The sequence below is a fragment of the Erinaceus europaeus genome, chromosome 2 (genome assembly GCF_950295315.1).
Source record: "Erinaceus europaeus chromosome 2, mEriEur2.1, whole genome shotgun sequence".
In the NCBI taxonomy this organism is placed as follows: Eukaryota; Metazoa; Chordata; class Mammalia; order Eulipotyphla; family Erinaceidae; genus Erinaceus; species Erinaceus europaeus.
Window position 1 is genome coordinate 65672651 of NC_080163.1, and position 576716 is coordinate 66249366.

General features: G+C 42.4%; 13 protein-coding genes, 1 non-coding gene and 1 pseudogene across 41 annotated transcripts; 7 read left to right on the plus strand and 8 right to left on the minus strand.

Moving 5' to 3' along the window:
• The first annotated feature begins 283 nt into the window (after positions 1-283).
• On the plus strand, positions 284-82696 carry FGFR1 (fibroblast growth factor receptor 1). 9 transcript variants are annotated; one of them, XM_016185392.2, is made up of 18 exons: positions 284-825; positions 13722-13900; positions 59033-59299; positions 60616-60705; positions 60949-61121; positions 66199-66322; positions 67762-67952; positions 70560-70704; positions 72883-73085; positions 75403-75548; positions 75774-75895; positions 76374-76484; positions 77278-77468; positions 79818-79940; positions 80128-80198; positions 80463-80600; positions 81369-81474; positions 81597-82696. In XM_016185392.2, the coding sequence occupies exons 2-18, from the start codon at positions 13810-13812 to the stop codon at positions 81771-81773; spliced, it is 2469 nt and encodes an 822-aa protein (XP_016040878.1). In that variant the 5' UTR covers positions 284-825; positions 13722-13809; the 3' UTR covers positions 81774-82696. The 9 variants fall into 9 exon arrangements, with proteins under 9 accessions (XP_016040878.1, XP_060038418.1, XP_016040876.1 ...); XM_060182435.1 differs by having other exon boundaries at positions 72883-73079; XM_016185390.2 differs by having other exon boundaries at positions 60616-60699.
• A 4493-nt stretch (positions 82697-87189) lies between these two features.
• On the minus strand, positions 87190-116641 carry LETM2 (leucine zipper and EF-hand containing transmembrane protein 2). 5 transcript variants are annotated; one of them, XM_060182461.1, is made up of 11 exons: positions 116476-116641; positions 113233-113314; positions 110185-110638; positions 108829-108972; positions 103364-103501; positions 102485-102685; positions 100085-100204; positions 93720-93833; positions 90060-90149; positions 88722-88823; positions 87190-87353 (listed from the first exon to the last, which is right to left on the minus strand). In XM_060182461.1, exons 2-11 carry the CDS (start codon positions 113277-113279, stop codon positions 87291-87293), a joined length of 1473 nt encoding a protein of 490 aa, XP_060038444.1. In that variant the 5' UTR covers positions 113280-113314; positions 116476-116641; the 3' UTR covers positions 87190-87290. The 5 variants fall into 5 exon arrangements, with proteins under 5 accessions (XP_060038444.1, XP_060038448.1, XP_007516772.1 ...); XM_060182465.1 differs by having other exon boundaries at positions 110383-110638; positions 116318-116641; XM_007516710.2 differs by having other exon boundaries at positions 116318-116641.
• A 4957-nt stretch (positions 116642-121598) lies between these two features.
• On the plus strand, positions 121599-244442 carry NSD3 (nuclear receptor binding SET domain protein 3). 4 transcript variants are annotated; one of them, XM_007516706.3, is made up of 24 exons: positions 121599-122195; positions 159649-160367; positions 176614-176685; positions 177419-177581; positions 182978-183132; positions 186899-187414; positions 189967-190093; positions 194901-195001; positions 197104-197149; positions 200082-200212; positions 200569-200694; positions 201360-201486; positions 205382-205579; positions 206185-206358; positions 212577-212723; positions 216266-216422; positions 223029-223231; positions 224775-224887; positions 227393-227662; positions 235007-235123; positions 237629-237770; positions 240145-240251; positions 242923-243127; positions 243570-244442. In XM_007516706.3, exons 2-24 carry the CDS (start codon positions 159693-159695, stop codon positions 243809-243811), a joined length of 4314 nt encoding a protein of 1437 aa, XP_007516768.1. In that variant the 5' UTR covers positions 121599-122195; positions 159649-159692; the 3' UTR covers positions 243812-244442. The 4 variants fall into 4 exon arrangements, with proteins under 4 accessions (XP_007516768.1, XP_007516770.1, XP_007516771.1 ...); XM_016185388.2 differs by lacking the exon at positions 121599-122195 and adding an exon at positions 133538-133689; XM_007516708.3 differs by lacking the exon at positions 212577-212723 and having other exon boundaries at positions 121600-122195.
• Positions 127015-127273, minus strand: LOC107522194 (cytochrome c oxidase subunit NDUFA4-like). The gene has a single exon (XM_060182556.1). The coding sequence runs from the start codon at positions 127261-127263 to the stop codon at positions 127015-127017; it is 249 nt and encodes an 82-aa protein (XP_060038539.1). The 5' UTR covers positions 127264-127273.
• Positions 231021-231127, plus strand: LOC132537160 (U6 spliceosomal RNA). The gene has a single exon (XR_009548623.1). It is a non-coding gene; the product is annotated as a U6 spliceosomal RNA (small nuclear RNA).
• Positions 244443-250866: 6424 nt separating the features above from the next.
• Positions 250867-258519, plus strand: PLPP5 (phospholipid phosphatase 5). Of its 2 annotated transcripts, XM_007516705.3 has the most exons (7): positions 250870-251007; positions 251145-251253; positions 251923-252013; positions 252437-252500; positions 254309-254433; positions 255216-255386; positions 257156-258519. In XM_007516705.3, the coding sequence occupies exons 1-7, from the start codon at positions 250943-250945 to the stop codon at positions 257317-257319; spliced, it is 789 nt and encodes a 262-aa protein (XP_007516767.2). In that variant the 5' UTR covers positions 250870-250942; the 3' UTR covers positions 257320-258519. The 2 variants fall into 2 exon arrangements, with proteins under 2 accessions (XP_060038525.1, XP_007516767.2); XM_060182542.1 differs by lacking the exon at positions 257156-258519 and having other exon boundaries at positions 250867-251007; positions 255200-255366.
• Positions 257676-351660, minus strand: DDHD2 (DDHD domain containing 2). Of its 6 annotated transcripts, none has more exons than XM_060182513.1 (18): positions 300481-300752; positions 298891-299118; positions 297241-297431; positions 294754-294843; positions 291908-292028; positions 288656-288745; positions 285799-285934; positions 284224-284432; positions 283765-283832; positions 282606-282728; positions 279638-279733; positions 271781-271906; positions 271043-271198; positions 270686-270788; positions 270382-270552; positions 267241-267403; positions 263214-263330; positions 257676-257920 (listed from the first exon to the last, which is right to left on the minus strand). In XM_060182513.1, exons 2-17 carry the CDS (start codon positions 299108-299110, stop codon positions 263249-263251), a joined length of 2145 nt encoding a protein of 714 aa, XP_060038496.1. In that variant the 5' UTR covers positions 299111-299118; positions 300481-300752; the 3' UTR covers positions 257676-257920; positions 263214-263248. The 6 variants fall into 6 exon arrangements, with proteins under 6 accessions (XP_060038496.1, XP_060038495.1, XP_060038482.1 ...); XM_060182512.1 differs by lacking the exons at positions 257676-257920; positions 300481-300752 and adding exons at positions 259685-262136; positions 351546-351660; XM_060182499.1 differs by lacking the exon at positions 257676-257920 and adding an exon at positions 259685-262136.
• LOC132537414 (small nucleolar RNA SNORA11) lies at positions 290783-290916 on the minus strand (annotated as a pseudogene).
• LOC103107897 (beta-1,4-N-acetylgalactosaminyltransferase 3-like) lies at positions 315975-321612 on the minus strand. The gene is made up of 2 exons (XM_060186368.1): positions 321608-321612; positions 315975-316362 (listed from the first exon to the last, which is right to left on the minus strand). The coding sequence occupies exons 1-2, from the start codon at positions 321610-321612 to the stop codon at positions 315975-315977; spliced, it is 393 nt and encodes a 130-aa protein (XP_060042351.1).
• On the minus strand, positions 344179-379229 carry BAG4 (BAG cochaperone 4). Of its 2 annotated transcripts, XM_060182526.1 has the most exons (6): positions 378901-379229; positions 358278-358385; positions 353257-353511; positions 351546-351800; positions 350557-350663; positions 347232-348768 (listed from the first exon to the last, which is right to left on the minus strand). In XM_060182526.1, exons 1-6 carry the CDS (start codon positions 379156-379158, stop codon positions 348363-348365), a joined length of 1389 nt encoding a protein of 462 aa, XP_060038509.1. In that variant the 5' UTR covers positions 379159-379229; the 3' UTR covers positions 347232-348362. The 2 variants fall into 2 exon arrangements, with proteins under 2 accessions (XP_007516765.2, XP_060038509.1); XM_007516703.3 differs by lacking the exons at positions 347232-348768; positions 350557-350663 and adding an exon at positions 344179-345614 and having other exon boundaries at positions 378901-379226.
• A 343-nt stretch (positions 379230-379572) lies between these two features.
• LSM1 (LSM1 homolog, mRNA degradation associated) lies at positions 379573-397116 on the plus strand. The gene is made up of 4 exons (XM_007516701.3): positions 379573-379802; positions 384927-384995; positions 387052-387167; positions 396650-397116. The coding sequence occupies exons 1-4, from the start codon at positions 379757-379759 to the stop codon at positions 396818-396820; spliced, it is 402 nt and encodes a 133-aa protein (XP_007516763.1). The 5' UTR covers positions 379573-379756; the 3' UTR covers positions 396821-397116.
• An 18001-nt stretch (positions 397117-415117) lies between these two features.
• On the plus strand, positions 415118-415929 carry LOC132535726 (nascent polypeptide-associated complex subunit alpha-like). Its single transcript, XM_060182565.1, is given in 2 exon segments — positions 415118-415672; positions 415675-415929. Coding segments are annotated over 2 exon segments (648 nt in total). The 5' UTR covers positions 415118-415165; the 3' UTR covers positions 415816-415929.
• Positions 415930-429504: 13575 nt separating this feature from the next.
• On the plus strand, positions 429505-439091 carry STAR (steroidogenic acute regulatory protein). Its single transcript, XM_007516700.2, has 7 exons — positions 429505-429859; positions 432391-432504; positions 432782-432909; positions 434917-435075; positions 435189-435373; positions 437260-437353; positions 438229-439091. The coding sequence occupies exons 1-7, from the start codon at positions 429796-429798 to the stop codon at positions 438340-438342; spliced, it is 858 nt and encodes a 285-aa protein (XP_007516762.1). The 5' UTR covers positions 429505-429795; the 3' UTR covers positions 438343-439091.
• Positions 439092-448430: 9339 nt separating this feature from the next.
• ASH2L (ASH2 like, histone lysine methyltransferase complex subunit) lies at positions 448431-484615 on the minus strand. Of its 6 annotated transcripts, XM_060182603.1 has the most exons (18): positions 484398-484536; positions 484087-484218; positions 483199-483265; positions 482949-483094; positions 477584-477672; positions 477200-477294; positions 474613-474708; positions 471079-471174; positions 470625-470700; positions 469893-469910; positions 468319-468412; positions 464121-464338; positions 458940-459107; positions 458410-458603; positions 454767-454859; positions 453092-453190; positions 449306-449365; positions 448431-449206 (listed from the first exon to the last, which is right to left on the minus strand). In XM_060182603.1, the coding sequence occupies exons 3-18, from the start codon at positions 483253-483255 to the stop codon at positions 449099-449101; spliced, it is 1707 nt and encodes a 568-aa protein (XP_060038586.1). In that variant the 5' UTR covers positions 483256-483265; positions 484087-484218; positions 484398-484536; the 3' UTR covers positions 448431-449098. The 6 variants fall into 6 exon arrangements, with proteins under 6 accessions (XP_060038586.1, XP_016040872.2, XP_016040871.2 ...); XM_016185386.2 differs by lacking the exon at positions 484087-484218 and having other exon boundaries at positions 468319-468409; positions 484398-484615; XM_016185385.2 differs by lacking the exon at positions 484087-484218 and having other exon boundaries at positions 484398-484615.
• A 14779-nt stretch (positions 484616-499394) lies between these two features.
• EIF4EBP1 (eukaryotic translation initiation factor 4E binding protein 1) lies at positions 499395-539618 on the minus strand. The gene is made up of 3 exons (XM_007516697.3): positions 539350-539618; positions 506422-506601; positions 499395-499831 (listed from the first exon to the last, which is right to left on the minus strand). Exons 1-3 carry the CDS (start codon positions 539492-539494, stop codon positions 499800-499802), a joined length of 357 nt encoding a protein of 118 aa, XP_007516759.1. The 5' UTR covers positions 539495-539618; the 3' UTR covers positions 499395-499799.
• Between the last annotated feature and the right edge of the window lie 37098 nt (positions 539619-576716).

The window sequence follows — 576716 nt, forward strand, 5'->3', positions numbered from 1 at the left end:
CTTGGAAACTACAAGGCCCAGCAGGCAGCTGCAGGGGGAGGAGGAGGAGGAGGTGGGACTAGCGCCTGGTGGGAGTGAGAGAGCGAGCCCTCGCGCCTCGCCGGCGCACAGCGCTCCGAGCGCTCCTGCGGGCACTAGTGCGGCGGCCTCGGCAGCCGGTGGCTTCAAGCGGGAGCCCAAGTCTCGTGCAGCCGCAGCGCGAGGGAGCCCGGACTGTGCCCGAAGCTGAGCAGCCGCGAGCGGGAGCCCGAGCCGGAGCCCGAGCCGGAGCTAGACAGCGCTTAGCGCATTGCGGCGACCTCGCCTTTCCCGGCCGCGGGCGGGCGCGCGCCGCAGCTGGAAAAGCCGCGAAGACCCAGGGCTGCGCTCTGGTTTGAGAAGCGCCTCGCACGGCGCCGGGTCCCCGGGCTGCAGTCCGGCTCCCGGCGGCGCGCGCGCACGCGCGCGCGCGTGTGTCGGGGCGGGGGGAGCCCCACCGAGACATGGAGCCGGCTCTGCAAAAGGCTTGAGGCGCCGCCGCCGCCGCCGGTTTCTGGAGAGAGGGGCCACAGAGTCTGGAGACCCCAGACGGAGACACGGGAGCCCTCCCCACCCGCCGCCCCGCCTCCGGGGCACCAGCTTCGGCTCCATTGTTCCCGCCCGGGCTGGCGGCGCCGAGCTCCGAGCGCCGCCGGGAGTCGAGCGCCGGCCGCTGGGCTCTAGCTGCACCGCTACCAGCCGATCGCTGCCCCGGGAGCGGCGGGCCGGGGCCGAGGACGCGGGCGCCCGCCCGCCCGCACAAGCCACGGCGGACTCTCCAGAGGCGGGACCGCAGCGCCGAGTGAGGTAAGAGCCGCGGCGCCCCCAGATCCGGGGCGGGCTCGGCGTCCTGAGCGGCCCCCCGGGCGCCTGGAGCCTCCCCGCGGCCGGCGCGCTGCCCCCCGCCGCCTCAGCTCAGCCGGGTCGGGCGCCTCCCTGCACTCGCTCCCCCTGGCCCCCCACTCCGCCTCCCCAGCGCCGCACAGCACCCCCGCCCCCCGCTTTGTCTCCCCTCCTTTCCCTCGCTCGCGCCCCTTCCCCGCGCTCATCCCACCGCTCCTGCCGCCCAACTTTTCAGCCAACTCGTGCCGGGGATCTGGCGAGGCGGCGGCGGCCCCGCGGTGAGTCCCGGGAGGGGACCGGACTGGGATGACGGTGGCAGAGGGTCTGGGGGGCAGCGTGTGTGTGTGTGTGTGTGTGTGTGTGTGTGTGTGTGTCTGTGTGTCTGTGTGTGTGTGTGTGTTGCATTCCACTCCATCTTCTTAGCCCATTCTTGGGGAGTCACCCCCCCAATTCAGCAGGTAGCTTGAAGAGCTGGGGGTGTGTGGGGGGTTGGCATGCTAACAAACCTCGGGGGTCTTTCTTATTTTCCCTCCGGGAAAGTCCGGCCGGGGGTTAAGGAGTATGGGGGCCTGCGGAGCTGAGGAAGTATGGGAGGGAGAGGGGGGTACGTTAGCCTCTCTCCGAATAGGTTTGAAGGAGGTGTCGTCACCAAATGGCTGAATGTGCTGTTAGCAGAGCCAGAAAGGAATTCCCTCTTCCAGGGGGAGGGGAGAGGGGGAGGTTTACCTGGCTCTGAGTCAAATCTAGGGAAGAGTCGGAAATCTGGGGAAGGGGAGGATGTCCTGCGGGTGGGGTGAAGCCCTGTTTATTTGGGGGGGGGTCCTGCGGGGGAGGGGGAGCATTGTGTTACAGTCTGGTTCTAAGAGTCATGGCGGGGGGGCGGTGAGGGTTTTGTCCGGTGCAATTCCCCCCTCGGCTCAGCGTATGGCTCCTCTGAGCCAGATTCCTCGGCAACCCCAGTCCTGTATGAAGCTGGGAGAAAAGGGGCTCGAACCCCCGTTTGGCCTTGCAGAGGAATTTACTGAGGTTGTAGATGGAGTTCCTTGAACACATATCTTAGGAAGGCAGCCAGACACCTGGAAGACTAGAAGGGGGGTGGTGGTGGTTTGCACACGACAGTGACTCCAGGCTCTGGGCTCAGAATCCATTAGCCCATTAAAAAAAATTTTTTTTCTTTTTTCTGCGGTGTCTTTCTCTCCCAACAGCCAACCCCCCTCCCCAAATTTTCCAGATGTATCAGCCGCATCTGGTTCCGTTTCACCCAACACGGGTACTCTTTTCTTCGGCCTCTCTTCCCTCCCTCTCTCCCTCCACCAACCCCTTCCCCCAATGAAAATTGAGGGTTTTTTTTCTTTTTCCCCAAGTCGTCCTTACTGTTTTTCTTTCCTTAAGAGCCTCGGGGATGAGGGGTGTGAGTGTTGTGTGTGTGTGGGGGGGGAGCTTTTGGGGAGAAAGAAAGTTGCACCCTGCTTCCCCAGTGATCCGATGGTGGTTGGTGGCACTTTTCCAGGTTGTGCAGAAAAAGGCGCTTTCTGGACCCAGGGGCCTAAGTTTTTTTGGGGGTGGTGGTGGTTGGCACTTGCCAGATCTTCCTTCATCTGCTCTTGTGGTGGCCTCAGATCTGCCCTAAAAATCCCTCCGGGGGGGGGGGGACAGAAGTTTCTGGAACTTAAAGTGTTGAATTCTCATCCCTTGGCTTCCATCTGGAGCCTCGGGAGTGTCTGTCTGTTCCCAGCCCGGGGTAGGTCTGGGGACACTGGGTGGTGTCGTGGGTCCCTTCTGCTGCGCGGACCGCTGGGTTCCGCGGAGGCCGGGAACCGAGGGACCAGAAGAGGGAGGAGGGATCAGTGAGGGAGGCTTTTTCCAGCCCCAGGCGTTGCCTGTACGTTTTCCAGTTGTTTAGACTGCAGCCACCTCCGGAAACTGAGGGACATTTTTACCTTTTTAAAAATAACGGTCACAGGTTTTAAAGCCAGGATTGGACTATGGATGGCGTTTTGATAAGAAGTCTTAAAGGTCGGACAGCACCTTCTGGTCCAACGTTTGCGGGCGGGTTGGCGTGGGGTGTTGGAGGGGGGAGAGAGTTGGATCTTGCTCCTCACCGACTCCCAGTACTCTTTCAAATTGAAAACACTTCTCTGGTTTCCTTCTTGGGGCGGTCGTTTCGGAGGCTGTAATGAAATCGCACTTTCTCTAGACATGGTAATTAAGGTGACTGTTTCCTCCGCAGATGTGCCCTGCCCTTTGCACCTCCGGATCTGTGCTTTTTTTGGAATGCCATGGAAATTGTAGAGCCTCAGCTTTTGAGACTGTTGACTAAAAAGCAGCCATTTCCCCCCCTTGGTCCAGGCAGCCAGTTTCCTCCACTCCATGCTTGTATAAAAGCCAAGTAGCAGGGTCCCGAGGGACATAGTAGCTGGGTCTAGCTAATTACCCCCAAGCCAGGGTCATCTCCCTTCTTCCCAGTGGCCAAAGGGAGAGCCATTGCCGATTGTCTGTCCTGGTGACTTTCCTCCCTAATGACTTGTTTACACACACACCCCACACCCCCATTTGGTAAAAGCTTGAGGGCTGCCGATGATCCCAGAGGTTTGCTGCCACTGATCCCAGAGGTTTGGTGTTTGGGGACATTGAAGCTGCTGGGGACTGGCTCCAGCTGGACTAGCTGTGGACTGCTGCATGCATGAGAAGCTCCTTGAAATAGCTGTTGAACTTAACTCTTAGTCATAGTACGTGTCTGCCTTTTAATGAGGGCCATCAAGATGGAAGCCTGCAGACGTATGTGCATTCACTGTCTGGGTTTACAGGTAGAGATGCTCCTTTAGGAGGCGTTTTCAGAAGCATAGTTGGGGCCAGAGTGCCCACCACTTTGGTGCCAACAGAGACAGATCTGGGTGCTTCTTTCTTTTCGTTGGCCTGTGGGCTGGAAGCTGCCAGAAAGATCCTTTAGAAGCCTTTTGAATTGCAAGTGAAGCAAAAACACAGCTTTTTTTTTTTTTTGGGGGGGGGTTACACATGGTAGAGTGCACACATTACCATGGGCAAGGACCCAGGCCCCCACCTGCAAGGGGAAAGCTTCACAAGCATGCAGTAGTTTTCTGTCTGTCTGTCTCTCTCTCTTTTAAAAATATTTATTTATTCCCTTTTGTTGCCCTTGTTTTATTGTTATTGATGTTGTTGTTGGATAGAACAGAGAGAATTGGAGAGAGAAGGGAAAGACAGAGAGGGGGAGAGAAAGATAGACACCTGCAGACCTGCTTCACCGCTTGTGAAGTGACTCCCCTGCAGGTGGGGAGCCAAGTTCGAGCAGGGATCCTTAAGCAGGTCCTTGCGCTTTGCGTCATGTGCACTTAACCTGCTGCACTACCATCCAACTCCCTCTCTTTTTCTCTATTACCCCTTCCCTCAATGTTTCTCTGTATATTAAATAAAGAAAATTTCTTTGTTGAAAAGCATGGATAGACATGGAAGAAGGAGCCTCACAGATGCTGTTGGGTCATGCCTGTTAAAGGAAAGGTTAGGGTGCACCCAGGTACCCTGAGACCTAGACTCACTTTATTCCTGCTGGACTCCAGAAGGCAAGGATGATTGAATTGAGCAGATGCTTTAAAGGCTAAGGACCAGAGCTAGATTTGTACTTTGAGTTGAAGGCTTCTTGTGTTGGCTGTTGACCTACAACAGATCTAAAACAGGACATTTGCTCCTGTGAGCTTGGGGTTTGAGCATTCTGAGCTTCTCCGGATACTTTCTTCTGGCTTCCTTTACTTATTTATTTACTTATTTTCCTTTTAAAAATCTTGCATCAAAATGACTTAGTTAAGAGCCTCCTAGGAAAGTTTGAGCCTGTTGCTGCAGGAAGAAAAGAGCAGAGAGAAAATTGATTCAAGTATTTTGTTCTGAAAAGGCCTCACATCTCTTGAGATGAATTTAATTTCCTCTTGGGAAATTTGTCTTCCCAAGAGCTTTGTAAAAAAGAAGTTCTGCATGCACCAGGGACTGGTGGGAGTCCAGATGTAGAGCTTTAGAGAAAATTCTGTTGTTTTCAGAGAAGATTAAATACCAGTCTAGGATATTTGTTTTCTTTGTACCTCCCCCCCCATATAGGCTTTCTGTTGACCAGAAATTGCTCCTTGTAGCTAAGAAAGTTCTGTTAGAGCCTTCCTCCCACCCAAATTAACTAACCTTCACCTGAGTGAACAGCTCCAAGAAAATGATGGGATCTCACTAGTCTTATCAGCAAATGTCCTAGATTATGCTAGAGCAATCAGCGTCACACTTGTTATTACACATTTTAATATGCCTCACTCGAAAGGACATAGGCCCCCATGCCCCCAGGTTCAATTTTTTTAAAATTGCATTTCTCTTGGACCAACTATTATTTTACAAGCTGAGCTGAATAACTGTTCCTTCCCCTGGATGTTAAAGTACTTGCCCTGTCACTCTCAACAATGAGTAAAGAATGCCCCCTTTTCAGGAAATGAACTTTTCCTATGAAGTTGTCTTATTTTCCTGTCTAAAGGAATTAATGTTTTGGTGTTACTTCCTCAATTCTGAAGGATCAAGATGTCCCAGTTGGTATGCTTTGTAATAGAGTTTGTGGCAAACTAACAAGGAATACTTGACTGTTGCTTTTTCTGCAAGGCTATGTCAGTTTCATTTCTTCTCCTCCTCCTTCTCCTTTTTGCCACCAGGGTTATCAATGGGGCTTGGTGCCGCCACTACCAGTCCACCACTCCCAGCAGCCATTCCCTACTTCGCCCTTTTTTTCTCTATTTTTATTTGACGGGACAGAGAAATTGAGAGGGGAGGGAGATAGGGAAAGAGAAAGACACCTGCAAACCTGCTTTACCACTCATGAAGCATTCATTCCCCCTGTAGTTGGGGATCGGGTTCAAGTGGGCAGTGGGGTCTCAAACCCGGGTCTTTACTCATAGTGATATGTGCACTTAACAGGCTGCATTTCTATCGCTCTGCCTCACACATATTCTTCTAATTAGCAAAATGTGTTAGTATTTGCTATGTACATCTTAGGTGCTGAGAGTATTCACCAAAGTTAATCAGGTTCTGACCCTCATCTTCAGGGGCTTGCCATCCATGAGGAGAGAACCGAAGGGAGCACAAATAATTGTCATACAAGATGAACTAAGTGTCATGTGAAGAGGTTTGACAATATATTTTAGAAATTCAAAGGGTAACCAGGAGGTAGAGCAGTGGATAGCACATTGGACTGTCACACGTAGGAGTTCCCAAGTTAAGTCCCCAGCATCATCACATATGCCTGAATGATGCTCTGGTTTTCTTTCTTCTTTTCTTTCTTTCTTTCTTTCTTTCTTTCTTTCTTTCTTTCTTTCCTTTTGCCTCCAGGGGTCAATTTTTTTCCCTTTTGTTGCCCTCGTTGTTTTATTGTTGTTGTGGTTATTATTGTTGTTATTGATGTTGTTACTGGATAGGACAGAGAGAAATGGAGAGAGAAGGGGAAGACAGAGAGGGGGAGAGAAAGACAGACACCTGCAGACCTGCTTCACCACTTGTTAAGTGACCCCCTCCAAGTGGGAAGCTAATGACTGGAACTGGGATCCTTATGCCTGTCCTTGCTTGCACTTCGTGCCATGTGTGCTAAACCCTCTGTGCTACCGCCCGACCCCCAGTGCTCTGGTTTTCTATCCTCCTCCTCTTCTCATTAGGAAATAAATCTTAAGGAAAAAAAAAATCAGAGGAATGAGATACTTAATAAAAAAAAAACTTCAAGAAATATGGAAGAATTGAAAAAGAAACAAACAAAAAAACCACTATTTTATTTATTACATTTCTGAGAGGGATTTTCACATGGGGGCAAAGAGAAGAAGAAAGAGAAGCCAGAGTATCACTCTAGTACATGAAGTGCTGGGGATAGAACTGGAAACCTTAGGCGTGGAAAGTCCTGTGCTCTTCCAGTTGAGCTATTTCTCCAACCATAGAGAGGTGATTTACTGATTTATTTATTATTACTATTATTTTTGGTGGGTCTCAGAAAGAAGGAACACTTGGCTTCTTGGACATGGAGGAAGTAAAAAAAAAAAAGCAAGCAAACAAAACACTTGACAGGGCATGGGAGTTGCTTAAAACTTTGTTATCTTACTAAAGTAGAATGCAAATCATATGGAATTTTAGGTTTTTTCCTTCAGTAGCCATGTTTAGAAGTAAGTGAAAAGAAACTGACATTCATTTTTAAATGCATTCATTTGTTGAGACCTGACTAATGTATTTACCTTCACAAAACAGATTTGAAATATTACCATTTGAGCACCTAACCAACATGAAATTAATTAATAAGATATTATAGCTTTTTAAATTAAAAAAAATTATATATTATTTATTCCCTTTTGTTGTTCTTGGTTTTTTGTTGTTGTTGTTGTTGTAGTTATTGTTGTTGGATAGGACAGAGAGGAATGGAGAGAGATGGGGGAAGACGGGGTGGGGGGTGAGAGAAAGATAGACACTTGCAGACCTGTTTCACCGCTTGTGAAGTGACTCCCCCACAGGTGGGGAGCCAGGGGCTTGAACTGGGATCCTTAAAGCAGGTGGTTGCGCTTTGAGCCACCTGCACTTAGTCGCTGAGCTAGCACCTGACTCCTGATAGCTTTTCTTTTTAAAAAAAAAAAACAAACTTTTATTATCTTTATTTTATTTATTGGATAGAGCCAGCCAGAAACTGAGAGGGAAGGGGGAGACAGAGAGGAAGAGAGACAGAGAGACACCTGCAGAGAGACACCACTTGTGAAGCTTTCCCACTGCAGATGGAGAACAGGGCCTTGAACCAGGTTCTTTGCACACTGCAATATGTGTGCTTAAGCATGTGTGCCATCACTCGCCCTTATTGTAGCTTTTCCATACCAGATTGTTAAAAGGTGTGTGTTTCATTTCTAGCACATGCCAGTTTGCATTAGGTACATTTAAAGTGCTCAGTAGACAAGTGGTTAGTGGCACTGGGTAGAGCAGTCAGGCACAGGGCATGGGAGTTGAACATGAACAGTGATAGATAATCATTATAAAAAAGAAATTCATGACTTCCTACCACCAATTACTAAGATCTCCTGAGTGCTATCAAGGAGAATCACTCAAAGCACAGTGCCTTACATTTGATTCGTACTTTAAGTTCAATTAATTAATTAACTTATTAATACCAGAGCACTGCTCTGGCATATGGTGATGCCAGGGATTGAACCTGGGACCTCAGGACTTCAGGCATGAAAGTCTGTTCCATACAATACTTTATTTCCCCCAGCTCTGATTAGTACATTAGGAGGAGTGAGCAGCCACTTTCTTACCCTTGCTGCCTGTACTTTCCCCTCTGGCAAGTAGGAAAGGAGGACTTGAAATGTCAAGGGACAGCGATGGGATCATAAGTAGAAAGGCAGGGATTCATGTGCTACTTTCCTTAGGAAAGTAACAATCACAGTGGGTTAAGCACCCCTGGCTCAAAGCGCAGGACCAGCTTAAGGATCCCGGTTCCAGCCCCCGGCTCCGGCTCCCCACCTGCAGGTGAGTCGCTTCACAGACGGTGAAGCAGGTCTGCAGGTGTCTTATCTGTGTCTCCCCCTCTCTGTCTTCCCCTCCTCTCTCCATTTCTCTCTGTCCTATCCAACAACGACGACCTCAATAACAACAACAGTAATAACTACAACAATAAAACAACCAGGGCAACAAAAGGGAATAAAGAAATAATTTTTTTTAAAAAAAGAAAAGAAAGTAGCAATTTGGTTCTTCCGGGGTGGGGGGGTGGTGGCCAATGGTGGTCCACCCAGTTAATACACATATCACAATGCGCAAGCACCCAGGGTTCAATCCCCCTTCTCCCCACCTGCAATGGAGACACTTCTCAAGACGTCAAACAAGTCTGCAAGTGTCTTTCTCTCTCCCTCTCTATCTCCCCCTCCTCTTTCAGTTCCTCTCTGTTCTGTCAAGTAAAACAAAGGAGGGAAACAGAACAAATGTGTGCCAGGAGTGGTGGATTCCTAGTGCCTGCACCAAGCCCCAGTGGTATAACCACTGGTGGCAATAAAACAAACGAAAAAAGAAGGAAAGAAGAAAAAAAATGGGGTGGTGGGGGGCTTGCCCTTATACTCTTAGCTAGTTTCCCTGATACCATTTTTGGACAAGATCTGACAGTCTTAATTATGTTTAGACCTTAGGTGGGGAAAGATACTCTCCTGTTGTCTAGCCCCTTCTTGCTCATCAGACCACAATCTCACCTTACAGGATGCATTAGCACTTGGAGAGGGGAACAGGCACTCACTCATCCACACTTCCTGTTTCATCTTGAATTGCCAGTGATGGAGGCTCCCTCCCTTCCCAGTGAGGACCTCTGTATCCAGGCGGAATTGGACTTCAAGTCTCAAGAGACCTAGGGGAGAGACTGAGATGGAACAGCTGCAGGGTCTCTGAGGAAGCTGCTGTGTGCACCTGTAAGGCTATGGGTCACATCTGTCAAGCAGTGAAGGAAGTCCACTGTTCCTCAAGGAGTTTAAGAATTCGCTAATTAGTAGAATGAGAAGGAGGTGAGGGGGGAGAAGTAGGTGACAGTTCCTCGGGTCCCAGAAAGTGTGTGGACTAAGGGTTCAGCTCACTGTGTTTGCTATAGGTTTGTGGAATGGGGTGTGTGCCTACCTCCCTTCTCATTCCTGGAGTTGATGCCCAGGCTGCTGGATTTTTCTTAACATTCTTTGTTTTCACTGATGTAGCACTTGAAGCCCAGGAGAAAAGGAGGAGAAGAGACTTTTGCAAGGAAGTTGGCAGATTAGTTTGAAGCATTGGTGGGATTCTGCAGAGGCCAAGGGGCATCTGCAGCCAGCCTGTACCTATGGGCAGTGGGCAGGCTTTCCAGAGGGAAAAATGTCACTGTCTTTCTGCTGCTTTTGAGAACAAGTGTAATCATCTCAAGACAAGTGGTACCATCTTTTCCTGCTGGATACTAAAAATTCATTTGCTCCCCTGACAGTTCCTGTGGGCCTGAGGCTCTTATTCCATGTACCTTCCTGAGTAACAGGCCTACGTCAGTTAGGTGTCTCTTTGGAATATGGTCTAGACATGATCATTGGCAAGCATGACTTAAAAAAATTTTTTTTTATTTCATGAGATATAGATAGGGAGAAGGGTAGAGAAGATAGCATAATGATTATACAAAAAGGTCATGTTTGAGACATTAAAGTCCCAGGTTTAATCCCCCACACCACCATATGTCAGAGTTGAGCAGTGTTCTGGCTAAAAACAAAACAAACTAATAAAAATAATAAATATAGGAAGAGAAAGGGAATGAGGCCACAGCAGCACTCTAGCACTTATGGTACAAGGGATCAAACTTGGGACTTCATGCTAGGAAGTTCAAAAGCGTTACCATTATGCTTACCTCCCAGGCCATGGACCAGGAGTTATGCCCCATTTTATGTGCCAATTAGATGACTGGATATATATATATATATTTCCCTTTTGTTGCCCTTGTTGTTTTTTATTGTTGTAGTTATTGTTGTTGTTATTGATGTCGTCGTTGTTAGATAGGACAGAGAGACATGGAGAGAGATGGGGAAGATGGGGGAGTTGTGAGGGGGGGAAGATAGCCACCTGCAGACTTGCTTCACCCGCTTGCTGCAGGTAGGGAGCCGGGGATTCGAACCGGGATGCTTCACGCTGCCCATCCTTTTGTGCTTAACCTGCTGCACTACCGCCCGACTCCCAGATGGCTATTTTTAAGGGCCTTTCTTTCCAGGAAAGGAATTAATAATGAAGGTTCTTCCATTCTCAGAGTTACCTTGGGTCTATCCTTGTTTACTTACTTTTTGTTTACACAAAAAGGATGCTTTTGAAGAAAATAATACAGCCAGGGCTTTTTTTTTTTTTTCCTTCACCCTGGCCTCTCCGTCTGATACATTATCACTTAGGATGACAGGAGTCCTGGCCTTGTTGCTTACTGGCTTCAAGACTTTGTTTGCAAAGTTCTGAATCTCTTTGAGTCTCAGTTTTATTTGTTGCTTGAAGGGTTATAAAGCCTCCTAGCCCCTGACTGGGGAGATAACATAATGGTGATGCAAAAGGCTTTCATGTCTAAGGCTCTGAGCTTCTAGGCTCTCTTGCACCATCATAAGCCAGAACTGAGCGGTGCTCTGGTAAAAACAAGCAAATACCAGTTCCCTTCTGTGCCAATGAGATATCATGGTGGTTATTCAAGACTTTTATGCCTGAGGTTCCCAAATTCAGTTCCCTGTCGTCATTGCCCCCCCCCCCCACTACTTTATATCAGAGCTAGTAGTGCTCTGGTTAAATAAATAAATAACACCTACTCTCCATAAGTTTAGAGTGTCAAGTGAAGAAAAAAAAATTTCCACCAGAGCATTGCTCAGCTCTGGTTTGTAGTATAGGGGATTGAACCTGGGACTTTGGAGCCTCAGGCTTGAGAGTCTCTTTGCATAACCATTATGCTGTCTCCCCTACCTGGACAAATGAAATTTTATAGTGATTAATTTCCCTTAGTACCCTCTCAGAATATTATAGCTACTCAATAAAATGTTCTTTTTCTTCTAGTCCTTTTTTTCCTAAATTTAGAGAAATGAAAGAGAAATTGTTTACTTTCCTTTTGATTTAAAATTATTAAGATATTTTAGTATAGCCTTGGGAGGGAGGTAGTGCACACAGACTCCTCCTGGTGAGCACATGTGAAGAAAACCAAGGATGGGGGGGGGTGGTTCTGCCAACCAGAACTGACTCAGTCTGTCTGGCTGGGGGGTGATGGGGAGGCAGGGCTAAAGCAACACATTAGGGCTTGTTCCGGGGAAGTGGATTCTCTGAATAACTTGGATGGCTCCCTGGAGTATTTAAGACAAAAGGCACCTGGATGATGGAGATGGTCATCCCCACATAGCCCAAACAGTGCCCAGAAAATAATAATAATCACTTAGCAAATCTTTAGCAGCAACAATCATTGTGCTTTGTGACCCTTGGAAGCTGTTTTAAATTTTACCACTCCATACAGCGGGGAAGCAATTACAGAAGCCAGACCTTCCACCTTCTACAACCCACGATGACCTTGGGTCCATGCTCCCAGAGGGATAGAGAATGGGAAAGCTATCAGTGGGGGGATGGGATATGGAGATCGAGTGGTAGGAATTGTGTGGAACTGTACCCCCCCCATCCTATGATTTTGTTAATGTCTCCTTTCTTAAATTAAAATTTAAAAAAAAATTACCACTCCAGACCTTAGAAGGGTAAAGGGGGCAGTGTGTGCTTTAACCAGTTTTCGGTTAAAGTATATGCTTTAACTGGAAGGTGCCATCATTGAATCAGCCCTTGCAAAAGCCCCTTCGAATCATCTGTACACTCTTGTCTCCCACTTCTAGATTACTCTCTGATGAACATCAGCTGTCACCCTTTAGGACTGGGGAGGAAAACTGGATCCACCCCCCACCCATGGTTCCACATTAGAGAGCTGTTTAAGTAGTTGGTGAGCGCTGCTCTCTCTATGGAGTAGGGCCAGAGATCCCTGTTCTGGAGGCAATTAAAAAATTATCTATCTATCTATCTATCTATCTATCTATTTATTTATTTATTTATTTGAAATAGAACCAAAGGGAGGCAGGCAGTGGCACACCTGGTTAAGCACACACACACTACAGTGCACAAGGACCCAGGTTCAATTCCTGTTCCCCACCTGCAGGTGGAGAGCATCACAAGTGGTGAAGTAGAGCTGCAGGTATCTCTCTGTCTTTCTCTCTTTCTCTCTTTCTTTCTTTTAATTTATTTATTTTCCCTTTTGTTGCCCTTGTTGTTGTAGTTATTATTGTTGTTGTCATCATTGAACAGGACAGAGAGAAATGGAGAGAGGAGGGAAAGACAGAGAGGAGGATAGAAAGACAAACACCTAGCTGCAGACCTGTTTCACCACCTGTGAAGCGACTCCCCTGCAGGTGGGAAGCCAGGGGGCTCGAACCGGGATCCTACGCCAGTCTTTGCTCTTTGTACCATGTGCGCTTAACCCGCTGGTGCTACCGCTTAACTCCCCTTTCTCCCTTTCTATCTCCCTATCCCCTCTCAATTTCTCTGTCTTTATCCAGTAAATTAATTAATTAATACAATTTTTTAAAAAAGGAAACAATTTAAAAAAATAGAACCAGAGCATCACTCTGATACATGTGATGTCAGGGGTCAAACTCAGGACCTCACATTTGAGAATCCAACAGTATATGTACTGTCCCAGGCTATTGCAGGCAGTTTTAGAGACAAAAAGAAAGAGCCATGGATTATGTATGAACATAGCTTCCTCAGTGCATAGGTTCATCATCTTACAGCATTCCTGTTTCCCAGTCCTTGACTTGTTTCATAATTCTTCAACTCTCCTTATCCCTCGCCAGAGGATTTGGTTGCTCTAGAGGGAGCAAAGCCTTTTTACTTGGGCGCCATCCACAAATTAAAATTTTCTGCAATCCCACCATGCTCTCTGAAGCCTTTGCCCACGAAGTGGCAGAAATCTTGGGGGCTTTCATGAAACTGTTTACGTTCCTGTTACAAATGATCTCAGGGCTTAAGCCTGGGAGAACTTTATAATGATTTTTCCAACAAGGCTTGCACACACACCACACTCAATAAATAGTTGTAGAACTGAATTAAAGCACTTCTTTGTTTAATTAAGGCTTGCAACCTCAGATTCAGCATTGGGTCAGGCCCACAATTCTCTTCTTTGTGCTTTAAGGAATCAGTTATTGCTTCAAGCACCCTTCTGGTGACTGTGACATATTTTACCTTCTCCCCAGATCCCCTGAACTTCCCTCCTTATACCCCCTCTGCATTACAGACTTGCCTAACTCTTTTTTTTTTCCCCTTTTCTTTCTCTCTAGAGTCAGTCTGAAAAGGAGGATTAAGCTCAGAGCTGAGTCTCCATGGAGGTGTGGAACCTTGTCACCAACCTCTAACTGCAAAACTGGGATGTGGAGCTGGAAGTGCCTCCTCTTCTGGGCTGTGCTGGTCACAGCCACACTCTGCACTGCCAGGCCGGCCCCAACCCTGCCTGAACAAGGTAAGGTACAAGCGGAGAGTCACCCTAAATCTATGGCCCCCAGTCAGCTGGGGCAATAGTAATGTTGTCAAATGAGAAGGCTGGCTCCTTTTATCTCAGGTGGAGCCAATGGATCCACTCCTCTTGGAGAGATCCCCAAGATACTCAGACCAGTGTCATCCTAGTTACATATAATGATATAAGCAGCCCCATCAGAGGACAGGTCATCAAGGCTGGTGCCATTCCTTTGCCAGCAGTGACAGTACTCAAGGTTGGTTAATGTTTTTCTGTTCCTGAAAAAAAGAACTGATTAGGACCCAAGAGCCAGCTCCCTACCCTAGATGATAGAGAAAGTGGGGTCGGATCAGGTAGGGGGGAGTGTGTGACCATTGAATTTGGGTTTAGAACCTGGACAGACTCTAGAGGATAGTGAAGGATGTGGAAACTTGCTAAAGAAGTCTGGGCTTCCTGAAACTTTATCCAAACACAGATCTTGTATGAGGGTCAGCATTCGTGGCCACATGCCTGTCATTTTTGCTTTCCTGGCCCTGTTTGGAGGACAACTCGGTTGTCTGTTTGGGATATATAGTGTCCGAGGGATTTCAGAGAGATGGAGAACCAGGGAATGTTGGGGGCATAGGAACTAGTAGAGACCTACAGATAGCATGTTGGAAATTCAGAGAGATTGTCAGAAAAAGCCTACTGCACCTAGGATTTGATGGAGCTTTGAAAATACTTTGTGGACGTTACAGTTCAGCATACCTGGTGGTTTTTGAGGAGCTCCAAGAGTTAATATTTTGGTGTTTCTGTTTCCAAAGAGTCATATGACTTGTGACTCAGTCTCTGGTTCCATCAGGGGAGTTTGGAAGTAGCGGTGAGAGGCTTAGGTGTGCACGTGATATATGGTGGTTGAATTCAAAGACCACCGTCCTGCAGGACCTGTTTGAATGGTGAGTGATGAGTGAGAATGTGTCTTCACTTGTACAGTGATGGGGAAGGAGGAGGGAAACGTGTGGAACTTTTTTTTTTACCAGAGCACTACTCAGCTCCGGTTTATGATGGTGTGGGGGGGGAGGGGTTTGGGATGGGGGTGGGGTTGAACCTCGGACCTTGGTGCCTCAAGCATGAGAGTCTCTTTGCATAACCATTATGTTTTCTACCCCCACCCATGTGTGAAACTTTCTGTAAGGTGCACTGACAAGAGCAAGAAGATTAATATTGTGCTCAGTAGCAGAATTAAAGGGAATGCCTGAGTTAGAACTTGCTGGAGACCTAAAATGGGAAAGACATACTGTTCATAGAGAGCTCACCATTGATTGAAAAGATTTGGTCAGATGAGACAGATATAGAGGCAACTAAATACTAGGTAGACCATGTTTAAATTATACAGTAGAATCATAATGAAATGCAGTGGAAAGGGGCTGGGTGGTGTCATACCCAACTGAGTGCATACATAACTTTGAGCAAGGACTAGGGTTTGAGCTCCCACTTCCTACCTGCGGGGGGGGGGGGGGGGACTTCATGAGTGGTGAAGTAGGTCTGTAGGTGCCCATCTTTCTCCTCTATCTCCTTTTTCTCTTTTTTTTTCAAGATTTTATTTATTTATTCATGAAGAATAATAGGAGAGAGAGAGAGAAAAGAACCAGATATCACTCTGCTATGTATGTGCCACTGCACTGAGGATTGAACTCAGGACCTCACGCTTGAGAGTCCAATGCCTTACCCACTGCGCCACCTCCTGGACCACTCTCCTCCTTCAAGTGCTTTTTGTCTTATCCAATTAAATAGAAAGAAGGGAAAAACAAATAAACAAGAAAAAAAATGGTCACTGGGTGTGGTGGATTCGAAGAGCTGGCACTGAGCCCTAGTAATAACCCTGGTGGGAAAACTAAAAAAAGAAAGGGAAAGAAGGAAATGCAGTGGGAGTATAGAGGAAGAGAAGATCAGGTAGCCTCCAAGGTAGATCTAGAGGAGTAGGTGGGGACTTGAAATGGGGAAATAAAAGGCATTCCAGGTTAAAAAAAAAAAGTATGATCTAATGTGGTGTGTACTGAGACAGGATGCTGAAGATACAGAGAATGAACGGTCATGGGGAAAGTAGGAATTAGTTAACATTGACCCCTGCTAAGGATATTATCCTTGAATGGATACACGCAGGAGTTTTCAGAAGTTTTGAGCAGTATGTGATTGAGAAAATTAATCTGGTAGGAGTCGGGCGGTGGCACAGCAGTTTAAGCACATATGGTAGAAAGTGCACAGACCAGCATCAGGATCCCAGTTCGAGCCCGGGGCTCCCACCTGCAGGGGGTTCGCTTTACCAGCGGTTACCAGCGGTGAAGCACGTCTGCAGGTATCTGTCTTTCTCTCCCCCTCTCTGTCTTCCCTTCCTCTCTCGATTTCTCTCTGTCCTTTCCAATAACGACAACAATAACAACAATGACGACAATAAACAACAAGGGCAACAAAAGTGAAAACATTTTTTAAATGAAGTTTCTTTAAAAAAAAAAAAAAAGAAAATTAATCTGGCAATTGAATTTGGATGTATGGGAGGAGAAAGTCAGATGAACCTGTGTTAGAATTCTACTCAACTTCTTAATAGCTGCAATTGCTTTGGCAAGTCTTTCAAGCATATTAAACCTTAGTTTGTTTATCTTCTAAATGGGAAAAAAATAATATATGATTGAATGAGGTAAATACAGGTAAAATGGTAGTATTTACAACTGCTCTTGCCACTATTGCCAGGAAGACAGGGTAGGAGTTTTCAATGTCGGAGTAGGGGCTAGAGATGTTACTCAGTGGCAGAGCACACGAGGCCCTGGTTCAGGTCCTGGTGCATACAGACTCACAGCATATATGTTATACTGTAGGGATGTTACCATAATCATGGATGCTTAACCAGAGAAAATTAGAGTATAAAGGTGGGGAATCTTAAGATTTTAAAGGAAGGGGAAAAAACAGATAAAGAAAAATTATTATCTTTATTTATATATTAATAGAGACAGCCAGAAATCAAGAGGGAAGGGGACATAGAGAGGGAGAGAGACAGAGAGACACCTGCATCCTTGCTTCACCACTCATGAAGCTTTCACCCTGTAGGTGGGGACTGGGAACTTGAACCTGGGTCTTTGCGCATTGTTACATGTGCACTCAATCAGGTACGCCACCACCAGGCCCCCAAAACTTAAAGATTTTTTTTACAAGACTTTCTTCTTTTTTTTTTAAATTTTTTTAAACATTTATTTATTCCCTTTTGTTGCCCTTGTTTTTTTATTGCTGTTATTGATGTCATTGTTGTTGGATAGGACAGAGAGAAAGAGAGAGGAGGGGAAGACAGAGAGGGGGAGAGAAAGACACAGGCAGACCTGCTTCAACGCTTGTGAAGTGACTCCCCTTCAGGTGGGGAGCCAGGGGCTTGAACCAGGATCCTTACGCTGGTCCTTGCGCTTTGCACCCGACTTTGTTCCCGACTCCCCAGATTTAAAGATTTTAAGACAATATTGAGATAGGATCTATGAATGTCATCTTTTAAAATAATCCCTTTTGTTGCCCTTGTTTTATTGTTGTCGTTATTGTTGTTATTGATGTTGTCGTAGTTTGGTAGGACAGAGAGAAATCGAGAGAGGAGGAGAAGACGGGGGAGAGAGAGACAGACACCTGCAGACCTGCTTCACCGCTTGTGAAGTGACTCCCCTGTAGGTGGAGAGCCGGGGGATCAAACCAGGATCCTTATACGGGTCCTTGTGCTTTGCGCCACCTGCACTTAACCTGCTGCACCACCGCACGACTCCCTGTCATGTTGTTGTTAATATGAATGTCTTTATTTTATTTTTGGCTAGAGGTAGATAGAAATTGAGATGGAGGGAGTCAGGTGGTAGCGCAGCAGGTTAAGCACAGGTGGTGCAAAGCACAAGAACTGGCATAAGGATTGCGGTTCGAGCCCCCGGCTCCCCACCTGCAAGGGGGGTCGCTTCATAAGCAGTGAAGCAGTTCTGCAGGTTTCTGTCTGTCTTTCCCCCACTCTGTCTTCCCCTCCTCTCTCCATTTCTCCCTGTCCTATCCAACAACGACATCAAGAACAACAATAATAAGTACAATAATAAAATAACAAGGGTAACAAAAGGGAGTAAATAAATAAATATTTAAAAAAGGAAAAGAAATTGAGACGGAGGGCTGAGTGGTGGCAGCACCTGGCTGAGCGCACATGTTACAGTGCACAACGACCTGGTTTCGAGCCTTGGGTCTCCACCTGCTGGGGGAAAGCTTTGCTAGTGGTGAAGCAAGTTTGCAGGTGTCTCTCGGTCTCTCCCTCTCTATCTCCCCACCTCCTCTCAATTTCTAGCTGTCTCTCCAATAAATAAATAAAGATGATAAAAAATAAAAAAGACTTCAAAATTATTTTTAAAAAAATTTTGAGATGGAACAGGGAGATAGAAAGGGAAAGAGAAAGACACCTGCAGCTTCACTGCTTGTCATTCCCCCCCATCCATTCTTGTTGCCCTTGTTATTATTGTTGTTATTGCTGTTGTTGGACAGGACAGAGAGAAATTTAGAGAGGAGGGGAAGACAGGCAGAGAGAGAGATAGACACCTGCAGACCTGCTTCACTGCTTGTGGAGCAACCCCCCCCCCCCCCCGCAGGTGGGGAGCCAGGGGCTGGAACCGGGATCCTTAAGTCCATCTGTGGGCTTCAGGCCTTGTGCGCTTAACCTGCTGTGCTACCACCCAGCCCCCGGGCCAGGAACTTTAACCCAGGTCCTTGTGCACTATAACGTGTGCTCTCCTGGATCTGCCACCATCCAGCCCCAGGATCTATGGTTATTTTTTAAATTTTTTAAAAAGAATTGTCTATTCATTTACTTATTGGACAGAGACTGCCAAAAGTCATAAGAGAAGTTGGAGACAGAAAGACACCTGCAGCCTTGCTTCACCACTCGCAAAGCTTTGGCAGGTGGGGACCGGGGGCTTGAACCTGGGTCCTTGCACATTGTAACATGTGAACTCAACCAGGTGTGCAGGCTTGGTGCCTGCACTATATAAATACACTGCTCTTGGAGGCCTTTTTTTTCCCCATTTTGTTGCCATTGTTGTTATTGTTATTTTGTTGGATAGGACAGAGAGAAATCAAGAGAGGAAGGAAAGACAGAGGGGGAAGAGAAAGATAGACACCTGCAGACCTGCTGCTTGTGAGGCAACCCCCTTGCTGGTGAGGAGCCAAGGGCTAGAACTGGGATCCTTACGCTGGTCTTTGTGCTTAGTGCCATGTGTGCTAGGCTACCCCCCCCCCCCCAAGCTTTCAGTCAGTTGAATGTCAAGAGACAAGACAAGAGGAGATGAGTATAAAGGAAGTGAGTTAGGTCAGGAGTTTTGTGAATAGAAAAGATGGGGATGAGCCACAGTGTAGACATTGATAAAGGAGTTCAGCAGCATTGACGACCAGCGATGTTTTGAGAATTTGAATTATAATGAACCCTGGAGTATCTTTTTTTTTTTTTAACTTTCTCTAACAAATGTTTGCAGCCTAAGAACTGAAAACAGAGAATATGAATAGAACAGAGCTCAGGCCTTGGGGACTTGTCATCAGAAAGAGAGTGTCTGAGATACAAGGGTCAGGAACTTTAGGGAACCACCAGTATCATTAGTGTGTTGTTTACGCTGCCATTTGTGGGTCAAAACGGGACAAAGCAAAAGCAGTACTAGAAGAGGGGGCCAGCAGGCTAAAGTTTTTGCTGAGGACAAAGTACAGACTGCAAGGAGGAGGGAGTTGGAGAGCGCTTAGGAAGGATCCCTGTTTGACCGCTGGCTCCCCACCTGCAGGGGAGTTGCTTCACAGGCAGTGAAGCAGGTCTGCAGGTGTCTGTCTTTCTCTCCCTCTCTCTGTCTTCCCCTCCTCTCTCCATTTCTCTCTGCCCTATCCAACAACAACAACATCAAAAGCAACAACAATAAGAACTACAACAATAAAAAACAAGGGCAACAAGAGGGAAAATAAATAAATATTTTTTAAAAAATTAAAAAAAAATTTTTTAAAGTCCAACTTAATTGAGATGTAATTTACACTCTAAAACGTCCATTTTAAGTGTACAGTTTAATATATTTTCATAAATACAATGTTCTAAATAACTTTCACACCAGTCAAGATATGAGACATTTTCTTTCCTTCTTTTTTTTTTGATAGGAAACATTTTCATCACTCACAAAAACTTTATACCCATTTGCACTGTTCCTAGGAAACCACTCATCTACTTTCTTTTTTTTATATAATTTTATTAGGTTACTGCTGGGGCTCCATGCCTGCACTATGAATCCACTGCTCTTGGAGGCCATTTTTCCCCTCTTTGTTGCCCTTGTTATTGTTGCCATTGATGTCATTGCTGTTGGATAGGGCAGAGAGAAATCAAGAGAGGAGGGGATGATCAGAGAGAGGGGAAGAGAAAGATAGACTGCTTGTGAAGCAACCCCCCCACAGATGGGGAACTTCTTTTTTTTTTTTTGTTACCACTAGGTCATTACTGGGCTTTGTGTTACACAACACATCCACCTCTCCCTGCAGATTTTTTTTTTCTTTTAGACACAGAGAAATTAAGAGGGGCAGAGAAAATAGAGGAGAGAGACAACTACAGCACTGCTTCATTACTCACGAAGCTTCTCCCCAGCAGGTGTTGATCGAGGGCTTAACCCAGATCGTTGCATATGATAATGTGTGCACTCTACCAGGTTTGCCACTGCCTAGCCCCTTGAACTACTTTCTATTACTATACTGTAGTTTCACCTACTCCAGAATTTCATATAATGGAATTAGATGGTAAATGTGTCAGTGGCACTTTGGAAATGTTAACAACTTGAGCTATTAGTACAATTTCTGTGAGCATTCACATATAGGTCTTTATGTGGGCATAAGTTTTCTCTGAATTGTCTTGATGTTAATTTTGGTGTTATGTTGCCACCGTCCAGCCCCGATGTTAATTTTGGCTCAGCTTCTTTTTTTTTTTTTTCTTCCAGGGGGTTATTGCTGGGACTCAGTGCCTTGCACCATGAATCCACTGCTCCTGGAAGCTATTTTTTTTCCCTTTTGTTGTCCTTGTTTTATCATTGTTGTATTATTGATGTTTTTATTGCTGTCGCTGTTGCTGGATAGGAGAGAAATGGAGAGAGGAGGGGAAGACAGAGAGGGGGAGAGAAAGACAGACACCTGCAGACCTGCTTCACCACCTGTGAAGCGACTCCCCTGCAGGTGGGGAACCGGGGCCTCGAACTGGGATCCTTATGCCGGTCCTTGCGCTTTGTGCCACGTGTGCTTAACCCACTGCGCTACCACTCGACTCCTTTTGCTCAGCTTCTTAATGACTGTTGGCTCTTAGGAATGTTCCTCTCTGTGCCTCTATAAAATGTATTGATGATGAACACCTGCTCCTGAGATCATTGTGAATATCAAATGAGAATGTCTGCAAATCTCTTAGAACAATGCCTAGTACCTAATAAGTGAGCAATAAATATTGGTGTAGGTGGATATTTTTCCTGGAACCCTGGGGGAGACACTACATGGGTAGTATTTGTTGTCTAATGGGTAGACTTAAAGTGCTTTAGAGCACAGAAGCATCATTTAAAATAATTTTTTTATTATATTTATTTATTTTCCCTTTTGTTGCCCTTGTTTTTTTATTATTGTTGTTGTTGGATAGGACAGAGAGAAATGGAGAGAGGAGGGGAAGACAGAGATGGGGAGAGAAAGACAGACACCTGCAGACCTGCTTCACCGCTTGTGAAGCGACTCCCCTGCAGGTGGGGAGCTGGGAGCTCGAACCAGGATCCTTACGCTGGTCCCTGTGCTTTGCGCCACCTGCGCCAGAAGTATCATTAAAGAGCCTTTGTACCTAGAGAACAAGTTTCAGTTCTGGTTAACTAGGTCTCTCTCAGTATAGCACCTTCACATGGCTTATCCTCTCTGAAGTTGGTGGTAGCAGAACATGGGTCCTGCCTCTGCTTGCTTCCTCCCTCCCTCCCTCCCTTTCCTTCCTTCCCTCCCTCCCTTTCCTTCCTTCCCTCCCTCCCTCCCTCCCTCCCTCCCTCCCTCCCTCCCTCCCTCCTTCCTTCCTTCCTTCCTTCCTTCCTTCCCTCTCTCCCTCCTTCTTTGCCTGCTTGCTTTTTCTCTTGCTTTCTTGCTTCCCAGAGCACTACTCATGCTTTGTAAACCAAAAGTATCTCTTAGATGTACAGTATTAATTTATATAGTATTGGCCTTGCTGATTAAAATTTACAGTTCTGTTGCTGTCTTCAGAAAAGTCTGCCATTCGTGTGTATAAACGTTTTATTCAGACACTCAAAGCAAACTCTTCCAAACCCTGCTCATCTGGAGAGCTTTTCCCCTTTAGAAAAACTTTGGGTGTGTGTGTGTGTGTGTGTGTGTGTGTGTGTGTGTTGTGGGCCCCACCCCCCAGTCTGCAAATGTTCCTGAGGGATGGGGAGGGCCCCGAGTTTCTGGCTGTCCTTGGAAAGTTGATTTAATAAGGGTTCCAGGAAAGCCAGCCTCCCTCCTACCCTCCCTCTCCTTTCCATTTTCTAGCTTGGGATCTTGAAGAGACCACAGCTCAGTTCAGATCAGGTTTTAAGGGAGGAGTGGTTGTATGGACAGACTGGAGTTGGGACATGGGTAGAGGGGGAGGAATGCCCATTTTGAAAGATAAGCACCAACTTAAAAAACATTTGAAGCTTGAAAGGTGTTGTTTCTGTGCATTTCTCTCTCCCCCCCCCTTAAAATAACATTTGGGATGGTTCGAGTCCCCGGCTCCCCACCTGCAGGGGGATCGCTTCACAGGTGGTGAAGCAGGTCTGCAGGTATCTGTCTTTTTCTCCCCCTCTCTGTCTTCTCCTCTCTCCACTTCTCTCTGCCCTTTCCAATGGCAACGACATCAATAACAACAACAACAACAATAAAAACAAGGGTGGGAGTCTGGCGGTAGTGCAGCGGGTTCAGCACACACGAGGCGCAAAGCCCAAGGACTGACATAAGGATCCTGGTTCGAGCCCCCAGCTCCCCACCTGCAGGGGAGTTGCTTCACAGGCAGTGAAGCAAGTCTGCAGGTGTCTATCTTTCTCTCCCTCTCTCTGTCTTCCCCTCCTCTCTCCATTTCTCTCTGTCCTATCCAACAATGATGACATCAATAACAACAACAATAAAACAACAAGGGCAACAAAAGGGAATAAATAAATATTAAGAGAAAAGAAAACAAAAAAAGGGCAACAAAAGGGAAAATAAATATAATAAAAAAAATTTTTAAATCATTTGGGAGAAAACAAATAACTGAATCCTCCTGTCCAGCATGAAGAAGGGTTAAACACTCTAGCCCCCATGGTCAAGGGGTTTGAGTCTTGCAGTCTTTAAATATTTGCCCACATGCTCAGAAACCTGCAACTAATAAGCAGTTTAATGGGCTAGGGTTTTATAACTCCTCCCACCTATCCAGATTTGAGGGAGTCTGGTGATGGTGGTGGGGTTACACTTAATGGAAAAGCCGCTCGTTTCCATTTCTGCCTGTAAACCCCCTGGATGTCGGGCGCCACAAAGCACTGCTTTGTTTTGTGTTCCCACAGAAACCTGTACTCATGGAGGAAAAGCAGGGAGTGACATTGCCCCAACTTAGAGTTGTAGGGTTCTAGCCACTCCAGATAAACCTACCCACCCGCCCCCCCCCCCCTCTCAAGGGGTCTGTAGCTGTTTTTGACCCAGAGTGGTATGCATTTCAGCCTGGCTGCAGGAGTTGCCTCAGATAGGTACCAGAGGGCATTCCACTGCTGGCCTGCACTGCCCGGGAGGGCTGGTGTCAGTGTGGCAGGGACACACCCCTGCTGGAGTTCTTCCTGTGGAAAAAATAAGGTTTTTTTTGTTTTGTTTCGTTTACTTCTGCTTCACACTGGATACTTAAGAGTGAGTTTTTCTGTCCTCTACTCAGAGGCACGTGGAATTACATGAATTCAGAGTGATGCTGAACGGACCCATTTGGGAACAAGGGTAGAGGATCCAGGCCTGCAGAAACCAGTAGGGGTGCTTGACTACCAGATTTTTCCTCTAGGGAATCAGCTTTGACACACACACACACACACACACACACACACACACACACACACACACACTCACGCCGTTTAGAAGAGAGATACCTGGAGTGTTTTTGAAAAGGGGTGTGTTTGCAAGTATTTTGGGGCTGAGCAGAGCTGAGCTGAACTGAGCAGTGGGTGGGGGAGGGAGGGCTCAGGGCTCTCTGCATGTGAGAGAATGTGAGGGAGGAGTGCTCACGTGTCCAGCTTGACCACACTGGGCAAGTGCAGCTGAGCCACTCCAGGGCTGTGTTCTTGGCTCTGGCGTCTGCATTGCTACACCATTAGCTTCACTGATTTTCCACTCTGGCTTTGCCAGCCAGCTCCCCAAAGTCAGGGAGGAGGAATTTCTCAGAGAGGAACAAATGGCTGTCCAGAGATCATTGGAGGGAGGAGGGGAGGGTGTCCAAACAAAGAATCTAGTCTGAAATTCTGGTCACCTGGTTTCTGGGGCTCCATGGAGTCTGCAGTGGACAGGGATTGGAGGAAAGAGTGTCAGGGATTCTTTTGGAGCCCGTCACCCCTGCACGGAGTGGGTCAGCCAGACTGGGCAGGCTGCTCACTCCTAGCCTGACTACAGCTGTTAAGCAATGGCTCGTGTCTTGGTGGTGATGGATGATGGCCTTTGGCTGAAGTGGATTCTGGGGAGTTGTTATCCAGGAGGGCGAGGCCTAGGGTCAGAGAGCCTGACCGGCAGCTGCGCCCTGTTTTTGCAGTGCCTCATTCCTATGGAGCCACCAGGGGCTCTGGTTCACCCTGTGGACCCCACCTTTGCCTCTTCCTTCCCCAATGCCTGAAAGCCTGGCAAGGAGACAACTGTTTGCCTGCTGACTGACCCAGGGAAAATCCAGCTGCTCTGGCATTTTTGGTCTTCCCAAGTCCAGCTGCCCAGGCCTTCCTGTTCTTTCTGGAGAGACAACCCATTTGCAGACTTAACACAAACATTCTGCCCTCCCTGCCCACCTCCCCCTCCACTCCGAAGTCCCGGTGACTGAACAAAATGGTGACGTCCTCCTGTGGGCTCTTCAAGACGTGAAGTAAATCCCAAATTGTTTCCTCGAAGGAAAAGCCTTATTATTATTATTATTTTTAGATTTTTACTTTATTTATGAGAAAGATAGAAGGAGAGAGAAAGAACCAGACATCACTCTGGCCCATGTGCTGCCAGGAATCGAATTATCAAATTCAGGACCTCATGCTTGAGAGTCCAAAGCCTTATCACTGTCCTGGACCACTTGCTCTGATTTCTATCTGGCAGCAACCAGGTAGAGTAGACAATTGCTAGAAACTTCCATGTTGCCTACTGGTGATGCCACAGTAAGACAGCAAGATTGAGCTCCTACCCATTAGACTCACTCTCCTGGACCTGAGTTCATAGTAACGCTGGCCTTCCCACTGTTACTGCCTTCATTTAAAGACGTTGTACCCTGAGAACAGGGGTGGTGGGATAAGGGTAGTCTTTCCAATTAGTTGCAGATACTGAGAAAGATCTGCTTAGACAGAGTTTGAAACCCAATGCCTCTCCCTTATCCCACATGTTGTAGTGTCACTGAGCCTCTGGGGATGGGTTGTGTAAGAGGAGGTGAATGTTGGGGCAGTAGGCCTTCCTTGCCTTTCAAGTGAATGTGGCTGTGTTTCCCAGGCCCTGCATGTGTAGGCGCATTGAGCCTCCAGTGGGTGAGAGGATCAGGGAGTTTAACAAAGAGGGAACCTTAGTGGTTATGAGCCTGGGCAGAAAGAGGTTAGGAACTATCAACACTGCAGTTTCAAATATTCAAGGCAACAAAGAAAGTTGAACTTCGTTTAGTATTTTCTCAGGGATGGAAAACTAGCCTCTGACTAATGGCTCCTTCATCATTCATTCACTGGGTTAGTTCCTTATTTTCTTCCTGCCTGCCTTTCTTGCTTCCTTGCTCTCACCTTCCTTTTTTTCTCATCCATCTTTCCTATTTCTGCATTTCTTTCTCTTGCACTCTCTCATTCATTTACTTTTTCATCCATTTGGTCAAAGCTTTCTCCTTTTTTTTTTTTTTTCCTTTAGAGAATACAACATATTTATAACTGTTGTTTATTCTGGTCAGACAGGCAATGGTTGGTTATCTGGTTTCTAGGTTTATTTTCTAGTTTCTGGGTTTATTTCGTCAGAAATATGCACCCCTAGCCTTTTTTCCTTCTGCTTTGTAATTCCTGTTGAGTTCTTTTTGTAGTTGTCTGAGTATTTGAGTTGTCCAGAGTATTTCTTGGTTCTGGATATTGGTGATATCAGGGATGGAACCGGAACTTCTCACAGGCAAATCCTGTGTGTTACTAGTGCTCTATCTATCCATCCATCTACTCAGTTCTTAGCAATTCCTCCCTGAAGTTTTCCCTTTGTCTCCAAAGTCATCATTCTTTCTCCTTCTCCTTTCTATTTAGTTTTCAACATAGCATTTACTTTAATTTGTGTTACATTATATGAGCTTAAAAGGAGATCAATTTATTTATTTATTTGGAGGGAGAGGAAGGAAAAAGGGGGGAGAGAGAGAGAGAAAAAAAAACTGCTTAGTTCTGGCATAAGGTGGTTTCAGGGATTGAACCTAGAGCCTCAGGCAAACTAGTTGGTGCTGTAACAGGCTGAGATATCTGGATCTATAAAGACTTTTTGATCTATGATGACTCTTTTCTTCACTAGAGTAAATAAAGTTCTGTACAATCAGAAAGAATAATTTCATTGCTCTTTTAAAGCGTCGTTATTTTGATCAGTAACCATCATAGGGTGATTGTAGTGAATTGAGAAAAATAATAGACCTGTAAAGAGAGAAAGAAAGATATTATATTTTCAACCCAGAACAGTCATTATTAACTCTAAATCCATTCTTCCTGATTTTTTCTTGCATTTATGTAAATGTAACTTTAAAAAAGAATATATATGGCACCTACAGGTTTGTAACGAGCATATGTTATGTAGAGAAAAAAAATTCACCATGATTATAATAATTATATAATGCTACATTGTATAAGTGTGCAGATTATATTTTATCAGGGCCAGGTAATGGCACACATGTTGAGTGCACATGTTACATTATGCGAGGACCCAGGTTCAAGTCCCCCTCCCCACCTGCAGAGGGAAAGTTTTGCGAGTAGTGAAGCAGTGCTGTAGGCGTCTCTCTCCCTCTCTATCTTCTAATACCCTCTCAATTTCTGGCTGTCTCTATCCAATAAATAAAGATAATTTTTAAAAGGTTTTAAGGGCGGGGGAGACAAGCATAATGGTTATGCAAACAGACTCTCATGCCTGAGGCTCCTAAATCCCAGGTTCAATCCCCCGCACCACCATAAACCAGAGCTGGGCAGTGCTCTGGTGTTTCTCTGTGTGTGTGTATGTGTCTCTCTCTGCATCTCTCTCAAAAATAAAAATAATAGAAATTTTTTTTTTAATTTAAAAAGGGGGAGGTAGCGGTGGCTTACCAGGTTAAGCGCACATAGTACAAAGTGCAAGGATCCCTGTTCGAGCCTCTGGTTCCCTACCTGCAGTGGGCTTGCTTCACAAGCGGTAAAGCAGGCCTACAGGTTTCTAGCTTTCTCCCTCTCCATCTGCCCCTCCTCTCTCAACTTCTCTCTGCCATCTTCAATAAAATGGGGGGAAAAAATGACTGCCAGGAACAGTGGTTTTGTAGTGCAGGCACTGAACCCCAGTGATAACCCTGGAGGCAAAAAAAAAATTACATTTACTGAGTTCTCTACTGTTGGTTATTTAGGTTCTTTTCAGAAGTCAGCACCTAAGTGAACATATTTTTACAAATGAAATTCATCTGGGTGTACAAGGATATTTGCTTTTCAAAATATTTGTAGTTTATTCCCCCAGAAAGATTATATAACAGTAAAGTTATTTTAAGAAACAATAAATACTATTTATTGTATCCTTGCATTCTGTTTGTTGTACATTTTTACATCTTTGTACTGATCCCATGACCATAGGTTTTACTTTCATAAACAGATGAAGAAACTAGGCTCAAGAAGTAGCTTATTGGGGGAGTCGGGCAGTAGCACAGCAGGTTAAGCGCAGGTGGCGCCAAGTGCAAGGACTGGCGTAAGGATCATGGTTCCAGCCCCTGGCTCCCCACCTTCAGGGAAGCTTCTTCACAAGCAGTGAAGCAGGTCTGCAGGTGTCTTTATCTCCCCCTCTCTATCTTTCCCTCCTCTCTCCATTTCTCTGTCCTATCAAGCAATGACGACATCAATAACAACAATAATAACTATACTGATAAAACAACAAGGGCAACAAAAGGGAAAAAATAAATGTATTTTTTTAAAAGAAGTAGCTTGTCTAGGGTCATACAGTTATTGAGAGGTGGAACTGGGACTCGTGTGCAGGTAGATATGCTTCCAATATATATTATTTTGTTGTTCAGTATATTAGACTACTTCCCTATGCCAATTGACTCTCAGAAAATTAAGGCAGACCAGTCAGAAGAGAAAACACAAGTAGAACCGGAACTGGAATTGGCATATTGCACTAAAGTAAAAGACTCCGGGGTTGGAGGGGGTTGAGAATACAGGTCCAAAAAGCATGACAGAGGACCTAGTGGAGGTTGTATTGTTATGTGGAAAACTGGGAAATGTTATGCATGTACAAACTATTGTATTTACTGTCGAATGTAAAACATTAGTTCCCCAATAAAGAGATTTAAAAAAAAATTAAGGCAGACCAACCTTTAATTTAAACATGATTGTTTCACTCCCCCTTCTCTCACAGAAGTCAGATTTTATACTTTGGAAGATGTGCCCTTGTGTTAGGGTAAGGGGAATGGGAACTGCTTGCCCATTCTAGTTTGGTTTTTTTTTCCCCTAAGGTTATGTACTGGTTATCCATGAGCTGCCCCTAATAAAAGTGGTTCCCTAGCCTAGAATAATCAATAGAACAAAGCCTCCATTGAGGCTGCTTTTTTTTTTCTTCCAGCAGGGTTATCACTGGGGCTTGGTGCTATCCATCACTCCTGGTAGCTGGTCACCCCCCCCCCCCATTTTATTTGATAGGACAGAGGGAAGTTGAAGGGGAGGGGAGTGAGAAAGATACTGCAGAGCTTGATTCACTGCTTGTGAAGCTTTAGCCTCCCTGCAGGTGGGGAGCAGGAGCTCGAACCCAGGTCCTTGCACATGGAAATGTGCACACTCTACCGGGTGTGCCATCTCAAAGGTGTCTAGGATTAGAGGTTCCCATAGTATCACATACTATATCTGAGTTTGTTTCTAAAATGCTTGTAGTCTAACAATGTCAAATGGATGAGTATAAAGGTGTCAGTAAGTTTCAAGAGACTGGGGCATTAGCATTGTTTTGAGACTACTTTTTTCTTTCTTTTTTTTTTTATAAATTTTTAAAAAATTATTTATTTTCCCTTTTGTTGTCCTTGTTGTTTTTTATTGTTGTAGTTATTGCTGTTGTTGTTGTCATCATTGTTAAATAGGGCAGAGAGAAATGGAGAGAGGAGGGGAAGACAAAGAGGGGGAGAGAAAGATAGACAACTGCAGACCTGCTTCACCACCTGTGAAGTGACTCCCTTACAGGTGGGGAGCTGGGGGCTGGAACTGGGATCCTTACCCCGTCCTTGCATTTCATGCTATTTGCACTTAACCCACTGTGCTACCACCCGACTCCCTTGAGACTACTTTTTAAAAAAAGCTATTTATTAACATGACAGGGAAAAGCAAGAGAGAACTAGACCATCTAGACTATCACTCTGGCACATATGATGCCAGGAATTGAACTCAGGAACTCATACTTCCCAGTATAACACTGTAGCCATTGTGATACCTCCTAGGCCTTGAGACTAACATTTTTCAAATATGAAGAAGTGCAAAAAAGTAAAAATAAATAAATAAAAGGGGGGTCCCGGGTCATGGCACACCTGGTTGAGTGTACATGTGGCAGTGCGCAAGGACCCAGGTTTGAGCCCCCAGTTCTCGCCTGCAGGGGGAATGCTTTGCAAGTGGTGAAGCAGGTGTCTCTCTGTCTCTCCCTCTCCATCATCCCTTCCCTCTTGATTTCTCACTGCCTCTATCCAATAAATAAAATAAAGGTAATAGAAAATTTTTTAAAAGTAAAGAAAAAAAAGGGTATATCCTGAAATGTTAGTTTTGTTAGTGTTTATATTTAACAAATTAATGTGGGTGTTTTCTATTTTATGTGACACCACAAAAATGAACCTGAGGCCTTGCACATGCTAGACATCACTTAGCAATCTCCCCAGTCCAAGTTTCTATTTTTTTTTTATTTTTTAACTCTAATAATTTATTGAGTAAATGTTGATTTAATGGATTTTGTTGTCACAAGGATACATTCATTCCCAAATTACCCCAAGATAAGTATCAGTACATTTCACCCACAACCAAACCACCTTTTTTTTTTTTGCCCCCAGAGTTATCACTGGGGGGGCTCTTTGCCTACACTATGAATCCACTGCTCCTGGTAGCCATCTTTTCCATTTTTGTTGTTGGATAGGGCAGAGAAAAATTGAGAGAGTAGGGAAGTGTGAAGTGACACCCCCCCCCCTGCAGGTGGGGAACTGGGATCCTTGTGAGGTTCCTTGTACTTCATACTATGTGCGCTTAACCCGGTGTGCTACAACCTGGCCCCCCAAACCATCATCTGATTCCACCATAGGGACTTTAGGTTCCCAACCTCCCCTTTGTAGCACTCTCTTCCCACTTCTGAGTCCCGGAATCTGCTGTGGTAGACTGTAGTCCATTCAGGATTCTGCCCTTTGCTTTGCTTCTTAGAGCCCATTTGAGAGTGAGATCATCTAGTATTTGTTTTTACCCTTCCGGCTGACCTTAGTGAACATGATTCCCTTTAGTTCCTTCCATGTTGTAGCAAAGGAAAACATACCATCAATCCTTACAGCTGTGTAATATTCCATTATGTATATGTATACCATTACTTCTTTAACTATTCTTCTGTTGTTGCATTTCTGGGTTGTTGCCAAATATTGGCCATTACAAATGGCACTGCCACAGGTATGCATAGATATTTTCAAATAGGTGTTTTTGTGTTCTTTGGGTAGAGGCCTAAAAGAGAAATTGCAGGATCACATGGTCAGTTGATTTTTAATGTTTTCAAGAATCTCCAAAATTGTTTTCCACAGAAAAAGCACTAATTTGCATTCCCACCAGAAGCGTAGGAGGACTTCTTTCTCTCCATATCCTCACCACCATTTGTTGTTTCTGTCCTTTTTGATGTAGGCCATTCTCACAGGAATAAGGTGGTATTTCATTGTTGTCTTGATTTGTACTTCTCTGATAATCAGTGGTTTTGAACATTTTTCCATATGCTTGTTGGCATTCTGAATCTTCATTTAGATTTTTTTTTTTTTTGCTATTGAGTTACATGAGTTGTTTTTTTTTTTTTTTTTTTTTTTTGATGTGCTGTTTCTTTTTTGAGTTATATGAGTTCTTTATATAACTTTTCAGTTTATATAAACTGCAAGTATGGTGCCACTTATTTATTTCATTTTTTTATTGTTGTAGTTATTATTGTTGTTGATGATGTCATCGCTGTTGGATAAGACAGAGAGAAATGGAGAAAGGAGAAGACAGGGGGAGAGAAAGATAAGACACCTGCAGACCTGCTTCACCGCCTGTGAAACGAACCCCCTGCACGTGGGGAGCCGGGACTCGAACCAGGATCCTTTCGGCAGTCCTTGCACTTTGCCCAACCCCCTGTTTATTTCATTTTTATTGCCTGTACTTTTTGGTGTTAAATTAAAAAAATATCATGCCAATATAACTCGTGGTCCAGGAGGTGTCGCAGTGGACAAAGCATTGGATTCTCAACCATGAGGTCCTGAGTTCGATCCTCGGCAGCACATGTACCAGAGTGATGTCTGGCTCTTTCTCTCCTCCTATCTCTCTCATGAATAAATAAATAAATTCTTTTTTTTTTTTTAAAGTCCTAACTCCATTTTCTTGTAGGGATTTTATTGGTTCAGTTTTTTATTATTTATTTATTAAGGAATTAATGTTTTACAGTTGACAGTAAATAAAATAGTTTGTACTTGCATAACATTTCTCAGTTTTCCACACAACAATACAACCCCCATTAGGTCCTCTGCCATTCTGTTCCAGGACCTGAACTCTCCCCCACCCCCACCCCCACAGTCTTTTACTTTGGTGTAATACACTACAAATTTCTAATTTTAAAAGGAAAGTCGGAGGAGGTTGGGTGGTGGCATACCTGGTTAAGTGCACATATTACCATGCATAAGGACCTAGGTTTGGGCCCCTATTCCCCACCTGCAGAGGGATGTTTCATGAGTGGTGAAACAGGTCTGCAGTGTTTGTCTTTCTCCCTCTTTATCTCCCCTTCCTCTTTCAATTTCACTCTGTCCAATGAAATAAAATAGAAAGAAAAAGAGACAACGAAGGAAGAAAAGGAAAAAATGGCAGCTAAAAGCCGTGGATTCAGAGTTCTGGCATAGAGCCCCAGCCATAACCCTGGTGAAAATTTAAAAATAAGCGGCGTGGGGGGGGGGGGGGTGGTGGTCGGGCGGTACCAACTCAGCGGGTTGGGCGCACGTGGCGCAAAGCGTAAGGACCCAGGTTCGAGCCCCCGGCTCCCCACCTGCAGGGAAGTCGCTTCACAGGCGGTGAAGCAGGTCTGCAGGTGTCTTTCTTTCCCCCTCTCTGTCTTCCCCTCCTCTCTCCATTTCTCTCTGTCCTATCCAACAACGAACGACATCAACAAAAATAAGGACCACAGCAAGGCTACAACAACAAGGGCAACAAGAGGAGAAAAAAATGGCCTCCAGGAGCAGTGGATTCATGATGCAGGCACTGAACCCCAGCAATAACCCTGGAGGCAAAAAAAATAAATAAATAAGGGGCTGGGAGGTGGTGCACCTGGTTAAGCACACACATTACAGTGCACACGGATGCAGGTTCAAGTTCCCATCCCCCACCTTGAGGGGAAAATCTTCGTGAGTGGTGAAGTAGGGCTGCAGGTGTCTCTCTGTCTCTCTCACTCTCTATCTCCTCCTACCCTCTTGATTTCTGGCTGTCTCTATCCAATAAATATATATATATTTTTAATTAAAAATAGAGGAGAAGGGTTGGGAAAGGGGAGAGATAGCGTAACAGTTATGCAGATAGGCTCTAATGCCTGAGCCTCTGAGGTCCCAGGTTCAATCCCCCCATACCACCATAAGCCAGACTTGAGCAGTGCTCTGGGAAAATAAAATAAATAGAGGAAGAAAAAGAAAGAAAGTAGGAACAAACTTCTTTCCAACAGGAACAGATGAAGAATGAATGAGAGAGGGGGCTGGGTGGTGGTGTACCAGGTTAAGCACACATAGTACAAAGGACCTGTAAAGGATCCCAGTTTGAGCCCCCACCCCCACTCCCACCCCACTGTGTGTGTGTGTGTGTGTGTGTGTGTGTGTGGAATCACTTCACAAGTGGTGAAGCAGGTCTGCAGGTATCTCTCTCTCTCTCTCTCTCTCTCTCTCCCCTCCTCTCCGTCCTCTCTCTCCTCTCTCAGTTTCTCTGTCCTATCCAATAAAATGGAAAAAATGACCTCCGGGAGCAGGGGATTCATAGTGTAGGCACCAAGCCCCAGCAGCATCTCTGGAGGCAGAGAGAGAAAGAGGACGGATGACAGACAGCGCAAGTGGTTGCTGCTGTGTATGGAGCCCTTACATTATCTACTGCAGTGGATCTCAGACTTTTGAGCCACCACATCATCTGGGGAACTTGTTCAAAGCCCCTGCCAGAGCTCTTGATTCTGATGTGGGGACCCAACCTTAGTAGTTCTTTCTTTTTTTTTTTTTTTTAATTTTTAAAAATAATTATTTTATTTATTATTCCCTTTTGTTGCCCTTGTTGTTTTATTGTTGTTGTTGTTATTGATGTCATTGTTGTTGGATAGGACAGAGAGAAACAGAGAGAGGGAGAGAGAGAGAGAGAGACACCTGCAGACCTGCTTCACTGCTTGTGAAGTGACTCACTCCCCTGCAGGTAGGGAGCCGGGGGCTCGAACTGGGATGCTTACTCCGGTCTTTGAGCTTTGTGCCACCTGCGCTCAACCTGCTGTGCTACAGCCCGACTCCCCAGTAGTTCTTTCTAATACCTTCATTCCCAGCCAATGCTAATGCTTCTAGTCGAGAGACCACACTTGGAGAACCTTCTGATATTAATCAGTTCTCACCCATAAAGATCTATGAAGTTGGTGTTACTTCCATTTAACAGTTTGGGAAACTGGCACTGAAAAGCAAAACACACAATCTTGCCAAAGTTAAGCAGCTAAGCAAGGATGGAGTATTCAGATTTGGGTCTGTTAATGCCTATGCTCACTCCAATGCTGGAAAGGTAGAAGAAATTAGGAAGGAAAAGTGCCCCCCACCACCACGACTCCTCAAAAGAGAAAGAGGAAAACAGACAAACAAAACAAAGACGATGTCTAAAAACCCATTTGCTGGGGCCAGCAGATGAACTCATTTGGATAATGTGATGTTTTGCCAATGTGCAAGACCCAGATTTGAGCGCAGCACCCACTGCATGAAGGTAGCTTTGGTGCTGTGGTCTCTTTCACTCTTTCTCTCTGCTTCTCTGTTTCTATCATAAATATATATATATCTCCAGGGAAGTGGGAAGGGAAGGACAGGGAATAAGAAAGTGGTCTAAATCTTTGCTTAAGGGTCAGGTGGCGATGCACCTGATTGAGCGCAAGGTACAATGCACAAGAAAATCTGGGTTTGAGCCTCCAGTCCCCATCTGGCAGGGGGTAAGCAGAGCTGCAGGTGTCTCTCTGTCTCCCTCTCTCCTTTCTATTTCTGGCTGTCTCTATCCAATAAATAGATACAATAAAATTTTTAATCCTAGTTTTTAAAAAATCTTTGCTTAGAGAAAAGGAGAGACCCTTTTCCTTAGAATGTCTTCTCTGAAGTTTGGGCTTTAGGTCAGTTATCACAGCCTTTGGAATGTTGATCTGCTCTCTAGGAATTTAGATGAACCCTTTGCATTTAGAAATCTCTGCTCCTGGAGTCCAGGAAGTGGCGCAGTGGATAAAGCATTGATTCCCAACCATGAGGTCCTGAGTTCATCCCCGGAAGCACATGTACCAGAGTGATGTCTGGTTCTTTCTCTCCTCCTATCTTTCTCATGAATAAATAAATAAGTTCTTTTAAAAAAGAAAAGAAAGAAATCTCTGCTCCTTTATTGTTAAACTTCAGAGTTTACTTTTGGAGTTAACGTTTATTTTCCATAGATTTTAATAATTAGTTTATTTTTTTTATTTTTTTTATTTTGCCTCTGGGATTATTGCTGGGGCTCAGTGCCTGCACCATGAATCCACTGCTCCTAGAGGCTATTTTTTTTCCCTTTTGTTGCCCTTGTTTTATCGTTGTTGTGGATATTATTATTGTTGTTGTTGATGTCATTGTTGTTGGGTAGGACAGAGAGAAATTGAGAGAGATGGGGAAGACAGAGAGGAGGAGAGAAAGATAGACACCTGCAGCCCTGCTTAGTCACTTATGAAGCAACCCCCCTCTGCAGGTAGAGGATCCTTACACTGGTTCTTGTGCTTCACCCACTGTGCTACCGCCCGACCCCCAATAGTTAGCTTTTAACTATTTGAAGACTCCAGTTCTTCTAGTAACTGCTGAATAAAATCCCCCCATGGGCATTCAAAACTTTACTGACCATTTGAGCCATCGGGACTATTGATGTTTAGAGGCATCTCCTAGACCAGGGAGAAGGGATGATGAAGCACAGAAACTTATTGCAGAATGCTGGTATCCTAAACTCTCATTGAAACCATCACCATCCTAAGGAAAATTAGCATGAGAGCATTTGCTTTCCCTCACACCAAAGGAAGCATTTGTACACTTATAGGCGGGAAGTGGGACTGCAGCTCAATGATGCTCAAGGGACTACAAGATCTAATTGTCACTTAGGATACTGAGTTAGAGCTGGAGGGGACTAGAGCTTGTTGAATCCGCCTTCCCATTTCACAGTTGATGGGAAGTGACACACCCAGGATCACACAGTGCTAGAGCTAGTCTGTTATAACCACCTATGGCCCCAGGGGTCTGGAATTAATAGATTTCACCAGAATTTTAAACTCTTTCTTTCCTGAGGACATTTGGAATGTTGACAATGCCCAGACTAGGAATCTGTCCCTGGGATTGTTCAAAATGCCCCCAGGTCATCTGAGCAAAGGATTTCCCTGTATAGAGAGCTATTGGTCCTTAAATTTTCTACACACACACACACACTCACACACCACACTCCCCAGTCCTTGATAGGCTAATAGCAGAGAACCATGACATCTCCAATAGAAAGGGAGGAAAAAAAACTCAACTAAAAAACACTTTAAACTACCTTCTTTCAATTTCTTAAAACAAGGTTCTGAATGTTTCACTCTCGTGTGTGTGTGTGTGTGTGTGTGTGTGTGTGTGTGTGTGTGTGTGTGTGTGTGTGTGTGTGTGTAGGCAGGAAGAAGAATGAATAAGGTGGTACATTGATAGGCTCTCAATGAAGTTATTTCTCATCTGTAAGTCTGTGAAAACAGACCAGTAGTCCCCAAGGTAGATTTCATCAGCCAAAAGAATTAATGCCACTACCACCCCAATTTTTTCAGAATCCATATAGGCTTGACCACTTTGCCAAGTGAGAACATTTTTAAAAATATTGTCTCTGCAGGGAGGGAAGCTTCACACCCTATGAAGCAGGTCTGCAGGTGTCTGTCTTTTTCCCTCCCTCTCTTTCTCCCCCTTTCCTCTGAATTTCTCTCTGTCCTATTAAATAAAAGAAAGAATTTTAAAAGCAGTACAGTCCACTGTCGTGCACAGACTGTTGGAAGATTGTATTGAGGAAAGCATAATCCTCAATGTCCCAGAGCACTGGATTGTGCCTTCAATCACCAATTACAGTTTGAGAGCCAAAAAGGCAAATTCTGAAACAGCTGAGGCCTCTTACTCATTCATCAGCAAGTTTAGGGAGCAGCAACTTTTCCCTGCTCAGCTGCTAGTGTATTTCTCTCCCCTCACCCCTTCCAAGGAGCGCTGCTTGAGTGTGGGGGAGGGGAAGGCAAAACATTCTTTTCCTTTAGGAACCTGACTGGACTTTAAGGTCAGAGCATTGTGGAATGGAAGCTGCAGGGTTACCTCTCTGCTGTTGATTCATCACACTCTCTTCCCCTCCCCCCAATGCTTAATGATCTTTCCATTACAGAACCCAGACCAGGAAGTGCATGACAGGTCGCAGCTGCAGACACATGGCTGGGAGGCCTGGGCTCCAGGCCAGTGGTGGGAGGGTCTGTACTCCCCTTCTTGCCCGGGAGAGAGAGAGAGAAAGACACACACACTCCCTCCTATTGCATGGGGGGGGGGGGAAGACACCATACGCACACACTTGCGCGTGCGCGCACACACACACACACACACACACACCCTTCCTCTTGCAACTTAGTGGAAGGTGTTCTGTGTTGTGATAGTTGATGGCCAGGTATGGTATACTTTTGAGTTTAGGGTGTAATTTTTAATAAAGGCCAGAGAAAAGCCCTCACCACATTATGTATAGATGCTTATTAGATACCTACAACCCATGTAAATAGTCTTTACAGGGCCTGGGTTCTTTTGAGGAGAACTATGAATTCCATGACTAAGTAGAAGCTCTCTAAATAGAGCCCACCTAACATGACTAGAAATATCACAGGTGTCCAAAGAAGTCACTGGGCACAAACTAAATGCCAATGCCGTAGGTAATCTATTCCTTTTTTTTTTTACTGAATACTGCTCAGCTCTGGTGGTACTAGAGATTGAACTGGGGATCTTGAGTGCCTTGGGCATAAAAATTAGTATTTTGCATAACTCCCCAGCTCTATATTCCTCTTCATAATTCTATCAGAATGCCATTTTCAAAACATGGCTTGGGGGGTTGATGGGACAGACCATGAGGACCTGAATGCAAAGCCTTTGGACTTTGCAAGCATTTTTGTGACTTGGGCTCATTGAAAGGGGAATTTCTCCTTCCATATACAAGCTTGCTTAGGAAATGTTAATTTACCCTAAACTCTGTGGGGGGTGGGCAGTTGTTACACAGGAGTTTCTGTCTCCACTGCCAGCTGTGTTGTTGGCTTTATTCCCTGAATCTGCCAAGCCTGGATTTCTCTGGTGCCAAATGTGAGCCAGCCAGTGACACAAACTTCTAGGAACTGTGAGTTTAGACAGGCCTCTTTTAGCTGCAGGGCATCTCCCTCCATTCTGAGGGGAAGTGGGACCTGCACTTCCTGAAACTCATAGGCCTGGGTTTCCTTTTACCAGAGCATCTCTCTTCCTAGTAAGCAGGCGGGAGAGGAGCAATGTGGACTAGGAACCCAGTTAGGGAGTGGATATAGTCAGTTTTCTTTGTGGCTCCATCCTTGGTGTGTCAGTAAACAATTGGGGTGAAAGCTTTTGCTGGTGAGAGGAAGAAGAGGAATTTCTTTTTAAAAACAACTCCTGGGCATATTCCTTTGTTAATCACTTAATTACAGCCTGGGAGTACTCTCCCCTTGGTGGGAGGTTAGGGGTGGCAGGGTGAAGGATTCGAGGTACTATTCCTAGCAGGGAAAAAGAAAAAAAAGAAAGGGGGGGCACAAGTGTGAAAGAGTCAGTACACGGAGAGTCAGTACAGACTCAGTCAGGGAGACTTTAAACCCCAGAGTCCATTCTGACAGGTCACCACTCAAAGCAGCCATTGGAGAGCTCGGACCTGCATGCATGTGGTGCTTCCTGCCCAACTATGAGGGACTTTTTTTTTCTTTCTCGTGATAGGGGTGGCACTCACAAGGCGGATGCTGGGCCCCGGCTGCAGTTTGTAGCCAATGCTGGTGTCTGCACTAAATTACAGTGATGAGGTGGGAGACACAAAAGACTGAGATCTTTTCTTTCTTCCTTCCTTTTTTTTTTTTTTTTTTAATAAAAACAAAACAAAACTCAGGCCCCAAGCCCCTGGGCTGCTGAATGGCGATGGCTTCCTGTCAGGATTAACCGAGCTGCCTGGGCATGTGTGCACAGCCTTTCTCCTCAGGAAATACCTTTAGTAAGCCCTGGTGGGGTCCCCATGGTAACACGAGAGGGGACCTGCTGACTGAGGCCTTTCAGCCCACCATTGTTCTGCGGACCCTTTATCGGGAGCTGTATTGCTGCCCCTCTGGCAAACACAGCAGTTTGCACCGTTTTGTCAGCCTGAATGTGGAGTTTTTACATTTTAATGGGCTCTTCTGGCAGTGGCCTATTTGCATGCAAACTGCTCCTTGCTTCTTACTCTTTTTCTATTAAAAAAAAAAAAAAAAGCAACCCACACTCCAAATCCCCTGGGTTGAAGGACTGGTGAAAATGCTATGGGATCAGGGTGTCAGGCCCCGCTAATTGATATGGTGTTCCTCTCTCCTCTACCACACATTCCTCTTCACCTATTTCCTGGGAAGCGTGCACTTACAGCTTCTCCTATGGGGAGGGGGGGGCGTGGCTCCCACAAGTTAAGAGATCTTCCACCTTTAGGATTTCCTCTGTATACTCCAACACTTTTAGGGTGATAATTTATTCCTTGGGATTTTGGTGAGATTTTTTTTCCTCCCTCTTGGCTTGGCCTGGCCAGACTAAAGTAAGTTTTCAGTTCCATTTCAAAGCCAAAATAACGTAATAAAAACCCTCTGCAGAGGACTCCTAGAGCCCCGCTGTGCTGTTCTGTGTTCCTTTTAAGTTGCTTTCAAAGCCACCCCAAGTTCCTCCCCTACCCACAATTGCCCCCTCATTTATCTCTGATGAGTTTGCATCAAGACTGTAAACATTCCTGGACCACCAGTTCTGAATAGGGGAGAGAGAGAGTTCCCTATCCTGTCCCTCAACAGTCTCTCTCCCCCTCCCCCATGTGACTAATGAGGGGTGAATGCTCCCCTAATTTTCTTAACCCAGAAACCCCAAACTTCAAGGATTTCAAAGGGAAGGCAAAAATTTCTGCCTTTAAGACTTCATGCTTGGGTTTGGGGTGGTGGGAGTCTGAGCCTTCTCGAGGTAGAACATAGATCCCGAGGTTCCTATTGTAGGTAGGAGCATAAACTTTTGGGTCAGCCCAGTCAAGCAATAGCAAAAGTAAGTACTATCAATAGTTAAAGCCATAAAAAGGTGCAAGTTTCCAGCAAGGCAATTACAAAGGGGATTAAAGAATACACATTACATGTACATGATGTTACCTGTGTGGGGCCAGGGTAGGGTTGGAGCATTTTTACAAGGTGTCTGCCTTTCTGTCTTTCATCTTCTATCCAAAAATAAAATAGTGGCCACAGGGAATGGTGGAGTGGTGCAGGTCCAGCAGTAACCCTTCTTCTTCTAGCATTTGCCCTTCTTCCGTAGCCAGTCAATAGCGTCAGGTTGAGCCTGATGTAAAGTTTCGAGACCTCCTTTGAATCTGGAGAGGTGGCAGTCGTTGACTATGTGGGTCATAGTCTGTCTGTAGCCGCAGGGGCAGTTCGGGTCGTCTCTGGCTCCCCAGCGATGGAACATAGCGGCGCACTGGCCATGGCCTGTTCGATAGCAATAACCCTGATGTGGAAAAAATACAGGCATACTATATATTTTCCCTTAATAAAATAGGATGGCAGGGGAAATAGTGTGATGGTTATGCAAACAGACTCTCATGCCTGAGGCTCCAAGGTCCCAGGTTCAATCCTTTACATCACCATAAACCAGAGCTGAGCAGTGCTCTAATAAAACACTCTAATACAGGGCGGGGGGGTATGGAAGAAAGAATGCTGTCAGGGAAAGTCTATTTTCAGGTTTAAGGAACTGATAGAATATAAGCATCTTAATTGAAGCCAAATCCCTAGGGTGGGAGAGAGCGAACTAAAAGAGGCAGTGAAGGCCTTGGCTTGCCGGAAAAGTTGGGAACCTGGAGTTTGGGCAGTAGAGGTGGAGGAAGGGAGGTTCATTGAGAGACTCTGAATTATGGAGTAGGAGGAGGAGGAGAAAGAAATAAATGTGCCACTCCCCTCTGAGTGTGACAGGATGGGATGCAGAGTGCCCAGGTGGAGGGAAGGGCCCAGGCCTCAGAGCAGATACATGATCTGGAACACTGGCCCGGGAGAGGGTAAACCCCCCCTTGCCTAATGTTCTTAATCTTCTCCATGGAGTCAGGCAGAGGTCATCAGAGGTCATCAGCTGTATGCTGTAATCAGGGGTGAGGGGTTTGGTGGATGACTGATGGTGGATTGAGCCAAGCACACAGCGCAGTGCTACCCAGCTGTGGCTGAAGCAAAGCATTAATGCTGGCCCCCTCATTTTGTGGCTATGGGAAGAATTCCCTCAGTTCCCCTTTTCTCGTGTCTAAATTGGCATGAGTAGAACATGAATATGAATAAACCTTGCTTGTAAAGTGACAAGTGGGGGGCACAGCATGTCAGGCGCACATGTGCAAGGACCTGCTTAAGGATCCTGGTTTGAGCCCCCAGCTCCCCACCTGCAGGGGGGTCACTTTACAAGTAGTGAAGCAGGTCTGCAGGTGTCTATCTTCCTCTTCCCCTCTTTGTCTTCCCCATCTCTTTTGATTTCTCTCTATCCAACAACAGTGACAGTACTAACAACAACAATAACAAGGGCAACAAAAAGGGAAAAAATAACCTCCAGGAGCAGTGGATTGTAGTATAGGCACATTGATAACCCTGGAGGCAAAAAAAAAAAAAAGTGACAATTGCCACACTGAAATAGGGCACTGTTATTATTAATAGTGATCTTAGATCTGCCACTATCACAATACTCCCCTTGAGACACTTACACACACACACACTTATGCACACACTTTCACCAACTGTCTCAGTGTGATGATCATGGGCATGAGAATTATGTTAAAAGCACCAGATTTAATAGAGGCTGGAGAGATGGCTCCACTACAGCAATGTTTATGCATGAGTCCATGAGTTTGATCTAGCATTGCAAAAACAACCAAGGCACAACAGATTATAAATGGCAGAAAAGTGTCTCTGTCTCTTCTGTCTTGTTAACAGTACTAAATACCGAATAATTTGGTATACGTAAAACTCATATAATACTATGTGTTAATTATATGTAATTTGTTTTTAACAGAACATTGCTCAGCTCTGATTTATGATGGTGTGGGGGATTGAACTTGGGACCTCTGAGCTTCAGGCATGAAAGTCTGTTTGCATAATCATTCCACAATGATGATGATAATGATGATGATGGTGATGGTAGTGGTGATGATTAACCAGAGCACTGCTTAGCTTGAAGCTCTAGTTTATGGCAGTAGCTTGGGATTTAAACCTGATACCTTTGTACCTCAGGCATGAAAGTCTTTTTGCATATTCATTATGCTACCTCTGCAGTCCTTTATCTCAAATTTTATCTTTTTCAAAGATTTATTCCTTAGAGAGAGAAAACAGATCAGAACATCACTGGCATATGTCCTCCCAGGGAACAGAATTTGGGGCTTCAAGCACTAAATTTTAAGGTCATGGTTGTGAAACTGAAGAAATTGAGGTGATGGAAAAGGATAAGGCCAAAGCAATCAGCTTAAAGGAGACAGTAGATGCGGTTGCTATTAGGTTGGAGTGATGGGCTGAATAGAAAGAATTTCAGTCACTTTGGAAATCAGTAATGGCAAAGACCGTGAAGATAGAGACTACTTTTTGTAGTCTGCCGGGGCACCAGGATTTGAATCCCAGTTCTGTCATGTAGCTATTACGTGGGGTGTCATGAACAAGTACTGAACATCTTTGTGCTTCAGTGTCCCCGGTATACAATGAGAGTGATACAGTCCCTACTTCACAGGCTTGTTGTGAAGCTTAACCAGAACTGTGTTTGGAGCATAGCAAACTTCCTTGCTCATAAGGAAGAGATAATAATAGTATCCACCTCACAGGGTTGTATAAGAATTAAATAATAATTTGTGTTAGAGGCGTTGCACAGTTTACGGGATACAGGAAGAGTATTGTAAATACTGACCAGTGTTGGTATTACCATTTTCAGAATTGTTTAATGATCCCAGTATAATATGTGGGGAGGCACATGGTAAATTGCAGAGTGCTATGCAAATATGTTGTTATTCTTCACAGGGTTTGTGATAAGTTGTGGGGTTTGGTGGTGGAAAATTTCCAGACCAAATTGGTTGTTATGGGACATGGGCTGGTCAAGTGGTATTTCCAAATACATTTTTAGGTATGTTTGTCCATGTGGCATGAATAGCCTCTATTCATATTTTCTGCAGGGCAGTATGTTCCGTGGGGCTTCTTTAGCGGCACTGTTTGAGTCCCCACCTACACACTGGAATCATTATTATATTTTGCTTTTACTATTTTCTACCTTGAACTTTCTAGTCCAAGCTGACCATAGGGCCTGGTTTTCAGCTTTTACTTCCTCTCATATTAAGGCACATCTCTGCTATAAAATACCACATCCTTTCCTGTTAGCCCCAAAGTTTTCACTTCTCATTGTAAACCTTATATACTCCCCACTTTTCTTACCATTATGTATAACTTCTGCTGTGAACAAGAGTGTCTGCTTGGACCACCTATACTTTTCATATCTTTTTTTTTTTTAATTTCCTTATTGGGGAATTAATGTTTTGCATTCGACAGTAAATACAATAGTTTGTATGTGCATAACATTTTTCAGTTTTCCATATAACAATACAATCCCCACTAGGTCCTCTGTCATACTTCTTGGACCTGTATTCTTCTTCCCCCCACCCCAGAGTTTTTTACTTTGGTGCAGTACGCCAATTTCAGTTCAGGTTCTACTTGTGTTTTCTCTTCTGATTTTGTTTTTCAACTTCTGCCTGAGAAAGAGATCATCTCATATTCATCCTTCTATTTCTGACTTACACTTAACATGAATTTTTCAAGGTTCATCCAAGATCGGCTGAAAACGGTGAAGTCACCATTTTTTATAGCTGAGTAGTATTTCATTGTGTATATATACCACGACTTGCTCAGCCACTCATCTGTTGTTGGACACCTGGGTTGCTTCCAGGTTTTGTTTATTATAAATTGTGCTTCTAAGAACATATGTGTACACAGATCTTTTTGGATGGATGCGTTGGGTTCCTTAGGATCTATCCCCAGGATAGGAATTGCAGGATCATAAGGTAGGTCCATTTCTAGCCTTCTGAGAGTTCTCCAGACTGTTCTGGACAGATGTTGGACCAATTGACATTCCCACCAGCAGTGCAGGAGGGTTCCTTTGATCTCACAACCTCTCCAGCATTTGCTGCTGTTACCATTTCTGATGTATGACATTCTAACAGGAGTGAAATGGTATTTCATTGTCTTTATTTGCATTTCTGACAAAGAATTGGAGCATTTTTTCATGTGTTTCTCAGCCTTTTAGATCTCTTCTGTGGTGAATATTCTGTCCATGTCCACCCTCAACTTTTGGATGGGGTTATTTGTTTTCTTATTGTTGAGTTTGGCAAGCTCTTTATATATTTTGGTTATTAGCCTCTTGTCTGATGTATGGCATGTAAAGATCTTCTCCCATTCTGTGAGAGGTCTCTTGGTTTGGGTAGTGGTTTCTTTTGCTGTGCAGAAGCGTTTTAATTTGATGTAGTCCCATAGGTTTATGCTTGCCTTAGTCTTCTTTGTAATTGGATTCATTTCATTGAAGATGTCTTTAAAGTTTATGTGGAAAAGAGTTCTGCCAATCTTTTCCTCTTAAGTATCTGATAGTTTCTGGTCTAACATTCAAGTGCTTGGTCCACTTGGAATTTACTTTTCTATTTGGTGTAAGGTAGTAGTTCAGTTTCATTATTCTGCATGTTTCAACCCATTTTTTCCAACACCATTTGTTGAAGAGACTCTGCTTTCCCCATTTAATAGTCTGGGCACCTTTGTCAAAGATTAGATGTCCATAGGTGTGGGGGCTTACTTCTGGGCTCTCAATTCTATCCCACTGGTCAGTGTGTCTATTCATGTTCCAGTACCAAGCAGTTTTATTTACAATGGCCCTATAATACAATTTGAGATCTCTTTCTTTTCAAAATTGTTTTCCCAGTTCTGAATCTTTTCTGGTTCCAGATAAACATTTGTAGCATTTATTCTATTGTCCTAAAAAATGTGGTTGGAATCTTGATGGGGATAGCAGTAAATTTGTAGATGGCTCTGGGTAGTATATTCATTTTGATGATGTTAATTCTTCCAACCCATGAACATGGAATATCTTTCCACTTCTTTGTATTCTTTTCAATTTCCTTGAGTAGTGACTCATAGTTTTCAGTATACAAGTCTTTCACTTCTTTGGTTAGGTTTATTCCTAGATATTTTATTGTTTTTGTTGCTATAGTAAAAGGAATTGATTTTGAATTGATTTCTGGATTTCAGCTTCTTCTAACTTAGTATTTGCATAGAGGAATGCCACTGACTTTTGAATGTTAATTTTGTAGCCTGACCCCTTACTGTATTGCCTGATGATTTCCAAAAGCTTCTTGCTGAATTCTTTAGGTTTTTTTATGTGTACTATCATGTCATCCGCAAATAAGGAGAGTTTGACTTCTTCTCTTCCAGTCTGTATCCCTTTAATTCCTTGCTCCTGCCTGATTGCTATGGCAAGAACTTTCAACACTATGTTGAATAGTATGGTGATAGTGGGCAGCCCTGTCTAATACCTGATCTGAGGGGAAATGCTTCCAGTTTTTCACCATTGAATATAATGTTAGATGTAGGTTTGCTATATATAGACTTCACTATCTTCAGGAATTTTCCATCTATTCCCATTTTTTTATAGTGTTTGATCATAAATGGATGTTGTATTTTGGCAGAAGCTTTCTCTGCATCTATTGATATGACCCTGTGGTTTTTGGTCTTGCTTTTGTTGATGTGGTGGATCACGTTGATTGATTTATATATATTAAATCACCCTTGCAAACGCCACTTGGTCATGATGAACAATGTTTTTTAATAGACTGCTTTATCCAGTTGGCTAGAATTTTGTTCAATATTTCGCATCTATGTTCATCAGAGATATTGGTGTGTAGTTTTCTTTATTGGTTGTGTCCCTACCTGCTTTTGGTATCAGAGTGTGATGTTGGCTTCATAGAAGTTGGAAGGGAATGTTCCAGTGTCTTCAATCTTCTGAAAGATTTTTAAAAGTAGAGGTATTAGTTCTTCTTTGAAGGTTTTGGAGAATTCATTTGTTAAACCACCTGGTCCAGGACCTTTTATTTTTGGAAAGGTTTTTGATAACTGTTTCAATTTCATTAGCTGTGATGGGCCTGTTCATGTTATCTAATTCCTCTTTACTTAGCTTTGGAAGTTCATAGGTATCTAGGAAATCGTCCATTTCTTCCAGGTTCTCTAGCTTGGTGGCATATAGTTGTTCATAGAAGCCTCGCATGATATGCTGAATTTCTGTGGTGTCTGTTATGACATCTCCTCTTTCATTTGTGATCCTATTTATTTGGGTCTTCTCCCTTTTTTGTTTTGTGAGTCTGGCTAGAGGTTTGTTGATTTTGTGTACTCTTTCAAAGAACCAACATTTACTTCTGTTGATCTTTTGTATGGTTTTCTTATTTTCAATGTTATTGATTTCTGCCCTAACTTTAGTGATTTCTGGTTGCTTTACGGTTCCTTTGGTTTTTTTCTTATTGGTCGTTAAGATGTGCAATCAGGCTGTTTGTTCTTTTTTTGTTTCCTAATGTGTGCTTGTATGGCTATGAACTTCCCTCTCAGTACTGCCTTAGCTGTGTCCCAAATATTTTGATACCTTGTGTCTTCATTTTCATTGAACTCTCAAAACATTTTCATTTCTTCCTTTATTTCTTCCTCTTTTACCCAGTAGTTGTTAAGTAGTATACTGTTGAGCTTCCACATTTTGGGACTATTACTAATCTTTTGTTGATTGTTAAGTGTTAGGTTAATTCCACTGTGGTCTGGGAAGATGCTTGGGATAAGTTCAGTGCTCTTGAATTTGTTGATGCTGTCTTTGTGGCTTAACATATGGTCTGTCCTTGAGAATGACCCATGTGGACTTTGAGTAAAATGTGTATTCCAGTTTCTTGGGATGAATGACTCTGAAAATGTCCAATAGTTCTAGTTTATCTATCTCCTCGTTTAGCTCTCTCATGTCTGTATTGATTTTCTGCCTGGATGATCTGTCAAGTTGAGAGAGTGGGATGTTGAAGTCCCCTACTATGACTGTGTTGCTGTTAATATATTGCTATAGCTCTTTCAGTAGATGTGTGATGTATTTAGATGGCTTCTCATTGGGTGTATAGATGTTAATAATTGTTAAGTCCTCTTGATTGACTGATCCCCTGAGAATTAAGTAGTGTCCATCCCTATCTTTTTAAATCTTATGTATTTTAAGGTCTATCATGTCAGATATGAGAATAGCTGTTCCCACCCTTTTTTGTGGGCCATTGGCTTGTATGATAGTTTTCCATCCTTTCACTTTGAGTCTGTGTTTGTCTTGTTGAGTTAAGTGGGTTTCCTGTAGACAGCATATTGTTGGGTTGTATTTTCTGATCCATCTTCCTACTCTGTGCCTTTTAATAGGAGAATCCAGGCCACTGACATTTATTGATATCAAAGATTGAAGATATTTTAACGCCAATCTTGTAGGTTTTTAGAGTGTTCTGATATATGGCATATTTATGGTGGTCTGACTGTTTATAGGAACCTTTCAGAACTTCAAGGTATACTTTGTGATAGTTGATTCTTTCAACTGTTGCTTGTCTGAGAAGGTTTCTATGCCTCCATCTAGTCTGAATGACAGTCTAGCAAGATACAGTAGTCTTGGTTGAAAGCCTTTGTCATTGAGCACTCAATAGATATCTTGCCATTCTCTTCTGGCCTGTAGTGTTTGTATGGAGAAGTCTGCTGCTAATCTTATGGGTTTTCCTCTGTAGGTGACACTTGGTTTTTCTCTTGCAGCCTTAAGGTTCCTTTCTTTGTCCTTATTCCTTTCCATTCTAAATATGATGTGTCTTGGTATCTTTAAGTCTGGGTTTATTCTGTTTGGGACTCTCTGGGCTTCTTGAACCTTTATGTCTTTTATGTTGTCTAGACTGGATTAGTCCTGAAGAATGCTTTCTTCCCTTCCCTCTCTTTCTTACTCTGGTAAGCCAATAATGCATATATTATTTCTTTTGAAGTCATCCTATAGGTCTCTGTTGTTGTTTTCAGTATCTCTTAATCTCTTTTTGAGATCTCATACTTCTTTTTTAGTTGTGTCTAATTCGTCCTCGATCTTGCTAATTCTGTCTTCAGCCTCACTTATCCTATTCTCTCTCCCCTCTACTGTTTTCTGGAGTTCATCTATTTTGTTACCCTCTTCTGATACAGTTTTAGCTTGTTCAGCTACTTGTGTTCTTAACTCAGCTATTTCAGCTTTCAGCTCTCTAATAACCTTGAGATAATTAGTGTTTTCTTCCAGAGTCTCATTTGTTGTTTCCATATTTCTGATGACAATTCTTTCAAACTCTTTACTCACTTCTGTGATTATTTCCTTAACTAGTGTTTGGATGTTGACCTCATTATTTTGTGCTTCAACCTTTGGCAGTTTTTTAGCTGAACTCTTGTCCTGGTTCATTTCTCCAATATTTCTTTTTTTGCTTTACCCATTTTATATAGTATGTTATGAGGTCCCTCTCTCAGTACTTTTCAAATTACTGATCACTCTTGCCTAGATTGACTTATGTCTAAGTAAGGTAATTAAAGGGTTCACAGTTGTGGAAATTGACAGTTGTTTCAATAGTGTTTTAATCCCTGAATTATAGTTCAGTGGCTTAAAAGCCTCTTTAGTTCTTTTTGTTCCTTGTAGGCTATGGGAGCCTGAGGGCTCTTAAACTATAAGTAGGCTTCTTAGCTTAATCACTTACTCCTGACCAAGAGATAAAGCAGGGTGGGGCAGAGATAATCCAGTGGTTATGCAAAGAGACTTTCACAGCCCCCACTGCTAGGCCACTGAGGTATAGATCTCCTGAGTTTCCTAGCTAGTTCTCTGTCCCCTGGTGTCAGCACAGGGCCTCCCTGCCTGCCACTGCTCCAGATTCTGAGGGCAGTAGCAATGGAGACTTACAGTTGCATTTGATGAGTCTCAAAGGAGTCCTCTCCTCCCTTTAGCTGTCCCCTTGTTGGTGAAACAGACTGGAGGTGGTGTCCCAAATGCAAACTGCTGGACTTCTACCAGCCACCCAGTCTCTCCCTAGGCTCCTCTCTGTCCACGAGCCACACGTTTGCACTCACTGGCGATCTGGTGGGCTCCCGAAGTCATTCCAGTCCCATCCTGCCACGGTCCCAGGTGTTCTCCCTTGGTATTCCCAGTTTTCCCCGGAGAGGAGAGGGGACCATACTTGTCTATGATCTCACTGACATGAAGCCACATCCATACCTCAGCGGCCACCAAACCATTCCATACTTTTCATATCTTAAGAGCTAGTGTTGACTTGCCTATACTAGGTTCATTAAAAAATATATTTTGTTTACTGGGGAGATAACATAATAGTTAATGCAAAAAGGCTTTCATGCCTGAGGTGACGAAGATCTCAGATTTAATCTAGAGCACCCACATAAACCAGGGCTCAGCAGTGCTCTGGTAAAATAAATAAATATAAATATATTAAACATAAATAAAAATATTTTATTTATTATAATCTCCCTTTTGAAAATAAAAAAAAATTATTCATTTAATGAGAGAGATAGATGCAGAGACAGATACCAGAGCGCTGCTTAGCTCTGGCTTATGGTGGTGCTGGGAATTAAACCTGGGACCTCAGAACTATAAGCATGAAAAATTTTTTTGCATAGCCTTTAAACTGTCTCCTTTGCTTACCTGTTCTATGTCCTTATGTTCTTCTCTAGTTGTTTCATGTTTCAGTGCAAAGTGCTTCATCCATATCAAGATAGCATATAAGTCCTATCACCCTTGATTATGGCAAAACAGAGATCTTCTCCTTTTTGATCCATTTCTCCTTGTACAAGCATTCACAGAGGCACCTAATGATAATTGTTTTGAAGAAATTTAATAGGTGGTTTCCTTATATTGGGGAACTGTGGTCTTATCCCATAAGGGTAACAAGGTTTAGACCTCCTCAAAGCTCCATTGTTTTAGCTTACACAGTACCTACCCATGGCTAACAGAAAAGATATAGAACAGGGGTAGAGAACCTCTTTTTCTGCTGAGGTCAATTTGGATATTTATAGAATTATATTCAAATCATCCAAAATTACCAACTTAAAAATTAGCACTTAATATTGCTATTGAAAAAAGCTCTGATTGTCTTGGCAGAGCCAGACCAAATGATTTCCTGGGCCCCAACATTCCTCATCCATAATTTAGAATAAGAATGTAGATTAAATCTGTTGCAAATGCAGAAGTAACTGCCTGCTTGAGTGCTATGGCAGGTTTCTGGATAGTCCTGCCATAAGCAAAAGGCTGCATTCTGGGAATTACAGAGTTTTATCATTTGGGAAAGAAGTAGAAAGGCAAAGGGACTCAGTATAATCATGCTTCTTGGGCTCCATGAAACAGGATGGGATTGGTGATTGTTGTATGAATCTCTCTCACTCCCTCCCATTATAGGAGGTAATGAGACTCAGCCTGCACAGTCTTCCTTGTTCTATCTGCACCTGTCCCAGGACCAGACGCCACTTTGGCCTCTGATTTAGGCAGTTAAGCAGGAAACTTTGTCTGCTTCTGTTTAATGGAAAGTTGTTTAACATGTTGGTGACTTTAATCCTCTAAAAGATGTTTAGGTCAACCTTAACCCTAAATCCAACCTTCAGGCTCCTGGTGGTGATCAAAGCACAATGAACCTTTTTTTTCCCAGCAGCACACTTTGAATGCACTATACTTAGAGCTTAGAAGAGTAGATGTAATGTGGAGGCCAGGTGGTGGCTCATCCTGTAGAATGCACACACTGTCACGTATAAGGACCTGGGTTCAAACCCACACACACACACATACCAGTAGAGGGGGGAAGCTTTATGAATGGTGGAGCACCATGCACCTCTATATCTCTCTGATTCTCACTTCTATTAAAAGAAAGAGAGAGAGAGAGAGAGAAAGAAAGAAAGAAAGAAAGAAGAGAGAGAAAGAAAAGGCCAACAGGGCAACAGTGGAGCCATTCAGGCATTAAGAAAGACCAATGATAACCCTGGTGGAAAAAAAAAAAAAAAAAAAAAAAGAAAGAGTAAATGGAATCAAACTCATAGCCAAACATTTTCAGCCTCAGGTTAGAATGTTAAGGAATTCAGATACCAAATGCATACTAACCTCCACTCCCCATCAGTCAAAAAGTAATATGTATAAAGTAAGTGTTTCGTTTGCTGCTTCTCCTAGAATACCTACTCCAATTAAATTAGGCTCTATAAGAGTTAGGATATTGGGGAGTCGGGCTGTAGCGCAGCGGGTTAAGCGCAGGTGGTGCAAAGCACAAGGACCGGCATAAGGATCCCGGTTCGAACCCCGGCTCCCCACCTGCAGGGGAGTCGCTTCACAGGCGGTGAAGCAGGTCTGCAGGTGTCTATCTTTCTCTCCCCCTCTCTGTCTTCCCCTCCTCTCTCCGTTTCTCTCTGTCCTATCCAACAACGACGACAACAACAATAATAACTACAACAATAAAACAACAAGGGCAACAAAAGGGAATAAGTAAATAAAATAAAATATTTAAAAAATAAGAGTTAGGATATTGGTTTCAAGGAACTGAAAAATAAACTCTAATCACTTATGGCCAGACCATTTAATCAACTCCTTTCTTGCTGACACCTAACAAATACAGTCCTGGTCCATTGGTCTAGAGTAAGGCCAGCCCAAAGAACATAAAGCCACAGATGCAAGGGCCTTTCCAATGAGGACATAAGTGGGAGACCCTGGGAAGGACAAAAAGAGAATCGAGAGCAGTGACTTGTGTGTTGCAGGCCAATGGTGAACCGTGATGTTCACTGATTAGTCATCTCAGATAGGTTTTTCCAAGACTATTTAGGGCCATAATGGATGGGCAAAGCTCAGTAAAACAGCAAGTGGATGGTTGGTTACCTTGCATTACTTCCTAGAAGGAAGTGACATCATTCCTGCTTTTTTTTTTTTTTTTTTACATTTTACTTATTGGGTAGAAAGAGAAATCAAGAGGGAATGAAGAGATAGAGAAGGGGCCAGGCAGTGGCACACTGCCTTAAGTGCACATAGTACGAAGCATAAGGAGCCATGCAAGGATCCAGGTTCCAGTCCCCACTCCCCACCTGCAAGGGGAAGCTTCATGAGCAATAAGCTGGTCTGCAGGTGTCTGCCTTTCTTTCTCCCTTTCTATCTCCCCCTCCTCTCTCAACTTCTCTCTATCCTATCCACTAAAATGAAGGGGGAAAAAAGCTGCCAGGAGCAGTGAATTCATAGTGCTGGCACCAAGTCCCAGCAATAACCCTGGAGGTTGAAAAAAAAGGAAGAGGAAAAAAGAGAGACACCTGCAGCACTGCTTCACTGCTCATGAAGCTTTCCTACTGTAGGTGGGGGCTGAGAGCTTGAACCCAGGTCCTTGCACATGGTGATGTCCATGCTGTACCAGGTACAGCATGAGCCAGCCCCCCCCCCCCCCCAGTGTCCCTGCTTTGTAAAGGGGACTAGGACATACAGACAAGGGTACTACTAGTTTAGAACTAAGCCTGATTTTTGGCTTGGTTCCTCTAAATTTAGTCCAAAATCTACTGAGTATTTTCAAAATCTACTGAGTATTTTCTGTTTTGGACATTATTAGGTAGTGTAGGAAATTACAATAGGTAATTCTGCTCTGAGTGACATACTATTTCTTTTCTCTCTCTTTTTTTTTGCCTCCAGGGTTATTGCTGGGCCTCAGTGCCTGTACTATGAATCCACTGCTTCTAGAGACCATTTTTCCCATTTTGTTGTCCTTGTTGTTGTTGTTATTATTGTTGTTGTCATTGCTGCTGTTGTTGTTGGATAGGGCAAAGAGAAATTGAAAGAGGAAGGGAAGACAGAGGAAAGAAAGACACCTGCAGACTACTTGTGAAGTGACCTCCCCCCCCCCCCACAGGTGGGGAGCAGGGGCTTGAACCTGGATCCTTATGCCAGTCCTTGCACTTCACGCCATGTGCATTTAACCCGCTACGATACCGCCCAACCCCCGTGACATACTATTTCTTTTTTTTTTATTTATTTTTTATTTAGGAAAGAATAAATTAACAAAACCATAGGGTAGGAGGGGTATAGTTCCACACAATTCCCACCACCCAATCTCCATATCCCACCCCCTCCCCTGATAGCTTTCCCATTCTCTATCCCTCTGGGAGCATGGACCCAGGGTCATTGTGGGTTGCAGAAGGTGGGAGGTCTGGCTTCTGTAATTGCTTCCCCGCCGAACATGGACGTTGACTGGTCGGTCCATACTCCCAGTCTGCCTCTCTCTTTCCCTAGTAGGGTGGGTCTCTGGGGAAGCAGAGCTCCAGGACACATTGGTGGGGTCTTCAGTCCAGGGAAGCCTGGCCGGCACATCCTGATGGCATATGGAACATGGTGGCTGAAAAGAGAGTTAACATACAAAGCCAAACAAATTGTTGAGCAGACATACTATTTCTTAAAAGAGATAAGACATGAACACTTTTGACAGTTTGGAAACGATATATCCAGATGTCCAACAAGCAATGAATGAACAATGACCATACAATGTGATAGATATTACTCAACCATTGAAAGAAATTTAAGACTAGTACATGCTGTCATATGGAAGAATCTTGAAAACATGCTAAATAGACCATATATTATTCCACTGATGCTAAATGTTTAGTATAGACAAATCAATGAAGACAGAAAGCAGATTGGTGATTGCCTGGACTGGTGATGGGAGTGGGGTAAAAAATGGAGCTTATTAGGGGCCAAGAGGTGCCACACCCAGCTAAGTGCACACATTACAGTACACAAGGACCCAGGTTCAAGCCCCTGGTCCTCATCTGCAGGGGGAAAGCTTCACGAGTGGTAAAGTAGGGCAGATGTCTCTCTGTCTCTCTCCCTCTCTCCCCCTCCCCTCTCATTTTCTCAGTCTCTATCTAATAAATAATTTTTAAATTTATTTACTTATTTTCTCTTTCGTTGCCTTTGTTGTTTTTCATTGTTGTAGTTGTTGTTGTTATTGATGTCCTCGTTGTTAGATAGGACAGAGAGACATGGAGAAGGGAAGACAGTGAAGGGAGAGAAAGAGAGACGCCTGCAGACCTGTGAAGCGATTCCCCTGCAAGTGGGGAGCTGGGGGCTGAACTGGGATCCTATACCGGTCCTTGCACTTCGCGCCACATGTGCTTAACCCGCTGTACTACCACCCAACTCCCTAAATAATTTTTTTAAAACATTTTTAAAAAATGGAGCTTATTTCAGGATGATAAAAATGTTCTAAGGTTAGGTGATGGTGGTGGTTGCACAACTGAGTGTACTCAAAGCCATTGAACTGTATGCTCTAAAATGAGTTGTTTTTATGGTATATAAATTAAATCTCAGAGCTGTTAATGAAATAATACAAGATCTTATGACATTGAGTGTGGTTTTACGTGGCTCAGACAGAAAATTAAGAGGAGTAGAGCTGGAAGTGTGAAAAGAAGACTTCGTGAACATCTTTGACAGTGTTCTTTGAGTAGTCTGGTATACAACTATTCTAAGCAGACTGATAGTCTTGGGCAAAAGCAGACTTAGCTGTGAGGAGAATCATATAATCAGTATAACCAATGAGGAATACAACCATACTTGGAAGGGGGGAAGGTAGGGAGAAGAAGGTAGCATGATGAGGTGGGAACAGATTCTAAGCAACCTTGAATGCCAAGCAGAGGCATAGAGTTTTGTCCTCAACCCAGCCCCTTGCCCATGGTAATGTGTGCACTCTACCAGGTCCACCAGCACTTGACCCCCACAGTGCAGGATTTTAATCAGACCCATGGCCTAGAGCAGATGAAGCAATGAGAGGGAAAGCTGATTCTTGAGCCTTTTTTTTTTCTTTCCCCTCCAGCTCAATTAGAAGATTTTTTAACACAATCTGGTGGAGAAAAGTAAAGTTGTGGATCCAATATGGAGTCAGCTCAAACTGATGGGGGTGGGGGGAGCAGTAACTCCCTTGATGCTTTTCACTGAGGGAAATCCCCATTTCCCTTGTTATCTATTCCTGTCTGTGACCTGTTAAAGTTGACTGTGAAGCCAGAGACTAAGAGTTTGAATTTACTGAATTTGCCATTTGACCATGGGCCAGTAAACACCACAAGCTACATAATATTTAATCAGTGAGGTCATTGGAGGGGTGTGAGATGTGATCAATAGGAGTGTCCGCTGAACTGCGTTTATTCTTCCCCTCTTTTGGCAAAACCACAGACCCATTAAAAATGGAAAAAATTTTCTTTTTTTTAAGGCCACAAAGGCTTATTTTTAGCCATTTGTATGGTCTGCTCACCTTTGTGGTGTTCCTCTTGACCTGATTCACAATAACTACATGAGTGCTACCTACCCAGTTTCCAAACCCATTTGTTTGTAGTTTATTTATTTATTTATTTATTTATTGCCTCCACGTTTATCACTGTGGCTTGGTGCCTGCACTATAAATCTACCACTCCCAGAGGTCTTTTTTTTTTTTTAAGTGATTTAATGTTGATTTACAAAATTATAAGATAATAGCGGTATAATTCCATGTTGTTCACACCACCAGAGTTCTGTGTCCCATCCCCTCCATTGGAAACTGTAGTAGTTCTCCCAAAGTCACAGGTGTGAGTTGACTTTATATCTATAACTATTTATAGTGTTTTTGTTTGTTTGTTGCCTACTTTTTAAAATTATTTTTACTTATATATTTGCTACAGAGAAATTGAGAGGGGGGAGGTGATAGAGAGGGGGAGAGACAGAGAGATACCTGCAGCCCTGCTTTACCACTCATGACGCTTTCCCCCTGCAGGTGGGGACTCGGGGCTTGAACCAAGTCACACCTACACCTGTTACTTCCTAACATCCTTCCTTTTTTCCTCTTCTCTCTCAGATAAGTCAGTGCCTGGCTTCCTCGGGTGTCTTCCAGATTCACTTCTCTTTCAGGAATGGTTTAAAAACACAATTCCTGGTGACAAATGCTTTAGGTCCTGGTAGAGTTGGGGTTCAGAGCTCTCTGGCTAACATCCCCTATTATTTCCCCCTCAGGAAGAAGGACCAGATTTTTTTTTTCAGGGTGCAGATACCTTCTAGATACCTAGCAGTTCTGATTTCTGTAATTGCTTCTCCACTGGACATGTATTTTGGCAGATCTATCCATACCTCCAGCCTGTTTCTATCTTTCTATAGTGAGGTAGGATTCTGAAGAGGTGGGCCCCAGGACACATTGGTGAGGTTATCTGCCCAGAAGAGTCAGGATGGACTCTTGATTCCATCATAGCATCTGCAACTTAGTGGATAATGTCTTTTATGAACGGGAACCAAAAAGTAGGAAGAGAGCAGATAAGAACAGGGACCATGGGTTAGAAAGAAGCTAGGAAGTCTGTATGCCTAGGGGGCTCTGATTTTAGTAAGTCTTTGCTTGAGCTTGATAGCTAACATGGAAGTATGCTAGAAACACTGTCTGGGAAGATGGTATCAGAAAAGCTCTCAAATGTAGAAATGGAGAAAATATATAAATAAAATTAACTGTTTATCACATCAGTCTGACCCAGGGCTTATATATATTTCTATTTAGCACAGGAGCCTGTATACTCTCTTAGACCCAGTCTGAACTGACAGTTCATAGTCATAGCTGGGAACATTCTAGGCTACACTCATTTCAGAAGTGGAAGAGTAGAATAATAGCCCACCTTCCCTTCAGAGAGTGGGGCCATTTTTTTTCTTTATTTGATGAGAGAGAAATTAAGTGTGTATGTGTGTGTGTCTGTGTGCGTACTGCGGGGGTGGGTGTGAGCAGGGGGGCAGACAAAGACGGAAAGACACCTGTAGTACCTGCTTTACCACTCATGATGCGTCCGCCTATAGGTGGGAGCAGGGACTTGAACCCAGGTCCTTGCACATAGTAATGTGTGCACTTACTCTAATATGTAACTGCATGGCTCCTTCCAAACCTGTTAAAAGCAGTACCCTCACTCCTTTTTTTTTTTTAATTTCTTTATTGGAGGATTAATGTTTTACAGTTGATAGTAAATACAATAGTTTGTACACACATGACATTTCTCAGTTTTCCACACAACAATACAACCCCCACTAGGTCCTCTGCCCTCATGTTCCAGGACCCCTACTTCTTTCGATGACTTCAGTATTCACCCAATATTTTTTATTGAGTCCTCAGATTGAAGTGAGCCTGGGCCTGTAGCCTTCTCAGAGTCCCTTCACGGAAACTATTATCCCCTGGCTGGCCTGAGACACCCATTTCTTTATTTGTAAGGTTCCTAGAAGAAATCTGAAAGAGTTCATTCAGTTGAGAGCAATGAGAGAGAAAAGGAGTTCAAAAAGGAAGACTGTGTTTTGCATATCATTATTGCATTATCTAGCAGGCATTTATTGAGCAACTCTTGTATGCCAGGCTTTGCAGTGGGTCCTGGGGACTAACACATCCTCACCCTCAGAACTCCACTGAGAAAGGGGACTTTCCCTGCTGTGTGACAGGTGTGGTGGGAGGTCACACACTTCACCAAGCCTGGGGATCCAGAAGAGGCTTCATGGAAGGGGTTACCAGCCAGGCAAGGCACATGGGGTGAGTGCTACAGTGCCAGGGGGACAAGCAGATGTTACTATTTTGTTACTTCTTTTGTTTTGTTTTTTGTTTTTTTAATTGATAGAGACAGAAATTGAAAGGGAAGTAGAAGATGGATAGGGAGGGAGACAGAAACACCTGCAACACTACTTCACTGCTTGCAAAGCTTTCCCCCTGCAAGTGGGGGCCAGGTTCTTGAACTGTGATGTATGCACTCAACCATGTGTGCTACCAACTGGCCCCAGAGCAGCTGTGTTTTAGAACCTTGTATACTAGGGCTCTGCGAGGAGTCTGTTGGTGCACCAGTGGGGAGAAAGGAGGTTCCCTCAAGACAGTGGAAGCAGTGGAGACAGTCCCAGGTGGTGGGTGCAAAGCTTCCACCGGCACATTTTCCTGGTGGGGGATGGACTGTTATTGGCAGAGGATGCCCAGGGCATGACTGAACATCCCCAAAGGAAATAGACATCATAGTCCCTGGTTAAGGGAGAGGGAGGTGGATTCTTGGTGGTTTGACAATGGGCCTTTGAATCTTGTGGGCCACTTGAATTCTGGGGACAGAGGTGGGGGTGGATATGTGACAGTAAGTTTCGGGGAAGAGGAAGGTAGGAAGCTTAGGGTGGGGGTGGGGGAAATCCCTGAGGGTGGGATGAAGAGAAAGGAGCTTTGTGTGCCATAGCTCCTGCTGCCAGAGCAAGTGTGGGGTTGGTGGCAGCTGCAGGCCTCTGTTCCTGATAATAGTCAAATGCTCCCAAGCCTCTGGTCCACACCTGTTAGCTGGAGGTTCCCCTGACTTGACCTCTCATTGGGCTGGTTCTGGCACTAATGCGTCTTACGGATCTGACTCACAGGGGTGGGGCGGAGGAAGCAGCCCCCGCCCCCAAACACTTGAACCAAGAGCCTCCCCTCTGCTGACAAAGTGTGGGAGCTGTGGGATCCTTGAGGGATGGGGTTTGTTCAGCTGTTACTAGGGAATGAATGTCCTAGCCAAAGGGAAAGGGGGCATTCCCTTGGGAAATATCTCTTCATGACAAAAGACTGGGTGTGTGATGGAGGTGGGGGCACATGGACACAGAGAACTCTTGGAAGGTTGGATCTTTTGCCCTCAGGATCAAGAGAAACAAAAGGGGAACTGCTTAATGCTGCTGCAGCTGCTTCCTAACTTGCCCTCTTTCTTCCTTTGACCTTGGGAGGAGTTGGGTAGGAAAGAAGTTGGGCGGGTGCACCCAGGTAGCAGCTGTTTCTGACTGACCCGTGTTCCAGTCTCCACCCCCTCACCAGCTCTGCAGCCTCCTCATGGATGTTGCAGCTCAGAGCAGCTAGCATAATCCTCTTTCTCTCTCTCCTCATCCGCCCTCTCTCTTTCTCCTTGCTTCCTCTTCCTCGGCCCCTGCGGTGGCTGCAGCCCAGCCCTGGGGAGCCCCTGTGGAAGTGGAGTCCTTCCTGGTCCACCCTGGTGATCTGCTGCAGCTTCGCTGTCGGCTGCGGGACGATGTCCAGAGCATCAACTGGCTACGGGACGGGGTACAGCTGGTGGAAAGCAACCGTACCCGCATCACTGGGGAGGAGGTGGAGGTGCGGGATTCCGTGCCCACCGACTCTGGCCTCTACGCTTGCGTGACCAGTAGCCCCTCGGGCAGCGACACCACCTACTTCTCCGTCAATGTCTCAGGTTGGTAGCCAAGTCCTGATCTTCCCCTCTCCCTGGATCCACCCCACCACCACCACCACACCTCTCTGCTAGTCTCAGAGGAAGAGGAGGTGAACCGTCCTCCCCCTCCACCATCTGCCCCCTACTCTGCTTCAGAAACTGCTGCCCACTAACATCGCTCCCTGCCGCCGCGTGGCTTAGCTCTCAGAGGGATGAGCAGGTGGTATGGAGCCCAGGCCATAGATCTGACACCTTCCACATCTCCCGTGGAGGTGACTGGTGATTCTCCGGGGGCAGTAAAGGCTCTGTGATTTCTCCACCACAGTTGGACCAGATCTCTGGAGTGTGCTGCAAAGGGCTCAGCCAACTTCCATCCTGTCATTGCCTCACTGTTTGAACTTGGGGATTCTGTTTAGTGGCCAGAACCCCAGAATATCTGTTGGGGCCCCTCCTGTGATAAGGTCCAGGTTCATGGAACTGATAGAAAGCTTCCAGAGCTGTGTTAGGACAGTTTGGGACACCTTAGAACTCTCTCCTTCCCCCCCGCCCACATATACACTCACTCTCTCACTCACTGGGGATCTGCCACTTGTAGAATCTGTCAAAAAACTAGAATTAAGCAACATGAAGCTGAAGTTTTAAGCCATCTGAGCATCCAGAGAGGGTAGCCTTGGCAACTTCTACATTCAGACATCATTAATCACCTTCCCCAATCAAGGGACCTGGCTCCTTTATTTCATCCTCCAATCTCCCAAAGTACTAAATCAAGGACTGAGAAAACTTATGACCTGAACCCTCATTCATGACCATATGTATGTCAAACGTTTTCAGAGGGATGGGTTTTGTTGGGCAGAGATGTGGGACAGCTGCAGACTATGTGGTCGGCTGCCTACCTGTTCTGTAGCAGCTCCCAAACCTTAGCTAAGGCATCAAAAGAGAATTCTGTCAGTTGTTCAGTTCTTGACTTTTGGAATAGCTTCCGGATAGCCTGTCTGGATTCATCTGGGCCAGTCACTTCTTGGTCTGTAAAGAATGGTACAGATTCCTGGGCTGCAGGTTCTGAAACCCCGTGCATTCAAGTGGGGACATGAACTATGACAGCCTGAGAATACAAGGTGTGATGAAATGAACCAGTTACTGCTTCCAGTGGAACTCTGGGCAACCTTCTGGGTAGAGAAGGGCAGTGCACTGAGTGGGGGAAAAAGAAGGAGACAGACTTTGAGCATGAAATTGTTGAGTAAATCATGTCTAGGCCATTGTATAGGGAGTGGTATCTGCTCTGTGGGGTGACTGGGTCCTCTTGGAGAGACCTCAGTGCCCCCTTCTTCTCCCTATAGATGCTCTCCCCTCCTCGGAGGATGACGACGACGACGATGACTCCTCTTCAGAGGAGAAAGAGACAGATAACACCAAACCAAACCGTATGCGTGAGACACTGTTTCCTACCTTACTGCCCTCTGGGCCTGGGTGTTGGGTTTGGCAGGAAAAAGGAGGCTGGGGTGGCTGTTTGGAAAAAGGGAGGTGTGTATGGGGTCATGATGGTTGGCCTCTTGGGTATGGTTGATGGGTGTTGGGAATGGGGAGGTGGACACCACCAGGTGCTGGCTTGGGTCCTTGCTCCTTCTAAGCCTGACTGGCACCCCATCCCCGCCCTTGACTTTCCCGGGCAGCCGTGGCTCCATACTGGACATCTCCAGAGAAGATGGAAAAGAAACTACATGCCGTGCCAGCTGCCAAGACAGTGAAGTTCAAATGCCCTTCCAGTGGAACTCCTAATCCCACTCTACGCTGGTTGAAAAATGGCAAAGAATTCAAACCTGACCACAGAATTGGAGGTTACAAGGTAAGTGTGTGTATACAGAAGTTAAAATAGAACAGGAGAAGCTGACTTAGAAAATCCTTATTGTCAGGCTGAGTGGACAACATAATGGGTATACAAAAGGATTTTCATGCTCAAGACACCAAAGGTTCAATCCCAACACCACCATAAATCAGAGCTGAGTAGTGCTCAGGGATGATAGATAGATAGATAGATAGATAGATAGATAGATAGATAGATAATAGATATTTCTGTATCTCATTAAGATAAATACTTTTTTAAATTTTTTTAAATCTTTTTTTTTTTTAGTTTTTATTTATGTATTTATTCCCTTTTCTTGTCCTTGTTGTTTCATTGTTATAGTTATTGATGTCATTGTTGTCGGATAGGACAGAGAGAAATGGAAAGAGGAGGGGAATACAGAGGGGGAGAGAAAGACAGACACCTACAGACCTGCTTCACCACCTGTGAAGCGACTCCCCTGCAGGTGGGGAGCTGGGGTCTCAAACCGGGATCTTTATGCCGGTCCTTGAGCTTTGCGCCACGTGCACTTAACCCGCTGCGCTACCGCCCGACTCCCAAATAAATACTTTTAATTTAAGAAAGAAAGGGGGAGTTGGGCGGTAGTGCAGCGGGGTAAGGGTACATGGCACAAAGCGCAAGGACCAGCTTAAGGATCCCAATTCAAGCTTCCCACCTGCAGGGGAGTCTCTTCACAAGCAGTGAGGCAGGTCTGCAGATGTCTCTGTCTTTCGCTCCTCCTCTCTCCATTTCTCTCTGTCCTATCTAACAATAACGACATCAATAACAATGACAGTAATAACTACAACAATAATGAAAAGCAACAAGGGCAACAAAAGGGAAAATAAATATAAAAAATTTTTTTAAAGAAATTTAAAAAAGAAAGAAAGAAAGAAAGAAAGAAAGAGAAAGAAAATCTTTATTGTGAGGCCAGGCAGCGGTGCACCAGGTTGAGCACACGATTACTATGTTAAGGACCAGGTTCAAGCTCCTGATCCCTACCTGTGGGGCGGAGGGGGTGGGGAGAGCTTCACAAGAAGTGAAGCCATACTGCAGGTGTTTTTCTTTTCTTCGTCTTCTCTATCTCCACTCCTCTCTCAGTTTCTCTCTGTCCTATCAAAGAAAAAGAAAAGAAAGGAAAAGCAAAAAAATGGCCACCGGGAGCAGTGAATTTATCATGCAGACATGTAGCTCGAGCAGTAAGCCAGCACAGCAGGAGCAGGGAGCTGACCTCGGGTTCTTTCTCTGCTTCTCTCTCATTAAAAATAAGTAAATCTTTTTTTTTAAGAAAATTATTTTATTGTTGTTGCTGGGGCTTCACCACTCCACACTGACTTTTTCAGATGGATAGATAGAGGAAGAGAGAGGCAGAAGGAGAAAGGGAACGATACCATAGTACCAAAGCTTCCTCCAGTACTACAAGGGCAGGATTAGAACCTGGGTCATACATGTGGCAAAGTGGACACTCTCCCAGTGAGTTATCTTGCCAGCCCTCCAAAATATCATTCTTGTTATTTGCCTTTTAATTATTTTAAATAATGCCTACTAACTATAAAGATAACACATTTTAGAAATTTTCAAATGCAAAAAAAAAAATATGCAAGTAACGTTAAAGCTTTACAGGGGCTGAAATCTTTTCCCTCTTCTGTCTGTCTGGTTTTTAAATAGTTGATCACATTGTTTTTATGCAGTTTTTGTTTTTGTTTTGCAAGTGCACTGGTGCGCTCTGGCTTATAGTGGTGCCAGGTTTTGGTCTCTAAGTCTTGGACATGAAATCACTGTTCTATCTCCCCATCCCTTGCATAAATTCCTTATCTTGTTGTTTATTAGCATTATGGCACAAATCTTTTGCCTTGTGTCTGAAATATTCTATGACCTCATAATATTCTGTTATTCAAATACCTCATTTAGTTATTTTACATATCAACTATTGTTTCGTTGTTTGCTATGTTAATGTTGCAGGAGAAGTGTTTAAGTACTCATTGGTACTTAAGTCTTTGTCAACTTTCTTTTTGTGTACCACCAACCAGGGTGATCACTGGGGCTCAGTCTAAAAGATTCCACTGTGAGAGACAGAGAGAGACAGAGAGACAGAAAGATACCTGCTTCACTGCTCATGAAGCACCCCACCTCCCCAGTAGATGGGGACCAGGGACTTAAACCTCATGCATGGTAATGTGTACAGTCTATTGAGTGAGCTGCCACCACCATGACCACCACCACCACCACCACCACCACACACACACACACACACACACACACACACACACACACACACACACACACACACACACACACACACACGTCCCCATCCCCTGCATTTTTTAAAGGCTTGCTTGCTTATTGAGAGAGAACCAGAGCACCACTCTGGCATATTCCATACCAGGGGTTGAATTTGGGACGTCACACATACAAGGCCTAGTCTTTAGCCACTTTCCTAACCACAAACATTTTTTTTTTTTTTTACTATTCCTTAGTATAGTTCAACAGGCATGACGTTGCTTGATCCAATATGAACTTTATTAATACTATTTTTAATGTAGTGCCAGGGATCACCTTGGTATCTGACCTTAAATATGTACAGTACTGCTGAGCCACTTCTCTGCTCCAATATTTTTTTTATATTTTAGAGAGAGAACAAGAAAGGATAGAGAAAACAAACACCCCCGGGGGTCGGGCGGTGGCGCAGTGGGTTAAGCGCATGTGGCGCAAAGTGCAAGGATGGGGTAAGGATCCCGGTTGGAGCCCCTCGGCTCCCCACCTGCAGGGGGAGTCGCTTCACAGGTGGTGAAGCAAGTCTGCAGATGTCTATCTTTCTCTCCCCCTCTCTGTCTTCCCCTCCTCTCTCCATTTCTCTCTGCCCTATCCAACAACGAACAACATCAACAATGGCAATAATAATAACCACAACGAGGCTACAACAAGGGCAACAAAAGGGGGAAAAAATGGCCTCCAGGAGCGGTGGATTTATGGTGCAGGCACTGAGCCCAGCAATAACCCTGGAGGAAAAAATAAATAAATAAAATAAAATAAATAAATAAAATTAAAAAAAAAAAAGAAAACAAACACCCTCCATGGAGTTGCACCTTTCTGACTTTGGTGCTGTTGTGTGACACTGGGAATCAAATCCAGAACCTCACACAAGGAAGGCATGTGCTCAGACCCCTGAAATATAACCATGTTTAAGCTATATTGTTATTTTCCACCCTGGTAGTTATGTAATTTTATTCATTCATTCATTCACTTATTAGTTCATAACATGAACATTTCTTGAACGTCTCTCTTTAGAATATGTGCCAGGAAATGAGAGTCAGAAGTACAGCAGAGAACATAAAATTTTATTGTAATAATAGAGGATGCTGTGGACAATAAGTTGGGGGTGTGTTTATTTTACTGTAGTAACGATTGCTTGAAAGGGAAAATTAATTCACCCTTCCGTAACAGAGCTTAAGAATAATCACTTACTTTATATACTTTTGCCAACAAATTTGATAGATGAGAGTATCTCATTGTTCTCTTATGTTAACTGTACTTATTTTAAAAGTTTATAGTTTTCACATGTTAATAGTAATCCCCCCCCCCCCCCAGCATTGCTCAGCTCTGGCTTATGGGATAGGGTATTGAACCTGAGACTTTGGAGCCTTAAGCATGGAAGTCTTTTTTGCATAACCATTATACTATCTCCCCCACCCCACCCTGCCCTGATTCTCCATTTCTGGTTATATAAATTACCTGTTTGTGTCCTATACTCACTTCCATTTCTAGGAAGACCTTCATAATAATCCCTTCTTTAGTGTCTCTGGTCATCCTTAAGTTTCCTATTTCCCATCTCACCTAGCTGCTCTTTTTTCATGAATTTTAAGTAACAAAAACAGAGATCAGAACAAAAATAGAAATATTTTAAATTAATTCTCCAAATACAAGCATCTCTGCTATGGACAGCATTCCCACCCATAAAGAATATCTGGTCTGGGGGTCAGGTGGTAGCGCAGCGGGTTAAGCACAGGTGGCACAAAGCGCAAGGACCAGCTTAAGGATCCCGGTTAGAGCCCCTGGTTTCCAACCTGCAGGGGAGTCGCTTCAGAGGTGATGAAGCAGGTCTGCAGGTGTCTATCTTTCTCTCTCCCTCTCTGTCTTCCCCTGCTCCTTCCATTTCTCTCTGTCCTGTCCAACAACAATGACATCAATAGCAACAATAATAATAACCACAACAACAATAAAAACTAACAAAAGGAAAAAAAATGGCCTCCAGGAGCAGTGTATTCCTGGTCCAGCAATAACCCTGGAGGCAAAAAAGAAAAAAAGAATGTCTGGTCTAGTAATGGGACAGATGTTCATGGGCACCACTGTTAAAAGGAGGTTGTGGGGCTGGGTGGTAGCACACCTGGTTGAGGGCACATATTACAGTGCACAGGGAGCCAGGTTCGAAGTCCCCAGTCCCCACCTGCAGGGGGAAAACTTGACGAGTGGTGAAGCAGTGCTATAGGTGTCTCTCTGTTTCTCTTCCTCTCTCCCCCCCCCCCCCGTTTCCTCTAGATTTCTGGCTGTCTCTATCCAATAAATAAATAAAGATAATTAAAATTTTTTAATTAAAAAATAAAAAAGGAAGTTGTAACCAATGCTTCAGTACAGCTCTGATCTAAAAATGAGCTGGGCGTATGGAAGATGGTTTTTGAAATGAGATGTCAAGGGTAGGTAGGGTTAGATGGGATTCTTGACCAGATGCTGTTCCAGCATAAGAGCATGGACAGAGATTCAGAATTGGGAAAGTTGCTGGTATATTCAGGAGTGCAGAAGGCACTGTTGCCTGGATCCCAGATGGCCTAAGCTGCTGTGGCTAGACTTCCAGAACATCTCACGCACACCTGCCAATCTGTGTGATGTGTTTGTGCCATTGGGGTATAAATAGACTGGGAGGAGCTCATCCACACCTCATCTTGCTTGACATACTGCACACGGGGACTATAAGCTCTGTACCCTCACTAGAGGATGAGTGCCATGTGGCACCATTGCCATGCCCCTGGCTCTCCACTGGTTTTCCTTGGACCTTCAATGGAACCTTTTGCCATGTTCCCCTCAGGTTCGTTATGCCACCTGGAGCATCATTATGGATTCTGTGGTGCCATCCGATAAGGGGAACTACACCTGCATTGTGGAGAATGAGTATGGCAGTATCAACCACACCTACCAGCTGGATGTTGTGGGTAAGAATGGGAAAGACCACAGGAGGAACAAGAGCTTCAGAAAACAGCCTTGGGGTCCAGGTTACTCCAATGTAGAATGCTGATGATGTGTGTGATTATCAACACTTGTCTCTTTAGGCGGGTGGCTACCTCTTTTGACCCAGAATCTTCTGTTGTTTTAATATGTATGTGTGTACGTATGTATGTATGTATGCATGTATGTATGTACTTAATAAGATAGAGATAAATTGAGGGGGGGAGATAGGAAGAGAGAGAGAAAGAGAGAGACACCTGCAGTACTGCTTTCCTAGTCATGAAGCTTCCCCCTTGCAGTTGGGGGTTGGTGGCTTGAACCCAGTTCCTCATGCCCCTGGCTTTTCTTATCTATAAAATTTACCATCGAAGCAACTGTTATTTCCTGAATGTCAGCAGCATGGTATATCCTTAACTACATCATTAGTCGTTCCCCTGTATCCCCTGCAAAGTGGGCACTGTTATTCCTCCCACATCGAAGAGCAGACCAAGGCTTAGAGAGGCCAGAAATCTACTTAATGCAAAACTTCAGGCTTATGCTGACTTCAGTGGATCGCTGAGAACAGTAGAAAGACTGTCATGCTTTCAGGGTCTGTGGCTACAACCTTTTCCTTCTAGATCTTCTCAGTCTCTTTCTTTGGAGATCCTAAAGTAGTTATATAAACATCTCTTTATTTATTAATGAGATAATAGAGAGAGAATCTGACTCACCAGGGATTGAACTTGAGTCCATTGCTTTATCCATTATGCCAACTCCCAGGCCAGAATCTTAAGGTAGTTTTACAACCAAGGTTCTATCTTGGTTTTGAGGATATGGTCCTGAAAGAAGCTTCTTACCTAGGAGTCCTGGCGCTAGTTTGGCCTTTCTAGCAGGCCCCTCAGTGATGTTGGTGCTCCTGTACCATGCCCCAAATAGCAAATAACTAAGTGACAGTAATTTTGAGTTAAAGAGAGTAAGGCATGCTGAGGTCTCAAAGTGTGACTGTTAGAAGGTTCTTACTAAAGCAAGCAAGACTTTTTCATTTTTTAATTGTTATTAATAGCAGGTTACAAGTTAGTAATATTAGAGTATATAGTTCCACACCACACCCACCACCAAAATTCGGTGTCTGTCCCCTCTCTCCCACCTCCCAGAGATAGCCACCATAGTTCTCACAAGTCTTAGAGAGAGAAAGTTTGCTAATAAGCAAGTGAGACTTTTTTATGCCTATGAATAGGGAAGAGGACGAGGTTCCAAGAATGGGGTGTTCTTCTACTAGTTCAGATTCATAGGACTGGGCCTTAGCAGAGGTTCTGAAAAGTGCACTACCCATCACTGGGGAAGCAGATGCAGTTTTCTTCCTGGTCTTTGAGATAAGCGCCCTCCATCAGCATCCCAGCTCAGAGCAGAGATGGGATGAGAGCCTCTCCTCTCTCTTTCCCCACAGAGCGATCCCCTCACCGGCCCATCTTGCAGGCAGGTCTGCCTGCCAACAAGACAGTAGCCCTGGGCAGCAACGTGGAATTCATGTGTAAGGTGTACAGTGATCCTCAACCCCACATCCAGTGGCTAAAGCACATCGAGGTGAACGGGAGTAAGATTGGTCCGGACAACCTGCCTTATGTTCAGATCCTGAAGGTAATCTTTACCCCAGTCTTCATGGGCTAGATATTCGAAAGGAGACTGCTATCTCCCAGGGTTCCAATTGCTGTAGTTGATCTCAGTGTTCAGGACTGAGGTTCATGCTTTAACCTCAGACACCTGCATGCTCTGTCTCAAGCTAAGAACCTAGCCAGCTCCTCAGGGCTAGTGGCTGGTCAGAGTGGAGCTGTAATGGGAACAGAGGACTGCGTGGTTGTGGGTAGTGCTCGTTTCTAAGGAGCTTAAAGAGTGACGTTGCTGGCGCCTTTGAGTTAGCTACTCTGCAAAGCATTTGGACTCCTGCTTTTCCATTGCCCAGGGTGGAAGCCTTTCCTGTTCTCTGCCCTGCTTCCCAAATCACATTCCTTCTGGCAAGTGGGAGCAGATGAGAACGGCATACACACAGCTTAGGTGGAGCTGGAAAAGCAAATGCCCCTGGTAAATTCCAAGCGCCGTCAAGAGTAATGGCATTTTCTTCCTTTTTCCTCTCGCTCCCAGACTTTGTCCCTGAATGCTCCATTAATTCAGAGAAGGTAATTGCCTAATTCTCCAGTGAATCTTGTAACAGGAAGTATCCACGAGCTGGGAAAGTGGTTTACCTCCTGGTCCCAAAGTTAGATCTCATCCTCCCCCGGCTTGACTGCCCTAAAGATGGATTGACTGTCTCTTCTCTTAACTAATGGTATTGAAGCTGCAAACAGGACCGTCAACCTTGGGGCCATGGCCACTGTCTCTATTCTTAATCCCTGTCCCCATTTTAAAGGAGTTATCTCAATACCAATAGAACTTTGGGGTGGGGGGGCAGTGGTTATTTTAAGTTAATGTTGCAACCCAAAGACTTTTTTTAAGCCATTTTTAATTTATGATTAATAATGGATTACAAGATTGTAAGATTATAGGGTATAGTTCCATACCACACACACCACCAGAGTTCTGTACCCATACCATAGTTCTCACAAAGTCTTGGAACCAGTTTTTTTGCATGTTTTTTTTCTTTGGTTTTGTTGTTTTTGCAAGTTCGTGTGGTTTAGTTCTCTGTATTCCATGTATGAGTGAAACTATCAGGTAGTTGTCTTTCGCCTCTTGTTTTGCTAAGCATAATAAACCCCCCTCCTTCCACTCATTTTGTCTCAAAGGACATGCCCTCATCTTTTTGATTGCTGAGTAGTATTCCAGGGAGAATATATCCCATAACTTTTTATTAATATTATTATCTGCATTTACTTATTGGATAGAGACAGCGAGAAATTGAGAGGAAAGGGGGAGATAGGGAGAGGAGGGGAAACAGAAAGACACCTATGGTCCTGTTTCACCACTCACAAAGCTTTCCCCTGGCAGGTGAGGATCAGGGGCTCAAACCTAGGTCCTTGTGCATTCTAACATGTGCACTCAACCAGGTGCGCCACCACCTGCTCCCCCCCAACTTTTTTTTCAGTCATCTGTTGATGACCGTCTAGGCTGCATCCATTCTTCAACCCAAAGACTTTTGAAGACAGTTGTTTCTGTCCTGCAATCTAGGGAAGGGTAACACATTTCACGGACTCACTCCCTTGCCTTAGCTCCCTGGGCCTGCCTTAACATTACTTGAGAGCAAAGTACAGCCTCCATCCTGCTGTTTGCCCTACTGACTGGCGTGTCATTGGTTTGTTCCAGCATTCGGGGATTAATAGCTCGGATGCGGAGGTGCTGACCCTGTTCAATGTGACAGAGGCCCAGAGCGGGGAGTATGTGTGTAAGGTTTCCAATTATATTGGTGAAGCTAACCAGTCTGCGTGGCTCACTGTCACCAGACCTGTGCCTAAAGGTAATGGGGAGCCGGATGGGGCCCTGTACTGGGAGTCTGATATAGGCCTCACACTGCTGGGGCAGGTGGGGAGCCAGAGCCAAACTCCCTGTTATCCTGCTGTTTTCTTAGTGCCCTGAGCCATGGAAAAATACCCGGCCTGGGAGGCTGGTTTGGTTTGGTACTGTGTTGGTGTCTGCTCCCTCTGTGCCTTCTCTGTTGGCCCTTGGCTGTGTGTACGTACTGTGGGAAGTCTGGCTGCGTCGTGAACAAGTGTGCAGACTGAAGGTTTGAGGGGTGGAGAAGGGCCAGGCGAGCCCATGCAAACCAGCATCTGCAGGCTGCGTGTGTGTGTGTGTGTGTGTGTGTGTGTGTGTGTGTGTGTGCACGCACGCACGTTCACATACATGTGCTTGTGTGACTCCACACCCTTCCATCCCTCTTGTGTGTACCCTCAGACTTTCTTCACCTGAAACCAAACAGCCCCCCTCTCACCGGGCCCCATTTCTCCATGCTGCCCACCGCCCGCATGCTTGGATGGGCCAGGGGCTGCCAGCATCTGGTGAAGGGTTGTAACCAGCCGTCATCATCTCAGGTCTGCCGGAGTTCCCCCCTCAGTGCCTCACTCTCTTTCTCTAACAGGTCTTGCTGCCTGGTGGTTTCTTTTTGTTCTTGTTCGTTTGTTCTTTGTTGCAAAGGAGACGCTCGGGAGCAGTTCTTCCTCTTTTTCCCGCCCCCTTCTTTTTCCTTCCTCCCTCTCTATGTCTCTTGGAAGTCTCATGCCCGGTGCTTGTCCATTTTCCTTCCGTTGTCTCTTCTAGACTGCCGGAGTTAATACCACCGACAAAGAGATGGAGGTGCTTCACTTAAGAAATGTCTCCTTTGAGGACGCGGGGGAGTATACGTGCTTGGCGGGTAACTCTATCGGACTCTCCCATCACTCTGCATGGTTGACCGTTCTGGAAGGTATACACTGTACTTCTCCTCTCAGTGTCCTGACCTTGCCACAGGCACGGGGGGAGCATGCATTGTAGGGCTGGGGGAGACCCAGAGCTGGGATGGGTAGAGGAGTGGGCTCCAAAGACCAGCAGGCGGCTCCAGCAGTGTGTCCTCTTGGGTCACACGGGAGCTGTCCTCCTTTGTTGCTGGAATCCAGAGCCCACCCACCTGAATGAACCCTCTCACATCTGGCTGTCCCTGTAGCCATGGCAATGCATGCAGGGGTCTGGATTTAACCCACATCTGGGTCTTTACTCCAAGTAGGCTCCTTCCATCCCTGAGCCCGGCAGCCTTCCCACAGCCACACACAACCAAGTGCCTGGCATGGCTGACTGAAAGTCTCAGCAGCTGCCCTCCTTCCTCAAACTGAACGGAGCGGAGACACTGTAAAAAGAGGCTTGATGCTAAAACAGCCTCTCAGACCTCCATCCTCTGATTTGCTAGGGAGAAAGGTTCTACCTAAATGAGAATTAAATCAGTCGCAAACAGCTTTAAGTAAGGCCAGTCTCAAGCAGCCTGGGGTCTTGGGAAGAGAGGGTGTTAACACCCATTTCTCCTCTTTGGCTACTGTTTGGGACTGAGAAGGAAGGAGCCTACTCCAGGTGACGGGCTGGTGACTGCAAGACTGCAGGGCCAAGCTGGGTGCTGGTGCTGCTGCTTCTGAGTATCTGTGTGTAACATGAGTCTGGGTGTGGTTCTGTTCTTGTGACTGCTGACTCTGACCTCTTTCCTCTCCCTCCTCCTCTCTCCACCCCTCCTTCTTTCCTATGGCCTGCCCACCCACAGGTCTGATAACGCCCCCGCTGGAGGCAGAGAAGCGTTCTGTTGTTATCATTGTCTGTCCTGTGTGATCTCAAGCAGTTAGTTGTCTTCCATTTCTCTACACTTGGAGAAAGAGAAAAACAGAAACACTTCTCTCTTGTTATCAGCAGTGCTATCCCCTATGGGGGCTCAGGAAATTCTTTTTGGGTTCAGCCTTGGGGCACACCTAGTTCCTCTGTGGGGAGGTTCCCTCAGTTACCTGCCCCTGTGGTTGGCTGGTGTCTTCTAAAGGGACTGTTCAGTGAGAGTGGGGAGTGGAAGGGATAAGGAGGCTCATAGGGGAAAGTATCTATAAGGTCATGCTGTAGGTCTGGGTTTCACTCCCCTGTCTGTCATGGGGAATGGGAGGTGATGGGTGATCTGGGTGGTTGTCCTGGGACCAGATGAATTCTAAAGGGAAGCTGAGAGAAGTGAAGAAAGCAGTGCTCCTCCTCCATTTTCCTCTTCAGTTTTAAGACTTAGAGTCTCTGGGTAGAATTTTATGTTTGTTTATTGTTATTATTATTTTAAACCAGAGAGCTGCTCAGCTCTGGCGCATGGTGGTGCTGAGGACCTCAGAGCCTCAGACACAGAAGTCTTTTTACATCACCATTGTACTATCTCCCCTGCCTCCTGAGCAGGATTCTTGGGAACTGCAGAAAAGTTTAAATGATCATCTCATATGTTGGGAAATCAAGTGGGTTTTTACCTGTGGTTTGGCTAGTTCCCATAGATACTTGTCTGACCTGACAGTGGTGGCATAGACAAAAGGAACACCCCCCTCAGGCCACAAGCTAGTTGTTCCCACCCTGTATTTGTCATCATTCTGACTGTCACCATATGCTAGGCAGTGTGACATGCAGAAATGAATGAGGTCCCACCCCAGCCCTCTGGGCTTTCATGGAAAAGTCAGGACAAAAGGACACATGAGCAATTTTTTCATCCCATGTGAAAGGGGTGTATACACGGTGCTGAGGCACTGCAGACAAGGACATCTAGGAAAAGAGAGTTCTCGGCTATCCCTTCAGGGTACCTGGTACTTGTCTAGCCAAGCAGAATCACTGAACAAGGAGAGATCCTGAAACAATGGACCTCCTATAGCAAGGTAGTTCTGGCCCATCTCTCTGGGGGAGGTTCAGGTCAGGTGCCAGGAGCCTAAAGAACACATGGCATCTGAATCGTTTATAGCAGAACCCCAATCCTGGCTAGGATCTGGTTTGGTTCCTCTCATCTAAGATTCTTGAAGGAAAGGAGATGGGTGTTGCTTTTTTTTTTTTAAATGGAGCTGGGACTCCAGTGGACTGGGCTCCCAAGCCTGCTAACTCCCTGTTCACACTGACTCAGCCCTGGAAGAGAGACCGGCAGTGATGACCTCACCCCTGTACCTGGAGATCATCATCTATTGCACAGGGGCCTTCCTCATCTCTTGTATGGTGGGGTCTGTCATCATCTACAAGATGAAGAGCAACACCAAGAAGAGTGACTTCCACAGCCAGATGGCCGTGCACAAGCTGGCCAAGAGCATCCCTCTGCGCAGACAGGTAACAGAAAGTAGATGGGGGATTTGCACATTCTGCATCCTGTCCTCTCCCTGCACCTCTGAGGACTTCCCCAAGGCCTCTGTGGCCTTGTCCTCTCAGTGTCCCCAGCCTGTAGTGAAGAGCTTGGTTTTCTGGCCTCTACAGTTCCCTGAACTAAGTGATCCAGAGACTGGTTTCTAGCTGTTCTAATCCTTGAGATTTCTCCTTCCCCTTCCCCCTTCCATTTCACCTTCTTTCCCTCTTCTTCCTTTCTTCTCCTCCTCCTCCCTTTCCTTTCCTCTTTCCCTTTCCTCCTCTTCATACTTTTTTTTTTCTTCTTCATTGCTTTCACAGTTACTGTGCCTGTACAGTGACTCTACCACTCCCATAACCCTTCCTTCAGCCCCCCTCCCTCCTTTTTTCCTTTATTTTGTTGACAGAGAGCAATTAAGAGGGAAGGGAGAGATAAAGAAGGATAAAGGAAGAGAGACACCTGCAGCACTGATTCATTCACTCCTTTTGAAGCTTCCCACCTTTAGGTTGAGACCAGGGGGCTTGAACTTAGGTCCTTACACATAGTAGCATGTGTGTTTTACCTGACCCTTGCCCTCCCCCCTTTTTTTCCTACCACTGAGTTGTCATTGGGACTCAGTGTCTGCATGATGACCCCACCACTCCTGTTAGCCTTTTCTTTTCTTTTTTCTTTTGTTGTTATTGTTTTTCTTTTCCTAACAGAGATAAAGAGAAATAGAAAGGGATAAAAACATCTGCAGCACTACTCTACCATTCATGAAGCTTCCCCGTTGCAGGTGGGGACCAGAGCCTTCAATGTGGGTCCTTGCACATGATAATATGGAACTCTACCAGTTGTACCACTGCCGAGTCACAACCTGTGAATTCTTTTTTTTCTTAAATATTTATTTACTTATTCCCTTTTGTTGCCCTTGTTGTTTTACTGTTGTAGTTATTATTGTTGTTATTTTATATCATTGTTGTTGGATAGGACAGAGAGAAATGGAGAGAGGAGGGCAAGACACAGAGGAGGAGAGAAAGACAGACACCTGCAGACATGCTTCACCACCTTTGAAGCGACTCCCCTGCAGGTGTAGAGCCAGGAGCTCGAACCAGAATCCTTACACTGGTCCTTGCGCTTTGCGCCACCTACGATTAACCCACTGCACTACTGCCCGACTCCCAACCTGTGATTTTTTTTTTTATACACACCAACTGCAAGCCCTGAGTGTACAGCTGATGTTGCATAATTATGAACAGTCCTCGGGAGTCAGTTAGAAATGCAGCGACACATCCTAGGATAGAGTTGGATTCACAGGCATGAGGTCCCAAGGTCAGTCCTCAGCGTTATATGTGCCAGTGTGATGCTCTGATCTTGGTTTTTCCCTTTCTCTCTCCATTTTTTCTACCCTCTCTCTCTCTCTCTCTCTCCTCCCTCTCTCTCCCACCCCCCTCACATTAATAAAATAAAAAAAACCTTTTTTTAACATGCAGAGATATAGACTAGAGCTCTGAGTGGGTCCCTAGTTTCTCATCCCCCCCCCCTTGATTACCCACCCTCTGCTCATCAAAGGAAATCGAACAAGTTACTCAGAACTCTGCTAATTCTGGAATGTACCTTAGGAGTTAGGGATTCTCAGGTTGGGGGTAGATAGCATAATGGTTATGCAGAGACTTTCATGTCTGAGGCTCCAAAGTCCCAGGCTCAATCCCCCACACCACCATAAACCAGAGCTGAGCAGTACCCTGGTTAAAAAATAAATAAATAGGGGGTCAGGTGGTAGCACAAGGGCCAGTGTAAAGATCCCAGTTTGAGCCCCCATCTCCCCCCCTCTCTGTCTTCCCTTCCTCTCTCCATTTCTCTCTGTCCTATCCAACAACAAGGACAACAAAATGGGAAAAATGGCCTCCAGGAGCAGTGGGTTTGTGGTGCAGGCACAAAATGCCAGCGATAACCCTAGAGGCAAAAATAAATAAATAAATAAATAAATAAATAAAAGAGTTAAAGATTTTCATCTGAGGCAGGGCCTATACAAAGGTCTGGGATAAGAACAGTTGTTAAGGTAATGAGAAGTCAGAGAATGTCAACCTAGAAGGTGCCTCTGGCTTGCTCATGTTATAGGTGAATAGAATGAAATCCAGAAAGAATCACCGATGGTAAGAGTAAGTCGGTGTTCTAATGAATTTAACACCGTCTGACCACTTGCAGTCTTTCTGCCCCTCCATATTGAGGGACATCAGGTAACAGCTATAGGTCTTTGCCATCAGTGAAAAGTCCCTGCCATTGCCACACCCCCTCCCTGCTAGAAGGGTGACCCCACTCTTTCTGTAGGTGTCAGCTGACTCCAGTGCATCCATGAATTCTGGGGTTCTGCTGGTTCGGCCTTCACGTCTCTCTTCCAGTGGGACTCCCATGCTAGCTGGGGTCTCTGAATACGAACTTCCCGAAGACCCTCGTTGGGAACTGCCTCGAGACAGGTAGATATTCTGACTCTGCTTTTTTGTACTTAGTATTCCACTGGTGGGAGGTGTGTATATGTACAAAGACCCTCTGGGGAATGAAGGTACACCAGCTTCCTGCAGAAACTATCTCCACTGTCTGCTCTCTGTTGAGTGGCATATGCAGAGGTGGAGATGGGATATCCTCCAAAGGTTTGCATTTTCCTGGCCCCAACTTATATTCCTCTCTGTTTGCCCCCATAGACTGGTTCTAGGCAAACCCCTAGGCGAGGGCTGTTTTGGACAGGTGGTATTGGCAGAAGCCATAGGGCTGGACAAGGACAAACCCAACCGTGTGACCAAAGTGGCTGTGAAGATGTTGAAGTGTAAGTAAGGTTTCTGTCCTTATTTAAAAATGATCCAGTTCCTTTCCCAGAAAACTGCAGGCCTCGGGCCAAATGAAACACCAGTTCTGGTGCTCTTTCATGTCCACAGCTGTATGCACAGAGTTGCCAAGACCTAGAGGGAGCATTCTGCACCTCTGAATTATCATAGACTCACTTCATATCATAGACTCACTTCGTACCAGGGCATCAACCTGGCTTATGTCAGCTGTATTCTAGATACCACTGCTAGCTGACCTTCCTCCTCATAGTGCCTGTCTCACTCTATCATGTATTTCAGCAGTGGCTCTTATTAGAAGGAAAACAAATTTGGAATGTGAAGGAGAGAGAAAAGAAACAAGTTCTAGAGAGAAAGGGCTCCCTGGGCATGCATATATATCCTCCCCTCTCCTTAGCTGTTTTCTGTCACCCTCCCTTTCAAAGTAAATGATTCTCATGGCCTTCTCTTTTGTGTGCAAAGCGGATGCAACAGAGAAAGACTTGTCTGACCTAATCTCAGAAATGGAGATGATGAAGATGATTGGGAAGCACAAGAACATCATCAACCTGCTGGGGGCCTGCACGCAGGACGGTAGGTGCTAAGCAGGCAGCTTCCCTAACCCATCTGGGGTCCAGTCTCAGCCAGTGACCTGGGCCTTCTGCTCAAATAACAGCATCTTCTAGGAAGCAAATAGAGTCCTTGGGGCTGTAGGTGCCAAGGCATCTCTCAGTCTTACAAAGGGTGTTGAGAAGATTTCTCAGGATTTGGGCTGATGCTCATAGGTGTTTGTGAGCACAGGTAAATTCATGCACAAGAGTGTATGGAGGGCAGGGGTGACAGCATAGTGGTTATGCAGAAAGATTTTTATGCCTAAGACTTCAGAGTTGCTGGTTCTATGTCCTGCACCACCATAAGCCAGAGCTGAGCAGTGCTATCGTTTAAAAAGTAATTAATTTTTACGAAAAGAATGTGTGGTGGTCCAGGAGATGACGCAGTGGATAAAGCGTTGGACTCTCAAGTGTGAGGTCCTGAGTTCAATCCCCAGCAGCACATGTACCGGAGTGATGACTGGTTCGTTCTCTCTCCTCTCTTTCTCGTTAATAAATAAAATCTTTAAAAAAAAAGAATGTGTGGGTAGGAACAGGTAAATGATGGTAGTCTAGATTAGGGCTCACTCTTTACCTTTGCTCTGGAACATTCTAGGCCATGCTAGGAAGAATTATTCCATTGAGTAATGAACTGAAATTGCCATGTTTCTGAAAGGAAAGGCCGGGCTTGAGGGAGTAATTATATGGTGTGTGAGTCTGAGAGTAGGGTTTACTGGAGGCGACACTGAACCTGCTTACCTGGCCCTGTTGGGCCTTTTTCCATCTTGTGTTCCCAGGTCCCTTGTATGTCATCGTGGAATATGCCTCCAAGGGCAACCTCCGGGAGTACCTACAGGCTCGGAGGCCTCCTGGGCTGGAATACTGTTACAATCCCAGCCACAATCCAGAGGAGCAGCTCTCCTCCAGGGACCTGGTCTCTTGTGCCTATCAGGTGGCCCGGGGCATGGAATATCTCGCCTCCAAGAAGGTATGGTGAAATCAGTGTGGGAATAGAGAGTTGTCCGTGGAGTCCAGCTCATGTCTGTGACTGCTCTAGTGGGGTTCTGGGAGATGTGTTGAACATAGCCTACACAGGCAGCCTTAAGTCACTCTCTGCAGATCTCAGTCAGGAGAATCAATGTAGCTTCATGAGGTCAGACTGGGTTACTCTTTTAGTCTTCCTTTTCTTTCTTTCTTTCTTTCTTTTTTTTTTTTTGTTCCTTTTTTTGCCTCCAGGGCTCAGTGCCTGTACTAGGAATCCATTACTCCTGGAGGCTATTTTGTCTCTTTTGTTGTCCTTATTGTTTATCATTGTTGTTATTGCTGTTGTTGTTGAATAGGACAGAGAGACATTGAGCGAGGACAGGAAGACAGAGAGGGAGAAATAGACACCTCTGCAGACGTGCTTCGTCACCTGTGAAGCAATCCCCCTGCAGGTGGGGAGCTAGGGCCTCGACCCGGGATCCTTATCCTGGTCCTTGCGCTTTATGCCATGTGCGCTTAACCTGCTGCGCTACCACTCAACCCCTTGGGTTAGTCTTTCTGTGTAGCCACTTTCTGTGCAGCTTCTCACCTGTTTCACATCTTATATATACATGATTTATTTTGTTGGACATTTTTTCTTTCTCTTTTTGATAGACGGTGAGAGATAAAGAAAGTGGGGGGCACATGCAGCACTACTGCACCACAAAGATATCCAAACATGGGAGAATGGACACGTGACCTTGTAGAGAGTCTCTAACATTTGAAATTGATTTGCAAGGTGGTCACTATACCAATGGATAAAGGAAGCAAATCTGGCATTTAACTTTATTTTATAGTGAAGTAACAAAGTGTTCATATATATTAAACTTTCTATTTCTAAAAAATTCCATTTATGGGGAGTTAGGCAGTAGCACAGCGGGTTAAGCACAGGTGGCACAAAGTTCAGGGACCAGTGTAAGGATCCCAGTTTGAGCCCCCAGGTTCCTACCTGCAGGGGAGTCACATCACAAGCAGTGAAGCAGGTTAGCAGGTGTCTATCTTTCTGTCCCCCTCTGTCTTCCCCATCTCTCTCCATTTCTCTCTGTCCTATCCAACAATGACAACATCAACAGCAATAATAGCTACAATAAAAAAAATCCATTTATTTACTTATTTATTTTACCAGAGCACTGCTCGGCTCTGGCTTATGGTAGTGTGGGGGATTGAACCTGGGACTTGAGAGCCTCAGGCATGAAAGTCTCTTTGCATAACCATTATGCTATACCTCCACTCCCATTTATTTATTTATTTAATAATACAGAAAGAAATTGAGAGAGGAAGGGGAGATAAAGAGAAACCTGCTGCACTGCTTCACTACTAGTGAAGCTCCCCTCTGCAGGTGGGGACCAGGGCCTTGAACCTGGATCCTTATACATTGTAACATGTGTGCTCAGCCAAGTGCACCACTGCCTGGCCGCTCTGTTATTTTAAGTTTTCTCCCTGTGGTTGGGGACTGGGGACTTGAACCCAGGTCATCATGCATGGCAATGTGGGCACTCTACCAGGTGCACCACCACCCAGCCCCCATATATATGTATTTGTCCAAATATCCATGTAAGGACACAAGTACTTACATTATAAAATGGTTACTGGGGGTGAAAAATGAAGTGAAAGTATTAGGTAGGGCTGCTTTATTTTATTTTAATTATTTTTCTTTGCCCTTGTTTTATCGTTGTTGTGATTATTGTTGTTGTCATTGATGTTGTTGTGGCTGGACAGAAAAGAGAGAAATAGAGAGAGATGGGGAAGACAGGGGGGGGAGAGGAAGATAGACACCTGCAGACCTGCTTCACCGCTTATGAAGCGACTCCCCTGCAGGTGGGAAGCCAGGGGCTCAAACCAGGATCCTTAGGCCGGTCTTTGCACTTGGCGCCATGTGTATTTAACCCACTGCGCTACTGCCCAACCCCTGATAGGGCTGTTTTTGATCACTTTGAGCCCCAGCCCAGTATAACTGGGCTTGAAAACAGACACCTGTAGATAGGACATTTACATAACATTCAGCCTTTCTGGGTACAAATCCAGAGAGTTGCAAGACCTGGAATAAGAGGCAGATACAGACTGTTTGCTAAAGTGATTACAACCTGAAGCCACAACTTTTTGAATGGAGGAGAGTGGTACACTCTCCCGGGGAACTAGAAAGTTCTGGAGATGTGATAGGAGAAGTCCTACTCACTACATGGAGGCAGTGCTGGAGGACAGGGCAGCTCAGGTGGGTCAGTGCCAGTGCGTGTGTGGTTGTTGAACCCTTACCACCTGCCTCCCTCTCTCTACCTTTCTCCCTACTCTCTACCTCCCCCTCCTGTTTCCACAGTGCATACACCGAGACCTGGCCGCCAGGAATGTCTTAGTGACAGAGGACAACGTGATGAAGATCGCCGACTTTGGCCTCGCTCGGGACATTCACCACATTGACTATTATAAAAAGACAACCAATGTAAGTGCTCGCAACGCCCTGCCCCACCAGGCATTGCCCCCCTTGGGTGTCTGCAATGACCCGGCACAGCTTGCCCTAAGATGAGCTAAAAATGTGCATTTCTCCCCAAGTCCAGTCCCTTGTGTATGTACCCCAACCTCATTGCCCTGCCATGGGCCACCCTCAACCTCCCCCATGCTACTTGCAGGGCCGACTACCTGTGAAGTGGATGGCACCTGAGGCCTTGTTTGACCGGATCTACACCCATCAAAGTGATGTGTGAGTCTGAAATAAGCGATTATCAGGAACACTTGGGACAGAAGTCCACAGAATCCGTCACCTTTTGGGTCTCTTTTCCACTGTAGAAAGACAGAAATTTCTGAGTGTATCCATTCGCTTTGTGCCTCGAAGCTGAAGGGCCCATGTGCTTTTGAGCACTGGCTTCCCCATGGAATTAGGGATTTTTGTTGGGAGAGGATGGGACCAAGCTGGCCATTTGGTGGAGAAGAGCTGGGGTTGCCTTAACTCTGTGTCCCTCCGCAGGTGGTCTTTTGGGGTACTTCTGTGGGAAATCTTCACTCTGGGTGGCTCCCCATATCCTGGTGTGCCTGTGGAGGAGCTCTTCAAGTTGCTGAAGGAGGGTCATCGTATGGACAAACCCAGTAACTGCACCAATGAGCTGTAAGCATGAAGAGATGCCTCAGGGCCGGAGATTGGGGTGTAGGGATTAGTTGACAGATAGAAGAAAGAGATATTCATTTAAAGAGATATTTATTTCCTGTTGCCCTTGTTGTTTTATTGTTACAGTTATTGTTGTTGTTATTGATGTTGTCGTTGTTGGGTAGGACAGAGAGAAATGGAGAGGAGAGGAAGACAGAGAGAGAAAGAGAGACACCTGCAGACCTGTTTCACCGCTTGTGAAGCAACTCCCCTGCAGGTGGGGAGCCGGGGGCTCAAAAATGGGATCCTTTTGCCAGTACTTGCACTTTGCACCACCTGTGCTTACCCTGCTGCGCTACCGCCTGACTCCCAATATTCATCTCTTAAGACTATGGAGAAGCCACGTGGTGATGGACTCAGTTGAGTGCATACAGTACCATGCACTAGGACCAGGGTTCAAGCCCCTGTCCCCCACCTGTTAGGAGAAAGCTTCACAAGCAGTGGAGTAGTGGTACATGTGTGTGTGTCTCCCTCCCTCTCAATTTCTCTCTGTCCTATCACATAAAAATAATACAATTTTTTAAAGACCTTAGGAGAACTATAGTAGTTGTTGGGGCGGGGGGGGGGGTGGGGGGCAGAGAACAGTGGTATGGAACTGGAACTATATGCCCTTACTATCTTATAAATCTTGTAAATTACAAATTAAATATAAATTCAAGAGGAAAAGGGTGTTCAGCTTGAATAAGCGGCCTTTGCCAGTCCTCCCCTAATCTGGTCACCTTGCCATAGGTACATGATGATGCGAGATTGTTGGCATGCAGTACCCTCTCAGAGGCCTACCTTCAAGCAGCTAGTAGAAGACCTGGACCGCATTGTGGCCTTGACCTCCAACCAGGTGAGACTGTCCCATCAGAGACTTCCCACTGGCATCCGTTAGCTCCATCTCTGTGAGTGAACACTACCACCGAGAAGAGGAACATGCTAGAGCCATTGTTCATTTTGTCTCTGCTCTCACAGGAGTATCTGGACCTATCAATGCCCCTGGACCAATACTCCCCCAGTTTTCCTGACACCCGAAGCTCTACCTGCTCCTCCGGGGAGGATTCTGTCTTCTCTCATGAGCCGTTGCCTGAGGAGCCTTGTCTGCCCCGACATCCAGCCCAGCTTGCCAATGGTGGACTCAAACGACGCTGACTAGTCCCCTAGCACTCCCCTTCCCTGAACTCTTGTCATCAGCTGTGACCCTCACCCACCGCTCCATGTTGGACTCACTGCCTTCCCCTTGGCCCCGTCCCTTCTGGCATTAGCCAGCTGCCTACTTGAGGCCTTCCTGTATAGCCTGCCTTCCTCTCCAAACCCACTCCCCACTCCACTGAGCTCACCCCTGCTCCCCCTCTCAGCCTGCGTGTAACAGCGAGGGGCAGAGAGGCAGGTACTGACTGACTTGGCTGTTGGCCACATTTTCGCCACCCTCACCTTCCCCCCACCCCCCAATGTTGGACCAAGACTTCCTTCCTGTGACCTGGTACTGCCTGTAGGGTTGGGGTGTGGGAGCTGAGCAGGCACGCAAGCGAGAGCCAACTAATCTGTCTTGTGTTGGTTTCATGTGCTTTGCTGCAAAGGAAAGCCCCTGTGTTCTGATGGTAGAGACCTCAGTAGGAGGTGACCTCTGCTCCAGATAAACGGTACCAGTGGCTTATTAATTCCGATACTAATTTGCTTTGCTGACCAAATACCTGGTACCAGAGGATGAGGAGGCCAAGGCTGGAAACAGTGTTATGGCCCTGGGGCCCAGCCCCTAACCAGGGGCTTTGTACATAGCTATGGAGAAAACACAAAGTGTATAAATCTGAGTATATATTTACATGTCTTTTTAAAAAGGGTCATTACCAGAGGTTTACCCATTGGGTAAGATGCTCCTGGTGGCTGGGAGGCATCGGTTGCTATATATTAAAAAAAAACAAAAAGGAAAAAAAAAAGAAAAAAGAAAAAAAAAAAGGAAAATGTTTTTAAAAAGGTCATATATTTTTTGCTACTTTTGCTGTTTTATTTTTTTAAATTATGTTCTAAAACCTATTTTCAGTTTAGGTCCCTCAATAAAAATTGCTGCTGCTTCATTTCTATATGGGCTGTGTAACAAGGGAGAGAATATCAACCCGAATGTTGGAGGGAGACTCAGGGGCCATGGGGTTGTGTCTGTTCAGAGGCTGCCAGAGTTGGGGGAAAGAAGCCATCTGTGTCATGCACAGGATTCCCCTGTCTATGTGTCAGAGGCACTGGGCCCAAAGCCAAGGCCCAACAATCCTCAACTACAGAGGAAAGCAGAGTGTCAGTGGAGTTGGGATTCAGAAGAGGATCTGGGGATACTAGAGCTTGTTACTTCAAAATAGCCGAGGGCCTGAGGAAACTCAAACCCAGCTATACCCCCTCTGGGTGTGGTTTTGCCTGTTAGTGGAGGGAAAACTTATCACCTGAGACTAGTTAGTGCTTGTCACATCTTGTGTTTCCCAATCCTACACACACACACACACACACACACACACACACACACACACACACACACACACACACACATTCTTCCTGTACCCATGTGACCAGGCTACATTTGTTCAGATTATTACAGATTCCTGGCTCCCTATCGTCCTTCCTGTGCAAATTCCACCCCATCTCTCAGCATAGGGAAAGAATGATCTGAATGTATGGTTGTTTGGGAGCTGCTTGGAAACTTATTTCCTCTGCCATCTGCTGGTTACTGCCACACTCATTGAGTGGGTGCTGGTGTTACAGAACCTTCATTTGTGCTCCATTTACTTAGCCTCTGTACTGAAAGCTTTTGCTGGGTTATTGCTGAATACAAAGGAAAGTTCACTCTGCTTTCGGTTCTGCAGGAAAATGGGGTTGGTGCTTTAAGTTTCCTTTCTAAGCTAGCTAATTTGTGGCAGCTGCAGTGTTGGCCACTGTTGTAAAATTCTCTCTTTATCCTCTTGTCTCTGTAAATATGCAACTGTCAACATACTACAGTGTGTGTGTCTATGTCTAATGAAGGCAAAATTTGGTGAACAGAGCCAGGAAATGAATTTTAACTCTTAAAACCATTTGCTTTGATGCCTTATCACAGTGTCTTCTGTTGTAAAAATAAGTGATGATAATTTCTGTCTTAGGCTTCCCTTTGAGCAGTGTGTGTGAATGGATGGAGACTCTACCAAAGGACTTTACAGACTTTCTGGGGAGGTGCTAAAGAAATATAAGGCACTATTATGATGACAGTGCTATCCTTGTTACTCCTCAAATCACCCACAAATTTCCCTTGAGACTGAGCTGGCTGTCAAATAAAAGATAGTGAAATTGACCCGAGAGAAAATAAAATGGCCATTTTGCTTAAATAAGGAGCTTGAGTCTCTAGAGGAAAAGATTCCAGTTTATCTAATGAAAACAATCTTGTTGTCAAGGCACTGAGTCTGTCTGGTTTCATGAGGGTTAAAAGATTAGGGCCTGGGATCACCACAGCTTTAATCAATACTGCATTTTTGCCTTGTCTAATTTCTATGGATTGGGAATCATCAGTCCCTTGGCTCTGTTAATGTAATGTATTGATCTCAGGTAAGTAAAGTTGAACCTCTCTCTGGTGAAGGAAAAACAAAATATCTCAATGGCAGTGAAGTCGCAATGTTTATCAGCCACCACTGGGAGGAGCCAGCAGGCCAGAATATCAGTCACCATTAGCTAATGTGTCAACCTGCTTTCAAGTCTTATTAATAAATCTGACCATCCTTATAGGTGTGTGCTGCTGGTGACTGGTAAATCTTTTACCTCGGTTTTAGCATTACAGAACAGCAACTGAATATCTCTAATATGATTCATTATAGTGACTCAAGTATAAAATTTGGCCTGGTATACATGTAAAGACCCATAGATGGCAAGTACCACCAACACTTTTTTTTTTTTTTTTTGCCTCCAGGGTTACTGCTGGGGCTCAGCGCTCCTAGAGACCATTTTTCATTTTTATGGGATAGGACAGAGAGAAATTGAAAGGGGAGAGGAAGAAAGAGAAGGAGAGAGAAAGACACCTACATACCTGCTTTACCGCTTGTGAAGTGACCCCTCAGCAGGTAGGGAGCCAGGGGCTTGAACTGGGATCCTTGCACAGCTCCCTGCGCTTTGTACTATGTGCCCTTAACCTGGTACACCACCGCCCAGCCCCCCAACACTTCTTTATTATAGCAGAATTCCTCTTTTTTAAGCTATTTTTTTTAATATTTATTTTCCCTTTTTGTTGGCCTTGTTGTTTTGTTGTTGTTATTGATGTTGCTATTGGATAGGACAGAGAAGTGGAGAGAGGAGGGGAAGACAAAAGGGGAGAGAAAAACAGCTGCAGACCTGCTTCACCACCTGTGAAGAGACTCACCTGCAGGTGGGGAGCCGGGGGCTCTGATCGTGATCCTTACGCCGGTCTGTGCACTTCACGCCACATGAGCTTAACCTCCTGCACTACCACCCAGCTCCCTGTAGCAGAATTCTTAATGTAGAAGACACAGGACATGCAAGGAAGCTGAGCAACACTCTGGTCTTTTTCTGTATCTCTTATAAAAAAAACAAAACAAATAGAATTATCTTTTTTAAAAAAGAAGATATAGGAGAAATCTAACCACTGATGTTGGGATTTAAGAAAACTGCTAAGTCACAACCAGTGAGATTATTAGCATCTTGTACAGCTGCATCTGTAGGACAAAGAGAGCTTCGAAAGAAAACTGACATAGCCTTCCTTTTTCCCCTCACGATGAGAACCAGGGAGAAAGCAGGTCAGAACGATTCTGGCTCAGGCTGCTCTCCATAGGCTGGCACCAGAGTTAACTGTTGGTCGGTTACTAGAACACCACAGAGCTAAGCTTCAGCTGGGGCTAGATCTAACAATCATGGGCTTCAACAACTAAATGTTCTTAAGTGAGGAGAACAGAGAAACATCCTTAGTTTCTTTAGCTAAAGTCCTAAAATGGGAAAGAGAGGTGTATCAACCAAATGCCTTAGATGGAGCAAAAATGGATGGAAGATCAACTGTGTTCAGAAGTGTCTGGGGGGGCCAAGCGGTGGCACACCTGGTTAAGCGCACATGTTAAAGTGCGCAAGTACCCAAGTTCGAGCCCTTGGTACCCACCTGCAGGGGGAAAACTTCACAAGTGGTGTGGCAGGGCTGCAGATGTCTCTATTACTCCCTTCCCTCTAAATTTCTGACTGTCTCTATTCAATAAATAAAGTTAATAAAAAAAAGTTTTTTTAAGTGTCTAGGGGCCCTTGGATCTGTTCACTTCCACTCTGCTCTTAAGAACAGTCAGAATTACAGAACTGCCCGGTAGTTCTTATGAATCATTTGGCCAAAACAGGATTGAGCAAGTTAGCTAATCCCTTTCCCACATTCACCACTTTGAAATGTGAACTAATTAAAATAAACAGCCATCATTTTTTTAAATGGGAAAATTTATTGTGAATCACCACACTAGGCCAATGGCAAGACGTGTGGAATGCTACATAGTAGGGACTCATCATTCTCGAAGAACTGGAGTTCATTGGCAGGACGTGGTGGGACTTGCCCTCTGGTGGGGAGGAGGTTTAGGAGGCATTTCAAAGTGCGTCTCCTCGCTGTAAAGTGGCTCACGATACTCCTCGCTTAGGTGATCCCAAACAGGTTTGAATTTTACTTGGCTTTACTGACCTCAATTAAACCTTTTTTTTTCTTTTTTTTTTTTTTTTTTGACTTAGCAGTAAATGAAGAAATCTTAATTTTTATCATTCACCAGCCAAAAAATCCTTCCTCCCTGCTAAGTTTTCCCCAAAGTTGTTGGTCAGACTGGAAATACTGAATATAAATATCTGAACATAATGCTTGTTACTGGGTATCATGGGGATTATATCAGACTTTAACAATCCCTGTGACTAACAAATAGTTTTGCTTGTGAAAGACAAACAGACCAGGAGGGGAAAGGGGGGGCACACACCCTGTATAAACAAATGGTTAAGTCTTAAACCCATAATTATGTTTCCTAGCAGAATGGTGGCTAATGAAAGCCATGTGTGCTAGAATAGTTGCAGCCTCCCAGATGCCTGTAGCCTCTACAAGCCCGAGAAGGGGATGGCTCAGAACAGTCAACCAGCAGCCAAACTTTTTGATTGCCAGTCTGTTTAACTCCAAATTTTCTTTAAGTCCAAAAAGATCTTACAGGGTTGTAAATCCATTATATCTCATAATGTGCATTGCTTTCAGGATACTGTTCCTACTGATGGGTTACTGTGAAAAAGTTCATCTCATGTACTTGCTATCGTTTTTTGGAATTTCCAAGTTACTTGGCATTATTACCGAGCCATTCAAAGCAGAGGTATCTAAGGTACCAAGTTGATGCAAAAAAGTATCCTTGCTTAAAGGACATGCACACAAATATGAAGCTGTCAAAAACATGGTGGGTGGACTTTTACATAAGGTGAGATGATATAATGGTACAGAAGAAATGGGCTTTGCAATTATATTTTTTCTAAATGGTCTGAACTCTGTCTCTCTGCTGACATCATCTAAATGGTTAGAAGTCCTCAAAGAACTACTCCAAGCATTAAACGGCAGATCCTCAGTCTCAAACCAGACACAGTTTAAGTTGGAGGTCCTTTCTGGATGCCACTGCTGAGGGCAAGAGGCTGGAATGGGTGAGCTTTGTCCTCCAGTAGTCCTTAGGCTCCTTTTGAATTAGCTTTGCTATTTTGGGTTGTCTTTTGTGATTTGGACTGGAGTGTCTAGGTACAAAACATAAGAACTTATTAGGTACAGCTCACCACCTATACATGCGTAATCTACTTTAGGCGTTTCTAATTTGCTTTTGTTTTCTTAAAACAATGAAAGACTACAAAGTCAAATCGGAGTTTAACATTTACCTAGGTAGTAAAAATAAAGACAAGCAAACAAGGCCCCCATCTTTACCCAAACCGAGTGTTTACAGGTTCTCTGGTCCTTAGGAGCCTATAGGATAGGGCACAGTTCCAACTTTCCAGTAGTACCTCCACCCCCACCACCACCCCACCCCACCCCACCCCACCACCACCACCAATACTGTTTCTTTGAGTCAAGCATACTTGTGGTTTCTCCCCCAAAATTCCTTTACCCAAGGGAGAACGGTAAATAGATAAAAATAATTTTTTTTACATATTTTATTTATTTATTATTGACTAGAGACAAACTTTTAGAGGACAGGGGGAGGTAGAGAGGGAAAGACAGAGACAACTGCAGCCCTGCTTTCAAAACTTATGAAGCTTTCCCCCTGCAGGTGGGGACCAGGGGATTGAATCTGAGTCCTGGCACACTGTCATGTATGTGTTTAACCAGGTACGCCACTGCCTGGCCCCTGATAAGTAATTTCTTATTAACATGCATTTCTCTGGTGATTAAAATTGCTTTCCTGGTGGTCTGGGAGGTGGCTCAGTGGATAAAGCATTGGACTCTCAAGCATGAGGTGCTGAGTTCAATCTCCAGCAGCACATGTACCAGAGTGACTTCTGGGTTGTTTTTTTTTCCTCCTATCCTTCTCATGAATAAATAAATTATTTGAAAAAAATTGCTGTCCTGTTAGTATTTCCTGACATCAGAAGACTGTGAAATATACAACATATGGGAACCATTTCCATCGGTTTGGCACACACACAAATCTGCCTATATTGTAATTAGCTTCTAGACTTAATATGTTTAGGTCTGATCCACAACTGCATTGGTTGATTTTTTTTTTCACTTTTGTATAATTAAACTTTAAAAACATAGTGGTGATCTGGGAGGTGGCACAGTGGATAAAGCATTGGATTCTCAAGCATGAGATCCCCGGCAGCACATGTACCAGAGTGATGTCTGGTTCTTTCTCTCTCCCCTCCTATCTTTCTCATAAATAAATAATTCTTTAAAATATATATAATATACTTATATATATATATTATATATGTTTGTGTTATAAGATAAGTAAAGTTCAGCCTACAGCTTCCTGTTTGGACAACAGGAAGAACTATGCAAAGTTTTGCAGTAGTTACAATTCTAGATTCTCACTGCCCTTGAAAGAACCAAAGGGAAAGCATTTTCATTCATTCTTCCTCTCTCTCTTTTAATTTGTTTAAGATACTTACAGTTTCCTTAGCAGAAGTGATGGTTTCTTTAGGTGGTAAAATAGGAACTGATGGTGTTGTGGGTGATGATGTAACTGGGGGCAGCTGTATAAATTCTTCATCCTTAAACATCAGAACTAGAAGCTGGATTACTGACTTAAAACAAAGCATAGGGGGCCAGATAGAGACGCACCCAGTTAAGCATACATGTGACAAATGTGCAAGGACCTGGGTTCGAGCCCCCCAGTTCCCACCTGCAGAGGGAAAGCTTTGCAAGTGATGAAGTAGAGTTGCAGGTGTCTCTGTCTCTGTCTATCACCCCCTTCCCTCTCGATTTCTGGATTTCTTTACTCAATAAATAATTCTCATTTATTTTCCCTTTTGTTGTCCTTGTTTTTTATTGTTGTTGTGGTTATTATTGTTGTTACTGATATCATTGTTGTTGGATAGGACAGAGAGAAATGGAGAGAGGAGGGGAAGACAGAAGGGGAGAGAAAGATAGACACCTGCAGACCTGCTTCACTGCCTGTGAAGCGACTCTCCTGCAGGTGGAGAGCCAAAGGCTCGAACCCAGATCCTTATGCCAGTCCTTGTGCTTCGCGCCACATGCGCTTAACCCGCTGTGCTACCGCCTGATTCCCTCAGTAAATTTTAAAATATTAATTTATTTATTTCCTTTTGTTTCCTTATTGTAGTTATTGTTGTTGTTACTGATGTCATTGTTGGATAGGACAGAGAGAAATGGAGAGAGGAGGGGAAGACAGAAGGGGAGAGAAAGATAGACACCTGCAGACCTGCTTCACTGCCTGTGAAGCGACTCCCCTGCAGGTGGGGAGCCTGGGGCTGGAACGGGGATCTTAACTTAAAGCCAGTCCTTGCGCTTTGCATCACGTGCGCTTAACCCGCTGCGCTACCGTCCGACTCCCCAATAAATAATTTTTAAACAATGTAAATTACAGCAACAGTCACACTGCCATGACTAGCCAGGAGCATGTAATGACTTCATATTTTAACACAGGATTCAACTGGCAAAATCTGGAGTCCAATTATATCTTATCGCATGTTGAATTTAGATCAAACAAATGCTATGTAAATATTCCTCATTAATGAGCACTGCTATATTAAAACTTAGGTTCATTGAAGAAATAAAATTAGAAATTAACTTGTTTGTTTTTTTTGTTTGTTTGTTTTTGTGTTTGTTTTTTTTACCGGAGCCCTGCTTAGCTCTGGCTTATGGTGGTACAGGGACCTGTGACTTTGGAGCCTCAGACAGGAGAGTCTCTTTGCATAACCATTATGCTATCTACCCCTACCCTTATTTTCCTTTTCAGCCAAATAAATGAATAGAAACTGTCTGACCTTAGTTCCCTTTGGTTGAGGCGCTGCATCTACCACATTCTCTTTAGATTCAGAAGTAGGTGATTCCACAGGAACATGTGTCTTTGGAGTCTAGAGAGAATAGTATTTTATATAAGCATGAGCTTTTTGGCACTTCCTGAGACTTAGAGGCATTTCTACAGTAGTTTGTGCTTGTCAACACAATTTGCTTTCCACTAAAACCCTAACTTCCTCCAACCATATCCTTTATGAGTAACATATGAAGTATGTCCCTGAAATAGCAACTTAGTATGATTTATCTCTGAGCTTTGATCACTCTATATATGCCAGTTGCACTCTAATTAATTCAGTTCTTTTTTTCAATTTTTTTAATATTTATTTTCCCTTTTGTTGCCCTTGTTGTATAACGTTGTGGTTACTGATGTCGTTGTTGGTGGATAGGACAGAGAGAAATGGAGAGAGGAGGGGAAGACAGACACCTGCAGACCTGCTTCACCACCTGTGAAATGACTCCCCTGCAGGTGGGAAGCCGGGGCCTCGAACTGGGATCCTTACACCGGTCCTTGCACTTTGAGCCACCTGCTGAAGGCTTGAACTGGGATCCTTGCGTTTTCTACTATGTGCACCGCCTGTCTCTAAATTGCCGGGCCCAGTCTCTAAATTCTTTACAGGACCTACCATGCTACTGTTCTAGCCTTACGTAAAGAGTAAAAGTTTAGAAATATAAGTTTAAGAAATATAGCCAGGGGGCCGGGTGGTGGCAAATATAGTTCAAAGTATAAGGACCCATGCAAGAATCCGGGTTTTAGCCTCTGGCTCCCCACTGCACAGGGGTTGCTTCACAAGCAGTAAAGCAGATCTACAGGTGTATATCTTTCTCTCTTCATCTCTATCCATCCCTCCTCTCTCAAGTTCTGTCTGTTCTATACAATAAAAAATGGGGAAAAAATGGCCTTTAGGAGCAGGGGATTCCTAGTGCCAGCATTGAGCCCCAGTAATAACCCTGCAGGCAAAATATTTAAAAATTAAAGAAATATAGGCAATAAAATGCCCAGGAACTTGTCTTTTTGTCCTTAACTCTTAGGCCTTTCTTAGTCATCTCAGAAAGTAATATGTAGAGGTTGGGAGATTAGTCACCCAGTTAGGGCACCTTCACAATACCAGAGGCCCTGGATTCTGGTCCTGGTGTCATATGGGAGCACTACAGATAGCACCAAGTGAGTTTCATGAATGGTAAAGCAGTACTGTGGTGTCTCTCCTCTCTCCACAGCTCTCTCCTCTTTCACTCTTCCCCTCCCCCCCAAATATTCATAGATGAATGAGAAAGTTGACCCAAAAAGGCTGTTCCAACAGTGGTAAAGTGCATGCATGAGGCACCATATTATTTAAAAATGATAATAATAAAAGAAAGCAATATCTAGCTACAGAGTCTATGTCCACCTAGGATAATTTTTAGGACCTAAATTTAGCTCTAGGATACCTTGTGGTGAACCAGATTTTCTTGCTCCTGAGACCAGACTAAGATTGAGAAATAATGTTGGTCTGTCTTAATGATCAAAGAAAGAGTAGAAACCTGGGAGTCGGGCGGTAGTGCAGCAGGTTAAGCGCATGTGGCATGAAGCACAAGGACCGGTGTAAAGACCCCGGTTCGAGCCCCTGGCTCCCCACGTGCAGGGGAGTCACTTCACAGGCAGTGAAACAGGTCTGCAGGTGTCTATCTTTCTCTCCCCCTCTCTGTCTTCCCCTCCTCTCGATTTCTCTCTGTCCTCTCCAACAACAACAATAATAACCACAACAACGATATAACAACAAGGGCAACAAAAGGGGAAAAAATGGTCTCCAGGAGCAGTGGATTCATGGTACAGGCACGGAGCCCCAGCAATAACCCTGGAGGCAAAAAAAAAAAAAAAAAAACTTAAAAAAAAGAGTAGAAACCTATTAATCTGCCTTTTAGAGCGCAGTCTGTTCTCCAAACTAATCTGGATTTCGACTTTGTCCACGAAAGGACATTCCAAGATAAAAGTCCACATCCAGATTAGTCTCTGGAAAAATAGGAAGACCCAGAAAGATGGTGTTTCCTAAAACACATCTTTTTTTTTTTTTCCCCTGTTGTTGCCCTTGTTGTTTATCTAAAACACATCTTGCGTGGGAGTCGGGCTGTAGCATAGCGGGTTAAGCGCAGGTGGAGCAAAGCACAAAGACCGGTGTAAGGATCCTGGTTTGAGCCCTGGCTCCCCACCTGCAGGGGAGTCACTTCACAAGTGGTGAAGCAAGTCTGCAGGTGTCTATCTTTCTCTCCCCTCTATGTATTCCCCTCCTCTCTCCATTTCTCTCTGTCCTATCCAACAACAACAACAATAATAATAACTACAAGAATCAAGCAATAAGGGCAACAAAAGGAAATAAATATTAAAAAAATTTTTTTAAAAAACACATCTTGCGTGTGTGACTTCATGTAACTTTTCTCAGATTGTCTAAGGAGTCAAAAGCATAACTAAGAAAACATTATTAGCCTAATCTATTAAATGGCACCTGTAGCACCTTCTGTGGTGGTCTTTCCTCTCTCCTCTGGGTTCTGAGTTAGATATGAAGGCACAAATAGAGAAATGAGAGGCCCTTTCTGATAAACCAAAGCAAATTCTGCAAGTGAATTAAGTCAAATTTGCATTTAGTAAAAAACCAGAAGAACAAAAGTTGTGGAGTTAGAGGCAAAAAAAAGAGGGAGTTGGGTCCTTTTTTAGAGGCAAAAAAAAGAGGGAGTTGGTGTTAAGCGCAGGTGGCACAAAGCACAAGGACCAGTGTAAGCATCCCGATTCGAGCCCCCGGGTCCCCACCTGCAGGAGAGTCACTTCATAGGCGGTGAAGCAGGTCTGCAGGTGTCTTTCTCCCCCCCTCTCTGTCTTCCCCTCCTCTCTCCATTTCTCTCTGTTCTATCCAACCACAACAACATCAATAACAACAACAATAATAAGTACAACAATAAAACAAGGGCAACAAAAGGGAATAAATAAATAAATAAATAAAATATTTTTTAAAAAAGATTAAGGAAATGATGAGAAGAAAGACAAAACATTTCCTTTCCAAATTAGTCATTCGGTGCTTAGAAATTAATAGAAATCTGGGCAAATGAAACATACATGAAAGAACAGGAACCATTCTGTCTCAAAGGAGACAATGGCTTCAAAAAAAAATCTTTTAATGAAGACTCGTTAAGAAATAAAGAATAGGGGAAGCAATTACAGAAGCCAGACCTTCCACCTTCTGCAACCCACAATGACCCTGGGTCCATGCTCCCAGAGGGATAGAGAATGGGAAAGCTATCAGGGGAGGGGATGGGATTTGGAGATTGGGTGGTGGGAATTGTGTGGAATTGTACCCCTCCTACCCTATGGTTTTGTTAATTAATCCTTTCTTAAAGAAAAAAAGAAAAGAAAAAAATAAAGAATAGCTGGGTTCCATTAATAAAAATCCTAAATCAACCTACGATTAAAGACAGTTACAGTCTTTGTGAGCTAGAGGTAGTGTGAATGATTTTTATTATTTTGAATGGGAGTGTTAAAAAGTTTTAAAGTCAATTGGGTGATATACCAAAAGACATGCCAAAGTAATGCCTGTTTTGATGAAGTGAGGCAGTAAAACATCTGTGCAAATCCACATTCTCCATGAATCTGTGTTACTCACCTCCCCACTCAGTGGTATCTCAATTGGCTTTGGCTTCACATCTATCAGGTAGAAAGTTCTTGACAAGAGCAAAAGAGAAGGAGGGACATTCTCCTTTAGGTGAAGATCCAGCCACTGGAGAAGGGGAGGAGAATAAAACAGCACAGAATCACAGACTCTTAGAACTGAACAGGACCCACAATCACCTGCTGCTTCTCTGATTTTAACAGTATCCTGGGTGCATTTTTTTATGTTTTTATTTATTTATTATTGAATAGAGACAGAGAGGAATTGAGAGGGGAGGGGGAAACAGAGAAGGAGAGAGACAGAGAGACATCTGCAACCCTGCTCCACTGCTGGTGGGGACCAGGAGTTTGAACCCTCAACCTTGCGCATTGCGATGTGTACACTTAATCAGGTACACTAGCACCTGCCCCCTTCCCAGGTGCTTTTTTTTTTTTGCTTCCAGGGTTATTGCTGGGACTTAGTGCCTGCACCATAAATCCACTGCTCCTGGAGGCTATTTTTTTTCCCCCTTTTGTTGCCCTTGTTGTAGCCTTGTTTTGGTTATTACTGTTGTTGTTTATGTCATTCGTTGTTGGATAGGACAGAGAGAAATGGAGAGAGGAGGGGAAGACAGAGGGGGAGAGAAAGACAGACACTTCCAGACCTGCCTCACTGCCTGTGAAGCGACTCCCCTGCATCTGGGGAGCCGGGGGCTCAAACCCGGATCCTTAGTGCTGGTCCTTGCACTTTGCGGCACATGTGCTTAACCCGCTGTGCTACCGCCCAAACCCCCCCCCCAGGTGTATTCTAATGGTACATGCATGCTGATGGTTGATGAGGTCATTAACTAAGGGCAGAACAAGGGTAAGAACACAAACCTGCTGGTTTCTACACCAGTGGTTGGATCCTGCACCTTCCCTCACTACAGTGGTGTTGCCCTCAGGGTTAGAGGAGTGTTCAATTAAACACACCAATTATAGATCAAAGCAGCTAATTCTCTTTGCTTAGACAAGTAGATAATGTAAATGAATAAACTGCCATTATTTTTTTAATTTTTTAAAATATATTTTTATTTATTTATTCCCTTTTGTTGTCCTTGTTTTATTGTTGTAGTTATTATTGTTGTCATCATTGTTGGATAGGACAGAGAGAAATGGAGAGAGGAGGGGAAGACAGAGAGGGGGAGAGAAAGATAGACACCTGCAGACCTGCTTCACCGCCTGTGAAACGACGCCCCTGCAAGTGGGGATCCAGGGACTCGAACCGGGATCCTTACGCCGGCCCTTGCACTTTGTGCCACCTGTACTTAACCTGCTGTGCTACCGCCTGACTCCCGTAAACACCATTATTATAACCAAAAATTAAACATTAAAGTGAGACTGAGATATACGTTTTTTGGTACCAGATTGGTCACACTTTTAAAAAATACAGGTTAGGGAATAATGATTATACAAAAAGTCGTGGTTCTGGAGATGGTGCAGGTGCAGTGTATAAGGCATAAGATTCTCAAAATAAGGTCCCAAGTTCAATCCCCAGCAGCACATGTGCCAGAGTGATGTCTGGTTATTTCTTTCTCTCCTCCTATCCTTCACATTAATTAATAAATAAATTTTTAAAAAGACTTTCAAGGCTGACATTCTGAGGTCCTAAATTTAATCCCTAGTACTACCATAAACCCAAACTAAGCAGTGTGCTCTGATGCCTCTCTTTCTCTCTTCTTCTTTCTCCCTTTCATTGAAAAAAAATTTTTAATGAGAAGAAAGTAAAATAACATAAATAAAAAAATACATTTTAGATCAATAATGCATGCACTAGGGAAGGCCAACAAGCTAGCTTATCTAGATAGCGTACCTGCTTTGTCATGTGCACAACCCAGGTTTTAGCCTGATACCCACAGTACACAGGAGGAAGCTTTGATGCTCTGGTATCTCTCTTATCTCTCACCTTGTCTCTCTATCTTTGAATCTGAAAAAGTTACCCTGGAGTGGTGAAGCACTAATGATGACAAATGTGTGTGTGTGTGTGTGTGTGTGTGTGTGTGTATCCAGGAGGTAGCAAAGTACATAAAGCATTGGACTCTCAAGCATGAGGTCCCAAGTTCAATCCCCGGTAGCACATGAACCAGAGTGATGTCTGCTTCTTTCTCTCTCTACATATCTTTTCATGAATAAGTAAAATCTTTAATACATATATATATATATATACATGTGTATATGTATGTACATATATGTATATATGTCTATGTAAATATATGACAAAATTAAAAAGGCGAAACGTAATCAGTAAAAATAAGCCTACCTTTTACCCCTTTTCTCTTACTGTCCCAAGTCCCTTTGAAGATATCCTATGCATACTCAAATATATGTTATTTATGTATTTTTTTAAATTTTTTACATGAGGTGACATAAATTCATTGTTTGGTCTTTTGTTTTTCCACTGGAATATCTTAGCAACTGATTCCTATCAGTAGATATAGTGCTGCCTCGTTTTTAAACATCTGCACAGGATTCCACTGTATAAAAATGACCAGAATTTGGTTATTCTATTAATGACCTTTAGGTTATCTACAATCTATTTTTAAAAGAGTTCTTTACTTATTAAAGAGAGTAAGAGAGAACTTGAGCATCATTCTGGCACATGGGATGCCTGAAGTTGAATTCAGGGCCTCATGCTTGAGAGTTCAAGGTTGGATCCACCTCTCACACCCTGGCTGTCTACAATCTTTTGCTATTATAAATGGTAACACAAAGAATAGCTATATCATTTTGTACCTGTGCAAGAACTTAGCATAAATTCCTAGCAGTGAAATTGGTCAAATTATAAAATGCTTTTAAGCTTTGTAAGATATCACTGAATTCCTCTTTGTAGAGAGAAATTTTTACCAGCAATGCTAGGGTACTCTGCTACCTTTACCAACAATCTCATCAAGCTCTCATCATTGTTAATATAATTAATTTTAATTTATTTTAGTATGAGGTTAAGATATAGCATATGTCTACCAATTTAAAATTTGCCCTCTTATGATATCTCTGCCTAAAGTCTAATGGTATTTTGTTAAAAAATAAAAATGGGAGGCGGGTGGTAGCTCAGTGGGTTAAACACACATGGCACAAAGCTCAAGGACCGATGCAAGGATCCCAGGTCAAGCCCCTGGCTCCCCACCTGCAGGGGAGTTGCTTCATAGGTGGTGAGGCAGTTCTGCAGGTGTCTATCTTTCTCTTCCTCTTTCTGTCTTCCCCTCTTCTCTCGATTTCTCTCTGTCCTATCCAACAACAACAATAGCAATAGAAACAATAACAACAACAACAAGGGCAACAAAATGAGAAAATGGCCTCCAGAAGCAGTGGATTCATAGTGCAGGCACCAAGCCCCACTAATAACCCTGGAGGGAAAAAAATGGGGGCGAGGGTAGCATAATAATTATACAAAAAGACTCTCATGACTGAGGCTCCCAAGTGCCAGGTTCAGTCCTCTGTACCACTATGAACCAGAGCTGAGCAGTACTCTGGAAAAACAATAAAAATGCATAGTATTAGAGGGGAAAAAATGGAGAGGACCCAGGAAATAGTATTGTTGTAGAGCTCTGGACTTCCAAGCATGAGGTCCCAAATTTAATCCCTGGCACCTTATATGCCAGAGTGCAGCTCCAGTCTCTCTCTCTCTCCTATAAATAAAATAAATAAATAAAATACATTTTAAAAAAGGAATGAGTGGAGATAAAAATAATAAATAAAAATACACATATATTCGGACTATAATATAGGCTCAATGTAGAAAAACTGGAAAACACAGAGACTAAAGAAATAAAGTAAATCATGGTCCTGAAAGAGTACAGTCTAGACTGTTCCCACCTGTGACCATGGACTGTGAACTCAGTCTGACATCCAGGATCAAGGTTATATAGGCTCCTGTGCTAAATATAAATAGACGTGAGAGAAGAGGACAAAAAAAAACATATAGATATGAAGTAAATCCACATCTGTGACCTTGAGAGAACTATTGCAGTTTCCAATGAACACAGAACTCTAGTGGTGGGAACAATGTGGACTTGTACCCCTATTATCTTATACTTTTGTAAATCAGTATATTAAATCACTAATAAAGAGAATAAAGTCATTCATACATTTAAATTCAATCTATGATGATATTTTAGTGTATAGCCATCATATATATGTGCTCTGTTTAGTAGGGGGAAATAAGCAGTGCTAAATGATTGGGTTAGTAGCCTTTCTCCCTGTAGTGCATTTTGTCTTTGATTTTGCTCAACTATAGTCATGAACATGTGCAATTTCATATCTCCAAGTCCAATTTTCCATTCAGGCAGACAAAGAGAGACAGATGGAGAGAGAGAAGCAAGAGACATGCCATAGTACTAGCACTCTAGACTTCTATGGTACTGCCCTTATGATGCAGGCACTCAGATTTCAGCTGTGTGAATGGCAAGGCATATGCCCTACCTAGTGAGCTATCTCTCTGATCCAGTAACAGTAAATTTATTTGTTTGTTTGCTTACTTACTTATTTATTTTTCCACCAGGCTTATCGCTGGGGCTCAGTGCCTGTATTACAAGTCCACTGCTCCTGGTGGCTTTTTTTTTTTTCTTTACTTGATAGGAGAGAAATTGAGAAAGGAGAGGAAGATAGAGAGGGAGAAAGACAGAGATACATGCAGTACTTGCTTCTGTACTTTAGAAGCTTTCTCCCTGCACATGAGGAGTGGGGACTCAAACCTGGATCCTTGCACATGGTAACATGTGTGCTTAACTAGGTGCACCACAACCCAATCTCTGTATTTTTAAATGATACATCCTTTCTTCTTTTCTTTTTTAAATATTTATTTATTCCCTTTTGTCCTTTTGTTTCCCTTGTTTTTTAATTGTGGTAGTTGTTATTGTTGTTGTTGATGTTATCGTTGTTGGATAGGATAGAGAGAAATGGAGAGAGGAGGGGAGAGAAAGACAGACACCTGAGACCTGCTTCACAGCCTGTGAAGCAACTCCCCTGCAGGTGGGGAGCCAGGAGTTCGAACCGGGATCCTTACACTCATTACTGCACTTTGAGCCATGTGCGCTTAACCTGCTGCACCACCGCCTGACGCCCAGGCAAATTCTTAAATGGCCTTACAATTCCTGATCCCCACATGTCACCCACACTTTCTTATGGCTAATACTATTCTAAATGTAGCTATTTTACAGATGTCATTATTTAGGACCCCAAGACAGTGGGTTTGATGTGAATATTATGCCTGACTTGATATGAATATTAGGTCTCACCTAACTATTTGAGATCTTTAAATCTGGAACTAGTCGTCAAAAGCAAAGGAAGTTGGCGATCAGAAGCATGTGGGGGGGTGCCATGGAAGAAGCTTTCTGTTGCAGACTTCACAGATAGAGTGGGCCTTAGAAGTAAAGAATATATGTGGTCTCCAGGACTCTGGGCAGCTTAGGGTTGACAGCAGAAAGCAAATGAGGACCTCAGTCCAACAGCTGCAAAGGGCTAAATTCAGCCAACAAAAGGCGGGAATGTGGAAGTAGTCTTCACCCACAGACTGCACTACTGACCTCAAAACTGTGAACTGGTAAATGGGTATTATTTTAAGTCACTTAGGTTGTTATGAGCAATAGGAAACAACTACCGCGCCAATTCAGCCCAAAGCAAATCATGCTTTTTTTGTTGTTGTTGTTGCCCTTGTTATTTTTATCATTGTTGTGCTTATTATTATTGTTGTTATTGATGTTGTTGTTGCCAGATGGGACAGAGAGAAATGGAGAGTGATGAGGAAGACAGAGAGGGGGAGAGAAAGATAGACACCTGCAGAGTTGCTTCATCGCCTGTGAAGCGACCTCCCTTGCAGGTGGAAAGCCGGGGTCAAACTGGGATTCTTATGCCAGTCCTCGAGCCATGTATGCTTAACCTACTGCGCTACAGCCCGACCCCCCCCCCTTTTATTTTTTTGGCATCCAACGACTCAATTAAGGAAGACCAATTAGGTAAGATGGTTCATTTGCCAAGCAGAAATCACAAAATCAGGTCTTCATATTGGAGGGGAAAGAGTTCTAGTGAGGGGAGTCAGACTGTAGCGCAGCGAGTTAAGCGAAGTTAAACGCAGGTGGCGTAAAGTGCAAGGACCAGCGTAAGGATCCCAGTTCGAGCCCCAGGATCCCCACCTGCAGGGGAGTCACTTCACAGGCGGTGAAGCAGATCTGCATTTGTCTTTCTCTCCCCGTCTTCCCCTTCTCTTTCCTTTCCTTTCTGTCCTATCCAACAACGAGGACATCAAGAACAACAATAAAACAAGGGCATCAAAAGAGAATAAATAAGTATTTTTTTTTTAAAAATTAAAGAGTTATAGTGAGAAGGTCAAGAAAAGCTGCTACTTGCCTCTGTGAGCTGTTGTCTCAGCTGTTCCTCAGTGAGACCCAGGGATCTCATCCCTCGGGCCCTGCAGGCAGACTGTAGTTCTGATACACTCAGAGCACTCACCCCTTCTTTGGCAATGGCCTGACAGGAAACAGAAGGAATGATGTTGGATATTTTGGCTGAAATTTTCTCTCACCCCTAAATTCCAACAAAATGGGAAACAGAATCTGAAGCTTTCACATTTTGTCCTTTGCACTAATGACGGCAAAGACCAGGAGCCTAAAAATCATGGTGACTTAGGAAGGTGTAACAGTTAAAAGGAAGAAATCCTAACAGATACTTACTTACCTCTTGCCTGACATTTCCGTCACCAAAGTAATTCTTTCCTTTTTGTTTTTCTTTCTTTAATATTTCTTTTCAGGGGGGAGGGGTGGGGGGCAAGGAACTAGCCCACTTGGTTAGTGGCTGCTTTGCCATGTGGGCAATTCAGGTTTGAGTCCGGCTTCCAAAGCTTCAGTGCTTTATCCTCATCTCTCTCTCTCTCTCTCTCTCTCTCTCTCTCTCCTGGCATATGATAGTGCTGGAGGATTGAATTTGGGACTTCAGTATGCTACCTCCCCAATCCCTTCCTGCTTTACATTTCACCTGGTTATGATATCACTTCCCTTTCATGACACCTTTAGGATCCATTTTAAAAACAGTGCACTTTAACAGCATTCAAAATAAATAAATACAAATAAAAATATAAAAAGCATTCAATGTACCATTTGCTATATGTCCTAATATTGTTCTTCCTTCACAATTCCCTTAACACCACCCCCAAAATAGCCCTAACTCTTTGGTCCACAAAACTCCCTCAGTAAATAACTTAATACAGTCTCTGCTTGGTGTGACTTAAAATCATGGTTCTTCTGGGACTAGTATTGTTCATTCCAAAGTTCTGAAAGCAACAACTGAAATCCAAATGGGCCCAAGGGTATCATGCTATCTTAGTTCTGGGAATTCCATCTCCTCCTGCAGGATGCTTGAAGACAGCTGTTTCAGACTCCTACAGTTTTTCCATTTTTTTTAAAGAGTTTAATTAATAGTTATAGTCCAACCTGTGCCTTTCTTATATAAGAGTGTTAAGTTTGGGAGTCAGATGGTAGCACAGCGGGTTAAGCGCATGTGGCGCAAAGCTCAAGGACCAGTTTAAGGATCCCGGTTCGAGCCCCTGGCTCCCCACCTGCAGGGGCGTCACTTCACAAGTGGTGAAGCAGGTCTGCAGGTGTCTATCTTTCTCTCCCCCTCTCTGTCTTCCCCTCTTCTCTCCATTTCTCTCTGTCCTATCCAACAACAACAACATCAATAACAACGACAATAATAACTACAACAATAAAACAACAAGGGCAACAAAAGGGAATAAATAAATAAATATTTTTTAAAGATGCATTAAGTTCTTTTTTAAAAAAAACTTATTATCTGTATTTATTTATTGGATAGAGACAGCCAGAAATTGAGAGGGAAGTGGGTAATAGGGAGAGAGACAGAAAGACACCTGCAGACAGCACTGCTTCACCACTTGTGAAGCTTTTCCCCCTGCAGGTGGGGACTGGGGGCTTGAACCAGGGCCCTTCTGCATTGCAACATGTGTACTCAACCAGGTGTGCCACCACCCGGCCCCAAGAGGTCTTAAATTCTATTTCCCCTCCCTGCATTATGTTTTGTCACTCCTCATTACTAGATCAGCTTATTCAGCAAATTATTTACTATAGTACCCTCAAGATGGGAGGGAGGTAGAGGTGTCGGGAGGACCAATGTCCTTAGCAGTGAAAAGAGTCTGTGGAACCCTTGTTCCTTCCCAGTGGGTCCTAACTATTTTAGACTAGCCCCAGCTAAAAATATGAATTGTCAATTATTTTTATGATTTCCTTCTCAAGAAAATGAGGAAAAGAGGATGACAGGGGGAGTCGGGCTGTAGCGCAGTGGGTTAAGCGCAGGTGGCACAAAGCACAAGAACCAGCATAAGGATCCTGATTCAAGCCCCCGGCTCCCCACCTGCAGGGGAGTCTCTTCACAAGCGGTGAAGCAGGTCTGCAGGTGTCTATCTTTCTCTCCCCCTCTCTGTCTTCCCCCTCCTCTCTCCATTTCTCTCTGTCCTATCCAACAATGACAACATCAATAACAACAATAATAACTACAACAATAAAACAAGGGCTACAAAAAGGGAAAATGAATAAATATTTTTTTTTAATTTTTTAAAAAGAGGATGACAGGCAATTCCAGAAATGCATAATCAAGTTATTGTGGTAATGGTCTTTCATTTTGCCAGAACCAGTCCATGGGTAGGCTGAAAAGAAGACACTATACTTCATCAGAAAGCCACCCGAAGGTATTTCCCAATGCCTTGCTAATGCCCTACAGCTATAGTTAGTCACTTACTTCATCATCTGCTTTTACAGACTTCAGATTCATCATGAGTTGAAAGCGGAGTAAATTGTTGGTTCCAAAATATTGCAGTTCTAGCAGCTTGCAAAGGGCAACCAGCTGAGGTCGGTTTAGGTGCTCCAGGGTGAGTTTATCCTCAAATAGTTTGGAAAAGCGAGCTATCTCTTTTGTGCTGGGCTTGTGGCCTGTTTGGACCTAGGTAGTGAGACAGAGGAACTAATTAAAACATTCCAGCAGAGTGCTTGAAAGACAGGTAAAAAGAATTCATGGACTTTATCTTATGTCTGGAAATGTGCCCTGTGGTACAAATAATAAAGAGATTTGTCTGAAATCCGTCTCAATAAGCTAAAATTTCAGGCAAAGTTCAAAATTCTACTTTTCTTTCCAAGAAGCTATCAATGTCTTCAACACATTGATTACTCTAATACAAACTTCCCTGTAAACTACCATGAGAGATGTTAGTGTTGTATGTATATGATATTTTCAAGTTCAGAGATGGTGAACAGTTCGGAAGATCCAAAATGACATAAGCTGTCCATATAACTGCCAACCCACAAGTTGCTTGGGATTATACAAAAGACTGATACCTGGGAGTGAGGCTGTAGCACAGCGGGTTAAGCGTAGGTGGTGCAAAGTGCGTGGACCAGCATAAGGATCCCGGTTCGAGCCCTTGACTCCCCCCACCTGCAGCGGAGTCACTTCTCAAGCAGGTCTGCAGGTGTCTATCTTTCTCTCCCCCCCTCTGTCTCCCCTCCCTCTCTCCATTTCTCTCTGTCCTATCCAACAATGACGACAATAATAATAACTACAATGAAACAAAAAGGGCAACAAAAGGAAATAAATATTAAAAAAATTTTTTTAAAAGACTGATACCTGTCTGACATAGAATGAAAACTGGGTAGATGCATCTCCCAAGCTGGCCCTGTTCCTCCTTGCCATTTCTGTAATTGTTTCTTGAAGAAATTTTGCTAGTTCCAACTTTGCAGCCATTTTCTTTCTCTGTTTTTCTTCCTTAAAAGTAGAAGAGGGAAAAGGTTATCAAATGTTCACAATTATAACTCAGTAGGTGAAGACAAGAGACAAATAACTGTCATTTTGTTACTGCTCGTCCGTATTTCAGGTGTTACCATTGTTTTTAGACCTAATCAAATACATACATACACTATATATATATACATGTATATATATATACATATATATACATAAATATATCAAAAGAAGTTCTGTTGGCATCTGTGTTCTTAATCTTACCTTTTATTTTTCACAGGTAAAATGATCATAAAGCGGGGGTAGATAGCATAATGGTCATGCAAACAGACTCTCATGCCCGAGGCTCCAAAGTCCCAGATTCAATTCCCCGCACCACCATAAGCCAGAGCTGACCAGTGCTCTGGTAAAATAAATAAATAAATAAATTACAAGAAACATAAAATGATCATAAATATTTGACTCACAGTGTCAAATATTTGACTCAGTGGGAGTATTTGTCATTATCTACAATTAGACTGAATTCCTTAAATTGACACAAAATGTCTAGATTGTTAGTTACACAAATTTCTGGTGTGCGTGCGTGCGTGCGTGCGTGCGTGCGTGTGTGTTTCCTGGATTATCCTTGGGCCACAAAGAAAAGTAGAAAATACACTCTATGATGAAGTAGCCTATAGTTTAAACAGAAAATAGATAATATTAGTTACATTATAGTGAATAAAGTGCTTTAACAGATATAAACAAAGCACAACACAAGAGTAAATATTTAGTCTTAAACACATTGTTTATTTGTATTTTTCTCCATTTATTTATTTATTTGTTTATGTTTATTTATTGCAACTAGGGTTAAATCCACTGCTCCCAGTGGCCTTTTTATTTTTTTGCCTTTTTAAAATGTCTATTTTTGAATATTTATCCCCTTTAGTTGCCCTTGTTTTATTGATGTAGTTATTATTGTTGTTGTTATTGATGTCATTGTTGGATAGGACAGAGAGAAATGGAGAGAAGACTGGGAGACAGAAGAGGGGGAGAGAAGACTCCCTAAATTTCTATTTTATTTGATAAGACAGATAGAAATTGAGAGAGGATGAGGAGACAGAGAGGGAAAGACAAAGATAGATACCTGCAGCCCTGCTTCACTGCTCATGAAGCCTCCCTTCTGTAGGTGAGATGCAGGGAATTCAAACCCAAGTCCTTGTACATGGTAATGTGTGCACTCAACCAAATACCACCTGGTCCCTGATTTGTACTACTGAATTTTAGAATGGTCTTTAAGGGAGTCAGGCTGTAGCGCAGCGGGTTAAGCTCAGGTGGCACAAAGTGCAAGGACCAGTGTAAGGATCCGGTACACGCCCCCAGCTCCCCACTTGCAGGGGAGTCACTTCACACACAGTGAAGCAGGTCTGCAGGTGTCTGTCTATCTCTCCCTCTCTCTGTCTTCCCTCCTCTCTCCATTTCTCTCTGTCCTATCCAACTATGATGACAACAATAATAACTACAATAATAAAACAACAAGGGCAACAAAAGGGAATAAAAAAAAAATGGTCCTTAACGATTCATCCAAAAAAAAAAATCACAGTATAACAATATTTTTATCAAAACCACTCATTTCACTCTTCCATATCCACCATTCATCATTTATTGAGCATTTCCCAGGATGTGAGTAAAAACGGGTAAGAATTCCTGTTTTTACAGAATTTCCAGTTTAATGAAAATGACACATTTAGTGACTAATGCTAATTCAGTAATGACATAAATTAATATGAAAGTATAACATATAATTACTATGACAGAGAAATGTATAGTACTGTGTGACCTGATATAAACAGAAGTGCTTAAGCTCTCTCTTCATGGATCGAAGCTAACAAGAAAGGAATTTCAAAGACCAGGTGGTGGCACACTCAGTAGAGTTCATCATACTCAAGGACTTGGGTTCAAACCCCTTACCCCCACCTGTAGAGGGAAGTTTCATAGGCAGTGAAACAGTGCTGCAAATATCTTTCTTCCTCTCTCTCTTGCTATTTCCTTCCTTCCCATTTCCTCTGTCTTTATAAAAAAAATTTTTAAAAAGAGGAAAAAGTAGTTTCTATGACTAATACTGTGATCACGGTATATATAAATATATATTTAGGGAGTAAGCAGTATGGGGAAAGAGGAATATTTAGATTAATCACTTTCTCCATTCTTCTTCTTCTAGCGTTTGCCACTTTCTCCATTAAAATCTAGCATCAAGTTTTTATTTCCTAAACCACTTTCATGGTTCAGGCTTTGTCATCTCTCTCGTATTATTACAGTAGCATTTCATCTTATTTCCTTTCCTGGGCATGATCATGTTAACTACCTTTCATCATCCACCACCATCAAGGGTAAATTCTGAAAATTCTTTAAGGGGGTGGTCTATACTTTCCACTTGACCCCAACACATCATCCTCAAAAATGCATTCCCTTGTGTTCCCTATTCCAACCACAGTGGTTCTTTCTAGTCAGTGGTCTCTGGCTATAGCATACGCTTTTGCACTATTAATCCATTTTAAGTGCCTTTCTTTCTATTTAAAATACCTTTCAGATGCTATGGTAAAATTCTATCATTCTTTATGTCTCAGCTCCAACATTAATTACCTCTTCTGTGAAATACTTCCCAGTCTGATACAACAATTGTCCTCTGACCTCCCATAATATTGTCTTCCTACTGCAGTCTGATAGAATGGAACAAAATGGGGGAGTCGGGCGGTAGCACAGCGAGTTAAGCGCAGGTGGTGCAAAGTGCAAGGACCTGTGTAAGGATACCGGTTCGAGCACCCGGTTCACAAGAAGTGAAGCAGGTCTGCAGGTGTCTCTTTCTCTCCCCCTCTGTTTTCCCCTCCTCTCTCCATTTCTCTCTGTCCTACCCAACAAAGACGACATCAATAAGTACAACAATAATAACCACAATAATAAAAGAACAAGGGCAACAGAAGGGAATAAATAAATATTTTTTTAAAAAGGGGAGTTGGGCTGTAGTGCAGTGGGTTAGGCACAGGTGGCGCAAAGCACAAGGACCTGTAAGGATCCCGGTTCGAGCCCTGGCTCCCCACCTGCAGGGGAGTCTCTTCACAAGTGGTGAAGCAGGTCTGCAGGTGTCTATCTTTCTCTCCCCCTCTCTGTCTTCTCCCATCTCTCTCCATTTCTCTCTGTCCTATGCAACAATGACAACAACAACAATAATAATAACTACAACAATAAAAAACAACAAGGGCAACAAAAGAGAATAAATAGATAAATAAAAAATTTTTTTAAAGAATGAAACAAAATGGTCTCTATTTTCTATATTATCATCTTCATAGTGACCATGAAGTGAGCATACCCTTTGTTCAAAGACTACTCAAAAGCATCAAATCAAATCATATCTATTCTCCAGTTAGTAATGGAAGAAATATTCAGTTTGCTTTCTTCTTTATTTCTAATGTTGGGATGTCAGAAGAGTCATGATGAATTTTTGCATAGAAAAACATAGGGAAAACATGTCAAGACTTTTCCAACAACCCAATAGTTAAAAACTAGTTAAAGTTAAAAAAAAAAAAGCTATATAAAATTGAATGGTGTTAGGAGCTTGTTTTTAACAAACTGTACTGGAAAAACTGAAAATTTGTGGCCCAGGATATGGTGCAGTGGACAAAGCACTGGACTCTGAAGCATGATGTTCTCAGTTCAATCCCTGGCAGCACATGTTCCAGAGTGGTTTGTTTTCTCTCTTCTCCTATCTTTCTCATTAATAAATAAATAAACTCTTTAAAAAATAATAACTGAAAAAAAATTTTAAATAACAACTGAAAATTAAAATGAGAGATCACTATATATGTAATAGAATGAATGGTTAATATTCAAAGTATAACAACATTAAGATATGGAATATCTGGTGAAGATATGGAATAACAGGAACTCACCCTACTGGGTATGCAAAATAGTATAGCCATCTTGAAAGGCAATCTAACAGTTACTAATAAAGCTAAGTATAGTTTTGGTTTTATTTTTTTAGCTATTTAAAACATGTATTTTCTTTTTTTATTGGGGGGACTAATGTTTTACAGTCAACAATAAAATACAGTAGTTGGTACATATGTAGCATTTCTCAGTTTTCTACATAACGCTCTAACCCTCCCACCTAAGTCCTCCTCCACTATCATGATCCAGGACCTGAACATCCCCCCCCTCCACCCCAGAGACCTTTACTTTGGTGCAATACATCCAGCTATGTATAGTCTTATTATATAATCCAACATTGTTCTCCTAGATATTTACCCCAGTGAGTTGAAAGCTTATGTAGAGATTAAAAGATTAAAAAACCTAGACACGAGAGCCCTACAAAACAGCTCACTTAATGAGCTGCTTCACTATGATTACAACCCGTGTTCAAGTCCAGCCCTCACCTTGAAGGAAGTTTCAGTGCTGTGAACACCCCTACCCCCCCGCCACACACACACATACACAAAAAGAGATCTGGATATGAATGTTTATGGAAAGTTAATTCAGAATTTCCCCAAAATCGAAACAACAAAAACGTGTACCTTTCAACAGGATAAACAAACTATGGTACATCTATAAAAGGGAAATTATGCAGTGTAGAAAGAAATGAATCATGAAAAATATTAAGAAACCATAATTGCATATTGCTAATAAAAAGAAGCCAATGTGAAAGGCTATAAAATGTGTGGTTTCAACATTATAACATTCAGAGAAAGGCAAAACTATAGACAGTAAAAAGATCAGTAGTTGGGCTGGAAAGACAGCTTGTGTGGACAGTGTGCCTGCTTTGTCATGTGCTCAAGTCTGGCCCCTACCACATGGGGGGAAGTTTTGATGCTATGGAACCTTTTCCTTTCTCCATTCATCTCTCTATCTCAGTATCTCTCTTTCAGTCTGGAAAAGTTGGCCTGGAACAGTAAAGTCTCAGTGATAATAATAATTTAAAAAAAAAAAGGAAAGAAAGATTGTGCTCCCTACTCAGAAGGGTCTAGGAAGGAGACGGACAAACAAGAGGAGCACAAAGGATTTTATAACCATGAAACTATTCTGTATGATGCTATGATGGTGCATACACAACAGTTTGTGTTTGTCAAAACCTATGTTACTATATAATGCTGTGAAACCTAATGTAAAGTCTGAGCAGAAGTACTGTTACACAGATCATGGCCCTTCAACTGCAACAAACATACCACACTAAAGCAAGATGTTAACAATAGGGGAAATGCCAGGCAAAAAGGTATCCTAAGAATCTCAGTACTTTCTGCTCAATTCTCCATAAACCTAAAAACTGCTCGAATAAATAAATAAAGTGTGTTATAGAAAAAGTTTGTAAGATCCTACATACATACCTTTTTGGATTCACTTTCAAACGTTGATGGCAACATCTCTGGGAATAGTTTCAGAAACACTGGTAATAAGAATTCCATGAAGGGTACAATTATGAACACCATAAATGGAACCAGGCGGAAGAAATCAACACAAGTTCTCAACAGCTAAAGAATTAAATGCATATGCAGTATTCATTATTTTAGGTCATGCCAAAAACAAACAAACAAACAAAACAAAACAAAACATAAAAGCCTGCCTTGGTTTTTAAAATGTTTAAAAAAAAAATCAAAGACATTTTCTGCAGCTGTTTGTAAAATGGGAAGGTGGATTTTTCCTCCCTTAAGTAGTATTTATGGGCTATCTTTATGGAAATCTACAATAATCAAAACATTATTGGCATTTCTTAGCTTTTTTCTTTTCTTTTCTTTTTATATAATCTCCAGGGCTTCACCACTCTGGGATGACTTTTTCAGAGGGTAGCTTTCTCAGAAGGGGGGGGGGGGGCCTCCACAGCACTGAAGCTTCTTTCAATAAAATGGAGGTACATGAGTTGTGCAAATGACAGAGCGGCACACTATTCAGGTGAGCTATTTTGCTGGCCTCATTTCTTAGCTTTCATCTAAGGGGGTTGTACTTTAATAACACAGTATTTTTCTGTCTTTCTCTCTTTCTTTCTTCTTTTTTTTTTTTTTAACCAGAGCACTGCTCAGCTCTGGCTTATGGTGGTGCAGGGGATTGAACCTGGGACTTCATAGAGCGTCAGGCATGAGAGTCTCTTTGCATAACCATTATGCTATCTACCCCTGCCCAATAACACAGGGTCTTTAAAATTTTTTAAGGGGTGTGGAAGTGGCTAAAGCACATACATTATAATGCTTTAGTACTCAGGTTCAAGTCCCCAGTTCCTACCTACAGCAGAGAAGTTTCACAAGCAGAGAAATATACTGCTACCGGGTTTCTCTCTATCCACCTCTGCTGCCTCCTTCCCTCTCAACTTCTCTCTGTCTCTACCCAAGAAATAAGCAAATAAACCAAAAGCAATTACAAATCATTTTCAATGTGTATATTTAAGATATTAACAATAGTCTATACTTCAGATTCATATATCAACCTGAGTTTTTTTACAACTCCTTGCAGATATGAGAAACAGTATTATAATCATTCTATAGGCAAGTTATACACATTTGAAGAATCATGCCTAAAATTGTATAGCAACTCAGTAGACAATAAACTAAGAATTCTGGTTCTCATCATCAGCTGCTATCCTAGTTTGGGATTTTTTTTTTTTTTAGGATAAATTTTTGAGTTTAAAACTTGGTTCTAAAATAGATCATTTTAACCTTCCGTTTGCTTTCTCAAATATGACTCTTGCCTACCCTTCGTCTCTCTCGTCTGGTCAGCACCTGTCCATGCAACAGCCTCCAAACCATTCTGGCAGCAACTTTGGTATCAATCCAAAGCAAATAGAATCCATTGTAATAATATTTAAGTTCATCCACAATTCTTTGTCTTAAAGATCGCTTTTCTTCCTTAATCTTCAAGCCAGTTTCTCCTCTGGGCTTAGGGCTTGTTACCTGTGACTTTTTTGTGGTTTGCTCCAATTGAGGTTTACCAGGGAGGTCTTGTAACCAACATGCTGATGTGTGTAGCTTTTGTATTATTCTAGTTCGTGCGTGAAGTGCTTTACTGCCTGGCTGGCTAGGGTAGGTGAACTTCTTGCTGCCATAGTTTTTCACATGTGTTTTATTTAAATGGAAATCTGGCAAGTGAAGAAATGCGAGTGATGGGGAGTAAGAAGCACAGGTAGGGTGGACAAAATGGCTATGGAATCTGGAATAAAAAAAAAAACATCCTCTGAGTTGAGCACATACAATCACAAACTCAAAAGTTAAAGAAATATGTATTTCATCTGATCAAAATAAAGCAGTAGTTTTTCAGCCTGTATTTTGAAAGATAATGTTCATTTATGAGTGAAATGTAACTTTTATCACAGTTGAAAAAAAGTATCCTTTTGTTTTGGTTGAATAATATACTCTATAACGAAGAACAAGAAATTGATTCCTAAGGACACTAGAAGTTAGCAAACCTGCAACTGATTCTTGTTTGTTTGTTTACTGTCACCAGGGTTATTCGGGGTCTCGGTGCCTGCATGACAAAACCAAAGCACCCAGTAGCCGTTTTCCCACCTGGGTGCTTGGGCATGGTAATGTGTGTGCTCAGCTGGATGCACCATCAGCTGCCCCCCTGCAACTAATAACTTAAAATGTCATAGCAAACAACTTTCCAACAGGAATTATGTCTGAAGGTTTACCCGTCTACTATAATAAAACAGGTGGAAGACTTAGGTCTTTAGCTACACTACTGACAATAGAAATGTTTGACCGAAACACTTCCTGCTCCCTGTGGGATTAACCAATCATATAATACCACCTTGTCTATGTAGTACACATGGACTCCCTTTAATAGAGGCCCTCAGAGAGCTGAAATACTATTCACTTACTATTTCTTTTTATTATTATTTTTTTATTATCTTTATTCATTGGATAGAAACAGCCAGAAATCAAGAGGGAAGGAGGAGATAGACAGAGAGACACCTGAAACCCTGCTTCACCACTTGCAAAGCTTTCCCCCTGCAGGTGGGGGCCAGGGGCTCGAACCCAGGTCCTTTTGCACTGTAACATGTCGCTCAACCAGGTGCACCACCACCCGGCCCCGTCACTTATTATTTCTTAAGAATTTAGGGAAGAGAATTATCATTAGGACCCTACCTGAGTATCTCTATATCCCAGATATGTACCACCTCACATCTTTCTATTTGTGTGTGTTTAATATTTATTTATTTATTCCCTTTTGTTGCCCTTGTTGTAGTTATTATTGTTATTGATATTATTGATGTCGTCGTTGTTGGATAGGACAGAGAGAAATTGAGAGAGGAGGGGAAGACTAAAACAGGGAGAGAAAGACAGACACCTGCAGACCTGCTTCACCGCTTGTAAAGCAACTCCCTTGCAGGTGGAGAGCCAGGGACTCAAACAAGGATCCTTACGACGATGGTCCTTGCGCTTTGCGCCATGTGCGCTTAATCTGCTGCGCTACCACCCGACTCCCGTACATCTTTCTATTTTAATTAATTAGTTAATTAATTTGTTTATTACTGGATAGAGACCAAGAGAAATTGAGACAGGAGGGAGAGAGACAGGGAGATGCCTGCAGCTCTACTTCACCACTCATGAAACTTTTCCCTTGCAGTTGGAGACCAGGGGCTTGAACCTGGATCCTTGCACACTACAGTGTGTGTGCTTAACTGGCTGTGTGCCACCTGTCCCCTCACATTTTTCAATTAATTAACATAATAAATTGTTTGAAAATAAAGATAAGATCCATTTAGTCAAGCAAAGAGGCCAGCAAAGAGGCTTCTTTTGATGAGGAGATGGATTTTTTCATTATTGCAGTTTTAAAAATTTATTATTTTATAGAGATAGAAACTGAGAGAGAAGGGGAGGGAAAGAGGGAGACAGAAAAAGAGACACCTGCAGTACTGCTTTGCTTCACTGCTTGTGAAGCTTTCCCCCTTCAGGTGGGGACCAGAAACTTGAACCAGCATCCCTACACAGAGTAAGATGCAGTTTACCGGGTGCACTACTGCAATAATCACTGACTCAAGAGCTGTCATTCAGGCTACTGTAACCTCTATCTAACTTGCACCAAACATACAGAAATATCACTTGGTCCCAGTTGTAAACTATTTAGAAAATTTTAGGTTGGGCCTGGGCACTGGCATACCTGATTGAATGTACATGTTACCATACTCAAGGACCTGGGTTCAAGCCCCAAGACCCACCTGTAGAGAAGAAACTTCACTAGTAGTAAAGCAGGTCTCTCTCTCTCTCTCTCTCTCTCTCTCCTACTCCTTCAATCTCTCCCTCCCCCCTCAATTTCTCTCGGTCCTGTCAAATAAAAGAGAAAAAGAAAACAAAGATAACTTGAGGTTAAGTTTAAATATATCAGGGGTGGGGTGAGGGCTCACCTGGTAGAGTGCATACATTAGCATTCATGAGGACTTAGATTCAAGCTCCTAGTCCTCATCTGCAAGGGGGAAGCTTCAGGAGGTGGGGCAGTGCTACAGGTGTCTCTCCTCTCTGTCTCTTTTTCACTCCCTCCCCTCCTCTCTCTCTGTGGCTCACCTTCTATTCAAAAAGAAAAAGAAAAAAAAACCCACTGGGAATGGTGGAGTCATCATGCAGAAACCAAATCCCAGCAATAACCCTAGTGGGAGGGGGGAAAATATACATATATCAGAATATCAGCGTTCCTAAAACTGACAAAAAGTTTTAATTGTGTACTAAACCCAACATTTTATGTATTTTCCATTTAGGATAATAAAGTTCACGTAAGTATTGAGGAGAGGAAATTCCAAGGCTTACCTTGTTCGGGCAATAGTTAAGATTGTGTTATAAGTGTAGAAGGCCATATTTAAATTTTGCCTCAGTTAGTCAACAAGGGAACCTAGATAGAAGGAGCAAGTAAACAATTTAGTATTTAACAATACAACATAAAACCCATCTCCTGCAGTATTGACAGCTTTTGTACTGAGGGTGTGTTTGCAGGTGGGTCTATGTGTCCATCTCTTTCTTAAAAAGTGGCTCTGGAGCACTGAAGCTCCAATTAAGTTCCAGAAACAAGAGAAAACAAACAAAAAGGGGCCGGGTGGTGGCGCACCTGGCTGAGCGTACATGTGTCAATGCTCAAGGTCCTTGGTTCAAGCCCCTGGTCCCCACCTGCAGGGGGACAGCTTTGCAAGCAGGTGAAGCAGTGTTGCAGGTGTCTGTCTCTCTCCCTCTCTATTATCCCCTTCCCTCTAGATTTTTCTCTCTCTATCCAATAAATAAATAAAGCTAAAAAAGCTAAAAAAGGGGAATTGGGCGGTAGCGCTGCGGGTTAAGCACAGGTGGCACAAAGCGCAAGGACTGGCTTAAGGATCCCGGTTCAAACCCCGGCTCCCCACCTGCAGAGGAGTTGCTTCACAAGTGGTGAAGCAGGTCTTCAGGTGTCTATCTTTCTCCCTCTCTGTAGCCCCCCCCCCCATTTCTCTCTGTCCTACCCAACTACAACAATAAAACAACAAGGGCAACAGAAGGGAATAAATATTTTTTTTAAAAGAGAGAAAAAACAGATACTTAAAAAAAGAGCTAAAAAAAAAAAAGGGAGTCTGGCGGTAGCACAGTGGGTTAAGCACACGTGGCGAAAAGCGCAAGGACCCACGTAAGGATCCCTGTTGGAGCCCCTGCTCCCCACCTGCAAGGGAGTGGCTTCACAGGTAGTGAAGCAGGTCTGCAGGTGTCTTTCTCTCCCCCTCTTTGTCTTTCCCGCCTCTCGATTTCTCTCTGTCCTATCCAACGATAGCAAAAACAACAATAATAATATCGACAACAATGATAAAACAACAAGGGCAACAAAAGGGGAAAAAATGGTCTCCAGGAGCAGTGGATTCCTGGTGCAGGCACCGAGCCCTGGCAATAACCCTGAAGGGAAAAAAAAAAAAAGCTAAAAAAAGAAATTAAAAAAAGAATATTTTAACAAATAGAAAATCACATATCACATATACTGAGATTGGGAAACACATTATGGGCTGGGGAGACAGCATAATGCTTAGGTAAAACTTTCATGCCTGAGGCTCCTATGCTTCCATGTTCAATCCCCAGCACCACCAGATGCCAGAGCTGAGCAGCACTCTGGGGTATGTGTGTGTGTTTCTCATTAAAATAAAATATTTTAAAAAACACATTGTATTGGGTTGTTGGAAAAGTCAGGACATATTTTTCTATGTTTTTCTTTTTCTTTTTTTAACCCAGAGCACTACTCAGCTGTGGTTTATGATGTTGTGGGGGACTGAACCTGGGACTTTGAAACCTCAGGCATGAGAGTCTCTTTGCATTATGCTATCTACCCTGCCCTTTTCTATGTTTTTCTAAGCAAAAATGTGTCACAACTTTTCCAATAACCGAGTAGCATACTGGGAGGTAGTAGAGCAGAAAAGCTGAAAGTAAAAGGTTCTGAGTTCCAGCCCCACATGCCAGTGTATGGTTCACATTACATGTGTCACAAATATATTAATAAATTTTTTAAGAATACATGAAGATAACAGGATGCTTTTTTTTTTAACAATTGCAAGGATGGGGTTTTTACATCTTCTATTCAAGGTGTAAATTTTCCTTTAAGTTTATTTCCAACGATTATGAATAATATTTTCTTAGCCCTGGGTTTGACAAGGGTATTTTGAGATGCCAACAAACAGATAGGTTCTCTGATGTCATATTGTTCAGGATGATAATATGATCTTCAAAAACATTCTGGTTTCTGATCTACTTAAATGGTTGCCAAACTGAGCAAGACATACTTAATTGAAACCTAGAACTATATAGGCAGAAAGTAAATGTATTGTATTTGTTCTCAGTTTTTTTTTCTTACATGATCAAGTTGCTCCAGACTTTAAAAAGGAAGACAACTCACTAATTTCATTTATGTATAGTAGTGAAAAAGAATACATAGGGCACGCATGTACAGTTCAAAGAGGAGGTAGTCCGTGTTTTTCTACGAGTGATACTCCCAATGGAGCCCAAATGGAGCTTTATGCTTTTAAATAAGCGTTACCCAAAAATTTTCCCATATTCTGTACAGCCTTACTATCTTACACAGTTAATTCTGCTTTCCTGCTGGAGAGAATGGAAGCTTAGGGGGAGGAGGCAAGAGGGGTGTGTCTCTCCTGGATGAAAACCCCACCCATAGAGTTGACATTTTGAACTAGGAGTTCAAACTTCAAAACTTGAGAACCTTGGGACCCAGCCTTAGGTGGACGGACTCACGGTGTTAGCAGATCAGACCGGGTCCCCGGGTCACCTGTTCTGGGCTGGAGGTAAACTCTTCCCCAAGGGTCAGGCCCGGGCGGGGGCGTGGCCGCGCTGGCAGCCCCACCCCCACGCCGGGGCGCTTGCACCCACATTTGTGAACCTCCTCCCCATTACCTTTGCTTCCGGTACTTGGCCACAGGGGCCCTAAACCGCCCTGAGCTTCCTCGACTCGTGGCTTTTGTGCGTGGTGTGTGTCGGTGGGCTGTGTTTGTCGGGGTGGGGTGGGGATGGGGGGGACCTTTGTTTTGGTGCCAGGGTGGCGCAGGTACCACAACGACGAACCGTGTAGGCGATCCGGGTTGAGGGAGGAAAGACGGAGAGAAGCAGGATGGAAGGGACGGAAGAGAAAGGAAGAAGAGAAGCATGAAAGTGTGGAGGGGCAGAGGGTGGAGGTTGAGCTCCCAAGTTGAGGGGTGCAGTATGTTCAGGGGAGGTGGGACGGACGAAGTCAAGGATTGAGGAGATCAAGGTGAAGAACTGGAAGCTGTCGGGAAAACTGGGCGCCGATGGGAGGAGCAGGATGCCGAGGGTGTGGGATCCGGAGGAAAACAAGTACGCTGAGTCCACCAAGTCACAGCCTAGGACGGCCCGCCACCCCTACCTCCTCCGGCAGGCTCCCGGGAACGGCTGCCTCAGTCCTCCAGGCCCTTCCCAATCACCCCCCCTTAACCCAGAGCTAGAAAGGCCGGAGGCCAAGTCTCTATGGCTCCACCTCTCGTTCCTCACCCGCCAACGTCACTGAGTGACGACACCACCCACCAATGAACGGTCAGGTTTGAGGGGCGGGCGTCCTTCGGAGGACGCGGTTCCCGAGGCCGTGAGGTCCCGCTCTGATCTGCGAAGTGACCTTTCCTGGGGGTTCAGACTTGTGCCGGGCGTCTCCCAAAGTCTCTTATTTTTCACCTGTCCACACTTTGCAGGCTGCACTTTAACAGCTGCCCCTCCCTCTAGCCGGCCCTCTTCATTGAAGACTAGGATAAAGAAGCTTTTAACCTATAGATAGCATAATACACCCCGATAGTCGCCATGGTAACCATTTTGGACTCAGGAATTACATCATCTTGAGAGGTTTCTTTTCCCTCCACCCGCCTGCACCAACTCCGCCAAAGCCGTGGAAGGGTGTGCGAGGGGTGTATGGGGGTGATAGAAAGGGCGGGAATATCTATCTCCTTTTTCCAGGTGTTGGGACTGAAATGCAGTGAAATAATCCTAGAGAAATCGGAATTCCACAAAGGAAATTTGCTGTGTAAATGTTTTCTTAATAGGCATTGTTTTCTTAATAGTAGTTGTACAGAAGTCTCAAGTGACATCTAAAATATATATTGTAGTAACTGTGATGACAGGCAGGCACTGCAGGTTGGGGGCATTTCAGTTTCTAAAATGGGCTACTGAGACATCAGAGGAAAATGAAAGATCTAGAAATACACTCCTCAGTTTGTCATTCCATCTAACTCTAGAAGGAATACAACATTTGTAGTGACACTACTTTGACCAACATTAACATCAGACTGCAAGAAATTGCTTTCTTATGGGGGAATACTTGTCTTAACATATGAGCTGACCACAGACACTGTTCTTCTAGGCCGCACATTTGTAAGAATGAAAGATACCGGGTATTAAATTTCAGTTTGAAAAAAAAAAAATTCAGACTGCTTTTAATACACAAACTTTTTCCCCAGCTAATAAGTCAACCTACTATTTTAAATAAACAAAAATTTTCAGTTTGGCCACTAGAGGTCCCTTTGTGCATGTCTGATGACCAACTTTCCACATAAAGGTTTTCACTTCAAGTCCTGTGTTTACTACAACTATTCCAAAGCTTTAGTCTTTCTTCTCTTCCTCTGACTATTCTCCATGGTTGAATCTGAGTTATAAAAGGATCTAATTCTCACACTGTTCTATAATTAATCACGCGCATATTTTGGAATATGTAAAAGGTGCAAAAACATTCTTCAGTATACTGAGTTTTTTTTTTAAGTATACTGATATATTTGTGTGAGCTTTTTAAAATTTTTGTTTACAGAGGACCTAGTGGGAGGGTGTTGTTATGTGGAAAACTGGGAAATGTTATGCAGGTACAAACTATTGTATTTTATTGTCTACTGTAAACCATTAATTCCCCAATAAATTTTAAAAGTTTTTTCTTGTTTGTTTGTTTACAAAATTATACGGTTACAAAGTATGGTTCCACACCATACCCAGCACCAAAGATTTGTGCTCCTACACCCCACCATAGTTCTTGCAAAGTCTTAGAGGCAGTTTGCAGTTAGGCTTTTGTTGTTGTTGTTGTTGTTGTTCTTGGGTTTTTGTAAGTTTAGGTGTATACCTTCTCTATATGAGACATTTTGTACCTAGAAATATTCTTGCTCATGAATTGTATTCACTTACAACCGGACACAGTAAAAATCATTAAGTATTCATAAGCCAGATGAACAATTCTAAGCTCAGTAGTATTTGAAAGATGAGCTAGGTTTTCTACCATGGCCATATGTCGGCAGTCCTGTTCCAAAAAGGGAAGGATTAAGAAACCTTATTGGAATACATTTGTTCAAAGTATTTTCTGCCTCCTATTATCAGGCCTGGAATTTTTTTTCTTTTTACTTGCAGATTAGGTTCTTATATAAATATTTGTTGGATATAACAGTCAGAAGAGAAACAACAAAAGCTCTTCCTGCATAGTTCTGGTCCTGAGAATTTGTTAGATTTTGTTTTAATGAGCGATTTGCTTGCTCATTTTCTTTTCTTTTTGCCTCCAAGGTTATTGCTGGGGCTCGGTGCCTGCACTATGAATCCACTGCTCCTGGAGGCTATTTTTTTTTTAAAACTTGACTTTTTAAAAACTTATTTATTTTTAATATTTATTTTATTTATTCCCTTTTGTTGCCCTTGTTTTATTGTTGTAGTTATTATTGTTTATGTTGTTGTTGGATAGGACAGAGGGAAATGGAGAGAGGAGGGCGAAGACAGAGAGAGGGAGAGAAAGGCACCTGCAGACCTGCTTCACCACTTGTGAAGCGACTCCCCTGCAGGTGGGGAGCCGGGGTTCTTATGCCCGTCTTTGTGTTTTGCACCACCTGTGCTTAACCCGCTGTACTACAGCCCGACTCCCCTGGAGGCTATTTTTTCCCCTTTTGTTGCCCTTGTTGTTGTTTTTTTATTGTTGTTGTGGTTATTATGGTTGTTACTGATCTCGTTGTTGGATAGGACAGAGAGAAATAAAGAGAGGAGAGGAAAACAGAGAGGGGGAGAGAAAGATAAGTCACCTGCAGACCTGCTTCACTCCTAGTGAAGCGACTCCCCTGCAGGTGGGGAGCCGCAGGTTGGAACCGGGATCCTTATGCCTGTCCTTGTGCTTCGTGCCACGTGCACTTAATCCACTGCGCTACCGCCTGACCCCCTACTTGCTCATTTTCTAAAGCATATGTTGAATCTCACAACCTTAGATGCTAAAAATGTAAATTGTTATTTAACGGTCATTTCCCTAAATATGTATCTAAACAGATATGAATGATGTGTTTTCTAATGTTCTGCAGGGAGAGATTGCATATATTTCACATAATTTTAATTTTTAACTTTTAGCAGCATAGTTTTAGAAGCAGAATAAATAAAACACCTGGCGGGAGTCGGGTGGTAGCACAGCAGGTAAAGCGCAGGTGGCACAAAGGGCAAGGACCCGTTTAAGGATCCTGGTTCGAGCCCCGGCTCCCCACCTGCAGGGGAGTCACTTCACAGGCGGTGAAGCAGGTCTGCAGGTGTCTATCTTTCTCTCCCCCTCTCTGTCTTCCCCTCCTCTCTCCATTTCTCTCTGTCCTATCCAACATCAACAATAAAACAAGAGCAACAAAAGGGAATAAGTAAATATATTTTTGAAAAATACCTGGGAGGCTAATTTACCATATTCTCCTCAAGGGGAAAGTTCAGGTAGGTGTAAGTCAAGGCGAGGGTTTATCAACAAAGCTAGGAGGCTATAGGAAGATGGGGGAAGGATGGAGATGGAAAGGATCTTGGCAACAGAGACCAATTAAGCTCTCTGTACAGGAGGTAGACTTAAACTGAGAGAGGCTCAAGTGGCCCCTTTTGAGGTTAGTGTTCTGAAAACAAGCAAAAAGGTAATTCTGTTGGCTTATCTTTTGGTTGTTATGCAAGACATAAATTTAGAAATATTAATAATGGGGATTTAAAATTTTGAATAGCATGTTTAGTATTCTTAACAGGGATATGTTAAAAAAAAAAATGAATGCAGGTCCCAGGAGATCGCTTGATGGTTATGCAAACGGCTTTCATGCCCGAGGCACTAATGTCCCAGGTTCAGTTCCAGGTACCACCATAAGCCAAAGCTGAAAAGTGATCTGATTGAGGGGCGGTAATTAAAATGTTTAAAAATGTTTAAATTTCTAGTTTAAGTAGTATTTAAAGAGAAAAGTATCAGGAGTTTCTTGTAACAGTACCAAAGAGATCCAGCACTATGCACTATATGGTCTATTGAGAGTATCATGTGGTAGTGATAAAGCTTTATTATTCACAGAACAGAGAGCAGAGTATTGTTTTCCCTCATCTGACTGTCATCCCTGTTTATTTTGTATGTCCATGCCTCTGCACTGAAACTTCTAAGTCATTATCACCAGTACCTAGGAACGATCTCCACATCTGCACACTTCTGGAAGACAAATTTACGGGTCAGGCTCCTAGGACCTTCTATGTATTGTTTAACATAAATAAATTTCTTGGGCGGAGACTGGAGGGTTACAGAGCTAACTTTGACTCCCTATTCCTCCTTTTATTCTTGCATTCTGTCTGTGTAGAACAAGCGCCCTCACATCCCTCGAAGCGGAGGTCTGGCAGAGAGCAGCTCGGCAGCCGGGCACGTGATGGGCACAGAGCTCCTCTGTCCCGCCGGGCCTGGGAAGCTGGCGACGCTGACGTTCTCCTCGTTACCCACAAGCCTCCCGGCTGCTCTGCAAAGCAGGAAGAAAGCGGTGCGTGCGAGGGAGCCCCGTGCTTCCTTGCAGAAAGCAAGATGCCGCCTGGGCCTTGGAGAGCTTGAATGCTTGCCACGGGGAGAGAGAGAGAGAGAGAGAGAGAGAGAGAGAGAGAGGGGGGGGGGGGAGAGAGAGAGTGTGTCAAGGCTGAAAGGGAGACTTTGCCGCTGTTTCCATGTGGAATAGGGTTCTGACAACTGTCAGACCCCAGGCAGCCAAAGAGACATACAAATTAGTCTCCTCTTTGCCTGTCATCGTAAGTGGGCATTTGCTTGTTTACAGGCTATTTATATTATTATTATTTTTACGGATCTACAGCCATACCTATGCTTGTCTATATTTCACCACTGCAGGTTCTTTTTTAAAATTAAAAAGATGTCCCCCTCCCCCCCCCCCCGAAAAGTCAGAGCGTTGCTAGACTCTGGCATATGGTGATGCTGGGAGATTGAACCTGCGACCTCTGTGGGGCATGGACGCTGAGGGCTAGTTCTAACATCTAGGAATTGTATAACAATGTCACTCTGAGGACTATCATATGGTGTTGAAAGTGTACTTGCTCTTGAATAAGTACCCAAGAACGTTCACGAGCACAGTTTCACCTCACAGGCCCAGCCTCTAACTTGTTTTTTCACTCTCTCTCTCTTCCTTCTTCTTCTTCTTCTTTTTTTTTTTTTTTTTTTAACTCTTCGCATCATCTCTTCCTGTCTCTCAGCCCTTATCGCCTGCGGTCTCATTTGTCTGCTAGACTCCGGACCGCTCACATTTCTGGTTCTCGTTCCCGCCCCTCTTGACTGGCGTCTTCCTCCTTTCGCCCCCCCTCCCACCTCCCCCGCTTGCGCTCGGAACCCGGGACTGCATTTCCCGGCAGGCGCCTGGGCCGGCAGCCAATGAGAGGTTGAGGATTTGGCGGCGGCGGCGGCGGCGGCGCTCTGAGAATCGGGGTTGGGGGGGGGGGGCTTTGTGCGCGGCGGCGGGAGCGGGTGGCGGCAGTAGCGGCGGCAGCGGCGGCAGCGGCGGCGGCTGGGACTCAGGCAGAGGTTGAGGGGCACTGTCCACCCACCAGTCGCTGCGAAGAGGCGTGTGCGACGGCCAACAGGAGCCCAGAGCTTCCCGCTGCCCCTGCCCGGCCGCCAGCCACAGGCTTCTCTCTCTGGCAACAGCAGCGGCGGTAGCAGCAGCAGCAGCAGCAGCAGCTGCGCGGCGAGCCCCCACCCTCCCGCCTCCCACCACCCCACCTCCCGCTGCTTTCCTCGTCTCAGCTCCTCGCCCGGCCCGGCCCGGCCGTGGCCCTCTTCTATGCCGGCCGCCATGGCAGAGGCATCCGGCGCGGGAGAAATCTAGCCCGGGGATTTCATGCGGCCTAGCTTGGTTCCGGCTCCTTCCCCCCGCGGCCCCGGCGGCCGCCCGCACCCCAGCCCCGCTCCGGGCCCTCCGTGTGTCTCCTGTCTCCTGTGATCGTACTGACACACGGCCGGGGGGTTAGAATGGAACAAACTGAAGGTAAAGTGAATGCTTGCGTGAGAGAGAGGGGGAGAGAGAGAGAGAGAGAGTGTGTGTGTGTGTGTGTCTGTGTGTGTGCGCGCGTACACACACACACACACACAAAGTGAAGGTAAAGTGAATGCGTGCGTCTGTCTGTCTCGGAAGGCAGGACTGAGAAGGGGCGACCTAAGAATGGTCCCGCTTGGAACACAGAGATAGAGAGAGAAAGAGAAACGGAGAGACCGACCTAAGCAGGAAGAGAGCACAGGGTGGGTGGTGGGTGACTCGAAAAGGTTTAATTTAAGTAGGAGGAGCCGACGGCTAGGTGTGTGTGAGTGTGTGTAGGGTGTGTGTGTGTGTATGTGTGTGTGTGTGTGTGTGTGGTGTATGGTATGTGTGAGTGTGTGGTGTGTGTAGAGGACTGAGAGGTGGGGCTGCGGAGGTGGGATCAGGCTGAGAGACGGTGTGGCGCTGAGCTGGGAATTGGGGAGTCGAGGTGGGATGGGGGCGGGGGGGATAAAAAGTGACTGAGGGAGGGGACAGGGGCGAGGGAAGAGTTGGGGTTGGAAAAGATTACAGACCTGGGTGAACTGAGACCTAAGGGAGGCCGGGGGTGGGGCGGGGGGGTTAGGGGGGGTGAGAACTAGATGAGAGCCCTGGGGAGGGGGGAAGATAAGACTTTGATGGAGACGCGCGACATCAAAGAAGAAACGAGGGAATGGAAGTGGAGGAAAAAGGAGGATGAGAAATAAATTATTGAGACTGGGCGCAATAGCAAGGAAAGAGGAAAATTGACTCGGGGAAACTGAAAGGCAGGATCGGGATAGGGAAAGAAATGAACTGAATGTTGATGAGCATGAGAACTATTGACCAAAGCATTCCAGAGTGGGAGGAAAAGAAGGGGTTGGGGGTTGGTTTGTGAAAATGTTAGGAAGGGAAAGCCTTTTGTTCCCTATATTTGTTGTATTCTGTGCCTCTTCTTTCAGGGCTGGAGAATAGGGAAGCTGTTGGTTACGATGTTGTGAAATGGAGAGGTGTGGGTTTTACTGTTCTGAGCGAGGAGGAGATGTGTTTGTGTTATCACAGCAAGACAAGGGGAGACATATAATTTGATGTTTTGGGTGAGGGAGGGAAGACTCACCCGATTTAAAGGGGGCAGGGGCAGCCATGTTTGCTGCCAGGCACTGCAGTGTAAATAAATTCCTTTTCCGACATCAGGATGAACCTGGAAGGCAGCAGTTCATATTGTTAACCCCTTTTCTTCCTTTACATCTTGAGGTCATTTGAAATTACTCGTAACCACCAAAGGAGGTGGTGATGTTTTCCATCTTATGTGTTTTGCTGTTTCTCCACCACCACCACCACCACCACCACCACCACCACCACCACCACCACCACCACCACCACCCCCTTTCTTTCCTTCTTCCTTTTGGTTACAAACAAGATATGTTAATGAACTGCAGTGTAAAATTTAGCCCCTTTCTAAAGTTAAAACTTGATTTTTTACTCACTGGAGGAATGATTACTACTCATGTGTCTAACATGCTCCTGAGAAGTCTTTTAAATAATGAAAATGCATTTGTTTCAGCAGCCTCAAACAGTCAACATGTTCTTTGCAGTTCTTTAAGTAAACAAGGAAATTGCATCGTGTTATTTTACTTGGGCTTGTGCTCTTGGCAAAGCACTGTGTGGGGTAAGAAGGTCCAGGAAGATCTGTTTGCAGTAGATTATCTGCTGCATTTTAAATGTTGGAAATTAGAAATGTGTGTGTGTGTGTTTTTAAATGGTTGTTTCCGGTAACTAGCTTGTAGGTGATGGGTGTGCTAAAAAGTGCTTTCTTTTTATTTTCTTCTTCTTCTTCTTCTCCTTCTCCTTCTCCTTCTCCTTCTCCTTCTCCTTCTTCTTCTTCTTCTTCTTCTTCTTTTAAATAAACCCTGTCCTTCATTCCTTCTCCTTGCTTTCATGTAGCAAATAACCATCTCAAAATGCCAGTTCAGCACAGTGCAACGATGTATGTGAAGTATTCGTGCAGCTCTTAACGAGCCTTACTGAGGTAGCCCCTCCCCTTTTTTGTTGGAACTTCAGGTCACTTTTAGGAAGGATACAAATCTTCACTGGAGTCAAATGTAACTACTTGTATGATTTAAAATAGTTACTGTTATCAAGCATAACAACTTTATAGTAGGTGAATTAAGTAGAGCCTGCTTTATTTCATGTTGAAAATGGATTAAATGTTTGTGAACTTTTTGTTGTGTTTTGTAACTATGATTGGGGCATCCAAACCTAAAACATGGTGTTGATACTGACACATCTCTTAGTGCTAGCAAAGTCTGTCAAAAACGTAATATGTGGACTCAAACCAGTTATACTACATATTATTTAATCAATTAAGCTTTTTTTTTTTTTTTTTGGTGATGTAGAAGCTTAGCATTTTTTTTATTTGTTGGGAAGATTATGTTGAACATTCTGCTGTAATGCATTATGTGAGTGCTTTTGGTATGGATGCCAGATTTACAACTTGGAGTATTTTGATCAAATAATATTCTGCTTGAATTTGTAAATATTCTGTGGGGAAAAGGTCTACTCATTATACCTTTTTGGAATTTTATTTTAATGGGAATAGCATTTTTTCTATCTCCCGCTTGATTACCATGTTATTTGTAATTAATTGGTAATAAGTGATATATATAAACTGATAGTGTCATACAGTTTTAGGAAAATGAGAAATTGTTTCTGTATGTAGGAACTTTGAAATTACTATATGTAATTCTCTGTATTCAGCATTTTGTAAAAAGCAGGTTCCTCTGACAAGCTGTTTTGAATATTCTCATGCCTTGGGTAGTTTATCCATATTATGAAGGCTATTCTAATTGGATAATAATTTATGAAAGGGGGGTGAGGATGGTACACCCAGTTAGGTGCACATATCACCATGCACAAGGACCCTGGTTTGAGCCCCTGGTCCCCACCTCAGGGGAGACGAAGCCATAAAGTAGGTCTGCAAGGGTTTATCTTTCTCTCTATCTCAGCCTTCTTGCTCAATTTTTCTCTTTCCTGTCAAAAGGGGGGGAAAAAAGGAAAAAAAAAAAAAAAAGGCTGCTGGGAGCAGTGGATTCGTAGTGCTGGCAACGAGCTCCAGCTATAACACTGGTGGCAATTAAAAAAAGAAAGACAAAAAATAATCTAAAAAAAAAAAAAGGCTCAGTCTTTGCTCTGATTGCCATGTCCTTCGGTTCAACTACTGATACTATCTGTAATAACATTTTAAAACCTTGAGTTAGTAAATATGTCTATTCTTATACTGATCAGATTGAATATATTGGTTGCCTTTGAGGTTGATATTCCTGGAGTGAATTGTCAAATCTGATTCTAAAGACCAGAGGGTTTAGTACTTCTGGAGTTTATAATAATAGTAATATTTGCTAATAGTTGTTGTCCTCTTAATTGAGCTATGGTATCATACCTGCTTTGTTTATTTATTTTTACTATTGGATAGAGACAGCAAGAAATTGAGAGGGGAAGGGGAGATAGAGAGGGAAAGAGACAGAGAGACACCTGCAGCTCTTAATCACTCATGAATCTTTCCCCCTACAGGTGGGGACCAGGGGCTTTGAATCCTGATCCTTATACACTGTAATGTGTGCGCTTAACCAGGTGCACCACCACCTGGCCCCAATGCTTGATTTATTTTATCCTCTCAACTGTTTTTAAATAACTTAATGCTACACATATGGTAAATACAAAGTGAGTGTTTGAACCCAAGTCTTCTCGAATTATAGCTGACCCTTACTTTTTAAAATCTCTCTCTCTCTCTTTTTAAAGATTTTACTTACTTATTCATGAGAAAGATAGGAGAGAGAAACAGCCAGATACCACTCTGGTACATGTGGAGTCAGGGATTGAACTCAGGACCTCATGCTTGAGAGTCCACTGCTTTATCACTGTGCCACCTTCTGGACCATGACCTTTACTTTCTTAGAAAAGTTTATAAAATTATGCATGCTCATTGTTAAAGCACTTTATTTTATTTTTTAAATTTTTTATTTATAAAAAAGAAAAATTGACTAGACCATAGAATAAGAGGGGTACAACTCCACACAATTCCCACCGCCAGAAGTCTGTATCATATCCCCTCCCCTGATAGCTTTCTTATTAAAGCATTTTAAACATTATAAAAAACTTAAGAGGTCAAAGAAAAAGTTGATACACCATCCTCTACTAATAACTGTTTTGAAGTTTCTCATGCTTTTCTAGAGAATTTCTTTACATTTATTTGCTTATTAACCTTTTTTTCCCCACATTTCAGATAGTTATTAATCAGTGTAAGCCCCAATTATACACAACATGGTTTTGTGTATTTAAAGGGGAGATAGTGGTCTGGGAGGTGGTGCAGTGGTTAAAGCATTGGACTTTCAAACATGAGGTCCTGAGTTCAGTCCCCGGCAGCACATGTACCAGAATGATATCTGGTTCTTTCTCTCTCTACTTTTGTCTTTCTCATCGATAAATAAATAAAATCTTAAAAAAATATAAGTAAAGGGAAGATAATTCCTGGGTAAGTGGAAAACTGTGTGGATTTTCTGGAAGACCTTCATTTTAAGCAGTTTTTTTTTAAAGAATTTATGTATTTATTCATGAGAAAGATAGGAGGAGAGAAAGAAAGAACCAGCCATCACTCTGGTACCTGTGCTGCTGGGGATCGAACTTGTGACCTCATGCTTGAGAGTCTAGTGCCTTAGCCACTGTTCCACCTCCTGGAACACATTTTTTAAAAAATACTTATTCCCTTTTGTTGCCTGGAACACATTTTAAGCAGCTTTATAGTGAAATACTTGATTTAGAAGTCTGAACCTTCTTTCTTCAGTTGGCTGTAGTCTGCATTCACTGAGTAGAGCTTGTATTGATCATTGGAACTCAGTTTGTTCCAGGGTTCTGGGTTATTCTTTCTGTCCCAACTGACATCTGGATGGAACAATGCCAGGTGCATGACGTACAGTGCTGCTCCAGTACCTCTAGCTCCAGTAAAGACAAAGAGGGAGATCCAGCTAGGATGCTTCTTGGCCTGAGAGAGGATTTGATGGAGCATGGTTTCACCAGAGGTCTCTAACCAGGAAGTTGAGATCAAACCTACAAGGCCTGGGACTGTGTACTCTCTGCCTTGCATATCTGTCTTAAATACATACAGATGAGTCATATTGTCTGCAGTTTTCTTTAAGAGCTTGTCTGGGGCATCCTTTTAAATGAGTGCATATGACTTTACAGCTTTTTTAAAGGGTCATATTGGAATATTGATTGACATTAGACTGTTACCAGATTTTTGCCAATATACCTAACAAATAATAAAGTCCCTAACAACCTGTTTAAGTGTAAGAATTAGAGTCTAGCTACTTTTAAAACCAAGAAAACTGAGACATAGCTAAGTCCAAAGTCTTGATGTCAAAACTTGGCTCTTTATACCACATCATACTGCTTTATTATTATGAAAGTACTTAAGCTTTCTTTTTTTTTTTTTTGTTAATTCTCTTTTTTAATTTTTTTGTTTTTATTTTATTTATTTACTGGATAGTAACAGAGAAATTGATAGGGGAGGGGAAGGTAGAGAGGGAGAGAGACAGAGAGACACCTGCAGCCCTGCTTCGCCACTCTGAAGCTTTCCCCCTGCAGGTGGGGACCCGGGGCTTGAACCTGGGTCCTTGTCCACTGAAATGTGTGCACTCAATTAGGTGCGCCACCACCTGGCCCTGTATTTAAGCTTTGTGTGAACACTCAAGGTGAAGGGAATACTCAAGGCTAGGCACACTTACTGTATGGAATTAAGTTGCAGTAAAGCAAAAGCCCTTCTGTTGTTTTTTTTTTTAATTTCTTTATTGGGGAATTAATGTTTTACATTCAACAGTAAATACAATAGTTTGTACATGCATAACATTTCCCAGTTTTCCATATAACAATACAACCCCCACTAGGTCCTCCATCATCCTTCTTGGATCTGTATTCTCCCCCCCCCCCACCCACCCCAGAGTTTAGCCCTTCTGTTTTTTTCATACTTTCCCCACCGTCTTGTACACATAGCATATACACAAAATATATTTGTGTGTATAAGGGAATTATGTCCAAGTAGCTTGAGATGTGTGTTTCATGGGATGGAATGTTTTTACAGTTAACAATGAAATAAGATAATGGAATGAAAAAAATAAGTTCATCATAGTCCTTTAAAAAAAAAAACTTGGAAAAAGAGTTGAGACATATATTTTTTTTAAGTAAGCTAAGAATATGTAATTGAAAATAAGTTAAAATAGCTAATCACAGGAACCACTGATTATTTTAAATTATTTTTGTTTGCCAAGAAAAAATAAGATATGAATATTCATTGGGTTCTTTTTACTATTATGATCTTTATTTATTGGCACCACGTGCACTTAACCAGCTGTGCTACCGCCCGACTCCCTCTGATCTTTATTTATTGGAAAGAGACAGCCAGAAATTGAGAGGGAAGGGGGAGATAGAAGGGAAGAGAGACAGAGACATCTGCAGCCATGCTTCACCACTTGTGAAGCTTTCCCCCTGCAGGTGAGGACCAAGGGGTCAGGCGGTAGCCCAGCGGGTTAAGCGCATATGACACGAAGTACAAGGAGTGGTGTAAGGATCCTGGCTTGAGCCCCTGGCTCCCCACCTGCGGGGTGGGGGGGAGGGGGTTTCGCTTCACAAAACGGTAAGCGGGTCTGCAGGTGTTTATCTTTCTCTCGCCCTCTCTGTCTTCCCCTTCTCTCTATTTTTTTCTCCCCTATGTAGTGACAACAGAAATAACAAAAATAACATCAATAACAATAACAAGGGCTACAAAAATGGGAAAAATGGCCTTCAGGCGCAGTGGATTTGTAGTGTAGGCATCAAGCCCCAGCAATAACCCTGAAGGCAAAAAAAAGAAAAAAAAAAAAAAGAAATGTGTAGTGGGACCGGGTAGCGGCACATCTGGTATAATGCAAACGTTATTATGCCAAGGACCTAGGTTCAAGCCTCTCATCCTCACCTACGGGGGGGTGGGGGGGACACTTCATGACCATTGGAGTAGTGCTACACCTGTCTCTCTCTCTTTCCCCCTTCTCTCTGTTTCTCTCTGTCTATATAAGGCAAAAGCAAAGCAAAACAAAACAAAAAACCACTGGGAGTGGTAGAGACATTTTGCAAGCACCGAGCCCCAGTGATAACCTTGGTTGGGATGGGGTGTGGCGTCCTGGGATGTTGTGAGTAAAATAAAATTTAGTTTATTAAATTACTTTAAGATGTTTCATATAGAGAATTGGCCATAGCTAACAGTGGTTGTCATCAGTTGAATCTTATGTTTGAATTAACTGCTGAGTCTTAAGAAAGATATAAATAAATTCCTCCCAAATTCATAAATAAGCATTTAAAAAACTTAAGTTGATGTGGTCCGGGAGGTGGCGCAGTATATAAGGCTTTAGACTCTCAAGCATGAGGTCCCAAGTTTGATCCTCGGCAGCACATGTGCCAGAGTGATGTCTGGTTCTTTCTCTCTCCTATCTTTCTCATTAATAAATAAATAAAATCTAAAAAAAAAAAACCAAAAAATCCCTTAAGTTGTAAAGCGTTATATATAAAGAAAATGTACACAACACCTAACATATATATACATGACTGTTATACATAAAATTGTAAATCACTTACAAAGGGATAAATATATGTATTATATATATTTAATATATATTTATATATTAAATCAATAAATTGACATATAAATAGGGTGTAGTACAGTTTATTATATATAAAAGTGTAACATACATGAAATTTATAGCCACCAGGTTCCAGATGCTAGCATGATGCCAACCAGATTTCCCTGGACAGACAACCCCAACCAATGTGTCCTGGAGCTCCGCTTCCACAGAGCCCCACCCTACTAGGGAAAGAGAGAGGCAGACTTGGGAGTATGGATCGACCTGTCAACGCCATGTTCAGCGGGGAAGCAATTACAGAAGCCAGACCTTCCATGCATCCCACAATGACCTTGGGTCCATACTCTCAAAGGGTTAAAGAATAGCAAAGTTATTAGGGGAGGGGATAGAATACGGAATTCTGGTGGTGAGAATTGTGTGGAGTTGTACCCCTCTTATCCTATGGTTTTGTCAGTTTCCTTTTTGTAAATTAAATAAAAAATGGGAGCAGGGCGGTAGCGCAGCAGGTTAAGTGCCCATGGCGCAAAACAAAAGCGCAAGGACCAGCATAGGGATCCTGTTTGGAGCCCCGGCTCCCCACCTGCAGGGGAGTCGCTTCACAAGCGGTGAAGCAGGTCTGCAGGTGTCTGTCTTTCTCTCCCCTCTCTGTCTTCCCCTCCTCTCTTCATTTCTCTCTGTCCTATCCAACAACGATGACATCAATAACAACAATAATAACTACAGCAATAAAATAACAAGGGTAATAAAAGGGAATAAATAAATAAATAAAAACATTTACAAAAAAGATAAATTAATTAAATAAAAAATAAGAAAGAAAGTTACTTAAGGGGGCTGGGCGGACGGTCCGCTGCGGGTTAAGCACACAAGGCGCAAAGTGCAAGGGCCAGCTTAAGGATCTCAGTTCGAGCCCCCAGATCCCCACTTGTAGGGGAGTTGCTTCACAGGCGATGAAGCAGGTCTGCAGGTGTTTAACTTTCTCTCCCCCTCTCTGTCATCCCCCCCCTCTTGATTTCTCTCTGTCCTGTCTACAACAACAATAGCTATGACAACAATAACTACAACAAGGGCAACAAAATGGGTAAAAATGGCCTCCAGGAGCAGTGGATTCATAGTGCAGGCACTGAGCCCCTGCGATAACCCTGGAGGCAAATATAAATAAATAAAGTCACTTAAATAAGTGAATAAACAAAAATAAAATGTACACAACACCTAACATATACATACATGATAGTTATTCATAAAATTGTAAATCACTTACAAAGGGATAAATATACATTTAATATATAACTATTATATTAAGTCAATAAATTGACATAAATAGGGTATATAAAAGTATAACATACATGAAATCTACATGCACAGTACAAATGAGCAATTATGGGAGTCGGGCGGTAGCGCTGCGAGTTAAGCACAGGTGGAGCAACACGCAAGGACGCTGGTTCGAGCCCCAGGCTCCCCACCTGCAGGGGAGTCGCCTCATAAGCGGTTGAGCAGGTCTGCAGGTATCTTTTTCTCCCCTTCTCTGTCTCCCCTCCTCTCCATTTCTAACAATGACGACATCAATAGCTACTAATGTCCTATCTAACAATGACGACATCAATAGCTACTGCAGTAAAAGAACAAGGGCAACAAAAAGGGAATGCATAACATTTTTCAGTTTTCTACATAACTGTTTCCATACAACCACCACTAGGGTTTTTTTTTTTGTTGTTGTTGTTCTTGTTGTTTGTTTTTTAAAGAGTAATTAGTTAGTGTAAGTCTTGTAGTCACCACCTCCAGTCAGTGAGTCCTTTAAGAAAAGCTGCTGCCATGGTAAAGCATTGGATGCTAAAGTAGGAGGTTATGAGTTCAAAGCCCTGGGATTGCACGTTCTAGAGTAATGCTCTGGTTCTCTCTTCCCTTCTCTCATTCTCACTAATAAATAAATATTGCATTGTCGGGAAAGTCATTACACTTTTTTTTTTTTTTTTTTGCATAGAAAACTGTCATGGGAGCTGGGTGGTGGTGCACACATCACAGTGCACAAGGACCTGGGTTCAAGCCCCTGGTCCTCACCTGCAGGGCAAAGCTTTGTGAGTGGTGAAGCAGGGCTGCAGGTATCTCTCTCTCTCTCTCCCCCTTCCCTCTTCCTTCTCCATGTCTTGACTGTCTCTATCAAATAAAGATAAAAAAAAAAAACCCACTTAAAAATGTCTTAAAAAGAGAACTGTCAAGACTATCCTGACATCCCAATAAATAAAAGTTACTACAGCAGTCTCATTGCTTTCATTGGTATTGCTTTGGTATTAGTTGGACTTCAGGGAGAAAAGTATGTTGAAAAGTAGCCTGAAATATTAATAACCAATACTGGTGAACAAATGTAAAAATGCAATCACCAGTTTTTATTTATCAAAAAAAATTGTCTAGACACTTGAAAGGTTTCCTTTTTTTTTTTTTCTTGTGTGTTTATTTGTGTGTCTGGCACCTGAACTGAACCTTGCGCGTGTGTGATTCCACTGCTTCCAGGCAAGTGCTTTATTTCATTTCATTTTATTTTAAATTCCAGATAGAGACAGAGAGGGAGGAAAAGAGATAAGGAGGGACATCAACATCTGGAACTTTTCCTAATGCCTTGGTGATCCCATGTGGTGCCAGTTTGAACCTTGTGCTTTGCACTTGGTAAGGTTTGGGCCAAAGCCCTACCAGGTGAACACACACCTTTTTTTTTTGGTCACCAGGACTGCACTGCTTTGGGCCAAGTTTTTCATACAGGAAGAGAGAAATAGGAAGAGACACCACAGAAGCACTTTTCTCAGTGTTGTGGGGGGCCAGGCTCAAGTCTGAGTCATGGTCATGACAAAGTAGCCACTCTCCCAGCTGAGCTGTTGTGCTGATCTTCCTAACAGAGCGTACTCTTGGTGCTTTATTGATGAATATGAAACAAAAATATGCTGAATCCTATAAGACATGCTATTTTACATGAAATATTTTTTTCAGGGTTCACCTCTGTTAACAGTTTTTGGTAGAGTTCAGTGACTATTGGATTTATGTAATGTGTGAACTCTGAACAGCGACTTTTGCTTACAAAAATGTGAAATTTGCAGAAATTAAAACCTAATTTGAGTCTCTTATTTCATAAAGTCAGTTTGATTTTTTCTTGCATTCACATAAATTGAAGGAAGGACTAACCTGTAGTGGCAATAAGTTTTGACTCTTTACCTTTGCCGCCTCTTGATTGTTTTTTTTTTTTTTTGTATTTTGGTTAAGTGAGCCAAATTCCTTTTGACTTTGAAGAAACATATTTGATTGTGTCTCCCTTTCTTTTCAGACTTTTAAAAAAATATCTAATGGTTATAAAATAAAATGGTTAAATGCTGGATTTTTTTGTCACTGCTGGGGCTTCACTACTTTGGTCTAGCTTTATCAAACAGAGAATAGAGAAACAGAAAGGGGCTTGGGGAGAGGGGAAGACACCACCAGTAGTAAGCAGGCACGCTATCCAAGTGAGATATTTTGCTGGCCCAACTTTCAAAGATTTTGATAGCAAAAAAAGTTGAGTGCTTTTTCCCTTTGACTGTCTGACATGTATAGTCTGTTTGCATAAAGCTCTGCAAAGCGGACTTCAAGAGTCTTTTGTTTCTTCTTCTTTCTTGCCATCAGGGTTATTGCTGGGACTTGGTACCTGCACAATTAATCTACCCCCCCTAGTGGCCATTTATTTTTCCTTTATCATGATTTTTTTTCCTTTTGTCAGAGACAGAAGTGGAGAGGGGAGGGGGAGACAGATGGAAAAAAAGAGACGCCTGCAACTCTGCTTCACTACTTGTGAAGTTTCCTCCCTGCAGGTGAGGATGGGGGTTTGAACTCAGGTGCCTACACATGATAATCTGTGTGTTCTATTGGGTGCACCACCACCTGGCTCAGAAAGGACAGTTTTATGGCACATCTTCATATATTATCTTTATAGTTACTGTATTTTTTTCACTTTAAGCTGTCTCCATTTTTTTTTTTTTTTTAATGATCGCTGCAAGATCCAAGTAGACAAGAGTGCTGTGGTTCATATTTGTGTTGAGAAATGTCTTGCTGTGCTGTACTGTACCCTTCAATTAATTTTCACCTGTCTACCAGGGCCTTCTTTCCTTCCTTCCTTTTACTCTTTCTCCTTTCCCTTCCTCTCCTTTTCCTCCCTCCCTTTTCTCTCTTGCTCTTGCTTTCTTTCTTTACCAGGCCACTGCTCAGCTCTGGCTTATGGTGATACAGGGGATTGAACCTGGGACCTCAGAGCCTCAGGCATGAGAGCCTTTTTCATAACCAGTATGCTGTCTTTCTGCCCTGTATCCTTGAAATCCTTTCTTTCTTCCTTTTTTTTTTTTTTTAAGATTTTATTTATTTATTCATGAGAAATGATAGGAGAGATAGAAGGAACCAGACATCACTCTGGTAAAATACACTCAGAGCAAAATACTAGAGGAGTAGCTCCTGTCAGAAGTTATAATTCCAGGTGATTTTAATGTTTTTAATATCTTGCTGGTCTTCAATTTCATTACAATAAGCAATTCTTTCACAACCTAAGCATGATGTTATTTTAAAACTATTAGAAAGAATTTCAGTGTTTTTCCTTATGGTGTTTTTCCTTATGTGTATATCTATTTTTCTTGCAAATTGGAATTGTACTTTACTACTATTTTGCTGCATGCTTTATTAAGAAATAAAAATCTTGACAATGTGATTTTTACAACTGACACACAATATTATTCTATGGGTTTGCCATTCTTCTATTGATGGTATTTTATTGATGGCAGTTTGCAACTTTTGGGCATTATAATCTGATGAACTTTCTTCCTTACCCAGTCATAAAAACTGTATGGCAGTGATTATCTCATTACAGTAAATCCATAGAAGTAGAACTAATTAAAAGAGATGAACATTTTAAAAGCTTTGGACTCGTTTCCAATGTCTTTTTGGAAAGTGTTTTTTTTTAAATGAGTTTTACTGAGAAATAGTTCACATACTATACAGTTTGCCTATTGAACATTGCAATATCGTACATTACAATATTGCACATTGCATTGGTTATTTAATATATTCACAGAGCTATGCATCTGACACCACAGTGAGTTTTAGAGTATTCTTAGAAAGATTTTAACCAGTTTAAACTCCCAGCAATACCAGAAAGTCTTTGATTTTAAAAGTTCTGCTTATTTTGGCTTAAAAAAAAATAAAGCATAGCAGGTTGTCTGATAAATAGCTTTTTATTTATAATCATAATTATAAAATTTTACTTCTGGGTATATTAGATACAGTGGCTGATAGTTTTCCAATGTTTTTATTAGTGATTTAGTAGTAATTTACAAGATAATAAGTATAATTTCACACCACTTCCACCACCAAAGTTCTGTGCTCCCACCCACCCCTAACATTAACCATCAGTTCTCCCAAGATCATAGATATTGATCATTTATATATATGTGTGTATATATATATATATTTTTCAATTTTCCATATTTTACTTATGAGTGAAATAATCCAGTAGTTGTCCTTCACTTCCTTACTTACTTCACTCATCATCATCACTGCCAGTCCCATCCATTTACTCCCATAGGACACATTATAGTCCTTTTTAAATGCTGTGTAGTACTCCATTATGTATATGTCCCATGACTTTTTTTTTGTATCTGTAGGACACAAATTAGTGATATTTATTCAGTTGTCAAAGGCTTTTATTTATTTTTCACACCATCATATTTTTCAAACCTCATAGAGGTTTTTTTTCCCCTTGATATTTTAAACTTAATCAAGAAAATGAGAAAGGTATGCACCAGAGAAGCATGTGGGCCAATCAGGCACATAAAAGGTGGCTGGCCCCATGTGGAAGCTGATGGCCATTTTTATTCGTTTCCCAAGTAGAGACGAATAAAAATGGGCATCACTCTGGTTTTTATTCATCTGCCTTCACTTCATTTCTAAGTCATACCTCCACCTATTACAACATCCAGGTATCCTTCTATTTCCCTCTTTCTTGTCAGATAAAGGGAAGCAGTGTCTGACTTCCTCAAGTGTTCTCCAGATTCTCTTTGCTCTGCTCTCAGTGATGGTGCAAAAACTAAGGTTCCAGGTCACAAAAATTCTGGGTTGAACCCAGGGCCTCATACATGGTAAAGTAAGATCTCTTCTGGGTGAACTATCTCCTAATCCTCAAATGTCTTTTAAATGCACACTACGTGCAGAAGAGCGTAGGACAAGAGTCAAGGAGAATTTAGTTCCTATCACTACTGTACATCTTGCCATTGAGGCTTGGTGTTTTTATCTCTGAAGTAGAGGTGAAAATTATTTTTGAAGGAATCCAAATTAGAAGTGATAGTGTGTGGGGCCAGCAGGATAGCTCACTTGGATAGTGCACTTGCTTTATCACGTACACAATCCCAGGTTCAAGCCTAACCCTTGCCATACTGAAGAAAACTGATGTCTTTCTGTTATCTATCTCTTGTTTTTATTTCTATCTGGAAAAAGTCCAGAAGCAGTGAAATACCAGAGTAACAACAACAACAACAAGAACAAGATATCAAAAGCAATAGAATATGACTAGAACTGTATCAGGCGTACAACTGACAATAACTGACTTTAATATAAGAAAAATATAGAGACTGGTAGATAATGTCAGCCTTACCACATGGTAAGGCCCTGGGCTCTGGCCTCTCTCGTATAAAAAGAATGAAAAAAAAAAATTGGTTGTGGAGTAATGCACACACACACACACACACACACACACACACACACACACACACACACACACGGCCATAGTGCCACACACATAGAAGTAATTATATAGGCAAAGATAAAAACAGACTGGTGATATGGATTGACCCTCCAATGACCATGCTCAGCGGAGAAGCAGTTACAGAAGCCAGACCTTCCACCTTTTGCACCCTATAAAGAATTTTGGTTCATACTCCCAGAGGGATAAAGAATAGGGAAACTTCCAGTGGAGGGGATGAGATACAGAACTCTGGTGATGAGAATTATATGGAATTACACCCCTCTTATCCTACAATCTTGTTAGTCATTATTAAGTCACTAATAAAAAGTAATTATATATTCAAAACGGCTTGTTTTTGCAAGACTTTAAAAAAATATTTATTTATTCCCTTTTGTTGCCCTTGTTTTTTATTGTTGTAGCTATTATTGATGTCGCCCCTGCTGAATAGGATAGAGAGAAATGGAGAGAGGAGGGGAAGACAGAGAAGAGGAGAAAAAGACACCTGCAGACCTGCTTCACCGCCAGTGAGGCGACCTCCCTGCAGGTGGGGAGCCAGGGGCTTGAACCGGGATCCTTAGGCTGGTCCTTGAGCTTTACACCGCATGCGCTAACTTAACCCACTGCGCTACTGCCCGACTCCCGGCTTTTTTTTTTTTTTTTTTTAAGATTTTATTTATTGATGAGAAAGATAGGAGGAGAAAGAGAGAAAGAGCCAGACATCACTCTGGTACATGTGCTGCCAGGGATCAAACTTAAGACTTCAGGCTTGAGAGTCCAGTGCTTTATCCATTGCACCACCTCCCAGAATACCAAAAGACTTGTTATAAGAGGGAAAGGGGGGTAGGTAGAGGGAGACGTACTAGGGTATTACTCAGCTCTAACATCAGATCAAGCCTGCCACTTCTGGGGCTTCAGATGTGCAAATTCTGTGCTCCATCAGGCTATGCTGTTTCCTCCTGCGTGAACCAGTCTTTCTTTAGTCATACGTTTAATGACGGAAGACACAATTGTTTATTGAAACACTCTTAAAGAAGTTGAAAGTTGAACATCAGCTAATGTTTGAACAGAATTTCTTCATGGATATCTGAGTTGCTCAGTTGGTAGTTTTCAAGCAGGTGCAAGTATGAACATGAAGTTAACTTTCCTGTTCAAATTTCCCACTGTAATTACAACAGCATAATGACTTTAGCTTTAGCAATACCTTGTGTTCTGATTAAGTTATATAAAGTTTGAATATGTGGTATGAAGTTACTTATGTTGTGTTGTAACTTTTATTGCTTCTTTGTAAAATGAAATACTGAGTATAGCTGACCTAAAATGCTGATAATAAAAATAAAAACCCTAGGTAGGGGAGATAGCATAATGGTTATGCAAAATGAGACTGATGTTCTGGGTTCAATGCCCAGCATCAAGCCAGAGCTGAGTTGTGCTCTGATTAAAGTAATAAGTTTTAAAATAATCAATAAAAACCCAAACTTGTCATTATAGGGAAGATAAGCTTAGTAAGTTATTGTAGATATTATTATAAATTGCTTATTTATTATTATAAATTGCTCTCTTTCTCCTCCTATCTTTCTCATCAATAAATAAAATCTTAAAAAAAAAAAAAAAAGCCGGGAGTCGGGCAGTAGCGCAGTGGGTTAAGTTAGCGCATGCGGTGTAAAGCTCAAGGACCAGCCTAAGGATCCCAGTTCAAGCCCCTGGCTCCCCACCTGCAGGGAGGTCGCCTCACTGGCAGTGAAGCAGGTCTGCAGGTGTCTATCTTTTTCTCCTCTTTCAAAACTACACATTTTTATGATATGTTCCTTTTTTTCTTGGGAATGAAAAATACAAGATAAAAGAATGAATTTTTAATAAATTGAAACCATTTAACTAAAATTTAAACACTTGGGGAAAGAGGTAGGAAAATGCATGGATGAATGTGTGCTTGCCACACTTCATGGTAAATGGAAGAAGATGACTGATATGTTACTTTGTCAGAATTTTCAGTATGAGCCAGCACCCTTTATTGTAAGGGATTGGAAAATAATTTAATGTAAATTTTCTGCAAGCTGTGCCATGTCTGGTGGTATTTAGTGTAGTCAAGAACAAAGTGAAGACAGTGGAGGTTAAATTAAGCAGGTTAAGAGGAATAGCATGTTTAACTGGTACATTTTTTTGTTATTGTCTCTGGGAGTTTTACCACTCAGGACTACCTTTTTCCAGATAGATAGAAGCAGAACCAGAGTGACATAGGAAGAGGGAAAGATACCACAGCATCAAAACTTTCTCCAATATAGTAGAGGGATAGGCTTGAACTCTGGTCAAGTACATGGCAAAAGCAGGTAAGCTTTTTTTTTGTTTTTTTTCCCCAGCAGGTAAGCTATTCAGGGGTGCTGCCTTGCTGATTTTTTTACTAGTAAGTTCTGCATGGATACAAAGCAATTTAACAATAATGGGGTTCAGTCAGAAAAAAGTTTAAATTCTTTTAATGAATTCAGTTATTAACTGTGGAGTCTGGGAGCTTAAGGCAGGGTCTGTGCACACTAAAAAATTGTTTTTTCTTCCAGGGTTATTGCTGGGCTCCGTGCCTGCACCATGAATCCACCGCTCCTGGAGGCCATTTTTCCCCCTTTTGTTGCCCTTGTTGTGGTTATTATTATTATTATTGCCATTGTTGATATTGTTCGTTGTTGGATAGGACAGAGAGAAATGGAGACAGGAGGGGAAGACAGAGAGGGGGAGAGAAAGTTAAACACCTGCAGACCTGCTTCACCGCCTGTGAAGCGACTTTCCCTGCAGGTGGGGAGCCCGGGGCTCGAACCGGGATCCTTACACCGGTTCTTGAACTTTGCACCACATGCGCTTAACCCACTGCGCCACCGCCCGACCCCCCACATTTAAAATTTAAGCACTCAACAGGTGCTCTATCACCCGCCCCCAGGAATAGTTTTGTTTTTTTTTTAACTACCTTCTTTTTTATACTTATTTATTCCCTTTTGTTGCCCTTGTTTTATTGTTGTAGTTATTATTGATGTCGTCGTTGTTGGATAGGACAGAGAGAACTGGAGAGAGGAGGGGAAGACAGAGGGAGAGAAGGACACCTGCAGACCTGTTTCACCGCCTGTAAAGGGACCCCTCTGCAGGCAGGGAGCTGGGGCTTGAAACGGGATCCTTACGCTGGACCTTGCGCTTTGCGCCAAGTGCACTTAACCGGCTGCGCCACCGCCCGGCTCCCCCCAGGAATAGTTCTTACCACAGTGTATGTTTCTTTACTACTGAAATGGCCTGCACCATTTTTGTAAAAATTGGTCACAAAATCCAGTGTGGCCCAGAGATTTGAACTGTTAAAATGGAAAATCTTAAATACAATATTTTTGTTAGAAAAAGACACACCATTTTTGTGTCATACGTTGTAATTATTTTATTGGTATTTTATAATTTATATAACACTTACTAGAGTGAAAGTAGACTCCAGAACATAGAAAGCAGTAGTGACAGTGCCAACAAAATTTCCATTTATTCTGCATATGTAAAACATCCTACAAGTATTTACACTCTAATGGTTTTTCTGGCTGTCCAGGGACAAATTGTAGGTCACATTAGCATAGCTGTATTTATGATGTGATGGTGTGAGACTTTTTAAAAGTGATATTTCTATTTCAGGTTCTCCAAATTTTAGGCTAACAAACCTAAGGGAATTTCATTCCCTCCCTCATATGTGCTTTATAAGGATTGTAGTGTGGAATTAAAGAATACAGAACATTTAGAAATCCTTCAGAGTAGCCTTTATTGGTTTCCTATTGTTTTTGAACAGATGACACCTACCTTAGTGTCTTAAACACAACAAAGTTTACAACAACATACATTTAGTGAGGGTAGATAGTATAATGGTTATGCAAAGAGGCTCTCATACTTGAGGCTTTGAAGTCTCAGATTCAGTTCCCCGCACCACCATAAGCCAGAGCTGCTCTGGTTAAAAACAAAACAAAAGAACACATTTGTTATATTGAAGTTTTTTTTTCTTATCAGCCTTTTAAAAATATTTATTTATTTGATAAAGACAAAAATCAAGGGGGAGGGGAAGTTAGAGAGAGACAGATACCTGCAGCACTATTTTACTGCTCTCAAAGCTTTCTCCCTACAGGTAGGGTTGGGGAACTGGAACCCAGGTCCTTGTGCTTGGTAACATACACTCAACCCTTTGTTTGCTTTTTTGTTTGTTTATTTTATCAGCACTGCTCAGCTCCAGCTTATGGTGGTATGTGTTGGGGGGGGGGGTTTGAACCTGGGACATTGTAGACTCAGGCATGAGGGTCTCTTTGTATAACCATTATGCTCTATACCCCTATCCTGTATTGTAGTTCTTTTTAAATTTTTTAAAAATGTTTATTTATTTTCCCTTTTGTTGCCCTTGTTGCTGTAGATATTATTATTGTTGTTATTTATGTCGTTGTTAGGACAGAGAGAAATGGAGAGAGGAGGGGAAGACAGAGAGGGGGAGGGAAGGATAGACACCTGCAGACCTGCTTCACTGCCTGTGAAGCGACTCCCCTGCAGGTGGGGAGCTGGGGGCTTGAACCGGGGTTCTTACACAGGTCCTTGCTCTTTGTGCTATGTGCACTTAACCTGCTGCGCTACCACCCCACTCCCTGTTGTATTGCAGTTCTATATCAGAAGTCTAACATGCTACTCATTCTAGAGGCTGGCTTGATTTCTTGGTTTATGATCCCCTTATTCTATTTCTATTATTAGTTTAATATTTATTTATTTATTATTCCCTTTTGTTGCCCTTATTTTTATTGTAGTAGTTGTTATTATTGATGTAGTCGTTGTTGGATAGGACAGAGAGAAATGGAGAGAGGAGGGGAAGACAGAGAAGGGGAGAGAAAGATAGACACCTGCACACCTGCTTCACCGCTTGTGAAGCGACTCCCCTGCAGGTGGGAAGCTGGGGCTCGAACAGGGATCCTTAAGCCGGTCCTTGAGTTTTGTGCCACGTGCGTTTAACCTGCTGTGCTACCTCCCGACTCCCTATTATTATTATTATAGTAACGATTTTTATTATTATTATAATAGTAACTATTATTATTACTACTAGTGGGGAAGAGAGAACTAGAGCATCATCCTGTTATATGCTTCACTGGAGATTGAACTCAGGACCTCATGCTTGCTGGCAAGTCATTTTATCCACTAGGCTACCTCCTAGGCTCTTCTGTGTTTTATAAACTGTCAGCATAGCATCTTCAAACCTTTTTCTGACTCCTCTGTCTCCCATTTTCACTTGTAAGCGTCCTTTTGATTAATTCAACCTCTCTATTGTAAGTTTAATTCAGTCTCTCTATTGTAAGAAACTTAACCACATCTGTTGAGTCCCTTTTGCTACTTAAGGAATAGTTCATAAGTTCTAAGGATTAGTTTGAGGGCATGAGAGGCATATTTTTTTCTGTGATAATCTCTACAAAAGTTGAAGATTCTGGCTTTTCTAAATTTAGTTACTGGAAAGTTTTATGAAGCAGTAACCACTGCCTTTCTGAATATGAACATGACAGAAAAATGGTTTGTCAGTGGCAGTATAGTGTAGGTCATTAAGCAAGATTGCTTCAATTGGACCTCTGAATTTTTTATTTTATTTTAAATTATTTTTATTTATTTATTTTGGATAGAGGCAGAAATTGAGAGGGGAGGAAGAGAGAAACCTGCACCACTGCTTCCCTTCTGCAGGCGGGGACCCAGGGCTTGAACCTGGTCCTTGCACATGGTAATTTGTGAGCTCTACAAAGTGTGCCACTGTACAACCCGTAGCTGTATTGTTCATTATAGCCAGAAGTTTGTCCAGTGTGTGAACTTGCATACACCACCTAATCTGGTTTTCAGTTTATTTATTTATTTATTTACTTATTTATTTAATTTATTTATTCCCTTTTGTTGCCCTTGTTGTTGTTGTTGGATAGGACAGAGAGAAATGGAGAGAGGAGGGGAAGACAGAGAGGAGGAGAGAAAGATAGACACCTGTAGACTTACTTCACCGCCTGTGAAGCGACTCCCCTGCAGGTGGGGAGCCGGGGTTCGAACCGGGATCCTTATGCCGGTCCTTGTGCTTTGCGCCACCTGCGATTAACCCACTGCACTACAGCCCAACTGACTCCCTGGTTTTCAGTTTCTTCACCTATAAAATGGATGATCTGGTGTCTGCCTTACAGAGGTTTTTCTGAGAATTAAATGACTTAATACGTACAGAGTACTTGGAACACCACATGAATGCTTAATAAATAATACTGCTTCATATGATGCATATTTAGAATATTTTTATTTTAAAAATATTTATTTTATGTATGTTTATGTGTTCGAGAGAGGGAGAGAGAGAAACTCACATGAGACAAAGAAAAAGAAGCCAGAGCACCACACTGGTATAGGCAGAGCTGGGCATCCAAAGAAGAACCTCAAATATGCAGATCCAACTTTTCCAAACTGAGTCATTTTAGCCACCCATTCACCACCACCCTTTTTTTTTTATCTTGTGTGAAAAAAGGGGGAGGGAAGAAAGAAGAGGGGTCCAGGTGGTGGTGCGCCTGGTTGAGCACACACTTTACAATTTATGCTGTGATGTTGGGTTATGCTTTTGAAGTTAATTTTGATAGCCAAAACACATTTTATTCTGTTTCCATTGCTTGGTTGGCAAAATGAACATTTAGTAAGCAGTTAAACATTTCTTTTCCTTTTTAAATCATTCCTCTATTCATTTAATAGTCTTTTCCACTTATGTACTAGGGAATGAAGATATAACAGTGAACAAAATAGACACATTTCCATACCTTTGCTAGAATCTAAGCATTTTTATTTCTTGGTTGATTGAGTTTTTCCATGACTGAAGAAGGCACTACTACACTTGTCTTTGGCAGTTAGAGATAAATCTGAACATTAGATAACTGAGCATATATGGCAGTCCTCTAAATGCTGAAGTTACTCAGAGATGCCTCAAGTATAACCTGACAGTCTAATATAAATTATGTTTAGCACAAGTTTTGTATTAGTCTTTATATGATTAAGAATGGGAAATAATTTTATTAGAGCTTCAGATTCTTATGCATTATGTCAACATTGATAATGTAATACTTTCTCTTAACCCTATTGTAGTTTTTACACACTGAAACAAAAATAAAACTTTATAATGGGTTCTTGGGGAAAGTCATGGTATATTTTTTCTGTATTTTTCAATTTTTTTTTTTTTTTTTAACCAGAATGCTACTCAGCTCTGGCTTATGGTGGTGCAGGGGATTGAACCTGGGACTTTGGAGCCTCAGGCATGAAAGTCTGTTTGTATGACCATTATGCTATCTACCCTCTGCCCTTTTACTACATTTTTTCTGTGTAAGGATACATCATGACATGCATCATGCATCTGACAACCCAATAATTACTTTCATAATTTGCCTACTGTTTCAGAAAATAATAACCCAACTATGTTAATAAAGTGTATACCTGAAGATTTATTAAATCCATGATAGTAAGCCTCATATTAAATGAACCTAAATGTCTGAGGCTGAGGGGGAAAAAAATTTCTTAGTCAGCCAGTTACTCTTTTTTTTTTTTTGTCTCCAGGGTTATCACTGGGGCTCGGTGCCTGCACCACGAATCCACTGCTCCTGGAGGCCATTTTTCCCCCTTTTGTTGCCCTTGTTGTTTATCGTGGTTGTGGTTATTATTATCATTGTTGCTATTGGTGTCGTTGTTGGATAGGATAGAGAGAAATGGAGAGAGGAGGGGAAGACAGAGAGGGGGAGAGAAAGATAGACACCTGCAGACCTGCTCCACCGCCTGTGAAGCGATTCCCCTGCAGGTGGGGAGCCGGGGGCTCGAACCGGGATCCTTATGCTGGTTCTTGCACTTTGCACCACGTGCGCTTAACCCACTGCGCTACCACCCGACTCCCAGCCAGTTACTCTTGTGGTGTGCCAATTATACTCTGTATTTCCAGCATGTATTCAACTCTTGATTCTGATGAAAAGATTACTTGTTAAAATAAAGGGGAAAAAATCATATTAGTGGCTGGCAAGATAGTTCATCTGGATAGTGTGTCTGCTTTGTCATGTATATGATCCAGATTTGACTCTGGTGTCCACTGCACTAGAAAAAATTTTGGTATCTTTTCTGTGTCCTTTATCTGAAAAAGGCGGCTAGATGTTGGGCTAGTGTTGCAGGCAGGAGAGAGGATCCAGGAACTCATGGCAGCATGGTAATACAATTCTTTATGCACACGGGAGAACCCCAGAGTCTGGTGTGAGCACAGCAGGTTAAGCCATGTGGCACCAAACCTCAATGGCCACCTCCCACTCTGCACGCCAGCCCTTCAAGAGCAAAACCAGGAACAGAATTGGGTTTTATGGGATAAAACCAGAAGTGGCAAGTAGGAAAGGGGGTGGAGAGAGGCAAAAGGCATGCTGGGAAGGTGGAAGCATCCTTAGCAATTGTTGCCATGTTTTTAACTGGTGGGATTAATATACCCTGCAGGCAGGGCGGAAAGAAGACAGATCAGGCAAAACAATGATTATGTAAATAGGCCATACTATCAGCAATGCAGCATGGAGCAGGGGGAGCTGGTTTAATGCCCGACAGCTAGACTGTCTCATAACTGCCTTTCAGACACCAAGTTGCATTTGCTACTATGATTCCATCCTGAACTCCATAGGCAGACAACTTCACCAGTGTATCCCGGAACCTCACCTCTCTAGAACCCTACCCAACTATGAAAAGATAGAAATAGGCCGGGGGTATGGATCGACCTGCATATGCTCATGTCCAGTGGAGAAGCATTTACAGAAGCCAGAACTCCTACCTTCTGTACCCCAAAAAGAATTGTGGTCCATACTTTTTAGAGGGGGAGAAATATTAGGGAAAGGTGATTAGAGGGCTCTGAACTCCCAATTTGATCAGGGCCCAGAGAGAAAAGAGGAGAAAAGGAAAGACATTTGGAAGTAGTAACAGGTGTTGGTGTGACTTAAAAAGGAAGAAAAGTCAGGGCCATAGAAAGAATGGGAGGGGAGTCAGACGGTAGTGCAGTGGGGTAAGCGCAGGTGGCATAAAGCGCAAGGACTAGAGTAAGGATCCAAGTTCAAGCCTCTGGCTCCCCATCTTCAGGGGAGTTGCTTCACAAGCGGTGAAGCAGGTCTGCAGGTGTCTATCTCTCCCCCTCTCTGTCTTCCCCTCTTCTCTCCATTTCTTTCTGTTCTATCCAACAGCTACAACATTAGTAACAACAATAGTAACTACAACAATAAAACAAGGGCAGCAAAAAGGAAATACATAAATATTTTTTACAAAAAAGAATGGGCAAAAATATATAAATAATTATAGAAATAATAGTCAACCCATATCTGTGACCTTGAGAGAACAACCACAGTTTCCAGTGGAGGGAATGGGGACACAGAACTCTGGTGATCTTAATTTTGTAAATTAATAAAAAAAAATAGAGAAAAAAAGTTGGCTGGAACAGTGCAACCTCAATGATAATAACAAAAGAAAAAATAACATATAATAAGTTAAAAAGCAATTAAGACAAATTTTATTCTGTTTTATTTAGTTACCTGCTGTTATTTAGCTTGGTTTCTTTCTTATTTTAATCATTTTTCCCCTCCAGGGTTATTGCTGGGGCTTGGTGCCTGCACTATGAATCCACTGTTCCTGGTAGCCATTATCTCCATTTTATTGAGTAGGACAGAGAGAAATTGAGAAAGGAGGGAGAGATAGAGGGACAGAGAGAGACACTGCAGACCTGCTTCACCATTTCTGAAGCTTCCTTGCTGCAGTTGGGGAGCGGGGGCTCGAACCAGGATCCTTACATGGGTCCTTCCTTGCACTTTGTACTATGTGTGTTTAACTCGGTGTACCACTGCATGGTGCTCTTAGCTTGGTTTCATGTGAGACATATCAGTAATAGTCTAGGTATTATCTGACTTTATTTATGACCTATCTTTGGAAGGAAAATAAGCAGATCTTTGTGGTTAGTTCAAGCTGCTAACACAGTTTGTGATATTTCAGTAATACTCATTACTTAGTGGTTGCTAGCATACATTAAGATATTTAAAATGTTAATTTAATATTATGACTCCCCCTTATATAAAACTACCTCCTGTTAACAACTGATTTCTCTCCCCTCCCACACCCCCATAACTTTGCTGAGGTTTCACTGCTATGAACCAACTTTTTCAGATGGAAAGAGAAAGAGAAAGAGATAGAGGGAGAGAGAGAAAGATACCATAGCTCTAAAACTTTCTCTGTTGTATTGGGGGCCAGGATTTGGGACTTGTATATAACATGCAAGTACCTTCCCACGTGAACGATCTTGACAGACCTTACAATTCATTTGTTACTAATTTTTAAAATGTGGTGTGTTTTTTGTTTATTTCCACCAAGGTTGTCACCGGGGCTATGAGCCTGCCTGATTTCTCTCTCTCTCTCTTTTTTTTTTAGAGAGAAAGTTTTTTTTTCTAATCTTTACTTATTTGTTGGATAGAGACAGCCAGTAATTGAGAGGGAAGGGGGTGATAGGAAAGGAGAGAGACATAGAGATACCTGCAGCCCCGCTTCACCACTTACAAAGCTTTCCACTTGCAGGTGGGGACCAGGGGCTCGAACCTGGGTCCTTGCACACTCTAACATGTGCGCTCAACCAGGTGCACCACCACCTGCTCCCCACCCCCCCCCACCCCCCCGCCTGATTTTTCCATTCCCAGTGGACTCCATTTAGCTATTATATATTTATGGCAGGTGAAAGAGGGAGGTGGAGAGACAGAGAGAGTAGAGACAGTACAGCATTGCCCCACTACTAGAAAAGCTCTCCCTGTGCATGTGCTCCCATGTGGTGGCCTAGGACTCAAACTTGTGTTCCTGCATGAACCAGGCAGAAATGAAGTAGATTCATAGCATCAATATAAACTCCAGCCTTTCTGTATTCTTTGCCATCAAAATGATTTTTATTTCCCTGAATTAGGTAGTGTGCTTCCACTACATGGTTATAATTTGTTTTTGTAACATCAAGGAAGGGCCTACTGATAATATAGATTATTTGAAAATGGTAATATTAAGATGACAAGAAGGTTCTTTTAAAAATATATATATTTTATTTATTTATTTATGAGAAAGAACCAGGTATCACTCTGGCTGGTACATGTGCTGCCGGGGATTGAACTCAGGACCTCATGCTTAAGAGTCCAATGCTTTGTCCATTGCGCCACCTCCCGGACCACAACAAGAAGGTTCTTAACTGAAACCCTTTTATGTGCTGGTTAATGTAGGTCTCTGCAAAGGAAACATTCTCTTCCTCCACTGAACTTTTTGTTTTCTAAATGTGAAACTATTTGAGGGCCCCTACAGCCATGTATATACATTCTAGCACCTAAATCCTGGATGTTTTTCCTTTGCCATTCAAGGGAAGTGGTTAGTTTTTCCTTTCTCTCAGCAGGGATTCTCTCCTGCTCATCTTTCATCTCTATAATATTCAGGACTAAACATAATGTGGACACTTAACATTAAGTAGTAAATGGATAAATTATTGTTAGGAGCAATTCCTGAGCCCCATCTCTGGTGCTTTTTTCCTGTGGTTTTTCCCTCTTAGGCAGTAATGTGACTATGTAATTGCAGAGCCAGGTCTGAATTTTCATTCGCAGAGCTTCAGTACTTCTCCCAGTGTCAAATAATAATAGATACTCAAGAAATACTTATGTTATGAGAGAAGACTACTTTGGTCAGGTGAAAAGAGCCTGGTTGTAACTTTCAGCTTTCCAGTTACAGCAGCAGAATGGGAAGGAAGGAGGAGCTGGCATGGACCTCAGTTCAGTATCTCAACCACAGAGAGAGGGTAGTTAACAGATAGTAACAGGTATCCAGAATTTATGTAATAAAGTATGTTACTATTATTTCTTACCTCAGTGCTTTGAGATCATATTCACTTACACACCACACCATACTACACAGATCTTGCCTTAGATCAAGATGGCCCTCTACTGTGTATTAAGTATTGTGGGAAAATGTAAATAGCGTGCTGCACCAGCAGAAGAGGGTACTTGACCTGACTTCAGAGAGTGTATGATGTTTGTGGAGTAATCTGGAAAAACTTGAAGTAATTTTATATAACCTGAATAAATCATCATTAATGGATAAATGGAAGATGAGAGAGGAAATGCTACAACAGTGGAAGGCAAGATGGGAACGCTAAAGTAGCAGGAGAAAAGGCCCGACAAATAGTCAGGAGCCAGATTAAGAAAGGTCTGCCTTTTTTTTCTTTTTTCTTTCTTTTTTCCCTTTCTATTCCCTAAGGTGTGGCAAGCCAGAGGATGTTATTGCATGCGAGCATCAAGCTATTATTGCAAGCAGATTAGACAACTTTGGTGGCAAGAAGTTTGGAGGCAAATGGAGGATAGAAACCAGCTTTGTTTTATGCATTTACCTTCTGTTATCCTTGGGATTAGTCTTTTCATTTGTTTATGCTGTCTTTTAGCATGTAGCTTTTAAAATTAATGTTATTGATTTTATTTATTTTCCTTTTTGTTGCCCTTGTTGCTTTTTATTGTTGTTGTAGTAGTTATTGTTGTTGCTGTTGATGATGTCATCGTTGTTGGATAGGACAAAGAGAAATGGAGAGAGGAGGGGAAGACAGAGAAGGAGAGAGAAAGACAGACACCTGCAGGCCGGATTCACTGCCTGTGAAGTGACTCCCCTGCAGGTGGGGAGCCAGGGGCTCGAACCAGGATCCTTAGGCAAGTCCTTGTGCTTTGTGCCACATGCGCTTAACCTGCTGTGCTATCGCCTGACTCCCAAAGTCTCTGTTAAAACTCTAGTGTGTGGCCTGGGTGGTAGTGCCATGGGTGGAACATTAGACTTAGATCCATAGTTTGATCCCCAGCATTATACATATTAGAGAGATGTTCTGGTTTTCTCCTGTCCCCCCCCCCAATTAATAACTTAAATTTTTTTTTTAAAAGGAGCCAGGTGGTGGCATACCTGGTTGAGCATGTATGTTACAATATGCAAGGGCCAGGGTTCAAGCCCCTGGTCCCCAACTGCAGGGGGAAAGCTTCACAAGTTGGTGAAGCAGGTGTCTCCCTCTCTCCCCCTTCCTTTCAATTTCTGACTCTATCCAATAAATAAATGAAGATAATTTAAAAAAAGAAACTTGGAGGGAAAAAAAAAACCAACAAAACTCTGACACAACTCAGAGCTCACACAGTGGTTGAAGCACTGATTTGCCAAGCGTGAGGTCCTAATTTCAGTCTCCATCATCACACATGCTGGAGTGAGCCTCTGGTTCCCTCTCTGTTTCTCTCTTGTTAATAAATAAGTACATCTTTTTTTAAAAATATTTTTTATTTTATTTATTTATTCCCTTTTGTTGCCCTTGTTGTTTTATTGTTGTAGTTATTATTGTTGTTGTCGTTGTTGGATAGGACAGAGAGAAATGGAGAGAGGAGGGGAAGACAGAGAGGAGGAGAGAAAGATAGACACCTGCAGACCTGCTTCACCGCCTGTGAAGCGACTCCCCTGCAGGTGGGGAGCCGGGGTTCGAACCAGGATCCTTATGCCGGTCCTTGTGCTTTGCACCACCTGCGCTTAACCTGCTGCGCTACAGCCCGACTCCCAATAAGTACATCTTTTAAAAAACTAGTATAACTAAGGGGATGGCTCAGGGTTGAGACTGCATATGTCTGAATGGTGCTCTGGTAACTGTCTCTTATTAAATAATAAATATTTTCAAAAACTCTGGCAGCATGTTTGATGACTGCTTAGTGTTAAAATACAAAGGCTCAGGTCCCTTTGTTTAAATTAGGCACATCTCTAGGGAGTCATTTCTGTTCTAGAGGTTCCTGAGAGATTGACTTGGGTCTCAGTTGAACTTTAGTATAATTCAATTTCTGTCTCTAATCCTCCTTGTCCCATTTCCTTGGGAGGTGTATTTGTTTTATTTTATTTTTGCCTCCAAGGTTAGCTGGGGCTCAGTGCCAGCACAATGAGTCCACTGTTCCTGGTGGCCATTTTCCCCCATTTTATTGGATAGGACAGAGGGAAATTGAGAGAAGTGGAGAAGTTAGGGAGAGAAAGAGGGGCCAGGTGGTGGCACACCTGGTTGAGTGCACATTTTACAATGCGTAAGGACTCATGTTCAAGACCCCAGTTCCCACCTCCAGGGGGAAAGCAGTGAAGCAGGGCTACAGGTGTCTCTCTGTTTCCCCCTTACTCTCAATTTCTGACTGTCTCTATCCAGTAAGTTAAAGGAAAGAGAGAAAGGAAGGAAGAAAGGAAGGAAAGAAGAAAGGATGAAAGAAAGAAAAGAAAGGGAGAAAGATAGATACCTGCAGCAGACCTATTTAACTATGGCTTGTGAAACGTGGGTGGGGAGCTGGCCCTCCAGCCGGGATCCTTGTGCGGGTCCTTGCACTTAATACTATGTGGGCTTAATCGGTTGCGTCACTGCCCAGCCCTTTGCAGACTTTGGTATTACAAGTGTCCCATAGAAATCTGTTTTACACCAGTATGCATCTTGGAATCGAACCAGAGAACTTGATCTTAGAGAAGTTGTGAAGATACTTCTATGAAGTATCTTTTAATACATTATTTTACTTATGTAAATTAGTATATTTGAAGTAGTGAATTTGTTACTTGAATTAGTGCCATCCTAGTAATTTCATATTAAATATAAACTATTTTTAAAAATGTTTGCTTACAAGAGAGAATATTTTAATGTATTAAAAGATACTTCATAGAAGCATCACTCTGGCACATGTGATACTGGGGGGGGAACTCGGGTTCTCATGTTTGTGAGTCCGGTGCTTAATCCACTGCACCACCTGCCAGGCTGCTAAATCTAAACTCTTGAGAACAAAAACCTTAACATTGAGATTTCAGTTTTCTTCCTATAGATTAATCATTTTTTAAAACTCCAGTTTGTTTTGTTTTGCTGCTTCCCCCCCCCCCCCCCCATGCACTGGTCTAGGTTGGGGTGATGGTGTGGGGAGTTTGAACCTAGACTTGGGAGCCTCAGGTATGTAAGTCTCTTTGCATAATCATGCTGTCTCCCACCCTCCAGCTATTTTTTTTCATTTTATTTTTGTAAACCTGCATACTGAAAATGAGCCATGTTAAACAAAAATTAACTCCTCCTCCCTCATATTTTCTTCATGTAGATCTTTGGAGGAAATAATATAGAGAAAATTTCTGTTGATGCTATTGTCCAGAAATCTTCACCTTTTATTATTCAGTTGAAGTTTTTTAGGCGGGCAGACAGGGTATGTATGTATGTATGTATGTATGTATGTATGTATGTATGTATGTATGTGGTAAATCAATTTCAAATATAAAATCTGACTAGGGAGGTAGCTGAGTGGTGGAGTACACACCTTGCATGCTGATATCTTGATTCAATCCTCCATCTAACATAAAATGACTGAGTTGTGCTCTGGTCTCTCTCTCATAATTAAAAAAATCAAATATAGGGCCTGACTTTCAGACATGAAGTGATTGTTCAGCTAGAAATCTGATTGTAGATATATTTTATAGCTTAATTTTTGCTATGTTGTCTTTATTACATTTTTTTTTGCTTTAAAACAAAACAGTTCTCTTATTTTTAAACATTGTGTCTTGAAGAAAATTTTTAAAAACTAATGTCTTATTGCAGAAATCAAACTGAAAAGACACCAGGTTTTTAAAAGGGAGTTTTTTAAAGACTATAGACTGCTTGCTCTCCACTCCTGTTACTATAGAAACACAGACTAGCTTTATCATAAATCTTGGGAAATGTTCCTTGCAACAATTCACATAATGAAACATCTGGATCCCATGTTTATCCTAGGGTAAAAGAAGACCCCACTCTACTGTATTGGAGAAATCATGTTATATTCCACTATTTTTTCTTTAACTATAAAATTCCAATGTGGATATTTTAGTGTGATTGATTGTAGTTACTGTAACAGCCTTGAAAAATAAAGATTAATGTTCTTGTCGATTCAACTAACTGTGACTATGAAAATTGTGTTTTGAGAACTTTCACATTCTGAAATTTCAAATCTACAGTATTCACAGTAGGGTTGTATTTTATAGTTACCTTTTTTATAAAGGAATATGAAGGTTTTATATAGGAGTGTTATTATTGTTGTTGTCTTTTGACCTTTTGTTAGGTTAATAGGCTTTCATTAGAAGTATATTTAGGGAGTTGGGTGGTAGCACAGTAGGTTAAGCGCATGTGATGCAAAGCTCAAGGACTGGTGTGAGGATCCCGGTTTGAGTCCCCAGATCCCCACCTGCAGGGGAGTCGCTTCACAAGTGGTGAAGCAGGTCTGCAGATGTCTATCTTTCTCTCCCCCTCCCTGTCTTCTCCTCCTCTCTCCATTTCTCTCTGTCCTATCCAACAATGATGACATCAATAACAACAACAATAATAACTACAATAAAAAAACAAGGGCAACAAAAAGGGAAAATATTAAAATATTATTAGAATTATTAAAATATTAAAATATTAAAATTTTTAAAAAAAGAAGTACATTTGAATTCATGCCAATCTCTTAGGGTTTTAAGCCTTGAAGAAAGGGTAGCCCAGAACTAAAGACACTCAGTTATGGCTAGGTAGATAAAAAGTTAATTTTACCAGGAAGTTACCTGAGGAGACTATAACTGCATTTATATTCTCTTGCATTCTCCATGGAAAGATACTCAACAATTCTCTTTTTTTTTTAAAGAATTTATTTATTTATTCATGAGAAAGATAGGAGGAGAGAAAGAACCAGACGGGGATTGAATTCAGGAGGACCTCTTGGTTGAGAATTCAATGCTTTATCCACTGTGCCACCTCCCGGACCACTCAACAATTCTTTAAAGCATTTCATTTCAATTTTTTTTCTTAATTTATTATTCTGCAATATTCTTTAACATTGGTTTACATTATTATAAGATTTCAGGAGTATAATTTCTCTCTTTCATACACACATTTATACAACTTACCCTATCCACTACCAATGTTCTTTGTCATCATACTAAGTGGAGTCCTTCATTTATCTCCCTTTTTTTTTTCTTCTCCACTTATCTCTTTTATCCACCCCTACTCCCTTCTATAATCAACAGTTTTTCAGAGTCTGAGTCAGTCTAGTTACTCTTTTTTTTTTTTTTTGCCTCCAGGGTTATTGATGGGGCTCGGTGCCTGCACCACGAATCCACGGCTCCTGGAGGCCATTTTTTCCCTTTTGTTGCCCGTGTTGTTTATTGGTGTTGTTACTATTATTGTTGTCATTGTTGTTGGATAGGACAGGGAGAAATGGAGAGAGAAGGGGAAGACAGAAGGAGAGAAAGACACCTGCAGACCTGCTTCACCGCCTGTGAAGTGACTCCCCTGCAGGCGGGGAGTTGGGGCTTCTAGCCGGGATCCTTCCACTGGTCCTTGCGCTTTGCGCCCCGGCACTTAACTTGCTATGCTACCGCTGGTGGCTCCAATTACTCTTATTTTTTTACAATTCATTTTTATGTTTACATATGCGCTCTCTCTCTCTCTCTATATATATATATATATGAAAATTTCACGAGATAGTGAGACACAGAGAAGCCTGAGCACCACTCTGGTACATGTAGTTCAGGGAATCGAATCAGGAGCTTCAAGCATGCAAGTTCAGATTGGGTTATGAATTGAGCTATTTTCCCAGCTGCCAAATTCAAATTCACTTGTTATAATTAACTATCTTCCATGTAGGAGTGAAACCCTCCAGTAGTTGTCTTTCACCTCCTGACTTACATCACTTGAATTCATCACCTCCAGTTAGATTCATTTTATCCCAAATGAAACCTTATCATCTTTTTAAAAGTGCCCAACTAGTATTTCATTGAGTATATATTCAATAATTTATTTTTTCCCTTTTGTTGCCTTTGCTTATCGTTGTTGTTGTTGTTATTGTTATTGCTGTCATTGTTGTTAGATAGGACAGAGAGAAATTGAGAGAGAAGGGGAAGACAGAGGGGGAGAGAAAGACACCTGCAGACCTGTTTTACCTCTTGTGAAGCGACTCCCCTGCAGGTGGGGAGGGAGGGTGCTAGAGCTGGGATCCTGATGAAGATGTGTGTGCTGTTTGCCACGTGCGCTTAACCCGCTGCACCACTGCCCGCCTCCTCCAATAGTTTCTTTATCTAGTCATCTCTTAGTCAGTGGGTTACATCTATATTTTGGCTATTGTGAATATCTATAAGTATAGGGTTTAAATCCTTTCAAATTAAAGTTTTCTTGTTCTTTGGATATATACCTAGGGTTGGTATTATAGGATCATATTTCCATTTTTATTTGTAGGCGAGCACACTGCCCCTGGGCTGGTTCTCCCTCCCCCATTTTTTTGTGTGTAAGGACTCCAGACTTCAAGGAAAACTCAAAATGTTTAAAATGATTCTGAATTATAGTCCACGAAGTATTCTGCCATTGTTTTTCTCTTACATACTTGATCTCTGGTCTCAGATTCATCTTTCTGAACCATTTAGAGCTGACTTGGTGCATGGGGATAATGTGCTAGTTGTATTTCATTCTTCTGCATGTTTCAAACCAGTTTTTCCAACATCATTTGTCAAAGAGACTCCGACAAACTTTTGAACTTCATTTGTATGTTTACCGAATTTTAGAACATTACCTCCTTTTGTATGTGAGCTATACATTTAGCCAAGGGTCTGTTTAGGGTAATGATTGATTTTTTTTTTAACATTTATTAATAAGGTTACAAATGAGGTTCAGTGCCTGCAGGACAAATCCACTGCTCCTGGAGGCCATTTTTACCAATTTATTGCCTTTGTTATTGTTATAGCTGTTGTTGGATAGGAAAGAGAGAAATCAAGATAAGAGGGGAAGACAGAGAGGAGGAGAGAAAGACACCTGCAAACCTGCTTCACCACTTGTGAAGCGAACCCCCTGCAGGTGGGGAGCCTGGGCCCAAACCTGGATCCTTACACCTGCCCTTGCAGCTTTGTGCCATGTGTGCTTAACTTGCTGTGCCCTGCCCCCAAGACATTTTTTTTTTCCTTAAGAGAAATTCAGGAGAGTGGGAATATAGAGAGGGAGCTAGAAACTGAGAAGAGTAGGAAGATAGAGAAAGATAGACACCTGCATCACTGCTTCACCATTCATGAAGCTTCTCCCCTGCAGGTGGGGGCTGAGGACTTGAACCCACATCCTTGCACATGGTAGCATGAGCACTCTACCACCCAGAACCAATGTTAGAATTCTTAAATTATGTATAATGTGATGATTTAAACATTTTTTAAATTTTTATTTATTTATTGGATAGAGACAGCCAGAAATCGAGAGGGAAGGGAGTGATAGGGAGAGAGACAGACACCTGCAGCCCAGCTTCACCACTCGCAAAGCTTTCCCTCTGCAGGTGGGGACTGGGAGCTTGAACCCTGGTCTTTGTGCATTGTAACGTGCACTCAACCACATGCACCACCACCCGTCCATGTAATGATTTCTGACATTGACCAGCATTCTGATTTAATACTGGTTTACGAAACTGTAAGATAATACAGTTCCTACCACCTAGAGTTTTGTGCTTTTGTCCCCTCCATTGGAAACTGAAGTAGTTCTTTTAAGGTCACTAATACAGGCTGATTCTATATCTACACACACACACACACGCGCACACACACACACACACACACACACACACACACACACACCTCTGCGCGCGGGCGCACGCGGGTTTCTGTGTTTCTCCCATCCACCCCCCCCCCCATTTTTCACTTCCTTTCTGAGTAACCCCTACACCTATCACTACTTCCTGTGTATTTCCTTTTTTCCTTATCTCTCAGATAAGAGAATCAGTGTCTGGTTTACTCTGGTGTTTTCCAGATTTACTTCCCCTTTGTTACTGGCATAGAAACAAGATTCCTTGTGACAAAGGCTTCAGGTCCTGGTGGAATGGAAGTACAGAGCCTGCTGTAATCTCTACTTTTTATCTCTATCTTTAATGGTAATTGATAATAATTAGTTGCTGAAGGTTGTTGGGAACTTTAAATGTAATACTGTATGTACTATACTGTATTATACATAACTAAATGTAATATTGCATTGAGAATAGTTCCTGGCACATACTAAGCACTATGTAATTGTTATTATACAGAATAGTTATTATTTTGATGGTAACAAAACCAAAAAAAAAACCATCATAGACTTTTTGAATTAGACGTTTGGATAAAAATCTCAATTCTTCCCCTCCCCCTTTGTGAAATAAACAAGCCACCTAACCCCTCTGAAAATGAAACTCAGTTGCTTTTACTTGTGTACTAGCCATCACAATACTTACCTTGCAGAACTGTCATGGATATTAAATTAGATGATCCATGAAGTGTCACAGAGTAGATCCTAAAAACAAACAAAACAAAAACCTCCAACAACAACAATAAAAGGGTGCTTTCTATTCCCTACCTTCATATTCCTCTGTTCCATTATAGAGTAGTTTGGGTTAGTTTGATTTTTTTTTTGCTCTCATGTTCATTTTCAATTTTAGAACTTACAAAAATTTTTTTTCCCTTTATCAGTATTAGAATGAGCAGCAGCTGTTTAATGGATACACCTTGAACAGTGCATTTTTCAGCTTTTGTATTCTTTACTAATCAATCATAGATTGTAGCCTTATTTCACAATATTTTTATAGTATTTGAAACACCTACAATCAGTTCATTTGACTGAACACAGTAATGAGATCCTCTCTGCCTTAGAACTTTCTAGAAGGAATGATTATCAAAAGAATATATGGATTGTCCGCTGATTATCTTGGAATGCGGTTTGTCATACCTATGACAAAGCAGAGTGGTCTTAGAGCATTTCTTCACAGACTCTTAGGAGAGGTATAATAGTTATAAGTGTATAATGCAGTGATAAAACAGTCACTCTGGGAGTCAGGCGGTAGCACAGCAGGTTAAGCGCACACGGCACAAAGTTTAAGGACCGGCATAAGGATCCCGGTTTGAGCCCCCGGCTCCCCACCTGCAGGGGAGTTCCTTCACAGGCGGTGAAGCAGGTCTGCAGGTGTCTATCTTTCTCTCACCCTCTGTCTTCCCCTCCACTCTCCATTTCTCTCTGTCAACAACGACGACAACAATAATAAGTACAATAAGAAAACAAGGGCAACAAAAGGGAATGAATAAATAAATATTTTTTAAAAAGCCACTCTACCGAAAGTATACATCAGATTCAGCTACAATATAGTCTTAAAATATTCATGCTCTAGGTCTCACTTCAAATTATTGAATTAGATTTACCAAGAGATAGGCCTTGACATATGCATTTGGTTAAAATGTCCCAGATGATTGATTCTGCTGTACATACAAGTGATTATAATCAACTAGATGCTGGAAAGAGTGTAGATAATCAGGCATCCTCACACTATTGGTATGAATATAAATTGACATGGTACAGCTTGTAGAATTGTTTTTAACTGTAGCTTCCAAAACTTCAAATTTGTCCTATAGGAGTAGATATATTTACAAATATACATATGCATATATATATATATATATATATATATACACACACAAAGTATACAGTATCAAAACAATTGTGGGAAAATAATAATTTGTCATTACACAAATGGTGAGATACATTATAATAGATAATATAGATACTTACACTGCACCCATTTAAAAAATGTAGTATGCCATCCACATGGTGGCACTCCTGCTTATGCACACAGAGTACCATGTGCAAGGACCCAGGTTCCACCCTCACCTGCAGCAAGGACCCTTCACAAGTAGTATGTGTGAAATTTATATGTGATGATGTAGAAGGGTATCAAGGATAAATCAATAAAAAAATTTAGAACAAAAAGTAAGGATAAGATGTATTAAGTTAAATAAGCCCCATTTTTAAATGTTTCACATGTAAATATGTAGAGAAAGATTCAGAAGAAAACCTTCTACAGCATGTATAATTATCCATGATATACCTGAATAGGAATCGTGGGGGGGTTAGGAACAGATCTTTTTACTTTTTCATTTACTTTTTCTTGCAAGAGGGACCTATGTCATGACTCAGCAGGTAAAGCTTTATGCCTTACTTTGCATTAGACCTTGGGGTTGATTCCCCCATAGCACATGGAAGCACCACGGATGCCAGAGAAAATCCATGGATGCTGAAATGATGATTTAGTGTCTTCTGGCTTATGCTTACTTCTTACCTCCCCACCTTTTTCTCTCAATATACAGAATAAAAACTTGGACTGGAGAGGTGGCACAGTGGTATCACACTAGCACAAAGCCCTAGGTTTGGCCCCCAGAAATGCATAAGTATAAAATAAAATACCTGCAGGGCCAGGTGGTTAGCTCAGTAATAAAATGTAGTTCCTAGTACCAAAGAGCAGTGTTCTGGTTCCTCTCTCAGTAGAATTAATAACATTTTAAAGTGAAATATTGCAATAACATTTTATTATTCTTGCAATACCAAAAAGAGCCACTGGGTAGAAGTTGAATGATTTAAAGCAGGGTTGGGAACTGTCTACTCACAAGCCATTTGGTCTGATTGAAGGCAACCACAAATGGGACATAACAATACTAAGTGCTAATTTTTAAGTTCACAAATTTGTGTTGCTAGTGAATGATATTTTAAATATTCAAATGATCCTCTGCAGAAAAAGTTTCATCACCCGGATTTAAAGGTAGACCATTTTATGTGGTTAGGGGATGGGTAATTTTGCAAATACTGGTTTTAGCCTGAGACCTATAATCTCTAAATTTTACAAATATTGGTTTTAACCTGGGACTTAGAAATTATAAATCTGGAAACAAAAAGGAATGCCAAAATTACTTTGTATGCTTGCATGGTGGATAAAATTTTGTTGTTAACATAATTGTGAAAGTAATTGAAAGTTTCAGATAATTGTTGAAAAAAAAAGTACCTGTCCTTTGTCAGAATTATGTTAGCTGCATGTTTGAAATACAGTTAGCTTCTGCACATCTGGATATGAAAATGGGGCTCAGAATATTTTAGTTTAATTATTTTTCTATTGATTAACCTTTAGCCTATAAGGATATTAACACCTTTTAATCTCCTCTTTCAAAACTTTAGGCCCGATGAGAGAAAGGGAAAGTTAAGGATGCTGGAGCAGAACAATGGATTTCTCTTTCTCTTTCATGCAAGGGATCATGGGAAACACAATTCAGCAACCACCTCAACTCATTGACTCCGCCAACATCCGTCAGGAGGATGCCTTTGATAACAACAGTGACATTGTTGAAGATGGTGGCCAAACACCGTATGAAGCTACCTTGCAGCAAGGCTTTCCATACCCACCTACAACAGAAGATCTTCCTCCACTCACAAATGGCTATCCACCATCAGTCAGTATGTATGAAACTCAAACCAAATACCAGTCATATAATCAGTATCCCAATGGGTCAGCCAATGGCTTTGGTGCAGTTAGAAACTTTAGCCCCACTGACTATTACCACTCAGAAATTCCAAACACAAGACCACATGAAATTCTGGAAAAACCTTCGCCTCCACAGCCACCACCTCCTCCTTCGGTACCACAAACTGTGATTCCAAAGAAGACTGGCTCTCCTGAAATTAAACTAAAAATAACCAAAACTATCCAGAATGGCAGGGAATTGTTTGAGTCTTCTCTTTGTGGAGACCTTTTAAATGAAGTACAGGCAAATGAGCACACAAAGACAAAGCATGAAAGCAGAAAAGAAAAAAGGAAAAAAAGCAACAAGCATGACTCATCTAGATCTGAAGAGCGCAAGTCACACAAAATCCCCAAATTAGAACCAGAAGAACAAAATGTAAGTTGAAACATTTTTTTTGAAAATTTTTTGTAATATTTCAGATTTACTGGAAGTCCCAGGGATATTTTTTTTTTAGTATTTATACTTTTAAATATAAATATTTCTGATAACTTCTTCTAATCCCTAGGAAGGAGTATGGGGTATTATAATAGGTACTGAGTAAGTATTTGCTGGATACACGAATGGCATCATTAGAGTGAGGATATATATTTAAAATGTGACTCTGAGAACCTCATTTCTTCTATTCATTTGCCCTAGTAGCCTCAATAAGCTTATAATAAATTTCTCATTTCTGAAGAAGAAAAGAAAAATGCAAAAAAGAAGAGGTGGTCAATAATACTGGTTTTCATTATTTAAAGCCAGCTTTTGCCAGTAGGTCGTAAATTCTTTTAAAAATCAGATTTAGTATTCATATCTATTGATTAAAACTTAAGGTGGAGTTTTTAAAACTTATCCTTCACAAGTAACTTAAGATTAGGTATTGTATGACCCAGTAATCCTTTCCTGGGGATATATCCCAAGAAACCAAACACACCTATCTAAAAAGTTCTGTATATACCTCTGTTCATAGCACAATTTGTAATAGCCAAAGCCTAGATGTCCAGTGACAGATGAGCAGCTAAGAAAGTTGTGGTGGTGGTGGTGGTGGAATTGGGTTGGGTGGTAGCACAGTGGGTTAAGTGCACATGGCGCAAAGTACAAGGACCAGTGTAAGGATCCCGGTTCAAGCCCCCAGCTCCCCACCTGCAAGGGGGTCGCTTTACAAGCGGTGAAGCAGGTCTGCAGGTGTCTATCTTTCTCTCTCCCTCTCTTTCTTCCCCTCCTCTCTTGATTTCTCTCTGTTCTATCCAGTAACAGCGACAGCAATAATAACAACAATGATAAACAACAAAGGCAACAAAAGGAAAAAAAAATAGCCTCTAGGAGCAGTGGTTTCATAATGCTTGCACCAAGCCCTAGCGATAGCCCTGGAGGCATTAAAAAAGTGTTATATATATAGACAGTGGAAGCTATTAAGAATAGTGAAGTCACCTTCTTCACCTCATCTTGGATGGAGCTTAAAGGAATCATGTTAAGCCAAAAAGAGAAAGATGAATGTGGGATGATCTTACTCAGACAGAAGTTGAGAGATATCAGAAAGGGGAAACACAATGTGGAACTTGGACTGGGATTGGTGTATTGCACCAAAATAAAGGACTCTGGGGGTGAGGGTGATGTGGCTTTCAGGTCCTAGTGCACTACGGTGGAGGAGGACCTAGGCTGGGGACGAGAGTGTTTTGCAGAAAACTGAGAAATTTTGCACATGTACCAACAAAAGTATTTACTGTGGACCATTACCCCCCCCCCCCCCACATACACAAAAAAGATTAGGCACTGAAGATTTTAAAAAATATTTCTTGTTGTTATTTAACTTAAAAAGGGGTTAGGTTGCGGGCTTCTGCTGAGACACGTAAAAGGAATTACAGCGGGGAGCTGGGAACTGGTTTAACAATACTCGGTTTATTAGGGTGAAACAGGTAAAAGGCAAAATAAGCACTTATCAAGGGTTAAGCGTACACTAGGTCTATAAAGTCTGAATGTGGTTATTAAAAGTCCCATAAGATAAACAATTAAAAGCTCTGGTAAAGGTTGCTCATGGCTGTAGAGGGGTCAAAAAGTTTACCGGCTAACAGAGTCACATGTGTTCAGTTCCCAGGAGAAGTAGCCATGGCACATGGATGCCTGGAGCACCTCCAACGAGGTACTTCTGACCAGGAGAAGAAGCCACAGCCAAAGAGAGCCACGTGCTCAAAGTCCCTTGCTTTTATACATTCCCTTCTCTGAAGCACCTCCTCAGAGTGATGTCATTTGTATGCTAATAGTCCCAAACTCCTGCTGGGGTCACCACAATTTCTAATGGGGGCCAAGCACTAGCACACTGGGCTAAGCACACATAGTATGAAGCACAAGGACCCACACAAGGATTCCAGTTCAAGCCTCCGGCTCCCCACCTGCAGAGGGGTCACTTCACAAGTAGTGAAACAGGTCTACAGATGTCTTTCTCTCCCCCTCTCTATCTTCCCCTCCCCTCTCTATTTCTCTCTTTCCTATCCAACAACAACAATGGGGAAAAAAATAGCTGCCAGGAGTAATGGATTCATAGTGCAGGCACCAAACCCCAGAGATAACCCTAGAAGCAAAAAAATCGGGGCCCAAGTGGTAGCGCAGCGGGTTAAGGCACGTGGTGCTAAGTGCAAGAATCTCAGTTTGAGCCCCAGGCTTCCCACCTCTGTGTGTGTGGGGGGTTGCTTCACAAGTGATGTCTATCTTTCTCTCCCCCTTTCTGTCTTCCACTCCTTTCTCGATTTCTCTCTGTCCTATCCAACAGCAATAACAACAGTAACAACAAGGGCAACAAAAATGGGAGAAAAATGGCTTCCAGGAGCAGTGGGTTTGTAGTGCAGTGATAACCCTGGAGGCAAAAGAAAAAAACAAAACCTCTGGTATTTCAGCATGAATTTTAATAATAACTCTTAATAATAAGTATACATACTTATTATTTGATATACATACTTATTATTTGATACATACTTAATAATAAGTATGTATCAAATTAATTCTAGTTTGAACAAAGAGTTTTTACTTCATCGTTTAGTACATGGTATGAATTAAAGATATTTCCCAGACACTGATTTGAGAAGAAATGCGTATTTGTTTACATCTATGACAGTTGTCTGCTCATATATGGTATGCCTGAATAATTTTATTTGTTATCTTGTGTTCCAAGAATTGTTTGCTTCTTACCAAGTCAATTTCCCCCTGGTTGCTGGGTTACAATATTAATACAATTCAAATGTGGTGTTCTTTTTCTCTGGCGTAAAGGTAAAGGTCACCCTGATTCCAGATTCTCACAAGTTTCAGTGTGAGCTTACTTAAATGTGTTTTCTCATTTTTTTATAGTTCTTACTTAACAGATATCAATTGAGTACTTGCTGGGTGCTAGACCCCCATCTAAAAATTGAAAAGTAGGGGTCTAGAGTTAAATCATTTAGTAAAGTACACATCTTACCATGTGCAAGGCCTGGGTTTAAACTCCAGCACCATATGGGAACACTGTGCAGCACAGGGAGGAGCTCTGTGGATGCTGGATAGTGTGGAGTGTTGAGGTGCCTCTCTTCTCCAGCTCTCCCTTCCTCCCCCGCAAAATAATGAAAAGAATGAAGAAATTGGATCTGGTATTGTTATTGCTCATGTATCGGGCCCTGAGTTCCTTGGCATTCCTTAGCACCAAAGTAAAAAGAGAGAGAGAAAGAGGAACAAAGAAAAAAAGGGAAAGAAGAAAGAATTAATAAGTAAAACAGTAAATGAAATGTAAATATACTTACATTCAGCTTGCTTGTATTTTTCTTTTTTTTTTTAAAGATTTTTAAAAATATTTATTTCCTTTTTTGTTGCCCTTGTTTTTATTGTTGTTGTTGTTATTATTGTTGTTGATGTCATCATTGTTGGATAGGACAGAGAGAAATGGAGAGAGGAGGGGAAGACAGAGAGAGGGAGAGAAAGATAGACACACCTGCAGACCTGCTTCACCACCTGTGAAGCAACTACCCTGCAGATGGGGAGTCAGTGGCTTGAACCGGGATTTTCAGGCCGGTCCTCGATTTGGTTAAGCCACCTGCGCTTAACCCGCTGCATTACTGCCCAACTCCCTGCTTATATTTTTCAAAGAGGCATCAGAGCTTCATACATATAACATGTACTAGGCTAGCTATCTCCTCGACTCCATTCCTTCTTTGCAAAGAAAATTCCTGGATTGAACCTGGGACCTCTCGCACACAATCATACATGCTACCACTGTACTGTCTCCCTACCCCTTGTTTGTTTTGGATAGAAATAGAGAAATTGAGGGGGAAAGGGCAGATAAAGATAAAGAGACAACACCTATAGCACTGCTTCACTACTAATGAAGCTTCCCCTTGCAGGTAGGGACTAGGAGCTTGAACCTTAAGTCCTTGCATACTGTGTGTGCTCAACCAGATGTGCCCCCTCCCCCAGGTTTGAAATTCTCATGTCGCTTATTAAATGTCCTTCCCAGAACTTGTCACAAAGTATCAAATATACATTGTACCAGGGGATGGACCCAGGCCTTGACTCTGCAGAATACATTTGATTAACCTCCCCAGTCTAATTTTTTATTAATTTTTTCGGGGGTAGGGCAAGAAAGGAGAATTACCACAACACTGCTTTATCACCATAAAGTTCCTCTGGTACCATTTGTAATACTGGGACATGAACCTAGGGCTTCATGCACAATAAGGTGTGTTTACCAGACCCTCACATAATATAGTGACCATTTAGTAAGTGAATAATATAAATTAACTTTTTACAATCCAGATGCATTTCATGTAGCCTGCAGTGAAAAGATACGTCATACATTCTGACCCTTAAGAATCACAAAAATGTGTAAAATCTGAGTTTGATTTTAGCTTATTTCTGAGAACTATCTTGCTGGCCTATCTTGCCTTTCCATTAAAAAAAAATCTGCATGAGAGAACAACTAGTTTTGTTTATCAGGCTAAACTTTTTCTCTTCATCGATTGTTTGCTGAAAATATATCTGAAAATAGAAAAAGGACTAGAAGAAGTTGTAGGTAGGATAAGACAGTCTATTTGTTTTTCTCCTGCTCTATACAAATCAAGGAAAATGTCATACCAGTTACTTACTAGGCACTTGCAGTGAGACTTAAAAAAATTTTTTTTATATTTATTTATTTTCCCTTTTGTTGCCCTTGTTTTATTGTTGTAGTTATTATTGTTGTTGTAATTGATGTCATCGTTGTTGGATAGGACAGAGAGAAATGGAGAGAGGTGTTGGTATGCTCCTAAATTCTGCTTATAAGACCTTCTGTTTTGATCATCATATTAGGTTCGCTTGTATTACTTACAATGTGGTCTATTTCATAATCACTGTTTTACCTGGGTTTTGCCCTGCCTGCAATGTTCTGTTCGAGCTCTTTTTTTGCTCTGCCCCCTCTCCTAGTCATTTCCTTTCCCTTGACACTTCCGGTGAAGAGATGCATAAAAGGCTATGTATCTGATTAATAAATGAGATACTGCTTCCCAGCTCAGCCATGAGTCCCTGGTCGTCTCTCTACCGCCTGTGAAGCTAGCCCAGCCTGGTATATGGCGCCTGGAACAGGGACACACAAGCAGCAGACCTAAGAAGACCAGATAAGTAAAGCCGCTTGGCTACCCATCCATCATGGCCTGCTTTTCTATTTATGAAGAGGTTTCCCAAAGCCTCTACTCTTTCTTCATGAGACAGTTTCTCTGTCTCTGGAACATTTTGCTCTGGGCCACACTTTGGTTCCCTGACCGGGAACTTTGGTTCCTTATGACCATGATCGTAGAGCTTGGGAGATGCGCGGAGATTTCCCCTGGGACTTTCTGGACTTCTTCTCACATGTTTCCCGCCGAGAAGGACTACTCTGACTTGAAGAGCATTCTCCAGTACCCTGCCAGTCCCCAAGAATGGAGACACATGGTTAGTTCTGCCCTCCTGATTCAATTCTTTCTTCAGTGGGAAGATGTTTTTAAAAATGGGTGCCTGCAATCCTGCAGGAACTGCCAGAAGCACCCTAAATGGAATTTTGAGGAGCTTTTTGGACTAGGACGCCCTCTGGGGGACTCATGATGCTACATGGTGAGATCTGGATAATCTGGTTCAAGGTGAAAGAAGCAAAAACTGCCTACCGAATCCCCCCTCGTTCTCTCTGAATATCTTAAATTTGCTGTCTGCTTTCAGTTGCGTTTCATAAGAGAGTGATTTGAATGACTGAATTTTTGTATGACATTGACTTAAAAAAAAAAAAGTTGGACGCTGCCATGATTTCTAGAGACATCCAGAAACAGTCCAAAAAATTGTTTTTTTCTCTTTTGATTTTTTACGTCTTGGAAACGTTTAATCCCGAAAACTGTATGAGTATGGGTGGGGTAGAAAAAGCAATGGTTATGTTAATGATTCTCATGCCTGAGGCTTCTAACCATGGTTCTTTTATTGAGTTTAAACTCTTTAAACAACCTTAAAATCATACTAGAAAGGACTTCCAATTATAATGGAGTTAACAATTATAGCAAACTTCTAATCTGCTACAAGTTTTGTTTGACAAGTAAGTGAATTTCAGCTGTCAAGTCTTCACATGAAAAAGCATCTGCTCAAATGAAATCCTCGGAAATCCATTTGGACCCCTGTTCTCTGGCATTGCCCACAAGATGGTATGACTACAGCAGCCCCCTCCCCCTGAAACCAATGATTTGACCTGGCACGACCTGAAGAAACAGATTCACAGACTCCAAAGCTTACTCTCTACAGAAAAGTGGAATTCCGGTGGCTGACCTTCCCCATCGAGACAGACGTGCAGCATTTCATCCCCTGGCATTTCTTCCGTGGTCATCTGCTTTGGACTGACACTTCTATTGGACTTAATGGTACACCTCTTGGACACTATACAACTTTACAGCAGTTTCCCTTTACGCTGCTGGGTTTCTCAAAGACTGACTGCAGCAGTCCATAGACTTTGCAGCCAGAGCCTTGGGACTCTATAGGCCAGCCCCTTCGCCTGCAGGCTCTGACCTTACTAGGTCCTGCCCACAGAGGCAGGAAACAAACACCCTTTGAGGCATGAAACACCCCCAGTGGTGAGAGATGCCCCCAGAGGCAAGAAACGCCCTTTCGGCTGCTAGGCACTGCCCTTTGAGGCAGGAAACGCCCCCCTAAAGACCTCCCCTTGGCATCACACTGGTTCTTGCTGCTCTCCTACTTGTTCCTCCATGTCTTGTGCCAGTTCTTTTGAAAATGCCTGTACAATATAGGTTTCTGTTCACCCCCACACTCCTGATACTATGGCCATTAGTTAAAAAGAAAGGGGGAAATGTTGGTATTCTTCTAAATTCTGCTTATAAGACCTTCTGTTTTGATCATCACATTAGGTTCGCTTGTATTACTTACAATGTGGTCTATTTACATAATCACTGTTTTACCTGGGTTCTGCCCTGCCTGCAGGGTATTAGTTTAATCCCCACTGGTTAGATGGAAACTTTCTATGTTCTGTTCGAGCTCTTTTTTTGCTCTGCCCCCTCTCCTAGTCATTTCCTTTCCCTTGCCACTTCCGGTGAAGAGATGCATAAAAGGCTATGTATCTGATTAATAAACGAGATAACTGCTTCCCAGCTCAGCCATGAGTCCCTGGTCGTCTCTCTACCGCCCGTGAAGCTAGCCCAGCCTGCCAGAGAGGAGGGGAAGACAGAGACGGGGAGAGAAACATAGACACCTGCAGACCTGCTTCACTGCTTGTGAAGTGACTCCCCTGTAGGTGGGGAGCCAGGGATCCTTCTGCTGGTCCTCGCACTTTGCGCCATGTGCGCTTAACCTGCTGCACTACCGCCTGACTCCCTTGCAGTGAGATTTTAAAGCCAGTTCTGTTTGTGTTAGATTTCTACTATGTTTACCTCTTAGTAGCACTTAAACTTTCAGTTAATTGTTTGTATCCATGGATTAGAATGTGTAGATATAGCAATTTTAGTTCACTCTTTAGTAAATCAAGTAGGCCATAATTTAATGTTTGGTTATTTAGACTCAATATCTTGGGGTAAGCGAACAGCAAATTAACTAAAGTTATGTATGTGGACTCAGCATTATTAGTGATATGTAAATATTACCATTGACTACTCTAAATATTACCAAGACTATTCTCTTTGTGGGTGAGGTCTTAAGGTTTTCCTTTCTTCTAACTCTCATCTTTCCCCCTTTTTTTCTGCTACTGTCTACTGCTGTCCTTCTTGTCCTCCTTTTTCTTTCTTTCCATTTTCTCTTGTTTTTCTTTAAAAGAAGCAAAGCACTAAAGTCTTCTTAAAGCAGTATTGCATAATGTGATTAAAGTCAGTTTTGCATCATCGAAAATCAGCAGCGTATTCTATATTAATTTACTTACTTATGGGGGAGAGGAGAGAGATGGTGCCATAGCTTTACTCTGACACACGTGATGTTGGGATAGGACTCAGGTCCTTGTGCTTGAGAGTACTATGCTTTATCCACTGAGGCACCTCACTGACCACAGTTGAATTTTGATTAATTTAACTTTATCACATACTGGTGGTGGAGACAGTTAAAAGTTTAAGATATCAGTACCATGAAAGCTGTACTCCATCATGGCAGTGAAATTTTAGAGATAGAGCTCCTAGATCTTTTCTTGTGTTACACTTTTGCTAAGCTAAGTGTAACTAATGATAAACACAAATGAACTTTTTGTAACCTTATAGGTTTCTTATCAGGCTTCCTTAACTTGAACAATATCTATTTTGCATCCTTCAGGACAGTTTTTTCCAAGTTTTAATTTTTGATACTCTTGTACCTCCTGGTTGTCACTAGGGTCCAAACCCTTGTTGTGTAGCATTGTAGAAGGTGTTTAAAAGTGAAAGAAAATTCCTCTTTTATAAATCTATCCAGATAACACAAACTCTTATCTGAGAAGAACTATATACAACCTGATTCATAGCAGCACTGTTTGTAGTAGACAAATTTTCAACAGCAGATGAGTGATGAAGCCAGCAAAATATATATATTTTATAGCTCACTTGGATAGTGCATTGCTTTACCATGTGCGTAATGTAGGTTCAAATCCAGCCCTCACCATACTGAAGGGAGCTATGGTTCTGTGATTCTTTTTCCTCATTCTTCCTCTATATCTCTGTATCTGAAAAAGTCAGCCTGGAGTGGTGAAGACCCAGCCTTCTACTCAGCCCCCTAAACATATATTTTTATATATGGATATAACTTAGCTGTATGAAGTCTCTTCTACTATATCTTGAGGGAATCATACTAGGTGAGATAAATCAGGAGAGTGAATACAGGATGACCTTACTTATCATAGGTGAGATTTAAACAAAGGGAAAACACAAGGTGAAACTTTAACTTGGTAAGGTCTATCCCAACATGTCCTGGGAATTTTTTTCTGCAAAGAACCATTTTGAAAATTTATAACATAATTTGTAGGCCATACAAACTGCCAGCTTTTAAATTAATACTAAATGTTGGGGTGGAAAAAAGCTTCTGGATTTATCAAATTTTGAGTCCTGCCTGTGTTTGCCTAGATAGGACCAGCCCGAATGATTTCAGCCGGTAGGCCAGTTGTTCCCCACCCCTGCTCTACAGGATGGAGGTAGGAGAGGATTGAAAGGGACTTGGACATCCAGTGCAGTGTGACTAAGGAATCTGTAAAATGGGTGGAGAGTATGGTGTTGTGTTTTTTTTAATTTGTTTTTTAGTATTTATTTATTTTGTATAGAGACAGAGAAATTGAGAGTGGGTGATCAAGAGGGAGAGAGACAGAGGGGCACTGTTTCACCACTAGTGAAGCTTCCCCCCTACAGGTAGGGTCTGGGGGTTTGAACCTGGGTCCTTACATACTTGTAATGTGTACACTCAACCAGGTGAGCCACCACCCAGCCCAATATGGTGTTTCTTATTATGGGAAGATAAGAAATTGCACACATGTAAAACAACTGTCTTACACAAATCATTATTTCCCTTAATAAAGTTTATTATTTTTTAAAAAACACTTATTTACTTACTCCCTTTTGTTGCCCTTGATGTTTTATTGTTGTATTGTTGTAGTTATTGTTGTTGTTATTTATGTCGACATCGTTGGATAGGACAGAGAGAAATGGAGAGGGGAGAAATGGAGAGAGGGGACAGAGGGGGAGAGAAAGACAGACACCTGCAGACCTGCTTCACTACCTGTGAAGCGACTCCCCTGCAGGTGAGGAACCGTGGGCTCGTACTGGGATCCTTACACCAGTCCTTGCGCTTTGCACCACCTGCGCTTAACCCATTGTGCTACCTCCCAATGCCCTACTAATTTTTTTAATGAAAGAAAAATACCAAGTAAGAGTCTGCTGTTGCCTCTGGACATTTTTCTACAGATACTTTAGGAAAACATCTGTGTGACAGTTGAGGAGAACTGTATACCCAGAGAAAAGGCTTGAAACAGTTGACCTCATCCTGGATTTGCTTTAATTTTATATTGATATATTTAAAGCCCACTAATAGGTTCCATTACGAACAAACAAAAATTCAGCCTAAATAATACACCGTAAGATTTCACTCACTACTTTTTTCTTACTATTTCATCTACAATTATTTTTCCTCTCAGTTCTGAGCTTTTTAGCCTACTAAAGTATAGTTATTATTTGGAACAACTAAGTATTAACTTCCCAACAATGAAAATATGTCCAAACATCCAGGCAGCAGGAGACCTGAGATCACTGAAATTGTATATTTTGTAAAGCTGGTTTCACTGTTTTTCCTCTCACCAAATTAGAACCATGTGTAAATATTTGTACGTTTATTCCTCTTTGGCAGGTGTAGTGCTTCAGGCATGTGAGTGTAAGCCCTATTCAAGCAATGGTCTTCCTCCAGCAAGTACCTCAGTGAGCTTATTCACTAATACTAGTCTTACCAAATCTTAGCTTACTTTTTTTTTTAAGACTTCTTTTTCTTTTTTTAAGATTTTAAAAAAAATATTTATTCCCTTTTGTTGCCCTTGTTTTATTGTTGTAGTTATTGTTGTTGTTGTTATTAATGTCTTCATTGTTAGATAGGACAGAGAGAAATGGAGAGAGGAGGGGAAGACAGAGAGGGGGAAAGAAAGGCACCTGCAGACCTGCTTCACTGCTTGTGAAGTGACTCCCCTGCAAGTGTGGAGCCAGGGGCCTGAACTGGGATCCTTACGCTTGGCACCACCTTCACTTAACCTGTTGCGCTATTGCCTGACTTCCCCCCCCTTTTTTTTTTAAATTTTCCCCTTTTGTTGCCCTTGTTTATCATTGTTATTGTTGTTATTATTGCTGTTGTTGGATAGGACAGAGAAATCAAGAGAGAAGGGGAAGACAGGGGAAGAGAAAGATAGACACCTGCAGACCTGCTTTACCGCTTGTGAATTGATCTCCCTGCAGCTAGGGATCCGGGGGCTCGAACTGGGGGCTCAAACCGGGATCCTGATGCCGGTCCGTGTGTTTTTTGCCATGTACACTTAACCTGCTGCGCCACTGCTCGGCGCCCAACTTACCATTTTTCTTATAGCAAAATAATCACTTACAGGTTATATTTGGTTCTCTAGCCTCAGGGAATTAGTGCTAAAACTTTGTAGGAACTGTTACTTGCAAAATGTGTTTTTTGTACAGAACTCTTTTTTCATTTTTAAGATTACACATTTAAGCAGTTATTCAGGAAACAGAAAAAAATATATATAGAATTCATTGCTTTTTTTTTTTCACCATAAGGACCAACAGAAAGCTCACCAGGTTGGTATATTGCATCAAAGTAAAAAGACTCTTTGTGTTGGTTCTTAAAGCCAGCCCCCCCCCCCCATGCTTCATTGCTGACACCATGTTCTGTTTACATAATCATTGTTTTGCCTAAAAGATAGCCATCACGTTATCCCCTCAGGGTATTGCTAATTCATTTAAAACCATCACAACAGTTGTGAAGGACGCTTCCACCTTCCCAGCATGCCTTTTGCCTCTCTCCACCCCCTTTCGTAGCCATTTCCATTTCTGACTTGCTACTTCCGGTTTTTATCCCATAAAACCCACTGCTGTTCCTGGTTTTGCTTTCTTTCTCTTCCACATCCCGACCTGGAGAACACTTGGGGCAGGCGTGTATAGTGGGAGGTGGCCATTTTGCTAGCTCCATGTGGCCTAAACCCAGTGTGCTCATACCCGACTCTAGGTCATCCGCATCAATAAAGAATTGTATCACCACGCCACCACGAGTTCCTCAGCAAAGCTAGCCCAGCATCTGTGGGGGCGGGGGAGGGGGAGGGCTCAGGTCCTGGAACATAATGGCAGAGGAGGACCTAGTGGGGCTTGTATTGTTATGTGGAAAACTGGGAAATGTTACAAACTATTGTATTTTACTGTCGACTATAAACCATTAATCCCCCAATAAAGAAATTTTTTAAAAAGCTAACCAAATTGAGTTTGTAACTTACCGTGTGTGAAACCTTACTTTTGAACCCCAACACCATATGGGGATACTATAATTACAGGGGAAGCTCTACAGATAGTAAAATGGTGCTATGGTCTCTCGTTATCTCTGTCTCTCTCTCTATGAATAAGAAAGAATGAAAAAGTCAGCTCTCACACCAAGGTGGAGAGGGCACTCTCATGTTGACATGAGTTTTGTTTATTTTAGAGAATATAATTTTGCTTAACGTTTTCAAAGGACTTGCAATACTGCCAAGTTAGATGCATACTGTTGATCTTGATAAATTTTTTCGACTATAATAAAATGCTAGACTAAGGGGCTGCAAAATAGCTCAACCCAAAGAGTACCTGTATGCTATGTATGCACACAACCCAGGCTTAAACCCAGCACCCACAGCCCTGGGGAAGCTTCAGTGCTATGGTGTCTTTCCCTCTGACTGTCTTTTTCTTTCTTTCTGAAGTCAGCTCAGAGTAGTGAAGCCCTGGTGATGATAAAATCATAGACCAAATTTTAAAAATATATATATTCACTTATTTAATGAAAGATAACACACATTATGAGAAAGACAGACACACTCCAGAGCACTCATCTACTCTGGCTTATGGTGGTGTTGGGAGTTGAACCTGTGACCTCAGAGCCTCAAGGCTAGAACAAATTTTGATTTAAATTTTGTTTATTGACATTTAAAAAATTTCTTTTTTTAATTTTACTTATTTATTACTAGATAGAGACAGAGTGAAATTGATTGGGGGAGGAGGACATAGAGAGGGAGAGAGACATCTGTAGCCCTGCTTCACCACTCATGAAGCTTTGCTCCTGCAGGTGGAGACCAGGGTTTGAACCCAGGTACTTGTGCACCATAATGTGTGCACTTAACCATGTGCACCACCGCCTGGTCCCTAAAAATTTCTTTATTGGGGGATTAATGGTTTATAGTCAACAGTAAAATACAATAGTTTGTACATGTATAACATTTTCATATAACAATACAACCCCCACTAGGTCCTCTTCTGCCATCATGTTTCAGGACCTGATCGCCTACCCCAGAGTCTCTTACTTTGGTGCAATACATATTTTTTGATATTTTATTGAACTGTAATGGACATATAGCATTAGCTTCCACTGTACATTAGTTTCAGGTGTTCAATATCAGGATTAAGTTTAAAATTCAGATGAATTGGGCTGGGTGCTGATGCACCTGGTTGAGTACACATGCTATAATGCACAGGGACCCTCATTCAAGTCACAGTCTCTACCTGTAGCAGGGAAGCTTCACAAATGGTGAGGTAGTGCTATGGATAGATGTCTGTCTCTGTCTCTCCTTTCCCTCTCAAATTCACTCTGTCTCTATTCATAAATAATAATAGTAAAATTTAAAAATGTGTTCCATTATTAAAAGAAGTAAAATTCAGATGAATCAAGAACTAAGCTAACTTACTGTCATCTTTTTCTAAGATGTTTTCCTAAAAAAATACTTTTAATATCAACAAATATATCTTCTGTTGTTGATTTTAATATGTTTTTAACTTGAAAGTCCTTTGACCAACTGAAGAAAAATGGACTTTATATCCAGAAACATTTTTATCTGTTTTTTTGACTCCGTATTTTTCTGACCACTAAGTATCTGACTTCCATTTTCCATTTAATCTTGAACCTTCTCCTTTTTGTGTTTAGGACTTGTGATACTCTGCTATCTTTTGGTTTATTCCTCTGACCTTTTTAAAAAAATTTTTTTTTAATATATATTTATTTTTTCCCTTTTGCTGTCCTTGTTTTTCATTGTTATTGTAGTTATTATTGTTGTCATCATTGTTGGATAGGACAGAGAGAAATGGAGAGAGGAGGGGAGAAGATAGACACCTGGAAACCTGCTTCACCGCCTGTGAAGAGACTCCCCTGCAGGTGGGGAGCCAGGGGCTGGAACCAGGATCCTTCCGCCAGTCCTTGGCGCTTTGCGTCACGTGCACTTAACCTGTTGCGCTACCACCCGACTCCCCTCTAACCTTCCTTTTTTCTTTTCCCTCTTACTTTTTTTTTTTTTTTTGAGCACAAATCGTAGATTTCTAAGTGCCCACTAGATGTTTCTTTTTTGCTCATGTATCATCACATTTTATAGTGTACATTCCCCCTCTCTCATTACAGTGTTCTTATTTGACTTATTTATATGGTTTTGAAAGCTCAAAGTAAATCTTAGTTTTTTTCTTCCTTTTCTCATTTCTTTCCTGTATTAAAATCAGTTTTATAGAAGTGGCTTTTAGGTATTTAAAGGAAGCACCAATAATTTGGAATACACTGAAAAAATCAAAGAAGGACATTTGAATATAAAAAAAAATTGAAGGAAATACTGTCTTTAATCCAGAAAAGAAAAATGTTAATAGATTTCAGTCTAGTTCTTACAATAGCAGGATTCTGTTGTTTGGTAAAGATTAGTCACTCCTTATCTCTCTGCCTTCAGAGAGTTTTAGAGATGCCTTATAACCAGACATCATGAAGACTGAATGTACAGGGGAGGATGATTCACCTTCTTTCTTTCTTTTTTTTTTTAATTTTTTATTTATAAAATGGAAACATTGACAAAACCGTAAGATAAGAGGGGCACAAGTTCGCATAATTCACACCACCAGAACTCCATATCCCATCCTCCCCCCCCTCCCCCCAATAGCTTTCCTATTCTCTAGCCCTCTGGGAGTATGGACCCAGAGTCATTGTGGTATGCAGAAGGTTGAAGATCTGGTTTCTGTAATTGCTTCCCCGAAGAACATGGGTGTTGACAGGTTGATCCATACTCCCAGCCTGTCTCTCTTTCCCTAGTGGGGAAGGGCTCTGGGGAAGTGGAGCTCCAGGACACATTGGTGGGATTGTCTGTCTAGGGAAGTCTGGTCCTGGTCAGCATCATGCTAGCATCTGGAACCTGGTGGTTGACAAGAGAGTTAAAACATACAAAGCCAAACAAATTGTTGACCAATCATGAACCTAAGGGCTGGAATAGTGCAGATGAAGAGTTGGGGGGTCCTCCATTTTGTAGATAGCTAGTAGGCATATTTTAGTTAAATTCCAAAGGGCCTGTGGCTATACTAGTTTTATTTCTTTTCCCTCATTTTTCTTTTTGCCCTTGAGCCTGAAATCTGATATGCCAGTGGATCCAAGTGATTGTTCTTGACCATATGTTTGCTTCCTCAAGTGGTCCTGCCTTCTGCAGCTTGAGAATGCAAAACTGAGGTGAACATTTGAGTCTGTAAACCGAAATAAAACTACTGGGTTGGTAGTTGAGCAAATGCGATCAGTATTTTTGATTCACTTTGTTAATAATGCTGGTGAAGAGGAGAAAAAAAAAGTTTCATTTGAACATAGTTTTCGTTTTTTCTTAGTAAGTATGGCCTATTAGATTAACTACTCATGGTCCTACCATAGATCTTTCTGACAGACCTATTTTTGTACCCATCCACAAGTTGTCACTATATGCTGGTAATTTTCTGGGTGAAAATAACTTCCTAAGTAAACATTCAGCATCCCTATTGCTCCCCTCCATATTATTTTCTACAAAACAATCTTTTTACAATGTAAATGATTTACATGTTACCCCTCTGCCTAATTATTTTCAATGACTTGTCATGTACAAAAGACTATAAACACTTGAAAATGACTTACAGGGTCCTCGTAGTATAATCTGTCTGTCTACTCCTGTAACCTCACTCTTAGGAGTTAGTAAAACAATTATAATAGTCTTATTTTAAGTTTCCTACTTTTATTTGTTTTTAACGTTAAGGACTTGACACATAACTGTTCCTTTCTTCTGAAGTGCTTCTACCCTCACTTTTTTCTTTTTTTACTAAACTCCTTTTTTTTCCTCACATGGTAATTTGCTTCCTCAGAGTCTTTTCCTGACCTTCATACCCTCATATCTGGAAACAAACACACCATTGTTAATCTTCATACCCTTATACCACAAAAGTTATATTTTTACTTGACATCTGTCTTTTCCATCCCACTGTAAGATGTTGGTGGTTAGGAGTCACATCTATTTGTTTCATGTTTGAATATTGTTTAATAACAACAAGAAGATTAAAGTTGTATTCTTACTCTTTCTATTTTGTTAGTGAATGCCCTTTATTTATTTTGCTTTTTACTTTTCTTTGATTCTTACTGTGTGTAAGAATTATTGTTGTTCTTCTTGTTTGATTTGTGCCATTTTATTCTTTTCACCTACCTTTTTACCTAGAGACCAAATGAGAGGATTGATACTGTTTCAGAAAATCCAAGAGAAGATCCAGTCATAAAAGAGGAAACCCCAGTGAGTTGCTTTATTGAATACTGTCTAACCAGGTATGGTGTAAGAGAATGGAAAGAGTAATTAAGTTCAAACACATTTAGCACACATTACAGTTCCATACTGCCTTGTTTCAGAAGTTATACTGAAATTAGTCTTGGATCTGGCTTAAGAGGTATATATTTTCAGTAATCTTCACTTTCAAAATCATGGCCATTTTTTACTAGAGTGTGTGAATTCTTAAGATGGCTTATCAAGGGGAGTCAGGCTGTAGCGCAGCGGGTTAAGCGCAGGTGGCGCAAAGCACAAGGACAGGCATAAGAATCCCGGTTCAAACCCCGGCTCCCCACCTGCAGGGGAGTCGCTTCACAGGCGGTGAAGCAGGTCTGCAGATGTCTGTCTTTCTCTCCCCCTCTCTGTCTTCCCCTCCTCTCTCCGTTTCTCTCTGTCCTATCCAACAATGACGACAACAACAATAATAACTACAACAATAAAACAACAAGGGCAACAAAAGGGAATAAATAAATAAAATAAAATATTTTAAAAAAAAGATGGATTATCAATAATTGGTAATAGAAATCAGTGATCTTATTTTCTGCCTTTGGAACGAGGCTTTCCTTTACTAGTTATAGATAGGAGACACCAGAGAAAAATATTCTTAAAATAAATTTTATGTGGTTGGCATATTTAGTATATTGTAGAAATTTGTCTTTTTAAAATTTCTCTGCTGATGAAGTTTTTTGACCTTTTCCTATAGGTTCAGCCAATCCTGTCTTCTGGTCCAACAACAGACGTGTCTGCTGGTGTTATGTTCCAGGTTGGCGATCTTGTTTGGTCTAAGGTGGGAACGTATCCTTGGTGGCCTTGTATGGTTTCAAGTGATCCCCAGCTTGAAGTTCATACCAAAATTAACACAAGAGGTAAGAAGAAGCAAAAGATTGGAAATAAAAATGAATCTTAAATATTGTAAGGGGTTGTTGGAAAAGTCATGATGTATTTTTTATGTTTTGTATACAAAATGCATCATGATTTTTCCAACAACCCAATCAGTATATAGGAAAACACAAAATGGGAGCTGGGCGGTAGCACAGTGGGTTAAGTACACATGGCTCAAAGTGCAAGGGCTGGCATAAGGATCCCTGTTTGAGCCCCAGGCTCCCCACCTGTAGGAGGTCGCTTCACAAGCGGTGAAGCAGGTCTGCAGGTGTCTTTCTCTCCTCCTCTCTGCCTTCCCCTCCTCTCTCCATTTCTCTCTGTCCTATCCAAAAAAAAACCAGCTATAACAACAATAATAACAACTACAAGAAGCGCAACAACAAGGGCAACAAAATGGGAAAAATGGCCTCCAGGAGCAGTGGATTTGTAGTGCGGGCACCGAGTCCCAGCAATAACTCTGGAGGCAAAAAAAGAAAAAGAAAACACATACAAACATATGTACACATTTTCTAAAGTAAGATTCCAATAACCAGTCACTTTTATTGATAGGAAATTTCTACAACTGATAGAATTCTTGATGTTTGTTTTTTGATGGATCCACTGTATTTGTTTGATCATTTCTTCCATACTTTCTTTTTTTCTTTTTTTCAACCTTAATCTGATTGATAAGAATCCCAACAGAAAGCAGATGGATAAGTAGTAAGTTGTCTTTTGTAACCATTCAGGTCAAATCTTTGAAAGTTATTATTTTATTGACATGCTATCTGTGGGTAATAACTTTTTACCCAGAGAAATGCTTTTCATTCCAGGACATTTTTAAAATATTTATTTATTTATTCCCTTTTGTTGCCCTTGTTGAAGTTATTGTTGATGTTGTTATTGATGTCGTTGTTGGATAGGACAGAAAGAAATGGAGAGAAGAGGGAAGACAGATGGGGAGAGAAAGATAAACACCTGCAGACCTGCTTCACCTCCTGTGAAGCGACTCCCCTGCAGATGGGGAGCTGAGGGCTCTAACTGGGATCCTCCCGCGGGTCCTTGAGCTTTACACCAGTTGTGCTTAACCCACTGCACTACCGCCCGACTCCCCCAGGACATTTTTTAGAATATTTTTTTCCTGCTCTACTATATTTTGAATCTGTAAATTTATTGTGACATCCTTAGAACTTTGATATGACTTAGAAATCTATTTTACACCTACCTAAATCGCATAGAGTCCTCCCTTAGTGCTGTTAGTGTTAGTAAGAATTAGGAAAAGATGTGTTCTGGCTCTATCCCTTTTTGGAGGCTTGACCAAAGCATGTGAGTTAAATTCTTGAGAGATTCTAGCATTTGGAATGGATTTACGTAGTAGCTAAAGGAAGGTTTGAACTTGGAACTGATTTCTGGCTATTGTTTTTGCTCAATCTTGTCACATATGGAATCTCTTATTGCCTGGCAACTTTGCACCTATTTCTTTTCTTTTTTGAATTTCTTTAGGATAGAGACAAATTCAAAGAGAAGGGGGAGAGAAAGAGACACCTACTGCACTATTTTACCCCCATGAAACTTCCCCCTGCAGGTGGGGGCACCTATTTCTTTTCTCCTCACTTACACATTTTGTATCTTGGTCCCTGTTTGCTGTTATAAGGAAAAATATTTACTTTGGTTTGGCAAGTCAGATTTGTGATAGTATAAAACATATCTGTAACTTAAAAAAATTGTTAGATAAGAGCCAGAGGCAGAGACAGACAGTCTGGGCACACCCCAAACAAGCAAGAAACAGCACCATAGCATAGTGTAGTGGTAGCCAGACTCAAACCTGCATTGTGCATGTAGCAAAATAGTCCAGGTGAGATAATTTGCTGACCCTTTTCCTGTAACTTTTGTGTTACATAACCAAGAATATATCCTGGCTGTGTATATAAAGTCACTCTTCTTGTCATTCTAATTTGCAGATAAAATATTAGTGTCCTGGAATCATCACTGGAGCATAAGTAACTCTTTTTGTAGTATTTAATGTCTTCTTTTGTATTAAGCAGTTCTCATAGATTTTTTTTTTTCCTTTTATTGGGGGGGGTGTTAATGGTTTATAGTACAGTGTGACACATGAGTACACTTTCTCATCTCTACATCATAGATGTCTGCAAAACATCTTTCCCTGAATCCTTTGCTTTCCCTGAATCCTTTGCTTTGGTGCAATACACCATACCCAAACTAAGTTTTACTTTGTATTTTCCCTTTCAGACATACTTTTTGATGCAATCCTCATAGCAACAACACTGATGCAAGTGTTGTTATCATCCTTATGTTTCTTTTTTTAGACTTTTATTTATTTTGGATAAAGAAAGACAAATTGAGGGGGCCCAGGGGGAGTAGGGAAGCAGACAGAGAGACACCTGCAGCCCTGCTTCACCACTCACAAGGCTTTCCCCCCTACAGTTGGAGACCAGGGGCTTGAACCTGAGTCCTTGCACACTGTAACAGGCACGCTCAACCAAGTGCACCACTATCTGGCTCCTGGTTCCCATATTATTATTAGTCAGTATTGTTAGTTAAATTAGCATTGGAAATGTATTTAACAGTTTGCACACTTAAAGAGGAGAGAAAGATAGACACCAGACTTGCTTCACTGCTTGTGAAGCGGCCCTCCTGCAGGTAGGGAGCTGGGGGCTCGAACTGGGATTCTTACGCCAGTCCTTGTACTTTGTGCCATATGCGCTGAACCCACTGCGCTACTGCCCAGCCCCCAAGAAAGAATTCTTTAAGAGCATCTTGAAGGATGTGTCACATTTTTTTGGTTAAATTATTTATTTTATTTTATTATTTTAATAAGACAGCTATATATAAAGAGATCAGAGCCTAGGTCTGTCTTGTACTGCAGAAGATCCAACGTGGGATCTCAGAGCCCCAAGTATGGATCACAGGCCCAGCGAATAGCTTCCTTGGATAGTATGCGGCTTTGCCATGTTTGTGACCCAAGTTCTGTCCTAGCCCCCACCACACAGAGGGAAGCTTTGGTGCTGTGATCTATTTTACGCTATCTTTGCCTCTCTGTATCTTAGGGGGGAAATGTTGGTGCACAAACCACTGTGTCTCCACCTCTGTTCCTACATTTGAGTTTTATTCATTGTTTAAGTTTCACTTCAAGTTTAAAATTAAGAGTGAAAGAGTTTTCTGCTTATAAAACTAAGAAATATACGTTGTCTCGAGTCATTCTGCAGATAAGTAACTATTATAAAAAGTTTGAGAGCCATGGAGATAGCATAATGGATATGCAGAAACACTTTCATGCCTGAGATTGTGAGATCCCACTTCAGTCTCTAGCACCACCATAAGCCAGACCCAATCAGTGCTCTGGATTAAAAAGAAAAAAGGAAAAAAAAAAACAGCGAGGGTCTAGGAAGGTAGTTCAACAAGTGAAGTACATTCCTTCCTTGCTGGAGGCCCTGGGTTTGATCCCCAGTAGGATATGAGAAAGAATATCTAGTACAGAAAGAGAAATCCATGGATGTTGGAATAGTGCTTTGGTGTCTTTTTCTCTCTTGCTCACTCACACTTACATGATAAAAAATGTTGGGCTTGGGTAGCTCATTGGTGGAGTGAATGCATGAAACCCTGGGTTTATTCAACCTGCTTCTCTATGATTTGTTGTTTTAGTTGAATTACATGATGATAATCTATCCTGACACAGATATATATTGATAGCTGAAAGTTGGAAAAAATATTTTAATAGTCGTGGTCTGGGAGGTGGCACAGTGGGTAAAGTGGATAAAGTGTCTCAAGCATGAAGTCTTGAGTTCGTTCCTTGGCAGCACATGTACCAGAGTGATATCTGGTTCTTTCTCTCTCTCTCCTAATATCCCTCAAATAAATAAATAAATAAATATTTTAAGAGACTATTTAATAGTCTTTTCACATATTACACCAAAATTCAATTATTGGTGAGTCAATTATAATATGGAACCTGAAATCATATTGATAAAGTTGTTATACTTTATACAAATTCACTAGCTCTATCTTTAAAGAAATTTTTTTATGGGAGGGTGAGGGGATGATTTACAGTACAGTTGTTGAAACTGTGTCATTAGCTCTGTCTTGTGGTTTGAATGGATCTTTATTCTTACATGACTTTGTAACATATGTTAGTCATTTAAAAACATTTTGTTTACTATACCCTGCATATATTCTAGTTGTTAACACAATCCTTTAAATATTTTTTTAGATTTTTAAAGTAATATTGCATGATAAAAGTTTATATATATATATATATATATATCATTTTAATGTCGCCACTTACTTCATTAGAACATCCTGTGATTACTGAGAAATCATAAGACTTATAGGAGCAGATACTACTTTTTAAGAATTTGAGCTTTTGTTTGGAAGATCAAATTTCGTTATTAGAAACAAAAGCTGTTCATTGTTTTCCTTGAAGTAATATACTTTCTTTGTTCTGTTTGAAGAAATATCTGTCACATAATCATAGTTCTCGCAATCCTTTTAAATGAAAACATTTGATGGAAAATTGACTGGTTCACCTTACCACTCAGTTACATATGTACTTTTCTTCAGGATAGCATCATACTTCAGTATGCATATTGCTTTATGCATACTTCCCCATTATGTCATGGCAGAATTTTAAAAAGATATATTTAGGGGTTTAGGTTCAGTGAAATTAACTTTTACTGCTTCATCAAAGACATTACATAAATCTGACTTTTTACTTAAAAAAATTACCTGTATATGGTTGTGAAGATTATGACACTAGTATAGTTTAGTGTCACTCTTTGCCTTTATTTGTGGTAAGCTGCTAGCGGTCTTATCCACCATTGCTCTTGCAGCATTAAATGCATATGTGAACATAGTGGAAGAAACAGATAACATCTTGATATTATTATGAAGATAGTTATGACTTCACAGGATCCTTGAAAGAGTCTTAGTGGCCTCTCCTCCATCTCAGGTCTGTATATCACATTTCTATATAGCTGGAAAAGCGATTCAACCAGCAGTTGATTTTTACAAGTCCAAGAAAACATGATACACATCTTTGAAGAGAACTTTTTATTTATACTGAGATTTGTTTGTAAAAAGTGGTTTGAAGCAAACAAAAATAAATTATGTAGCTAATATAACAAATCTGACAACAAAATTTCTTATTTTCTTTCTTCTAAAACTTAATATGCTAATTTTAATCATTTGGGGGATAATTTTCATGTAAGTAATAGTTGTATACTTTATAGGTATTGGATTATATTTTTGTACAATTCAAAATGTTTGTGTCATAGTAGGAGTAGTATTAGGGAACTTGGGTTAGGGTCATGCTTTTGGTAAAACACATGTGTGAGTTATATGCATATGCTTATATTCTGAAATGGTTACAAATAATTTTTACTTGCAGGTGCCCGGGAATATCATGTTCAGTTTTTTAGCAACCAGCCAGAAAGGGCATGGGTTCATGAAAAGCGAGTACGAGAATATAAAGGTCATAAACAGTATGAAGAGTTATTGGCTGAAGCAACCAAACAAGCCAGCAATCACTCTGAGAAACAAAAGGTAACTGATAATGTATTAATATTAACAATAAAACTATTACTATTACTGGTACAGTTATATTGTATAAGATGTAATTAATATTATCAGTCACATAGACTTGTCCCTTTTCTATATTTGAACTTAGACATTTGTTAGAATTTTTAACTCCTTTAAGTTGAGTTTTAATAATTTGTTGAGCTTGTGTTTTATATATCTGATAGGTGACATTATCATGATATAAAAACTTGATCTGCATAATGCACTGTATGCTTCTCTTTTTCAAAAAGTATTTATTTATTTATTTAATGAAAGCAAGGAGACCAGACTACTTTAGCATATGCAATGTCAGAAATCATGTTTGGGGTTTCTTAGGTGCTGCTAAAATGTACGTGGATTTTGCCAAGAATCCTTACCACCATCACCACAGTTTTGTCACTTTGCCATAATTCCCACTTGTTCTTATTTAGCAAAGTTGTTTTATGAAAGTAAAGTCTTGAAAATGTTTGGCATACAGGTACTGTGAAACAGCCACTGTTTTAAGCATTCTGTATGCATTCAGTTAATATTTATAATTTAAATGAGCGAGATTATATTATTCTATTTCAACAGATTATGAAATTGAGGGCCTGAAAGCTTAACTAATTCATTCATACAGGGCCATCATACAGTATATTTGAGGTGGTGGTAGATACTATCGAATTTTGACATGGATTCTTGTAATGTGGTAGAGATTTATTAATTATGTATTTATTTATTGACTAGGGACTGAAATCAAGAGAGGAGAGGGATACATATGGAGAGAGAGAGAGACATTGCCAGCACTGCTTCACCACTTGTGGAGCTTCCTCCCTGAGGGTGAGGGACTCAGTGCTGAAACCCAGGTCCTTGTACACTGTAACATGTGCCCTCAACCTGTGTGCTACCACCCAGCCCCCAATGTTAGGGATTTCTTAATTGAGCTAACATTTAGTCTGAATCTCTTCTAATGCAGAAGTTTGTCACATTTATTTTTAAATTAAAAGCTAAATGTTATCGTAGAGGATATTAATTTTTTTTTGTAATTTTATTTATTTATCTTCCCTTTTGTTGCCCTTGTTGTCTTTTTATTGTTGTTGTAGTCGTCGTTGTTGGATAGGACAGAGAGAAATGGAGAGAGGAGGGGAAGACAGAGAGGAGGAGAGAAAGACAGACACCTGCAGATCTGCTTCACCACCTGTGAAGCGACTCCCCTGCAGGTGGGGAGCCGGGGGCTCGAACCGGGATCCTTATGCCGGTCCTTGCGCTTAGCGCCACCTGCGCTTAACCCGCTGCGCTACAGCCCGCTTCCCGGATATTAATTTTTTTTAAAGAATTTATTTATTTATTTATGAGAAAGATAGGTAGGCAGAGAGAGAAAGAACCAGACATCACTCAGGCACATGTGCTGCTGGGGATTGAACTCAGGATCTCATGCTTGAGAATCCAGTGCTTTATCCACTGCGCCACCTCCCGGAACACGATATTGATTAGATTTATAAAACTTAATAGTTTATAGATTTATATATCCATGTTTTAGCACATCGCATCTTATGGCTTCATTAGCTAATTTGTGGCTACCTCATGCTCCCCCTAGACAACCCTAATTGCTTGGGTTATAAAGTTCAAAGCTTTTTGTTTTCTCCCTTTCCCTTTCCTTTCACTTTCCCTTTCCCTTTCTTTCCTCTTCCCTTTCCTTTTCTGAGAGAAATGCAACACCAAAGTATCCTTTAATACAGTGGGAGCCTGGCACACGGCAAAGCATGTTTTAATCAGCTGTAAACTTAGAGACCTAAAACTAAACTTAGAAATCTGTGATTCGTTGGTTTTTTTTTTTCCTTGTGCATTCCTGATTCCTGTGTATTGTCACATTTCATTTGTTCTTAGGGATGTGCTCTTTCTTTTCATTCAGTTCTGTTGGCATTAAGGTAGAAACTATAGGTGGGGGTATAGAATAATGGTTATGCAAAGAGACTTTCATGTCTGAGGCTCTCAAGTCCCAGGTTCAATCCCCCACCATAAGCCAGAGCTGAGCAGTGCTCTGGTTTTTTTTTTTTTTTTTTAAAAAAAAGGTTGAAACTAGCAGCACAGTTTCCAATGCGATCTCCTTGACAGTTAACTTTGTTGTGGTCTTAGTAATACACATCATTAAAAAACTATTTTTTATTGATTTAACATTGGTTTGTAATGCTATAAGATTTTTAGGTGTATAATTTCTCTCCCTCTCTCTCACCACTAAAGTGCCAGTGTCAGTACAGGATGTCATTTTTAATGTTGATGCTTTATTGCTCACCAAAAGTAGTCATCTCTGTTATCTTCACTCTACCTTCATATTTGGTAGTTTTTTTTTTTCTATGAGTAAGTTGTGAGAAAAAAAACATAGCCTCTTTTTTTTAAAAAGTTTTTTATTTATAAAAAGGAAACATTGACAAAACCATAGGATAAGAGGGGTACAGCTTTGCACAGTTCCTACCACCAGAACTCTGTATACCAACCCCTCCTCTGATAGCTTTCCTACTCTTTAGCCCTCTGGGAGTATGGACCCAAGGTCATTGTGGGATGCAGAAGGTTGAAGGTCTGGCTTCTGTAACTGCTTCCCCGCTGAACATGGGCGTTGGTGGTTCCATCCATACTCCCAGCCTGTCTCTCTCTTTCCCTAGTGGGGAAGGGCTCTGGGGAAGCAGAGCTCTAAGGCACATTGGTGGGGTTGTCTGTCCAGGGAAGTCTGGTCAGCATCCTGCTAGTGTCTGGAACCTGGTGGCTGAAAAGAACGTTAATATACAAAGCCAAACAAATTGTTGACCAATCATGGACCTAAAGGCTGGAATATGGAATAGTGCAGATGAAGTGTTGGGGTGGGGGGGGGGGATCCTCCATTTTGTAGATAGCTAGTAGGCATATTTTAGTTATATTTCAAAGGGCCTGTAGCTATACTAGTTTTTTTTTTTTTTTTTTTTTTTAACCTGAACCTGAAATCTGATATGCAGGTGAATCCTAATTATTGTCTGGGGAGATGATGTCATGGCTGGGAAAAGGACCAGAAAACTGGATCAGGGAAGAGAGTAGCTCCCTAATATGGGAAAGGCGTATAAATATTACTGTAAACCCCATCAATTTGAGGTGATCTGGGGCCCATAATTAGCTTAGGAGTCTGTGTGACCTCTACATCCCTCTAGATCTGAGCTCACATTCTGTGGTCGTGAGTAGGAACATTCCATGCTGCCCCATTATCGACCCATCTTCCTCAGGTGTAGCATAGAGTATGTTATCCATCCTCCCTTCGGAGGATGGAACATTCTCTACCATTGTTGATCCAGGTTGAGGGCAAGGTCCTATGGGGGCCCAAAAATTGCTTCTTTGAGATACATCAAGGAAGGCGATATAAGGGAGAGTATGCCTACACATCATTTTACCAGTAATACTGATTTGTCAAAGTCGTGGAGCTAAAACATTTAATTCATTTGACTGAAGAACCTGAAGATATTTGTGTTTATCCCTGGAAAGTTAACAGGATCACATGATATATATATATATATATATATATATATATATATATATATATATATATTTTTTTTTTCTTCCCGCTAGAACACTGTTCAGCTCTGGCTTATGGTGGTGTAGGGGTTTGAACCTGGGACTTTGATATATGTATGTTTAAATGTACTTATTGAAGCACATATCTGTATTTATTAAAGTACATGTCTGTACTTTGATATATGTACTGTTTAAATATACTTATTAATGCACATGTTCACATGTCTGTATCTTACAGATTCGAAAACCCCGACCTCAGAGAGAGCGTGCTCAATGGGATATTGGCATTGCCCATGCAGAGAAAGCATTGAAAATGACCCGGGAAGAAAGAATAGAACAGTATACTTTTATCTATATTGATAAACAGCCTGAGGAAGCTCTATCCCAAGCAAAAAAGAATGTTGCCTCTAAAACTGAAGTTAAAAAAACCCGAAGACCAAGATCATTGCTGAGTTCTCAGCCAGAACAGACCAATGCAGGTGAGGTGCCCACCTCACTATCAAGTACTGAAAATCGGAGACAAAGTCAGAGGCGGCACACCAGTGTAGAAGAGGAAGAAGCACCTCCTGTTAAAATTGCCTGGAAAACAGCAGCAGCGAGGAAATCCTTACCAGCTTCCATTACAATGCACAAAGGAAGCTTGGATTTGCAGAAGTGTAACATGTCTCCAGTTGTGAAAATCGAACAAGTGTTTGCTCTTCAGAATGCTACAGGAGATGGGAAATTTATTGATCAGTTTGTTTATTCAACAAAGGTAACTGCTTTTCTCATGAGTTTTTTTTGAGAACACTAATAGGTAGTCAACAGGCATTTAGTGTGTGTGTGTGTGTGTGTGTGTGTGTGTGTGTGTGTGTGTGTGTGTGTGTATTCACAAGATTATAATTTAGATACCCTTCATAGCCGTTTTATTGAAATGAAAGTTTACTCCATGGATGCTAGGGTGAAAAAGACATAGGAATAGGGGCTATGTTTTTCTTCTTGCTTCCATCTTTTGTAATATCCACATCTGTGCTAGATTAATCTTGAGACAGACATACGGCCAAAATTGAGCTTATTCCTCTGAAGTTGTGGAAAAAATTAGAAAAAAGAACTGGGCACTTTGCCTGTTTCTAGTTTGTATAGTTTTTTAGTTGCAAAGTGTGCTTCTAATTAAATCATTTTGTTAGTTATGTGAATCGACCATTGTAGTCATTATACCTGCAGTTTTGTTTGGGATATCTAATGACATTTTAGAAAAATATTGGAACTGTGTTTGTTCTGTAACAATTAGCTGTGGTGATAGCTTGGGTAATGGGTGAGAATAGTTGCTTTATCAGCCAGCCCTGGACCTCCATGTAAGATACTTTCACTTTAGCTTTTAGATTTTTAAAAATCTTTTGTAAACATTTGCATTATTATTCCATATACCATTTCATTAATCTCCCAGTCCATACCATAACTGTGGGCTTGTGAATTCAATTTAATGACACTTAATTGGGTATGCACTTCTAAAAGTATGTGCATATTTCCTTTTTATTATTTTTTAAATTTTTATTTATAAAAAGAAACACTGACAAAAACCATAGGATAACAACTATGCACAATTCCCACCACCAGAACTCTGTATCTTATCCCCTCCCCAGTAGCTTTCCCATTCTCTATCCCTCTGGGAGCATGGACCCAGGGTCGTTGTGGGTTGCAGAAGGTGGAAGGTCTGGCTTCTGTAATTGCTTCCCCACTGAACATGGATGTTGACAGGTCGATCCTGTCTCTCTCTTTCCCTAGTGGGGCGGGGCTCTGGGGGGTGGGGCTCCAGAACACATTGCTGGGGTCACCTATCCAGGGAAGTCCAGCTGGCATCATGGTAACATCTGGAACCTGGTGGCTGAAAGAAAAATTTACATATAGAGCCAAACAAATTATAGGCTAATCATGAACCTTAAGGCTGGAATAGTTCAGATAAAGAGTTGGGGGATACTCCATTTTGTAGATAGCTAGTAGGCATATTTTAGTTATATTCCAAAGGGCCCATAACTATACTAGTGTTTTTTTTTTCTTTTTGCCTGAGCTGACATCTGATATGCAGGTGGACCCAAGTTATTGTCTGGGGAGATGATGTCATGGCTGGCAAAAGGGCTAGAAAACTGGATATGGGAAGAGAGTAGCTCCCAAATATGGGAAAGGTGTATAAATATTGTTGACTGTAATGTGCATATGTCCTAACACAGACACATGTATACAAAAAAATTAAATACAGATATACCTCAATAATTCTTTTTTAAGTGTAAGAAGTTCTCTGTTAACCTGTTTCAGCCTATATTTAATTAAACTGATTTCAGTGAGGTTAAGTTTTTTGGAAAAACAAATTAAAATTCTCACTTGGTTCTGTTGGTAGCTCTGAATAACAAATGCATACTTTGCAGCTTTGTTTTTCAATGCAAACTGATTTCATTTTTGGAGCTATTTTATCTGCTTTTGTATATACAAATCAAACTTTGTCACCCCCTCCAAAGCATGCTGTTTTAAATAAAATTCAAGGCAAAATTGATTTTATTATAAAACAGTCTTTAGAGATGCTTAAATCGTTGTAAATCACTCCTTTACTTTAGCGATTTAGAAATATCTAAAATGAGCTAGAACTGTAAACATACCTACCTTCAACCTGCTGTAATTTACTTATTAAGAACATATTGGCTCCACAACTGGTATTTTTATGTATCTAAGGATACACCCTGGCTTTTGTGACCTGTTAATAACATTTTTATCTGTGTAGTAGCATACTTGACCTAATGAAAATGGCTAGTGTTCTCTTACCATGGTATTGGTAAAGAGTGAAAATATTAAAACCAGAAAATTTTTTAAAAGTTTATTTAGTTACTATGAGATAGAAGGGAAAGGAGAGGGAGCACAAGAAAAAATAAAGAGGGAAGAGGTAGAGGGGGGCAGGGGACCAGAGTACTGCCTGATGTTGGCATAAAATGTTACCAAGGGTTTGAACTTGTTGCATCTGTAGTTTGAGTCATTCAGGCTGGTGCTTTAATAAGCTGAGCTGTCCCCCAGCCCAAAGAATAAAATTGGCAGAAAACTAGATGACATGGGTCCTTTTGTGTGTGTGATACTCATCACTGGACTTTGTTTTTTCTTCATTTTAAAATACACCCTGGTGACTTAATAAAATTGTTCTTATCATGGCTAAAATAATAAATTAACTGCAATCAAGTACCATATAAAGTTTAAGCAAATTATTATCATCTTAATCTATCTTTAGAAGCCAATGATGCCATTTGCATGGTAATCGCTTGTTTTTTAATTTGCCTTATTTTAAAGGGAATTGGTAACAAAACGGAAATAAGTGTCAGGGGACAAGACAGACTTGTAATTTCTTCACCAAATCAGAGAAATGAAAAAACAACTCAGAATGTATCATCTCCTGAAGCAACATCTGGTTCTGCAGGTGAGTGTGTACAAAGAGTACATAGGTCGATTTTTCAGAGGTCATAGTTCTGTTATGCTGAGGGGGAAAGTAGTAGCTATGTTTCCCCTTAGTTAACAAGAACAGTGTATGTGTGTGTGTGTGTGTGTGTGTGTGTGTGTGTGTGTGTGTATGTGTGTGTGTGTGTGGCAGTGGTATACCTGTAAAGCACTTATGTTATTATGTATGAGGACCTGGGTTTAAGCCCTCAGTCCCCACCTGCAATGGGAAGCTTCATGAGCTGTGGAAAGGTGCTGCAGGTATCTTTCTTACTCTCTGCTTCTCTTCCTACTTCTTTCTGAATCTGACATTTAAAGAAAGAAAAAAAGAAAATAATGACACCATTGTTCCTGGTGGCCTTTGTTTTTATTTTTGTTTTGTCTAAGAGGTTGGGAGAGAAACAGATAGGTGGGAAGGAAGACACATCCAGCACTACATGGTGGACCTCCCCACTACCCCAAACCCCTGCAGGTGAGGACCTGAGTCTTGAACATGAGTCTTTGCTCTCTACTGGATGCACCATCATCTGCCCTCAAAGGGTTAAAGCCTTACAACCTGAGATAAGTAATCCTGAATCAGTTGTAACTGACAAACCTGTGAATAAATAGACTTTTTAAAGATTGTTTTAAGACCTTATTTATTAACTTTATTCATGAGAAATGATAGGAAAGAAAGAACCACGCATCACTCTGGTACATGTTCTGCCGGGGATTGAACTCGGGACCTCATGCTTGAAAGAATGTATACAGGTTTGCTTAAGGAAATATGATGGGGGATAGCTGATGGTGCAGTTTGTTGAGATAACATTACCATGCAAAAGGACCCGGGTTTCAAGCCCCCCAGTTCCCACCTGCATGGGGAAGAGCTTCACAAGTGGTGAAGCAATGCTACAGGTGTCTCTCCTTCCCCCTCTCTTCCTCACCCTCCTTTCCAATTTCTCTATCTCTTTCCAAAATAAATAAATAAATAAATAAATAAAATACAATGAAAAGAAAACCAAGATATGATGCTATAGAAGTTGGAGAGGTGGTAGCAGAGGAGATATAGCATATATTGGATGGGGAATGCTAACCAGTATTTAATCCAAAATTGAATTGGAAAAGGAAATTTCATCAGAGAAGGGAGGGAGTGGCAATATCTAGAACCAGATTGTTCAGTTTGTAGTGCTTCAAAATAATGGTTAAAAGATATTTCTATGCTGATTAGATGAATATATTGGTAGGAGATTTTGAATTAATGAGCCATAATTTTAGATGGTTCCCTCTCAGCTCTCCATAGTTAGGCATGTCATTGTGTTATCTTTATATTAAACTCTTGGTAATTTGTCTGAACTTGTGTGACATTTACACTAGAAACATCTTCAGGGGGCCAGACAGTGGCACACCTGTTTAAGTGTACACATTACAGTGCATATGGACCCAGGTTCAAGCCTCTAGTTCCATCGTCAGGAGAAAGCTTCACAAAGGGTGAAGCAAGGCTGCAGGAGTCTCTCTGTCTCTTTCCCTCTCTAGCTCCTCCTCCCCCTCTCAATTTCTCTCTGTCTCTATCCAATAATAAATAAAAATATTTTTAAAAAATCTCATTTAAACATTTAGTTCTCGGGTGAGGGTATATAGCATAATGGTTATGTAAATAGACTCTCATGTCTGAGGCTCCAAAGACCCAGGTTCAATCCCCTGCACCACTATCAGCCAGAGCTGAGCAGTGCTCTGGTTTAAAAAAAAAAAAAAATTGGGGAAAAGAAGAACATTTAGTTCTCTTAATTAGGGTGAAATTAAATTCTTGATGAATTATTTAGCTGATCATAAATTTATACTTTTTAAAAAATTGTTTGTAAGAGAAAGAGAGAACCAGATCAAATTCAAGACCTCATGCTTGAGAGTACAACACTTAATCCACTGCACCACCCCCTGGGCCACTATACATTTTTTTTAATTATCGTTATTTTATTGGATAGAGACAGTCAGAAATCGAGTGGGAAGGGGGTGATAGAGAGGGACAGAGAGACACCTGCAGCCCTGCTTCACTATTCACAAAGCTTTCCCCTACAGGAAGGGACCGGGGGCTTGAATCTGGGTCCTTGCGCATTCTAACATGTGCACTTAACCAGGTGTGTCACCACCCGGCCGCATATACATTTGCTTTTAATGAATCATGTTTTTTTGCTTTCTTAGGTACTGAATATTTTAGTTTCTGCCACATTATTATTATATGATTTAAGATCTGCTATAAGTTCTCTCTTTTTTTTAAATAAAAGGTAAACTTCTAATTTACTAGATCTAGAAAAGTAAGCCTAGTTCCTTCATTAGGTAAACACATTTCATTATAAATTGAACTAAAATTTTTTACAAAATTATTTTGTGAATTAATGCTGGAACCTTAATTTAGTGGTGACTTTTCAAAAAGCTTTGGCTGTGTGTGTGTGATTTAATACTGGTTTACAAGATTAGAGGAGTATAAATTCACACCATACCCACCAAAAAATTCTGTGTCCCAACCCCCATAACCACCATAGTTCTCATAAAGTTTTAGAGATAGTTTAGCTATTCCTTTTCCCCCCTGAAATTCTATGTACTTTAATTTCATGTGTTTTTCACCTCCTGTCTTAATTTATTTAGCATACTCACCTCCAGTTCCATCCATTTCCCCCCAAAGGATATAATACTGTTTTTCTCTTATTGCCACCAGAGTTATCCCTCAGGCTGTGTACCAGCGCTATGAGTTAACCACTCTTGGTGGCCATTTTTTCTCCTTTTTTCTATTAAAATTATAGGACAGAGAGAAATTGAGATGGGTGAAGGAGATAAAGATAGACATCTGCAGACCTGCTTCATTGGTAGCAAAGCTTCCCCCTGCAGATGGGGAGCAGGGGTTCAAACTTGAGTCCTTGCTCATGGTAATACGTGCCCTTAACTGGGTGTGCCCAAGCCTGGCCTCCCCCCCCCCCTTTTTTTTATTTGATTACTAGTTGTGGTTGATAAGCTTTCTTGTTTTATCTTTTTTCTGTTCTACCAGAGCACTGCTCAGCTCTGACTTGTAGCAGTGCTGGGGATCAGAACTGGCACCTCTGGTGCCTCAAGCTTGAAAGTTCTATTGGTGTTACATCCCTGGCACTTACTTTTGTCTTTTGTTTATGGTCAAAGATTCTTACTGTTTAGCCATCTTATAGTTTCCTTTACCATTCAGCATTAAAACACTTTATAATTTTTAATTGGTTTTGCATGGCTAATTTAATTAACTAATTTTATTGCTACCAGGGTTATTGCTAGGATTTGGTACCAGCACTACGAATCCAATCGTCCTGGCAACCATTCTTCCCAACCCTCTTTCTTTCTTTCTTCCTTCCTTCCTTTTTATTTATTTGATAAGACAAAGAGAAATTGAGAGGGGAGAGGGAGATAAGGAGAGAAAGATACACTTGCAGACTTGCTTCACCAATTGTGAAGCATCCTTTCTACTGGTAGAGAACAGGCGCTCGAACCCAGATCCTTGTGCATAGTAGTGTGTGTGTGTGTTCAACAGAGTGTGCCTCCACCCTGTCCCCAGCTAATTACTTTTTAAGTTACTATTTTGGGGCCAGGAGATAGTTGACCTGATAGAGTAAACACTTTATCCAGTTGGAGTCCCTACCCACTACGTGAAAGCACCATGCAAAGGGGAAACTCCAAACAGCGGAGTGGTATTGTGGTATCTCTACTTCTCTTTCCCCCTCGGTCTCTCACAATCTGGGGGGGAAAAAAAAGTCTTCTAGAAAGGATGAAATCATGATGGAATGCAGTTCCAGAGAAGTGCCAATAGGAGAAAAAAAAAATTAGTTACTTATTTTGTAAAAGAGAAAGACAACCAAGAGTACCACTTTGCCAAAATGTGGTTCCAAAGATTAAACCTAGAGCTTCAGGGATGTAAGGCCTGAACTCTACCTACTGGGCCACTTCTGTACCACATGACTAGGTTTTTAAAAAATATTTATTTATTTTCTCTTTTTATTGCCCTTTTTTTATTATTGTAGTTCTTGTTACTGATGTCGTTGTTGTTGGATAGGACAGAGAAATGGAGAGAGGAGGGGAAAACAGAGAGGGGGAGAGAAAGACAGACACCTGCAGACCTGCTTGACTGCTTGTGAAGTGATTCCCCTGCAGGTGGGGAGCTGGGGGCTCGAACCAGTATCCTTACGCTGGTCCTTGAGCTTTGCGCCACATGTAATTAACCTGCTGTGCCACCACCCAACTCCCATGACTAGTATTTTTAAAGCCTCTTGATAGTCAAATTAATAGTTATATTTTGGTCAAGTGTTTTCTCTTTTGGCTATAGATATTGGGTTCTCAAAAAAGTCATGATGCATTTTTGCATAGAAAAAAAATACATCATGACTTTTTTCCAGCAACCCAATGATAGAGCAATAGTAAAACACACAAGTATACCAAGTACTGTCAAGCATTTTATATACGGAATTAATGTAATTCATTTGTATAAGTGCAAAGTATGTGGTATTAGTTGACTTGGAATCCTAATGTCAGCTGATAATGAATTCATTTCCATCCACCCCCAGTCCCTTCATCTCTTCAGTTATAGGTACCTGAATGTGTTGTCTGCCTTTAAAACTAAACTGTGCCTCTTCTATTTTAGTTTGATCTCATAATTTTAATCCCTCTTAATGTATATAATTTAGAGTTCTTTGTGAATCCTAGAAAGTAATGAATAAGTAAAGGAGGAAATTTGGTCAAATCTTAATTACATGTATGTCAGTGTATCCTTAAGTGTTTTTATGTTTGTTTGAATTATCTTTTAGGCTCAGTAGAAAAGAAGCAACAAAGAAGATCAGTTCGAACCCGTTCTGAGTCAGAGAAATCCACTGAAGTTGTGCCAAAGAAGAAGATCAAAAAGGAGCAGGTTGGCTTCCTACCTGTAGAGAGTTAAAACATTGTATTTGTAAATGTTGTGGCTTCTATTGCTATCTTAAAAGAAAGAGAAACTTTCCATATACCAGGTTTCCTTTCTGGACTATCTTATGCTTATGTCCTGATGAATTTCGGTGCCCAGTTCTGACACTATCATCTCTGTGATTCTGCTTCAAGCATTTTCACAGAAAACAGGCTTCAGCAGGTGGAAAGCCAGTGGTACAAGACTTTTAAAGAATTCCTCAAAATTATTTTGAAATAACTGTTATCAGCAAATGATTTCATGTTTTGGAATCATCACTGGGTTCTTTTTACTTTGATTTTTGCTAAAAACTGCCGGTATATATGGTTTTTATTTTAAAAAATCAAATTAATTTAACTATAAGAACTATATTTAAGAAACAGATAATCTTAGATGATCTGGTTTTTCTGTTATCACAGATTTTTTGGAATGTTATTTTCCACTGGAGTCATGACGCTCACCTGTTCTTGGGTTATCAGTTAAACACTATATAAGTTAAAAAAAAAGAGAGAGAGAGAGAGAAAATGGGAAGGGCATTTGAATGAAAGACCTTAAACCAGAATGATCAATACAGTGTAATACACATATTAAGTAGTTAACTTTTCAAAGCAATTTTTAGAAACCATTGCACCTTTAAGTCCATGAAGTTTTTTCTTAATTTTTTAAGTGAAAGAATATCATTTTTACACCCAAGACAACTGTTAACTAAAAAAAAAAATTTAATTCTGAATATTAGTTCCAATAAGCTATATATTTTTAAAATCACTGAATATGGAAGAATAACAGCTTTTCTATTTAAATCATTTCCTTCCTAATTTTAAACTTCCAAACTTAAAAGGTGACTTTGTGGGGACACTATGGTATCATCAAATATGTAAGACAGTTTCCCCAGAAATGTTTAGATAAAATTTAATAATTTACTAATTTGTCATTCATTTATCATAATTAACTTTCATGCTTAGGAAATTATATTCCAAAAAATCTTCCGAAGAGCTTACAAATCTACAGTATTCATTACCAAAATGAACTTGTGATTTTGCCAGCTGGTTCCAAAATTCAGTCTGTGACCAGTCAGTTTCAAATTAATAATGAATACAAGAAATGGGACAAATTGTTAATGCCACTGTGTCATAGTTAGTAGTAGTAGAATACCAGTGATTGTCTAGAAGATTTTATATTTGTATAACTAATTGTATCTTATAAAAGTGCTTCTGTTGTATGTTTTTTTACCTGTTGTAAAAATAATAAAAGATTTTTTTAAAAAGCTTAGAACAGTCCTTAAATATTTACAAAACGTGTTTCAACATGCATATTCACTACACCTAAAAGAAACATAAAATTCACTTCATAGTTTAAGCAGGAACTCCTCCAAACAGTATCCTTTCTTTAATTCTAATGGTTCAATCCTCAAATTACCACGTGTTTTACATATACATTGGCAGAATAACTTCTGATCTCGCTCTCCTAATGTAGGATCAAGATACTGTTCATAAGACACTCAAGAAAGTGCTTTTGCAATATCACAAACTTATTTTCTTAAGTTTGTACTAGCAGCAAAAGTATTGAGCTTCCAGCTGTATGGAGCCCTGTAGCACTCTCTACAGAGAGGGTCCTGATTCCCAGCAACTTAGCTGTGAGTGCAGGCGCGGAAGGGTCTTAAAGTGGCGTGAGTTACATTAACCTGAGTATCATAGTAAGTAAAAATTTATCCTAACGTCTTTGGGGCGGGAGGGGTCTGTAGCAATATTGGGGCTGATTGCACAAACAACCCCTCTGCCTCCCAGACACCGAGGAAAGTATTCTTCTCTTCATGTGCCAAGGGAATGGTGGGAAAAGTCTTCCTTAGAGAGCATGTGGCTATGTGTTGTCACTTGGTATTCAGAGCAGGCAGCTAGGATTTAACCCCACCTGACCTTAAACAGAATTACCCAGAAGATGGAACTGAATTCAGATATCAGATACATTAAGCACTCATTACCACTTAGCTTTATGACAGTATTATTTTTTTTCACTGTTAATTTGGAATGAAAAAATAATCCTTATTAATGCTAGTTATTTTTCTATCCAAACAGGTTGAAACAATTCCTCAGGCTACAGTGAAGGCTGGATTACAGAAAGGTGAGTTATTGCAATATGGCTTTGCATTTCCTTGATTAAAACCAGTTTTAATTACTTATTTGTACTTCATGTATTTTTGTTTGTCTCTGTAAATCATTGTTGTTGCTCTTCAGTCAATAATTTGTGTGAAATTGCAGAATTCTCTGATGTGCACTCACGTGTGTGTGTGTTTGTGTTGTGTTTATGTGTGTGTGTATGTGTGTGTGTGTATGTGTGATTTAGAGATACCTTATTCTGTACCTCCATGTGAAAAGTCATTTGTTTTGGTAACTGGAGATCACCGTGTAGATTTGATACTGTTTCCAACTTTTCTGGGGTTTCACTGGTTTATAAACTAGGGATGTGACGAATCCACTTTTTTGGTATTCGACTGAATACTGAATAGTAGCTATTAATGTTTGTCAAACATGGACAGTGACAAATCAGACAAGACACCCAATTGAAAAAGAATCTTGCCACATTTATTTTTGCAGTGCTGTAAAATCTTTTTGTAAATTAAAATGATTCATAGCATATTATGGCCATTATTAGATGACCTATGCAGATATATTTGAGATATGCACAAAGTTTAAGAAACCTTAAACTTAAATCTGTTTATTTTGTGTGCAATTTGACTACAGTACAAACTCCATAGCATAATTCGTGTGTTTTTGGTGAGATCATTTAAACTGTATTTAATACCCGTAGTTAATACTCTGGGCAAATTGCATTATTTAAAAAAAAAAAAAAACACCAGCCTCTCTGCATTCTCGGGGAGAAGTCTGCAGCGATGGTCTCCGTGGAGATCCTCAGCAGAACTGAACAGCCTCTCGGAGGGAACACTGCTTGGCGGAGCTCCAAGAAAAGACATCGCGATCGCTGCGAGATTAGGAGGCCTGATTGCGTTGTGTTTCCACCATTCCACAGGGTCGGCGGACCGGGGAGTGCAGGGCTCTGTCAGATTCAGTGACAGCTCCGTCTCCGCAGCGATTGAGGAAACTGTGGACTGAGATTCCTGTACAATTTCATCCCAGAAACTCCAGACTTGTAGTCTCCGTGCAAGATTTCTTTGTCGGCGGCTCGATAAATAAACAGTTTCATTGTTTTCAGTTTTGATTTGCCAATCATCAATATTGGCTTTTACCTGCCTGGTTTCTTCAAGACTCTGAACAATTGCTTTAACATTCAGATGATTTTTTTTCTTTTTCTTTTTCTTTTTTTTTTTGTCTGAGCTGGATGGGTACAGCTTGAAATCATGGGTCCAGCCTAAAAAAAACCCACCGTTTAACTTACACTGATCAATTTCAACATGGACTGTTTTCTTTTTGTTGTTTTTTGGTTTTTAAATAAAGCATCATTAATGCACATCTGCAGGGTTTTGCCAAACAGCCCAAACTGTATACATTACAATCATTAAAAGCTCTTTTTAAAATATATATAGTAGTGCTGTTATCATGGACAACAGCTTGGCAGCTGTCTTCGACAGTCTGTCTTTTTTTCTATCATTTTCAGAAACTCATCGAAATTTGCGGTACCTGTGTTTCCCTTCGAAAGCCTCCCAATACAGCACTCCCATTCCTCTGTTAAAACTCTTTGTTAATCCAGTGATCTTGTAGGCCAAGGAAATATTTTGTGGTGGTGTTCTGGGTCCATACACCAGCACTGAAGGAGATAGATTTGTGTATTTGTGTTTTTTTAATCAGCGTTAACATGGGCAGGCACCCTCATTTATAGATGTAAGGAAATACTCAGTGAAAAAAAAAAAAAAAACTTGTAGAATGGGATGTGATAACAAGGTTCCAGTAATCTGAGCAGTTTAAAGAGGTCCATATCCTCCACCACAGAACATGGCTATATATCAAGTGCTGCTCTCACTCAGCCAATGCGGATCTTCCTGGCCTTAGGAGACTTGTTTCTCCATGGTCTCTTCTGGACTGCATACGTTCACCATAGCTTGCTGGGCTGACATAGATGTCTTGTTTGTTGTATGGAAATTTGGGGGGGAAATATCCACAACACAAACTGGGTTGAAATATTAACCGTTTCCTTGGTTCCTTGGTATTCACCGTGCCTGATCTCACATTTCATCGTGGCTGTTTCTGTATAGCCTATCCTGCATTAGCTCAAGAGATTGTTGCTTTGTAACTTTTTGCACTATTGTTTTGGCTGGATTTGTATTACACACAGTTTAAAAAAAAAATTTATAGTATTCTTTGCTTTTTTTTTCCCCCATATTTATTCCTTCCCAGACAAATTCCACAGAGGCCTCTCATCCAGCTCTTTGTGATGTGGCTGCACTTGAACATTGATTGTCCATTTATAACTTTCAGCAATGTGCCTAATAAACGGCATAGCATATGTAAACGTGCTGCAGCACTTGTTAACGGTCACAATAAATGCCACTTCACCAAGGAAGTCTCAGATGAACAATTATGAACATCCAAAACTTATTTGTGGGGGACAGTAATCAAGTGAATTGCAAAATTCAGGGGGAAAATGGCACTATCCTTGTACGAATCGAATACACATCAAAGATTTGTCACATCCCTAATAAAAACAAGATGGAGATGTCTCTGCGACATTTGTAAGCTACACAGTGTGTTGGGTTTATGTCTCTTCCCCCCTCCAAATTGAATAGTTCTTTGGTTGCTCCAAATCAATCAACTATCATGAATTTTTAATAGAATTGGTTTCTAGGTTGGAATTTGGGGGTATGTTGACTGAAAAAAGCTTTTTAACAGGAGCATTGAATTAAATGTTTTACTAGAGCTATTGTAATTCTATCACTATCAGGAAGGTCAGAACTTAACGAAATTTTGACTTGTGACTTCAGTGTTACAAAGTTCCTTTTTCACACTACAGATGAGTCTTGGGAAAGAAAATATTCTCCCACAACAGAAACTAAAACAAATTAAGCACTATTTTAAGATTAATTTCAGTATGTTATATTAAGGTGCCAGCGAGATTTCAGATTCCTGTAAGCCTCTAAAGAAAAGGAGTCGCGCCTCAACTGATGTAGAAATGAATAGTTCAGCATACAGAGACACATCTGACTCCGATTCTAGAGGACTGAGTGATCTGCAGGTAAATATGGTCAAGGGTCTGGGCAGAGTGGGCTTTTTTTTTTTTACTTTTTTTTTTTTTTTGTGATATCAAGTAGCTTAATGCTTGGGGAGGTGAGGGAATTTTTTTAAATATACATGGGATTATTTTGTAATTTATGAGTCTTCATTTTCTTGATCTCATAGAATAGAAATTTTTTTTAACTTAATTACAGTTTTTCTCAAAATACCTGGCACCCAAGGTGTTTAGAAAGAAAGAAGTTGTATAAAGTTTGTTGTTGTTGTTGTTGTTTTATAGCAAATCTTAGAGGATTTTTATACCTCCTGACTTTGAGGGAAATTTTTGGTTTTCTTAAAAATGTGCTGTTTTCCACATAGGTAGGCTTTGGAAAGCAAGTTGATAGCCCTTCAGCTACTGCAGATGCAGACATTTCTGATGTGCAGTCTGTGGATTCAAGTTTTTCACGAAGAGGTGGAATGAGTAAGAAGGACATTGTCTGCCAGGTAGGCCAGCTACCTATTCCATAGCATGAAACAGCTGCTATAGTATTCTACTTAGAATGTCTCTATTCAGTTGGAGAACATAGTACCTTTATAAATTATGATACCACTTTAAGACTACAGATCTAAAAGCTCTGTCTCTTTCCTCCCTTTTCTGAGCTCCAGTACTTACTTACAAACAAATGCCAGTCTTCCTGTGTTACTCTGTTATTAAATTGAAATAAAAGGGAGGTGTCTGAATTCAAAAACACTTTATTAGTTTTAAGTTGGTATTAACTTTTTCAATGCATATTTACCTTCTTTTGAAATACACAGCTTTGCCCTGGGAAGAGAATTTAAAGTAAGTAGAGTTCATAAAATAAATCATAAAAATAAAAAAAAAATCAAGTAGAGACTTTGAAACTTTATGTGATACGGAATGTGGAAATAGTTCCCTAGTCAAGTCATTCTCAGGTGAGAGACAAGGCCGACCTATATCAGTATCATTATGACGTTTTTTGAAGTACAAAATCTTAAGCCATTCCTTAGGCCTACTGAGTCAGAAATTGGGAGGAGGGACCTAATAATCTGCCTTAAACAGGCTCCGTAGGTGGTTCTGGTATCTGCTGGAAATTAAGAACCACTGCTTTATCCAAATCAATCAGTCTGTCTTTCTCACCATATTACAGATCTGTGAAAGCACTGGTGATTCTCTTGTTCCTTGTGAGGGAGAATGCTGCAAGTACTTTCACATGGAGTGCCTGAGATTGACATCACTTCCCGATGGAAGGTTTATCTGCACAGAATGTAAAACCGGTAAGCTTAATTTATTTTAATAGATACAGAAAGAGGGAATGCTCAGTGCCACCATCTCTCAGAATACCTAATTACCTTAACTCTCACATTCTTTCCCATAGGCATTCAAACAAATTAAGACCATTCAGTAATTAGATTTCCTGCTATCAAAGAGTAACAATACTTTTGTTAGATCTCCTCCACGTGCCTTTTCATAAAGTGTGTCAAGTCATCAAGTTACATCTATTTTATTTAATGAGCTGTACAAATCATGTAGATTCTTTGTCAGATGGATATAAGATTTTTGTGTTCAAAAATTGATGTAAAACTTCTGCCCTTTTCATAGACTAAGAAAAGTGTCAATCGGGAGTCAGGCTGTAGCGCAGCGGGCTAAGCGCAGGTGGCGCAAAGCACAAGGACCGGCATAAGGATCCCGGTTCGAACCCTGGCTCCCCACCTGCAGGGGAGTTGCTTCACAGGCGGTGAAGCAGGTCTGCAGGTGTCTATCTTTCTCTCCTCCTCTCTGTCTTCCCCTCCTGTCTCCATTTCTCTCTGTCCTATCCAACAATGACAACAACAATAATAACTACAACAATAAAACAACAAGGGCAACAAAAGGGAATAAATAAATAAGATGTCTTTAAATAAATAAACAAGATGTCTTTAAAAAAAAAAAAGAAAAAGAAAAGTGTCAATCACAAACTAGAGCCTGGGCCCGGGTGGTGGCGCACCTAGTGAAGCACATATGTTACAAGCTACAGCCAAAGAGTGATTGTTTTTTTTTAAGGAGAAGATGAAACTACTATAGATGGTTGTTTTTTTTTTCTTTCTGTAGATTGTTTTTGAAATGGGGGGGCGGGCTTGGATTTACTATATATTTGTCTTCTCCTTTATAACACTAGTCCCATCACTAATTGTTTTGAGGCCTTTGCTACTAAAATCTTAACCATATTTTAAGTTTAGGTAGATACTGATTATAGCCCAAGTAAAGCAGCTTTGATTTTCAAACATATGTTGTTTTGCTATTTTTCTAAAACAGCTTTGACTGAAGCAAGTCTTGGTTTTACTAAGGTAGGATAGCATTTGCTATTGTTGAAGAAAATACACTTAATTTCACAATGAATTGTTAAATGTATACCAAGTTGTTAGTGGGGACTATGATACTGTAACAACATTTTTAAAATTCACATCCAGAAAGGCAGTCATTCATGATGGTTTTGTGCCAGCTGTTTTTAGGGTTTTGGATCACATTATAGTTATTAGAACTCTTACCCTGTGACTTAGGAAACCTAATATGCTGAGTATCTGGCACTTGAAATCCTGCTTTTATTGCTGGAGGTCCACATCTGTGTTGGCCTCTGTTGTTGTTTTAAAATAAATAAATAAACAAACATTTTAAAGCCCTTTATAAACTAGCACCTATCAAAATAATTTACAGAAAAAGAAATATACAAGTTTACAGTTCTTTATATAGACATGATTCTGGTCACAGAGAACAGAAGCAGAATTGTTTTTTCAACCTCTCTCATGCCTCTTTAGATAAAGCTGATGAGGACTGGGGTTGAGTGGTGGCTGACCTAACTAAATGCACACATTACCATGCACAAAGTCCTAGGTTTGAGCCCCTACTCCCCACCTGCAGGGGAGACATTTAACAAGCAGTAGAGTAGGTCTGCAGGTGTCTTTCTTCCTTTCTCCCTCTCTGTCTCCTCCTCAATTTCTCTGGCCTCCAGGAGTGGTGGATGCATCATGCAGACACTGAGGAAAACGCTGATGGCAGTTTAAAAAAAGGGGGGGGGTGGGGGCTGGGCAGTAGCGAAGCGGATTAAAGCGCAGGTGGGGAGAAGCTCAAGGACTGGCTTAAGGATCCGGGTTTGAGCCCCTGGCTCCCCACCTGCCGGGGAGTTGCTTCACAAGCGGTGAAGCAGGTCTGCAGGTGTCTTTCTCTCCCCCTCTCTGTCTTCCCCTCTCTCTCCATTACTCTCTGTCCTATCCAACAACAATGACATCAATAACAACAATAATAACTACAACAATAAAACAAGGGCAACAAAAGGGAATAAATAAATATTAAAGAGAAAATGAACCAGACATCACTCTGATACATGTGCTGCCGGGAATTGAACTCAGGACCTCATGTTTGAGAGTTCAGTGCTTTGCCCACTGTGCCACCTTTTTCTCCTTTTTTTATTTGAATTCTCACCGGTGTTTGTTTTACCCTTTTAAATCTGCTTGCTTGTCTCATTTTTTATTCAAGTAAAATTGGTTTATAGCATTATAGGTTTCATTATATAGATTTCCTATCTCGGTTTTTTTTTTTTTTTTTTTTTTTTCCCCTTGCCATCAGGTTTGTCTCTGGGACTCTATATGGGCATGGCTCCACTGCTAACAGTAGCCATTTGATTTTCTTTTTCAGATAAAGGGTAAGGCAGAGAGAGAGAGAGAACTAGAGATACCACAGCACTACTCTCCCTGCTTTCCCCATGCAGGACTCCCATATGATAATCCTGGACTCGCACCTGGATTGTTGAACATGGTTAATGTGTGTGGTCTTCCAAGTGAGCTGTCTGTCAGCTCCCCCAGCCTTATTTTTATTGAACACTTATTACATGGCAGGTGCTACTAGTACTAAACATTTAATCCTGTCATTTAAATATGATCCTTATAACATTAAATCAACAATATAATTGTTTGCATTTTACAGAGGCTATAACTGAGGAATGTTTTATTGGTAATTTTTGTCTCCTGGACCTAGAGACCCCACACATTCACAATTCCACTACTTCCCAAGGATTTTGTTTGTTTACTTTCAATTTCAGCTAGAGAGACAGAGAGGAGACCAAGAAGGGGAGATAACACTGTACCATGCCACATTTGACCCCTTAGGCTTGAACACAGGTCCTTGTATATAGTGATGTGCATGTGCTACTGGTTGACCTATTTCCCAGTCCTGGAATTAATTTTAGTATAGAGCAAGAAATAGAGATTGAAATATAACTAATTATCAGCTACCCTAGCAAAAATTATTAAATAATTTTTAATTTTTTCAATGCCTTTTATATGTTACACTCTTTTTTAACTTTTATTTTTAAATTATCTTTATTTATTTATTGGATAGAGACAGCCAGAAATCAAGAGGGAAGTGGGTGATAGAGAGGGAGAGAGACAGACACCGTGTACACACCTTCACCACTTGTAAAGCTTTCCCCCTATAAGTGGGGACTGGGGGCTCGAACCTACTAGGTTCTTGAGCACTGTTACATTTGCGCTTAAACATGTGTGCCACCACCTGGCCCTGTTTTACTTTTTTTTTTCTCCCTCCAGCATTATCTCTGGGGCTTGGTGCCTATACTTTGAATCTACAACTCCCAGCAGCCTTTTTTTTTTTTTCCCTGTTTGTTTCCTCCCGCTCTCCCTCCTTCCCACTTTCCCCTTCCTTCTCCTTCCTTCCTTTGACTTTTTTTTTTTTTATTATTATTTTTTTATGGAAACAGAAATTGAGGGGGAAGGGAGTGATAGGGAGAGAAAAAGACACCTACAGCACTATTCTACCACTTGTGAAGCCTTTCCCCGGCATGTGGGGGCTGGGGACTTGAACCTGGGTTCTTGTGCAGTGTAATGTGTGTATACCAAGCCCCTATATGTTGAATTTTTATACACAATGGTAAAGTCTCTTTTGGAGATAACTTTTTGGTGTCAGTAACTGCTTTTTTAAAAGGAATATATTTAGGGCTGGGGAGACAGCAAAATGGTTACACAAAAGACTTTGATGTCTGAGGCTCCAGGTTTAATCCCTGATACCACTACAAGCCAGAGTTGAACAATGCTCTGATTAAAATAAATAAGTAATAATAAAATAAAAGGGTGTACTTTAGTCAGATTTTATGTAACCTATGTTCTTCAACCAATTTTCCAGGACAGCACCCATGTTTTTCTTGTAAGGTAGCTGGCACAGATGTGAAGCGCTGTTCTGTTGGTGCTTGTGGGAAATTTTATCATGAAGCCTGTGTCCGCAAATTTCCTACTGCCATCTTTGAATCAAAAGGCTTCCGCTGTCCTCAGCACTGCTGCTCTGCCTGCTGTATGGAGAAAGATATCCACAAAGCAAGTAAAGGTAAAACAGCTAAAGAAGCGCATGCTATGTATTACCTGCGTTGTTATAGAGAATGTAGCGTCTCCCCTCTGTTTAGGTGTGACTATAGCAAGTCAGCCACAATAGATAGCATTCTTCTTCTTCTAGTGTTTGCCCTTCTTCCGTAGCCAGTCAACAGCGTCAGGTTGAGCCTGATGTAAAGTTTCGAGACCTCCTTTGAATCTGGAGAGGTGGCAGTCGTTGACTATGTGGGTCATAGTCTGTCTGTAGCCGCAGGTGATAATTAGACTATAGATTCTAATTTGAGTCATGAGAAGAGAACTCTGTATACTCAAGTAGGAACCATATAGGAAACCAGCATCTCTCCTATAGTGGAACATGATTTTGTTGTTGTTTTGTTTTGTTTTGTTCCAGTGTATAAGGGCACAACAGTTAGAGACCAATAGTGTAGAGCTAAACTAATAAAGAAAATTATCTTTTCATACTTTACCTAATTTTACATGAGAGCTGAAACAAATCCAACTCTGAAAATCTTATTCTGTATCCTGAATTTGACTGGCTTAAAAAAAAAAAATTGAACTCTGTACCTTATTATATAGATTCCTTTTTGGCTTGCATTTAAACAGGTCGCATGATCAGGTGTTTGAGGTGTCCCGTAGCCTATCACTCTGGAGATGCTTGTATCGCTGCTGGGAGCCTATTTGTGTCCTCCTGCATTCTCATCTGTAGCAATCATTCCAAACGGAGCAGTAGTTCTTCAGCTGCTATAAATGTAGGCTTTTGTTTCGTTTGTGCACGAGGTGAGTATCAGGGTGTTCTCCTTATTTCTTTCTCAATTTATTAACATTTGCTCTTTAGATTTTTAATAATATAGTTAGAGAAATTAGCACTTAGAATCTCAAACTAATTCTATTTATAACAGTAGACACCCAGATTGTGAGAATATCAATCCTTCTGTACATTAAACTAAAAGTTGCAATTTTAATAATTTGGTTTTATAGATACATTCTAGTGTTCATATGTGGAGCACCAAAAGATTGTTCCTTTATGTAAATAGTTCTAGTCCAAGTATACTCTTCCCTTCCCATGTCTTGTTCTTTAATCCACAGTTTTTAACTGATCAAGAGGCAAGCACATTTATTTTTCAGTTGTTTATGTTGTATTTTATCATGTTTTGATCTAGCATTAAGGAAGGTCTGATGGGATGCAGCCAGTACAACATATGTGGTTGTATTAAGAGCCAGCTTTGTTGGCTTCCTTATTTGCCAACTGTTGAGAATCCAGTAGGCAAAAAGATTGGTCAACAAAAACAATATTGTGTGGTCCAGGAGGTGGCGCAGTGGATAAAGGATTGGACTCTCAAGCGTGAGGTCCAGAGTTCAATCCCCGGCAGCACATGTACTAGAATGATGTCTGCTTCTCTCTCCTCCTATCTTTCTCATTAGTAAGTAAATGAAATATTTAAAACATATTGTGTCCCTAAGCAGTGTCAGTGAGTTTATTTTGTAATAAATTAAAAAAAAGCTTCTTTAGTTGTATATATTAGAATATCCAGCTTTATCTCAGCTGTGTTACAATAAGATAATTTTTAGTATTTGGTACAGATTTTAGAAACAAATTTCTTTTCCTCAAGTGCACTTTACTCTTTTAAAAATACATTTTCTAAACTTCCCTTATTGTGAAATATCTGAAAGAACTCTATGGCAAATCAGGCCTGTTTGATTATATTTAGATGATACTGAGGATACTGAAAGAGACAATCTTTAAATTTGGTGAAAATACTGAAACTGTTTCATATTTAATGTGCTAGAGAACGAACCTGGTGCATTACAATACTGTCAAAAGGTCTCTCCAGCCCAGTTTCACTCCATATTTTGAGAATGAGACATCAGAGCACTGCTCCACCATTCTAGTGGTTGTCCCCTTGGTGCTGCATATACTGGAAACAAATTTGGGGCCTCATACATGGCAAGGAATGTAATTTTTCCTACTGACCCATCTCCTGGGTCCCTAAAATACTGGGGTTTTGTTTGTTTAAATAAGATTTAAGTAGGATAATTGATATATCTCAGGTTGCTTTCCTTTTGTATCTTTCATGGTTTAAAAATAGAAGTTGGGAGCCTGACCCCTACCACAACTTCTGTGTTGTGATCTCTTTCTATCTGTTTCTCTCTGAACAACTTGGTCTGGAGAGGTAAACTCACAGTGATAACCATTTACAACAACAACAACAAAAAGTTAGGTAGTAAAACATTTAAGTACATTTTAAATTTTGTAGCAGTCCCTGGGCCCATTGTATTTATTTTGTAAGCATTGGGGCTGTTTGTCATTAGAGGGAAGCATTGTGTCTTCTTTTTTTTTTTTTTAATTTATTTTTTAAAAATATTTATTTACTCCCTTTTGTTGCCCTTGTTTTATTGTTGTAGTTATTAATGTTGTTGTTGATGTCCTTGTTGGATAGGACAGAGAGAAATGGAGAAAGGAGGGGAAGACAGAGAAGGGGAAAGATAGACACCTGCAGACCGCCTGTGAAGTGACTCCCCTGCCAGGGGCTCGAGCCAGGCCCTTGTGCTTTGGGCCATGTATGCTTAACCCGCTATGCTACGGCCCGACTCTCAACACTGTTTTTCTAAGCAATTACCACTGTATCTTATTCTGAATCAGTCTAACATGGAGGAGGAAGAAGTCTAAAATGTCTCATGCTATACCGAATCACATGACAGAAAGAATTCAATCAACAGAAATAAAAGGTCACTACTGTTATCTTTCCATCTGCCTATCTCAAAGAAAGTAATGATAAGATGATGGAAATTTGGAATTACCACTTGAATGGCTAGCTATAGAAGACTTAAACAGATGCTTATCAGTGATAACATGAGTCTTCAACACTTTCTAAATGTTTTATTCTAACATCTGGGTGCTTTTACTAGGGGTGTGTGTGTGTGTGTGTGTGTGTGTGTGTGTGTGTGTGTGTGTGCGCCAACATTGTAAGTATGAAGTTTATAGCTATTGTGTTGGCTTGCTTTTGAGTTCATTCTTAATCGAGCATTAGTATGTAGTCAGAGTTGGGGAGGTAACATAGTAGTTATGCAAAAGATTTTCATGGTTGAGCTTCCTAGGACTCAAATATAATCTCTGTCACCACCTTAAGCCAGATTTGAACAGTGTTCCCATTTTTTTTTAAGTATATAATCAACATTTTCTCTTGCTATTTTGCATTCACTTATATAGAATGGGTGTTTCCGGGTGGGTAGGAAATCTCCCATTGTCAAGGAACCTGGTCTTTTATAAAAACTCTTTGTCAGTTTGCTAAATTTACATTGTAAGCCTTGTGTAAAAGCTTGATATAATGTAAATGAAGAGGAAACCCATATTTTAGCAACAGAATCTATGTATGGGGGGGTGGTCTTTTTATATTTTAATTTAACTTATTTTATGGTGGTGCTAGGAATTGAATCTGGGACCTCAGGGCCTCAAGCATGAATGTCTTTTGCACTACCATTATACTGTCTCCCCAGCCCCTTTCATTTTTTAAAATATTTAATTACTTTTATATCAGAACAGATTATCACTCAGCTCTGGCTTGTCGTGGTGCTAGGGACTGAATCTGGGATCTCTGGGGCCTGAAGCATGCAAATTTCTGTCTCTAACACATTGAGGTATCTCCCTGGCCCAGTATCTGTATTTTATCAGTTTGGCAATTATTTTGAAAGCGTTACTGTACTTAAGTGCCTATTTAAATATGCACTATTTAATTTCCAAATATTTGACTGTCAACATTTGCAGTAAGCAGGAACTTTCATTTTCTTTCCCAGAACACTATAGAAATGTATTCTAAATAGATCAGATGATGAAATATGAGAAAGTTTAAAACAAAAGTTTTTCAAAAGTAAATAATGGGTTCTACCAGTATTTATAGAGGTCTCTGTTTTGGAAAGAACTCTTAACTGGAATATATTCAGACATTAAAAGGAATCCTTTAATGAAACTATAACCTTCTTTTGGCTTTGATTATTGCTTCATATAGAGCTTTTACCTCAGAGAATTTTTCTCTTAGTTCTTCGTTATTTGTTTAAACCACTAAAGTAATTCCTAAGGACTAAAATGTCTAGAAATATTTTTAGAACTATTTCAAGGTTTAGAGGAAGATTATTGCTTCGTGCTCATTATGGTATCATAGGATATGTTCAGTCATATTTCAGTGTTGTAGATATTCTTTAGCATTACCTTTCATCTAGAATGTAGTATAAAAGTTACATAATATACTGTGCCCTTTTTGAATAATAATTTTGAAAAAGATTAGGATTTTAATTTTAATAATTTGCTTTGCAACTATAAGTCAAACTCTACTCTCTGAATTACCACAGTTTTCTAGGAAGCCATTTCTCCATTTTATATGGATGAGAACACTGAAGCACAGATTAATGACTTTTTTTAATACTTAATTTAGTTTCCCTTTTTGTTGCCTTTGTATTTTTGTTGTGGTTAGTATTGTTGTCGTTGTTGCTGGATAGGATAGAGAAATGGAGAGAGGAGGAGAGAAAGATAGATACCTACAGACCTGTTTCACCGCCTGTGAAGCCCCGGGCTCAAACCGGGATCCTTCACTGGTCCTTGTGATTTGTGCCACGTGTGCTTAACCTGCTGCGCTACCACTGAATTCCCAGATTAATGACTTTATGGACATCACACTAGTTCCGAATGACCAGCATTTGTACCTAATCTTTCTTATTTTAAAGCTCATGCTTTATATTATACCTCTCTATTATGAAATTCTATATTACACCTCTCTATATATGACATTAATTAAATGTGATTTAAATGTTTTTATATTACTACTTGTGAGCAACCTCAGGTTCCATTCTGTCATCTGGAACAAATTTATTTTATTTATCTTACTTTTTTAAACCAGAATACTGCGCAGCTCTGGCTTATGGTGATGCAGGAGATTGAACCTGGGACTTTGGCATGAGAGTCTCTTTGCACAGCCATAATGCTATCTCCCCCACAAGATGTGTTTTTTAAATCTGTCTCAGTATTGGCTAATTAGCACTAAATAAAGATAACATTACAGGACTGGTAAGATAACTCAGTGTGCTGCTTCACTGTGTGTATGACTTAGGTTTGAGCCCAGCCCCCACCACATTAAAGAAAACTTCTACACTGTGGTATCTGTCACTCTATTTTCTACCTATGTCTAAATAAATAAATAAAATAATTTCACATTACATTAAAAAGTAAATGACTTTCTCTCTGCTGAGGTGGGCCTGTCAACATGTGAATAAAAAGGCCCTATCACTCATTCTTATCCTGCCCCCCCCAAAAAAAAAGTAAATGACAATCCCTTTTGAAAAACAAATGTTTCCCTCTTCTCAAAATCATCTCGAGGTGCAGGGTGGCAGTGCACCCAGTTAAGCTCACATACCACCATACGCAAGCCCCTGCATCCCATTTGTAGGGGGGGCACTTCACAAGTGGTGAAACAAGTTTGCAGGTTTCTTTCTCCTTCTCTGTCTCCCCTCCCCTCTCAATTTCATTCTGGCCTGTCAAATAAAAACAAGAGTGGGGGGTAGGGGGGAAGAAAAAGCAGAAAACTTGGCCACCAGGAGCAGTGGATTTGAAATGTTGACACTGAGCTCCAGTGGTAACCATGGTGGCAGTTAAAAAAAAAATCTCAGGGCCAGGTGGTGGCACACCTGGTAGAGCGCACATGTTACAATGCACAAGGACCCAGGTTTGAGCCCCTGGACTCTACCTGCAGGGGGAAAGCTTTGCAAGTGGTGAAGCAGTGTTGTAGGTGTCTGTCTTTCTCCCTCACTATCACCCCCTTCTCTCTCGATTTCTGGCTCTCTCTATCCAATAAATAAAGATAATTTTTAAAAGTTAACAAAAATCTTGATAAACCTATTGTCATTTCTATTGTAAGATCTTAAATCATTGTAAACTAACTAGTAACCAAATGGGGAAATTTTCCTGATTTCACCGTATTTTAGCTTAAAAATCAAATGTAAATATATAATAAACTTAAGTGTAAGGAAGGAGAGAGAGAAATGTCACAGGTGAGTTAGTGTAGATACTAAGTTTTCTTCCAAATGTAGCCATATTGGTAGATTTAAAAAAAAAAAAAAAAAAGATTGTTTATAAAACCCCTAAGTTGGTAATCACTTTATGCCATGACAGGGAAATATTTAAATTAATTTGTATTCTTTCAGTAAAGTTTAACAAGTTAAGGTTCCTCTAGAATCATGAATCATATTGATAGAAATAAGCTTCATTACCTGGCAGAGAAAGCTAGAATTTGGTGATAGTGTATCTTAAGATAAGGCAGGGGTCCAGGTGGTGGCACACCTGGTTGAGCACAGGTGTTTATAATGCGTAATGGCCCAGGTTCAAGCCCCAGGTCCCCCACCTGCAGGGGCAAATCTTTGTGAGTGGTGAAGCAGTGCTGTCTTTCTTTCTTTATTTCTCTCTCCCTACCCTCTTGATTTCTGGCTGTCTCTATCCAATAAAGACAGTGAAAAAATTAAAAAGGGAGAGGAAAAAAAAAAGAGAAGACTAAAGGGAGCAACTCAGTTTTTCCTTTGAGTCCTACTTGATACATTGAGAAGGGGGGTCAGGATCTGTCTCCACACCTTTTCATAATTCTTACATCTAGTAAGTAGTTAAGTGGTATATCATTTTGTTCTTTGGAGAGTACTTTTAAATATTAAGGAATGATCATTTGGTTTTCATAGGGTATTTTCTGTCTGTTGTCAAATGCAGTTTATATCTTCTGATTAATTTGGAGCTTCTGTAATATGTAGGCTCCTAAATAGAAATAAGACATTAAATAGCTTAAGCTCTTTTTTAATCACTATAGAAAGTCTTCCTGTCAGATCTTTCTTTTTTCTTTATATTCTCTTTTTTGCCCCCTCAACTTCAAGTGCAGCTACATAATAGGTGTTGGTTTATTTTTTTTTCCTCATGGAATCATGGGTAGTTTCATTGCAGCTCATCTCTTTCTGTTTGTTTCATATAGGGCTGATAGTTCAGGACCATTCAGACCCCATGTTCAGTTCATATGCCTATAAATCCCACTACCTACTGAATGAATCAAATCGTGCAGAGTTGATGAAATTACCTATGATTCCTTCTTCGTCAGCTTCCAAAAAGAAATATGAGAAAGGTAATAATCAAAATAGTTTATCTCTTGTTTTTATTTTTGCATTTCCAATTTTTCTCTCTTTAAATGAAGGGGGGTATGCCTGTCAAAACACCATCTGTTGTTTTTGCTAAATTCTACCTTGGTGGTTGTGACTATGTCTTCATATGACTATAAAGTTATTTTTAAAAAGGGCTTAAAATAATTCCATTATTACAAATTTTACTTTTCTTAAATAAAATTTCATATTTCATATATATCTGTGGGCCATTAAAGTTGAAAAACTAAGATTGTACTTAATATAGAATAAAATCCTTGGACTTTCTCTTTAATATAATGTAAAATTGTTTTTTGTGTCAGGATAGATTAGACAATGTAATGAGTCACTAGTTTTTAAGTAAATTAAAAGATGAGTTAATGAGTAGAAGGAAAACAGCGTAATGATAGTTAATTGTTAAATTTTTATAGATATATTTTTGTTGACATGCTATGAAAATTAGCTGCCCTTCTCTTAAACATTATTGGGTAGCTGGGAAGATTAACTCAAATACTGTACATTGAAAGACCATCCTTCTAAATTGAATAAGTGTTTATGGGTAGTTTATCCATGCAGAACCAAGAGCTAAATATAAATTTCTGTTCTCACAATACATTTACTCAACTGAAGAAAAACCTGTCTTGGTTTTAAAACTATACATCCTACTTGTAATAAAGGGGGAAAGTGGTTTAAGTGATAGTGTCTTATTTGGGGAACTATTATTCCAAGGGCAAAATAAATAACCAGAAAGGTAAAGACTTTTTCCTAAATACATTCCCATTGTGATCTGGGGAGCAGGGTCAGAATCATTCAAGAATAATTCATATCCAATATCCTAAGTATATAGGTATTTGGAAGTACCTAAGTATTTGAAATTGGCTTTTCCCACACCTTTTCCTTATGTTGCCTACTTGATGTATATTTGTTCTTTATTAGATATCTGAAATGGCAACCCATAACTAATAGGTACTATAAACTAACCAAGTTGATTAGAATCTATGTATAAACTAACCAAGTTGATTAGAATCTATATTTTAGAGAGTGTTAGCTTTTTTGTTTTCTACTGAAGTCAGGCTGTATATCACTTTGCTACCACCTACTTTCAAAACAAAGATAGAAACACTTTTGATTAACTTCATAATGTAATAAAATTTAACTACCCAAGGTATTTCATTATATTACTAGTAAATGTCATACTTTCCTGCACGCACCTTTATAAAATTAGACCAGATCAGCTGTTGCTTACTTTGTTTTCTGTACTCAGTATTAACATGAATTGAAATTATTTTGAGCCCTCTTGTTTGCTTAGCTTGAGACATACTTTACTTCTTTCTCATCCTAAAGCAGTTTATTTGCATAGCACCAAGGTGAATTGTTCATATTTTTATTTTTCTGTTTCATTTGTGCATTCAAAAAAAAAGTGATGATTTTTTAAATTTATGATTCTGGGCCTGTATTTCCTCTGAAATAGGACTTAATTAAAGACTATTCTATAATGTTAAAATGTGGAGCCTGACTTCCATATCAACTATAATATTCACATCTTCTAAAGCTGTTTACAAAGACTGAGTTCCCTATTGGTCATTCCTTTCCAATGAAAAATTATGGTGAATTATCTTACTTTACTTTGAACTTATGGAAGAGTTCACTACCTAGGAGAAGAACACTCAGGCAACTAATCTCTAGGCTGAAAATTGGAGCAATTAATCCATATTGAGATTACAGACAAAGGAAAAAAAGAAAACCTTGATGATTGAAGTAAAAGCTTTTAAGCAGAGGAAATATAGTAATTCAGTTCATCACTGATTGCATATGGATTTTCTTTTTGTTTTTATGTTAATCAGTTACAAGTTTGAAAGTGTAAAGAAAGACAAGATTTTCTGGAAAATTGGTAGCACACCCTCAAAAGGTGATATGAGCATTGATATGACAAAGGGCTGATATGATGCAGAGGGCTTTTAACATTGCTTATGAGATTTGTAATCTCAATACACTCATGGGCTTATAGACCTGATTTTCAGGTGGAAAAGTGACTTTTTCTATTAGTACTAAATAACTTTGTTATATTTCAACATCAGTTGATAATCTTATTAACTTGTTGAAATACCCATCAGAAGTAATTTCTCCAGTCTCTTTTATTTCTTTGCATTTAAAAACATTTTGCTTGTTATACTAGTTTTATCCTTAATCTAGAGATCTTTTTTTAATGTATATATTTAAGAGGAGAGACTTTTGCTAGCATAGTTGGGGGGAATTTCTTGTATATGGTGTAAAGTTCTATACTGATAGTTACTTTTATGCTATAGAGCAGTGGTTCTCAATATAATGTAAGAAGGTACTCAGATAAAGGTTTTTTTTTTTTTTTTTTTTGCCACTGGGGTTGTCACTGAACTTCATTGGCTGCATGACTCCATCATTTCCAGGCCCCCTCCTCATTTTTTTTCTTGTGATAGAGGCTGAGAGCAAGAGAAACAGACACATGAGGAGAGATGCTTGCAGCTCTGCTTCACTACTCATGAAGCTTTTCCCCTGCAGGTGTTGGGGGTGGAGGGGAACATTGGGTTTGAACCTGTATGCTTATGCATGGTAACATGTGCTCTACTGAGTGAGCCACCACCCAATCCCCATACACAGAATCTCTTTTTACATTTCAGAAAATCTAAGAGAATCAGATTTGCCCAAAATAAGCCTTCATGAGTAGTACCTTTATATTTGACTAAGATTTTAACAATTGAATCTGATAATAGTAGAAGCTCTAATTGGCTCTTTGGCTAATAAAAATAAGAGATTTGCATGTTACTTTTTTTTTTTTTTTTTTTTTTTTTGATTTGATTTTTTTTTTTTTTGTGGGAGGGAAGCATGGGATTGACAAAAGTATTTGAAAACATATGGGTCCATAAGAAAAGGAAAAAGAGATCCTTGATGATAAAAAAAAAAAAGTTGCAAGCCACTGCTGTATAGCCCATTTGATTTTATCTTCATTGAAGTGGTAATCATAGTATAATCACCAACTGAGAAAGTATGGTCCTTTTGTTTTATTAATAATTTTTTATAAAGGGATTTAGTTAACTGTGACACTGGATTAAAATACAAAGGTGACCACTGCTTGCTTTCTTTGCTTTTGAGGAGAAAAGAAAGTTGCTATATACTTGTTTGAAAAATCTTCTCTCAGATTTACAAAGCTAAAGGTTTTATATACCTACTTTGTCAGATGTTGTGGGTTTTACCTGCCTGCCATGCCGATACCTCAGTAGTTCACATTGGGTGGGGTGAGGACAGGGGATAAAGTGTACATTATTGTTTTTGTACTACTGGGAAGCTTTGAATTTCTGACCACTAGAGTTCTGAAAAGGGACTGAGATAGCTAAAATGTGTTCAGTTGCTTTCTATTTTAATCCACCATTATAGATATGACTCAATCCCTTTATTTCCCCTCAATTTGAATTAAATTGAATGCATGGAGATAACTTTCTCCTTTTTTTTCTCTTTCCTATTTTCTCAGTTATTAAGACTCTTTATTTGTTTCAAGGTGGAAGATTGCTCTGCTGTGAATCATGCCCAGCTTCCTTCCATCCAGAATGCCTAAGCATAGAAATGCCAGAAGGCTGCTGGAATTGCAATGACTGTAAAGCTGGCAAGAAGCTACATTACAAGCAGATTGTTTGGGTCAAATTGGGAAATTACAGGCAAGTTTTTCCAAGGGCAAAAAGGAAATACTCAGTGGTTGTTCATACATAGGTAATCACCAGATTGTATACAAAGTGACTAGGAGTGAAATAAAACAGCACAAAGCTACTCTCTTAAAAAAGACAGGAAAAAATATATTTTGAGTCTGCATTTTTAGAAGACTGTGATGGTTATTATAGAAGTTCTGCTGTTTTATTGTTTGATTGCCTTTGTCCTTAAGTTCTGAAAATTATAGTAATTAAAGTGTCTTATATGAGTAGTGGGGAGATGTTTTCTTGTAGCCTAATAAAATTTATATAGATTTCTGATAAAAGCAAGAGTTTATATGCTGGTAAAAGTAACTCACACTGGCCCTAAATATGGTCTGTTTACTTCTATCTAGAAATCATAACTGTGCAAAGAGCAAGTTTTCGTGATCAAGAGAAATTATTTCATTAAGAAGCTGTGGTTTGGGCGTCAGGTGGTAGCAAAGTGCAAGGAATGGCATAAGGATCTTGGTTCAAGCCCCGGCTCTCCACCTGCAGAGGGTCGCTTCACAAGTGGTGAAGCAGGTCTGCAGGTGTCTCTCTTTCTCTCCCCCTCTGTCTTTCCCATCCTTTCTTCATTTCTCTCTGTCCTATCCACAACAACGACATCAGTAACAACAACAATAATAACTACTACAACAACAACAACAAAAAAGGCAACAAAAGGGAAAAAACAATAGCCTCCAGGAGCAGTGAATTTGTGGTGCAGGCACCGAGCCCCAGGAATAACCCTGGAGAAAAAAAAAAAAAGAAAAGAAAAGAATCTGTGGTTATTGAGAGAATGAAGTAAAAACTATATGGGATTGCTGTTAATGGGTTTTTTTTTTCCTTTAACATTTTCACTTTGAGTGTATTACAAGGATAGTAATATACTTAAAATTTTCTACTGCCTACATTTTGAACATATTTATCATCTTGCTAAGAAAATAGATACTACTAGAGAAAGCACAGGGGTGTTGCGCTCTCTAGTTAGAGATCTTAAGACTGAAGAAATAATGTTTATGCAAAAAGACTTACAGGTCTGAGGTACCATAGATCCAGTCCCCAGCACCCCCATAAATGAGAGCTGAACCAGTGGTCTGTGAAAAGAAATGGAAGGATGGAGGAAGAAGAGACCAAAGATCTATGTGACAAATGTCATTTCTGCAGGCTCCCTCAAAAATAACACAGAATTTGGAAGGATGACAAAACAGAGCTCAGGAAGTAGAAACCTAAGTAAAATGTATCTGTAGAATTTCAATTTTTTTTTTTATCCTGTTTTTAAAGTATGTTGCATTCTTGTCTAACTTCAAAATTTTTGTTCTTTAGTGGAGATAAAGAACATTCAGTTTTTGAAACCATCTTGCTTATTTTTCTTTTGTAACATTTAACAAGAAATCTTCAACTCCTAGTTAAAAAATTGACAGTTTGAATATATAAAGTTTTATACTACTTGGTAGACGATACCATAATGCTTTGCTTTATTTTATTTTATTTTATTTTATTTTTGCCACCAAGATTATTGCTGGGGCTCAGTGCCTGCAAGAAAACTCACCATTTCCTCTCTCTTTTCTTTATGATGGAAGTAGAGTGAAATTTCTTGGGGTTGGGTGGTGGCACACCAGGTTAAGCATACATAATACAGAGGACCCATTCAAGGATCCCCACATGCAGGGGGCAAGGGGTCACTTCATAAACAGTAAAGCAAGTCCGCAGGTGTCTATCTTCCCCTCCCCTCTCAATTTTTATCTGTCCTATCCTAAAAATGTTGTTTTAAAAAAAAAATGGCCGCCAAGAGCAGTGCATTCATTATGCCAACCCCAGCAAAAAAAGAAGAAGAAGAAGAAGAAGAAGAAGAAGAAGAAGAAGAAGAAGAAGAAGAAGAAGAAGAAAGAAACTTCTCTCCCACCTGCATCTTGCAGGTGGGGACTAGGCATTCAAGCTCAGGTAATACACTGTGTGCACTCTACCAATGTGCCAAGACCCAGCCCCATTTTATTTTATTTTTATTACCATTATATTATTTTTTATTTATTTATTTGCTGCTTTTTTTTTTTTTTTTTTTTTTACCAGAGCACTGCTTAACTCTGGCTTATGGTTTTGCAGGAACCTGGGACTTCAGAGTCTCAGGCATGAGAATCTCTTTGTATAACCATCATGCTATCTACCTCTGACCCCCCACCCCTTTAATTTTTTCTTTTAAGATTTATTTATCTGGTAGGCCAGACAATGGAGCACCCATTTGTGCACACATAGTAAGTGCCCAAGGGCCTGGGTTCAAACCCTGTTCCCCACCTATGGGGGAAAACTTCACCAGCACTGCTGCAGGTATCTCTTTTTCTCTCTGCCTTCCCTCTGTCATCTCCCCCTTCCCTCGATTTATCTCTGTCTCTATCCAGTGTGTGTGTACTGGATAGGACAGAGAAATTGAGATAGCAGGGGGAGAATGAGAGGGAGAGATAGACACCTTCATGCTTGCTTGTGAAGAGTCCCTCTTGTAGGTGGGGAGCAGGTGTTCTCAAACCCAGGTCCTTTGCACCAAGTCCTGTTCCTTTAACCAGGTGTGCCACCACCCTAAATAAAATGTTTGTGTCCCCCCCTCCAGGGTTATTGGTAGGGCTTGGTGCCAGCATTACAAATCTACTGATCCTGGTGGCCTTTTTTCCCTTTTTTTTTTTTTTTTTAATTGAATAGGACAGAAAGAAATTGAGTGGGGAGAAGATAGAGAGGGAAAGAGAAAAATAGACACCTGCAGACCTGCTACACTACTCATGAAGAAGACCCCCTGCAGGTGGGAAGCTGGTGCTTGAACCCAGATCCTTTCAGGGGTCCTTGTACTTTGTACTATGTGCGCTTAACCCCATGCACCACCACCCAGCCCCTTCTAAATAAAATATGTTTTAAAAAAGATTCATTTATGTGAACAAGAAAGAGGGAAACCCAGAGCACCTCACACCTCTGGCCTATGTTTGTACCAGCCATTGAACGTGGGACCTCCGTGGTCTCAGACATCCAAGTTAGTGTTCCTACACATTGAGACAGCAACCATAATTAATTATTTATTTTTCCCTTTTGTTGCCCTTGTCTTTTTATTGTTGTTGTAGTTATTGTTGTTGTTATTGATGTCGTTGTTGGATAGGACAGAGAAATGGAGAGAGGAGGGGAAGCCAGAGAGAGGGAGAGAAAGATAGACACCTACAGACCTGCTTCACAGCTTGTGAAGCGACTCCCTTGCAGGTGGGGAGCTGGGGGCTCAAACCGGGATCCTTCCGTCAGTCCTTGAACTTTGCGCCACCTGCGCTTAACCCGCTGCGCTACCGCCCGACTCCCAGAAACCATAATATTTTAAAAGGCAAATGCCAAATTGGAGTAGGGGAGTTGGGCGGTAGCGCAGCGGTTTAAGCGCACGTGGCGCAAAGCGCAATTACCCATATAAGGATCCCGGTTTAAGCTCTCGGCTCCCCACCTGTAGGGGAGTCACTTCACAAGCGGTGAAGCAGGTCTGCAGGTGTTATCTTAATCTCCTCCTCTGTTTCTTCCCCTCTTCTCTCCATTTCTCTCTGTCCTATCCAACAACGATGACATCAATAACAACGACAATAAAACAACAAGGGCAACAAAAGGGAATAAATAAAAGGTATAATTAAAATTTAAAAAAGAGAGAGAAGTACCTTCTCTTTATCTTTGATCTTTACCATTTTAATGAAATGGAAAGAAGAGGTTTTTCTACAAAGGAGAGTATGAAATGGTCACTATTTTTTTTTAATATTTTATTTACTTGTTGTTAATGATAGAAAAGTTGAGATACAAGAGCACTTTTTTTTTTTTTTTTTAACTATATAAGGATCCCAGTTCAAGCCCCTGGCTCCCCACCTCCAAGGGAGTCGCTTCACAGACGGTGAAGCAGGTCTGCAGGTGTCTTTCTCTCCCTCTTTCTGTTTTCCCCTCCTCTCTCCATTTCTCTCAGTCCTATCCAACAACAGCGACATTAACAACAACAATAATAACTACAACAATAAAACAAGGGTAACAAAATGGAATAAATAAATAAAGTATAAAAATAGTTTAAAAAAAGAAAAAGTGCTCTTGTATCTAAACTTATCTATCATTAACAACAAGTAAATAACTAATAAAATATTTAAAAAATAGGGTGACCATTTCATACTCTCCTTTGTAGTAAAACCTAATGTTAAATATACCAAATCATGTTGTTTTAACAGTTGGAACATATATTTTTACATTCATTTTACTTTTTACATTCTGTATATTTTTAAATTTTTATTATTATAATTTATTAATTAATAGAGAGACATTATAGGACAGAAAAGCAGATATCACTCTGGCGCATGCACTGCCAGGAATCAAACTTGGGACTTCATGTTTTAAAATCTAAGGCTTTATCACCACATCCTAGAGTGCTTTACCTACATTTTAAATTAATTCTTTGATGTATAGCAACATAACTTTTAAAAAATATTTATTGACAGGCAGAGAGAAACTGAGAAGTAAGGGGGAGAGAGAAAGGGAGTTGGGTGGTAGCATAGCGGGTTAAGTGCAGGAGGCACAAAGTTCAAGGACCAGCATAAGGATCCGGATTCCAGCCCCCGGCCCACCACCTGCAGGGGGAGTCACTTCACAAGCGGTGAAGCAGGTCTGCAGATGTCTATCTTTCTCTCCTCCTCTCTGTCTTTCCCTTCTCTCTCCATTTCTCTCTGTCCTATCCAACAACAACAACAATAAAACAACAAGGGCAACCAAAGGGAATAAATAAATAAACATTAAAAAATTATTTTAAAAAAAGAGAGAGGCACCTGTAGCACTGCTTCACCACTTGTGAAGCTTCCCCCCTGCAAGTGGGGACAAGGGGTTAGAACTGCTGCAGGTGTCTCTCCCTTCTGGCTCTTTTTGACTCTATAAAATAAATGGGAGTTAAGTTAGCAGTGGTGCACACAGTTAAACGCACATATTATCAAGTGCCTCTGCTCCCCGGCTGCAGGTGTCTCTTTCTCTCCCTCTCTCTCTCTCCCCATCCTTTCTCAATTTCTCTCTAATAAAAATTAGGGGGGAGGGAGTTGGGCAGTAGCATAGCGGGTTAAGCGCACATGGCGCGAAGCACAAGAACCGGATTACGGATCCTGGTTTGAGCCCCCAGCTCCCCACCTGCAGGGGAGTTGCTTCACAGGCGGTGAAGCAGGTCTACAGGTGTCTGTCTTTCTCTCCCCCTCTGTCTTCCCTTTCTCTCTCGATTTCTCTCTGTCCTATCCAACAATGACAACATCAATAATAACAACAATAAAACAACAAGGGCAACAAAAGGGAATAAATAAATGTTTTTTAAAAATTAGGGGGGAAAAGAAGGCTGCTAGGAGCTGCAGATTTGTAATGCTGGCACGGAGCCCCATGGATAACTCTGGTGGCAAAATACATAATTAATTGATTAAATTTAATTTAAAAATAAGAAAATTGGGAAAATGGCCATCAGATATGGTGGGTTCATCATACAGGGACTCAAGCCCCAGCAATAATCAAAAGATGCTAATTTTAGACTTTTCACTCTCTCTCCCATTTTATTAGTTTATTTACAAATGACCTTTTCTCAGCTACCAGAAATAAACTTTTCTACCTTAAACAGTAATCTTAGTATTAAATGTTATCAATTTTGAACAAATGCATGACTTCTCTAGGATTTAAGTTAGATTTAAAATAGTATTGGTAGGATTATAAATTTGAAATTGGGTAACAGGTTTGTTGTTATATCACCTTCTTTATAGCTTTTTATTAAACTATCCATAGCCTTTTATAAATATCAAATAATATTTTTTCTTTTTTAAAAAAATATTTTATGTATTATCTTTCGTTGCCCTTGTTGTTTTATTGTTGTAGCTATTATTATTGTTATTGATGTCGTCTTTGTTGGACAGGACAGAGAGAAGTGGAGAGAAGAGGGGAAGACAGAGGGGGGGAGAGAAAGATAGATACCTGCAGACCTGCTTCACTGCCTGTGAATCAATTCCCCTGCAGGTGGGGAGTCGGGGGCTCGAACTGGAATCCTTACCATGGTCCTTGCACTTTGCACCACCTGCGCTTAACCCACTGTGCTACCGCCTGGCTCCCCAAATAATATTTTTAAGGAAAGAGCCAGGTGTTAGGGGCCTCACTTGTTTAGTCTGTGTTACTATTTCATTAATTCATTGATTAATATGTTTTAAAATGATAATCTGTTTTGGCCAGGATTAAAGATAAAGTATTTGATGTCTTTAAAATCTGAGTGAAACTAACAAAGTAAAAAACCCTTTTATCTTTCTCCTATCAGCCATGTAAAATGAATAATGTGATTGTACCAAACAGGACTTTAGGGGAAGGGTGGGGTGGGAAAGAGTGGTTAAGGCATTGGAGTCCTGGTACATGATGGTAGAAAAGGACCTAAGTGGGCAGTTAAGACTGTTTTGCAGACAGCTACCACAGGGAGATAAGTTGTACCCCGTATGGCAATAAGTATACCATAAACCATGGATACCCCTCCCGCCCCAGACAAAATGATTTTTTAAAAGGAGAATGGCAGTTTTCATTCTCATGTTCTACAATTGCTTTTGTTCTCAGGTGGTGGCCAGCAGAGATCTGCAATCCTAGGTCTGTGCCGCTGAATATCCAGGGCCTTAAACATGACTTGGGAGACTTTCCTGTCTTCTTCTTCGGTTCTCATGACTACTACTGGGTACATCAGGGCAGAGTGTTCCCTTATGTTGAAGGAGACAAAAACTTTGCTGAAGGACAGACTAGTATTAATAAAACCTTCAAAAAAGGTACGTTGGGTGAACTTCAACATGGCTTAAAACTAACGAAGTGTAAAAAAAAAAAAACTACCGAAGTGATCTCCAGTGTTTCTTGGTACCTCCTGATTTGCACATGACATATTTCTGGTACTAGAGAATTTCCAACAGATTAACCTAGTGTCCATAAATTTCTAGCCACATTGGAACCATGTAAGAATCAAAGCAATTAGAATAATACATTTCAGTATAAGAGACTGTGCAGAATATGTAAAAGAAGTTTCTTCAAGCAACTTTTCACAATTGTAGAGGCTTTTCTCTATAAGTATTTGTATTGTCTTCAGCTTGTTTGCTGTTTATTGCTTCGCTATTCTAAGCCAACTATTTCAGACAGAAAGAGAGACAGAAAGAACGATAGCACCGACACTTCCCTCAGTGTGGGGAGCACTGGACTCAAACATGGTTTGTGCCCCTGACAAAGAAATACCTAATTCAAATGAACCCTCTTTAATCAAGTTGAAGCTTCTTTGCCACAGAAGAGTAGTAAGAAGCTTCCCACAAATAGTTTTACAACTGTTTTTTTCCCCAAATAAGTATCAAAGAAGTTTAGTTTCTTCAGTAAAAATAAATGAATTTAATCTAACATTATATTAAAATTAGCAGTTGCTTGGCACATGCAGAATCTTTGATTATCGAAGTAAGACCTTTTTTCTTTTTTTAATATTATCTTTATTAATTTATTGGATAGAAACAGCCAGAAATTGAGAGAGAAGAAGGAGCTAGAAAGGAAGAGAGACAGACACCTGCAGCCTGGATTCACCACTTGCAGAGCTTTCCCCCTGCAGTTGGGGGCTAGGGCTCAAAGTGGGTCCTTGTGAATCATACTGTGTGTGCTTAACCAGGTGTTCCACTGCCTGGCCCAGGGTCTTTCTTCTAAAGCAACAGCTTACAAAGAGCATAATAGGAAGTCATGTGTGCTTTACTCCATTTCAGTCTATTGACCCTGTCATAGTAGAGGGTTATTTCCAGAAAACAAAATTTTTAAAGGCTTATTTATGAGAGGAAAGGAGTAAGAGAACCAGGATGGGGGCTGGGTGGTGGCACAGCTGGTTGAGCGAGCACACATGTTTCAATGCACAAAGACCCAGGTTCAAGCCCATATGTCCCCACCTGCAGGGGGAAAGCTTTGCGAGTGGTAAAGCAGGGTTGCAGATGTTTTTCTGTCTCTCTCCCTCTCTGTCTCTCCCTTCCGCTTGATTTCTGACTGTCTCTAGCCAAGAAGTAAATAAAGACAATAAATTAAAATAAAGAGAGAGAGAGAGAGAGAGAACCAGAATGTCACTCTGTCACATGCAATGCCAGGATGAAATGTAAGACCTCAAGCTTGAGAGGCCAGTGCTTCCTTTATCCACTATGCTATTTCCCAGATTATGCAGGATGTACTTTTAAAGTGAAAATCTCAGGGTAGATTCAGTGCATTATAAAAGCAATGTAAAACTACTCTCCTAACAGATTTTGTTTTATTTATTTATTTATTTGGTATTGATATATATACTTTGTTTTATCTTATTGGCAGCACTTGAAGAAGCTGCAAAACGTTTCCAGGAGTTGAAAGCACAAAGAGAAAGTAAAGAAGCATTAGAGATCGAAAAAAACTCAAGAAAACCCCCTCCTTACAAACACATCAAAGTGAGTTTTTGCCCATTAAAAAACATTGGTTATTTACAGGCAAGATGAAACGCACTACTCTCCTAGTTAGGAAATTCTGTTTGACTTTTGCTAATTATCATCCAGTCTTCTGTAAAGCAAACTGAAAGCTTTTGTCAGATGTGTAGCTGCTGTGAAGTCAGATGTGAAGTTGGCTAGATCAGCCCTCTCAAACCTGCAATCAGCATATTTGATATTCTTTTGGTGTTTTGCTCTGATTGCTAATGTATGGAGGGGAAGAGTTCTTCACACCTCTGACAATTTTTGGATGTAGCAGAGTATCTGAGAAATTCAGCTCAGTTCTGTGAAATTCAGCGCTGTGTACCTGGAAAGGGTGTGAGATTTCACAAGTTAAAACCTCAGTCCTGGAAGCTGGTGGGAGCACACCTAATTAAGCGCACAAGTTACCGTGCTAAAGAACCAAGGCTCGAGTCCCCAGTCATCATCTGCAGGGGGAAGCTTCACAAGCAGTGAAGCAGTGCTACAGATATCTCTGTCTCCTCTCCCCTCTAAATTTCTCTCTGTCCTATCAGAAAAAAAAAAAAAAAAAAAGAAGAAGAAGAAAGAAAGAAAGGAAGAAAGAAAGAAAGAAAATCTCTGTCATACAAGATTCCCCCTTCCCAATTTCTTCAGATGTCACTTCAGTTGCAATTCTAGATTATCACCTCTACGGCTGCTGGTGATGGTGCTTCTAAGATTTCATAGGACAAAGAAAAATCAGTAGGGAAGGCAGAGGTTGGTAGGAAGAAAGAAAGACACCTTCAGCACTACTTCACTACTGGTGAAGCTTGCCCCCTGCAGGTGGGGACCAGCAGCTTGAACCCAGGTCCTTGGACATGGTAATGTGTGTACTCAGATGGTGCAGCACTTCTCAGCTCCTTGTTGCCCGTGCTTCTAACTGGCTGTAAATCTGAGGTTCCCATAATATCCTCTCTGAGGTTTGACATTTGCTAGAGTAACTCACAGAACTAAATAAAGCACTTTACTTATTTGATTATGATTTAATATATAAAACTTAGGAACAGGAAGTCGGTGGTAGCATAACAGGTTAAGCGCACGTGGCGCAAAGTGTGAGAGCCAGCTTAAGGATCCCGGTTCGAGCCCCCAGCTCCCCACCTGCAGGGGAGTCACTTCACAGGCGGTGAAGCAGGTCTGCAGGTGTCTGTCTTTCTCTCCCCCTCTCTGTCTTCCCTCCTCTCTGAATTTCTCTCTGTCCTATCCAACAACAATGACAGCAATAAAAACAACAATAATAACTACAACAACAATAAAATAACCAGGGCAACAAAAGGGGGAAAAAATAGCCTCCAGAAGCAGTGGATTCATGGTGCAGGCACCAAGCACCAGCTATAACCCTGGAGGCAAAAACAAACAAACAAACAAACAAACAAAAAAACACCTTAGGAACAGGGGCCAGGGCACCTAGTTGAGCACATGTCATATAATGGTAAAGACCCAGATTAGAGTCCCCAGTCTCCATGTGCACAGGGAAAGCTTTGCAAGTGGTGAAATAGAGCTGCAGGTATATCTTTGTCTCTCTCCCTTACCTCTCAATTTCTGGCTGTCTCTAATCAGTCAATAAATAAGGATAATAAAAACTAACAAAAAACATAGGAGCAGCCTGTGGAAGAGATTCACAGGCAGGCCAAGGCATGAGAGAAAGGACATACAGGTGCTGTGCTCTTCAGATGCTTCACTCTCGTGAGTTCATCTGACTACCAACCCATGAAATCCCAGAACACAGTTCTTTCAGATTTTTATGGAGGCGTCTTTACATAGACGTGATTGATAAAAATCATTGGCCATTGATTCAACTTCTGGGCTCCTCCCCTTCCCATTCCAGATTAGAGGGCAGGGTGAGGACTGAAAGGACCACATTTATTGTAGATGCTCTTGGCTTCCTTAGATGTAGTCCCAAAAGTCACCTCATTAGCGTAACCTGGTTATGGCTTGGCATAAAGTGATTTCAGAAAGTGAGGACAAATTACTAAACTTTTAAACAAAAGTTGTCCCATTGCTCTTGTTGTCACTCAGAAAATTTCAAAAATCTGGGGAGTTAGGAGCCAGCAACCATGGACAATGAGTAAACGTGTTAGAAATACTTTTTGGTCATTTGAATGCAGTACATATTTGTTATAAATCACAATGTTTTAGATTCGAACTCCTATTATTGCTTTGCCAAATTATCCTGAAACCGAATTAAAATATAGGTGTTAAGCTCCTTTCTTCAGAAACCCCTACAGTTCTTTGTAGAGCTGAAATTTCCATCAACCAGTAAAAAGAGAAATGTACAAGATCACCTTAAGTTTAGTTTTATTTATTTATTTATTTGAAGTAATGTTGGTTTACTGAGTTTATTTGGGGAGAATACTTTCAAAAATTAAGATAAAGTACCTTTCTCAGAATCACACTACAAGGCACTAATAGCAGCAGAGGTGTTTCTGCTGTTCAATTTCTTCCCTCTCATTAGTGGTTTTATTTTTTTAGGCTAACAAGGTTATTGGAAAGGTCCAGATCCATGTTGCAGACCTGTCAGAGATTCCCCGCTGCAACTGCAAGCCAGCTGATGAGAACCCATGTGGCTTGGAGTCAGAGTGCCTGAACAGAATGTTGCAGTATGAGTGTCACCCGCAGGTGTGTCCGGCTGGAGATCGTTGCCAGAACCAGTGTTTTACAAAAAGGCTCTATCCTGATGCAGAAATCATCAAAACAGAGCGAAGAGGCTGGGGCCTTAGGACCAAAAGGACCATTAAGAAGGTAGAATAAGGAGGGGCTGGGTGGAATATACCAGGAATTGCATCTATGAAGATGCTTTAGTAGAGATGAAATACATAGGAGATTATAGCTGGATTTTTGAAACTCCTCACATCGTTGCTTTAGCAAAGAAACGATGGGGCCAGGTGGTGTTGCACCTGGTTGAGTGCACATGTTACAGTGTGCAAGGACCCAGCTTCAAGCCCCCGGTTCCTACCTACACGGGGAAAGCATCATGAATGGTGAAGTTGTGCTGCAGGTGTCTCTGTCTCTCCTTTATTATCATCCCTCTTCCTTCTCAATTTCTGGCTGTCTCTATCAAATAAAGATAATTTAAAAAAATTAAAAAGGGAGTCAAGCGGTAGCGCAGTGGGTTAAGCGCAGGTGGCGCAAAAAGCACAAGCACTGGCATAAGGATCCCAGTTTGAGCCCCCAGCTCCCCACCTACAGGGGAGTCACTTCACAAATGGTGAAGCAGGTCTGCTGGTGTCTGTCTGTCCCCCTCTCTGTATTCCCCTCCTCTCTCCATTTCTGCCTGTTCTATCCAACAACAATGTCATCTAGAACAACAACAATAAAACAACAAGGGCAACAAAAAGGGAATAAATAAATATTAAAAAAAAATTTTTTTTTAATTTTAAAAAGAAGTGGTAAGAGGAGGTACTTAATAGAATGTACATAAACTTTGGTTGGCTTTGTCTTGTAATCACTCATAAAAGTGAGAAAAGACATTGGTTATTTTTAAATTTCCATTTTTTTTCCTTTTACTTTCTAGTTTTTTTTTTTTTTATTTCCCCTTTTGTTGCCCTTGTTTTTACTTTCTCATTTATTGCATGGCAGGAAGGGAGGAAAGCCAGAGCAATGTGTCAGTGATTGATTAGACTCTAGACCTCTCATTTGCATATCCAGAGCTCAACCACTGTGCCATCTCCTAGGCTGCACACTTGTTATTTTTCTATTTCAATTAATTTTACTTGTTAAGAACAGAGTACTGTTAGAAGACTTAGCAAAGGCACTTAGTAAAGACAAAGCTGTAAAGTTAAAAATATGCTGGGATAGAAAAAGCAAACCTAAGCCTTTGCTCCAGTATCCTGACGCATTGACCTTAAACCCATAGTTCATTCATAAATCACACTGAAACTCACCTTCCTTGTCTTTGAAGTAGACAGCATTATGCTTAACCTGCAAACTTTCAGATCTTTGCTAGTCTTGAATTAGATAAAAGTGAACAACAACAATAACTACAACAATAAAACAAGGGCAACAAAAAGGGAATAAATAAATTAAATAAATGTATTTTTAAAAAAGTGAACTGGCAAAAGTTTAGATACTTAACACTTAAAGTATCTGTCTTCCTATACTTGAAGGGCAGTTGTTTTTTGTTTTTTGTTTTTTGTTTTTAAGCCAGAGCACTGTTCAACTCTGGGTTATGGGAGTGGGGGGCAGAGTTCGAGGAGGGTTTGAACCTGGGACTTTAGAGCCTCAGGCATGAGAGTCTGTTTACATAACCATTATGCTGTCTGCCCTCCACCAAGGGCAATTTTTCAAAATATGTTTTTTAAGCACAAGAATGCATTCCTGGGCCAGGCAGTAGCATACCTGGTTAAGCGCAGAAGGTCCCAAGCGCAAGGACCTGGGTTTGAGCCCCCTCACCCCCACCTGCAGTGGGCAACACTTCACAAGTAGTAAAGCAAGTCTGCAGATGTAAAGTGGAGGTTTGTATTCAGCACACTAAGGACAAAGTTGTGCCACAGAACATTTTAATCCTCAAAGACATTCCTTTCTCATCACTACCAAGTTTATTAAATGTCAGAATTTAATAGCCACCTGTCTTACTCTGCTCGCTAGTAGAGAGATTTTAATAATGTCTTTCTCCATCAGCCTCCACAGTGCAGACTCCACCATTCTCTGAACACATGCACAGTAATAAAGTCCAGAGGGAATTCCGAAAAAGAACTTTTTCCTCCTATTTCAACCAAACAGAGGTCTGAAATAGGAGTGAACTACACTCATCCTGCCCTAACACAATGAATCAGCATTTGGATCACGGATATTATTTTTTTATGTTTTATTTATGTATTTATTTTTGTAGTTTTTATTTATTTATTTATTTATTTTGCCTCCAGGGTTATTGCTGGACCTAGGTGCCTGTACTATGAATGCACTGCTCCTAGAGGCTGTATTTTCCCCCTTTTGTTGCCCTTGTTTTATTGTTGTTGTGGTTATTACTATTGTTGTTACTGATGTCGTTGTTGGATAGGACAGAGAGAAATTGAGAGAGGAGGGGAGACAGACACCTGCAGACCTGCTTCACCGCTTGTGAAGCGACCCCCCTGCAGGTGAGGAGCTGGGGGCTTAAACTGGAATCCTTACACTGGTCCTTGCTTCACACCATGTGCACTTAACCTGCTGCACTACTGCCCAACCCCCATATTTTGTTTATTTTAATGAGAGAAATACATACCAAGAGAGACCTGAACACTGCTCAGCTCTGGCTTGTGTTGGTGCTGAGGACTGAACTTATAGGCAGCTCAGGCATGAAAGTCATTTGCATAACCATGATGCTGCCTAACCATCCCATGGATATTGCTTTTCCATAAATAAAATAATTTTAATATTTATTTTCTCTTTTGTTGCCCTTGTTTTTCATTGATATTGTAGTAATTATTATTGTTATTGATGTCATCGTGGATAGGATAGAGAGAAATGAAGAGAGGAGGGGAAGACAGAGAGGGGGAGAGAAAGACAGACACCTGCAGACCTGCTTCACCATTTGTGAAGCGACTCCCCTACAGGTAGGGAGCTGGGGGCTCGAACTGGGTTCCTTACTTTGGTCCTTGCGCTTCGCACCACATGCATTTAACCCACTGCGCTACCACCCGACTCCCATAAAATAATTTTTAAAAGCTTGCTAACACAGCTGGCTCACCTGGAAGGGTGCCTGCTTTGCCACACTTATGACCTTGGTTCATCAACAGTGAAAGCTTCAGTGCTGTGATATTTTCCCTTCTCTCCTACTAGGTCTCTCTCTCTCTCTCTCCATATATATATATATATATATATATCTGACAAAGTTGACCCAAAACAGTGAAACCCAGGGAATGACAAAAAAATAAAAACCTAATGAGACAGCATCCTGACCATGTGGTTTATGAACACAACTTTATTAAACAAGAGTGTTAAAATGTCAGTTTAAAAAACACACAGTGTTGGGCAGGGGTAGATAGCATAATGGTTATGCAAAGAGACTCTCCAGCCAGAGGCTCTAAAGTCCCAGGTTCAATCCCCTGCACCACCATATATCAGAGCTGAGCAGTGCTCTGGTAAAAACAAACAAACAAACAAACAAAGAAAAAAAACAGTGCTCACTTCGGCAGCACATATACTAAAATTGGAACAATACAGAGAAGACTAGCATGGCCCCTGCTCAAGGATGACACGCAGATTCATGAAGTGTTCCATATTAAATAAATAAATCACACACACACACACACACACACACACACCTGAGTTCTGTGGCTGAACTACGTGGTCATTTGTGCTCGCACTGCTCACTCTAGGCCACAGGCCCAACCTGCCCTGCATTCTCAGGAGTTGTGCTTCTGCTGCTTCCTGCAGCACCTGACATTGCTGTGCCAGCCTGGGGTCACCACCATGAGCTGCTTGGCCTAGTTCTCAAACACCAGCACACCCAGCTCCAGTGCATAGGCCAGCAGCAGCTCAAAGTCCACTTGCGACAGAAACTGGTTATACAGGATGCCTGGTCCAGCAGGACAGGAGAGAGAGATACTCAGTGGTCTGGACCTAACATCCACCACAATTTAAAATACTATTCAGTGGCCTGGGAGGTGGTGTAGCACAACTACCCAGGACTTGCAAGCAAGAGGTCCTGGATTCATTCCCTGACACCATCTCTGCCAGAGTGATGCTCTAGTATCTTTTTTTTTTTTTTGCCTCCAGGGTTATTGCTGGGGCTCAGTGCCTGCACTATGATTCCACTGCTCCTGGAGGCCATTTTTTCTCCCTTTTGTTGTCCTTGCTGTTGTAACCTTGTTGTGGTTATTATTGTTATTGTTGATGTCATTTGTTGTTGGATAGGATAGAGAAAAATGGAGAGAGGAGGGGAAGACAGAGGGGGAGAGAAAGATAGATACCTGCAGACCTGCTTCACCGCCTGGGAATCGACTCCCCTGCAGGTGGGGAGTGGGGGACTCAAACCGGGATTCTTACAGCAGTTCTTGAGCTTTGCGCCATGTACACTTAACCCACTGCACTACTGCCCGACCTCCTCTAGTATCTTTTCTTTCTCTCCCCACTTCTCTCTCTCTCTCCATATATATATATATATATATATATATAATTTATTTATAAAATAATTAGGTAAGCCTAATGACATTTCCCAAAGTAAAATTTTGCTACACTGATTCTGACAGAGTTCACATTGGACTAAAACTATCATTGACTGTTTCCTTACACACAGTTGTAAGGACAACTAATTAGCATTGAAGAAAGAAATTACTTAACAACTGAGAATATATCACTATATACTGTATATATACTTATGACCACATATAACCATATCAGAGAAGAATCAGTACAATCTCTAGGTCACAAAGTATTCCATATATATATATATATATATATGGAATTTTAAATGTATATATAAACGTTTCCATACATAATTTCAAAATCTAAAGCACATACTGCTGCTATCGTTTGGAGAATTCTCATTTTCAACAATAATCTCAAAAGCAGCTGACTCTTGGTGGTCCAGCTATTGCTGTATTCTTCAAGAGGAGATTAATAACATATTTCATAGTTAATGCCCTCCCCACTCACACCAAATAACTACATTGAGGAAATGTTTATTTATAATACTGTTGTCACAGGTGTAGAAGTCTGCACACCTTACCCACCACAGAATTATCATCCCCCACTACTGTAGGGTACTGAACCCCAACCTTTTTTCAACACCCTCTAATCTCCCCCTCTGAGTCTGCTGGAATTGAATGAAGTTGATTAGGGTTTGGGCCTGCAATTTCTTCTGCTTTGTTTCTTAAGTCCCACCTATGAGTGTGATCATCCAGTATATGTCCTTGTTTTTGTTTGTTTGTTTGTTTGTTTGTGTTTGGCTCACTTCATCTAGCATGCTTCCTTCCAGTTTCGTCCATGTTGTAGCAAAAGGGTCGCTTGTCATCAGGATGTAGGTATACAGCTTCTTTATTCTCCAGTCTGCTATGCACTTGAGTTGTTTCCAAATCTTTCCTATGAACAGGTGTGCCTAAGTCTGCTTGGCAAAGTATTTTTGTGTCCTTTGGATAGATACATAGGAAAGGAATTGCTGAATCTATTTTTAATATTTTGAGATATCTCCAGATTGTTACTCCTTTTCTTGCCTAATTGCTGTGACTAGAACTTCTGGAACTATGGAGTATACATCTTTGTCTTGTTCTTGGTCCAAGAAGGAAATTTGTCAAGTTTTTTTTTTTTTGTCATTGATTATGTATTTCTTATATAAGACCTTTACTAACCTTAGGAATGTGCTCTCTCTCTCTCTCTCTCTCTCTCTCTCTTTGTCCCTCTCTCTCCCCCTCCCTCCCTTCCTTCCTCCCTCCTCTTTAAGAGTTCTTAACACAAAAGGAATTTAATTTTGTTTATTTATTTATTTATTAGGTTTTTTGTTATCTTTATTTATTTATTGGATAGAGACAGACAGAAATTCAGAAGGAAGGGGGTGGTAGGGAGAGGGACAGAGAGACACCTGCAGCCCTGCTTCACTCGTGAAGCTTACCCCCTGCAGGTGGGACTGGGGACTCGAACCCAGGTCCTTGCACACTGTAACATGTGTGCTCAACCAGGTGCACCACCACCCAGCCCCTGGACAGTGAATTTTGTCAAAAGTGTTTTCTGCATCTAGAAATAATTGTATGGTATTGCATTTTCCTATTGTTGCTATAGTATGTTTTGTCAGTTGACTTATATATGCCAACCCATCTTTGCATCCCTGGGATAAATCCCCTTGGTTATAATGTACAATCTTTTTACTGTAGTGTTGAATCCTGTTGGCTAGTATTATGTTCAGGGGCTTAGCATCTATCTTCTTCAGGGATACTAGCCTATTGTTTTCTCTTTTTTGTAAGCCCTGTCAACTTTTAGTATCAGGGTGATGTAAACTTCATAGAAGATATTTGGGATAATTCCTTTATGATCAATTTTTGAAAGAGCTTTAAAAGGACATATAACTAGTCATTCTTGAAGGTTTTATAAAACTCATTTTTAAAATCATCTGGTCCTGGGTGGTGGCACACCTGGTTGAGTGCACATGTTACAGTGCACAAGGACCCAGGTTCGAGTCCCCAGTCCCCACCTGTAGGGGAAAAGCTTCACAAATGGTGAAGCAGTGTTGCAGGTGTCTCTCTGTCTCTCTCCCTCTCTGTCACCCCCTTCCCTCTCAATTTCCGGCTGTCTCTATCCAACAAATAAAGATAATAAATTGTGTTCGTTTTAAAATCATCTGGTCCCAGACTTGAAGGGACATACACACATATAAGCACACAAATGAGCTCATGTAAATTTGAACTCTGGGTAAGATCTGTATATTGTACCAATACCAGTTTTCTGATTTTAATATTACAATATAATTATATAAACTGTTATTATTGAGGGGAGGGCTAAAGGGAGGATACACAAGTCAAAATAAATAAAAATAATAACAAATAAAGTTTAGGGGGCTGAGCAGTGATGCACCTGGCTAAGTATGCATACAACTGTGTGCAAGGATCCAGGTTTGAGCCCCTAATCCCCACAAACGGTGAATCAGGTCTGAAAGTGTCTATCTTCCCTCTCTCCCTATCTCCCCTCTCCCTTCTCAATTTCTCTCTGTCCTAGCAAATCAAATGGAAAAGGGAAAAAAAGAAAATAATGACTGCCAGGACTGGTCGAGTTGTAGTGCTGCTAGCGAACTCCAGCAATAACCCTAGAAATAATAAATAAATAAATATAACAACAGAAATATTTTGGAGTCAGATCTTTTCCAGGTGTTGTCCCCAACGCTATAAGCTATAAGCCTGTTGTGATAGAGCTTCAAATACTTTAGTTATCCTTATCCATAATGGTGTCAGTTGAACTATAGAAATTGTATTGTCAAGATGGGAAAATGACCTTTAGATTCACTGTGCAAGAGAAACAGTGCCATCAGAATGCCCCTGGGTAACATTTCCCCCAAGATTAAGCTAGATTTTCAAGATTCTTTTTGACTAATACCCTCAGGTTGTACATGTGGTGTTGAGGAATGCTAACTAATATGAAAAACATTTTAAGTTTATATGTTGCCATATTTTTCTGCAGGGTGAATTTGTAAATGAATACGTCGGTGAATTAATTGATGAAGAAGAGTGCAGATTGCGAATTAAGCGGGCCAATGAAAACAGTGTTACTAATTTTTATATGTTAACCGTGACCAAGGTAAAGTGTGTATGTGTGTGTGTGTCTGTGTGTGTCTGTGTGTGTGTGTTAAGAAAAATGAATTTTTGGTTTAGTTTCATGGTCTTGAGTTGAAGTCAGTTTGCTCAGATTTGATGTATCTTAGGTAAACTGATTTTTCAGTATTCAATATGCTACCTACTATAATGTGCTAATGATACCAGAGCACAAAATGATAATCAAACTCACATGTCATGTGAGAGAACACTGTGACTGATGGGAGGGCCAGGAATAGGGTTAACATATCTAGATTCTGTTGTTTTCGACGGGTTATGTTGTTTTCGCCGGGCTGGCTTCACAGGCTGGTAACAGATGACCAGGGACTCATGGTTGGGTTGTACGCAGTATCTCTTTATTCATGCAGGACGCAGCACAATCTAAGACGAGCTAAGCTAAACTCAAGGTAAAGTAAAACTCACAATGCTGTCTTTATATATACTTGCCAAGTAGGGTGGAAACAGGATGTGACATAGAGAGGGTGAAGAGAAAAGTGACTGGCGAAAATCAGAGTGTGACAAGGAGGGAGCAGATTAGGCGAGAATCCTATCACTGAACCACAAATGCCCTGGAGGGAGGGTGGAACTTGTTAACAGTGGTTATGTAAATAAAATAGTGTTAAGCAGGGGGGATTTAAACCAAATGAAACAGAAGGGATCTCATGCATACCAACAAGATTCTACTCCCCACTTTTCTTAGTTACTGAGAGAATTGGTCCTCAGTTTCTTTGTCTCTGAAGGAGAATCAGCTCTGTAATTCTTTGTAAACCACCATTTAAAAGTTTTAGCAGAAAGTTAAACTATGTTCTGGCTGTCTCTATCAAACAAATAATAATAAAATTAAAAAAAAATTTTTTTTTGTAAGTAAATAGCAGGGCCTGGGGAAATAGCACAGCTTCCAATTCACGTTAACACCAGAATTCCCAGATTCAGTTCCAGCACCCTTATAAGCTAGAGCTCAGCTCAATACATAGCAATAATCTAAAAGAAAAGTTACTTGTGGCCCACGAGTTGGCACAGAGTGAGTGCTCTGGACTTATAAGCATGACTTCCTGAGTTTGATCCCTGGCACTACATGTGCCAGAGTGCTGCTTCCTTCTCACCTTCCTTCTCTTTTAAATCTACCAATTTGTTTCTCTTATGAAACAAATCAAGTAAATCTAAAGAAGGGAGGGAGGGAAAGAAATGTTACACTAACTGATGTGTTGTTGAAAACTTTACAACTTTCTGGCCAGGCAGTGGCGCACCTGATTAAGTGCGCATGTTACAATGCACAGAGAACCAGGTTCAAGCCCCTGGTCCCCACCTGCAGAGGGAAAGCTTCACAACTGGTGAAGCAGGGCTGCAGATATCTCTCTGTCTCTCTCCCTCTACCTCCCCCTCCCTTCTCAATTTCTCTCTGTCTCTACCTAATAATAAATTAATTAAAAAAAACTAATACAACTTTCATAAACATATAATTCATAAATATAGACGTCATCTACTTATGATCGCCCCCTTAACTCCTGTGCCACTTCCAGTTACTCTTCAGCCTCTTACAACACTTGAGAAGGCGCCATCCATCCTCTGGCAATTACCCATAAAGTCAAGACCCAGCTGTTGAGGTGTTTGTTTTTATCAGTGATTTAATAGTAATTAACAAGACTGTAGGATAACGGGTACAATTCCCGGCACTAGAGTTCCGTATCCCATCTCTTTCTTTCCTTATACCTCTGAGAGTATAAACCAAAATTCTTTATGGGATGCAGAAGGTGGAAAGTCTGGCTTCTGTCATTGCTTCTCCACTGAGCATGGACATTGCAGGTCAATCTATACCCCCAGCCTGTTTCACTCTTTCCCTGGTGGGATAGGGCTCTGGGGAGGTGAGGTTCCAGGACACATTCGTGAGGTTGTCTGCATAGGGAGGTTAAGATGGTGTCATGTGTTTGTTTTTTGTCTTTTACTGTATCTTGAACTTTCAGTGTAAGTAGAAATAGAGCAAACTGATGATTTCTAAAAAGTGTACCCCAAACGTTTCATAGCCCTTTTAGTAACCAAATCTCAGAGGAAAAGTTTCTCAGTTTCTCTTCTTCACTCTATCTGGGCTAAATTCTCACCCATGTGACCCATACTGGTTTTACTTCTTGCTCGGAGTGGAAAAGGAGGGCTGACAGCATAATGCCATAGTTGAGCTTGAGCTCTTTGATGAGAAAATAGCTTTCTTAAACCTTGGGTCACCTGGTTCTGTAATAGTGTTACTCTAATGTTTGTTTCTAGAGGAAAACTTAGGAAATGTTTAAGTTCTCATTGTTTTAGTTTATTTTGATTTGAAAGTCATCAGATAAAGTAGGAACCTTAGTAATTTAAGTCCCACACTGGAGTTGTTAGCTGTCATACACCAGCAGGTAGCAAAATGCTGCTGTTTTGTGGTTTTTGACTTGGATTTTTTTTTTTTTACCAGAGGCTTATACTTTAATGACAAAGGTGTGTTTCATTTATTTTTTCCCTGAAGGATCGTATAATTGATGCTGGCCCGAAAGGAAATTATTCTCGCTTTATGAACCACAGTTGTAATCCAAACTGTGAAACACAAAAGTGGACAGTGAATGGAGATGTTCGAGTTGGACTTTTTGCTCTTTGTGATATTCCTGCAGGTAAAGAAAAAAAAAAAAAACTTGCCTCCCGTGTCCTTTACCCTAGGAAGCAAGCATGTCCTTTGAGGCGTGGCATTATTCTTCAAGGTTTGTTCTCAAGTATTTATGCGAATAAGTTAAAGTTATGTTTAAAATTCTCTGCCAAGAGCCAAGATGTGATACACTGGCCGAACTCACACATCACCTTGCATAAGGACCCAATTTAGAGTTCCCCGTGCCCTCCTGCATGGGAGAAACTTCATAAGCAGTGAAGCTGGTCTACATGTGTCCTGTCGAGTAAAATAGAAAGGAGTGAGGGGAGGAGGGCTGAGGAGAAAGCATAATGGTTATGCAAACGACTTTCATGCCTGATGTTCTGAGGCCCCAGATTCAGTCCCCAGCACCACCATAAGCCAGAGCTGAGTGGTGCTCTGGTAAAAAGAAGGATAAAATGGCCAGTGGGAGTGGTGGATTCATAATGCTGGTCCCAAGCCTCAGTAATAACCCTGATGACAACTGAGGAAAAAAAAATTCTGGTGGTGGGGAGAGCAGTAGCGCTCAGCTTAAGCACACATGGTACGAAGTGCAAGCATCCCAGTTGGAACCCCAGGCTTCCCACCGGCGGGAGTGAAATTGCTTTGCAAGTGTTGAAGCAGGTCTACAAGTGTCTGTCCTTCTCTCTCCCTCAGTCTCCCCCTCTTCTCTTAACTTCTCTCAGTCCTATCCAACAAGAACAACAATAATATACACACACACACACACAAATGGAAAAGATGACCACCAGGAGCAGTGGATTCATGGTGTAGGCACCAACCCCAGCGATAACCTTGGAGGCAAAAAAGAAAAAAAAAAATCCTCAGCCAATAAGATCTAAAATATATGTCTTGCAAAAGGCAGCTTAGCAAAAACTTTTACATAAAAGAATTATAAAATTCTGTGTGTCTGTGATCCTACTGAATTAATTCTCCAAATTATTGCTATCTGGATAATGTAACCAGATCCAGATGTGTAAACTTTTGTTCTTTTTTTTTTAAAGTAAATTAGCTAGTGTTAACATCATCTGATAGCTTGGTACAATTGTGCAGTTTTTGTTTTGGTTTGGTTCATTTCGATCTTAGTTTGAAAGCATAATCAGTTTCAAATTTACATTAAAAAGACTTTGAAGCTAGAGTTATAGTTTTCATTTTTCCTTATCCACCCAGCACTTAGAAGGAAAACTTAGTTTATCCTTTATGTTTGTAGAAAAATAGGTGGTGGTGGGGGGCAGCGCCGAGGTAAAAAAAAAAATAGGTGAGAGGTGCTGTGACAAAAAGAAGCTTAAACTGAGCATCTGTAATTCACTATGAAAACAAAAACAGCATAATACTTAAGCAAAAGACATTCATTTGCCTGGGGCTTCAAGGTCCCAGGTTCAATCTCGTATACCACATTAAGCAGAACAGTGGCTCTGGTAAAGAAAAGGAAAGGAAGGGGGAAAAAAGGGAAAGGAAAGGTCACTGGGAATTGTCAAGTCCATCTAAAAGACACTTTGGGCCTCTTGCTTTAAACCCCTAGATTTCAAGTGTAAACTATACAAATATAATGTATATACAGTAAGCTTGCATTTTCAACTTTTTCTGATATTAGACATTAATTACTAGGAATAGTATAGTCATCGTAATCCTATTGCTATACTACTCATTGAAAAAACAGTATAAATTAATATTTATAAAGAGCTAAGTGAGAATGCTTTTTTCTTGAGTATAAATATCAAATCCTATTTAATATATTTATATTATCTTTTTTATTTATTTGCTAGAGACAGCCAGAAATTGAGAGGAAGTGGGAGAGAGAGTGGGAGAGAGATAGATACATGAAGCACTGCTTTACCACTTGTGAAACTTTCTCCCTGCAGGTAGGGGCTGGGGGCTTGAACCCAGCTCCTTGTGCATTCATTGTAACTTGCACTCAACTAGGTGTACCACCACCTCACCCCAGATATCAAATTCTTTATTTTATTCTGTTTTGTTTTGCTCTGGGTTATGGTGGTTCTGGGACTTAACCCAGCCCAGACTTTAAATTCTTACTATTGCATAGTTTTTTTGTTTGTTTGTTTACCACTTCAGTGAAAAAAGATAGGACTTTTGTAGAATACTGTCTGCTGTTATCACTGGTTGGATGGGGTTCCCTTAACCTTACTTTTCCCCATCACTGTCTTCAATATGGAACATTTAGATTCAGCATGGGACAAAGGGAAGGGAAAAGCCTTACTGCCAGAATTGTCTAGGTAGTTTGTCTAGTTTGTTGTTGTTGTTGTTTGTTTGTTTTTGTTTTCCTTCATGATGAGAATGTGCCTATGACAGCCTTTTCCTTTCTCATGACTTAAAAATGAATAATCATTGCTCTGGTGTTTCAGGGATGGAGTTAACATTTAACTATAACCTGGATTGTCTCGGCAATGGCAGGACAGTGTGCCACTGCGGGGCAGAGAATTGCAGTGGCTTTCTAGGAGTGCGGCCAAAGGTAAGGGGACGGGCGAGGTGGTGTTGGGGCTCTCTCTTTATGACTGTCAGCAGAGAGCTGCCTGCTGGGCACCTGGTTTGTTTGGGAATCATCAGTCATGTTTATTCAAAGTTTAGACTCTCTGATTTTATGCTGAAGCACTTCCTAGTAAGATGTTAGGTTCTGAAAATGTATTTGAATTTTTAACTGATCTGAAATTAACAGAATAATATCAAAGCATTTTTAATTTACAGTATATTCCACACTCAAAAACATTCCACAGGGCGGATGGCTTGTCTTTGATCAGGCTGACCTCTCTCCCCTGAAGCCTGTCTGGCCCACTCCCAGTCCTTACGTTCTGGGGGTGGGGGTGTGCACCTGTGACCAGTTGCAGTAAGGCTTGCTTCCTTGCTTCCTTATTGTGTTGGACATTCAAGTTCAGAGCACCAAGCTCTATTTGCCCTGGTCTTACAGAAGGGCAGGTAGAAGAGGCAAGGTAATGTTTCTGTTGGACACAATAAAAACTGTGTCAAAAAAGTTAAATAAATTTTGGGGTGCAAAGCAGCACACGTGGATAGTATACCCACTTTGCCAGATTTGAGCTGTGCCCCCACCACATTCAGTGTAGTGGTATCGCTCGCTCTCTCTCTCTCTCTCTCTCTCTCTGAAAAAATCTGGAGTGCTAAAGCCCCAGCAACAATAAAATTTTATTTTATTTATTTTTTATTATTTTTTTTGCCTCCAGGGTTATCACTGGGGTTTGGTGCCTGCACTATGAATCCGTTGCTCCTGGAGGCTATTTTTTTCCCTCTTGTTGCCCTTGTTGTTTGTTGTTGTTGTTGCTGTTATTGTTGTTATTGCTGTTGTTGGATAGGACAGAGAGAAATTGAGAGAGGAGGGGAAGATGGGGAAAGACACCTGCAGACCTGCTTCACCACTTGTGAAGCAACCTCCCTGCAGGTGGAGAGCTGGGGGTTCAAACTGGGATACTTACGCCAGTCCTTGCGCTTTGCACCATGTGCACTTAAACCCGCTGTGCTACCACCCAGCCACCAATTTACTTACTTTTTTCTTTCTTTCTTTTTTTTTTTTTTTTTTTTTTTTGCTTCCAGGGTCATTGCTGGGGCTTGGTGACTGCACTATGAATCCACTGCTCCTGGACGCTATTTTTTCCCTTTTGTTGCCCTTGTTGTTTATTATTGTTGTTATTATTCTTGTTATTGCTATTGTTGCTGGATAGGACAGAGAGAAATTGAGAGAGGGGGAGAGAACGATAGATACCTGCAGATCTGCTTCTCTGCTTGTGAAGTGACCCCCCTGCAGGTGGGGAGCCAGGGCTGGAGCCAGGATCCTTATACTGCTCCTTGCACTTTGCACAATGTGCACTTAAACCTGCTGCACTACCGCCCAGCCCCTAATTTACTTATTTTTAATGACAAGAGAGACAGAGCACTGCTCAGCTCTGGCTTATGGTGGTGCTGGGGATTGAACCTGGGTCTTTGGAGCCTCAGGCATGAAAGACTTTTGCATAACCATTATGCTTTCTCCTCAGCCCACAACAACAAAAAAATTTTTAGTTTGCAATATGCTAAAAACCACTGGATTATACACTTAAAGTGACTTATTTTATGCTAAGTGATTCTCAGTGTTATTGCAATTAAAACAAAAAACACTTTATTCATACTCTAATGAAAAGAATCCTTAGGTGCTGGGCGGCAATACATCTGGTTAAGCATGCACATAACAATGCACAAGGACCCGGGGTTCAAGCCCCGGGTCCCCACCTACAGGGGGAGTCGCTTCACAGGTGGTGAAACAGTGCAGCAGGTGTCTCTGTTTCCCTCTTAATTCTCCTCAACTCCCCCCACACACACCAATTTCTCTCTGTATCTATCCAAAGTAAATAAAGATTTAAATAAAAAGAAGCATTACAGGGGGCTGGGAGGTGGCACTGGTTAAGCACACATGTCACTGTGTGCAAGGATTCAGGTTCCAGCCCCCACTCCCCACCTGCAGAGGGAAAGCTTCATGAGAGGTGAAGCAGGTATTGCAGATGTCTCTGTCTTTCTCCCTCTTTATCTCCCCCTCCTCTCTCAGCTTCTCTCTGCCCTATCAAAGAAAAAAGATGAGAGTCGGCGGTAGCACAGCGGGTTAAACGCACGTGGCGTAAAGCACAAGGACTGGCATAAGGATCCCAGTTCGAGCCCCCCGGCTCCTCACCTGCAGAGGAGTCGCTTCATAAGCGGTGAAGCAGGTCTGCAGGTGTCTCTCTTTCTCTCCCCCTCTCTGTCTTCCCCTCCTCTCTCCATTTTGTTTTATCTAACAGTGACGACACCAGTAATGACAATAATAACTACAACAATAAAACAAGGGCAACAAAAGGGAAAATAAATAAATAAATATTTCTTAAAAGCTTAAAAAAAAAAAAGGAAAAAAAGGAAAGCCACCGGGAGCATTGGGTTTGCAATACAGTTACTAAGCCCTAGCAATAGCCCTGGTAGGAAGAAAGAAAAGAAGAAAAAGAAGGAGCCTTACCATCATTATAGCAGTTCTGGATTAATCCTCCTTCTGTCTTTAGGAATTGGATAACATGTAAATTTAAATCAGTGTGAGGGATTGTTGTGGGATTTCTTTCTATGTGACTCTTCATACAATATGGTCATCAAGACTATGACCCTTTTTTTCCTGCCAGTCGGCATGTGCCTCAACAGTGGAAGAAAAGACAAAAAATGCTAAGCTAAAGCAGAAGAGACGGAAAATCAAAGCAGAACCAAAGCAGATGCATGAAGATTACTGTTTTCAGTGTGGAGATGGTGGTGAGCTGGTCATGTGCGACAAAAAAGACTGTCCCAAAGCATACCACCTCCTTTGCCTTAACCTGACACAGCCACCCTATGGTAAGCCAGCCAGAGCTTCAAGAGCCACTCTCTGACTTGCATCTTTACTAGCTCTACATAACTCGCAGTATTTTCCACTTCCCTAAATTGAGCCGTGGAATAGGAAACATTAAGTTGAATAAACAACGCTAGCAAACAAAAACTATGCTAGCGCAAGAGCTGACTTTTTTGTTGTTGTTGTCCTTTTTATAAATTTTAGGCACTTGTTGGCTAGCAAGAATAATAATAATAAATTTATTATTAGCCTAGGTGAGGAGATGGCTCCCACCATGTTGGGTTTTGGGCAGTAGCTCATTCCCATACTCAGTAGTATACCCAAGTCTGTGTTTTACAGGCATCTGGAATTGTATTCTATTGAAGAAGATGAGAACTTGAGTTTTTCTGGAGTAATCAAGACAGAACACTAATTTGGGCTCTTTTCTTTCTTCCCGCCCCTCACTAGGAAAGTGGGAATGCCCATGGCATCAGTGCAATGAGTGCAGCAGTGCAGCTGTCTCCTTCTGTGAGTTCTGTCCACGTTCATTTTGTAAAGATCATGACAAGGGGGCACTGGTTCCTTCAGCACTGGAAGGTCGGCTCTGCTGCTCTGAACATGACCCCACAGCTCCCGTGTCACCAGAGTACTGGAGCAAGATCAAATGTAAATTGGAGTCACAGGATCATGGAGAAGAAATGAAAGAATAAATGGGTGGTGATTTCCTTTTTTTTTTTTAATTGAAAAAAGGAAAAGAAAAAAGCAAATTAATAATGCATTAATTTAAAAAAGAGACTGCTGCAGTGCATACAGCCTTTGCCATCAGTACTGCCTTATTAAAGTGGAAATGGGCAACTACAGAGCATATAGGCAGAAGCCACTGTTTTGTTTTGTTTTGTTGGCTTAGGGGTTTTTTTCTGGTGGGTTGAATCCCCTTGGTCTTTTCTTGCCTTTTATTGTGCTTCAATGCCTTTGCAGCTAGAAGAAAAGATGGATTCACTTTTAAAGTAAGAACAGAGAGAGAGAAAAAAAAAAGGTTTTTTTAATGAGATAAATTTAAAGTCTAGAATGTGTTCCTTGAGTGTGAAAACATTGCCATCATTCCTTTATTTATTCTCATTTTTTTAAGATTTTGAGGTGTAGTTCAGATAGGTGTGTGTGTGTGTGTGTCTGTGTGTGTGTGTGTACATGCTCTAAGCAGGAATTGGAGAAAGCTCTCTAGAAAAGGATATGATGGTTGTTACCTCTTAACTGACCTGTAAGTAGGCTAACTTCTCTCTCCCTTCAAAATGTGTTTCATAGGTCTTAGAGAAAAATTCATTAGAAGTATTTAATCTGGCTTCTTAAAAAAACAGTCTATCAGAGGCTTTTTGCCTCTGTTCTTAAACTAAATGGACTTTAAGATAACTTTAAAAGTATAGAATGCAATTTTGTTTTGTTTTTTTTTTAAGAGAAATAGATGCACCCACTGAGCTTGAAATGTTTACCATGAATAATGGGTATTGTGATGAAGTGTGTTTATGTGGATATGAATGCATTCTTAGAATGGACATTGCTGTTGTCATGATACACTGATAAAGGCAGCTAACGGGGGAAGATGAAATTCACAGACCAAAAGTTGGGTCATATAAGCATGATTGTATATCCAATTTATTTAGACCCTAATCTGATGTAGAATTGTGGACATTTTATTTTCTGTGTCTGCTTCCCTCTCCTAATCAAATATTCCCTTTGTCATCCAATCGATCACTCAGTTGATCACTCAATCATGTTTCCTGGTTAAAAAAAAAAAAAAAGCAAAAAACTCCACAAATGAATTTGAACAGTACTTGAATAGATCTTTTTGACTTAGTTCTTAGGTTTTGTTTTGTTTTGTTTGGATAGGGGTGACTAAAGGGATCTGGGCATCCCTAAATTATATACAAACAATTTATGTTTAAGTATTATTCAGTACTTAGAATTACCCACATTGAGGTAGAAGCACTCCTACAGAGTACATCACACACACACACACACACACACACACACACACACACACACACACACACACACACACACACACACACACACACCCCAAGAAAGCACTTAAAGTTCCCAAGAGTGTCAGTGTTAGGGGGGGAAATGGTTGACTCCATTTCTGTGATGGCTGAACCCCACAGATGCAAGTGTACCAAGATGTCTTTCCACAAAACTCACTTGCTTAGGAATATATATATAGATAGATAGATATATTCCAGTGTTCCTTCTATGAAATTATCAGTAATCTCAGACATTGTTATAACACTGTACTAAGTAGAAGTCTAGGGTTAGTGTGAATGAACATTAACTTCTCTGTGAATCTTGACTGCTTAAAAATACTGTTACCTGATAGCATTTATTTTCCCTCAAAAAGTTCATAGTAACCTTATGAAAGTAGGAAGGGTAGATACTCTACCACATTTCTTCACTAGTGTCTTGTGTTGTCCTCTTTCTTATCAATTAATCGTTTTTCTCTAGAAAAAAAGGTATTTGTGCCTTTTTGTATGTAAATGTGCAATTATATTGAATTTTCTCTTATAAAAAAAACAAAAAACACTACAATTCTTTTACTTAAGCTCCTAAACTGCCATTTGCCTGATTCCAGCAATTAATTCTTAGGAATCTTATTGGGCCTCCAGTACTTTTATTGATTCGATATTGTCCCAGAATAAAGAACAAAATGGAACTTGCTATACATGTTAGCAAATAGAATTACTGTGTGTAACGTGAATCACAGCTGACCAAAACACTAAGTGTCGCTCTTGAGCAATTATATACTTTGATGTCCTTTTGAAAAATAATTTAAGAAAGTCTAGGTTTTATCATACTAAAACTTTATTTTATATATGTATAAGATAAATGTTTGCTTTTTTAAACTTACTAACATGAAGGATTTCCTTTTAATATTCAAAATTCAACTCTTGAAACAATATCCAGTATAAAATCTTATCTCTCTACTTAGTTTCAAACTTAGTGCTATTTAATATCTGATACTTTTCTATGGTAAGCCAGGGTATATCCTATATAATGCAATTACCTTAGGTTTAAGTATTTTTATGCTGTTTTTTCATTTGTCACATTTTGTTTGTATATCTATAACAGTTCTGAGATTTTTTTTGGGGGGGAGGTGGGGTTGACAGGACAGGGTTGTAAGGGAAATGACTAATAGGATTGTCCTGCCTTTTCAGAAATCAGGATAGAAAACAAAATAGCTAACCATAGTTCTGGAGTCTTTACCCATGATGTTCTTTACTAGTCTAAAAAGTGATGCTGGGGAGACAGATAGCATAGTAGCTATCCAAAAGGCTTTCAAGTTGAGTTTCTGAGGTCCCAGGTTTAGTCCCCAGCACTACCATAAGCCAGAACTGAGTAGTACTCTGGTCTCTATAAAGTAATCAAAAAAATACTTTTTAAAAAAGTGATTTTAGTCACACCAACACCATGGAGCTCTCTCCTCACTTCCATGGAGTACTGTTGACCTATGTTAAGTATTTTAAGTTTCAGCTTACAGAAACAGAAAAAGGGGTAAATTGTTTTTATGTGTGCATAGTATACATAAACCATTTTTGCCTGTGCTTCACCAATGAAAACAGTCCAAAAGACATATTGCTCAAGTCACAGTCTAAATAGAACATCATGGAATGATGGTACTATTTTTCTTAACTTTTAATTCTTTAATTCCTTGGATAAGTGGAATGTAAGAGTTTTTGATAATCAGCATCTAAAGCTTCAAACCTTGGAGGAGTAACAACTAAAGATGAACTCCTGGGAGATCTTCCAATCTCTGTGCAGTGCAGGGAGAGACTGGGCCACGACTGGCAGGAAATCAAGAGAGCTGTCAGTAGCTGGCTGGAGGAAGGTGGGAGGAGATGGCCCTTTATTCTGAGAAGACAGCAGCAGCTGGAGAAAGAATTCACTTCTTTAATATCTAATCAGGGCTCCAGTTAGGTATAAAGTACATTTTATTTTTACTTTGAACAAGTCCCCACTCTGAATTTTACAAAATGATTTGGCCTGGGCTGTAGAATTAACCAGCTTTTAGAATCATGAAACTTAGAAATTTCTTAATGTGTTCAAGTTAGGAACATATGGAAACACATGCACACACACACACACACACACACACAGAGAGAGAACTAAAATACATATATTGAATTAGGGAAGGCTGCTCCCAGCACCTTTCTACCAGCCTTCCATATAATATTTGGAAATAGGACTATATGTAGTGTTGTGAAACTCTTCAGATAATCACACAAAGAACTCTTAGCTGTGGCAGGCTGTTGGACAGCTTTCTTTCCAGGTTCCTCAAGTAGGGTGTCCTTTTGAGTAGTCTGTTGTCCACATACCCACTGGACGCAAACCTGTGTTGTGAGAAGGGTTCAAGCCTGAATCTGTAGTTTGGAAACAGATATACAAAATATAGTCTCTACACTTTACAAGATACATTGCTTATCTCTTGTTTCATTTTTAAATACAAAGTTCTTCCATAGCATTCATCTTAAAACCAAGGTGCTGCCAATATCCCATCAGGATAGGAAGACGAGTTATCATGGAGTCCTTACAGCTTGGGACATTTAACATTTGCTGTTCTTCTACGTGAAGTACAGTGATAATTGAGCAGTGCAAATTAGATTTGAATCCCTTCTTGCACGAATGATGAGTCTGTCTACACCTCAAGTTGCCTGAGTTGCTGCAGACATGACACGATCTTTTGGCCTAGGGCTCCCTAGAACTGATAGCCAGTTATTTGCAAACAAAACAAAACAAAAAAAAATAGAACTCACTTCCGTTTTCAGATAGCTGAGGGAATCGATACAATTAGACAGCTTTGCCATGAGTTAGATACTGAAAAGTTGGAAATCTGTATATACTGAAATCTACCAACTTTCATCTAGGGTAGGGTACAGGGAGAAAAGAGGGGCTATGATAGGGTGAGGGAGGGAAATGGTAATGTTTACCACAGGTACTAAATAGTCACTTTAACATTTGAGACCTCTGCCTCATTGAATTCAGGTTTTTTAAGTACTTGAAACTACAGATTCTCCTTATTTCACATTAATTTTAAAGTTAGAAAGTAGAAAGCATTGTTGCATATACTGTTATGAAAATGAATAACTTAGCCTCTAATCCTCTTTAACGTGGGTAAAAGGTGGGAGAGGGTATCTACTGTTCAGAGTGGAGAGGTATCTCAGACTTTATGTACACATCTGAGGAAGAAAATTATGCATGAAGTACCAGCAGCATTTTTATGAATATTTCTTATGTATTTCCTTTATTTTGTCAACTCTATCCTGAAGCACTTCTTTCCTTTCAATCTATGCTTGTATGGGGCAAAATAAAACAAAAGATTTGCACTTAAACAGTACACACCTGAAATGCTGTGTGTAATCTCTGTATTTAAAAAAAAAAAATTTCCGTTCCTTTTTCATCAGCCCATTGATTGTGTAAGTGACAAGTTCAGGTGTTTGTGGCACATATTTATAAAGGGAGAGAGGAAGAAGACAATGACCTTTCAAAAAGTTTTGAGGGAGGGGGTTGCTTGTCTCTCATTTTTAAATGCGATGTTCTTCCTTAGCATTCACCTTAAAACCAAGGTGCTGCACAGCAGGCCTTTAATAATGTTAATAATCTCTGTTATTCCATATTTGCTCCCAAACCACTTGGGGGGGGGGGAGGTAATGCTTTATAAGACAGTTGTTGTCACAAGTTACCTGTTCTTTAGAAGCCTCTAAAAGTCACTTAGGGCCGGCGAAATAGCTCACTTGGATAATGTGCTGCCTTGCTGTGTGCACAAACCAGGTTCAAGCCTGGCCTCCACTGCACTTACTCTCTTCCTCTAGCTCAGAACCCACTAACATGTAAGGGGGAGAAACGAATAGTTGCCAAAGTCATTTATTAAGTCTTTAGGTTTTTTGTTTGTTTTAGTTGCAGTTCCAGGGCTTCACACATGTGTGATTTCACTGTTTCCAGGCTGACTTTTTCAGTCTTTTTATTTCAGTAGAAAGGGGTGGGGGGAGAAGAGATATCAGAGCACTGGCCCACTATCTGTGGAGCTTCTCTTGGTGCTCCCATGTAGTACCGGGGCTCAGGGCCTCGTGCGACCCAAGAGCTATCTCCTGGCCCCAGTCCTTGGTTTTCTTATGTGACATTACCTATTAGTTGCCAAGAAAGTACGCTTTGGTTACACTTCCTTCCCTGCCGCCGCAGACTTCTGGTATGTGCGACGGGGTCTCAGCCTCTATCAGATTACCAAGATAAGGTAATCAGAAGGTATTTTGATGTCAGTTTAGAAGTGGGCTGGATAAAAAGTTTTTATTTTGTTGTCCTTAATGTTCTTTATCTCATTTGTGCTGTCACATACCCTACATCAAGAAATGAAAATCATATTATCACTGATATCCAAGATGCTAAACGATTAATTACAACTAGCAAATAATACATTTTTTATATACAAGGGTGTGTATATAAAAAAATTGGAATTGATGTAAAAATTCATTTGTATCTACTTGTGATATTGCACAACAGACAGATACCTACAGATTCTGTTTTCATTTTCCTTGCAATCTTTATAATAATGACCTTTGTAGATTGGTTATTTCTGTACTTTGTTTATCTGTAATAAACTTTGTAGATCCTGTGAAATGTTATTTTGCCTAAATCACTTGAGTTTTTAATAACAAAGCATCAATATTCGCTAAAGTCAGTCTCTTTTTTGAGTTTCTATGACTTGACTAGAAGCTCTTGACACTAAGGGATTAGTGTTAATTTTCCCTGGGGGTGTTCCACTAGGGCATTACTGTATAACGACTTGATGTTGCCACATAGACTTCAAGATATATGATATTTGGGGGGGAGGGGGGTGGCTGGTTGGCCTTTGTTTATTGCATAGTGTGAAACGTGTAAAGCTCGGTTAACCTGTGTATATATATATAGCTTACTGTTGACTAGTTATATAGAGTATTTAGGATTGCTTGTAATATTTAAGCTTCTTACTACTGTGTGTGTTGGTAGGAACATAAAATTTTTGTACATTATATTTACTGAGTTACCTTTTTATTTCACAAATACTTTAGAATTCAACTGCATTTTGTTTTGTTTTTGCTTCTGTGAAGATTGATTTGGAGAGGTTTTTAATGACATTCCACTGATTTCAGATTTTGCTTGAGATTGACTTCAATAAATGTCCTGTATGTTCCACATAAAATATGACAATTTTGCCTGTAATTTCTTGCAACATTTCACTGGGCAAGAGGCCATTATGGGAGGGAGGGGTCCTGCCACACAGCTGACTGACCCAGTGTGCCCACACTCAGCCAGTGAGTCCTGCTGTGCAGCTAAATCCCGCGTGAGAGCTAAGTCTAATCTCCTTCAAAATGTTAATGCGCTAAGAACATGTTCTTGCTCTGGCATGATGTGAGCGTCATACTGAGGTGCCAGCTGGCTGGGATATTTATTCAAAACTTTTCCTCCCACTGGATAAAAAGACCTAGTGTGACCTGCTGCTCGGCTGGACATCAGAAGTGAACTCGTCCCTGAACGTACCAGCGGACAGCACAGTTTGCTTGGTTATTCCTTTTGTCAGGTGATGCCGGCAGGATAGTGAAAAAGCTGCCACTCCTGTCCCTGTCCCTCCGTTTTCCTGGCTTGCTGACCTGGTTGGGGCCCCAAGGGTTATTCTCGCCCTTCCGCATTGTAGTTCCCCAGGAGCCCGCCAGCGGGCGCTGAGAGCCACGTGAATCCGGCCTCGGGTTGGGGGGAAAAGGGGGCGGCCCTGAGTCCGGGGCTGCCACGTCAGTGCGGCCTCGGCCCGGGCGGAGCGGCGGATGGGGACGGCGGCTGCCTTCGGGGCCGAGCTGGGCTTGCGGGTCGGTCTGCTCGCGGCCTTTCTGTGAGCATTTTGCGCGCGGGCGGGCGGGCTGCAGACCCAGGCGGGGCCGGGCGGCGGGGCCGGGAGCTGCACCCGCAGCAGGTGGGGCCCGGCGGGAAGCAGCCCGCGTGCTCTGCGCTGTTTTGTTTCCCCTTTAGGGTCACGGAGCTCCTCCCTCCCTTCCAGCGGGTCATTCAGCCGGAGGAGATGTGGCTTTACCGGAATCCGTATGTGGAGGCAGAGTATTTCCCTACCAAGTCGATGTTTGTGCGTGGAGAACTAGCCTTTTTCTCACCCTTCATCCCTGTTCCTGATTAATGCTAGAAAGTGACCCAACTGGCCCCAAAATGAGCTTTTTTAAAAGAACTTTCTCACCTTATTTTATGTGATTTTTGTTTTTTTCATTTTCTGATGTCTAAGAACCACACTTAAGGGAGTAAAATCTCGATCTGTTTTGGCATAAAATTAAAAAAAAAAAAAAAAAAACTGCTCAGAGGGGACCAGGTGGTGGCCCACACCTTGAACACACACCTCACCATGCTCAAGGATCCGGGTTCAAGCCCCCGATCCCCACCTGCAGGGGGAAGCATCACAAGGGAGTGAAGCAAGTGCTGCGGCTGTGTCTACCTTTCCTTCCCCTCTCAATTTTTCTGTTCTATTAAAAAATAATAATAATAATACCTGTTCTGTAAACTCTTCCTTCCAGTAGTTCTAGGTGAGTAACACCTAGACTGTGTTACTCACTGGTGAGGCAACCTCCTTCTCAGCTGACCCGCAGACATTGAAATGGTTCCTTATATTTACAGGGAGGGGAGCAGGATTGATAGCGAGTTCTCTCACTCCCTTCTTCCCTTCATGAGCTGCTTTAATAACTTACAGAAAGTTTTGTGGTTATTTTTATTATTCGTTTTCACCATCTAAAATGTTCTGGTTTAGGTCATTGCATTTGTCTCTCCACTGTCTCTGATCCTTCTGGCTAAATATCTCAAGAAAGCAGACACAACAGACAGCAAGCAAGCCTTCCTGGGTAAGAGCTAACCTCTTCTTGCTGATGTCTCTTCTTAGTGCTAGAATGAGAAGTGAAGACTGATAAGGCCTGTCACTAAAGTGGCCTCCGTGTGTGGAGACCACTGAGTTCTGTGTCCTTAAAATATTAACGGTGTCTTCCCTATAGCTCACCTGTAAAGCAGAAACAGTGCTGGTGAAAAACTGCTTACCTCCTACATGTGTCTGCCTCCACTGGTCTATTTAAACCTCAGAAGTGTCGCCAGCCTAGTGCCTAAGTTCCCCATGTACTACCACAAAGTGTTCATTCGAGGACCATAATCGTCTTATATGCAGTTCTTTGGAGCCTGACTGCTCGGAAAGACGACAGCTGTTTTCTTCAGTGAGACAACTACCATGCACTCCTCCTAACAAAACCACTAACAGTCCTTTCTCCGCTTTGCAGCTGCCAGCCTTACCCTAACCCTGAATGGTGTCTTTACCAACACGATAAAATTGATAGTGGGGAGGTAAGTGAGATGAAGTTAGCATCAGCCGTTACCTCTTCAGGAAGGATGAGGAATGGTGCTGTGTATACATGATTCTCCTTAACCATATCGTCTTCTTTATTCTCAGTTTTTTCTCATTTACCACTTGCTCCTGTCCCTACTGAGGCTGACTCTTGTGCTTTTTTCTTTCTTTCTTTTTCTTTTTCTTTCCTTTTTTGCTTCCAGGGTTATCACTGGGGCTGCTCTGTGCTTGCACTATGAATCTGCAGCTCCTGGGAGCCATTTTTTTCCATTTTGTTGTTGTTATTGTTGCTATTGCTGCAGTTGTTGGATAGGACAGAGAGAAATCAAGAGAGGAGGGGAAGACAGAGGAAAGGAAAGAAAGACACCTGCAGACCTGCTTCAATAATAGTGAAGTGACACCCCCCCCCCCCGCAGGTAGGGACCCTGGGGCTCAAACTGGGATCCTTGCACTTCGCACTATGTGTGCTTAACCCACTGTGCTACTGCCTGGCCCCCTCTTGTGCTCCTTTCTGCGGAGTGGCATCTCCCACTGGCAACCACAGCAGAGTCAGTGTGCTTTAGAGCACCCCCACTGAAACTGCAGTGTGACTTGCTTTTTGCCCTAAAGAGTAATCATGTGCTGGAGAACTTGGGTTTTTTTGTTTGTTTGTTTTTTTACCAGAGCACTGCTAAGCTCTGGCTTATGGTGGTGCCAGGGATCAAACCTGGGACCTCAGAACCTCAGATATTTGCAGTGCTGGATGAGAGCACACACTTTACTACTCATGGGGGCCCGGGTTCAAACTCTGTCCCCACATATGGGGGAGGCTACATAAGCAGTGAAGCAGTGCTACAGGAATCTCTCTCTCTCCATTTGTGTTAGAAAAAAAACAAGTTGAGGGGGAGTCTGGCAGTAGCGCAGCAGGTTAAGCGCAGGTGGCACAAAGCACAAGGACTGGCATAAGGATCCCGGTTCGAGCCCCCGGCTCCCCACCTGCAGGGGAGTTGCTTCAGAGGTGGTGAAGCAGGTCTGCAGGTGTCTGTCCTTCTCTCCCCCTCTCTGTCTTCCCATCCTCTCTCCATTTCTCTCTGTCCTATCTAACAATGACTACAACAATAAAACAAGGGCAACAAAAGGAAATAAATATTGAAAAAAAAGTTGGGGGGTGGGTAGCCACCAGGAGTGGTGGATTCGCAGTGCAGGCACTGAACCCTAGTGGTAACCCTGGTGGCAAAAAAAAAGGTTGTTGGCATAATCATTCCCCTACCTAAGAACTTTTTATTCATAGTCTAAACGGTGACATTATTGACAGGATTATTGATGTCTGACACAACAAAGAAATAGTTGTTTTAAATAAAAAAATTGTAGCATTATTGGATAGAGAAAAACTGAGATGATAGGGGAGCTAGGGAGAGAGACACCTGTAGCCCTGCTTCACCACTCAGAAAGCTTCCCTTCTGCAAGTGGGCATTGGGGACTCAAACCTGGGTCCTTGTGCACCGTAATATGTGCACTTAACCAGGTGCACCATCACCAGCCCCTCAAAGAAATACTTTCTGGGGGGCCAGGTGGTGGCACACCTGGTTGAGCGTACATGTTACGGTGCGCAAGGACCCAGGTTCGAGTCCCTGGTCCCCACCTGCTGGGGGAAAGCGTCACAAGTGGTGAAGCAATGCTGCAGGTGTCTGTCTCTCTCCCTCTCTGTCATCCCCTTCCCTCTCAATTTCTGACTGTCTCTACCCGGCAGATAAAGATTAAAAAAGAAAAAAGAAATACTTTCTGAATTTGTAAATGATTTGTGTTCAGACCATGCTTTGCTTTCCAGGCCACGACCAGATTTCTTCTACCGCTGCTTCCCAGATGGTCTATTCCACTCTGACTTTGCGTGCACAGGAGAGAAGAATGTGGTGAATGAGGGTCGCAAGAGCTTTCCTAGTGGACATTCTTCCTGTATGAAAACCATATGGATTTTACCTATTTTTGATGATTGAATCTGACCTAGGAGTTTATGAGGATGATATCCCACTACCCTTATTCTTATACCTAAAACTGGACAACCCTCCCACCCCCAGGATAGCCTTAAGATTTCACTAGCCTGAACCTCTAGTCTGACGGTAAATATTTGAAGACAGAGAAGTCTGACAATTATTTTTGTATCGTTTGTCTGGAACCTGCAATTTTAGAAAAAAAAAAAATTTTACACTTTTGAGTTGATACTACCAAATGGGGTGGTGGTGTCAATTAAAATTTTTTTTTATATTATCTTATTTACTGGGTAGAGACAGCCAGAAATCGAGAGGGAAGGGGGTGATAGGGAGATGGACAGAGAGACATCTGCAACACTGCTTCACCCCTCGCAGAGCCTTCCCCCTGCAGGTGGGGACTGGGAACTCGAACCTGGTTCCTTGTGCATCGTAACACATGTGCTCAACCAGGGTGCCACCACTTGGCCCTAGTGTTGTCATTTTTATGATTCCCATTTAAATGTAGGGAAATGAAGGCACTGAGAAATCACATAAACTGTCAAAATTCATTATCAATAGTATTGAAAAACTACTCCCAGGTTAACATGATTAACATTGGGACATACGGTGAAGTCCTCCGTTCTGTGTCCTCCCCCTTCATAATCAATAACCTTTACTAGGCTTATACCCTCTGGGCCTGTTTGGAAAGGAGTGAGGTAGCTCCTCCCTTTGAGGAGAACCAAACTTAAAAGTTTTTCTCTTTTCTAGTTGCATTTGCTGGTCTGGCCTTTGCTTCCTTCTACCTGGCAGGGAAGTTACACTGCTTCACGCCACGAGGCCGGGGGAAATCTTGGAGGTTCTGTGCCTTCCTGTCGCCTCTACTTTTTGCAGCTGTAATTGCACTGTCCCGCACCTGTGACTATAAGCATCACTGGCAAGGTGAGAGAATCACATCGTGGAAGCTTCCTTGTGTCATCTTTTATCCCTAGCACTTGACACAAAGGAATTGGACACTAAGTATATGTTGAATGAATCCCAGTGAGCATGGGATGATGTGGGTTCTTGCTGTATTACGAGTATGAATGTATAGCTATACGGAAGATGAGAAAATACAGTTACTGTTTAAAAAGATTACCAAAGAGGAATATCCTTAGTTTTCCATTACATAGTCCCCCTTATCCGCAAGGCATGCTTTTTATTTTTTATTTATTTATTTTTTTAATATTTATTTATTTATTCCCTTTTGTTGCCCTTGTTGTTTTATTGTTGTAGTTATTATTGTTGTTGTTGTTGTTGGATAGGACAGAGAGAAATGGAGAGAGGAGGGGAAGACAGGAGGAGAGAAAGATAGACACCTGCAGACCTGCTTCACTGCCTGTGAAGCAACTCCCCTGCAGGTGGGGAGCCGGGGTTCGAACCAGGATCCTTATGCCTGTCCTTGTGCTTTGCGCCACCTGCGCTTAACCCACTGTGCTACAGCCTGACTCCCCAAGGCATACTTTTTAAAAAAACTTTTTGCCTCCAGGGTTATCGCTGGGGCTTGGTGCCTGCACTACGAATCCACTGCTCCTGGAGGCCATTTTTTCCCCCCATTTTGTTGCCCTTGTTGTTGTCATTATTGTTATTGTTGCCATTGATGTTGTTGGATAGGACAGAGAGAAATCCAAGAGAGGAGGGGAAGACAGAGGGGGAGAGAAAGATAGACATCTGCAGACCTGCTTCACCGCTTGTGAAGCAACCCCCCTGCAAGTGGGGAGCCAGGGGCTCAAACCAAGATCCTTACGCCCGGTCCTTGCGCTTCACGCCATGTGCACTTAACCCACTGCCCTACCCTACTGCCGGACCAAAGGTATAAGAACCAGTAAGTGCTTGCAACTGCAGATAGTACCAAACCCTAAATATGCTGTTTTTTTTTTTTATATGTGTGTGTGTAATAGGTGCACAAAGAGATCAGTCACTAGTAAAATAGAACAATTATAATGATATACTGCAGTGAAAGCTGTGTGCCTGTGGTCTCTGTCTCAAAAATACCTTATTGTACAGAGTATTTTTAGACCATAGTTGACTGATCTCAGGTAACTAAAACCATAGAAAGCAAAATCAGGATAAGAAGGGAATGCTAAAGTATAACTAATTTAGAATAAACTACTAGAAAATTCTAGCTAGAAAGCCTCAAATAGATTAGTGTCTTAAAATCAAGGTCAATATCAATAAGGTTTTTTTATTCTGAAATGAAAGTAAAAATCTTAAATTACAATTAAGCCAAAAGAATTTTAAGTTGAGTGATAGAGTAAAACCTACAAATTATATAACAAATTATATATAGGAAACCCAGTGTTGTTGTTTTTAAGTTTATATTATTGTCCAGAGGTCCTTGAGCGCTCTTTAAAAAGCTGTCTCTTTTTTCTTTTTCTTTTTTTTTCTTCTTTCTCTCCTTTTTCTTTCTTTTTTTATTTTTAACAAAGAAGCAACTCCTAAAGAAATCATTACTTCCTCTGGAACTCTCTAAATAGTAGAGATGTGTTTTGAATTGGTGTTTAATGAACAAACTGATAATGACAGTCCTCTATGGTAAGAGCCTAAAGAAACCATAAACTTGAAACAGAGGTTTTATAGCCCAAGCAAGTAACCTGTCAGTTAAGTTCTTTAACCTTTGTAGTATCTAACATGACTGAAGTGTCAAGTATGAGAATCTCTTCTCTTTTCAGATGTACTGGTCGGGTCCATGATTGGCCTGACACTGGCCTATGCCTGCTACAGGCAGTATTACCCTCCGCTCACAGATGCAGAATGCCATAAACCATTTCAGGACAGACTTGTACTTCCAGTGACACAGAAGAAGTTTGGTGATCCTTATGCTTTTGATATTTAGAAACGGGAACTCTCAACAGAGAATAGTTAAATCAGCCAATGGTGGACTATGCTTAAATGGGGGGGGGGGGGGTTCTGACTTTTGTGCTGCTTAAAAGAGGTTACAAGGGAAAACATCTGCACTGCATTTTGCCTCTATATGGTTATCCAGTTTTGCTATGTGGGTTTACTGTGAGGTCAAAGTTCCTGTCCATAGCTCTCTGCCACATATTCTTGTAAAAAGATAATGCAATCAATAGTCTTAACAACAGCTGAAGAATCTGAGCTATCAGACTGGTGTACCAAGATACCATGCTGTACCTTGCATTTGTGTCTTTTAATGTAAATGCCATTTTTAAAATGATCTTGTCACAAAGATGCCTTTACATAAGCTCTGCTTTATTCTAGTACCTAGAATTAACTATCAAAACTTTTATATTTATTAACTTCCATTTCCCAGAGCTCAAAACTGAAGGCATGATCAATTAAATCATTTGGGTTGTATATCTTCTCCAGTGACAACAATTCTTTCTGTCCAGCCTTACACAGGAAAGTGTCCAATTCTGCCTCATTTGTTAGTATCTTGTCCAAGTTCAACCAGATGTTGCTGCTTGTCCTGAATACTGTGAATGTAAATGACTTGTTTAATCAAGTAAATACAATGACAAGAAAAAAGAAAAAAAAAAGTCAGGAGTGTGGTTTCAGTCGTAACCAGCGGTGAGTATTTCTATCTCACCTGTACTTAACTATGTTCATGGGCTTCCTCTCCATTCGTTGGTGATTGGTGATCTGCCCAAATGCATCAACAATGTTAACCGGCTACAGTGGGCAAGAAGAATTAGATCATCGTTATCTCTGGAAGAAATGAATCCTTTTCTGTTCTTTCTTCTAAGGAATAGTGACAAAGCATCAGAATCAGTGCCATGTGACCCACAGCTACTTTACTTCTTATCAGGACTATACTTTAAATACAGCCTCATCATGATGTACATCCTCCGGGACCTATTTTCATTGTCCTTTCCCTTCAGTAAATGTGAAATTCGAATAAAATGCCAAATATGCTTTTATTTTATACAATGCCATCTGAGAACTGGAAAGTCTCCAAACACTGAATTCTCATCTAAGTTGAGTAACAAGTGATTCATCTTGGAATTGTAGCCCTCTTAATCCTATGGTTTTGTCAATCATTATTAAATCAATCAGTAAAAAATAAGTGATTCAACTATTTGTAGTAAGAGTTACTATACGTAAGGACATAAGTACAAGGACAGTCATGATCTTTACCTTTTAATTGCCATGCTTTCAATTCTGAGCTACATCTGCCTATCACAATGAAAATACTTGTCAAGGGAAAAGAACATAAATCTTAGTTCTTTTTAAAAATATGTATTTATTAGGAGTTGGGCGGTAGTGCAGCAGGTTAAGTGCGCGTGGCACAAAGCGCAAGGGCCGGCGGAAGGATCCCGGTTCGAGCCCCCGGCTCCCCACCTGCAGGGGAGTCCCTTCACAGGCGGTGAAGCAGGTCTGCAGGTGTCTATCTTTCTCTCCCCCTCTTTGTCTTCCCTTCCTCTCTCCATTTCTCTCTGTCCTATCTAACACTGACGACGACATCAACAGCAACTACAATAAAAAAAACAAGGGCGACAGGGAAAATAAATATTAAAAAACCTTTTTTTAAAAAAAATATTTATTTTATTTGGATAAGCCAGATTTGAAGGGGAAAGGGGAGATGAAAAGACTGACCAGCAGTACAGCCAGCCCTGCTTCACCACTTAGGAAGCTTTCCCCCTGCAAGTGTAGACCAAGGGGCTTGAATTCAGGTCCTTGTGCACTGTAACATGCACTCAATATGGTGCACCCTGCCCGGCCCTCTGTAAATCTTAGTTCTTTGCCCCCAGATTGTATTACAGTGTTTATTCCATTTTGCTACCAGGGTTATCACTGGGGCTCAGTATCTGCATGACTTTACCATGTCTAGTGGCCGTTTCCCCATTTTTGTAGTGGGTGAGAGAGGAGGAGATACAGCTGCAGCACTGCTTCATCATTCATAAAGTCCCCCCCTCCCAGGTCAAGACGGGGGCTTGAACCTGGATTCTCATACATGGCAACGTGCTCTACTGGGCATGCCACCACCCAGTCTCTCACTGTTATTCTTAAAATGTATTTTTTTATGAAAGAAACACCATGGTACCACTCTGTTTGAGCACTATGAGGTGTCATGACATGAGCCTGGGATCTACCTCCTAGCTCCTGCAGACTGCTACCCACTACTACCTCAGCACCTTTTTTTTTTTTTTCCTAGCTTACTTTGGTAAGGCGGAGGGAAAAAGAAAATGGTTACTGTGGTTTTATAGATGCATAAATGTCAGATGAAATCAGAAGTAGGCAACTGGTCGATAAGGTTTTATTTACTAAAGTTTTAAATACAATCACGTAAAAAAACATTTCAAAAAGTGCAAAATATTAGGAAGCTAATCAGTGCTCTGAACTCTTCATGCACACAATCTCTTGCTGAGCTAAGCAGTACCAGTCTGCAGCCAGGAATATATATAAAATGATGCTCTGACAGAGTTGAAAAATAGGCTTGGTCAAGAAATTGCACATGATACAAGTGGAGCGGTGCAAGTGATATACTCAGTCAAGGATTTCAATCAAACTTATTTATCAGCCCGTGTAACACACAACCATGATAATGCCACAGGTGGATCGGCAAGACAAAGCTCTTTGATAATTGCCTGCCTCTCACCACTAGGAAAGAAATGGTCCTTCGTACAAATGTGGTTTATCGGGTGGGGTGGGGGTAGACAGCATAATGGTTATACAAACACGATCATGCATGAGGCTCTGAAGTCCTTGGTTCAATCCCCCACACCACCATAAACTACAGCTGAGCAGTGTTCTGGTTTAAAAAAAAAAAAAAAAAGTGGTTTCTCCAGTGTTATGCTATTCATCTTTGGTTTCAAGGACTCACTCTAGATTGTCCTTTGGTTTATTCTTGTATAGTACCTATTCTGACATAAAGAATAAATTTTAGCTGGACAAAATATTCCCCTTGAATATACTTAATGCAACTTCATTCTTAGTAACTCTTACTTCAAACTCAAGAGTTTAATAAAGTATCCCATATATCTGGAACTTCTTAGACTATCCAAGATGAACAAGAAAAGGCCAGCCTCCGATCTATACTCCAACTTAACTCTGCCATCTCTTAGGGTGACAGTAATTAACCTTCCCATTCCTTCACAAAGGGACAAAAGACCACTGCTCTCTAAGGAATGGCTGAAGTAAGTGTGAAATGCAAGCACTTTGAATACCATGATACATTTTAAAAAACGAAAAATAAACACAGTCTGCCTGCCTGTGCTACTCTTATCAACAAAGGTCAGTGGTCGTCTGAGAGGAGTGTAAAGGACTGACTCCCAGTCAGAGAACTCTGACCAACGAGAGAGAGAGAAAATACCGACAGCTGAGTAGATGCCTAGCAGGGGGGAAAAACGTCTATATCCACTTTCTTCAAGGTACATCTCACTTTTCTTGTTTTGTTACTGTAATAGCTGTTCCTTGGACCTGTTAGGTATAGGTCCTTCAGAAAAGAATAATGTTCCCCTTAGCCAAACCTACCTGGTCAACCAATAATCTCTGTACTATGTGCCTTTTAAGTAAGCACTGTGGGGGAGGGGTGCCTAAGAGAGCAATGGTGTAGGCAGCCAGTTGAACACACACATTACTGCACGAGGACCTGAGTTCAAGCCCCGCCTACAGGAGGGACACTTCACAAGTGGTGAGGCAGTGCTGCAGGTGTTACTCCTTCTCTACTACCCTCTCCCCTCTCAATTTCTTTCTGACTAATCAAATAAAATAGAAAAAGAAAAAAAAAAGGCTGCTAGCAGTGATGGACTCATCATGCAGGCACTGAGTCCCAGGAATAACCCTGGTAGCAATGAAAAAGGAAAAGAAAAAGAAAGAGACAAGGATGTTTACAAAATGTTTTTAAAGAGGGCACAGGTTACCACCTTCATCTGGATGTACCTAAGCAATCGGTCAAGATTGTGTGGCTACAGTTTTGTCAGTTTTTATAACTTCACCCTTAAGAACAGAAGCTACTACCAAATAACTAAGTAAGACATCATGTAGTCTCCCAAACTGAAGTATATTTAAAAGGGCAGGTCTACGATCTATATCTCTGGGTTACAGGGGTGTATCTAATGTGAACTAGACTGCCAACTTTTGACTCTTCGAGCATCATACACCAATTAAAAAATAGTAACAGTGAGCAGCATCAGTGATTCCTAGCAGTAACTCAGCTACAGCGACAGTCAACAACCATCTCTGTGACATTTCAGTCTTTCTTCATACAGTACTTGGAGGGAAGAAAAGATGGCTTACCAACTCTGACTGCTTAAAAGTCTTTCATACCCACCTAGATTTGGCTCTCAAATGAAGAGAACATGAGTGAGCGCTAAGTACACTGCAGAATGCCTTCTGAAACTCAAGAATCTGTTTCTGAACTAGAACACTGTTTAAAGCAGTCATTTCTACCAATGTAAAACAAATTCAAGACAGACCTTTATACCAGTAAAGGGTGGTACTATCATCAAAGAGAAAGATGCAAACCATCCACAGCTATAAAGGCTGGCAAGGATTCCTGTGGGCTTTTTTTAAGTGGTAGAAATAGGGCCCTCCCTCTGCTTTTCCACTCACTTCCAAAGGAAGAGCATCTTCCAAAGACCCCAGTGGTGAGTAAGTGGCAGACAACATGCAGGAAATGATGCAGCTGAGGTGAGCAAGACTGCAGCAACAAACAGGTGGGTTTTCTGGGGAAGATCCCTCAATGTCCGTCTAAGGGAGAGAGTAGAGAAGAGGTCAGCATGCAGTCACAACAGGAAGGCAACCAAGGAGAATGCCAAAGTCAAGTATATGGATTTCTAAGTATACATCTAAAAGGCCAACTAATTTAAATCTCAGGATCAACTTTTTTTTTTTTTTTTGCTTTGCCACCAGGGTTATCACTGGGCTTGCGTGCCTACACAAGAAATCCACTGCTTCCATGAGCATCTTTTTCTTCTGCTTTCTCTCTCAGTAGAGACAGAAACAGAAATATTCACATCACTGCTCCACATCATTAAGCTTCCCCCACCATCACGCCTGAAAGAGCTGTTTTGTTTTTTTTTTAATCTTTTTTTTTTTTTTTACTATTTATTTATTCCCTTTTGTTGCCCTTGTTTTATTGTTGTAGTTTTTGTTGTTATCATTGTTGGATAGGACAGAGAGAAATGGGGAGAGGTGGGGGAGGACAGAGAGGGGAGAGAAAGATAGACACCTGCAGACCTGCTTCACCGCCTGTGAAGCGACTCCCCTGCAGGTGGGGAGCCAGAGGCTCAAACCAGGATCCTTATTCCGGTCCTTGCGCTCTGTGCCACCTGCACTCAATCCGCTGCACTACCAAACGACTCCCAAGAGCTGTTTTTAATTAGATCTATAACTGATAAAGTTTAGAATGATTAGAATTGGATTTAGATCCTAAAAGGATGAACATCACTGGACCAAACCTCCCTCTCTCTCTCTCCCCCTCTCCCTCTAAGATTTTGTTTATTTATTCATCAAGATAGGAGGGGAGAGAGAGAGAAAAGACCAGACATCACTCTGGTACATGTGCTACCAGGGATTGAACTTAGGACCTCACACTTGAGAATTTAATGTTTTATCCACTGCACCACCTCCCGGGCCATAACACTAACCTTTCTCTAAGTTACTGAGGTTTTTCTTTGGTGCATTTTAACCAGTCTTTCTGATATAAACAGTAACCTAGATCTTGGTGAAAGGTTATAGAAATGTGTATGAAGAACTATAGGCTCGCTCCATAGTTCTCGTCAGTAGGGAGGAATTATACTGTAAACAGAATACTTTGAAACTTACATTATTCAGTCAGAGATGATTCTGGCGGTTCATTTTTACTGTAAAGGTTGATCAAGGAAGATACCCTGGGTCTGGTAGATTTCTTTGAGGACTAACAGTACTGTATCTTCAGACTCCCTAGAAAGGGGGGGGAGAGAAGGATGTGAAAAGAAGGAATTGAGATAAACTCAAAAAATGTAATAGCAAAACAAATAACAATGGTTTGGTAAAATAACTTTTAAAAATGTATTTATTCTGAGAGGAAGAAGAAAGCCAGAGCACTGCTTAGCTCTGCCACAAGGGGGTGCTGGAGACCATATTGAGTGTTTTTGCGTGGGGCTCTGTGCATTAAAGCTGGTGCTGTAACAGACTGTGCTATCTCTCCAACCCCTGAAAAGTAAGGCTTTAAAACCTATTATTATTTATTAATGAGAGAAGGAAAACTAAAGCATCACCTCAGTGCATGTAGTTCCAGGGATGTAACTGACTCAGGCCTTCCATATTCAAGTCCTATACATTGCTACTGCCCATCTCCCCAGGTACAAAAAGATAATTTTCTGGGATGGGGAGACAGCATAATGGTTATGCAAAAGTCTTTCATGCCTGAGACTCCAAGGTCCCAGGTTCAATCCCCAGCAACACCAGATGCCAGAGCTGAGCAGTGCTCAGGTCTTTCTGTATCTCTCCCAATAAAATAAACATTTAAAGTAACTTTCTTTTCTTTTTTATTTATTTTTTTAAAACTATCGTTATTTATTGGATAGAGACAGCCAGAAATTGAGAGGGAAGAGGGAGACAGAGAGAGAGACAGAGAGACACCTGCAGCCTTGCTTCACCACTTGTGAAGCTTTCCCCCTGCAGGTGGGGGCCGGGGGCTCAAACCCAGGTCCTTGTGCACTATAACCTGTGCGCTCAACCAGGTGCGCCACCACCCGACCCCTTAAAGTAACTTTCTAACAGACTACATTGTGGGGTAGGGGAGATAGCATAGTAATTATGCAAAGAGACCCTCACACCTGAAGCTTCAAAGTCCCAGGTTCCATCTCCCATTACCATCTATCTGGTAATGATAGAAAACAAAACAAACAAAACCCTAGTAGTATGCCAAGAATTGTCCTTTTTCCACAGAGCTTATATTCAGAGTAAGTTGGTCACCTTAAATATATCCATGCTCTTTGCATGTTTAAAAATAATCATATGGAGACCAGATGGTGACGCACACAGTCCAGTGTGCAGGCCCCTAGTCCCCACCTGCAGGGGGAAAGCTTCAAGTGGTAAAGCAGAGCTGCAGGTGTCTCTGTCTCTCTCCCTGTCCAACTCCTCCTCTCCTCCCAATTTCTCTCTCTATCCAATAATAAAATACAATTAAAAATTTTAAAAAGTAATAATAATAATATGGTACATTCTTACAACAGACTGCTGTTCATGGACAAATGAAAGAAGCCACACAGAATGAGACTATAAGGCCAGAGGAGATAGCCTAGCATTAGAACCTCCCTAGAATGCCCGACGCCCCAGGTTCAACCCCTGGCACCACCATATGCCACAGCTAAGCAATAATCTCATCTCTGTCTCACATAAAAATACAAATCTTTAAGTTATAGGTGGTTTGGGGCCGAGCGGTGGCACACCTGGTTGAGCGCACGTGTTACAGTGCATAAGGATACAGGTTTGAGTCCCCAGTCCCCACCTGCAGAGAAAGGGAAAGCTTCACAAGTGTCTCTGTCTCTCTCCCTGTCTCCCCTTTGCTTCTCAGTTTCTGGCTGTCTCTAGCCTCTAATAAACAAAGATAATACTTTTTTTTTAAAGTTGTAGGTGACAACAAGGGCAAAAAAAGGGGAAAAAGAAAAAAAAAGTTATAGGTGGCTTAATTCCATATACATAAGTCACGCAAGCTAATCAACAGTGACAAGCAGATCTTATGGTTCTTTGGAAATTGATAACAGTGGGGAGAAGAAAAGAGAAAGAAAGGAGGAATTACAATGAGGCACAAAAAAACTTTTGGGAGTGATAGATATGTTCACTAATTTGTGGCAATCACTTCACAGATGTGCAGGTGACAAAAGCCACCAAGTTTGTATACTTTAAAAATGTGCAATCAGAGGGGCCGGGTGGAGGTGCACCTGGTTGAGCGCACATGTTACAATGCACAGGGACCCAGGTTTGAGCCTCCAGTTCCCACCTGTTGGGGGAAAGCTTTGCAAGCAGTAAAGAAGCAGAGCTGCAGGTGCCTCTCTGTCTCTCTCCCTCTCTATCTTCCCCCTTCCCTTTTGATTTCTGGCTGTCTCTACCTAATAAACAAAGATTAAAAATATAACTGAAAAACATGCAATCTATAATCAACAATGTCTCAAGTAATGTCTCTTAAAGGGAGCTAGCAGAGGTGGTTTAGCAGTCTAGTGCATGCAAGCATGTGTGAAATTCTGTGTTCCACCCCCCTTTACTGCCATCACCATGCAAAAGGACCCGGATTCCTCACACAGGGAGAGAGCTTCAGAATCAGTGAAGTAGTACTGCAGGTGTTTTTCTATCTTCCCCTTTCCTCTCAATTTCTCTCCTATCAAATTAAAAAATTAATTTTTTTTTTTGCCTCCAGGGTTATCACTGGGGCTCAATGCCTGCACTATGAATCCACTGCTCCTGGAGTCTACTTTTTCCCTTTTGTTACCCTGGTTGTTTATAGTTGTTGTTGCTGTCATTGCTGTTGGATAGGACAGAGAGAAATGGAGAGAGGTAGGGAAGACAGAGAGGGGGCGAGAAAGACACCTGCAGATGTGCTTCACCACTTGTGAAGCAACCTGCCTGCAGGTGGAGAGCCAGAGGTTCGAACCCGAATCCTTACGCTGGTCCTTGCGCTTTGCACCATGTGCCCTTAATCCGCTGCACTATAGCCCAACTCCCAATAGATCTGTTCCTATTGCACCAAAGTAAAAGAGACTCTGGTGTGGGCTGGGGAGGGGGGAGGGTTCAGGTCCTGGAAAAGGATGACAGAAGACCTAGTGTGGGTTGTACTGTTATGTGGAAAACCGAGAAATGTTATGCATGTACAAACAATTGTATTTATTGTTGACAGTAAAATATTAACCCCCAATAAAGATAAATAATTTTAAAAAATAGATTTGTTCCAGTTCACTTATATGTATCTGTCCTGTCCTACCAAGGACCAAAGGACACACTCTTTTCTTTTAAGAGACAGACAGGCTGAAAGAGAGAGTGAAAGAAACCATAGCATCAGTGCAGTAGGGTCTGGGCGCAAACCTGGGTCACACACATGGCAGAACGAGCTATTCTGCCAGCCCCAGAAGGACACACTTTCGTGATACATACGCTAATATATATATATATTAATGGGAGAGATAGGAAGAGAGGGAGAACACCAGACATTACTATGATATATACGCTAATATATATTAATGGGAGAGATAGGAAGAGAGAGAGAACACCAGACATTACTGTGGTGCATGTGCTGCTGGGGACTGAATTTAGAACCTCAAGCTTGAAAGTCCAAAGCCTTATCCACTGTACTACCTCATGGACCACAACACACTTTTAATATTAAACTGAGTGTGTTTGCTGACATCATTAGTCCATGCCAACTGCAAAGTCAAAGAAAGTGTTTAAACCAGGGTTTTTAAATGACATGACAGTTACTTTAAAACTATGCAGTAATAAATCATTCTAATCCCAAATGTATACCTGCTGTTCCTCCTTTTTTCTACATCTATTAAATATCTGTGAAACAATCTGGCCACAGGCTGGGAAGATAAGTCACCTGGTAGGACACCTTCCACCCTCCCTGCTATGGACACAACCCAGGTTTAAGCCCCTGGAACAACCTATGGAAGTACTATGGTACTGGAGAGTGGAGGAGGCTTCCATACTATGACGTCTGTGTGTGTGTGTGTGTGTGTGTGTGTGTGTGTGTGTCTTTATGAAAAAGTCAGCGCAAGACCACAGTGACCTCTATCACCACCACACAAACACACACACACACACACACACAAATATCAATAAAAGACTCCCAGAAACAAAAACAAACAACACTTACCAATAGCACAGATGGCTTTGTAAAGCAAATAAATATTCATTGAAACTTTCAATGGGCTTCTCCTGTAGCACATAGTCAATGCGCTGACCCCCGTTCAGCATCCCCACATTGATGGAGGGGATTTCTTCTTTGACTGCCACAGAGATCTCTTCTGTGTTACCATCTAGATAGAGAGGAACCATAATATGAACTGAAAAGCATCTAGCCCTCCATTGACTTGTTACATCCCCTCAAAGTCCAAGTTTCTCACAGTATGAGTTACTCTTCTGTTTGAAAAGTTCTCCCCCATTTTTCTCCTCTCTTAAAAAAATATAATTACACACACACACACACACACACACACACACACACACACACACACACACACATAATTTCTTAGTGAGAGTGAACCAGGGCATCACTCTAACACATGCAGTACCAAGGATCAAAACTCAAGGTCTCATGCCTATAAGTCTTGTGCTCTTAAATAATATTCCAACCCTCCGACTTCCCCCTCACCCCCCTCACCCCAAAAAAGCATACTATAGCCCAGGAGATAATACAGTGGATAAAGCACTGGACTCTTAGCCATGAGGTCCTGAGTTCAATCCCCAGTGATGCTCTCTTCTTTCACTCCTTCTCTCTCATATGTAAATAAATCTTTCTTAAAATATGCTTTTTGGGAGCCAGGCAGTGTAAGCACACATGGCAGAAAGTGCATGGACCCGCATCAGGATCCCGGTTCGAGCCCCCGGCTCCTCACTTGTAGGGGAGTCATTTAACAGGCAGTGAAGCAGGTCTGCAGGTGTCTATCTTTCTCTCCCCCTGTCTTCCCCTCCTCATTTCTCTCTGTCCTATCCAACAACGATGACAGCAATAACAACAACAATAACAATGATGATGACGATAAACAAGGACAACAAAAGGAAAAATATATATACATATACATATACGCTTTTTGTTTTGTTTTGTGATTGGAGCACCATTCAGCTCTGGTTATTGGAGATGTCAGGATCAAATCTGATTAACTCCAGTATATGAATTCTGTACACTGCCACTGCACTATCTCCCCAGCTCCCATTTTTTTGTCCTTTTGATCCTATTAAAGCTTTGTGGTCTGGAAGGTGGCACAGTGGATAAAGCAGTGGAATCTCAAGCATGAGGTCCTGAGTTCGATCCCTGGCAGCACATGTACCAGAATGATGTCTGCTTCTTTCTCTCTCTCTCCTCCTATCTTTCTCATTAATAAATAAATAAAATCTTTAAAAAATGAAAAAAGCTTCTCATGTCACAGTGATATAGTCCAGTCCTTTTCTTTCTTGTACCTTTGATCACAGATTCATTGGAATTCAATTTATAAACTAACTGCAAGCCAAACACAACCCATTAGACGGAAACTAAAGCAAAAGAATGGAATACCAACTAAGAAAGTAAAAGAAAGGGGGGCCGGGTGGTGGCTCACCTGGTTGAGCGCATATGTTTTGAGCGCATATGGTTTGAGCCCATATATGTTAAGCCCATATATGTTGAGCCCATATATGTTGAGCCCATATATGTTGAGCGCATATGGTTTGAGCCCCCGGTCCCCACCTGCAGGGGGAAAGCTTCACAAGTGGTGAAGAAGGACTGCAGGTGCCTCTCTATCACTCTTCCCCTCTCCATTTCTGACTATCTCTATCCAATAAATAAATAAAGATAATAATTAAAAAAAAAAAGAAAGTAAAAGAAAGGGGCCAGGGGTGGTGCACTGGGTTAAGCACACACACAGTACAAAGCACAAGGACCTACATGAGGATCCAAGTTTGAGCCCCAGCACTCCCACCTGCAAGAGTGGAGTGCACTTCACAAGCGGTGAAGCAGGGCTGCGGTGTCTTTCTCTCTCTATCTTCCCCTCCTCTCTCAATTTCTCTCCGTCCTATCCAATAAAGTTGAAAAAATGGCCATAGGAGCAGAGGATTCACAGTGCCAGCACCAAGCCTCACCAATAACCTTGGAGTTAAAGGAAGGAAAGGAAGAAGGAAGGAAGGAAGGAAGGAAGGAAGGAAGGAAGGAAGGAAGGAAGGAAGGAAGGAAAGAAGGAAGGGGAAAATATCTTAAGTAGTCCACAGTCTGGCAAAACAGCTCACCTGGATAGTGTGCTGCTTTGCCATGTGCAAGACCCAGGTCAAACTCAAACCCCACCACACTGAGAAAAGGGTTTTGGTGCTAAGGTCTCTTTCACCCTCTCTCTGCCTCTGTCTCAGTCTAACAGCAACAAAAAATAATTAAAAAATATATATGTATATATATGTATTTTTTTAAGTAGTCAAATCCTCATCAGGAAAATAAAGCTAGTCCATGAATACATACACATTCCCCTGCAGAGCAAATCACTTCATAGAATCGGCTCTTAACATCACCCCATCTTCCGTCTAATTTTTTTTTTTCCGACTGACACCAGGTTATCGCCGGGGCTCACTGCCTACACATTACTTTCATATTTTTCCCCTTTCCTTAAAATTTTTTTTATCTTTATTTATTTATTGGCTAGAGGTAGCCAGAACTTGAGAGGAAGTGGTGGGGGGTGGGACAGAGAGAGAGAAAGACAGAGAGACACCTGCAGCCCCTGCTTCACCACTTGTGAAGCTTTTCCCCTGCAGGTGGGGACTGGGGGCTTGAACCTGGGACCTTACGCATTGTAACATGTGTGCCCAACTAGGTGCACTACCACCCAGGCTCCCCCCCCCCTTTGTTCTGCTTCTTTCTGTTTTATTTTATAGGATAGAGCTTAATTGAAAAGGGGTGAGGAAGGCAGAGGGAGAAAAAAGAAAGGACACCTGCAGACCTGCTTCACCACTTGTGAAGCTTCCCCCTGCAGGTGGGGAGCAGGGGCTAGAACCCAGGTCCTTGTGAATGGTAATGTGGGCACTCAATAGGTATACCACTACTCAATCCCCTCTAAGTAAGGAATCTTTCAATACTCAGTTTCTTTGACTTTTTTCCTCACAAATTAGTTTTCCATAATTTGTGACTTTTAGATGACTAAAAAGAGCAGCAGAGTTCAAGGCCCAGAGGGCTTATACAATATAAAGGGAAAAGCCACTGGGAGAATAAGAACTATACATCATTAAGTTCCTCTTATCTGGAATGATACAGGAAATCAATATGTATAGTCTTACTAACCATTAGGCTTCTCTGAAGTTGATTCAGCTTCGACTTCCGTTTCTTCAGCACTTTCTGAAGCTTGTAAGGCAGGATATTGTGCTCTGGTGAAAGACTTCCAGGCCATCCGCAGGGAACCTAGCAAATTGTTCTTAAGGTCCATGCTCATCCTGGTTAAGCCCTCTCTCAGTTCTGAAACACAAATGACAAAGAATAGTAAATCGTTTATAAAGAGGTCAGGGGCCAACAGTTAACGTGCATATGATCCATTCAGTTTACCCTAATAAGAAAGTATAGAATGATCAAGTTTTGTACTCAGACTTACCTAAGTGCATCCGCTTCCTGCCTTTATGATGTGGAATCAGCATTGGCTCAAATTCTACTTCTGGGACAATCATGGGCTCAATCCTATAAGCCACAGGATCAAACTATATAGGAAAAACAAGAACTACATTTACCTCTGCTGAAGGCAGGCAGCTTGAGAAAATATTTACCGGGCAAGAATAATTATACACTCATTTGAAAAAAAAAAAAAGGCACTTTTTGTCTGTTACATAATTTCTAATTCAATACTATTGTTGTCTCACTACTACAAAATAGCTTAGGGAAAAATAAGCTAACACAACAGAAAATCATTTGTCTTTTATATACAGGTAAACCACAAGAGCAAACCAATGCTTACAGGGTGGTAAATATTGAAGAAACCTTTGCATGTTGGAAATTTGTAGGCAGGATCAATTCTTTTTAGTCCTCGGACAGTAAGGAACATTCCAATGGGAGATCCAAAAGCAAAAAAGATTTCTGGTTTATAAATAAGCCGGGGGTATTTTACAGACACCTGGAAAGAAGAATAGAAGCATTCCTCACTGATAACAAACATTATATCTGCTTCTACCACACTGACAGGTAGTAAAACAACCAAACAGAGTTAGTACTGGTGGGATGGGGGAGATAGCATAATGGCTATACAAACAGACTTTCATGCCTGAGGCTCCAAGGTCTCGGGTTCAATCCCCTACAACACCATGGTAAGCCAGAGTTTAGCAGTGCTCTGGGAAAATAAAAGAAAATAATGAAATAAAATAAAAATACTTAGTACTGGGAGTCCGACAGTAGCACAGTGGGTTAAGTGCACGCGGCACAAAGCGCAAGGACGGGCGCAAGGATCCCGGTTCAAGCCCCCGGCTCCCCACCTGCAGGGGAGTCACTTCACAGGCGGTAAAAGCAGGTCTGCAGGTGTCTATCTTTCTCTCCCCCTCTGTGTCTTCCCCTCCTCTCTCCATTTCTCTCTGTCCTATCCAACAATGATGACATCAACAATAATAATAACAACAATAAAAACAACAAGGGCAACAAAAAGGAAGATAAATAAACATTAAAAAAAGAAAAACATACAAAAAAAAAAACTTAGTACTGCTACCTGCCCAATGCCAACGTCCAGATAGACACCATTTCCAATGTCATCTCCGCTGCAAAACTCTGACTCTTTGGGGGCACCAGGCATATTTGTCCCTGAAGCTGAGTGTGAAGTTGGTCTTTTGATACTCTAAAGAATAAAAATAAATAAATGAATAAATACATAAATAAAAACTTCTATGAAGCTACTACGTAGTAGGGATATCTAACAAACAGCATAGTTTTCTACTGGTTTGCAATAATGACATGAAAACTTATGATGCAACAGCCAATAATTCTAGAAAAAGTCTCTCAGAAAACAAGATAGAGATGATGAAGGCAAAAGCTCTTAAAACTTTAGGCAGTTAGCAATTACAGAAGCCAGACCTTCCACCTTCTGCAACCCACAACGACCCTGGGTCCATGCTCCCAGAGGGATAGAGAATGGGAAAGCTATTGGGGAGGGGACAGGATATGGAGATTGGGTAGTGGGAATCATGTGGAGTTGTACCCCCCCATCCTATGATTTTTTTTTAATTTTTTAAATTTTTTATTTTATTTATTCCCTTTTGTTGCCCTTGTTGTTTTATTGTTGTAGTTATTATTGATGTCGTTGTTGGATAGGACAGAGAGAAATGGAGAGAGGAGGGGAAGACACAGAGGGGGAGAGAAAGACAGACACCTGCAGACCTGCTTCACCGCCTGTGAAGGGACCTGCCTGCAGGTGGGGAGCCGGGGGCTCAAACCGGGATCCTAACGCCAGTCCTTGAGCTTAGCGCCACCTGCGCTTAACCCGCTGTGCTACAGCCCGACTCCCCCTATGATTTTTTTAATGTCTCCTTTCTTAAATAAAAAAAAAAAACCTTAGGCAGTTAAAACATTAGTCAACTACAATGAAAGAAAATAATGGGGAGACAGCATAAAAGTTATTCAAAAAGCCTTTCATGCCTGAGGCACCAAATGTCCCAGGTTCAATATCCTGCACCACCATAAGCCAGAGCTGAGCAGTGCTCTGGTAATAAATAAATAAATAAATAAATAAATAAATAAATAAATAAATAACTTAGATTAACAATGGACAACGGTAGAGAATGTCCCATATTCCGAAGGGAGGCTGGACAACATACTCTATGCTACACCTAAGGAAGATGGGTCCTGATATTGGGGCAGCTTGGAATGTTCCTGCTCATGACCACAGAATGTGAGCTCAGATCTACAGGGATGTGGAGATCACATAGGCTCCTAAGCTGAATATGGGGCCCAGATCACAACAAATCAATGGGGTCTACACCTTTCCCATATTTGGGAGCTACTCTCTTCCCTGATCCAGCTTTCTGGCCCTTCTTCCAGCTATGACCATGACATCATCTCCCCAGATAATAACTTGAATCTACCTGCATATCAGATTTCAGGCTCAGGGAAAAAAAAAAAAAAACTAGTATAGCCACAGGCTCTTTGGAATATAACTAAAATATGCCTACTAGCTATCTACAAAATGGAGATAACCCTCGCCCCAACTCTTCAGCTGCAATATTCCAGCCTTTAGATTCATGATTAGTCAACAATTTGTTTGGCTTTATATGTTAACTCTCTTTTCAGCCACCAGGTTCCAGATGCTAACATGTTGCCAAACAGACTTGCCTGGAAAGACCATCCCACCGTTGTGTCCTGGAGCTCCAATTCCCCAGAACCCGGCCCCACTAGGGAAAGAGTGAGACAGGCTGGGAGTATGGATCAACCTGTCAATGTCCATGTTCAGCAGGGAAGCAATTACAGAAGCCAGACCTTCAACTTCCTGCATCCCACAATGATCTTGGGTCCATAATTCCAGAGGGTTAAAGAACAGGAAAGCTATCAAGGGAGGGGATGGGATATGGAGTTCTGGTGGTGGGAATTGTGTGGAGTTGTACCCCTCTTATCCTATGGTTTTGTCAGTGTTTCCTTTTCATAAATAAAATTAAATAAATAAATAATAAATAATAGCAGAGGGCTGAGGAGAAAGCTTAATGGTTATCCAAAAAGACTTTCATGCTTTAGACACCAAAGGTCCCAGATTCAACCCCCAGCATGTCCATAAGCCAGGGTTGACCAGTGTTCTGACTGAAGAACAAAAATGAGAAGGAGAATAAAAGAAAGAAAAGAATGATAAGAAGGTTATAAATCAATATTAAATCACAAATAAAAAATCATTTTTTTCTTCTTTACCAGAGCACTTCTCAACTCAGGTTTATGGCAGTGTAGGAAATTGAACCTGGGACTTTAGAGCCTCAGACATGAGAGTCTCTTTGCATAACCATTATGCGATCTACTCCCATCCATAGAAAAATATTTAAAAGGGGCCAGGCAATGGTGCACCTGGTTGAGTGCACATGTTACAATGCACAAGGACCCAGGTTCGAGCCCCAAGTCCCCATCTGCAGGGGGAAAGCTTTTCAAGTGGTGAAGCAGTGCTGCAGGTGTCTCTCTGTCTCTTCTTCTCTATCACCCTCTTCCCTCTAGATTTCTGCCTGTCTCTATCCAATAACTAAAATAAAGATAATTTAAAAAGTTTTAAAAAGAAAACCATTTAAAAATAAAGAATACTAAGATGGCTCAATAAAGTGCTATAGGCATTTCCAATCAAAGCAAGCAATATGAGTACAGAATATTGTAAGTACAAATAGTGAGCCAAAAAAAATAGACCTTAAATAAGAGCTGAACAACCTGCTTTAAAAATATTGAAAAATAGCTAATCATTAACATATGGGAAAGGATTTTATGAATAAAAAAACTGAAATGTAGAAGTACTGTTATAATATGGAGTACTTTATACTAAGTGAAAAAAGTCAATCACAAAAAAGTTGCATGTTGTACAATGCCACTTAGACAAAATATTAAGAAAAATTTTATATTTATAAAAATCCATAAACATAGAAAGGAAATGTAACAGGAGGGGAGGAATGGGTAGTGACTTATTAGTGGAGCTTCTTTTTGGTGTGACAGAAATATTCTGGAACTAAGCAGTGGTAATGGTTACACCACTTGGCTAATACTGAATTATGTACTTTAAAAGACAGAATGTTATGGTATGTGATGTGAATCACATTTCAGCAATGCAACTATAGAACAGAAAAATGGTGGGAAGGAGGCCAGGCAGTGGTGCACATGGCTAAGTGCTCACTTTACAGTGCACAAGGACACTAGTTCAAGCCCCTGGTTCCCACCTGCGGGGGGGAAAGCTTCAAGAGTGGTGAAGCAGGGATGCAGGTCTCTCTCTGTCTTTCTCCCTCTCTATCGCACTCTCCCTTCTCAATTTATCTCTGTCTCTATCTAATAACAAATTATATATATATATATATATATATGTATATATATATATATGAAAATGGTGGGAAATAGAAAGGTAGAAGCCCAGGAAAGATAAGACTTTGGACATTATATTTTTTTCCAGAGTATTGCTCACTTCTGACTTATTGTGGTACCAAGGACTAACCCTGGGACCTCCACTGTCTCAGGAATGACACGTCAACTACTACACTATTTCACCAGCCTCATTAATATTTTTAAGGGTATCGGGAGGCGGAGCTACCTATTAAAAGACACAGAGTAGGAAGATGGATCAGAAAACACAACCCAACAATATGCTGTCTACCGGAAACCCACCTAACTCAACAAGACAAACACAGACTTAAAGTGAAAGGATGGAAAACTATCATACAAGACAATGGCCCACAAAAAAGGGCAGGAGCAGCTATTCTCATATCTGACATGATAGACTTTAAAATAGATAAGATTAAAAAAGATCGGAAGGGACACTACTTAATGCTCAGAGGATCAGTCAATCAAGAGGACTTAACAATTATTAATATCTATGCACCCAATGAGAAGCCATCTAAATACATCAAACTTCTACTGAAAGAGCTACAGCAATATATTAACAGTAACACAATCATAGTAGGGGACTTCAACACCCCACTCTCTCAACTTGACAGATCATCCAGGAAGAAAATCAGTAAAGACATAAGGGAGCTAAATGAAGAGATAGATAAACTAGAACTATTGGACATTTTCAGAGTCATTCATCACAAGAAACTGGAATACACATTTTACTCAAATCCACATGGGTCATTCTCAAGGATAGACCATATGTTAGGCCACAAAGACAGCATCAGCCAATTCAAGAGCATTGAAATCATCCCAAGCATCTTCTCAGACCACAGTGGAATTAAACTAACACTTAACAATCAACAAAAGATTAGTAACAGTGCCAAAATGTGGAAGCTCAACAGTATACTTCTTAACAACTTCTGGGTCAAAGAGGAAATCAAGGAAGAAATCAAAATGTTTCGAGAGTTCAATGAAAATGATGACGCAAGCTATCAAAATATTTGGGACACAGCTAAAGCAGTCCTAAGAGGGAAGTTCATAGCTATACAAGCACAAATTAGGAAACAAGAAAAAGCACAAATAAACAGCCTGATTGCACATCTTAAAGACCTAGAAGAACAACAACAAAGGAACTCTAAAGCAACCAGAAGGACAGAAATCACTAAAGTTAGGGCAAAAATAAATAACATTGAGAATAAGAAGACCATCCAAAAGATCAATGAAAGTAAATGTTGGTTCTTCGAAAGAGTGAACAAAATCGACAAACCTTTAGCCAGACTCACAAAACAAAAAAGGGAGAAGACCCCAATTAAATCGGATAGTAAATGAAAGAGGAGATACCACAACAGACACCACAGAAATTCAACATATCATGCGAAGCTTCTATGAAAAACTATATGCCACCAAGCTAGAGAACCTGGAAGAAACGGACGATTTCCTAGATACCTACCAACTTCCAAAACTAAGTAAACAGAAAGTGGATAACATGAACAGGCCCATCACAGCTAATGAAATTGAAACAGTTATCAAAAATCTCCCCAAAAATAAAAGTCCTGGACCAGATGGTTTTACAAATGAATTCTACAAAACCTTCAAAGAAGAACTAATACCTTTACTTTTAAAAGTCTTCCAGAAGATTGAAGACACTGGAATACTCCCTGCCAGCTTCTATGAAGCCAACATCACCCTGATACCAAAAGCAGACAGGGACACAACCAAAAAAAAAAAAAAACTACAGACCAATATCTCTGATGAACATAGATGCAAAAATATTGAACAAAATTCTAACCAACCGGATACAGCAGTATATCAAAAAGATTGTTCATCATGACCAAGTGGGGTTTATCCCAGGCATGCAAGGTTGGTTTAATATACGTAAGTCAATCAATGTGATCCACCACATCAACAAAAGCAAGACCAAAAACCACATGGTCATATCAATAGATGCAGAGAAAACCTTTGACAAAACACATCCCTTTATGATCAAAACACTACAAAAAATGGGAATAGATGGAAAATTCCTGAAGATAGTGGAGTCTATATATAGCAAACCTACAGCCAACATCATACTCAATGGTGAAAAACTGGAAGCATTTCCCCTCAGATCAGGTACGAGACAGGGCTGCCCACTATCACCATTACTATTCAACATAGTGTTGGAAGTTCTTGCCATAGCAATCAGGCAGGAGCAAGGAATTAAAGGCATACAGATTGGAAGAGAAGAAGTCAAACTCTCCTTCTTTGCAGATGACATGATAGTATACATGGAAATACCTAAGGAATCCAGCAAGAAGCTTTTGGAAATCATCAGGCAATACAGTAAGGTGTCAGGCTATAAAATTAACATTCAAAAGTCAGTGGCATTCCTCTATGCAAACACTAAGTTAGAAGAAATTGAAATCCAGAAATCAATTCCTTTTACTATAGGAACAAAAAGAATAAAATATCTAGGAGTAAACCTAACCAAAGAAGTGAAAGACTTGTATACTGAAAATTATGAGTCACTACTCAAAGAAATTGAAAAAGACACAAAGAAGTGGAAAGATATTCCATGTTCATGGGTTGGAAGAATTAACATCATCAAAATGAATATATTACCCAGAGCCATCTACAAATTTAATGCTATCCCCATCAAGATTCCAAGCACATTTTTTAGGAGAATAGAAAAAATGCTACAAATGTTTATCTGGAACCAGAAAAGACCTAGAATTGCCAAAACAATCTTAAGAAAAAAGAACAGAACCGGAGGCATCACACTCCCAGATCTCAAACTGTATTATAGGGCCATTGTCATCAAAACTGCTTGGTACTGGAACATGAATAGACACACTGACCAGTGGAATAGAATTGAGAGCCCAGAAATGAGGCTCCACACCTATGGACAACTAATCTTTGACAGAGGTGCCCAGACTATTAAATGGGGAAAGCAGAGTCTCTTCAACAAATGGTGTTGGAAACAATGGATTGAAACATGCAGAAGAATGAAATTGAATCACTGTATTTCACCAAATACAAAAGTAAATTCCAAGTGGATCAAGGACTTGGATGTTAGACCACAAACTAAAAAATACTTAGAGGAAAATATTGGCACAACTCTTTTCCACATAAATTTTAAAGACATTTTCAATGAAATGAATCCAATTACAAAGAAGACTAAGGCAAGTATAAACCTATGGGACTACATCAAATTAAAAAGCTTCTTCACAGCAAAAGAAACCACTACCCAAACCAAGAGACCTCTCACAGAATTGGAAAAGATCTTTACATGCCATACATCAGACAAGAGTTTAATAACCAACATATATAAAGAGCTTGCCAGACTCAACAACAAGACAACAAATAACCCTATCCAAAAATGGGAGGAGGACTTGGACAGAATATTCACCACAGAAGAGATCCAAAAGGCCGAGAAACACATGAAAAAATGCTCCAAGTCTCTGATTGTCAGAGAAATGCAAATCAAGACAACAACGAGATATCACTTCACTCTTGTGAAAATGTCATACATCAGAAAAGGTAACAGCATCAAATGCTGGAGAGGGTGTGGGGTCAAAGGAACCCTCCTACACTGCTGGTGGGAATGTCAATTGGTCCAACCTTTGTGGAGAACAGTCTGGAGAACTCTCAGAAGGCTAGAAATGGACCTACCCTATGACCCTGCAATTCCCCTCCTAGGGATATATCCTAAGGAACCCAACACATCCATCCAAAAAGATCTGTGTACACATATGTTCTTAGCAGCACAATTTGTAATAGCCAAAACCTGGAAGCAACCCAGGTGTCCAACAACAGATGAGTGGCTGAGCAAGTTATGGTATATATACACAATGGAATACTACTCAGCTGTAAAAAATGGTGACTTCACCATTTTCAGCCAATCTTGGATGGACCTTGAAAAAATCATGTTGAGTGAAATAAGTCAGAAACAGAAGGATGAATATGGGATGCTCTCACTCTCAGGCCAAAGTTGAAAAACAAGACCAGAAAAGAAAACACAAGTCGAACCTGAAATGGAATTGGCATATTGCACCAAAGTAAAAGACTCTGGGGTGGGTGGGTGGGGAGAATACAGGTCCATGAAAGATGATAAATGACATAGTGGGGGTTGTATTGTTAAATGGGAATCTGGGGAATGTTATGCATGTACAAACTATTGTATTTACTGTTGAATGTAAAACATTAATTCCCCAATAGAGAAATAAATTAAAAAATAATAGTAATAATATTTTTAAGGGTATCAAAAAAGAAAAATAATTAATTGTTAAGAAGAGTTAAAGACCAATTAACAAAATTTTTTTGCTCTCTAGATTACACAGCTCAAAAGCACAAATACATAAGGATGTCAGGAAGCAAGATGGTCGTTCTCAGACAGTGCATGAATGTGACCCTGGATTTGATCTCCAGCACCACAAAAAAATGACAGAACAGTGCTCAGGTCTCTCTCTCATTTAGAAAAAGTCAAAAAGTAAAAGAATGCCAAAACTCATTTAATCCTACAAACTACACTGGTACATACCGTTGCATTTTTTCTGGTCCCAAAATAATTTAATATCTTCTTTCTTGGTCCTAAGGGAATTCCCATTTCCTGGAGATCTTTATCTGAACATAAAGCCTAGGTATAGAAAACACACCAACATTGTTTTTATTTCTAGTCAAAAAATAAATCAATTAAATATTCTGTTATCTGAGAACAATAATACCTATGCACTCTGTTGTTCTTTGATTTCTATTATTAGGGATCCTACTGATATAAAAATACAAATTTAGAGAAAAGATATCGTAGTCACAAAAGTATAAAGAAGACCACATCACTAGTGCTACAGTAATATTAGTAACATTGTGTTATTGTTTAAAAAAACCACAAAAATGGGTATCTACATAACAGAAACACTCTTTGATTTCCATGCTCACTCAAATAATTCAAATTTGAGAATGATCATATTTCCACTCATGCATACAGCATCTAAACTCAACATGAAACAAACTGAGTTCCAAATTTAAATGCTTGAACCTGATTAAGGAAAATCTTCCTGCACAAACCCCCCACACATATAAACTAGGTTAGTTCATACAAGAACTGTGTACCTTTCTTACTTAAAACGTATCACTGTGGGGAGTCAGGCTGTAGCACAGCGGGTTAAGCGCAGGTGGCGCAAAGCACAAGGACCAGCATAAGGATCCTGGTTCGAACCCCGGATCCCCACCTGCAGGGGAGTCGCTTCACAGGCGGTGAAGCAGGTCTGCAGGTGTCTATCTTTCTCTCCATTTCTCTCTGTCCTATCCAACAACAATAATAACTACAACAATAAAACAACAAGGGCAACAAAAGGGAATAAATAAAATATAAAAAAATTAAAAAAAAACAAAAACTTATCACTGTGTTGACTATCAAATATACCTTTTTCACTCAATCATAAACACTGCAAAGTTAGGGACCATATCTGCCTAATTCATCATCCTGTTTTCAGTACTTGGTATAATATGCCTAATTACAGGAAATATTAACTAAGTTGCTGTTAAACTAATCCTTATGCCGGTCCTTGCACTTCACAGCATATGCACCTTATCCAAACACAACAGCCTAGCCCCCAACAGTAGAACTCTTTATAATTTAACAGAAGGGAGTCGGGCTGTAGCGCAGCGGGTTAAGCGCAGGTGGCGCAAAGCACAAGGACAGGCATAAGAATCCCGGTTCAAACCCCGGCTCCCCACCTGCAGGGGAGTCGCTTCACAGGCGGTGAAGCAGGTCTGCAGGTGTCTATCTTTCTCTCCTCCTCTCTGTCTTCCCCTCCTCTCTCCATTTCTCTCTGTCCTATCCAACAACAACAATAATAACTACAACAATAAAACAACAAGGGCAACAAAAGGGAATAAATAAATAAAATATTTAAAAATTTAACAGAAAATGTGGGGGGTGGGAGTGGGTGGGAGGGATGGGTCACAGTCTTTTGGTGGTGGGAATGGTGTTTATGTACACTCCTAGTAAAATGTAGTCATATAAATCACTAGTTAATTAATATGAGAGGGAGAAAATTAATTGTATGTTTCGAAGTTTTTCAAAACACAAACTGAATCTTTTTAATATATAGGCTGTGTAACTGATATGCAGACTCTCTCAAAAGCCTAGACCAAGTAGATCAGAAGCAACCAATAGCACAGCTATATACAAGATACTGGGTACTGTACAGCACACCCTAACAAAAGGACTTTTCAAAGTTAACCCAATTACCAAATAATGTGATAATAACATTAACTATCGATTGTCTTTTTGAACCCTAAGACAGCAGGAACCTCACATCTCCACTATAGAGCCTCTACTTCCCCTAGTCCTAGAACCATTGTATAGGGCCCACTTTCCCGTATGCCTCTCCCAATCCATTTCAAATAATATTGCATCTGCCGATCGCAACCTAATCAACTCAACGATTGCCACCTCAACATGCTTCAATTCAGACTGTTTCCAGAGACTTCACGTGTGGAATGACAACCCTTCAGCTTCATTACTCGGGTGAGACCTTTCCTTTCATAGTATTCTCTAATTACATCCCAGGTGGTTCACTTTCTAACAAAGACCCAAAGCCTAGATATACACCAGTGTCTGTGAGAGAGAGCATATGTTCACACGTATCCATAAACTACTGCAAAATATATACCTGAAAGCAGAAGTACACTAGAGTTTGCAGTGAGTACCCCCCCCTAACACTTCCTCTCCACTATTCCAAGCTTTGGGTCCATGATTGCTCAACAATTTGTTTGGCTTCGTATGTTAACTCTCTTTTCAGTCACCAGGTTCCAGATGCCATCAGGATGCCGGCCAGGCTTTGCTGGACTGAAGACCCCACCAATGTGTCCTGTAGCTCCGCTTCCCCAGAGACCCACCCTACTAGGGAAAGAGAGAGGCAGACTGGGAGTATGGACCACCAGTCAACACCCATGTTCAGCGGGGAAGTAATTACAGAAGCCAGACCTCCTACCTTCTGCAACCCACAATGACCCTGGGTCCATGCTCCCAGAGAGATAGAGAATAGGAAAGCTATCAGGGGAGGGGGTGGGACATGGAGATTGGGTGGTGGGAATTGTGTGGAACTGTACCCCTCCTACCCTATGGTTTTGTTAATTAATCCTTTCTTAAAGAAAAAAGAAAAAAAATTAACAGAAAATAAGAGCTGGAACTTTTGGTCATTTATCCTTGATCTCATGATTTGTGGGCTATACTGATTTTTAGCTTTGTGCTATCACTATATGTATACAAAACAGCTTCTCTGGACTTTGAATTCCCATAATGAAAAGATAACTTTTTATGACTGAAAAAAAGCACACGAATAATGCTAAAGAACATTAATAATGATAATGGATTTATCTGTAAAAATGCTTCTACAGGGCAAGAGCTTAGTGAGCAGTATATATGCCATGTATGATTTTAAAAAACCAGCAGTAGAAACACTGAAGTGATACAGTATAAAGTTTAAAAAAGATATTTTTACCAGAGCTTCCTTATCTACTTTCTCCTTTTCAAAGGTACTAAAAAATTCAGAGAGCTGAAGTTGCTTCAAATCTTCTTCAAGTGTTGCTGTGTCTCCTTGATCCATAATGATACTTGGTGAACCCTAAAAATCAAATTGTAAAGTTCATACTCTCTAAATTTACTTCATTTTCCCTTTAGTTATTATATAGTCAAGAAGGGTTATAAAGTATAAAATGTTTCCACATGAACATGTATCTTAAATTTTAAATAAATAATTTATACAAAATGTTAAGAGTGTGGTCTGGGTGGTGGCACAGTGGATAAAGCATCGGACCCTCAAGCATGAGGTCCTGAGTTCAATCCCCGACAGCACATGTACTAGAGTGATGTCTGGCTCTTTTCTCTCTCTCCTCTCCTATCTTTCTCATTAATAAATAAAATCTTTTTAATAAATGTTAACAGGTGATTGATATCTTCAGTTAAAACTTGACATTTTTAAATAAGCAAATGATTATCAAATTATTTTTCATCATCAATATTAGCTGCACTTTTTCCCCACTTATTTTATACAGAATTTCTATAAATTACATAAACTTGCTCCCAGTTCATTCTTTATTTTTTTGTATACAAATTCCATTTCAGTTAAATGACTGTATAATTCTTTTATTTTATTTTATTTATTTATTTATTCCCTTTTGTTGCCCTTGTTGTTTTATTGTTGTAGTTATTATTGTTGTTGTCGTTGTTGGATAGGACAGAGAGAAATGGAGAGAGGAGGGGAAGACAGAGAGGAGGAGAGAAAGATAGACACCTGCAGACCTGCTTCACCGCCTGTGAAGCAACTCCCCTGCAGGTGGGGAGCCGGGGTTCAAACCGGGATCCTTATGCCGGTCCTTGTGCTTTGCACCACCTGCGCTTAACCCGCTGCGCTACAGCCCGACTCCCATGACTGTATAATTCTAACTGCAAAACTCCATTAGAAGATTAGTGGTGAATGTTTACAATAGGAAGATAATTATAGTTACTTTAAAATGTGGTAAATATTTATTATCTTGCAATATACATTTCAGTGTTAAGGCATGAGATTAAACTAAACTAAAAAACAGGAACTAAGTCTAAAGTACAAAAATTCATACTAAGAAATATTACAAGAGAACCTAACTGATCATCTGAATTACCTTTTCATTGTCAATATTTCCTGAAGAAGCTTTCTGATTTGTTAGGATATCAAACAATATAAGCGAACCTACAAGTAAAACGGAAGACACCATTTTTAAGCATTAGCACTAAATATCTTACATACCAAAAAGTAACAAGCCAATTACCCATATGTAGTCATATCTTCAAACCAGGAAATCTTTCCAGTCCACTACCACACTTCCAACCCCTTCCAAATTCATCGCCAATCAGATCTTTGACCTCTGAGTCTTATACTGATCAAAGAAAATGGTGCCTCAAAAACAGGTGTCCTGGGTGGGAATAGATAGCCTGTCATGCCTGATGCTCCAAAGTTCCAGTTTCAATCCCCCACACCACCATAAACCAGAGCTGTGCAGTGCTCTGGTTAAAAAAAAAAAAAAAAAAAAAAAAAAGTCCTTAAAATGTGACAGTCATCCCTAGTCACAGAATTTACTTACCTAAACTATGACCAGCAATAGATACACCCCCTTTGAAATCAGGATTCCTCTGCAGAAAAAGTGTATATATCCGGTTCATTTCTGAAGCAACTGTGTCCACAATGGTCTGACAGTAGGTGGGGCTATTGTAGAAAAATACATCCAGAATTGTGTCATTGGTGAAGTGTCTTAGGCGGTTAATGCTGGGCAGGGTTATTCGCTGCAGATCTCTGGGGGAAAAAAAGGAAATGAAATATTTTGAGCAAAAACCCTAGACTACATAACCTTTTCTAATTTATTATTGTGTTGTCAGAAAAGTCATGGCATTTTTCTTGTCTTTCTATATAAAAATGCATCATGACTTTTCTGACAACACAATAGCCAGCCTAACTTTCAAGCTTATATTTAAGACATTTAAAGATACAAGAGATAAATAGCAATTTATAGGAATTACAAGTCAGAAAAGTACTTTTATTGAAGTCAAAAGAAATGTGATCAGTAAAATCAAAAGGTGAAAAACTCTAAGATAATCCCAGATAAGGAGGTGTGTGAGGTAAAGCCCTGAATTTATTCCGTAGCACAACGCATGAGAGAGAGACAGACAGAGAGACAGAGGGGTGAGGGGCTTAGAAAGAGAGAGAGAGATCAAGATTCCCACCTGAGGAAGGTCACGTGCTACAGGTGTCTTTCTCTTCTTTTATTATCTTTATTTATTTTTGGATAGAGATAGCCAGAAATCAAGAGGGAAGGGGAAGATAGAGAGGGAGAAAGAGAGACACTTACATCATTGCTTCACCACTCACAAAGCTTTCCCACAGCAGGTGGGGACAGGGGGCTAAAATATGGGTCCATACGCATTGTAACATGTACACTCATTCAGGAGTGCCACCACCTGACCCCATCTTTCTCTTTTTCTATCTCCCCCTTCTCTATCAATGTCTGTCTCTACCCAATAAATAAAATAATTTTGAGAGAGATTAAAAGACTTAAAAAATATATCAACTAATTACAATTTACGGACATTCTTTGGATCCCATTTTAAAAACGTGTGTGATACACACCATGATTGTTCAATAAACATCATGATTCAGGTGAAGTGGTATTAGACAACTGAAAAATAGAAAAAAATTATTTAAATGTGAAACTATAAAATACACAGACGAGTACATTGATGAAACATTTCAGGACCTTAATATTAAAGGCGTATTTGAGGTGAATAATGGTTTACGGTCAACAGTAAACTACAGTAGTTTCTGTATGTGTAACATTTCTCAGTTTCCCACTTAACAATTCAACCCCCTCTAGGTCCTCCTCTGCCATCATGTTCCAGGATCTGAATCCTCCCCCTACCCAGTCTAGTCTTACTTTGGTGCACTACCCCAACTCCAGTCCAAAATATTCCACCTTTTTTAAATTAATGATTTAACAGAGATTTTCAAATTCATATTAAGGGGTATAATTTCACACTCGTACATAGTAAGTAATCATAACACTCTCCACCAAAGTGCTGTGCCCTACACCAACCACCACAATTCTCACCAAGTTTAAGAGATAGCTTTACAACCAAGTTTAACAAGACAAAGGTATACTACTTACACATCCACACCAGTAGAATGCAATGGACTGTGCCAGTTGACTGGAAGAAATTCTACCCTCCCAATCTGCTGGTTCTCTTGTGCTTTCTTAAAATGTGTCTGCAACAGGTTCAAGGAAACACTGCGAAAATCATTAACTAGAAAAGAAAATTAATTTATGCATCAGTGATGAAATCACAGGATTAAGATGCATCAGATAATATACTCATTTTAAATCTGATTAGAACACATACTGACTTAAGTTAAAAATTACTGAGTGGTATTCAGGAAAATTATCAATGTGTGTTGCTCTAAAAAGGAACTTTTTCTGTCCTCTTTTTTTTTTTTTTTTTTTTACCAGAGCACTGTTCAGCTCTGACTTATGGTGGTGTGGGGGCTTGAACCTGGACTTTGAAGCATCAGAAATGAGAGTCTGTTTGCATAATCGTTATGCTATCCACCCTCCACACAAAAAAGTACTTTTTAACATATAAAACATTTCATCAAAGTTCTACTATATCATAAGACACTGGTTCAATATTTTAAAAAGTCTTGTGGCTATACCAATAGGTCTTGCAGAGAGATCCCTATTCTAATTTTCTGATCCTTCTAATAACCACTTCTCAGTATTTTATCTTTTTTTTTCAAATATTTTTATTTATTCATTACTGGATAGAGATGGAGAAAATTAAAGGAGGAGATAGAGAGGAAGAAAGGCAGAGAAACACCTGCAGCCCTACTTTAACACTCGTGAAGTTTTCCCCCTGCAAGTGGGGACCAGAGGCTTGAACCTGGATCCTTGCGCATTGTGATGTGAGCCATTTAGCCAGCTGTGCCACCACCTGGATCCCCAACATTTTATCTTTTTAAAATATTTTATTTCTTTATTAATGAGAAAGATAGAAGGAGAGAGAGATAAAGAACCAGACATCACTCTGGTATATGTGGTGCCAGGGATTGAACTCAGGACCTCATGCTTGAGAGTTCGATGCTTTATCCACTGTGCCACCTACCTGACCACCCAACATTTTATCTTTAAAAAAAATACACATTGCTCAAAATTTAAACTATTCTCTTGGTCTTTTAAGTTTATGTTTAGTAGCATTTACCAATAGGATTAAACTCCCAAATTAAGACAATAAAACTTTTACTACCAAGTTTTAGAGAATGCTATCTTTCAAAATAAAATTATACTGATGATCTAAATATATCAATTAGAATACCAAGTAGTTTATCACAGTATGAATTCCAAAAATGACGAGACTCTGTTATTTACCTAAACTATATCATCTCTATAGCTTCTTTTAAAAATTGAATGGTTTGGAATGGTACCATCATCATAAAACAATTTTATAATAACTGAAGTCACATTTACTCAAGAATTATTAATTAAGAGTATAAATTATTGGGAGTTGGGTGGTAGCACAATGGGTTAAGCGTAGGCGGCGCAAAGCACAAGCATCCCGGTTCAAGGCCCCAGCTCCCCACCTGCAGGGAAGTCGCTTCACAAGTGGTGAAGCAGGTCTGCAGGTGTCTATCTTTCTCTCCCCATGTCTTCCCCTCCTCTCTCCATTTCTCTCTGTCCTATCCAACAACAACGACATCAAAAACAACAATAATACAACAAGGGCAACAAAAGGGAATAAATAAATATTTTTTAAAAAGTGTATAAATTATTGAGTGATCAGGAAAGTCATGACACATTTTTGCATAGAAAAATAGCACAGTAGATAAAGCATTGGACTCTCAAGCACGAGGTCCTGAGTTCAATTCCTGGCAGTACATGTACCAGAGTGATGTCTGGTTCTTTCTTTCTCTTCTCCTATCTTTCTCATTAATAAATAAATAAAATATTTTAAAAATAACATGGGAAGAGGTAGATAGCATAATGGTTATACAAAGAGACTCTCATGAGGCCAGGCAGTGGTGACACAAATGGTTAAGTGCTCACATTATAGTGCACAAGGACCCAGGCTCAAGCCCCTGGTCCCTACCTGCAGGAGGAAAGCTTCCCAAGTGGTGAAGTAAAGCTGCAGGTATCTCTCTGTCTCTCTCCCTCTATCTCCTCCCTCTCAATTTCTCTGTCTCTATCCATAAATAAATAACATTTTTAAAAAGAGAGAGAGGGAGTTAGGCGGTAGTGCAGCGGGTTAAGCACAGGTGGCGCAAAGCATAAGGACCGGCATAAGGATCCCGACTTGAGCCTCTGGCTCCCCACCTGTTGGGGAGTTGCCTCACAGGCAGTGAAGCAGGTCTGCAGGTGTCTATCTTTCTCGCCCTCTCTGTCTTCCCCTCCTCTCTCCATTTCTCTCTGTCCTATCCAACAACGACGACATCAACAACAACAATAATAACTACAAAAATAAAACAATAAGGGCAACAAAAGGGAATAAATAAATACCTTTAAAAATTAAAAAAAAAAAAAAGGAAAGCTTCCACTGGAGGGGATGGGATGTGTGGGATTGTACACCTGTTATCCAATGGACCTGTCAGTCATCATTAAATCAATAAAAATAAATTAATTTTAAAAAGAGACTCTCTTGCCCGAGGCTTCAAAGTCCCAGGTTTAATCTCCTGCACCGCCATAAACCAGAGCTGAACAGTTCTTTGGTAAAAAAGAAAAAACAATAACAACAACAACAACAACAACAAAACGTATGTCATAACTTTTCCAACAAGCCAATATTAGCCGAAGGAATTAGCTCGTACTTTGGATTTAAGCTGAGAAGATTTACTATTGTGCAACCGGTTCTTAGTTCTCCAAATCTTATTATGCAGCTAAGACAACAGAATAAATACCACATTTATCTCAACTCATAGCAACATTGACCAATATTCTCTCCAAGAGGCCTAATCTTATATAGGTTCTGCAAACTTACCACACTGTACAATGCTTCGAAAACGAAGATCACAAGCTGGTCCAATCCCATGGACTACAAATACCAAATGATCTATTTGCAAAGGTTCCCCTAAAGTGAAATTAAAAAGAAAAATTGTACTACACAACTAATCGTGTATTTTAAAATTACAGTGAGTAGACCATAAAGGACAAGTTAAAATATGAGCAAATATTTTAAAACCAGATATTTAACTACTTAGTAAAATTACTGTGGCTTTATTGTTGGTTTTTTTTTTTTAATTTAATTTTTTTTATTTATTCCCTTTTGTTGCCCTTGTTGTTTTATTGTTGTAGTTATTATTGATGTTGTTGTTATTGGATAGGACAGAGAGAAATGGAGAGAGGAGGGAAGACAGAGAGGGGGAGAGAAAGATAGACACCCGCAGACCTGCTTGACTGCTTGTGAAGGGACCTGCCTGCAGGTGGGGAGCCGTGGGCTCGAACCAGGATCCTGACGCCGGTCCTTGAGCTTAGCGCCACCTGCGCTTAACCCGCTGTGCTACAGCCCGACTCCCTATTGTTGGTTTTAAAGGTGTATTTGTTCTCATGAAAGAGACAGACAGACAGACAGACAGAAAGGCCAGAACACTGCCAAGCTCTGGCAGGTGGTAGTGCGTTGGTGTCAGGAATTGAACCAGGGACCTTTGGGGCCTCAGGCATGCAAGTCCAGTGCACTACGGCTACACAGTCTCCTAGCCTTTGTCTTACTATTTCTAATTTATCTTGAAATAAGTTGTGAAAAAAAGTTTTCAAGTTTCAACAAACATTTTATTTTGAAATGACTACAATCTTAAAAAAAAATAAAAACTTTAACAGAACAGAAATTCTTCTGTAGTTTTTACGTAGATTCAACACTTTCATATTACCACATCTGCTTTATTATCCTATATGTGTATGTGCATACATACATCAATTTTTGTATCAATTTTTGTTTTGTGGCAGGTTCCAATAGACTATATACATCATTATTCTTTAACCTTTTACTATTTTATGTGTTAAAATAATACTCCCTTGAACAACCGTATTGCAGTTATCAAATTCCTTACATGCAATTTGACATAGATAAGAGTATTTTGATCAAGTAGTCATTGTCACTGATGAATGCCTGGTATGTATTTAAAGCCTGAAACTTTAAAATCATTTAAAGTTTCATTAAATCATTAAAGTTTAAAATTACAATAAGTCTAGGCACCAGGGAGAGTGCAAGAGTTGTATACAGGCCTTGCATGAGAGGTCCCAGGTTCAATTCCTGCCATTGCATAATGCCAGAGCCAAACAGTGCTCTAGTTTGTCTCTCTCAAATAAATAAACAGGGGCCAGGAGATAGCTCACCCAATAGAGCACACGATTTACCAAAAGCAAAGACCCAGGTTCAAGAAGACCCACACCCCCCTACATGGTAGTACCATGTAGAGAAGCTTCACAACCAGTGGTACAGTGTTGTGGTATCTTTCCTCTCTCTGCCTTTCACCTTCTAAAAAAGGAGGGGGGCAGAGGGTAGATAGCATAATGGTTATGCAAAGAGACTCTCGTGCCTGAGGCTCCAAAGTCCCAGAGGTTCAATCCCCCGCACCACCATAAGCCAGAGCTGAGTAATGGTCTGGTAAAAAAAAAAAAAAAAAGTCCATCAGGAGTGGTGGAATCACACAGGCTCAAAGCCTGAATAAAAACCCTAGTGGTGGGTGAAGGTAGATGGCATAATGGTTATGCAGAGACTCTCATGCCTGAGGCTCCAAAGTCCCAGGTTCAGTTCCCTGCACCATCATAAACCAGAGCTGAACAGTGCGCTTGCTAAAAAAAACAAAAAACAAAGAACCTAGTGACATAAAGAAATAAACAAAAATAAGCCTTAGACTTTGTTCCAGTGATAAGCCACCTCCTCTGCAAAATAAAAGGAACTTTATAATCCAGTTAAGCCTATTATAAAAATCATCTATAAATGGCCCGTGCTATACAGAAATGAATAATAATCAAGGCCCTAGTGACAAATAATTTTCCTCAGTTGAAAATCTTCAAAAAGTGGCTGGATAGCTCAGTGTGTTATAACACAGAACTTGCATGCCTAAGGGCCCATTTTTTGCTTGTTTGTTTGTTTTTTTGTTGTTTTGCCTGTGAGGGGTTCTGTGCTCAGTCAGGCCAGGCTTTTTGTGCCCTTTCATCATCGAACCCATCCATGATCCTGCTGGGTGTGTTGTAAACAGAGGAGCCATATCTTCAGGCTTCCTGCTCTGATCACACCCGAAGGGCCCAGTTTTATCCTCAGCACTCTCCTATACCAGAACTGAGTACACTGCTCTGATCTGTCATAAATAAATAAATAAATAAATAAATAAATAAATAAATAAATAAATAAAATAAATCTTTATGGAGCTACCAGATATAAGTTTCTAGTCAAGTAGGTAGAATCATTCTTCTTTTTCCTTTCCTTTCCTTTCCTTTCCTTTCCTTTCCTTTCCTTTCCTTTCCTTTCCTTTCCTTTCCTTTCCTTTTCTCTTTACCAGTACACTGCTCAGCTCTGGTTTTTGGTGGTATGGGGGACTGAACCTGGGACTTCAGAGCTTCTGGTATGAAAGTCTCTTTGCATAACCATTATGCAAACTACTCCTGCCCAATCATTTTTCTTAGAAGTAAGACTAAATCAGGGTCCAGCGGTAGCACAGTGGGTTAAGCACACATGGCTCAAAGCGCAAAGACCAGCGTGAGGATCCAGGTTCGAGACCCCAGCTCCCCACCTGTAGGGAGGTTGCTTCAAGGGTGGTGAAGCAGGTCTGCAGGTGTCTATATTTCTCTCCCCTTCTCTGTCTTCCCCTCCTCTCTCGATTTCTCTCTGTCCTATCCAACAACAATAATAATAACCACAACAAGGATACAACAACAAGGGCAACAAAAGGGAAAAAAAATGGCCTCCTGGAACACTGGATTCGTGGTGCAGGCCCCAAGCCCCAGCAATAACCCTGAAGGCAAAAAAAAAAAGTAAGACTAAATCAATTCAACTGTCCTTAGTGAATGCCTGATCAGTAATGCCCAATTTTCCCTATCCTATCACAGATCCTTAGCCACTTTATAAAATATGTATTAAAAGAGTCTTAGTAGATGATGTGATACCAATCTTAATACAGAATAAACTATAAAGGTCATTTTTAAGCCCCAAGGCAATCCAAAACCATATGAAAAGGTCACCATTTAAGTCATAAATAAATATATCAGAAGAAAAAAAAAAGATTGACATTACCACCATGAATATCAACAGAGATGTTCTCAACCCCTCTCTTGACTGTTCTTGGTCGCCCCTGCTCAGTGGGTGTTGAACCCCATTCATCAGAGCTTGCAATTGGCTGGTAATGTACCATAAGCTTAAACAAAAAGATCAGAACAATGAAGATATTCTACATTAAAGTCATCTCTATTCATACATTCTAAAGGGTAAAAATATATCTTTCAAAACATAATGCACATTCAAATCTCAGCTGAAGTTCTGATAGGCTTCTAAGCTTAAAATGAAAACCCTGAAAATACATTAGGCTACGACTTACCACTTGCTACTCTTAAATATTTTTATAATTTTTTAAAGATAGATTTAGTATGAAAGAGATAGAGACAATGAAAGGAAGAGAGAGAGGAAGGTCAGCTCTGGCATAAGGTGATGCTGAGAACTGAACCTGCAACCTCTAAGGCCTAAAACATACAAGGTGGTGCTCTATTAGGTTGAAACTATTCCCCTGGCTCTAAATATCTTATGATTTTCTCTACCAATTATAGCTCAATAAAGACAAAAAAGAAGGAGGAGGAAGGAAGGAAAAAAAGAAGGAAAGAGGGGCTGGGTGGTGGCACACCTGGTTGAGCGCACACATCACAGTGCACAAGGAGCCGGGTTCAAGCCCCTGGTCCCCACTTGCAGAGAGAAGCTTTGCAAGTGGTGAAGCAGGGCTGCAGGTGTCTCTCTCTCTCCCTCTTTATCCCCCCCTTCCCTCTCAATGTCTGACTGTCTCTATCAAATAAAGGTAACAACAACAACAAAAAAATTAAGTCTTACAAATTTTTTTTTTAAAAATGTAAACATAAAGGGAAATAGGGAGGAAGTAGGGCAGCAGCACAGCAGGTTAAGTGCAAGTGGTACAAAGTTCAAAGACTGGCTCAAGGATCCCAGTTCGAGCCCCCAGATCCCCACTTGCAGGGGAGCTGCTTCACAGGTGGTGAAGCAGATTTGCAGGTGTCTATCTTTCTCTCCCCATCTCTGTCTTCCCCTCCTCTCTCCATTTCTCTCTGTCCTATCCAACAATGACATAAACAACAATAATAACTACAACAATAAAAAACAACAATGGCAACAAAAGGGAAAATAAATAAATATAAAAAAATTAAAAAAAAAAAAAAGAAGGAAAGAGGGAAAGAAAGGGGAGGGGAGGGGAAAAGGAGAAAGGGAAAGGCAGAAAGAAGAAAGGAATTGTTGAGCGACAGGAGGTATCAGGAGGGCAACTCCAGAAAATGGGTGTGGTGATAGGTGTGGCTTGGCAAGGTGGAGGTGGGGCTTGGGTGTTAAAAGGTAGACCTGTGGGCGTGTCTTGTTCTCTATCCAGATCATCCTATGAGTATTAACTCCCCTTCTCTAGCTCCCTCTCTTTCACTCTCTCTCATGTCCTAACATGTGAATATTCTCAGTTTTCCTGAATAAAATTTAAAATTCCTGAAAATAAAGAAAAAGAAAGGAAGGCTATGCAAGCAGGCTAACATCCCTCAAGAATCCCCTACACATGGAAGCTATGGCTACGTGTGTCAGTAACTTAATCTACAGAAGCAAAATTTTCCTAAGAATATTTTTCTGTTAAGGTAAACAGGTTAAATAATAGAAGCAGCTACAGTTTTTAAGTTTTATAATTGTGAAGGCAATACAGAAATTTCAAATGCACACATTACAGCGCACAAGGACCCTGGTTCAAGCAGCCTGTCCCTACCTGCAAGGGGAAGCTTCGTGAGTAGTGAAGCAAAGCTGCAAGGTGTCTCTCTGTCTCTCTCTCTTTAATATTTATTTATTTATTTATGAGAAAGATAGGAGAAAAGAAAAAAACAGACATCACACTGGTACATGTGTTGCTGGGGATTAAACCCATGACCTCATGCTCAAGGGTCCAGTGCTTTCTCCATTGTGCCACTTCCCAAACCACACTCTCTCACTCTCTCCCCTCCCCTCCCAATTTATCTCCATCCTATTCAATAATAAATAAATTAAAACAATAAAAAAAGAAATAAACTGATTAAGTTATCTTCAGCATTGGGGGGGGGGATAATAGCATAATGGTTATACGAAGAGACTCTCAAGCCGGAGGCTTCAGAATACCAGATTCAATCCCCCACACCACTGTAAACCAGAAAGAAAAGAAGAGAAAAGAAAGAAATGCATGTGAAGGTAAAGGTGCACCTGGTTGAGTGCACATCTAACAATGCACAAGGATCTGGGTTCAAAACCATGATCCCCATGTGGAAGGGGAGGGGCATCACTAATGGTGAAGCAGGTCTACAGGAGTCTCTCTCGATTTCCCTCTTCCTTCTATCTCAATTTCTCTATCTCACTCTTTTTACCCTAAATAAGTAAAATTAAAACAAAGAAAAATGAAATGTACTTTCTTTCTTTATTTTCCCTTTTGTTGCCTTTGTTGTTTTTCAATGTTGTTGTAGTTATTGTTGTTGTTATTGATGTCGTCGTTGTTAGATAGGATAGAGAAATGGAGAGAGGAGGGGAAGACAGAGGGGGGAGAGAAAGACAGACACCTGCAGACCTGCTTCACTGCCTGTGAAGCGACTCCTCTGCAGGTGGGGAGCCGGGGGCTCGAACTGGGATCCTTAAGCAGGCCCTCGCACTTTGTGCCACCTGCACTTAACCCGCTGCACTACTGCCCGTCTCCCTGAAATGTACTTTCATGATTGAAGCACCAGAGGTCTGAGGTTCAACCCCTGGCAACACCATAAATTAAAAACTGAAAACTGCTCTGGTTAAAAAGGTTTAATTTAATTTAAAAATATCAATAAAATTAATGCAACTAGCCTTTAATCCCACATTTAAAAGGTTTTTGTTTGCTTTACCTTTGGATTGTGTAATATAATAATTTCTCTGTTAGGAGACTCCAGTTTCTTTTTCCATTCATCCAGAGTTACAGCAAGCATGTAAGTTTCCTTAAAAGAAAACACATTTTATTAGACTTCCCAAATAGCTTTTAAAACTGATCTTACAGATAAGACTATGGCTAGATAAACTTTTATAATAAGAACAGCTTACCTGGGGCCGGGTGGTGCCACACCTGGCTAAGCGCACACATCACAGTGTGCAAGGACCCAGGTTCAAGCCCCTGGTCCCTACCTTCAGAGGGACAGCTTCAAGGGTGGTGAGGCAGGGCTGCAGGTGTCTCTCTGTCTCTCTTCCTCTTCTCTCAATTACTCTCTGTCTCTATCCAATAATAAATTTAAAATTAAAGTATATCTTACCAGGGCAGGGGTAGATAGCATAATGGTTATGCAAAGAGACTCTCATGTCGGAGGCTCCCAAGTCCCAGTTTCAATCCCCCCCCACACACACACACACACACCACAATAAGCCAGAGCTATGCTGGTGTTTCTCTCGGTGTCTTTCTCTCTCTACATCTCTCTCAAAAATACAATAAATAAAATGTTTATTTAAGAAAGTATATCTTACCCCAATTTATTTGTTTTTTTAAAAAATTTATTAACAAGAAAGAACCAAAGAACCAGACATCACTCTACTATGTGTGCTGCCTGGTATTGAACTCCAGTCCTCATGCTTGAGAGTCCAGTGCTTTATCTACTGTGCCACCTCCCAGTCCACTTTATGAAGTTTATTTAAAATTATTATTTTTTTATATTTATTTATTCCCTTTTGTTGCCCTTGTTGTTTTATGGTTGTAGTTATTCTTGTTGTCGTTGTTGTTGGATAGGACAGAGAGAAATGGAGAGGGGAGAGGAAGACAGAGAAAGGGAGAGAAAAAGAGACACCTGCAGACCTGCTTCACCGCTTGTGAAGGGACTCCCCTGCAGGTGGGGAGCCGAGGGCTGGAACCAGGATCCTTGCGCTTTGCACCATGTGCGCTTAACCCGCTGTGCTACCACCTGACTCCCATTTAAAATTATTTTCAAAGGGCTGAGTGGTGGTGCACCTGGTTGAGCTCACATTACAATGCGCAAGAACCCAGGTTTGGGCCCCCAGTCCCGACCTGCAGCAGGACAGCTTCAGGAGTGGTAAAGCAGTGCTGTAGGTGTCTTTCTGTCTCTCTCCCTCTTTATGCTCTATAAACCCCCTCCTCTGGATTTCTGGCTATCTCTATCAAATAAAGATAGTTAAAAAAAATTTTAAATAAAATTATTTTAAAATTTCAATAGGTAATACAGAACACAGAACAACTCCTTCAGATTTAAAGAAAATTATTCACATTTTATATATTTCTTCCAATAAGACTAATGCATACATATTTTCCATTAAATTGGGAATGATCATATTTATTTCATTTTATTTAATATTTATTTATTTTCCCTTTTGTTGCCCTTGTTTTTTATTGTTGTTGTAGTTATTATTGTTGTTACTGATGTCATCGTTGTTATATAGGACAGAGAGAAATGGAGAGAGGAGGGGAAAACAGAGGGGGGAGAGAAAGATAGACACCTGCAGACCTGCTTCACCATCTGTGAAGCGACTCCCCTGCAGGTGGGGAGCCGGGGGCTTGAACCAGGATCCTTATGCCAGTCCTTGCGCTTCGCGCCATGTGCACTTAACCTGCTGCGTTACCAATCACATTTATTTTTAAATTCTGTTCAAAACCGCAATTGAAAAAAACAAACAAACCCTGCAATTGATAGCAGTATAGAACAAAAAAAAACTAATTTCATCATCTAGACAGAAGATAATTATTATTTACACTTCACACATCAGGTAATTTTAATAACTTATGTCCTTTTCAATTTAAAGAAAGCAAAATTTACACTGTTAACAGAGCAGGTAAAATGAAATAACGTAAATGACCAATCCTGTGGTTATGGTCTAAATGTTAATGATGATTACCACTAGGTAAAAAAAAAAAAAATTTAAGTGTGGTCTGGGAGATGGCTCAGTGGATAAAACAATGAACTCTTAAAAATGAGATCCTGAGTTCAAGCCCCAGCAGCACATGTACAGGGTGATGTCTGGTTCTTTCACTCTCCTATCTTTCTCATTAATAAACAAAATCTTTTTAAAAAAAATTTTAACGATGACATCAATAACAATAACAACAATAACTACAACAGTAAAACAACAAGGACAACAAAAGGGAACAAATAAATATTTTAAAAATTTTTTTAACTTTAAGGCCTTAGTTTTCATAGTATTTTAAAATCTATAAGCAAAGCTGATTTGTCCTGAAACTACCTTACAGAATAAAATACTGTAAGCAGTGGTGCAGATAGATCCAAACTTTTTCTGGAAATCTCAAATGTTGTAGTAAGAGGAGGAAAAGATGAGTACATTAAAAATAAATTTTTGAAAGACGATAGCAATTATAAGTTAAAAAAGAGTCTAAGAAATACCTCTAATACTTGGCTGAAGCTCTCCGAGTAGGGAACATATTTATTATCTTTGTCGCCCTTATAAAACCAGGTACATCGTCTCACTTCTGATGCTAGCTCGTCCCAGTACACAGCATATCGCATCCTCTCCGCTAAATGAACATCATATCTGCCCCCATCAGTAGGGACAACTCTCCCATTACAATCTTTTCCTATTAAAGATTGGAAAAAGAGGAGGAAAGTACATACATCAAAATGAGCTTCCCATAATACACTTCATAGTTATACTCTACATAATGTTAGGAGATACATGAACTTTCTACTTGAGTAAACATTAAACAAAGTGAGATTTAATTATTATCTTTTTTTTCCCTACTACTTCACAAGCCATAAAACTGTTCGTGGCCTGGGAGGTGGTAGTAAGGGAAAGAGAGCCACCTTCAGCACTGCCTCCCAGTCTGTGAAAGCTTTGCCCTGCATGTGGACACTGGGGGCTTTTACCCATGTCCTTGTTCATAGTATCTAATTTTGATTATCAAGTTGCAAGTTGTGAAACAGTGCTGCAGATGTCTTGCCCCCTCTACCCCCTTCTCTGTTGATTTTTCTCTATCCTATGAAGGAAAATAAAGACTGTTAAAATTTTGCAAAAAAGAAAAAAAAAAAAAAAACGTTCGTGGAAGCAAAAGGTACAGCACACAAGGTCGAGTGCCCACATCGCCAGGTCAAGCAAGTAGGTTCAAGTCTCAGCACCACCTGGCAAATGCCATGGCAATAGTAAGCTTCAGTGCTGTGTTACCTCTCCCTCTCTTTTTGAATTAAAAAAAAAGTGACCTGAAGAAGTGAAATCACACATACATGAGGCCACCCAATTCAACCCCTTCAAAAAAATGGCTATTGGTATTAGAAATGCACAGCAGCACCCACACAGCTTGTTTCTTTTTTCTGAGGAGAAACAGAGTGGTTCTTTAAAATACAGATAAAGGCTTCTCCTAATTTTGATGGAAGAAAAAATAAATTTATAAACCTCTCCATCATAATGATAAGGTAGTAACTAGAATCATTCTTATCTCATTAAAAAACCGGTGACAAGTTAAAGTAGCCATGATTTTTCAGTGTGATGTAGTTCCCTCCCCCCTTTATAAACAACAACTGGAATAAGTCAGAATACAAGAGGCATTGTTGGAAACTGCAAAAATTAAAACAGAATTTTAAAAATACAGATTGCATTTTTTTAAGTCTTTTCTTTTTTTTAAGATTTCTTTCTTTACACTGCTCAGCTCAGATAAAGGGTGGTGCTGGGGACTAAATCTGGAACCTGCAAATCCAATAGCTGCACTATCTCCCCATCTCAGATCACATGCTTGACTATTATAAACTGACTGAATAATGGTACTGAACTTCATGCAAAAAAGTTATTGGACAGGATAGGGGTAAATAGCATAATGGTTATGCAAAGAAACTCTCATGCAGAGGTTCCAAAGTCCCACATTCAATCCCCCACACCACCATAAGCCAGAGCTGAACCGTACTCTGGTAAAAAAAATTAAAAAGTAAGATAGAAACTTATTTTTTTTGAAACTTACTTTTAATAGTACTAATTATAAAGATTGTATTCCAACTAGAGAAAGATTGTAGTTTTTTGTCTAATGCAAGTCATCATTTTTACCCTACCAGAGTCATATGCCTCTTCTAGCTGCTGTGAATCTTCAGAGTTGAAAGGAATCCAGGTCTCTTTTAAATCTATTATCTTACAATAAAACCAATGAGGAGAAACTGGTTCGTACAAACTGCTAGTATCCATGTCTACTAGCTCAAAGGAACTACATGAGTTTGGTGATGGGGATGGATCTGACTGGGACAATTGTTCCTGGTGTGATTCCACTGATGACATTTCGCTCTCTACAAGACAAGATAAAAGAAAACTGTAAGGAAAAAAAAAGTATTCCTTCATTTAAGAGTGTAATGGTTGACACAAATATACAATTAAAGGGACTGGGTGGCGGTGCACCTGGTTGAGCGCACAGTTACAATGCACAAGGACCCAGGTTCCAGGCCCTGCCCCCACCTGCAGGGGAAAGCTTCAAAAGAGGTGAAGCAGTGCTGCTGTTGTCTCTCTGTCTCTCTTCCCTTCCCTTTCCCTCTTGATTTCTGTCAGACTGTCTCTATCCAATAAATTGATAATAATAATAAAAAAACAACTTTGGGTAATGGTTATGCAAAGAGACTCTCATGCGTAATGGTTATGCAAAGAGACTCTCATGCCTGAGACTCCGAAGTCCCAGGTTTAATCACTCTCACCACCATGAGGCACGGTTGAACAGTGCTCTGGTATTAAAAAACAAAACAAACAAACAACAACAACAAAAAAAACTCGACTGCAACAAAATGTTGTCCCCTGATTTCCAATCTAGCTCGACTGCCAATGGCAAAAATAAATAAATAAATAAATAAATAAATAAAATCTATCCCCCAATTTGGTCAATATGCCATGTTTTAATAACATCAAGGCCGCCAGCAAAAACACATTAACATGATTACTGGTTACTTTAAATATAAAAAATTTTAAAAAGACCATCCATTTAAGAACCAGTCGGTTCATCACGGCCTTTTAAGTGTATTTAATTAGAGACCACAGGCTGCATTCTGCAAACAGGAGCCCCGCACGCTCCGGGGGCCACTGCGCGAGCGCGCCCGCCTGTCATCCCTGCCAAGTCTCAGGCGGAAAGTGTCAAGCGGCCCCAAAAGCCTCCTTCCCTCACTCGAGCCTCCCTGTGCGCTTCCATCCCTTCAATATCCAGCCCTCTCCATAGGACTCGCACCGCGCGCGGACCCCAAACCAACCCCCCAGCTCCCCGCACCCAGCACTGTGCAGCTGCAAACAGCTGGCTCCGGGACCAGTGCTCTCCGCGCTCCCCGCCGCCCGGGCCCCTTTCCCAGGAAACAAATTCATCCCCAGACAGACCCCTCGGTGCGTCCCTTTTCCCCCATCACTCCCGGGCTCCCGCACCCCAGATCTCGGGTCCTGTCCCCGCAGACAGGGACGGCGCCGCCACTGGAAACCAGGTGACTTCCCGGTGTCACAGGGCGCCGTCACCACCCAGCCCCCGGCTGCGGCTCTGAAACCCGGGTGCTCCCACGCCGCCCGGACTGGTCCTGCTTCCCACCCTCCCTTCCCTGCAGTCGGCGCCGCGTCCTCCTCTACCGCCACCGCGGGGTCACCATCCCCCGGGTCACCACCCCGCCGCGCCGTCACCGACTCACCCGGCCACCCCGCAGCCTTTCCCCGTCTCCTGCCCTCCCTGGAGGGAGCACGACATGTCCCCGCGGCGGCCTTTCCCCTCAAGCCCCAGCGGGGCGGGGCGGGGAGGGGCGGGGCCTAGGACTCGCCGGAGCCCCCGCCCCACGCCAGGCTCCGCCGCGGTCCCTGCCCGCGAATAGCCGGCCAGGCTGCCAGAGCAAAAGGGAGCGACCAGCGGCCCCAGCCACAGAAAGCGACTGGCGACGCGCCGACCCTCAGGAGGGACCCTGCAAGCAAGTGTCGCGAGAGGTGGAGGGAATCGCGCGAGATGTGGTTCCTCCCTGCGGGCAGGGAGCCGGAGACCTAAACTAGCGGATGGATGGTGCGTCTTGCCCTCCGCACTGAGTCTGCGCCAACTTTATGTGCCCAGAGGATAATTTTTTTGTTTATTTATTAGTTTTTTTTTCGTTTGTTTGTTTATGATAGTAAAAGGGACCACAGCGCCGAACCTGGACCAGGAAAGTGGCTAAAGAGCGTACTATCCAAGTCAGCTATTTTGCCGGCCCTATTTTATTTTATATTTGTAAGGGGGGTTCTTTATTGGGGGACTCATAATTTACAATCGACAGTAAAATACAGTAGTTGGTACATATGTAACATTTCTCAGTTTTCCACATAACAATCTAACTTCCCCCTCCTTCTTCACTGTCATCATGTTCAGGGACCTGAACACTTCCCTCCACCCCAGAGGCTTTTACTTTCGTGCAATACACCATTATTTTTATTTTATAGTTGAACTTAAGGCCAATTACAAGTGATCCTTCACAGAGCATATGTCTTTTCATGAACTATTTCAACAGAAATTGAAAGGTGATTAATCGTCACTTTGCTGGGTTAAAATTGTTCAGGAAGCGTTACAGGTAGGAAACAGGCAAATACTCATACTAAGTAGTTATTGATGTCCCATGGTGCAGATAATGTGTTTTTCTCTATAGCAATTCACAGTTTAAGCTGCACCATTACAATGACAGCGTGCACTAAAGCAATATTTTCATCAGTTCTGAATAACCAGCTACAAATGCGTTTGTCCCACATAATTTTTTTATTTGCTCCAGCATCCTAATCTAGTTCTCTCTTTTTTTTCATTTTTATTTGTAAAATGGAAACACTGACAAGACCATAGGATAAGAGAGGTACAATTCAACACAATTTCCACAACCAGAACTCCATATCCCATCCCCTCCCTTGAAAGCTTTCCTATTTATTTTATTTTATTTATTTTCCCTTTTGTTGCCCTTGTTGCTTTTTATTGTTGTCATTATTGTTGTTGTTACTGATGTCGTCATTGTTAGGACAGAGAGAAATGGAGAGACAGGAAGAGAAAGATAGACACCTGCAGATCTGCTTCACCGCCTGTGAAGCGACTCCCCTACAGGTGGGGAGCCGGGGGCTCCAGATTGTTTAGCTTTGCGCCACCTGCGCTTAACCTGCTGCACTACCGCCAGACTACCCAGCTGTCCTATTCTTTATCCCTCTGGGAGTATGAACCCAAGGTAATTGTGGGATGCAGAAGATGGAAGGTCTGGCTTCTGTAATTGCTTCCCCACTGAACATGGGCATTGGCAGGTCGACCTATACTCTCAGCCTGTCTCTCTTTCCCTAGTGGAGCAGAGCTCTGAGGAAGTGGGCCCCGGATAATTAGTGTCTTATTTTCACTGAGTAAACTCCTTCCTTTAGCATACCTGAGAAGTAACCAAGGGAGTTCAATCTGTTAAAAAGTAAATATGAGAGTCTGTGGTGATGGGGAGATATTAGAGCACCAACCTGCAAACCTGAGGTTCAGGCAGCCATAGGTTCAATCTCTGGCAAGGGCACAGTTGCACCCAGATGAGCACACATGTTTCTATGCATAAGGATGAGGGTTCATACCACCTCACTCCTGTAAGAATTGCATACATCAAAAAGGACAGCAGCAACAAATGCTGGAGAGGTTGTGGGGACAGAGGAACCCTTTTACATTGCTGGTGGGAATGTAAATTGGTACAGCCTCTGTGGAGAGCAGTCTGGAAAACTCTCACAAGGCTAGACATGGACCTTCCATATGATCCAGTAATTCCTCTCCTGGGGTTATACCCCAAGGACTCCATAACACCCAACCAAAAAGAGGTGTGTACTCCTATGTTCATAGCAGCACAATTCATAATAGCTAAAACCTGGAAGCAACCCAGGTGCCCAACAACAGATAAGTGGCGTGGCTGAGAAAGCTATGGTATATATACACAATGGAATACTACGCAGCTATCAAGAACAATGAACCCACCTTCTCTGACCCATCTTGGTCAGAGCTAGAAGGAATTATGTTAAGTGAGCTAAGTCAGAAAGATAAAGATGAGTATGGGATGATCCCACTCATCAACAGAAGTTGACTAAGAAGACCTGAAAGGGAAACTAAAAGCAGGACCTGACCAAATTGTAAGTAGGGCACCAAAGTAAAAACCCAGTGGTGAGGGGTAGACATGCAGCTTCCTGGGCCAGTGGGGGGTGGGAGTGGGTGGGAGGGATGGGTCACAGTCTTTTGGTGGTGGGAATGGTGTTTATGTACACTCCTAGTAAAATGTAGTCATATAAATCAGTAGTTAGTTAATATGAGAGGGGGAAAATCAAGTGTATGTCTCAAAGTTTTTCAAAACACAAACTGAATCTTTTTAATATATAGGCTGTGTAACTGATATGCAGACTCTCTTAAAAGCCTAGACCAAGTAGATCAGAAGCAACCAATAGCACAGCTATATACAAGATACTGGGTACTGTACAGCACACCCTAACAAAAGGACTTTTCAAAGTTAACCCAATTACCAAATAATGTGATGATAACATTAACTATCGATTGTCTTTTTGAACCCTAAGACAGCAGGAACCTCACATCTCCACTATAGAGCCCCTACTTCCCCCAGTCCTGGAACCCTTGGATAGGGCCCACTTTCCCGTATGCCTCTCCCAATCCATATCAAATAATATTGCATCTGCTGATCACAACCTAACCAATGCAACGATTGCCACCTCAACATGCTTCACTTCAGACTGTGTCCAGAGACTTCACATGTGGAATGACAACCCTTCAGCTTCATTACTCGGGTGAGACCTTTCCTTTTATAGTACACTCTAATTTCATCTCAGGTGGCTCACTTTCTAACAAAGTCCCCAAACCTAGATATACACCAGTTTCTGTGAGAGAGAGCATATGTTCACACGTATCCATAAACCACTGCAAAATATATACCTGAAAGCAGAAGTACACTAGAGTTTGCAGTGAGTACCTCCCTAACACTTCCTCTCCACTATTCCAAGCTTTGGGTCCATGATTGCTCAACAATTTGTTTGGCTTTGTATGTTAACTCTCTTTTCAGTCACCAGGTTCCAGATGCCATCAGGATGCTGGCCAGGCTTCCCTGGATTGAAGACCCCACCAATGTGTTCTGCAGCTCAGCTTCCCCAGAGACACACCCTACTAGGGAAAGAGAGAGGCAGACTGGGAGTATGGACCGACCAGTCAACGCCCATGTTCAGCGGGGAAGCAATTACAGAAGCCAGACCTTCTACCTTCTGCAACCCACAATGACCCTGGGTCCATGCTCCCAGAGGGATAGAGAATGGGAAAGCTATCAGGGGAGGGGGTGGGATATGGAGATTGGGTGGTGCGAATTGTGTGGAGTTGTACCCCTCCTACCCTATGGTTTTGTTAATTAATCCCTTCTTAAATAAAAAAAAAAAAAAAAGAAAAGGATGAGGGTTCAAACCCCAAGTCCCCACCTCCAGGGGAGAAGCTTCACAAATGCTGAAGTACAGCTTGCTTGCTTTCTCTGTCTCTCTCCCTCTTTATCCCACATCCCTCTCAACTTTTCTCTGTCCTGTTAAATAAAATATTTTTCTTGTTTTAATTACTTATTAGTGATTTCATTTTTATTTACAAAATGACAAGAAAATAGGGTATAATTCCACACAGTTCCCACCTCCAGACCACTGTGTCCCATCCCCCTCCAGCAGAAACTGCAAAAGTTCTCCCCAGGTCACAGATAAATATTATGTCTATGTTTTGCCCATTTTTATTCATTTCTATGGTCCTACCTTTGCTTTCTTTCTAAGTAACACTGATACCTATTACTACTTCTGAGTGTCCTTCCTTTTTATTCTTCTCTCTAAGATAAGCAAAATAGTGCCTGGCTTCCTCTGGTGTTTTCCAGATTCACTTCCCTTTCAATGCTGGTATAAAACAAGGATTTGGGAGTTGGGAGGTAGCACAGCAGGTTAAGTGCACATGGCGCCAAGCACAAGGACCCGAGTAAGGATCCCAGTTTGAGCCCCCAGCTCCCCACCTGCAAGGGGGTCACTTCACAGGCGGTGAAGCAGGTCTACAGTTGTCTTTCTCTCCCCCTCTCTGTCTTCCCCTCCTCTCTCCATTTCTCTCTGTCCTATCCAACAACAACAACAATAATAACTACAACAATAAAACAACAAGGGCAACAAAAGGGAATAAATAAATAAATATTTTTTTTAAAAAAAGATTACTCATGACAGTGTTTACAGTCCCAGTGGAATTGGAGTTCAGAGCCCTCTGATCATCTTCCCATATCATTTCCTTACCTATGGGAATATTGGCCAGAATTATTTTTGGGGGGTGCAGAAGGTGGGAGTTCAGGCTTCTGGAATTGCTTTTCTGATGGACATGGATGTTGGCTTGTCAATACATATCCCCAGTTTGTCTCTATCTTTCCCTAGTAGGGTAAGATTCTGGAAAAGTGAGGTTCCAGGACACACTGTCAAGGTCGTATGTCCAGGGAAGTCAGGATGGAATCATAGTAGCATCTGCAACTTGGTGACTGAAGGGCCGTAAGTTATAAAGCAGGACAAAATATTGGATAAGTAGGAACTAAAGAGTAGGAATAGAGCAGATGAGGATAGAGACCTTAGGATGGAAAGAAGCTAGGATGTCTATTTTAGGTATGTTCCTATGGGCCCACGACTAATTAACCTTTGCTTGAGCTTGTTAGCTAACATGGAGATGAACTAGAAAGTCTGGGAAGATGCTGTCAGAGTTAAGAATAGAACTAGAAAGCTGGGAGTCGGATGGTAGCGCAGCGGGTTAAGTGCACGTGGTGAAAAGTGCAAGGACCAGCTTAAGGATCCCGGTTCAAGCCCCCAGCTCCCCACCTGCAGGGGAGTCGCTTCACAGGCGGTGAAGCAGGTCTGCAGGTGTCTATCTTTCTCTCCCTTTCTCTGTCTTTCCCTCCTCTCTCCATTTCTCTCTGTCTTATCCAACAACAGTGACAGCAATGACAACAACAATAATAATAACAACAATGACGATAAACAACAAGGGCAACAAAAGGGAAAATAAAATAAATAAATAAATATTTAAAAAAAGAACTAGAAAGCTGGACTAAGGGACTTTGAAGCAGCAGCAGCTGTTTCTCTCATCTCCTTTCCTGGGTCAACTAGGAATAGCAAAGGCGATCATCTGGGAACTGAACAAGGAAGGGCTAGAATGATTTCAGGAACCCACCAAATCACCAATGAGTGCAAATACGTGTGGCTCATGGACAGAGAAGAGCCTAGGAAGAGATTAAGTGGCTGGTAACTGTCCGGTAGTTTACCAGTTCAGGCACGACCTCCAGTCTGTTTCACCAAAAAGAGACAGCTGAAGGGAGGAGAGGACTCCCCTAAGACTCACCAAATGCAACTGTGAGTCTGCCCTCAGAGGTTAGAGCAGCAGGGGAGGGAGGCCCTGTGCTGACATGGGGGGAGGGGGGAACAGAGACTTAACCAGGAAACTCAGAAGATCTACACCTTGGTGGCCTAGTGGTGGGCTGTGGGGTGGGAGCCTTTCCATGTTGTTCTCCTGATGAGAACATAGTCAATAGTTGCCTCAGAACTTACAGACTATAAATGAGACTTGTTTAGAAACTGCCACGGTATGCTGGAAGACCCCTTTAGCAAACTCACTCCTGCCTCGTTCCCCCCGCCCCCAGGAACCCTGATGCTGTGGAGTAGGGCAGTAGTGCAGCAGGTTAAGCACAGGTGGCACAAAGTGCAAGGACCGACCTAAGTATCCTGGTTCAAGCCCCCGGCTCCCCACCTGCAGGGGAGTTGCTTCACAAGCAGTGAAGCTAATCTGCAGGTGTCTGTCTTTCTCTCCCCCTCTCTGTCTTCCACTCCTCTCTCCATTTCTCTCTGTCCTATCCAACAACAATGACATCAGTAACAACTACAACAATAAAACAATAAGGGCAACAAAAGGGAATAAATAAATAATTTAAAAAAAAAAAAAAAGGAGCCTGAAGGCTACAAGAGAAAAACGAAGAGTCACCTACAGAGGAAAACCCATAATTTGAGCATCAGACTTCTCCACACAGGCACTACAGGTCAGAAGAGAATGGCAAGATATCTATCGAGTGCTCAACGAGAAAGGCTTTCAACCAAGACTACTGTATCCTGTTAACTGTCATTCAGACTAGATGAGGGCATAAAAGCCTTCTCAGACAAGCAACAGTTGAAAGAGTCAACTATCACTAAGCCTGCTCTGAAAGAAGTTCTGAAAGGTCTCCTATAAACAGTCAAACCACCATAAATATGCCATATATCAGAACACTCTAAAAATCTACAGAATGGCATTAAAATATCTTCAATCTTTGATATCAATAAATGTCAATGGCCTGAATTCAACAAGATAACATGAACAGGCCCATCACAACTAATGAAATTGAAACAGTTATCAAAAACCTCCCCAAGAATAAAAGTCCTGGACCAGATGGTTTTACAGATGAATTCTATGAAACCTTCAAAGAAGAACTGATGCCTCTACTTTTAAAAGTCTTCAAGAAGATTGAAGACACTGGAATATGTTGTTAAAATTCCGACAGCTCCTGCTGGGCTAGCTTCACAGGCGGGTAACAGAGACACGGAGACAACGGCTGGGCAGGGAAGCTGTATTTCTTTATTCAAGAACAACGATTCATAAACTAAGACAAACTAATCACCAAACAGAACTCTGCTGTCTCTTTGCGGCGGCGCAAGCACTCTCTCTTACTCTGTAACTCAGGAACTCTGGAACTCTGCAACTCTTCCACTCTGGAACTCTGAAACTCTTCAACTCTGGAACTCAGGAACCCTCTCTCGGGGTTCCTTGGGGCGGGGCCAAGCGGGCCCGCGAAATTAGCAGGACTGATCCAATTCTCTTGGCGGGGGAGAACTAGAACCCAATGTAAAGCATACAACAATTCCCCCTTTTCTTTTAACTAAATGGCTACAGTATCAAGGGTGTGGGGTGAACAGAAACCTATATCGTACAGGCATTTTTATAAAAAGAAACTGGCACAAACATGGAGAAACATGCAAGCAAGTAACAAGAACCAGTGTGCTGCTAAGGGAAGGCCTGAGGGGGCCATATCTGCCTCTGTGGGCTAAACTTTATCAGCTTAAAAAAACATTTCTTGCTTCTGGGGGGCTACTTGCCTCGACGGGCATTTGCATGGGGGCGGGGAACGGCCTAGAGTCCCAAAGGCAGCTGGCTGCAATTTACTTACTATGAAACAAGACTTGTTATTAGCATATTTCTAATAGAGAAGGAATTTGAGACTTTTACATAGCAACAACGTCTTTTTAACCTTTTGTTACACCCATTCAAGATGGAGTCAGGAAAGGAAACCTCAGGCATGAGAATAATTAGCATAGCCATTGTGCGATCTACCATTTCTAATAGAGAAGGTAATGGAGAGTTTTACATATCAACAAGTCTATTTAACCTTTTGTTTAGACCAACTTAGTTAAAATATATTGATTGTTAACTAATTTTTACCTCAGACTTTAAATGTAAGTTAATTTTATCTTTATGAGAATTACGTTGAAAACCTTTTTCATTTAACTTTGTCTAGTAAGAATTTAGCCTTAAAGTTACTGTTTACCAAACTTTAAACATACACATAAACATGGTCATTAATACACAAGGAGAGAAACCTTTGTTACGAAGACATGTCATTTTAAACACGAATTTAAATCTATACTGTCTTAGTTGTTGGGGGGGGGTCACCATGCGGAGGTGGCTTCCCGCGCAGCTTCACTTCTAGGAATTGCAGGTTGCGATCTCTGCATGAAACTCTGCGTACTCCAGCTTGTCTGCCTTCAGACCGGACCGGCAGCTGGAGATCTCTGCCTGCCCAGTTTCGGCAGGGAGTCCGGGGGTCCGGGAGGTCCGGGATCATTCCAGAATTTATAGCAAGAGGGCAGGCAGGCCAGTTTTGTAGAAGGCGTGGGCCTAGGTGCCCAGGGGTGGCGGCCATGATAGGCCGCCGCGGCCCTGCCCCATGGCCCTGCCATGTCTGCTGCCCTGCTCACAGTGGCCAAGCAGCGTGGAGGGATCACGCGTCCAGTGTCCTGCGCCACGCGGCGGAGAGCCGGCTCCTTTGGGCTGGCCTGCGTGCTGGCATTGGGCTCTTGCGTGGTGGCATTGGGCTCCTGCGTGTTGGCATCGGGCTCCAGTGTGTTGGCATCGGGCTCCAGCATGTTGGCATCGGGCTCTAGCATGCTGGCATCGGCCTCTTGCGGGCTGCGGGGCTGCGGGGCTGCGGGCATGGTGTGCGGGGTTGTCTGGGCGCAGCCGGCTGGCTGGCTGTTTAACCAGGTGGAAACAGCAGCTCCGCACCTCGCCTCCCGCCCGCTGGCTATTCCCGCTGGGTGTTCTGAATTCGCCCGAGCGAGTGGAAACCACAGAGTGGTCCAGAGATAAATGTTCCAGAAACAGCAAAACAGTCTCGTGAAGAAAGAGCAGAGGCCTTTGGAGATCTCTTCACAAGCAGAAGAGAAGGCCATAGTGCATAGGTAGCCAAATTGTCTTTACTTATCTGAGAGATGCGCAGGTCAGGTCCACGTGGGCACCATTTGTTGTTAAAATTCCGACGGCTCCTGCCGGGCTAGCTTCACAGGCGGGTAACAGAGACACGGAGACAACGGCTGGGCAGGGAAGCTGTATTTCTTTATTCAAGAACAACGATTCATAAACTAAGACAAACTAATCACCAAACAGAACTCTGCTGTCTCTTTGCGGCGGCGCAAGCACTCTCTCTTACTCTGTAACTCAGGAACTCTGGAACTCTGCAAATCTTCCACTCTGGAACTCTTCAACTCTTCAACTCTGGAACTCAGGAACCCTCTCTCGGGGTTCCTTGGGGCGGGGCCAAGCGGGCCCGCGAAATTAGCAGGACTGATCCAATTCTCTTGGCGGGGGAGAACTAGAACCCAACGTAAAGCATACAACAGGTATACTCCCTTCCAGCTTCTATGAAGCCAACATCACTCTGATACCAAAAGCAGACAGGGACACAACCAAAAAAGAAAACTACAGACCAATATCTCTGATGAACATAAATGCTAAAATACTGAACAAAATTCTAGTCAACCGGATATAGCAGTATATTAAAAAGATTGTTCATCATGACCAAGTGGGGTTTATCCCAGGCATGCAAGCTGGTTTAATACATGTAAATCAATCAACGTGATCCACCACATCAACAAAAGCAAGACCAAAAACCACATGGTCATATCAATAGATGCAGAGAAAGCCTTTGACAAAATACAACATCCCTTTATGATCAAAACACTACAAAAAATGGGAATAGATGGAAAATTCCTCAAGATAGTGGAGTCTATATATAGCAAACCTACAGCCAACATCATATTCAAACTGAAAAACTGGAAGCATTTCCCCTCAGATCAGGTACTAGACAGGGCTGCCCACTATCACCATTATTGTTGAACATAGTGTTGGAAGTTCTTGCCATACCAATCAGGCAGGGGCAAGGAATTAAAAGATACAGATTGAAAGAGAAGAAGTCACACAGTCACACTCTCCCTATTTGCAGATGACATGATAATATACATACAAAAACCTAAAGAATCCAGCAAGAAGCTTTTGGAAATCATCAGTCAACCCAGTAAGGTGTCAGGCTACAAAATTAACATTCAAAAGTCAGTGGCATTCCTCTATGAAAACACTAAATTGGAGGAACATGAAACCCAGAAATCAATTCCTTTTACTATAGCAACAAAAACAATAAAATATCTAGGAATAAACCTAAGCAAAGAAGTGAAAGACTTGTATACTGAAAATTGTGAGTCACTACTCAAGGAAATTGAAAAGGATACAAAGAAGTGGAAAGATATTCCATGTTCATGGGTTAGAATAATTAATATCATCAAAATGAATTTACTACCCAGAGCCATCTACAAATTTAGTGCTATCCCCATCAAGATCTCAACCACATTTTTTAGGAGAATAGAATAAATGCTATAAATGTTTATCTGGAATCAGAAAAGACCTAGAATTGCCAAAAACAAGCTTGAGAAGAAAGAACAGAACTGGAGGCATCACACTCCCAGATCTCAAATTGTATTATAGGGCTATTGTCATCAAAACTGCTTGGTACTGGAACATGAATAGACACACTGAACAGTGGAATAAAATTGAAAGCCTAGAAGAAAGCCCCCACACCTATGGACATCTAATCTTTGACAAAGGTGCTCAGACTATTAAATGGGCAAAGCAGAATCTCTTCAACCAGTAGTGTTCTTCTTCTTTTTCTTCTTCTTCTTCTTCTTCTTCTTCTTCTTCTTCTTATTATTATTATTTTAGCTCAGTACTGACTAGTGGTGATATGGTAGATTGAAAACTGGCACTTCAGAGCCACAGGGCTTGAAAGTCTTTTCGCAGAACCATTATGCTATCCCCCCAACCCTCTTCCCTATACTCTGAGGTCAAAATTATAACCATTCCTGTAGTAGAATCCATCTCCCCATGTAATGCAACTACAACTTGATATTTGTGTTCCTAGTCATTGTTGCATTTCTCAGTTTCAATTCTTTAACATTTATTTAATTTGATAGGACAGAGAGAAATTGAGGTGGAGGAGGAGAACTAGAAAGGGAGCGAGAAAGAGTGACAACTTCACCACTTGTGAATCTTCCTTCTGCAGGTGTGGGGAGGGGCTTGAACCTGTGTCCTTGTGCTTTAGCAGGTTGTAGGATAATTGTGAAAGCATGGTAGAGCATAGGGGAACTCCCATCATAAAGATGGAGGTCTGAAAAGACACCCCACCTGTCAGCCTCTCCCTTTCAGGGATTGAGCATGGAGGGAAAAGCTTTCCTGACTCAGTTTCCTCTTGTCAGTTTCCCAGACTTCACAAAGGCCTACACCCCCTAACACTTAACTCATTCCCTTGTTACAAACCAAATAGTTGCCTGCTTAAAGTTCACTATCAGTTCACCATCTTTGATCACATACAAACTATACTCCATCATCCTGCCTTGTCAGAAATATAATAGTAAGACCCACACTCTTATTTCCTCGTTCTTTGATCACTACTCCTTGTATCAATATTCTGCCTTTCTCTGTTTACCTCGCCCTGCTGGTATAATTACCATGTTTTTCTAAATACCTTTAGTTAGTTAACAGTCTTGCCCCACAGCAACTAATCATCCTGAACTCTCCTCCACCCCTATTAATTCTCTTCATTCCTTAGATCCTCCACCATGAGGATACTGACCTTTTGGAAACCCGTCATCATTGTCACATGTGAAAAATGTTCTTTGTTCCATTCTTCTATTTAAACCCTGCCTCCTGTACAATAAAACGGATTTGTTTGTAGCTGAATTATCCCCTGGTTCCCTTCTGTTGTATAGTCTCTCGTGCTAGCACGGGAAACCAGTTGGCTTACTCTGTTGTGAGGCCACCCACGTGAGTGCCAGCAGCAGGTATGCCACTTCCTGGACCCCTTCACTTTCAAAGTTTACTCAGATTTTCTTTTTCTTTTTCTCCTCCTCCTTCTTCTACTTTTCCCTCTTTGTATTTTTGTTTATAAGTGGGACTTTTTTTTTTTTTTAACAGAGCACTGCTCAACTCTAGTTTATGGTGGTGGAAGGAATTGAACCTGGGACTTCAGAGCCTCATGCATGAGAGTCTCTTTGCATAAGAATTATGTCATTTACCTCCACTTTCAGATTTCTATGGAGTCAGTGAGTCCCTCCAAAGGAGACTTCATAACACTGAAACCCTGGTGCTACAGACTGAATTATCCAAGCTCACCCTGGCTCTCTGGAGACCTGCAGCCCAGGCAGCAGGGTAAGATCATAGATCTTGAAAAGGTAGACATGGGGCTAGGGAGAGAACTCATCCCATTAAAACACTAAACTGTATGTTGGAGACTGCAATAGATCAGTCCCCAATACCACCTTATACCAAAGCTGAACAGTACTCTGGTTCTGGTTCTGGTTTCTGTCTCTCTCATACTCTCTGTTTCTTTCTCTTTCTCCCTCCCTCCCACTTATCTCTATCATAATAAAACTTTTAAAAATATTTACTTAGTTATTTGTTTTTGGATAGAGACAGAGAAATTGAGAGGGGAACAGGAGATAGAGAGGGAGAGAGGGACTGTGCGGTGGTGCACATGTTACAATGCATGAGGACCCAGTCTCCATCTGCAGGGAGAAAGCTTTGCAAGTGGTGAAGCAGGGCTGCAGGTGTTTCTCTCCTTCTCTATCACCCCCTTCCCTCTTGATTTTTTGGCTGTCTCTATCCAATAAATAGTAAGATAATTAGAAAAAAAAAGAGGGAGAAAGAGAGTCACCTGCAGCACTGCTTCATGACTCTCAAAACTTTCCTGTGCAGGCAGAGACTGGAAGTTTAACTCTGGTCCTTATACACTATATTGTGTGCACTCAACTGGGTATGCCACTCCTCCTCATAATACAGTTTTTTTTTTCTCAATAATTGTTCTGGTTTTTTTGTTTGTTTGTTTGTTTTAAACCAGAGCACTGTTGAGCTCTGGCTTATGGTAGTGCATGGAATTGAAGCTGGGACCTGGAAGCATCAGGCATGAGAGTCTGTTTACATAACCATTACACTATCTCCCCTACTCATGATACAACTTTAAAAAAATTATTATTTGAGGAGTTAGGTAGTACTGCACGTGGCGCAAAGCACAAGGACCAGCCCAAGGATCCTGGTTCAAGCCCCCAGCTCCCCACCTGCAGGGGAGTCGCTTCACAGGCAGTGAAGCAGGTCTGCAGGTGTCTGTCTTTCTCTCCCCTTCTCTGTCTTCCCCTACTCTCTCCATTTCTCTCTGTCCTATCCAACAATGATGACATCAATAGCAACAACAATAATAACTACAACAACAATAAAAAAAAACATAAGGGCAACAAAAGGGAAAATAAATAAGTATTTAACAAATATTTAAAAACTTATTATTTGGGGAATATAGTTCAACTGGAAAAAATGAGCAATTTGCATGCCTGAGGCTTCCAGTTGAATCCCTGGCACCACATGTACCATAATGGTTCTCTGGCTCCTCTTTCATGTAAAACACACACTCCCTTCTCTCCATAGATCATATATGAAGTTAAAAAAAATCTTAAAAAATAAGTAGACATGCAGAATAAGATATGTGAAGTGAAAGGGAACATTTTGAATTTCAGTGAAAGTTTCTTCAAGAGTAACTAGTTCTTTAAGTGTACATGGCGTGAAGTGCAACAACAACAATAATAACAACAATGATAAACAACAAGGGCAACAAAGGGGAAAAATATGGCCTCCAGGAGCAGCAGATTCATGGTGTAGGCATATAACACTGGAGGCAAAAAAAAAAAAAGCAATTAGTTTCTGCTGTCTCACATAACAGAAGTGTGTGTGTGTGTGTGTGTATGTGTGTGTGTGTGTGTGTATAGGGGGGTAGATAGCATAATGATTATGCAAAGAGACTCTCATGCCTGAGGCTCCAAATTTCAATCCCCTGCACGACCATAAGCCAGAGCTGAGCAGTGCTCTGCTTTAAAAAAAAAAAAACAAAAAAAAAACAGAAGTACAAACAGACTTCCGGGATCCAGTGGTACTGACTAACTGACTAACCCGGTTCCATGGCTGCCAGTTCTTAGCAACATCACCCCGCCAGATATTCATCGGGATGCGGCATCATCTAAGTTCATTTCCCACGTCTACGCTCGACCGGACCTGCCAATATACGCAGATATCTTCGCCCACCCTGTCCAACGCTTGACGTCTCGTCACCCAATCTGGTCCCCTACGCCTGCACTGAACTTCTCTGTTCCAGACTCTTGGAAACAGAGTTGGCAGTCAGCTGAGGTAAAGAACAAACACCTCATCACAGACCCCTGCAAGCGTCAACCCGGCTTTGACCTAGCACGTTATGATTGGGCTCTCCTCAATTGCTATCAAACAGGCATGGCTGGTGCGCCGCTATGTTCCATCGCTGGGGAGCCAGAGACGACCCGAACTGCCCCTGCGGCTACAGACAATGACCCACATAGTCAACGACTGCCACCTTTCCAGATTCAAAGGAGGTCTCGAAACTTTACATCAGGCTCAACCTGACGCTGTTGACTGGCTATGGAAGAAGGGCAAACGCTAGAAGAAGAAGAACTGATTTAATGGGCCAGTGATGGTGCAAGAACCACAGGGAAGCCAGGTCCCTGATAAGAAACACAAAAGGCAAAGACATCTTCAATGAAATGAATCCAATTACAAAGAAGACTAAGGCAAGCATAAACCTATGGGACTACATAAAGTTAAAAAGCTTCTGCACAGAAAAAGAAACCACTACCCAATCCAAGAGACCCCTCAGAATTGGAGAAGATCTTTACATGTCATACGTCAGACAAGAGGCTAACAACAAGAATATATAAAGAGCTTGCCAAACTCAACAACAAGAAAACAAATAACCCTATCCAAAAATGGGGGGAGGACATGGGCAGAATATTCACCAATGAAGAGACCCAAAAGGCTGAGAAACATGAAAAAATGCTCCAAATCTTTGATTGTCAGAGAAATGCAAATAAAGACAACAATGAGACACCACTTCACTCCTGTGAGAATGTCATACATCAGAAAAGGTAACAGCAGCAAATGCTGGAGAGGTTGTAGGGTCAAAGGAACCCTCCTGCACTGCTGTTGGGAATGTAAATTGGTCCAATCTCTGTGGAGAACAGTCTGGAGAACTCTCAGAAGGCTAGACATGGACCTACCCTATGATCCTGCAATTCCTCTCCTAGAGATATATCCTAAGGAATGATCTGTGTACACATATGTTCTTAGCAGCACAATTTGTAATAGCCAAAACCTGGAAGCAACCCAGGTGTCCAACAACAGATGAGTGGCTGAACAAGTTGTAGTATATATGCAAAATGGAATACTACTCAGCTATAAAAAATGATGACTTCACTGTTTTCAGCTGATCTTGGATGGAGCTTGAAAAATTCATGTTAAGTGAAATAAGTCAGAAACAGAAGGATGAATATGGGATGATCTAATTCTCAGGCAGAAGTTGGAAAACAAGATCAGAAGAGAAAACACAAGTAGAACCTGAACTGGAATTGGCATATTGCACCAAAGTAAAAGATTCTGGGGCAGGGGGGAGAATACAGGTGCAAGAAGGATGACAGAGGACCTAAAGGACCCTCAGTGCAGCCACATCATCATGGGGGCAAACGCCATCTTGCAGTCCACGCAGTGCTTGTGGATGGCATCTACCACGCCAGCAGGGAAGTGGATGTGCAGGTCACACAAGAAGAAGATGCTGTGGGGGTCCTTCACCAGGTCGATGCCAGCCTGAAGCCCAGCTGAGCGCTCAAATTTTCCACTAAGCTTCCTGTACTGGTAGCTGTGCAGGCGAGAGTACCTTAGGGCAGCATCCACATCCATGTCCTCGCTGCTATAGTCTACTAAGATGACATTTAAGTGCTGGTCCCCAGTGACCTGAGACAGCCATTCCATGTCGCATATGAACTGCTGCACCCAGTGCGCCTGGTTCTTCACAGGCACGACGAAGTGGACAACGGCACGGTGGCTCCAGGAAAATATAACAATACAAATTGTCTCTCTATCTCCCCCTTCCTCTTAATTTCTGGCTGTCTCTCTCCTATAAATAAATATAATAATAAAAAATTAGGATAAAAAAGAAGGGGAGAGAGACACCTGCAGCACTGCTTTACCAGTCACAAAGCTTTCCCCCTACACGTGGGAACTGGGGGGCTTGAACTCAGGACCTTGCACATTGTAACATGTGTGCTCAACCAGGTGCACCACCAGCAGTCCCCAAAAAATATTTCTTTAAAAGATATCAAAGGTGACCTTGGCAGAATTTAAAAGATGCAGGAGGTTGGAGATTATAGGGTAAAGGCTCAGGTAATGACTCTCAATTTTGTTTTATCTTCAGAAAGCAAATTAAATGGAAGGAACTTATTTTTTTAAATAAGTATTCTTTTAATATTTATTTATTTATTCATTCCCTTTGGTTGCCCTTGTTGTTTTATTGTTGTAGTCGTTGTTGGGTAAGACAGAGAGAATTGGAGAGAGGAGGGGAAGACAGAAGAGAGGAGAGAAAGTCAGACACCTGCAGACCTGCTTCACCGCCTGTGAAGTGACCCCCCTGCAGGTGGGGAGCCCAGGGCTGGAACCAGGATCCTTCTGCTGATCCTTGTGCTTTGCGCCACCTGCACTTAACCCACTGCGCTACCGCCAGACTCCCAGAAGGAATTTATTAACTGATAGATTAACATCCATACAAAAATGTCCACCAATTTATTTATTCTCTCTCAAATTTATAACACCCAGAAAGCTTCTGTCTTCTAAAGAGAGGATAAGGAAAATCAGACTGATCAGGAAGGTAGCACTAGGAATAAAGTGCTGAACTCCCAAGCATGAGGTCCTGAGTTCAATCCCTGGCAGCACATGTGCCAGAGTGATGTCTAGTTCTTTCTCTCTCCTCCTATCCTGTTGGTCTGCTTCTAAATTCTGCTTCTAAGACCCCTTCTGTTGCATTGCTTGAGTCTGTGGTCTATTGACATAATCATTGTTTTCATTGGTTTAATCCCCACGGGTTTCCTCGCTGTTTTCCTTCTCCCCACCCCCTATCCTACATACTTCGTCTTCCTGACACTTCCACCTCAGGAGACATAAAAGACAAGGCTTTTGAATGAAGAAAGATTAGGTTAGATTAGATTGTTGAACTGCATCCCCGCATCCCAACGCCTCAGTAAAGATTGAACTGAGTTCCCAGCTCAGCCATGAGTCCCTGGTCGTCAGTCTCCTGCCCACGACGCTAGCCTGGCAAGTGGCGCCCTGAACACGGACCGGCACTATCCCTCTCATTAATAAATCAAAATATTTCATAAAAAAGAAAAGGGAGTTGGGTAGTAGCACAGTGGGTTAAGCACAGGTGGCACAAAGCACAAGGACCAGCTTAAGGATCCCGGTTCCGGCACTGGCTCCCCACCTGCAGAGGAGTCGCTTCACAAGCTGTGAAGCAGGTCTGCAGGTATCTATCTTGCTCTCCCCCTCTTTGTCCTCCCTTCCTCTCTCCATTTCTCTCCTATCCAACAATGACGACGACATCAATAACAACAATAATAATAACTACAACAATAAAACAACAAGGGGAGTCAGGCTAAGCGCAGGTGGCACAAAATGCAAGGACCCGCTTAAGGATCCCGGTTTGAGCCCTGGCTCCCCACCTGCAGGGGAGTCGCTTCACAATCAGTGAAGCAGGTCTGCAGGTGTCTTTCTCTCTCCCTCTGTCTTCCCCCTCCTCTCTCCATTCCTCTCTGTCCTCTCCAACAATGACGACAACAATAATAACTACAACAAAACAACAAGGGCCCCACAAAAGGGAATAAATAAATAAATAAATTAATTAATAAAAGAAAAAAAACAACATGGGCAACAAAAGGAAATAAATAAATAAATATTTTTAAAAAGAAAATCAGGGTAGGGGTAGATAGCATAATGGTTATGCAAAGACTGCCATGTATGAAGCTACAAAGTCCCAGGTTGAGTCCCCTGTACCACCATAAGCCAGAGCTGAGCAATGCTCTGGTAAAATAATAATAATAATTAAATAAATAAAATAAATATAAGGGAACTTCTTGTCTATAAAAAAAAAGAAAAAAGAAAATCAGAGCTGTGACATATTTTCTAGAATCCTAACAGATAACTAACTAGCTAATAAACAAATAATAGCAACTACTACTTATACACATCTTAGAAATTTTTTTTTTCACTTCTGGGGTTATCAATGGGGCTCTGTGCTGGCACTACAAATCCATGATTCCTGGTGGCCATTCCCCCCTTTTTTCATAAAGTTTTTAGATATTTATTTATTTATTCCCTTTTGTTGCCCTTGTTGTTTTATTGTTGTAGTTATTGTTGTTGTTATTGATGTCCTCATTGTTGGCTAGGACAGAGAGAAATGGAAAGAAGAGGGGAAGACAGAGAAGAGGAGAGAAAGATAAACACCTGCAGACCTGCTTCACCACCTGTGAAGCGACTCCCCTGCAGGTGGGGAGCCGGGGACTGAAACCAGTATCCTTATGCCGGTCCTTGTGCTTTGTACCATGTGTGCTTAACCCGCTGCGCTACCGCCCAACTCCCTAAGCCCCCTGCCTTTTTTTTTAACATGACAGAGAGAATTGAAATGGGGGGAGACAGAGAAAGAGAGATACCTGCAGACCTGCTTCAAGACTTGTGAAGCATCCTCCCTACAGGTGGGAACCAGGGAGCTCGAACCCAGATCCTGCGTGGTTCTTTGAGTTTAGTACTATGTGCCCTTAACCCAGTGTACTATAGCCACCTCTCCCTTCCTCCATATTTTAGAATTATAACCCCATTTTATCCTCACATCAAGCCAATGAAGTAGGTAACTAGAAGAAGAAGAATAAGAAGAAGAAGAAGAAGGAGATTGTAAGATAACAGGGGTACAATTCCACACAGTTCCCACCACCAGAGTTCCGTGTCCCATCCCTTTCATTGGAAATTTCCCTATTCCTTATCTCTCTGGGAGTATGGGCCAGAATTCTTTTGGGGATGCAGAGGTAGAAGGTCTGGCTTCTGTAATTGCTTCTTTGTTGGACATGGGCATTGACAGGTCGATCCATACCCCCAGCCTGTTTCTATCTTTCCCTAGTGGGGTAGGGCTTTGGAGAGGTGAGGCTCCAGCACACATTGGTGAGGTCATCTGCCCAGGGAAGACAGGATGGTATAATAGTTGTCTTGCACTTTGAATGGATCTTTCACCCATAACTGATTATTCTATCTTGTACTTTAAACTGATCTTTCACCCAAGCATAACTGATAACATTGTGCCACCTGGAAATACCAGTTCACTGAACTATGTCCTCTAAGTCTTAACATATTTCACAATGTGATATAGAATATATATTTTATTTTTTCAGAAAAGGCTTTATTTTAAAAGCTATCTTTTCTAAGCTTTCTTTATTTCACATGCTGTATGTATCTATGTGTGTATCTATCTATCTCTCTATTTATGACTATAGAGTTTCACATAAGAGATGGAAACCATGGGTGGGGGTAGATAGCATAATGGTTATGCAGAGAGACTCTCATGCCTGAGGCTCCAAAGTCCCAGGTTTAATCCCCTATACCACCAGAAAACAGAGCTGCTCAGTGCTCAGGAGAAAAAAAAAAAAAAAAAGAGGCATGAAAAAAGAGATAGCCAGAAATTGAGAAGGAAACAGGTGATAGAGAGGGAGCGAGCCAGGGACACTTGTAGCCCTGTTTCATCACTCACAAAACTTCCCCCTATAGGTGGGGACCAGAGACTCAAACCTGGGTCTGTGCACTGTAACAGGTACACTTAACCATGTGTGCCACCACCTAACCCCTGCCTCTCTTTCTACCACCTCCTTCCATCTTGATTTCTAGCTGTCTCTATCCAGGAAATAAAGATAATAAAAAATAAGTAAAAATAAATAAATAAAATTTTTCTAAGACCTTGTGATAACTACAGTGGTTACTGTGGAGAGTGAGTGTGTGTGTGTGCATGTGAGTGTGTGTGCATGTGAGTGTGTGTGCGTGTGTGTCGAGGGGGTGGCATAGAACGCTGATGGAACATACAGTATGGAATATACCCCTGTAATCTTGTAAAACATTATTTTTTATGTATTTATTCCCTTTTGTTGCCTTTGTTGTTTATCGTCATTGTTGTTGATATTATTGTTGTTATTTCTGTCATCATTGTTGGATAGGACAGAGAGAAATGGAGAGAGGAGGGGAATACAGGGGGAGAGAAAGATAGACACCTGCAGACCTGCATTAACGCCTGTGAAGCGACTCCCCTTCAGGTGGGGAGCTGGGGTCTCGAACCGGGATCCTTAAGCCAGTCCTGGCACTTCATGCCATGTGCACTTAACCCACTGTGCTACCGCCCGACTCCCGTAAAACATTATTAAATGACTAATTAAAAAGGGAGAGAAAGAGAAGAAATTATTACCAGACTGAGGAAACAGCTTAATGGTTATGTGAAAGACTTTCATTCTTGAGGCACCAAAGGTCCAAGGTTCAATCCCCAGGACTAACATCAACCAGAGCTGAGCAGTGTTTTGGTATCTATCTATGTATTCATCCATCCATCCATCCATCCATCCATCCATCCATCCATCCATCTCTATATCTATTTCTATATCTATCCATCCATCTATCTATCTATCTATCTATCTATCTATCTATCTATTTTCTATCATCTATATATCTCTCATTAAAATAAAATAAATAAAATTTTGGGAGTCGGGTGGTAGCGCAGTGGGTTAAGCGCACATGGCATGAAGCACAAGGACCAGGGTAAGGATCCCAGTTCGAGCCCCCAGCTCCCCACCTGCAGGGGTGTTGCTTCACAGGCAGTCAAGCAGGTCTGTAAGTGTCTATCTTTCTCTCCCCCTCTCTGTCTTCCCCTGCTTTCTTCATTTCTCTCTGTCTTATCCAACAATGACGACATCATTAACAACAATAATAATAGCTACAACAATAAAACAAGGGCAACAAAAGAAAAAAATAAATATTAAAAATAAATAAATAAAATGTTAAAAAAGAAGAAGGAGGAGAAGGAGAAGAAGAAGAAGGAGACAGTATGATCTAGAGGGACTACAGAACTGCAGGTGCTGGGAAGTTAAAATAACACCAAACATCTGCAGGCACCAAGAATTGAGAAAACAGGGAAGTTACAGCCTTTATCTTATATGTGATATCTGCAAGGACTAGGCAAACAGAAAGGTTCTAGCCATGAACTATTATCTACCTACCTCATGGACCCAAATTACAGAAACTAAACTAAATCACAGGAGTAATTAGAGGGACCCTGGTTCCCACAGCTGCAACCAACAAAAATCCAGGCTGTTAGAAATACAGAAGTATAAAAGACAGATGAATCAACTGTGGAGATAGTATAGCAGTTTACACAAAAGACCAACATGTTTGAGGCACCAGAAGTCCCAGGTTCAATCCCCCGCATCACCATAGGCCAGAGCTGAACAGTGCTCTGAGAGAGAGAAAGAAGGAGGGGGAGAGGAATGGGGCTGGGTGGTAGTGGCACACCTGACAGAGCACATAGGTTACAATGCACAGGGACCTGGGTTCGAGAACCCCACCTGCAGGGGGAAAGTTTTGTGAGTGGTAAAGCAGTGTTGCAGATGTCTCTCTGTCTCTCTCCCTCTCTCTCATCCGCTGCCTTCTCAATTTCTGGCATCTCTACCCAATAAATAAATAAATAAGATAATAAAAAATCTTTTAAAAGGGAGAATAAATGGCAGGGAAATAGAGCAGGTGGTCATGTCCACATGACTTTTCATTGAGAAGGGGGCTATACAATAATAAATGTCATAAGGTAGCAATACTTAGAGGGGGGTGTGGTCTAGGAGGCAGCTCAGTGGATAAAGCACTGGACTTTCATGATGTCCCAAGTTCAATCCCCAATAGCACATGTACCAGAGTGAAGTCTGGTTCTCTCTCTCCCATATCTTTTTAATATTTTATTTATTAATGAGAAAGATAGGAGGATAGAGAGAATGAACCAGACTTCACTCTGGTACATGTGCTGCCGGGGATTGAACTCGGGACCTCAAGCTTGAGAGTCCAGTGCTTTATTCACTGTGCCACTTCCCGGATTACTTCTCTCCCTGTCTTCTTCATGAATAAATAATATCAAGAGAAATAGAGAGAGAAGAGGGGGACCAGGCAGGCAGTTCTTTTCTTTTAAAGACTGTCTGGGGATTCGACTTCCGGAGGTGGAGCTACGAGCAGCAGATCGCTTTCTCTGCTCTCCTCTCCTCTCCTCTCCTGGATCAACTAGGAATACCAAAGGAGACCACCCGGACTGAAACAAGACAGGACTAGAATGACCACAGGAACCCAGTAAATCACCCGTGAGTACAAACACGCGTGGCTGGTGACAGAGAGGAGAGAGGGGCCTAAGGAGAGATTAAGTGACTGCTAACAGTTCAACAGTTTATCAGTGGAGACACCACCTCCAGTCTGCTCCACAACAAGGGGACAGCTGAAGGGAGGAAAGGATTCCCCAGAGACTCACCAAGTGCAACTCTGAGTCTCCATTGCTACTACCCTCAGAATCTGGAGCAGCAACAGGGAGGGACACCAGGGTACAGAGATCTAACCGGGAAACTCAGGAGAAGACCTATACCTCGGTGGCATAGCTGAGGGGCTGTGAAAGTCTCTTTGCATAACCACTGGATTATCTCTGCCACACCCTGCTTTATCTCTTGGTCAGGAGTCAGTGATCAAGCTAAGAAGCCTATTGATAGTTGAAAAACCCTCAGGCTCCCATAGCCTACAGGGAAGAAAAAAAAAAAGAGGCTTTTACACCACTGAGCTCCAACTCAGGGATTGAAAAAACTGTTAACTTCCACCACTGTAAACCCTTTAATTAAATTACTTAGACACAAGTCAATCCAGGCAATAGTGATCAATAATTTGAAAAGTACTGATAAAGGGAACTCATAACATAATATATAAAATGGTTAAAACAACAAGAAAAAATATTGGAGACTCGAACCAGGACAAGAGTCCAGCTAAAAGTCCTCCAGAGGGTGAAGCACAAAACAACGAGTTCAACATCCAAACATTAGCTAAGGAAATAATAACAGGAGTGAGTAAAGAATTTGAAAAAATTGTAATCAGAAATGCAGGAACAACAAATGAGAATATGGAAGAAAATTCTAATTATCTCATGGTTATTAGAGAGCTGAAAGCTGAAATCGCTGAGCTAAGAAGGCAACTAGCTGAACAAGCTCAAACAGTATCAGAGCAGGGCAACAAAATAGATGAACTCCAGAAAGCAGTAGAGGGCAGAGAGAATAGAATCTATGAGGCTGAAGACAGAATTAGCAAGATTGAGGATGAATTAGAGACAACTAAAAAAGAAGTAAGAGATCTCAAAAAGAGATCAAGAGATGCTGAAAACAACAACAGAGTCCTATGGGATGACTTCAAAAGAAACAATATACGCATTATTGGCTTACCAGAGGAAGAAAGAGAAGGAGAGGAAGAAAGCATTCTCCAGGCCATAATAGGTGAAAATTTCTCTAGTCTAGACAACACCAAAGACATAAAGATTCAAGAAGCCCAGAGGGTCCCAAACAGAATTAACCCAGATCTAAAGACACCAAGACATGTCATACTTAAAATGGAAAGGAATAAGGATAAAGAAAGGATCCTCAAGGCTGCAAGAGAAAAACAAAGAGTCACCTACAAAGGAAAACCCATAAGATTAGCAGCAGACTTCTCCATACAAACACTACAGGCCAGAAGAGAATGGCAAGATATCTATCAAGTGCTCAATGAGAAAGGCTTTCAGCCAAGAATACTATATCCTGCTAGACTGTCATTCAGACTAGATGGAAGCATCAAAACCTTCTCAGACAAGCAACAGTTGAAGGAAGCAACCATCACCAAGCCTGCCCTGAAAGAAGTTCTGAAAGGTCTCCTATAAACAACCAGACCACCACAAATAGGACATATATCAAAACACCCTAAAACTCTACAAGAATGGCGTTAAAATATCTTCAATCTTTGATATCAATAAATGTCAATGGCCTGAATTCACCTATTAAAAGACACAGAGTAGGAAGATGGATCAGAAAACACAACCCAACAATATGTTGTCTACAGGAAACTCAGCTAACTCAACAAGACAAACACAGACTTAAAGTGAAAGGATGGAAAATTATCATACAAGCCAATGGCCCACAAAAAAGGGCAGGAACAACTATTCTCATATCTGACATGATAGACTTTAAAATAGATAAGATTTAAAAAAGATAGGAATGGACACTACTTAATGCTCAAAGGATCAGTCAATCAAGAGGACTTAACAATTATTAACATCTATGCACCCAATGAGAAGCCATCTAAATACATCAAACTTCTACTGAAAGAGCTACAGCAATATATTAACAGTAACACAATCATAGTAAGGGACTTCAACACCCCACTCTCTCAACTTGACAGATCATCCAGGAAGAAAATCAGTAAAGACATAAGGGAGCTAAATGAAGAGATAGATAAACTAGAACTATTGGACATTTTCAGAGTCATTCATCCCAAGAAACCGGAATACACATTTTACTCAAATCCACATGGATCATTCTCAAGGATAGACCATATTTTAGCCCACAAAAACAGCATCAGCTAATTCAAGAGCACTGAAATCATCCCAAGCATTTTCTCAGACCACAGTGGAATTAAACTAACACTTAACAATCAACAAAAGATTAGTAACAGTCCCAAAATGTGGAAGCTCAACAGTACACTTCTTAACAACTTCTGGGTCAAAGAGGAAATCAAGGAAGAAATCAAAATGTTTCGAGACTTCAATGAAAATGAAGACACAAGCTATCAAAATATTTGGGACACAGCTAAAGCAGTCCTAAGAGGGAAGTTCATAGCTATACAAGCACACACACACATTAGGAAACAAGAAAAGGCACAAATAAACAGCCGGATTGCACATCTTAAAGACCTAGAAAAAGAACAACAAAGGAATCCTAAAGCAACCAGAAGGACAGAAATCACTAAAGTTAGGGCAGAAATAAATAACATTGAGAATAGGAAAACCATACAAAAGATCAACGAAAGTCAATGTTGGTTCTTCGAAAGAGTAAACAAAATCGACAAACCTTTAGCCAGACTCACAAAAAAAAAAAGGGAGAAGACCCAAATAAATCGGATAGTAAATGAAAGAGGAGATATCACAACAGACACCACAGAAATTCAACATATCATGCGAGGCTTCTATGAAAAACTATATGCCACCAAGCTAGAGAACCTGGAAGAAACGGACGATTTCCTAGATACCTACCAACTTCCAAAACTAAGTAAACAGAAAGTGGATAACATGAACAGGCCCATCACAGCTAATGAAATTGAAACAGTTATCAAAAATCTTCCCAAAAATAAAAGTCCTGGACCAGATGGTTTTACAAATGAATTCTACAAAACTTTCAAAGAAGAACTAATACCTCTACTTTTAAAAGTCTTCCAGAAGATTGAAGACACTGGAATACTCCCTGCCAGCTTCTATGAAGCCAACATCACCCTGATACCAAAAGCAGACAGGGACACAACCAAAAAAGAAAACTACAGACCAATATCTCTGAAGAACATAGATGCGAAAATATTAAACAAAATTCTAGCCAACCAAATACAGCAGTATATCAAAAAGATTGTTCATCATGACCAAGTGGGGTTTATCCCAGGCATGCAAGGTTGGTTTAATATACGTAAATCAATCAATGTGATCCACCACATCAACAAAAGCAAGACCAAAAACCACATGGTCATATCAATAGATGCAGAGAAAGCCTTTGACAAAATACAACATCCCTTTATGATCAAAACACTACAAAAAATGGGAATAGATGGAAAATTCCTGAAGATAGTGGAGTCTATATATAGCAAACCTACAGCCAACATCATACTCAATGGTGAAAAAGTGGAAGCATTTCCCCTCAGATCAGGTACTAGACAGGGCTGCCCACTATCACCATTACTATTCAACATAGTGTTGGAAGTTCTTGCCATAGCAATCAGGCAGGAGCAAGGAATTAAAGGCATACAGATTGGAAGAGAAGAAGTCAAACTCTCCTTCTTTGCAGATGACATGATAGTATACATGGAAATACCTAAGGAATCCAGCAAGAAGCTTTTGGAAATCATCAGGCAATACAGTAAGGTGTCAGGCTATAAAATTAACATTCAAAAGTCAGTGGCATTCCTCTATGCAAACACTAAGTTAGAAGAAATTGAAATCCAGAAATCAGTTCCTTTTTCTATAGCAACAAAAAGAATAAAATACCTAGGAGTAAACCTAACCAAAGAAGTGAAAGACTTGTATACTGAAAATTATGAGTCACTACTCAAAGAAATTGAAAAAGACACAAAGAAGTGGAAAGATATTCCATGTTCATGGGTTGGAAGAATTAACATCATCAAAATGAATATATTACCCAGAGCCATCTACAAATTTAATGCTATCCCCATCAAGATCCCAAGCACATTTTTTAGGAGAATAGAAAAAAATGCTACAAATGTTTATCTGGAACCAGAAAAGACCTAGAATTGCCAAAACAATCTTAAGAAAAAAGAACAGAACCGGAGGCATCACACTCCCAGATCTCAAATATTATAGAGCCATTGTCATCAAAATTGCTTGGTACTGGAACATGAACAGACACACTGACCAGTGGAATAGAATTGAGAGCCCAGAAATGAGGCTCCACACCTATGGACATGTAATCTTTGACAAAGGGGCAAAGACTATTACATGGGGAAAGCAGAGTCTCTTCAACAAATGGTGTTGGAAACAATGGGTTGAAACATGCAGAAGAATGAAACTGAATCACTGTATTTCACCAAATACAAAAGTAAATTCCAAGTGGATCAAGGACTTGGATGTTAGACCAGAAACTATCAGATACTTAGAGGAAAATATTGGCAGAACTTTTTTCCGCATAAATTTTAAAGACATTTTCAATGAAACGAATCCAATTACAAGGAAGACTAAGGCAAGTATAAACCTATGGGACTACATCAAATTAAAAAGCTTCTTCACAGCAAAAGAAACCACTACCCAAACCAAGAGACCCCTCACAGAATGGGAGAAGATCTTTACATGCCATACATCAGATAAGAGTTTAATAACCAACATATATAAAGAGCTTGCCAGACTCAACAACAAGACAACAAATAACCCCATCCAAAAACGGGGGAGGACTTGGACAGAATATTCATCACAGAAGAGATCCAAAAGGCCGAGAAACACATGAAAAAATGCTCCAAGTCTCTGATTGTCAGAGAAATGCAAATCAAGACAACAATGAGATATCACTTCACTTTTGTGAAAATGTCATACATCAGAAAAGGTAACAGCAGCAAATGCTGGAGAGGGTGTGGGGTCAAAGGAACCCTCCTGCACTGCTGGTGGGAATGTCAATTGGTCCAACCTCTGTGGAGAACAGTCTGGAGAACTCTCAGAAGGCTAGAAATGGACCTACCCTATGACCCTGCAATTCCCCTCCTAGGGATATATCCTAAGGAACCCAACACATCCATCCAAAAAGATCTGTGTACACATATGTTCTTGGCAGCACAATTTGTAATAGCCAAAACCTGGAAGCAACCCAGGTGTCCAACAACAGATGAGTGGCTGAGCAAGTTGTGGTATATATACAGAATGGAATACTACTCAGCTGTAAAAAATGGTGACTTCACCGTTTTCAGCCGATCTTGGATGGACCTTGAAAAAATCATGTTGAGTGAAATAAGTCAGAAACAGAAGGATGAATATGGGATGATCTCACTCTCAGGCCGACGTTGAAAAACAAGATTAGAAAAGAAAACACAAGTCGAACCTGAAATGGAATTGGAGTATTACACCAAAGTAAAAGACTCTGGGGTGGGTGGGTGGGTGGGGAGAATACAGGTCCATGAAAGATGATGAATGACATAGTGTGGGTTGTATTGTTAAATGGGAATCTGGGGAATGTTATACATGTACAAACTATTGTATTTACTGTTGAATATAAAACATTAATTCCCCAATAAAGAAATAAATTATTTTTAAAAAAATAAATACTGTCTACCAGCATCTATTTCTTTCCCTCTTGCTTATGTACCTTTGTCTAATAAACACTCGAATCCCTTCTTCTTCTAGCGTTTGCCCTTCTTCCGTAGCCAGTCAACAGCATCAGGTTGAGCCTGATGTAAAGTTTCGAGACCTCCTTTGAATCTGGAAAGGTGGCAGTCGTTCACTATGTGGGTCATAGTCTGTCTGTAGCCGCAGGGGCAGTTCAGGTCATCTCTGGCTCCCCAGCGATGGAACATAGCGGCGCACTGGCCATGGCCTGTTAGATAGCGATTGAGGAGGGCCCAATCATAACGTGCTAGGTCAAATAGTTATGCAAACCAACTCTCATGCTTGAAGCTCCCAGTTCCCAGATTCAGTTTCCCACACTACTATAAACCAGAGCTGAACAGTACTCCAGCAAAAAAAAAAAAAAAAAGAACATTTGTTTCCAACTATGACACCATCTCCCCAGACAATAACCTGGGTCCACCTGCATGTTAGCTGTCAGGCTCAAGCAAAAACTCTTAAAGTCATGGGTCCTCTGGAATATGCCTACAACAGACCTACTAGCTTTTTCCAAAATGGAGACCCCAATCTTCATCTGCAATATTCTTGCCTTTAAGTTTATGACTAGTCAACAATTTTTCTGCTTTATAGCTTGACTCTTTTTCAACCACCAGGTTCCAGATGATACCATGATGCCAACCTGAATTCCCTGGGCAGCAGATCCTGCCATGTGTGTTGGAGCCCCACCTCCCCAGGCCCCTGCCCCACTAGGGAAAGAGAGAGACAGGCTAGGAATATTGATCAACCTGTTAACGCCCATGTTCAGTGGAGAAGCAATTACAGAAACCAGAACTTCCACCTTCTGCAACCCACAATGATCCTGGGTCCATACTTCCAGAGGGATAAAGAATAGGGGAGCTATCAAGGGAGGGGATTGGATATGGAGCTCTGGGGGTGGGCACTGTGTAGAAATGTACCGCTCTTACCCTATAGTCTTGTCAATATTCCCATTTTATAAATAAAAAATACTTGCATCCCTTACCATACTCTGTGTCTCTTGTGGAATCTTCATGGACAGAAGAATGAGGATTGAGACTTTCCACCCTCACCCCCACCTTCCCAGCAACAATTCCAAGACTTGAGACCACATAAAGACACCTTAAATAGCATTGGGGGATTTCCATGGATGGTAGAGCAGTGCTGTGTTATCTCTCCTGTCTGACTCTAAAAAAAAAAAAAAAAAAAAAAGGAAAAGAAAAGAAAGAAGGGAAGATGGGAAGGGAGTAGGGGTAGAAAGAAAGAAGAATAGAAAAGGAAAAGAAAGAGAAAGAAGAAGGGAGGAGGAGAAGAAACTGGGCCAAGGAGGGGCACTCAGCTGTATGATGAGGTCCTGGATTCATTCCCTAGTACTGCATAAAAAAGTCAGAAAATTTTTTTTTCCACATCAGTTATTTCCATTTATATCCAGAACAGACCTCATTTCAGTATTCAAAAAGTATGTATGTGTGGATGTGTGGAGAGTAAAGCAAGGCAAGTGTGAAGGTGTGAGGATACACAGCAGGTAGAACTCAAGTCTTACTGCATGCATGGGGTTCCACCCCCAGCTAGAACAGTGTTCTGGTCTTTCTTGAGCTTATATAAAAATCACTTGGGGGGGGGTGCTCAGGTGGTAGCACAGTGGGTTAAGCACATACATGGTGTGAAGTGCAAGGACCAGCATAAGAACCCCAGTTCAAGCCCCTGGCTCCCCACCTGCAGGAGGTTCATTGCACAAGCAGTGAAACAGGTCTGCAGGTGTCTATCTTTCTCTCCCCCTCTCTATCTTCCACTCCTCTCTCAAAATCTCTCTGTCCTATCCAACAACAATGACATCAGTAACAACAACAATAATAAGGACATCAATGATAAAAATAAAAAATACATAAATCATTTCTGAAAATGTAGATTTTTTAAATATCTTTTTTTTTTTTCCTCCTCCAGGGTTAATGCTGGGCTCGGTGCCTGCACCACGAATCCACCGCTCCTGGAGGCCATTTTTTTCCCCTTTTGTTGCCCTTGTTGTAGCCTTGTTGTGGTTATCATTATTGCCCTTGTTGACGCAATTCGTTGTTGGATAGGATAGAGAGAAATTGAGAGAGGAGGGGGATAGAGAGAGGGGAAGAAAGAGCTAGAGAGAGAGACACCTGCAAACCTGCTTCACCACCTGTGAACTGACTCCTTGCAAGTGGGGAGCGGGTCCTTGCACTTAACCGGGTGTGCCACCATGTTTATCTTTCTCTCCCCCTCTCTATCTTCCAGTCCTCTCTCAAGTTCTCTCTGTCCTAGCCTATAAAATGGAAAAAATAATCACCAGGAGCAGTGCATTCATACCGCCAACACTAAACCCCAGCCTTTTTTTGGAAGCAAAAAGATGAAGGAGGAGGAAGAGGAGGAGGAGAAATAGAAGAAGTAGAAGAAAAAACAAAGAAAATAAAAGCTGTAGAATATCTGCAGAAACTGGGAGTGAGTGTCAGCTAAGAGTTCTTAGGACTTCATCAGAATTTAGCACTTGCTCCATGAGAGAATCAGTAAAAAGAATGAAAAGACAAGATACAAATTGGAATATTTATAAACCACACACCTAACAAAGGACTAGAGTCTAGAAAACAGTGAAAACACAGTTTTTGGAAATACTACAAAACTGTGGGTTCACTATTAATCTTCAATAAGGGAAAGCAGGACTTCTCGGAGAAACAACTGACTCCAGGACTAGAACAGGGAAAATACAAAATAAGCCTGGCGAACCCTGTGCCAGAAAGTAAAGTTTGTTTGTTTGTTCATTTATTTTCTGAGTGTGCAGAAATCACAAAGATGTCTTTAGTAAGGTCAGAAGCAGAAATAGTGTTATAATCTTTTTTTAAAAAAATATTTTATTTTATTTATTTATTCCCTTTTGTTGCCCTTGTTGTTTTACTGTTGTAGTTATTGTTGTTGTTGTCGTTGTTGGATAGGACAGAGAGAAACGGAGAGAGGAGGGGAAGACAGAGAGGGAGAGAGAAAGATAGACACCTGCAGACCTGCTTCACCGCCTGTGAAGCGACTCCCCTTCAGGTGGGGAGCCGGGGTTCGAACCGGGATCCTTATGCCGGTCCTTGTGCTTTGCGCCACCTGCGCTTAACCCGCTGCGCTACAGCCTGACTCCCCTATAATCTTTTTTTTTAATTATTTTTTTATTTATAAAAAGGAAACACTGACAAAACCATAGGATGAGAGGGGTACAACTTCGCACAATTCCCACCACCAGAACTCCGTATCCCATCCCCAAACCTGATAGCTTTCCTATTCTTTAACCCTCTGGGATATGGACCCAAGAGCATTGTGGGATGCAGAAGGTTGAAGGTCTGGCTTCTGTAATTGCTTCCCTGCTGAGTATGGGCATTGATAAGTTGCTCCATATGCCCAACCTGTCTCTCTCTCTCCCTAGTGGGAAGGGCACATTGGTGGGGTTGTCTGTCTAGGGAAGTCTGGTCAGCATCCTGCTAGCATCTGGAACCTGGTGGCTGAAAAGAGAGTTAACATACAAAGCCAAACAAATTGTTGAACAATCATGGACCTAAAGGCTGGAATAGTGCAGATGAAGTGTTGGGGGGTGGGGGTGGGGTCTTTCATTTTGTAGAAAGCTAGTAGGCATATTTTAGTTATATTTCAAAGGGCTTGTAGCTATACTAGTGTTGTTTGTTTTTTTGCCTGAGCCTGAAATCTGATATGCAGATGGATCCTAATTGTTGTCTGGGAAGATGATGTCATGGCTGAGAAAAGGACCAGAAAGCTGGATCAGGGAAGAGAGTAGCTCCCTAATATGGGAAAGGGGTATAAATATTGTTGACTGTAAACCCCATCGATTTTATGTGATCTGGGGCCCATAATTAGCTTAGGAGCCTGTGTGACCTCTACATCCTCTAGATCTGAGCTCACATTCTGTGGTCATGAGTAGGAACATTCCATGCTGCCCCATTATCGACCCATCTTCCTCAGGTGTAGCATAGAGTATGTTGTCCATCCTCCCTTCGGAGGATGGAACCTTCTCTACCATTGTTGATCCAAGTTGAGGGCAAGGTCCTATGGGGACCCCACAAAGGGGTCTGTTTTGTTGTTCGTGATAGAAATGACCAGTAACAATGGAGAGAGGGATTTATTCGAGTTCAAGGCTCATCAAGTCTGTTTGGGAATCTCAGGACTCCCCGATTAGGGCCCCAGCTGGTGGAATGGCCTGACAGTGACTAAAGAGTCATCGTTAAAGTATGCCAGTCTCTTGCCCTTATTCAGCTTTTGCAGTCCTTGCTTCGCTAAGATTAGCTTTGGAGTGAGTGAGAGAACTGTAATAAGAAGTGGGTGAGGAGGGTATCTAAGGACGCTATTTCATTATGAACTTGATACTGACTCACTACAGACTATTGTGTATTTTTTATATTTATTTTCCCTTTTTTTGTCCTTATTTTTTATTGTTGTTGTAATCATTATTGTTGTTGTCACTGATGTCCTCGTCAGATAGGACAGAGAGAAAATGGAGAGAGGAGGGGAAGTCAGAGAGGGGGAGAGAAAGACAGATACTTGCAGACCTGCTTCACCACCTGTGAAGTGACTGCCCTGCAGGTGGGGAGCTGGGGACTCAAACCCGGATCCTTGGGCCAGTTCTTGTACTTCACACCACATGTACTTAACCCACTGCGCTCCCACCAGACTCCTTGTTACAATCTTTTTTTTTAATTTTTAATTTTTTTATTATTTATTTATTCCCTTTTGTTGCCCTTGTTTTCCTTGTTGTTTTATTATTGTTGTTATTGTCGTCATCATTGTTGGATAGGACAGAGATAAATGGAGAGAGGAGGGGAAGACAGATATGGGGAGAGAAAGATAGACACCTGCAGACCTACTTCACCGCCTGTGAAGCAACTCCCTTACAGGTCTCCTTGTTATAACCTTAAGACAACTGACACCTATTCTTAGGGAGCAATTCTTTTTTTTTTTTTCTCCAGGGTTATAGCTGGGGAATCGGTGCTGTCTGCACCACGAATCCACTGCTCAAGAAGGCCATTTTTTCCATTTTGTTGCTCTTGCTATTGCTTTTGTTGTTGTCGTTGGATAGGACAGAGAAATCAAGAGAGGAAAGAAAACAGATAGAACTCTGCAGACCTGCTTCACTGCTCGCAAGGCAACCCCCCATCCCAAGTGCTGTGCCACTGCCCGGGCCCCCTCATTCCAATTTTTTGTGTACCTTCTCATCCCTACCCCACTCCCCGATGCTCTCTTGCATTCTGGTCATTGCTGGGGCTTGGGGCCAGCCTACTCCTGGTGACTATTTTTTCTCATTGCATTGGATAGGACAGAGATAAACTGAGAGAGGAGGGGGAAAGAAAGACAGACACCTGCAGACCTGCTCCCTCCTTCCTCTTCTCTCTCTCTCTCCTGCTCCCAGTAGTCATGTCCCCCCCCCCTTTTTTTTTTCTTCGTATTTTATTGGATATGACAGAAAGAAATTGTGAGGAGAAGGGAAGATAGCAAGGGAGAGAGATAGACACCTGCAGACCTGCTCTCACCATTCAAATCTCCAGTCATTTTGTCTATGTGTAAAGATGGTACTTATACCAACTCTGTTACTTAAATATAAATCAGTCACTAAGTTACAGATGTTGCCATGATGCCAATCTAATTTTCCTGGGCAGACGATCTCACCAATGTGTCCTGGAACCTCACGTCCCCAGAATCCTACTCCATCAAGGAAAGATAGAAACAGGCTGGGAGTGTGGATTAACATGCTGACATCCATAATGATCAGAGAAGCAATTACAGAAGCCAGACCTTGCACCTGCTGCACCCCATAAGGAACTTTGGTCCATACTCCCAGAGAGATAAAAAAAATAGGGAACAAAATGGAATTGGTGTATCACACCAAAGTAAAAGACTCTGGGGTGGGTGGGTGGGTAGAATACAGCTCCAAGAAGGATTCAGTGGACCTAGTGGGGGTTGTATTGTTATATGGGAAACTGGAGAATGTTATGCATGTACAAACTATTGTGCTTACTGTTGAATGTAAAACATTAATTCCTCAATAAAAACAAAACAAAAAAAAGGGAAAAAAACACTTAGACAATTTCAAATTTAAAAAAAAAAAAGGGAATCTGGGAGGGCGGTAGCAACGAGTTAAGCGCACGTGGCAAGGACTGGAGTAAGAATCCCGGTTCGAGCCCCCTGGCTCCCCACCTGCAGGGGCGTCACTTCACAGGAGGTGAAGCAGGTCTGCAGGTGTCTCTCTTTCTCTCCCCCTCTCTGTCTTCCCCTCCTCTCTTCATTTCTCTCTGTCCTATCTAACAAAGACGATATCAGTAACAACAACAATAGTAACTACAACAACAATAAAAAAGAGGGCAACAAAAGGGAAATAAATAAATATTAAAAATAAATAAACAAATAGGGAACCTATTCACCATCCGGCCCCTTATTTTTTGTTTTTTTCTGCCCAGGTTATTGCTGGGGCTTCCATGCTGGTGCTACAAATCCACAGTTCCCTCCCCTATTTCCTTTCTAATTTTTACTAGATAGGATAGAGAGAAATTGAGAGAGGAGGAAGATAGAGGGGAAGATAAGACACCTGCAGACCTGCTTCACCGCTTGTGACCGGGACCCCTGTAGGTGGGAAGCTGGAACTCCAGTCCAAGTCCTTGTACTTGGTAATATGTGTACTTTATGGGGTGCACCACCACCATGCCCCCAATTACTTAACTTTTTAAAAAAAATTTATTTATTATTTTAAAATAAGGATTATGACATTTTAAAATAATTTGTTTATTTGTTCATGAGAAAGATAGGCAGAGAGAGAAAGAACCAGACATCACTGGCACATGTGCTGCCAGGGATTGAACTCAGGACCTCATGGTTAAGAATCCAATGCTTTATACACTGCACCACCTCCCACACCACAAAGTTTTTTTTTTTTTTTATGAAGAAGATAGGTGGAGAAAAGAACCATACATCACTCTGGTACATGTGCTGCCAGGGATTAAACTCGGGACCTCATGCTTGAGAGAGTCCAGTGCTTTATCCATTGCACTGCTTCCTGGACCACATACTTTTTTCTTAAAGTATTGGGAAAGCCCCATCTTGGGATACAATTTTTATTTTTATTATATTTATTTATTTGTTATTAGAGACAGAAAGAAATTGGGACAGGGAGAAATTGAGAGGGAGACAGCGAGACACCTGCAGCCCTGCTTCACCACTCATGAAGCATTTCCCCTGCAGATGGGGACCGGGAGTTTGAACCTGGGTCCTTGTGCACTGTAACATGTGTGCTCAACCAGGTGAACCACCACCCAGTCTTTCCTCCTTCCTTCCTTCCTACCTTCCTTCCTTCCTTCATTTCTTTCTCCTTCCTTCCTACCTTTCCTCTTTTTGAAAGAGACAAATTAAGAGAAAGAGACACCTACAACACTGTTCTACTGATTATGAAGCCCTGGGCTGATTCGGAGGCCCTGCCCCTCCGAGCCTTAGGGCCACCGAATAAGAATGGTGAACAATTGATGCAGTATTGGCCGTTTTCCACTAATGACCTTTGTAATTGGAAAATGCAGAACCCTAAGTTTTCAGAAAAACCAGCAGCACTCATTAACCTGTTAGATTCTGTTGCTTTTACCCATCAGCCAACCTGGGACGACTGCCAGCAGCTTTTACAGATTCTTTTTACCACAGAAGAAAAAGAAAGCATCCTCTTGGAAGCCCAAAAACTTGTGCCTGGGGCAGACGGGAACCCCACCTTAAACCCAGCCCTGATAGGTGCCAGTTTCCCTCTGATAAGACCCACCTGGGATTTTTTTTTTTAATATTTATTTTCCCTTTTGTTGCCCTTGGTTTTATTGTTGTTGTAGTTATTATTGTTGTTGTAGTTATTATTATTATTGTCATTGTTAAATAGGACAGAGAGAAATGGAGAGAGGAGGGGAAGACAGAGAGGGGGAGAGAGAGGTAGACACCTGCAGACCTGCTTCACCGCCTGTGAAGCGATTCCCCTGCAGGTGGGGAGCCGGGGCCTTGAACTGGGATCCTTACTCCAGTCCTTGTGCTTCGCGCCACATGCGCTTAACCTGCTGCGCTACCGTTCAACTCCCCCCACCTGGGATTTTAACTCAACTGAAGGTAAGGAGAAGCTCCAGATCTATGGCCAGAGTCTAATGGGTGGTCTCCGGGCGGCAGCATGCCAACCCACCAATTTGGCTAAGATTAGTAGTATGCAACAGGAAAAGACAGAAACCCCAGCTGCTTTCTTAGAAAGAATTATGGAGGTGTATCGAATGTTCACTCCCTTGATCCAGAAGCTCCAGAGAGTAAGTCAGCAGTAATTATGGCCTTTATAAACCAAGTTGCCCCTGATATACGGAAAACACTCCAGAAAACAGATAGATTAGTCTTTACAGGAACTATTGGCAGTAGCGGAGAAAGTCTTTAACAACTGAGAGACCCCTCAAGAACGCCAATTAGGGAGTCGGGCAGTAGCGCAACGGGTTAAGCGCAGGTGGCGCAAAGCATAAGGATCCGGGTTCCAGCCCCTGGCTCCCCACCTGCAGGGGAGTCGCTTCACAGGCAGTGAAGCAGGTCTGCAGGTGTCTGTCTTTCTCTGCCCCTCTCTGTCTTCCCCTCCTCTCTCCATTTCTCTCTGTCCTATCCAAGAAGGACGGCATCAATAACAACAACAATAACTACTACAAGAAAACAACAAGGGCAACAAAAGGGAATAAATAAGATAAAATAAAATAAAAAAGAACGCCAATTACGGACAGTGACAGCAGCTAGTGAGCGACAGACTCGGAACCTCACTAAGGTATTGTTGGCAGCTACCGCAGAACGCCCTTGGTGGAAAGGCTGAGAGGCCCATCCTCCGCAAAGATTTGAAAAGAACAGAGGTCCATATGGGGAGGGAAAAAAAGAAGCTCCTTAAAGATCAGTGTGCATATTGCAGGGAGATGGGTCACAGGGCCAGAGAGTGTCCAAGAAGAAAGGGGAGACAAAAGGACACTGAGGCCAATAAGACAAAAATCCTAAAACTGGGTGAGCTCAGTGACTACGGCCGATGGAGTTTGGGTCCCCTCCCCGAACCCAGGGTAACTTAACAATAGAGGGGAAACCTGTTAGCTTTTCTGTAGATATGGGGGCTCAACATTCAATGTTAACCCACTCCATGGGAAAACTATCCAAACAAAAGACCTGGGTACAAGGAGCGACTGGCATGAAACAATATTCCTTTCTATTTACTCCTCCTCTTTCGATTTCTCCCCATCTCTAGCCAATGATAAACAAATAAAATATGTTTTCAAAAAAGAGGAAGAGAGACAACTGCAGTTTTATTTAAAAAAATATTATTTAGGGACTTGGGCAGTAGTGCAGCAGGTTAAGTGCACATGGCGCAAATCACCAAGGACCGGCACAAGGATCCAGGTTTGAGCCCCCAGCTCCCCACCTGCAGAGGGGGAATCGCTTCACAATCGGTGAAGCAGGTCTACATGTGTCTGTCTTTCTCTCCTCTCTGTCTTCCACTCCTCCCTCCATTTCTCTCTGTCCTACCCAACAATGATGACAACAATAACAACAACCATAATAGCTACAACAATAAAAAAGGGCAACAAAAGGGAAGAAATATTTTTTAAAAATTTTTATTTAGTGTGGTCTGGGAGTTGGCACAGTGGATAAAGCATTGGACTCTCAAGCATGAGGTCCTGAGCTCAATCTCCAGCAGCACATGTACCGTGAGTGATGGCTGGTTCTTTCTCTCTCCTCCTATCTTTCTTATTAACAAATACAATCTTTAAAAAAATTATTTATTTATTATTGAATAAAGACAGAGAAATTGAGGGGGGAGATAGGGAAAGGGACAGAAAGACACCTGTAGCTCTACTTTCCCACTCGTGAAGCTTTCCCTCTGCGGGTGGGGACTAGAGGCTTGAACCTGGGTCCTTGTGCACAGTAGTGTGTGCTCTTTAACCAGGTATGCCACCGCCTAGCCTCTCTATATTGAACTTAAAAAATTAGTCTATAAGGGAGTCAGGCGGTAGCGCAGCGGGTTAAGTGCACGTGGCATGAAGCCCAAGGACCAGCAAAAATTATCTTGGTTCGAGCCCCCAGCTCCCCACCTGCAGGGGAGTCGCTTCACAGGTGGTGAAGCAGGTCTGCAGGTGTCTATCTTTCTCTCCCAGTCTCTGTCTTCCCCTCCTCTCTCCATTTCTCTCTGTCCTATCCAACAATGACAACATCAACAATAAAACAAGGACAACAAAAGGGGAAATAGTAAAAACTTTAAAAAAATTTAATTAGTCTATAAAAAGGGATATATATATATATAATAATATATATATTATTATATATATGTTATATTATATATATAATATTATATTATATATATTATTATATATATTATATATATTATATATAATAATATTATATATATATATAATATATATATCCCTTTTTATAGATATATATATCACTTATTTTCTAAACCAGAGCACTGATCAGCCCTGGCTTATGGCAGTGTGAGGGATTGAACCTGGGACTTCGGAGTCTCAGGCATGAGAATATGTTTGCATAACCATTATGCTACCTACCCCTGCCCAAGGGTCTATCTTTATTTCACATGCACTAGCTTCGTATGAGAGAGAAAGCATACATTACTCCAGTACATGTGGAACCTGGGATGAATCAACAACTTCAACCACATAAGTCCTGCATTCTACTAAACTGAGCTACTTCCAAGGAATTAACCTATCTTTAATGGTATCAGTCAATTAAAAAACTGCTTTTGGGGGGCCAGGCGGTAGTGCAGTGGGTTAAGCGCACATGGCACAAAGTGCATGGACTGGCCTAAGGATCCAGGTTTGAGCCCCCGGTTCCCCACCTGCAGAGGGGGAGTTGCTTCACAAGCGGTGAAGCAGGTCTGCAGGTGTCTATCTTTCTCTTCTCCTCTCTGTCTTCCCCTCCTCTCTCCATTCCTCTCTGTCCTATCCAACAACAATGACAATAATAATAACAAGGATAAACAACAAAGGCAACAAAAGGGAAAAAAATAACCTCCAGGAGGAGTGGATTCCTAGTGTAGGCAACGAGCCCCAGCAATAACCCTGGAGGCAAAAAAAAACAAACTGTTTTTGATCCTGAGAGATAGCTCACCAGTTAGGGCATGTACCTTGCCATAGATGCAGCCCAGGTTCAAGCCCCAGCACAGCATGGCACTGTGATCTGAATGAAAAAACTGGCTGGGAACAGTGAAATTGTGCATGCACAAGGTCTTGACTCTGCAAAACAAAACAATACACCAAAAACTGTATTTTTATAGATTTATTGGATAGAGACAGCCAGAAATCGAGGGTGATAGGGAGAGACAGAGAGACCTATAACACTGCTTCACCACTCACAAAGCTTTCCCCCTGCAGGTGGGGTCTGGGGGCTTGAGCCCAGGTTCTTGCTCAGAGTAATATGTGCGCTCAACCAGGTGAGCCACCACTTGGCCCCAAAAAATTGATTTAAAAAAAAAATGCTACTTTTTCTCCTCCAGGGTTATCACTGGGGCTCAGTGGCTGCACTACGAATCCACTGCTCCCAGAGGCCGTTTTTTCGAATTTTTGGATAGGACCAAAAGAAACAGAGAAGAGGGGAAGACAGAAAGGGAGAAAGACACCTGCAGAACTGCCTCACTGCTTGTGAGGTGATCCCCTACAGGTGGGGATCCAGGGGGGGGGGGGCGGGGGCTAGAACCAGGATCCTTGGGCGGAAAAATGCTATTTTAAGATGTATTTATTTTAATGATTTATTTATTGATCAGTGAGAGAGCACATGGGAGGATAGTAGAGAGAGAGAGAGAGAGAATAAGCGGGAGGATCATACAGGTATATGCGCCACTGCGGACTGAACTCATGCTGAAAATTCAACATTTCATCTACTGCACCACCTCCTGGGTCACTTTTGAAAGCATTAAAAAGAATTCCAGGGGGTGGGTGGTGGTGCACCAGGTTAGGGTGGTGGGAGGTGCAGGGACTTGCGCAAGGATCCCAGTTCGAGCCCCTGCTCCCCAACTGCAGGGGGGAAGCTTCGAGGGGCGGTAGGCAGGTCTGCAGGTCTCTTTCTCTCTCCCTTTCTGTCTTCCCCTCCTCTTTCCATAAAATGGAAAAGGGTGGCCACAGGAGTGGTGGATTCGTGGTGCGGGCACCCAGCTCCAGAGATAAACCTTAAGGCAAAAAAAAAAAAAAGTAGCCGGGAGTCGGCGGTAGTGCAGTGGTTTAGCACAGGTGGCGTAAAGCGCAAGGGCCAGCGTAAGGATCTGGGTTCGAGCCCCCGGCTCCCCACCTGCAGGGAAGTCGCTTCACAAGTGGTGAAGTAGGTCTGCAGGTGTCTTTCTCTCCCCCTCTGTCTTCCCCTCTTCTCTCTGTTTCTTTCTGTCCTATCCAACAACGACATTAGTAGCAACACCAATAATAAATACAACAATGAAACAAGGGCAACAAAAGGGAATGAATAAACATTTTTTAAAAGTAGCCATTTTGTCTCTAAGACTTTGTGAGAACTATAGTTGTTCTCTTTGGTGGGGAGGGGGATACAGAACTCGGGGGGTGACACGTGACACTGTACCTTTGTTATCTTATAGTCTTATAAATCACTATAAAAGAATAAATAAGGGGCGGGTGGTGGCGCACCTGGTAGAGCACACACATTACAATGCACAAGGACCCAGGTTCAAGTCCCCGTCCCCACATACAGGAGGAAAGCTTTGCAAGTGGTGAAGCAGGGCTGCAGGTGTCTCTCTGTTTTTCTCCCTATCACCCCTTCCCTCTTGATTTCTGGATGTCTCTATTCAATAAATAACGTTTAAAAAAAACCTTTTAAAAAAAAGAATAAGTAAAAAAATTTTCACACCAACAATGTAGAAAGACTAGCATAACTTATCCCCCAAATACGCTACTAGGACTCTTTTAAATATTTATATTGGCATTTATATTTAGAACAATACTGGATTATTATAAAGAAGACATAGTTAGATTTAACATGCCAAGTCTGGGTAACTTTATTCAAGATTTGGACAAAAACTATCCCCAAGTAATATAAATTTAGACACTTTTTTAAAGTTCACATGTAAAACTACAAGGAATTTTTAAATTCAGTCTGGAGCAAATCGTAAATAAAAAAAACTGAACCAAATCCACAAATCATACATATCATTTTCCTTCTTCACTGTATTTTTCCAAAACAAGTTTTCACTTTATACTTTCTTAGATCCTGGTATTTGGAATCAATTTAAACAGGGTTTGCATCTTTAAATTCCAAGTTTGTACCTTATTATAATTAAAACTATAAATCTAGAAGCAAAAACCCTTCCTTACAGAAGATTTCAAACCATATATGGCAGAAGGAGTGAGAAAAATAGAAAATCACCATTAGCACAACACAATAGTAACCAGCACAAGCAGGTCTGCCAAGGGATACAAAAATGAGTAGGCAAAAAGGTGAAGCAGAAATAGGACATTTGCATAGTCTCAAAGTATCTCCAGCACATACTTAGTCAAAGGAAAGCAGAGGAAGAATAAGAGAATCCTAGCACATCACCTTAAGTAGTGGCTAAGGCTAACAATACCTGAAATGCATTACAACAAGTGTCTGATACAGTGTCACAGAAGAGCAGACACAGTTGAGACATGACAGCTAGGTGGGATCCTGGAACAGTGAAATTATACTATTTAAAAGACTAAGAAAATTGCTATTTTTCAAACTCTCTAGTTAATAGTATTGTATCAAGGCTAATTTCTTAAGCTGACACTCTCTTTGGCTGTGTGAGATGTTAACATAGTGAGAAGGTAAGAGTTTCCAGAAACACTTACTATTTTTACAAATCCACAAGAAGTCTACAATTACTTCAAAATTAAAAAAAGTACCTGTTAAAAATACACATATAAACACTTCATGGAAAATGATTTCTTGGGTACTCAGTTAAGTATCAGTGCTCCCTCCTAAAGTGTCTCATTGGTTTATGTTAACGTAGATTGAAAGTTCTGCTACCTACAATTTTAATTTCAAGTACTATTTTCTAACATTCATAGAAAAGACATTTTTAAAAAACATTCCTGTATCAGGCCAAAATTTATAAAATCCCAGAATAAAATTATCACTACATTATCTCATCAAGTCTCATCCTCACCATGAGACTCAGCCAGTATTTTTATTCCACTTCTTTTCCTTACATTTGTTTGTTTATTTTGATATAAAGAGAGGAGCTTTATTATAGTGATTTACTATCATGAATAGGCCTGCAGTCTGGAAAAATATGTATCACTTGCATATCTTAAGAAATAGATGTTTTGCCTAAGGCTCCAAAGTCCCCGGTTCAATCCCCATACTACCATAAACAGAATTGAGCAGTGCTCTAGTAAAGAAAAGAAATAGAAATTTATTATTATGATTTTAAATATTTATTCCCTTTTGTTGCCCTTGTTTTATTGTAATTATTGTTGTCGTTGTTGGATAGGACAGAGAGAAAGAGAGAGAGGACGGGAAGACAGAGAGGGAGAAAGACGGACACCTGCAGACCTGCTTTACCACCTGTGAATTGACTCCCCTGCAGGTGGGGAGCCGGGGACTCGAACCAGGATCCTTATGCTTCACGCCACCCGCGCTTAACCCGCTGTGCTACCGCCCAACTCCCAGTGTTTTATTATTCATAGAAATAATAGTCAACCCATACCTGTGACCTGAGGAGAACCACCGCAGTTTCAATGGAGGGAATGAAGACACAGAACTCTGGTGGTGGGAACGGTGTCGAGTTGTTCCCGTTATCTTGTAATTTTGTAAACCAATATTAAATCACTAATAATAATAATAATAATAATAAAAGAATATCCATAATTCCACAGAGATCCTGAATTTCTGGAAATCTAAGGGTAATCATATAATCTTATCATTTGATCTTTTTAAATATTTTGGAATAATGTACCTATTTGAGTACTAGAGAAACAGTATACATATTCTACTATATTATGTAGTCCTCAATTTTCTTTTGAGGGATAGAGCAAAACAATAAAACATTAATGTTAAATAAAGAGAAAGAAATAGGTGTTTTTCCAACAGATACTGTACTCACTTCAGATGTTTTTTTTAAAAAGTAGGCCATTTATCTCATCTCTTCTATACAGCAGCAAAGAACTACACAAACAAGCCCAGGGGCCAGGTGGTGGCACACTTGGTTAAGCACACACATTACAAACAAGCCCAGATAAGACCTTTTCAATAGCTCTCCCTTAACTTTGGCTCTAAAATGACCGTAATTAATAGTAATACATATTTTTATATACATACACACACACACATAAACTAGCAACATTGTCAGATTTACTTGAGAGGGGAAAAGACAAACAAATCTACCTTTAAAAGAAGAAAATAGGGCTGTAAATATAGCTTACTTGGACAGAGCACTGCCATGTGCATGCTGAGGTTTGAGCTTCAGTGCCATGGGTGTTTTCTCTCTCTCTCTCTCTCTTCCTCTGCTTCAATCTTTCTATCTGGGGAAAAGAGGAAGAAGGTAATTCCCCACTCTAGCCAGTGGCTGGTTCATTCCCTGAGCATTAATCCTCTTCCACTTACCCTCATTCTCTTCAACTATAATCTGAGCTCAAATTTGTCACAGGGATCTTAATGGTAAACTAGTATTTTCAATGAAGAGTAGTACTTTCAAAAAGTCATGTTTATTAACTTTGTGATTACTTCTACTCACTGTAGCATTTAATTGTTCATCTGTATTTATCACAATGTTCCATACAGAAGCAACAATAGTGAAGTTGTTCACACTTTGTAAAAGAAAAATAAGTATATTTCAAAGGACAGTAGATCTTTATCCAAATACAATAAAATGAAAAATGGCCATAAAAATTTTCATTCCTGTGCCAGTGGTATTTCCAAATTCTCTTTCGACAGTAACATGAAAAGGAGAAATGGCAGAACTCTAATCTAGTGATCTGTACAAGAAAGGAGACAATTTACCTCAAGAATTCACCACACACCATGACATATTCAAGTGATGAAAAGATTCAGAATTCATTCAGAATTGCCATAATTTCTGGCTAACAATATAATCTCTTGAATAATTATATTAACATATTACTACAAAAATGTACCAAGAAGTAAAGAATACTATATTTGTGAACTGCAAATAATAAAACAATACAGAGATCAAGGAAGGCTAAAGTCCAAGTTGTAATTTACATATGAAATATATGTTGAAAGCAGTCACACTGTACAAAATCATGACATGTAATCCAGATATTTCAAAAACAGCCTGTTTGTCTCAGATTATATTGTCTCCTTCTGATAAGCCTGTTACATAGTATAAATTTCCCTCCTGCAAGTAAGAAGCAGTTTGTCAATATCCATACACTTCTGAAGAAGTCTACTTGGCAATATTGATAAACCCAGTTTTCCTATTCCATCCACTGGTCTGAAAACAACCCATAACTAAAATATTTTTCCAAGCCCTTTACCACTTTTTCAAGTTTTAAATCAAAGCTGAATGTATTGTTTCTTGTCACCAATTCAGTTTTCAAAAATGAGTACAATCAACCAAAATCAAGAGATCTTTGGTCAAGTTAGTAACAGGCTTTTGTCCTGTGTTCTAAACTCTTTCATAATCCCTTCTTTTCCAGTTTTTCCAGTATGGCCTGGATTTTACAAACAGCCTCTTTCCTGGCCTGCCGGATAGAGTCCTGGCCCCCAGTTTCAACTGAATCCAACTCCAGAAGTTCCTTGGTTAGCATTTCTTCCAGCAGCCAGTATGCTTTGTCTGTCTTTTTCCCTACGAACTCTTCTACTTCTTGCTCAAGATACTGGACCTTCTCCAGCACGTGTATGATCTTCTTAATACTCGGGGGCGGTTCTTCAGTAGAAGGTAAACCCTCCTCAGGAACATTATTACTTTGATCTTGATTGTTGGGATGTTCACTGCTGGCATTACCATACAACTGAGGCTCAGCACTATACTGGACTTGGGAATCCAAAAGGTCAGGATTATCATTGGTCATTGTCCCCGAAGACTCAAACTGGTGGACACTGCATGGAAAGCTGTGGCGGTGCATGCCTTGGTCTGATTGGGTGTAGTGGTATGAGGAGTCCTTGGAGGGGGAGAGCAAACAGGAGGAAAACTGTTTTAATGGGAACCCATCAGCATTAGATTTTGTAGCCCGCATTTTTTAAATTGGGGGGGTTAATGGTATAAAGTTGACATTATATGCGTCACATTTCTCAGTTTTCTGCTTAATACGAGCCCCCTCCCCACTCCCCGCCCCCAGGTCCTCCTTCACCATCATGCTCTGGGACCTGAACCCTCTCACCCTCCACCTCAGAGTCCTTTACTTTGCTGCAATACACCAAACCCACAACTTTTACTTGACTAAGAAGGTACACAAAAGTAATTCTCCCAACAAGAGTATTCTCTTGAGAAAAAGGTCATTTATCCCAAGGAAGACCATCATTCTGAACACCTCCTAATCTGTTTGTTTTTCTTTTCTTTTTCATAATCTGTTCTTACCATTTCTCAATCTTGTCCAATGATTTAATATAAAATAATTAGATATTTCAAAAAATGTATTTACTTATCAGAGAAAAAGAACCAGAGCATCATTCTGGTAAATATGTTGCTTGTTTTATGTTTGAGGAGCCAATATTTTATCCACTGTATCACCTCCTAGGCCACAAAACTGACATTTTTTGCTCTATTAAAACCTAAGGGTGGAGGTGGGAGTAGATAACATAATGGTTATGCAGAGAGATTCTTATGCCTGAGGCTCTGAAGTCTCAGGTTCAGTCCCCCACACCATCATAAGGCAGAGTTGAAGAGTGGTCCAATGGAAGGGAGAAAAAAAAAAAACAGCCTCTCATGCCTGAGGCTCCAAAGTCCCAGGTTCAATTCCCCGTACCACCATAAGCCAGAGCTGAGCCGTGCTCTGGTGAGAAAAAGAAAAAAAAAAAAAGGCAGATTACTAAAAGAAACCGAATTATGAATAAGTAAATTAGTTTATGATTTAATTAAACCATACACATTAATACTGTAGATGTTTCACACTGGTTTTGTCTTAAAGTAATAAAATGATTTTTTTTCTAGTAGATTTTTTATTAGATAGGACAGAGATAAATTGAGAGAGGACAGGGAGATAGTAAGGAGTAAAGACAGATACCTGCAGACCTGCTTCACTGCTTGTGAAGTAGACCCCCTGCAGGTGAGGAGCGGGGGCTTGAACCCAGGTCCCTGTGCTTGGTGATATGTGTGCTTAACTGGGTGCGCCACCACCTGACCCCATAAATATGATGTTTCATTCTGTTTAATGTTCATATAGTATTGCAACAAACAGCAAATAAATGCTTGTTGTCTTTTTGAAAAGGGATGCAAACTAAAATTGCTTGAAAAAATAAGTCTATTAAGTGGAAAACAAGACAGATGTTAGTTTTAGGTAGTAGTTATCAGCTTTTTGCAATTTGTTCCTAGTTAACACAGACTAATGCATGAAGTTTTATGTTGTACTTTTTTTTAAAAAAAGATTTTATTTATTTGTCGGGTTTCCTGTGGGAATGGGCCAGCCCAGCTTCCATTTCACTGTCTGGTCCAATGGCCACCAGAGACAGATGGAGAGCAGGGAATCTCGGGCCAGCAGCAGCAAGGATGAGCTCACTGAGTGCTCTTCCAGCACAAGTGGCAGTGGATGGTACAACAAACCACCTCAGGGCACTGTGGCGGTGGACGGAACAACTTTATTGTTTCAGTTACAAGTTTATAAAGGGTCAGCTGCACAGGGGAAGTAGCCAAGCTGGCCAATGAGACCAATATCCCCTTATAAGGAAAGAGAGTGAGGCAAGGGGAAGGTATACAGGGTGATGCTGGAATGGGGAAATAGAAACTTAAGGAAAGCAAAGCCTATCAGAGGGGGGAGGGGCAAGGAGTCGCGGTGAGACTGATAGGCTGGTTGGAATTCCTCCGAGTACTCCAGCCCGTCTCGCTCCACCACAACGGCTGACATGCCAAGGGGAGACTGATAGACAAGCTTCCGGGGGGGTCAACCGTCCATGCTCAAACATGTATTAGACCCACAACTCCCCCCTTTTCTTTTGTTAAAAGAGGTTGGCCATGACTTTCAAGTCAGCTGGCGGGATGGGAGAGTAGGGGTGAACCGAGACTTTCTGGATCATCACTTGGACCATGTCCTGGAGATGGTTCTTTAGGAACTGCAGGATGCATGGAGCGACAAGGAGCAGCGTACCAATAGCAAGGAGAGAAGTCAGGAGGGAAAGAATCCAAGATAACATGGGGGATGACACCCAAGAGTCCGGAGCTAAGGGAGCAAGCCGTTTTTTTAAATCACAACTGAGGTCATGGAAAGTCTTAACATTTTGTTCTACCAGTCCCGATTCGTATACGTAAGGACTGGAGGCTCTCAGCCGTGAAATCTAGGGACTGCTGAAGTTGTTCTTCCAGGAGACCAGCAGTGTGGAGGGAGTGGCCGAGGGCACTGCCGGCAAGTCCAATAGAGACAGTTAGTCCGATGCCAACGATCAGGGGAAGGAACACTGCTTTCCTTATTCTGGTGGGGGAGGTCAGCCACTGGAACTTGCCCTGTCCATATAAGGTGAGCTGTGGAATAAGAGAGACTAGAAGGCATGGGTTGGGCGAGGAGGAGTTGATATGGAAGGACAAGGTGAAGCTACACCAGAACATAAAGGGGGGGGAGGGGACACACATTAGAGCATAGGGAGAGGTTCCTTGAACAGTGGGGAATGTTTGGAGAAGAGGAGGTTAGTAGATGCACCCAGCAAGGGAGCAATTACCGGTTCCTATGATCTTGTTAATCTCATTGTGGGTCTCCTGCACCTCAAACTGGTAGAGTAGCAGGTGTAGCAGGTGTAGCAGGTGTAGCAGGTGTAGCAGGTGTAGCAGATGTAGCAGGTGTAGCAGATGTAGCAGGTGTAGCAGGTGTAGCAGGTGTAGCAGGTGTAGCAGGTGTAGCAGGTGTAGCAGAGGTGGAAAGGCCAGATAGTAGGACAAGATATACGGAAAGAGCAAGAGGTGAAAGGGGGGCTGTTGGGGGGTCTTGCCCCTGGGCTCTGTGGATTAGGTTCTTCAGGTCATGCCATGTCGCTTTAGGAGTCTCAGGCTTGCGGCGGATCCTCTGGCGTTTCCTTTTAGTTGTATTCGTCAAGGAGAGTCGTGCCATCCTTCGTGCCATCTTTCGTGCCATCTTTCGGGTAATGCCGGACCCAAGTGGGTTTTGGAGAGGCCTGTGGAAAAACACACACAAATCCCCTTCCCATGGTTAACAGGGGGTCTGGTCCCTTCCAAAGGCCATCTAAGGGGTCCCTTCATCTGCCCTGTATAGCAGGGGGGAAGTGGGGAGCTTGCCAGTGATTAACTATAGGGGGTTTTTCAGAATTTCTATAAATATTAAAGAGTTTTAGTGAGAGCCAAGGCCAGCTGGACATTTGGGGGGTGCATCCCTCCTCTTTTTTATTAATTGATTCTTTAGCGTTTGGTGAGCTCTCTCGATAATACCTTGGCCTTGTGGATTATAAGGTATACCTGTGGTATGAGTAATACCTCCAAAGTGAGCAAAAGGCTTTGAATTGTTGGCTAGTAAATGCAGGACCATTATCAGTTTTGACCTGTAAGGGGAGGCTCATAATCGCAAAACAAGGTAACATATGGGACATGAGTTTCTTGGCATTTTCACCAGTTTGGGCTGTGGCCCAGATGAACTTGGAGTATGTATCTATTGTTACAAAGACATACTTTTGCCTGCTGAACTGTGGGATGTGGGTAACGTCAATTTGCCACAGAGCATTGACCTTAAGGCCACGGGGTTGACCCCAGGGGCTTGGATCCTGGGTGTTCTGATAAGGGAGGTGCAGGAGGAACAGGTATTAATCATGCGGTTAAGCTGGGCTATAGGAATGCCTGGGAAGCGTGCTTGTAAGCCCTTAAGGTTGGTATGGCTTTGCTCATGGAAATGGTCAGCAGCCTCAGTGGACATAGTCATTGCCCCAGTAGAGGCGACCCTGTTGGCAAGAGTGTTTCCCTTGGAAAGGGAACCAGGGAGGGAAGGAGCTATGGGAGCGGATATGCTGATCTTTAAGTTCGTGGATTGCTGCCTCTATGGACAGTGGATCGTGATCCTCCTCGTCAGAGTCAGAGTCAACCTTTCCACTAATGGGGGAGGGCTTGGTGTCTGGGGTAGGGGACTTTGATTCAGAGGGATTGGTGTACTGGCAGAGAGCCATGATAATGGCCATAAATGTAAAGGGAATTCAAGAATTCCCTGTTTCCTTCTTGTGAGCCAAGTAAGCCACTCGGACCCAGGTATCCAACTTGTAGATGTTATCTGTAGATAGCCAGGGGGTGACTTGGATGACGACATCCCAGAAAGAAAGGGCTTGTTTTCTAGAGAGCTTAATACCGCGAGTTTCCAGGAGGGTGCGGAGGTACCTAAGCTAGGGGTCCCGTTGGCTGGTGGGAAGGTTGCCCATGATAGATGGAGAGGCGCTTTGGTACTGGCCATTGTTCCTACTCAAAGAATAGGGGATTCGCAAAGCCCCTTAGACGCAAACCTCACCTCTGAATTTAAGAGACTGTCAACTGGCCTACTGCCTTTTACTTGGTCAGGTTTTAATGAGGGATCTCCTCAGCCCGACACTCTTACGAGCTGTTGGGGATCGGGCAGAGGCCGTGAGACCTTCGGGTAACACCAGGAGGTACCCTGGCCAGAAACCTCCAATTATCTCACAGCTTGCCCAATCCCTCTCGACGAGACCTGGTGTAAAAGAGAGGTGAGGTGGGGCCCAACACCTGTATGGGTGGTTGGGGACCAGACAGAGGGGTCGCAGCCTTCAAGTCACGCCAAGGGGTAACTGGCTAGAGACCGTCAGTTGCCGTGTCCCTTATCTTGGCCCTCGAGATAGTCTCCTACCTCAGAGGAAAGTGAAAGTAAAAGAAATGTGGCAGTGCCTCAACCAACTGGGGCTGCCAGGGGCACAGAGGCCCAATATCCCGCGTCTAGATCTCAGAGAACTCACCTAGCAGGCGAGGGACTTGTTCTGCCGCTTTGGGCCTTCTCCTGCTGTTGTGAAGTTTCCAAGGGGGAGAAAGGTACCCCATGTTCGGGTGCCAGATGTCCAGTTTCCTGTGGGAATGGGCCAGCCCAGCTTCCATTTCACCGTCTGGTCCAATGGCCACCAGAGACAGATGGAGAGCAGGGAATCTCGGGCCAGCAGCAGCAAGGATGAGCTCACTGAGTAGTCTTCCAGCACAAGTGGCAGTGGATGGTACAACAAACCACCTCAGGGCACCGTGGCGGTGGACGGAACAACTTTATTGTTTCAGTTACAGGTTTATAAAGGGTCAGCTGCACAGGGGAAGTAGCCAGGCTGGCCAATGAGACCAATATCCTCTTATAAGGAAAGAGAGTGAGGCAAGGGGAAGGTATACAGGGTGATGCTGGAATGGGGAAATAGAAACTTAAGGAAAGCAAAGCCTACCAGAGGGGAGAGGGGGAGGGCATTGCAGTGAGACTGATAGGCTGGTTGGAATTCCTCCGCGTACTCCAGCCCGTCTCACTCCACCACAATGGCTGACATGCCAAGGGGAGATTGATAGACAAGCTTCCGGGGGGGTCAACCGTCCATGCTCAAACATGCATTAGACCCACATTTATTCATGAGAAAAAAAGGTGGGGAGAAAGAACCCAGTCATCACTCTGGTACGTGTGCTGCCAGAGATTGAACTCAGCACCTTATGCTTGAGAGTCTAATACTTTATCTACTGTGCCACCTCCCAGTAATTACATCAAAAGAAAGGGGATGGGTGGTAGCACACCCAGTTGAGCACACATATTACCATATGCAAGGACCTGGGTTCAAGCCCTGGTCCTCACCTGCAGAAGGAAGGCTTTGCAAGAAAGACTTCTCTGTTTCTCTTTGTTTTTTCCTCTCCCCCCACAATTTCTTTCTGTCCAATAAAATAGGGAAAAAAAAGTACATCAAAAGAATGTTTAGAAGTCCCCTACCTTGGTCTGCTGGGGTGATGATGAAGGGGATGGATGAGGAGAGCCACTGCTAGACCAAGATGAAGCGTTTTCATTCATGTAGAGGTTCCCAGGGGGTGCTGAAGGTGCAGCTGAAGGCCAGGGGTAATGGGTTCCTATTCCATAATCCCCAGAAGAAACCCATGAGTCTTCCTGTGATCGTACACTTGGTCCTGGTTGTGGACTACCACGATTACCATCTCCATAAGAATAATGGGGCAGGGTCAATCCAGGGCTCTAGATTGAAAGGAAATTCATTTAAAGCTAGGAAACATTTTAAAGCAATGAAGATGCTATAAACATAGCATGTATCTGTCACATAGATACTGTAAACACACAGATTGCACATGGAAGCACAAATGACACATTAGAATCCTTCTCGAAGTGAAAATTATTGCCACGTATGTGGCCCAGGCTTGAACCTGACTCCCACTGAACTGGAGGAAGCATGAGTGCTGTAGTCTCTTTCATTCTCTCATCTCTGCCTCTTTGTCTCTCTTTCTGGAAAAATCATCCTGGAGTAGTGAAGCCCTCCCTGGTGGTGATTTAAAAAAAAAAAAGGGAGGGGGGTGCGTGGGATGGAGGTAGCTTACCTGGTTGACTGGACATATCACAGTGCACCAGGAGTTGGGTTCAAGTTCCTAGCTCAACCCACAGGGAGAAACTTTACAAGCAGTGAAGCAGTACTGTAGGTCTCTCTCTCTCTCTCCCAGTGTCACTCTCTCTCTTAATTTCTCTGTCTCTACCCAAAGGAAAAAAAAAAATCACCAAATGGGGGCCAGGTGGTTATGCACCTGGTTAAGTGCACATAGTACTAAGCTCAAGGATCCAGGTTCAAGCCTCCCTCTAGCTCCCCACTTGCATGGGGAAGCTTCACAATTAGTGAAGCACATATGCAAATGCCTTTCTCTCTCCCTCTCTGTCTCCCCCTCCTCTCTCAATTTCTCTCTATCCTGTCCAATTAAATGGATAAAGACTGGTCCAGGAGGTAGTACAGTAGATAAAGCATTAGACTCTTAAGCATGAAGTCCTGAGTTCAATCCCTGGCAGCACATGAACCAGAGTAATGTCTGGTTCTTTCTATCTCTCCCTCTCTCTCCTCATATCTTTCTCATTAATAAATAAATAAATAAAATCTTAAAAGAAGTGGTTTCCAAGAGCAGTGGATTCCTCAGTAACTATGGTGGCAAAAAATAAAATAAAATAAAATAAAAATCACCCAAAAACAAAAGAATAAAACCAAAAAGCTGGGGCCAAAGAACCAAAAAAAAAAAAAAAACAGAAAAAAAAAAACCTTATTGAATAGGGTACAGGTGAGCAGGTCCAATGAGTGGTCATCATCCTATGGGAGGTATGATAGAAACCAAAGCAGAAGCAGCCCTGGTGGTGTGGTATCTTTCCCTCTGTCTTTATCTGAATGAAAAAGTGATCTGGAAAATGCACATGCATGAGACCCCAATTTATGATATCTTTAAAGTACCATAAGCTAAAATCCATCTACAAGAATAACTGTTAAAAGTGAGAAAGACATCAATATAAGATTAGTCCCTGCCTTCCCAATCATCTCTAGAATAATCACTGAGCATCAGGAATGTATTCTTATGTTAATATTACTGTAATAGACATCTCTCCACAGTTTAAAATTCAAGGCACCAAGCTCTGAATTTTTCCCCAAAAGAGTAAAACCACTTACCTGTGCAGCAGGGTATCCTGACACTTGCCCCCTATGAGGGGATGCTTCAGCCTGACAGTCCTGCTGAGGATATACCCAACGGGAGACTGGGGTTGGGCTGCTGCCAGGTGAACTGTACGTACTTGGAACCTCTGTAGAGTAATTGGTCTGAGTATATCCAGATGTGTAATAAGGCCCAGAGTATGAGGCAGTATTTGTCCCAGGGCTAGTGGAGTATGGTGGTCCGTATGTTTCATTTGTATAAGAATTCAAATTCTGTCAAAAAAAGCAAAGAGGATAGTGTTAAAAGATGAAACATTCTGAAATGTCTCAATTTGATGACCAATTTTGAAAACTTTGGAAAGAAAAAAGATTAGTAACTAGTGAAAACATAAATGACCTGAGCAATTTCTGATGCACTCTTTCTCTCAAATATTATAATCAAATACTGTATGCTAAAGTCAGCATACTATAGTTTTTGTCATAACAATGGGAGAGTATACTGTGATAAGCGGTAAAGTGATGGCCTTAGAGCAGTGTTTCTTAAATATTTCTATACATAAGGGCAGAGAATTTGTACCTAAGAGGGAAGAACTTGTTCTCACAAACTGAGAAGGGGATTCTGGAAGAATGGGTAGAGAAGCTAGGAAGAAGAAAATTATGATACTACAGAAAGAAAAAGACTATACACAAACAAAAAAAAAAAGAAAGAAAAAGACTATACAGACTTAGCTCTGTCATAGTCATTTCTAATGTCTCTGAACCTCAGTTTGTCAGGAAAATGAAGAGTACATAAACTTATCTTGTGTAAACACACACACACACACACAAATATATTTATCTCATTTGAAAGAGCAAGAAAGCAAGAGAACTAAAGCATCACTCTGGCACATGGGCTCAACTTAGGAACCATGAGAGTTCAAATGTTTTATCTACTGTGCTATCTCCTACGCCATTTTATTAATATGTATTAAGTGTTTAAGATAACTGGGAGTGGGGCTGGGCGGTGGCGCACCTGGTTAAATGATCACATTACAGTATGCAAGGACCCAGGTTCAAGCCCCTGGTCTCCACCTGCAAGGTTTGGAAAGCTACACAAGTGGTGAAGCAGGGCTGCAGGTGTCCCTGTCTCTCTTATCTCACCCTTACCTCTCGGTTTCTGTTTCTATCCAATAAAGATAATTAAAAAAAACTAGAAAAGAGATAACCGGTAATGTACTTAATAAATGGCAATGTTCATAATAACAGAGAAAGAACCAGAGCATCACTCATGCATTAAATAATGTGTTACTGGTTTATTAGAGCTATTTCTGAAATTTGTTTTTCTTTCTACTAGAGCACTGCTCAGCTCTAGCTTATGGTGGGGCGGGAGATTGAACCTGGGACTTGGGAGCCTCAGGCATGAGAGTCTCTTTAAATAACCATTATGTTACCTACCCCTGCCCTTTTGTTTTGTCTTAATTGCTATCAGGGTTATTACTGGGGCTCCAAGCCAGCACTACAAATACTCCACTCCTGGTGGCCATTTTTTCCTTTTATTATTGGTATTTTTTTGGCTTTCTAATTTTTACTAGATAGAATAGAAATTGAGAGAAGACAGAGAGATACAGAGAGGGAGAGACAGATAGATAACTGTGGACCTGCTTCTCCGCTTGTGATACCCTACCTCAGATAAATGGGTGAACAGTTACTGGTCTTCACATACTTTCTTCATGTTTGGGAGCTATCCTCTGCACTAATCCAGCTTCCTAGGCCTATTCACAACTCTGACACCATCTTCCTGGACAGTATTTTTACTTCACCTGAATGTTATCGGGCTTGGGCAAAAATTACTAAAGTCATGAACCCCTTGGACCATACATAAAAAAGACTACCCAGCTTCTTTCCAAGCAAAGACTCCTACTTTCATCTGCTCTATTCCTACCTATGGGTTCCTGTTTATTAAAGATTTTTTCCTGCTTTATATCTTACCTCCTTCAGTCAAGATGATAGTATCTTGACTTCCCTGAGCAGACAACCTCACCAATGTGTTCTGTAATCTCACCTCTCCAGAGCCCTACCCCACTAAGGAAAGATAGAAACAGGCTGGAGGTATGGATCGATCTGCCAACATCCATGTCCAGTGAAGAAGCAATTACTGAGGCCAGACTTTCCACCTTTTGTATCCCACAACGAATTTTGGTCCATGGTGGGAGTAGAAAGCATAATGGTTATGAAAAGACTCTCATGTCTGAGGCTCCAAAGTCCCATGTTCAATCCCCCTGCACCACCATAAGCCATACCTAAGCAGTGCTCCGGTGTAAAAAACAAAAACAAAAAAAGGATTTTGGGGGGCCAGGCAGTAGCACAGCAGTTAAGTGCACATGGTGTGAAGCACAAGGATCCTGGTTCAAGTCCCCAGCTCTCCACCTTCAGAGGAGTTGCTTTACAAGCGGTGAAGCAGGTCTGCAGGTGCCTTTCTCTCCCCATCTTTCCCTCCTCTCTCAGTTTCTCTCTGTTCTATCCAACAAACAACAGCAATGGCAACAATGGCAACAATATGGGAAAAATTGCCTCTAGGAGCAGTGGATTCCTAATGCAGGCACAGAGCCCCAGCGATAACACTGGAGGGGGGGAAAAAGGATTTTGGTCCAGAGGGATAAAAAAATAGGGAAGTTGCCAATGGAGGGAATGGGACATGGAACTCTGGTGGTAGGAACTATGTGGATTGTACCCCTATTACCTTACAATCTTATTAGTCATTATAAAATCACTAATAAAAATAAATAATAATAAAAGAATTGTGGTCCATACTCCCAGAGGGATAAAGAATAGGGAAGTTTCGAGGGTCAGGTGATAGCGCAGCAGGTTAAGCACACGTGGTGCAAAGAACAAGGACCGGCACAAGGATCCTGTTTTGAGCCCGCGGTTCTCCACCTGCAGGGGAGTCGCTTCACAAGCGGTGATGCAAGTCTGCAGTTGTCTATCTTTCTCTTCCCGTCTTCCCCATCTCTCTCCGTTTCTCTCTGTCCTATCCAACAATGACATCAACAACAATAACTACAACAATAAAAATAAAACAAGAGCAACAAAAAGGAATAAATAAATATTTTAAAAAAGAAAAGAATAGGGAAGTGTGGTCCAGGAGGTGAGCCAGTGGCAAAGGTTTGGACTCTCAAGCATGAGGTCCTGAGTTTGATCCCCGGCAGCACATGTGCCAGAGTGATGTCTGGTTCTTTCTTTCTCCTCCTATCTTTCTCATAAATAAATAAAATCTTTAAAAAAAAAAAGATGTCAAACCCTATTTTATATCATGTACAAAAACTAACTAAAATATATGAAACACCTAAGTACAAGAGCTAAAACTAGTGATTAGGAAGGATGTTCAGGAGGTAGGGCAAAATACTTGCATGTGTGAAGTTCCAAGTTCGATCCCTGGTATCCAAGTAAACTGGAGAGTGCTCTGGCTCCTCAGCCTGTCTCCCATGAAATAAGCAGATTAGAAAAAAAAAAAATTTTATATTTATTTATTTTCCCTTTTGTTGCCCTTATTGTTTTTTATTGTTCTTGTAGTTATTGTTGTTGTTGTTATTGATGTCATTTTTAGATAGGACAGAGAGAAATGGAGAGAGGAGGGGAAGACAGAGAGGGGAGAGAAAAATAGACACCTGCAGACCTGCTTCACCGCCTGTGAAGTGACTCCCCTGCAGGTGGAGAGCCAGGGTTCGAACCGGGATCCTTATGCCGGTCCTTGCGCTTTGCGTCACATGCGCTTAACCCACTGTGCTACCGCCCATCTCCTCCAGATTTTTTTTTTTCAATGTATTGGATAGAGACAGAGATATCAAAAGGAAAAGGGGAGCTAGAGAGGGAAAGAAAATGAGAAACATCTGCAGCCCTGCTTCACTGCTCAAGAAGCTTCCCCCCTGCTGGTAGGATTCGGGGGGCAGGAACTGTGGGTTTGTCATGCATCACCAAACCCCAATGATAATAACCCTGTAGCAGTAAAAATTAAAAAATTATGATACAGCAGACAGGGAAATGTTTCAGCTGGTAGAGCATCAGTTCCTGGGTAGATAATGTGTCTGTCAGTGCCTCATGTAACAGAGTGGTGCTTTGGCCTATCTTTCTTTCCTTTTTTCTTTTTTTTTTAATAGGATAGAGAGAAACTGAGAAGAGGGGAGGGGGCCAAGCAGTAGTGCACTTGGTTAAATACTCACATTATAGTGTACAACCCTGGTCCTTGTGCACTTAACTGAGTATGTCACTGGCCACTGCCCAATCCCCTTTATCTCTTTCTGTCTCTTGTGAATCTCTCTTTGATGTGTAATAAAATAAAGCTATAGGGAAAAAATGATACAAATGTGGCAAGTAAAACTTGGCAGATGATGAGTAAAAGGCTGAACTTTTAAAAAAACTTTTCAATATGCTTGAAATATTTAAAATTGTACATTTGGCTTAAGTTAAATTAGGTGATGGGACATCTGGTTGAGTGCACATTATAATGTATAAGGACTCGGTTTCAAGCCCCGGGGCCCCACATTCAGGGGGAAGGCTTTGCAAGTAGTAAAGCAGTGCTGCAGGTGTTTGTCTCTCCCCTCTCTACCACACCCCTCTTCCCTCTCAATTTCTGGTTGTTTCTATCCAACAGATAAAGATAATTTTAAAAAAAGTTAAATTATAAAAAAAAATAAATAAGCCAACTTTACATCTGTTGGTTCTAGGTCCTAAAATCAATTTGCTGTCTCAATCTACCTTTTCTAAATAGCATTACTCTAGACAGTCCCAGCATCTAGATGATTTAAACTAAATCTGCTAAGTAACAAAAACTCATACATTGGGACCAGGTGGTGGCGCACCTAGTTGAATGCACTTGTTACAATGCACAAAGACCCAGGTTCGAGCCCCTGGTCCCCACCTGCTGGGGGAAAGCTTTGTGAGTGGTGAAGCAGAGCTGCAGGTGTCTTTGTCCCTAAATCCCCCTTCCCACTTGATATCTGGCTGTCTCTACCCAATGAGTAAATAAAGATAAAAAAAAAAAACTCATACATTGTTAGTCATACCTGGCCTTGCATCTCCAATCTTCCAAGATAGGTACTTGAGTATGGAGCTCTTGATCTGGCAGCAGTATTCCAATAGCTAGAACTGTAGTTAGAATATGATGGCCGGTCCTATGGAAAAAAGGAAAATTAAATTTTCCTTTTAATAATATCTTCACATCATTATTGAAAGTTTTTGGGTGGGGGAAAAATGTTTTTGTGTGTGTGTGACTCAGACTTAAAGCTACTCCCCCTCTTCCTCCCCCGAGAAGTGAATAAAGCATTGGAGCTTTATAATACAGAGGAAGGTACAAGTATCAAAATAAAATAATAAAGCACTAGAAATTCACTATAAAAATCACTCTTTGTTAAATTAATATAGATGAATTATATGGTAGACTAGATGCCTTCAAAGCAAATACTATCTAGTAACAAGCCTGTTCTTAAACATTATGCCAATACTACCCTATCAAATGATAAAAGAATTCCATTATGTCAAAATGAGCAAAACCAGAGATTACTTCTCTTTAGTCACCAATCCCAGCACTACTAACTTAATTAGTTCAACATAATTAAAGTTTTTTGTTAGTTATGAAGAGTAGTATTTACCTGTATTAACAACTTTGAAACTTGAAAAATATTACTAAACTTGGCTTCAAGTAGATGCATCTTCAATACTTAATTTTTCTCTCTCTCTCTTTTTTTTTTTTTTTTTGCAATTCGAGTTTCCCACAATTCCAGTGACAGGAAGAAAATCTAGTTATAGGGAGTCGGGCTGTAGCACAGCAGGTTAAGCGCAGGTGGCGCAAAGCACAAGGACCGGCATAAGGATCCCGGTTCGAGCCCCGGCTCCCCACCTGCAGGGGAGTTGCTTCACAGACGGTGAAGCAGGTCTGCAGGTGTCTATCTTTCTCTCCTCCTCTCTGTCTTCCCCTCCTCTCTCCATTTCTCTCTGTCCTATCCAACAATGACAACAACAATAATAACTACAACAATAAAACAACAAGGGCAACAAAGGGAATAAATATTTAAAAAAAAATTTTTTTTTAAATCTAATTATAACATTTATCTCTACATGTCATTGCAACACAAGAAGTTAATGCAGAGATTTATTGCAATAGGTCACTGAACCTAATAAGACTTGATCAATTAAAATTTTTCACCTATGTTTAATATAAGTAAATATTAAACAATAATTATAAATAATATATGTTATCCTGTAAGGTTGGTTATTTTGCTTTCTTATTTTATAGGTTAAGAAAAAAAATAGTCCTTTTAAAAATATTTGCTTATTTATGAGAGAGAACCAGAACATCACTCTGGTATATGCAATGCCTGAAATGAAACTCACAACTTTGTGCTTGAGGCTCCAATGCTTTATTCACTTCTAGGGGAGAAAAAATAAGTCTTAAGTCTAGGTCACACATACAAAAAAAGTTTTAAACTGGGCGGGCTAGACAGCATAATGGTTATGCAAAGAGACTCTTATGCCTGAGACTCCCAAGGCCCAGGTTCAATTCCTCTGTGCCACCATAAACCACAGCTGAGCAGTGCTCTCCTTAAAAAAAAAAAAAAAGAAGTTTAAAGGTGAGAGATCTTTGTGTTTGTGTTTTTTTAAATATTTATTTATTCATTTATTCCCTTTTGTTGCCCTTGTTATTTTATTGTTGTAGTTATTATTGTTGTCGTTGTTGGATAGGACAGAGAAATGGAGAGAGGAGGGGAAGACAGAGAGGAGGAGAGAAAGATAGACACATGCAGACCTGCTTCACCGCCTGTGAAGCGACTCCCCTGCAGGTGGGGAGCCGGGGTTCGAACCGGGATCCTTATGCCGGTCCTTGTGCTTTGTGCCAGTGTTTGTGTTTTTAACCCAAACTTAGATTTCACAAATAAGTCCAATGGCAGTTATAATTACTGAGAACTCAGTTATCATCATTGCAGTTATTTATCAGTTTCATAACACTTTATTTTCAAAGCATGTACTTATTCAATGACATTACACAAGCTGAGAAAGTAATATCTCTTGTTTTGCTAAAACAAATATGATGAAAAAAATATTGGCGGCAAACATCAGGTATTAACTATCAAATTTCTCATCAGGCAAACTCCCTAGATAAATGCCCTCCATTTCATCCCTAACTTCAGGGGTGACTATTTAACTAACTGAATTCTCTCCATGAAGAGTTTGAAAATTGAGGGGCCAGGTGGTGGCATACCTACTTAATTAATCCCACGTTACAATATGCAAGGGCCCAGGTTCAAGCCCCTGGACTCCCCACCTGCAGGAGGAATGCTTCTAATTCCCCCAACTTTTGACCGTCTCTATCCTATAAAGATAATAAAATAATTAAAGTTTGAAAACTGAGTAAAAAGATGAAAAAAGCAGGGAAGTTAAAGATATATATATATGTGTGTGTGTGTGTGTGTGTGTGTGTGTGTGTGTGTGTGTGTGTGTGTTTTTAAGAAATAACTGGTGGAGAACTTGACTTGCATGTCTAAGGTTCAACATCTGATCCCCAGTACCATATGTACCAGCGTGGTACTCTGGCTTCTCTCTCTCTCAGATGAAATGAATAAAACAAATATGTTTAAAAGAGTTGCTATTGACTCACCCTAGCAGTTGTCAACTAATGCCTAATCCCAGTATTACATTGGTTTCCTAGTTTCTGAGGTCTCCTACTTTTTCTACATCTGTACCTTCTCATGCCCACGTTCTATCTAGTCTCTCATTAACTACAGAATAAATAACTTTTTTTTCCTCGAATGTGCACAATTCCACTGCTCTTAACAGACTTTTTTTTTTTTCATAGAGTAAGAGAAAGAGGAAAGACACCATAACACTCACTGCTCCACTCCTCATGAAACTTCTAATCATGCCTTGGCATTCCTAATAACCAGCCATCATCCAGGAGACCATGTAGTTACCTCATTAGAACAAAGGACATTTCTACTACCCCCAAGAAATCCCAAGGAAACTTAGGCCTGCCTGAGGTATAAAGGCCCAGACCAAATATTATAACAAAAGAGGCTCTTAGTACACTTAGGAATTTACAAAGGGTTCAGAAGCTCGGTGCCAAAAGTAGTTGCATCTCTTCTTTTTTAAAAGACTTTATTTACTTGAGAGAAAGAGACAGAAAGAGAGTAAGACATCACTCTGGTACATGTGCTGCTGGAGCTTGAACTTGGGACCTCATGTTTGAGAGTGCAGTGCTTTATCTACTGTGATGCCTCTTTTTCTTTTTTTAACCCAGTCTGACAATTTGTCTTTTAAACTATTTAGTCCATTCACATTTTTCTTCATTTATAGCATTCTTAGCAGTAAGTGAACATCTTCATGAAATGAATGTCTCTGTACATACAGTAAATGTAGTTTATATATCACATATAAGCACACACGTGCATGATTGATATACTATACATTTTCTTGATCACAACAAACTGTCACATCTCCCCAAACCCCAGGTGACTTGTTTTCAATAAGACTCAAGGACACAAATTGTGCCACAAATGCTATCAAATATGGATTTTCGAGAAAAAGAAAATTCCCCCACTGCATGTATAATGAATGTTCTGGTTATTTCTTTGTGTGCTCTCATTAATTAATATGTTTTTAAAAAAAACTAGGGGGCCGGATAGTGACCTACTGGGTTAAGTGCATTTCATCATGCTGAAGGACCCAGGTTCAACCCCTCACTTCCCACCTGCAGGTGGGATGCTTCAGGATCAAGAATGGCCAGCAGGTGTCTTTCTTTCTCCCTATCTTCCCCTCCCCTCTCAATCTCTCTGTCCAATTAAATAAAATAGAAAAACAAAAATCCAGGCAGGATAGATAGTATAATGGTTATGCAGATTCTAATGTCTGAGGCTCTAAAGTCCCAGGTTCAGTCCCCTCGCACCACCATAAGCCAGAGCTGAATAGTGCCCTGGTTAAAAAATAATTTAACAATAATAATAATAATAATAATCTGGGAGCTGAGCCATAGCGCAGCGAGTTAAGCGCACGTGGTGCAAAGCGCAAGGACTGGTGTAAAGATCCTGGTTCAAGCACCCAGCTCCCCACCTGCAGGGGAGTCGCTTCACAGGCGGTGAAGCAGGTCTGCAGATGTCTATCTTTCTCTCCCCGTCTTCCCCTCCTCTCTCCATTTCTCTCTGTCCCAGGCAACAACGACAATATCACGAACAACAATAATAATTACAACAATAAAACAAGGGCAACAAAAGGGAAAATATTTTTTAAAAATCTACAAAGAGCGGTGGATTCATAGTGCAGGTACCAATCCCCAGTGACAACCCTGGTGACAGAAGAAAAGAATAAATGCAAAGATATAGCCAATGTACAAAGATGTAACGTTCAAAAATGGAAAACTAAAAATAGTAGTAATAAATGTTTCTGTAGTAAGAAAATCTGTACTCGTGGCCCTTCTATCATAGCATTTATTTGCTGAAATAGTATCTGGTATTAGTGAAAACTGGCTGAAGCTGAACTCTGCTCTGTAAGCCAAGCTGCCAATTTTATCATTCTTGGCACACTTTTGTCTGCAACTAGAGATAAGTGACAAAGGTATTCACACGTGGCAATGATGAAAGTTACAGCTTCTGAGCAAATAGAATGTTGTTACCTAAGTCTACAATATAGGTATCAATTCCTTTCATATTTCTCTTAGAACTAGGTTTGTTAGAAATGGATATCTGTTTAAATTTACAATGTAACTTGCCACCATGACTCCAAAAAATAACCTCTTGTTCAGGAGTTTCTCAACTCTTCCTTAGTTTTTTAAAAACTTTATTTGGGAGCTGGGCGGTAGCGCAGCAGGTTAAGTGCATATAACGCAAAGTTTAAGGGCCGGCGTAAGGATCCCGGTTCAATCCCCTGGCTCCCCACATGCAGGGAGTCGCTTCACAAGCGGTGAAGCAGGTCTGCAGGTGTCTGTCTTTCTCTCCTCTCTCCCATTTCTGTCCTATCCAACAATAACAATAACAACATAACAACAACAAGCACAATGAGGGCAACAAAATGGCCTCCAGGAGCAGTGGATTCGTAGTGCAGGCACTGAGTCCCAGTCTAACCCTGGATGGAAAAAAATATGTATATTTATTTATAGGGAGTCGGGCAGTAGCGCAGCAGGCTAAGCACAGGTGGCACAAAGCGTAAGGATCCCAATTCGAGTCCACGGCTCCCCACCTGCAAGGGGTGAAGCAGGTCTGCAGGTGTCTTTTTCTCCCCCTGTCTTCCCCATCTCTCTCCATTTCTCTCTGTCCTATCCAGCATCAATAACTACAATAAAACAAGGGCAACAAAAGGGAATATAATTTTTTAAAATTTTCATTTATTGGGTAGAGATAGCCAGATATCAAGAAGGAAAGGGGTGATAGGGAGAAAGACACCTGCAGCCCTGCTTCACCCTCATGAAGCTTTCCCTCTGCAGCTGGGGACTGGTGGTTTGAATCCTAGTCCTTGTGCACTATTAAGTGCGCCACCACCTGGCCCCTTTTCCTCAGCTCTTTATCCTCCTCCTTTCCAAGGTATAACTGCCCTTTACTGAACTGAACCTATTGGCTTGCTCTTCTCTCCTTACAAAACACCCAAGCCATCTAATGCTAAATTTCTTCCCTCAATCCTGTCACATTCTCATTTGCCAAAAAAAACTTTTTAAAGTATAGTTTACATTCACTTCTGCATCCAAACCTCCTCCCAGTCAATATTTTAGTATTAAAAACTCCGGGTGGGGGTCTTAGATAGCATTAATAGTCATGCAAAGAGACTTTCCTACACCACAGTAAGCCAGAGCTGAGCAGTGCTCTGATTTAAAAATACATAAAATGAAATCTCCTAGCATGTGACAACACAGGACTTGTAAATGTAAGGGCCCAAATCTAACCTCTGGCACTGCATATGCCAGAATGATGTCTTTCTTCCTCATTTGTCATTTTTTTTTTTTAACTTTCACCACTACAATCTACAATATGCATTTTTGAAGATTTCTGAAAAAGACCACTGAACCTCTTCAGTGTCATGTTCATTCAATCCCTGTGTTTGTGTTTGCAAAGCATGAGCTCTATACTGCATGCTGAACCATCTCCCATCAATATTAGTACCAAACTAAAGGCTTCTTTCCAATTAGAATCTCACTTACCTGCAAAGCCAGAGCCCTTCCTTGTTTGGATTGTGGTGACTTCTGATTCTACTGCATCCTTCGAAGTGTCTTTTCTCATTGTCTTGTATTTGACCATCTTTCTCAGTCACCTTCAAAGATTTTTCTTCAATACTGCCCCTTTTGGTAATTCAGTTATGTTTATATTTAATGATTTTCCAATCTCTCTCTGCATTGCCCACCTTACTCCAGTTCACATTCAGTCTTATTCCCACAGGAAATGCTTAAATGTCACATACTTAAACTTTTGTTAAAAAAACAGAAACAGGAAATCACAAGCTTCTTTGAAAAAAGATCTCATCCAGAGTTTGAACATAGTAACCAGGTGACTACCTAGTTTCTTGCAGAAATGAAATAAAGACAGTCTATAAACCTTTGTCAAAGACTTTGTATTTCGTATTTTTAAAGGTTTCTTTACAGAGTGAGGTAGCTCACCTGATACAGTGCATGTTACCATGTATGAGAACTCAGGCTCAAAGCCCCACACCACATAGGGATGGGGAGCTTCATGGTGTGTGTGTGTGGGGGGGGGGCTTCACCCGGGATGGAGCAATGCTATGCTGTCTCTCCTTCCTGCTCTTTCTTAAAACCAGCAACAAAAACAAAAAAGCCAGAAGAAGTTCTGTGGGTGCTAAGGCTCAAGGATAAACTTGGGAAGGGAGATGAGAATCCTCTATTAACCTATCACTATTTTTTAAAGAAGATTTTATTTACTTATTTACTTATTATTTTCTCTAAACCAGAATATTGTTCATTCCTGGCTTATGGTGGTATGGGGGTTTACAGAAGAGAAGAAACAGTGTATATCAATTGGAAATGAGGGATGCAAGAAAAAAGATATATATATGTATATATATATATGTATGTATATATATATGTGTATATATATATATATATATCTTTAAATAACTTTCAAACCAATGGAAGTTATTTTGAAATCCACCTGAAACATAAAAAGGTAAGCTGCTGGGATCTGAGTTCCATCATGAACTCTAGATTGAATGAATTGACCTCAGACACTATTGGACAGTGAAAGAAGAAGTCCTGAAGGCTTACAACGGTATACATCACGTGAAGGGAGATTTCACTGAGTGCAGCCCCAAACACATCTGTCTCACAGTTTTTATTGACCAAAGCAGGTATTACTACATCAAAGTGAAAGAGGAACATCAAAGTACTTTTTGCAAAGGTACATAAATCAGGGTAGTTAATGCTTGACCCCCAGGGTATTGCTGTATGTGTCACTCCTCACATAGACTCTGGCACCATACAAGATGCTGTCATCTAACCTCATGTCCACTTTGTACATTCCATACTCTGTGAGGGGCACTGGTTTCCCATCAGCGTATACGCTTTAGGCTTGTTGTCTATAGGGGCCTATTGACCCAGGTACGCGTAACTGTAGACATTCACCAGGTGCCCATTCATCAGAGAACAGGAACTGTAGCAAAGGGAACTGTAAGCTATTGCTTGTAGCCAAGCATCCTTTGATTCAAATACACAGCTCTTAATAGTTAAAGAAATGGAACAGCAGAACAACAGCAGGGTAGGCATATATCAGTAAGTAACAGACATCATCAATCACAGCATCTCCAATATTTCCCCCACTTATTTAAAAAATTGGACAATGGTGTTCAGAGTCTTTCTGGGTATAGGTGGCTATGCCAATCTTCTGTATTACTGGTAGGCAATCCTTGGGTGGTGAGCATGGCATATCCGGAGTATTGTAGTACTGCCATCAGGGCTTCTGTTCTTCAGGTTCTTGTGAGGACATTGCACAGGAATCGTAGAACTATCAGGAAAAGCAGAAAGAGTAACAAGCCTGCTCCAAACAATGCCTATATGCAGAAATTGAACCCAAAAAACCCAGCCCTACTTCACCACTTCTAAAGCCTTACCCCCTGCAGGTGGGGATCTAGAGCTTGAACCTGGATCCTTGCACATTTAACCAAGAGTGCCACCAGCTCTTGGCTCCAAAAGTTATATTCTTTGCTTCAGATTTTAGTTTATCCAATTGTACTTCTAATCATTTATTTAAAGCATTTATATCATGGGGGCCTGGTGGTGGTAAACCTAGGTAAGCATACACATCACAGTGCACAAGGACTTGGGTTCAAACCCCCATCCCCTACCTATAGGAGAAAAGCTTCATGGTGACACAGTGCTGCAGGTCTCTACCTACCTACCCTTTTCCTCTTAATTTGTCTCTATCCTAAACTAAAGAATATACACATATATCTTATATGCTATCCAAGGTGGTCATGAAAGACTCCATGAAGGTCATGAAGGTGTCTCTGAATACCTTCCCAAGATTTTGAGTGATTGAAAGGAATTTGGGTAGTATACATAGACTAGTATTCTGTGTCACAGGTTAACTTACTGCACATCCATAAGGCCTGCTAGTGTTCTCCCAGTCAGAAGCCTGCAGCCTTGAGGGCAGTGTTCTCCCAGTTAGAAGGCTGCGGCCTCGGTCGGGGGTCGGGTGGTAGCGCAGCAGGTTAAGTACACACAGCGTGAACCGTAAGGTGCGAAGGATCCCACTTCGAGCCCCCAGCTCCCCACCTGCAGGGGGGTCGCTTCACAGGCTATGAAGCAGGTCTGCAGGTGTCTATCTTTCTCTAGACCTCTCTGTCTTCCCCTCCTCTCTCCATTTCTCTCTGTCCTATCCAACACCAATAATATCAATGACAAGAACCACAAGGATAAAAATCAAGAGCAAAAAAAGGGGGGGGGATTACTTGATCGATTGCAGTCTGAACCAACATTTCAGAGGTAGCATTTGTGGAAATACTTATTCATTTGATGTGCTGTCTGATTAGAGTGGGACAAGGATACTATAGTTGTTACAGTAGTAGCCACCACTATTGTAAAGGCAATTAGGGATGTTATAAGTAAAGAACCTTTTACTTCTATGGATATGTGATAAGGCTGTAGTGATCTGGACCACAGCAGAGATATGTAGCCATTCACAGTTTAGATTGACTGGTAGCCAGCCTCAACCCTCTGCTTAAGAATGAATTCAACTTAAGATATATTAAGACATGTAATATTAGTGTGATACAGGAAGTAAGCCAAATATGCTTTGCTAGACACATGATAGTGAACATTGGACTGTACTATTCCTCTGAACCATGGCAAAGATATAGGGCCAAACAGTGCAGATCATAATTTCTTGAATAGAATCATTCCTGATCCGTGTAATCTTTCCAGTCTGATTACAGCTGAAATCCAGCTTTTCAAGTGTGTTTTTTGGTTGAAAGAGGCCAGATTTGTTGAACCAGAGTAATGGTCAGGCCAGTCCAGGTTTCCATTTAAGGTTTAACCCAGAATAATTGAAGGAAGGAAATAGTTCCAAGAACCATTAGTCCCAAATCATCCACCAAAACTTGAGGTCCTCAATTTTCATTGTCCAGTCATTTTTTAATGTCTGTAAAATATGATTAACAGATGTACATATTTCCCAGGAGAGATTGGGATCTCCATCAAGAAGAACCAGTTTTGTTGCACAAAAGGGAATATTACATTTAGATCTTCTTACTCCTATAATTCTTTTTCCAGTAACAGCTACCATTTTAACAAAAACTTAATATTTAATGGCATGATATAACCCGATTTATCTACTATACCTTGCTACATGTGATTCATATACCACTAATTAATTAATTTTACACAGACTTCTGAATGACTGTCATTAGTTAAACAAGACAGAAGATCTTCAGTCAGGAAATAACAATTTGTTTGTAAAAGATTTCATCCTTGATAGCTCTTGCCAACACAGGAGTGCATGAATTCAGATAGTCTTTCTAGTGTGGGAGCCACTTGCCTCCTATAAAGGAGAAGTCAATGGAAAAGATTAGAGGTTCTGGATCCTCCTATGTAAATTCAACCTGGGGTGGGCATGGTGATGGTGGTGGAGGGCTAGCACATGAGCCCAAGAAACAGTGTCTGCACAGAGAGAGAATAGAAAGGAAAAGAGAGCATGGAGAAAATAAGAGCTTACCCGTTTCTTCTCAGTATTAATAGTTATTTGGGTCATGACTGCAACTATCATGTTCTCTGCTGTGTGTGGTTTGTTGCATTCATCTAGGAGTCTAGCGGCACTTTCAGCCAATCGTTTCACACTTCCCCATGTAATGTGGGGGGATGACATAGTTTGGGGCAATGGACGAGATGAATTTTGTCGACGAGGGCGTTTCTTCAGCACTCGGACTGTATCCCCAGCAGCTGTAGGGACATTTACACTTGTCACCTGTCTCCAGATCATTTTTATTTATTGATATATATATATATACATATATATATGTATTTAAAACTCTAATACATGTGAAGACCAAGTTTAAAATAAGTAAAAGATTTTATATTACCGTAGTTAAAAGAAAACAAGTGAAAAATTTAAAATAGCTTAACTAATTTTAAGTAGTAGCACAATCAAGATCTTTCTATATTTAGTTAAAACTCATATTTGGTATTATATTTTCTTTTTAAAAAATTTATTATCTTTATTTATTGGATGGAGACAGCCAGAAATTGAGAGGAAGGGGAAGAGAGAGGGAGAGAGACACTTGCAGCCCTGCTTCATCACTTGCAGGTGGGGACCAGAGGCTTGAACCAGGGCCCTTGTACCATTGTGACATGTGTGCTCAACCAGTTGTATCACCACCCAGCCTGTGGTATTATATTTTCTGATTAAGAGTTTTTGGAGTTTGGAAGCCTATATGTGCAGTTATTGTAAAGGGGCTTTGGATGTTATTGTCACGTACTATTTTCCTAATGTCTTCAAGTGCATGACAAGGTAAAGGCTCATATTTCTTCTTCTATTTCCCCTCCTCTTTAATGTAAAGAGGGAAGGCATAAAAGCCACCTGAGAAACCTTCCTTTCAACATTCTTCCTCAAAGTATCCCTCAATTGAATCTTAAGTGGGGTCTTTTTAGGTTTAGCACCAACAATAGGAGGGTCTGGAGAAAGATCAGGTAGTGGTAGGGGAAAGTCTAAGTCTTGCATAGCAGAATGTGGTACCACAAGCTAAAAGAGAGGGGGGAGTGGCAAGGGGAGGGAAGGAGAGGAAATTTGGGTGAGTTTTAGAACCCAGAGGAGCATAGTTGGTGCAGGAACTGTTGAGGTAGAAGAGAAGGAGATAGGAGATTTGGTATAGTATATAGGAGGTTGTTAACGCCTGCTATCCTTTTTTTTTTTTTTTTTTTACCAGAGCACTGTTCAGCTCGTTTATGGTGGTGCAAGGGATTGAACCTGGGACTTTGGAATCTCAAACGTGAAAGACTCTTTGCATAACCATTATAGTACCTACCTCCGCCCCCAAAAGCCCACTATTCTTTTGTTAAACCGTTTCTCACTGCAAAGCTGAGAACGAAAGAGCAGATGGGGGTTGAGCTGTAGAGCACCTGATTGAGCACATATGTTACGATGCACAAGGATCCTATTCAAAGCCTCCTTCCCTAAAAGCCCTGTGAGTGGTCAAACAGTGCTGCAAGTGTCTCTCTTTTCCCTTCTATCTCCCTTTTACCTCAATTTGTCTCTATCCAAGAAAATAATAAATGCATTAATTAATTAATTAATTAATAATAACACACATGTAGCAAGTAAGTGGCAAGCTCCAAATCTATGGACAGTCTCTATTAAAAAAAAAAAAAAAAAAAACCTCCCTGTAAGCATACTATACTCACTTATGATATCCCCAACTCACCAGGGACTGTTTGGCCTTCCACAACTTGACATGGGCTTTTGGATGTTTCTTCCAGCAGTGGAGATGATTCCTGTTCCTGTTCCTGTTCCTGTTCCTGTTCATGCTCATGTTCCTGTTCTGTGTGCCAGATGCCAGGATCTGGGTTCTGGTATGAACCCTGGATTGAATGAACTGACCTCAGACACTATTGGATAGTGAAAGAGAAGTCCAGAGGGTCTTACAACGGTATACATCACGTATGGGGAGATTTCACTGAGTGCAGCTCCAAACACACCTGCCTCACAGTTTTTATTGACCAAAGCAGGTATTACTACATCAAAGTGAAAGAGGAACATCAAAGTACTTTTTGCAAAGGTACATAAATCAGGGTAGTTAATGCTTGACCCCCAGGGTATTGCTGTATGTGTCACTCCTCACATAGACTCTGGCACCATACAAGATGCTGTCATCTAACCTCATGTCCACTTTGTACATTCCATACTCTGTGAGGGGCACTGGTTTCCCATCAGCGTATACGCTTTAGGCTTGTTGTCTATAGGGGCCTATTGACCCAGGTATGCATAACTGTAGACATTCACCAGGTGCCCATTCATCAGAGAACAGGAACTGTAGCAAAGGGAACTGTAAGCTATTGCTTGTAGCCAAGCATCCTTTGATTCAAATACACAGATCTTAATAGTTAAAGAAATGGAACAGCAGAACAACAGCAGGGTAGGCATATATCAGTAAGTAACAGACATCATCAATCACAGCATCTCCAACAATAAGGCAAATACAATAAATAAATGTTAGCTATAAAAATCTAGGTGATGGGGTGTGGTCTGGAAGGTGGCACAGTGATAAGGCTTTGGACTCTCAAGCATGAGGTCCTGAGTTTGATTCCCCAGCAGCACATGTGCCAGAGTGATGTCTGGTTCTTTCTCTCTCCTCCTATCTTCTCATGAATTAATAAATAAAATCTTTAAAAAAAAAATCTAGGTGATGGGAATATGAGTGCTCACAGCAAAATTCTTCCAACTTCTCTGAATAAAAAAAAAATCATATAATGCTAGGAAAAAACTGTCTACATTTGCTGGGAATACTGTGAGAACCAGGCTGAGTGTGATGTGTCTTTTCCCACTGAAAATGGGGAACTGGGGAAACGAATCTCCCTGTCAGACTCCCTCTCTTGCTAAGGTTGAGCTGGGGAGAAAGTATGGGTCCCAGTTTTCACTTCCCTGTCTCCAGAAACCCTGCATTTTTCTGCCTCCAGAGGCTCAGCATTCCTTAAAACATTAAGGTAGCTCCCCTGCTTCACCCTGCATGCCTTGATACAATGGCCCACACTCTTTTATTATCTACCTATCAATCTTCTGCTTTGTCTAACAAATGGCTTCAGGTCTCCTCCCTATTTCCCCACCCATTCTGCTCATTTGATATATTCTTTTTTTTAATTAATTTTTTTATTATCTTTATTTATTGGATAGAGACAGTCAGAAATTGTGAGGGTACGGGAGATAGAGAGGGAGAAAGAGAGACACCTGCAGCCCTGCCTCATCACTTGCAAAGCTTTCCTTCTGCAGGTGGGGACTGGGGGCTCGAACCTGGGTCCTTGTGCAACCAGGTGTCTGCTCAACCAGGTGCGCCACCACCCGGTTCCTCATTTGATATATTCTTTTCCTACCCTCTAGACCCTCCCTGCCTGCAGGGTATTATTGATCCTACCAGTTAAACCCCTAGCAACAGTTGCTAAGGAAATTCTACCTTCCCCAGCACCCTTTTACCTTTCTCCACCCCTTTCCTAACCATGTATGGTATTGTCAAGCCACTTCCATTTCTGACTTGGACTTCTGTTTTCCAGCCTCGAGGAGCACGTGCACAAACCAGGAGGCAGACACTGGCCCTTGCGCTTTTGCGTCATGTGTGCTTAACCCGGTGTGCTACTGCCCGACTCTGGGGCGTTCAGATGAATAAAGATTTGTATGGCCTTGCAGCCACGACCTCAGTTCCTGGGTCATCTCTCTCGTGTCACTAGCCCAACATTTGGCACACGAACAGGGACATACCCCCTTGGCTTCACATAAGTGGCGGACATACAAAGGTGCCCCAGCCCCAGGTAAGTAAGTACACAGCTGCTTGGTTCTCCGCAGCTTCGTGTTTACAAAGGCACTGCAGTTCTTTTTCTCCCTCTTCTTATTTTCCTGAGACCTCTCTGTCATGGGCAACCTTCTTTCTTATCAAGAGGATCGCTAAGTCCTCTACTCCTTTTTCGCTAAACAGGTTCCCTGTCTCTGGGACATTTTGCTCTGGGCCACACCTTGGTTTCTCTTGACCATGACTGCAGCTCTCAGGAGATACACAGGGCCCCCTCCCAAAAAGACCGAGGAAGTTCCCCCAAGACTTCCCCGGCTCCCCCTCCTGAGTGGTGACTCTAACTTGGAAAATGGCCCCAGTTCGGCTGGCCTTGGGGCTATGATTCAAGATTTAAAGGAACTTCACCAGGCAGTTAAAGAGGATGGAGAGTTCACGCTCCATGGACCAGATCTATTTTGCAGAGCCTTCTCCAGAACCTTGGCACTCCCCAAGACTGGAGGGATGTGGCTCGCTCTACCCTCCTGGGTCCACTCTTCTTTCAATGGGAAAAGCCTCACCATGCTCAACCTGGCTCTCACAGTATTCCCAGCATATATTCAGACATTGTTCAAATGCCTTTTTACCTCTCCCCTGGACTCTTTTCCATTATAATCATCCTTCAAGATGGTTCCCAACAATTCCTGCCTTCTGAAGTTGCTTTCCACAATGTACCAACATTGGTTTCTATAGCCAACGTATAGTGCATAAGTGATTGTGTGCCACTTCCTGGATCAGACTGTAAGAAACTATGACTTCTATCTCAGCAGACTGTCTTGTCTCAGCATGTTCTCTTGTATGACTTGTTCTGTGGGAATATATAAAATACCTACAGATCTTGCTGAAATTCACAGTCTGATTCACAGGATCTGAGATACAACATTTCTAACAAGCTTCTAGGAGATACAGATGCAGCTTGTTCGGGGATCAGACTACAATATTGCAAGCATAATGAATAAAGTAAAAAGAAAAAAAATAGGGAAAGGTTTTCATTTATTCTTCCTGCCTTATTTAAATGCTACTACACAGTCAGATCTTTGTTGCCAGTTAATGCAACATTAACTCAATATATTCAGCTCTTTTAATGTAATTTTTGTCACCAAGGTTATTACTATGGTTCCATGCCTGCAATGACACCTCTACTGTTACCGGTGGCCACTGTTTTTTCTTTTTCTATGTATATGTATTTTAAATATTTATTTTTCCCTTCTGTTGCCCTTGTTTTTATTGTTGTAGTTATTATTGTTGTTATTGATGTCGTTGTTGAATAGGACAGAGAAATGGAGAGAGAAGGAGAAGACAGAGAGGGGAAGAAAAAGATAGACACCTGCAGACCTGCTTCACCACCTGTTAAGTGATTCCCCTGCAGATAGGGAGATGGGGGCTTGAACCAGGATCCTTGGGCTGGTCCTTGCACTTTGTGCCACTTGCACTTAACCTGCTGTGCTACCGCCCGACTGCCCTTTTTCTCTATTTTTATAGAGGAAAAAAAAACAAAACAGAGAGCTACCTGTAGCAGTGCTCCACTTGTGGAGTTTTCCACCTGCAAGCAGGGATCAGGAAACACAGGTCCTCACTCATGATAAAGTGTGCACTCTACTAGATGAACCAACATCGGGCTCGGCATTATCAGCTCTATGGAACACTGCTTCTCTAACATACAAGCACATATGAACCATTAGGGGATTCTGTGAAATTATAGTGGTAAGTCAGGAGGAAAGGGAGACATTCAGTATTTCTAGCCTCAGACAACACTGAAGCTTCTGGCTCATGGGCCATAGTTAAAATATTGCACACCTATGACAATATGCATACCTTTTTAGTTTTCAGTTACAGCATAAGAAATCACCATCCTGAGATGGAGAGAGCTCATAGGGTAGGGGAAATAGCATAATGGTTATGCAAAGAAATTCTCATGCCTGAGGCTCTGAAGCCTCAGGTTTAATCCCCCCACACCACCATAAACCAGAGTTGAGTGGTGCTCTGGTAAAACAAACAGAAGGGTACCTAAATCCCAGTACACCACATGGGATTACTATAGCTCAGGAGGAAGCTTTGATGCTATGGTGGCTCTCTATCTGGAAAAGTCAGCCCAGAGTGCTAAAGCTCTGGCAATCTCTCTCTCTCTCACTCTCTCTGGCTCTCTCTCTCTCTGGCTTTCTCTCTGGGGCTCTCTCTGGTGCCCGCTCTCTCTCTTTCTCTCTCTCTCTCTCACACACACACACACAGAGGTGGAGAAAGGAGGAGGAGGAGATGGAGGAGAAGAAGAAGAAAAGAAAAAGAGGAAGAAGAAAAAATGAGAGAAATTAGAAGAAAAAAAGAAGAGAAATGAGAGAAAGTAGAGCAGCAATAGAAGAGGCAAAAAAGAAAGAAAATTACCACCCTTTTCAAGCTTCAGAAATCATCAATCTGGGCTGAGAAATAGTTGATCCAGTTGACTGCTAACTTAATTTTGTACAACACAGGAGTGGGTGGGGAAGCTAAGGTTTCTCTCCTTTCTGTGTCTCCCTCTATAAATAATGAAGGAATAAAGAAGAAAAATAAACAAGGAAGAAAGATTTGTGGATGCCAGGAGGTTGTACACAGGTATTACACATGCGCGCAAGGCCCTGAGTTCACTCTCCAGTTTCCCGAGGAAAAGAAAATAAACAAAACCTAGTAGTGTGCATATTATCATGTATGTGGACCTGGGTTCAAGTCCCTGGTCCCCACCTACAGGGACCTAAAGGGGAAGTTTCAAGCAGTGGAGTAGTGCTGCATGTATTTCTCCTCCTCTGTTTCTCTCCCTCTCTCAAAGAAAAAGAAAATCATCAACCTGAAAGATAAACTCATGACTTATAGATGTGACTACATCATCTAGCTTTATCTCCAACTACTCCAGCAGCACCACCCACCCTATAGGTATATACCTATACTAAAAATTCTATCCACAACTTCCTGCAAAAACTTAAACCTTAGCCCCGTTAATTCTAGTAACCTTGCAAGTCCAAGTAGAACTTATCAGTTGAATAAGCCTTACCTTTTCAACTGATCTTTGGTCTATGTTGCCTATTTTTTAAAAAAGATCTTTTTCTTTTCTTTACTGTTATCTTTATTTATTGGGTAGAGACAGCCAGAAATCAAGAGGGAAAGGGGTGAAAGAGAGGGGTAGAGAGAGACACCTACAACACTGCTCCACCACTTGTGAAGCTTTCCCCCTGCAGGTGGGGACGGAGAGGGGGGTGGGCTTGAACCTGGATCATTGCACATTGTAACATGTGCTCAACCAGGTGCACCACCACCCGGCCCCTAGTTTATAGGCTGAGCATTTCATCACTCTACACTAGTATGGGATTGAAGACCTACAGTCTTACTTATTCCAAATTTAGACAAGAAGAATGAAAACTATTCTTCACAATAAATCTCACTACAGCATGCTTTTTTCTTCACACAATATAAAAAATTAAAATACCATTAAAACCTATCCGTTTAAGCAGATGGCTCAGTGACTTTTAGTATATACAAAGTTAAGCAATTATCACTATAGAATTTCAGACTATCTCCAAGGAAAATCCCATATCGGAGTGGGGAAATAGCATACTGGCTATGCAAAGGATTTTCATGCCTCAGGCTTTAAGGTCACAAATTCAATCCCAGCACCACCATAAGCCAGAGCTGAGCATTCCTCTGGTTAAAATAAATATATCAATCAATCAATAATTTAGGGTAAGGGCTTAGAATAATGGTTATGCAAAAAGGTTTTCATAAACCAGAGCTGAGCAGTGGTCTTGAAAAAACAAACAAACAAACAAAAAACAGGGGGAGTCAGGCGGTAGCGTAGCGGTTAAGCACCCGCAAGGACCAGCCTAAGGATCCCAGTTCAAGCCCCTGGCTCCCCACCTCCAGGGGAGTCGCTTCACAGGCGGTGAAGCAGGTCTGCAGGTGTCTCTCTTTCTCTCCCCCTCTCTGTCTTCCCCTCCTCTCTCCATTTCTGTCCTATCCAACATCAACAACAGCAATTGAAACAAGGGCAACCTAAGGGACAATAAATAAAATATAATTTAAAAAATTTAAAACAAAAAAACAGGGAGTTGGGCGGTAGTGCAGCAGGTTAAGCGCAGGTGGTGCAAAGCACAAGAACTCATGTAAGGATCCCATTAAGGCCCCTGACTCCCCACCTACAGGAGGGTCACTTCACAGGTGGTAAAGCAGGTCTGCAGGTGTTGTCTTTCTCTCCTCATCTCTGTCTTCCCCTCCTCTCTCCATTTCTGTCTTATCCAACGACACCAATAACAACAATAACTACAACAATAATAAAAAGGACAACAAAAGGGAATAAATGAATTAAAAAAACAAACAAACCCCCCCCCAAAACCTCAGAAATCCCATATCCTTTATTCCTAAAGTCCTGAGTCCCTAACTCCCTAACAATGACTCATCTGTGTCTAAAGACTTGCCTATTCTGGACATTGCCAGTAGTAAATGGATTCATGCAGTGAGTGGGTGGTGTCTAGGACTAGCTTTATTCATATAACATATTTTCAAGGTTCATCCATGGTGTAGAACACATCCTTTCATCCTTTCTATGGATAAATATTCACTGTATGAAAATATTCTGTTTTCAACAGTTGATGGACATTTGGATTATATCTACTTTTTGAATTTATAAATAGCACTGGTATGAACATATGTACATTTTTTTTGTTGTTATTGTTATTGTTTTTGCCTCCAGGGTTATTGCTGGGGCTTATTGCCTGCAATGGGATGCACTGGATCGACCTTCTCGTGGTGCATCCCGTGAGTACCCATTCATTGGGGAAACTGACGATCCTTCCTAGCCGACTGAATCCACATGGATCCCAGTCACTTTCAAAGCCAGCAACAAGCAGCTCCTGACAGCTTTCAACCTGACCTGTTGACTGGCTACGGAAGAAGGGCAAATGCTAGAAGAATTGCCTGCAATACAAATCCACTGCTCCTGGAGGCCGTTTTTCCCTTTTTGTTGCCCTTGTCATTATTATTGTTGTCACTGATGCTGTTATTGTTGGATAGGAGAGAGAGAAATGGGGGGTGGGGGGAGAAAGACACCTGCAGACCTGCATCACCACCTGTTAAGATACCCCCCCCCCCCCGCAGGTGGGGAGCTGGGACTGGAACCTGGATCCTGATGTGTGCTGCTGCCCAGCCCCCATGTACAAGTTTTTATGTGGATGTATGTTTTCAAATCTCTCAGATATTTATCTAGGAATGGACTTGTTGAGTAGTATGCTAACCCTGCACTTAATGTTTTGAGGAAATGCCTATTTTCTAAAGTACTAAGCCATTTTACATTCTCTCTTTTTTTAGAATATGTATTTATTTATTCTCTTTTGTTGCCCTTGTTTTATTGTTGTTGTTATTGATGTCGTCGTCGTTGGATAGGACAGAGAGAAATGGGGAGAAGAGGGGAAGACAGAGAGGGGGCGATAAAGACACCTGCAGACCTGCTTCACCGCCTGTGATGCGACTCCCCTGCAGGTGGGGAACCAGGGGGCTCGAACCGGGATCCTTTCACTGGTCCTTGAGCTCCGCGCCAGCTGCACTTAGCCCGCTGCGCTACCGCCCGCCTCCCCCATTTTACAGCCTTACCAGCAATGTACGGCAATTTGCACAACGACTTTATCAACCATTATTAGAGATGTTATCACTCCTGAACAAAAACAGAAGTCTACTCCCATCACATAATCGTAAGTCTCTATTAAGGACACTGAGTTAAAAAGAAAAATGCGGCATTAACAAAACAGTAAGCATCATTCTGGCAAGAATAACAATGCCCTAAATCCTGCGGCTTAAGCAAAGGGCTGGCTGGTATGCATGAGGTCACAGGTTCCATCCCTGGCACCACATAAGCCAGAGTTGAGCAGTGCTCTGTTTTCACCCTCATTAAAATACAAATCCTGAGTTATATCTCTAAGTCCCAGTGTATTCAACAACAGTGTACTTTGCTTCAGAGTCAACGGTTCTTCAATACTGTATGTTGTGATGATATTTCTGTTGCAAACTCCATGAAAATTAAAGAGGAAAAAAAAAAATCCAGGCAAAGGCACTTCTCAAGATGGATCACTCGTGACTCGATTTCGTAAAACAAAACCAAAAAAAAAAAAAAAAACATTAGGGGGAAAGGGTTAAATGGCCAGATCCCTCCTCCCCTTTCCTCCATGTTCCTTTGTCGGGGGAGGGAGGCTGAGTGACGGCGGGGGCTGCAACCATCTCCCTCCCCCGGGCCTGACGAGCCACGCAGGAGAAATCTGTCAGCTCGGCAGCAGAGCCGGGTCACGCTAGCGCATCACCACCATTCGTCCCCAGGACAGTGATTTCCGCAGCCTGTTACTTTAGCAACTCCTCACAAGATCTTTCGTGTGTGTGTGTGTGTGTGTGTGTGTGTGTGTGTTTCCTTTTTTCCAGTCCAGTGCAACGGACCTTTATTGCAGAATAATAAGAAAGGGGTGGAGCAAAGAGAACACAGGCCTATCCTTCCCCTCCCCCTCCCCCCCAATCCAGGCTTGTCACTCAAGACCTGCTCAGCGCCTCAGGAAAACAGACAAGGAAAACCGATCCAATGACAACTCTGGAGGGAGAAGGATTTCCAGGGGTTCTTCAACAACCTCCGCCACGCACGACTCCCCTCAGCTCCACTCCCTCAGGAGCTGAAGGTGCAAAGCTCACCTGGTGGCTTCCTCCGGGCCTCTCCAGCTGGACTCGATAGTATCCATCGCTGACGCCTCCGCCTTCCCCGGACCAGGTGGTCTCACCCGGGCCGCCCCCGCGCGCACGCCAGGAAACGGGAGTCTGGGGAGGTTCAGGGCGAGGAGAATACAAGGGCGGCGGTGTGTGGTCCGGCACATCCCCACCCCCAGCCCCATAGTAGCGGCCATAGGACTGGCCGTCACTGAAACCGTAGCCAGAGCGCCTCAAGGCCGACATCGGAACCCTCAGGCCCAGACAACCGGCCTCAGCTTCGCGCCCCCCACAGCCGGTCCCACTACGCAGGCGCCCGCCGAGGACTCTGTGTGGCCACTGCGCAGGCGCCCACCGAGGAGCCTGAATGGTCAGTCGCGAAGGGGGCGTGCCTGAGACAGCCAATCACGGATCAAGCCCCGCCCCCTCGGTCGCCTCAAACTGGGGTGGTGGGATGGAGGTCAGCGACTCTGGGTTCTAGAAAACTAGAAAGCGAGGCGGGGGGCGGCGCCGTGTCTTCGAAAGAGAAGAATCCACCCCCACCGTCTATCCAATCTGCATTCTTCTTCCTCACTTAACAGGCAGAGGAAAGGGTGGCCCGGGGAAACCACACGATGGCCCCGCCTCTTCCGGAGACGGGGGCACGTGGGGCCGGAAGTGGGTGGGACTAACATGGCGAGGTTTCCGGCTGGCCCCGGCGACTGAAAGCCGGGGCAGAAGTGCTGCTCCTGGTCCGGGTTCGTGTCCCCGGTCCCGCCGAGGCGGCGACTGCGGTAGGAGGAAGAAGGAGGTTGACCGCGCTGGCTGACCGCCGCTCTCTATCGCAGCCTTACCTCAGCTCAAAATGAACTATATGCCTGGCACCGCCAGCCTCATCGAGGACATCGACAGTGAGTAGCTCTTCTCTGGGTGAAGTTTTTTTTGTTGTTGTTTTGGTTTTTTTGGGGGGGTGGTGGTGGTGGTGGAGATCTTTCCTCCTTGGAGGTCGGGGAATGACTCCCCCTCGGGGGCTGCACTTCCACCTCAGTGCTGATGGTTCGGCGTTGACATCCTTCTTGGAGTGGAGAGGAGCCCCCGGGACCACCGTTTGCCCACCGGCTGCTCTCTCCGTCCCTGTCCCTTGCAGTCTTCTCCAGTCCCCGGAGCGGGGGAGCCACAAACTGCAGGATTCATCCCTGCTTCATAGCTGCTGATATGCAGACATGCAGAGTTAGTTATCCGGCAGACTTCTGTCTGGTCGGTTCTCTCCCACCTACAACCTTTTCGAAGTACCCGCTTGTTATGCCTGATGGATGAGAATACTTCAGAAAAAAAAGTATTCCTTCTGGCCATGGAAATATTAAAATAATGGTAGTTGGACATAGTTGTCAGTCAACATCCCTTTATGCTGTTTAGTCATTTGCAGTCAGCTTTTACCTAGGGGGCCTTTGGGAGAAAAAAAAAAAAGTTTGCACAGTTTCAAATAAGTTGCAGCCATCTGCAGCTACTGTGTAAATCGCAGAGTAAGTTTGTGATGAAATTCTTTTGATGGCTGTCTAAAATAATTTTAAATGCAAATTGGCTGTTTTGCTGTTGAAGGGAAATGTAGTGTAAATTGAGCCAAATTCATATGTGTAACCAGTGTAAGCCTATCAAATTTAGTAGTTTGAGGTTGCCCTTATCTACCTTATATTAATATGGATTATTCCAGGTGTCAATTTATTGAACATGTCCTGTCACTTTAATGAAAATGACTTTTGACCTCAGGCCCACGACCATATACACACATTTAACTTTTCTTCCTGTAGTCAGTCTTCTTGTCTTTTCAACCATCGTCTCTTTTGATTAAGAAGTATTTCTCCCTTTCTGATTGTGTCTCTTATTATTCTTTCCTCCTGCTTCTGGAGTCTCTTTTCATTAATAACTCATTTTTCTTTCGGTTTACACACACCCTACATCATGAATACTGTGGTGCCCATATTAATTTTTTTTCACTTTTTTCCATATGATTACTCCCAGATCATCTCTTGAGTCTTATCTATTTTAATGCTATGCCCTGACCACCTGCAGCAGATCTCCAATCTATTTTTGTTGTCAGCACTGTTGATGTCTTATTTAATTAAGCCACTTCACTTACAATTGCGCTTCTCTTACAGCTTCTTATCCTCTCGAACCATTTCCCACTTTGGTTCAGGTGTCTTCCTAATCCCATACTCTGGGAATAGCCTCATATTTGCTTTTTTCTTTGCTGCCAGTTTACTCTTCATTGTTTTCTTGTTCTTTAGGAAGTCAAATACAGATTGCTCTGTTTCTAAGTTCACCTCCTATTGTTTCCCTTCATACCTTCAGTTTAGTCAAATATATGAGCCACTCCACCTCCCAACCTAAGTATTGAATTTCTCTTTCCTGTCATTCTTTTCCACAGCCAAAAATGACTTACCTTTCAAGGTGTAGCTCACAGACATCCTCCAGCTATATACAGTTTCCTTCAGCCCCATATAATTAATATTCGCTTTCTTGTGGTACTGAATTACAGCCCAAGGAAGATTATAAATTGCACTAGGAGGAATGAGTGAATATGTCTGTTCTGCATAAAAAGTACTTTATGTATGGTCTTAAAAAACCCAGATAAGGGAGTTCAGTGGTAGTGTAGCGGGTTAAGTGCAGGTGGCACAAAGTGCAAGGATCCCAGTTGGAGCCCCTGGCTCCCTACCTGCAGGGGAGTTGTTTTACAATCGGTGAAGCAGGTCTGTAGGTATCTATCTTTCTCTCTTCTTCTCTGTCTTCCCTTCCTCTCCATTTCGCTCTGTCCTATCCAACAACAACAACATCAATATTTACTACAGCAGTAACACAACAAGGGCAACAAAAGGGAATAAATAAATATTTATTTAAAAAAAAGAAAGATGAAGGATCAGGAGATAGCTTACCTGGTTAAGCTTATACTTTATTACTCACAAGCACCCAGCTTCTAGACACCAGCCACTACATGAGAACATGTAGTGACAGGTGGGGACAGGTTTCCTGAGTGGTGGAGCAGTAGTACTGTGGTATTCCCTCCTCCCCTGCCCACTCCCCTTTTCACCCTTTATCTTAAAAAGAAGAAGAAGGGGCTGGGTGGTGGCTCACCTGGTTGAGTGCACATATTACAGTGTGTAAGGAACCAGGTTCAAGCCCCCATCCCCCACCTGCAGGGGGGAAGCTTCGAGAGTGCTGAAGCAGCGCTGCAGGTATCTCTTTGTCTCTGTATCTCCCCCTTCCTTCTTGATTTCTGGTTCTCTCTATCCAATACATAAATAAAGATTTAAAGAAAAAACAAAAGAAGTCTAGAAGTGTTGGAATTAAGTGAAAGGAGAGCCCCAGTGACTCAAAAAAAAGAAAAGAAAAAGAACCATCAAGGGCAACAGAAGGGAAATAAATTAAAGAAGAAAGAAAAGGAACCATGTGAATGTATTGTCTGGCCCTCCTAGTAACTGTTTTATTCTCATTCTCAAGTGTCAGCTTGAAATTACCTCCTCAGAGAGGTTTGCTCATGCTGCTGTCTTTCCTGTACTTCCTTACTTTCCTTATTACATTATCCTTCCGTCCTGAGTATTTTGCATTGTATTAATGACAATTTTTTTGTTTGCCTTCTTCCACCAGAGACATTAATTCATAAGACTGCTATCTTTCTAGATTTCCTCCTTTACCCCTCTTCTTTATTACCTTCTCCCATCTCTTCTTCCTTCCTCTCCCTCCTCTTTAGCAAAGAAAGAATGAAAGAGACCACAGCACCAAACTTTAGTTCAGACTGTCCTTGAACATGGCAATACCGTACACTATCCAAGTGAGCTCTTTCTCTAGTCTTGAGTCTCATTTTATGCTATATACTGAAATCCAGAAAAGTACACATAACTCATAACAAACATGAATTACCATTCGAACTTATTGCCTCATTTAAAATGTGTAAGGCAAGGGCAGGGGAGATAGCATAATGGTTATGCACCACCAGGCAGTGGCACACTTATTTAAGCACACACATTACAGTCCTCAAAGTTACAGGTTCAAGCTCCTGGTCCCCACCTGAAGGGGGAAAGCTTCATGAGTGGTAAAGCAGTATTGCAGATGTCTGTCTCTTTCCTTTCCCTCTCTGTCTCCCCATCTCCTCTCAATTTCTTTTTTTTTTTTTTTGTCAATTTTTTAAACTTATTTATTTATTGGATAGAGACAGCCAGAGGGAAGGGGATGATAGGGAGACAGAAAGACACTTGCAACACTGCTTCACCACTTTCAAAGCTTTCTGTGTGCAGGTGGGGACTGGGGACTCAAAGGCAGATCCTTGCACATTGTAACATGCACTCAACTAGGTGTGCCACTACCCAGCCCCTCCCCTCTCAATGTCTCTAACCAACAATAAATAAATATTATATTTTATTATTATATTTTTAAAAAATAAGATTCTCATACTTGAGTCTCCCAGGTTCAATCCCCTGCACCACCATAAGCCAGAGCTGAGCAGTGCTTTGGTAAAAAAGAAAATGAACCAAGGTCTTAACACCTGAGAAATATCACCAGGCAACGTCCCCAACCCAATTTTTATGTACTAAGTACTTAGAGACACCAGATTACCACTACTCCATCCATGTTGCTCCCAAGCAGTGTCAGGTATCAAACCCAGACCCTCATGCATGGATAAGGTATGTACTTTACCTGTTGAGCTATCGTCTTTAGAGCTTCCCCTAGAGATTATTTTAAATTAATGGGAAAATAATTCTAAAACTAAGCTCATAAAAATCATCTAAGGCTGGGGAGACAGCGTAATGGTTATGCAGAAGACTTTTATGTCTGAGGTTTTAGGTTCATTCTCCAGTACCATCTTAAGTCTGAGCTGAGCACTGCTCTGGTCTCTTTGTTTTTCTTTTTCAATTACAATAAGTAACATTTCTTTAAAAGGTCACCTAGATTAAATTTCACAGTGTGCACATAGAGGGACTAACAATGCTGAAGAAAGTTACATATTAAACATTAGCGTTTCAGTCCAGTAGGTCAGGTGATTCTTTTTACCACTGATCTCATCCAGCTCCAGACTGTTTTGGTCCTCCTTCCATTTTTCCCAGTGAATTGTGCCTTACATCTATCGGAAGAGGAAGCAATACAGAATAAGCTCCTCTTTATTTTAGTTCTGTTGTTACCCTGTATGTTGTCACTTACAGGGTTTTATAAGATTATGTATTTAGTTACTTTATGAAGTAAGGGCCGTGCACATGGGAACCATAGACTCTACCTCTGAGTCCCCTCCCTTGCTACTAGTTTTCTTGTTTTAGTTTTTTTCCACTTGGGCTTGACTTCTTCAAGCTGGCTTTTTCAGAGAAAGACAGAAACAGGGCTGGAGAGATAACATAATGGTTATGCAAAAAAAGACTTTCATGCCTGAGACTCTGAGGTTCCGAGTTCAGTTCCCAGCACCACCATAAGCCAGAGTTTTGTAGTGCTCTGGTGTCAGTTTCATTAAAGTAAATAAAAACAAAAATAAAGGCAAAGAATAGGACAGTTAAAAAGAGAGAGAGAGGTTTGGGAGCTAGTGACAATGAGAGAGAACAGGTATACCACAGCACTGAAACTTCATTCAGTGCTGTGGGGGGCAGTGCTCAGAATCTAGGTTGTGCCCATGGCAAAGCAAGCACACTGCCCAAGTGAACTTTCTTGCTGGCCTAGTTTTCATTTAAGTTGTTGCTATGGGTGTGTGTGTGTGTGTGTGTGTGTGTGTGTGTTGAGTGGTTCTGGGGTCATGGACATGAGCAGTTTTGCTAGTCATGGGTGGATTTTTTCATTTTTATTTCAGAAAGAGAAAGAGCAGAGGGGGAAGACAGTAGGGAAAAATCCCTACGGCACTGCTACGCTCTCTGTGCAGCTTCTGGGATTTTGGGATTCCCATATAGGGCCAGGGTTTGAATCCAGGACTTTATATCTGGAAAGGTGTGTTCCCCTCCAAGTAAGCTATCTCCCAGCACCCAGTTTTCATTGCTTACAGATCTTTTCCCCTCCTTTTTCTTTAGAAAAGCACTTGGTTTTGCTTCGAGATGGAAGGACACTTATAGGCTTTTTAAGAAGCATCGATCAATTTGGTATGTATTAGCTATGGACTTCCCTTATACTCTGGATAATAAGAGTTGCCCATTGTGTTTTTGTGTAATTTCAAATGGCAATTTATCTGCAACTTTTCTACATGTGTCTGGCATAAAGGAATACAGTTTTGAGTCATAAACAACATTGTGTTCTGAAATAAGATTAGTTGGTTCAAAAATTAGTATACAGCTATATAGTTGTGAAACTGGTTTTCAATAAAACACAATGTCTTTGAACACTTTTATATTTTCCCTATTAGTGGGAGCCAAATGATAGGAAAAAAAACTTGCTTTTTTACTGGAAAAATAAAAGGTACTTATTTGTACATTGATTTTGGGTGTGGCTACTCCTCAGAGTGGCTCTAGCACTAGCTGAGTCTCTTTTGCGCAGATTATAAGTTTGGCAGAAGGCACTTACTAAAACTGAAGATTATACATTTAGAATCTTAGTTTTATACTCTTCATTTTTCTGAAAAGAAACCTATGCTACTTCTGTTTCAAAGAACTTACTGAATCAGAACCTTAGACACTGAGGTCTGCTTCAGTATCACTGATGCTGTTTGCCTGGCCCCAAGACTAGAATTTTAATCTCTTCAGTTTTTTAAGGGTTTGTTTTGTTTTTAATTGCCACCAGGGTTGTCACTGGAGCTTGGTGCCTGCACGATGAATCCACCGCTTCTGGCAGCCATTTTTCCTTTATTTTACCTTACTTTAGAGGACAGAAATTGAGAAGGGAGGGGAAGGGGCTGGGTGGTGCTGTGCCTGGTTGAGTGCTCACATTACAATATGCAAGGACTCAAGTTCAAGCCCCCAGCTTCCACCTGCATGGGGAAAGCTTCATGAGTGGTGAAGCAGGTCTGCAGGACGTGCCCCCCATCTTTATTTATTGGATAGAGACAGCTAGAAATCGAGAGGGACAGGGGCTTGAATCTGGGTCCTTGTGTGTTGTAACATATGTGCTCAAATCAAGTGTGCCACCACCCAGCTCCTCTGTCTTCCTCTCTTATCTCTTTCCACCTCCATATCTGGATGTCTCTATCAAATAAATAAAGACAATTAAATTTTTTAAGAGAGAGAGAGAGAGACCTGCTTCGCCCCTTGTGAAGCTTCCCACCTACAGATGGAAAGTGTGGGCTTGAGCCCTGGTCCTCACACCTGGTAATGACTGCACGTAGCCAGGTGCACCACTGCCTGGCCCCCTCGTTAAGGTGTAGAGTGTTCCAAGTTTCCTGCTCATTTATATTTTCTTAGAACTATGTCAGTATTAGCCGTCAGCTAGTAAAGGAATTGGATTTTCTTAATCCTGTCAACATTCATGAGTACAAATTAATCTGAAGTATTTTCTCAGTTTGCAAGCTTTTTTTTTTTTTTAATCCCCTAAGTGTTCAGTCTTAATGAAAGAGAAGATTAAGATTTTAACACTTCCTAAAATTAGAAAGTGTGGGGACTGGGGAGATAGTTAAATATACCTGAGACCCCAAAGGTCCCAAATTCAATCCTCCAGCACTACAGTAAGCCAGAGCTTTGCTCTGTGTGTGTTCTCTTTCTGTTTCCCCTCTCCCTGTCTGTCTGTCTCATAAAAAAATAAGTAAAAGAGCTGGGAAGGTAGCACAATGGCTGTGTAAGATTTCCATGCCTGAGGTCCTAGGTTCAGTCCCAGAAACCACCATAAGCCAGCAATTCTCTGGTTTAAAATAAATTTAGAAATAATAATAAATAGGGGCTAGGTGGTGGCCCACTTGGTTGAGCGCACATGTTACAGTGCACAAGGACCTAGGTTCCAGCCCCCAGTCCCTTACCTGCAGAGGGAAAGCTTTGCAAGTGGTAAAGCAGTGCTGCAGATGTCTCTGTCTCTCTCCCTCTCTATCACCCCCTTCCCTCTCAATTTCTGGCTGTCTCTATCCAATAAATAAATAAAGATAATTTTAAAATAATAATAATAAATCAGAAAGTTTGGAAGTTATATTTAGCTAAATCTGTTCTCAGAATAACTGAGTTATAAAGCTTTATAATAATCTGAACTAAATATCTTTGTTTCTTCCCTGTGTACTTATAGCTAACTTAGTGCTACATCAGACTGTGGAGCGTATTCATGTGGGCAAAAAATACGGTGATATTCCTCGAGGGATTTTTGTGGTGAGAGGAGAAAATGTGGTCCTACTAGGAGAAATAGTAAGTGAAACATGTTAAGCTGCTGTGGGTCTTGATAATCATGCAAGCTAGGTTTCTTTTTTGCTTTTTAAGAAAAAAAAAATATATATATATATATTTTCCACATTTCACCCAGCCTCTCATAGTAAATCATCACATTAGTTTAGCAAAGCTACAGTTGCAAAAATTATCTACAGAGATAATTATTTTAAAAATACAGAGAATAGGCCTGGGAAGACAGTGTAATGGTTATACAGATTCTCATGCCTGAGGTCCCAAGGTCCCAGGTTCAGTCCCCCACACCACCATCAGCCAGAGCTGAGGAGTGGCATTTTAAAGATTTTGATCCCATTAGCAAAATATCACAGACTTGGAGTGATACCATACAAATACTGTCTTACACAAATGTGCTCTCTGATAAAGTATGACACTGATTATGTTCACTAATCTTATATTAGTGTATGTGTACATAGATTTTTTTTCCTGCTATCTCAACTAGTAAATTGAAATTAATGTCTAGTAAGAGAGGACAGTTCAGTAAGCAGTGATGTATGTAAGAATGTTTTATGGTCATTTGAACCATTATTTTGAAAGTCACATGCACAAATTCACCACTAGGGGCTGACTTTTCTAGGCTGAGACAGAGAAAAGGACATCACAGCACTGGAGCTTCCCTGGGACCTTGGCGCTCTACCAGACTAGTTATTTCTCCAGCCCCATGAATAGCTGTTTGTTGGCTTTGGTTTAAGATATACAGAGTAGCCCAGAAGGTGGCACAGTGGGTAAGGTACCCACTTGGACTTTCAAGTGTAAGGTTGCAAGTTTGATCCCCAGCTTTGCATATACCAGATTGGTACTCCAGTTTGAGTTTCTCTCTCTCTCTATGTCCCCCGCATCTCTCACTAATATATGTCTCTTTTTTTCTAAGGTTTTTTTTTAATTTTTTTAAAATGTTTATTCCCTTTTGTTGCCCTTTGTTGTAGTTATTATTGTTGGTGTTATTGATGTTGTCATTGTTAGATAGGACAGAGAGAAATGGAGAGAGGAGGGGCAGAGTAAGATAGATATCTGCAGACCTGCTTCACTGCTTGTGAAGCGATGCCTCTGTGGTTGGGGAACTGGTCTTGAACCTGGATCTTTATGCCGGTCCTTGCGCTTTGTGCCACGTGCACTTAACCTGCTGCGCTACCACCTGACTCCCCCTTTTTTTTTAATTATTTATTCCCCTTTGTTGCCCTTGTTGTTTTATTGTAGCTATTATTGAGGTTGTTGTTGTTGGATAGGACAGAAAGAAATGGAGGGAGATGGGGAAGACAGAGGGAGAGAAAGATAGACACCTGCAGACCTGCTTCATTGCCTGTGAAGCGACTCCCCTGCAGGTGGGGAGCTGGGGGCTGGAACCGGGATCCTTATGCTGGTCCTTGCGCTTTGCGCCACATGTGCTTAACCTGCTGAGCCGCTCAACTCCCCTTTTTTTTAAATTTTTTATTTTCCCTTTTGTTGCCCTTTTTTATTGTTGTAGTTATTGTTGTTGTTATTGTTGTTGGCTAGGACAGAGAGAAGTAGAGAGAGGAGGGGAAGACAGGGGGAGAGAAAGACACCAGCAGACCTGCTTCACCACCTGTGAAGTGACTCCCCTGCAGGTGGGGAGCCAAGAGCTCGAACTGGGATCCTTACCCCAACCTTGCACTTTGCAGCACATGTGCTTAACCCGCTGAGCTACCGCCCGACCCCCGTAAGCCTTTTTTTAAAAAGAGAGATGGGAGTCGGGCGGTAGCGCAGTGGGTTAAGCACAAGTGGTACAAAGCACAAGGACCGGCATAAGGATCCCGGTTCAAGCTGCCAACTCCCCACCTGCAGGGAAGTCGCTTCACAGGCGGTGAAGCAGGTCTGCAGGTGTCTGTCTCCCCCTCCTCCCCCCGTCTTCCCCATCTCTCTCCATTTCTCTCTGTCCTATCTAACAACGACGACATCAGTAACAACAATAACAACTACAACAACAATAAAAAGGGCAACAAAAGGAAAAATAAATAAATATAAGAAAAATTTTTAAAAAGAGAGAGAGAGAGAGAGACAGAGGTAGGGAATGGGAGGTGGGATGGGAAGGAACCACAGCAGTGAAGCTCCTTTATGACATAAAGGTAGTTCTTTTTTTTTTAATATTTATTTATTTATTCCCTTTTGTTGCCCTTGTTTTATTGTTGTAGTTATTATTGTTATTGATGTCATTGTTGTTGGATAGGATGCAGAGAAATTAAGAGAAGAGGGAAAGATACAGGGAGAGAAAGACACTTGCAGACCTGCTTCACTGTGTGTGAAGCAACTCCTCTGCAGGTGGGGAGCCGGAGGCTTGAACTGGGATCCTTCCGTGGGTCCTTGCGCTTTGTGCCAAGTGCGCTTTACCTGCTACGCTACCTCCTGACTCCCCGAAGGTATGTTGCAACGTACTAGAAATACTCAGTGACTAGGAGATAACTCAGTAAAGTGCACACTTAGCTATGTGCAAAGACTCAGGTTTGAACCCTCAACCACCGCATGGGAGTACCATGTGAGAGGAAATCTTCATGACCACTGGGCAGGGCTGTGGTGTCTCCTCTTCCTTTTTCTGAAAGCAAAAGCAGAGCTTTGGGTCCTGAATTTGATCCCTAGCATTGCATGTACCAGAGTGATATCCTAGCTATACCTCTCTTCTCATGAATAAGTGTTTTGTTTTGTTTTTCCATTTTATGAGAGAGGCAGAGAGGTGGTAGGAGGAGAGAGAGAAAAGAGAGCCACAGCATCATTGGTTCATATGCCACTAGAGATCAAATTCAGGACCTTATGCTTGATAGCCCAGCACTTGATCCACTGTTCCACCTCCTAGGCCACTTCAGACATTGTTTTTGTGACCCGGGCCTCTTCTATGCCTGCTTTCACCACTCCCCCAACTCCTCTTATTGCATATATATATATACACATATATGAAGAGAGAATGGAGAGAGAGAGCACAGCACCGTTCCACCACCTTCCATGTAGCATTCCTCAGTGTGGTCGTATTCCATGTGGCCTCAGTTCTCCAACCCAGGTCTCCACTCTTAGAGTAAGGTGCATGCCCTAGCTGATAGCTTTCTCCTGACTTCATGCAGACATTTTTAAAAGAATATAGGGGAAACCATTTTTTTTCTTCTTTCATAGAGACCAAGACTGAGAGGGAGAGGAAGGATAAAGAGAAATAAGTTGAAGCACCGCTCTGCTGCTCATGAAGCAGTTTCATATTTACTTGAAGACTACCTTGTCGGGGGCAGGGGTAGATAGCATAATGGTTATGCAAAGAGACTCTTATGCTTGAGGCTCCAAAGTCTTAAGTTTAATCTCCCACACCACCATAAGCCAGAGCTGAGCAGTGCTCTGGTAAAAAAACAAAACAAAACCTTATTGGGGGCTGGTGGTGGTGCCCCCAGTTAAGCACAAATATTACTAAGCACAGTGACCCTGGGTTCAAGCCCCTGCTCCCTACCTGCAGAGGATCCACTTCACAAGAAGTGAAGCAGGTATCTGTCTTTCTCTCCTCCTCTCTGTTTCCCTGTCCTTTCTCAATTTCTTTGTCCTAGCTAATAAAAATTAGAAAAGAAAAAAATGGCCTCTGGGAGTGTTGGATTTGTAGTGCAGGCACCAAGCCCCAGCAATAACCCTGGTGGCAGTTAATTTTTAAAAGTGTGTTTGGGGAGTGGTGGTGGGGGGGACAGACAGTAGTGCACTTAGTTAAGCACACATATCATGCTCAAGGATCCAGGTTTGAGGCCCCACCCCCCCACCTCCAGGGGGAACACTTCACAAGTGATGGAGCAGGTTTGCAGGTGTCTTTCTCCCTCTCTCCCCTTTCCTGTAAATTTCTTTGTGTTCTAGCAAATAAAAATAAAATAGAAAGGAAAAAAAAAATGGCCACCAAGAGCCGTGGATTTGTAGTGCTGGTACCTAGCCCCAGCAATAATCCTGGCGGCAATTTTTTAAAAAGTACCTTATCTAAATTCCTTGACTTGATCCTGCTTTCTCTGGCTATTGAAGTTTGCCAGGGAAATCAGAACAAACAAAAATTTACTACTTAATTTTTCTATTGTTTTTAAAGTTTTCACTAAAATTTTCAAATACCTAGCCATATCTTAAATCAAATTTACAGTTTGTGTTATGTGGTTTTTAATTTTTGACTAGAGACAACCTTAAAGGGAAGAGAGAGCCAGTGAAATAGCTCACTTGGATAGTGTGCTGCTTTGCCATGTGCATGACTGAGCTTTGACCTCAACGCCTTTGGTGTTACTGTGGTCTCTCTTCTGTCTCTACATCTGTCTCTGTCTTAAAAATAAAAAGAGTTTGAGCCCCCAGCTCTACACCTGCAGGGGGGTCACTTCACAATCGGTGAAGCAGGTCTGCAGGTGTCTATCTTTCTTTTTTTTTTTTTTTAATATTTATTGATTTTCCCTTTTGTTGCCCTTGTTTTTTTTATTGTTGTAGTTATTATTGTTGTTGTCGTTGTTGGATAGGACAGAGAGAAATGGAGAGAGGAGGGGAAGACAGAGAGGAGGAGAGAAAGACAGACACCTGCAGACCTGCTTCACCGCCTGTGAAGCGACTCCCCTGCAGGTGGGGAGCCGGGGGCTCGAACCGGGATCCTTGAGACAGTCCTTGTGCTTTGCGTCATGCGCACTTAACCTGCTGCGTGACCGCCCGACTCCCGGTGTCTATCTTTCTATACCCCCCTCTCTGACTCCCCCTCCTCTCTCCATTTCTCTCTGTCCTATCCAACAACTATGATATCAATAACAACTATAATAACTACAACAATGAAACAAGGGCAATAAAAGGGAATAAATAAATAAATATTTAAAAATAAAATTGAAAAAAATAAGAGGAGAAGGAGAGGTAATAGAGGAGAGAGACACCTGCAGTACTGCTTGTGAAGCTTCCCTCTGTAGGTGAGGGTCAGGGGCTTGAATTCCAGTGCTGGCACCTGTAAACTCTACCAGGTGTACCACCATGCATGCTCAAAGCCCCTGCGCCACAAAAAAAAAAAAAAAGCTTTAATAAATGTGTTTTGGAAATGCTTATATAGTCATATGGATTATCAGTCAGCTTGAAGAAATATTATGTCAGTCCTAGGGAAACTCATACTCGGGAATCCATTCAGAGTTTACAAACATCCTGTTGCTTAAAAAATGCCTAGATTCTGGGGGGCCAGGTGGTAGCACACCTTGTTAAGCACAAGGATCCTGATTCAAGCCCCTGGCTCCCCACCTGCAGGGGATCGCTTCACAAGCAGTGAAGCAGGTCTGCCCCTGTCTTATCTTTCTCTCCCCTCCCTCTTCCCCTTCTCTCAAGTTCTCTCTGTCCTATCCAACAACAACAGCAACAACAATGGAAAAAAGATGGCCGCCAGGAGCAGTGGGTTCATAGTGCAGGCACCGAGCCCCAGTGATAACTCTGGAGGCAAAAAAAAATAAAGATCCTAGATTCTGCCTCAAGTATGATAATATATACAGCCCTCAGTATTAAGATGGATTAATGATGCAGCACCATCACAGCTTAGTGAACTAACATACTGAAAAATCTAAGAGACAGTAAGTACACTGATCTCAGAACATTACCAGCTTCTGACTCGTGGTTGGGAGGCAAGTTACATTTGATAATGTGTATTTTTTGAGTGCAGTTAACACTTTCACCCAAGGCAGGGGTTATGTAATTTGTATGACTTTCATTCTTACTTCTCTAACGAATGTTCTCCATCTGATAACGCTACTATTTCTGAGCTCTGAGGCCTTGTGTGTAGTGGTAGACTGGCACGAGGAGTTTGCACGTGTTGGTGCCTTTCAACAATTTTATAGTTTGGGGAGTTGGATGGTAGCGCAGCGGGTTAAGTACAGGTGGCGCAAAGCGCAAGGACCAGCGTAAGGATCCCAGTTCAAGCCCCCGGCTCCCCACCTGCAGGGGAATCCCTTCACAAGCAGATCTGCAGGTGTCTATCTTTCTCTCCTCCTCTATCTTCCCCTCCTGTCTCCATTTCTCTCTGTCCTATCCAACAACGATGACATCAATAACAATAGTTATAACTACAACAATAAAACAACAAGGGCAACAAAAGGGAATAAATACTTTTAAAAAAGAAGATAGTTTAAAAAAATCAAGTAAAACATAACACCCTGTTATTTTTTAATTATTATTCGATAGAGACAGAAGTTGAGATGGGAGGGGGAGGTAGAGAGGGAACGAGACAGAAAGATACCTGCAGCCTTGTTTTACCACTTGTGAAGCTTTCTCTCCACAGGTGGAGATTAGGAGGCTTGAACCTGGGTCCTTGCACACTGTAATACGTGCACTTCACTAGGTGCACCACTACCTGGCCCATAATACCCTAGCTATGTAGCTTTCCCCATTACAGAAGTATAGATAATGAAAATGTTCGTGTTAAGTAGAAAAAAGTAAAATCTCTGGATAGTCAGAGATTTTAGCAAGGTTCTGCAAGATTATATTGGTTGTCAGGTTTTTATAAGGCTTTAAAAAATAAAATGCTAAGGGTGGGGGAGATAGCATAAAGGTTGTGCAAAAAGACTCTCATTATGTCTTGAAGTTTTGAAGTCCTAGGTTCAATCCCCCCACACAACCATAGGCCGGAGTTATGTAGTGCTTGATAAAACGGGGGGAGGAAACAGTAAGCATTTGTGCCATCTTTTTTTTTTTTTTTTGTAAGAGACAGCCAGAAACCAAGAGGGTAGGAAGAGATAAACAGAGAGATACCGGCAACACTGCTTCACTGCTCACAAAGCTTTCCCCCTTCAGGTGGGAACTGGGGGCTCGAACCTGGGTCCTTGTGCATTATAACATGTATGCTCAATCAGATGCACCACCACCCAGTCCCTTTTCAAATTTTTTTCATAATATTTATTTACTTACTGGATAGAGACAGTCAGAAATTCAAAAGATGTGGGAGAACTAGAGGAGAAGAGAGAGAGATACCTGCATCACTGCTTCACCATTAGTAAAACTATTGACCCAGGTTCGAGCCCCCAGCAGGTGAAGATCAGGGGCTCGGTCACTGTGCACTGTAACATGTTCACTCAACCAGATGCACCACCATCCAGCCCCCCAACTTTTTCATTAATTTTGAGAGAGAGACACATCCATCTACCTTGGAAGTTATCCCAGTGCTGTGATCCTTTCATCTAGTGTCAGGGCTTGAACCCAGGACCTTATACATGGTAAGGTGCACACTCTACCAGTCAAGCTACCTTGCAGCTTCTGGCACTTTTAAGTAAACAAAGCATTTTAATTAAAGTAATATAGTGTAGGGAGATAACTCAGTTGGTAGAGTGCATGATCCAGTTCAAACCTCAGTACCACGTGGAAAAACCATGACACCAGAGGGAGTTCTCAAAAGGCAGTTCCGGGGGCTGGGTCATGGTTCACCTGGTTGAGTGCACGTGTTACAATGCACAAGGACCTGGATTCAAGCCTCCCTGGTCCCTATCTGCAGGGAGAAATTTTATTATTATTATTATTTATTTTCCTTTATGTTGTAGTTATTGTTGATGTCGTCATTGATGGATAGGACAGAGAGATATGGAGAGAGGGGAGGAAGATGGGTAGAGAAAGATAGACACCTGCAGACCTGCTTCACCACCTGTGAAGCGACTCCCCTGAAGGTGGGGAGCCAGGATCCAACCAGGATCCTTACGCTGGTCCTTGTGCTTCACAAGTGGTGAAGCAGTGCTACAGGTGTCTCTTTGTCTCTCTCTCTATCTCCCCCTTCCTCTCAATTTCTGGATGTCTAGCCAATAAATATATAAAGACTTTTTAAAAAGGCAATTCTGTGATGCTTTTCCCTTTCTCTTTTTATATTTATTAATGAGGAAGATAGGAGGAGAGAGAGAGAGAAAAAAAAAAAGATTCAGACATTCATTCTCGTATATGTGCTACCAGGGATTGAAGTCAGGACCTCATGCTTAAGAGTCCAGTGCTTTTATCCACTGAGCCGCCTCCTGGACCACATCTTTTCCCTTTATCTATCTTAAAAATCAGAAAACAAGGGAGTTGGGCGGTAGCGCAGCAGTTAAGCGCATGTGGCGCAAAGTGCAAGGACCAGTGTAAGAATCCCGGTTCAAGCCCCTGGCTCCCCACCTACAGGGGAGTCGCTTCACAGGCGGTGAAGCAGGTCTGCAGGTGTCTGTCTTTCTCTCCCCCTCCTCTCTCCATTTCTCTCTGTCCTATCCAACAATGACAACATCAATAACAATAGCAACAATAAAAACAAGGGGAAAAAATATAATTAAAAAAAATAAGAAAAAAAAGATAAGCCTGGGAACAGTGGAATTGTGCATGTGTGAAGCCTAGGCACCATTAAAATAATAATAATCATCATCAGTGGTCTGGGATAAGGCATTGGACTCTCAAGCATGAGGTCGTGAATTATTGCCTTTAAAGGAGGGGAGAGAGAAAAAAGGTTTAGGACCAGGGAGGTAGCTCACTTGGTAGAGCACATATATTATCATGCATGAAGGCCTGAGTTCAAGTCCTTGTACACCACATGGTAGCATCTGTGGGGGGGGGAATCCTCAGGAGTGCTCTGTGTCTCTCCCTTTCTGTCTCTCACCATCTTAAAAAAGAGAGAGTATGTGTGTCTCCTGGTATTAGAGGCACAGAGCCTCAGCAATAACCCTGATAGCAAAATAAACTTACCTAATACCATTTTAGCCCCAACAGTTTTTCTCTTGAATTCTCTGTAGTTTCAAAGATAAACAAACCTAAGCAATAGCAATAGCAATTTTTAAAAATAAAAGTCCTTGACTAAAGTAGGGTTTTGGTTACATTAACACTTTGGTATTTACTGGCACTAATCCATACTATCAAATTTTGCAGTCATTTGTTTGAGAAATCTTTGCTGTCCCAAGGAAGATATTTCAGCCTTGTTGCAATTGTAAAAAATTATCCAAAGTGCCAGATGGTGGCTCACCTGGTAGAGTGGACACATTCCTATTTGCCAGGACCCAGGGTCAAGACCCAGCTCCTCACATGCGGGAGGGAAGCTTCATGAGCGGTGGAATAGTGCTGTGGGTATCTCTTTTCTCTCTCTTGTCTCTCACCCTCTAGGAAAAAAATGGCTACTTGGGATAGTGCAGTGCCTAGTCCCATCAATAACCTTGGTGGCAAAAAAATATATATCTTGTGGTCTGGAAGGTGGTGCAATGGATAAAACACAGGATTCTCAATCCTGAGGTCCATAGTTCAATCCCCCAGCAGCACATGTACCAGAGTGTTGTCTGGGTTCTTTCTCTCTCCGCCTATCTTTTTCATGAATAAATAAATCCATTTCCCCCACCCCCATCTACATATATATATATATATATATATATATATATATATATATATATATATATATATTAACCCAAGGCTGATGCAGGACTCCTGTGTGCCTATAAGTCTGTTTGGGAACATTGTTAGACATCAGGTGAAGCTTTTGAAATCTGCTTGATTTACAGGACTTAGAAAAGGAGAGTGACACACCCCTGCAGCAAGTATCTATTGAAGAAATCCTCGAAGAGCAAAGAGTGGAACAGCAGACCAAGCTGGAAGCAGAGAAGCTAAAAGTTCAGGCACTCAAGGACCGGGGGCTCTCCATTCCTCGAGCAGATACTCTAGATGAGTATTAAGTCTCCTGCTCAGAGACTGGTGCTCTCAGACCTCCTGGTAACCTCACGCGTATGACTAAAGACTGAGTTTTGAAACGTCATTTTTATTTTCAATTCTCTCACATATGCAACTGAAGAAATCATGTTTTGTTTTTTTTTCCTTTTTTAATCACAGAATCATTGTTTAAGAAACAGAGGTATGGACTCTTTTCACATCACTGTGGAGCCAACAACTACTTCTGTGTATTGCTCTTATGTCCACTTAGAGTTTACAGGGATGTATTTCACTTGTAAATAAAGTACAAATCTCAAAACTGTCAGGTTATTTTGCAATTTTATGTTGCCTCAATTAGTAGACAAAATGAAATTTATACTCTTGAAAGCACAAGCATGACATTCCTCCCTTCTGTCAAAATTCCAAGTTGCTACTTATTTATAAAGGCATATTTTCAAGCTAACTATCTTTGTTTTCCTCCCCTCTGTTTTTATGTTTGTACCTGATAAGAAAAATATTCAGGGGCCAAGTATGGCACACCTAGTTGACCACACACATTACAGTGTGCAAGGACCCAGGTTTGAGCCCCAGTCCCTATCTGCAGGGGGGAAGCTTCACAAGTGGTGAAATAGGGCTGCAGGTATCTCTCTCCCTCTCTATCTCCCCCTACCCTCTCAACTTCTGGCTGTCTCTATCCAGTAACTAAAGATAATATAAGGGGGGGTCAGGCATTTCAGTGGGTGAAGCACACATGACGCGAAGTGCAAGGACTAGCATAAGGATCCCAGTTCAAGCCCCCGGCTCCCCACCTACAAGGCAGGAGTCGCTTCACAGGTGGTGAAGCAGGTCTGCAGGTGTCTTACCTTTCTCTTTCCCTCTCTGTCTTCCCCTCCCCTCTCTATTTCTCTATCCTGCCCCAACAACAATGACATCAATGACAATAATAATCTCCACAACAACAATAAAACAACAAAGGCAGCAAAAGAGAGAAAAAAAAAAAAAAGATAATTAAAAAAAAAAAAAACACTGGGAGTTGGGCTGTAGCGCCGCGGGTTAAGCGCAGGTGGCGCAAAGCACAAGCACCAGCATAAGGATCCTGGTTCGAGCCCCGGCTCCCCACCTGCAGGGGAGTCGCTTCACAAGTGATGAAGCAGGTCTGCAGGTGTCTATCTTTCTCTCCCCCTCTCTGTCTTCCCCATCTCTCTCCATTTCTCTCTGTCCTATCCAACGACGACGACAGCAATGATAACTACAACAATAAAACAAGGGCAGGGGCCGGGTGGTGGCTCACCTGGTTGAGCGCATGTATTACAATGCACAAGGACCAGGGTTCCAGCCCCCAGTCCCCACCTGCAAGGGGAAAGCTTTACGAGAGGTGAAGCAGGACTGCAGGTGTCTCTCTTGTCTCTCTCCCTCTCTGTCACCCCCCTCATAATTTCTGGCTGTTTCTATTCAATAAAGATAATAATACATTTAAAAAAAACAACAAGGGCAACAAAAGGGGATAAATAAATTAAATTAAAAAAAAAAAACTTCAGGAAACAGTTAACCCACTACAGTACACACCTTACTGTGCATGAAGCCCTTAGCTTGAATCCAGTGGTGTTAACAGTGTCTCAGTCTCTTTCATAAAAATTAAAGGGGAAAAAAATCCTGAGGAGGCTGCTCATACATGTTCATGGACCTGGTTTCATCTCCAGGAATTGCATAGAAAAAAAAAAAGGACTGTGAGGTATTTTACCTGGCAAAATGTATACAGCATAAGGCCCTGGATTTGAGCCCCAACTCCATATGGGAGTAGCATGGATAACACTAGGGAATTCCATGGGTAATGGAACCGTGCTGTGGTATTCCCCTTTTCTTTAAAAAAAAAAAAGGGGGGATGCTGGGTGGTGGCGCACCTGGTTGAGCACACATTACAGCATGCAAAGACCTGGGTTCAAGCCCCCAGTCCCCACCTGCAGGAGGAAAGCTTTATGAGCAGTGAAGCAGGTCTGCAGGGGTATCCTTGTCTCTGTCTCCCGGTGGCCTCTCAATTTCTGTCTCTATCCAATAATTAAAGATAGTAAAACATTAAAAAAAGAGAGATGGGACAGAAGGGCTTAGTTTTACTAAGTTTAGTAAATGTCTTTTTTTTTTTTTTTTTTTTGTCTCCAGGGTTATTGCTGGGGCTTGGTGCCTGCACTACAAATCTGATCCTGGAGACTATTTTTTCCCTTTTGTTGCCTTTGTTGTTTATTGTTGTTTACTGGTGTTGTTATTGTTATCGTTGTCATTGTTGGATAGGACAAAGAGAAATGGAGAGAGGAAGACAGATGGGGGAGAGAAAGATAGACACCTGTAGACCTTCACCGCTTGTGAAGTGACCCCCCCACCCCCGCAGGTCGGGAACTGGGGCCGGGAACCAGGATCCTTAGCCGGTCCTTGCGCTTTGCGCCATGTGTACTTATCCCACTGGGCTACTACCATCCCCCCCTTTTTTTTAAGATTTAATTTTTTTAAAGATTTTATTTGTTAATGAGAAAGATAGGAGTGATAAAGAACCAGCCATCACTCTGGTACATGTGCTGCCAGGGATTGAACTCAGGACCTCATGCTTGAGAGTCCAATGCTTTATCCACTGCGCCATCCCCCGGACCACAAGGTTTAATCTTTTTTTTTAAGTTTTTTAAAATTTTATTTATTTATTTATTTGTTCCCTTTTGTTGCCCTTGCTGTTTTATTGTTGTAGTTATTATTATTGTTGTCATCATTGTTGGATACGACAGAGAGAAATGGAGAGAGGAGGGGAAGACGGGGGGAGAGAAAGATAGACACCTGCAGAACTGCTTCACCGCCTGTGAAGCGACTCCCCTGCAGGTGGGGAGCCGGGGGCTCGAACCGGGATCCTTATACCGGTCCTTGTGCTTTGCACCCCCTGCGCTTAACCCACTGCACTACTGCCCGACTCCCAAGATTTAATTTTTTAATGAGAAAGAAGAGAGAGAACCAGACATTACTCTGGTATGTGTGGTGCCAGGGACTGAACTTCGGACCTTATGCTTGAGAGTCCAATGCCTTATTTACTGTACCATCTTCCAGACCACTCAGTAAATATTTTTTTTAAAAAGTACAAAAAATTGCTAGCTGGTGTACTCAAGCATGAAGGTCTGAGTTCAGTCTCTGGCATTACTATATGTGAGTGATAATCTGACTCTCCTCATAAATTAATTTTTTTTAATAAGTGTATATTGGCTAGAGACAAATCAAGAGAAAGGAAGAGATAGGGAGAAAGATACTCTCTGCGCTGCTTCACCACTTGTGAAGCTTTCTCTTTACAGGTGGGGAACGGGGGTTTGAACTTGGGTCCTTGTGCATTGTAACATGTTTGCTCAACCAGATGCACCACCAACCAGCCCCTTATAAATAATTTCAGTGACCTGGGAGATGATTAGAGTGTTTAGAGAACTTGGGACACATACATAAGCATGAGGTTCTGAGTTGGATCCCCAGCACCTAGTATGCTGAGAAAGATGATCTGGGACTACTTCTCCTCCCTCACCTTTACCCCCCACCTAGAAAAACACTGATTGTTGACTGAATCATAACACTTTTTTCCTGAGACCTATGTCAGAACATCAGATGTCTTCACTTTGGATTCACCAGTTAGCTTGTTTTATCAACCTAACCCCAATTCCAGATGTAGTAACAAGAGCTGTAAAATCTTTTAACCAGATTAAAAGAGTAACTGGCTTATAGTGAGGCAGGCGATTTAACCTGGGAGTCTTGGGTATGAGAGTTGTTTGCTTAATCATTCATTCTGACTCCCTAGCCATAAGTTACTCGTATGTTCAAATAAGAGAAGGAACTTAGTCCCCCCCCCCCTTTTTTTAAGGTGTATTATTTATCGGAGAGAGAATGAGAACCAGAGCGTCACTCTAGTACATGTGATGCCAGGACTGAACTTAGAAGCTCATGCTTCAGAGTCCAACGATGCACTCATTGTGCCACATCCTGGGCTGCCAAGGGTACTTAATTTTCACAATAACTCATGAATTTCCAAGTCAGGAGGTTTTGGTCATTGTGCATAATAACATACTGCTTTTCTTTTTCTTCTTCTATTTATTTATAACCAGAGCACTGCTCAGCTCTGGCTTATGGTGGTGTGGGGGGATTGAACCTGAGGCTTTGGAACCTCATGCATGAGTGTCTCTTTGCATAACCATTATGCTATCTACCCCTGTCCAATATGTTGCTTTTAGACTGCCACACACAGCAGTGAGGATATATAATGCAGCAGTAGCACACCAGACTTGCATGCCTGAGACCCCAGTGCACTAACCTCATTGTCATTAAATCCTAGGAGGGAGTCGGACCATAGCACAGCGGGTTAAGCGTAGGTGGCACAAAGTGCAAGGACCGGCCTAAGGATCCCGGTTCAAGCCCCTGGGCTCCTCGCCTGCAGGGGAGTCGCTTCACAAGCTGTGAAGCAGGTCTGCAGATGTCTCTTTCTCTCCTCCTCTGTCTTCCTCTCCTCTCTCTATTTTCTCTCTGTCCTATCCAACAACGACAACAATAATAACTACAACAATAAAAAAACCAAAGGCAACAAAAGGATATAAATAAGTAAATAAATAAAAATAAATCCTGGGAATCAGGCAGTAGTGCAGCGGGTTAAGCGCAGGTGGCACAAAGCGCAAGGACCGGAGTAAGGATCCTGGTTAGAGCCCCCGGCTCCCCCACTTGCTGGGGAGTCGCTTCACAAGAGGTAAAGCAGGTCTGCAGGTGTCTTTCTCTTCCCCTTTCTGCCTTCCCCTCCTCTCTCCATTTCTCTCTGTCCTATCCAACAACAATGACATCAATAAAAATAATAACTACAACAATAAAACAAGGGCAACAAAAGGGAATAAATATTTAAAATATATATAAAAATAAATCCTTAAAAACTTTAAAAGGGGGTTAGGCAGTGGCTCACTGGGTTAGACACACATAGTATGGAGCATAAAGACCACACAAGGGTCCTGGTTTGACCCTCACCTTCACTTCCTAAGCAGTGAAGCAGGTCTGCAGGTGTCTATCTCCCTCTCTATCTCCCCCCACCTCAATTCCTCTCTGTCTAGTCCTATACATTTCCTTCTTGATCTCCAGCTGCTCAGCACAGTGACTTGCCCTCAGCTCTGCCCAGTTCAGGCTTTTTGCAGGTAATAAAATCTGGTGCTTCTCTTTTCTTGGACCATTTCTCTTACTCTTTTACTCAAATAGACTCCAGAGCCATCCCCAGTCGTCAGGGAGGTGGTGTAGCAACAGAGTACAGGACTTGCAAGCATGAAGTCCAGAGCTCAACCCTAGTGTCACATGTGCCAGCATGATGCTCTAGTTCTCTCATTAATCTTAAAAAAAAAAAAAGTGGAGGTAGATAGATAGCATAATGATTATGCAAAGAGATCCTCATGTCTGAGGCTCTGAAGCTACAGGTTCAATCCCCCACACCACTATAAGCCAGAGTTGATGAGTGCTCTGGTTAAAAAATAAAGGGGGGGGGGGAGTCAGGCAGTAGCGCAGCAGGTTAAGTGCACATGGCACAAAACGTTAATGGACCGGCATAAAGATCCTGGTTCGAGCCCCCGGCTCCCTACCTGCAGGGGGGTCGCTTCACAAGCAGTCATGGGGGGGGTCGCTTCACAAGCAGTCAAGCAGGTCTGCGGGTGTCTATCTTTCTCTCCCCCTCTCTGTCTTCCCGTCCTCTCTCCATTTCTCTCTGTCCTATCCAACAACAAGGACAATAATAATAATGATAACAACAACAGCAATGATAAACAACAAGGGCAACAAAAAGAGGAAATAATAGCCTCCAGGAGCAGTGGATTCATAGTGCCAGCACCGAGCCCCAGCAATAACCCTGGAGATAAAAATTAAATAAAATAAAAGAGGCTGGGTGGTGGTGCACCTGGTTGAGTGCACACACTACAATGCGAAAGGTCCTAGGTTCAAGCCCCCCAGCCTCCACCTGCAGCAGGAAAGCTTTGCAAGTGGTGAAGCAGTATTACAGGTATCTCTCTGTCTCTCTATCACCCCCTTCCCTCTTGATTTCTGGCTGTCTCTATCAAATAAATAAAGATAATAAAAAATTAGAAAAAAAAAGGAACTGGAGAAATGGCTCAACTGTAGAGTATACGCCTTGTGTGTGTGAGCCACTGGGTATGATTCCACCAAACACACACATACACACACACAAAGGGAGTCCGGCAGTAGCGCAGAGGATTAAGCCCACGTCGCGCAAAGTGCAAGGACCCGCATAAAGAGGCATAAAGATCCTGGTTCCAGCCCCGGGCTCTCCACCTGCAGAGGAGTTGCTTCACAAGAGGTGAAGCAGGTCTGCAGGTGTCTATCTTTCTCTCCCCCTCTCTGTCTTTCCCTCCTCTCTCCATTTCTCTCTGTCATACAACAAGGACATCAATAACAACAATAATAACTACAACAATAAAAACAACAAGGGCAACAAAAGGGAATAAATAAATATTTAAAAAAAGACAAGACAGAAATAAGATGGGGAAGATAGCATGATTATACAAAATGACTCATGCCTGAGGCTTTAAAGCCCCAGGTTCGATCCTCTGCAGCACCATAAACTAGAACTAAACAGTTCTCTTTTTTTTATTTATTTATTTTCCTTTTTGTTGCCCTTGTTTTTTTATTGTTGTTGTAGTTACTACTGTTGTAGTTATTGATGTCGTCGTTGTTAGGACAGAGAGAAATGGACAGAGGAGGGGAAGACAGAGAGGGGGAGAGAAAGACAGACACCTGCAGACCTGCTTCACCGCTTATGAAACTACTCCCCTGCAGGTGGGGAGCCGGGGGCTTGAACACGGATCCTTAAGCTGGTCCTTGCGCTTTGCACCACGTGTGCTTAACCCGGTGCGCTACCGCCTGACTCTCGAACTAAACAGTTCTAAGAAATAAACTGGGGCCGGGCAGTGGCGCACCTGGTTAAACGTGCACATAATACTAAGCACAAGGACCTGCACCACGGCTCCGCGCCTATGGGGGAGCCATGAGGTGGGTGGTGGCTTCACAAGCAGATCTGCAGGTGTCTCTCTCTCTTCCTCTATATTTCTGCCTCCTCCCTGTTTCTGTCTGTCCTATCCAATAAAATCAAAAAAGCAGCCTCCAAGAACAGTGGATTCATAGTGCAGTGATAATCCTCGAGGCAAAAAGAAAAGATATAAAACAGTGTTGCCCAGGAGGTGGCGCAGAAGATAGAACATTGGACCCTCAAACATGGGATCCCGAGTTCAATCTGCGGCAGCACATGCACCAGAGTGATGCCTGGTTCTTTCTCTCCTGCTATCTTTCTAATAAATAAATAAACAAACAAATAAATAAAATCTTAATTAAAATGTGGGGGGCAGGTGATGGCGCAACTGGTTGAGCACATATGTTAAAATGCTCAAGGACTCAAGTTCAAGTACCCGGCCCCCACCTGCAGGGGGAAAGCTTTGTGAGTGGTGAAGCAGTGCTGTAGGTTTCTCTCTGCCTCTCTTCCTCTCTATTTCTCTTCCCTCTCGATTTCCGGCTGTCTCTATCCAATAAATAAAGGTGATAAACTTTTTTTTTAAAAAAAGGTCAATGTGATAAGACACCCATACAAGTGTGAAGGATTAAACAAAAAGAAACAAAAATATCATTATATATATAAACAAAAATGGCTGTGATCCTTTGGTCTTTGATTCATTAAAAAAAAAAAAAAAGACCAAGGAAAGCTGTGGTATATATACACAATGGAATACTATGCAGCTATCAAGAACAATGAACCCACCTTCTCTGACCCATCTTGGACAGAGCTAGAAGGAATTATGTTAAGTGAACTGAGTCAGAAAGTTAAAGATGAGTATGGGATGATCCCACTCATCAACAGAAGCTGACTTAGAAGATCTGAAAGGGAAACTAAAAGCAGGACCTGATCAAATTGTAAGTAGGGCACCAAAGAAAAAACCCAGTGGTGAGGGGTAGACATGTAGCTTTCTGGGCCAGTGGGGGGTGGGAATGGGCGGGAGGGATGGGTCACGGTCCTTTGGTGATGGGAATGGTGTTTATGTACACTCCTAGCAAAATGTAGACATATAAATCAGTAGTTAATTAATATGAGAGGGGGAAATCAATTGTATGTCTCAAAGGTTCTCAGGAGACAAACTGAATCTTTTTAATAGATAGGCTACGTATTTGATATGCGGACTCTCTCAAAAGCCTAGACCAAGTAGATTGGAGGCTTCCAATAGCACAGCTATGTACAAGATACTGGGTACTGTACAGCAAACCATAACAAAGGGACTTTTCAAAGTTAACCCAATTAACAAATAATGTGATGATAATATTAACTATTGATTGTCTTTTTGAACCCTAAGACAGCAGGAACCTCACATCCTCACTATAGAGCCCCTACTTCCCCCAGTCCTGGCACCCATGGATAGGGCTCACTTTCCCGTATGCTTCTCCCAATCCATACCAAATAATATTGCATCCGCCGATCACAACCTAACCAAAGCAACGATTGCCATCTCAACATGCTTCACCTCAGAGTGTATCCAGAGACTTCACGTGTGGAATGACAACCCTTCAGCTTCATTGCTCGGGTGAGACCTTTCCTTTTATAGTACACTCTAATTTCATCTCGGGTGGTTCACTTTCTAACAAAGTCCCATAGCCTAGACGTACACCAGTTTCTGTGAGAGAGAGCGTATGCGCACACGTGTCCATAAACTACTGCAGAATATATACCTGAAAGCAGGATTACACTGGAGTTTGCAGTGAGTACCTCCCCAACACTTCCTCTCCACTATTCCAATCTTGGGATCCATGTTTGCTCAACAAATTGTTTGGCTTTGTATGTTAACTCTCTTTTCAATCACCAGGTTCCAGATGCCACCAGGATGCTGGCTAGGCTTCCCTGGATTGAAGACCCCACCAATGTGTCCTGGAGCTCAGCTTCCCCAGAGACACACCTTACTAGGGAAAGAGAGAGGCAGACTGGGAGTATGGACCGACCAGTCAACGCCCATGTTCAGCGGGGAAGCAATTACAGAAGCCAGACCCTCTACCTTCTGCAACCCTCAACGACCCTGGGTCCATGCTCCCAGAGGGCTAGAGAATGGGAAGGCTATCATGGGAGAGGGTGGGTTATGGGGATTGGGTGGTGGGAATTGTGTGGAGTTGTACCCCTCCTACCTTATGCTTTTGTTCACTAATCCTTTCTTAAATTAAAAATTTAAATAAATAAATTAAAAAAAAAAAAAAAAAACATGCATCTTAAAAAAAAAAAAAAAAAAAAAGACCAAGAGGTGGCGCAGTGGATACAGTTTTGGACTTAAAGCTTGAGGTTTGACCCTAGCACACCTTCGTGTGATACTGTAGTTCTCTCTCTCCTTTTTTATTTTTTTTAATGTTTTTTATTTGTTATCTTTATTTTATTTGATAGAAACAACCAGAAATCAAGAGGGAAAGGGGAGGTAGAGAAGAGAGAGACAAACACCTGCAGCCCTGCTTCAGCCCTTGTGAAGCGTTCCCTGCAGGTGGGGACTAGGGGCTTGAACCCGGGTCCTTGCACACTATAATGTGTGCACTTAACCAGATGCGCCCCACCTGCCCCCCCTTCTTAATAAGTAAAGAGATCTTTTAAAAATAAGATGAGTGGTGGTCCGGGAGGTGGCACAGTAGGTAAAGCATTAGACTCTCATGCATGATGTCCTGAGTTCAATCCCTGGCAGCACATATACCATGATGATGTCTGGTTCTTTCTCTCTTTCCTATATTTTCCATTAATAAATAAAATCATAAAAATAAAATAAATAAAATGAAAAAAGGGATGGAGTAGCAGCAGCTGCAGTTTGCTTTCCCTGATCAACTACAAAGGGCAACGATAATCACCTGAAGGTTCAACAGTTTACAACCAGAATTAACCAAGCCACAGGTGAGTATAAATACATGTACTCTAGTGGGGATTGAACTGTTACGTGGAAAACTGAAAAATGTCACACATATACAAACTACTGTATTTTACTGTCAACTGTACACCATTAATCCCCCAATTAAAAAAAAAAGTCTAAAAAAAGAAATGAAAATAGGACCCTAGTTTATACATTTAAGAAAAATATCTATCTTATTTATTTTAATGAGACAGAGAGATAAGATACCAGAGCAGTGCTCAGCTCTGGCTTATTATGGTGGTATACTAGGGATTAAATCTGGAACCTCAGAGCCTCAGGCATGAAAAGTCTTTTGTATAACCGCTGTGATATCTCCTAAATCCCCTAGTTTGTACTTTTTACCTTCAGTAGTTTCTTCCAGTGTGAATTTCCATGAGGCTGCTTTCAAAGGAGAACATACTAAAATTTCTTTCTAGCCATCTCTACTCTGATAAAAATGAGTTCAGCTCTATATCTCCTGCTTGTCCAGCTGGTCTTTTTTTTTTTTTTCCTCTCTCTTTCCTTGGCCCTTGACCTGAGTTGCATTTATTAGATAAGTTTAAATTGCAGTATTAGAAAGAAAAGAGAAAGAAGGAAGAAGGGAAAAAGAAAGAAAAAATGGCAGTATATGCTCCCCACTACCACCAATCTAATAAACTCCCACAGGTCCTGGATATTTTCAAAGCCAGAAACTCTCTGGCCATTCTGAAGGGCTTACCATTGTGAGCTCTAGAGGTATTACACAAAAGGGAAGAAGGCTGGAAGGTGGCCTCATTTTGCTGAGAGAAGTGTGGACTGGCAGAGCTGGGCAAAATGCAGTGTAGAGAGCAGAAAGTAAGAGGCAGCAGGCTGGGCAGACTTGGCAGCTGTTCATGTTGCCATTTCCAAACTTTTAGACTCAAAGTCATCCATGCAATTCAGGATAACACTATATAGCTCCATAAATGGCAAGAAAATAGAGGAAAGGCAGTTAATTAATAGTTCCCCACCTCCTATCACCCCCCACCCCAGGGAAATATTCATCTATGTGAATATATGTGCATAGCTGTGGAGCATTTTTTTAAAAAGATATTTTAATTTTTTATTATTATCTTTATTTATTTATTGGCTAGAGATAGCCAGAAATTGAGAGGAAGGGGGAGATAGATAGGGAGAGAGACAAACACCTATAGCACTGCTTCACTACTTATGAAACTTCCCCCCACAGATGGGGACTGGGGGCTTGAACCCAAGTCTTTACACACTGTAATGCGTGCAATCAGCCAGGTGCACCACCACCCGGCCCCTGATTTTATTTTAAATGAGAGAAAGATTGGAGAGAGAAAGACCAGAGCACTGCTCAACTCTGGCTTATTGTGGAGCTGGGGACTGAACCTGGAACCTCAGAGCCTCAGGAATGAAAGTATTTTTGCATAATCATTATGCTGTCTCCCCAGCCTGCATTTTTCTTTTTATTATTTTTTTATATTTATTTATTTTCCCTTATTGTTTTTCATTGTTGTTATAGTTATTATTGCTGCTATTGATGTCATTGTTAGATAGGACAGAGAGAAATGGAGAGAGGAGGGGAAGACAGAGAGGGGGAGAGAAAGATAGACACCTGCAGACCTGCTTCACCGCCTGTGAAGCGACTCCCCTGCAGGTGGGGAGCCAGGGGCTCGAACCAGGGTCCTTAAGCTGGTCCTTGCTCTTCGTGCCACATGCGCTTAATCCGCTGGGCTACCGCCCGACTCCCCACATTTTTCTTTTTTAACTTTAATTTTTTTCACTTTTTTAAAAAGATTTTTTTAATTTGTTTTTATTTTTAAATACTCATTTATTCCCTTTTGCTGCCCTTGTTGTTTTATTGTTGTAGTTATTGTTGATGTCGTTGGATAGGACAGAGAGAAATGGAGAGAGGAGGGCAAGACAGAGGGGGAGAGAAAGATAGACACCTGCAGACCTGCTTCACCGCCTGTTAAGTGACTTCCCTGCAGGTGGGAAGCCTGGGCTCAAACCGGGATCCTTATGCCGGTAATTGCGTTTGGCGCCACGTGCGCTTAACCCGCTGCGCTACCGCCCGACACCCAACTTTTTTTTATGTAGGGAGAGAGGGAGAGGCGAGAAGAGGAGAGGCTAGGCGAGGAGACAGTGCGAGAGAGCCCTGCAGCATCACTCCACCACTCATGAAGGTTACCCCCAGCAAGTGGGGACCAGGGGCTTAAACCCAGGTCCTCAGCATGGTAACATTGTGCTCTACCGAATGCCACATTTAGGGCATATTCTTAACTTTCAAAAAAGCACACTACAACTTGACTTTCACACAACTTCCTTTTTCATTAGAAGCCAGCAATGACGGGTATAAAGAAGGCATTCTGGTGGTCCAGGAGGTGGAGGAGTGGATAAAGCATCGCTCAAGTGTGAGGTCCTGAGTTCAATCCCCTGCAGCACATGTACCATGTGATGTCTGGCTCTTTTTCTTTCTCCTCCTTTCTTATTTCTTATTTATTTATTTTTTTTAAATATTGTTTGGCATTATGAGGGATGGGTAGGTTGGATTTTTTTTTTTTAAGATTTTATTTATTTATGAGAAAGATAGGAGTAAAGAGAAAGAACCAGACATCACTCTGGCACATGTGCTGCCAGGGATCAAACTCGGCACCTCATGCTTGAGAGTCCAAAGCTTTACCATTGTGCCACCTCCTGGACCACTCTCCTTTCTTATTAATGAATAAAATCTTTAAAAAATTTTTGAATAGGAATTTAGAAAAAAAAAAGAAGAAGGCATTCTGATTCGAATATTTCAGGTTGATGTGCTAATAATGCTGGACCAACTCTCCACGTTTAAAGCAGAAACCAGATCTACTTACAATCAAGAATAGCAGCAGAGAAAGGTCCAGGAAGTGGCACAGTGGCTATGGAAACTTAAAAACAAGGATTCCTGGGTTGGATCCCTGCCGTTTCCCATGTCAGTTCTCTCTAAGAAATAACTAAATAGAGAATGGGAAAGCTACCATGGGAGGGGGTGGGCTATGGGGATTGGGTGGTGGGAATTGTGTGGAGTTGTACCCCTCCTACCTTATGCTTTTGTTCACTAATCCTTTCTTAAATAAAAAAAAAAGAAATAACTAAATAAGTAAATAAATAGTTTAAAAAATATTTTAAAATATTTATTATCTTCCCTTTTGTTGCCCTTGTTGTTTTTTGTTGTTGTTGTAGTTATTGATATTGTTGTTAGATAGGACAGAAAGAAATGGAAAGAGGAGGGGAAGACAAAGAGGGGGAGAGAAAGACACCTGCAGACCTGCTTCACCGCCTGTGAAGCAACACCCCTGCAGGTGGGGAGGGTTGGGGCTTGAACCCGGATCTATGCGCCAATCCTTGCGCTTCGCACCATGTGCGCTTAACCTGCTATGCTATGGCCCGACTACCATAAATAGTTTTTTTTTTTAATGTAGTAACAGGGGGGAGTGGCTATGGAGTAATAGCAGCTACACCTTGCTCTCCCAGATGAACTAGGAAAAGCAATGATAATCACCTGAAAATCCAACAATTTACAACCTGGAGCTCTTCAAAAATGCACCAAGCCCCAGGTGAGTATAAACACTTGAGGCTCATAGACAGAAAGGGGATGAGGGAGAGATTCCTGGGACTAAAAGATCACACTCAGGAACAGCTAGTGCCAGTCCTGGAGTTTGCCAGCTGAGACACACCACTTCCAGGTCTGAGTTTTAGCAACAAAGACTGTTAAAAAAAAGGGGGGGGGGAGAGGAATAACCTAAAACTCACCAATTTACAACAGTAGTTTGTCAAATCTTCATTATTGTTGCCCCTCACAGGCTGGAACAACAGCAGGGAAACCCTATATTGACTTCAAGGGCACAGAAGTGGCCTGGTGGCTCAGGATAAAATTACTGTCCCACAGGCCAGGCGGTATCGAAGTGGGTTAAGTGCACATGGTGCAAAGCTCAAGAACCAGTGTAAGGAACCCAGTTTGAGGGCCCAGCTCCCCACCTGCAGGGGGGTCACTTCACAGGTGGTGAAGCAGTTCTGCAGGTGTATTTCTCTCCCCCTCTGTCTTCCCTCTTCTCTCCATTTCTCTCTGTCCTATCCAACAACAACAACAGCAATGACAACACTAATAACAAGAGCAACAAAAATGGCCTTCAGGAGCAGTGGATTTGTAGAGCAGGCAGAGTCCCAGTAATAACTCTAAAGGCAAAATAATGATAACAATAATAAATAACAGGGAGTTGGGCGGTAGCACAGTGGGTTAAGCACACTTGGCACAAAGCGCAAGGACTGGCATAAGGATCCTGGTTCAAGCCCCCGGCTCCCCACCTGCAGGGGAGTTGCTTCACAGGTGGTGAAGCAGGTCTGCAGGTGTCTGTCTTTCTCTCCCCCTCTCTGCCTTCCCCATCTCTCTCCATTTCTCTCTGTCCTATCCAACAACAATGACATCAACAACAATAATAATAACAACCACAACAACGATAACCCAGGGTAACAAAAGGGAATAAATAAATAAATATTTTAAATAATAATAATAATAAATAACACTCTAAAAGCTTAGAATAATGACATTAAAATATCTTAAATCTGGGAGTTGGGCGGTAGTGCAGTGGGTTAAGCACACGTGGCGCAAAGTGCAAGGACCCGCATAAGGATCCTGGTTCGGGCCCCCGGCTCCCCACCTGCAGGGGAGTCACTTCACAGGTGGTGAAGCAGGTCTGCAGGTGTCTATCTTTCTCTCCCCTTCTCCATCTTCTCCTCCTCTCTCCATTTCTCTCTGTCCTAACAATGATGACATCAATAACAACAACAATAATAACTACAACAACAATAAAAAAAAAACAAGGGCAACAAAAGGGAAAATAATTAAAATATATCTTAAATCTATAATATCAATGAATGTCAATAGCCTGAATTCAACCATTAAAAGGCACAGAGGAGGAATTAGAAAATACAACCCAACCATATGTTGTCTGCAGGAATCCCACCTAACTCAACAGGAAAAACACAAACTCAAAATGAAAGGATGGAAACCTATCATACAAACTAATAGACCACAAAAAAGGGGCAGGAACAGATATTCTCATATCTGACAAAATAGACTTTAAAATAAATAAAATGATAAAAGATGGGGATGAAAATTGCTTTATGCCTTTGGGTCCATGATTGCTCAACAATTTGTTTGGCTTTGTATGTTAACTCTCTTTTCAGTCACCAGGTTCCAGGTGTCATCAGGATGCCGGCCAGACTTCCCTGGATTGAAGACACCACCAATGTGTCCTGGAGCTCAGCTTCCCCAGAGACCCATCCTACTAGGGAAAGAGAGAGGCAGACTGGGAGTATGGACCGACCAGTCAACGCCCATGTTCAGCGGGGAAGCAATTACAGAAGCCAGACCTTCTACCTTCTGCAACCCTCAATGACCCTGGGTCCATGCTCCCAGAGGGATAGAGAATGGGAAAGCTATCAGGGGAGGGGGTGGGATATGGAGATTGGGCGGTGGGAATTGTGTGGAGTTGTACCCCTCCTACCTTATGGTTTTGTTAATTAATCCTTTCTTTAATAAAAAAAAAAATTAAAAAAAAAAAAAAAAAGAAAATTGCTTTATGCTCAGAGGATCTGTCAACCAAGAGGATTTAACAATTATTAACATCTATGCACCCAGTGAGGAGCCGTCTAAATACATCAAACATCTACTGAAAGAGTTACAGCAATAGATCAATAGCAACACAATAATAGTGGAAAACTTAGCACTCTACTCCCTCAAATTGACAGATCACCTAGGAAGAAAATTAATAAAGTAAACAAAAGAAGCCCAAGGATCGGCGTAAGGAACCCAGTTCAAGCCCCTGGCTCCCCACCTGCAGAGGAGTCGCTTCACAGGTGGTGAACCAGGTCTGCAGGTGTCTGTCTTTCTTTACCCCGTCTTCCCCTCCTCTCTCCATTTCTCTCTGTCCTATCCAACAACGACAACATCAATAACAACAACAATAAAACAAAAAAAATAGGAAAGCTATCGGGAGGGGATGGGATACGGACTTCTTGTGGTGGGAAATTGTGTGGAGTTGGACCCTTCTTATCCTATGGTTGTGTCAGTGTTTCCTTTTTATAAATAATATTAATAATAATAATAATACCATAGGCCTATGTCCTTGATGAACATTGATGCAAAGATCCTGAACAAGATCTTGGCAAATCGAATTCAGCAACATATCAAGAGAATAATTCACCAACACCAAATGGGATTCACCACTGGGGAATAGGGATGGTTCAACATCCACAGTCAGTGGTTCAGGAGATGGCATAATGGATAAAGCATTGAATTCTCAACCACGAGATCTCAAGTTCAATCCCTGGCAGCACATGTACCAGAGTGATGTCTGGATCTTTCTCTCTCCTCCTATCTTTCTCATTAATAAATAAATAAAATCTTAGGGAGTTGGGCAGTAGCGCAGCGGGTTAAGCACATGTGGCACAAAACACAAGGATCCTGGTTTGAGCCCCTGGCTCCCCACCTGCAGGGGAGTCGCTTCACAGACTGTGAAGCAGGTCTGCAAGTATCTATCTTTCTCTCCCCCTCTTTGTCTTAACCTCCTCTCTCCATTTCTCTTTGTCCTATCCAACAACAATGACAGCAATAACAACAACAACTACAACAACAAAAAAAGGGGGCAACAAAAGGGAATATAAGTAAATATAAAAATTAATAAAATTAAAAAATCCACAGTCAATCTGTATAATTGATCAGATTAACAAAAAGAAAGAAAAAAAATCACATGGTCATATCAGTTGGTGTCAAAAAGGCATTTGACAAGACCCAACACCCATCTATGATAGACCCTCCTCCGGGAATAGGAAATAGGACAACTCCTCAAGATAATCAAGACAAACCTACAACTAACATCATTTTCAATCTGAAAAGGCTGAAAGCTTTCCCCCTAAGATTGGGAACCAGACAAGGATATCCACTATCTCCCCTGTTATTCAACATAGACCAGACAAGAAAGATGTCAGGGTAGGGAGTCTGGCGTAGCGCAGAGGGTTAAGCGCAAGTGGTGCAAAGACCAGAGTAAGGACCCCAGTTTGAGCCCCTGGCTCCCCACCTTCAGGGGAGTCACTTCACAAGTGGTGAAGCAGGTCTGTAGGTGTCTATCTTTCTCTCCCCTCTCTGTCTTCACCTCCTCTCTCCATTTTTCTCTGTCCTATCTAATGATGAGATCAATAACAATAGTAACCACAACAATAAAGCAACAAGAGCAACAAAAGGGAATAAATAAATAAATATTAAAAAGAAAAGATGGGAGTCGGGCGGTAGCGCAATGGGTTAAGCATGCATGGTGCAAAGCGCAAGGACCGGCTTAAGGATCCCAGTTTGAGCCCCTGGCTCCCCACCTGTAGGGGAGTGGCTTCACAGGAGGTGAAGCAGGTCTACAGGTGTCTGTCTTTCTCTCCCCCTCTGTCTTCCCCTCCTCTCTCCGTTTCTCTCTGTCCTATCCAACAATAATAACTAGAACAACAAAAAGAGACAAGGGCAACAAAAGGGAAAATAAATAAATAAAATTAAAAAAAAAAAAGATGTCAGGGACCCAGCACTAGCACAGTGGGTTAAGTGCACATGACACAAAGATAAGGATCCCAGTTAGGGCTCCTGGCTCCCCACCTGCGGGGGGTGGGGGGTTGTCGCTTCAATAATAACAATGACAAAAACAATAATGATGACAATGATAAACAACAAGGGCAACAAAAGGGAAAAAAATGGCCTCCAAGAGTAGTGGATTCGTAGTGCAGGCACCAAGCCCTAGCAATAACCCTGAAGGCAAAAAAAAAAGTCAAAGGTATACATATTGGAAGGGAAATTAAATTAAATTATCATGATTTGCTGATGACATTATAATATACCTAGAGAACTCCAAAGACTCCATCAAAAAACTACTGGAAATAATAAATTCAGTAAAGTAGCAGGATACAAAATCAATACACATAAATCTATGGCATTTCTGTATACAAACAAGGAGTCAGAAGAAATTAAACAACTTGTCTAAAGATTTGTGTCCAACCACCAAAAAAAAAAAAAAAACCTGTTTGTAATAAAATGTTATATGGTGGGTTGATGAGATAACACACTCTCATCACTCTCGTGCCTGAGACACTGAGATTTTGGTTCTCTCTTTTCCTCATTTTTTCTCCACTTCCTCACCTGTTCCTTTCTCTCTCCCTCTCTCCTCTATCCTATCCCTCATTCTTTCCCTTTCCCTTCCTTTCTCCCTCATTCTTTCCCTTTCCCTTAAAGGCGGGGACCGGGGACTCGAACCCTGGTCCTTGTGCATTGTAACATGTGTGAGCAATCAAGTATGCCATAACCTGGCCCCCCTCTTTAAGATAGAGATAGTGCTGGCTCCCGTTCGCTCTCTTTCTGCCGCTATCTTGGTTCCCCCGCACAAAATGCCCGGTGAAGCCACAGAAACCATCCCTGCTACAGAGCAGGAGTTGCCACAGCCACAGGCTGAGACAGGGTCTGGAACAGAATCTGATAGCGATGAGTCAGTACCAGAGCTTGAGGAACAGGATTCCACACAAGCAACCACACAACAAGCTCAGCTGGCGGTGGCAGCTGAAATCGATGAAGAACCAGTCAGTAAAGCAAAACAGAGCCGGAGTGAAAAGAAGGCACGAAAGGCTATGTCCAAACTGGGTCTTCGGCAGGTTACAGGGGTTACGAGAGTCACTATCCGAAAATCAAATAACATCCTCTTTGTCATCACAAAGCCAGACGTCTACAAAAGCCCAGCATCAGATACCTACATAGTTTTTGGAGAAGCAAAGATTGAAGATTTGTCTCAGCAAGCACAGCTAGCAGCTGTGGAGAAATTCAAAGTTCAGGGTGAGGCGGTCTCAAACATCCAGGAAAACACGCAAACTCCAACTGTACAAGAGGAGAGTGAAGAGGAAGAGAGGTTGACGAAAACGGTGTAGAAGTTAAAGACATAGAATTAGTCATGTCACAAGCAAATGTATCAAGAGCAAAGGCAGTTCGAGCCCTGAAGAACAACAGTAATGATATTGTAAATGCTATTATGGAACTAACAATGTAACCATCTGGAAAAAAACACTTTTAGGGATGGGTATTACAAGAGTACCTGCAGCTGTGGTTTGAAATTTGTACTGTTTCTATCAATAAAGTTATGGCTTCTTGTTGAAAAAAAAAAGATAGAGATAGTGCTGCAGGTGTCTCTCTTTGTCTCCTCCTTTCCTCTCTATTTCTGGCTATCTCTAACCAATAAATAATGATAATTTTTAAAAAGTTTCAGCTTTATCTCATCTAATTCACCTTATAGTCATCCTCTAGAAATGACAAAAAGGGATCAGAGAGACAACATACCCCAGTTTCACAGCTAAGGAAGTTCAGACTGAAGAGGAATGAATGGTTCATGACCATAGAGTGGGTGGTGTGACCTCCTTGGCAGGCTCCAGTGCACAGCCTCTCACACCACCAAGTCCAGCACATAACATGAGATTCACCTCTTCTGAACTGGACTAGCCCTTCTGAGGATCAAGTAGATGAGCCGTATCCACCCCCCCCCCCACACACACACACACATGCACACACTTCATTCTCTAGCCTCTGTTCCTGTTTCCAGCCTTCATTGTTCACCACACTTTGTAAACACACCAGGACTGAACTCAAGTCTCCAGAGGCACCTGGTTCTCAGCCTTTCTATCCTTTCTTCCTGAAATTGTCTATTTGCTCTTCTTGAAACACCCATAGCCCACAATTCCTAATGTTTTCATTTATTTATTTATTTATTCCCTTTTGTTACCATTGTTGTTTCATTGCTGTAGTTATTGTTGTTGTTGTTGATGTCGCTGCTATTAGATAGGACAGAGAGAAATGGAGAGAGAAGGGTAAGACAGAGAGGGGGAGAGAAAGATAGACACCTGCAGACCAGCTTCACCGCTTGTGAAGTGACTCCACTGCAGGTGGGGAGCCAGGGGCTCCAACTGGAATCCTTACGCCAGTCCTTGTGCTTTGCCCTGTGCATAACCTGCTGCGCTACTGCCCGACTCCGTATACTTCCTTTTTAAAAATTTTTTTATATTATCATTATTTATTTATTGGATAGAGACAGCCAGAAATCGAGAGGGGAGAGGAAGGTAGAGAGAGAGAGACAGACACCTGCAACCCTGCTTCACCACTCATGAAGCTTTCCCCCTGCAGGTGGGGACTTTCGGTATCTCTCTCTCTCTCTCTCTGGTTTGGGGTGGTCTCCAGGGGAAAGGTAACGGGCTGGTTCTTTCTTGCTCATGACAGGGGTAACACGAAGTAAAAGACACCAGGGGACTCTTAGCGTGCCTAGAATCCGTTTATTAGCAAAGTAGACATGAGTTAAATAGAAAAGCAATGAAGGGAATTATTGTTGAAATATGTCAGAAATTACGGGTTTCTTTTTCTTTTTAAAAAATATTTTATTTATTTTCCTTTTTGTTCCCCTTGTTGTTTTATTGTTATAGTTATTAATATCTATCAATAGATAGATATCAATATAGTTATTGATATCGTTGTATGGGGCAGAGAGAAATGGAGAGAGGAGGGGAAGACAGAGAGAGGGAGAGAAAGACAGACACCTGCATACCTGCTTCACCGCCTGTGAAGCGACTCCCCTGCAGGTGGGGAGCCGGGGGCTTGAACTGGAAACCTTACACCGGCCCTTGGGTTTTGCACCACGTGCGCTTAACCCGCTGCACTACCACCCGGCTCCCTTGAAATTACAGGTTTCTTAATGGTCGGCATGCCCCTAAGGTAGGGGGCTGGTATGACAGGAATTGATGAGACACAAGACAGTTATTCTCCATGACACAAGCAACTTAAATATCCAAAGGTATTTGAGAGAAGCATAGGGGTTAAACCCGTAGGGTGAGACAGAGAGAAGATGGATATCAAAAAGCCATATAGTTTGGAATTTCTCTTGTCTGGGGTCTGAGGTGTGTGATGAAGTGTGTGATAAGGTGTGTTCTTCTGTGATCAGGAGGTGACTTTGAATAAGTGAATCTGCGGCCATGTGGCCTGCAGTTAATGGAGGGAAGTACTGGGGTTTCTGTGGGACTGAGAGTCAAAAAGGAAAGAACCAAGTCTGAGTTTCCCCCCTTATGCTCACCTCGGTTGAGAGAGACTTGCCAAGAGGTTATCTTCTCAGACCTCCATCCAAGGACGGGGGTGGTTCTCCCTAAGCTCTATCAGGCTTACACATAGTACAAACAGGGGACCAGGGGCTTGAACTGGGATCCTTTCACACTGTAGCATGTGCGCTCAACAAGGTGCACCACCACCTGGCCCCCAACCTACACTTCCTTTTTAAAAAGATTTTATTTATTTATGAGAAAGATAGAAGGAAAGAGAGAAAGAACCGGACATCACTCTGGTACATTTGCTGCCAGGAACTGAACTCAGAACCCCATGCCTGAGAGTCCAATGCTTTATCCACTGTACCACCTCTCAGACCACTAGCCTATGCTTTCTCTCATTTGTCTGTTTCACCATAAATCTGACTGACTCTTGACTACCATTTCTAGACTCCACTAAATGTCAGTTCGTCTTGGAAGCCCTCCATGACACACTTCCTTTCCTCCCCTGTGCAACTGGGTGGTCCATCTTCTCTACTTTTGAACTCCTCTTCTGTCTATCACTCTCCATAATAAGCCATACAATTCATTTTTCTTTTTCTTTTTTTTCTTTTTTTTTTTGCCTTTAGGTTTATCGCTGGGGCTCAGTACCTGCACTAGGAATCCACTGCTCCCGGAGGATATTTTCCCTTTTGTTGCCCTTGTTGTTTATTATTATTGTTGGATAGGACAGAGAGAATCTCTGAGAGAGGAGGAGAGGAAGACAGACACCTGCAGACCTGCTTCACTGCCTGTGAAGTGACTCCCCTGCATGTGGGGAGCCAGGAGCTTGAATCAGGATTCTTACTCCAGCCCTTGTGCTTTGCACCACATGCGCTTAACCTGCTGCTACCGCCTGGCCCCATAGTTCATTTTTCTTTTTTCATTTCTCTCTTCTTTTCTTCTCTATTATTTTCTTTTCCTTTCTCTTTTCCTTCACCTCTCTCTTTCTTTCTCCTTCCTTTCTACCTTCCTGACTTTCTGCCTTCCTTCCTTGTCATCACCTGGGTTTCCCTACTCCAGGCCAACTTTTTCAGATAACAAGGGTGGGGAGGTGGGGGAGGGAGAAGGTGACAGAACATCAAGGCTTCTTCCAGTACACATGGGACTGGGTTTAGATGTATGTGAGTGTGTGGATGGGTGGTGGTGGTGGTTGTCATGTGTGTGGCAAAGCAAGTGCACTACCTAGGTGACCTATTTTGCTCATCTTTTTTCGTTATTTTTGGAAAACTGTATAGTGGATACTTAATACAGGATTGTTGAGTAACGAATGAATGAATGAATAAATGAATGAGGAGGTAATAACATGGATGAAGTGTCATGTTTTCAAGCAAGAAGTCCCAAGTTCCCATGAGTCAGAATGATTCTGTTTCTCTCTCCCTCTCATTAATTAATAAATAAATCTTTAGAAAGAATGAATGGACCTTTCTTTTTCTTAAGATTTTATTTATTTATTTATTTATTTATTTATTAATGAGAAAGATAGGAGGAGAGAGAAAGAACCAGACATCACTCTGGTACATGTGCTGCTGGGGATAGAACTCAGGACCTCATGCTTGAGAGTCCAAAGCTTTATTACTGTTCCACCTGCCGGACCACTGGATGTACTTTTCTTATTTATTTACTTTATTCATGGTTTAACAATGTTTTACAGAATAATTCAATCTCAGGAGTATTTTTCTTTTTTAAAAAAATATTTATTTATTATTTATTCCTTTTTGTTGCCCTTGTTTTTTTATTGTTGTAGTTATTATTGATGTTGTTGTTGGATAGGACAGAGAGAAATGGAGAGAGGAGGGGAAGACAGAGAGGGGGAGAGAAAGACAGACACCTGCAGACCTGTTTCACCACCTGTGAAGCGACTCCCCTGCAGGTGGGGAGCGGGGGGCTCGAACCGGGGTCCTTAGGCCGGTCCTTGTGCTTTGCGCCACCTGCGCTTAACCCACTGCGCTACAGCCTGACTCCCAGGAGTATTTTTCATATCTATACTTGGTGTATGCAAGTCAGCACACCACCCACCAAAGTTTTGTGTCCCCCCGTCTGCTTACCACACCCACCACTATTTAATCTCACTTTTTTTTTTTATTTAAGAAAAGAGACATTAACAAATTCATAGGATGGGGGGTTACAACTCCACACAATTCCCACCACACATCTCTATATCCCGTCTCCTCCCCACTAGCTTTCCCATTCTTTATCCCTCTGGGAGCATGGACCCAGGGTCATTGTGGGTTGCAGAAGGTAGAAGGTCTGGCTTCTGTAATTGCTTCCCCGCTGAACATGGGTGTTGACTGGTCGATCCATACTCCCAATCTGCCTCTCTCTTTCCCTAGTAGGGTGGGTCTCTGGGGAAGCGGAGCTCCAGGACTCATTGGTGGGTTCTTCAGTCCAGGGAAGCCTGGCCGGCATCCTGATGGCATCTGGAACCTGGTGGCTGACAAGAGAGTTAATATACAAAGCCAAACAAATTGTTGAAGAATCATGGACCCAAAGGCTGGAATAGTGGAGATAAAGTGTTGGGGGGTAATCACTGCAAACTCTAGTTTACTACTGCTTTCAGGTATATATTTGCCCTGGTTTATGGATACGTGTGGACATATGCTCTGTCTCCTGGAACCTGGTCTATATCTAGGTTTTGGGACTTTGTTAGGAAGTGAACCACCTGGGATGGAGTTAGAGAATACTATGAAAGGAAATGTCTCACCCGAGTGATGAAGCTGAAGGGTTGTCACTCCACACCTGAAGTCTCTGGACACAGTCTGAAATGAAGCATGCACAACAACGTTGTGTTGATTAGGTTGCGATCAGAGGATGCAATATTATTTGATAAGAATTGAGAGAAGCATACGGGAAAGTGGCCCCTACCCTAGGGTCCCAGGACTGGGGGAAGTTTAGGCTCTATAGTGGAAATGTGAGTTTCCTGCTATCTTAGGGTTCAAGAAGTCAATGGATAGTTATTGTTAACATCACATTATTTGGTAATTGGGTTAACTTTGAAAAGTTCCTTTGTTAGACATACAATCAATTTTACCCCCTCTCATATTAATTAGTGATTTATATGACTACCATTTAATAGGTGTGTACATAAACACCATTCCCACCACCAAAAGATTGTGTCCCATTCCACCCCCCCACCCCCTCACCCCCACCCACGCCAGCCCAGGAAGCTGCATGTCCACCCTCCCCCTCACCACAGGGTTTTTACTTTGTTGCCCTACTTTCAATTTAGTCAGATCCTGCTTTTAGTTTCCCTTTCTGATCTTCTTTCTCAACTTCTTTTAATGAATGGGATCATCCCATGCTCATCTTTATCTTTCTGATTTAGCTCACTTAACATAATTCCTTCTAGCTCTGACCAAGATGGGTCAGAGAAGTTGTTTATTATTCTTAGTAGCTGCATAGTATTCCATTGTGTATATATACTACAGCTTTCTCAGCCACTCATCTGTTGTTGGGCACCTGGGTTGCTTCTAGGTTTTAGCTATTATGAATTGTGCTGCTATGAACATAGGAGTACACACATATTTTTGGCTGGGTGTTAAGGAGTCCTTGGGGTATATCCCCAGGAGAGGAATTACTGGGTCATATGGAAGGTCCATGTCTAGCCTTGTGAGAGTTTTCCAGACTGCTCTCCACAGAGGCTGGACCAATTTACATTCCCACCAGCAGTGCAAAAGGCTTCCTCTGTCCCCACAGCCTCTCCAGCATTTGTTGCTGCTGTCCTTTTTGATGTATGCCATTCTTACAGGAGTGAGGTGGTATCTCAGTGTTGTCTTTATTTGCATTTCTCTGACAATCAGCGACCTGGAGCAGTTTTTCATGTTTGTTAGCCTTTTGGATCTCCTCTGGAGTGAATATTCTGTTCATATCCTCTGCCCATTTATGGATGGGGTCATTTGCTTTTTTGGTGCTAAGTTTACCGAGCTCTTTGTATATTTTGGTGATTAGTCTCTTGTCTGATGTATGGCATGTGAAGATCTTCTCCCATTCTGTGAGGGGTCTCTTTGTTTGTGTGATAGTTTCTTTGGTTGTGCAGAAGCTTTTCAATTTAATATAGTCCATTTGTTTGTTTCTGCTTTAGTCTCCCTTGCAATTGGGTTTGATTCATCAAAGATGTCCTTGAGGTTTAGGTGGGAAAGTGTTTTACCAATGTTTTCCTCTAAGTATTTGATTGCTTCTAGTCTAACATCCAGGTCTTTAATCCATTTGGAGTTGATTTTTGTTTCTGGTGAGATAAAGTGGTTCAGTTTCATTCTTCTGCATGTTTCAACCCAGTTTTCCCAGCACCATTTATTGAAGAGAACCTGTTTCTTCCGTTTAATACTTTGGGCCCCCTTATCAAAGATTAGATGTCCATAGGTGTGGGGGTTTAATCTCACTTTTATTATTATTATTATTTTATTTTATTTTAAATTTTTTTTATTTAAGAAAGGATTAATTAACAAAACCATAGGGTAGGAGGGGTACAACTCCACACAATTCCCACCACCCAATCTCCATATCCCACCCCCTCCCCCGATAGTTTTCCCATTCTCTATCCCTCTGGGATCATGGACCCAGGGTCATTGAGGGTTGCAGAAGGTAGAAGGTCTGGCTTCTGTAATTGCTTCCCCGCTGAACATGGGCGTTGACTGGTCGGTCCATGCTCCCAGTCTGCCTCTCTCTTTCCCTAGTAAGGTGTGTCTCTGGGGAAGCTGAGCTCCAGGACACATTGGTGGGGTCTTCAATCCAGGAAAGCCTGGCTAGCATCCTGATGGCATCTGGAACCTGGTGATTGAAAAGAGAGTTAACATACAAAGCCAAACAAATTGTTGAGCATATTTTTTTTCTTTACCAGAGAATTGCTCATCTCTGGCTTACTGTGGTGCAGGGGATTAAACCCGGGATTTTGGAGTAATTCTCACATCTTATAAAAGTGTGATTATCCTCTTATTTGCAAGTTCTTTTGCTTTAGTCACCTACACTCTGCATGTGAGGGAAACAATCCAGTACTTGAAGTGTGGTGTGTGTGTGTGTGTGTGTGTGTGTGTGTGTGTGTGTGTGTATGTATGTGACTATGTGACCAGAACCTCACACATCTGGGTCACTTTTTCATTCAGGCAGAAAGGGAGAGACACCACAACACCAAATCTTCCTTTGTTGCCATAGTCCTTACCATATGATACTGGGGCTCAAACCTGAGCTTTGCATACAGCAAAACAGGCCTCCTGCCCAGGGAGCTATCTCAGCTTCTAGCTTTCTCTTTTCCGTCCTTGACCTGGTCTGGGGCCATTCTCTCCAGCACACCATACCTCAGATCCAGGCATCTGGTTGCCTTTCCTTCTGACCCACTGGGTTCACCTGGCCTCCCCATTCGGGGTCTCTGCCTTCATCAAAAAGCAAGGCTAGATGCAGAAGCCTTCCAGACCCAGAGGCGAGTCCCATGACCTGTTCTCCTACCCTCTCTCCTCACAGCTCAGAGGGATAGTGAGAGTTAACTAGTCACTCTGCCTGGAAAGAATGAGGGAGAGAGGAAAAGAACCTTGGCCCAGGGAGGTCACCTGCTCTCCCTTTCAGAGTCAATGACAGTCTGTGACATCAGCAACAGCCCTGTGCCTCAATCCTCCAGTTTCCCCACACTACCTCCTCCTCTCACATGGCCAGAATTTTCCACAGGATGGCAACAGCAGGGCCTTGAACTTTATCTGTACGGAATATCCTGTAATAACCCCTTTCACACCACCTCTGCTGGGCATACATATGATGCAGGGATGTGTGGAGCATGAGGGGAAGAGATTTTCTCCCTCTGTGTCCCAGGCTGGGACAAAACCACAGAGACCAAGAACTCTCACTTTAGTATTATCTTGCCCTGGTCTCTGAGAGGGCTGCCAACACAAGCTGCAGGCAAGTTTTGCTAGGTCAGACCACATGTCTGCTTTCCACCCTCCCAGAGTTTTCCTAGTTGGTTCTTCAATGGAGGAGGAGGTGAGGAACTGAGGACTAGGGTCAGAGTAAGAGAGGAAGTGGACATAGTGCCTGCTTCAGGGAGAAGAGAAGCAGTCCCTGAGAAGAGACCAGAGACTTGGTACTAGCTCACCAGGTGGAGCACACATGATACTATGTGCAAGGACCTAGGTTCAAAACCCAGGTTCCCACAGAAGGGATTAAGGGAAGACTACTACGGGAAAGTTGGGGACCTAACACCCTATGGCAGAATAAGATGATGGTTTGGTTGAAGGTGAAATGTATTTGGGGAAATGTCAAGCTGTATGGTGAGGCTGGGTGGAGGCACACCTGGTTGAGCACACATGTTACAGTATGCAAGGACCCAGGTTCAAGCCCTCTGTCCCCATCTGCAGGGGGAAAGTTATGCAAGTAGTGAAACAGTTCTGCAGGTGTTTTTCTTTCTCTCTCCATCTTTATCTCACCTACCCTCTTGATTTCTGGCTGTGTCTATCCAATAAATAAAGATTTTTATTTATTTATTTATTTTTATTTATTCCTTTTGTTGCCCTTGTTGTAGTTATTATTGATGTCATTGTTGTTGGATAGGACAGAGAGAAATGGAGAGAGGAGGGGAAGACAGAGAGGGGGAGAGAAAGACAGACACCTGCAGACCTGTTTCACCGCCTGTGAAGTGACTCCCCTGCAGGTGGGGAGTCAGGGCTGGAACCGGGATCCTTCCGCTGGTCCTTGTGCTTAGCGCCACCTGCGCTTAACTCGCTGCGCAACCGCCCGACTCCCCCAATAAATAAAGATTAAGAGAGAGAGAGGGAGTCGGGCGGTAGCGCAGCGAGTTAAGTGAAGGTGGCACAAAGCGCAAGGACCAGCATAAGGATCCCGGTTCAAGCCCCCGGCTCCCCACCTGCAGGGGAGTCGCTTCACAGGCGGTGAAGCAGGTCTGCTGGTGTCTATCTTTCTCTCTTCCTCTCTGTCTTCCTCTCCTCTCTCCATTTCTCTCTGTCCTATCCAACAACAACAACATTAATAACAACAACCAAAATAACTACAATAATAAAACAACAAGGGCAACAAAAGAGAATAAATAAATAGTAAAAGAAAAACACTTTGAGAGAGAGGTACCCCTATGGCAACAAGAATCCTGTAAGTCAACATTTCCTCAATAAAATGATACTGGAATTGGAAAAAAAAGAAAGGAAAGAAGAAAGAGAAGAGGAGAGAAAAGAATCATACACAAATTTATTCTGATTTCTGGTAATTCTCAACTATTTTGGAAATGTATAAGCATAAACAAAAATAAATGGAATAATATGGTGAGCCAACAAAAAAAAATTATTAATGCCCTCTCTCTCTCAAACAAACAAACAAACAAAAAACTCCATACCTGCAAGGGGGAAGTTTCATAAGTGTTACAGGTGCCTTCCCTTCTCTCTCTCTCTCTCTCTCCTTCTCTGTCTCTCCCCCCTATCAAAAAGAAAGAAAAAAAATGGCTGTCAGGAATTGAACTCCAACAATAATCCTGGTGGAGAGAGAGAGAGAAAGAAAGAGAGAGAGAAGAGGAAAAGCAAACACCCATGAACTGCAACACTAGTCAGCACAAGGGATGTTCCTCTCTATGAGTATCAGACAAAAGAGTGTGAGTCAGAGGGAGGAGTCATTCTGGATTATTCCAACAAGACAGGTAGGCTTCACAGAGGAGCAGAGGCCACAATGAGTCTTGAGTTACAGGGTTCAAGAGCTCCCAGGCTGTTGCATAGAGAGGAGCTGGAATGAGGGTCTGTCTGAGTCTGTCTGTCTCAAGCTGGATGCTTCTCATTGCTTCAGCAGTAGGTTGGGGTGTAAGGACTACCCTGTCCTGTATGGGTTCTAGGCACCTGAACTGGTGACCTGCTACTGCTCCCCACATTTTAGGCCTTCCCTCTCCCTCTGGGCAGTGGTGATAGGATAGAGCTCTCTCATCTGAGAGGCAAGTTCTGAGCTACAGTCAATTCTACTCTGATTGTCTAAACCTCCAATATTTTTGGCAGGTGAGTCTGGCTTAAAAGCAATCTCAAGGGGAGTCTGTCCGGTGGTAGCACAGTGGGTTAATGCATGTGGAGCAAAGCGCAAGGACCTGCACAAGGACCCTGTTTGATCCCGCTCCCTAGCTGCAGGGGAGTTACTTCACAAGTGGTGAAGCAGGTCTGCAGGTGCCTATCTTTCTCTCCCCCCTCTCTGCCTTCCCGTCCTCTCTCCTTTCTGTCCTATCTAACAATGATATCAACAACAACAACAATAATAACTATAGCAATAAAAACAAGGGCAACAAATGGGAATAAATAAATAAATATTTTTAAAAAGCAATCTCAATGGTATTTATATACTTTCCTCATATTCGGGAGCTACTCTCTGCACTAACCCATTTTTCTGTTTCTATTCTTAACTCTGATACCATCTTCCCAAACAATACTTTTAATTTTCCTGCATTAGTTATCAAGCTCAGGCAAAAACTTTTAAAGTCATAGACCCCTTGGAATATACCTAAAATAGACTTCCTAGCTTCTTCTTACAAGAAGACCCCTAGTTTCATCTGTACTGTTCCTACCTTTGGCTTTCTATTTACTAAACAATCTGTCCTACTTTATATCTTTTTTTATTTTTAATTTATTTATTTGTTCCCTTTTGTTGCTCTTGTTGTTATAGATGTCGTTGTTGGATAGGACAGAGAGAAATGGAGAGAGGAGGGGAAGACAGAGAGGGGGAGAGAAAGACAGACACCTGCAGACCTGCTTCACAGCTTGTGAAGCGACTCCCCTGCAGTTGGGGAGACAGGGGCTTAAACTAGGATCCTTACGCCTACGCCGGTCCTTGTGTTTTGCGCCACCTGCACTTAACCCACTTTGCTACAGCCCGACTCCCTCTGCTTTATATCTTATCTCCTTTCAGCCACCAAGTTGCAGATGCTATCCTGACTTCCCTGGGCAGATGACTTCACCAATGTTTCCTGGAACCTCACCTCTCCAGAGCCCTACCCCACTAGGGAAAGAGAAAAACAGGCTGACTAGGGGGTGGTCTGGGCGATGACACAGTGGATAAAGCACTGGACTCTCAATCATGAGGTCCTGAGTTCAGTCCCCAGCAGCACATGTACCAGGGGAGTCACTTCACAGGCGGTGAAGCAGGTCTGCAGGTGTCTATCTTTCTCTCCCCCCTTTGTCTCCCCCCATCTCCATTTCTCTCTGTCCTAACAATGACAATATCAATAACAACAACAATAATAACTACGACAACAATAAATCAATATTTTTAAAAAAGAAACCTCAAAAAAAAAAAATTCTTGGGACTGGAGATAGCTGACCCAGTAAAGCACACACTTTGTCATGTGTGAAGACTCAGATTCAAGACTCCAATATCATATGGGAATCCCATGCAATGGGGGCACTTCACAAATGATGGAGTTGTGCTGTAGTATCTATCTTCTTTCTGTCTCTTCTTCATTGTCTCTCTCACTCTATCTGAAAAAAAGGAAAAGAAAAATAGTCATCTGGGAGTGGTGGAATCCTGTAGGCACTGAAACCCCATTGAAGCCCTGAGAAGTGTGTGGGGGGGGTGACCACCCCTTGGTTAAAGAAGTAGTTCAATTGGTGTGTGAGACTTGTATGCCTGAGGCTCCAGGCTTGATCCCTGGAGTAGAATGTACAAATGTGGTCCTCTGGCTCCTCTCTCTCACCCACCCTCATGTGACACTCTCTATATATACATCTCATATGAAAATAAATCTATAAAAAATAAAATCAACTTGGGCTGGGAGGTGGCTCAGTAGTAGAGTGCATTCCTTGCATACCGAAGGTCCTGGGTTTGGTCTTAGCAAGAAATTAAAAAAAAAAAAAAATCATAAAAGGTGGAGCCACTCCCTAGTCTCTTTCTCAGAACAGAAATGACTAGATAAAAACAAAACAAAACAAAAAAGCAAAGATTCCCAATTTATTACTCCACAGGTATCCTGTGTCAACTGCACACCTCATTCTGAGACACCCACCTCCCCCAACCCCGCCTTGGGCTCACTAAGAGAATCTCACAGGTCAAAACCGGTAAAAGTGAGATGGTTCCTCGATGAGGACCCTGAAATCCAGAAAATACAAAGGTCAAAAAGCAGCTAAGTGGCAGGATTGGGCTAGCAACACAAGTCCTATGACCTTCAGTCCATCTTTACTCAGCCCCTCCTATACCCCTCAAACATGTGTGTTTGGCCACTCAGTTACTGAGTCATCCATTTATGGAAGCTGGGGTTCTGACCTTCAGTCAAGTCCCCTCAAGTCCTCTGACCTTCAGCCCATCTTTACACAATGCCTCCTGCTGCCCTCCAATACTTGGTATGTTTGACTATTCAATTACTTAGTCATCTATTTATGGGAGACCTCATTTGTCCCACTTTAGGCTGTTTGTGCTGGAGCAGGATGCCTCTGGGCTGATTCTAATAAGCTTACAAAGCAGGGGGGAACTGGCGAGACAGGAAATGGAGACCTGGGCCTGGCCTACCCTGTACCCTTCTTCACATATTCCCGGGGTGAACTCAGTTCAGCAGCTGGCAAGCAGTCATGAGAGTGAAAAGACAGGTTTTGTGAAGGGCTCACCACAGTCTGCATTTTGGGACTTGGTGCTCTAAACTGGGGCTCATAAGATACTCAAGTCTTGCCTGAAGGTCCCAAGCTTGGGGCCGGGTGGTGATGCACCTGGTCGAATGCACTTATTACAATGTGCAAAGACCCCAACCCCCACCTGCAGAGGGAAAGCTTTGCAAGTGGTGAAGCAGTGTAGCAGGTATCTCTCCATCTCCCTCTCTATCACCTCCTTCCATCTCAATTTCTGGCTGTCTCTATCCAATAAATAAATAAATAAAATATAAAAAAATGTTTTAAAGTTCCCAAGCTTTATTCCCCAGAATTCATGAGGAAGATGCTCTTCCAGTCAGGTGCTGGTCTTGGAACAAATATTTCCCTTTAAGGTTGACCTTGAGGTTGCTTTTTCTTTTATCTGTTTATTTTGGCTGGAGACTGAGAAAAATTGAGGGTGAGGGGGAAGATACAGAGAGAGAAAGAGACACACTTCCAACATTGCTTCTCCGCTCTTCACCCCATGCAGGTGAGGACCAGGAGCTTGAGCTGGAGTCCTTGTGCATGGTAACATGTGTGCCCAATCAAGTGTGCGACTGCTCAGTCCCCTCAAGATTTTTTTTCTATTCAATTTTTTATTAATAGGTGGGGAGCCAGGGGCTCAAACCGGCATCCTTAAGCTGGTCCTTGCGCTTTGCGCCATGTGCGCTTAACCTGCTGGGCTAGCGCCTGACTTCCGTGTTATCTGCATTTTTAAAAAACTTTGTTAGAACAGGGAGAAATTGAGAGGGAAAGAAGGGACAGAGAGATACCTACAGTACTGCTTCACCACTTGTGAAACTTTTCCCCTGCAGGTGGGGACCAAGGGCTTGAACCCGGGTCCTCGTGCATGGGAATATGTGCATTTAACCAGGTCTGCCATCACCTGGCCCCAACATCTGCATTCTGAACAGAACCCCATAAGCTCTTTGAGAATATCCTCTAAACTGCTGGTCTCTCAGCCGCTTCTCTCTCCCTCTCCTCCTCCAGCCCCTGCAGTCTGGCTCCACCCTCCTTACTCCTTCTAGCTCATGCCTCATCCACCACCACAGCTCCCTACAAATAGCTAAAGCAGCAGTGTGAGGTAATCCTTCTATCCTTGACCCTTTCTTTGCATAGTGATTGATGGGCCTTTTTTTTTTTTTTCTCCTTTCCTGGTAACAAAGCACAGCCTTCAGCTATGGGCATTTAAGACGCAGAACACCCAGAGGCCCAGCTGCAGCTGCAGGACCCAGAGGTAGACCTTGATAAGCTGGAGAAGGACAGAGAAATCCACTCCTGACAACAGAGGCAGCAGCAAAAGGAGCAGCAACCAGGGGAAAAAAACAAAACAAAACAAAAACGATGTTCCTAGCCACGTTCAAGCTGTGTGCAGGGAGCTCCTACAGGCATGTGCGCAACATGAAGGGTGAGTTCCTGGGCTGGGAAGCTCTCTAGGGCTTGGCCATCAGGTGCTCTCAGGAAATGCGTTTTAGTGACGGAACTGCTGGGTGAGACATCAGGCCAGTCAGCTTGAACCCTAGTTGTGCCAGGTGAGCCTGCCTGACTCTCCTCCTTCTGGACCTCCATTATCTGACCTGAAAACTTGGGCTGGAGAGGTCCCTCTCAAATTCTGTCGTTTTTGGTCTTCCCCTCCAAGGCTCTGTTCTCTCTTCTCCTCTCCTCTCCTCTTCTCACCTCTCTTCTCTTTCCTCCTTCTTATAGAAGTAAAGAGACAGAGATACAGGGAGGTCAAAAAAGGGAAGACAGACAGACAGAGAGAGAGAGAGAGAGAGAGAGAGAGAGTGAGAGACCACAGCTCTGAAGCTTCCTTCAATGCGAAGGTAGCAAGGCTTGAATCTGGGTCACATACACTGTCCAAGTCAGCTATTTCATCAGCCCACTCCGATCAGTCTTGAACTGTTTTCCTCTAGGAATTAATTCCTCTAGCATTGGCATCAAAGGTCCCAAGAAAGTCATCCTCAGTGGTAGAGGTTGGAGTCAGCCTTGGCTTCTCCAAGCAGGGATGGGAGGCTTCCAAGGGGAAGAGAGGGGAGGAAGTCAGCACAAGAGCAAAGGGCAGAGGGAAAAGGCAGAAAAGAAAATCTTTTTTCCTTTTTGCTTTCAGGGTTATCACTGGGGCTCAGTGCCTGCACTATGAATCCACTGCTCTTGGAGGCCATTTTTCTCCATTTGTATTGGATAGAACAGAGAGAAATTGAGAGGAGAGAGGAGACAGTGACGGAGAAAGATAAACACCTGCAGACCTGCTTCACTACTTGCCAAGTGACACCCCCACACACACACAGTTGGGAAGCCAGGGGATAGAAAGAGGATCCTTGCATGAAAAAAAATTCTTTATTTGTAGGACAGACAGAAATGGAGAAGAGGATAGAAAGGGAGAGAGACCTGCGGCACTGCTTTTATTGCTTGTGAAGCTTTCCCCCTGTGGGAGGGGGCAGAGACTTGAATCTGGGTCCTTGTGTGTTGGGCTAGCATTGAGAGAGAGAGAGAGATGACCCAGGGACTAAGTTCGTGGCGGCAGGACAATTCAAATCTTTATTCATGCGAATGTCCCAGAGTTGGGCGCCAGCACACCTGGTTAAGCCACGTGGCACCAACTGCAATGGCCAGAGGCAGCCTTGCTTGCCCTCCTCCAGGTTGGGGCACAGAAGAGCCAAGACAGAAATGGAAGTGGCTTGACAATGCCATACATGGCTAGGAGAAGGGTGGAGAAAGGTGGGGGGGGCTGGAAATGGTAGGGGCCCCCCCCAGCAACTGTTGCTAGCGTCCAGAGGGCAGAAAGAAGACAGATCAAAGGAATGGAATGAGTGGGGATCTCCAGGCAAAACAATGGTTATGTAGATAGCGATATCATCAGGAATGCAGGATGGAGCAGGAAGAGCTGGCTTAATGCTTTGTGAGGCTCCTCACAATTTCCTGACACTTGTGCATGGTAATGTATGAGTTCAACTAGGTGTGCCACCATCTAGCCTGGAAAATAAAAGTCTTGTTATCTTTCTGCAGTCAAGAAGAAGGGAAAACAAAATAAAATGGGTGTGTGTGTGGGGGGGGTGGAGGGAACAAACTTTTTATGGGCCAGTTCTGTAGAGCTAATAGCATGACCTAAAGCCATTTGAGTCAACCCTCTGCTACCACTGAAGGGTATAGGAAACAATCTTTTCTTTCTTTCTCTCTTTCTTCCTTTTCTTTCTTTCTTTCTTTCTTTCTTTTTTTTTAATTTTAATTTATTTATTGAGATAGATAGGACAAGGGAGAAAGAACCAGGCATCACTCTGGTACATGTGCTGCCAGGGGGACCTCCTGCTTGAGAGCTTTATCCATTGCACTATCTCCTGGGCTGCCTTCCTTTTCTTTCTTTTTAAATGGCTTTTATTTACTTATTTGTTCTGACTAGAGACAGAGAGAAATTGAGAGGAAAGGAGGAAATAGAGAGGGAGTGAGAGAGACACCAGCAGCTCTGCTTCACCACTAGTCAAGTTTCTCCCCTGCAGGTGGGGATGGGGGCTTGAACCTGGTGGGTCTTTATTGTAATGTGTCACTTGATCAGCAAGACTTACCCAGCCAACTCCAGTGACACACACCTCAGGCAACACGTGCCTTTATTTTCCTGAAGTGTAGGGTTGGATGATAGCCCCTTTTCTTCCTTTTATAAAGGAAACATCAGTCGGCTCTAGTACAATTCCAGGCCCAAGCAGGATCAGCTCACATGGAATTATAGATTGCATACTTATGGCTGGAGCAGTGGAAGAAGCACTTAACTGGGAGTTAAAGATGCCAGCTGTCTGTCTCTTTAGGGGATCTTTTTTTTTTTTTTCCTGAGGGAGTCAACTTCCTGCTTCAAGCCAGTTTTCTCCTCGGTGACAGGGTGGGAGTTGAATGGTCATCTCAATGGAGTTTTTCTGGCTCCTAAGCAACAGTTTCTTTCCCTTCCTGCAGGGCTGAGGCACCAGGCTGTGTTGGCCATTAGCCAGGAGCTGAACCGGAGGGCGTTGGGGGGCCCGAACCCTGGTACTTGGATTAACCAGGTTCGGCGTCGGAGCTCTCTGCTTGGTAAGTGCTGGGGTCCCTCCAGTGGCAGGAGGTTTTGCTCCCTCCTCTGCCTTCTCCCTTCCCTCCTCCTTCTCACTCAGTCTGAGAGAAGATTCAAGACAACATTCCCTCCGCGTCACCTACAACTACGGTGTCTAGTTTGACCTGCAGGCTGGACCCTATGACTTTGGTCTTGGCTTTTCAAAGGAAAGAACAGGTCCAGAAATGAACAGAATGCAACCTGGTAGGAGATTAGGGACTAGGAGGAAGCCCAGCTGACCCTTGGCTGTGTACACAGGTTCTCGACTAGAGGAGTCTATCTACAGCGATCAGGAGCTGACCTACATCCAGCAGGGAGAAGAGGCCATGCAGAAGGCCCTGGGCATCCTCAGCAGCCAGGAGGGCTGGAAGAAGGAGAACCAGCAGGTAAGAGTGAGTCTGGGGGGTCGGACTGCAGCGCGGTGGGTTAAGCGCACATGGTGTGAAACTTGAGGACTGGTGTAAGGATCCCAGTTCAAGCCCCCGGCTCCCCACCTGCAGGGGGAGGTAGCTTCATAGGCAGTGAAGCAGGTCTGCAGGTGTCTATCTTTCTCTCCCCATCTCTGCCTTCCCCTCTTCTCTCCATTTCTCTCTGTCCAATCTGGCAACAACAACATTAATAACAACAATAATAAAAACAAGGGCAACAAAAAAGGAAAATAAATGAATAAATAAAATATTTTTTAAAAAAAAGAGTGAGTCTGGATGAATCGTCAGTTCCTCAGTGTTTTATTGCCATTCTCAACGCCTGATGCGCTGCTTTTCTCAGAACTTCTGCTTCATGCACTGGCAGCAGGCAGTATTAACTGGAGAACTCTAGTCTCCCAGAAATACCGCCTCAGATATTCCCTTCCTCCATTGTGAGTCCTGGAAACTTTATTTTAATTTTTTTTTCTGCTACGAGGGTTATTGCTAGGGCTCAGTGCCTGCATGACTAATCCGCTTTTACTGGTGGCCAGCACCTCCCCCCCCTCCCTCCCTTTCCTGCCTCTCTTCTTTTTTTAACCAGAACACTGCTATACTATACTCTGGTTTCTGGTGATACTGGTTTTGGAAACTGGAACCTTTGGTGCCTCAGGCATAAAGGTTTTTTTCTGTATTTCTCCTTCCTTTATGCTATTTCCCCTTCCTTTCTCTTTTTTTTAATTAAAATAATTTTTATCATCTTTATTTATTGGATAGAGACAGCTAGAAATCAAGAGGGTGATAGAGAGGGGAAGGGACAGAGAGACACCTGCAGCACTGCTTCACCACTTGCAAAGCTTTCCCCCTGTAGGTGGGGACCGGGGGGCTCAAACCTGGGTCCTTGCACATTGTAATATGTGTGCTCAACCAGGTGCGCCATCACCTGGCCCCCCTTTCTCTCTTTCATAGATAGAAATTGAGAGGGAAAAGAAAGGGATAGAGAGGGAAGATACCTGCGAACTGTTTCACTGCTCATGAATCTTCCCCCTTCCCCCTTACGTCCTTCTACCTGAAGGTGGGGATCAGAGGCTTGAATCTGGGTCCTTGCACATGATAACCTGTGAGCTCTACTAGGTGTGCCATTTTCTCCCCCCTTTTCTTTCTTTAAATATATTATGTATTTATTATTGGATAGAGACAGAGAAATTAAGAGGGGAGGGAGAGACAGAAGGAGAGAGATAGCTGTAGCCCTGCTTCACCACTTGTGAAGTTTTCCCCCTGCAGGTGGAGACCAGGGGCTTGAACCTGGGTCTTTGTTCACTGTAATGTGTGCTTAATCATGTGTGCCACTGCCTGGCCCCTCTTTTTCTCTTCTTTTCTTTCTTTTTAAAATTTATTTATTTATTTATTTATTTATTTATTTATTTTTGAGAAAGGAGGAGAGAGAAAGAACCAGACATCACTCTGGCACATGTGCTGCTGGGGACTGAACTCAGGACCTCATGCTTGAGAGTCCAAAGCTTTATCACTACGCCACCTCCCGGACCACTTTTTTTTCTTTTCCTTTATTTTATTGGATAGGACAGAGAGAAATTGAGAGAGGAGGGGGAGATAGAGAGGTGACCCCCCCCTGCCCTGCAGGTGGGGAGTTGGGGGCTTGAAGCCAGACCCTTGTGATGGTAATCTGTGCACGTAAGTGGGTGTGCCACTTCCTGGCCCCTAAGAATAATTTTTCTTTTTTAAATATTATTTGTTATTGGATAGAGATAGAAATTGAGAGGGGAGGAGGAGATAGAGGGAGGGAGAGAGACAGAGATACCTGTAGCCCTGCTTCACCACTCACGAAACTTCCCCCTGCAGGTGGGAACCAAGGGTTTGAACCTGGATCCTGTGTACTGTAATGTGAGTGCTTACCAGGTGCACCACCATGGGGCCCCAGAATATTTTTCTTTAACCTTTAATCTTGGAATTCCTTTTTCTCCCTGACAGACAAATGGGGACAAAGTGCTGAGTAAAGAAGTCCCAGATGTGGGCAAGGTATTTCGGCTGGAGGTGGTGATAGATCAGCCCATGGAGAGACTCTATGAAGAGCTTGTGGAACGCATGGAGGCCATGGGAGAATGGAACCCAAATGTTAAGGAGATCAAGGTGAGGAGAGTGCAGGTGCGGGTGGCAGGGGCCCCAGAGGTCTGCTAGATGGGCCAAAGGGACTACAGCTGGAATTGGCTGAGGAGTGATTCTGCTTCTCTCTCACCTGGTAGGTACTGCAGAAGATTGGAAAAGATACAATGATCACCCACGAGTTGGCTGCAGAATCAGCAGGGAACCTCGTGGGGCCCCGTGACTTTGTGAGCGTGCGCTGTGCCAAGCGCCGAGGCTCCACTTGTGTGCTGGCTGGCATGGCCACACACTTTGGGGAGATGCCTGAGCAGAAAGGTGTCATCAGGTAATACAAGCTCTTTTCTCCTAACACCTGCCTGTGGGCAGCACTCCCCAAGTGGGTGATAAACTCAAGTTCCAGGAAACCAATCCTTGGCTTATATCCTCAGATAGCTTGCTTGTGTCTCCTCCTCTTCTTCCTCTCTCTTTTTTTTACCAGAGTACTGCTCAGCTCTTGTGATGGTGGTGGTGGTGAGGGTGTGTGTGGAATTGAACCTGGGACTTAGAGCCTCAGGCATGAAAGTCTCCTTGTGTAACCATTATGCTATCTATCCCCACCCACCCACTCCTCTCTCTTCCTTCTTTTCCTCCTTTTCTCTTTCTCATCTTTTATATAATCATCTTCATACCCACCCCCCTTCTCTCTCTCTCTCCTTTTTTTTCTTCTTTTTATATATTTATTTTATTTATTTATTCCCTTTTGTTGCCCTTGTTGTTTTATTGTTGTAGTTATTATTGTTGTTGTCGTTGTTGGATAGGACAGAGAGAAATGGAGAGAGGAGGGGAAGACAGAGAGGAGGAGAGAAAGATAGACACCTGCAGACCTGCTTCACCGCCTGTGAAGCGACTCCCCTGCAGGTGGGGAGCCGGGGTTCGAACTGGGATCCTTATGCCGGTCCTTGTGCTTTGCGCCACCTGCGCTTAACCCGCTGCGCTACAGCCCGACTCCCTCTCTCTTCTTTTCTATCAGAACACTGCTCAGCTATGGCTAATGGTGGCGTGCGTCATTGAACCTGGGACTTCAGAGCATCAGCCATAAGTCTTTTTGCATAACCATTTTGCCATCTCCCCTGCCATTACTTATTCATTTAAAAACATTTTTATTTATTTATTCATGAGAAAGCTAGGAGGAGAGAGAAAGAACGAGACATCACTCTGGTACATGTGCTGCTGGGGATTGAATTTAGGACCTCATGGTTGAAAGGCTAATGTTTTATCCACTGCACCATCTCCCAGACCACTTATTCATTTTTTTTAATAAGTGAGAGATAACAGAGAAAGGGGGCCAGGGCCAGGAGGTAGTGCACCAGGTTAAGTGCACATAGTGGGAAGCACAAGGACTGGCACAAGCATCCTGGTTCAAGCTCCCAGCTCCCCACCTGCAGAGGGGTTGCTTTGCAAACAATGAAGCAGATCTGCAGGTGTCTATCTTTCTCTTCCCCTCTGTCTTCCCCTCCCCTCTCAATTTCTCTCTGTCCTGTCCTATCCAACAACAACAACAACAAATGGAAAAAAATGGTCTCCAGGAGTGGTGGATTCATAGTATAGGCACCAGTCCCAGTGATAATCCTGGAAGCAATAAATAAATAAAAGAGAGAGAAAGATACAGAGAGACAGAGTACTGCTCCACTCTGGCTTATATTGGTGCTGGGGACTGAACCTTGGACCTTAGAACCTCAGGCATGAAAGTCTTTTACATAACCATTAAGTTTTTTTTTCTTAATATTAAAAAAAATTATCTTTATTTATTGGGTAGAGACCACCAGAAATTGAGAGGGAAGGGGGTAACAGAGAAGGAGAGACAGAGAGACACCTGCAGCACTGCTTCACCACTCGCAAAGTTTTCCCCCTACAGGTGGGGACCAGGCGCTTGAACTCAGGACCTTGTCCATTGTAATAGGTGCACTCAACCAGGTGTACCACCACCAGCCCCAACCATTAAGTTGTTTCCCCAGCCCACCCTCAGTTTTGATCTGTAAAAGATACCAACTTCCTTGGAAGGGGAGGAAGACAAGACTGGCCCTACTATACAACCACTATTTGTCCTAACACAGAAAGTTGGAGAATCTTAATCATTTTCTAAAATAAGAGAAAGAGATGAGACTGGGTGTTGGCACACCACACACATCTATACTGACTTGTTCCCCTGACTTGATTTCTTTCCGTTTCCAGGGCTGAGCATGGTCCCACTTGTATGGTGCTCCATCCTCTGGCTGAAAGTCCCTCAAAGACCAAACTCACTTGGCTGCTCAGCATTGACCTCAAGGTGAGAGATATAGGAGATAGCTCTCCCACGTTATCACACAGAGAAGGGAAAAGTTATACTTCCATTCTGAGAGAATTAAACTATTGGACAGGGAAGAGACTTGAGAAAGAAGAGACTTGCTGGGGGTCGGGCGGTGGCGCAGTGGGTTAAGTGCATGTGGCGCAAAGCGCAAGGACCAGTGTAAAGATCCCGGTTCAAGCCCCCGGCTCCCCACCTGCAGGGGAGTCGCTTCACAGGCGGTGAAGCAGGTCTGCAGGTGTCTATCTTTCTCTCCCCCTCTCTGTCTTTCCCTCCTCTCTCCACTTCTCTCTGTCCTATCCAACAACGAATAGTCAACAATGGCAATAATAATAACCACAACCAGGCTACAACAACAAGGGCAACAAAAGGGGGAAAAATGGCCTCCAGGAGCGGTGGATTCATGGTGCAGGCACCAAGCCCAGCAATAACCCTGGAGGGAAAAAAAAAAAAAAAAGAAAAAAAAATATAACCAAAAAAAAAAAAGAAGAGACTTGCTATTCTGCCAATTTGAAAGCCTACAGTGGCTCTCTCTTACATTATTTCAGATTTTAGCTCTAATTAACATGCCAGAAACAGAAAATTTTGGTCCAGGAAGGTGTAGTAATTTGCTCAGGGTCACATGACTCAGAAGAGAGAAGGAATTTGTTTTGACAACACATCTGCGTTTCTGACCCGAGCGTGACAGCAGGGCAGCAATGCAATCTTCCAGCCCATGACCCTGCTCAGCTTCAAGGCTATACCTATAAACAGCAGAAGTCCAGGCTCCAAATAACTCGAAATGCTGATAGGATGCAGAGGTATTTACAGTGGAATATCACCCAGAGATGACCAAATTCTCTTTTCTTCTACTCTAGGGGTGGCTGCCAAAGACTATCATCAACCAGGTCCTAGCACAGACTCAGGTGGATTTTGCCAACCACTTACGCAAGCACCTGGAATCCAGCCCCACCCTTGAAGCCAGGTGCTAAAAGACCAGCCTGTGGTTTCCAACTCTTCTTGCTGTTGTGCTCTGCATCCTCATAAGGAACATTCCTGCTAGGAACCTTCAAGTCTAAGATCTTTGTCTGAGAAGAGTGGGATAGTATAACAGTATATTTAGAAATTATACTGAATAACAACAATAATAACTATGATAATAAAGAAAACAAGGGCAACAAAAAGGGAATAAATAAATTAATTAAAAAAGAAATATGATACTAAAACTCCTATTGGGAAAATTCTAGTTCCAAGAAAATAGGGATTGAGGCCTCCTAACTTCACTAATTAGCTGTGAAATAATTATGGGCTTCAGAAGGGGGCCTTTACTTTTCTACCAAAAAACTATCTTTAAAGTGCTACTAGGTACCTTTTAGAAATTGAACTCCATTTTCTTTTTTCTTTTGTTTTTTTAAATTTATTTATTTATTCATGAGAAAGATAGGAGAAGAGAAAGAACCAGACATCACTCTGGTACATGTGCTGCCAGGGATCGAACCCAGGACCTCATGGTTGAGAATCCAATGCTTTATCCACTGCACCACCTCCAGGATCACGAACTCCATTTTCTTAATGGAAAAAAAAACAAAACAGAACACAAAACTGTTAGACTGGTTCTCCTTTCTTTTCATGAGCACCAGTCAGAATAAAGAATTATAGCCACCAACCCTGGAGATGGTAAAGTACTACAACACAGGAGTTGTAAGCATGAGGTTCTGAATTTGATCCCCGGTGTCACATATGCCAGTGATGCTCTGGTTTTTCTCTCATTAATAAATATTTTTTAAAAAAATAACACGGGGGAGTCGGGCTGTAGCTCAGCAGGTTAAGTGCAGGTGGCACAAAGCACAAGGACCGGCATCAGGATCCCGGTTCGAGCCCTGGCTCCCCACATGTAGGGGAGTCGCTTCACAGGCGGTGAAGCAGGTCTGTAGGTGTCTATCTTTCTCTCCCCCTCTCTGTCTTCCCCTCCTCTCTCCATTTCTCTCTGTCCTATCCAACAATGACGACATCAATAACTACAACAATAAAACAACAAGGGCAACAAAAGGGAATAAATAAATATAAAATAAAATTTAAAAAAATAACACGAAAACTTCAGTACATATTATTTTAAAATTCTACTAAAAGATTCTAGTAAATTGTAACTTCCTGGTGAAGGAATCTTGGACAGAGATTTGAAAAACTTAAACCCTCAGGGTTATTAAAGGAAAACTACTGTGGACTTACGTGTAGCACTAAATTTTTTGTTGCCAGAAGCATCATAAAAATTTGATTTCAGGGAGTTGGGCGGTCGCGCAGTGGGTTAAGCGCAGGTGGCACAAAGCACAAGGACCAGCTTAAGATCCCAATTCGGGCTCCCGGCTCCCCACCTACAGGGGAGTCACTTCACAAGAGGTGAAGCAGGTCCGCAGGTGTCTATCTTTCTCTCCCCTCTCTGTCTTCCCCTCCTCTCTCCATTTCTCACTGTCCTATCTAACAACGACATCAATCATAACTACAACAATAAAACAACAAGGGCAACAAAAAAGAATAAATAATGAATAAATATTTTTAAAAATTTGATTTCGGGGAGTCCGGTAGTTGTGCAGTGGCTTAAGTGCAGGTGGCGCAAAGTGCAAGGACCGCCATAAGGGCCCTGGTTCCAGCCCCTGGCTCCCCACCTGCAGGGGAGTCGGTTCACAAGCGGTGAAGCAGGTCTGCAGGTGTCTATCTTTCCCCCTCTCTGTCTTCCCCTCCTCTCTCCATTTCTTTGTCCTATCCAACAACGACATCATTAATAACTACAGCCATAAGACAAGAGCAACAAAAGGGAATTAAAAAAATTGATTTCTACAATATGCACAAACCTAAATCAGTACTGTATAATTGGTAGCTGATTAATGGGTACTGGAAGATGATCATGACTGCAGATTTTTCATCTATGTGAAAGGATAATACTATATATGAGAATTAAATGATATTACTAAAATAAGCTAGTTATTTGCCTATTAGTGGCTGTTTAGTCCTAAAAGGGGAACCAAAGTCTTACAGGTCAGCTCTTACAGGCTGTCAATTTCTTTGTGGTCAATATTTTATTATTTTTAGAAATGACTGAGAGAAGGGGCAATTTGTCAAGTTCCATATGATTCAAACTTTATATATTAAAATATTTTTTTTTTTTTATGCCAGGGCAATACCAGTCAGAGTAAACTTTTTTAGGCATTATCAGGGAGAAGAGAGACATTACAGCACTGAAACTTCCTCCAGGGCCACAGTCCTCTCATGTATTGATAGTACACCAGAGGCTCAAACCTGGGTTTTGAGCATAGTAAAGCAGGATATATATATTTCTTTTTTTTTTCTTTTTACTAGAGTCTGCTCAGTTTTGGTTTATGGTGATGTGAGGGGATTGAGCCTGGGACTTTGGGACCTCAGGCATGACAGTCTTTGCATTGCCATTATGCTGTCTAACCCTGCCCGTAAAGCAGGTATTGATTGGGATTATTTTTGCTAATATGTGTAAGTAGGATCAAGACCCAACTATTGTCACCTGAAGTTTTTTTTTTTTAAGATTTTATTAATGAGAAAGATGGAGGAGAGAAAGAACCAGACATCACTCTGGTACATGTGTTGCTGGGGGCTGAACTCAGGACCTCACGCTTAAAGAGTCCAATGCTTTATCCACTGAGCCATCTCCCAGACCACACCATCTGAAGCTTTTCCATTCTAGTTCTAGTGGTATTAATGATTCACACCATTTGGGAATAGAGCTCTAGCTTATTTATTAAGCAAACTAGTACTAGTAGCAGGAGTGCTGGCAGTTGACAGCTATTTATAATTATTTATTGATTTTTCTTATTTTCTTCTCTCCCTCTCATACGTCCAGAAGCTTCAAAGAAACGAGTTTTAGAAGCATTTCTGCGATGGAATTATTATTATTACTTTTAAATCTTTTTTTTTCACTATTTATTTATTCCTTTTTGTTGCGCTTGCTGTATTGTTGTAGTTATTATTGTTGTAGTTGTTGGATAGGACAGAGAGAAATGGAGAGAGAAGGGGAAGACAGAGAGGGTGAGAAAAAGAGAGACACCTGCAGACCTGCTTCACCGCCTGTGAAGCAACTCCCCTACAGGTGGGGAGCCAGGGCCTGGAACCGGGATCCTTATGCCGGTCCTTGCGCTTTGCACCACCTGCACTTAACCCACTGCGCTACCACGGGGACTCCCTCTACGATGGAATTATAAGAGAAGCTGTTCATTTAAAGATATGTAAAGCAATATATACATACATACTCTGGTTTCAAAGAGAACAGGTTGATCGTTTAAAAAGGTGGCCTAGGAAAGTAGCTCAGTGTATATAAAGTTTTGGATTATTGTTTTTTTTGCCTCCAAGTTACTGCTGGGGCTTGGTGCTTGCACTACAAATCCACTGCTCCTGGAGGCCATTGCCCTCCCCCGACTTTTTTTTGTTGCCCTTGTTTATTGTTGTTGGCTAGAACAGAGAAATCGAGAGAGGAGGGGAAGACAAAGGGGGAGAGAGACTCGCGGGGTGGAGTGGGGGGGTTGTCGAACCCGGATCCCTATGCTGGTCCTTGCACTTTGCGCCTTATGTGCTTAACCCGATGCGCTAGGCCTGCCCCCAAAGTTTTGGACTCAAATCTGGGGCTCCAAGTTTGATCCCTGGCATTGCAGATGCTGGGATGATGTTTTGGTTCCTTTTTCCTCTCAATTGAATATATGTTTTTCAAAAGGGATTTGCTCTCAAGAAACAAGGTTTTAAACTGGGTTACAATTGTCTGTTTCTTTAAAAATTTGTTTGAAACAAGTAAGATAACCTGAGTGTCATTCAGACACAAGCAATGCCCTGGGGACTGAATTTAGGACTTCATGCTTGGGAGCTGAATACTTTATCTGCTGTGCCATCTCCCAGGCCACTGTAATTGTTCTTTAAACTATGCAACTGTGCCTTTGTGTTGTTAAAATTTTCAGAGGCTCTGGCCGGGCTTGCTTCACGGCGGGTAACAGAGACGCGGAGACAACGGCTGGGCAGGGCAGCTGTATTTCTTTATTCAGGAACAACGATTCATAAACTAAGACAAACTAATCACCAAACAGAACTCTGCTGTCTCTTTGCGGCGGCGCAAGCACTCTCTCTTTTTCTCTGGAACTCAGGAACCCAGGAACTCTGTCTCTCTGGCACTCTCTCTTACTCTGTAACCCTGAAACTCTCGAACTCAGGAACTCTCTTTTCTCTCGAACTCAGGAACTCAGGAACTCTGTCTCTCTGGCACTCTCTCTTACTCTGTAACCCTGAAACTCTCGAACTCAGGAACTCAGGAACTCTGGCACTCTCGAACTCAGGAACCCTCTCTCTTACTCTCGAATTCAGAAACTCTCGCACCCTCGCACTCTCGAACTCCGGAACTCAGGAACTCTGTCACTGGGGAACTCAGGAACCCTCTCCCAGGGTCCCTTGGGGCGGGGCCAAGCAGGCCCGCGAAATTAACAGGACTCATCCAATTCTCTTGGAGGGGGAGGGCTAGAACAAGCCAATGTAAAGCATACAATTCCCCCTTTTTTTTTTTAACTAAATGACTATAGTATCAAGGGTGTGGGGTGAACAGAAACATATATAACCAAAACCAGCATGTTGTCAAGGGAAGGCCTGAGGGGGCCATATCTGAAAAAAAAAACATTTCTTGCCTCTGGGGGGCTACTTGCCTCGACGGGCATTTGCATGGGGGCGGGGAACGGCCTAGGGTCCCAAAGGCAGCTGGCTGCAACTTACTTACTATGAAACAAAACTTGTTATTAGCATATCTACTGCACGATCTAACATTTCTAATAGAGAAGGAATTTGAGACTTTTACATATCAACAACGTCTTTTAACCTTTTGTTACACCCATTCAAGATGGAGACACACCCTAGGTGTGGGCCGGAGAGGAAACCTCAGGCATGAGAATAATTAGCATAGCCATTGTGCGATCTACCATTTCTAATAGAGAAGGTAGTGTTTTACATATCAACAAGTCTATTTAACCTTTTGTTTAGACCAACTTAGTTGAAATATATTGATTGTTAACTAATTTTTACCTCAGACTTTAAATGTAAGTTAATTTTTATCTTTATGAGAATTACGTTGAAAACCTTTTTCATTTATCTTTGACTAGTAAGAATTTAGCCTTAAAGCTACTGTTTACCAAACTTTAAACATACACATAAACATAGTCATTAATACACGAGGAGAGAAACCTTTGTTACGAAGACATGTCATTTTAAACACGAATTTAAATCTATATTGTCTTAGTTGTTGGGGGGGGGGTTCACCATCCGGAGGTGGCTTCCCGCGCAGCTCCACTTCTAGGAATTGCAGGTTGCGATCTCTGCACGAATCTCTGCGTACTCCAGCTTGTCTGTCTTCAGACCGGACCGGCGGCTGGAGATCTCGTGTGCCCAGTTTTGGCAGGGAGCCCGGGGGTCCGGGAGGCCCGGGATGGTTCCAGAATTCATAGAAAGAGGGCAGGCAGGCCATCTTTGTAGAAGGCGTGGGCCTAGGTGCCCAGGGGTGGCGGCCATGATAGAACGCCGCGGCCCTGCCCCATGGCCCTGTCATGTCTGCTGCCCTGTTCGCAGTGGCCGAGCAGTGTGGAGGGATCAAGCGTCCAGTGCCCTGCACCACGCGGTGGAGAGCCGGCTCCTGTGGGCTGGCCTCAGGCTCCAGCATGTTGGCATCGGGCTCCAGCATGTTGGCCTCAGGCTCCAGCATGTTGGCATCGGGCTCCAGCATGTTGGCATCGGGCTCTAGCGTGCTGGCATCGGGCTCTTGCATGGTGGCGTAGGCCTCCTGCGGGCTGCGAGGCTGCGGGGCTGCGGGCGCAGTGCGCGGGGTTGTCTGGGCGCAGCCGGCTGGCTGGCTGTTTGACCAGGTGGAAACAGCAGCTCCGCGCCTTGCCTCCCGCCCGCTGGCTCTTCCCGCTGGCTGTTCTGAGTTCGCCCGAGCGAGTGGAAACCACAGAGTGGTCCAGAGATAAATGTTCCAGAAACAGCAAAACAGTCTCGTGAAGAAAGAGCAGAGGCCTTTGGAGATCTCTTCACAAGCAGAAGAGAAGGCCATCGTACATAGGTAGCCAAATTGTCTTTACTTATCTGAGAGATGCGCAGGTCAGGTCCACGTGGGCGCCATTTGTTGTTACAATTCGGAAGGCTCTGGCCGGGCTTGCTTCACGGCGGGTAACAGAGACGCGGAGACAACGGCTGGGCAGGGCAGCTGTATTTCTTTATTCAGGAACAACGATTCATAAACTAAGACAAACTAATCACCAAACAGAACTCTGCTGTCTCTTTGCGGCGGCGCAAGCACTCTCTCTTTTTCTCTGGAACTCAGGAACCCAGGAACTCTGTCTCTCTGGCACTCTCTCTTACTCTGTAACCCTGAAACTCTCGAACTCAGGAACTCTCTTTTCTCTCGAACTCAGGAACTCAGGAACTCTGTCTCTCTGGCACTCTCTCTTACTCTGTAACCCTGAAACTCTCGAACTCAGGAACTCAGGAACTCTGGCACTCTCGAACTCAGGAACCCTCTCTCTTACTCTCGAACTCAGAAACTCTCGCACCCTCGCACTCTCGAACTCAGGAACTCTGTCACTGGGGAACTCAGGAACCCTCTCCCAGGGTCCCTTGGGGCGGGGCCAAGCAGGCCCGCGAAATTAACAGGACTCATCCAATTCTCTTGGAGGGGGAGGGCTAGAACAAGCCAATGTAAAGCATACGACACCTTTGAAATGACTAGGGAGATATTTTCTCATGTGGTTAAATTGGAATAAAATAAATTATCAGTGATCACTTGCTTACAGAAATTATTTTACACAGGACTACATGAATAGGCATATTTTGTAACATGCGCTTAACCAGGTGCACTACCACCTGGCCCCTTTGAATAGACATATTTTGAACCCAGGTTCAATCCTTCACCACAAGCCTGAGCTGAACACTGAGCTGGTAAAAATAATAATGAATCTTATTAAAACAATATAAATATTTAAATATAATGTGTTGTTTTCGACAGGTTATGTTGTTTTCAATGGGCTGGCTTCACAGGCGGGTAACAGACAACCAGGGACTCATGGTTGAGCTGTAGGCAGTATCTCTTTATTCATGCAGGACGTAGCACAATCTAAGACGAGCTAAGCTAAACTCAAGGTAAAGTACTGTAAAACTCACAATGCTGTCTTTATATATACTTGCCAAGTAAGGTGGAAACAGGATGTGACATAGAGAGGGTGGAGAGAAAAGTGACTGGTGAAAATCAGAGTGTGACAAAGAGGGGGTGGAGCAGGCGAGAATCCTATCACTGAACCACAAATGCCCTGGAGGAAGGGTGGTACTTGTTAACAGTGGTTATGTAAATAGAATGAAGTGGTTATGTAAATAGAATAGTGTTAAGCAGGGGGGATTTAAACCAAATGAAACAGAAGGGGTCTCATGCATACCAACAATAATGTATTAATAAACTCACGAGGTCAAGGCAGGGGCAGATCTGGTTGAGCACACACATCACCATGTGCTAGGATCAGGATTCAAACTCCCAGGTCCCTTCATGCAGGGGGGCAAGCTTCACCAGTGGTATAGCAGGACTCCAGGTCCCTCTATCCCTCTCTCAATCTCTCTTCTCCTTCCCTCTCAATTTCTTTGTCCTACCAAGTAAAACATAAAATGGGGGGAAAAGGGGGTGGGAGAGCAAACTTATTATTTCTTTAGCTTCTGATTTTTTAATTAAAAAATATTTTATTGGGGCTAGGTGGTGGCGTACCTGGTTGAGCACGTTACAATGAGCAAGGACCCAGGTTCAAGCTCCCAGTCCCCACCTGCAGGGGGAGAGCTTTGCAAGTGAAGCAGTGCTGCAAAGTCTCTATGTCCCCATCCTCTCAATTTCTGGCTGTCAATACCCAATAATAAAGGTTAAGAAATTAAAAATAAATCATTAATGAGAAAAATACCAGGAGATAAAGAACCAGACATCACTCTGGTACATGTACTGCCAGGAGAACTCAGAACTTCATGCTTGAAAGAGTCCAGTGCTTTATGCATTGTGCCACCTCCTGGACCACAACTTCTGATTTCTAAGAGTCAAATATGCAAATATCTAATTTTATAATTTAGGAGATAGCATAGTGTTTATGAAAGAGACTTGAATGGCTAGCATTCCAAGGCCCCAGGTTCAATTACTGGCACCATCAGAAACCAGAGCTGAGCAGTGTTCTGGTAAAATAATAATAATAATATGAATAAAATTTAGATGGAGAGTGGTATGCAACATATATGAGTCAATTATATTGCAAAGACTATCTCCAGCTTCCTCTAAATAATATTGCCTAGTTAAAGCTCTTCAAATTCTAATTCATGGTTTGAACAAAGCTTTGTAACCAAGTCTGCCCTTTAAGACTACCCACAATGAATAGGTAGGTCTAGGAGTAACAGAAATTCCAAACTGCAGTCAAACTGATTTTTTTGTGAGGTTTCCTACTAAGAGGCATGGAGTGAACAAAACAAAAAAGCTGGGTTGTACCTTAAAAAACAGATATTATTGTTGGTATGCTTCTAGTTCTGCTTCTGGGATCCCTTCTGTTACATTGCTTGACGTTGTGGTCTATTTACATGGTCATTCTGTTACATTGGTTTGGTCTCATTCCCCCTGCCTCCGGGAGATTTTGGTTTAATCTTTGCCTTTTCGGAGATTTTGGTTTAATCTTTGCCTTTTCGCGCTTCTTGCTTCTCCCCACCTCCTATCCTATGTACTTCCTGACGCTGCCACCAGAGGAGATGGAGGACAGAAAGGGGTTGTGATTAGATTAGTTTTTTGAACCATTCGCTCGTGAATAAAGAAATACTATTTCTCCGCTCAGCCATGTGTCCCTGATCGTCTGTCTCCTGCCACAAAGCTAGCCCAGCCTAATGGCGCCCTGAACTTTGACTGACATATCATAGTACAAAAGTAACATGCTTGAAGCCCCAGAGATTCCAGGTTTAAAAAATATTTGGCACTGGTAAACACTAGAAGCAGAGAGCTTCCTTCAATACAGTGGGAACTGGGCTTGAACCTCTTTCATGTGAAACTCTCTTCTATATATCTCATATGAAATAAAATTTTAAACAAGTGTATACTTTACTACTAGAAAAAAAAAGGAGCTAGGGAAGTCATATAGGATCATAAAAGTTCATTTCTATATTTTCTCAATCACTAGCTATTGCAAAGGAAGAAAAGCAAGGCAGGAAGACAACCTGTACATATCAACAAACATGCTGAAAGAGAAGATCTAGAGGGAGCCCACTAGCCTTTGTAAACTCTACTTTCTTTGAATTTGATTTTTAGGGGCCGGGTGGTGATGCACTCAGTTGAGTGTACATTACAATGTGCAAGGACCCAGGTTTGAGCCCCTGGCCCACCCACTGCAGGGGGAAAGCTTTGCTAGTGGAGAAGCAGTGTTACAGGTGTCTCTCACTCTCTCTTTTCTTAAAATATTTTTATTATTGTATAGAGACAGAAAAATTGAGATGAAGAGATAAAGAGACAGAGAGACAACTGCAGCCCTGCTTCACCACTCATGAAGCTCTCCCCCTGCAGGTGGAGACCAGGGGCTTAACCCTGGGTTATTGTACACTGTCATGTGTGTGCTTAACCAGGTGTACCACCACCTGGCCCCTGTCGGTCTCCTTCTTTATCTCCCCTTCCTCTTGATTTCTGGCTGTATCTATCCAATAAATAAAGATAATAATAATAATAAGTGCCTGATTTTCACAGGATAAAGGGTCCATATAAGTTTGGGGTAAAGGGATATAGTATAATGGTAGTGCAGAAGACTCTCATGCCTAAGGCTCTGAGGTTCCAGAGTCAATCTCAAAAAACCATAAACCAGAGCTGAGCAGTGCTCTGATGGAAAAAAAGGAAAAAAGTTGGTTAAGTTGGTAAGACCTAAAGCAACAGGAATGGGGTTGACATAACACAGCAACCTGCCTCCTCTAGTGCTGGCTTCTCCTCCCTCATACTGCCCACATTTCTGACATTGTCATACAAAACTTGAAAGGGAAGGAAAGCCTCACACAAACTTGAAGGCAAGTTTTATTTGGAAGAGTTTCTATTGGTTAAAGCTGCAAGCAAGTTCCTTTCACAATTACAGTTCCAGAGACCCAGTGGTTTCAGAGAGCTCAGTGTTTAGAAATGTATTTCAAATGACTAACAAAAAATAAACCCACACCAAAAGGAAAGAGTTTTTTGACAATTTGGAATGTATAGCCACCGATTTCCGTTGTTTTTCAGAAATAGGTCCACTATTTTCCTTGGAAATCAGGGGAGATAAAAAAAAAAAAAAAAAAGTCAGTGCTGACAGAAAAAAAAAATGCCATTAAATAAGTTAGTTTCTTGGGTAACAGCATTCACTCCTTCAAAAAAAAAAAAAAAAAAAAGAGCAAGTCCTAGTTGGTAGGATACATGGCACAGCACCAGTTTCACAGGTGGCTGATGGCATCCTAGGGTCAGCCGTGGTTGGCACATAAAATAAGAGGGGTCGCCAAAAGTGGGGAACATGTCAAAGGGTGGCCTCTCCCAGTTCCTCCCAGCCCTTTACTGGCTGAAAGCAGATGCTGTGCTTATAGCATCTTCCAGATAATATTTGAGTCAGTTAAAAACAAAACCAACACCCCCTACTTGCCCACCCCCCCCCAAATATTATTTCCCAGAAAGTCCATGTCTGCAAGGCAAGAGGGCCCAGGTCAAGGCTCCCAGGGGGGGCTCCGCCTCCCATCCACTTCTGTTTCCACATGATATAAGACATCAGCCAGTGTGTGTTCCACCACAGCGCCCCAGCCCATGTCACTCATCTGGGGGAGGAAGAAGAAAGAGTTAATGAGGAAAGTGGAATAATCACAGCAAGAACTAACCAACTTAGGATGCATGAAGACATTTTTAGGGGTACTCACAGGACGGTAAGTCAGATCCTTTGGAGGATACTTGAAGCATGGTCCAAAGTTAATGGAAACCTGGTGTAAATTCAATTCAAACAGACAAGAAAAATAACAAACTAGTGAAAAAAATGTGACATAACTTAGCAATTTCTTTTTTTTTTTTAATGTAGCTGTGACATTCAGGATACAACTGGAACAGCCTATATAGGTCAATGTTACTAGAAGTGATGAACTGGGAGGTGGGCGGTAGCGCAGTGGGTTAAGCCCACGTGGTGCAAAGCGTAAGGACTGGCTCAAGGATCCTGGTTTGAGCCCCCCACTCCCCACCTGCAGGGGAGTCGCTTCACAGGCGGTGAAGCAGGTCTGCAGATGTCTATCTTTCTCTCCCCCTCTCTGTCTTCCCCTCCTCTCTCCATTTCTCTCTGTCCTATCCAACAATGATGACATTAATAACAACAACAATAACTACAACAATAAAACAACAAGGGCAACAAAAAGGAAAATAAATAAATAAATATATTTAAAAAGTGCCACTAAGGGATCATACAATTACAATGTCATTCTTGAACAGCCTCTCTGGGCTAATTTTTTCATTCACTATTTTTGGGAGGAAGGAGGGGGGAGAGAGAGAGAGAGAGATAAGACACTATAGCAGCACTCTACCATCCATGGAGATCCTTGTTTCTGGGGCTTAAATATAGAGCCTGGCTCATAGTTAGAAGCACGCATACCTCATGAGATATCCTCTGATCTCTCAAATTACTTAAATTTTTTTTGGTACTACTGCAGTACTGCATTTGAGAGAGAAGGAAAGACACTACAGCACCACACCATTTGTGGAGCTTTCCCCAGTGCTGTTCATGGTGTTCACATGCGGTACTGGGGCTTGAGCCATATCCTTGTGTATGGTAAGGCTTTTACTCTACTGGGCAAGTTATCTCTGGCTCCTTAAAAAAAAAAAAAAAGTGCTGGGGGCCAGGGGGTAGCACAGCAGGTTAAATGCACATGGCACGAAACGCAAGGACCATTGCAAAAATCCCACTGGTTCAAGCTCCTGGTTCTCCACCTGCAGGGGGGTCACTTCATAAGCAGTGAAGCAGGTCTGCAGGTGTCTTTCCCTTCCCCTCTTCTCTCAAATTTTTCTCTGTCCTATCCAACAACAGCAATAACAGTAACAACAAGGGCAAAAAACGGGGAGGAAAAAAATGGCCTCCAGGAGAGTGGATTCGAAATGCAGGCACTGAACCCCAGTAATAACCCTGGAGGCAAAAAAACAAAAAAACAAACACACACAGAAAAAAACCCCAATAAATTGGCTGGGGAGACAACATACTGGTTATGGAAAAGACATACTGGTTATGCAGAAGACTTTAATGCCTAAGGCTCTGAAGCCCCAGGTTCAATTCCCAGCAGTAACATAAACCAGAGCTGAGTAGTCCTCTAGTTAAAAATGGGCACTGCCAGGTGTCTAGAGCACGTGCCTTAGAAACATGAGGTCCCAAATTTAATCCCTCACATTGAATGTGCCAGAGAGATGTTTGAAAGAGACTTTCACGTTCTTTCTATGTCATAAGTAAATAAATCTTAAAATAAGATAAAAGATTGGGAGTCGGGCAGTAGCACAGCGGGTTAAGCGCACTTGGCTCGAAGCGCAAGGACCAGTGTTAAGGATCCCAGTTTGAGCCCCCAGCTCCCCACCTGATGGGGATGTCTGGTTCCTTCGCTCTCTCCTCCTATCTTTCTCATTAATAAATAAAATCTAAAAAAAAGTTATTAGAAAATAAGATAAAAGATTATAGTAATAGATGCCCTTCATGTGGGATACTTTTTGAAAAAATCAATATAAGGCGCAAAGCCCAAGGACCTATGTAAGGATCCTGGTTTGAGCCCTGGCTCCCCACCTGCAGGGGAGTCGCTTCACAGGCGGTGAAGCAGGCCTGCAGGTGTCTTATCTTTCTCTCCCCCTCTCTGTCTTCCCCTCTTCTCTCCATTTTTCTCTGTCCTATCCAACAATGACGACATCATCAATAACAACAACAACTACAACAATAAAAAACAACAAGGGCAACAAAAGGGAATATTTTTAAAAAATCAATATAAGGAACGGCTGTATTACTACCTACAACATCAACTTGATTTATGCATGTATATAATTTATACCCTTTTTGTTGAATAACAGCACTGACTGCATCGTACAAACTGTATATTTATTTATTGCCAGAGCACTACTCACCTCTGGCTTATGGTGTTGTGGGAGATTGAACCTGGGACTTTGGAGCCTCAGACATCAAAGTCTTTTAGCATAATCACTATGCTATCTCCCTTGCCCTGATTTTTATTTAAAGAATTATTTCCTAAAAGACTCAATCACTTTTAGAATAAAAAGGAACAGCAGAAACACAGTCAGTGTTCACTGATCATCACCACCCACCTCGCTCCCTCAAGTTTTTTTTTTTTTACTTTAATGAAAATAACACCACTCAATTTTATTAAGAAAATGCAGGTCATTATTATAAACAACCCAAACAATCAAAGATATTATCAATATATGTGACTAAAAATGCTTATGCTGGGAGTCGGGCGGTAGAATAGCAGGTTAAGCGCACGTGGCATGAAACACAAGGAAGGGCATAAGGATCCTGGTTCGAGCCCCCGGCTCCCCACCTGCAGGAGAGTCGCTTCACAGGCGGTGAAGCAGGTCTGCAGGTGTCTATCTTTCTCTCCCCCTCTTTGTCTTCCCCTCCTCTCTCCCATTTCTCTGTCCTATCCAACAACGATGACATCAATAACAACAATAATACCTACAACAATAAAAAACAAGGGCAACAAAAGGGAAAATAAATATTAAAAAATGCTTATGCTGACAAGATAATGACAGAAGTTAAAATAAAATATACTATGATAGTTAAAAATAAAAAAGCTGAAAGAGAGAGTCGGGCGGTAGCGCAGCGAGTTAAGCGCAGGTGGCACAAAGCGCAAGGACTGGTATGAGGATCCCGGTTCGAGCTCCTGGTTCCCCACCTGCAGGGAGGTCGCTTCACAGGTGGTGAAGCAGGTCTGCAGGTGTCTTTCTCTCCCCGTCTTCCCCTCTTCTCTCCATTTCTCTGTCCTATCTAACAACGACGACATCAATAACAACAATAGTAACTACAACAATTAAAAAAAAAACAAGGGCAACAAAAGGGAATATTTTAAAAAAAGCTGAAAGAAAAAAGTCGGTACATACTAAATCTGTTTATATAATACATAAGTGCATTAAATCACAACTAATAATATATTTACAGGGTTTTAAAAAATATTTATTTTCCCTTTTGTTGCCCCTGTTGTTTTTCATTGTTGTTGTTATTATTGATGTCATCATTGTTAGGACAGAGAGAACAGGAGAGGGGAGGGGATGATAGAGAGGGGGAGAGAAAGACTGACACCTGCAGACCTGCTTCACCGCCTGTGAAGTGACTCCCCTGCAAGTGGGAAGCTGGCGGCTCCAACCGGTCCTTAAACTTTGCACCATGTGCACTTAACCTGCTGCGCTACCGCCCCACTCCCTACAGGTGTTTTTAACTTATTCATTGAACTACCTTTTATTAACAGCACTTTTGTATTTGTATTGAAATTACTGATTTTATCCTAAGGACTACTTCTAAATATCATAAAGTTTTAGATATTCATTCATTAGAGATATGCTTGCTGTTTCCAAACATACTACCTTGTAAATAGAGTTTCTATATCCTGTTTATTAAAAGTTTCCATTTCATTATTATTTCGCTCCCTCAAGCTTTGTTCCTGACAGAAGATACATACCGTGCAGCTCTTGTACAGTGAGATGGCTGGGAAGTAAACACCCTCGAATATATCTCTGTAAGCCACGCCTTGATTGACACCATTTTTATAAAATATTATCTGAAACAAAAGTCACGGATTTATTTCAGGACTTAAAAACAGAACAAACTAAAAAAGAAAATAATGCTTTAGATGGCCTACTACCATACTGGTAAAAAAAAAAAAAAAAAAGAATATCAAGAATTGCACCATGACTTTTGCGACAACCCAGTATCTCTGACTTCTTGGAACACATAAAGACTTCCTCCCCTACCCCTCCACCCACCACAGCTTCTTTCATGTCTTTAGGCTTCACTCTGCTGGGCTGACTTTTTTCAGAGACAAAGAGAGAGGAAAAAACACCAGAGCAACAAAGTTTCCTCCCATGTCCTGGGGGTCAGGCTTGAATCTGATAGTTTTTCTTTTTTTTTTTTTTTAATTAAAAAAAAATTTATTTGACAGAGACAGCCAGAAATCAAGATAGGGGAGACAGAGAGAGACAAAGAGAGACATCTACAGCCCTGCTTTACCACTCACAAAGCTTTCCCCCTGCAGGTGGGGACTAGGAGCTTGAACCCAGGTCCTTGTCCATTGTAACACGTGTGCTCAGCCAGATGTGCTGAGCATGTATAAATGCTGGCCCTATGTATAAATTTTATTAGGTCACTGTTTTTCTTCTCTGTATTCTTTTTTAAAAAATATTTATTTATTCCCTTTTGTTGTCCTTGTTGTTTTGCTGTTGTAGGTATTGATTTCGTCGTTGTTAGATAGGACAAAGAGAAATGGAGAGAGGAGAGGAAGACAGAGAGGGGGAGAGAAAGACAGACACCTGTAGGCCTGCTTCACCACCTGTGAAGGGACTCCCCTGCAGGTGGGGAGCCGGGGGCTCGAACCGAGATCCTTATGCCGGTCCTTGCGCTTTGCACCATGTGTGCTTAACCCACTGCGCTACCCCAACTCCCCTTTTTCTGTATTCTACTACCACCAGTTACTGCTGGATGGAGTTCAGTCCTTCATGATGGCACCACAGCTCCCAGTCTTTTTTTTTTTTTTTTAATTGCCACCTGGGGTATTGCTTGGGCTCAGTGCTGGCACTATGAATCCACTGCTCCCCGGAAGTCTTTTTTTTTTTTTTTCTATTTTATTTGACAGGAGAGAAAGAAATTAAGAGAGGATGGAGAGGTAGAGAAAGGGAGAGAGAGAGACACCTAGAGACCTACTTCACCACGTGTGAAGCTTCCCCCATGCAGATGGGGAGTGAGGAAGAAACCCAGGACCTTACAAATAGGCAATATAGGTTCTCAATCAGGCGTGCTCCTGCTCCTTTTTTTCCTTTCCATTTGATAGGACAGAGAAAAACTGAGAGGGACAAAGAGGGGGGAGAAAGACACCTGCAGCATTACTTTACTGCTTGTGAAACTTCTACCTTGCAGGTGGGGATCAGGGCCTTGAACCCAGGTCCTTACACATGGTGATGTGTGCTTTACTCAGTGTGGCACCATCCAGCCCCTCTCTATAGTATTCTCATAATCCCTCCATGGCAGCAACATGGTACCAGTCCCCCTCTGGGCCTCACTGACTTCACTATTATTAATTAGGGGGTTGATCTCAATCTTCAAGGTCTTCAAGTTTTGACGCTTTCATGACTGTGACTCACCTCACTATGAGGAGTCTGCTTTAAACTCTTCTCTGCTTTATCCACAAAGTCTTTCTCCTCAAAATACAAGTAACTCTTGAACTTTATCAAAGCCTTGAAAACCAAGAGAAAAAGGGGTGGGGGCGGGAGAGGAAGGAACATTAAAGTATCAACTACATCATCATGAAACATTTCTTAAAAAGCCAGATCCCCACAAGTAGCACTGAGACCTTGGGTTCTGCAACAGAAATCTGAGGTTAGCTTTGCTAGATTTGAACGACTATGTGATTCTTTTTTTTTCTATAAATATTTATTTTCCCTTTTGTTGCCCTCGTTTTATTGTTGTAGTTATTATTGTTGTTATTGATGTTGTTGTAGTTGGATAAGACAGAGAGAAATGGAGAGAGGAGGGGAAGACAGAGAGGGGAAGAGAAAGGTAGACACCTGCAGACCTGCTTCACTGCTTGTGAAGCAACTCCCCTGCAGGTGGGGAGCCAGGGGCTTGAACCAGGGTCCTTAATGCTGGTCCTTGCACTTTGCGCCACGTGAGCTTAACCCACTGTGCTACGCCTGACTCCCGTGATTCTTATAAAGTACCAGAAGGGGACCACCTGGTTGGACACATGCCTTACCATGCATGAAGTCGCAGATTCAGACCCTGGCACTATGTTAGAGTACCACAGTACACTGGGCAGAGGGGTTCTGCACAGATGGTGAAGTTGTACTGTGGTGTTTCTTTCTCTCTGTGTGTCTCTCCATCTCCCTCTCCCTCTCTATATCTTCTGAAATAAAAAACCATGAGAAAGTTGGTCTGGGGGATGAAAGTGGTATGATTGTACATGTTTGAAGCCTCTGTATAGCAGACACACACACACACACACACACACGGATAGATGGGGTGGTGACTCAGACCAGGGCTTACGTGTATAAGGCACTGAATTTGGTCTTAGCACCACACACTGAAGTAGTTTTCTAGTCTCTGTCTCTCACGTGAAATGAATCTTTTTTTTTAAAAAAATACTTTTTTCCTTTCCATATTTGGGAGCTACTCTCTTCCCTGATCCAGCTTTCTGGTCCTTTTTCCAGCCATGACATAATCTCCCTAGACAATAACTAGGCTCTACCTGCATATCAGATGTCAGGTTCAGGGAAAAAAAACAACTAGTATAGTCATGGGCGGAATATAACTAAAATATGCCTACTAGCTATCTACAAAATGGAGATCCCCCCCCCAATTCTTCATCTGCACTATTCCAGCCTTTAGGTTCATGATTAGTCAATGTGTCCTGGAGTTCCAATTCCCCAGAACCCTGCCCCACTAGGGAAAGAGAGAGGCAGACTGGGAGTATGGATCAACCTGTCAATGCCCATGTTCAGCGGGGAAGCAATTACAGAAGCCAGACCTTCCACCTTCTGCATCCCACAATGGCCTTGGGTCCATACTCCCAGAGCGTCAAAGAATAGGAAAGCTATCAGGGGAGGGGATGGGATATGGAGTTCTGGTGATGGGAATTGTGTGGAGTTGTACCCCTCTTATCCTATGGTTTTGTCAGTGTTTCCTTTTTATAAATAAAAGAAAAAAAAATTTTTTTTTCATTTTTCTAGAGCCAGATAAGCAAAGATAGAAAGTCAGAGACCACAGTACTGAAGCTACCTTCAGTGTGCCAGACTTGAAACTGAGTAATGAGCTATTTCATAAGCCTTAAAATAAATCATAAAAAAAAAAAAGCAGAAAGAAAGAAAGGCAAGTAAGCAGGTTGGGGAAATGGCACAGTGTTTTATGAAACATACTTTCATGCCTGAGATTCAGATGTCACAAGTTCAATCCCTAATACCCCCATAAGCCACAACTGAGCAGTGCTCTAGGTAGAGCACTAAATCAAACTCAAAACTCAATAAATCTGTATTTAAAATGTGTCTGTTTTATACTGTGTCCATTTTAAATCAAAAGAAAAAAATTGAAGGTTGAATTTTAGTTAGTGATATGCATCACATAGTACTTAGGAGTGAAGTGTATTTACATCTGCAATATTCTTTCTACAAGAGGCATTAAAAAAAAAAAAAGATGGGGAGTCTGGTGGTGGCGCAGCAGGTTAAGCGCATGTGGCGCAAGGACTAGAGTAAGGATCCCAGTTCATGTCCCCCGGCTCCCCACCTGCAGAAGAGTCGCTTCACAGGTGGTGAAGCAGGTCTGCAGGTGTCTGTCTTTCTCTCCCCCTCTGTCTTCCCCTACTCTCTCCATTTCTCTCTGTCCTAACAACAACAACAACAATAATAATAACTACAACAATAAAAACAACAGGGGCAACAAAAGGGAAAATAAATTAAAAAAAAAAAAAAAGATGGAGGGGCCAGGCGGTGGTATACCTGGTTAAGTGCACAAGGTCCCAAGTTCAAGTCCCTGGTCCCTGCCTGTAGGGGGAAAGCTTCACAAGTAGTGAAGCAGGGTTGCAGGTGTCTCTCTGTCTTCCTCTTCCTATCTCTCCCACTCTTCTCAATTTCTCTGCCTCTATCCAATAATAAATAAATAAAACTATATATTTCTTATATTTATTTACCCTTCCATTGCCCTTGTTTTTATTGTTGTTGTAGTTATTATTGTTGTTGTTATTGATATCGTCATTGTTAGATAGGACAGAGAGAAATGGAGATAGATGGGGAAGACAGAGGGAGGAGAGAAAGACAGACACCTGCAGACCTGCTTCACTGCCTGTGAAGCAACTCTTGTGCAGGTGGGGAGCCGAGGGCTCAAACTGGGATCCTGCTGCCAGTCCTTGCACTTTGTACCATGATAAAAATATTTTTTTTAAAAAAGATGGATGAATGAAGAGGTGGGTAGAAGATGAATGGACAGCACATTAATGAGTCTAGGTGACAGACATTCAGATACTAATTTTTTTTTTTTAATGAGAAAGATAGGAAGAAACAGAGAAAGAAGCAGACATCACTCTGGTACATGTGCTGCCAGGGACTGAACCCAGGACCTCAGGCTTGAGAGTCCAGTGCTTTATATACTACATCATCTCCTGGACCATTAGACACAGATTAAAAAAAAAAAAAGGTGCTCGTTTTGCAACTGTGTGATCTTACTGCTTCTAAGCAGACTCTTCTCTTCCATTTAAAATTAAGATAAAAACAGAAAGAGAGGAGAGATGTCACAGCACTGGGCCACCACTCCTGGCACTTCCCAGTGCATCTCACTTCTATGTGGTGCCAGGGATTTGAAACTGAGCCTTGATGCATGGTAAAGTGTATACTCTGTAACAGGTTAAGAGGAAACAGGTAGGGAGTTGGGCAGTAGTGCAGCGGGTTAATCGCATGTGGCGGAAAGCGCAAGGACCGGTTAGGATCCCGGTTCAAACCGCCGGCTCCCCACCTGCAGGAGAGTTGCTTCAGAGGCGGTGAAGCAGGTCTGCAGGTATCTCTCTGTCTCTCTTCCCCTCTATCTCCCCCTTCTCTCTCAATTTCTCTCTGTCTCTAGCCAATAACAAAAGAAAAAAAAAAAAAAAAAGAAAGAAAGAAACAGATAAGCTATTTCCCAGTCCCCCAAATTAAATTCCTTCAGATTAGTTATGTCTTTAAGCTTTTCAGAACAAAATGTCCACAGTTGTAGGCACTGGCTGTCACAAGTCTTCATATCCATGAGTCTCTCACACAAACTTACCTTATCTTTGTAAGTATCAGGCAGTGACTTGGCTGTCTCTGTGTCTTCAGGAAGATTGATATAGAATCCCAGGACATCTCCCTGTCCATAGCCAGAAGAATAGTGTTTTCCGATGGATTGGTGAAACTTAGTTCCCTTTTTGCTCCGCCAGGAATAGCTAAATTTATCATAACCTAAAGGAGCCTGAAGATTACCTGTGTCAATAAACAGACATATAGGAAGTCAGAGGGCTGCAAGTCATCTGATTAGCTAAAGGAAAAGATTCTAGATTCTTCTAATTAGCTCTGGGTCAATTTTGTAAAGTTGCTTACAGTTAAATTTATTTAACAAATAGTTTCTCAAAAGTCAAGAATATTTAAAACATTTCTAGGAATTACAAACCACTGATGTACCTGAATTATATGCATAATTATATGTACTTGAATTATATGCATAAAATCCAGTAAGCATCAAAGTCTTGGAAGTTTAACCAGTTGGTCTATCTATATCCCTCAACTTGCTTCAGCGCTCATATTTTAGCCCTAGCTTACCTAAAGGCTGGGACCAACCCAGTCTGGCTGCAGTGTCTGGTGGCATGTCATCCACTGTGATTTCAAAATACCAGGTGCCTTTCCGTACCCCATGAGAAGCCCGAACCATTGAGTAGCCCTTTTCTCCAACCACAGTCAGCCGGTCATCAGAGATCTTTAACTGGGGAGCTGCAATGACAGTGATGAAAACAAAGGCCTCAAACTCATTTGACTTGAGATAACTGCCACAAAAAACAAGTCCTGTGGTGAAGGAGGTGGGGCAGCAATGAAGGGCTAGATTTGTAAAAATGGAGTCCTGAGTTAAGTCCCTGGCATCATATGCCCTCTTTTTTCCCAACCAATCAATCAAACAACCCCCCCTTTTTTTTAGTCCATGACACTCCAGGAAAAGAACACAATAGTCATAATTAGGTGAAGAGTTCGAAATATTAATACTGGGCGGGCGTCGGGTGGTAGCGCAGCAGATTAAGCGCACTTGACGTGAAGCGCAAGGACTGGCTTAAGGATCCAAGTTTGAGCCCCTGGCTCCCCACCTGCAGGGGAGTCCCTTCACAGGCGGTGAAGCAGGTCTGCAGGTGTCTATCTTTCTCTCCTTCCTCTCTGTCTTCCCCTCCTCTCTCCATTTCTCTCTGTCCTATCTAACAATAATGACATCAATAACTGCAACAACAATAAAAAACAAGGGCAACAAAAGGGAAACTAAAAAAAAAAAAAAAAAAAGAAATATTAATACTATGGTTTCATCCTGACTTACCTGGGCAGATGACCTTACCAATGCTTCCTGGAACCTCACCTCTCCAGAACCCTACCCCACCAGGGAAAGATAGAAACAGGCAGGGTAGGGTACATAGCATAATGGTTATGCAAAGAGGCTCTCATGCCTAAGGCTCCAAAGTCCCAGATTCATTTCCCTGCATCACCATAGGCCAGAGCTGAGCAGTGTTCTGCTTAAAAAAAAAAAAAAGAAAAAAAAAAAAAAGGAGTTGTGTGGAAGCTCAAGGACCCGTGGAAGGATCCCGGTTCTAGCCCCTGACTCCCCACGTGCAGGGGAGTCGCTTCACAGGTGGTAAAGGTCTGCAGGTGTTTATCTTTCTCTCTCCCTCTCGGTCTTCCCCACCTCTCTCCATTTCTCTCTGTCTTAACAATGACAACAACAACAACAACAATAACAACAACAATAAAAAAACCAAGGGCAACAAAAGGGAAAAATAAATAAATATTAAAAAAAAAAAAAAAAACAGGCTGGGGTTATGGATCGACCTGCCAATGCCCGTGTCTAGTGGAGAAGCAATTATAGAAGCCAGACCTTCCACCTTCTGCATCCCATAAAGAATTTTGGTTCACGGGGCCAGGTGGTAGCGCACCTGGTTGAGTGCACCAATATTCAAGAACCAGGGTTCAAGTACCCCACTCCTACCTGCAGAAGGAAAGCTTTGTGAGTGGTCAAACAATGCTGGAGGTGTCTCCCTATTACCCACTTCCTGCTGGATTTCTGGCTATCTCTATCCAATAAATAAAATAAAGATAATTAAAAACCCACCTAAAAAAATTAAGTAAAGAATTTTGGTTCATACTTCCAAAAGGATAAAGAATAGGGATGCTTTGGGCTGGGAAGACAGCATAATGGTCATGCAAAGAGAATTTCATGCCTGAGACTCCAAGGTCCCAGGTTCAATCCCTAGCACCACCATAAGCCAGAGCTAAGCAGTGCTCTGGTCTCTCTTCCCTCTGTATCTCTCATTAAAATAAATAAAATATTTAAAAAAAAGAGGGGTGGGTGGTGGTGCACCTGGCTGAGCACATATGTTATAGTGCTCAAGGACCCAGGTTTGAGCCCCCGGTCCTCCCACCTGCAGAGGGAAAGCTTTGCAAGTGGTGAAGCTGTGCTGCAGGTGTCTCTCTGTCTTTCTCTCTATATATCACCTCCTCCCTCTCGATTTCTGGCTGTCTCTATCCAATAAATAAAGCTAATAAAAAATTAAAAATAAATTGAAAAAAAAAAGAATAGGGATGCTTCTAATAGAGGGGTGGGACAAGGAATTCTGGTGGTGGGAACTGTATGGAATTATACCTATATTATCTTACAACTTTATAAATAAACATTAAATCACTAATAAAACAAAAAATAATTTGAAATATTAATTCAGGAGTTTAAAGGGCAAGAATGACAGCTGCTAAATAAGCTGTTTTTTTTTTAAATATAGTATATTTAAGGTGATAGGTTAAAGTTAACTATGCTGTCTAGTCCCTAAAATATAACTAGCAAATTGCAATTCATTTAGACCCTGGTTTAAAATAAATCATCTTTTAAAAACACTTTTTTTGGAAACACTTTTTTTTAAAGAAATTATTTATTTATTCATGAGAAAGAACCAGACATCACTCTGGTACATGTGCTGCCAGGGACTGGAACTCAGGACCTCATGCTTGAGAGTCTAATGGTTTATCCACTATGCTACCTCCCAGACCATGGAAACACTTTCAAAAATTTCAGGAATAGTAGAATCCTAAGATGCCCTTCACTCAGTTTCCCTAAATTTTAACAACATTTATAATCATAATACTATTAAGAAATAAATTAATGTGGATACTATGCTAATACTACAAACTAATCTATAGATAACTTTTTTTTTTAGTTTCTACTTGTTTGTTTTCTTTTGTTTTTAGATAGAGACAGAGAGGAAGAGACAGTGACCACAGTACCAAAGCTTCCTTCAATGTGGTGGGGACAGGGGGCTCAATTCAACACTAGCCAAGTGAGCCATTTCACTGTCCCTAGATCATTTTCAAGTTAAATGAGTTATCCAAATAATATCCCTTAACTAGTCCAGAATCTATTTCAAGAATCAACATTTTATTTGGCTATCACCTGTCTTCAGTCTCTTCCAATATAAGATGTTTTAAGTCTTTTCATAACCTTGACATTTTTAAGAGCACTGCTCACTTTTGTTTGTCAAAATGTCCCTCCACTGAGGTAATGCTGGGCCTTTCACTGTGTCATGCTAGTAAGCATGTGTGAAAATGATAAATGCTCATCCTTCAGATGAATATGGGATGATGTCATAGACAGAAGTTGAGAAATAAGAACAGAAAGCAAAATACAAAGCAGAACTAGGACTGGGTTTGGTGCATTGCAACAAAGTAAAGGACTCTGGAGGAAGGGTTATCAGGACCTGAGGCAAGATGGTGGAGGAGGACCTAGGCTGGGGGTGAGAGTGTTTTGCAGAAAACTGAAGTTTCACACATGTACCAACAACTGTATTTACTATAAACCATTAGTTCCCCTAATTAAAAAAAAATTTTTTTTTGATCCTTTGGTTAAAGCAGTGCCTTCCAGGTTTCTTCACTATAAAATTATTACTTGCTTTATATACCTCAAGGCTGGAGGGGGGGTTCCATACTCCCAGAAGGATAAAGAATAAGAAAGCTTCCAATGGAGGGGATGGGATGTAGAACTCGGGTGGTGGGAACTGTGTGGAATTGGATTCCTCTTATCCCACAATCTTGTTGATCACTATTAAATCACTAAAAAAGAAAGGGGGGAAAAAAAGCTTCCTCCAGAGTCACAAACATACAGGATCTGGGTTACATTCACAGCAAAATAGGCATCTCTCAAATGAGATATCCTGCTGGTCACAAGCTAGATTGTATTAAACAACAAAATTAAATATGGCCTACAAATATTGGTAGATCAGTTAATAATGACACAATTATCTACAATTTGACATTTACATAAGATTGACTAGATTATATGGAGATGAAAATAAGTACATAAAGAATCATCAGTTGGGCAGGGGTAGATAGCATAATGGTTATGCAAAGAGACTCTCATACCTGAGGCTCCAAAGTCCCAGGTTCAACCCCTTGTACCACCACCAGCCAGAGCTGAGCAGTGCTCTGGTTAAAAAAAAAAAAAGAATCAGGAGCCGGGCGGTAGCGCACCGGGTTAAGCGCAGGTGGCGCCAAGCACAAGGGCTGGCATAAGGATCCCGGTTCGAGCCCCCGGCTCCCCACCTGCAGGGGAGTCGCTTCACAGGTGGTGAAGCAGGTCTGCAGGTGTCTATCTTTCTCTCTCCCTCTGTCTTCCCCTCCTCTCTCCATTTCTCTCTGTCCTATCCAACAACGACATCAACAACAACAACAACTACAACAATAAAAAACAAGGGCAACAAAAGGGAAAATAAATAAATATATAAAAAAAAAGAATCACCAGGCAGTTTCAAAATATCTTCCCCCAAATATTTATTAACTACAAAGGGAAAAACAGTGGAGAAAGTCAGCAGAAAGCACGTTAGCCAAATAATCATGGTCACAACAGAAAGTTTATCCTCTCACCTAGTGGGGGTTGTACTGTTACGTGGAAAACTGAGAAAAAAAAAAAAAGAAAGTTTATCATCTCATCCATGAGAAATTCAATGAGAAGGACTCATTTTTCTGTGGAATTCTTTCAAAATTGCATAATCCCAGTCTAACCACAACAAAAATCAGACAAACCCTCCTTGAGGGTTTTAATGACAAGTAACTAATATACTTATAAAATGTCATTGTCAGATCAGAAGATATATCACCTAGTAGAGCATGAACCTGACCATAGTTGAAGCCCTGGGTTTGAGTGCCAGTGTTATAGGATAGCACTGAGAGTCCCATGGCTAGTGAAATGGTATAGAGTTATCTCTTTCTCCCTTCTCCCAAATAAAAATGAAAGAAAATTAGTCCAGGAGGCTGTTCAGCAGTATAAAACACTGAGTTCATTTCCCCAGGCTGCATTTTTAAAAGTTTGAAATAGACCGGTTAGATCCCTTGGCTTCCCACCTACAGGGGAGTCACTTCACAGGCGGTAAGGCAGGTCTGCAGGTGTCTGTCTTTCTCTCCCCCTTCTGTCTTCCCCTCCTCTCTATTCCTCTCTGTCCTATCCAATAACAACAATATCAAAAACAACAAAAATTATGATTAAAAAAAAAGGGCAACAACAGGGAAAATAAATAAATATTAAAATTTTTTTTTTTTTAAGTTTGAAATAGAAAGCTTAAAAGACACACACACACACACACACAATGGTTAAAGGTGGGAGCTGGGAGAATAGTAATAGACTGACATATATTGAATTCTACAGTGGACAAAGTTGATGATAACAGTTCAATGTAACACTGGACATGACGTGAACATTATTATCTTACATACCTCGATCATGTAGTGCTAACAAGACCCGTTCATACAAGCAAGCTCTGTAGAGGTCTCCAGGAATAGGTTTTCCTGCCCAGCAGTCAAGTTCAAGCTTCTCAGGGTCAGGGGCATGGGGATCAGGCTCAGCTAGAATATACCGATAGCCATCTTTGTTAAATGGGTGTTCCAAGGGGTAGCCATGAGGGGGGAGGCGCTGAGCAGAAAACAAAGGGTCACTGTAGAAAGGGAAAGATAAAAATCAAGAAATTAAAACCTTCTCTGATACAACTACAATTCTGCAGGGAAGGAGGGGATTAGATTTCAGTAGGACTAAATGCAACTTTGTAAATCCTTATCACTGCTCAGGTAACCATGCCCCCCTGCAGGCAAAATGGGAAAAATGCAAAAGATTAGCCTTACTTCAAAGTGCTATGGTTATCTATGAAACTAAGCCAGTACATCACTGGGGAGAAATGGATGGGGGAGATTTCCAATATATGTATATGTGCCTCCAGGGTTATTGTTGGGGCTCAGTGCTGACACTATGAATCCACTGCTCCTGATGGCCATTCCCACTCCCTCCTTCCCCCCGCCCCTTCCATTTTATTTGATAAGACAGAGAAGTTGAGAGGGGGGAGGAAGACAGAGTGAGAAAGATAGACACCTATGCACTTTTTTTCATTGCTTGTGAAGCATCCCCCCTGCAGGTGGGGAGTGAGGGCTTGAACCTCCTTTTTTAAAAAAAATATTTATTTATTAATGAGAGAGATAGGAGGAGAGAGAAAGAACCAGATATCATTCTGGCACATGTGCTGCTGGGGATCGAACTCAGGACCTCATGCCTGACAGTCTAAAGCCTTATCACTGCGCCACCTCCTGGACCACAAACCCAGGTCCTGGTGCACGCACTATGTATGCTTAATTGGGTGTTCCATTGCCCAGCCCTCAGTATATATATTTATTACTATAATTTAAATGAACAGAATTTATAGATATGACCACTTACATTCTGTTGTCAGTCTAGTAAGAACTGACCTGGATTCTATCACTTCAGTATACAACGAAGGGAAGAGGCATGGGGGATCAGCCAAAAAAGTAATTAAAAGAGCTAATATGGTGGAAAGATGACATATATATATATATATGTATATATATATATATATGTGTATATATATATATGTGTGTGTGTGTGTGTGTGTGTGTGTGTTTGTTTTTTACCAGAGCACTGTTCACCTCTGGCTTATGGTGGTGCAAGGGCTTGAAACTCAAGCATGAGAGTTTATTTGCATAACCGTTACGCCATCTACCCTCCGTCCATATAAATACTCTTGAAGCAACTAAAGACTGAATAAGAGCTCAATATTGGCTTCACTCCCTCTCCCTCAACGAGACTTTCTCAAGATGCCTTCATAGAATTTCCACAAGCTTATTACCAGAGGGGTGATGTTCCTAGATAGCTAGTTTATAAAAAAGGAAATCTAGGGGCCAGCATGGTGGCGCACCTGGTTGAGCGCACACGTTACAATACATAAGACCCCAGGTTCAAGCCCCTGGTCTCCTCCACCTGCAGGGGGGAAACTCCACAAGTGATGAAGCAGAATTGCAGGTGTCTCTGTCTCTCTTTCTCTCTCGATTTCTGGCTGTTTCTATTCAATAAATAAATAAATAAAGATAATACTAATAATTCAAAGAAGGAAATACGGTCTCATGTTTATTTTACATGTCAAAGTATTCAAGACTTGAGAAAAATGGACAAGTGTTTTAATTCCATGGAAGTTACTGAAAAACACATTGGTGCTCTTACTTTATTCTTAGGAAATACAATTCTTTCTTTTTATTTTTCTCCTCTAGGGTTATCGCTGGGGCTCAGTGCCTGCACTATAAATCCACTGCTCCTGGAGGCCACCTTTTCCATTTTTGTTGCCCTTGTTTTTTACTGCTGTTATTATTGTTGTTGGATAGGGCAAAGAGAAAGTGAGAGAAGAGGGGGAAATAGAGTGGGGGAGAGAATGCTAGACACCTGCAGACCTGCTTCACTACTTGTGAAGCATCCTCCCTGCAGGTGGGGAGCCAGGGGCTTGAACTGGGATCCTTACGCTGGTCCTTGCACTTCACACCATGTGCACTTAATCTGCTGTGCAACTGCCCGGCCCCCTTTTCTTTTCTTTTTTTTTTCATTTGACAGTGAATACAACAGTTTGTATATGAATAACATTTCTCAGTTTTCCACATAACAATACAACCCCCACTAGGTCCTCTGTCATCCTTTTCCAGGACCTGTACTCTCCTTCCCACCCACCCTAGAGTCTTTTACTTTGGTGCAGTACACCAACTCCAGTTCAGGTTCTACTTGTGTTTTCTCTTCTGATCTTGTTTTTCAACTTCTGCCAGTGAGTGAGATCATCCCATATTTATCCTTCTGTTTCTGACTTATTTCACTTAGCATGATTTCTTCAAGCCCCCTTTCTTTTTCTATATATTGATATTTTTTAGTTTGGTAGGACGGAGAGAAATTGAGAGGGGAGGAAAGACAGAGAAGAGAAAGAGACATTGCTTTACTGTTCATGAAGTTTCCCCTACAGGTAGGTACCAGAGGCTAGGAATACATCTACTAAGTTCCCCCAGTAGATGTTTGTAACTACATATAGAGCAGAACCCTATATGCATGCATATCCAAGATAAAATTTAATTCCTAAATTAGTCATAGTGAATTAACAGTAAGAGTAGTTATAGCAAGATACTGTAATAAAAGCTATGGGAATGTGATCTCTCAAACTATTATACTTATTTTCTGACCTCGTTTGATTGCAGGTGACTGAGACTATAAAAATTAAAACCACCACAATTCATAATAGCTAAAACCTGGAAGCAACCCAGGTGCCCAATAACAGATGAGTGGCTGAGAAAGCTGTGGTATATATACACAATGGAATACTATGCAGCTATCAAGAACAATGAACCCACCTTCTCTGACCCATCTTGGACAGAGCTAGAAGGAATTATGTTAAGTGAGCTAAGTGAGAAAGGTAAAGATCATTAACAGAAGTTGAGAAAAAAGAACAGAAAGGGAAACTAAAAGCAGGATCTGACTAAATCAAGAATAGGGCACCAAAGTAAAAACCCTGTGGTGAGGGGGAGGGTGGACATTCGGCTTCCCCGGGGCGGCGGGGGTGGGTGGGTGGAATGGGACACAGTCTTTTAGTGGTGGGAATGGTATTTATGTACACTCCTATTAAAGTGTAGTCATATAAATCACTATTTAATTAATATGCGAGGGGGAAAATTGATTGCATGTCTTGAACTTTTAAAAACACAGACTGAGTCTTTTTAATACATAGGCTGAGTCTTTGATATGTGTACTCTCTCAAAAGCCTAGACCAGGGAGAACAGAAACAACCGGTGGCACAGCTATATACAAGATGCTGGGTATTATACAGCAAACCCTAACAAAGGGACTTTTCAAAGTTAACCCAATTACCAAATAATGTGATGATAACAATAACTATCCATTGTCTTCTTGAACCCTAAGACAACAGGAACCTCACATTTCCACTATAGAGCCTATATTTCCCCCAGTCCTGGAACCTTAGGGTGAGGCTCACTTTCTTGCATGCTTCTCTCAATGGATATCAAATAGTATTGTATCCGCTGATCACAACCTAATCAACACAACAAGTGCCTCCCCAGCATGCTTCACTTCAGACTGTGTCCAGAGACTTCAGGTGTGGAATGACAACCCTTCAGTTTCATTACTCGGCCACCAGGTTCCAGAGGCCAGCAGGATGCTGACCAGACTTCCCTGGACTGATGACCCCACCAATGTGTCCTGGAGCTCCTCTTCCCCAGAGACCCACCCTACTAGGGAAAGAGAGAGGCAGACTGGGAGTATGGATCAACCAATCAGTGCCCATGTTCAGCGGGGAAGCAATTACAGAAGCCAGACCTTCCACCTTCTGCATCCCACAATGACCCTGGGTCCATACTCCCAGAGGGATAGAGAATGGGAAAGCTATCAGGGGAGGGGATGGGATATGGAGATCGGGTGGTGAGAACTGTGTCGAGTTGTACCCCTCCTATCCTACGGTTTTGTTAATGTCTCCTTTCTTAAATAATTAAATAATAATAAAAAAATTAAAACCATGTGTTAGTGGTTTTTGGCCAGCACCAATGGATATGATACTCAAATAGTGGTGAATGGGACAGGTATTCTGCCCACCTCCTGGCCTTCTTGGTCGTCCCTGTTGTCCCTCCATCCTGCTGTTTGCGTTTAGCTCCTCTTCCTTTTCCACTGCTACCTGCTGCAATTCCTCCTTTGAAGAGAAGGGAGATCACTCACAATGAGGTATGCCAGAAGTGCCATGTAGACTCAAGTTCCATGGGGACTAACACTCCCAAAGTGCATTTGTGTAACAACATAGGATTTTCCTCCCCAGAGCATGCTGGATTTCACTCTGATATGAATGAATGTGCTAAGGGTCACAATTTGAAACACTAGGTTCTGGAAGCAAGCACAGATGGACCTAGTATCACTATCTGTGCCACATTTTCAACCATCCTTTCTTTCTTTCCCCCTTAATGTTTTTATTATTTTTTTAATGAAAGAGGTTTAGAGATAGACCAGAGACTACACAGCTCTGGCTTATAGTGATGCTGGGAGTTGAACCTGGGATCTCAAGAGTCTCAGAAATCAAAGCCTTGCATAACCATTATGCTGTCTACCCAGCCCTAATATTCCTTTCTTAAATGAACTGTAACTACTAGTACACTTTCTGAGGATGCGACACAAATGCATTTTCATTCACTCAGATTCCAAACACCCACAGTTAAAAATAGTTGCACAGGTAAAATTTATACTCCACTCAAGTCAATATGACCATTCATAAAAATAATCTTTTTACCACAAGTAAACGCTCACTTGTTTGAACTTCACAATATATGCCACTAACATAAAAAGGCACAATATCTGCTAAAGCACTTGGCTACCCAACAAGACAGAAGTACATCAAACATGGAAAACAAAACATAAGTATTAAAAAGGTGTTTCTCTCCAGTGCTGGTAGCAATAAGTTAAAAGATCACTAGACAATTTACATATATTATAAAAAAAATTAGCTACATATTAAGGCCACAAGGAATACTACCTTGTGTATTTAAGAAATAAATACTTTGAAATAGTGGTCTAGTTCTGTTACTTCTGTTTGTTTTTCTTTTTCCAATGTCCCTGGACTGTAGGAAAACACCTTTATATAAACAACTGCAGAAGGTACTGCTCTAATTTTGGGACAAGCTTGAAAATTATCAGCAGTTCTGCTGTAATTAAAAAGGATCAAGACATTAAGGGCAGGTCATATTCTGCAAACACGGGACCAGATTTATGCAACTTCCTCTAATAACACATCAGGTGCTAGTCTCATTATTTAAAAAAAAAATTAACTTTAAATTAGTATAACATCAATATCTCTGACTGGGAATTATCCTAATAAAAATTTTATGTTTCTGCTTCATTTGCAGTTTAATTACGCTAAGAGAAGTTTTAGATGCATCTTGAACAGAACAAGCAAGACTTCAGGGGTCTGCTGGGCGTGTTAGGCAGAATATGACAACATACAAGCTTTTAATTATTAACATTAAACTGAAACTACTGCTCCATAGTAAATGCTACTGCCACCATTTTCACAATGCTTTAAAATTTAATTGTTTTAGCTTCTACCACAACTCAGCAAAAAGCATTTTCCAAACCACAAAATACTTAAGTCTGAGAGGCTGAAAGAAGACAGAGGAGGAATTCACCTCCAAAAGAGGCTCCACCTGTAAGAACAGAAGTGGCACCATGTATTTGTCAACGTTTAACAATTAGAAGGGGGACATGGTGTAAAAAGGTAAACAACACATTGAGCTATTTCCAACCCATATTAGAATATCAACAACAGTGGAAATGTTTAGGTATTTAAAATGCTATCACTCCAAGGACAAATTAATCACACCGTATGTTAGGTTAATAACAAGCTCTCCCCCACTTACTCAACCCTCATTAGATTATCACTAATAATAAGACGTACTCCTGCTATCAGAAGTGTTACTGATACAAAGACAGAAATTTTGATCAATATAGCTGTTGTCATCTGAAGAGCTGAAATTTTAGAGCAGTAAAAATGATTAGATGGGCATGAGGAGGAGTGTGTTAAATAACAACTTAAGAAAAAAAGATGAAGAGAACTAAGTCTAAATTAAGTGTTAGGAACATACAGCTGAGCAGTCTGATATAAACACAGTGAATCTGGCCTTAAAATTATGACTGGTTTTATGCTAAATCTATTTCACCAACCTGTGGTGTAAAGTGAAAAAAGCTGTCCTCCACTATCACATAAATTATTATTGGCTAGCTCCTAAAAACTGAATTTTGGATTTTAAAGCATCTTGGTAAATATCCAGTTAAGAGTCAATGCAAGCAATCCCTTTCTAAGCATGTTTGAAATTTAATAATTTACAAGTATTTAATTTGTAAGATATTTAAATACTTACCATTTAGATTCCCACTGGTGGACACAGCACTGCTTTGTTTTTGATTGTCATAAGCAGGACCAATGTTACTAAGATCCTGAAGGGAAAAATATACAGTTATAAAGGGGGGACTAGAGCTGGGGAGACAGCATAGCAGTTATGCAGAATGACTTTCATACCTGAGGTATGAAGGTCTCAGGTTCAATCTCCAGTACCACCATAAGCTAGAGCTGAGCAGTGTTCTGGTTAAAAATAAATAAACCTTAAAGGTGATGGGAGGGTGGAGGTGGGGTGGGGAGGATACTATATTCTTATTTGAAGGAAGAATAGTTGAGAATTCCCCCCAAACTGAGGAAGGAGGAAACATACACTCAGATTCAAGAAGCTTAAAGAGTTCCAAATAATCAATAAACCCAACCAGTGAACACCAAGGCACATACTTAAAACTGCAAAGGTCAAAAAAATATTAATGTACCTGGTCCAAAAGTCCAAATTTAGGGTAATCTTCCTCTGGGTCCTTACTCCCAGGATCAGGGTGCTCCTTTACCAAGAAAACATCTCTTTCTTTACTCTAAAAGAAAAAAGTATTTTATTATTACTGAACATTTTATGTCTAAAAGTACTGATATCTTGGGAGGTGGCACTGTGACTAGAGCATTGGACTTAATAGTAGGAGATACTGAATTCATTTCAGAGTGATGTTCTGGTTTTCCCTCACTCCCTTGTGTAAATAAGGATATATATATATATATATATATATATATATATATATATATATATATCTTAAAAGAAATAAAATCGGGGGTTGGGTGGTAGCGCAGTAGGTTAAGTGCACATGGCACAAAGCGCCAGGACTGGCATAAGGATCCTGGTTCGAGCCCCTGGCTCCCCACCTGCAGGGGAGTCGCTTCACAAGTGGTGAAGCAGGTCTGCAGGTGTTTATCTTTCTCTCTCCCCCCCGTCTTCTCCTCCCCTCTTGATTTCTCTCTGTCCTATCCAACAATGCCAGCAATAACAACAATAATAACGATAAACAATAAGCGCAACAAAAGGCAAGTAGAGTTCAGGAGCAGTGGGTTTGTAGTGTAGGCACTGAGCCCCAGCAATAACCCTGGAGGCAAAAAAAAAAAAAAAGTGCAACAAAGCAAAAACATTTAAAAAAAAATTCAGAGACACTTAAAAACAAGAGCCAAAGTCCTTCACAATCCTAGCCTATCCCTCCACCTCACAGAGATAAGCCTGAGAACAGCTTGCTATTGATTTTTCACAGATAATGCTTTGGTTCTAGGAACAATAGTGTTAAGAACATATGTTTATTCAGAGAAACAAAAAAATGGGCTGAGAGTGACAGAAGTAGTATAGCAGACATTTGTACTGAAGGCCCAGACGTGTCATGTCACACAAAATGTTTGCGTGACTTCATTTACTGCAATATCTGCTTTATTATGGTGTTGTGAAGCCAAAGGTCCAGTGTCTTCAAGGTATACCTCTAATTGCATTCAAACAACATAGAATGCATAGAGTTTCAAATAAGTTTATACAAAAAGGTCTCTTTACATAGACGTGAGGCATACTATACTAACCACATTTATAACAGGAAATGCAGTGGGCCAGGGAGATTGAATCATTGGTAGGACCATAAGCCACCATAAACCAGAGCTGTTTCTCATTAGAAAAGTGGGGTTTGGGGGCAGGGGTAGATGGCATAATGTTTATAAAAACAGACTCATGCCTGAGGCTCCAAAGTCCAGATTCAATCCCTTGCACCACCATAAGGCAGAGCTGAGCAGTACTCTGGCTAAAAAAAGAACCAAAAAAAAAAAAAAAAAAAAAGAGGGGGTTGGGCAGTAGCATAGTGGGTTAAGCACATATGGCGCAAAGCGCCAGGACCGGCATAAGGATCCCAGTTGGAGCCCCCAGCCCCACACCTGCAGGGTGGTCGTTTCACAAGTGGTGAAGCAGGTCTGCAGGTGTCTATCTTCCTCTTCCCTTCTCTGTCACCCCTACTCTCTCCATTTCTCTCTGTCCTATCCAACAATGACAACAGCTATAACAACAATAACAACTACAACAAGGGCAACAAAATGGGAAAAGTGGCCTCTAGGAACAGTGGATTCGAAGTGCAGGCACCAAGCCCCAGCAATAATCCTGGAGGCAGAAAAAAAAAAAAAAAAAGAACGAAAGAAAGAAGAAAAGAGGGGTTCCGGGGAGAAAAAGAAAAAGCAACCCAGGTGATATAGATATTAGATTGATAGACCGAAGAACATCAAGTCTTGAGTCTAATCCCTAGCACCACAAGTGCCAGAGTAAAGCTCTGACTCTCTCTTATCATAAATGCATAAATCTGAGGAAAAAAATAGTGAGTAGGGGTCTGCATAATGAATAAACTGTTGGGACTGTCAGGCAGAGATCACAAATTTGACCTCTGGCTACATTACATGTGCTAGAGCAATGCTCTGGTTCTCTTTCTCTCTAATACATGATTGCTTGAAAAAAAAAATAAGAGAATATATTTATCAATGGTCAAGGAGGTAGCATAGTAAATAAAGCACTGGATTATCAACCATGAGGTCCTGAGTTCAATTCCCAGCAGCATATGTACCAGAGTGATGTCTGGTTCTTTCTCTCTCTGCTTGTCTTTCTCATGAATTAAAAAAAAAAATCTGGGCAGGGGTAGACAGCATAGTGGTTATGCAAATGGACTTTCAAGCCTGAGGCTCCATCAAGTCCCAGGTTCAATCCCCTACACTACCATAGACCAGAGCCGAGCAGTGATCTACTCTCTCTGTATTTCTTCCTCATATAAATAAAGTTCCTCATATAAATAAAATAAATATTTTAAAAGATATCTTTTAAAAATTAAAAGGACTGGGAGTCGGGTGGTAGCTCAGTGGATTATACCATCCTGCAAGGACTGGTGTAAGGATCCCGGTTCAAGCCCCCAGTTCCCCACCTGCAAGGGAGTTACTTCACAAGTGGTGAAGCAGGTCTGCAGGTGTCTTTCTTTCCCCCTCTGTCTTCCCCTCCTCTCTCCATTTCTCTCTGTCCTATCCAACAATGATGACATCAACAACAATAACAACAACTACAACAATAAAAAAAGAGAATAAATAAATATTTTTCAAAAATTAAAAGGACTGGGAAGATAGTGTAATAGTTATGTTTTTCTTTTTGGGAGTCAGGCGGTAGCGCAGCGGGTTAAATGCAGGTGATGCAAAGTACAAGGACCAGCCTAAGGATCCCGGTTCGAGCCCCCGGCTCCCCACCTGCAGGGGAATCACTTCACAGGCGGTGAAGCAGGCCTGCAGGTGTCTATCTTTCTCTCCCTCTCTGTCTTCCCCTCCTCTCCATTTCTCTCTGTCCTATCCAACAACGACGACATCAATAACAACAATAATAATAACTACAACAATAAAACAACAAGGGCAACAAAAGGGAATAAATAAAAATTAAAAAAAAAAGATTTTCTTTTCTTTTTGTTAAAAGATTTTCATGCCCCAGGCACCAGGTCTCAGGTTCAATTCCCAGTATTACCATAAGCCAAAGTTGAGCAATTTCTGTGGGTGGAGAGGAGGAGGGGAGGAAGAATTTATTTAGAGAGTGAACCAGATTATTTATTAAAAAATTTTTTTTTTATTATCTTTATTTATTGGATAGAGACAGCCAGAAATCAAGAGGGAAGGGAGTGATAGAAAGGGAGAGAGACAAAGAGAAACACCTGCAGCCCTGCTTCACGGCTCATGAAGCTTTCCCCCTGCAGGTGGGGACCGGGGGCTCGAATCTAGGTCCTTGCACATTGTAATACGTGCGCTCAACCAGGTGTGCCACCACCCAGCCCCATGAACCAGATTATTATTCTGGCATATACAGTGCCAGGGATAGACACTCAGGACCTCATGAAAGCAAGTCAAGTGTTCTATCACTGAGCTACCTTCCTAGTCACCAGACTTTGCAAAGAATAGAATACTGGTTTGCAAGTAACAAGTCTAATAAATTTTTGCCTACTTACCATTGTTTTAACAATGTTATTTGGCCAAGTCATTTTTCCAGGTCTCTGTCTGGTCGTCATACACTCCCAGTATTTATCAATAAATGGTATGATATCCTAAGTTTTAAAATAAACAAAAAAAAATTAGGATTTTCATAGTAACTTTCAAAGCTACCTTCACAAAATAATAAAAACAAAAATACACACATACAAAAAAAAAAAAGAAAGAAAGAAAGGAGAGAAAAATGCACCATATCCAAAGATCTTACCAGAATAAAAATCAAAACCAAGTTAGGCTTTTAATTATTGAACAAATATATGCGGGTATACCTTGTTTTATTGTGCTCTGCAGATATGTATGTTTTTTTACAGACTGAAGGTCTGTGGCCACCCTTCATTGACCAAGTTTATCTGTACCTTTAAAACCCAACGTCTCAGATAATGGAGAACACTTTTAACATTGAATCATTGTTGGATAGTATGCCAGCTCCCCCTGGCTTAACCATATGCCTATATAGGGATAGATTTAATCCCATTCAAAGCTTTGGTCTATTTACATAAATCACTTTTACATTTACATAAAGCACTCCCTCCAGGGCATTGGTGGTTCAGTGATAGGATTCTCGCCTGCTCCACCCCCTCCTTGTCACACTCTGATTTTCACCAGTCACTTTTCTCTCCACCCTCTCTATGTCATATCCTGTTTCCACCCTACTTGGCAAGTATATATAAAGACAGCATTGTGAGTTTTAGGGTACCTTGAGTTTAGCTTAGCTCGTCTTAGATTGTGCTGCATCCTGCATGAATAAAGAGATACTGCCTACAGCTCAACCATGAGTCCCTGGTCGTCTGTTACCCGTCCGTGAAGCTAGCCCGTTGAAAACAACAAATCATTTTTAAATTAAGTATTTACTTTTTAAATACAACACTACTGCAAACTTAATAGACTAGATTGTAATATAAATATGAAATCTATATGCACTGGGAAATCAAACTTTTGTGTGACTTCCTTTACTGCAATATCTGCTTTATTATGGTGTTGTGAAGCCAAAGGTCCAGTATCTTCAAGGTATACCTCTAATTGCATTCAAACAACATAGAATGCACAGAGTTTCAAATAAGTTTATACAAAAAGGTCTCTTTACATAGATGTGAGACAGTGAACTCTTTCCCTATACCAACCATATTTATAACAAGAAATGCATTGGGCCAAGGAGACTGAATCATTGGTAGGACAACAGCCTGCCTGCAAGCGTCAACCCGGCTTTGACCTAGCACTTTATGATTGGGTCCTCCTCAGTCACTATCGAACAGGCCATGGCCGGTGTGCCGCTATGTTCCATCGCTGGGGAGCCAGAGACGACCCGAACTGCCCCTGCGGCTACAGACAGACTATGACCCACATAGTCAACGACTGCCACCTCTCCAGATTCAAAGGAGGTCTCGAAACTTTACATCAGGCTCAACCTGACGCTGCTGACTGGCTACGGAAGACGGGCAAACGCTAGAAGAAGCCTGAGGTAGCAGAGTCCCAGGTTCAAGTCCTAGTCCTAGTACCACCATAAGCCAAAAATGAGTAATGGAAAAATTCAGATAGTATGTTGAACACCTATTTACAATTTACCTAGATTTGCCAGCCATTACTATTTTATCACCTTGGTGTTATCTCCCTATAACTGTATTTTCCTCCAAGCTGTATGAGACTAAATTGCAGATACTATACTTTGATCATTATTCTCTCATAATGACAACATGGTGATCACACTCAAAAATCTAATATCAGGGTGGGGGTAATAGTATAATGGTAACGCAAAGAGATTCTTATGGCTGTGGCTTTTAAGTCCCAGGTTCAATCCCCCAACAATAAGTCAGAGCTGAGTAGTGCTCTGGAATAAATAAATAAATCTAATGTCAATGCAGTACAGCTACCTGATATAGTTTCTTATTCAGAATATGCTTATATTTCCTGTTAGGATTATTTAAACAATATTTTCACAGCTATTTCCCCTGCCTATGATCTAATCAAGGATCACACATTAAGTCTCACTGTAATGCCATCTCTTTCATCTCTAGTTTAGAACTGTTCCTTTACTATTTGATAATATGGCCTGTTATAACATGCAGAATTTCAGAATTTGGAGGAAGCCTAGACAGCTGCTTGGCATTATGTTCCTTAATCTGATTCTTTGTGATTAGGTTTAAATTAAACATTTTTGGCATGAATCATGTAGGTAATTTGTATTTCTTGTGTTTTACATCAGCCTAAATATTAGTTTCTTGATATGACAGTGCTGGCACCAAGCCCCAGTAATAACGCTGGTGGCAATTAAAAAAAAAAAAGTCTGATTATTAATTTGGGGCATGTATTTGCTTCTTGAAAGCTGACCAAAATTATGTAGGGATTCATTCCTGTTAGTAGCTAAACTAAGTGACACAATATATATGTTCAATAAGAAGTTAGATGTCACTTGAACAAAAATAAGATAACCACTAAATCTACAATAACATATTCACAAAAAATTGTGGTTAGTATTTATCATTACAGAATGTCTTTAGAAGCTCCACCTAATTCTTTGTCATACTTGTAATTACATTAATCCATCTCTACCTTATCTTTGGAGAACATAGTTTTTGGATGTTCATCCTGCGTTCGGGACTGCCATGTGAGGTTGGCCAAAGCACTAAGGCACATTTCTTTCAGGTCTATCAAACACACAAAGGAAGAAAAAATTATTGATAGTATAGTATAACTCATTAACAAAAGAATATTCAACTATTAAGAAATGACCCATAAATTAACAACTGTAGCAACAAGAAGTCAAGACACCACTTGACTGGAAATGGACACCAATTATTCAAAGCTATATCACAACCTAACTTCTGTTAGCAACCAGGCAACACATTCCTGATCCTGACAAGTTGAAACCCCTTTTCTTTTCAACAGCTAACCAGAGAAGAATCATTTTGCAATGCTCCAACAGTTTGTACTTACTTGCTTGCTTGCGGAGGAAATAGGTATTCCCACTATGATGGCACACATTGCAGTGAAAACTGTAGTTGGTCATGAATGGTAGACAGGATCTATAGAATAACCAATTGTACAGGTTAGTGGAAGTTAGATAGCAATGTTATTAATATGCTCTTAAAACTTAAAAAAGGGTGGTCTGGGAGTTGGCACAGTGGTTCGAGCTTAAAGAACAAGAGATCCCAAGTTTAATCTCTGGCATTACTGGAATGGTTCTTTTTTTTTTTTTAAAAAAAAGATTTTATTTATTAATGAGAAAGATAGGAGGAGAGAGAAAGAACCAGACATCACTCTGGCACATGTGCTGCTGCGGATCAAACTCGGATCCTCATGCCTGAGAGACTAAAGCTTTACCACTGTGCCACCTCCCGGAACACAGAATGGCTCATATTCTCTATCTTTCTCTCTCTCTCTCCCTCTCATGAATAAATCTAAAAACAAACAAACAAAACAACGGTCTAAGACTAAAACATGGCTTATATTTTCACAAATGCCTGGGTTTTTCCTGTCACAAAAAATTTATTACACCAAAGTAAAAGACTCAGGGGTGGATGGGTGGGTGGGGAGAATACAGGTCCATGAAAAATGATGAATGAAATAGTGGGGGTTGTATTGTTAAATGGGAATCTGGGGAATGTTATGCATGTAAAAAAAAAAAAAAAAAAAAAGAAGTAGAAACGCAAAGCAGAAATTGACTGAGTTTGGAGTATGGCACCAAAGTAAGAAAGCAGAAGTATACTAGAGTTTGCAGTGAGTACCTCCCTAACACTTCCTCTCCACTATTCCAAGCTTTGGGTCCATGATTGCTCAACAATTTGTTTGGCTTTGTATGTTAACTCTCTTTTCAGTCACCAGGTTCCAGATGCCATCAGGATGCCGGCCAGGCTTCCCTGGATTGAAGACCCCACCAATGTGTCCTGGAGCTCAGCTTCCCCAGAGACCCACCCTACTAGGGAAAGAGAGAGGCAGATTGGGAGTATGGACCGACCAGTCAACGCCCATGTTCAGCGGGGAAGCAATTACAGAAGCCAGACCTTCTACCTTCTGCAACCCTCAATGACCCTGGGTCCATGCTCCCAGAGGGCTAGAGAATGGGAAAGCTACTGGGGAGGGGGTGGGATATGGAGATTGGGCGGTGGGAATTGTGTGGAGTTGTACCCCTCCTACCCTATGGTTTTGTTAATTAATCCTTTAAAAAAAAAAAAAAATTAACAAGACATTACCTACTATGCATTTAATTTGGCACCTGGAAGGTTCTCACTGCTACCTTATCCAGAACAGTTTAATATAGTATTTTATTTATTGATTTCATGCCTCCAGAGTTATTGCTGGGGCTTGGTGCCTGCACTATGAATCCACTTCTCCTGGAGGCCATTTTTTCTCATTTTTGTTGCTCTTGCTATTGTTATTATTATTGTTGCTGTTGTTGTTGGATAGGACACAGAATTTGAGAGGAGGGAAGATAGAGAAGGAGAGAGGAAGATAGACACCTGTAGACCTGCTTCACTGCTGTGAAGTGACCCCCCCTGCAGGTGGGGAGCAAGGGGCTCAAACCAGGTTCCTTGTGTTGGTCCTTATACTTCCCATGTTGTACACTTAACCTAGTATGCTACTGCCTGGCCTCTATTACACTTTTTTTTAGCACCTAAAAGAAAGTATTCCATTCCAGGTGTGGAGAAAAACAAAAATTAAGAATGTAAATAGTTTAGCACAGAAGTCATAAAACATCACTTGCCTCTACTAAATGAATTCCATACATACAAGATAATCACTCTATTAAGAGTTTAAAGGACCCACGTAGTAACCTCATAGTAAGCATAAGGGAGGATTTCCCCCCACCACCCCCCCCAAGGATATATGTTACGAACTGAATGTGGAAAAATGAGAGGACTTTCCATCTCCACATGGAAATTATGTATAGAGATGAGAAAGTACAAGCTAAGGGAGAGTAATAAATTAGAGGAATAAATTAAAAAATAATTTGTCCTGAGTAGCATTTGTTTTTAATATTTATTCCCTTATTTTAGTGTAGTTATTATTGTTATTGATGATGTTGTTGTTGGACAGGACAGAGAGAAATGGAGAGAGGAGGAGAAGACAGAGAAGGGGAGCGAAAGACAGACACCTGACCTGCTTCACCGCCTGCAAAGTGACCTCTTGCAGGTGGGGAGTCGGGGGCTCCAATCGGATCATTACGCAGGCCCCTGCGCATTGAGCCATGTGCGCTTAACCCACTGTGCTACCGCCCAACTCCCTGATGTAAATTTGTTTTTAAAAGCTTTACATTTCTATTTACTTATTTTGGATAGGGGCAGAGAAATTTATTTATTTATTGCCTCCAGTGTTATTGCTGGGCTCGGTGCTTGCACTACTAAGCTCCTGGAGGCTACCTTTCCCATTTTGTTGCTTTTGTTGTAGTTGTTATTGTTGTCATAGCTGTTGTTGGATAGGACAGAGAGAAATGGAGAGAGGAGGGGATGACAGAGAGGAGGAGAGAAAGACACCTGCAGACCTGCTTCACCGCCTGCAAAGGGACCTCTTGCAGGTGGGGAGGCCGGGGCTCAAACCAGGATCATTACGCTGGCCCCCGCGCATTAAGCCATGTGCACTTAACCCGCTGCTCTACCCACTGCTCTATCGCCCAACTCCCTGATCTAAATTTATTTTTAAAAGCTTTACATTTCTATTTAATTATTTTGGATAGGGGCAGAGAAATTGAGAGGGGAGAGATAGAGGAGAGAGAAGACACTTGCAGCATTGCTTCACCATTTGTGAAGCTCCCTGCTCTGCTCATGGGGTCAGGGACAGGGGATGGTGTGTATGAGTGAACCTAGGTCCTTGCACACTGTAATGTGTGCACTCTACCAGGTGCACACTGTCCAGCCCCCTCTATCTAAATTTATTTGTACAACTTTTTAAAAAATATTTTTATTTACTTATTTTGTATTATTGGATAGAGACAGAAATTGAGAGGGCAGGAGGAGAGAGAGGAAGAGACACCTGCAGCCTACTTCACCACTTGTGAAGCTTCCCCCTGCAGGTGGGGACCAGGGGCTTGAACCAGAGTCCTTGTGCACTGTAATGTGTGTGCTTAACCAGGTGTGCCACCACCTGGCCCCAATTTGTACAAATTTTACATAAAATCATATTTTTGAGCCATAAAGAAACCCACAGATGGCTCGAGCCCCCGGCTCCCCACCTGCAGGGGAATCACTTTATAAGTGGTGAAGCAGGTCTGCAGGTGTCTCTCTTTCTCTCCCCCTCTCTGCATTTCCCCCCTCCTCTCTCCATTTCTCTCTGTCCTATTCAACAATGACATCAATAACAACAATAATAACTACAACAATAAAACAAGGGCAACAAAAGGGAATAAATAAATAAACATTAAAAAAAAAAACCACAGAGTCAGGAATGTAATTATTTCCACTGACAGTGATTCAATTATGCCTGTATGTTAGTTGCTGGCAAATACTCTAGAAAAAAGAAAGTAACTTTGGGGCTGGGAAACAACACACCAAGTTGGGCACACAAGTTACCATGTACAAGTACCTGGGTTCAAGCCTCTAGTCCCCACCTGCAGGGAGGAAGCTTTACAAGTGCTGAAGCAGGGTTGCAAGTTCTCTCTCCTCCCCCCACCCCTAGCTGCAGATGTCTCTCTCTCCCCTCTATCTTCTACCTCAATTTCCTTTTCTTTTATCAAATAAAATATTTTTAAAAATATTAAAGTATTTTTTCACTATCAAATCAATCATGAAACAACTTTAATTTACTAGAACTTTTAAAATACTGGAAATAGATTTTTCTGAGGCAAAGACTCAGGATACCATAAGGGAGTGAGTTTGAAGTCAAAAGTGAGAGAGGGGGGAAGGATGGCCCAGGCATTTAAGAACTAATTGCCAGGTGGTGGCACACCCAGCTGAGCATACAAGTTACAAAGTGAAAGGATCCTGATTCAAGCCCCTGGCCCCCAACTGCAGGAAGAAGCATCATGAGTGGTGAAGCAAGGCTGTAGGTCGCTCTTTCTCTAGCTCCCCCTTTCCTGTAGATCTTTTTTGTCTCTATCCAATAAATAAATAACATATTTTAAACAAACAAACAAAAAGAGAACTAATTTGGTATTTGGTGTATTGCACAAAAGTAAAAGACTGAGGGGGAGGGGTTCAGGCCCTGGAACATGATGGTGGAAGAGGATCTAGTGGGTGTTGAATGGAAATATGGAAAACTGAGAAATGTTACAAATGTACAAACTATTGCATTTACTGCTGACTGTAAACCATTAATTCCCCAATAGAGAAATTAAAAAGGGAGTCGGGTGGTAGTGCAGCGGGCTAAGTGCACATGGCGTGAAGCTCAAGGACCTGTTCGAGCCCCCGGCTCCCCACCTGCAGGGAGGTCGCTTCACAAGTGGTGAAGCAGGTCTGCAGGTGTCTGTCTTTCTTTCCCCCTCTCGGTCTTCTTCCTCTCTCCATTGCTCTCTGTTCTATCCAACAACAACATCAATAACAATAATAATAACTACAACAACAACAAAAAAGAAGGGCAACAAAAGGTAAAATAAAATAAATAATTTTTTTTTTTAAATTTATTTATTTTTTAAATATTTATTTATTCCCTTTTGTTGCCCTTGTTGTTTTATTGTTGTAGTTATTGTTGATGTGGTTATTGTTGGATAGGACAGAGAGAAATGGAGAGAGGAGGGGAAGACAGAGAGGGGGAAAGACAGACACCTGCAGACCTGCTTCACCTCTTGTGAAGTGACTACCCTGCAGGTGGGGAGCCAGGGGCTTAAACCGGGATCCTTATGCCGGTCCTTGCACTTTGTGCCACATGTGCTTAACCCGCTGCGCTACAGCCCGACTCCCAATAAATAAATTTTTAAAAAATTAACAAAACTAATTGCCCCCAAATCTGTAACACTGTCTCAAATGTGTTTATATAAGGCTTTTTTTTTTCCTTTTAAACCAGTAGGGCTTATGGTGATGCAGAGGATTGAGTCCGGGATTTTGGAGCCACAAACATTAGAGTTTCTTTGCTATATTATCTCACCTACCATATGATGCTTATAATAACATGATTTTGTCTAACAATCATGCTGTAAACTCAAAAGCAAGGATAATGCTTACACACACACACACCTATTAAGACTGTGCCTTCTGGAAGCAGAAAACATGCTCAGGTTATTAAAATAATTCCTGGTTCAATATCTGGCTATTGACTGAACAAGAATTAGGAAAGGTAGACAACATAATGCATTTATATTTGACTCAATTATTAACTCAAAACTGTTAAACATATTGAAATGTATTTTACAAAGACCCCAAGAAGTACTCACGAGGTATCTATGCCAAAGGTGTCTGCCGTGAACCACTTTGTACATATCCCACACTGCAGCTCTACCTCTCCCAACTGCCTGCCATTCTCTTCATCCACAGAGCCCGCCTGGGTATCCATCACCTCTGAAGTATCCCCAGCACCTTCCTGTGTGCAAAGAAAAATTAGAAAAAATCAAGCTAGTTGACTTGATTGCATTTTTTGTACCATTAAAAAACTTCAAACTTGCAAATATCCATAAAGAAACTTACTGATGTGTCTTTTCCATTCGAGGACTCTGTCTCCAAGCCACCACTTACATCAACCATGTTAGCATCCCTAAAAGATAATGAAAGCACTCTGATAATAAATTTCAAGTGAGGGAGTCGGGCGGTAGAGCAGCGGGTTAAGCACACGTGGTGCAAAGCACAAGGACCAGCGTAAGGATCCCGGTTCCAGCCCCCGGCTCCCCACCTGCAGAGGAGTCGCTTCACAGGTGGTGAAGCAGGTCTGCAAGTGTCTCTCTTTCTCTCCCCCTCTCTGTCTTCCCCTCCTTTCTCCATTTCTCTCTGTCCTATCCAACAACGACGACATCAGTAACAACAACAATAACACAACAAGGGCAACAAAAGGGAAAATAAATAAATAAAATTTTAAAAAAATTTCAAGTGAAGCAAACCTCGAAATCTCGAGATGCCCATTTCCAAAAAAGTTCGAAGTACAGCTCAACCCCACACCTCTACTACTTCCCTCTCCCCCACCCCTTGCCCTCCAGCAGAGGCTATCTCAGATAGAACGATTAGGGTTTGGCAGATTGAGCCCAATACAGTTGTAGGTTTTACAGACAAATTTACTAGAGGTGAACTTGGTGTGCAAAGATGCAATGGGAACAGGGCCAGGTGGTGGCGCACCTGGTTAAGCGCACACATTACAGTATGCAAGTTCAAGACCCTGGTCCCCACCTGCAGGTGGAAAGCCTCACGAGTGAATCAGGGGTGCCAATGTCTATGTGTCTTTCTCCTTTTTTTAATCTCCCCCCCCTCAATTCCTCTGTCTTCATCCAATAATAAGTAAAAATATTAAAAAAAAAAAAAAAAAGACGCAATGGGACCGTTACTTCTTCCAGCCTTACAAAGCAAACTGTACACAAACACACACACCCCGCCCTCTGGAATAGTTCCGAGTTGCTGCTTGACGAGTGAGACCTCTGTCAGAGTAGAAGGGCTGCAAACAGAATAACCTTGACTCCGAGAGACCTGCACGGCGCGGAAAGGAGCATAATCTGAAATACACTAAGGGGCGCGTAAAGGGGCAATGGCAGAAGGGTGGTGGTCTGGGGTCTGCAGGGAGCAGGTGAGCCGTTGACTGCAGGAGCAGGACCCGGGTTCCAAGGGGGAGGGCTGCAAGGCTCCCAGAGCCGCAGAATTCTGAGGGGCGGGCTCCCTCTCCTCCCGGCTGCAGGACATCTTACCCACTTTCGGGCTCTCCAGAACCGGCTTCTGCTGCTGGGCCTTCTCCCGCCGGAGCGGCAGCTACAGCCACCGCCGGCTTCGTCTCCCCTTCTTCAGATGCTGTTGCATTTGCAGTCGCAGAAACAGCCGGAACGGATCCTGCACCCACTCCCGGTCCAGGGCCAGTTCCCGCCGCCGCCATCACTGCGGTCTCCCAGACTTCTCGCGAGACCGGCAGAGTATCTCGCGCTAGCCGCTGACTGGCTTTGTAATCTTCAAATAGTAAAGGCCATTGGCGGTGAGTCCATTGTTTGCCTGAGGCGCGTACGCTACAAGGCCACTTTAAGATTGGTGGGTCCGCAACGGTGGGCGGGGCTGACAGTGGTGGGCAGGTCCTCCAGGTTTGAGTGCCATAGGAGGAGCTCCTCCTATGGCACTCAAACCTGGAGGACCTGAGGAGTCCTGAGGAGTGGGCTGAGGAGTTACGGTTTCTCTAAGCAAACGCTCCCGAACGCTTTATTTCAGAGGTGGGTGGTGTGCATTTTCATAGCTACTGCTGAAAAGCACCGCTCAGATGAACTGTGTTGGAAGCTCTGGTTGCCAGCAGTCTTTGATCGCTGTGGTAGACATTGCAAATAATCCTCAGCATTAAAAAAAAAAAAAAAAAAATCTCAGCCCAGGGCGGGGGTAGATAGCACAATGGTTATGCGAAGAGACTTTCTTGCCTAAGGTTCCGAAGTCCCTGCACCACCATCAACTAGAGCTGCTGAGTACTCTGGAAAAAAAAAAAAAAAATCTGGGTCGGGCGCTAAGCAGCGGATTAAGCGCACATGGCTTGATGCTCAAGGACCTGTTCGAGCCCCCGGCTCCCCACCTGCAGGAGGGTCGCTTCACAAACGGCGAAGCAGGTCTGCAAGTGTCTATCTTTCTCTCCCCCCACCTCTCGGTCTTCCCCTCCTCTCTCCATTTCTCTCTGTCCTATTCAACAACAAATGACAACAATAATAAAAACGATGATAAACAAGGGCAACAAAGGAAAAAAAAAAAAGCCTCCAGGAGCAGTGGGTTAGTAGCCTCAGCAATAACCTTAGAGGCAAAAGAAAAAAAAAAAAAATCTCGGCCTAGTTTTGGCGGGAGGTGGTGCTGTGAATAAAGAATTGGACTCGTGGTCCCGGAGGTGGTGCAGTGGATAAAGCATTGTGCTCTCAAGCATGAGGTCCTGAGTTTAATTCTTGGCAGCGCATGTACCAGAGTCATGTCTGGTTCCTTCTCTCCTCCTATCTCTCATTAGCAAATAAATACAATCTTTTTTTTTTTTTCCCGCTGGGGTTATTGCTGAGGCTTGGTTCCTACACTTCAAATCCACTGCTCCTGGAGGCCATTTTTCTCCCTTTTGTTTCCCTTGTTGTTTATCATTGTTGTGGTTATTATTATTGTTGTTATTGCTGTCATTGCTGCTGGATGGGACAGAGAGAAATCGAGAGAAGAGGGGGAGAGAAAGATAAACACCTGCAGACCTGCTTCATCACTTGTGAAGCAACCCCCCCTGCAAGTGGGGAGCCGAGGGCTCTGAGATCCTTACGCTGGTCTTTGTACTTCGCGCCATGTGCGCTTAACCCGCAGCGTTACCGCCTGACCCCAAGTAAATAAATATCTTTAAAAAAAATTGGACTCTAGCAAAAGGTCTGTTCAATCCCGGGCATTGCCTGTATAGAGTGAAGCTCTGGTTCTCTCCCTCCTCATAGTCCCTTCCTCGCTCTTTCTCTCATACGTAAGTAAATAAATATCAAAAATCTTCACTTCAGAAATAGTGATTGTCAGGAGCGCAGCGGGTTAAGCGTAGGTGGCGCAAAGTGTAAGGACAGACATAAGAATCCAGGTTCGAGCCCCCAGCTCCCCACCTGCAGGGGCGGTCGCTTCACAGGCCGTGAAGCAGGTCTGCAGGTGTCTTTTTCTCCTCCTCTCTGTCTTCCCTCCTCTCTCCATTTCTTTCTGTTTTATCCAACAACAACGACATCAATAACAACAATAACAATAGCTACAACAATAAAACAGCAAGGGCAACAAAAGGAAATAAATAAATTTTTTTTAAAAAATGGCGTTTGTTGTAATCTGCCACATATTCTTTTCATATGACCTCCGGAAAAGGGTGCCTAAGTACTCTGAATCTGGTGCCCCAGCTTTGCACATGAGGTTTGGAGGGAAGTGACCAAGCAGAAGAGGCAAGAAGCAATAGGACTGGAGAGATAGCATAATGGTTGTGCAAAAAGACTGCATGCCTGAGTGACCAAAGGTCACTGGATCACCATAACCCAGAGCTGAGCAGTGGTCGAAAAAAAAAAAAAAGCAACAATAAATGCTCTAGAAACTGCAAGGCACTTAGTAGTGTGAGAGGGGGAGAATGAAGTCCCAGAGTTAATTAGAAGAATTTAAGAATTTAGACAAGTTAGTACTCAGAAAAAGGAACAGGCTTTAGTGGTAGAGCTCTAAGCTTGTAAACACGAAGGTGGAGTAGATCACTAGCAAAGCATATGCCGGAATCATTATGCTCTGGTGTCTCTTTTCCTCTCTCTTCTTCTTTCCTTTTTTTTTTAATTTTAATTTATTTATTTATAAAATGGAAACACTGACAAGACCATAGGATAAGAGGGGTACAATTCCCACCTCCTGAACTCCATATCCCATCCCCACCCCTGATAGCTGTCCTATTTTTTTTTAACCGCGTGGGAGTATGGACCCAGGGTCATTATGGGTTGCAGAAGGTGGAAGGTCTGGCTTCTGTAATTGCTTCCCTGATGAACATGGGTGTTGATAGGTTGATCCATACTCCCAGCCTGTCTCTCTCTTTCCCTAGTGGGGCAGAGCACTGGGGAAGCAGGGTTCCAGGACACATTGGTGAGGTCATCTGTCCAGGGAAGTCCAGTTGGCATCATAGTAGCATCTGGAACATGGTGGCCTCACCCAAACTTCCCAGTTTTGAAGCAGCCTCCTTGCAGAGCTCAGGCCATGCCGTTGTCTCTGAGTCGCCATCTTGGCTCCGTCACCCTTTTTTTTCTAAGAAATTTTTAAAAGATGTTTAAAGATTAATTTATTAATGAGAAATATAGGAGGAAAGAGAGAAAGAGACATGACTGGTACATGTGCTGCTGGGGACTGAACTCAGGACCTCATGGTTGAGAGGTCAATGACTTATCCATTGCACCACCTCCTGGACCATTCTCCTTTCCTTTTCTGTTCTTTCTTCTTCTTTTAAAATAAAGATTTTTAAAATGTTTATTTATTTTAATAGAACAGAAAAAATTGAGAGAGGAAGAAGATAGGGAGACACCTGCAGCATTTTCTCACAGCTCCTGAGCTTCCTTCCAGCAGATGGGGACCAACTGCCTGAACCCTGCCCTTGCTCATGATCCTTTCTGTGTGTGCTCAACTAGGTGCACCCCCACTTTCTTTTTTTTTTAAACATAGAGCCTTATTTATTGTTTTCCATATCAATCTCTTTTATAGTTCCCCCCTCTTTTTTTTCTTTGTTTCTTGTTTTTAATTTTTTTATTCAAGAAAGGAAACATTAATAAAACCGTAGGATAGGAGGGTTACAACTCCACACAATTCTCACCACCCAGTCGATCTCCATACCCCACCCCCTCCCCTGATAGCTTTCCCATTCTCCATGCCTCTGGGAGCACGGACCCAGGGTCATTGTGGGTTACAGAAGGTGGAAAGTCTGGCTTCTGTAATTGCTTCCCCGCTGAACATGGGCATTGACTGGTCGGTCCATGCTCCCAGTCTGCCTCTCTCTTTCCCTAGTAGGGTGGGGCTCTGGGGAATCGGGGCTCCAGGACACATTGGTGGGGTCCTCTGTCCAGGGAAGTCTGGTCGGCATCATGCTGGCATCTGGAACCTGGTGGCTGAAAAGAGAGTTAACATACAAAGCCAAACAAATTGTTGAACACTGATTGCACATCTTAAAGACCTAGAACAAGAAGAACAAAAGAACCCTAAAGCAACCAGAAGGACACAAATAACTAAAGTTATGGCAGAAATAAATAACATTGAAAATAAGAAAACCATACAAAAGATCAACGAAAACTTCTCCTTTGGTATTCCTCTTCTTCTTCTAGCGTTTGCCCTTCTTCCGTAGCCAGTCAACAGTGTCAGGTTGAGCCTGATGTAAAGTTTCGAGACCTCCTTTGAATCTGGAGAGGTGGCAGTCGTCGACTATGTGGGTCATAGTCTGTCTGGAGCCGCAGGGGCAGTTCGGGTCGTCTCTGGCTCCCCAGCGATGGAACATAGCGGCGCACCGGCCATGGCCTGTTTGATAGCGATTGAGGAGGGCCCAGTCATAACGTGCTAGGTCAAAGCCGGTTGACGCTTGCAGGGGTCTGTGATGAGGTGTTTGTTCTTTACCTCAGCTGACTGCCAACTCTGTTTCCAAGAGTCTGGAACAGAGAAGTTCAGTGTAGGCGCAGGGGACCAGATTGGGTGACGAGACGTCAAGCGTTGGACAGGGTAGGCGAAGATATCCGTGTATATTGGCAGGTCCGGTCGAGCGTAGACGTGGGAAATGAACTTAGATGATGCCGCATCCCGACGAATATCTGGCGGGGCGATGTTGCTAAGAACTGGCAGCCATGGAACCGGGGTGGAACGGATGGTTCCAGAAATTATCCTCATGGAGGAATATAATTTGGAATCGACCAAGTGGACATGGGGGCTATGGAACCATACTGGGGCACAGTATTCTGCAGTGGAATAGCATAATGCCAGAGATGATGATCGTAGTGTGGAAGCGCTCACGCCCCATGAGGAGCTGGCCAGTCTTGCAATGATGTTATTCCTCGCGCCCACCTTTGCTGCAGTTTTTATGAGATGTTTGTGAAATGACAGAGTGCGATCGAGAGTAACGCCAAGATAGACTGGCTGGGCTTCATGCCGGATTCTCGTATCGCCAAGCTGCAAATTAAGCTCACGTGAGGCCAAGGCATGGTGTAGATGGAAAACAGATGATACCGTTTTTGCAGTGCTAGGGATTAGTCGCCATTTTTTACAGTAATCAGATATCAGAGACATGTCTTTCATGAGTGTTTCCTCGAGGATGTCGAACTTGGATGCCTGAGTTGCACAGCAGATGTCATCGGCGTAGATGAACTTCCTTGAAGAAGTTTCTGGGAGGTCATTGATGTAAATATTAAATAGCGTAGGAGCCAGAACAGAGCCCTGGGGGAGGCCACTTGAGACAAGTCTCCATCTGCTAGACTTGTCACCCAGATGCACCCGGAATCTTCTGTTTTGGAGAAGAAACGATATAGTGTTGGCCACCCATGGAGGCAGGCATCTTGAGATCTTGACTAGGAGACCACGGTGCCAGACTGTGTCATAGGCTGCTGTGAGATCAACAAAGACAGCACCCGTCTTTAAATTCTTCTGGAATCCATTTTCAATGTAAGTTGAGAGGGCCAGGGCTTGTTCGCAGGTAGATCTTCCTGGGCGGAAACCAGCTTGGGCGGGTGGTAGGAATTTCTCTGTAAGATGAGAAATACGTGACAGAAGCAGCCTCTCAAGGAGTTTGTAACACACGGAGAGGAGAGAAATTGGTCTATAGCTGGCGGCCAGTGTTGGGTCTTTCTTTGGTTTCAAAACCGCTATAATCTTCGCACGACGCCAAACTTTGGGCATAGACTCAGATTCCAAGATGTGGGACAGGAATGAAGCGAGCCACTTCTTTGCCGCGGGACCCAGGTTAAGAATGAGACCTCCTTTGAATCTGGAGAGGTGGCAGTCCTTGACTATGTGGGTCATAGTCTGTCTGTAGCCGCAGGGGCAGTTCGGGTCGTCTCTGACTCCGAGGAGTCACATTATTTAGAACTCAATTGTTTGGATCTGGAGAGATAGCACAGTGGTTATGCAAAGGAATCAAATATGTGGAGATGTAGACTTTGGTCTAGGATACAAGTGGCATCCCTCATCACTCAGCATTTATCGGAATAGAATGCAGTGAGCAGAGCAGAGAATGGGCTTCTTTGTTTTAATACGTTCATCCAGTAGGGGGCAGCACTAAGTTGAGTATTGTAACTGGAAACAGACCTCATTACTCTAGGGAACCTGAGTCTGTAACAGTTCAGTATCTCTTTAAACACAAAAGACCTGGAGGGCCAGTTGGTGGTGCACCTGGTTAAGTGCTCAAGGGCTCCTGTTCAAGCCACTGGTCCCCACCTGCAGGGGGAAAGCTTCACCAGCGGTGAAACAGGGCTGCACGTGTCTTTCTGTCTGTCTCTCTCCTTCTCTATCACCCCCTTCCCTCTCAGTTTCTGGCTGCTTCTATCCAATAAATAAATAAAGATAATTAAAAAAAAGATCTTGGGTTGGGAGCAGTAGCGCCCCAGGTTAAGCACATATGGACTTGCATAAGGATCCCGGTTTAATCCCCCGGCTCCCCACCTGCAGGGGAGTTCCTTCACAAGCGGTGAAGCAGGTCTGCAGGTGTCTATCTTTCTCTCCCCCTCTCTGTCTTCCCCTCCTCTCTCAATTTCTTTCGGTCCTATCCAACAACGACAGCAATAACAACAACAATAAACAAAAGGGAAAAAATAGCCTCCAGGAGCTGTGGATTCGTAGTGCAGGCACAGAGCCCCAGTGATAACCCTGGAGGCAAAATAAATAAATAAATACCAAAACCCAAAAGACCTGTATATTGTACGTTACCAATGTAATCCACAAGTAAATGAAATTTCGAGGGGTGAGGGGAGTGTAAGGATAACCCTCTTTGGTCCCAAGTTTGACTGTCTCTTGTATAAGGTGAGAACAAAGGTTGGGTATTGGGTAGGCCAGTACAGTTGCATCGGGGACAGAACTTTGGTGAGGTTGTGGTGACTTGACTTCCATGCACCCGGTATGGGTGTGAAAACACTCTTCAAGTCTGACAGTTCTGTAAAACAATTTTAAATCACTAATAAAAGCATAATACATAAATAAAAATAAAATTTAAATAAAAACAAACGTCGTCAATCAAGGCTTCTGTATTGTAGTAGTAAAGGTTATTTGTTTGTTCATTTTCCTAACCAGAGCACTATTCAGCTTATAGTGGTGCTAGGGGTTGAACTTGGGAACTTCAATGCCTATTATATGAAAAGTTTTTTTTTTAATATTTATTTATTTTTCCTTTTGTTGCCCTTGTTTTATTGTAGTTATTATTGTTGTTCTTGATGTTGTCATTGTTGGATAGGACAGAGAGAAATGGAAAGAGATGGGGAAGACAGAGAGAGGGAGAGAAAGACAGATACCGGCAGACCTGCTTCACCGCCTGTGAAGCGACTCCACTGCAGGTGGAGAGCTGGGGGCTTGAACTGGGATCCTTACGCCGGGTCCGTGCACTTTGTGCCATGTGTGCTTAACCTGCTGCACTACTGCCCAACTCCCTGTATGAAAAGTTTTTTTTTGCTTTACAATAAAGTCTCCCCCACTCTAAGCCATGGTCTTTTAATAGCAATTGGGGGAAGAGGCATTTGCCTCTGCTGTGGCCAGGCCGTGTGTGTGTGTGTGTGTGTGTGTGTGTGTGTGTGTGTGTTTTGGAGGACTCCTCCTTTCTCTTCTCCCTGTAGGGCACAATCAAGTCATACTCTTTGGAATGAATACATTAAAGAACTAGGATTTGGGGAGGTAGCATAATGTGCAAAAAGACTTTCTTTTCTTTCTTTTTTTGCCATCAAGGTTATTGCTGGAGCTTGGTACCAGCATTATGGATCTACCACTCCAAGTAGCCATTTTTTCCTTTTTTAAAATTATTACTAAATAGGGATAGAGAGACATTGAGAGTGGATAGGGAGATAGTGAGAAGAAGAGAAAGCTAGACACCTGTACACCTGTTTCATTGCTCATGAAGTGTCCTTCCTGCAAGTGGGGAGCCAGGACTCGAACCTGGGTCCTTATGCTTAACTGGGTGCTCCACCACCTGGCCCCTTGCAAAAAGACTTTCATGCCTGAGACATCTTTCTCGCCCCACTCTGTCTTTCCCTCCTCCCTTGATTTCTCTCTGTCCTATCCAACAACATCAACGACAACAATAACAATAATAACAACTAGGGCAACAAAATGGGGGGAAATGGCTTCCAGGAGCAGTGGCTTCGTAGTGCAGGCACGGAGCCCCAGTGACAACAATGGAGGTAAAAATTAAAAAAAAAGAAAAAGAAAAAGAGGGAGAAAGACAGAGACATTTGCAACGTTTCACCACTCAAAAAGCTTTCCGCCTGCAGGTGGGGACAGAGGGCTCAAACCAGGGTCCTTTCGTATTGTAACATGTGCACTTAATCAGGTGCACCACCACCTGGTCCCTCAGAGGCCATCTCTCCCTCTTACTCTCTCTCCTCTCTCTCTGTCTCCTCTTTCTTTCATTTTGATAGGACAGAGAGAAATTGAGAAGGAGGGAAAAGAATGAGAGAAAGAGAAAGATAGAAGAGAGAGACACACTTAAAGCACTGCTTCACCATTTGTGAAGATTTCCACTTGCAAGTGAGGACTGGGGGCTTGAACCCAGGTTCTTATGGTGGGGTCTTTCCTTCTTTCCTTCCTTTCTTCCTTCCTGCCTCCATTCCTTTCTCTTTCTTTCTTTTTAGGATTTTTATTTATTTATTAATGAGAAGCATAGGAAGAGAGAGAAAGAGACAGACATCACTCTGGTACATGTGCTGCCACGGATTGAACTCAGGACCTCATGCTTGACAGTTTGATGCTTTATCCACTGAGCCACCTCCCGGACCACTCTCTCTTTCTTTCTTTCCTTCTTTCTTTCTTTCTATTTTTCCAGAGCACTGCTCAGCTATGGTTTATGGTGGTGTAAGGGACTGAATCTAAGACCTCAGAGTCTTTGGCATAAAAGTCTTTTGCTTAACCATTATACTGTCTCCCCCACTAACAGCCCTTGAATAAATGGGATAAATTCTTGATAAATAAATGAATAAAGTATTCTTTTCCCTTTTTTGTCTCATTCTTGGAGCTCGGTGGCAGCAATACAAATCCATTATTCTCAGAGGTCTCCTCCCGCCCCCCACTTATTTGATAGGACAGAGAGAAATTGAGAGGGGGAAAGGTAGGTAGAGAGGGAGAAAGACAGTCACCTGCAGACCTGCTTCACTGCTCATGAAGCATCCTCCCTGTAGGTGGGGAGTAGGGACTTGAACTGGGGTCCTTACACATGGTAATGTGTGCTCTCAACCTGTTGCACCACTGCCCTGCCCCTTACTATCATTTTTTTCCCCACTCCTTTGCTTTCATGCCATTCCACCACACCATTAACTCTCTTTTTTTTTTTTTTCTTTTAATCAGAGCACTGCTCAGCTCTGGCATATAGTGGTGCTGAGGATTTAACCTGTAACCTTTGGTACTTCTGGCATAAAAGGTAGGTGAGGAGAATATCTAGGTCTAAGTAGAAACTATTTGATTAGGTACTTTATGGTGTCTTTTTTTTTTAGCTCTTTCTACTTGTTTGCTACATTTATTGACTCACTGCAAACTATTTCGCACTTTTGTATTAAGGTATATATTTTCTCCTAACTTATGGATACATGTGTACATATGCCCTCTCTCGTGGGCCCTGGTCTATATCTAGGTTTTGAGGCTTTGTTAGGAAGCACACCACCCAAAATGGAATTTGCTGGGCTGGGCTAGCTTCATGGGCGGTAGAGAGACGACCAGGTACTCATGGCTGAGCTGGGAAGCAGTATCTCGTTTATTAATCAGATACATCGATTTTTATGCCCCTCTTCACTGGAAGTGGTAAGGGAAAGGAAATGACTAGGAGAGGGGGTGGAGCAAAAAAAAGAGCGTGAACAGAACATAGAGAGCTTCCATCTAACCAGTGGGGATTAAACCAATACCCTGCAGGCAAGGCGGGACCCAGGTAAAACAGTGATTATGTAAATAGACTACAATGTCAAGCAATGCAACACAAGGGGTCTTAGAATCAGAATTTAGAAGCATACCAACAGGAATTAGGGAGTCTTATGAGCTAGGAAAGTTCTCACCAGAGTAATGAAGCTGAAGGGCTGACATTCTTTTTTTTTTTAACTTTTAAAAAATATTTATTTATTTATTTTTCCTTTTGTTGCCCTTGTTTTTTATTGTTGTTGTAGTTATTATTGCTATTGCTGTCATCATTGTTAGATAGGACAGAGAGAAATGAAGAGAGGAGGGGAAGACAGAGAGGGGGCGAGAAAGATAGACACCTGCAGACCTGCTTCACCGCTTGTGAAACAAACTCCCGGAGACTTGAACTGGGATCTTAAATCGCGATCCTTAAGTCAGTCCTTGAGCTTTGTGCCATGTGTGCTTGACCCGCAGCACCACTGCCCTGCTCCCTCTTTCCTAGTCTTTACCCCTCTAGGCTTATGGACCCAGGGTCATTATGGGGTGCAGAAGGTGGAAGGTCTGGCTTCTGCAGTTGCTTCCCTGCTGAACATGGGCGTTGGCAGGTTGATCCATACTCCCAGCCTGTCTCTCTCTTTCCCTAGTGGGGCGGAGCTCTAGGGAAGCAGGGCTCCAGGACACATTGGTGGGGCTTTTTAATTTTTCAAAAAGATTTATATATTAGGGACCAGGTATTATGCAGCTTGTAAAGCATATGCTATTATGCTCAAGGACCCAAGTTCAAGGCCTAGGTTCCTACCTGCAGGGGGCAAGCTTCATGAGCAGTGAGGTATTGCTGCTGCAGGTGTCTTATTTTCTCTGACCCTCTATCTCCCCTTTCCCTGTTACTATTTCTGTCTCTATCAATAAAATGAAAAGAAAAAAATATTTATTATTAAGGGAGAGAGAACCAGAGCACCTCACTGGCACATATGATACCAGGGATTAAACTCAGGACCTCATGCATGCAGGTTATCCACTTTACCCACTGTACCACCTCCTGGGTCACCCCTTGTAACTTGACTTCTCCAGTTACAACTTGCCATTATTACTCCTCTTAGTTGCACCTAATCCTGCCTCCTTGGACTTTATTTTAAATATTTATTTATTCCCTTTTGTTGCCCTTATTTTTTAATTGTTGTAGCTATTATTATTGCTGTTATTGATGTTGTCATTGCTGGAAATGGAGAGAGGAGGGGAAGACATAGAGGGGAAAGACAGACACCTGCAGGTGGGGAGCCGGGGGCTCAAACCCAGATCCTTATGCCGGTCTTTGCGCTTCGCGCCATTTGCGCTTAACCCGCTGTGCCTACTGCCTGACTCCCAGGATTTTATTTTTTATTATTTATTTACTTTTTATATTTACTTTTCTTTACCAGACACTGCACAGCTCTGGCTTATGGTGGTGCAGGGGACTGAACCTGGGACCTTGGATGGAGCCTCAGGCATGAGAATCTGTTTGCATATCCATTATGCTGTCTCTCTCTCTCCCTGGAATTTATTTCATTTATTTATTTATTTTTACCAGAGCACTGCTCATCTCTGACTGATGGTGGTACAGGGCATTGAACCTGGATTTTATTTTATTTCTTTTTAAAAGTTATTTATTGGACAGAGACATCCAGAAATTGTTAGGGTAGGAAGAGATAGAGAGACACCTGCAGCCCTACCTCACCACTCATGAAGCTTTCCTCCTGCAGGTGGGGACCGGGGACTTGAACCCAGGTCCTTACACATTGTAACATGTGCGCTCAACCAGGTGCATCACCACCCAGCCCCCTGGATTTCACTTTTTAATGAATGGATTCTTATTCTTTTTTGAATATTCTTATTTACTTATTTATTTTGGAGACAGAGAAATTGAGAGGGAATGGGGAGATAGGAGACACCTGCAGCATTGCTTCACTGCCTGTGGAGCTTCCACACTGCAGGTGAGGACCATGGACTTGAATCTGGATCCCTGAGCATTGTAACATGTGAACTTAACCAGCTGTGCCATTACCTGATCTCTACTCCTGGCATATATATGGCAGAGAGAAATGGAGAGGAGGGAAAGACAGAGAGGGGGTGAGATAGACATCTGCAGACCTGCTTCACCACCTGTGAAGCGACTCCCCTGCGGGTAGGTAGCCAGGATCCTTACACCGGTCCTTGTGCTTTGTGCCATGTGCGCTTAAGCCACTGCCACCCGACTCCCACTCCTAGACTTTTTAAATTCTTATTTGTTTGACAGAGACAGAGAGGTAGAGGAAGAGTGAAAGAGATCATAGCACTGATGCTTCCTTCAGTGCAGTAGGAACCGAGTTTGAACCTGGGGCAGCCCATGGCAAAGCAACAGTTGCTTCTTTGGAATATGAAGATAGATATTCTCCACCCTTCCCTAGGTATTTGTCTTGAAATTTCCTGGTATTGTCCCCAAGTCTAGTAGCAGGATCTTGTACTGTTCTAAATCTGACAAATGCTTGTCATATCAGAACAGAGATTGAATTTAGCTGGAAAACACTACTTGTTGGGTCTATTGATGAACCCTGCTCTTCCTGAAATACTGGTTTCCAGATCATGGGACCTCTAGGTTGACCACGTGTCTTTGAGTTTGCCCTTGAGTCATTTCGGTGATGCATGTCCCATTAAAGGGTGCCAAGAGAAAGATGGTCTCCTTGCTACCTCCATCTGGCCACCTGGGAGCTGGAGGGGAGCCCGCAGCTGTGCCAACAGCAGCTGGGAAAATTTTGGCCACCAGATGCCTATTCACTTGTGCTCACTGGAAACAGTCCCCAAGGTTCTGCTCTTGGCCTTTTCACTGTTTACTCTGTGCAAGCACTAACATGCCACTTCTGTTTTGACCTTTCTTCAGTCACTCAAGCAAGAACCCTCCATGGCTTGTCTCGTCTCTCCTTCTTTAAGCCTCCTTTCCCCAAAGAATCCATTCCCTCCTTCACTGCTGTAGATGGGTCTCTCTCTCTCTTTGTGGTGCTAGAGCCTAGCACAAACGATTCCACCACTGTTGAGCTGACTCTTTCCATTTAATTTATTTGTTTGTAATTTATTTATTTTATCATTATCATTATTATTGCCTCCAGGGTTATCACTGGGGCTCGGTACCAGCACTACGAATCCACTGCTCCTGGAGGCCATTTTTCCCGTTTTGTTGCCCTTGTTATTGTTGTCATTGCTGTTGTTGCATAGGACAGAGAGAAATCAAGAGAGGAAGGGAAGACAGAGAGGGGGAGAGAAAAATAGACACCTGCAGACCTGCTTCACCACCTGTGAAGCAACCCCCCTACAGGTGGGGAACTGGGGGCTCTAACCAGGATCTTTACACCAGTCCTTGCACTTTGCGCCAAGTGCACTTAACCCGCTGGGCTACTGTCTGGCCTCCACCCTTGTTTTATTACTGTTAGGACAGAGAGAAATTGAGGAGGGGAAGACAAGGATAGACACCTGCAGACCTACTTTACCACTCGTGAAGTGACTCCCCTGCAGATGGGAAGCCAGGAGCTTGCACAGGGATCCTTAATGCTGGTCCTTGTGCTTCACGCCATGTGCACTTAACCAGCTGCGCTAACATCTGGCCCCCTAATTCATTTTTACCAGAGCATTGTTCATCCCTGATTTAGTCTTATGATGCTGGGGATCAAGGGATTGAACTTGGAATCTGTGGAACCTCAGGCACGAGTCTGTTGTACTCCAGATGGCTATCTTTCAGGCCCTAATTTTTTTTTTAAACTTTAAAGACTCTTTTTTTAATATTTATTTATTTGTTGCCCTTGTTATTTTATCGTTGTAGTTATTATCGATGTCATTGTTGTTGGATAGGACAGAGAGAAATGGAGAGAGGAAGGGAAGACAGAAGAGGAGAGAAAGACACCTGCAGACCTGCTTCACTACCTGTGAAGCGACTCCCTTGCAGGTGGGGAGCCGGGGGCTCAAACTGGGATCCTTTCACTGGTCCTTGCGTTTGGCGCCACCTGCGCTTAACCCACTGCGCTACCGCCTGACTCCCCCTAATTTTTTTTAAAGTCATGTGTTTTCTTTTAAAAAATATTTTACAGAGACAGATAGACTTCAAAACCTCAGGCATGAAATTTTTTTTCCCTCCAGGACATGCTCCTGGAGGCCATTTTTTCCCATTTTATTGGATAGAACAGAAATTGAGGAGGGGAGAGGGTGAACGTAGATAACATAATGGTTATACAAAGAGACTGTCAAGCCTGAGGCTCTGAAGTCCCAGGTTCAAGCCCCACGTAACACCATAAGCCAGAGCTGAGCAGTGCTCTCGTAAAAACAAACAAAATGTGGTAAAGAGAGAGGGAGAGAGAGGAGGGAAGTTAGGGAGGGAAAAGATATTATTACAGGGGTTTGGTGCCTGCAGTAAGAATCCACCACTTCTGGAGGCCATCTTTTTCCATTGTTGTCCACCGCCATTTTTGTATTCACATAGAGAAGAGAAAGACCACAGCCCCAGAGCTGTCAAGTGCCATCCAGGGATTGTACACAGGATGAGGTACCCATCCTACCCAGTGAGCTATCTTTCTTTGGCCCTAAGGCTTAGATTCTAATGGATTCCTCTAGACAGTGTGGTTTTTCTAATTGTGACCAGGCTTACTGCTGGAGCTTGGTGCCTGCACAACCAACCCACCACTCTCAGCAGTCTTTTGTTTTGATAGAGACGAGAAAAATTGCGAGGGACAGGAAAGACAGGGAGAAAGAAAAACACCTGCAGCACTACTTTATTGCTTGTGAAGCTACTCTCTACAGGTGGGGACCCAGGGCTTGAACCTGGGTCCTTGTGCATGGTAAAACGTGTGCTCTGCTGGGTATGCCACCACATGCCCCGTAGGCAGTCTTGTCTCTGGTTTGTGTTCACACAAGTGAACCATTTGACTAACATCAGGAGCACAGAGACTAGAGGAAATATATGTGTGAAGGCCCACTGAATAATACTATCCTATCTCAGGGAATTCTTGCTTGCTTTGTCATTCACCAGTGTCTGAGTCGAGAATTCTGAGCTGTAGCATGAGGCTAATGTCACTAATTGCCTCCCAAGAAGCGTGTAAACAGTTGAGTGAGATGATGTATAGACAAGGAGTTGCAAAGAGATCAGACAGAGGCCAACTCATGACCCTAGGGCAAAGGTGGCTTTTATTTCCTCTTGGGGAGGGCAGAGGAGACAAGCTTTCCCTCACACCCCAACCTAAAGAAGGGGTGGGTGGACGCACCGTGGGGAAGTGGAGGAGCCAGGTTAACAGATCATTCAGTAGGCGCCTCCATGACGTATCCTGGCCCCAGGCTGCAGGGTGGACTCCAGTCCCTGCTTGAATGGAGGCACATGGAGGTATCTGCTGGTGTTCACGAAGGAGGAAGAGGGAGCAGGGGCCCTGAGTGGGGGAGCGCAGGGCCGTGCTGACAGACCCCACACCTAATGCCTGCCCAGGACGAGAACTTTCCATAGGCCTGCAGGGTGGGACTCTTCTCCCGAGAAAGGCCAGAAAGGCCCAGAGGCGTGGCTTGATCCGTAGGCAGATGCTCTAAATGTCCATTTCAAACTGTGACTCTTCACCTGGGGAGAGAAGGGATAAGAAGGCCAGATGAGCAATGGGCTGGGCTGGCATTTCAGAGGGCAGGAGACAGGTGCTGCTTTTCCTTTGGCTGTTACTATAAGAAACACAGGGCAAGGCTGGCAAAATAGATCACTTGGACCCTGCACTGCTTTGCCATAGGTGTGACCCAGGTTCAAGCCCAACCCCTACTGCACTGAAGACCATTCCATTGGCAAGATTTCTCTCTCTCTTTCCCTCTTATCTAAAATGAAATAAAATAACAAGTATAGACCCATAGGCTTATGTTGCCTTTTGTGTGTATGAGAAAGGAGATGAGGGGGGCAGAGGAAGGACAGGACCACCTCAGAAATTTCTAGGAACAGAGGCTATATAATTCCAATCCCAAAAGAAGACAAAGACTGGAATTCCCCATAAGAGGTCATAATCTTGAATTTTGTACATTTTTAATGAGTGAACAGATATTTGTGATATCAATAAAAACATCTTTATTGATAAAACTATAACTTCACTGCATATACCAGAGTGATGCTTTGGATCTCAATCATTAATGATTAAAAATATGTATTTATTTATTTATTTATTTATTAATTCATAGGTAGAAAGAGAGAGATGAACAGAGAAAGCATTATACTGGAACACGAGATACAATGGATCAAAATCCAGCTTCTTGCTTGAGGGTCTAATATTCTACCTATTGTGTTATCTACTGAGTCACAATAAAATTTAACATTATTATTTTTCTTTTATCTTTATTTATTGGAATAGAGACAGCCAGAAATCAAGAGGGAAGGGGGTGATAAAGAAAGAGAGAGACAGAGAGACACCTGCAGCACTGCTTCACCACTTACAAAGCTTTACCCGTGCAGGTGGATCCGGGGGCTCGAACCCAGGTCCTTACACGTTGTAATACCTATGCTCAACCAGGTGCGCCACCACCTGGCCCTAAGTTATTAACCCTGGGACCATGGAACCTCAATCATGAAAGTCTTTTGCATTATCATTATGCTGCCTCCCCACCCCTATTATTATTATTTTAAAATTTATTTTTAATTATGGTAGAGACAGAGAGAAATAGGAAGGGGGCGGTTAGGGAGGTAGAGGGATACCTGCAACACTCACTGTTACATCCCTTGTGATGCTTCTTCCCTGTAGGTGGGGACAGGGGACTTGAACCCGGCTATGGGGAATCGGGGCTCCAGGACACATTGGTGGGGTGAGGACCTAAATTTAAAGCTTCCATAGCTTATCCCTATAACACATGCCATATTATGTAAACTTCTGTCAGTTCTTAACATGTGTATCTCTCTGAATTTTCATGGATTTCTATTTCACAAGGGTAATTATTTTATATAGACTGGTGGCAGACACAATAAAATACGTAGTATTAAAAAAAAAGAAGAAGGAAGAGGAGGAGGAGGAGGAGGAGGAGGAGGAGGAGGAACAGGTAGTTTCACCTGCCACACATATACTCAACTACCCATGAACTAGTCTGGTTCTGTTTCAAACTGGCATTTGCAGAATTCTGCCACTCATTGCCCTTCCTCTCCTTTTCCCATTAAACTTTCCAAGTAAATTATGTTGTGTCAAGTTATTTTTGTTTTTAATGAAACTGCCTCACTTTTTATCTCCTGGGCAAGGCTGTCTCAAGGTTCTCAAGAGGCACAAGGAAGAAACTGGCCTCCTCTTTTGGTTATATTGACACAAATACATCTGGGTCCAAGGGCAGGAGACCTGGCCTCTTAGATTTAGTTAAGCAAAATGAAAAATTATGTCTTTCCCTCCCTACTACACTCTCTCTCTCATAACTGCATAGAACTATGAGGCTTTTACTGTGGGGGTTGGGAGCTCTCTGCTTGGGGTCTCACTGGGCCACCTCTGCCTGTGGCCCCCACAGCAACTCAATAAACTAGAAAGAGGGTTGGAGAAATAGCATAATGGTAATGCAAAAAGTCTTCCATGTCTGAGGCTTTGAAGTCTCAGGTTCAATTCCCAGCACCACCATAAACTAGAGCTGAGTAATGATCTGGTCTCTCTGTCTCTCTAAAAGAATAAATGCGAGAGTCAGGCGGCAGCGCAGTGGTGCAAAGCGCAAGGACCGGCATTAAGGATCCCCGATCGAGCCCCCAGCTCCCCACCTGCAAGGGAGTCACTTCACAAGCGGTGAAGCAGGTCTGCAGGTGTCTATCTTTCTCTCCCCCTCTCTGTCTTCCCCATCTCTCTCCATTTCTCTCTGTCCTATCCAACAACAACAATAATAACTACAACAATAAAACAACCAGGGCAACAAAACGGAATAATAATAATAAAAAGAATAAATGGGGGGCAGGTGGTGGTGCACCTGGTTAAGCACACATAGTACAGTGTACAAAGACCTGGGTTCAAGTCCTTAGCCCCCACCTGTAGAGGGAAAGCTTCACAAGTGATAAAGCAGGGCTGCAGGTAGCTCTCTGTCTCTCCCTCTCTATCTCCCCTCCCCTCTCAATTTCTTTTTCTATCTAATAATAATAAATAAATAAAAAGAATATCTTACCCCTATATACATATTATATATAATAAATGGGGTGGGGGAGACAGTATAGTAGTTATGCAAACAGATTCTCATGCCTGAAGATCCAACGTCCCAGGTTCAATCCCCTCCATCCCACCCTAGCCAGAGCAGTGCTCTGGTAAAGTAAATAAATAATAATAAAATAAAATATTTTTTTTAAAAGAAACTAGGAAGAACGAGGGTGTGCAAGTTGGGGAGAGGGCAGACAGTTTTCAGGCAGTGGTGACTCAACAGTTTTCAGGTGTTTTTCGACTTCTAGTCTTTGGTTTAAGGCAAACAGTGAAGTGGAAGGTGGAGGTGAAAGAGATAACGTAGCCGTTTATACAACAGATTTTCTTTTTCAATTTTATTTATTTGTTTTAATGAGAGAGATACAGAGTGAAAGGTACAGAGAAATAAACAGAGATAGAGACCGAGCACTGCTCAGCTCTGGCTTATGGTGACGCTGGGGATTGAACCTTGGACCCTTGGTGCCTCAGGCATGAAAGTCTTTTTGCAGAACCATTATGATGTCTCCCCTACCCATTGTGCTTCTTTATATAAAAGAACAAAATGGAAAAGCTGTCTTTTCACAGAGGTAAGTTTCCCAATACCCAAGGAAGTCAGGGTGTGTGTGTGCGTGTGCGTGTGCGCGTGCGCGTGCGCGTGCGCGCGCGCGCTGAGGCTTGGAGGTCCTAGGTTCAATCTCTAGCACCACCAGAGACCAGAGACCACAGGTTTAGCAGTGCTGTGATGGGGTGGGGAAGCAGGTAACCACACTGCCTGGTGCCGTCTTTCTTGTCACTGTGTGTGCTTGAGTGCAGTTCCTCTCCCAGCACCCCAAATGTGAAGGGCTAGGTTCCTGGTTCCCAAGGTGATTACGCATCGTACCCAACAGCCCCAGGGGAGGGGTTCTGCTGTGTCAGCCCTGCCAGTTTAGCCTGTAGGCCAGCTGCTTCCTGTCTGGGCTGGGTGCTGCCTTGCAGGGGAAAGGTCAATGTGGGCACCATCTGAGTCAGTCACCTGAAAGTGCTTACATCTTATTCTCCCGCGAGATAGTGCAGATGCTCAGGTAGGTCAGCCACCACGCCACTTTGAGCTCCTTGGTGCACACTGCTGCTGGGGGCGGATACTAAGATGATGTGGGAGCAGGGACACCTGACGGCACTACTTCTACATGTCTTCATGAAGAATCCAACAGTGAGTTGGCAAAAGAGCTCCCATTGGATAGAGCACTACTCTGCTATGTGCTTGACTTAGGTTCAAGCCCTGACCCCACCATGTTGAAGAAAACTTTGGTGCTGTCGTGCGTGTCTCTCTCTCTCTGAAAAGGAAAAAAAAAGTCATCCTGGAGCAATGAATCCCCAGCGATGACAAAAAGCAAACAAACAAAACCCAAAAGTATAAAACACAGGGAGGAAGCAACCTGGATACCTTTTTGACTCTGTACAAAAGTAATTTCCTTATATATGTTACAGTGCACAAGGACCCAGGTTCGAGCCCCTGGCCCCCACCTGCAGGGGAAAAGCTTCCTGAGTGGTGAAGCAGGGCTGCAGGTGTCTCTCTCCCTCTCTATCTCCCCCTACCCTCTTGATTTCTGGCCATCTCTATCCAATAAATAAAGATAATAAAAAAAAAAAGTGACTTCCTAGAAGCCAAGTATGCAGCACTCCTCCCCCACCCCACTTCTCTCTGTCTACATAGAGGCAGAGAGAGAGAGAGAGATAGAGAGAGAGAGAGAAAGACACTACAGCACTGAAGCTTTTCCTCAGTTCGGTGCGGGCTGCTCAAACCTGGATTACAGATATGGCTGAGCAGTGCACGATGCAAGTGAGCTACTTACTTCACGCTCCCTTTGAAAATAGTCATTTTTTCCTGGAACCTTAGGGTGGGGTCCACTTTTCTGCATGCTGCTCTCAATTCAAATCAAATAATATTGCATCTGCGGATCGCAACCTAATCGAAGCAACGAGTGCCACCCCAATATGCTGTGTCCAGAGACTTCAGGTGTGGAATGACAACCCTTCAGCTTTATCACTCGGGTGAGACCTTTCCTTTCATAGTATTTTCTAATTCCATTCTAGGTGGTCCACTCCCCAATAAAGTCCCCAAACCTAGATATGGTCCAGGTCCCCTGAGATAGAGCATAGGTTCACCCGTGCCCATAAACTAGGGGAAAAATATATACCTGAAAGCAGAAGTACACAAGAGCATGCAGGGCATACAACCCCCAACACTTCATCTGCACTATTCCAGTCTTTAGGTCCATGATTGTTCAACAATTTGTTTGGCTTTGTATGTTAACTCTCTTTTCAGCCACCAGGTTCTGGATTCCAGCGAGATGCTGACCAGACTTCCCTGGACAGATGACCCCATCAATGTGTCCTGGAGCTCCGCTTCCTCAGAGCCTCACCCTACTAGGGAAAGAGAGAGGCAGACTGGGAGTATGGATCGACCAGTCAATGCCCATGTTCAGCGGGGAAGCAGTTACAGAAGCCAGACCTTCCACCCTCTGCAACCCACAACGACCCTGGATCCATACTCCCAGAGAGATAGAGAATGGGAAGGCTATCAGGGGAGGGGATGGGATATGGAGACTGGGTTATGGGAATTGTGTGGAATTGTACCCCTCTTATTCTATGGTTTTGTTAATGTCTCCTTTCTTAAATAAAAAAAAAAATAGTCATTTTTATTTTTCCACCAGAGCTATCACTAGGGCTTAGTGCCAGCACAGTGAGTCCATGGAGCCCAGTGGCCAATCCCTTTTTTTTTGATAGGACAGAGAGAAATTGAGAGGGGAGGAAGAGATAGAGAGGGAGAAAAAAGACACCTGCAGCAGCATTCATTGCTTTACCACTTGTGAAAATTTCCCCTTGCAAGTAGGGACCAGGGGCTTGAAGCCAAGACGTTTCACATGGTAATGTGTGCACTTTACTGGGTGAGCTACCACCAGGCCTTGAGATAGATTTATTCACACAAGATTGGGGGAGGGAGGGTGGGAGGGAAAAAGAGAGAGAGAGAGAGAGAGAGAGAGAGAGAGAGAGAGGACACCAGAACACCACTCCAGCATCTCAGATGCCAGATGGAACCTGGACTTCATGCTCCCAGTCCCAGCTGCCCTACTCACTGCACCACCTTCCAGGCCCCCCCCCCCCCCCCCCCCCCCCGGTGTGTTCCCTTCTTCCCTTTCTTCCTTTGCCTCGGGGATTACTGCTGGGGTTCAGTGCCTGTACTATAGATATACTGCTCCTGCAGCCTTTTTTTTTTTTTTTTCTATAGGACAGAGAGAAATTGAGAGAGATGGGGAAGATGGGAGAGGGGGAGAAAAAGACACCTGCAGACCTGCTTCATGCCTTGTGAAGCAACCCCTCTGCAGGTGGGGCGCAGGGTGCTAGAACCTGAATTATTGCATGTATCCTTGCGTTTGGTACTATGTGAGCTTAACCCAGTGTGCCACCATCCTACCCATCCCGGTGTCTTTTTGTTGTTGTTGCCCTTATTATTGTTGTCATTGCTGTTGAGGGGGAAAGACAGACACCTGCTGACCTGCTTCACCATCTGTGAAGTGACCCCCCCCCCGAAGGTGGGGAACTGGGGGTTCAAACTGGGATCCTTATGCTGGTCCTTCAGCTTTGTGCCATGTGCGCTTAATCCGCTGTGCCACCACCCGACCCCGCCCCCCCTGGTGTCTTTCTTAAGTCACGCAAACATCATGGCTGTGTCCAAATATTGCAGATCTTCCAAGTGTTGCCAATGCCCATTACTGTTTTGGGGATAATTATGTAAAGGGGACACTTCCTAAAGCAATTGCGTAAAGCTCCCTCCTTTCAAATAAGCTCTTCACCACTCAGGTTACAACTCATTGTTCCTGCAGTTCTGGGATCCTCTTCATGGGCAAATTCTGCACATCCCACCCCCTTGCCTGTGCCCTCCCCAAACTCTTCCACAGATAGTGGGGCAGTCACCATCATTCCTTCCTGGGAATCCTCCCTGGTAGAGAGGACCCTCAGGCTTCACACACTCCGTTCTGAAGAGAGAGCCTGGCCATGTCAAGACACTCACCACCTGCCGGCTTATCTTCTGGGCTGTTGCGTGGGTGGTTGGGGCTGGCTTCCGTAGGGGGTTCATCACTGGTAGGGCTTGTGACCCCAGGAATAGTGGGCAGGTCTCGTGGGGGCGTTTTGGTCACAGGCGAGTTCCGACACTCCATCAGGAACTTTCGGTCATAGATGATCCTGGTACCTGAGAGAGGACAGGGCTGTTGAGAAAGTACTCCAGGAGGCTGGGAGGGGCTGGTTAAGTGCACAAATCACAGTTTGCAGGATCTAGTTTCAAGCTCCTGGTCCCCACCTAGGGGATTATGTGTATGGGGAAGATTCACAAGTGGTGAAGCAATGCTGCAGGTGTCTCATTCTTTCCCCTTCCCTATAAATGTCTCTGTCCTATCAAATCAAGTAAATATATTAACGTGTGCTCAACCAAGTGTGCCACCACCAGGCCCCCTCAAATAAATGAAGTAAAAAAAAAATCCAACAAAGTCAGGGGTTGGGCAGTAGCAAAGCGGGTTAAGCGCACGTGGTGCCAAGCGCAAGGACTGGTAAGGATCCTGGTTCCAGCCCCTGGCTCCTCAACTGCACAGGGGTCCCTTCACAGGCGAGGAAGCATGTCTGCTGGTGTCTATCTTTCTGTCCCCCTCCTCTCTCCATTTCTCTCTGTCCTATCTGACAGCAATGACAACAATAACAATAATACAACAACAAAAAACAAACAAGGTTCAGGTGTGGAATGACAACCCTTCAGCTTCATCACTCGGGTGAGACCTTTCTTTTCATAGTATTCCCTAATTCTATTCCAGGTGGTCCACTCCCCAATAAAGTCCCCAAACCTAGATATAGTCCAGGTCCCCTGAGATATAGCATATGTTCACACGTGCCCATAAACCAGGGAAAAATATATACCTGAAAGCAGAAGTACACAAGAGCCTGCAGGGAATACCCCCAACACTTCATCTGCACTATTCCAGCCCTTAGGTCCATGATCGTTCAACAATTTGTTTGGCTTTGTATGTTAACTCTCTTTTCAGCCACCAGGTTCCAGATGCCAGCATGATGCTGGCCAGACTTTCTTAGACTGACAGCCCCAACAATGTGTCCTGGAACTCTGCTTCCCCAGAGACCCACCTTACTAGGGAAAGAGAGAGGCAGTCTGGGAGTATGGATCGACCAGTCAACGCCCATGTTCAGCGGGGAAGCAATTACAGAAGCCAGACCTTCCACCTTCTGCAACCCACAACGACCCCGGGTCCATGCTCCCAGAGAGATAGAGAATGGGAAAGCTATCAGGGGTGGGGATGAGATACGGAGATCGGGTTGTGGGAATTGTGTGGAGCTGTACCCCTCTTATCCTACCGTTTTGTTAATGTCTCCTTTCTTAAATATATAAAAAATAAATAAAAAATTTAAAAAGGCAGACTTTGAAAAAACAAAACAAAACAAAAACAAGGGCAACAAAAGGGGGAGGAAGCAAATTAAAAAAAAAAAAAAAAAGACAAAGTCCTCCAGTGTCCCATATGTAAAGGGTTCCCTGCTTCTCTGAAGTGTGGCTGCAGCACGGGCAGGGTACTTTCCTGCAAAATGCTGGACCAAGGAGACACCTGTTTGCAGCCCAAGACTTTAATTAATGCCTCCTCTCTGAAGTGCCCTTACTCGTGTTACAACGGGCATTCCACTGGTAGAAGTACCCCCCCTCCTGGGGCTGGGTGGCATGTACCTGGTTGAGCATACATATTACGATGCCCCAGGACCTGGGTTCAAATTCCCAGGCCCCACATGCGGGGGGGCGAGGGGGTTCACTATTGGTGAAGCAGTGCTACAGTGTCTTTCTCTCCTCCTCTCTACATCACCATACCTTCTCAATTGCTCTGTCCTGTCAAATATATCTTTTTTTTTTTTTTTCCTTTTAAGAAGTATACCGTTCCACTGTGACTCTCCTGACTTCCAGTTCTCCTGAATGTGTGCCCTGAGCTCTCCTCAGGCGTGGTATACCTGGTTGAGCACACGTCACCACCATGCACAAGGACCCAGGTTTCTGACTTATTTCACTTAACATGAATTTTTCAAGGACCATCCAAGATCGGCTGAAAATGGTAAAGTCACCATTTTTTACAGCTGAGTAGTATTCCATTGTGTATATATACCACAACTTGCTCAGCCACTCATCTGTTGTTGGACACCTGGGTTGCTTCCAGGTTTTGGCTATTACAAATTGTGCTGCCAAGAACATGTGTGTACACAGATCTTTTTGGATGGATGTGTTGGGTTCCTTAGGGTATATCCCCAGGAGAGGAATTGCAGGGTCATAGGGTAGGTCCATTTCTAGCCTTCTGAGAGTTCTTCAGACTGTTCTCCATAGAGGTTGGACCAATTGACATTCCCACCAGCAGTGTAGGAGAGTTCCTTTGACCCCACACCCTCTCCAGCATTTGCTGCTATTACCTTTTCTGATGTATGACATTGTCACATGAGTGAAGTGGTATCTCATTATTGTCTTGATTTGCATTTCTCTGACAATCAGAGAGTTGGAGCATTTTTTCATGTGTTTCTCAGCCTTTTGGATCTCTTCTGTGGTGAATATTTTGTCCATGTCCTCCCCCCATTTTTGGATGGGGTTATTTGTTGTTGTCTTGTTGTTGAGATTTGCAAGTTCTTTATGTATTCTGGTTATTAGCCTCTTGTCTGATGTATGGCATGTAAAGATCTCCCATTCTGTGAGGGGTCTCTGGGCTATTTTTTCCCTTTTGTTTATTGTTGTTGTTGGATAGGACAGAGATAAATGGAGAGGGGATGGGAAGACAAAGTGGGGGAGAGAAAGATAGACACCTGCAGACTTGCCTCACTGCCTGTGAAGTGACCCCTCTGTAGGCGGGGAGCCGGGGGCTTAAACTGGGATCCTTAAGCTGGTCCTTGTGCTTTCAGAAAAAAAGAAAAATAGATGGTAGGAAGAGAGGGAGGTAGGAAGAGATACCAGCTCCCCTGCAGGTGGGGGCTGGAGGCTTGAACCTGGCTTGTCACACATGATGTGTGAGCTCTGCTAGGTGTGTTACCACCTGACCCTCAGGAGATTAAAGGGAAGGAGGAGACAGAAATACAGATGGAGATGAGAGAGAGAGAGAGAGAGAGAGAGAGAGAGAGAGAGTGCTGCAGCACTACTTTACCACTGGTGAAGCTTCCCTGTTGTAGTGGGGACCAAAGTTCAAGTTCTCAGTCCCCACCTGTAAGGAGGGAAGTTTCACCAGTAATGAAGCAGTGCTGATCTCTCTCCCCCCTTTTCCATCTCCTCTTTCCCACTCAACTTCTCTGCTTCTATCCAAAACCAATAAATAAATATTTAAAAATATTTTATTTATTGGATGGGTAGAGACAGAAATCAAGAAGGGGGAAATAGAAATCAAGACATCTGGGAGCTGGGCGGTAGCACAGTGAGTTAAGTGCAGGTGATGCAAAGCGCAAGGACTGGTGTAAGGATCCCAGTTTGAGTCCCGGCTCCCCACCTACAGGTGAAGCAGATCTGCAGGTGTCTATCTTTCTCTTCCCCTCCTCTCTCCATTTCTCTGTCCTATCCAACTACAACAATAAAACAACAAGGGCAACAAAAGGGAATAAATAAATAAATATTAAAAAAAAAAAAAAAAGAAATTAAGACATCTCCAGCACTGCTTCACAACAGTGTGGGGACCTGGGGCTTCAGCCTGGGTCCGTCCTTTCACGCCTGGGCTTTCACGCCTGGGTATTGTAACATGTGTGCTCTACTGGGTGTGCCACTGCCTAGCTCCTACTCAGGAGACTGCTAAGACAGGATCCGAGATCCAGCGTGGTCACCCATTTTAAAAGAACTAGTGAGAAAGAGAGGTTATTGTGCTTGGTCCTAGTTTAATCCAACTTATTTCTTTTATTTAGAGGGGGAGAGAAAGACACCTTTGGACCTGCTTTACCACTTGTGAAGCTAGGAGCTGGGGCCTCCAACCAGGATTCTTAGTCAGTGCTTAACCAGCTGTGCTACCAAGGGACTCCCAATTCTGATTATTTCTAAAGCACCAAAGTGTGGTAGACCTTTAACACCTACCAAACACTTGCTAATTGCTTCTATTCAACAAAGAGCAGGCCTCAGGCTCAAAGCCTTCCACAGGCAAAGGAATCTAGCTAGAATTTTAAGCCAGCTTGCTGTCATTGTATTTCTTTTTATAGATAACATCTATTTATGGCAACTGAATCTGGTTTTCCATATAAGGTAGTGCTATCAAGTTTCTGCTTCAAAAATATATAATAGCACCATTTAGTAAGATAATTGTTTATAAATGAGATGATGCTATATCTGAAATAAAAGGTAATGTGTTTATTATTCTTAATTTCTGTTTTTAATTTATTTTATGGTTTATTTTTAATGAAAGAGAGGTAGAGATAAGAGACTGGAGCACTGCTCAGTTCTTTCTCTCTGTCCTTTCCAATAATGGAAAAAATGGCTACCAGGTGCAGTGGATTTGTAGTGCAGGCATGGAGCCCCAGCGATAACCTTGGAGGCAAAAAAAGAAAGAAAGAAAAAAAAAAGGCATAGTGGCATGAGAAGTTTTATAGGTACAAGTAGTATGTCACTGCAGAAGATGAATGATTTGAGCTTAGAAACCATGACTTAGGGGCTACCCTTCCTTATCAATAACCCTGAAATAGCTCCCTTGCTTGAGAGCATTCCAAAGCCCAGATTCATTTCTTTATTTAGATTGCTTGCTCACTGCCTTCTAACATATAGGGTTCAGGGTCACCCCACTGAAAAGCAGCATGTGTGTCTCTTCTGGTCTGATTTACTCCTCTGGTAATGAGAGGAATGTCTCTCATCTCTGAGCTTGGAGTAAGAGATTGGCTCCGGATGCTAGATTGGTTCAAGGTGCTGATGGGCACAAGTGGTGAGAGAGGCTTCCTGGCTTTTGCTTGTTCACATGTATTGTCCTGGACTGATGCTGACCATATGGAGGGGGTAGCCCATTCTTGCTCTCTAAGCCTGACAAGCAATGATGCTGAACGTGTCCTGCTCATCATCACCCTGTGGGCTGCAGTTCAAAGCTTAACATCCTCCCTCCCTTCCTTTCTGAATTTATTGCATGAAGAAATTTCAACAGTCCAAATTGAAAGTTGACCTGAAGTGATTATATTATATAAACTTCAGTGAGGGTGGTTAGCCTGTGACAAGGGACAGAAGGGGCATTTTACTCACTGCAAAGAATTGCCTACTTAAGTTCCAGTGAGCAAAATGTACTTAAAGACCTATGAGCCGGGGGACCAGGTGGTAGTGCAGCAGGTTAAGCACACTTGGCAGGAAGCACAAGGACTGGCATAAATATCCCAGTTTGAGCCTCTGCCTCCCCACCTGCAGGGGGGTTGTTTCACAAGCAGTGAAGCAAGTCTGCAGGTGTCTATCTTTCTCTCCCCCTCTCTGTCTTATCCAACAACAATAATAGCAATAACAACAATGACAATAATAACAAGGGTGGTCCAGGAGGTGGCACCGTGGTAAAGCTTTGGACTCTCAAGCATGAGGTCCCAAGTTCGATCCCCGGCAGCACATGTGCCAGAGTGATGTCTGGTTCTTTCTCTCTCCTATTTTTCTCATAAATAATAAAAATCTTAAATAAATAAATAAATAAATAAATAAATAAACAAACAAGGACAACACAAATGGAGGAAATGTCTTCCAGGAGCAGTGGATTTGTAGTGCAGGCACTGAGCCCCAGCAATAACACTATGAACCTGGGTCAGTGAAATAGCTCACTTGGATAGTGCCCTGCTTTGCCATCCATTCAGGTGACCCAGATTTAAGTCTGACTCCCCACTGCATTGAAGGAAGCTTTGGTGCTGTGGTGGACTCTTTTGCTCATTCTCTGCCTCTCTCCTTTTCCCTCCTCCCCTCTCTATCTCTCTCTCTCTCTCAGAGACAAAACAAAACAAAACAAAACAAAACAAAACAAAACAAAAAACACCCTATGATCTGTGGCCTGGGAGGTGGTACAATGGATAAGGCACTGAACTCTCTCAGGATAGGAGGTTTCTAGTTTAATCCTTGCATGGTGTTAGGGTCATGCTCTGGTTCTTCCCTGCCTGCCATTAAGAAATAAATAAAGGTGAAAGGAAGGACAGAAGGAAGGAAATAAAAAACAACCTATGATCCTTCGGCTGGTTGTTTTTAGCCAGCCCAGTTTCTTATTATTATTGGATAGAAACAGAGAAATGGGGGTGGGGGGAGAGAAAAAAAAGATACCTGCAGCCCTACTTCATTACTTTGAAGTTTTCCCCCTGCAAGTGGGGACAAGGGGCTTGAATGAACCTGTGTCCTTGTGCACTATAACGTGGGCACTTAACCAGGCGGGCTACTGCCTGGCCCCACCTGCCTAGTCTCTATGAGGAATTGTCTTGGTTGTTTTCGCCACCAGGGTTATCACTGGGGCTTGGTGCCTGCACAACATATCAAGACAACCACTGTCAGTGCCCCGCCCCCAACCCACTTTCTTTTTACTTGATATGACAGAGAAATTGAGAGTGAAGGGGGAGACAGTGGGAAAGAGACAGAGAGATACCTGTGGCCCTATTTCACTGCTTATGAAGCTTTCCCCCTGGAGGTGAGGAGAGGGGCTTGAATTTTGGTCCTTGTGCCTGATAACATATCAACAGGGTGTATGTACGACAGCCTGCCGCCTGCCCTGTTTTTTTTTATTCCCTTTTGTTGCCCTTGTTGTTTTATTATTATAGTTATTACTATTATTATTATTATTATTACCAGAGCACTGATCAGCTCTGGCTTATGGTGGTGTGGGAGACTGAACCTGTGTCTGTTTGCATAACCATTGTGCTATCTACCCTCGCCCTGTTATAGTTATTATTGATGTCGTTGTTGTTGGATAGGACAGAGAGAAATGGAGAGAGGCGGGGAAGACAGAGGAGGGAGAGAAAGACACCTACAGACCTGCTTCACTGCTTGTGAAGCGACTCCCCTGCAGATAGGGAGCCGGGGACTCAGGATCCTTAAGCCTGTCCTTACTTTGCACCACCTGTGCTTAACCTGCTGTGCTTGACTCCCTGTCCTGTGTTTTTGTACTGGTCACCTTGTAGCTGAATTACTTCTCCATATTCTGGATATCCCATTGTAGGCAAAATTTTTCCTTAAATGACTTCACTAGTATCTTTCAATTATATTTATCTTCTTATTTTGGATAGAGACAGAAATTGAGAGGGAAGGGGGAAATAAAGATACCTACAGCATTGTTTCACCACTTGGGAAAGTGTAGGTGGGGACCAGGGGCTAGAACCTGGGTCCTTGTGCACTATAATGTGTGTGCTCAATCAGGCGGGCCACTACTTAGCCCCACCCCCCACACCCCCAGTTTCTATCATAATCATCAGTGATCCTTTCAATAGCAGTGAGGTGGTCACAGCTAGGAGTTTAGGAGAGAGCAGCAGGGGGCCTGCTCAGTGATTTGTTTTCTAATTTTCTTTTTTTACCAGAGTACTGCTCAGCTCTGGCTTTTGGTAGCGTGGGTCATTGAAGCTGGGACTCTGGAAACCTCAGGCATGAGAGTCTCTTTGCATAACAATTATGCTATCTACCCCAATTTGTTTTCTTCTTTTTTTAATTTTTTTTTCTTTGTATTTATTTATTCCTTTTTGTTGCCCTTGTTGTTTTACTGTAGTTATTATTGTTGTTATTAATGTTGTTGCATAGGACAGAGAGAAATGGAGAGAGGAGGGGAAGACAGAGAGGGGGAGAGAAAGATAGACATCTGCAGTCCTGCTTCACTGCCTATGAAGCGACTCCCCTGCAGGTGGGGAGCCTGAGCTCCGGGATCCTTATGCCGGTACTTGCTTTGCTCCATGTGCGCTTAACCCGCTGGCGCTAATGCTTGACTCCTTCTTTTCTTCTTTTTGGTTGTCACTGGTCCTGTACACCCAGGGCTTCTTTCTTTCTCTCTCTCTCTCTTTCACTCTTCCTTTCTCTCTCTCTCTCTCTTCCTTCCTTCCTTTCTTGCCTCCAAGATTATCACAGTGCAGCACTACAAATCCACTGTTCCTGGCAGCCATTTTTTTTTTCACTTTACTGGATAAGACAGAGAGAAATTGAGAGGGGAGAGGAGATAGAGAAGGAGAGAAACAGAGACATCTGCAGACCTGCTTCACTGCTTGTGAAGCTACCCCCCTGCAGTTGGGGAGCTGGGAGCCTGAACTGGGATCCTTGTGCTTCATTCTATGTGCACTTAACCCAGTACACGCCACCGCCCGGCCCCATTTTTTGGTTGTTGTCACTGGGTTTCACTGGCCCAGGTTGATTCAAAATAAGACAGAGGCAGACAAAAGACACCACACCACTGCAACTTCCTTTAATGTAGTGGGAACCAGGCTCCAAGCTGGGTTTTGAGCACTACAAAGCAAGCATACTATCCACAAGATCTATTTTTTCTGGCCCATTTCTTAAAGGTTGGGGGGGGGGGGGGGCCCTGCTAATGCAAAGAACACTGAACCACAGGTGCCTCTGCCACTCTATACCTGTCCTGCCTGGACTCAATTTTCCTCACTGTAATACAAAGGGCTGGAGTTGCCCATGGACATGCCTGTGAGCCCAGTGGGTGATGACAAGAGAATTCGGTGCTTCCTCCTTAGGGGTTACTCAAGGATCTTGAATTACCATACGGGAGCAACCGCATGGGGAGGTTCCACGAGTGATGGAGCAGTGCGGCAGTGTCTTTCCCTCTCTGTCCTCTCTTTGTCTTTGACTCTCTAGCTTAAAGAAAAAGGGTGGGGGCAGGGCAGTGGCACACCTATTTAATATTTGAGCATACTCATTACAGTGTGCAAGGACTCAGGTTCAAGCCCCCAGTCCTCACCTGCAGGGGGAAACTTCATGGGCAGTGAGGCAGTGCTTCAAATGTCGCTCTTTCTCCTGCTTCTTTCTCAAAGTCTCTCTCTTTTTTGAATCACTTTATTGGAGAAATCATGTTTTTTTTTAAAAAAAAATTATTTATTTCCTTTTGTTGCCCTTGTTGTTTTTTATTGTTGTAGTTATTATTGTTGTAGTTATTGTCGTTGTTGTTGGATAGGACAGAGAGAAATGGAGAGAGAAGGGGAAGACAGAGGGGGGAGAGAAAGATAGACACCTGCAGACCTGCTTCACCGCTTGTGAAGCGACTCCCCTGCAGGTGGAGAGCTGGGGGCTTGAACCGGGATCATTATGCCAGTCCTTGTGCTTTGTGCCACGTGCGCTTAACCCACTGCCTGACTCCCTGAAATCATGTTTCATAAGACAGTACACATGGGTACAACTTCTCATCTCATCATGGTAGGTGTCTGCACATCACTCACCCAGATCTCCCTACACCTATTTTTAATATATATTTTATGTGCTCAGCACACTATTATACTTTCTACTTCCCTTGTTCCTTCCTCTCTCCTCTCTGCTTTAAAATTTTTTTCCCCTCACTTCCCATGACACACCACACACACACTAGTCCTTTTCAGTTCATATACTGCCTTTAATTCATTTGTACTACTCTAGTAAAATTAGCAAAAAGAAAAAGAAGAAAAACACACCAGGAAATAGCAGTGAGAATGGTTATCTATTGTGACATAACTGCAGCGGGTATGCAATTCGTATATTCTTATCAAATAAGTTGCTGAGTATTACTAAATGAATTTTTAAAAAATTTTAATATATTTATTTTCCCTTTGTTGCCCTTGTTTTTTATTATTGTTGTAGTTATTATTTTTGTTGTTACTGATGTCGTCATTGTTACGACAGAGAGAAATGGAGAGAGATGGGGAAGACAGGGCAAGAGAAAGACAGACACCTGCAGACCTGCTTCACTGCCTGTGAAGCGACTCTCCTGTAGGTGGGGAGCCGGGGACTCGAACCTGGATCCTTAAGCTGGTCCTTGAGCTTTGCACCACGTGAGCTTAACCCACTGTGTTACCTCCAACTCCCACTAAATGAATTTTTCAAGTAATCATTAAGTCACTAGCTATTGTCCCAATTCCCTTATGTAGTATGCAAGACTCATACTATACATATACATAAACAAATAAATAAAAGGAGGAAAAACCCCTGTGCCCAGTGTCTATGTTTCTAAAAAAAGCAAGCAAGAAGAGAGAGACAGACAGAGAGACAGAGAAAGCTTCTGGGAGCAGCGGAGTCTTGCAGGTACTGAGCTCCAGCAATAACCCTTTGCAACAAGAGTCTGAAACTCAATAGTCTCAAGAAAGATGTCAGGTCAGGAGCTTCTGGAACAGCTTAACCCCCAACTTTTTTTTTTCAACTGTGGTAAGATAGACATAGACATAACATACAAAGCACCGTAATCATTTTTAACTGCAGAGATAAGTAGTGTTAAAAAAAAAAAATTCGGGAGTCGGGCGTAGCGCAGGGTTAAGCACACGTGACGCAAAGCGCAAGGAGTCACATAAGGATCCCGGTTCCAGCACCCGGCTCCCCACCTGCAGGGGAGTTGCTTCCCAGGCGATGAAGCTGGTCTGCAGGTGTCTATCTTTCTCTCACCCTCTTTGTCTTCCCCTCCTCTCTCCATTTCTCTCTGTCCTATCCAACAACAACATCAACAACAATAATGACCACAACAAGGCTACAACAACAAGGACAACAAAAGGGGGAAAAATGGCCTCCAGGAGCAGTGGATTCATGGTGCAGGCACTAAGCCCCAGCAATAACCCTAGAGGCAAAAAAATAAATAAATAAAAATAATTCACATTGTTGTGCCACCGATTTCCAGAACTCTTTTGTCTTGAAAACGGAAATCACTCCCCAATTCCCCTTTTCCTCTGTCACTGGCAACTACACTAGTTCCTGTTTCTATAAACTGGGTGACTCTATAGGTTCCTCATCTAAGTGGAATCATACAATATCTACGTGTTATCACTGGCTTATTTCACTTAACAGAATGAATGTCCTCAAGGCTCATTGATTTTGCACCATGGTTTGGAATCTCCTTCAGGGCTCAATAACATTTCACTGCAGGGTGTAGATCATGTCACTTTTCCGGGACACTTGGGTTACTTCTAACTTCTGGGTACTGTGAAGAATGCCACTATGAACATGCGTGTGCAAACATCCACTCAACATGACCCTCTGGAAAATCTAAGGGGCCGGGCAGTGAGGTATCTAGTTTCGTACACACATTATAGTGCTCAAAGATGGAGGTGTCTCTCTGTCTCTTTCCCTCTTTATCTCCTCCTCCCTTCTCAATTTCTTTCTGTCTCTATCCAATAATTAATTAATTTAAAAAGTTAAAAGACCCATACCTATGGACATCTAATCTTTGACAAAGGGGCCCAGACTATTAAATGGGGAAAGCAGAGTCTCTTCAACAAATGGTGTTGGAAACAATGGGTTGAAACATGCAGAAGAATGAAACTGAATCACTGTATTTCACCAAATACAAAAGTAAATTCCAAGTGGATCAAGGACTTGGATGTTAGACCAGAAACTATCAGATACTTAGAAGAAAATATTGGCAGAACTCTTTTCTGCATAAATTTTAAAGACATCTTCAATGAAACGAATCCAATTACAAAGAAGACTAACGCAATATAAACCTATGGGACTACATCAAATTAAAAAGCTTCTTACACAACAAAAGAAGCCACTACCCAAACCTAGAGACCCCTCACAGAATGGAAGATCTTTACATGCCATACATCAGACAAGAGGCTAATAACTAACATATATAAAGAGCTTGCCAAACTCAACAACAAGACAACAAATAACCCCATCCAAAAATGGGGGGAGGACATGGACAAAATATTCACCACAGAAGAGATCCAAAAGGCCGAGAAACACATGAAAAAATGCTCCAACTCTCTGATTGTCAGAGAAATGCAAATAAAGACAACAATGAGATACCACTTCACTCCTGTGAGAATGTCATACATCAGAAAAGGTAACAGCAGCAAATGCTGGAGAGGGTGTGGGGTCAAAGGAACTCTCCTACACTGCTGGTGGGAATGTCAATTGGTCCAATCTCTGTGGAGAACAGTCTGGAGAACTCTCAGAAGGCTAGAAATGGACCTACCCTATGATCCTGCAATTCCTCTCCTGGGGATAGATCCTAAGGAACCCAACACATCCATCCAAAAAGATCTGTGTACACACATGTTCTTGGCAGCATAATTTGTAATAGCCAAAACCTGGAAGCAGCCCAGGGGTCCAACAACAGATGAGTGGCTGAGCAAGTTGTGGTATATATACACAATGGACTACTACTCAGCTGTGAAAAATGATGACTTTACCATTTTCAGCCGATCTTGGATAGTCCTTGAAAAATTCATGTTAAGTGAAATAAGTCAGAAACAGAAGGATGAATATGGAATGATCTCACTCTCAGGCAGAAGCTGAAAAACAAACAAAAAAAAGTAATCATTGTTGCTCAGATGTCACCTGACAAGGGAAGCCAAACCACCTCTGACTCATTTGTGGCCAGTAAGGAGCAGGAACCGGATTATCAGTGTAGTAGAAATGTTTCCTAGAAGGATGGGGGAGATAGCATAATGGCTATGCAAAGGAACTCTCATGTCTGAGGCTCCAAAGTCCCAGGTTCAATTCCCTGTACCACCATAAGCCAGAGCTGAGCAGTGCTCTGGTTAAAAAAAAAAAAAAAAAAAAAATTCCTAGGGAAGCTGCTTGGTCATGTCACTCCTTTTTCCTCCCTTCCTTTCCTTCATGGGATCCATCATGATTCTTTTAGTAAATGGAAATCTGGAAATTCCCAAGCCTTCTGCAGATGAGGCGAAATGAATACAACACACCAGGGTATCGTGTTGTCAAGTAGAAACAAGAAGACACCACTGCAACACCACTGCAGTCTTCTTGAGGTGGGAACTTGGTCTGCATGTGGGCCCAGAACTGGACACCAGGAAATGAACATACATAATAGGGAATACCAGGGTATGTAAAAGCCACTGTGCAACTGGCAGATACGGTGTCCATACACGCTGAAGCGTGTATCACTCTAGGCTGCCCCCACATAATACCACTAGAGTCAGGGATCAAATTCAGGACCTCATGCTCGAGAGTCCAGTGCTTTATCTACTGCATCACCCACCTCCTGGCCTGCATCTGGTGGACATTTTTTTTTCTCCTTTTACATAAAGGGTGAGAGAGACAAAGAGACACCACTACACTGCTCCACCCCTTGGAAAGCTTCCCCCACTGTAGGCGGCATTCCTGGCGGTAGCTCAAATCCAGGTCTTCATGTCTTATAGACCATTATTCTCCCCAGTAAGATTTCAAACAAAAACAAAACACCGGGAGTCAGGCAGTAGCGTAGCGGGTTAAGCGCACGTGGCACCAAGCGCAAGGACCAGAGTGAGGATCCCAGTTCGAGCCCCCGGCTCCCCACCTGCAGGGGAGTCACTTCACAGGCGGTGAAGCAGGTCTGCAGGTGTCTATCTTTCTCTCCCCCTCTCTGTCTTCCCCTCCTCTCTCCATTTCTCTCTGTCCTATTCAACAATGACATCAATAATAACAACAATAAAAACAACAAGGGCAACAAAAAGGTAATAAATAAATATTAAAAAATAAACAAACACCACAACACTAAAGCTTCCTCCAACCTGGGTCACATGCATGGCAAAGCAGGTACACTACCCAGGTAAGATATTTTGCAGGTGGTTTATTATTGGTGGAGCACACCCATAGTCTTTGCTGGGGAAGCTTCATGACTGGCGGAGCAGGGTTGTGGCATCTCTCCTCTCTCAATCTGAAATTTAAAAACGAGGCTGTGGAACTGTGCAGGTATGAAGCCCTAGCACCAAAATGAAATAAAATCAGCCAGGCTGACTTTGAGAAAAATGCACGGCTACCACAGGGGAAAGGGAGGGGATTGGGGAGGGAAGAATGAGTAAAAAGGGTCAATTTGATATGGTGAACAGCCCCAGAACTATGGTGGTGGGTATAGTGTGAGGTATGAAGCTGAATTCCTAAAACACATATAGTATTGTAAACAAAGGGTAAATCAATATACATTTTTTTAATTACCTGAGGGGCCAGGTGGTTCTCCCTCTCTAACTTCCCCTCCCCTCTCAATTCTTCTGTCTCTGTTCATTAATAAATAAATTTTAAAAATTACCTGAGGAGTGAGTCGGGCGGTAGCTCAGCGGGTTAAGCGCACATGGTGCAAAGCACAAGGACGGGTGTAAGGATCCCAGTTCGAGCCCCTGGCTCCCCACCTGCAGGGAAGTCGCTTCACAGGCGGTAAAGCAGGTCTGCAGGTGTCTGTCTATCTTTCTCTCCCCCTCTCTGTCTTCACCTCCTCTCTCCATTTCTCTCTGTCCTATCCAACAACGATGACAACAATAAAACAACAAGGGCAACAAAAGGGAATAAATAAATAAAATATTGTTTAAAAAAATTACCTGAGGCTGAGGAAAAACAGTGGATAACTTGTTGGACTCTCAACCACGAGGTCTGGGTCTTTTTTTTATATATGAGATATTTAAAAAAAAATTTTTACATTTATTTCTTTTCCCTTTTGTTGCCCTTGTTATTCTATTGTTGTAGTTATTGTTAATGTTGTTGTTATTGATGTCGTCACTGTTGGATAGGACAGAGAGAAATGGAGAGAGGAGGGGAAGACAGAGAGGGGGAGAGAAAGACACCTGCAGAGCTGCTTCACCACCTGTGAAGCAACGCCCCTGCAGGTGGGGAGCCTGGGGCTTGAACCGGGATCCTTCCTCCGGTCCTTGCCCTTTGCGCCAGGTGCACTTAACTCGCTGCGCTACTGCCTAGCTCCCAAGGTCTGAGTCTTATCTCATGTGATAAAGTGATGCTATTTCTTCCTTTTCCTTGAATAAGTCATAACAAGATAAAGAAACCACACATGCTTATGTAAAAATTAGAAGACAGACAAGGAAGGCCTTGTCCAGAACTGCCAACTGGAGAAATTTCAGGAACCTTAAGACTTTTAGTTAGTCTTCTGAGTGACTGTCAGAAGATGCTCCCTGTGAAAGATGCCTATTCTATTCAGGAAAAATAGCGCAAATGCATGTCTAAGGTTCCCAGTTCAACCCCTGGTGTCACAAGTACCAGAGAGGCATTTTGGTTTATCTCTCTGTGTCATGTATAACTCTCTCTCATAGGCACATATTAAGTATACAAAAAAATTAAATCTAAAAGAAGGGGCTGAGTGGTGGCACACTGAGTTACGTGCACATAGTACCAAGCATAAAGATCCCGGTTCGAGCCCTTGGTTCCCCACCTGCAAGGGGGGGGGGGGGTCACTTCACAAGCGGTGAAGCAGGTCTGCAGGTGTCTATCGTTCTCTCTCCCTCTCTGTTTCCCCCTCCTTTTTCGATTTCTCTCTGTCCTATCCAAAAGAAAAACTGGCCTCCAGGAGTAGTGGATTTGTAGTGCAGGCACCGAGCCCCAGCAATAACCCTGGAGGAAAAAAAGAAAAAGAAGGAAGGAAGGAAGGAAAGGACGGAGGGAAGGAGGGAGAAAGGAAGGAAAGAAGGAAATAGGCCAGGCAGTGGGACACCTGGTGAAGCGCACATATTACAGTGCTCAAGGACACAGGTTCAAGCTCCTGGTCCCCATCTGCAAGGGGAAAACTTGACAAGTGGTTGAAGCAGCGCTGCAGATGACTTTCTGTCTCTCTCCCTCTTTATCTTCCCCTCCCCCTTCAATTTCTGTCTCTGTCCAATAATAATAATAAAAAAAAAGACAGAAAGAGAAAGCAAGCAGGCAGAGGGACTGGATAATAGCTAAGCTAAAGACTTCAAGCCTGAGCTTATGAGGTCCCAGCTTCTTACCCTGTACCACCATAAGCCAGAGCTGAGCAGTGATTTGGTATATATATATATATATATATATATATATATATATATATATATATATATATATATATAATGGGAGGTATGAAGTTATCGGGAGTCCGGCGGTATCACAGCGGGTTAAGCGCAGATGGCGCAAAGTGCAAGGACCACATAAGGATACAGGTTCGTAAGGATACAGGTGGTGAAGCAGGTCTGCAGGTGTCTTTCTCTCCCCCTCTCTGTCTTTCCCTCCTCTCTCCATTTCTCTCTGTCCTATCCAACAATGATGACATCAATATCAATAATAACTACAACAATAAGACAAGGGCAACAAAAGGGAATAAATAAACACATATTTTTTAAAAAAGGATGGGGTGGGAGTCGGGCTGTAGCGCAGCGGGTTAAGCGCAGGTGGCGCAAAGCACAAGGACCGGCATAAGGACCCCGGTTCGAACACCGGCTCCCCACCTGCAGGGGAGTCGCTTCACAGGCGGTGAAGCAGGTCTGCAGGTGTCTATCTTTCTCTCCTCCTCTCTGTCTTCCCCTCCTCTCTCCATTTCTCTCTGTCCTATCCAACAACGACAACAACAATAATAACTACAACAATAAAACAACAAGGGCAACAAAAGGGAATAAATAAAATATTTTAAAAAATTTTAAAAAAAAGGATGGGGTGGGGTAGAGGTTTGACCTCTGTCTCTTTTTTGCCACCTCCAGTGTTATCACTGGGGCTCGGTATCAGCAATACAAATCCACTGCTCCTGGTGGCCATTTTTTCCTTTCTTCCCTCTTTTATTTGATAGGACAGAGAGAAATTGAGAACGAAAGGGGAGATAGAGAGAGAGAAAAAAAAAAAGATAGGAACCTGGAGCAGATGCTCAAAGCCAGGTCCTTCCACACAGTACTTTGTGTGCTTTACCGGGTACACCACCACCCGGCCCCTCTCGATTTTCCATTCCTTCTGTCTCTCTACAGTGCCACACTACAGTTTATAATGTATCTGGAATCCTGGAATTGGCATCTGTAAACTGACACCAGCTGGCCCCTCCCTGGGCCTCCCCTGGAGAGAACATCCGCGCATTCTTCCTTCCCCTGAACTTGGACGTGAGGACCAGCAAGAGTACAAGAACAGAATTCCTAGAACTGCTGTTCCCATTCCAGGGAAAGGGAGAGCATTTCACAACAGGACTGGGGGAGGTTGTAATGTCCGAGCTCAGATTCAAACGTACAAAACACTTTGGGCAACTTTCAAATCCGCTCTCCCCAGCAGCTCTGGTTGAAGCTGAGGTAAAAACACAGATATTTGGGGAGTCGGGCTGTAGTGCAGCGGGTTAAGCGTAGATGGCGTAGATGGCGCAAAACACAAGGACCAGCGTAAGGATCCTGATTCAAGCTCCCAGCTCCCCACCTGCAGGGGAGTCACTTCACAAGCGTGAAGCAGGTCTGCAGGTGTCTATCTTTCTCTCCCCCTCTCTGTCTTCCCCCTCCTCTCTCCATTTCTCTCTGTCCTACCCAACAACGATGACAACAATAAAACAACAAGAGCAACAAAAGGGAATAAATACATAAAAAATAAAAATAATAAAAAAAAAACAACCAAAAAACACAGATATGTGCCAGGGTGTCTTTCTTGCTGGGCAAAGTGATGAGCAAGCACTGCAGATTTATCAAGGAGAAATTCTTGGTGAGAAGAAAGAACATGCTCAGTCTGATTTTTCTTCACCTCTGGCCTCTCTGTTTCTGCAAAGAGAACCAAAATCTGGATGTTTCAATGGACAGGAGGGTTGAACCTAGGGCTTCACACATGCAAAGCATGCACTCTACTACTGACTAAGTCCTTGGCTTAGCAGTCTTGTGAAGTTAGTTACCCACGAGTGCTAAATGGCCCTTTTGGTGGTAGCTAGTCCCACTCTCGGGCCAGTTTATTTGAAAATTAAAGGGTATGTGTGTGTATGATAATGGTGATGCAAAGACAACCATCTTCTTTTTATTTTTTTATACTTTATATATATTTCTTTTTTTAATTATCTTTATTTACTGGATTTACAGCCAGAAATCGAGAGGGAAGTGGGTGATAGAGAGGGAGAGACAGAGAGACACCTGCAACACTTCTTCACCACTTGCAAAGCTTTCTCCTAGCAGGTGGGGACTGGGGGCTTGAACCTGGGTCCTTGTGCATTGTAACATGCGCGCTCAGCCAGGTGTGCCACCACCCAGCCCCTGTATATTTACTGGATAGACAGAAATTGAGAAGAAAGGGGGGAGATAGAGAAGGAAAGAGACAGAGAGACACCTGCAGCTCTATTTCACCACTCATGAAGCTCTCCCCCTGCAAGTGGGGACCAGGGGTTTGAACCTTGTGCACTGTAATGTGTGCAGTTAACCAGGTGTACCACCGCCTGGCCCCAATACAACATTTTCCAAATGTATATTGAAAATTAAACAGGAGAAAAACATTCCTGCAGGGAACTTCAGAATCAGATGACTAAAAGAGCCATTCATCTTTAATTTATTGAGTTTTCTCCTGCTAAGGTAAATTGGACAGAGGCACTGGATTCTCTTCCTCCTCTTCCCTTTTTCTTTTCTTCTAACCAAAAGCACTGCTCTTAGCTCTGTCTATGGTAGTGACGGATTGAACCTGGGATCATGGAACCTCAGGCATGAAAGCCTTTTGCATAACCACTGTGCTATCTACCTAGCATCTAAATTTTTTTTTTTCTAAAAAGAGATTTATTCATGAGTATGAAAAGAAAGAGGAGAGAACCAGAACACCATTCTGACACATGTGGTCTGGGGATTAAACTCCAGACCTCGTGTTTGAGAGTGGCTCATGTTCCATCCACTGCACTACCTCCCAGGGCTGCACTAAGAGAATCATTCTAAGGATTGATCAAGTCTCTTATTCCCTCATATCCTTACAACTCAGAATGAACCTGAGCAGAGCAGTCAGAGAGTAACTGCCTCACTCTTCTTAAAGAACTCTGGTATAAATAAATGCCTTTCCAGATAGGAAGGGGGGATCCTAGTATGAGCTGAACTGTGCTTCCCTGCTCCCCCAAAAGATTCAAGTCTCGTCACCCTGGACTTCTGCATAGCCACATCTGGAGATAACGACCCGAATGAGGCCAACAAGGGAAAAGGAGGCAGTTAGGGTGGGGCCCTAATTCCGTTTGCTGGTGTTACCAAAAGACGTATCCCAGAAGAAGGGCTATATGAAGAGGTCACAAGAAGAGAACACTCGGGAGTCGGACGCTAGCACAGCGGGTTAAGTGTGCGTGCCGCAAAGCGCCAAGGACCAGCCTAAGAATCCCAGTTCGAACTCCCGGCTCTCCACCTACAGGGGCTTCACAGGTGGTGAAGCAGGTCTGCAGGTATCTATTTTTCTCTCCCCCTCTCTGTCTACCCCTCCTCTCCCCATTTCTTCTGTCTTATCCAACAACAACGACACCAATAACAACAACAATAATAACTACAACAATAATACAACAAGAGCAACAAAAGGGAAATAAATATTAAAAAAAAAAAAAAAGAGCTCTAGCACTGAGACCTACAGAACTGTGAGAAAAATCAAGTTTTTCCTCTCACAGTTTTTTTTTTTTTAAACTAGAACACTTCTCATCTCTGGTTTATGATGGTGCAAGGGATTGAACCTAAGACCACAGAGCCTCAGATATAATTTTTTTTGAATAGCATTATGCCATTTCCTTCACCTTAAAAAAAAAACCAAAACTTTCATTTAATAATATTTATTTATTAATTTTTGCCTCCAGGGTTATCGCTGGGGCTCAGGGCCTGCATTACGAATCCACTGCTCCTAGAGGCCATTTTCCCCATTTTATTGCCCTTGTTATTGTTGCCATTGCTGCTGTTGTTGGATAGGACAGAGGGAAATCGAGGGAGGACAGAAATACAGAGAGGGGGAGAGAAAGTAACACTTGCAGACCTGCTTCACCTCCCGTGAAGCGACCCCCCCCCTGACGGTGGGGAGCCAGGGGCTCAAACCTGGATCCTTGTGCTTTGCACCATGTGCACTTAACCTGCTGTGCTACCTCCCGGTCCCCTCTGTTTATTTACTTATTGGACAGAGGCAGACAGAAATTGAGAGGAAGGGGGAAACAGTGAGGGAGAGAGATAGACAAACAGCCGCAACATATTACTTCACCACTCATGAAGCTTTCCCCCTGCAGGCGGGGACCAGAGGCTCAAACCTGGGTCCTTGCGCATTATAACAAGTGTGCTCAACCTGGTGCCCCACCACCCAGCCCCTCCTTCACCCTTCTCAGTTATTTTTGTTGTAATCTTTAGGGCTTCGCCACTTAGACTTTTTTTAGTAAGAGACAGAAAGTCAGGAAGCAAGGGGAAGACGACACAGCACAGTAACTTCCTCCCAGTGTGGTGGGGACCAAGCTCCTGGATTGTGCACATGACAAAGCAGGTGCCTTCTCAGGTGAGTTATCATGCTGCCCTGGATTCTGTTGTTAAGTCACCAAGCCAGAGGCAGGGAGGAAGCTTTGCAAGTAGTGAAGCAGGGCTACAGGTGTCTCTGTCTCTCTGTCTCTCTCTCTCCCTATCACTTCCTTCCCTCTCAATTTCTGGCTGTCTCTATCCAGTAAACAAATTAAGATAAAAAATTTTAAAAAGGGGCTGGGTGGTGGTGCACCTGGTTGAGCGCACATATTACAGTGCACAAGGACCTGAGTGTGAGCCCCCGTTCCCCACCTGTAGGGGGAAGGCTTTACGAGTGGTAAAGCAGGTTTTCAGGTGTCTCTCTGTCTCACTCCTCTCAATTTCTGGATGTCTCTATCCAATAAATAAATAAAGATTTAAAAAATTAAAAATAAATAAATAAATTTTTTTTAAAAGTGACTGAGTCTGTATTGGGGCCAGAGTCTTAGACATTAGGATTAATGCTCATTATTTATTGGTTCACACCCACCTTCTCTAACTAGACAGTATCTGGTGACATCTGCCCATGGTGTTTTGGTGTTCAAAGACATAGGCAAAGACCATGTCCATGAAAGTTCCTTAAGAGAAGCCCAGAGAATCAAGACATACCAGCTTTCCAGAAATTTTGTCTTAATGAGAATAGACTATACATACTAGCTACTGATATATAACTGTCTTCCTCAAACATGGTAATCCATTATGTCTCTACATTCATTATGTTATTTTTTAATTTACCAGAGCACTGCTCAGTTCTGGCTTTTGATGATGCTGGGGATTGAACCTGGGACCTTTGTTGCCTCAGGCATGTAAGTGTTTTTGCATAACCATTCTGTTATCTCCCCAGCCCAAACCTCTCCTTTCTTTATGGCTGGTTGGGCATTCGTTAATGATCCTGCCTGAATTTGTTCAGAAGGCCTGTATTGCCCTGGATTGTAATGTCCACTTGTTTAGGGCTTTGCTGGTAAGATATCTGAGAATTCTTCCTTGGTCTCACACCTTTCTAAAGTTTAACCTGAGTTTATGTACTTGACCTTTTCCAAGGCATCTTGAGACATAGGCTTAGAATTCACTATTCTACTGATCAAAGCAAACCACAAGGCTAGCCTATATTCAAGAGAAGGGAAATAACAGAGAATAAGAGAAACCACATGTGCAAAATGGGATGGGAGGAGCTACAGGGGCTATGCTTTTAGACAGGATCCCACAAAGCCTCACGCTATTGACTGGCTACGGAAGGGCAAACACTAGAAGAAGAATTCAAAGCCTCAAAGAACAGACTTTTGAAAGAACTTAACTCCCCCTCCTGCGTGCTATGTGACCAACAGGGCAGGTTTAGAAGTAGACCAGACTCACAAGTCTGGAAATCCACTATTGGGTGTGGTTTGGTTTGGTCTGGTTTGGTTTTGTCTTGTGTTTACCAGAGTACTGGCCCAACTGATTTATGGTGATGCTGGAGATTGAACCTGGGACCTTTGGTGCCTCAGGTATGAAAGTCTTTTTCACAACGTTATGCTAGCTTCCTAGCCCTCTACTATTGGTTTGAGGACAAACACACCTTCTTAAAAACCGTGAGCAACCCCCCTCCCTGGCTCCCCAACTGCAGGGAAATCGCTTCATAGGTGGTGAAGCACGTCTGCAGGTGTCTATGTTTCTCTCCCCCTCTCTGTCTTTCCCTCCACTCTCCATTTCTCTCTGTCCTATCCAACAATGATGACATCAGTAACAACAACAATAAAACAACAAGGGCAACAGGAGAACAAATAAATAAATATTTTTTTAAAAAGATGTAAAGGGTATTATTAAGCCAGTTTAGATCCAGGTCCAATGGTAAAGAAACTAAGTTGCCCCGAGAATGCTTTCAATCCATGTTCTGTTCAACCCTTTACCTCTATACACCTAACCTGACACTCATCCATGATGATGCAGAGATGACTAGGACTGCTGGGAGAACTTCCTAGTCTAACCCAGGAAACATATATGTAAACAAACACACGTGGTGATTCATTTGTTATGAGTCATAACTGAGGAAGAATACAGGTGTGGTTCTTGAGAAGACCAGGAAGTGACAGGTTTTCTACTTGTACGTTTGAGCACACAAGAATCTATGTGTACAGATGAACTTTTTTTTCCTCAAAAATCTTTCACCTTACGAAGTAATCCCCTTTGTAAAAAGGTGTATTTAGGGAGTTGGGCAGCGGGTTAAGTGCAGGTGACACAAAGCACAAGGACCAGTGTAAGGATCCCAGTTCGAGCTCTCCGCTCCCCATCTGTAGGGGAGTCACTTCACAGGCGGTGAAGCAGGTCTGCAGGTGTCTATCTTTCTCTCCCCCTCTCTGCCTTCCCCTCCTCTCTCCATTTCTCTCTGTCCTATCCAAAAATGACGATGACATTAATAACAACAACAATAATAATAACTATAATAATAAAACAAGGGCAACAAAAGGGAATAAATACATAAGGCTATTACTTCTACAACTATCTGTCTATATTTGTATATAAATTGCCCCCCCTTAATGTCCCGTCTTCCCTTCCTTTCCAAGCTACACATAATCCTATTACTATCTCTCTCTCTTTAAGATTTTATTTATCTATTTATTAATGAGAAAGAACCAGACATCACTCTGGTACATGTGCTGCAAGGAATTGAACTCAGGACTTCATTGGCTTGAAAGTCCAATGCTTTATCCACTGCACCACCTCCCAGACCACCAAATGTCCCTTTCTTATTCCTCTTCTTTCTCCAGATGCTGATGGAACTGCAGTTCAGAGCCCTCTTCTCATCTTCCTCCAATCACCTCTCCCCCATGGGAATTATAGATCAAAATTATTTTTGGAGTGCAGAAGGTAGGAGTTCTGACTTCTGTAATTGCTTCTCCATTGGACATGGGTGTTGGCAGGTTGATCCATACCCCCAGCCTGATTCAATCTTTCCCTAGTCGGGTAGAGTAGCTGCATCTTTGTGGTTATTCAAGTATTTACTCAGTATTAAAATAATTTAACTTTTGATTTAACTACCAATGTTATAATGCTTAGACCTGGGTTCTCCAAACCTTAGGCAGGAGAGTTGTTTGCATAACTGTTATATGGTCTCCCTGGTCCTTCATTAATATAAGATAGAGTGGGAATGAGAGAGAGAACCAGACCACCACTCTGGCACATGGGATGTTATGTTAGGGATCAAACTTGGAACCTCATGCTTCCAACTCCAGCATTCTACTTACTGTGCCACCTCCTGGGCTCAGTTTAATATTTTATTATTACTATTATTATTTGCAGAGTCAGCATCTTACACATGTCTGAGGTCACCATGCCAGTCCACTTTTTCATTCAGCTAGAAACAGAGAAAGGGAGAGATAGCATAGCACTGAAGCTTCCTCCAGTGCCACAGCACCTTCTACAAGATACAAAGCACGTGCCCTATTGCATGAGCTATATTTCTCTGATCCGGGAAGTTATCCTTTTGTTAGAACTGCTGATTCACCCTAGTTCTTCTGGAATGACATCACTGACTAGGACATGCCTACTAATGCAGTATATCTAGATATACATTTTTAATGATGTGCACCTGAAACTTAAAAAAAAAAAAGAGATATTTATTTCAGTAACAGAGAGAACTAGAGGGGCTGGGTGATGGCATACCTGGTTGAGTGCCTACAATACATAAGGATATGGGTTCAAGACCCGGTCCCACCTGCAGGAGGAAAGCTTCATTACAAGTCATGAAGCAGGGCAAATTGGTATAGCCCTTTGGAAGACTGTATGGAGAGTCCTTAAACAATAAAAATGAAATTACTCTATGATCCAGCAATACTGCTCTTAGGCATTTATCCAGTGGATACTCAAACACTAATTAGAAGAGACATATGCACCCGTGTTCATAGCTGCATTATTCACAATAGCCAAAGAGTAGAAGCAGCCTAAATGCCCATCAACAGATGACTGGCTAAAGAAGTTATGGGGAAGTCTTGTCAATATTTCATATATATATGGTGATTCCATGGAATATTACTGTGATCTGTGTGGTCCAGGAAGTGGAGCAGTGATAAAGCTTTGGACTCTCAAGCATGAGGTCACAAGACCGATCCCCTGTGGCACATGTACCAGAGTGACGTCCGGTTCTTCCTCTCTCCTCCTATCTTTCTCATAAATAAATAAGTAAATAAATAAATCTTAAAATCTAAAAAAAAAAAAAAAAAAAAAGAATATTACGGTGATCAAAAAGGTGTTATTGGGACAAATGGATGGAACTGGAGGTGATTATGCTTATTGAAATAAATAAAGAGATGAAAGTCATTATCTTTGGGAGATGGGAGAGTGGAGAAACTTGAAAATAATTTTTACAGTGGAGATAATGGTTATATATATATATAAAAAAAAACCTCTCATGTCTGAGGCTCCAAAGTCCTAGGTTCAATACCACACAACACAGTCAGCCATAGCTGAGCAGTGCTCTGGTAAAATATATAAATAAATTAACTAAATGTCTTATTGCTGCACACCAACAGATAGATACAGTAATACCCTTTCACCAAACACTAGTAGTGAAGATCACCTCTGTATACTCAGAAAAACAAAGTCAAACTCCTCTGTTAAATAATCCCTTGCCACATTTGAGGATACTGAATAAATAAATAAATAAGCAAGTAAGCCTCCAAAGGGAATTAAAATCTAACAGCTGCAACCCAGAAAGTGGCAGGGTAGAAAAAAAACACTGAATTTTCAAACATGAATAAGGCCTCAAGTTTGATTACTAGCATCGCATAAGCCAGAGGGATATTCTAGTTCTCTCTTATAAATAAATCCTTTTTTGGGAAAAAACAAAAACAAACAAAACTAACAGCTGTGGCTACAGTTAGAATGTAAGGCTTAGTGCCACCAGTTCTTACTAGGCTATCACAAAATATGGGGCAGGGAGCACAGAAGCAAGTCTAGTTGGTTCATTCTGTAGCTGTTCCCCTGCTGCCTACCATTCTATTTCGGGAGTGTCTTCATCTTCCTAACCAGCTACCCAAAGTCTTTGAGGTCAGAATGTCCTCCAGTTCTGGATGTGGTGAACTCCTAGAAAACAAACTCTTGGGTAGCAGAGGAAGCTTGAGGCACTCTAGACTAGGGCTCCATTAAAGTCTTCTTCTTTTTAAATTTTTTTATTTTTTTAATATTTATTTTATTTATTTATTCCCTTTTTGTTGCCCTTGTTGTTTTATTGTTGTAGTTATAATTGTTGTTGTCGTTGTTGGATAGGACAGAGAGAAATGGAGAGAGGAGGGGAAGACAGAGAGGAGGAGAGAAAGATAGACACCTGCAGACCTGCTTCACCACCTGTGAAGCGACTCCCCTGCAGGTGGGGAGCCGGGGTTCAAACCGGGATCCTTATGCCGGTCCTTGTGCTTTGCGCCACCTGCGCTTAACCCGCTGTGCTACAGCCCGACTCCCTTCTTTTTAAAATTTAATTTACTTAATCCACTGCTCCTGGAAGTTATTTTCCCCCATTTGTTGCCCTTATTGTTTTTTGTTGTAGTTACTGCTGTCGTAATTGTTGGATAGGACAGAGAGAAATGGAGAGAGGAGGGGAAGACAGAGAGGGGGAGAGATAGACACCTGCAGACCTGCTTCACCGCCTGAAAAGCGACCCGTCCCCCGCCTACCGCGGGTTGCTGGAAACCGGATCCTTATACCAGTCCTTGAGAGGTCCTTTCAATTTGCACCAAGTGAGCTTAAATCTGCTGCGCCACCACCCAGCCCCCTCAATTTTTATTTTTAAATGAGAGAGACTGGGAAATGAAGAGAGAGAATACTGCACAGCTCTGGCTTATGATAATGTTGGGAATTGAACCCTCAGGCATGAAAGTCTTTTGTATAACCATTATGCTACTTCCTCAGCCCTGAAGTCTTTTTTTTAATAATTTTTTTTAGTATTTATTTATTCCCTTTTGTTGCCCTTGTTGTCTTATTGTTGTAGTTATTATTGTTGTTGTAGTTGTTGGATAGGACAGAGAGAAATGGAGAGAGGAGGGGAAGACAGAGAGGGGAGAGAAAGATAGACACCTGCAGACCTGCTTCACCGCTTGTGAAGCGACTCCCCTGCAGGTGGGGAGCCGGGGTTCGAACCGGGATCCTTATGCCGGTCCTTGTGCTTTGCACCCTGAAGTCTTTTAATAAAGGACATAGTATAGGGCTGGGGAGATAGCACCATTGGTAGGGTAATGACCTGAGATACTCACTGAAGGTCCTAGGATCAGTCCCAGCAACACCAAAAGCCACAGTTAAGTTAAAAAAAAAAAAAAAAAAAAAAAAAAAAGGAGAGGAGGGAGGAAAGAAGGAAGGGAGAGATAAAAAAATAAACAAAGGCATGCTCTAAACATCTTTAAAAAGGAAGTTGTGGTTAGTGTGAGAAGTGGGTCCATTTTACTTCCTTTACTGACTCCATGCCCAAGATCCTTCAGCCCTTAATGGAGAACCAAAGTCTCCCTCCCACCATGACTAAAGTAAGACTCAGGCTGTGTTCTAGCTTCAGTAACCAGCCCACCTTTTCTTCCTGCCAACAACTGTTCCATAGCCAGTAACTTGGAAATGATTCCAAGTCAAGTTTCCAGGGCAGTCTTTGTTGACCTAATCACGTTAGGTGCTAGGAATACCTGCTTGCTTCCGATTACCCTCCAAGTATGGGGTTGAGGTAGGACTATACCACCCAAGCAACACAGCCAGTCCCCTCACTCTTTGGAGTCCTATAGCCAGTGTGGAACTGGGGATGTGGAGATGGGGTGGACAGTGTCACTGGAAATTTTGTCATGTTGCAGCAACTCAAGTAATATAGGACACAAAGCAAACTGGTGTTATAAGGCTAAAGGTGGCCAGACTAACTGAACTCACCACTCCCGGAACCCTTTCCCCCCCATTTATTTATTTTCCTTTTTTGATAGGACAGAGAAATTGAAAGAGGAGGGGGACAGAGAGACACCTGCAGATCTGCTTCACTGTTTGTGAAGCATCCCCCCTGTAGCTGGGGAGCAGGGGCTGGAACCTGGATCCTTGCGCTTGGTTAACATTGTGTGCTCAACCAGGTATGTCACCACCCACCTCCTAGATCCTGGGTTAAAGGCTGCCAGGGCCTGGCATGCCTGGCTGAGTGCACACATTACTATGTGCAAGGATCCAGATTGAAGCCCCCAGCCCCCACTTGCAGGGGACACTACACAAATGGTGGTGCAGTGCTGCAGGTGTCTCTATCTCCTCCTTCTCCTCTCAATTTCTCTGTCTTATCAAATAAAAACATTTATAAATGCTGCCAGGGCTGGAGAGATAGCTCCCTGGATTGAGTTATACGTTGCCATATGTGTAGTCCAGGTTTGAGCCCCAGCACCACATGGGAGGTGTGGGTGGTGTCTCTCTATTTGAATGAGAAAGCGGCCCAAGGGAGGTGGAAGAGTACCTTGGGAGTCCTTGGCTCTGCCAAAAAAAAAATAAAATAAAAAGGCTAGGGGCTGGGTGGTGGTACACCCAGTACACTGCACACATTGCCATGTGTAAGGACCCAGGTCCGAGCTCCTAGTCCCCACCTGCATGGGGAAATTTCAAAAGCAGAGCTGTAGGTGTAATCTCCTGCTCCCCTCCCCCCATTAAAAAAAAAAAAAAAAGGTCACTGGGGTCAGGTGGTAGCACAGTGGGTTAAGTGCACATGGTGCAAAGTGCAAGGATAGGCTTAAGGATCGAGCCCCTGGCTCCCCACCTGCAGGGGACATCGCTTCATAAGCGGTGAAGCAGGTCTGCTGATGTCTCTCTTTCTCTCCCCCTTCTCTCTCCATTTCTCTCTGTCCTATCCAACAACAATAATAATAACAACAAAAGGGGAAAAAAAAAACACTGGAAATAGTAGTCATGCAGACACTGATGACAAAAATAATTAAAAAGCTAAGTGGGCCTATAGACATCTAATCTTTGACAAAGGTGCCCAGACTATTAAATGGGGAAAGCAGAGTCTCTCATTTGTTGAAAACATGCAGAAGAATGAAACTGAATCACTGTATTTCACCAAATACAAAAGTAAATTCCAAGTGGATCAAGGACTTGGATGTTAGACCACAAACTATCAGATACTTAAGAGGAAAATATTGGCAGAACTCTTCCACATAAATTTTGAAGACATCTTCAACGAAACAAATCCAATTACAAAGAAGACTAAGGCAATATAAACCTATGGGACTACATCAAATTAAAAAGCTTCTTACACAACAAAAGAAGCCACTACCCAAACCAAGAGACCCCTCACAGAATGGGTCTTTACATACCATACCTCAGACAAGAGTTTAATAACCAACATATATAAAGAGCTTGCCAAACTCAACAACAAGACAACAAATAACCCCATCCAAAAATGGGGGAGGACTTGGACAGAATATTCACCACAGAAGAGATCCAAAAGGCCGAGAAACACATGAAAAAATGCTCCAACTCTCTGATTGTCAGAGAAATGCAAATAAAGACAAATAAAGATACCACTTCAGTCCTGTGAGAATGTCATACATCAGAAAAGGTAACAGCAGCAAATGCTGGAGAGGGTGTGGGGTCAAAGGAACCCTCCTACACTGCTGGTGGGAATGTCAATTGGTCCAACCTCTGTGGAGAACAGTCTGGAGAACTCTCAGAAGGCTACACATGGACCTACCCAATGATCCTGCAATTCCTTTCCTGGGGATATACTCTAAGGAACCCAACACATCCATCTAAAAAGATCTGTGTACACATATGTTCTTGGCAGCACAATTTGTAATAGCCAAAACCTGGAAGCAACCCAGGTGTCCAATAACAGATGAGTGGCTGAGCAAGTTGTGGTATATATACACAATGGAATACTACTCAGCTATAAAAAATGGTGACTTCATCGTTTTCAGCCGATCTTGGATGGTCCTTGAAAAATTCATGTTAAGTGAAATAAGTCAGAAACAGAAGGATGAATATGGGATGATCTCACTCCCAGGCAGAAGTTGAAAAACAAGATCAGAAAAGAAAACACAAGTAGAACCTGAACTGGAATTGGCATATCGCACCAAAGTAAAAGACTCTGGGGTGGGTGGGTGGGTGGGGAGAATACAGGTCCATGAAGGATGACAGAGGACCTAGTGGGGGTTGTATTGTTATATGGGAAACTGGGGAATGTTATGCATGTACAAACTATTGTTATTTACTGTTGAATGTAAAACATTAATTCCCCAATAAAGAAAAAATAGATTAAAAAAAAAAAAGCTAATGTGGGGCCACGCAGTGGCACACCTAGTTAAGTTAAGCGCACACATTACAGTGAGCAAGAATCCAGGTTCAAGCCCATGGTCCCCACTTGCTGGGGGAAAGCTTTACAAGTAGTAAAGTAGGGCTGCAGGTAGGTGTCTCTGTCTCTTTCCCTCTCTATCTTTCCTCCTTTCTCAGCTTCTCTATCTAATAAATAAATAAATTAATTAATTAAATTTTTAAAAAGTTAAAAAAAAAAAGCTAATGTCAGGGGCCAAGCGATGTTGCATGCGATTAAGCCCATGTATTACCAGGCACAAGTTTTGAGTCTCTGCTCCCCACCTGCAGGAGGTGCTTCATGACACGTGAAGCAGGGAGAGAGATAGGAAGAGAGACACCTGCAGCACTGCTGCACAATACTTGCAGGGCTTTTCCTATGCAGGTGGGGATGGGGGGCTTGAGCCTGGGTCCTTGTGCATAGTAACATGTGTGCTCAACCAGGTGCACCACCACCCAGCCGCCACCTTCTCTCCCTCCCCTCCCTTCTCAATTTCTCTCTGTTCTGTCCTATCAAATATAACAGAAAAGAAAGGGAAAAAGAAAGAAGAAAAGAAAAAATGGTCACCACAAATGGTGTATTTGTAATGCTGGCACAAGCCCGAGTAACAACCCTGGTGGCAAAAAGAAGAAATAATAATAATAATAGCAGTAGCAAGCTAAAGCCAAACCTCAAGTTTACTTGAATAGAAACAGTCACTTTTTGCTAGATTCCTCAGACCTGCAAGGGTGAGGGAAGTCCTATTCCATTATTACTATTATTGTTATTTTTTTAAATACCAGAACACTGCTCAGCTCTGGTTTACAGTGGTTTGGGGATTGAACCTGGGAGCTTTGGTACCTTGGACACGAAAGTATTTTTTGCATAACAATTAAGCTATTTCCTTAGCCTTCATTAATTACTGAACACTGCGCCAATAGACTGCTCCATCCTGACACCACAGCCTTCATTAATTCCTAAATACCTTAAGCCTGGTTCTAGGGCCAAAACACCGGGTGTTAGAAATGCAAAATCTCAGGGCCCATCCCAGAATCTACATTTAAATGAATGGATTTAAATCTGAATTTAAATGTCTGACTCTAGGCTCTAGGTCAAGCCTCTCTGCCCCGACAAAAGGAAGGGTGAAGCGGTTTTGGAGAAAGGACTGTTGGCTCACTCAGGGAGAGGGGGGGATCTGCTGACTTTGGCAGAGGCAAGCTCGATTTTTGGGAGTTGTGCTGACACTTTAGACAAGAAAGAGCCGGCTTTAGGCTCCTAGCACTGCTAGTCTTCTCCCAGCTGGCCTCTGAAGCAAATTTTCACTCCAGTGCAGAAGCCAACCCAAGACCTCCAAAAAGAATCTGCTGTGGTCTGCCAAAAAAGTCTTGTTTCTATAATTGACCGCTACTGGAGCAGAGATCCTTCTTATAAACAAAGGCCCTTCCAGTCTAGGCTTCCAACTTGACTCATCTGGCAACATATGGTGCAAAGGGCTACTTCTGGTCTTCAGAACTGCCTTAATGCCCACTGTGGATCAAGTGGAATAACTCACACTCTCGCTTAAAAGTGAGATTGTTAAGAAAAGGCCATAGCAAATACATTATGACACAGAAACCGGACCACAGTGGAAGAGAATCTGAATTAATAGTGCTAGTAAGAGTAGCTGGATAGTTTTACCTCCCGCCCCGCGCCACCCCCCACCCCCCGCACAGACCCCCAAAAGATTTATTTATTTTATGACTGAGATACCAAAGCACAGTTCTGTTCAGGCATATGCATTGCTGGGAATGAAACCCTGGACCTCATGCATGTGAGTTCAACTCTCTACCACTGACTCCTCTCCCTGACTGCTTGAATTGTTATTTAAAATTTTTTTATTATATTTATTTATTTATTGGATAGAGACAGCCAGAAATTGAGAGGAGGAGAGAAGCTAGAGAAGGAGAGAGACAGAGAGACACCTGTAGCCCTGCTTCACCACTTGCAAAGCTTTCCCCCTGCAGGTGGGAACCTGGGGCTTGAACCCAGGGCCTTGTGCACTGTAGCATGTGCGCTGAACCAGGTGTGCCACCACCCGGCCACCTGGAATTATTTTTAATAGAAGAGAGAGCATTTCTCCTCTGTGCTTAGCTGCTGTGTCTAGTTCAATCTGGGAAATTGTGATATTGGACGATGGACACATGTTCTCAAGTTTAGGCCACACAGTTGGACAACATCTAAGTCCCTAATAGTTCAAATATTGTCTGTTTGGGATGAAACGGTGGAAGACCTGGAATCTCCTGTGTTGGTTGGTGGTGGGGCAGCTGCCTGAGAGAGTAAGCATGTGGCTCCCAACACCAAGCGCCAGGCCAGCCTGGGACCAGGCTGCAGCCTCGCCTGCCTAGTCCCCCTTCCTTCCAGCCAGCGCTTGTCTCTCTCAGCACTGCACAGGGATCGACTGGAGTAGACTGAGAAGTGGAGCCCAGGAGAAAGAGAGAGACCGAGACCGGGTGAGGGCAGTGCAAGGATAGGAGGGAAATCGTGAGCCACGAGGATTTCATCATGCAAACCAGCGGGCAGGTTTCATCAGCGCCTGTGAGCCTGTACTCCCGGGCTGGGAGGGAATGCCTGGCTCCCGAGGGCAGCCCAAGGCTGGCCCCCACCCCTGCCAGCTCAGCTTCCTCTTCCTCATCCACGATCAAGGAGGTCACACGGTCCTACTCTCCCCCCCACCCCCAGAAGGGACGTGTTTTTCTGCACAGCTCTGTTCCTCTCTCCAGGCTCCCCGGAGGACAGTCCGCATGCATAGACGGGAAATCTGCCACAGGTGCCGAAGAGGGCGCTGCTGGAGCAGCAATCTCAGCCCTAAAGCTCCGCCAGAGGGGGCGGACTCAGCACACAACTGGGGGGGGATGGTGGTGTGGGTAACTCGGAGAATGAAAAAGGACTCTGCAAAATCATTTTAGCTTCCAACAGCGTATGCCCACCCTGATCACCACCACGCCACCCCCCTTAAAATTCCCTGGTTAGCCTCCCCTTTGATCCTTGGGCCACTCCAACTCCACTCTACTCCGCCTCAAAACTGTACCCCAACACAACACCCACAAGCAACAGCTGCACATCGCGGCATGTGGCGGTCAGTCCTGGACGCCGGCTTCTCTGTTGGGGGTGGGGTGAGGGGCGCTCAGCTGTTTCTCGCACGCGGAGGAAACCTACAGGGCTGCAGCCTACAGCCCTAGCTCTGGAGGTCAGAGGGCAGGCGATGGGAGGGTCGGGCACACGCTGGCTCCCCCTGATCACCCCCGGACCCTCGCTGCCTCCCAGATGGCGCTCACTCTTTCTCCCCAGTTACTTAGTGCAGGATTCCCGGTGTCTCTGTCCGATTAGTGCTTCCCGATCCTCCCCAGCGCCAGCACCACGGGCTCCACGCGCGCCACCCCCGAACACCGCGCCTACCTCCCGGGGTGGTGCTGAAGAGCGTGCCTCCGGGGGTGGTGCTGTAGTCCCCGGGCGGCAGCTGCACTCCGTCGCTCAGGACCACCCGGCGAGTGGTGGGGATCGCCCGGCTTGGGGTCTGGCTGCAACTGCTGCCCCCAGACATGTTGTCCCGCGCGTAGCACCCGCAGCTCGAGCACAGCCCCGCCACCAGCTCTGGCCTCGCCCGCCTCGCCCCGCCCCAGACCACCCCTTCCGCCTCCAGGACTCGCTTTCCCCTGGGATTTGTAGTTTCCCGCCGCGGCACCTCCTCCTCCACCTCCCCGCCTTCAGCCCCCAGCCTCCAGCCTCCAGCCTCCAGCCTCCAGCCTCCAGCCTCCAGCCTGTATAGGTGTCCTCCCCAACCCTGGGTTCGAGGCCCGCTGCCAAGTGTCAGCGCGCGCAGGAGTGGTGGCACCGCCCCCTTAGTGGGCTGCACCCTTTGCTCGCAGCCACGCTGGCAGGACTGAGGTGGGGGCAGACGGTCTGGGGGTGCCTCTGGGGCAGCCCCGCAGACCCGGCCCACTCTGGGAACTCAGGCCGGATGTTCCCTGCAAACCTCCCCGGCCGGTTCTCAGGCGGGAAAGTGCTGCTGGATTGCTCACTCGCCTTCTTTTTTTTAATTTATTTTTCTTTATTGGGGGATTAATGGTTTACAGTCCATAGTAAAATACAGTAATTGGTACACGTGCACTAGCCTTCTTATAGAGCGTCCTGGTTGGGGCGGGCTTGGGAGAAATAGCGGGAAGAATGCGGGAGAAGCACAAGTGAACTTGTTGCGGTAGGACCCGCCCTGGGTCCGAGAAAACTAACCACTCAGCAGAGAGATAGCGGCTAAACTGGGGTGGAGGTCTAGCCAGCGAGCGAGCAGGACTTAGGCCTGGGGAGCTGGGGGCTGGGAGTGCAATTTGTTCAAGAAGCTTCCCCTTGGTGCAAAACCCAGTTTCCTGCCTCATATTTAGTGTGTTCTCCCCCAGAACTTGTGAATGAGTGGCTCCTCAGCGAATCTCCTAATGAATACAGAAGGCAAAGACAGAAAAACACGTGGGATTGTTAAGCTTATTTAATTATGACAAAATGTTTCAGATTTTGTCCTACCAGAGTAGAACAACTTCTCCTCCTCCTCCTCCCCCTCCCCCTCCCCCCTCCCTTTCCTCCTCCTCCTCCTCCCTGCAGTTCCTTCAAAGCAGTGGTGGCCAATTGAACCTGGATGATGAACATGACAAAGCAGTGCACTATCCAAGTGAGCTATTTTGTAGGCCCTACACCTATCTTTAATTTATTTATTTTAAATATTTTGTTTGTTGGGTAAAGACAGAGAAATTGAGAGGAAGGGGAGAGAGAGACACCTGCAGTACTGCTTCCCAGCTTAAGAAACTTTCCCCCTGCCAGTGGGGATCTAGGGCTTGAACCTGGATCCTTGAGCATTATAACGTGTGCTCAACCAGATGTACCACGTCCTGGCCCCCAGACACCTATCTTTTAAATTGGGGACCGTTTATTTATTTATTTATTTATTTATTTATTTATTTTCCCTTTTGTTGCTCTTGTAGTCTTTTTATTGTTGTTGTAGTTATTATTGTTATTGATTTCGTCCTTGTTAGGACAGAGAGAAATGGAGAGAGGAGGGGAAGACAGAGAAGGGGAGAGAGATAGACACCTGCGGACCTGCTTCACCTCCTGTGGAGCGACTCCCCTGTAGGTGGGGGGGGGGGGCTTCTGCCTCTCCTTGCGCTTTGCGCCACGTGCACTTAACCCGCTGTGCTACTGCCCGACTCCCCATTATTTGTTCTTGAAGAAATATAATAGCAGTCTGGCAGTTTGAGAATGGGCCACATGAGATCTAGGCCTACCTTGTCTAGTATGACAGCCACTGGCCACATGTGTCTACTGAACACTGGAAATGTAAATAGTACTAGTCATATTTATATGTCTAAAGACAAGATTTAAAAGAAATTTATTTATTGGGCTAGAGAGTTAGCATAATGGTTATGCAAAAGACTTCCATGCCAGAGGCTTTGAGGTCCCAAGTTCAATCCCCAGCACTGCCTGCCACCTGGCAGAACTGAGAGTGTTCTGGAGTATTTCTTTCTGTGTGTCTTTCTCCTTCTCTTGGTATCTCTCTTTCATTAAAAAATAAATAAATAAATATTTTAAAATAGCAAAATTATTTATGAGAGAGAGGAGGAAAGAGACAGAACTCTGGCACATGCAATGACTTGAGTTGACTTCAGGGGCTCCTGTGATAGTCCAACTCTTTAACCACTGTACGAGGCTGCCACACTAGATTAGATACTATATAATATATGTGTGTATATATAAAATCTCAATAATTTTATATTGATAACATGCCAAAATAATATTTTGTATTTATCAAGTTAAGTGAAATTTTATTAAAATTGATTTAACTTGGCTTTTTCCTTACTTTTTTGATGGGACTTTAAGAAGTGTGTGTGTGTGTGGTGTGTGTGTGATTTTTTTCTGTTGGATATTGCTATTCTAGAATGAGGCAGTATGAAACAATACTGAAGTTCTTAGAACTTGCTTCCCCAGAATAGTGGATACATAAAATTTTAGCTCCTTTTTGGTCCTGTAAGTCATCCAGGACATGTGCACATGTACACATAAGTTAGGGGAAAATATATACCTTAAAGCAAAAGTGCACAATAGTTTGCAGTGATCCAATAAGTGCAACAGGAAAGTAGAAAGATCTAAAATAAATACATAAATAAATAAATAAATAAGACACCATAAAGTACATAGTCAAATAGTTTCCACTTAGACCTAGATATCTTCCCCACCTACTCTGTATTTCACTTTCCTCAATCACTCCAAGGTTAACCTTGTCAGACAAAGTAAGGACTACAAAAGTTAGATAAAGGCAAGAGACCAGCATACTTTAATGATGGCTCTTTTGGTTACTACCAGGCCACTCCAACACCCAGAGTCCTGGTCAGGGAGTTCTGGGATTACCACATAGATGTGATGGGCCTAGACCTCTAATAGATCCTTCTCTCTGCTATCACTGGTTGTCTCCGTCAGGAACAACATGATGGACCCCTTTGTGGGCCCCTATAGGACCTTGCCCTCAACGTGGATCAACAATGGTAGGGCCAAAATCCTCTGTCACTCAAGGAAGATGGGTCTGTCAATGAGTGCAGTCTAGAATGTTCTTATGACCACAGAATGACCACAGAATACGAGCTCAGATCTACAGGGATGCAGAAGTTACACAGGCTCCTGTACTGAATATGGGCCCCAGATCAAATTGATGGAGTTTACAGTTAACCATATGTATATACTTTTCCCATATTTGGGAGCTAATCTCTTGCCTGATCCAGTTTTCTAGTCCTATTTCCAACTCTGACACTATCTCCCCAGACAATACCTTTGGTCCACCTGCGTGTTAGCTGTCAGGCTCAGGAAAAAATCAGTAAAATCATGGGCCCCTCTGAAATATACCTAAAATAGATATACTAGCTTTTTCTAAAATGGAGGCCCTAAATCTCATCCGCTATACTTCTGCCTTTAGATTCCTGATTACTAAACAATTTGTTCTACTTTATATCTTAATTATTTTTCAGCCACCCAGTTCCAGATGCTACTATGATGCCAATCTGACTTCACTGGGCAGATGGCCTCACCAATGTGTGCTGGAACCCTGCCTCCCCAGACTCCTCCCCCACTAGGGAAAGATAGGGACAGACTGAGAATATGGATCAACTTGCCAATGCCCATGTTCTGCGGAGAAGGAATTACAGAAGCCAGACCTTCCACCTTCTGCACCCCATAATGATCCTGGGTCCATGCTCCTAGAGGGATAAAGAATAGGAAAACTTTCAAAGGAGAGGATGGGATATGGAGTTCTGGCAGTGGAAATTTTGTGGAATTATACCCCTCTTTCAAAAAAAAAAAATGTTTCCCCTTTTGTTGCCCTTGTTGTTTATTGTTGTTGTTGGATAAGACAGAGAGAAATCAAGAGAGGAGGGGAAGACAGAGAGGGGGAGAGAAAGATAGACACCTGCAGACCTGCTTCACTGTTTGTGAAGCGACTTCCCTGCAGGTGGGGAGCCAGGGCTCGAATCTGGATCCTTGAGCTTTGTACCATGTACGCTTAACCCTCTGCACTACTGCCCGGCCCCTGGAATTGTAGCCCTCTTATCTCATGGCCATGTTGATATTTTTTATTTTATTAATAAATTAAAAATACATTGAATCACTAATAAAAAAATGCTTAAGTAAAAAAAAAAAAAGAAAGAAAAGAAAAGAAAAAAGAAAGAAAGTGGTTGTTCCTTTTCCCTTGGGATGAACTATTTTGAAAGGGTTGCTCTCTTGCTCTACTGGCTCTGCATATTTGCTAAGAACTGAGGTCTGGAGTTCTCTGGAACTGAGATTCTAAGAAAAGGGTCTTCTTTAGAAAAACTAAACACTTGCAATGAGCTGTGCATCAGGGCTGATGAGGGGGAACTCCAAGGGGTACAAGAGGGCCAAAGGGCTAGGTACTGACTGTTCCTTGGCTGCCTGACTCTTCACTTAGGTCTAAAAAGGCCTTTCACATACTAACTGCCCACCCCACACACACACACACATACACACACTGCTGAGTGAGAACTGAGTTCTGGAAGGCATAGATTTATAGGTTTGTGGGTTCTAGCCCTAGAACTGCCACTGAACAGTTCTTTGATCTTGGATTAGTCCTTTTTTCTCTTGGATCATTTCTTTTATCTCTATGGACCTCAGCATCAGCATTAGTCAGATGAGGTAGAGTGAATCTGGAGATCTCTGAGGAACATTCTTATGACATTTTTTAAAATGAATTTATTTATTAATGAGAAAGCTAGGAGGAGAGAGAGAAAGAACCAAACATCACATGTACATGTGCTGCTAGGGATTGAACTCAGGACCTCATACTTGAGAGTCCAACACTTTATTTACTGCACCATTCCCCAGACCACTCTTTTGACATTAAAAATTTTTTTAATTATCTTTATTTATTTATTGGATAGAGACAGTCAGAAATCAAGAGGGAATTAGGGAGATAGAGACACCTGCAGCACTGCTTCACCACTTACGAAGCTTTACCTCTGCATGTGGGGACTGGGGGCTCAAATCTGGGTCCTTGTGCATTGTAACTTGTGCTCAACCAGGTGCACCACCACCCAGCCCCCTCTTTTGCCATTTTTCATTGACATTCATTTATTTATTTTTATACAGATAGAGGTAGAGAAAGAGTGAGGAAACCACAGCACCGGAGCTCCCTTCAATGTGTTGGGGGCCAGGCTCAAACTTGGGTGGTGCACATAGCAAAGTGAACTATTTCACTGGTCCTTAGCATTAATCTTTTATGCTTATTTATTTCACTAAGTTGAGGATACAGCGGATGAAGTATTGGACTCAAGAATATGAGGTCCCTGGTTTGATCCCCAGCATTGCATGGGCCAGAGTCATGTTCTGGCATATATTTTAAATAAATGAATGAATCTTTTTAAAAATATTTATTTATTTATTTATTTATTTTCCCTTTTTGTTGCCCTTGTTGTTTTTTATTGTTGTGGTTATTATTGCTGTTATTGTTGTCATCATTGTTGGATAGGACAGAGAGAAATGGAGAAAGGAGGGGAAGACAGAGAGGGGGAGAGAAAGATAGACACCTGCAGACCTGCTTCACCACTTGTGAAGTGACTCCCCTGCAGGTGGGGAGCCGGGGGCTCGAACCAGGATCCTTATGCCCGTCCTTGCGCTTCACGCCATGTGTGTTTAACCCACTGCGCTACCGCCTGACTCCTGAATGAATGAATCTTAAACAAACAGAATAGCCCTGAAAAGATATTTACTCTTCCTGGTCACATAGCAATACAACTCTGCTGAGCTGTACATAATGTGGAAGACATACCCAGAGAGGGTCCCCAGGAGAGGCTGCTCTAGGAATGCGAAGGGATGATGCAAGCCATGAGAAAGAAATATTTCCAGATTCCCAGAATTATGCCACAGTGTAGGCCTTCAGGCTGGAAAGGGGCTCAGAGAGGCATTGGGAAAGAAATGACCTGGTTGGTGTGTTTGTTTTTGGTGTGTGTGTTTATTTTAATTCATTTCTAGTGTTATTGAATGCGGAGATCTTTCTGTTCACTCCTCCTCCACCCCCCCCCCACACACACCACTAGGAGCTTTTCCATGTTACCTAGAACATTCAGTTGTAGACTCCAGAGGCCTTTGGGGGTTCCTTTACTGTCCTTTATTATTTATTGATTTTTGGACAGCACCAGAAAGAGAAATTGAGAGGGATGGGGAAGGTGGAGAGATACCTGTAGCACTGTTCCACCACTCATGAAGCTTCTCCACTGCAGGCAGAGACCAGGGGCTTGAACCTGGGTCCTTCCGCAGCATAATGTGTACTCTCAACCACATGCACCACCACTACATGGTACCCTCCTATGCTGGTACAATAAAGGTTCCTAGGCTCCTTCTCTGTACTTTCTGCCCCAGATAGAGATCCAGTCTGTCATTTAGAGGAGCTCTGGTTCCCAGTGCAGACAAACTGGAAGTAGCACTGCAAGCTGCCATGTTTTCCTTCATTGATGGGCAAATTGTCCCAGGCCCTCTGTTTAAAACTTCTATGTGGATTAATCAGTGCTACGGATTAGAATGAAGTTAAGCACCAAGGGGGTTGGGTGGTGGCACACCCAGTAAAGTGTACTATAGTGTGTTATAGTGAGCAAGGGCCTAGGTTCATGATGGGGATGTCATGACTCTTGGCTCTACTTCAGTTCAATAAGCTCAGTGACAAGGCTGCTTCTCACAATAAGAACGTTTTTCTTTCTTACAATTGTTATTTTCTTGTAAATTGAGAATCAGCCTTTTCCACCCATTTTTCTGTTATGATTGTGGAGGGATCAAGCCCAGGGTCTCATCCATGTGAAATGTCCATTTAAACACTGAGTTACAATTCTGGTCCCATATAATGTCTTTTAAATTTTTTCTATTTATTTACTTAATTATTTATTTTAGGATAGAAACAGAGAAGGAGAGAGAGAGAGAGAGACCGACCACAGCCAAGACCCAAAGCTTCCTTCGATGTGGTGGGAGCTGGGCCTGAACCTGTTCTGCACACATGCCAAAGCAGCACAGTACCCAAATCATTTCACCAGACCTAATTGTCATTGGGTTGTTGGAAAAGCTATGATATGTTTTTGCACTGAAAATCAGAAAAATACATTATGATTTTTCTGACAACCCAGTCTTTTTAAATTAGTGATTAAATTTTTAAAAAGATTTTTATTTATTAATGAGAAAGATAGGAGGAGAGAGAGAAAGAACCAATATCACTCTGGTACATGTACTGCCAGGGACACCATGGCTGAGAACCTAGTGCTTTATCCATTGTGCCACCTCCCGGACTACTAAAATTTTTATTGATATTCTTTCTTAAATTTTATTTTTAATTTTTTGTATTTATTTTATTTTCCCTTTTCAAAAATTTATTTGTTTATTTAAAAAAGGAGACATTAACAAAACCATAGGATAGGAGGGGTACGACTCCACACAATCCCCACCACCAGATCTCCATATCCCATCCCCTCCCCTGATAACTTTCCCATTCTCTATCCCTCTGGGAATATGGACCCAAGGTCATTGTGGGTTGCAGAAGGTAGAAGGTCTGGCTTCTGTAATTGCTTCCCTGTTGAACATGGGCATTGACAGGTTGATCCATACTCCCAGTCTGCCTCTCTCTTTCCCTAGTAGGGTGGGGCTCTGGGGAAGCAGAGCTCCAGGACACATTGGTGGGATCTTCAGTCCAGGGAAGTCTGGTCGGCATCATGCTGGCATCCGGAACCTGGTAGCTGAAAAGAGAGTTCACATACAAAGCCAAACAAATTGTTGAACAATTATGAACCTAAAGGCTGGAATAGTGCAGATGAAGTGTTGCGGGGGAGGTACTCACTGCAGACTATTGTGTACTTTTGCTTTCAGGTATATATTTTGCCCTAGTTTATGGATACGTGTGAACATATGCTTTATCATGGGACCTAGTCTATATCTAGGTTTTGAGACTTTGTTAGGAAGTGAACCGCCTGGAATGGAATTAGAGAATACTATGAAAGGAAAGGTCTCACCCAAGTAATGAAGCTGAAGGGTTTTATTTTCCCTTTTATTGCCCTTGTTGTCTTTATTGTTGTTGTAGTTGTTATTATTATTGTTGTTATTGAAGTCATCATTGTTAGATAGGACAGAGAGAAATGGAGAGAGGAAGGGAAGACAGAGAGGGGGAGAGAAAGATAGACACCTGCAGACCTGCTTCACCGCCTGTGAAGCGACTCCCCTGCAGATGGGGAGCTGGAGGCTCAAACCTAAATTTTATTTTTAAGTTATCTTTATTTATTTATTGGGTAGACACAGCCAGAAATTGAGAGGGAAGGGGGGTGATAGGGATAGAGACATAGAGACACCTGCAGCACTACTTCACCACTCATGAAGCTTTCCCTTCTGCAGGTGGGGGCCAGGGGCTTGAACTTGGGCCTTGTGCACTGTAACATGTGTGCTCACCAGGTGTGCCACTAGTTGGCCCCATGATTAAAATGTTTTATTATTAATTTATTTGATAGGATAGAGAAATTGAGAGGGGGAGGGGAAGTAGAGGAGAGAGATACCTTCAGCTCTGCTTCCCCACTCATGAAGCTTCTCTTCTGCAGGTGAGGATCAGGGACTTGAACCCAGGTCCTTGTGCATGGTAGCATGTATGTTCAAGTAGATGTGTCCCCACCTGGCCTCTTTAATTAGTGATTTAATAATGGCTTGCAAGATTATAAAATAGCAGGGTATAGTTATACACTGCATCCACAACCAAAATTCCGTGTTCCCACCCTCTAAACCATAATCACCATAGTTCTCACAGTGTTAGAGGCAACAAACTATGTCTTTTTAAAAGTTTATTTTCTGGGAGTCAGGCGGTAGTGCATCGGATTAAGCACAGGTGGCACAAAGCACAAAAACATAAGAATCCCATTTTGAGCCCCCAACTCCCCACCTGCAGGATGGTCACTTCACAGGCAGTGAAGCAGGTCTGCAGGTGTTTATCTTTCTCTCCCCTTCTCTGTCTTCCCCTCCTCTCTCCATTTCTCTCTGTCCTATCCAACAACGAACGACATCAACAACAACAGCAACAATAATAACCACAACAAGGCTACAACAACAAGGGCAATGAAAGGGAAAATAAATAAATAAATATAAAAAATTTAAAAACAGTTTATTTTCTAAGCTTTTCTGGTTTATGCATTTTATGGTTTTTTTGTTTGTTTGTTTTGCCTCCAGGGTTATTACTGGGGCTCGGTGCCTGCACTATGAATCCACTGCCCCTGGAGGCCATTTTTCTTATTTTCTTTTAAAGATTTTATTTGTTTATTTATGAGAAAGGAAGAAAGAGAAAGAACCAGACATCACTCTGGCACATGTGCTGCTGGGAAGCGAACTCAGGACCTCATGCTTGAGAGTCCAAAGCTTTATCACTGCACCATCTCCCCGACTACCATTTCCCCCATTTTGTTGCCCTTGTTGTTACCCTTGTTGTTGTCGTTATTATTAGTATTGTTGTCATTGCTGTTGTTGTTATTAGATAGAACAGAGAGAAATTGAAAGGAGGGGGAGAGAAAGACAATAAAAATAATACCTGCAGACTTGCTTCATGGCTCATGAAGCAACCGACCTCCCAGCAGGTGGGGAGCGGGGGTGGGGTGGGGGGTGGAGGGGCTCGAACCGAGATCCTTTTAAAAAAAATTTATTTATTCCCTTTTGTTGCCCTTGTTGTTTTATTGTTGTGGTTATTATTGTTGTTGTTATTGATGTTGTCGTTGTTGGATGGGACAGAGATAAATGGAGAGAGGAGGGGAAGACAGAGAGGGAGAGAGAAAGAGACACCTGCAGACCTGCTTCACCGCCTGTTTAGGGGCTCTCCTGCAGGTGAGGAGCTGAGGGCTCGAACTGGGATCCTTACGCTGGTCCTTGTGCTTTGTGTCATGTGCTTAACCCGATGCGCTACCGCCGGACCTACCTCCTGACCCCCGCATTTTATGTTTTAAAAGATTTGTTTATTCTTTTTAAAATATTTATTTATTTTCCCTTTTGTTGCCCTTGTTGTTTTTCATTGTTGTTGTAGTTATTATTGTTGTTGTTATTGATGTAGTCATTGTTAGATAGGACTGAGAGAAATGGAGAGAGGAGGGAAAAACAGAGAGGGGGAAAGATAGATATTTGCAGACCTGCTTCACCGCCTGTGAAGCGACTCCCCTACAGGTGGGGAGCCAGGGGCTCCAACCGGGATCCTACACTGGTCCTTGAGCTTTGTGCCACGTGCGTTAAACCCGCTGTGCTACCACCCTACTCCCTTGTTTATTCTTTTAAAGTATTTATAATGCAGTTATTAATAATGGAAAAGACAGGAGAGAACCAGGATATCACTCTGGCATATGAGATGCCAGGGATTGAACTTGGGACCCCATGTTTACAAGTCAGAATTCTACCAATGTGCCACCTCCTTTATCCTTAATCAATAGAAAAATGTCACTCTCCTCTTTCTCTGACAGTTCTTTTGGATTTAAAGATTGTACTACAGGTTTATGACTACGACTTTTCAAACATAAATAAAACAATAATTAAACAATTTTAGAATAAGGGTTGGACAGTAGGCTACCCAACAGAGTGTGCATGTCACAGTGTTTCAAGGGCCAGGGTTCAAACCTCCAGGGGGAAAGCTTCATGAATGATGAAGCAAGGCTACAGGTGTCTCTCTATCTATCTCCCCTTTTCCTCTGAATTTCTGCCTCTATCATAAATAAATAAATAAACAGAAATATTTAAATTTTTTTAGATTAGACCAAAGCAGTCCTCATGTACTGGTTTAATTCTTAACTCACTCAAATGGGGGTAACTCTAGGACAATTGAATGAAGGGACATTATAACAAGGTGTGAGTTTGAAATAGGGAAAGCACCATAGGTGGAGCAGAAATTGGACCCAAGGTGCTAGAAAACGTGCGTGTGTTTGGGGGGCGGGGGGAGAATATGTTGTGTGAATGTATGGAGAGGATACAGGAGAGTTGTTTTTTTCAGCCCTGGTGAGCACAGAGAAGAGGGGAAGGGAGAAGAAGCTGAGACCTGCTGGCCTCTGGCCCTTAGTTTTCCTGCTTGATTTTCCAAGGCCTAATCCTTCTGGAAGACAAAGGACAAAGGAGCCCATTAGTACTGTGCCAGAGGTCAACTTTCTTGAACACGCAGTGGGATAGAAAAAGGTGGAGGGGGCTGGGCGGTAGCGCAGCGGGTTAAGGGCACGTGGCGTAAAGCGCAAGGACCCGTTTAAGGATCCTGGTTCGAGCCCCCGGCTCTTCACCTGCAGGGGAGTCGCTTCACAGGCGGTGAAGCAGGTCTGCTGGTGTCTTTTTCTCCCCCTCTCTGTCTTCCCCTCCTCTCTCCATTTCTTTTTGTCCTATCCAACAACAACAATAGTAAACGACAACAATAATAGTAACAACACCGATAAACCACAGGACAACAAAAGGGAAAAAAATGGCCTCTAGGAGTAGTGGATTCATAGTGCAGGTACCGAGCCCCAGCAATAATACTGGAGGCAAAGAAAGAAAGAAAGAAAGAAAGAAAGAAAGAAAGAAAAAGGTGGAGAAAAAAAAAAAACCCAGAAGGTTCCAGCATGAAGGCAGAGGTGAAGAAGTGGAGGCACGCAAGTGGGGCAGTCCAGAGCAAATCTTGGTCTGAGGCAAAGGTCTGTGCACATGCGCAGGAGGTGTGATCTAGCTTTGAATCTGACCCATCTCCAGTCTCTCTGTCTCTCTCTCTCTCTCTCTGTTGCTCTCTCTCTCACTCTCACCTTTTATTTATTTATTATTCCCATCTCCTCAGTCTCTCTTCCTCTCCCACCTATTATTTATTTATTATTGGGTAAAAATAGAGAGAAATTGAAAGAAGTGGGAGATAGGGAAGGAGACAATATACCTACAGGCCTGCTTCACCACTCATGAAGCTTTCCCCTTGCAGGTCAGGACCAAGAGTGCTTGAACCCAGGTCCTTGCAGACTGTAATGTGAGCGCTTAACCAGGTGTGCCACTGCCTGGCCCCCTCTACAATTTCTATATTCCCATATGCCTGGGCTGAGGTGTCCCTTTCCCTTCCAATTTCCCACTTCTCTTTCAATTTCTCTGATAATGCTGAAGATTTAACCTGGGACCTTGGAGTCAGGGACAAGAAAGTCTTTCTGCAGGGGGGGCTGGGCAGTGATGCACCGGGTTAAATGCACATAGTACCAAGCATAAGGACTCGCACAAAGGTCCAGGTTCAAGTCCCCCGGCTCTCCACCTGCAGGGGGGTCACTTCACAAGCAGTGAAGCAGGTCTGCAGGTGTCTGTCTTTCTCTCTCACTCTCTACTCTCAATTTCTTTCTGTCCTATCCAAAAAAATCTAAAAAATGGCCACAGGAGCAGTAGATTTGTAGTGCAGGCACTCAACCCCAGTGATAATCCTGGAGGCAAAAAAAAAAAAAAAAAAAAAGAAAAAGAAAAAAGAAAAGAAAAGAAACCTTTTGGCATAACCATTATGCTATCTCCCCAGCTCTTGACTTTTTCTTTCTTTTTTATTTATTTAAACTCTTTTTTCTCTCTCTCATTCTTTAACATTTACTTATTTATCTATTCTCTTTTGTTGCTTTTGTTGTTTTATTGTTGTGGTTATTATTGATGTTGTTGTTGCTGGGTAGGACAGAGAGAAATGGAGAGAGGCAGGGAAGACAGAGAGGGGGAGAGAAAGACACCTGCAGACCTGCTTCACCACTTGTGAAGTGACTCCCCTGCAGGTGGGGAGTTGGGGGCTTGAACCAGGATCCTTACACCAGTCCTTGCTTTGCACCACCTGCGCTTAACCCGCTGCACTACTGCACGACTCCCCTTGACCTTTTCTTGTGGTGGTGCACCTCCAGCATGTATCATACCAACCCATATATATATATTTCAGATAGAGAAGAACACACACACTCACACACACACCACACACACAGTACTCCACCATTAGTAGAACTTCTCCTGATGCTGGGTGAAGTGCTTCCAGGTGGTGCAAGGGCCTGAATCCCGGGGCCTCATCTATGGTAATGTGCACACTCTAAGTGACCTTATCTTTTGGCCTCAAGTTTGCTGTCTGTCACCTCAGGCTGTCGGAACAAAATATCAGAGACTGGATGGCTCAGAAAACAGACCATTATTTTTCACAGGCTTGAAGGCTGGAAAAGTCCACGGCTGAGGTTCTGGTATGTTTGGATCTGGTGAGAACTTGCTCCTTGACTTGCAGATGGTCACCTTCTTCCTGTGTCTTCTTGTGGCAGAAGCACTTTCTTCTTAATAAGAACACCAAAATCTTATCATAGAGATCTCATTGTTTTGTTATTTAAGATAACTTATTTGGGGGAGTTGGGCGGTAGCGCAGCGGGTTAAGCGCAGGTGGCATGAAGCGCAAGGACCAGTGGAAGGATCCTGGTTCGAGCCCCCCAGCTGCCCACTTGCAGGGGAGTCATTTCACAGGTGGTGAAGCAGGTCTGCAGGTGTCTGCCTTTCTATCCCCCTCTGTCTTCCCCTCCTCTCCATTTCTTTCTGTCCTATCCAATAACAATGACAAAAACAATAACAACAATAAAACAACAAGGGCAACAAAAGGGAATAAATAAAATAAATATTTAAAAACTTATTTGGGGATTTAATAGTTTACAGTGAAGCTGTTGACACATGGGTACAATTTCTCATTGCCCTGTAAACATTCTTTTTTTTTTTTTCCTTCGTTTTTGTTGCCCTTGTTATTATTATTGTTATTGATGTCATTGCCGTTGGGTAGGACAGAGAGAAATGGAGAGAGGAGGGGAAGACAGACAGAGGGAGAGAAAGCTAGACACCTGCAGATCTGCTTCATGGCTTGTGAAGGGACCCCTCTGCAGGTGGGGAGCCAGGGGCTCGAACTGGGATCCTTACTGGTCCTTGCACTTTGCGCCATGTGTGCTTAACCTGCTGAGCTACATCCTGACACCCCAGATTCCCCCCCATGAACATTCTTTGCAGAACACGCTCACCTACAACTTAAAGGAATTTCACTTTTATGAAGCTCCACTCAAATACCCGCAGCTCCACTCAAAAACCATTCCACTAGGGACTACCATCACGTGTGAATTTGGAGGCAGACACACTCAGTCCATAACACACAGGAACCTTGAGGACATGCCTGAGGACACCCACTCTGCTCTTCTGATTGGTGACAATACCTCCTCCCCTCCCCACTCCACAGGGAACTGGAAGGGAACTACTTTCTATTTCCCTTCTTTGACCCCTGTAATTCAGTCTTTAGCTTCATGGAGTCTTAGAGAAAGCAATATTCTTAGCAGTAATACATTTGAAAAGAATTCAAGAGGCACAGTGTCATTCCCCCAAATAAAATGTCCTGGGTTCAAAAATCCACTTACATCTATGGGATCTTCACCACTTTTTTTTTAATGGTTATTTATTTTTTAAATTAATTAATTATTGGATAGAGACAGAGAAATTGAGAAAGGTGGGGGAGGCAGAGAGACAGAGAGACACTTGCAGACCTGCTTCACCACTTGTGAAGCTTTCTGCCTATAAGTATGGACCAGGGGCTTGAACTGGGGTCCTTGAGCACTGTAGTGTGTGTGCTTAATCAGGTGTGCCACCATCTGGCCCCCTCATTTTTAAATCTTTATTTTATTTATTTATTTTAAATAGAGACAGAGAGAGAGACTTGCAGAACTGTTTCAGCACTTGTGAAGCTTCCCCCCTGCAGGTGAGGCTGGGGGCCTTGAACCTGGGCCCTTGCACATTATAATATCTACACTCAACCGGATGCACCACCACCCAGCCCCACTTTGCCACTCTTCACTCTGTAATGTCAATGTTCTCTGCGAAGCAGAGGAAACACTATTGCTATGCAAAGTTGATAGTGCATTTGGAACCATGATGCACTTACAGTGATAGCACTTACACTAAGTTTCCTTCTCTCTCTCTCCTTTCCTATTTTCCAGAGCAAGGCTCAGCTCTGGTTTATGGCTCAGAGGGTTGAACCTGGGACCTGGGAGCCCTAAACCTGGGACCTGGGAGCCTCAGGCATGAAAGTCTGTTTGCGTAACCATTATGCAATCTCTTGATTATGTTGCTCTCCATCCCCTAGGTTGTCTTGGACACATGAGAAAACACATGAATAAAGAAAGGCAAAAAAAAAAAAAAAAAAAGAAAGAAAGAAAGAAAGAAAAGAAAGGCAAGAGGGGCTGGGGGAGATAGCATAATGGTTATGCAAACAGACTCTCTCTCATGCCTGAGGCTCCAAGTGCCAGGTTAAGGCAGAGTTGAGCAGTGCTCTGGTTAAAAACAAAAAAAGAAAGGCAAGAGGAAGTGATGGAAAGAAAGGGCGGTGACTGGGGTTTACTCTTCTGAAGTCACACTAGAGCCTTCCAAGTCTGAGGAGAACCCCATTTCTCCCTAGGAAAGCTAGTTACTTGCCTGTTATAAGACTGGCACGCCATCTAGTGGTCACCATGTTAACTATCACTTCTGCTTAGTTTTTCATTTTTCTCTTGTCTCTTTCCTTCCTATCTTTCCTACTCCTCTCAATTTCTCTCTGTCTCTGTCCAATAATAAAAAAAAAATACAATTTTTTAAAAAAAGGAAAGTTAGAAAAGTAAAAGATACCACATAGGAAAGGAAGAAGTAAAACTATCATTATTTGCTGATGACATAGTAGTATACATAGAAACAACCAACTACTCCAACAAAAAAACTATTGTGAATAATAGATATACAGTGTGATCCAGGAGGTGGCGCAGTAGATAGAGGGTTGGACTCTCAAGCATAAGGTCCCAAATTCAGTCCCCCGCAGCACATGTACCAGAGTGATAGTTGGTTCTTTCTCTCCCTTTCTTCTTATCTTTCTCATAAATAAATAAATAAATCTAAAAAAAAAAAGATACAGCAAAGTGACAGACTACAATTTTATTTTATTTGTATATTTATTTTTACCAGAGCACTGCTCATCTTTGGTGTAGGTGGTAATGAGGATTGAATTTGGGACCGTTGCTGCCTCAGGCATAAAGTTGTTTTTGCATAGTCATCATTTTACCTCTCCAGCCCCAGACCACAAATTAATATACAAAGACTTGCTACAACTATATGCCACCAAGCTAGAGAACCTGGAAGAAATGGATGATTTCCTAGATACCTACCAACTTCCAAAACTAAGTAAAGAGGAAGTGGATTACATGAACAGGCCCATCACAGGTAATGAAATTGAAACAGTTATCAAAAATCTCCCCCAAAATAAAAGTCCTGGACCAGATGGTTTTACAAATGAATTTTACAAAACCTTCAAAGAAGAACTAATACCTCTACTTTTAAAAGTCTTCCAGAAGATTGAAGACACTGGAATACTCCCTGCCATCTTCTATGAAGCCAGCATCACTCTGATACCAAAAGCAGACAGGGACACAACCAAAAAAGAAAACTACAGACCAATATCTCTGATGAACATAGATGCTAAAATACTGAACAAAATTCTAGCCAACCAGATACAGCAGTATATTAAAAAGATTGTTCATCATGACCAAGTGGGGTTTATCCCAGGCATGCAAAGTTGGCTTAATATATGTAAATCAATTAATGTGATCCACCACATCTGTTGGTATTCTTTGTGTTGGTTTGGCCCTCTTCCCCTTACCTCTGAGAGAAATGGTTTGGCCCTTGCTAGTTTCGCGCCCCTCTTTCTCCCTGCCCCGTATGCTAAGGACGTCCAGAGTCCCAGCAGCAGCCGAGGAGAAAGAATGATGGAGAAGCACATGGTGTGGTGATTTGCCTGTTCGTGAATAAAGATTATACTGCAGCTTCTCAGCCCAGCCGTGTGTCCCCGAGTTTGTCTCTGTCTACCACCGTGACGCTAGCCCGGCCAGCTGGAGCCCCCGAATTTAACAACATACATCAACAAAAGCAAGACCAAAAACCACATGGTCATATCAATAGATGCAGAAAAAGCCTTTGACAAAATACAACATCCCTTTATGATCAAAACACTACAAAAAAATTCCTGAAGATAGTAGAGTGTTGGTATGCATGAGACCCCTTCTGTTTCATTTGGTTTAAATCCCCCCTGCTTAACACTATTCTATTTACATAACCATTTCATTCTATTTACATAACCACTGTTAACAAGTTCCACCCTCCCTCCAGGGCATTTGTGGTTCAGTGATAGGATTCTCGCCTAATCTGTCCCCTCTTTGTCACACTCTGATTTTCACCAGTCACTTTTCTCTCCACCCTCTCTATGTCACATCCTGTTTCCACCTTACTTGGCAAGTATATATAAAGACAGCATTGTGAGTTTTACAGTACTGTACTTGAGTTTAGCTTAGCTCCTCTTAGGTTGTGCTGCACCCTGCATGAATAAAGAGATACTGCCTACAAACCCAGCCATGAGTCCCTGGTCGTCTGTTACCTGCCCATGAAGCCAGCCCGGCGAAAACAACATAACCCGTCGAAAACAACAGTAGAGTCTATATATAGCAAACCTACAGCCAACATCATGCTCAATGGTGAAAAACTGGAAGCATTTCCCCTCAGATCAGGTACTAGACAGGGCTGCCCACTATCACCATTACTATTCAACATAGTGTTGGAAGTTCTTGCCATAGCAATCAGGCAGGAGCAAGGAATTCAAGGGATACAGATTGGAAGAGAAGAAGTCAAACTCTCCCTATTTGCAGATGACATGATAGTATACACTGAAAAACCTAAGGAATCCAGCAAGAAACTTTTGGAAATCATCAGGCAATACAGTAAGGTGTCAGGCTACAAAATTAACATTCAAAAGTCAGTGGCATTCCTCTATTCAAACACTAAGCTAGAAGGAATTGAAATCCAGAAATCAATTCCTTTTATTATAGCAACAAAAACAATAAAATATCTAGGAGTAAACCTAACCAAAGAAGTGAAAGACTTGTATACTGAAAATTATGAGTCACTACTCAAAGAAATTGAAAAAGACACAAAGAAGTGGAAAGATATTCCATGTTCATGGGTTGGAAGAATTAACATCATCAAAATGAATATATTACCCAGAGCCATCTACAAATTTAATGCTATCTCCATCAAGATCCCAAGCACATTTTTTATGAGAATAGAAAAAATGCTACAAATGTTTATCTGGAACCAGAAAAGACCTAGAATTGCCAAAACAATCTTGAGAAAAAAGAACAGAACCGGAGGCATCACACTCCCAGATCTCAAACTGTATTATAGGGCCATTGTCATCAAAACTGCTTGGTACTGGAACATGAACAGACACACTGACCAGTGGAATAGAATTGAGAGCCCAGAAATGAGGCCCCACACGTATGGACATCTGATCTTTGACAAAAGGGGCCCAGACTATTACATGGGGAAAGCAGAGTCTCTTCAACAAATGGTGTTGGAAACAATGGGTTGAAACATGCAGAAGAATGAAACTGAATCACTGTCTTTCACCAAATACAAAAGTAAATTCCAAGTGGATCAAGGACTTGGATGTTAGACCAGAAACTATCGGATACTTAGAGGAAAATATTGGCAGAACTTTTTTCCGCATAAATTTTAAAGACATTTTCAATGAAACGAATCCAATTACAAGGAAGACTAAGGCAAGTATAAACCTATGGGACTACATCAAATTAAAAAGCTTCTTCACAGCAAAAGAAACCACTACCCAAACCAAGAGACCCCTCACAGAATGGGAGAAGATCTTTACATGCCATACATCAGATAAGAGTTTAATAACCAACATATATAAAGAGCTTGCCAGACTCAACAACAAGACAACAAATAACCCCATCCAAAAATGGGGGGAGGACTTGGACAGAATATTCACCACAGAAGAGATCCAAAAGGCTGAGAAACACATGAAAAAATGCTCCAAGTCTCTGATTGTCAGAGAAATGCAAATCAAGACAACAATGAGATACCACTTCACTCTTGTGAGAATGTCATACATCAGAAAAGGTAACAGCAGCAAATGCTGGAAAGGGTGTGGGGTCAAAGGAACCCTCCTGCACTGCTGGTGGGAATGTCAATTGATCCAACCTCTGTGGAGAACAGTCTGGAGAACTCTCAGAAGGCTAGAAATGGACCTACCCTATGACCCTGTAATTCCCCTCCTGGGGATAGATCCTAAGGAACCCAACACATCCATCCAAAAAGATCTGTGTACACATATGTTCTTGGCAGCACAATTTGTAATAGCCAAAACCTGGAAGCAACCCAGGTGTCCAACAACAGATGAGTGGCTGAGCAAGTTGTGGTATATATACACAATGGAATACTACTCAGTTGTAAAAAATGGTGACTTCACCGTTTTCAGCCGATCTTGGATGGATCTTGAAAAAATCATGTTGAGTGAAATAAGTCAGAAACAGAAGGATGAATATGGGATGGTCTCACTCTCAGGCAGAAGTTGAAAAACAAGATCAGAAAAGAAAACACAAGTCAAACCTGAAATGGAATTGGAGTATTACACCAAAGTAAAAGACTCTGGGGTGGGTGGGTGGGTGGGGAGAATACAGGTCCATGAAAAATGATGAATGAAATAGTGGGGGTTGTATTGTTAAATGGGAATCTGGGGAATGTTATGCATGTAAAAAAAAAAAAAAGAAGTAGAAACGCAAAGCAGAAATTGACTGAGTTTGGAGTATGGCACCAAAGTAAGAAAGCAGAAGTACACTAGAGTTTGCAGTGAGTACCCTCCCTAATACTTCCTCTCGACTTTTCCAAGCTTTGGGTCCAGGATTGCTCAACAATTTGTTTGGCTTTGTATGTTAACTCTCTTTTCAGTCACCAGGTTCCAGGTGTCATCAGGATGCCGGCCAGACTTCCCTGGATTGAAGACCCCACCAATATGTCCTGGAGCTCAGCTTCCCCAGAGACCCACCCTACTAGGGAAAGAGAGAGGCAGACTGGGAGTATGGACCGACCAGTCAACGCCCATGTTCAGCGGGGAAGCAATTACAGAAGCCAGACCTTCTACCTTCTGCAACCCACAATGACCCTGGGTCCATGCTCCCAGAGGGATAGAGAATGGGAAAGCTATCAGGGGAGGGGGTGGGCTATGGAGATTGGGTGGTGGGAATTGTGTGGAGTTGTACCCCTCCTACCCTATGGTTTTGTTAATTAATCCTTTCTTAAATTAAAAAAAAATAAAAAAAATAAAAAAGTGAAAGACTCTGGGGTGGGTGAGTGGGGAGAATACAGGTCCAAGAAGGATGACAGAGGACCTAGTGGGGGTTGTATTGTTAAATGGGAAACTGGGGAATATTATGCATGAACAAACTATTGTATTTACTGTTGAATGTAAAACATTAATTCCCCAATAACGAAATTTTTAAAAAAGCTAAAAAAAAAAAAAAAGAAAGAAACAGAAGGATGAATATGGGATGATCTCACTCTCAGCCCGAAGTTGAAAAACAAGATCAGAAAAGAAAACACAAGTCGAACCTGAAATGGAATTGGAGTATTACACCAAAGTAAAAGACTCTGGGGTGGGTGGGTGGGTGGGGAGAATACAGGTCCATGAAAGATGATGAATGACCTAGTGGGGGTTGTATTGTTAAATGGGAATCTGGGGAATGTTATGCATGTACAAACTATTGTATTTACTGTTGAATTTAAAGCATTAATTCCCCAATAAAGAAATAAATTATTAAAAAAAAAAGAACGATCACTTCATACCTGTGACAATGGCTACTATCCCAAAGGCAAGAAACAACAAGTGCTGGAGATGATGTGTAGAGAATGAAATCCTTCTACACTTGATAAGCATGTAAACTGGTGCAGCCAGAATGGAAAACAGTACAGTGATTCCTTAAAAGAATTATTGAATTCGAACCCCGGCTCCCCACCTGCAGGGGAGTCGCTTCACAGGTGGTGAAGCAGTTCTGCAGGTGTCTGTCTTTCTCTCCTCCTCTCTGTCTTCTCCTTCTCTCTCCATTTCTCTCTGTCCTATCCAACAACGACAACAACAATAATAACTACAACAATAAAACAACAAGGGCAACAAAAGGGAATAAATAAATAAAATAAAATAAGAAAATTTAAAAAAAGAATTAATTAATCATAGAAGTATCATAAGGGGTCGGGCGGTAGCGCAGCGGATTAAACGCACATGAGGCGAAGTGCAAGGACCCGCGTAAGGATCATGGTTTGAGCCCTCAGCTCCCCACCTTCAAAGGCAGTGAAGCAGGTCTGCAGGTGTGTCTGTCTTTCTCTCCCTCTCTCTGTCTTCTCCTTCTCTCTTGATTTCTCTCTGTCCTATCCAACAATAGCAATGACAACAATAACAATAATAACATCAACAACAAGGGAAACAAAATGGGAAAAATGGCCTCCAGGAGCAGTGGATTCATAGTGCAGGCACCTAGCCCCAGCAATAACCCTGGAAGCAAAAAAAAAAAAAAAAAAGTATCATAAAGGGGCAGGACAGTGGTGCACCTGGTTGGATGGTTATGTGCAAGGATCCAGATTCAAGCCCCCCCAGTCTCTACCAGCAATGAGAAAGCTCTATGAGCAATGAAGGAGTGCTGCAGGTATCCCTCTCTTTCCCTATTTTCTTCTTCCCTATCAATTTTTCTGTCTCTAATAAACTAAAAGTTCATACTCCCAGAGAGATAAAGAATAGGAAAGCTGAAAAGGATGACAGAGGACCTAATGGGGGTCGTATTGTTATGTGGAAAACTGGGAAATGTTATGCATGTACAAACTATTGTATTCACTGTCAAATGTAAAACATTAATCCCCCAATAAAGGGGAAAAAAGAATAATAAAGCTTTCAGTGGGGGGGATAGGATATGGAATGCTGGTGATGGGAAATGTGTGGAATTTTACCCCTCTTATCCTATGGTTTTGTCAATATTTTCTATTTTTTATTTCTTATTATTTTTTAATTTAAAAAAAATATTTATTTATTTTCCCTTTTGCTGCCCTTGTTGTTGTTATTGATGTCGTCGTTGTTGGATAGGACAGAGAGAAATGGAGAGAGGAGGGGAAGACAGAGAAGGGGATAGAAAGATAGACACCTGCAGACCTGCTTCACCACCTGTGATATTTTTTATTTTATAAATAAATAAAAATTAACTAAAGCCAAAAATAAAGCATTCTCACTTTCAACTTAATTCCTTTAAAAATGTCATGTGAGGGTTGAAGACATAGCAGAATGGTTATGTAAAAAGACTTTCATACTTCAGGCTCCAAGATCACAGGTTCAATATCATAAGCCAGAGCTGAGCAGTGCTCTGGTAAAATCATAATCATAATCATACACTACAATGATCCCATATCTTTGTCTTTAGCCCCAATTGAAAAACATGAATTTAAATATATATATATATATATGCACATTCTCATGATTATTAAAACATTATTTATACTAGCCAAGAGTTGAGAACAAACTAAATGTCCACTAACTGAGGAATGGATAGATAAGGCAGATAGATGTATATTTCAAATGCCATTTAGCCACGAAAAAGGATGGATCTAGAGGATATCATGTTTAGTGAAACAAGTAAAGACAGAAACTATATGAACTGGCTCTTATGTGGTATACAGAGAAGAAACAAACAGATGAACTAAATAAAGCCAAAATGAACTTGGCCTTTAGCACCAATTACTGGTTCTCAAGAAGTGAAGGAGGAAGGGAGGTGGGTAAACTGGGACAAAGGGGAGAAATGTATGGTAAAGGAGAGGATGGGACTTTCATGGAGAAACTCAATATGTATGTTGATTTTTCAGTGCCACATAACTGAGGTATAAGTTGTTATAACACAATGCTGTCTCAAATAAATACAGTTTTCTAAAAAATAAGGTCTTTAAAAAAATTATTTATTGGCGCCGGGTGAACGCACATGTTACAGTGCACAAGGACTCAGGTTCAAGCCCCTGGTCCCCACCTGCAGGGGGAGCGTTTTGTGAGTGGTGAAGCAGGGCTGCAGATGTCTTCTCTCTATATATTTTCCCCTCCCTTCTTGATTTCTTGCTGTCTATATCCAATAAATAAAATTTAAAAAAATATTTATTTAACCAGAGCACTGCTCAGCTCTGGCTTATGGTGGTGCAAGGGACTGAACCTGAGACTTTGGGGCCTTAGGCATGAGAATCTCTTTGCATAACCATTATGCTATCTACCCCTGCCCACAAATAAGGTCTTGATCTGTTGTTCTTCCTAGGGGGCTGTAGACTTTCAGCAGCACCGAGTACTTTTCTTGGTCAGTCCGGTGAGAAAGCTACCCTCAGAGCAGTTGATAGTGGTTGAGGGACTTGGGGAGCAGCGCGGAGTCAATAGGAGACAACGGGTGTTGTTCTAGGAAGTCTGTGGTAGGAAAAGTGATTTTGAAACTGAGAGACCTTTTGTGGCTGGGTGGTGACACACCCAGGAGAATGTACACACCATCATGCTCGAGGACCTGGGTTCAAGCTCTCTAGTCACAACCTGTAGGGGGAAAGCTTCCCAAGTGGTAGAATAGTATGCAGATGTTTTCTCTTTCCCTCCCCACTCTTTCTCCCTTTCATTCTTCCTGTTTCTCTATGTCTGTCACTATCTGTCAATGAAAAGAAGAAGTTAAAGGAGGGGGGAGGGGGTGAAGGAGAAGGAGGGGAAGAAGGAGAAGGAAGTGGAGGAGGAGGAGAAGAGGAAGAGGAAGAAGGGGGAAGAAGGAGAAGAAGAGGAAGAGGAAGATGATGACCACTGAGAGGAGTGGTGGAGTCATTGTGCAGGCACCAAGCCACAGCAATAGCCCTGGTGGTGGGGGGTGGAGGGTATGGGGAGAGACCCTTAGAGTTGCAAGTGAAAGGAGAGGTGAGAAGCTAAATGTGTTGAGCCTGATGTTTGAAAGGGAGTGGGAGTGAGTAGTGGATGAAGGCCAGCACCCAGCATTGAGGCTGGGGGTGACACAAAAGTGCCTGTGGGTGCCTGTCATATTGAACACGGCAGGCAAGGATGGCAGCCTGAAGGAGTCACACCAATACAATACCGCTCCACATGTGTGTAAGCCAACTCTACCATCCGGGATGCCATTTCACCTTTTCCCTGACTTTCTTTTCCTCCCTTCCTTCCTTCCTTCCTTCCTTCCTTCCTTCCTTCCTTCCTTCCTTCCTTCCTTTTTCTTAAAAAAGATTTTATTTATTAATTAGAAAGATAGGAAGAGAGAGAGAGAGAGAGAAAGAACCAGCCATCACTCTGGTACATGTGCTGCCAGGAATTGAACTCAGAACTTCATGCTTGAGAGTCAGACACTTTATCCACTGTGCCACCTCCCAGGCCACTTTCCCTTTCTTTCTAAGTTCGACTCATTTGTTAGCACTCACCTCCAATTCCCATATCTGAGAAGGGCATTTATTTATTTATTAAATTCTGATTACTGTGATCTGAAAGTGATTTATTCCTCCTGAAATTCCACTGCCCCTGGCTCCCTTTCTTTGGCCCTTGTCATTGGGCTGTGATCTTTTTTCTAGAGTGATTTCTATGTCAGGGTGACTGTCACGTGGTCCATATATTTCTGCACCTGCTATCCAGTCCGTGGCCTTGTGCCACAAGTGCTTCTTGTTTGACTGAGTTATCCTTGGTACTAGGGCAGGTTTTCTTTCTCAGCCATCCTCTTCTAAAAAAAAAAGGACTCGGAATGGAAGACAATGACATGCTGACTGCTGGCAGTCCAGTGACATGTTCCCTATGAACAAGAAGGGCTGGGACTGGGTTTAATTTAGGCTGCTCTGCCTTTTAGCCTTTAAAAGAACTTTCCCACGGCAGACTTGGGACCTGTGGGTCTGTGTCATTAGCACCACTACTGAGAGATGAGTGGTGAGAGATGCAGCCAAGCGTGCCGGCCTCTGCTTGCGTTCTGCTTCTGCACTGGACTTGGAGTTTTCTGCAGCCCTGTGGTTTGGGATTTTGGTCCCAGATCAGCAGATGGACTATGTCCATGTGCAGCACAATCTCTGGGTTTTGGTGTGGGGTGTGAGTTGGCATCTCTGAGTGTGTGGACTTGGGCAGGCTGCACATGACCATGAATATGAATGTGATGATGTTCTTTAGGAAGAAGGGTACAGACCCTGAGCATCTGAGGGTCTTTTGAGTGTATAGATCTCTAGGTTTGTCTGACTCTGACAGCAGTGTGCGAATGTGTGAGTGTGTGTATGTGTGTGTGTGTGTGTGTGTGTGTGTGTGTGCGGTTTGCAGGTTACATTTGTGTCCAACTATGCATGTGCCTAATAGCATTCTTGACTGAGTTTCTACTGTGCTGAGTGTGTACATGTCTCTCTCTCTCTCTCTCTGTGTGTCTGCTTTGAGTAGGCATGACCATCTAAAGTAAACTTTTTTGGGGGGAATCATCAGGTGGTGACTCACCTGCTGGAAAGCTTACATTACCATGCATGAAGACTCCGATTCAAGGCCCTTGTTCCCACCTACAGGGGGAGGGTTCATGAGCAGTGAAGCAGATTCTCTTTTTCTCTCTGTTTCTCTCTCTCCCCTCCCTCTCTATTGCTCTCTGTCTTTTACCCATTAGCAAACAAACAAACATACTCAATGGCCACTGGGAAAGGTGGAGTAGTTGTGAGGTACTGAGCCCTAGAGATAACTCTGGTGAAGTAAAGGGGGGGAGAGAAAGAGAGAGAGAGAGACAGAGAGAGACAGAGAGAGAGAGAGAGAGAGAGAAAGAGGGGGAGAAAGGGAAGGAGGGAGAGTGGGAGTGGTAGGGAGAGTGAGAGAAGGCTGAGGAGATAGCTTAATGGTTATGCAAAAGATTTTCATGCCTGGGGCTCTCTACTTACAGACTCAACTCCCAGCACCATCATAAGCCAGAACTGAGCAGTGTTCTGTTAAAATGCAAGCAAGCAAGCAAGCAAGGGACTGGGCAATGGCACAACCAGTAAAGTGCACAAAATACCATGGGGTGAGGACGTTGGTTTGAGCCTCTGGTGTGCATGTGCAAAAGGGAAGCTTCAAGAGCAGTGGAGCAGGCTGCAAGTATCTCTCTTTCTCTCTCTTTCTTGCTCACCCTATTTCTCTCTGTCTCTATCATTATGAAAAACAAATTAAAAGAAAGAAAGAAAGAGTGGGGGGCGGGGGAGACAGCATAATGGTTATGCAAACAGACTCTCAAGTCTGAGGCTCCTAAGTCCCAGGTTCAATCCCTCGCACCACCATAAGCCAGAGCTGAGCAGTGCTCTGGTGTTTCTCTCTGTGTGTGTCTCTCTCTCTGCATCTCTCTCAAATATAAAATTAATAAAAATTAAAAAAAATAATTGTCTTAGGGAGACATTTATTTATAAAAAAAAAAGAGTGGGAGTCAGGTGGTAGCTCAGTGGGTTAAGTGCATGAAACGCAAGGACCGGCTGAAGGATCCTGGTTCGAGTCCCCGGCTCTCCACCTGCAGGGGGGCGTTGCTTCACAGGCGGTGAAGCAGGTCTGCAGGTGTCTTTCTCTCCCCCTTTCTGTCTTCCCCTCCTCTCTCCATTTCTCTCTGTCCTATCCAGCAATGAATGACATCAACAACAACAATAATAACAAAAAACAAGAGCAACAAAAGGGAAAATAAATAAATTAAAAAATAAAATAAAAGAAAGAAAGTATATATGCTTTCCGATGCTCCCAAGAACATCCTCCTGTTCCCCTTGACACAAATTGCTACGGGTTCCTAAGCTCCTCTTTCTCCTTGCTTGAGGAAGGAGACCCCCTCCTTCTTCTTGCTTTGAGGGGAATGGAGAAATGGAGGAGGCTCAATTGCCTCAGCCTAGATTCTATTCCTCTAGAAGCTGCTTGCTCTGGCCGCCCTGGGCTCCTCATCAGGCCCCCGGGAGCCCCGGGAACTCTGGCCCCTGAACATCTTTGGCATCTTGTGCAGTATTTTAATGGGGTCCAGATGCCAAAAAGGGAAGACCCTTTTTAGAAACCCATGGTTGTCTCCCACTGCCTCCACCTCCCAGGAGAGAACTGCCATTCCCAGCACTGTTTACATTCTTGTCTTCCTTGCCTCCTGTTCCCCACCCCTTCCAGGGCCTCCTTACGTGGGGCTTACAGATCCAGTGTGTCCCTCCTATAAACAAAGCTGTCCTTTCTACTCTGGGGGAGCTCCGTCCCAACCCTGACTTGCAACAGTTAAGATTCCACTCTTCCTTCTTTGACAGACTTCTTCACAGCTCTTTCCTTCAGGAGCCAATCCAAACTCCAGGAAGCAGAGAAAGACCACATGAATAGCTGGTTTCAGCCCCCAGTCTGCTATATACCTCCATCTCTCTATCCTACACTCAACCTCTTTCCAACAGAGCGGTTAGGAGAAGCAATAAGATATGACCAGCAAGGAACATCTCTGAGCCCTGTCAAAAGACCCAGGAGCACGGACTTCTTTTCCCAGTTTTAACTCCCACCCCTCCTATTTCACCTATAATCTCAAATAGTCTCCTCACTAAATACTTTTTTTAAAAAATTATCTTTATTTGGGAGCCAGGCGGTAGCGCAGTGGGTTAAGCACACCATGGTGTGAAGAGTAAGGACTGGATCAAGGATCTCGGTTCGAGCCCCTGGCTCCCCACCTACAGAGGGGTCGCTTCACAAGCAGTGAAGCAGGTCTGCAGGTGTCTATCTTTCTCTCCCCCTCTCTGTCTTCCCCTCCCTTTTTGATTTCTCTCTGTCTTACCCAACAACAATGACAGCAATAACAACAGCAATAATAAACAACAAAGGCAACAAAAGGGAAAAAAATAGCCTCTAGGATCAGTAGATTAGTAGTGCCGGCACTGAGCCCCAGCAATAACCCTGAAGGCAAAAAAGAAAAATTATCTTTATTTATTTATTGGATAGAGACAGCCAGAAATCGAGAGTGAAGAGGGTGATAGAGAGGGAGAGAGACAGAGGGACACCTACACTACAGCCCTGCTTCACCACTTTCAAAGCTTTTCCCCTGCAGGTGGGGTCCGGGGGTTTGAACCCAGGTCCCAGGTTGTGCATTGTAACATGTACATTCAACCAGATGTACTACCACCAAGCCCCTTCTCACTAAATCTTAACAGCACAACTGGTCAAAGAAATAGGAACACTCCAGCCTCCTCTTGCTGTATCTTCATGTGAACCCTGCACCGCTGGGAACATGTCTGGGCATGAGAAAGGCAGGAAGTGAGCCCCGGGGTTGGGGGGATAGTGGATAATACTGCAGCTGTCAGGCTAGTGGTAGGAAAGGGCTGGGGAAAAGGCACAACAGATCCTCCTCAATGCCATCTTGGTGTCCCCAAGAGGTGCCCATTAGTGCTTTTTAAATTTTTATATTTTATTTGTTTATTGGATAGAGACACAGAAATTAACAGGGAAAGGAAAGATAGAGAGAGAAAAATGCCTACAGAGCTATTTCATCACTTGTGAAGCTTTCTTCTGCAGCTGGGGACCTGAGACTTGAAGCCAAGTCCTTGCACATTGTAATATGTATGATTAACCGAGTGTGTCACCATCCCATCCCTCCTCGCCTTCCCCCCTTTTCTTTCTTTTTTTGCCAGAGCACTGCTCAATTCTGATTTATAGTGGTGTGGATTGAACATGAGGCCTTGGAACCTCAGGCATGAAAGTCTCTTTGTATAGCCATTATACTGTCTCCCCCACTCCTCTTTCTTGCTTTAGAAAAATAAATTACTAGGGCGGTGGTGGGTAGATAGCATAAAGGTTATGTAAACAGACTCTCATGCCTGAGGCTCCAGAGTCCCAGTTTCAATCCCCCTGCACCACCATAAGCCAGAGCTGAACAGTGCTCTGGTTAAAAAAATAAATAAAATAAAATAAATTATTGGGTGGGGATAGATAACATAATGGTTATGCAAAGAAGTTTTCATGCCTGAGGCTCCAAAGCCTCAGGTTCAATTCCCTACACTGAACAGTGCTCTGGTAAAAAAAAAAAAAAAAAAAAAAAGTAAATTATTTGAGGTTCTGGAAGTGGCAGAGTGGATGAAGTGATGGGCTCTCAGGTGCTGAGTTCGATTCCTGGCAGCACATATGTCAGAGTGATGCTCTGGTGTTCTCTCTATCAAAAATAAATAATATCATTAAGAAATTATTTATTGGGAGTCGGGCAGTAGTGCAGTGGGTTAAGCGCAGGTGGTGCAAAGCGCAATGACCAGTGTAAGGATCCAGGCTGGAGCCCTGGCTCCCCACCTGCAGGGGAATCACTTCACAAGCGGTGAAGCAGGTCTGCAGGTGTCTATCTTTCTCTCCCCCTCTCTGTCTTCCCCTCCTCTCTCCATTTCTCTCTGTCTTATCCAACAACAATGACATCAACAACAATAATAACTACAACAACAAGGGCAACAAAAGGGAAAATAAATAATAAAAAAATTTAAAAATTATTTATTAAGAAAGAGGAGAGGAGGAGGAGGAAAGAGAGAGAGGCAAAGCTTCACTCTGACACATGTGATGCCAGGGGTTGAAGAGGAACCTCTTGCTTGAGAGAACAATAGTTTTTTAAAAAAGATATCTACTCCAAAGTCCCAGGTTCAATACCCTACACCACCATAAGCCAGAGCTGAACTGTGCTCTGGTAAAAAAAAAAAATCTAATTTTTAAACTATTTATTTATGTATTATTTTCATTGCTACCAGGGGCTATCACTGGGGCTTGGTGTCTGCCACTTTTGGTGGCCCTTTCTTTCTTTCTTTTTAACATTTCTTTATTGGGGAATTAATGTTTTACATTCGACAGAAAATACAATAGTTTGTACATGCATAACATTTCTCAGTTTTCAACATAACAATACAACCCCTGCTAGACTCTCTGTCATCTTTTTTGGACCTGTATTCTCTCCCCCCCGCCCACCCTAGAGTCTTTTTGGTAGTCATTTCTTATTCCTTCCTTTCTCTCTCTCTCTCTCTTTCTCTCTCTACTTGATAGGACAGAGAGAAATGGAGATGGAGGAGAGAGGGAGGGAGGGAGACATAGAGACACCTGCAGTACTTGCTCCATTCATCCCTTGTGAGGCTTCCCCTCTGCAGGTGAAAGAGTGGTAGCTCAAACCCAGGTCCTTGCATGTGGTAACTTGTGTGCTTAATCAGGTGTGCCACTACCAGGCCTCCTTTATTATCTTTAATCATTGGGATAGAGATAAATTGAGAAGGAAGGGGAGGACAGAGAGAAAAAGACAGAGACACCTGCCACACTTCATTACTACTTATAAAACTTCCATCCTTAGGTGGGGAGTGGGGGCTTGAACCTATATCCTTGTGCATGGCACAAGTGTACAACTATCTGGCTCTGAGAGTACAATGCTTTTTTAAAAAAAATTTTACTTAATTTATTTATTCCCTTTTGTTGCCATTGTTAATTGTTGTAGTTATTATTGTTGTTGTTATTGATGTCATCATTGTTGGATAGGACAGAGAGAAATGGAGAGAGGAGGGGAAGACAGAGAGGAGGAGAGAAAGATAGACACCTGCAGACCTGCTTCACCGCCTGTGAAGCGACTCCCCTGCAGATGGGGAGCTGGGAGCTTGAACCCGGATCCTTACGCCAGACCATTAATGCTTTGCGCCACATGCGCTAAACCCGCTGCACTACCGCCCGACTCCCACAATGCTTTTTTTTTAAGTATTTAAATTTTTTTGTTATCTTTATTTATTGGATAGAGACAGCCAGAAATTGAGAGAAGGGGAGATAGAGATAGATATATACATAGAGAGACAGACACCTGCAGCACTGCTTCACCACTCGCAAAGCTTTCCCCCTGCAGGTGGGGACCGGAGGCTCAAACCCAGGTCCTAGTGCACTGTAATATGTGCTCTCAACCTGGTGCTCCACCACCTGGCCCCGAGAGTACAATGCTTTATCCACTGTACCACCTCCTAGGCCATACCCTTTCTTGATTTCCACCCCCTTCCCTCCTTTTTCATCACAGGGTAAAGCTTTTTCACTTAATATTTATGCCCAAAGTTATCATCCTCAGAACTGGCAGGACTCATTGGGGGAAAACAAAATGAAGCTGAGCTTCTTCTGAGGCCGAGAGGTCCCTACTTGGGTGCAGAACCTAGATCCTAGTCATCTTTCAGCCTGCCTAACAAGAATGTCCGGCACAGGGAAAACTAAGCTAAGAAACTGGGAGCCCCAAACCAGCTGCACCCCCAAGAAGACCTTATTGGACCTCAGACAGCTGGCTGAATGACAGACTGAGCATGTCATCTCTCATTTATCACGTGAGGGGAAAACAGTCTCATCCTGACAGCAAAATGTTTACCTCCTTTGGGATTAAAAAATGGTATTTTTCCCACCAATTACTTCTTCAAAAATAGGAAACACTTTGCTTCTTCTCTTTCATATCCTCTCCATTGGCACTTGAACTTTGTCCACCACAGACTTGGTGGCTTTTTTTTTTTAAATCCTTTTTCTGATGGGCTTTTGGCCACCAAATGGGTTTGTGAAGCTCCCCTTCTTTCTTCTTTCCAGCCAAGACAGTGCCTCTCTCCTACCTCCGAAGAGTCTAATCGTGAAAGACCATTTGCCCTGTTGGAGGAGAAAATGTAGCTCTGTAATTGTCTGGCCTGGTTCCCTTCAAGCACCAACCACACTTTTCCTTAACATGTGTTTCCCAGGGAGGAAGATATAGATGACAATGAGAGAAGGGGACAGAGTATGATCAGCCTGATTAACAACCTCTTTTTGAGCCAAAGTCCAGTCTTATTTGAACATTCCTTCCCAAGGAATAGTGGAGAGGTGTTCTCTGATGCCAGTAGCCTGGTGTATCTGCCCTCTTACTTGGTGCCTCTTTCTCCAGGTAAAAAAGAGATAGCAGGGGATTGGGCAGTTCACACTCAATAGAGTGCATATATTACAACACACATGCACCCAAGTTCAAGCTCCTGGTCCCTATCTGCAAGGAGAATGCTTCAAGAGTAGTGAAGCAGTTCTGCTGATGTCTCTCTCTCTTCCTTTCACCCTTCACTCTCAACTTCTCTCAGTTTCTATCCAATAAATAAATGTCAAAAAATGGGAAAGAGAAAGAGGAAGAGAGGAAGAGAGGAGGAGAAAGAGAGAAAAAGAGGCAGACAAAAACTTTAGCCATAGCCAGACCCAGTGTGCTTTGAGAGATGCTGAGGCAAACTTCCCTGGAGGTAGACACCCTCTCCTACTTTGTCTCCCCAACTCCCAGGCTTCTGTGGGGAAAGATGTCTTCCTGAACCTTGTGATATTCTTCTTCTTCTTTTTTTCAAAGACAGTCTTTAAAACTTTTTTTAAAAAATATTTATTCCCTTTTTGTTGCCCTTGTAGTTATTATTGTTGTTGATGTTGTCATTTTTGGATAGGACAGAGACAAGTGGAGAGAGGAGGAAAAGACAGGGGGAGAGAAAGATAGACACCTGAAGACCTGCTTCACTGCTTGTGAAGAGACTCCCCTGCAGGTGGGGGAGCCAGGGGCTTGAACCAGGACCAAAAGCCGGTCCTTGCACTTTGCGCCATGTGTGCTTAACCAGCTGCGCTACCGCCCGACTCCCTTTCTTCTTTTTTAAGCATCCTTTTTTTAAAAAGATTATTTATTTATTAAACTTTAAAAAAACTATTTATTATTGGATAGAGACAGAGAGAAATTGAGAGGGGAAGGGGGGGGAGAGAGAGAGAGATATCTGCTTCACCACCCATGAAGCTTTCCCCCTACAGGTGGGGACCAGGGACTTGAACCTGGGTCCTTGTGCACGGTAATGTGTGCACTTAACTAGGTGCACCACCTCCTGGCCCCGATTTTATTTATTAAAGAGAAAGATCGAAAGAGAGACAGAGAGAGAGAGAGAGAGAGGGGATGAGAATGAGAATCAGGCATCACTCAGGCACATGTGCTGCCAGGGATTGAACTTGGGACCTCATGCTTGAGAGTTCACCTTCAGGATCACCTTGTGAAATTCTTTTTTTAAAAAAATATTTATTTATTCCTTTTTGTTGCCCTTGTTTTTATTGTTGTAGTTATTATTGTTGCTGTTGATGTCGTTGTTGTTGGATAGGACAGAGAGAAATGGAGAAAGGAGGGGAAGACAGAGAGGGGAAGAGAAAGATAGACACCTGCAGACCTGCTTCACTACTTGTGAAGCGCCTCCCCTGCAGGTGGGGAGCTGGGGGGCTTGAACCGGGATCCTTATGCCGGTCCTTGCACTTCGAGCGACTTGCGCTTAACCTGCTGTGCTACCACCGACTCCCACCTTGTGAAATTCTTTTTTTTTTAAAAATTTTTTTAAATATTTATTTTATTTATTTATTCCCTTTTGTTGCCCTTGTTGTTTTATTGTTGTAGTTATTATTGTTGTTGTTGTTGTTGGATAGGACAGAGAGAAATGGAGAGAGGAGGGGAAGACAGAGAGGAGGAGAGAAAGATAGACACCTGCAGACCTGCTTCACCGCCTGTGAAGCGACTCCCCTGCAGGTGGGGAGCCGGGGTTCGAACCGGGATCCTTATGCCAGTCCTTGTGCTTTGCGCCACCTGCGCTTAACCCGCTGCGCTATAGCCCGACTCCCCCTTGTGAAATTCTTATCTGATCTGCAGCCTTTCTCAGTCCCTAGGGAGTAACTTCTCCAACAATCAAGGATTTCCCCCTATTGCTGGGGCTTGCTCCAAGAATGAAATAAATATTTCCCGATTCCTTTTTCCATTGAAGGAACTAAAAGAGAAAGTCCCTTTCATGTTGATTACGTTCCTCTTTGATAGGGCAGAGAGAAATTGAGAGGATCCAGGGAGATAGAGAAGGAGAAAGAGAGACATCTGCAGAACTGCCTCATGCTTGTAAGGCATCCCCTCTGCAGTAGGGAACCAGGGACTTGAACCTAAATCCTTACATACAGTAACTTGTGCTCTCTACTAGATGTACCACCACTCAGTCCCTTTATGTTACTTACTTTTCTTGACACCTGCAGACCTGCTTCACCACCTGTGAATTGACTCCCCTGCAGGTGGGGAGCTGGGGGCTTGAACAAGGATCCTTACACTGGTCCTTGAGCTTTGCACCGCCTGCGCTAAACCCTCTGCGCCACCGCCTGACTCCCCCTTTATGTTAATTTTATCTGCCCTTATTAGGCTCTTGTCCCCAGGCTGTGCCTTAGGCTCAAGGGGGCCTTTCCTTTCCTAAGAATAGAGGTCATCCTGTGACCTCTTCTTCAGGGTCTTTTGGAGCTCACCTTGGGAAACGTCCAGCTATGTGTAGAGTAAACCGAGCTGTGTGGTAAAAAAACAAGGAGGTCCGGAGTTGGGCGGTAGTGCAGCGGGTTAAGCGCATGTGGCCCATGGATCACGGTTCCAGCCGTCTCCCCACCTGCAGGGGAGTCGCTTCAGAGGCGGTGAAGTAGGTCTCCAGGTGTCTATCTTTCTCTCCCCCTCTCTGTCTTCCCCATCCTCTCTCCACTTCTGTCTGTCCTAACAATGACGCTATCAATAACAATAATAATAAAACAATGAGGGCAACAAAAGGGAATAAATAAATATTGAAACAAACAACAACAACAACAAAAACAAATAAGGAGGTGGTCTATGCTGGGTCCGTGTTTGTCCTAGAGGACAAACTGATGATGGCACAGGCTGGCTATAGTCTGGCTGAGTACTCTGGGAAAGGCCATCTCCGAGAATGACTGTGTACCTGTTAGGAATGAAATACTGTGTGATTCTGGACAAGTCTCGGCTGATTTTTTTTTTTCTGGGAGCAGGGTATCTTTGCCCATGTGTGACTTATTGGCTTCTGAGCCAAGTTGATACCACAGCACTGGAGGTCCCCCACTCACCCAATTCCTGTGCTGCAGTAACCCCCATGTGATGCTGGAGTTTGAACCTAGGCCATGCACACAGCAAGGTGTGGGTGTGCTGCATGGTGAAGTTATCTTTCTAGTTCTGGAATTGATACTTCATAGATATTTATGTGTTTATTAATGAAAGTGAGGAGGGGAGCGAGAACCAGAGCATTACTGTGGCACATACAATGCTGGGGGTTGAACTCGGGACCTCATCCCTGTTGAGTACAACACTTTCTCCACTGCTTTACGTCCCAGGCCGTGTAGACTTAATTATTTTATTTTATTTACCACTAGGGTTATCCCTGAACTTGGGATGCCTCATTATGAATTCTACCACTCCCAGTGGCCATTTTTTCTCCTACTTTTATTTGACAGAGACAGAGAAAGGGGCTGGGAGGGAAGGAAAAGGAGGAGGAGGAGCAGGAGGAGAGAGAAGGAGGCACTTGCAGCACTGCTCTACTGCTTATAAGCCTCCCTTGTAGGTGGGAATTAGGGCCTTGAATCAGGGTCCTCATGCTTTTCAGCCTTATTCTATATCACTATCATCTTAAATATTTGGACATCTTAAATATTTGTGACAAAAGGAGAAATAGCAAACATCAAAGTTACTGCACAATGCTAAACATTTGTAAAAACTAAATGAATGACCACAGAGAACTCTGAAGAAGAAATAGAGGGTAAAGGTGTGTGCGTGTGTGTGCGTGTGTGCGTGTGTGTGCGTGTGTGTGTGTGCGTGTGTGTGCGTGTGTGCGTGTGCGTGTGCGTGTGTGTGTGTGTGTAGAATATTCACCTAGTTCTGCTCTCTTGCAAGGACTTTAAAGCAAGAAGGGGAGATTACGAGCTGTGGAATATAACATCTCTAAAAATGCAGGCTTGTAGGGGTTACATGTAACATGTAACCAGGTTCAAGCTCCCGTTCCCTACCTGTAGGGGGAAAGCTTTGTGAGTGGTGAAGCAATTTTGCAGGTGTTTCTCTAGCTCTCTCCCTCTCTATCTCCTCCTTTCTCTCAATTTCTAGCTATCTCTATCCAGTAAATACATAATATTTTTTTTAAACTTAAAAATATAAAAATGCAGTCTTGGATATGGTACAAGGCTAAGGTCACTGAATGTGTCAGGCTCTTCCTACTCCATGTAAACACACACGCGTGCACACACACACACACACACACACACACACACACACGCATGTGCACCTAGTCATGGTGCACAGGATCCATCACAAACTCTGACCAACAAAGGAGAGAAAACACCCCCCACTGTTATTAAAACCTCTCTCCAAAGAGCCAAATAGTGGCAAACAAGTTATGTTTGAGGATCTGGGTTCAAGCCCCTAGTCCCTACCTTTAGGGAGAAGCTTCATGAGATGTGGAGCAAGCTGCAGATATGTCTTTCTGTTTCTCTCCCTGTCACCCTTCCACTTCCCTCTCAATTTCTGTCAGTCTCTATCACAACAGAAAGAAAAAAAAAATGGCCACTGGGAGCAGTGAATTCATCATGCCATCACTTAGCCCTAGCGACAACCCTGGTGGCAACAAACAAACCAAACCTCTGCTCATAAGCTATCTCTTTTCTGTCTGCAGACCACATATTTACACCATTAGGTACCATCCTTCCATCCCCAGAAAAATAGTGTAACTTGGTAATTTGCATCTTTAGCGTCCTTTTTTTAAAATTTTTATTGGGGAATTAATGTTTTACATTCAACAGTAAGTACAGTAGTTTGTACATGCATAACATTCCCCAGTTTCCCATTTTAGCGTCCTCTTAACACATAAAAAGCAGCTTAGGGACCTGATCTCAGTAGACACAGAGGTCCACACTAACTACTTGCTTCCAAGGGCACAGAACAAAGGTCATCTGGGGGCCCAGGAGTAAGCTAGTACTCTCTCTGGGCACAATATGCTTCTATCCAGAGTTGGCCGACCTCTGCAGACCAGGCAGTGTTGACTCCCCTGGGCCCAACCATTAGGATGACTTCCAGAGCAGCCGGTCACTTGCTTCCAACACCCAGCCCCACCAGCTATCAAAAACCATGGCAAGATTATAAATGGGCATATCACCCAGGGGGGATAATTTGGAAATATCTTTAAATTTTTCAAAGGTATACACTATATGACATGACAATCCTACTGACAAGAGACATATTAAAATTTTTTTTTATTATCTTTATTTATTGGATAGAAACAGCCAGAAATCAAGAGGGAAGGGGATGATAGAGAGGGAGAGAGACAGAGAGATACCTGCAGTCCTGCTTAACCACTCATGAAGCTTTCCCCCTGCAGGTGGAGACCGGGGGCTCGAACTCGCGTCCTTGCACGTTGTACTATGTGCACTCAACCAGGTGCGCCACTACCCAGCCCCTAAGAGACGTATTTTATGGCTATACTTAAACACATGTGAAATAACATGCCTAAGTTTTATTTGTTCTGCCTTTATCTACTAGTGAAGATTAGAAGCAACTAGACGTACATTCTTGGTCTGCTGGTTTTATAGATTATGGTGCATCCACAAAATA

Excerpts from the sequence above, each read along its gene's own strand:
- FGFR1 (XM_016185392.2), top strand. The coding sequence starts at position 13,810 with ATGTGGAGCTGGAAGTGCCTCCTCTTCTGGGCTGTGCTGGTCACAGCC. Across the intron at positions 13,901-59,032 it reads CCCAACCCTGCCTGAACAAG|CCCAGCCCTGGGGAGCCCCT; the intron begins GTAAGGTACAAG and ends CGGTGGCTGCAG. Across the intron at positions 80,601-81,368 it reads AGTAACTGCACCAATGAGCT|GTACATGATGATGCGAGATT; the intron begins GTAAGCATGAAG and ends ACCTTGCCATAG.
- LETM2 (XM_060182461.1), bottom strand. The coding sequence starts at position 113,279 with ATGGCCTTCTACACTTATAACACAATCTTAACTATTGCCCGAACAAG. Across the intron at positions 100,205-102,484 it reads CTGTAAAAGCAGATGATGAA|GCCATTGCCAAAGAAGGGGT; the intron begins GTAAGTGACTAA and ends GTTTCCTGTCAG. Across the intron at positions 90,150-93,719 it reads AGATACCACTGAGTGGGGAG|ACTCCAAAGACACATGTTCC; the intron begins GTGAGTAACACA and ends TATTCTCTCTAG.
- LOC107522194 (XM_060182556.1), bottom strand. The coding sequence starts at position 127,263 with ATGCTCCATCAAATCCTCTCTCAGGCCAAGAAGCATCCTAGCTGGATC.
- NSD3 (XM_007516706.3), top strand. The coding sequence starts at position 159,693 with ATGGATTTCTCTTTCTCTTTCATGCAAGGGATCATGGGAAACACAATT. Across the intron at positions 195,002-197,103 it reads AGAAGATCAAAAAGGAGCAG|GTTGAAACAATTCCTCAGGC; the intron begins GTTGGCTTCCTA and ends CTATCCAAACAG. Across the intron at positions 200,213-200,568 it reads GAGGACTGAGTGATCTGCAG|GTAGGCTTTGGAAAGCAAGT; the intron begins GTAAATATGGTC and ends TTTTCCACATAG.
- PLPP5 (XM_007516705.3), top strand. The coding sequence starts at position 250,943 with ATGGGGACGGCGGCTGCCTTCGGGGCCGAGCTGGGCTTGCGGGTCGGT. Across the intron at positions 252,501-254,308 it reads ATAAAATTGATAGTGGGGAG|GCCACGACCAGATTTCTTCT; the intron begins GTAAGTGAGATG and ends TTTGCTTTCCAG. Across the intron at positions 254,434-255,215 it reads TCCTAGTGGACATTCTTCCT|TTGCATTTGCTGGTCTGGCC; the intron begins GTATGAAAACCA and ends TCTCTTTTCTAG.
- DDHD2 (XM_060182513.1), bottom strand. The coding sequence starts at position 299,110 with ATGTCATCAGTGGAATCACACCAGGAACAATTGTCCCAGTCAGATCCA. Across the intron at positions 271,199-271,780 it reads TGGACGTTGGCATTGGGCAG|GTGTCTGTAAAATACCCCCG; the intron begins GTAGCAGTACTA and ends TCTTCTTTCCAG. Across the intron at positions 270,789-271,042 it reads TCTTCAATATTTACCACCCT|TTTGATCCTGTGGCTTATAG; the intron begins GTAAGCATTGGT and ends TTTCCTATATAG.
- BAG4 (XM_060182526.1), bottom strand. The coding sequence starts at position 379,158 with ATGTCGGCCTTGAGGCGCTCTGGCTACGGTTTCAGTGACGGCCAGTCC. Across the intron at positions 351,801-353,256 it reads CAGGATACCCTGCTGCACAG|AGCCCTGGATTGACCCTGCC; the intron begins GTAAGTGGTTTT and ends CTTTCAATCTAG. Across the intron at positions 350,664-351,545 it reads CATCACCCCAGCAGACCAAG|GAAACTGGACATCTGGCACC; the intron begins GTAGGGGACTTC and ends CCATTCCCACAG.
- LSM1 (XM_007516701.3), top strand. The coding sequence starts at position 379,757 with ATGAACTATATGCCTGGCACCGCCAGCCTCATCGAGGACATCGACA. Across the intron at positions 384,996-387,051 it reads AAGAAGCATCGATCAATTTG|CTAACTTAGTGCTACATCAG; the intron begins GTATGTATTAGC and ends GTGTACTTATAG. Across the intron at positions 387,168-396,649 it reads TGGTCCTACTAGGAGAAATA|GACTTAGAAAAGGAGAGTGA; the intron begins GTAAGTGAAACA and ends CTTGATTTACAG.
- STAR (XM_007516700.2), top strand. The coding sequence starts at position 429,796 with ATGTTCCTAGCCACGTTCAAGCTGTGTGCAGGGAGCTCCTACAGGCAT. Across the intron at positions 435,076-435,188 it reads CAAATGTTAAGGAGATCAAG|GTACTGCAGAAGATTGGAAA; the intron begins GTGAGGAGAGTG and ends CTCACCTGGTAG. Across the intron at positions 437,354-438,228 it reads TGCTCAGCATTGACCTCAAG|GGGTGGCTGCCAAAGACTAT; the intron begins GTGAGAGATATA and ends CTTCTACTCTAG.
- ASH2L (XM_016185385.2), bottom strand. The coding sequence starts at position 484,579 with ATGGCGGCGGCGGGAACTGGCCCTGGACCGGGAGTGGGTGCAGGATCC. Across the intron at positions 477,673-482,948 it reads ACCTTTGGCATAGATACCTC|ATCCTGTCTACCATTCATGA; the intron begins GTGAGTACTTCT and ends GTTATTCTATAG. Across the intron at positions 454,860-458,409 it reads CTGATACTTACAAAGATAAG|GCTTTGATAAAGTTCAAGAG; the intron begins GTAAGTTTGTGT and ends TTGGTTTTCAAG.
- EIF4EBP1 (XM_007516697.3), bottom strand. The coding sequence starts at position 539,494 with ATGTCTGGGGGCAGCAGTTGCAGCCAGACCCCAAGCCGGGCGATCCCC. Across the intron at positions 506,602-539,349 it reads CTTCAGCACCACCCCGGGAG|GTACCAGGATCATCTATGAC; the intron begins GTAGGCGCGGTG and ends GTCCTCTCTCAG. Across the intron at positions 499,832-506,421 it reads AGAAGATAAGCCGGCAGGTG|GTGAAGAGTCACAGTTTGAA; the intron begins GTGAGTGTCTTG and ends TTCTCTCCCCAG.